The following is a 527,373-nucleotide window of genomic DNA, read 5'->3' on the forward strand; positions in this document are numbered from 1 at the left end:
AGGACGCATGACATTCAGCCTTCGTCTCTCCTACAACAAACCATGAAATTGGGGAGAAAAAGGGGTAAAATTTTAAAAAAAATAAAAAAATACTCCCTCGCTAAGAGGTGGGGATGAAAAATACAATCGCTGGTGAAATAGTCAGCCAAACATTTAGGCTAACATTAGCTATAGCAGCTTGTATTTACAAAAAAAATCAGTACTGTTACTCCAACAACCCTGGCTATAGCCTACCTTGACAAATACAAAGAAGATGCATGTAGTGAAGGCATGGTACAGTGAATAGTTGGATATAGGTCAATATTGGTGACTTGGAGGAATACAGGCCTTGGCAAAGTGTGTAACAGAGCTGAGATAGGCAAGTAACAGGGCTGAGGTGTTTTGGCAAAGGAACTGGAGTCTGGGTAAGAAATAGGGCTAGGATGTGGCTATATATCTTGATTGTACAATATTACGGTGTTGGCATGTGGGTGTTAGGATTAGGGAATTGGGGTAACAGGGCTGGGGTGCGTGGTGAATTGGGATAAGGCGTGTAGGTAAGTGGACTGAGATATTTTGATATTGGGGCTGAGGAATAGGTGTAAATGTCTGTTAATTTTATCAGTCACAATTGTGAAAATTAAACATACTTTTTTCACATACTTTTTTTTACGTACTTGAACCTGATCGAACATCTTTGAAGACACCTGAAAATAGCTGTGCAGCGACGCTACCCATCCAACTTGACAGAGCTTGAGAGGATCTACAGAGAAGAATGGGAGAAACTCCCCAAATACAGGTGTGCCAAGCTTGTAGCGTCATACCTATGAAAACTTGAGGCTGTAATCGCTGCCAAAAGTGCTTCAACAAAGTACTGAGTAAAGGTTCTGAATACTTATGTTAATGGGGCATTTCAGTTTTTTATTTTTAATAAATTTGCAAAAATGTCTAAACCTGTTTTGCTTTATCTTTATGGAGTATTGTTTGTAGATTGATGAGGGGAATAAAACGATTTCATCCATTTTAGAATAAGACGTGGAAAAAGTCAAGGGGTCTGATAACTTTTCGAATGCACTGTATACAAAATGATGTGGACCCCCTTCAAATTAGTGAGTTCAACTATTTCAGTCACACCTGCTGCTGACAGTTATAAAATCGAGAATGGCCTTTCTGAAGAGCTCAGTGACTTTCAACGTAGGATGCCACCATTCCAACAAGTCAGTTCGTAAAATGTCTGCCCTGCTAGAGCTGCCCCAGTCAACTGTCAGTGCTGTTATTATGAAGTGGAAATGTCATACAAGCTCACAGAATGTGACCGTTGAGTGCTGAAGTGCGTAGTGCGCAAAAATCGTCTGTTCTCGGTTGCTACACTCAATACCGAGTTAGAAAATGCCTCCGGATGCAACGTCAACACAAGAACTGTTCCTCTGGAGCTTTACGAAATGGGTTTCCATGGCCGAGCAGCTGCACACAAGCCTAAGATCACCATGCGTAATGCCAAGCGTCGGCTGGAGTGGTGTAAAGCTCGCCGCCATTGGACTCTGAAGCAGTGGAAATGCATTCTCTGGAGTGATGAATCATGCTTCACCATCTGGCAGATGAATCTGGGTTTGGCTGATGCCAGGAGAACGCTACCTGCCCTAATGCATAGTGCCACCTGTAAAGCTTGGTGGAGGAGGAATAGTGGTCTGGGGTTTTTTTTCATGGTTCGGGCTAGGCCTCTTAGTTCCATTGAAGGGAAATCTTAGCGCTACAGCATACAATGACATGCTAGATTATTCTGAGCTTCCAATTTTGTGGCAACAGTTTGGGGAAGGCCCGTTCCTGTTTCAGCATGACAATGCTCCCCTGCACAAAGCGAGGTCCATACAGAAATGGTTTGTCAAGATCGGTGTGGAATGTCTTGACTGGCCTGCACAGAACCCTGACCTCAGCCCCATCTAACAGCTTTGAGATTAATTGGAACGCTGACTGCTCACCAGGCCTAATCGGCCAACATCAGACCCAACCTCACTAATGCACTTCTGGCTGAATGGAAGTAAGTCCCCCAGCAATGTTCCAACATCTAGTGGAAAGCCTTCCCAGTAGAGTGGAGACTGTTATAGCAGCAAAGGGGGGACCAACTCCTTATTAATGCCCTTGATTTTGGAATGAGATGTGTCCACATACGTTTGGTCATGTAGTGTATACACACTCTTAGAAAAACGGGTTCCAAAAGGGTTATTCGGCTGTCCACATAGGAAAACCATTTTTGGTTCCAGGTAGAACAATTTTGGTTCCATGTAGAACTTTGTAGAAAGGGTTCCACATGGAACCCAAAATGGTTCTACCTGCAACCAAAAATGGTTGCTATGGGGACAGCCGAAGAAACATTTAAGCCTTTAAGGTTCTACATAGCACTTTCTTTCCTAAGAGTGTAGTGTATTAAAGTAGTCATATGTTTAGTATTTGGTGCCATATTCCTTGTATGCAATGACAACTTGTGAGTCTACAAATTCGTTGGGCGCATTTTCAGTTTGTTTTGGTTGTGTTTTGCCGAATAGGAACTGAATACTTAATAATGTCTTGTCATTTTGGAGTCACGTTTTCAGAATAGAATATATTTCCGAACCCTTCTGCATTCATGTGAATGCTACGATGATTATGGATAATGATCGTGATTTTTGAGGTTTAAGATTTGAATGTATTTTTTAAACAATACAAAACGTGCAAACGAAAACGTCATAAACATGAGCTACATCACACCTGCCCAGCCCCCCCCCCCTCCAGTGCCCACATCACTTTCTGCCACATGGCCTGAAACTGGACCATTTTGTTTGTCTCTGTAGCATACACTCTTGCAATATTTCAACAATAAATATTTAGAATTTTTTCATTGTGTTAATGATGGCGGATTGATTACCAAGTTTTTAGTATATGTTTTTTCAAGATGAGGGATGAGAAGAGAATTGTCGGGTATCTCACTGCACTCCCTTATGCCATGTGTTGAAATATACAGACAGACAGATTAAAAGTAAGTTTACATTGTAATACTTTCAAATTTCTCGCTAAAACCCACAACTTCTGGACTTCATAGGATTCCGAGAAAGCATGGATTATACAGAAATTATTTGTTTTACAATTAAGACATGACTCCTCCATTGTGCTGTAGAGTTTCTGAATTTTGTCTCTTGTATAATACTGTTACGGTGCGTGAATGAGGACCCAAAAGCGAATTAACGTAAACAGAGCTTCTTTAATAACAAAACAAACGTAGGCTCAGATGGACCGGCAGATTCCGACAGGACAGGACAAGGTTGCAGCAAACATGACGATAGTCTGGTTCAGGCATGAATAACACAAACAAGAATCCGACAAAGACAGGAGCAAAAACAGAGAGAGATATAGAGGACTAATCAGAGGGAAAAAGGGAACAGGTGGGAAAAGGGGTGACGAGGTAGTTAGGAGGAGACAAGGAACAGCTGGGGGAAAGAGGGGGAGAAAAGGTAACCTAATAACGACCAGCAGAGGGAGACAGGGTGAAGGGAAAGGACAGAAACAAGACACAACATGACAATACATGACAGTACCCCCCCACTCACCGAGCGCCTCCTGGCGGCAACGGAGGAAATCCTCGATCAGCGCACGGTCCAGCACGTCCCGAGAGGGAACCCAACTCCTCTCCTCAGGACCGTACCCCTCCCAATCAACTAGGTACTGATGACCACGGCCCCGAGGACGCATGTCCAGAATCCTACGGACCCTGTAGATGGGTGCGCCCTCGACAAGGATGGGGGGGGGGGGGGGGGAAGACGAGCGGGGGCGCGAAGAACGGGCTTGATACAGGAGACATGGAAGACCGGGTGGACGCGACGAAGATATCGCGGAAGAAGAAGTCGAACTGCGACAGGATTAATGATCTGAGAAATACGGAACGGACCAATGAACCGCGGGGTCAACTTGCGAGAAGCGGTCTTAAGGGGAAGGTTCTGAGTGGAGAGCCAAACTCTCTGACCGCGACAATATCTAGGACTCTTAGTTCTACGCTTATTAGCAGCCCTCACAGTCTGCGCCCTATAACGGCAAAGTGCAGACCTGACCCTCTTCCAGGTGCGCTCGCAACGTTGGACAAAAGCCTGAGCGGAGGGGACGCTGGACTCGGCGAACTGAGATGAGAACAGCGGAGGCTGGTACCCGAGGCTACTCTGAAAAGGAGATAGCCCGGTCGCAGACGAAGGAAGCGAGTTGTGGGCGTATTCTGCCCAGGGGAGCTGTTCTGACCAAGACGCAGGGTTGCGAAAAGAAAGACTGCATAAGATGCGACCAATAGTCTGATTGGCCCGTTCTGCTTGACCGTTAGACTGGGGGTGAAAGCCGGAAGAGAGACTGACGGAAGCCCCAATCAAACGGCAAAACTCCCTCCAAAATTGAGACGTGAATTGCGGACCTCTGTCCGAAACGACGTCTGACGGAAGGCCATGAATTCTGAAAACATTCTCGATGATGATTTGTGCCGTCTCTTTAGCTGAAGGAAGCTTAGCAAGGGGAATAAAATGAGCCGCCTTAGAGAACCTGTCGACAACCGTAAGAATAACAGTCTTCCCCGCTGACGAAGGCAGTCCGGTGACAAAATCTAAGGCGATGTGAGACCACGGTCGAGAGGGAATGGGAAGCGGCCTGAGACGGCCGGCAGGAGGGGAGTTACCGGACTTAGTCTGCGCGCAGACTGAACAAGCAGCCACGAAGCGACGCGTGTCATGCTCCCGGGTGGGCCACCAAAAACGCTGGCGAATGGAAGCAAGCGTACCCCGAACGCCAGGGTGGCCGGCTAACTTGGCAGAGTGAGCCCACTGAAGGACGGCCAGACGAGTAGGAACGGGAACGAAAAGAAGGTTCCTGGGACAAGCGCGCGGCGACGGAGTTTGAGTGAGTGCTTGCTTTACCTGCCTCTCAATTCCCCAGACAGTCAACCCGACAACACGCCCCTCAGGGAGAATCCCCTCGGGGTCAGTGGAGGCTACTGAAGAACTGAAGAGACGAGATAAAGCATCAGGCTTGGTGTTCTTAGAGCCCGGACGATAAGAAATCACAAACTCGAAACGAGCGAAAAACAGCGCCCAGCGCGCCTGACGCGCATTAAGTCGTTTGGCAGAACGGATGTACTCAAGGTTCCTATGGTCAGTCCAAACCACAAAAGGAACGGTCGCCCCCTCCAACCACTGTCGCCATTCGCCTAGGGCTAAGCGGATGGCGAGCAGTTCGCGGTTTCCCACATCATAGTTACGTTCCGACGGCGACAGGCGATGAGAAAAATACGCGCAAGGGTGGACCTTGTCGTCAGAGAGGGAGCGCTGAGAAAGAATGGCTCCCACGCCCACCTCTGACGCGTCAACCTCGACCACGAACTGTCTAGAGACGTCAGGTGTAACAAGGATAGGAGCGGATGTAAAACGATTCTTGAGGAGATCAAAAGCTCCCTGGGCGGAAACGGACCACTTAAAGCACGTCTTGACAGAAGTAAGGGCTGTGAGAGGAGCTGCCACCTGACCGAAATTACGGATGAAACGACGATAGAAGTTCGCGAAGCCGAGAAAGCGCTGCAGCTCGACGCGTGACTTAGGGACGGGCCAATCAATGACAGCCTGGACCTTAGCGGGATCCATCTTAATGCCTTCAGCGGAAATAACAGAACCGAGAAATGTGACGGAGGAGGCATGAAAAGTGCACTTCTCAGCCTTCACAAAAAGACAATTCTCTAAAAGGCGCTGGAGGACACGTCGAACGTGCTGAACATGAATCTGGAGTGACGGTGAAAAAAATCAGGATATCGTCAAGGTAAACGAAAACAAAGATGTTCAGCATGTCTCTCAGGACATCATTGACTAATGCCTGAAAGACAGCTGGAGCGTTAGCGAGGCCGAAAGGAAGAACCCGGTATTCAAAGTGCCCTAACGGAGTGTTAAACGCCGTCTTCCACTCGTCCCCCTCCCTGATGCGCACGAGATGGTAAGCGTTACGAAGGTCCAACTTAGTGAAAAACCTGGCTCCCTGCAGGATCTCGAAGGCTGAAGACATAAGAGGAAGCGGATAACGATTCTTCACTGTTATGTCATTCAGCCCTCGATAATCTATGCAGGGGCTCAGGGACCCGTCCTTCTTCTTAACAAAAAAAAACCCCGCTCCGGCGGGAGAGGAGGAGGGGACTATGGTACCGGCGGCAAGAGCTACAGACAAATAATCTTCGAGAGCTTTACGTTCGGGAGCCGACAGAGAGTATAGTCTACCCCGGGGGGGAGTGGTTCCCGGAAGGAGTTCAATACTACAATCATACGACCGGTGTGGAGGAAGAGAGGTGGCCCTGGACCGACTGAACACCGTGCGCAGATCGTGATATTCCTCCGGCACCCCTGTCAAATCACCAGGCTCCTCCTGTGAAGAAGAGACAGAGGAAACAGGAGGGATAGCAGACATTAAACATTTCACATGACAAGAGACGTTCCAGGAGAGGATAGAATTACTAGACCAATTAATAGAAGGATTATGACAAACTAGCCAGGGATGGCCCAAAACAACAGGTGTAAAAGGTGAACGAAAAATTTAAAAAGAAATGGTTTCGCTATGATTACCAGAGACAGTGAGGGTTAAAGGTAGCGTCTCACGCTGAATCCTGGGGAGAGGACTACCATCCAAGGCGAACAAGGCCGTGGGCTCCCTTAACTGTCTGAGAGGAATGTCATGTTCCCGAGCCCAGGTCTCGTCCATAAAACAGCCCTCCGCCCCAGAGTCTATTAAGGCACTGCAGGAAGCTGACGAACCGGTCCAGCGTAGATGGACCGACAAGGTAGTGCAGGATCTTGAAGGAGAGACAGGAGTAGTGGCGCTCACCAGTAGCCCTCCGCTTACTGATGAGCTCTGGCTTTTACTGGACATGAAGTGACAAAATGACCAGCAGAACCGCAATAGAGACAGAGGCGGTTGGTGATTCTCCGTTCCCTCTCCTTAGTCGAGATGCGGATACCTCCCAGCTGCATAGGCTCAGCACCCGAGCCGGCAGAGGAAGATGGTAGTGATGCGGAGAGGGGGGCAACGGAGAACGCGAGCTCCTTTCCACGAGCTCGGTGACGAAGATCAACCCGTCGCTCAATGCGAATAGCGAGTTCAATCAAGGAATCCACGCTGGAAGGAACCTCCCGGGAGAGAATCTCATCCTTTACCTCTGCGCGGAGACCCTCCAGAAAACGAGCGAGCAAAGCCGGCTCGTTCCAGCCACTGGAGGCAGCAAGAGTGCGAAACTCAATAGAGTAGTCTGTTATGGATCGATTACCTTGACATAGGGAAGACAGGACCCTGGAAGCCTCCTCCCCAAAAACAGATCGATCAAAAACCCGTATCATCTCCTCCTTAAAGTCCTGATACTGGTTAGTACACTCAGCCCTTGCCTCCCAGATTGCCGTGCCCCACTCACGAGCCCGTCCAGTAAGGAGAGATATGACGTAGGCGACACGAGCAGTGCTCCTGGAGTAAGTGTTGGGCTGGAGAGAAAACACAATATCACACTGGGTGAGGAACGAGCGGCATTCAGTGGGCTCCCCAGAGTAACACGGCGGGTTATTGATTCTGGGCTCCGGAGATTCGAAAGCCCTGGAAGTGGCCGGTGGATCGAGGCGGAGATGGTGAACCTGTTCTGTGAGGTTGGAGACTTGGGTGGCCAGGGTCTCAACGGCATGTCGAGCAGCAGACAATTCCTGCTCGTGTCTGCCTAGCATCGCTCCCTGGATCTCGACGGCTGAGTGGAGAGGATCCGAAGTCGCTGGGTCCATTCTTGGTCGGATTCTTCTGTTACGGTGCGTGAATGAGGACCCAAAAGCGAATTAACGTAAACAGAGCTTCTTTAATAACAAAACAAACGTAGGCTCAGATGGACCGGCAGATTCCGACAGGACAGGACAAGGTTGCAGCAAACATGACGATAGTCTGGTTCAGGCATGAATAACACAAACAAGAATCCGACAAAGACAGGAGCAAAAACAGAGAGAGATATAGAGGACTAATCAGAGGGAAAAAGGGAACAGGTGGGAAAAGGGGTGACGAGGTAGTTAGGAGGAGACAAGGAACAGCTGGGGGAAAGAGGGGGAGAAAAGGTAACCTAATAACGACCAGCAGAGGGAGACAGGGTGAAGGGAAAGGACAGAAACAAGACACAACATGACAATACATGACAAATACGCTCATTCATACTGGATAAAGCATACATTTTAATTGAATGTCATTTCGTTAGTTATGATCCAACTTTCCCTCCATCTTGTCTCCATCCTCCATCTTGTGCCAACGTCAGTTCTTTTAAAGTCTCGGTTCCAATAGTTTATATTTTTTTCCAAGAGATTGTCAGTTAGATATGCTCTCTGCAAGGTTGTCCAAAAGATTTAAAAATCAACATTTTGTGATAGTTTCAAATACATGCAACTTAAAAGTTGCCTATCTACAGTGCCTTCAGAAAATATTCACACCCCTTGAATTTTTTGTTGTGTTATAGTCTGAATTTAATTTTGTCACTGGCCTACACACATTACCCCATAATGTCAAGTGGAATGATGTTTATTGAAATGTTTGCAAATTAATTAAATATGAAAATCTGAAATATATTGAGTCAATAAGTATTCAGTCCCTTTATTCAATCCCTTTATGGCAAGCCTAAATAAGTTCAGGAGTAAAAATGTGTTCCATGGACTCACTCTGTGTGCAATAATAGTGTTTAAAAATATATTTCTTAAATTACTGCCTAGTCTCTGTACCCCACCCATACAATTATCTGTAAGGTCCCTCAGTCAAGCAGTGAATCTCAAACACAGATTCAACCACAAAGACCAGGGAAGTTGCCCAATGCCTCGCAAAGAAAGCCACCATTGGTAGATGGGTAAAAAAAGAAACAGACATTGAGCATGGTGAATTACACAAAGATACAAGCGTCCTTCCTAACTCAGTTGCTGGAGAGGAAGGAAACCACTCAGATTTCACCATGAGGCCAATGGGGACTTTAAAGCAGTTTGTGTTTAATGGCTGTGATAGGAGAAAATTGAGGAATGATCAACAACATTGTACTAATACAAACCTTATTGACCAAGTCAAAAGAAGGAAGTCAGTACAGAAAAAAATATTCCAAAACATGCATCCTATTTGCCACAAGACACTCAAGTAATGTTGCACAATCCAGGTGTTCCCAGAAACTCACAGCTGTAATCGCTGCCAAAGGTGCTTCTACAGAGTATTGACTCAGGGGTGTGAATACTTATGTCAATTAGATATTTCAAAAAGTTCCTTTTCAATAAGTTAGCCAACATTTTTAAAAGAATGTTATCACTTTGTAATTATGGGGTATTGCGTGTAGATGGTAGAGAAAAAAACAAATCTTTAATCCATTTTTAATGCAGGCTGTAACAACACAATTTGGAATAAATCAAGGAGACTGAATACTTTCTGAAGGCACTACACAATTACTTTTGAATTCTGTCATGGAAATAAATGTTTCTCCTGTTACCAAGTCATTTACGGTTTCTATGACTTTAGGTTTTCCATGTGGACAAATGTATCTGTGAATTCTGAAAAGCTATCCAAGGGTTGTTCCATAAGGTTATGTACTTAGGAAGTGGTCCTTGTAGAAGACATTTCGTTCCATATTGTGTTCTCAACTAGTGTTCCTATTTTCTTGTACTTTTACCCCTTTTTCTCCCCAATTTCCTGACATCCAATTGGTAGTTACAGTTTTGTCCCATTGCTGAAACTCTCCTACGGACTCGGGAGAGGTGAAAGTCGAGAGCCATGCGTCCTTCGAAACGCGACACTGCAAAGCCGCACTGCTTCTTGACAATGCTCGCTTAACCCGGAAGCCAGCCGCACCAACGTGTAGGAGGACACACTGTCCAACTGGCGACCGATGTCAGCTTTTCAGGCTGGCCACCACAAAGAGTCGCTAGAGCGCGATGATACAAGAAAATCCTAGCCGGCCAAACCTTCCGTAACCTGGACGACGCTGGGCCAATTGTGCGCCACCTCATAGGTCTCCCGGGTCACGGCAGGCTGTGACAGACTGCGATCGAACCCGGGGCTGTAGTGACGCCTCAAGCATGCAGTGCCTTAGACTGCTGCGCCACTCGGGAGGCCCTAGTGTTCTTAACTATGAAGATATGAATGTTCTTAGCGTTATACTTTTGAAAATAGACATGTAAAAACATTCTGTGAATGAGCATGTGCTTCTTCAATTTGTACCCATTGTTCCTCTTTAGTGTATTTAACTATATGTCGTAAGTAACAGCCTTGTGTAGGTGATACAATTCCAGGTCTGGAAGGTTAAAACCTCCCTCAGATGTAGGAACATTTTAAAACATTTAAGAAAATAATTATATGAATTTGATTTGCCCTAATAAAGTCTGTTATGACCTTAAGACTGATTATACTTTTTTAAAGAATGTATTCGGTGGGGTAATTGGTATTACCAATTACTTTGGTAGCTATGCCATTCTAAATAGTTTTTTTCTACCTTTAAGATTGATGGGAAGATAATTCCATTTCATTAAATCTGCTATTATATTGTTGAGTAACGGAATAAAGCTATCTTTATATACAGTGCATACGGAATGCCTTCAGGCCTCTTGACTTTTTCAGGTCCCTCCAGAGACGTTCGATTGGGTTTAAGTCCGGGCTCTGGCTGTGCCACTCAAGGACATTCAGAGACTTGTCCCGAAGCCAGTCCTGCATTGTATTGGCTGTGTGCTTAGGATTTCTGTCCTGTTGGAATGTGAACCTTCACCCCAGTCTGAGGTCCTGAGCACTCTGGAGCAGGTTTTCATCAAGGATCTCTGTACTTTGCTCCGTTCATCTTTCCCTCGATCCTGACTAGTCTCCCAGTCCCTGCCAATGAAAAACATCCCCACAGCATGATGCTGCCACCACCATGCTTCACTGTAGGGATGATGCCAGGTTTGCTCCAGACGTGACGCTTGGCATTCAGAACAAAGAGTTCAATCTTGGTTTCATCAGACCAGAGAATCTTGTTTCTCATGGTCTGAGAGTATTTTAGGTGCCTCTTGGCAAACTCCATAAAGGCTGTCATGTGCCTTTTGCTGAGGAGTGGCTTCCATCTGGCCACTCTACCATAATGCCTGATTGGTGGAGTGCTGCAGAGATGGTTGTCCTTCTGGAAGGTTCTTCCATCTCCAAAGAGGAGGTCAAAGAGGAGGTCTGAAGCTCTCTCAGAGTGTCCATTGGGCTCTTGGTCACCTCCCTGACCAATGTCCTTCTCCACAGATTGCTCAGTTTGGCCAGGCAGCCAGCTCCAGGAAGAGTGTTGGTGGTTCCCAACTTCTTCCATTTAAGAATGATGGCGGCCACTGTGTTCTTAGTGACCTTCAGTGACCTTTTTGCGCACCCTTCCCCAGATCTGTGCTCAACACAGTCCTGTCTCTGAGCTCTACGGACAATTCATTTGAACTCCTGGCTTGGTTTTTGCTCTGACATGCTCTGTCAACTCTGGGACCTTATATAGACAGGTGTGTGCTTTTCCAAATCATGTCCAATCAAATGAATTTACCACAGGTGGACTCCAATCAAGTTATAGAAACATCTCATGGATGATCAATAGAAACAGGATGCACCTAGTTCAATTTAGAGTCTCATAGCAAAGGGTCTGAATACTTATGTAAATGAGGTATTTATGTTTTTTTTTAAATAAATGTTTAAACATTTATGAGGTATTATGTGTAGATTGATGAGGAAAACAATTTAATTTAATCAATTTTAGAATAAGGCTGTAACGTAACATTTTTGGGAAAAATTCAAGGCGTCTGCATTCTTTCCAAATGCACTGTAAAGTGGAATATTGGTATAAAAAATGTGAGTACATTTAAACTCTATATCTGAAATGGTACAGTTGTCTTCTTTTTTGCCCATATCCATGTGTGTGAGGTGTAGACTTTTGTTTCAAAGTAGATTTGTTGAAGACTACGAAGAAACACTGTGTGACCCTGATTTGGCCCACTGCAGTAAAAGGTTGTACTGTAGTTTGTTTGTAATGCTTTATAAATTGCATGATGTTTGTACCATGTTTTGTGCTGGTACCATGTTGTGCTGCTGCCAGGTTGTGTTGCTACCATGTTGTCATGTGTTGCTACCATGTTGTGTTTTCCTCCAAGAGACTGAAATGGGATGAGTAGAGGCCCCACACACACCTCAGAAAAGTGTCTGATGCCCTCCCAGTCACCCCATCCCAATCCCCCGAATATAGCACCTCTCCATTCTCACCAATAACCACCACTAAATCTTAGTTGTAATGACAAACAAGGAATAATATTGATTCGACATCCTTTCCTAATCTGTCCAGAACTCGTCTTAATTTTGCAACTGGTTTACAAGTCATAAAAAAATATATATGACATTGTAGTATAATTAAGTCCTTCCTTCTCTCTCTCCCAAACCACCAGATCCATCCCTTTTCTCCCCCCTCCCTCTTCTCCACCCTTTACCCCACCCAAGCCAAGCTTATCCCCACTCTCCATCTTTACTCGCCCTTTCCCCCCCTCAAGCCAAGCTTGTCCCACCCTCCCATCCTTACCCTCACTTGCTCCCTCCCCCCCCTGGCCAAGTTTACCACCACCTCCCCTCCTTGCCCTCCCTTAACCACCCAGGCCACGTTCATCTCAACCTCTGTCTTCCCCCCCTCTTCTTCTCAAACACATTTACACCCCTCTATTCATCTACTTACTCATCCATTCTCTTTCATTCACACACACACACACGCACGCACGCACGCACGCACACACACACACACTCTCTCTCCCGCCCTCATATTCATATTCACAGACACATACACGCACACACCCACCCACCCACCCATAGAACAATTGACAATTATTGACTTACATGCCATATTTCCTCTCTTATATCGTATTTTCAGTGTCCGTGTACTGTATCTCATTGGCATCAGTTAATTATATTGTTACTTCCTAGATAAGAACAATTACTTGGGGACAATAGAGTCTAGATTTTATTGGGGGGGGGGGGGGGGGGGGGGGGTTAAATTATAATAACAATGCCCTGCCATAATGCGAAAAATAGGTATGGTTGTGTAGACAGCTGCATTTGAGGATCATTTCCTGTCTCTATTTAGAATGGACACCATGGGATTCATACATCACCCTTATCATTACCAACATGCACCTTTCTGTATCACTGGATGCGTGTCTTAATAATAGTGTATTCATATTATTTAGTGTCCTTTCATGTAATGACAATAATAATCTGTCACATTAGGTAGCCTAGTGGTTAGAGCGTAGGGCCAGTAACCGAAAGGTTGCTAGATTGAATCCCCAAGCTGACAATGTAAAAATCTGTCATTCTGTCCCTGAACAAGGTAGTTAACCCACTGTTCCTAGGCTGTCATTGTAAAAAATGAATTTGTTCCTAACTGACTTGCCTAGTTAAATAAATAAAAAATATATTAAAAAAACATTCCCAATCAATGTACCACTAAGAGTCTGATGAATGTGAATGTTTCACCATAGATGTTTACTTTGTTCTGATAGAGGATAGATCATGTTAGCGGATAAACAATGATGAAGTGTATTCATGGCAGCAATCTGGACATGGTGTTTTGTCATCCTCACCTATAGCGAGTGTCATCATGTTAGCCGTGCTGCCACCGTGGGAAGACGTACAACACTCAATCTCTTCGCTCATCTCATTGACATACGTTCACCGATTGACGTGGTTGTCATTAGTGATGGGCAGCAGCCAGTTTTTTCACACCGTCTTGGGCCTTGTACAGAATCCAGGCGGAATTTGCCTATTTCATTACTGTTTAACTTCCCTGATTCAGTCTGCTTATGCCTCCATCAACACACACTTGTTCCTATGTTTGTAATGAGTGGTGTTTTGCCAACCACATTTGTCAGCGATTGGATCACCTTCTACCAATCAGAAGACTGCTGCTCCTTGACACAGTACAGCAGAGCACAAAAGTCAAGCAACATGGTACGGGAGAAAATAGGAGAGGAAATTTAATTGGACTATTAACAATGTAATATCTTCTTGCATCTTTGTTAATTGTTTCACTGCGCCGTCACTTGTGTGAAAATGATGCGTGTTTATGAATGATTAAATTGATCATACTTGCTGAGCCAACTTTATGATTTGAGTTCAGAGTTCACAGTGAGCACAAACTGGTTGAAACGACATTTCCACGCCATTTAAAATGTATATGTTTGATGTTGAATCAACGTGAAAAACTGATTGGATTTGCAAAAAAAAGCATCAATATGAAGGAATTGTTTTTGAATGATTGTTTTTTTAACCTAAATCCAATGACATCGTTAACATTTTTCTTGATTTTACTTTGAATTCACGTTGGTTGACAACTCAATCACATGTTAATGAAAAGGTTGAACTGACATCTGTGCCCAGTGGGTTATTATTATTTATAAATGCCTGAAATCAAATACTTTAATTGCCTATAAAATCTAAATGGATTTGACAGCACTCTTTCAGTAAAGTTTTTTACATTTATAGCACCAATTATTATAACAATATTATTCTCATCATTACTATTAATTAAGCAAAAGGTTTGTGTTCCCATGGTTTTGGTATGCTTACGCCATCTGTTAATTTGTCTGAAGAATTAGATAAATCTCTGCTTCAACATGAGATTGTTAACGATCTAAGTACTAATTTCTTATCCCAGCAAATTACCTAGATCTCAGCCACAATGACACTTGTCTGTTCTCACATTTGGTGGCAGCACTGCGATCCATTATCCACCCTGTTCTCACTCTTCTGTTTGTTTCAGTCAGATTATGTGCCCCAGTTAAGTGAGTGAGTGACAATGCTTTGTGAGTGACATCCAACAGTTTAACTTGAAGGTAATTAGCTCTGTGAAGAGCTCTTGATGCCACTTTGATGTAACTTTCATTGCAGGCGGTGTAAAGACTTTGTTTACCAAGGGCGCTCTCCTCCACGCATCATCGTGAAATTGAGCATAATTAATGCAGAGGTTTCTGCACCGCACAGGCTTTTCCACTACAAGTGGGATGAAGTATAAACAGCTGCACGACTAAAGATGCATTTTTTTTGCAGCCTTCATCCTCTGATCTCTGGACCCCCCCCACCTCTGCCCCTTCTCCAAAGCCTCCTCCTCCCTATGAGTTTAGTTTGGAATTCCTCTGCAGTCCCGCTAGAACCTTGACTTGGACCAGAAACACTCAGAAATGCAGAAATCATTAGAACTCACAATCTAAAAGACAGCATGTTTGTGTATATCTGTGATATTGTGTTTACGTGTGAACTCATGCATTTGTGAGCCTGAGATTCTTTGCAGCATTAACACACAAATTCACGAGAAAGCCTTTAATATTCAGTGGGAAACGATGGAGGCCTGTTTAACGCTCCTTGACCCCAAACCATAACTTTGGGTGCACCTGAAGCAGACTGCACCTGTAATCACCCAGCTAGCACAAAACGTTCAAAGAACAATTAGAGCATGGTTAGAGAATGGTTGTACTATGGTAATTTGGCATAAGACCTTCCCACAACTTTCTGGAAATGTTGCAGGATGGTTGTTGCCTGGCTACCCAGACTCCTTGCTCCAGCCACCATGCAACACCATGCCCACGGACGTTAGTTTCTCCGCAATGAGTCTCGATCTGAGTACCTCCCCAACCCTTCACCGAATGCGAACAAATTATAGGCCGCCTGATTGGTCCAGAAACCAATGGGTTGGGCCAGAGCCAGAACACAAGTAGGCAAAGCAGCAGTTTAAAATAATTCGTCATTGGCTTTAATACCCTGATTATTTAGAGAAAATCAAATTACTGATGACTTTGTATTTGGGAAGAAACTCCCCAAATTCAGGTGTGCCAAGCTCGTAGCGTCATACCCAAGAAGACTCAAGGCTGTAATCGCTGCCAAAGGCTATTTAATAAAGTACTGAGTAAAGGGTCGGAAACCTTATGTAAATAAGATACATTTGCAAACATTTCTAAATACCTGTTTTTGCTTTATCATTATTGTGTGTAGATTGATGAGGGGGAAAAAAATATTTCATCCATTTTAGAATAAGGCTGTAACGTAACAAAATGTGGAAAAAAGTCAAGGGGTCTGAATACTTTCCGATTGCACTGTATTCCTAATGTTATTATGTATCTTCTCTCTGTATTGTGGGAACGTTCCAGGTAAACCTTCAAGGAACTCCAATGAAATGTTCACATATCCTTCCTGTAACCTAAAAACAAACGTTCCCAGAACAGTTTGGAATGATAGCTTTTGTTTTACGAATGATTAAAGGCCCAGCGTGTCAAAAACGTGATTTCCCTGAGTTGTATGTATGTCCGTCCGTCCGTCCGTCCACACTGAGGTTAGAATATTACTGTGAAATGATGATAATTCCCTTTTAGTGTAAGAGCTGTTTGAAAAGACAGCCTGAAAGTTCAGCCTGTTGCGGGGGGTTGAAGTTTTGGCCTTCCTGGTGACATCACCAATTAATAGACCAATAAGAAAAAGAGCACCAAACCTCTGGCAATAACAGCTAGAGTAGTTTTCAGTTTTCCCTTCCCAATTGAGACATCTTCCAGACAGTTCTAGCTTTTTTTTTCTTGAAAATGTGGTTTTTGCTAAGAAGCTATTTTCGCTAAGAATCTATACCTCAAAATGATTTAATGTTGACGTAAAAACGGCTGCATTGGACCTTTAAAAAGATTTGTTTCAACGGTCAGGAAACTCATGTTCCCACGACTTCCAAGCAACAAAATATGTTAGCAGGGAACCCTCTGTCATTATTACTGCTCTCTGAAGGAAAAGGATACAGCTTCCATACAAATGCGTTATAATGGATAACTTGATTGGGTCGTGTTTTGTTTGACAATGGCAACGCTTGAATGAATTGAGCCTGTTGTATACCGTCTTCACGTCTCCCTACAAACCTTTTAGGTTTACCAGTATCAAGAGGAATGATAGGGGACAACCATTGTAAAAAAACAAAACTGGAGGTATAGGATAGAAGTATACTTCACTGTAAGACGTACTGTTACTACATAGACCTTCAAATGGGGAATTAAAAGTACACATTTATGTTCAGCAACTGGACTTGTAAAGTTTTAGGTTCTCTCCAAATGCCTTTGATTTGACTACAATCCCTGTCTACATTTCAGTGGACTAAAGGAGAAGAAAGGCCATTCATATTTAATGGTAGACTTTCAAAAAGTGATGAAGGGTCATTTTCTAATTCTCTTTTGTCTATATTTAATGCTGGTTTGGGGTGCTGTGGACAGGGAGGAATCAATAAATCAGGTGTGCAGGGGGAGATAGGGAAATAGGGGTTCTGCCAAAAGGTGATAATTAATTTGGGCTGAAATTCTTGATTTGGCCTAATTATCAACATTGTCATTAATTAATGCAGTGGCCATGACTGAAGCCAAATGAGAGTTGTCTTGGGTGGGGGGTTTAATATGGTTGTGCTCGCACATGGCAAGAGTTTGCACATTCACTCTGCCAAAACAGTAGACACTTACAGTCATTCACCCTTCTCCTAAATTGAAACAGTCTAACCAGGTCTCGTGTCTTGAAGTATTCTAGGCTAGCTAATGCTAGCCAACTTCTTTCACCATTTAGCTTCAGTTGGCTAGTGTGCTGACCAAAGTTGGTTTGACACTGGATAGCCTATTGCTGGGGCTAGTTAGGGGCTGTCAATAAATTACACAATGTAAATGCACATCTTTTAGTTGTCTCTTTAAATGCTTTCAATATGTGTATATGAATTTCTACCATTTATACTTGGTTTGAGGTTGTCATTGAAATTTGGAGCTATTAACTGTTTTAATATTGATGGACTCATTTCCCTTTGCTTATTTGAACTGTTCTTGCCTTTAAAATGGACTTGGTCTTTTACCAAATAGAGCTATCTTCTGTATACTAATTGACATCATTTAAGCCTATTGGAGGTGTACCTGTGGATGTATTTCAAGGCCTACTTTCAAACTCAGTGCCTCTTTGCTTGACATCATGGGAAAATCAAAAGAAATCAAACATTTTAGACCTCCACAAGTCTGGTTCATCCTTGGGAGCAATTTCCAAACGCGTGAAGGTACCACATTCATCTGTACAAACAATAGTACGCAAGTATAAACACCATGGGACCACGCAGCTGTCATACCGCTCAGGAAGGAGACGCGTTCTGTCTCCTGGAGATGAACGTACTTTGGTGCGAAAAGTGCAAATCAATCCCAGAACAACAGCAAAGGACCTTGTGAAGATGCTGGAGGAAACGGATACAAAAGTATCTATATCCACAGTAAAATGAGTCTTATATCGACAGAACCTGAAAGGCAGCTCAGCAAGGAAGAAACCACTGCTTCAAAACCACCATAAAAAGTCTGCAGCTGTTTGCAACTGCACATGGGGAGTAAGATCATACTTTTTGGATAAATGTCCTCTGGTCTGATGAATCAAAAATAGAACTGTTTGGCCATAATGACCATTGTTATGTTTGGAGGAAAACGAGGGAGGCTTGCAAGCCGAAGAACACCATCCTAACCGTGAAGCTTGGGGGTGGCAGCAGTCTTGTGGGGGTACTTTGCTGCAGGAGGGACTGGTGCACTTCACAAAATAGATGGCATCATGAGAAGGAAATTATGTGGATGTACTGAAGCAACATCTCAAGACATCAGTCAGGAAGTTAAAGCTTGGTTGCAAATGGGTTTTCCAAATGGACAATGACCCCAAGCATACTTCCAAAGTTGTGGAAAAATGGCTTAGGGAAAACAAAGGATTAAATGTCAGGAATTGTGAAAAACTGAGTTTAAATGTATTTGGCTAAGGTGTATGTAAACTTCCAACTTCAACTGTAGATGTAAAATTATACTTTACGGGGTGGTTTTGTAGGCTTCTTCTAACCCATTGCTTTCTGCTGTGACACCCTGATCTGGTTCACCTGTCCTTGTGATTGTCTCCACCCCCTCCAGGCGTCGCTTATTATCCGGGTGTATTTATATATATATATATCCCTGTGTTTCCTGTCTCTCTGTGCCAGTTCGTCTTGTTTGCCAAGTCAACCAGCGGTTTTCCTTGCTCCTATTTTTCCCAGTCTCTGTTTGTTTCTAGTCCTCCTGGTTTCATCCCTTGCCTGTCCTAACTCTGAACCCGCCTGCCTGACCACTCTGCCTGCTCTGACCAGCAGCCTGCCTATCCCCTTGTACTGTTTCGGACTTGGATCTGGTTTCTGACCCGCCTGGCCTGACCTCGAGTCTGCCTATCGTCTGGTACTGTTTGGACTCTGACCTGGTTTATGAACTCTCGCCTGTCCCCGACCTGCCTCTGACTACTCCCTTTGTTATAATAAATATCGGAGCTCTAACATCTGCCTCCTGTGTCTGCATTTGGGTCTCGCCTTGTGCCCTTATATTCTATTACTTATATTAATACAATTAAATCTTTACATGTATACATTTATAAGTCCAAAAATGGATGTAGCAACTACAGATTGCCCCTTTAAGTCTATCGAAAAAGTGTGTGAGCTTGAGCATATGTCCATTAGGCCTGTGGATGTGTTTTTGTTTTTCATCAGCATGATTTAGATTGCGTAATAAAGGCCCTACTTTTAATTCAGAGGCTGGGATCCGCACTATGCAGCTGTTGCCAGAGCGCATTTTTCACTTGTTTCAAAAACAACGATTGATAGGCAGCTTAAATTCAACCATTATTGGGTTCAAATATATATTTCGATTTGTGAACAGCCATCCACAACAACCACACTCCGTAAGGCACAAATAGCTAAATGAGAGAGCTAAATTATATTTTTGCTTGGTTATTCATACATGCAAACAAAAATGCTGAACAGCAGTTTGGCATAGAAATGCGAACGAATGAATGTGAACAGAACAAAACAGCGGTAGGCGTACTATAGGTCTATAATCAAAATATCAGATCGATAAAGCCTTGACACAATCTTTATTTAGGCTCGTGTCACGTATACTCATTCTCCGGGCCTCAAGCTCATCCGGCTGCTGATTATCCTGCACATCTGTCCCCAAGTCACACGCACCAGCGCCTCATGACACTCACCTGGACTCCCGTCACCTCCTTGATTATCTTCCCTATATCTGTCACTCCCCTTGGTTCTTTCCTCAGGTGTTATTGACTCTATTTTCATGGCGGTGCATTTGTGTTTCATGTTTCATTTATTTATTAAATCACTCACTCCCTGAACTTGCTACCCGACTCTCAGCGCACTTGTTACAGCTCGTTAAATTAACAGTAAACAACATGCAGTATACAAAAGGTGAATAACAGTGAGATGCAGCAACGCACTGCTGACTTGCCAAGTAAATAGGCCTGTTTAAACATGGAAAATAATGCCGCTCATGAGTTCAGCTAAACCTTCTGAAATGACAAAGTGCATGCCACCAATTCGCCACCAATTCACCAATTCAGCAATGCCAGCCTACCATAAACACGATTCCAATACATACAGTTCCATTTACAACCACGAAAACCAACAGGCTACCAAGAAAACCATAATAGAATATCTATTTCTATGATGAATCATACCAACATGTAACTATACCCAGGGAGGTCATTTGTGTAATGCAGTGGAATTATATTGAATTCTGTATATATCACACTACCACAATAAACATAAAAATTTCAATGCTGAGACCATTGAGTGCTTTTGACCATACAGGTTGGCGCAAAATCTCTGCTGTGGCCTATCAGCGCCATGGACAGCGCCCTACACACTAAGCAGGGCCGTTGAAAACCTCAGCTGGGTAAGGAAGTCATATTGCCATTACATAACCTAGATTTGCCATTCCATACCATGAAATGACACCACTGGATATACCACCAAGATTTTGATAAACCAACCAGCTAGATTGTTTCTTACCTTTTCAGAAGTTGTATCGATGTGGTATTGTGGGTTATGGCACTAAACACCTTGAAAAGTTAATTTTCTTTTCTGAAAGTATATCCGATCATCGACGTTACATTTCCACTTCCCCCCCTCCCTTCTTGTCTCTCTTGCGTCCAATGTCCCCCTCAGTGGTTGCTGGATTGAAACAAGGAACTCAGTAATGTCCATAATCTGCCCATCATTAACTGTGTTGTGTTGACAGCTGTAACGTAGACGCTGGGAGTCGAGAAGCAGGTGGTAAGTTTAATATAACAAAGAACCTGGAACGATACAACATAGGAGTAGCATCTAGACATGAAACAGTACTGCCTGGGGAAAGAACCTAAACGGTGTGCCAGATTAAGAGGAGGTAATGACTGAGGTAAGTCCAGGTGAGTCCAGGTGTACCTCATGATGAAGCGCATGTACGCGTAATGATTGATGGCTGGACCGGTGGTTAGTGAACCAGCAACGTCAAATCTGGAGGTGAGAAGCGGGAGTAGACATAACAGTACTCCCCTCGAAGATGGAAATCATGGATGATGTTGGGATCCAGAATGTCCTCCACCGGAATCCCCCCCCCCGTCCTGGCAGTGACTCGTCAGGAACGTCCCCAGCTCCTGGTTCATCCTCCCCACCTGCCTGTTAGACTGAGTCCTATATCCAGAAGTGAGACTGACCGTGACCTCAAGCTTCTCCATGAAGGCTCTCCATACCCATGTTGTGAGTTGGGGGTCACGGTCAGAGGCGATGTGCTCCAGAAGGCCAAAATGTCAGAGACCTGCTGGAATAGTGCCTCAGCAACCTGAAGAGCGGTAAGGGATTTGGTTTGAGCACATACAGAACAGGATGTAGCAAATAACATTCTGTGCCAAGGTAGGCCATCAATACTTTGCGGAGATAGATTGAGTAGTACAGGAAATACCTGGATGTCCAGCGACGACAGCTGTGCACGCCCAGGTTAGCAGACAATCCCAGTGGGAAGGTAGATGCGCCCAGGTTAGCAGACAATCCCAGTGGGAAGGTAGATGCACCCAGGTTAGCAGACAATCCCAGTGGGAAGGTAGATGCGCCCAGGTTAGCAGACAATCCCAGTGGGAAGGTAGATGCACCCAGGTTAGCAGACAATCCCAGTGGGAAGGTAGATGCGCTCAGGAGGACAGGTAGATTGTGCAGGCTTTCTCTCCAGAGCCTGGCGAATGTCCTCATCTACGTCCCAGACCACAGGGGCTATGACTCGAGAATAAGGGATCATGGGTGCATTCTGGACAGGACCCTCTCCCGAATCATAGATATGGGACAGGGCATTGGCTTTGGTGTTCTTTAAACCAGGGCAATAGGTCAGCGTAAAGTCAAAACTCATAAAGAAGGGGCCTCCCGGGTGGCGCAGTGGTTAAGGGCGCTGTACTGCAGCGCCAGCTGTGCCACCAGAGACCCTGTGGCGGGCCGGGCGCAGTGCACGCTAACCAAGGTTGCCAGATGCTCAGTGTTTCCTCCGACACATTGGTGCAGCTGGCTTCCGGGTTGGATGCGCGCTGTGTTAAGAAGCAGTGCGGCTTGGCTTGGTTGGGTTGTGTATCGGAGGACGCATGACTTTCAACCTGACTTTCAGGCGATAAGACAAGCGATAAGACAAGATAGTAGGTACTAGTAGCTACTAAAAAAACAATTGGATACCACGAAATTGGGGAGAAAAAGGGGTAAAATAAAAATAAAAAAATGTTTATAAAACTCATAAAGAAAAGGGCCCACCTTGCTTGGCTCGGATTCAGCCTCCTCGCTGTCCATATGTACTCCAGGTTCCGATGGTCATAAGGATGACGAATGGGTCCTTGGCGCACTCCAGCCAGTGTCTCCACTCCTTTAATGCCAACTTCACCGCCAACGTCGTAGTTCCTCTCTGCAGGGGACAGTTTCTTAGAGTAATACGCAAACAGATACAATTTTTGTGGATTACCTTGATGCGCACAGGTTAGCAGACTATCCCAGTGGGAATTCCCATCTCTGAAGCGTTCACCACCACAAAGGATTTCATGGGATCTGGGTGTTTGAGCAATGGAGCAGAGGTCAGCCTTAAAAAACAGTTGGTTAGCCAAGAGGCGTTCCAGGACTACTCGGACATGAGCGATGTGATCCTCCAAGGTAGCCGAGTAGACCAGGATGTCGTCGATATACAAGACCACCTGGCGTTAGGCTGAAGGGCAACCACAGGACTCTCAACCGACGTGGAACCAAAGGGAACAGGAAAGCAGGTCTTCCGATATTCGGGTGCCTAGTCTGATTTTCCTCCTCGACCATGAGATGGTGGGGTTATGGCTTTGAAGCCAGGGGAGGCCGAGGACGATCTTGTGAGCTGGTGCACTGGTGATGAAGAAGAGAATGTTCTCCTGATGTACGGACTCCATGGTGAGGGTGAGTGGTTTGGTTATGTGTGTGATGGTTCCGGATCTTAATGGCCGATTATCGAGGGCTTGAACTGGGAAAGGAGAGGAGAGCAGGTATGAAGTGATGTTAAGATAGGAGGCAAGGTCTGGTCAATAAAGTTTCCCGAGGCACCTGATCCACTAACGCTGTAGAAACAGTACAATTGGGACAGTCAACTAGTGTGATCGACACCAAAAATGGCAGAGAGTGATGAAGAGGGGATAGTCACACCTGCCCCCCAGGAGGTGGAAGATCACGTGACCATCCCTCGGCTCTCGTGGATCCCAAGTTAGGACGTATCAGACACTGCTGAAGCTGGTGCCCTCCTTGACCACAATAGAGACAGAGCCACAGCTGTCTCCGTCTGCAACGCTCCACCGTGGGGAGGAGTGTGACCCCTACCTCCATGGGTTCAGGCACGGATCCAAAGTGTTCACTGAGGGAGGGAGAGAATCGATGAGTGCCGACGCTCCCGATGTAGGTTATCCAGACGGATGGCCATCACGATGAGTGCATCCAAGGAGAGGTTGTCTCAACAGGCCAGTGCCATCTGGACCTCCTCGTGCAGTCCTATTCTGAATATTGTACGAAGCGCCGGCTCGTTCCTTTAGTCTGGTACTCCTGCCATAGTAGGCACTGATCCCCCTCTCTGCCCTCCGGTGGATGATCAAAGATACAGCTGAACAGAGCCATGAACCCCTCAAATGAATCCAACTCCTCCGCTCCCGCAGATGGCCGTGGCCCATTCCAATGCCCGCCCAGTCAGCAGAGAAATAATTGTGGCAACCTTGGAATTCTTCGGTGGTGGGGGCTCCCATCTGGTGTGCAAAGTAGAGGAAGAACTGTAGTATGAAGCCACAGCATTTAGATGGGGTGCCGTAATATTTATCTGGGAGGGACAAACAGACATCGCCAACCTTTGCAGGTTGCTGAATGGGCTGGTGTGCTGGCTCGACTGGTGGTTGAGTATACTAGTTGAATGCAATGCCTCTCGGGTATGTTCGTGACGTTGAACACTGCAAAGAACCTCTTCCATAGCCATCCCCAGTTGCGCCAGCTGGTCGTGCAGTATTCTGTAAAGTAGACGCTGGGAGTTGAGAGGCACATGCGGGTGGTAAGTTTAATATAACAAAGTACATGGAACGATGCAACATAGGCGTAGCGTCTAGACATAAAACATAGGATCTTTCCGCAGGCAGTATTGCTTCTAAGGGAGTACTAGATAAAGGGGAGGTAATGAGTGAGGCAATGGAGTCCAGGTGTGCCTCATGATGAAGCACAGGTGCGCGTAATTATTGATGTCAGGTGCACGTAATGATGGTTGCCAGGACAGGTGGCTAGTAAACCGGAAAAGCGTTTTTGGACAGAAAACCGGTTAAGATATGATTCTATACTACCCTGGACTGGCTTCTCTGTTCCAATATCATCAAGAACAGTCGGAGGTGGAGGCGACTGTGAAGCCAGAATTATCCTGGTGGCTCTTGTGGAAGAATGTGTAGGATATGCACACAGAGCTAGCTGGAGCTCGGCAACACCATCGCGGCCTCAGTGGTTTGATGCTGCTGCTGCTCATCGCTCTCCTTCTCCTTAGTTTGGGTACTTTGGCAAAGCCCATTTCTGATCTCCATCGTGGCCGATTAGCTGGTTCAAGCTAGTTAAATAGGCTAAGGCTAATAACATTAATGCTTTTTACAGCTAGCTAGCTAAGAGTAAAACAGCTTCAACAGTAAACTTGACACCGACAAAGTCAAATATGACAGGTGGAGGCATATCACGTTATTCACTTAGCCTACCACAAAAATGAAAGATGAGAAGCATTTTTTTTACACTTTTTAGGGTACCCAAAGGAGTCATACGTAACTGCCCAGTGGCTTTCCATTAGCACCCCTTGCCTCCCTACACACACCGCGGTGTGCCCTGTCCATCATGCTGACCCAGCGGAGATAGCGCGCCAACCTGTCACTCAATCCTCTTAACTGTTTAGCTATTTTTATATAGGGACATAAAACAAAAACTGAGGGTTCTAAAGTTTGGACTTAGGGGGCTAAGCCCCCTTTAGCCCCTTTGTGGAACCGGGCCCGACTTGGGCGCTACCAAGGAAAACTGTTACTGTACCCCTCATTCCTTTACATATTTTTTCCTATCATCATTTTTTACCGAAATTATCACATTTACACTTTGTATTGAAGCTTGAAACTAGAATCAATGTTTCTGACATATCGCCGTTTTCAAAATGAGAAGTTGTTTTTTAGGGGCAGTCGTTCTTAAATAAATGATATATATCTCTCTCTCTGGACTGAGTTAGGATATTTTTTATTGGAGCTTGATTGAATTCATCCATCATTGCATGGGTGTATTGCTGCTTTCTTCATGTGAAAACCAGACTCAACATTCTCCCCAACCCCCCAGCTTTGCCAGCATTCCTGACAATCAAGTGAGGTCTTTTGTCCTATTTTCTGGTCAGGAAAAGTCGTATTAGTCGTCCGGATGGGATACACATGGTATACTGTACATCATCCAACAAAATGCTTACTTGCAGGTTCCTTCTCGACATTGAAACAACAATAAGAAATAATAAAAGATATGAACATAAAGTAAATGGCAGAAGAATAGAATAACACATTTTAGCATAAGTATAAGACAGGAAGGCACAATTCGTAGCCCAAAATTTACACATGTATTGGGGAAGGGGGGGATGGGGGAAAGTGTACAAATTGAGCAGAATAATAAGAATCTGTTAGCAGTAGTTGTGATGAGTGTGTGGCAGGAATGTATACAATGCATTCGGAAAGTATTCAGACCCCTTGACTTTTTCCACATTGTGTTACGTTACAGCCTTTTTCTAAAATGCAGAGAAAAAAAATTCCCTCATCAATCTATACAAAAATACCCCACAATGACAAAGCAAAAACAGTTAACATGTTTTTTTCCCAAGTATATAAAACGCTACAAGCTTGGTATTTGGGGAGTTTCACCCATTCTTCTCTCCTCTCAAGCGCTGTCAGGTTGGATGGGGAGCGTCGCTGCACAGCTATTTTCAGGTCTCTCCCTCCAGAGATTTTCAATATGGTTCAAGTCCGGGCTCTGGCTGTGCCACTCATGGACATGCAAAGACTTGTCCCAAAGCCACTTCTGTGTTGTCTTGCCTGTGTGCTTAGGGCCGTTGTCCTGTTGGAAGGTGAACCTTCGCCCCAGTCTGAGGTCCTGAGCGCTGTGGAACAGATTTTCATCAAGGAACTCTGTACTTTGCTCCGTTCATCTTTCCCTCGATCCTGACTAGTCTCCCAGTCCCTGTCACTGAAAAACATCCCCACATTATGATGCTGCCACCACGCTTCACCGTAGGGATGGTGCCAGGTTTCCTCCAGATGTGACGATTGGCATTCAGGCCAAAGAGTTCAACCTTGGTTTCATCAGACCAGGGAATCTTGTTTCTCATGGTCTGCATCCTTTAGGTGCCTTTTGTCAAACTCCAAGCAGGCTGTCATGTGCCTTTTACTGAGTAGTGGCTTCCGTCTGGCCACTCTACCATAAAGCTCTGATTGGTGAGGTGCTGCAGAGATGGTTTTCCTTCTGGAAGGTTCTACCATTTCCACAGAAAAACTCTGGAGCTCTGTCAGAGTCACCACCAGGTTCTTGGTCACCTCCCTACCCAAGGCCCTTCTCCCCCGATTGTTCAGTTTAGCCAGGCAGCCAGCTCTAGGAAGAGTCTTGGTGGTTCCAAAGTTCTTCCAAATAAGAATGATGGAAGCCACTGTATTCCTGCGGACCTTGAATGCTGCAGAAATTGTGACTCAACACAATCCTGTCTCGGAGCTCTACGGACAATTCTTTCAATCTCATGGCTTGGTTTTTGCTCTGACATGCTCTGTCAACTGTGGGACCTTATATAGACAGGTGTGTGCCTTTCCAGATCATGTCCAATCAATTGAATTTACCACAGGTGGACTCCAATCAAGTTGTAGAAACATGATGATCAATGGAAACAGGATATACCTGAGCTCAATTTTGAGTCTCATAGCAAAGGGTCTGAATACTTATGTAAATAAGGTGTTTTTGTTTTTTGGTACATTTGCAAACACTTCTAAAAACCTGTTTTCGCTTTGTCATTATGGGTTATCACCATCCAATGGAGGGCCTTGCGGTAATGGACGGAGCCATTCCCGTACCACCTCTCAATGGTGCAGCGGTAGTATTTGGAGAGGTGTTGTTGCCAATCCTCACAGCCTGTGGTGAGCCCTTCAGGAATTCCAGGATCCAGTTGCAGACCCAGGCTCTGAACTTGTTGTCAAGCTTGGAGGGAACAGTAGTGTCGAATGCTGAACTATAGTCAATGAGCAGCATTCTCACATAGGTGTTCCTTTTGTCCAGATGTGCTGCAGCCGTGTGAGTAGCAATGGAAATGGCATAATCCGTGGATCTGTTAGTGATAGGTAAATTGGAGTGTGTCCAGTGTGCCTGGCACGCTACCTTTATTTTGGCCATGACCAGCCTCTCAAAGCACTTCATGATGACTAAGGTGAGCATGACAGGGTGATGGTGGTCTCCTTAAAGCAGGTGGGGACTACAGCCTGAGACAGGGACAGGTTGAAGATAAGAGAAGACTCCCGCCCGCTGGTCAGTACACACTCTGAGGACACGCCAGGGCTGCCATCTGGGTCGGCGGCTTTGTGAATATTAACTCTTTGGAGAGTTTTCCTCATGTCACCTGGTCGTCCGGTGCAGCGAGAGTCTTCCTGAATGGCTTGGTATTGTCTGCCTCGAAGCTAGGGAGGCTTCGGTGGGCACTGCACAGCTGGATTTGCCTTTGTAGTCTGGGATAGTCTGTAGTCCTTGCCACATGCGACACGAGTCTGAGTTGTCAAACATCATATAAAGTTTGAGTCTGCATTGTCTTTTTGCGTCCCTAATGGATCTGCTTGCCTTGTACGCGTTGCGCGCGATCGAGTCATCGGGGTTCATTCTGCTGACATTGAATGCTGCTGTAAGGGCTCTCAGAATTATATGGATATCTTCATTCATCCAGGGTTTTTGGTTGGGGTATGTCCGGATTGTTATTGTGGGTACAACATCATCAACACATTTCCTAATGAAGTCCATGTATATTCCCCAATGTTGATGGATGAGTCCTGGGTGGATGAATCTTTGAACATATTCCAATCAGTATTCTTAAAACAATCCTGCAGTACTGAGTATGCCTCCTCTGTCCAGTGCCTCGCTATTCTCTGTGTTGGTGACTCCCTCTACAGTTGCTGCTTGTAGGTGGGGAGTAGGAACAGAGAGACGTGATCTGATTGGCCGAAGTAGGGGCGGGGGGTGGCTTTATACGTCTGCACATGTGCTAGCATTGGTTGGTCTAGGCGGAACTGAACGTGCTGGAAATCTATCTAGAGCCTTATCAGTTTGTGTCCTGTTATTAACATCCCCACTGGACACAAAATTGGTAGCTAGCTTACATGGAGTTCGTGGAGGATATTTTCAATTAATGTATTTCGAAAGTCAGTAGTTTGCATGCTCCACAACAGCTAACGTTAGCGTAGTGAGTTTACATCCACTGACGGGCTTTGGCTATAATTAGCCTAGCTATCTTCGTCAGCATTGTGTCCACCTCTGTCATGTTTCCGAGGGGATTATTTCTCAAGAACACAATTCCCGCTCACATTTAAAACTCACCAACCCAAACTCATCATTTGTTGGGAGAATGATCTGTCTGAAGAACAGCCTCCCCTGATTTTTTTTCTCCCCTTTTGAATTTGCAGAGAAAATCCCTCATGTTTCCCAAACCTAGTGCTGTTGCCCTAGATCTGGAATTTCCAAGACTAGGTCAACGCTGATCGCTTGCGTAAGGTAATTCTCCCAATATTTTGATGTATTTTTCCACTAAATGTGGGGTAAATGCTTAGGCAAGATAAAAAAAAAGGCCCATAAATGTAATTTCCCATTACTTTGCAGAGAGAAAGTCAAGACAGTACTAAGGGCAGTGATTAACCTCCTAAAGTCAATGTCTGCGCCTCTCAGAAATTGAATTAGCATAATAAAAAAATCCCCATAAAAATCTGCCAGTTTAAGATAGAGATATTTCTCTATGTTTCACTTCCGCATCTGCGGTGAAAGGTGACAGAGCTAGAGCGGTGTTTATCAGACCATGAGACAACCCGAAAAATCGGTTTTCTCACAAAAACGTCTGTCTGAATGGTTTGGCCTAGACACTATTATGCACAGGCCTCAACACACAGGCCTCAACACACAAGCCTCATAAGACTTGTCTGAAGGTCCCCCAGTACCAGTTGAAAAATGTATATATGGAGAATGTTTAGTGCCAAAAATAAGAAGATAAATACATGTAAAAAATGTATATATATATATATGTATGTATATTTCCTGATCTTTCTTATATTTCTAAGATATAGGACAGACACTTCTTTAAGATTTTTTTGTTTTGATACTTCAAAGGGCCTTAAAATTCTAAAACAAATAGCTAAATGATCCTTTGTATGACCTTCTTAAAACAATTCCATATAGCTTAGTGGAACCCCCCTGGCTTAGACAGGGTTTAGACTCTTATGGGTTAAAATTTTACACGAACACTTCCAACATGTTTCACCCCCATTGTTCCACCAATGATTGGCAGCCAAATGTAGCAATCACAATGTTTTTAGAGCAAAAATGTACAGAAAATGTGTTTCTAAAAATGAGAACACTAGGCAATTATGAAGAAAGAGAATAATCCCCTGAATTAAAGCACTTACATGAAAGGAAAGTGGGAGGATGCAGAGAGTTGTAGAACCACAGCATGGAGCTTCCTGGCTGGCAATGTGAGTTAATTCCAATGATTTATGTTTGCATTGGGATAAATGGGGTGTGAAGCCAGTCTTTCCTCTTTTCGATTTGGATCATTTGAAGATCTCTCGTTGGGATGGAGGTGGCAGAGCAGCACTCTACTGTTAACCCGCCCATGTGTTGGAGTGTATGGAGAGTTTGGAGTATAGAGGGAGACAGGTGGGCGATTCCTTCTGCTCTAATTGATATCCCCATTGTTCCTACTCTGTCATCCATGGCCCATCGCTTACCGCAATAGGAACTCCCACAGATGAATGAGTTACAACTCACAAAGCATATCAGCAGAGAGCTTTACATCTTAGTGATATATTGTGGGGAGAGATAAGAGTCTGTGATTATAGTCTGGTGCGTACAGAGCGGGAAAATTATACCTCATCATGAGACAGCCAACGCCACCATAATAATGTTACAGGGAAAAGGAAGATTTTTCATTTGAATGAATGGAATTCTACAGTATTTCAGTTAAATGTTTCCAGACAAAATTACATGTATTTAAGTATTTATTTGTTGTAGTGGGGACAGTAACATGGGGTACTATCAACAAATTTGACTTTAAGAATGGTTCTGTTGTTCATTATTATTATTTTTTTTTTACATTCAGTTCGGTTTAAAGTATGCATTAAAACCTCACCTTTGGAATTGTTTCATGATGGTCATACCAAGGATCATTTAGCTATTTTATTTCGAATTTTACGACCCCTGTATATACAGTACCAGTCAAAAGTTTGGACACAGCTCCTCATTCAAGTTTATTTTTTTTATTATTATTTTTTTTCCAATGATTTTCTACATTATATGTAGCACAATAGTGTAGACATCAAAACTATTAAATTACACATACAGAATAATGAATAACCAAAAAAAGTGTTAAACAAATCAAAATATATTTTAGATTTTTGATTCTTCAATGTAGCCACCCTTTGCCTTGATGACAGCTTTGCACACTCTTGGCATCCTCTCAACCAGCCTAATGAGGTAGTCACCTGGAGTGCATTTCAATTAACAGGTGTGCCTTGTTAAAAGTTCATTTGTGGAATTTATTTTCTTCTTAATGTGTTAATGAGCCAATCAGTTGTGTTGTGACAAGGTAGCGGTGGTATACAGAATATAGCCCTATTTGGGAAGAATAGCTCAAATAAGCAAAGAGAAACGACAGTCCATCATTACTTTAAGACATGATAGGAAAAAAATCTGAATTGGGCTCTTATAAAACTTTTAAACACATGTACATGTATAACTGCCACTTTGTGACCCCGTTTTGGTTTAATCATGAAGCTCAGATGTGGTGCAAAATTCAGAATATTTCCTCTGAGCTTATCGGGATGCAGCTTTGAAAGCTACTTTCCACCTTAGGGCCGATACGAACTTAACATTCATAGTTGTACACACGCACGTGCGTCCATTTTGTGACAAAACGTTTTTTTCGTTGTGTTGTGGAGCTTGTATCTGCCCTCAGGGCCTCCCTACTGAAGGGCTATAAGAGCATTTACCCTAAATCAGCTGCCAGGCCACAAATTATTGAGGCTGTATGCTGCCGCGCACATTCACACATTGGAGTCAAAGAGAGTTCATAAAACAAGCGTTCTGCGCAGGTGGACTCGGTATTCCCATGGCTGGCTAGAGAAGCAATTGGCACCTGTTCATTTGAATACCGGTGTGTGGGTGTTGCTTGTGGAAAAACTCAGTGTGCACACTCTTCTGTGAGCCTCTGACGTGTTTGTGTAAGTGATGATTTGCATTGTGTTTTTGTGTGTTGGGGCAACTGGGCACATTTGCATGCGTGTGGTTTGCTATTGTACTTTTCTACTGAGCACAGACGTCAATTCAACATTCCACGTTGGTTCAATGTAATTTCATTGAAAGGATTTGGAAACAATATTGATTCAACCAGTGTGTGCCCAGTGGGTTATTACATTTCTATGAACCATGTAGGGGATGGAGAGAATTGCAGAGATTGTTGCTTACCATGGTTGATCAAGTGAAATTACCTTCTAAAACAGCAGAAGGAACCCATGTGTCATCACACTAGCTCCCTTTGTCTTGTTGCATATTGTGCACTGGGTATTAACCCAGTTCCGGTCAATATTCTATCTGGTTCAGCTAATTTCTTGGAATTGCGTTGGAACACTAACAAAGATGTGGCCTTGGTGAACCCATTACAGTTTAGATGCCGATAGTACAGAGCTATATAACAGCAGAGTTCCCTTAGTACCATTCAACAACAGACAGCCACTTTTGATGACAGAGGTCAAATTGATTTGTTGACGCAGGCTTACTGCCATACATCAGGGTCCTTACAGACATGGCTCACTCAAAACATGGCTCACTCAAAGCAGAGCAGAGATAGTTTTCGAGAAAGTACAAGTGACTCATCCCTTTGGTTGAAATGCAATGTTGAAGCAAAAACAATATTTTTTGGCAACGGTCTTATTCCATTTCAACAACTTTTGAGGAGATGACATTTGAGCCACACCACTAAAACCTGATCCTTTCAAGTGGTTTGCACAGAGAGACACTTCTATAGCAATACCTCCCTGAGGCTCTGCCTCAATCCCCTCAGCCATAAATGTGCTATGTTGGTGAAAAACTTGGAGGAGAAACGAGACAAAACAAAATCTAACAGTGAATAAAAAGCCATCTTGCTCTGTACTTTTGGATCGCCTCAGGACACAAATAACATCAAAGGTCTCTGGAAAAAGGCGACAAAAAAAAAAGGTGGGAAATGGTTTGAGGGCAGAACCGAAAATGGGAGGTTGGGGCCATCTTTGGGAGGATATCTGGTGGCGTAGCCTCAGTGATTATGACTGCAGAGGTGATTTAAGCTATAGTCTGGACAGCCCCCAGCACTGACAAGATAACAAATTGTCAGCAAGAATCATTTTGCATACCAGCAGCAATATGCTATGCATTATCAATATGGTGCTATGGCTTTGTGTGTTAGGGAGACATTGCTGTACAACAGGGCCTGTAACAAATCTATATCAAGCAAATAGTCTCCCAAAATATGTGTCATTTGCCCAGAGCATTGGTGATATGTAAATTCTGACTCCTGGACCAACTACAATGAGCAATAAGGGTATGAGACCATTTACATTCTTTGTATCATTGCATAATGACATTTTATATATCTACAGTGACCCATCAATGTTGTGTTTTGTTTGTTTCGCCAACTAAAAGCAACAAAAAGCTGAAAATATGCATACGTAGCATATCAAAAACCCTTACATCTCATTAGATATTTAAATGTGCTTTGCATAAAAATGTTATGATGGTGACAACAGTATACCGATGTAAACACACGTTTGCACACACATGCACATGTACAGTCGAAGTCGGAAGTTTACAAACACCTTAGCCAATCACATTTCAAATCAGTTTTTCACAATTCCTGACATTTAATCCTAGTAGAAATTCCCAGTCTTAGGTCAGTTAGGATCACTACTTTATTTTAAGAATGTGAAATGTCAGAATAGTAGTTGAGAGAATTTACAGTGCCTTGCGAAAGTATTCGGCCCCCTTGAACTTTGCGACCTTTTGCCACATTTCAGGCTTCAAACATAAAGATATAAAACTGTATTTTTTTGTGAAGAATCAACAACAAGTGGGACACAATCATGAAGTGGAATGACATTTATTGGATATTTCAAACTTTTTTAACAAATCAAAAACTGAAAAATTGGGCGTGCAAAATTATTCGGCCCCCTTAAGTTAATACTTTGTAGCGCCACCTTTTGCTGCGATTACAGCTGTAAGTCGCTTGGGGCATGTCTCTATCAGTTTTGCACATCGAGAGACTGAAATTTTTTCCCATTCCTCCTTGCAAAACAGCTCGTGCTCAGTGAGGTTGGATGGAGAGCATTTGTGAACAGAGGTTTTCAGTTCTTTCCACAGATTATCGATTGGATTCAGGTCTGGACTTTGACTTGGCCATTCTAACACCTGGATATGTTTATTTTTGAATCATTCCATTGTAGATTTTGCTTTATGTTTTGGATCATTGTCTTGTTGGAAGACAAATCTCCGTCCCAGTCTCAGGTCTTTTGCAGACTCCATCAGGTTTTCTTCCAGAATGGTCCTGTATTTGGCTCCATCCATCTTCCCATCAATTTTAACCATCTTCCCTGTCCCTGCTGAAGAAAAGCAGGCCCAAACCATGATGCTGCCACCACCATGTTTGACAGTGGGGATGGTGTGTTCAGGGTGATGAGCTGTGTTGCTTTTACGCCAAACATAACGTTTTGCATTGTTGCCAAAAAGTTCAATTTTTGGTTTCATCTGACCAGAGCACCTTCTTCCACATGTTTGGTGTGTCTCCCAGGTGGCTTGTGGCAAACTTTAAACAACACTTTTTATGGATATCTTTAAGAAATGGATTTCTTCTTGCCACTCTTCCATAAAGGCCAGATTTGTGCAATATACGACTGATTGTTGTCCTATGGACAGAGTCTCCCACCTCAGCTGTAGATCTCTGCAGTTCATCCAGAGTGATCATGGGCCTCTTGGATGCATCTCTGATCAGTATTCTCTTTGTATGAGCTGAAAGTTTAGAGGGACGGCCAGGTCTTGGTAGATTTGCAGTGGTCTGATACTCCTTCCATTTCAATATTATCGCTTGCACAGTGCTCCTTGGGATGTTTAAAGCTTGGGAAATATTTTTGCATCCAAATCCGGCTTTAAACTTCTTCACAACAGTATCTCGGACCTGCCTGGTGTGTTCCTTGTTCTTCATGATGCTCTCTGCGCTTTTAACGGACCTCTGAGACTATCACAGTGCAGGTGCATTTATACGGAGACTTGATTACACACAGGTGGATTGTATTTATCATCATTAGTCATTTAGGTCAACATTGGATCATTCAGAGATCCTCACTGAACTTCTGGAGAGAGTTTGCTGCACTGAAAGTAAAGGGGCTGAATAATTTTGCACGCCCAAATTTTTCAGTTTTTGATTTGTTAAAAAAGTTTGAAATATCCAATAAATGTTGTACCACTTCATGATTGTGTCCCACTTGTTGTTGATTCTTCACAAAAAAAACTGTTTTATATCTGTATGTTTGAAGCCTGAAATGTGACAAAAGGTCGCAAAGTTCAAAGGGGCCGAATACTTTCGCAAGGCACTGTATTTCAGCTTTTATTTCGTTCATCACATTCCCAGTGGGTCAGAAGTTTACATACACTCAATTAGTATTTGGTAGCATTTCATTTAAATTGTTTAACTTGAGTCGTTCCCGGTAGCCTTCCACAAGCTTCCCACAATAAGTTGGGTGAATTTTGGCCCATTCCTCCTGACAGAGCTGGTATAACTGAGTCAAGTTTGTAGGCTTCCTTGCACGCACACGCTTTTTCAGTTCTTCCCACAAATTTTATATAGGATTGAGGTCAGGGCTTTCTGATGGCCACTCCAATACCTTGACTTTGTTGTCCTTACGCCATTTTGCCACAACTCTCGAAGTCAATCAATCAAATTTATTTTATATAGCCCTTCGTACATCAGCTGATATCTCAAAGTGCTGTACAGAAACCCAGCCTAAAACCCCAAACAGCAAGCAATGCAGGTGAAGAAGCACGGTGGCTAGGAAAAACTCCCTAGAAAGGCCAAAACCTAGGAAGAAACCTAGAGAGGAACCAGGCTATGTGGGGTGGCCAGTCCTCTTCTGGCTGTGCCGGGTGGAGATTATAACAAAACATGGTCAAGATGTTCAAATGTTCATAAATGACCAGCATGGTCGAATAATAATAAGGCAGAACAGTTGAAACTGGAGCAGCAGCACAGTCAAGTGTGGTTGGGGTCATTGTCCATTTGGAAGACCCATTTGTGACCAAGCTTTAACATCCTGACTGATGTCTTGAGATGTTGCTTCAATATATCCACATAATTGTACATCCTCATGATGCCGAACTATTTTGTGAAGTGCACCAGTCCTTCCTGCAGCAAAGCACCCCCACAACATTATGCTGCCACCCAAGTGCTTCACGGTTGGGATGGTGTTCTCGGCTTGCAAGCCTCCCCCGCTTTCCTCCAAACATAACAATGGTCATCATGACCAAACAGTTCTATTTTTGTTTCATCAGACCGGAGGACATTTCTCCAAAAAGTACAATATTTGTCCCCATGTGCAGTTGCAAACCGTAGTCTGGCTTTTTATGGCGGTTTTGGAGCAGTGGCTTCATCCTTGCTGAGCGGCCTTTCAGATTATGTCAATATAGGACTTGTTTTACTGTGGATAAAGATACTTTTGTACCTGTTTCCTCCAGCATCTTCACAAGGTCCTTTTCTGTTGTTCTGGGATTGATTTGCACTTTTCGCACCAAAGTACGTTCATCTCTAGGAGACAGAACACATCTCCTTCCTGAACGGTATGACAGCTGCATGGTCCTATGGTGTTTATACTTGCATACCATTGTTTGTACAGATGAACGTGGTCCCTTCAGGCACTTGGAAATTGCACACAATGAGTAACCAGACTTGCAGAGGTCTACATTTCTTTTCTGAGGTCTTGGCCGATTTATTTTGATTTGCTCATGATGTCAAGCAAAGAGGCACTGAGTTTGAAGGTAGGCCTTAAAATACATCCATAGGTACACCTCCAATTGACTCAAATTATGTCAATTAGCCTATCAGAAGCTTCTAAAGCCATGACATAATTTTCTGGATTTTCCAAGCTGTTTAAAGGCACAGTCAACTTACTGTATGTAAACTTCTGACCCACTGGAATTGTGATACAGTGAATTATAAGTGAAATGATCTGTCTGTAAACAATTCTTGGACAAATTGCTTGTGTCATGCACAAAGTAGATGTCCTAACCAACAACCCAAAACTATAGTTTGTTAACAAGAAATTTGTGGAGTGGTTGAAAAATGAGTTTTAATGACTCCAACCTAAGTGTATGTAAACTTCCGACTTCAACTGTAACTGTTTCGCTTCCATCCTGGGCTTGAACCAGAGACCCTCTAAACACATAACCAACTGCCTCCCACGAAGCATATAGTTCCACAAAACAACCACTTTAAGTTATCAGAGCAAGTGATGTCACAGATTGAAAAGCAAATATAGAGCACCGCTAACTAAGAAACGTCCTTTTTTTCAGAACAGTGTCTTTCAAAGAGAATTTGTAAAAATCCGAAAAACTTCACAGATCTTCGTTGTAAAGGGTTTAAACACTGTTTCACATGCTTGTTCAATGAACCATAAACAATTCATGCACATGCACCTGTGGAATGGTCGTTAAGCTTACAGTCGGTAGGCAATTAAGGTCACAGTTATGAAAACTTATGACACTAACAAGGCCTTTTTACTGACTCTGAAAAACGCCAAAGGAAATATGCCCAGAAACTGTGGGTTTGCACAACCTAAGAATTTCTGCACAAACTGTCAGAAACCGTTTTTAGGGAAGATCATTGTCCTCACCAGGGTCTTTACCCGACTGCCGTACGGCGTCATAACCCACTTTAGTAGTCAAATGCACAACTTCGATGGCCACTGGCATGCTATAGAAGTGGATGGATGAATCCCGGTTTCCTACTCTACCGGGCAGATGGCAGTCAGCGTGTATGGAATAGTGTGGGCAACCGGTTTGCTGATGTCATCATACTTTAGAACTGGAACCCATACCAGAAGCTAGCCAGCTAACTAGCTACTAGCTAGTAGTCAGTTAGCCACTGCTGGCGGTCTTCACCGTTAACTCGGACACCAGCCAGCCTCAGCTTGGTCAATACCTGCCAGTCTTCACAGCGCGATATTAACCCAGAACATATCGGACTGCTTTTTCTCTACCACAATTCCGGATTCATCACAGGTAGCTAGCTGCTCCTGACTAACGTCTCTGTCCCAAAGCAAGCACCAGTTAGCCTTGAGCTAGCCTCGAGCTAGGCCCATCTCCCGGCTAGCCGAAAAGGTCCACCAGCTAATTATTGGGCTACAATACCTATTTTGCTAATTGGCCTGGACCTTTTACTGCCAACATGGAGCCCCACCGATCAATCACGACTGGTCTGCCGACGTAATTGTCTGAAGTGGTTTCAACAGGCTCTAACGTTGCGAGGTTGCCGAAGGCCCATCTACTAGCCCCGGCCCGCTAGCTGTCTGAATCGCTGTGTCTCCAGCTCGCCTAACGTAGTAGCGACTACTGAATCAGCACCCAAATGACCTTCAATGCCATACAACACTCCTTCCGTGGCCTCCAACTGCTTTTAAATGCTAATAAAATGAAATGCTTGCTCTTCAACCGATTGCTGTCCATACCGGCCTGCCCGACTAGCATCACTACTCTGGACTGTTCTGACTTAGAATATGTGGACAACTACAAATACCTAGGTGTCTGGTTAGACTGTAAACTCTCCTTCCAGACTCACATTAAGCATCTCCAATCCAAAATTAAATATAGAATCGGCTTCCTATTTCGCAACAAAGCCTCATTCACTCATGCTGCCAAGAGATGTCATTTACAAAATAGTCTCCAACACTCTACTCAGCAAACTGGATGTAGTTTATCACAGTGCCATCCGTTTTGTCACCAAAGCCGCATATACTACCCACCACTGAGACCTGTATGCTCTCGTGGTCTGGCTCTCGCTACATATTCGCCGCCAAACCCACTGGCTCCAGGTCATCTAATAGTCTTTGCTAGGTAAAGCCCCAAACTTTTCTCAGCTCACTGGTCACCATAGCAACACCCACCCGTAGCATGCGCTCCAGCAGGTATATTTCACTGGTCATCCCCAAAGCCAACACTTCCTTTGGCCACCTTTCCTTCCACTTCTCTGCTGCCAATGACTGGAATGATTTGCAAAAATCCCTGAAGCTGGAGACTTATATCTCCCTCTCTTGAAGCATCAGCTGTCAGAGCAGATTACCGATCACTGCACATGTACACAGCCAATCTGTAAATAGCACACCCAACTACCTCATCTCCATATTGTTATTTATCTTCTTGCTCTTTTGCACCCCAGTATCTCTACTTGCACATCATCATCTGCACATCTATCACAATTTAATGCTAAATTGTAATTATTTCACCTCTATGGCGCTAAATACAGGGACATTCTTGAGGGAAACTTGTTTCGGTCTTTCAGAGATTTGAGACTGGGACAGAGGTTCACCTTCCAGCAGGACAATGACCCTAAGCATACTGCTAAAGCAAACCTCGAGTGGTTTAAGAGAAAACATTTAAATGTATTGGAATGGCCTAGTCAAAGCCCAGACCTCAATCCAATTGAGAATCTGTGGTATGACTTACATATTGCTGTACACAAGCGGAACCAATCCAACTTGAAGGAGCTGGACCAGTTTTGCCTTGAAGAATGGGCAAAATTCCCAGTGGCTAGATGTGCCAAGCTTATGGAGATATACCCCAAGAGACTTGCAACTGTAATTGCTGCAAAAGGTGTCTCTACAAATGATTGACTTTGGGGGATAGTTATGCAAGCTAAAGTTTTCTGTATTTTTGTCTTATTCTTGTTTGTTTCACAATAAAAAATATTTTGCATCTTCAAAATGGTAGGCATGTTGTGTAAATCAAATGATACAAACGCCCCAAAAAGCTATTTTAATTCCAGGTTGTAAGGCAACAAAATAGGGAAAATGCCAAGGGGATTGAATACTTTCTCAAGTCACTGTAAATGGTGGATTGCCATCAGTATCAAACAAACACTAAATGAAGGTCCAACATTGGAAAGGTGAAGTGTCTTGCTGTGATTCACCTCCTCCAACAAAACACATTACTGAGCAGGGTGCTTATGTACAACCCAAGGCTGATGATTTTCCTCTACATGCAGAATATTTGGAATGATACCACTCTAAACTATTTTGAAGCTCCAGCGGTCCCTCCAGGATGGTACACTGGAAGGGAGTGCAAGCCTCAAACATTCAAAGGTCACCTTTTGACATTATGGAGTGATTGCGCTTTGTTAACAGGATAGCAGGGGAGAGCTTTCCATTATGTGTCCTCTCTGTGTGTTGGGGCGAGAGAGGCAGAATTGGGAGCGTGAGTGGGGGCGAGGAACAAGGGTTCACAGCTCTTGAGCCTGTCTTTTAGGAAGGAAAAGTATTCCATCGCTATGTGAGGGGTTGATGAGATGGCCTCTTTGTCACCATGGCGATTGAGTCATTATAATGTACCAGCCCCCCTGGTAGCTCTTCTCTCTTCATCTCTCAGCAACCAATCACAGCAAAGAACCTTCGGGCACTTACCAATCACAGCAAAGAATGCCACACTACAAAAAAATGCCACTTTTTCCTAGATTGCTTATCTTGTAATAACCCGTACACCGGTTGAAAATGGCAGATTTGGGCACTGACAATCGCCTAAATTGGAACGCACTGTCTGTGCAATAACACGCTCTAAATGACGTCAGAGTCAAGGCTCTGCCCTTCACAGCGCTATATAGATTTTGACTGACAGCCTTTCTGAATTTGAGCACCGCACGCAACAAGAAGTTGCCGTCATCCCTCCCGCTAATTGCGCAACTTTTGCGATTGTTTTGTTGTCTGAGTGAGGGAAATCCTGTAAATTAAGAGGACTCTATGTATTTTGAAAGATGAGACGTTGAGGAGTATAATAAATACCACTTTGATGTCGTACATGCAAGTCCAAATATGCACTTCATATCATAACATATACAGTGTCAAAGTTTATGATCACTATGTGTGATGTACATTTACAAGATGACATGGCATTATGCCCTGGGTTCTTCTGAACAGAATGAGCCTACGTTTGTCTATTCTGAAGAACATTTGCTGCTGAACACATCTGAATGCACGCATGACTTCTTTCTATGCGCACAAAAATTACAATCTCTATCTCTGAACTGCCCTGGGGACGCCTAACACTGTAAAATCATATTTTATAACTTGGCTAGTCATATTGGCAATAGAAAAAGCTTTCAAATGATACCCACCTAATCCAGATCTCAATTTACAGTATAATGGGCTATTTTCTGATTGCCTAAACAACAACCTTGATTGTGTGATGGCGGGGATGCAGGGTTGTATTCCAAAAAAAACAACTACAAGTGTACTTGCTCTAGTTCCTCAACAGCACAACTAGGAGTGCTCAAGAAAGAACCTTATAGTTGAATACTTTTTGTTGAGTCATAAAATTGCATTGAAATTACTTAGGAACTGTGTACACTTGGATAGGTGTGTGGAGACTTGGAGACAACAGTTAGTCCTCTCACTCAAATCCTTGTAATTTTTTTGTCTTATGTTGCACCTACCCCACAATTTCCAGGAATATAATTAATTACATGTTACTGAATGTATCCAGAGTATTTTCAGATTTCGTTATCAACAAATGCGGTGAAAAGTACAGTAAATGTAAAATGCACATAAAATCAACAGTGTAATGTTTGGATTCAGTCTTGTGTCAGGTGGACTGTTGTGTCCTCAACTTTGGTCGAATCATTTCCCCAATAATCTCCAAGCTGTTCCCTTTCAATTGCTATGATGCTTAAGCTAATGCTTTTCACATTTCCTCTGTAAGAAACATTTCAATTTAGCCCATTCCCACAAGTGTAAAGGGTTAAGACAATGAAGTCAAAATGCCTTGTTTTGAGTTGATTTGTAAAGCAACTGTGACAACTGCTGATGTAAAGGAACTTTATAAAAATGCATTTGATTGATCGATTGGTGTACCTTTTTTGTGTTACCCACAAAATTCTCATCACACTAACATTGGGAAGTGGGATGACTATTCCTATTCAATGCAGCTAATGCAATAGTATTAGCAGTTGCAAAGTTTCATCATAAAGTCACACGTTTATTCTATTCTACTGAGCCAATTACTTTATGTACATATTCTTGTTTTTAACTATGCTTATTGTTGTTGCATGGTCGACGAGAAACCTTCAAGTAAGCATTTCGTTGGATGATGTACACCAAGCATATCCCGTACGACTAATGAGACTTGAAACTATTGAGAATAGCCCTGCCCTAGCCTTGAACTAGTCCCACGTTTGTTGAGAGGAGGCTTACCCTATTTAACCCACATTTAACAGTATTAACATTGGGATCCTCTCCAACAAACATGTGATGTAGATAATACTGGCTCAGGGTTAGCGCTATTCTTTATGATGAAACTGCAACGGCAAATATTATTTTTTTAAGTGCCTGCATTGGATGGGAATGAGACATGCTACATCCGAATGTTAGCATGATAAGGATTTATTTTGGACAACACCTCCCACATGTGTTTAATCTCTAAAACATGAATGAATATTTAGCCAGGGCTCCAATTTAAGTTGAAGCACTCATTAAATCATTTTTTGGGGGCTGATAAGAAATTTAAAGTAAGCCTGCTTGCAATTTGTGCAAAAGAGGTAAAGAGCTAGTAAAAGGAGTTTTGAGTTCCCCTGTAAGTATGGCGTGGAGATATGGAATGAATAAAACAGCTTTCCTTTTCACATTCAACTGATAACCCTCAAATACGAGAGGGTCCCTCTCTTGTGATTTGGGATTTTCCATTTCTTACAACCTGGGAGAAATTCAAACTAACTCAACTCTGGCTAACAGTATCAGTTCTGATGACCGAATGGGATCTGCTGTTCTATAAACACGAGGCACACTTCCCTCATTATTTGACAAGACATGGTGATGAGACTATACTATGAAAATGTTCTCCGTACATTTTTTAAAAATTAACCTCAAATTTGATTTCAGAGGCTTAAAGGCAGCTCACAAACTAAAAAAAAAAAAACGACATTTAGAAAATAGGATTGAGCTCAAGGATTAAACAGCAACCAAGGGGGTCAGTGGTCAGGTTCTTGAAGTGTGTCTGCCGACTGTCAATGGAACCAGATGAGCTCACAGCCATCGCTATGAAACCTCGTCACCATTTACCCACTTGTTGACATTAACGGGCGTGTAACAATGTCACGTTTGTCATGGAGTCAGTAGAGTGATGCAGCCATGTCACAAACAAAATAACTGTTCAGGAAATCATAGTCGACCTAAAAGCCTAAACACATACCTGAAGAGGTTCTTTCAGCCGCTAGGGCATCTTTACCTTCTCATACAGTATTTCGATGGAACAGTATTAATATAAGTGTAAGTGTTCCTAAGACTATTCTGAAACTGCCTAACGTTTTTGCGAAATTCAAAATGTATCAGCTGGAGTCCAAGGACAGGCCAACGCTCCTACTGTCGCCCTGCTCTGCTGCGGAAGGTGATTACAGTAGCACCACCACACGACAAAGACACGCACACAAAAACTCATGCGATCAGATAACACAATGATTAACACTCAGAGCTTACGTGAAGGAAATTAGACTGATTTCAAAGATAATTACTTTTCAATTATTATCTTTGAAATCAGTCTAATTTCCTTTGAAATTCACCTTGAAAAGTGTCACCATGGGAGTGAGCAATACATATTTTTTCACAGCTCGGGAAGCCACCTTTTAGCTGAATCCCCTGGACCCAGAGAGGTGTCTGTGCAAATCACCACTGCTCAAAAGAACATTTCACTTGATGTCTTTATCAAAGTCTGCACATAGCTTACTGCTCTCACTATTATCCAGTGGTTGCATCCAGGCGTTTCCCTTTGCAGTGTCAGAGCTCAGAGAGGTCTGTCTGGAGCTCCTGTCTTTAGCCTTACAAACAGAATGCATTTTTAACAAATCAAATACTCATGTGGAGTATTTTCTCTCTCTCTCTCTCTCTCTCTCTCTCTCTCTCTCTCTCTCTCTCTCTCTCTCTCTTTCTCTCTCTCTCTCTCTCTCTCTCGCTCTCTCTCTCTCTCTCTCTTTGGCATAGGACTGCTGAAATATAGATGTGCCCCCTGTTTGCCCTCTATTTGTCTCAGAGGAGGCAGCAGGGCTAGCCAACTATTATGACACATGTTTTTTTTGTAGGTTCAAGTTACTATAGTGAACGGAGATGAAGGTGGCGTACACCTTCCGTGTCTATGGTGAATGGGCTGTCAATTGGAAGTCGCTGCACTGGAGGAAAGGCTTGTATAATAGCAGGCGATAGCCTCGAGGCTTGTTTGATCTCTTCTATTGAAAGAGTTTACAGATGTTTTCAAAGGAGACATGTTCACTATCAATTGAGAAGGGATTAATAATTTCCTAAACATCTCAGCACTTAATGTATTAATGTATGCTTGATGAGTCATTCAAAATTGTTCTCAGAATCACATTTTGTTTATCAGAGGTGCAATTTGATCAATGATGCTCCCGGCATACTAACCTGCAGTGTATAACATAAATAACATGCATATTCACTTGAATTGGAAGTGCAAAACGTAGCTAAAATCTGTAGATGCCCATAATTAAGTAGCCTACAATAATATATGAGTTCACATTAAGCGCTCCTAATAGTAAACTAAATGATTAATTTATGATTTTTTAAAATTTTTTAAATAGCACCTTTAGTACCGCAGAAATTTACCTGGTCACCTGACACGACTCCTCCCACAGTGCTACGCAAGGCAGCGCTCCTCACAAATCTCACCACGTTCCGATGGAGTGGGGTTTGCATGTCTGTTTCGAGGGATTGAGTCAAAACAAGCTCTGAAAAAAACGGGGCTCAGTTTCCCTAATGTCCTCCTTCAAATTAATTAGTGATGAGAGTGGCTGATGCTCTGAGTGTATTTCTGTGAGGGATAAAGGACGACAGTTTTAGGCTCTTGTAGTCAGCTGCTGGTGTAAAAGTGCAATCCGTTGGTTCATCTGTGACTGAACTCGAGCCAGACCGATGTCTCTCGGAGATTCCATCACTATCGCCGACCTCATGCAAGGTAACTAGATTTTGTCTCCTAGGTCTAGGGTAGTCTACTTTTTCGTGCCTTCCAGTCTAATATCCCTCTCTTCATTTGCGACAGGAATTGGGACGCAGGTTGAATGATCTGTGATTGCATTCTGAAATAGAATTCCTTCTTGCTTTTGGATAAGTCGTGAGTAGTTCCAGATCAATGTATTTCCGAGTTATTTGGGAAATATGTAGTCATATTCTTGTAATCTACCCTCATTCCTCGTTGGAAAATTCGGGATGACATTCGATCTATTACCTACAGTATATTCAAACCAGATAAATGTTGATCTTCTATCATAACCTGTTTACAAACCTAATATTCTATATTAACATATCCATTCTATATTAATATTAAAGTACTATCCTTCCCTACATTATTAATGCGCATGAACTATTTTTTAAATCTAGGCTATTGTATTTAAACGTATCTAGTCGTGCATATAGGATACAGTGTAACTTTAATAATTGGTAGTGGACATTGGCTTCCTAGATAAGATAAGGGTGGTTGTATTAAATACACGTTGACATAAACTGAGACCTTTAGATCATTTTCGCCTCAAAGAACAATGGAGTTAAACTTTTAACACCCCAAATTCGTTTTTACGTTGACGCTGCTATAACCACACTGATAATTGGGCATTAAGTGGTAAATGGCAATGTCTGTGTCAGCGATTGAGCATTCCAAATGATTGCGGTTTAATTGCATAAATCAGTCGTCGTTCCCGGGCAGCAGCAGCTCTCCACCCAAAAAGCCTATTATTGGGTTCTCAATTTAAGCATTGCTGAGGGCAGAGCCAACGTATAGCCTACAACAGTCCCAACGCTCTGTCTGCACAATAATCATAGCTTGCAATACAGTTTAGAAAACCTTTGGAACTTTACTTTCATATCATTGAGAAATAATTTTCTAAAAACAAAAGGTTACCTGATGGCTTGGAAGAGAGAGGCGCCCAGCTGTTCTAATTAGCTATATAGCTCTGTTGTAACTGGAATATACTGTTGGCTGCAACTCTGTTATAACAGTGCACATTGAGTGTACATTTTCCATTTGGAGAATCTTTTTTTGGTGACAACGTTGTTACTGAGTTACAGTTAATATAAGAACATCAGTCAATTGAAATACATGTATTAGAACCAAATCTATGGATTCCACGTGCCTGGGAATACAAATATCCATCTGTTGGTCACAGATACCTTTAAAAATAAAAAAATCTAGGGGCGTCGATCAGAACCAGTCAGTATCTGGCCTGACCACAATTTTCCTCATGCAGCGTGACACATCTGCTTCACATAGAATTGATCCAGCTGTTGATTGTGGCCTGTAGAATGTTGCTCCACTCCTCTTCAATGGCTGTGCGAAGTTGCTGGATATTGGCAGGAACTAGAAAACAGTGTCGATCAAGAGCATCCCAAACATGTTCAATGGATGACGTGTCTGGTGAGTATGCAGGCCATAGAAGAACTGGGACATTTTCAGCTTCCATCCTGGTGATCTGCCCAGTACAGTTGAAACCGGGTTTCATCTGTGAAGAACACACTTCTCCAGAGTGCCAGTGGCCATCGAAGGTGAGCATTTGCCAACTGAAGCCGGTTACGACACCGACCTGCATTCAGGTCAAGACCCTGTTGAGGACGACTAGCATGCAGATGAGCTTCCCTGAGAAGGTTTCTGACAGTTTGTGCAAAAATTCTTAGCTTGTGCAAACCCACAGTTTCATCAGCTGTCCGGTTTGCTGGTCTCTGACAATCCTGCAGGTGAAGAAGCCGGATGTGGAGGTCCTGGGCTAGTGTGGTTACATGTGGTCTACGGTTGTGAGCGCCGTTGGACGTAATGCCAAATAATCAAAAATTACATTGGAGGCGGCTTATGGTAGAGAAATTAACATGAAATTCTCTGGCAACAGCTCTGGTGGACATTCCTGCAGTCAGCATGCCAGTTGCACTCTCCCTCAACTTGAGACATCTTTGGCATTGTGTTTTGACAAAACTGCATATTTTAGAGTGGCCTTTTACTGTCCCCAGCATAAGGTGCACCTGTGTAAACATGCTGTTTAATCAGCTTCTTGATATGCCACACCTGTCAGGTGGATGGATTATCTTGACAAAGGATAGAATGTTCAATAACAGGGATGTAAACAAATTTGTGCACAATATTTGAGAAATAGTTTTTTTGTACACGTAACATTTCTGGGATCTGTTATGTCAGCACATGAAACCAGCACTCTCACTCTTTGTGTTTTATATTTTTGTTGAATGTATGTATTTACACTACATGGCCAGAAGTATGTGGACACCTGCTCATCAAACATCTCATTCCAAAATCATGGGCTTTAATATTGAGTTTTTTTCGCCTTTGCTGCTACAACAGCCTCCACTCTTCTGGGAAGGCTTTCCACTAGATGTTTGAACATTGCTGTGGGGACTTGCTTCCATTCAGCCACGAGCATTTGTGAGGTCGGGCAATTAGGCCTGGCTCACAGTAGGCGTTCCAATTCATCCCAAAGGTGTTTGATGGGGTTGAGGTCAGGGCTATGTGCAGGCCAGTCAAGTTCTTCCACACCGCTCTCAACAAACCAATTCTGTATGGATCTTGCTTTGTGCACAGGGGGCATTGTTCTGCTGATATAGGAAACTGTTTCCACAAAGTTGGAAGCACAGAATCGTCTAGCATGTCATTGTAAATGGAGAAGGCTGATACCTAGTCAGTTGTCTTCCACATTTATCCCAACCCCTCTTAATCAGAGGTGTGGAGGGATGCCATAATCGACATCCACGTCTTCGGCGCCCGGGGAACAGTGGGTTAACTGCCTTGCTCAGGCAGAACAACAGATTTCTATCTTGTCAGCTCGGGGATTTGATCCAGCAACCTTTCGGTTACTGGCCCAACGCTCTAACCACTGGGCTACCTGCCGTTAAGGGGCCTAGCCCAAACCACGAAAAACAGCCCCAGACCATTATTCCTCCTCCACCAAACTTCACAGTTGGCACTATACATTGAGGCAGGCAGCGTTCTCCTGGCATCCGCCAAACCCAGATTCATCTGTCCGACTGCCAGATGATGAGGCGTGATTGGTCACTCCAGAGAACAAGTTTCCTCTGCTCAAGAGTCCAATGGTGGCGAGCTTTACACCACTCCAGCCAACACTTGGCATTGTGCATGGTGATCTTAGGCTTGTGTGCGGCTGCTCGGCCATGGAAACCCATTTCGTAAAGCTCCCAACGAACAGTTCTTGTGCTGACGTTGCTTCCAGAGGCAATTTCAAACTCGGTAGTGAGTGTTGCAACTGAGGACAGACTATTTTTTTTACACGCTTCAGCCCTCTGCGGTCCTGTTCTGTGAGCTTGTGTGGCCTACCACTTCACGGCTGAGCCATTGTTGCTCCTATAAGTTTCCACTTCACTATAACAGCACTTACAGTTGGTCGGGGCAGCTCTAGCAGGGTAGAAATCTGATGAACTGACTTGTTGGAAAGGTGGCATCCTATGACGGTGCCATGTTGAAAGTCACTGAAATCGTATGGGTCGTGTGCTCGATTTTATACACCTGTCAGCAACGGGTGTGGCTGAAATAGCGGAATCCACTAATTTGAAGTGTTAAAAAAACGTGTTAAACAAATCAAAATATATTTTATGTTTGAGATTCTTCAAAGTAGCCACCCTTTGCCTTGATGACAGCTTTGCACACTTGGCATTCTCTCAACCAGCTTCATGAGGTAGTCACCTGGAATGCATTTCAATTAACAGGTGTGCCTTGTTAAAAGTCAACTTGTTAAATTTCTTTCCTTAATAATGCATTTGAGCCAATCAATTGTGTTGTGACAAAGTAACGGTGGTATACAGAAGATAGCTCTATTTGTTAAAAGACCAAATCCATATTATGGCAAGAACAGCTCAAATAGGCAAAGAAAAACGACTGTCCATCATTACTTTAAGACATGAAGGTCCTTCAATACGGAAAATTTCAAGTTTGAAATGCAGTTACAAAAACTATCAAGCGCTATGATGAAACTGGCTCTAATGAGGACCTCCACAGGAAAGGAAGAGCCAGAGTTACCTCTGCTGCAGAGGATAAGTTAGTTACCAGCCTCAGAAATTGCATCCCAAATAAATGCTTCAGAGTTCAAGTAACAGACACATCTCAACATCAGCTGTTCAGAGGGGACTGCGTGAATCAGGCCTTCGTGGTCATATTGCTGCAAAGAAACCACTACCAATAATAAGAAGACTTGCTTGGGCCCAGAAACATTAGCAATGGACATTAGACCGGTGGAGATCTGAGATTTTTTGTTCCAACCGCCATGTCTTTGTGAGACTCAGAGTAGGTGAACAGATGATCTCTGCATGTGTAGTTCCCACCGTGAATGTGTGATGGTGTTGGGGTGCTTTACTGGTGACACTGTCTGTGATTTATTTAGAATTCAAGGCACACTTAATCAGCATGGCTAGCACTGCATTCTGCAGCGATATGCCATCTCATCTGGTTTGGGCTTAGTCCCACTGTCATTTTGTTTTTCAACAGGACAATGACCCAACACACCTCCAGGCTGTGTAAGGGCTATTTGACCAAGAAGGAGAGTGATGCCTCAGATGACCTGGCCTCCACAATCACCCGACCTCAACCCAATTGAGATGGTTTGGGATGAGTTGGACCGCAGAGTGAAGGAAAAGCAGCCAACAAGTGCTCAGCGTAAATGGGAACTCCTTCAAGACTGTTGGAAAAGCTTTCCTCATGAAGCTGGTTGAGAGAATGCCAAGTATGTAAAGCTGTCATCAAGGCAAAGTGTGACTACTATGAAGAATCTACAATATATTTTGATTTGTTTAACACTTTTTTTTTTTTTGGTTACAACATGATTCCATATGTGTTATTTTACAATTTTGACATCTTCACTATTATTCTGCATTGTAAAGAATAACTCTGGAAGGAGTAGGTGAGTCTGGACTTTAGACGGGTGCTTGTATAGATAGTTTTATTTGTACGTGTTGTGCTTTAGCTGAGCTTATTCTTTAGAGGCAAATATATTTGTCCAGGCCTCAATAGTTTCTGGACGAGCACCACTCATTCTCGCTGTCGATAATTCTGTTACAACTTGTAAAATGATTCTGGCGTGTTATGAAAGTAGAGAGCTTTATGTTTCTGGAACCAAATCACAATTGAGAATTCATTCACATTTCGATGGAGTATTTGGGTGTTTTGGCTGCCAGAGCCAGTTTTACTCTGAACATAACATACAATGGCCATGGATGTTAAAGGTGCTAGGCTAGCCTACAATCCGTAACAGTACATCTCTTGCTGGGGCGTCCACAGCGTCCACAGTTCCTCTATTTTAACATAATATGTAAGTCTTTGATGAAACTGGAGTGAGCGAGTCATACAAACTAGGTGTGGATTTCACGAGAACAATGGGCTGTGTTCTCAGAAGGGCGTGAGTGCACCTGTGCGGCCGTGTGCTGCGTTTACGGCGGTGGTGTGATCTTTCCATCAACTTTATTGCCCTGTGTGAGAGCTCCGTTCCTGCTGCCTATTTCAGTTCATGAATATTGGGACTTGGGGGACTTTATCATTTTTCTCTAGGTGGTTGGTCGAGGGGGCTTCAATGAGAGATTGCACCGCATCAGTTATTCTGCTGACATGCAAAACATTTAGTGACTGTAAACCAAAATATAGATGGTGTCGAGTTTTCCTTTAAGATGAGCCAGGAGCTTCCTATATCACTTATGACAGGGCTAGACTTATTCATTATTGCCATGGGTTGTCTCATTCGCCTGTAATTAGAATAGTGTGGGTGGTATAGACGAATGAATGCAGTTTGATTTTGGAAAGATAAAAAAAATAATTATATATATATATATATATATATATATTTTAAGTCTTCAGTGTGAGATTAAACACATCTGGCATCCAGTCCTGTGTGCAGGGCTGTCCCTGTAATTCCACCATGCCTAATAAAGTTTAGATCGCTGCTTAGATTAGACTAAAGAACAGTTCTAGCTTGTGGCTGAAGCATAACCTACAAGGTATTGTAATGGAACCATTGCGAGCGGGTTGTTAGTAGCACACTGAGCTTGAGCAGGTCTGAGAAGACAAGGTTTCGCCTCATGGACAACCACTCAGGATGGAGGGTCGGGCTCAGCTCGTTATTTTCGTACTTCACTGATTACCATGAATGGTTCATTGTTTGTCTGCAGCAGAATCATTGTCACGTTTGTTTGTTGGCTTTCTTTTTTTCTTCTATAGTAGCCAAGGACGGGGCATGCAGGGTTGAGCAGAGAGCAAAGGGAATTGGGGATGGGTTAGTACGGAGAATAGCTGGAGGGTGACTGATTCAGATGCTGAATTCCAAATGGACCCCTAGGCACTCTTGTTGCTTACACCTATCCAATTCTTTTAGATCTACAGGAGTGCCTAGGGGATGGGCTAGGGTCTATTTGGAATTCAGTTATTAAAAACAGGATGTTAGTGTGATCCGGCCTACCAACACATGAGGTACATTCTAAATCCCACAGTGTCAGGAAGTCACATGAATACATGTTTGGCCAAATGCAGTCTACAGACTAATGCAGAAGCAAGCAATGGCAAAATAAGGCAGTGGAGTAGCTACTCCCACCAAATATCCAGCACTGCAGAGAAAGAGGGGGAGATTGTGAGTGAAAGCATCTCTGGTGTACTAAAATTAACTCCAGGGTTTCATTTGATGTATTCCATGTTACTGTATTACATTTCACTGGATCTAAATGATATTTTTCAAGTTTTCTTCAACACCAATGAAAGACAACACAAGATTGGTATTAATATTAAATGAGGCTGTGTTTGCTGAATTAAAATAATAACTGTACCAGTGGAAGGAATGGCACAGTTTTTATTTTTTTTTGTAAACATGTAAATGTATTCGCCCAAAAATGTATGGGAGAAAATCTTTTGTATTCTCCCTCAGGAAGTGGAGTATCTATCATGAAATCAAGTGTTTTCAACAGTAATGTGTGCCAGATTCAATCTCCAAACCCTAAAATCTGGAGTTAATATTCTCCAGTTAAACGCAGGCCTATCTTCCTGATTTGGCTATTTAGGGATATTTGAATGCTGGAGGGATATGAGGCTGGGGTGTGGCTTGTTCTGTTGCCATGGTGAGAGGGCAGGTATTGCATGTCAGGTTCTCTTTCAAATCTGAGCAGTCGTATATGTCCTCAACAATTGACTTCGATTGACGCTAATAATTATGTCGCTCATCGTAGAAGCATGGTGACTCATTCATTGTGCTTCTGGCCTGTGCTGAACGTGGCAGTAGCCTCATGTGGCCTGTGATTTCAACCTCTCATGGACCCAGTAACAACCTGTACTACTGGTGGGTCCTTGTTGATGACTACCACATAATTGTAGGTCTATATTCAACAGGGAGTGTTCATCATAGGCTTACATTATGATGGCAATGTTATACAGTACAGTGGCCTATTTTCTGCCTGCCTGTAGAACCTTCATGTGCTTATTACTAATCACCACTTCATACCAGCCTTTGAGAAGAATCGGGCGATTAGCGACAACTTCATGCTCATTCCCGCTATCTTATAGGCTTCCAAATCCTACCTGTGCAATTGTTACTTTAAGTAGCACGGCAATTTAGTGTGGGGGCGGAACCCACAGTGCCAATTGTTTGCGTCTTTGGCGATCTAGTGCTGCGTAACCGTAGCATGTAGCCACTTCTCCTGCTGTTCTGTCCCTTTTTTTGGGGGGGGGACGCGAGTTAGCTAGTGACTGTGGAGACTGTGAAGTTAGCTGTCAGGCCTTCTTTCCTCCTTCCAATAGGCGGCTCATAATAGACAAGTCACTGTTAGTTACAGTACAGGGGAATAACTAGGCTAATGCCCAGATTTACATATTTGTACAGCATTCCATTATTCATGAGAACGGCAGGGTTTTGCGCGGAGCGTATTGCTACTTAGTCTATGTCTCTCTGGCTGATCCCACTTTGCCTGATCCCACTCTGCCGGCTCGCCTGCCTTCGCACCAGTAACCAGGAAACCCCATATGAAAAAGCAGTGTTGATACTGTCGCCGTCTTTCGTCTCTTGTTGCTCGGGAGCCGCCACGCTGTTGCCTCAAAAGCCCAGCGTCTGTGGTCTTGCCCGAGGAAAGCCTTGTTAAAGGCACATGGATTTTGATGAGGTTTTCCTAGATGCATTCTACGATCCATGCTACCAGACGATGGGCTTTGTTCTGCTCAATTTGCTGTCATTTTGGAATAATGGGATAAAGGGATAGAGGGAGTGGGTGAGGGCGCTTGTAGATGGGGAAGAGGCTCTGACATCTAATTCAGAATGTATTTTCTGGGTAATTTTTTTTCATCAGGGATTCTGAGCTCTGCAGACGCCATCATTTCCGTGTGTTATGAAGTAGATGTATCATTCCCCTTGTTGATGACTGGCAGCTAATTTATTCATTACCTTTTGTTCCCTCCCTATCTCCTCTGTCAGATGAGTAGGTACATGTCAAGCAGATCCCTCGTTATTGGGTATTGTGTCGCATACAGGCTTTTTCGTGTTGCAGCCTTGCTATGTCATTTCTGCCACATTAGGGGGAGAGCGAGTTTTGAGAGTGGGGGGGGGGGGGGGGTGTTTGGATTTCGGCAGAGTTCAGGTCTTATGTGTCAATGTCATTTGTTCATGAAGTGTGTATGTGTGTGTGTGTTACAGAGTAGACACCAGACATACTTTACCCTTGTGATGGATGCTGTAAGTTCGTTCATTTGTAAATACTTTTCTTCTTCTCGTGTATATAAAGTATGCCAATGTTCTGTCTCTCTTGGCCCTCAGAATATTTTTAAGAAATCATTTACGGAAGTTGTTTTTTATTTAAATATGTTTAATTGACTGAGGCTCAGCACAGAGGCATTTCTCAAATGTTTTTTAGGGTAAGGGCATTTGTTTGTCTGGGCGCCTTGACAAGGTGATTTAGGAGGGACCCCGTTTAGGGGCCACTTTATGCCCATATTATGCATGTGTGAGGTGTAGTCATAGCAACTGTTAGGTGAAGATCAAGCTGCTGTCACTCATTTCTTAAATGGAAATCGGAGGTAGCTTTGTAATTCAGCAGGGGCTTTTATCAAAAGTTTTAGGGGGTTTTGTTGGCACTTAATAAAATCATTTTAAAAGAACAACAAATTATAGCAAAAGGTCAATGTCAACTCTACTGGTTCTCACATGGCACCAGGAGTGGCATTTGACATTTTGTAATGAGCAAAAGATTTGAGTTGGACTGAAACTTGCTATTTATAAGCACTGAGGTTTATGTAGGTGAAAAGGTCAATCAACTTCAGGGCAAGCCACATGCATGCCGTGCTCTTATGAATGGCTTGTAGTTCATTGTTTGTGCCCTGCCATTGAACTCCATATCGTGGTGTAGTATGGGTTAGTGACAGTGACAAGGTGCCATTGGGAATATGGGCAGAAAGAAGCAGCACAATGATATCGCTGAAGCCAAATAGGGCTGTATAAAGGCCTCGGATATAAACATGTATGGGTAATTCAACTTGTATGGAGATGGTTTGAGTAGTAGGCTGGGTACCAGAGGGGTTAAAGGGTCATGGGCACACAAGGTGGTCAGGATGGGGCCCAAGGCAGTGGCATCTAAAGAGACACCTGTTGATAGCGGTGAGGTGCACAGGTTATGAAAGGTATCCTGTGAAGTATCTCGGTGTGGCTTTAAAATGGTCTACCCTTTGCCAGAGTGACAGTCTAAAAAAAATCTTGACTTGGTGCTTTCCGTGGACCTGAACGAGTCAAGTCCGTTGCTTTGGGTCTGTATGGACAGCGCCGTCTTAGCCTTTGAGCTATGCTTTTTTCTCCCCACCACTTGTGCTATATTTGATCATTTCAGAAGTGTATACGGGATGTGGTCCAGTAAATTGTATACGAGAGGGAGCCGATATACACAACGTAGCAGTGGTAGGCAGAAGGATGTGATCGAATGCAAAGCCTAATCCACGGGGGACAGTCATTGCCCGGCAAATTAAACCATTACCTTCCCAGTCTGAGTTAAATATGAAGAAATGACTCGTTTAATGTCCGATTTAGTCCTTAATACAGCCGCATAAGCAATGGCAGGCGTTCATTCCCCGATGTTAATTCTGCTCCCTGGTGAGATAAGGGCCGCAATATTGTCATGGGATGTATTGGACGTAGAGCTTTTATTAAAAGATGCCCAATGCGAGAGAGAAATGATTCTGTTGTGATTCATTAAGAGGACTCTCCGTTCTGGAGATTTGTCTTCATTATCCGCCGGAGCGCCATTTTTACAGATAACGCTGCTTCCTCATTGGCTCGCTGAGCCTCAATTTTCCCCGAACAATATTGCAGCTCTTTAGTGTGGCTCTTGCAAGAGACAAGTGGAGCTATTCTCAATGTGCACATAGGATTACAAAGGTTAATCATCAATTTAAAGCTAATCTTTGTTAAACACCAATAGAGCTTTGGCGCTTGCTTGTGATGCAGAATGGTTCATTTTGGGGTTTATAGGAGATTCAAGGAAGGGGGTCGCATCATCCCTTTTCCCCAGTTCCCACTGGGCTATTACTGTCTTTCCTATTGTTTTAGTCCTGTGATACTATATCTGAACTTGTTTGAACATCGGGCTGTTATATGGGGCATATGGCTACTTGACGATTTACTCATACACTGTAGGTGTAAAAAAAAAAAAAACAACAACATTGGGATGGTTATGTGGAAATCAAAGCCAATTAATCCCTCATAACATGTTTTTTTTTTTTTTTGGTCATGTTGTCTTCTACAGGCGATATTCACATTTTGAGCAGTCAAAGGGACAAACAGGAACTGTATGCGAGTCCCCTTGACTACTACATATTCACTGTGGAGTGGAGATAATTATGGAGTTTGGTAAATTATGCAATCGAGGCCACAATCGCTCTTCCTCAGTCTGGGAGAGTGAGTAATTAATTCCATTTTTTTTTTTTTCACCAATGATTATTCAGATGACTGGGAATAGGAGCGGCAGTCATTATCTGAGTATTTTGGCACATGTCTGCTTGGCTAATTAAATGTTCAACTACTTCCTATTCAGAGGTCTGAAAAGGTAACATTTTTATGGAGTAGGAACAGAATGGCCTTGTGATGCTAACCTTTTAAAATTGCCGTTGAATATTGTCAAAGGTTAAGTATCATAGGATGTCAAGAGGGACGGTGTGGTGTGCACTGGCCAGAGGTAGAGGATGTTTTGTGCTAGGTGTTTTATATTCAGGATGTTGGAGTGTGCCTGTCTGGTCGAAGTATGGTGATGACCATTGTCTATGTAATCTAAGGCTTGGTAGATGTGTTTGTGTGCTCAAAATCGGAGGATTTGCGACGGGATTTGCTGTTGTCATTTCATCTGTTTCCCTCCGTATGGTCACCATGACCAATAAGGCACATTCATGTCAAGAGTAACCTTGAACATGTGTAATATTGGTAAGCCTTTTCTGCTCCATGGGTAGTGTTAGACTTAGACTTTTCTGCTCCATGGGTAGTGTTAGACTTAGACTTTTCTGCTCCATGGGTAGTGTTAGACTTACGGGAAATCCGAGCAGAGTAAATTAATGACTTTGGCAGTAATTCAACCGATAATGTAGACATGACTTGCACAGATGAAGCTCAAGAAAATCAATGAACTGAACAAATCTATTCTAAATAGTCTAGACAACCCGTGGCATTCAAGCGTTGCAGAAAAGCTTACAATGCTTCTCTAAAAATGATTTTTTTTTACAGATATTGCTTTGAGGTTACAGGGCTCCTATCTCGCCATCGACGCCGGCAGACACAGCACAGCGCCAGACAAGGCCAACGAGAGATCCCGCAGATGCTGCCCTTTTCAATGGCTGTTTTTTTTATCCCCCCCCCCCCCCCCTCCCATTATGCCTCTGATGTCGGGTCCACAAACTCCTCTAATTAAAGGATTCATCTTCAGTATGGGCTCTCTCGTCGAATGTACATCGCTGCAGAACGTGGGATGATAAAAGGCGTTATTGGGTGTGCAACCTCCACCGCCTCTTATCTCCCATAAACACTTCAGTTGGTTTACAGGGGCCACGGAGGCGGCGGAACGATGCGCAATAAGCCAAAGGCCCCGATGACTTATTCATAGGAAGCGCAGAACAAGAGGCCACGGATGAAAGTGACAGAGAAAGGTTAGGGCGATAAGTCGTTACAGTTATGATAAGGCGTGCCCCCCCCCCCCCCCCCCAAAAAAGACTTGTGACCTGATTTTTAAAAGTTTGACTTTAGAGATGATGACTTTCGGACTGCTCTGAAAAACAAAATGCTTATGGACGTGTGTATGTTTGGAAATCTAGTTCTTTGGGTTGGTCAAATAGCGTGCAGGGGAACGTGAGAGTTTTGGGGCTTGGGTGACTGACATGGACTTGGTGGTTGTCCGTTAGGCCAGAGCTCCAACGCTGATATTGTCAAAGAGAACCCTCCCAAACATTTCCTGACTACACAGTCATAACCTCATTCTGTCAGACCGTAAAAGCTACACAAACAGAATCACTAGCTATTTCCCTCTTGGGTATTAAATGTACTTTGAGTCAGAAATAATTACCATGTATTATTTTCACACATTCACCCTCTTTTTATTTATTATTATTTATTATTTTAAACTGATAACATAGACACCCTCTAAGTGAAGTGCTAGATTGTTTTCCACACTCACAAAATCTCCCTTGAAAATGGCTGGCAGACAGCCGTAGAGATGGGAACTGGGGGTACAGCATCACCGGGGAAGGGCTTGATGGTAATAATCTAATGGTGGCGCCCAGCTTGCTAACACGACTACCAGGTGACGCTCGGATGCTGTTTGTGTCGGCCCAATCAGCTCTCTGCACCTCTCCTGTCCTCTGCTTCAGAGCTGGGATGCAGCGAAATGGAGCTAGAGATTATCATTATAGATAAACGTGTCCCCTGCAATCTATTCCGCTTAATTGTGGGAAATTACAAGGATGCCGCTGGAAGTTTAGCACAGGGACAGTTTCGTTTGTGTCCAAAGGGATACAAAGTGTGCTCAGACGGCAGCTGAACGAAACGCATACGTTATGCACAGACCGACAATCGTGAGAAGTATGCCTATGCATTCAAAGCATGACAGCGAACATGAAAGCATGCTTGTGCTGATTCATGTTTGGGGGTTTTTCTCCGCCATCTTGACCTACATCATCAGAGCCGTGTTTTAAAAAAATATATATATTTTAGGTTACAATCAATAGGCAGCATGCATGCATGTAGTGCAACAACTTCTGGTTATCTGAGAACTCAACACTGGGATCGTCTCATGTGAACATTGTTTGTAATGAGATCAAGGTCACTCGCTGTGTGCAAATGTGCTTCCAGGTCTGTCAATACCGATCCATACCACTTATGATCTGCATATCTCAGTCTCAGCTAGAATGGTTTACAGATAGCACACACTGCAGTAAGATACCCAACACTGTGGGAAACTGGGAAATGCTTTGGATCCAATGGATTATTATTAGAATGAGTTCCCAGCTGCATCGGCAGTCGAGGCGCTCCAGTGCTTGGCACTCAGCGTTGGATCACAGAAGGGCCAGCTCAAAAACCCAAGAAATGTCTTGTCTGCAGTGCCTGATAAGTACATATTTGTCGCGACGAAAATGCTGGCGGGGCCAACACTGTGTGCGTCTTCCAATAGGACACTATTGTGCCAGAACAGGGAACCGAGTCCAATATGTAGAGGAACATGACATGTACCAGCTGTAGATTTGTAGAAGATCAGAAGTGAACTCTTGTCTGCAGTTACTGGTTTTACCCCTCTGTAGGATTTTGGTAGGCCCACATCTCTGGAGGGTACATGCAAGCTGTGTCGAGGAAGAAGCAACACCGGGACGTCCATAGAGTTGGAGACTTCCGGGCCTGTATTCATAAAGCTTTTCAAGGTAGGAGTAAAGATTTAGGATGTGTTTTTTTCTTCTTAATTTAGTTCATAATGAATAAGGTTATGTGGGACGGGGTGACTGGGCCCTTATCCACAAAGCATCTCACAGTAGGAATGCTTATCCAGGCTCAGGTTCCCACCTGTCCATATAATCGTATACACTGTGTACACACGTTAGGAACACCTTCCTAATATTGAGTTGCACTCTTTTAGTCCACCGGAACAGGGATGCTGGCCCCGCAGTTGTCAAGTTGGCTGGATGTCCTTTTGGGGTGGTTGGACCATTCTCGACACACACGAGAAACTGTTGAGCGTGAAGAAAAGGAGAGAAAAAAAACAGTACCGCTGTAGTTCTTGACACTCAAAGCCTGGCACCTGCTCCCGTACCCTGTTCAAATGCACTTACACTTGTTTTTTTGTCTTGCTCATTCGCCCTCTGAGTGGCACACATACACAACCCGTGTCTCGAGGCGTAAAATTCTTTCTTTAACCGGTCTCCCCCATTTGATGTGGAGTCAACAGGTGACATCCGATAAGGGACCGTAGCTTTCAGCCGGAATTCACCTGGTCAGTCTGTCATGGAAAGAGCAGTTTTTGTACACTCGTTGTACATGATGATACAGAAGGCTTAACTGATCCTAGATCATGCACATACTCTCTTGCTCTGCGCAGATGGTGAACAGAGTGGGTTGGATGTGGAGGATAAACAAACGGTCTGACGATAAACAAAAAACGCATTCGCTAAGTGATTACGTTGAGTCTCCGATCGGTCTTACTCCCTTCTGCAGTCTTCCCGCTTGCTGTGAAAACTTTGTCAGCACTAAACAGGCCCTGCTATAGTTCCCTCGTTAAACTATTCATCAGATAGGCCTCATCAACGATGAAAAGTATCCCTGCAGTTTATCACAAGATGCCCTGTTTTTTATTTGATGAAGTAATCAATCCATAATGTATGTGTGTATTGCAGCTTGTGGGAGGCCTGGAGAGTCTGGAGAGAGAGCCAGGCTCAGCCTTCTAGAGAATGAACAGGGAAAAGAGAGCGAGAGAAAGCAGAAGTGAATTTGTTTTAATTAAGTCAGGGGGGGGGGGGGGGGGGGGGGTGGTTGTCTCCGACTCGGCTTTTGTGTTGTGTTCACTTTTAGAAGAACTATGGACCGATGACTTGACGAGGAACCCCGAAACAGAGATCAGACTCTTTGCAACGACTTAAAGATGCGCGATGAGATAATGTGTTTGTGTTGGCATGCTTGTCACCGACGTTGTCTGTGTGCGCATGCCTGTGTCCTTGTCTCTGTGTGCACATGCTTGCGTCTCTGTCTCACTTAGCTGTTTTGTTAGAACTGGCAGATGGCATGAATCTCATCTGGCCACTCTGTGATTGGAGCCTTTCTTGGTGTCACTATCTGACCGACTGTGGACTGCTTCCCTGAGTGAGTCGATGTAGGTTTTGATTAGCGGTCGCCGTTCATCCAGGGGTGATGAGTAAGTCGGCCTGTTTTTGTCTGCCAGAATGAATGCCTCTTAGGGAATCGACGTCAGTTGATGCCCGGAGTAAATCGTCAGACATTGACAAATGTCAAAGCAACTCCGGGTGAATGTGCAGTGCCTTCCGAATGTATTCACTCACACCCCTTGAATTTGTTGTTGTTGTTGTTGTTCCAGCCTGAATTTAAAATGGATTGAAATTGAGGTTGTCTCACTGGCCTACACACAATACCCTGTAATGTCAAAGTGGAATTTAGTTTTTCGAAATGTTTGCAAATGTGTGTTAAAAAATGAAACGCTGAAATGTCTTCAGTCAATAAGTATTCAATCCCATTGTTATGGCAAGCCTAAATTAGTTCAGGAGTAAAAATGTGCTTAAAGTTCCATAATAAGTTGCATGGACTGTGTGCAGTCTGTGCACAATTAGTGTTTCTGACATGATTTTTGAATGACTACCTCATCTCTGTACCCCACACATGCAATTATATGTAAGGTCCCTCAGTCGTGAAATGAAATTCAACCACAAAGACCAGGGAGGTTTTTCATTTAAAAATCCAATACAACACATTACTGAGTACAGCTCTCCATATTTTCAAGTATAGTGGTGGCTGTATCATGTTATGGGTATGCTTGTAGTTGCTAAGGACGGGGGGAATTTTTCAGGTCAAAAAATGAAACGGTATGGAGCTAAGCACAGGCAAAATCTGCTTTCCACCAGACACTGGGAGATGTCTGAATTTACCATTCAGCAGAACAATAAGCTGAAACACTAGGCCAAATCTATAGGACACTGGAGTTGCTTACCAAGAAGACTTTGAATGTCCCTGAGTGGCTGAGTTAGTTTTGACTTAAATCTGCTTGAAAATCTATGGCAATACTTGAAAATGTTTTTTAAGCAATGGTCAACAACCAATTTGACCAAATTTTTCAAAAGAATAATGGGCAAATGTTGCACAGCCCAGGTGTGGAAAGCTCTTAGGCTTACCCAGAAAGACTCACATCTGTAATCATGGCCAAAGGTGATTTTATAATAGTCACTCGGGGTTGAATACTTCTACAGTATAATCAAGATAATACTCTTTTTTTAATAGTCTTTTTTTTTTTTTTTTTTTTTGACAAATGTTAGAATTTGCCTTCCAATTTGACATTAGAGTATTTTGTGTAGCTCTTTGACAAATAATGACAAATCCCACATTTGTAACACAGCAAAATGTGTAAAAAGTAAAACGAGTGAATACTTTATATGGTAAAGCATGCATATATTCAAGCTGAGGAAGGGTAGAGGCATATCAGATAAATATATGGCTTTGGGTAGACCGGTCATCCATTTCTGTTTATCATATATCTCCACTGTTTCAGAGTGAGGGATGTTTATTGGCTGCCAGTCAGTGAAGGAAAAAGTACTCCAATTGTCATACTTGAGTACCTTTTTTTTATAGAATATTACTCAAGTCAGTCACTCAGTAAAATACTACATAAGTAAAAGTCTGAAAGTATTTGATTTTAAATATACTAAAGTATAACAAGTAAATGCAGTTGCTCAAATATACTTAAGTATCAATAATTAAAAATTCCTTGCATTAAGCAAACCAGACGGCACAATTTTAGATATTTAAATGTACAGATAGCCAGGGGCACACTCAACACTCAGACATCATTTACAAACAAATAATTTTTTTTTAGTGAGTCCGCCAGATCAGGGGCAGTAGGGAGGACCAGGGATGTTCTCTTGATAAGTGTGTGAATTGGACATTTTTCCTGTCCTGCTAAGCATTCAAAATGTAACGAGCACTTTTGGGTGTCAAGGAAAATGTATGGAATAAAAAGTACATTATTTTCTTTAGGAATGTAAAATATACATACCCCCTCCCCCCCCCCCCCTCCCCCCCAAAAAATAACAACTTCAGTAGAAAATACTTTCAAGTACTACTTAAGTACTTTACACCACTGCTGCCAGGGTATCTAGTCATTTCACAAATACACAAAATGTCAGTACTTGCTAGTGGCAAACTCATTGGAAATACTTGTATGTATTAAAGTGTTGTAGGCTATCCCCATTTGCATTCTAGCATTTGGATGTATCGTGGTCCACAGGGAGCACTCTGATTACAGGCACGCACATGCATGTACACACGCACACAAACACACACACGGAGCTCCAGCCATAAATGCTGCTAGCTACAGATGGCTGTGGGCAGACGGGTGTCTAAATGGGAGATGCTGCTCTCGGCAGTCAAGCCGACTGCAGTTAAATGAACGAAAGAGCGCCACTCCGCCATAGACTTAACCAGAGAGAACACCAGAATAGAGTTAAAACACCACAATTAGTGTCTGCGCTGAGGGCACGTGTGTCTGTACCAGTTAATGGCAGTTTACCGCCAGCACACAATGAATGACTCGGCTGACATGTGGGTGCGGATTAGGTCGTCGCCTTACTCATGCGCTACAGAAATAGCCTAATAGCTGGCGCTCCTCACTTTTCTCCCAGCTCGTGCTGCCAACAGCTCCCCAATTTCAGCCAAAACAAAGATTTTCTTCCTTCGCCCTGCTTGTTGTCATTCAAAAATTAGCATATGGAGTGGAGATGTGGGAAGTCTGTCGTAAGTGGTGCCTTTTATAAATAGAATGAAAAGAGTTATATTTCTGTGTGTGTGTGGTACCATCTTCATCGAGCGAAGGACATCTTGGGATGCTGGTTGTTTTGAAGACTGGGATCAAGTTTTGTTGTTGGAGTGCTTGTGGGTTTGAGTTGAAGCAAAGCTTGCATCAATTATTGGGTTACTCTGAATTACTGCTAGTCTGGCAAGCCAGGTTTCACACAATGTTGAGTGACAAGTTCATTGTCAAGATGGTGCCGACAATGTTGCTTAGCTCCCAGGGAACTTTGCAATCATTGTTTATTTTTGTGTTCTTTTTTTACATTATTTGATCAGAAAGTTTCTAGTACAATTGAATATGACCGACAAGCACTTCTGGACATCAGATCGAAGATTAGTCACCACTTTACGGAGCTGGATCCTTTGTCTGGACTACCCGAAGCAGTTTTTAGTTAACTGACTTGCCTAGTTAAATAAAAGGTTAAGAAGAAAATCTGATTTACAATGACTGCCTAACCTGGATGACGCTGGGCCAATTCTACACCACCCTGTGTGACTCCCAATCACGGCCGGTTGTAATGCAGCCTGGAGTCGAACCAGGGTCTGTAGTGATGCCTCTAGCACTGAGAGCAGTGCCTTAGACCGTTGTGCCACTCGGGAGCCCCAGTTCCATTCATCACGGAAGCCTTTTTTCCAAAACGATACCGCCAAAAAAGAGGAAGGTGAGCTGGAGTTCTTGTCCGATTTTTAAGGAAAAGGGCAAACCACCCTTCGCTCTCTAGTATACTACTTGCTAATGTACAGTCTCTGGACAATAAAACTCTCCTACCAGATCTCCTACCAGAGCGATACGAGGGACTGTGACTTACTCTGCCTTACAGAGACTTTGTTGACAGTGGAGGTGCTTGATCAAGCTAAAAGCAGAAGAGCGTGTTTCATGATAAACAACCCATGGTGTGATTGTAGGAATGTACCAACCCTCAAGAGTTTCTGTTCCCCTGACCTGGAATATTCCGCACAAGCTGACACTATGCTGGCACTCAAGGAATTACACTGGACTTTGAACAAATCAGAAACCGAATATCCTGAGGCCACATTCATTGTAGCCAGGTACTTTAACAAAGAAAATGTAAGAAATTCTCCTGGAATTTCACAAACACATTCTACTATGTCTCAGACACAATATGCATGTGGCAGGGACTTCAGACAATCGTGGACACCGACGCCTCACTCCCAGACAAGCAAAACACTTTTTTTAAATTCCCCCCCCCCCCCCCCCCCCCCCCCCCCCCCCTCTTCGAGGAAAACAACACCGAGCCGCCGACATGGGCCCCACACGGCCCCAAGCCGTGTTCTCTGAGCATGCGCAGACCAGCTGGCTGGAGTGTTTACGGACATTCTCAACCTCTCCCTTTCCCAGTCTGTTGTCGTCCCCGCTTACTTCAAGATGGCCACCTTTGTTCCTGTACCTAAGCAAGCTAACTGAACTAAATGACAATCGCCCTGTAGCACTCTGTCATCATGAAGTGCTTTTGAAAGGCTAGTCAAGGAACACACCCGACGCACTGCGCTGCACACCGCCCTATCTCACATGGACAATAGGAACACCTATATGAGAAATGCTGTTAATCGACTGCAGCGCAGCTTTTAACGCCATAGTGCCCTCCCAAGCTCATCACTAAGTTCAGGGCCTAGTGATAGTAACAGGTCATCAGACTGTTGAACAGCCATCACCAGTCGTCTACCAGGTGATGCACACTCACTCATACAAAACACACACGCAAGCGATCATACGCACACACATACAGGAAATATTTTCATTTCAATACCATATGTTCATGTGCAGGGATAATGGAGAGATGGAGGTAGATTTGCGTTGGAGTGACAGGGAGTGTGTGTAGGGTATACATGGGAGTGCAAATGTTGAAAGGAAAGGTCAATAAAGTTGCAAGATGAACTCGGTCCGTGTAGCTATTTAAAGACTGTATCCCCTCGACATAGCTCATTCTAATACTACTGTACATTGTATTTGAGTTAGTTCATGTTTATTTTTATGCTGGATTCTCGACGTACTGTAGCTCACTCTGATATATCTACTGCTGTACAAATCGGTTGTACTATATCTTGTGCAAATTTCCCCCGTGTACATATGTATAGATTGCATTTTGATTGCTGCTACAGTGCTATTTGGATTGTTAATTGGATCCGTTCCCGCCGTTGTTGGTTTCTGGTGTCTTTTTGTGTTTATTTCACAATTGAATTATTTGTGTACTTGTTTGACTGCATTGTCAGAAGCTAGTGACATAAACATTTCGCTGCACCCGCTGTAAAACTTGATAAACTGTGTATGCGATTAACACACTCCGATTTGGCAAATCGTTTAGCTGCTAAGTGGGTAGAAATGGCCAAATGTTTACATGTTGGCCACCAGGGGGCGCTGTAGGTACAGTATACATGAGTCTGACGCCATTTTGATGAAAGGGCAAGTCTCCTAACAACCCCTCCCGCCCTTGCAAAGAGTGTCTACAAGGAATGTCGCAAGAACCTGGGCTATTGAATAGCTTGTGTACTGTACTCTTTCTCTGGAGCTTAATGATTTTAAAAAACAAACTATATGAGTCTTTTTCATACATTGAAATGAATGTGTCCTTAACATTTTCTCCATAGAGTTCTGTGTAAAGTTTCTCTATTCTGAAACATTCATCATTAGTGGCATACGTCAGTGTAGCAATATCCAGTAAACCACAACAACCGAGGAGTTCAGGGTTATATTTATTAGGAACAAAACGGAAGAAAACAAAACAGGAAGGACAACCTGGGGCCTGTTGCACAAAAGTAGAATTAAGACATCCGGGATAAATGACTCAGCTGAGCTCAATGAAGCCAAAACATGTGCGTCCAGGCTTAATTGGTTGCACAAAGACCAAGCCAGGATGAGCAGACACGGATTCATTAAGCCAGGTGAAACCAATCCTGGATAGGTGCGCGCTCACGGCTCACTCAAATAGACCCCGCCACAGATCACAGATTAACTGATTTACCATGGCAACTAGAGCCGCGTACTTTTCCCCGTCGGAAGCACAAATCCTCATGGAGGCATACGAGGAGGTAAAAGATATAATTAAGAAGAAAGGCAACACCGCCAATGTGATAAAGCAAAGAGAAAAAGCGTGGCAAAGTATTGCAGACCGCCTGAATGCGTAAGTAGTGCACAATTACACACTCACCGCTCCGCTGAAACATCACAATTACAATTCAAATATTTAATTCACATCTCCAAAAATGCAGTTGTACTGTAATTATGAAACGGTTAAATTTTTTATTGAAATGCACTGCAGATATGAGTGAAATTGTGTAAAGTAACTCCATCACACTGTATAAAGCTATGATACATTTTTGGATATTTTTACTGAAAACAAGACAAAAATACCAAGTAATTTTTTTGCAGTGTGACTCCATTAAATGTGTGTGTGTGTGTGTGTGTGTGTGTGTGTGTGTGTGTGTGTGTGTGTGTGTGTGTGTGTGTGTGTGTGTGTGTGTGTGTGTGTGTGTGTGTGTGTATTAAACATGAACGGGCCAAAACGGACATGGCAGCAGGTCAAAATCAAATACAAGAACATTCTGCAGAATGGTATGGTCCCTGACTAATATTTAACAAAGCACAAGCATATATTGTGGGGCCTTCACCAGCCATGGACTGGGACAATCCGGCAATCTTCCCTGATGACGACAGTGGTCGGCTGCTGAGGGACCAATATGTGTTGAATTATTTTAGTTAGTATGTGTGCTTTCAATTTTGGTTAAATATGTCCTGCGGTGGCAGAGGAATTTGGGTTTTTTTGGGTTCGTTTTTTGACGAATTTGGCCTCTTATGATGTTTGTGCGGTATACTGTGTGTAATACAAGGCTGCAGGGAGGCTACTGCATCCATTCATTTGTCTGTTCAGTTGATGTGTATGGATTTGTCCTGCATTTATTTTAGTGTGCAGACATGCAGGGTGTGTTATATACAGACCTTTGAATGTGTATGTATCATTTTGTATAATATGCTTGGATTCTGTGCTTTCCATCTTGTAGAGTCACTGTGACTTCAGTTTCGAAAGGAGCTGATGGTTTACCTGCTTTGTTTTGTCCTTATTCAATAAAGGAACATAATGTTACACATTGTGTTTTTATATTCATATGGAATGTGTATTTGTTTATATGACAGAGTACTAGGGCCACACTGAAGAAAAAGGATAAAGTCATAAATTTATGAGGCTGGTTCTTTCTGCAGAAAAGCTACATATTGTTCTTACAGTTTTGATACTTATGACAATGTGATACTTAATATTCTGGCACATCAGCATGTCTTTGTTTATGAAACCATACTGAAGTACAATTTCACGAAATGCCCCACACCTGTCATTTTAACAACTGTCCTCCTTTAAAACAACTGGTTACAATATTATGACTTGTGTTTTTTTCCCCTCTGTGGCCCTAATATTCTATCATTTTATATATAGCCTTATAGTCTATGGGAAACTGTAAATTATCTAATGATAGCAACATCTAAAAATCATTTTTTATCCAAAATCATTGAAATGAATGATCACAAACGTTTAAATAATAACAGTGGGTCTAGTTATATGTGATAACAATGTATAGTGAGCAGTGAAATAACTATTGGTTTCCATTTGTGGTGACTGCTGACTGACATTAGGGATGAGATTAAATAGATCCTGGAATTTAGCCTGGTCTGGAGCAGGCTAGCTCCACAGAATAAATCTCCATGGTAATTTATACCATAACATATCCTCCTGCCCCCTATCCATCTTTAGTGCAACCGGATTACGGATCAATTGAGCCAGGATCACCAAGATATCCTGGCTTAATCCCTTATCCTAGTTTTGTGCAACAGGCCCCTGGTCATAAATATAATTTCAGTTTTCTGTTACACAAACAAAAGTTTTGCTTCAAGGTCTTAATAAACACAACCCAGTCTTTCTTTCAGGTCTGTTTGCAATAAATTCTTATTTTCAATGACTCCCTAGGAACAATAAGCAGAACGACAGATTTTTACCTTGTCAGCTCGGGGTTTTGATCTTACAACCTTTCGGTTACTAGTCCATTGCTCTAGCTCATACTGTTGCTTAGGGCTTATTCAGACTGGTGGGAGTTGAGAAGAGTCTGTAGACTCTACTTTTTAATTGACATTGTCTTACCTTTGGCCATGGCTTAGCAACTCTACATTCTGGCTGAGGAGCAATATTTCAGTAAATATCACAGTAGTCAGTAAGCATGTTTTTAACTAACTGTTAATCAACTATGTGAGTAACTTCTCATCTAAACCAAAGTACACTTTTGGGGTGGCAGGTAGCCTAGTGGTTAGAGCGTTTGGCCAGTAACCAAAAGGTTGCTAGATCGAATCCCCAAGCTGACAATGTGAAAACCTGTTGTTTTGCCCCTGAACAAGGCAGTTAACCCACTATTCCTAGGCCGTCATTGAAAATAAGAATTTGTTCTTAACGGACTTGTCTAGTTAAAAAAATATTAAACACTCCTGAATATTGCAACAATTCCCCAGCATGTGCAAAAAATTAGAAGTTTTCTTTTCCCATCCGTAAAACTCTAAATTAAGACAATAATAGCACTGTAAATTACAAACGTTCTGGGTTCTAATCACATGGACTACTTTAGCATTTTAGATACATATAAACTTTGCAGCTACTTACTAAGTTTTAACTACTTAACTAGCATGTTAGCTAACCCTTTAACCACTAGCATGCTACCTTGTTTAATTTTTTTAAAATCCTTTTATTTAATTATGCAAGTCAGTTAAGAACAAATTCTTATTTACATTGACGACCTACCCTGGCCAAACCCAGACAATGCTGGGCCAATTGTGCGCCTCCCTATGGGACTCCCAATCACGGCCGGATGTGATACAGCCTGGAATCGAACCAGGGACTGTAGTGACTCCTCTTGCACTGAGATGCAGTGCCTTAGACTGCTGCGCCACTCAGGAGCCCACCTCGGGAGCCCGCCACGACCTTACCCTAACCGTCACCCTAACCTTCAACACCTAGCCTAGCTAACTTTAGCTGCCTAGCGAACCTAGTGTGTTGGTGTGCGTGTATATAATAGAGAGAAGATTTTTATTGTTCTTTCCTAGTATGTCAAGGAACATTAACAAAGAAGTGAGAGCCTCCAACCTCCCTTCCCCAACCATCCAAAATGTCTCCAACCAGGAACCCCCCTCCCCATACCATCCCTTCCACGTGGGCCTGAAAGCAAAGAAGGTATAATTTTTTTTTTTTTTTAAATCGACCTTCTAATTGTTTAGACATGTCTATAGACAAACTGTAAACCAGCCTAGGGTCAAGGACTGCAGTTCTTTCACGATGAAGGCATCGTGTGTGTGTGTTTTTGAAGTTGTAATCAGGCATCTAAGAGGGAGAAAAAGAGAGGGTGTTTGAAATGGAGAAAGCTGACAATTAGTCTTTCTGCTTGTACTGTAGATGAATGGGCACTGGGTTTAAGGTCTTGTAACATCTCACTATGCAGACGACAGTGACGACAGAATGAATGAGATGGGGGGGAGAGCGTAAGAAAGATGGAAGGATGGCTCCATGCCCTGACCTCACTGTGTGTGTGAGCTGCAGTTGGTTTTGATCATTCCATCTCCTCCGCAAGAAGATTGGCGGTGCGTTTTGATTGGGCTTGAGTCTCACCTCCCAACATAATCTATCACCACACTCCGCTGGCGTCCGGTCCGCTTGGCTATTCCTCACCATGGTAACAGGCCCCTGGAGCCTGGCCGAGGGCCATCCGGCACAGTACGACCCAGTGGCCCACAGTGGCCCACAGCTCAGTTAGTGATATGCAGTTTGCGAATGATTTTGTTTTTTTATGAACAACTCTCTATACAGACTAGTGTCATGATTTGTTTTTCTGAATGGCTCATTCATTTTAGTCTTTAGTTTTAGTTTGACCTGCTGGCCTCAATGAATTCTACAGCAGGGTTATTAATATGCGCTCCTCTGGTGACTCCGGAGACGTGCTCCGGCAAACAACGGTTGTATATGCGCACAGGCAAAATAGATGAGGCTGCAGGCAGCATAGAGAAGAAAAATACATGTTTAGAGCTGATAATTGATCACACGGTGCAATTAATATAATGTTATGATGGACACTGTGTAGAGCCAAAACATACACAGCCTCTGCTCAACAAACTCGAACTCAAGAACTAATTGTTTGGGGTGCTGCAGTTCGCCAATAATGTTGTGCAAATAATGTAATCATCCTCACGGCAATCAAGTAATTAATTCCGCCTAGTCGTTCGCAATCTAGTCCAGTTTGCGGCCACAACTACACCTGGTTTAAAATGTACTAAAAAAACTATCTTATTTGTATCCCTAGCAATCAATAAATGTACGTTGTTTTAAAGCACACTTTTACAAGTCTCGGTCACAAACGACAGCTCCAATAAGCCCCTTATGGTGAACGGCATGTGATCGAGAGAATCATGTTTCTTTGTAGTTTTCAGTTCACCGATAGAGGGTCCTGCATGCTCTGGGCGTTACCGACTCAAATGAACGAAATTAGTCTATGTATTTTTTTGTTGTTGACTGAACGAGTCAAAGATCAGTCCGTAAATAGAGACCGTCTTCTCAGCACTAAGTGCAGTGTGTTACAGTGCTTGTGTGCGTGCGTGCGTGCGTGCGTGCGTGCGTGCGTGCGTGTGTGTGTCACAGGCGGCTGGTGGCACCTTAACTGGGGCGAACGGGCTCATAGTAATGGCTGGAACGAAATGAATAGAATGGTATTGAACACATGGATTACATTCACGCAATACCAGCCGATATTCTGAGGTGTGTGTGTGTGTGTGTGTGTGTTATAGGACATCTCTACATACCTACATATCAATAGTAATAGTAACTGAACCAGGCACAAAAATGATACTGTTTTGATTGCACAAAGGGTTTGGTAATCAAGCTCCATAGAATCAATAATTGTTCTGGATGAACAGACCTCTGAGGTGTCATTAAGAAAACTAACTCTGCAGTACAATACCTGCTGCTCACCACATGTTACCGAACGGGGAACCCACTGAATATGAATGAGGGTTTGTTCTGGCTCCTGCCTTAGATATAGCTGGCTGGCTGGTTTGAGTAATTAGTGGGAGCTGGGTTCCTGTGGAGCAGAAAACCTGTTGTTTCTCCCGCTGTGCCTGCTAGGATGATGAATAGTAGGGTAGAACCATGAGCTACGCTGGCTCAGGCTCTCAGTGGTAATGCTATGAGATGATAAGCCACAGTGTCTGCAGCCTCTGACAAACTGTAAAATGAGATCACAGGTCAGTGAATTGTGCCGTATGTGTGTGATAGTTGGGTCATTTGTCATAGGTAGGCGTAGCTAAACGATTGCAGATGTAAAACAAGAAGATGTTTATAGCACATTCTTTTTCAGGGCGAGTACACTAACTTGCCTTAAGAGTTAGTGCCTTCGGAAAGTATTCAGACCCCTTGACTTTTTCCACATTTTGTTACGTTACAGCTTTGAATTAAATTGTAATCTACACACAATACCCCATATTGACAAGGCAAAAACGTTTTTTTTTAAATTAGTTAATTTATCGTAATTAACAGTGAGGTCCTGAGCAGGTTTTCATCAAGGATGTCTCTGTGCTTTGCTCCATTAATCTTTGCCTCGATCCTGACTAGTCTCCCAGTCCCTGCCGCTGAAAAACATCCCCACAGCATGATGCTTCACCGTAGGGATGTTGTCAGGTTTCCTCCAGACGTGACGCTTGGCATTCAGGCCAAAGAGTTCAGTCTTGGTTTCATCAGACCAGAGAATCTTGTTTCTCATGTCCTGAGTGTTTTTAGGTGCCTTTTTGGCAAATTCCAAGCAGGCTGTCATGTGCCTTTTACTGAGGAGTTGCTTCCGTCTGGCCATTCTACCATAAAGGCCTAATTGGTGGAGTGCTGCAGAGCTGGTTGGCCTTCTGGAAGGTTATCCTGTCTCCACAGAGGACCTCTAGAGCTGTCATTGACCATCGGGTTCTTGGTCACCTCCTTGACCAAGGCCCTTCTCCCCTGATTGGTCAGCTTGACCAGGCGGCCAGCTCTAGGAAGAGTCTTAGTGGGTCCAAACTTCTTCCTTTTAAGAATGATGGATGCCACTGTGTTCTTTGGGACCTTCAATGCTGCAGACATTTTTTTGGTACCCTTCCCCAGATTTGTGCCTCGACACAATCCTCTCGGAGCTCAATGGACAATTCTTTCGACCTCATGGCTTGTTTTTTTTTCTCTGACATGCACTGTCAACTGTGGGACCTTTATATAGACAGGTGTGCCTTTCCAAATCCTGTTCAAACAATTGAATATAAATCAGGTGGACTCCAATCAAATTGTAGAAACCTCTCAAAGATGATCAATGGAAACAGGGGGCACCTGACCTCAATTTCAAGTCTCATAGCAAAGGGTCTGAATACATACTGTAAATAAGGTCTTTTTCTTTTTAATGTGCAAAAGTTTCTAAAAACCTGTTTTTTTTTTTCTTTGTCATTATGGTGTATTGTGGATAGATTGCTGAGGAAATTGTGTTATGTAATCCATTTTAGAATAAGGCTGTAACGTAACAATGTGGGAAAAGTCTAGGGGTCTGAGAACTTCCCGAAGGCACTGTATATTTTATCTTAGTTGTTTTACTCAGCCAACTACAACGTGACCTCTTACCTAGTTCGGGACTATAAATCAATGCCAGTTTCTTGTCTGTAACCTGCCAGTACTCCCTTTCTCTCTCCCTCAGCATTCAGTCCAATAGTTTTAGTTAAATGCTCTCCCAGATACTGAACTTGTGTGCCGGGCAGCTGTGTGACGGAAAAAAAGCCATGAAGATATGCATCACGTCTTGAATAAAGCATTTGCGGCCCAGCGGGATGTGAAACAATGGCTCATTCCAGGTGACGGTGTGCTGAGAGGGAGCGAGGGGAATTGGATAAGACAGGAAGCGCGCCTGGCTGTTAGCATTGGACTTGGCAGCTCTCCACTATTGAAACACTGACAGGCAAGCTCGCCTGTCACAGCGCATAAGTGGCTCCCTGCACAGTCGTTTACAGTAGAGCACCTTTTCCTCTACCCACAGTGCTGCAGGGCAGGTCCAGCCCCCAGGGCTGCATTCCCTAACCCCAGTCCCCATACTTAGCCCCTGCCCCAGCGGCCATACCTACTCCTAGTCCCAAACCTCATATCTAGCCACGGCTCTATACATTGCCCAAGCCCTTAGCTACCTAGCCACAGCCCTATAAATTGCCCAAGCGCTTAGCTACCTAGCCACAGCCCTATACATTGCCCAAGCGCTTAGCTACCTAGCCACAGCCCTATACATTGCCCAAGCGCTTAGCTACCTAGCCACAGCCCTATACATTGCCCAAGCGCTTAGCTACCTAGCCACAGCCCTATACATTGCCAAAGCTCTTAGCTACCTAGCCACAGCCCTATACATTGCCCAAGAGCTTAGCTACCTAGCCACAACCCTATACATTGCCCAAGCCCTTAGCTACCTAGCCACAGCCCTATACATTGCCCAAGCCCTTAGCTACCTAGCCACAGCCCTATACATTGCCCAAGCCCTTAGCTACCTAGCCACAGCCCTATACATTGCCCAAGCCCTTAGCTACCTAGCCACAGCCCTATACATTGCCCAAGCCCTTAGCTACCTAGAGAGCTTAATCCAGAGTGAGCTGTGGCTCTTCTTTAACTGACTGCTGGACTGCTGGACTGACCAGCATGGTCTAGCTGGTTATACTAGTTGACCAGCATAGTCAGGCTGGTTTGATCAGCATGGTTTAGATGGTTAGGCTGGCTGACTAGCTGGTCAAGCTAGTGATGCTGGTGACCAGCGTATGCTGGTGACCATGCTGGTCTAGATGGTCTAGCTGGTCTGACCAGCATGGTCTAGCAGGTCAAGGTGGTCTGGCCAGCATGGGCTAGCTGGTGATGCTGGTGACGAGCTTATGCAGGTGATGCTGGTGACCAAGCTGGTCCATGCTAGTCCAGCATGGTCAAGCTGGTCTGCAAAACAATGCCCAGGTAGCCTAGCGGTAAAAAGTGTTGAGCCATTAACCAAAGGTCACTGGTTCGAATCCCTGAGCCGACTAGGTGAAAAATCTACTTGTACCTTTTGAGCAAGTCACTTAACCCTAATTTGTCCTGTAAGTCGCTGTGGATAAGAGCGTCCTGCTAAATGTCTTAAATGTAAATCATTATCATATTTACCAGCATGGTCTATTGCCGTTAGCTTTTTAGAATAGTTTGTTTCAATATATTTTTAGCAGTGGTGTAAAGTACTTAAGTAAAAAATACTTTAAAGTACTACTTAAGTCAGTTTTTGGGGGGGGGGATCTGTACTTTACTATTTATATTTTTGAGAACTTTAACTTTTACTCCACCACATTCCTGACGAAAATAATGTGCTTTTTTACTTCTTACAATTTCCCTGACACCCAAAAGTGCTCGTTACATTTTGAATGCTTAGCAGGACAGGAAAAATGTCCAATTCACACACTTATCAAGAGAACATCCCTGGTCCTCCCTGCTACCTCTGATCTGGCAGACTCACTAAACACAAATGCTTCGTTTGTAAATGATGTCTGGGTGTTGATCCTGGCTATCCGTAAATAAATAAAAAACAGAAAAATGTGTTGTCTGGTTTGCTTAATATAAGACATATTAAAATTATTTATACTTTTACGTACATTTAAAACCAAATACTTTTACTCAAGTAGTATTTTACTGGGTGACTTTTACTTGAGTCTTTCTTTTAAGGTGTCTTACTTGTACTCAAGTATGAAAATTTGGTACTTTTCCACCTTTTTTTTTGCGTATACATTGAATTAATTCAATCTTATTCTACACAAACATGATTAACATATAGATTTTTCTAAACTAATCCAATCTGTTAGTTGGACGTATTGCAACCATTGCTGAAATGGTTGTTCCTGTTTTTAGATGGTTTAGGTATTTATAAATCTTTCTAAGCCTGGCTGTCATTCTGAATGCAGATTGTGGGTGAATACACGTTCCAATTCTTGGATATCCCCACTTTGACTGGATCCCAATAGGAATAAAACATAACTTTGCAAGCTGAATTGATGCTAGTTTTGCTGGTGACCAGCATGATTGGTATGCTTGTGATCAGCTTAGTTACCGGTGTCCAAAACACAGCGACGGCTGGTCACCAATGTCCTTATCTCGGTTAATTAACACAGAACGAAAGTATGATTTTAAGTTCTGGGTCCATACGTGTTGAGAAGAACTAGAATGAGGATCTGAACCGGAAGGAAGAGCTCCGTCCTCTCTCTTTGTTCGTTACGGACAAGTCTATGGGACAAATGTTCCCTCCCGTTCCGATATTCGAAAGATGCTAACACCTACGAAAGTGTGATTTTTATTTATTTATTTATTTGTTTGTTTTTATTTTTGTCCAAATAACCAGTGGTGAAAAAAAACTAACATGGGAACTAATACTACTGGATCTCACGCATCACGTATCGTGACAGATCTATGGTACCATTTATGTTTACGTAGTCTTTCCACGAGAGACTACCAGTGTCCATAACGCGGTGGCGGCTGGTCACCAGCATGACCAGCCTATGCTGGGTTTTTTTTTTTCAGCAGGGAAGCCTATTTTCAGCCGGATAATGATTCTGGGAGTTTATTTAGAGAGCCTTACCATGACCTTTTGCTGGTATTTGATGTTTATGCAACAGAGCAGTTATTTTGACTTGCATGGGGGAATCGACCTCTCCCGTAGTTTGTTTTCCTGATGAAAGCATTTGGGAAGACTTAAGGTCAGGAGGACTCAAATGTTATGGCTGTTCAGAGTCTATCCAGTATTTTTCAATCCTAGTCCTCCTGTCCTAGTTCTCTTGGTCTTGTTTTTGATCTTGCTTCACATGTATAGAAAATCAGAAGGTACAGTATCCAGAACTAAAAGCTTCTCTTATTTCTACAGTCACACTTTGTCCTTTACACTTACCCCTGCTGTCTTCATTGAAATGTTCCCGGGTGAAGGTTAAGTGTATTGATTTGAGTGAGGATTATGACCCCCGGTAAAACAAAATGAAGTTGTGTGGCCTATGTTTTGGCCCAGAGCCAGACACTTGCGTAGTTCATCCCAGAAATGTGGCTGAGAGAGCTAAATATTTTTCAGCCAGTGAAATTACACCATATAATTAAAACAAGTGACTCCTGATACGGAAAGGAGAGAGGCGAGGGGGAGATGGAAGGAAAACATTTGAAACTGAGTGAGATGAATAATAATAATGAAAAGAGAGGAAACACTTGAGACAGACTTGCATTCTATTAATTACTGGAAAGCTTTGTCAGGTTAAATAAATTGCCTTCGGGCTATGCTAGCTTTTCATGATAATCAAATGGGAAGACCTAAGTACATTTTTCTTCCTTCTGTCTCTACAGATGTGCTCTGGACTGGCTGTGATTTCTCCTCCTCATGCTCGATGGCAGACGAAGACAGCCGCTCTGTCCACGTGAGCTTTGATCACAAAGAGATGGCTCTGATCCACAGCTAAACCTGATCCACTGCTCTCCTGTCTCTCTGACCGTCCCCTCTCCTCTGTTTTCCTCTTCTCGTCAACCTCCCTCACCATGGCCTGCTTGTTGGTGTCAGTGTTCCTCCTGGTTCTCCAGACTTATGCTGCCCCATCAGAGTTTGTTCAGAGCCTGGATCTGGGCCCTGGACTCACTGCCAACGTCACTCTGTCTCCACCCCCGGGGACTAGCAAACATGCCCCCCACAGCATCATCATTGGGGTGCGCAAGGGGGGGACACGCGCCCTGCTGGAGATGCTAGATATCCACCCTGAGGTCGCTGCCGCTGCCACAGAGGTGCACTTCTTCGACTGGGACGAGAACTACGCCAAGGGCTTTGACTGGTACCGTGAGCTGATGCCCTATTCCTACCCGCACCAGATCACAGTGGAGAAGACGCCAGGCTATTTCACCTCTTCCCTGGCGCCAGAGCGCATCCGTGCCATGAACTCCTCCATCAAGCTGCTGCTGATCCTGCGGGACCCAACTGAACGCGTCGTCTCAGACTACACCCAGGTCTACTTCAACCGCCTGGAGAACCACAAGCCAGTGCAGGCCATTGAGAATCTGCTGGTGCGCAGCGGAGCTCTCAACACCCGCTACAAGGCCATCCAGCGTAGCTTCTACGACGTGCATATGCGGAACTGGCTGCGCCACTTCCCTCTGGAGCAGATCCACATCGTTGATGGGGACACTTTGATCCGGGACCCCCTTCCCGAGCTGCAGAAAGTAGAGCGTTTCCTCAACCTGCCCCCCAGGATAATGTCGTCCAACTTCTACTTCAACCAGACCAAGGGGTTCTTCTGCATCCGGAGTGAGGGGCGAGAACGCTGCCTGCACGAGTCCAAAGGGCGCCCCCACCCGGCTGTCAACAGTACCGTGCTGCAACAGCTACGCTCCTACCTCCGGGAGCACAATCGTAACTTCTACCGCCTGGTGAAGCGCTCCTTTGACTGGCAGTAAGGCAGGGCACCCCTCTTCCTATGTGGACTAGTTCCTCCTGGCCCAGAGAAGACTTAGGAACCATTGCCCTGTTTAAGGACTGACTGACCAGTATTAAAGGGGCAATAGCACTTTACGAACTCTGACACCCAAACACTCCTGTCAATCGCCTTTTACTCTGCTCTGGTGTCAGCAGCGCAGTTCCACATTTACAAAATAAAGCAAGAACTTAAAATATAAACTAAACGTGGAAAAATGGCCAATCTTGATAAGTCATTCTCTGTACTGTACCGAACAAAAGTGACGCAGATTGTGGCAAAACAATTTTGTGAACCTGATGGATTTTTTTTCTGCTTTGTTTGATATTCTTGTACTTGATAATAAATTGTTCTGCTTTAAAAATGTACATTTCTCTTTTTGGTTCTTTGTGCTGCCCTCCAGATCCTAACCGGAGTTGTTTAGGGAGCATGCTAAGGTAGACTGAGGCATTAGGATAAGCCTTTGTTTCACTGCAGTGGAAGTAGGACATTCATGCAAGGGAAATGGTTGCCCTAGAGCGCCACTTTAGCATTACAGAAATCACTAATGGTTTGGACATTGAAGGTAGTGCCTGCAGCAAAAGGGGCCGAATCACGAGAGTCAGCAAGCTGAAGTCGGAGCTCTTCCTGTATTTTAGCACTGTTAAGTGTTCAACAGTTTGATCAGGCTGTAGAGGCAGCCAGTAAATCATATGTATTGGGGCCGTTCTCACTGGAGTAAACAGTAAACAGAAGAGTAGCCATTACTATTTTCATCAGGATTATTATCCTTGTTGATTAGCCTTTAAAGCGCAGGCGAAGCCAGGGAGACCACTGATGATTATGTGATCTCCCTACTGTCTGCTGGCTCTGACGGAGGCTAAATAAGTTCTCCCACCCCAGGGGTGACAGACATCGATGCTGGTGGCTTTTCCTTGCCAGCAGGAATAAAGGGGTGTGTTGGTCGGTCCACACTAAAAATAGGAGCCAATGTTTTTACACTCAATCTTACCATCTCACATTTACTGATACTTTATTGTGTTTATTGATATGTCCATTAGTGTATTCAACTGTAGTCTTGTTCTAAGGTTCCATCCAGCACATCCTCTCAGAATACTCAGTATTCTATTTTGACTTAAAGGAGCTGGTAGTGTTTCAAAAGTAATTTGTCATTGCTGTACTGGAACAAGGGATGTTATTACCCTATGTCTTCACTAGGGGGCATATAGGTCCTTCAGGAATAATATGAGGTGATGTGTCTGGACATGCTCTTTCAAGGGTTCCCCTTGTCAGTGGTGCAGGTGAAGAGGCTGTGACAGGGACCCGGTGACCCTTGCCAAGGCCTCACTGGGGCCTGCCCCATCGCCTGTGTTTCATGTGCCTGTTCACCTGGAAGAGAACACCCTGCCCTGCCTCCACAAGGAGGAGGCCCTGTCCAGGTCACCGAGCCATCTCAGCCGTGTGTGTACATGCTTCCAGCCCGCCCAGCACCCACCCACTAACCCCTTGTCTGATTGTAGACACGCGCCTGGTGTGTCATGCTTTGTGTACGTTTTGAGTAAATCCTAGCTCTACAAATGTTTTGTATAAAATTGCTAGATTTATGTTATTTCCATTACTCATTTGCATGCTTGTAAGAGGGAAAGGCATTTCACAGGGTTTCTAATACAAACTCACTGCCAGATCAATGAATAACCTTGTCTGGGATATATTCCTCTATCAACTGATGCGCCAGCGTCTCGACCGCTGCTTCAACACATCACAGCAGTGAGCATCTGCCTTGGGTCTCCAAGCTCCTTTCAATACAAAGCTGGCTATATGGTACAAAACTTTTTTTTTTTAAATTCAGACATGTCTGAGTGATATTCAGCTGTATGAAATCGCTCGGCTTTTTCATGTTGCGACAATGTCACCACAGGCAAGGAGGACAGTCGATTTGTTGCATGTTGGGTTGGATGCAAACGGCCTTGAGGGAGAGGTGTTCACCACAGAGACGTTAACTCTCTGTAGATCTTCACCCTAAACGAACTCTTTATCATGCAAGTTGATTGAGAAATGAACAATGGGGGGGAGGGTTGTGTGTTATTTTTTATTATTATTGGACACGGGAGGGTAGTGTATTCCCCCCCCCCCCCCTTCCCCCTGGTCTGTTTGCTCTTTTGCTGGTTTTACCATCACAAGTTCTTCCATCCTAGACAAATGTCCTCACCTGCTTTCATGCGCCTTCCCCATATCAAGATGTTCTGGTGCTTCTCTGATGCACTACGCTTTTCCGCACGTTACCTTTTTACTACACCACAGGTCGATATAGTCTACCAGTCTGTCTGCCTGGCCCTCTATCCACCAGTCATAGTGACAATGGAGGCACAGTAGGTGGATTGTCTGTCCAGATCTGCAATAGGCTAACTAGTAATCATACCTCGCATAAAAGCATTCAGAGCTGCACACATTTTCAATGTGACTGCACAAGAACAAACAGGAATAGGCTAACTGATCGGCGGTGGAGAGGCCAGATGCGTCATGGCCTATGAAATAACAGTGAAGACATGACATAAGCAGCTCAGAAAGCTCTTCGTTGTTTTCGCGCAGAGTTCAAAACTCTAGTCTAGGCTGTAAATTGCAGTGAAAAAAATGTCATTTGAATAACGGCCCAACAGCCCTGTGATTTCGATGTTTCATTCCATTTGGATCGGTTGTGGGTGTGCTCTCCACAGTTTTTATAAGGTCTAGAAAGGCACAGTAGCAGGCCAGTCCGGCTGTATTTTTCCCTTGAATACCAAGATGTGCTGTCTGTTGTGGGCTCTGCCTCCTCTCCAATCCGAGCGGCTATTCCTCTCGCACCTTGAACCCAAAGACTTCAATATAGCCTAAATACTGTCATTTTAACTTTTTCAAATGTATTACATTTGATATAGGGCATAATAAGCACAACCAGTCACAATGTGTTCATCTGATTAGGCTACTTCAAACGGCTCCTGTAGGCATGCACACGTCATCCAAAATATAATTCCAGCATCCTCGAAACGGGCTGACAACGACACCCTAAAGACTGGCAAGTGCGCTAGTCCATTGTCACTTTTGATTATGCCTGCACATCATGGTTCACCAGCAGCCCCAAACATGTAAAGAGTAAGCTACAGACCAGCCAAAACAAGCTTGTAAGAATTTTAAACAGCTAAGCAGGCCATCTGTGGGGGGAAAAAAAAGACTACTATTAATTCAACTTGGTCTGGTCCACAGAATTATCAGACTCAACCCCCAGGTACCTGCCAACTATTTTCCATTTGTTAGATATGTCCACCAGCATGGTACCAGTGACAGATACTCTAATATTCACTGTTTTTAAACATAAGTCTATTTGGTAAAAACATTTTTAGTTATATATATACAGGTGCTGTTGAGTAGCACAAACTACTGTGCCACAGCAACCCCAACGTTCAGCGTAAGAACTTGGTAATTAACTACAATGACCATCATCTATTGCGCCTGGTTTTTCTGCCGCCGACCTAGATGGATGCACTTTTACACCTGCTAAGAATTCAAGAGTAGGGTGACTCGCTTAGCGGGTCTCGATCACAGGGCACCAATGATGACCACCCACTGTCCAGATAAGGGATATCTCTAGGGCAGAGGAATTAAACTATTACTCTACAGGGTCTGGTGCTTGCTGGTTTTCCGTTCTACCTGATGATAAATTGTTGTTCTATCCTGCCCGAAAAAGCGTAATACCCACCAGCTGTATGTTATTCATGTCGTCGTTCAGCCACGACTCGGTCAAACATAAGATATTACAGTTTTTAATGTCCTCGTAGTTTGTCTATTTTATTATCCAGTGATTGTACGCTGGCTAATAGGACTGATGGTAAAGGCAGATTAACCCACTCGCCGTCGGATCCTTACAAGGCACCCGGACCTACGTCCCCGATATCTCCGTTACTTTCTCCTGCGAATGAGGGCCTTGCCGGGTGTCTGGAGTAAATCCTTTGCGTCCGACTCATTGAATAAAAAAGAATATTCTTGCAGTACGGGGTGAGTAATCGCTGTCCTGATATCTAGAAGCTATTTTCGGTCATACGAGATGGTGTCAGAAACATGAAGTACAAAATAAGTTACAGATATGCATAATAGCACAATTGGTTAGGGGACCGGAAAACGGCAGCCATCTCCTCCAGCGCAATTCTCCTAAAATCCAATCAATTGTTGAAATAAGTCAATCAAGTCAATGATCAAATATTGATTTAATTGTTAACTGACACAGACATTGTAGCAGTAAGACCTGAATGATCTTACATCCAAAAGGTTGTAAGTTCAAATCTAAGAGGAGGACATGTTGAGTTAAATGTTGGCGATGTTTATTTAGGGCCATCAGGCAATGTCCTGACAACTGATACAGTACACAGAAATGCAACATTCCCATGAAATGTGTCTAGAACACTAATAAACTCAGCAAAAAAAATAATGTCCCTTTTTCAGGACAGTGTCTTTTAAAGAGAATTTGTAAAAATCCAAATAACTTCACAGATCTTCATTGTAAAGGGTTTAAATACTGTTTCCCATGCTTGTTCAATAAACAATTAATGAACTTGCACCTGTGGAACAGTCGTTAAGACACTAACCGCTTACAGATGGTAGGCAATTAAGGTCACAGTTATGAAAACTTAGGACACTAACGAGGCCTTTCTACAAACTCTGAAAAACATCAAAAGAAAGATGCCCAGGGTCCCTGCTCATCTGCTTGAACGTGCCTTAGGCATGCTGCAAGGAGGCATGAGGACTGCTGATGTGGCCAGGGCAATAAATTGCAATGTCCGTACTGTGCGACGCCTAAGACAGCGCTACAGGGAGACAGGATGGGCAACTGCTCATCCTCACAGTGGCAGACCATGTAACGCCACCTGCACAGGACCGGTACATCCGAACATCACACCTGCAGGACAGGTACAGGATGGCAACAACAACTGCCCTAGTTACACCAGGTATGCACAATCCCTACATCAGTGCCCAGACTGTCCGCAATAGGCTGAGAGAGGCTGGACTGAGGGCTTGTAGACCTGTTGTAAGGCAGGTCCTCACCAGACATCACCGGCAACAGCGTCGCCTATGGGCACAAACCCACCGTCGCTGGACCAGACAGGACTGACAAGAAGTGCTCTTCACTGACGAGTCGCGGTTTTATCTCAGCAGGGGTGGTGGTCGGATTCGCATTTGTCGTCGGGGCCGTCATAGTCTGGGACGGTGTGTCACAGCATCATCGGACTGAGCTTGTTGTCATTGCAGGCAATCTCAACGCTGTGTGTTACAGGGAAGACATCCTCCTCCATCATCCTCCACCCTTCCTGCAGGCTCATCCTGATCTGACCCTCCAGCATGACAATGCCACCAGCCATACTGCTCATTCTGTGCGTGATTTCCTGCAAGACAGGAATATCAGTGTTCTGCCATGGCCAGCGAACGGCCTGGATCTCAATCCCATTGAGCACGTCTGGGACCTGTTGGATCGGAGGGTGAGGACCAGGGCCATTCCCCCCAGAAATGTCCAGGAACCATGATGGAAGAGTAAGGTAACATCTCACAGCAAGAACTGTCAAATCTGGTGCAGTCCATGAGGAGGAGATGCACTGCAGTACTTAATGCAGCTGGTGGCCACACCAGATACTGACTCTTACTTTTTGATTTTGACCCTCCCCCTTTGTTCAGGGACACATTATTCCATTTCTGGTAGTCACATATCTGTGGAACTTGTACAGTTTATGTCTCAGTTGTTGAATCTTGTTATCTTCACACAAATATTTACACATGTTAAGTTTGCTGAAAATAAACACAGTTGACAGCTAGAGGGCGTTTCTTTTTTTGCTGAGTTTAAATTATGTTGTGAGAACATGGCAACCGTGTTCTGTGTGTGTTTGATGTGACCTTGTTGGAATACTCTCCTTACACTCAGAAAACTGGACACATGAATGTTCTTGAAACGTCCCCATAAAACGCATCTAGAACATGAATGTTGTGTATTCTGAGAACATTTTAACAATGTCCTAGAGAAGAGAACATTCCCTTGATGTAAAACATCACTTTAACACCAGGACATGCTAAAAAAGTTTTCTAGCAAACAGAATGTAACCCTAACTAATGGAAAAACTGGACACTCAAACATTAGGGGAACATTACGGGTAGCATTACAAATACATTCTCTCTCCCTGGAATTGTTAGCTGGGCTGAGAGATTGAGAGATGAGAAGAAAGAACACAAAACAACATTTTTAAACTGATCATATGTAAATGATGAAACACTGCACCTCATAAGGTTTACACCTCCGCTCTGTGTGTTTACCTATTTGTTTGTGGATTTTAAATTGCCTTCACAGTGCAGAGGGCTTGGTTTTTGATGTGATCCCATAGCGGCCTTTACTGAGAGGGGGAAAGCAGCTGCATTTAGGTCACAGGGAGGGGAAAGGAGGCATGTCTCTGCTCATCTGGGCCCTCAGCATAAAAGCCCTGTGATTTATTAATTTAGATGACAAGGGAACATGTAGATGTTGGAGTAGTAGGTGTAACATCAGGGGCACACGGGGTAAATGTGCGGTAAAACCTGACTGGCTGCAGTAAAAAGCCAGACTGTGTTTATGAGGGTGACTGAATTACCTCTCATATTTACCCCCCCCCCAAAAAACGTATTCCTTACCATACCGTCTTATTATACCATATTTTGTTAATGAGTGGTGAGCGTGAAAGTCAGACATGCTGTGTGGATGGGTGTTTTGTGTGGAAGAGAGTAGGCCGACAGTCAAGTGCACCTTTCACACTGATGTTTCCTTGTGTGGTCACTGGGCAATGCTCCAATGGGCTTTCATGTGGTGAATGGATGGGCTCATGCATACTAAATGTTCTCAGCATAATGTCTGAATGTTGATAGATAAACTCTGTTTTGGAGCTGAAACCCCTCAGTTCTCTCTCATTTCTCCACTTCACCATTCACCCCTACCCCAGGAGTTCCTGTCTATTTACATTCGGGGCTGGCAGAAATGTGGCGGGAGGGATTCCACTCCAGAATGAGAAATCAGTTCCCATCTGAGCGAACTGTTTAGCTTTTAGTCCTGCTCAGATTTTTCCTCTGCCAAACAACAACCGTCTGAGTGAACAGGCTAGTCATGGCAAACAGTATCATCTCAACGCAAGGTAAAGACGTGAGTAAGACCTTTAAGCAGGTCAACATTCACCAGGCCGCTGGGCCAGACGGATTACCAGGACGCGTACTCAGAACATCCACCGGCCAGCTGGCAAGTGCCTTCAATTACATTTTCAGCCTCACCCTGACCCAGTCCGTAATATCTACATGTTTTAAGCAGACCACCATAATCCCTGTGCCCAAGAACGCCAATGTAACCTATCTAAATGACTGTTGCCCCGTAGCAATCATATCTGTAGACATGAAATGCTTTGAAAGGCTGGTCATGGCTCACATCAACACCATCATCCCAGACACCCTGGACCCACTCTAATTCGCATAGGGCCCGATTCAGACTTAGGAAATGTACGCCTTTCCAATACACTTCTTAGTAGTTTTTAGTAGGTATTCAGACTTTCCTTATGCAGGTGCATAATGGGCTTTGCATGTGGTTCCCTTGGGCACGCTGAATACAATTTACTCAACTGCTGAAAATAGTCCCAAATTGCTGGCCACCAGATTTTCTCGTGGAGTTTTCATTTAGTAGGGTTTTCAGTGCATTATCTAAAGTCATCCCTTTAAATTTGGTGTACCATTTTTATTTCATTTTTTTAAATCTCGACGGACTCACAAAAATATATGGAGAGAAAGGTTTAAGGATATTAGGGATCAATTAAAGAAAGCTATGCAAATATGCATATTTGTCACCTTAAGCACTAACTAGACGTTTTAAAAATACCCTGACCTTGTATATTATTAGGGGTTAAACTATTTCTGAATAATACAAAAACTAATTTGGACAAATATATTATCCTCACTCTTAATGGATCAGGGTAGCCTAGTGGTTAGAGCGTTGGACTAGTAACCGGAAGGTTGCAAGTTCAAACCCCCGTGCTGACAAGGTACAAATCTATCGTTCTGTCCCTGAACTGTTCCTAGGCCTTGGTTGAAAATAAGAACTTCTTCTTTACTGATTTGTCTAGTTAAATAAAAATAAATCTGTGATGGCAATAGTTGAGTCGTTGTGAAGCGTGCTCCAGGTTTAAACTCCTACGTATGGTTTGCGTTCCATAACGAGTGTAATACATTATCCTAATACACTATTTCTAGCGATCCTCTGGAACAACCACACGAACGTGACAGAGGAAAGGTCAACTAACGATGTAATGGAATGAACACTTAAGTCCGTGACCGGTATACATGTATCTGGGTAAAACTGACTGTGCCTACCGATATTGGCTTAATACATTACAACTTGAAAAAATGCTGATAAGTCTAGGCATATAATTAAAAACATTCTAGAAATCATGAATCAACTTGACAGGTTTGGCGTTTTCATTTGTCATTTGCGCTTGACTACAGAAGCCTATAGCCTGGGTCTCAAAATTTCACCCCAAGTTATGAGGCCAGCGTTTCATAAACTGCGCTGTGGAAAAAGTGATACGTTGATATGCTTCAATTTGCTGCCATATGACTGGTTTCACATTTGTCCCCAGCGATCATAAGGTAAAATGTATCTAAAATAAGTCAAAAGTTTGGACACACCTACTCATTCCAGGGTTTTTCTTTATTCTTACTATTTTCTACATTGTAGAATAATAGTGATGACAGCAAAACTATGAAATAACACATATGGAATCATGTAGTAACCAAAAAAGTATTAAACAAATTAAATATATATTTTATATTTGAGATTCTTCAAAGCAGCCACCCTTTGCCTTGATCACAGCTTTGCACACTCTTGACATTCTTTCAACCAGCTTAATGAGGTAGTCACCTGAAATGCATTTCAATTAACAGATGGAATTTCTTTCCTTCTTAATGCGTTTGACCCAATCAGTTGTGTTGTGACAAGGTAGGTGTGGTATACAGAAGATAGCCCTATTTGGTAAAAGACCAAGTGCATATTATGGCAAGCAAAGAGACATGACAGTCCAGCATTACTTTAAGACATGAAGGTCAGTCAATATGGAAAATTTCAAGGACTTTGAAAGTTTATTTAAGTGCAGTTGCAAAAACCATCAAGCGCTATGATGAAACTGACTCTTATGAGGACCGCCACAGGAAAGGAAGACCCAGAGTTACCTCTGCTGCAGAGGATAAGTCATTAGAGTTAGCAGCCTCATACATTTCAGCCCAAATAAATGCTTTGCAGAGTTCAAGTAAGTAACATCTCAACATCAAGTGTTCAGAGGAGACTGCGTGAATCAGGCCTTCATGGTCGAATTGCTGCATAGAAACCACTACTAAAGGACACCAATAAGAAGAAGAGACTTGCTTGGGCCAATAAACACGAGCAATGGACATTAGACTGGTGGAAATCTGTCCTTTGGCCTGATGAGTCCAATTTTTTTTATTTTTGGTTCCAACCGCAATGTCTTTGTGAGACGCAGAGTTGGTGAACGGATGATCTCCCGCATGTGTGGTTCCCACAGTGAAGCATGGAGGAGGTGTGATGGTGTAGGGGTGCTTTGCTGGTGACACTGTTTATTATCTATCCTGTTGCCAAGTCACTTTACCCTTACCTACTGTATATGTAAATAATGTATCTACCTCAATTACGTCGTACCCCTGCACATCGACTCTGTACTGGTACCCTGTCTGTGTCGAAAAGTTATCGTTACTTATTGTATTTCTATTCCTCTTGTTATTATTTTTAGATCATTTTCGTAGGTTTTCTCTCTGCAATGTTGGGAAGGGCCCACAAGTAAGCATTTTACTGTTACTCTAAACTTGTTGTTTTACAAAGCACGGGACAAAAACATTTTGATTTGATTTAAAGCTGCCCTGACGCTCAGGAGCCAAGTGTCACATACAAGCTATTTCCATCTGCAAATGGGCTAAGGGGAGGGGGGGTGAGCTCCGGGGGGATGATGGATAGGAAAAGGGCAGGGGTCGTATGTATCACGTATCTCAGAGTAGGAGTGCTGATTTAGGATTTTAGCCTTTTTAAGCCCAGCTCAGATCCAACAGTCGACATGAGGACAGATAGGACGACTCAAAATTAGCCAGTTTTAGAATGTTGTATTGTCGAACAGTTAACTGCAGACGGGGCATTCAGATCAGAAAAGATGAGATGCGTAGTTGAGACCGTTTCCACTGTAACGTGACTCTTTTTTTTAACAGTTGTTGGAAGCCATGGGAGTCTACAGCCATGTCTGAGGACTAAAATGACACAAGAGTGTCCTAGCACTAACCAAGCACTGATCGGCACAGCACAGTACTGACGTGTTGAGTCTTGGAACCTCCAGCAGCCCGACGTGAGACGTTCTAAAGCTAGACCGCTCAGCTCAAGCTCAGCGTAGTACAGAACAGCTGACCACTGTACTGCACAACCACTGAAGTACGAGACACCAAACAGCCACCTCCATTGTATCGATTTGTCAATACTGTTACATCAGACAGAAGGAAAAGCACAAGTCTACATACACATCAAACATACCCAGATATGAATGTGCTGTGTGTTACCAACAATTGATCTTAGTTTGGGCTGCACCGTCCTTTCAACCCAGCACTGATTGACCTCCTTGGTCATCTAAAATATGAACATGTTGAGCTTGATGGGAGGGAAGGAGCTCAAAGTGTTCTGTTGTAACTAGGCCAGTAGCCTTCACAGTGACCCATTTACTATTCCCATGACAAAAGGAATTGCCCAAAATGTGTCCAGTGACTTGAAACGTGTTGTCAAATCAGACTGATTTGCCCTGTTTTGTTAGACAATGGGGAAAGAAGCGGGATTTCATATTAGGTAACTAAATGTGCGCACACACGTCTTAGCTAACAACAAACGTTCCCACAACTTTAAAGAATGTCCCTTTAATAGTTTCATTTGTTAATTAACTAACGTTGTTATAGGAGTATTCCAGTGACGTTCAAGGAATATTTCCAAGAAACCATTCTCTTAATGTCATATAACTTAACTGAGAATAATGGTTACCATGTTCTCAGAACTTAAGACATTAATGTTCTAGACATGTTTCATGGGAATGTTGCTATAACATTCATGTGACTCCAACATACTCAGAACATGGTTGCCATGTTCTCGACACAATGAATGAGAACATTCATTGAACATGTCACTGTTGACGAGCCAATCAAGGTAAACCACAGCTCCAGTCACAGCTCTTTATTGGTTGGCAAGGTTAGGGATACTCACAGACACTGCTTTTAACTTTGCATACCAGATTACATTGTGTGTTTATACAGTCATTCTTATTTCACATGCCCTCACCTGGGATTTGAACTCACAACCTTTTGATTCATAGTACTCCGAGTTTCCTGCTATGCCACCGTGTCCGTCTCAGGTATCAATTAATCTGACTATTCTCACCATTGATTGTATTTATTCATGTCAGCAATTGAAGCGCTTTCTGTACAGTTGTCAAATAATGATGGGCCATATTAACCTGTTTTATTAATACTCCTGAATCACTTTGTATAGATAGGCCCTACCCAGAAACCCTCCTTCTTAGATCTAAAACAACTTGATAGGTGTAGAGGGTGAATGCTCTCTTAAAAGTACACTCAAGAAAATATTTGATTGAGTGTACTATTAAGACAGCATTCACCCTATTGCTTACACCGATCAAGTTGTTTTAGATCTAGGAAGGAATATTTAGGGTTTCTTCTGGACAGGGCCTAACTATACTGGCCAGGGCATTGGTGCCCTGCGTTTGACACCTGCTAGGGGAGTCACCGTACCTTCCCATTCTTAGCAATATATGTTGATGTCATTATTGCCATTTTGAATTGCATTGATCAGGCATTTCAATTGTTTATATGAACATTTTGTTAGAACACTTGGAAATATTTACCAGGCCACCAGCACTGATGACGAACAAACCAACCACTGTCCCAATCGGGGATCTCTAGGGCCTGTGCTTATTGGGCCCGTAAAGTTAGGCCTTGTCCAGAATAAACACTAAACCCTTGCTCCCTATCTACTTGTTGTAGATCTGAAACAACTTGATAGGTGTAAGCAATAGGTTGAATGCACTTTTAAGTAAAGTAAATCTCCGCTCTGTTAAAAGTAAACTCAAGAAAAAACTTTTATTGCTCATAGTGATTCAGGAGCTATCGTTGAAACAGGTTAATATGCCCCACCAACATTAGACAACTATTCAGAAAGCCCATATTAAATTGTTGAAATAAGTCATATCCATGATGAGAAAATAGTCCAATTAAGTGCTAACTGACAGAGATGTAGTGGAGTTGCAAAAAGAGCTGAATGTTAACTGAGAGGTTGTGAGTTGAAATCCCAGGTGGGGACATATTGACTAATAATTGCATAAATGATGATGGAGTATTCTCCTAACCTTTAGAAAACAGGATACAGGAGTGTTCTTGCAACATTCTCATGAAGTGTCTAGAACATGATTGTATATGCTGGGAATACTGTAAACACGTTCTAGGTCAGTTCTGCTTGACATTAAGGGAATGTTAATCTAACTTTAACACCAACACATTCTAAAAAAAGGTTCTCAAAAGGCTTTTGCTAACATTGATAGAATGTTCCCCCTAACTAAATTTAAAAAAGGACCAAAACATTAGGGGAACATTACGGGTGACATTACAAAAACGTTCTCTCTCCCTGGAATTGTTAGCTGGGATCCGAGCATGCACCCACACACGCAGTCTCACACACACAATAACAGATTTAATGATAACCCCTGCTCAGGTCACGTCTGGAAGATAAACCTGCCCGGTCGGTTGTGTGTGGTATCTGGCCAACCCGACCACTGCCTCGTTAAAAAGGACATTTAAAAGGAGACAACGAAGGAAGGAGAAAAGGTTGTTTCTTCCCTTTAGCCCTTCTAGTGTTCAGAGTTTGGTATCAACAACTGTGTGCCAGGGTTATTTGTGGACATGTGAGTGACGGCACTCTGGAAAAAAACAACAGTACAATGGGAAGTCGCCAGGCTCAAAGTAAAAGGAGAGCCTTTGTTTATGAATTGAGAAGACAAAAAAAAAAACATTTTCCACATTGGAGATTTGCTCAAATATCAACAGTTTTACCAGGTCACTTTTAAACCACGTGCACCAAAAAGTTAAATCAGATATTTTCACCAAGCTTCTCTCCTGCACCACTAAAAAAACACTGTGAATGTCTCCTCCTTATTACGGCCTCCTGCTAAATTAACCCTGTGGCAAACCACATAAGGAAAGGCTAATAACACCCCCTTCCAAATTGAATATGAGATTCAAGGTCAACTAAACAGAGAGACACAAATTTGCCTGTTTGTTGTCGTGTCAGCCGCCACAGAGCCAGTTACAGGTTTTAGTAGAGCAGTAACACGTCCCTGACACTGTAGCCTGTGGATCAAACTGGTTATTTGACTGACAGCTCATTAACAACCTTGGAAAGGGAGAAAGTATCTGAAATCAAAGTAACACTTTTTTTTTGTGTGTGTGTGTTTTTTTTTTACAGATGCCTTCCAGGTGGTGGTAAAGTGACAGGGGACACATTGAAGGACTAAACATTAGCCCCGTTTATAACTGGTTCTAACATGCACCCGTTTCCCTGATCTTGTCCACATTCTGATTGTGCCCACATTTTTAGACCGATGTAGACAATTAAAAGACACATTGTGATCTGACTTTGATCCGATCTTCCTGACCTCCTCCAGAGGTCGTCAGGCACGCGTTGGCTGTGTTTATACAGGCAGCACAATTCTAATATTTTTCTTCTTTTTTTAATAATCTGATCTGCTCTAATGCCAGTAATTGGGCAAAAATATCAGAATTGAGTTGCCTGTGGAAACACAGCCCTTGTGTCTGGATATCTTACAAGTGTAGATAGAAACCAGGAAATCTGGTCACAGTGCAGACACAGTGGACGGATAAGAAACACGTTTTAATACCACGTGTAGACACATTTTTAAAAATGGGGGCACAATCAAATGGTGGAGCATATCAAGACACAGGACGCGTGATCGCGCCATGTATAAACTAGGCTATTGAGATAGATGAAAAGAGAACATAACACTGTGGCCGGCCTTGGGAGGTTGCTCTGGGCAGGGTCATCCTGACCTATGCTTTGATTATCCTTGATTGGTTATGTAAGTTCACAACTGGTTGCAAGTATTTTCAAGGATATGGGACTGAATTACTCAATCCAAAAGCACATTCTATTCATGGAAAAACATACATTTTGGAGACATTTTCCTCATATCTGTGCAGCTCTGAAGAAAGTGGAAGGAAAATTATGAACTGAACTGCAACGGTGTTCCGGTTTCTTGTGAAATAGCCCTGAAATGTCACAGTACCAGTACATTACCAGTCAAAGTTTGGACACACGTACTCATTCAAAGGTTTTTCTTTATTTTTACTATTTTCTACATTGTAGAATAATAATGAAGACATCAAAACTATGAAATAACATATATGGAATCATGTAGTATCCAAAAAAGTGTTAAACAAATCAAAAAATATTTTATATTTTTCAAATTATCCACCCTTTGCCTTGATGACAGCTTTGTACACTCTTGGCATTCTCTTAACCAGCTTCACCTGGAATGCTTTTCTAACAGTCTTGAAGGAGTTCCCACATATGCTGAGCACTTGTTGGCTACTTTTCCTTCACTCTGCGGTCCAACTCATCCCAAACCATCTCAAGTTGGTTGAGGTCGGGTGATTTGTGGAGGCCAGGTCATCTAATGCAGCACTCCATCACTCTCCTTATTGGTCAAATATCCCTTACACAGCCTGGAGGTGTGTTGGGTCATTATCCTGTTGAAGAAAAAAAAGATAGTCCCACTTAGCGCAAACCAGATGGGATGACGTATCGCTGCAGAATGCTGTGGTAGCCATGCTGGTTAAGTGTGCCTTGAATTCTAAATAAATCACTGACAGTGTCACCAGCAAAGCACCATCACAACTCCTCTATGATTCACTGTGGGAACCACACATGCAGAGATCATCCGTTCACCTACTCTGCATCTCACAAAGACATGGTGATTGGAACCGAAAATATCAGATTTGGACTCATCAGACCGAACAACAGATTTCCACTGGTCTAATGTCCATTGCTCGTGTTTCTTGGCCCAAGCAAGTCTCTTCTTATTGGTGTCCTTTAGTAGTGGTTTCTTTGCAGCAATTTGACCATGAAGGCCTGATTCACAGTCTCCTCTGAACAGTTGATGTTAAGATGTGTCTCTTACTTGAACTCTGCAAAGCATTTATTTGGGCTGCAATCTGAGGTGCCGTTAACTCTAATGTACTTATCCACTGCAGCAGAGGTAACTGATTCTTCCTTTTCTGTGGTGGTCCTCATGAGAGCCAGTTTCATCATAGTGCTTGATGTTTTTTACGACTGTACTTGAAGAAACTTTCAAAGTTCTTGATATTTTCCATATTGACTGACCTTCATGTCTTAAAGTAGTGATGGACAGTTGTTTCTCTTTGCTTATTTGAGCTGTTCTTGCCATAATATGGACTTGGTCTTTTACCAAATAGGGTTATCTTCTGTATACCAACCCTACCTTGTCACAACATAACTGATTGGCTCAATCGGATTAAGAAGGAAAGAAATTACACAAATTAACTTTTAACAAGGCACGTGTGTTAATTGAAAAGCATGGCGCACGCACACACACACACACACACACACACACACACACACACACACACACACACACACACACACACACACACACACACACACACACACACACACACACACACACACACACACACACACACACACACACACACACACACACACACACACTAGCAGCAGTACATTGTACATGGTGTCACCACCCAGCCAGGGCAGTCGACCTCCCTCCTTCCTTCTCAACCAGTATCAGTGTCTTAGAACGTCCTGTTCCCTGGAGACGACCCAGCCACATCACCTTATCTATGGGTTCCCATCACTGAAAGAAGCGCTTTCAGTCCTCACCATATGTATTTGGACAGTGAAGCTAACATTGAAATGTTGGCTCTATACTCCGGCATTTTGTATTTGAGATTTAAAAAAATGTTTTTAGTACAGAATGTCAACTTTCATTTTCGGGTATTTTCATACAGTATATGTCATATGTACCATTATGTTTCATACCATTTAGACACAAAAGCATTCACTTTATGTATCTCGTCTCCCCCATTTGAAGAAGTCATAGTTTTTCACCTACCTTGTACTAAAGCATTCTAAAGTTTAGTATTTGGTCCCCTATCTCCTGCACACAACGACCGCGTCAAGCGTGCAACTCTGCGTACTCGTTGGATGCAGGGGCAGTTTTGTTTTGGCTATGTTTTGGTTTTGTCCAATAGTAACTGAATGGCGGATGATGTCTGGAGTCATTTCTTTCTATGTGAGGAGAGAAGATCTTTCTGAATACTTCAAAAAGAATTCCGGTAATTCCACGATTAGGGAAACAAACACGAGGAAAGAAAGTTACAGAGGCTACAACAAAAGATGCTAACCTTTCACCATCACCAATGACAAGGGAGGTTAGCATGTTGGGAGGAGTGTGGTCTTTCTGGCTCTGTAACTCTCTCACCCATCATTATTTGTGATCCATTCATGATTCCTAATCATGGCAGCATCCACCAGAAACATCTTCTATATTCACTGACAAAAACAGTTACTATTGGATGAGACATGAGCCAAAAAAGCATAGCCAAAAACCAACTGCAAATGCATCTGAGTCACAAGCATGCACAGTATACGGGGCCATATACTCAACATTTGACTACTGTAATACACTGTAAGTAAAAGGTGACATGTTGTGCTGTCTCCTCATATTCATCATTTGATCCAAATTAATATCCAAATTGCTTGAGTATAGAGCCAAAATGTAAATGTTTGGTTCACTGTCGAAATACATATGGTGAGGACTGTATGTTATCACTGCACTGGGTTGAAAGGGGAAGGGGGAAAGGGGGGAGTTGGGAGTCCCGCTGAACAATGCTTCACCTGTGTTTCCCATGTCCATGAGTTATCTGCTGCCTGTCTGCTAGAGCTTGGTGCACACAGCTCTCAATGCGCTGTGGGCCACAGAGGGGGGGGGGGGGGGGGGGGGGGGGACGACTGGAGAACTGGAGAAAGAGAAAGCTCAGAACTGGAGGAATGTCATAACAAGAAACAGCCAGCGACCTTCACATCTCCCCTCTTCAATCCGACGGAGGGGAGGGAGAGAAGAGGAGTGAGAAAGAGAGATAAAGATTTCCATTTCCAACAACCACTCAATTGTTCTGTTCATGTCGTAGTTCACATGCCTTTTAGAGCCTCGAACACATCTAAAAACAGAGCAAATTGAAATACTTACTATTCAAATTCAATAGCGTAGGGAGAGGGGAAACGAGAGATCAGAGGACGGGGGGGGGGGGGGGGGGGGGGGGGGATACGAAATAAGAAGGGCAGAATGGGGAAACGTGGGGCCTCGATGCCCACGCAGGATAAATATAATGCTGCTCGTCAAGACTTTCAAAGGCGTGCAGAGGGAAAGAACAAGCTAGACCATAGGATGTGTGAACTCTACATGTTTCGCTAATCAGTGTTTGATCTTTTAATGGCAGCGTTAGAGCACTATTAGCGGAAATCAAAACCATCTAAGCTAGGCAGCGCAGGTATCATCGTGAAACTGACGTATCGGGATTCAAGGACCAGATGGTGCCGTCTCAAACAAGAGGGTGCGTTCACTTTCTACCTATCGCACAGTGAAGTAGTACGCCAAGTAGTCTGATGTTCTCACTTCACTACAGTCATGTCAAGGTTGTTCCCATCTCTCTCGCCCTATAGTATATACTGGGGAGCACAGTTGGCTGATTGCACCTTCATTGGGGTGGACGGGCTCATAGTACTGGCTGGAACGACGTTCACGGAATGGTATGAAGCTCGTTTTGCACAGGGTTTCCATGTGTTGAAAAACGATCCCATTTATTCCATTCCAGCCATTGTTATGAGACGTCCCCGTTCCCCTAGCAGCCTCCTGTGCTGGGGAGGCCCTTGTTCAATCACGAGAAGGCATGTTGGAATTCATCTACTCAAAAATGCAACATCTACTGTGTGGAAACAGAAGTGGACTCAATGTCATGTACCTTCAGAAATGACCACTCTCACTGCACATTACAGCTTTCGATTGAATGATACCTGTTAGATAACGGGGACTAAAACCTCACATGGATTTCACTGTCAGCCTGTAACTTTTCTACAACAATCCCAGCTGCTCCATCACATAATAAAGATTTGAACAATTCAAATTGTCTCCGCTTGTATAGTTCTTGCTGTAAACATTCCATTCGGCACACTGCAATTAAGATGTTATTCTATTCATACAGAATAATTCACTGTGCTCCTGTATCCATCTGAGAGTCCTTTGTTTTGGATGGGGACAGACGTGCCACAGGGGTGCCGAGGTACTCATCAGCATTGCTGAACAGTGGGGTGAAAGAGAGAGTCCCTAGCCTGGCGCTCCATGGGAAACCTGGGGACCCTCTGCCTTTAAAGTGGTAATTTGCCCAGGCCGGAGGGAGGCATGCGATGAAATTGAAATGTCTTTGACGCGGGACTGACAGCACTGACAGGTGTTGTTGTCTATCTGAACCACCTTTGGGCAGGAAGTGAGGAGAGAGGAGAGACGCCGAGCGGATTTCACAAATCAAAACATCCTCCACCAAATTGAACACTGTCGGACCGGTAGGCTACGGACAGGGATTTGGTTTAGTCTGGTAAATCTGGTGAAGAACAAAGTCAAGTGAATGAGCCAGAGAGAACGCTTGACCATGATCTGTCTAAATGAGGGCCTGCAATGATTTTGACCTCAGGCAAGGCCTTTAGTTGAATTAGTATTAGCTGTAATGTGTTTTTAAGACTTGGGTAATGATATCTGATAACTAAGGTAAGAGAAGACAGGAGAAGGAAAAGGAGGAACAGTACTGTGGGCAAGAAGGAGTAACCTTAACTCAGCCAGGAAGAGAGAAAGTCTTGTCAGCAATGTTAGCAGGGGGAGTATACAGTATCATATAGTTTTGCTGATATCATGAACACTTCTGACTGTGAGACAGCCGGGGGTTCAACCTCAACACTTCAACATGAAGTGAACTGGTGCATCTCAGTTGGTAACAGCAACACAACAGTTGGTGACAGGTAGCATAGTTGTTAGACCTTTGGGCCAGTATCCGAAAGGTTGCTGGTTCAAATACACCGTGCTGTTAAGGTGATCTGTCGATGTGCCCTTGAGCTTAATCCTAATTTGCTCCAGGGGTGCCGTACTACTATGGCTGACCCTGTAAAACAGCACATTTCACTGCACCTTTCCCTTTTATGTGACAATAAAACAGTTGTAATTATTTGTATTATTATTCCCACAGCAAACACATACACAACATAAAAATGTACTTTCCAGAAGTAGCTTTGCATAAAAGCTACTGCTAGTGAAACAGTCAGTGAACTACAATGAGAAGGGCCATGAAAAAGGTATTTACAAACAAGGAAGCAGCCACATTATTACTATATTAAATAAGTGACATATTCATCAGACTGTATAATGAGTTTAAGCACGGTTCACTTGAAAGGCCGAGCTATGAGCACTCTGTACTATAACACATTACTACCCCTCATTCCTCATTTACTGTACAGAAATGATTTGAACTGATGAGGTCATGAGTTTAGTTAGTCTCTCTCTCTCTCTATCTCTCTTGCTCTCTCTACAAGACTTCAAACAGCAAGAAGAACACCGTTTTACCAGGTTCGACTCAGGCCACCTAGTCTCTCTCCTATCTCAACCTTTCACTCTCGGCATTGCTGCAGGAATTAAAGATAAATAGTTCAACATTGGAATTGTAAGTGGTCTGTTCTGTAAAAACACCAAGAACCAAGAAAACATATTTAGTGAATGCATGTCAGTGTCAGCCATAAACCAAATGCTTTGTAAAAGCCCAAAATCCACGACTTGAAGAAATGGCAGATATATCGTCTGTGGTCCAATCAAAACACATGTATATTAACACTTTTGTAGTCATTGTTCATTTGAGCACAACAAACACCTCAAATGGGTTCTAAAAATGCTGAGAAACATGTTTACGCTGTGTAGCAAGTAAGGTTATGTAAGGTAATGTAAGGTTATGTAAGGTAATGTAAGGTTATGTAAGGTAATGTAATGTAAGGTTATGTGAGGTAATGTAAGGTAGTGTAAGGTTATGTAAGGTTATGGAAGGTAATGGAAGGTTATGTAAGGTAATGGAAGGTTATGTAAGGTAATGTCACCCACCTAATATCTCAAACTGTTACTTCCTTCAAAATATAATGCCAAGCACCTTTTGTTGCCCAATTCTGAGATGGAAGACAGTTTCACTTAACTCCATCAAATATAAAACTCTGCAAAAACAAAAGGAGAAATCTAAAATGCTGCATGTTTACGGGTAGCCAATTCAAAGGGGTCTCTTGAGGACTGGGAGTAAAATTAGTCAGGGTATTCAATCAAAGTGAACTGTAAGCAACAACAGGACAGGTAACTATTCTGTTTAGCAGGCTGTTCATACAGTACAGTATACTAGAGAGTGAAAGAGACAGGGAGAGAGAGAGAGAGGGGGGGGGGGGGGGAGTGGGAGACAGAACGAGAGAGACAGAAAGAGAGAGGACGTGGGAAATGGAAAGAAAGAGAAAGAGGAGAGAGAGAGACTGAGAGAGAGGGTGAAAGGAAAGGAAAGGAAAGGCCATGGGCCACATGGATTTGTGCATAAGAGCAGTGCTACCATCCAGCGTTTGAATCTGCTGCCTCCCAGTGGTGATTGTGGAAAGCTGTCAAAGTTTGAACATGATGGATGGTGGAGACAGAGTCCAGAGCAGTGGTTTACACAACAGTTTTCACAATAAATCTATACATCACTAGAATAGCCTGAAACATATTGACTGAGGGTATGCCCATCATTGTTTGAACCGTGTTCTTAGTCTGTCAGAGTCCATTCTAAATAGTTCCCCACACTGCTGTACAAAAGCTAAACTTGAACAGATTTTCCTGGCCTGGTTAGGATATGGTCATGTATGGATATGGCCATGTGAGGATATGGTCATGTATGGATATGGCCATGTAAGGATATGGTCATGTATGACAGGACGTCCGATGACAACTTCTATGATACATGAACACCTCTTAGTACAAAACCAGAAGAGGAGTGCAGTTTCACACAGTTTCATTTCGGTCTGGTGAGAGGGTATGTGTTGGCCTCTGGCCTTGACATACCAGAACGCCCCTACTGCTACACTGTGTGTGTGTGTGTGTGTGTGTGTGTGTGTGTGTGTGTGTGTGTGTGTGTGTGTGTGTGTGTGTGTGTGTGTGTGTGTGTGTGTGTGTGTGTGTGTGTGTGTGTGTGTGTGTGTGTGTGTGTGTGTGTGTGTGTGTGTGTGCGCGCGTGCGTGTGTGCGTGCGTGTGTGCGCTAAAGAGAGAGAGCACATCAGTGCGCGTGCAATGCATGTGTGTGTACTGTATGAATGTGTGTGCATTTGTGTGTGTGCATGGGTATACTATGTTGGTGCCTGCACACACACTCGTGTGTGAATGTCTCACCTCAGCACATCCTGAGAGTCCTTGTCCGAAGACCTTGAGGAGTACTAAAGCATGGGGCCTCTCCTGGGAGGGGGAGAGAAAGAGACCCTGAACCGATAAGAGACATTTCAGCCCGTAGGAACGAGGTGTCCTAACCCTCTCCCTCCTTCCTCGCTGTGCTGTTGATGTCTGTGAGGAAGATAGCAGATTATGTAGCAAGTTTATCCTCCGCTACCATGGTGAGCAATGACAGCCAATCAGCCTTAGCTGAGACACTGAGGCTTTGTCGTGCTTGTTGCTGGTTACTTTATGTAATGTACCTATTTTTTTAGGGGGTTGCTCTGGCCCCTGCAGGTGCATGTTATGCCATGGCCTGAAACCAAGGAGGTGGGCTAAGTGCTGACGGAGCTCAGAAAACAGCTACTCTGTCTTTCTCAAACATCTTCAAGGTCTCTGGGGAGGGATAAATGCCCACGAGAAGGTGTTTGCTTTGGGGAGAGAGCTCTGGATCTGCACAGGGTAAGTCCGCTTCTTTTGGATGATTTTCACCTGATTATAATATAGACCTAAAACTCTATCCTTACAGGCTCAGGCAGAGAATAAAGTCTATTTTAGGTTTTTCACATGTGCTGTTAAGCAAATAATTATTAAGAATGTGTTAATTGCAGTTATTGTCTTATTCAATGAGTGAAGTCCTGAAAATTATTTTCAACGTATTCTAAAGTATTATTTACTTGTGCAAAGTTGCCGATGCATGATCAAATATGAATCACTTCATTTTTTTATGTTATTTTAATGACATTGCATAAGTTTTCAAATCCAAAGAGTTAATTCTGTGGGGTTGTCTGTGTCTCTCCCTTCTAGGTCCACACAGCGGCCGATTCGAGGGGGGTATCTGTACTCGCTGTTCCTTTTTCCTATGCATATACCTCTTTGAGATCTAGCTTTAAAGAGGCATAGGGCATGGGAAAATGGGGCTGCAGAGGTATTTCACCGACCGGACTACCCCTGGTCAACCAGCACAGCCCTAAGTACTCCCTGTTCCCCCATCTTGGACCTGAACCAGAGAAACCCAGAAAACAAAACCACAACAAGAAACCCTGAACTCAGTGGAGAGACTGTACCATACCTCGTCACGAGAAACTGGGTTTTACAATGTCCTGAAATATTCTATTGTCATTTCCTTTATTTTGTATTTTTGATGATAATACTATAGTATGTTTCGTCGATGTCCAAGTTGTTGTTTTATTGCCTGCTTTCTATATTGATGTGTTGTCCACCTAGTGGGTGGAATTGTCTGGTGTTGTTCAGTAACAGTCTATAAAAAAAATGTTGGGCTGAAGAACCAATTATTGATCTTCAAATGTCTTATTTTCTGTTACAGGACAAATGTATCCCTTCAATTGGATAACCATGAATAGTTAGGGAGTAATCAGACAATCACATCTTAAATAGATTTACATTTGAGTTATTCTTTGACATAGTTTAAATAACACCATACCACCTTATACCATGCAGAAATGACACTATGACGACTTTAACAGAACATTCACAAATGAATAAGATTTTGAGGAATGGCCATCTTTATAAGGTCAAGGGCATTGCAAAATATGATTTAGATCCCAGTAAAGTCCCCCATTAGCTTAGTTATGAAAAGGTTACACTTTAATAATTAAACAGTCGTTTTTCCTCAAGCCTATGAGATGTAAAGAAGAATATAAAGTGGTTATGGTAAAGAGAAAGGTTTGAAAAAGTGTGTTTCTGATCTTATCATACAAATTTTCCAAAAAACAGGAACCTCCGTGATTTTCCAAAATGACGCAATGTTCTTAAAACTATGCTGGTTTCTAAGAACTATGCACGGTTCTAAGAATCTTGCCTTTAATTCTGATTATTCAGTTGCAATAGATGCTTGTACTTCTTGAATAACATCTCCTGTATCAGAGACATCTGTAGCCAACGATAAACTGGAAGAGTGAGGGATGGGAGAATAACATGAATGCTAATTATGCAGAAAACAGCCATTGAGACTACTATTCCCACCCTCCTCAGTCCTATCGGCTCCCCTTTGTCTCTAGCCATTCAGCCACAGAGCAGTCAGCTCTTAGCAGGGCAGTTAGCACATTCTGACATTACTACACATGTTAGTTTGTCACAATGGGGAATTATTAACATTAACCATAAAGTAAACTGCAGTTTATTTTTAAATACTGTAATAAACGTTCATGTTGTGCCTCCTAGTGGGTATGACCAGAATAATTTTTTGTCAACCAATGACAGCAAATTTATATAAATGATACATGTCTGTTGCTCGGTTTGTAGTATTTTTGATTGACTTCATCCTGTGATTTATTTCATTACAACAAACTGTGTTCTTGACACAATTTTAGTAAACCATCCATCAGATATTGTGCCTGATACAACTCATACAGTAAATGGATGAGTAGCACTTCAAATAAAATATTTTTTCTTCCAGGTCTCCTCAACACCGGGAAACAGTCTAGTTCAACCTAAAGACAATCCCTTCCTACCCAATACCCACCCTCAGATCAAACAAACTCAGATGGACTGATTCAGATGTAGCTGGCTTTAGATATCAACAATAGCTTATTCACTCAGAAATGGACTGTTTTGGAATGATGAATTTAAGAGGTATCTATTGTTGTACTAAAAAATACAGTAGTTTAAACAAATCAAAAAAATATTTTTAAAAATAGGCCTACACTATCCTTTCCATTTAGCTTAGACAATACCATAATATTTCATGTTTGAGAATGAATGTCAATCAAAGTAACTTCCAGTAGCAAAACAGTTACCCCTGAGTTCCTTTAGGTCCCCAACACCACACTCATATGCAGATCAACATTTTGGTCATGCAAAAACATTGCCTCTCAGTCTACAGACAAGTGGGAAAAGCAATAACATATTTAACCATTGGTTGTTATCTGCGCCTTACCAAACTTAATGCAAGAAGCAAAACAAATCATGAGGATTTTTTTTTTTTGCAGAGCCCAATACCAGTCCTGTATTCAATAGACCAATACCAACAGCAATAGGTGTCAGTATCCCTTAGATTTTGCATAAACCATAGATTATGCAAAAAATACATCATTTAGGCCTATTGTTTGGAAACGTGAAACTCTCAGTGTCTTTGTTTAATAGAGTGCACAGTCAGTGACTCAATACCAGAGCTGTGATTTTGCTGGACTGGCTACATTTTTTGACATTTACATTTGAGTCATTTAGCAGATGCTCTTATCCAGAGCGATTTACAGTAGTGAGAACACACATTTCCATACTGTAGTGAGCGCATGTACATTTCATACTACTCCTCGATAATATCTGGGCATATTTGACCTCAGATGCACTGCAAGCCCTGAGTGTTGTGTCAGATGTTCTGTTTTTCAGAACCAACTTCACTCAGAACTGGTTGAGATAGAGTGAGCATATCATCCGATTAGAGGTGACATAAATAGACTAGTTTCCACATAAATTTCCCATTGGTAAATGGGATGGACCCTTGAATGACTCCAGAATTGTTTATGACGGAAATTCGGAATGACTCAATCAGCCACCTATTTAGCTGGTATCAACTAATGACTTTAACTTGAGGAAATATACACCTCTAGCAGACTTTAGGGCGCCGTTCCCTCGCGCCTCTCGAGTAAGTGCGAATCTTTCGATTGAGAGACAATAGAGCTCAATGATCTTGTAGATACCTCTTCTTTGATGTCTCTTTCAACCTCTTTGAAGATGCAAATCTCCTGCTAGCGGAGTGCAGGCAAGGCTCGGAGCCACACCATACCACCGGACGCCATCGGAAATATTTGTCTACAGCAGCCGGCATACAGACAAACAGACGTATCTATCTGCATACAGAATTATATATCTGTATGCCACTACATGTTGCTGCAGATAGATTGCAGTGGCCTATACTGCCTACTGATATATATATATGAACCTTTATTTAACTAGGCAAGTCAGTTAAAAACAAATTCTTATTTTCAATGACGGCTTAGGAACAGTGGTTTAACTGCCTGTTCAGGGGCAGAACGACAGATTTGTACCTTGTCAGCTCGGGGGTTTGAACTTGCGGTTACTAGTCCAACGCTCTAACCACTAGGCTACCCTGCCGCCCTAACCCTAGATACGCCCTATCTAATCAATTTCGATCATTGTGATCATGATGTAGTCTGCATGTTCACATTGGGTTGAAGAAACGCACCACTGACACCTATGGAATATTTGCTAAACCTATAGAAGGAATGGGCGATACCAAAATAAGCACCAACGAGGAATCAACGACAAGTTATTGGCATACGTTTTCTGACATTATACAGCTTGTTGCGTGACCTTATGACATGTGTTTAAACACCAAGCAATTGTGTTCTTTCATACAGAAGCCATGCTAACGTCCCGTCTCATAGCTATATACCCACTTATGATGTCATGGTTTTTATGTTTAGTTGACCTAGAATATGCATTGATTTATTCAACTAGGTAATTCAGTTTAAGAACAAACTCTTTATTTTAAATGACGCCTAGGAACAACTGCCTTGTTCAGGGGCAGACGGTTGCTAGGCCAACACTCTAACCACTAGGCTACCTGCTGCCCAGTGTTTGGAAGATTAGTGAACGCAATTGTGAATGAAATATGCCCCTGATTTGGTTAAAATACAATTATTCCAAGGACTAAACAGAAACGATTATGGAATAGTACATGCATAATGGCAAAAACAAGCACAAGGTAAAAAGCAAGAAGCTGGTAACAATTATACATTTTATTTGTGAAAAACGTAATATCCAAATGTTTACATATATTTATTTGTATATACATCAAACGTAGTACTTTGCAAGTAATTAAAATGTCTACAATAGCCCCAAAACAGACAACGATGGAGACAGATCTAGATTCTAGATACAAATTCCCCAATTGGAATCAACCAGTTGCGAGTCAAATAATTAAACAGAAGTTCACTATTAAAACAGAAGTTATACTTTAAGAATCAGTCTTTAGGATTGCTGTCCAGTCAGTAGTAACAGGGCGCCAACATCATGGGGTGAATTGGTTTTCCATGAATCATCTGTTGCAAAGGGACTCTCTGAATGTGATGCGGGCAGAGCGCTTGTGTTCTCTGGGCGAAGGTGTGGAGCTGTCCACCAAGCGCTTGGTGCTGAAACGACCGAGCGGCGTAGACCAGTGGAGGCAGCAGAGATGCTGGAGGAGAAAATAATTCTGGTCGCAGGTCTTGGACCTCGCGTTTCAGCTTCATCCTTCTGTTTTGAAACCATGTTTTCACCTGAAAGGAAATAATAAAATATGATATATTAATGAATGCTAACGTTGTAATGGTGTTTCTTGATCAAACCATGAAATCCAAGTCGAGAAGACATGTCGTAGCTTAGGCTATGGCTTGTGTCCTTACCTGAGTTTCAGAGAGCTTCATTTTCTCAGCAATCTTTCTCCTCTGAGTTGTACCGAGGTATTTGTGTTTGTTGAATGTTCGTTCTAGTCTGCAAATCTGATCAGAGGTGAACTTGGTTCTCATCCTGCGGTGTAGTGCATACTCGCCGTCGCTATCGTCCCCCACCTCGCTCTCAGAGCCCGAGGTGTAGCCACAGCTATCTGGAAAGGTAAACAAACAAAATCAAAATCAAAAGTCAAGTCATTCATCCAGAAATCACAAGTAGGCGTATATGTAACAACACTCCAACATCAAATGCTCAAATCGATTGTTTTGAGGGGGGAAATTATACACGAACTGTTTGGAGATGATGGAGTGTAGTCGTCTTTAGTAGCAAGCTCGTTCATGTCGACATGAAGGATCACTTCAGTAGGTCCTTTTGGCTCAACTGCAACTTGATTATACGTTGATGGAGCCCGGGGAACAACTACGCAAGGCATGCGGGACCTTGTCCTGTCATGTGTTGTGTCTTCTTCGATGTCCACTTGGTCCGTTGAAGTGTTGTAAAAACTTTGAGATAGCCATTCGACTGAGAAGTTCGCCATGGTGTGCCCTCTTGTTGGTGCGATCTGGTGGTCTGTTGTATGTAAGGCCTCGAACCTCGGATCCTCGCTCTATATAGGAGACACCCCACTGTATTTGCATATGCAAAGGTCTCTCAACCGAACGATACAAACCGTGATGGTCTGTGTAATGGATATTAATAGATGTTGCAATCGTTGATGTGTCCCAGCGCCACCATGTCTGAGTAGGCTATGAAACTCGGTCTAGTCAGGTATAGCCTCCTAGTTGCTCATCTCAGAATGAAATGATTTAAGTATGTCAATTACTAAAGAGTATGACTTTATGATAGGCCATTATGAGATTAGAGTAGACGGGGTTAAACATAATTGTAGGCCACTGCTTTGATTTTATTACATTATTTCATTTGTAAAAGTAAATACTTTTTTTTATGTCAATAGCATCGACATGATTTATTGATAGCCTACAATAATCTAACGGGGAAATATATAGGCCCTATATATCCATGCAATGCAAATATTACCCCAAAATGTATGATGTCATACGACCTTTTTCTATACGTAAAATGCTCTATTGCGCTGATATTCTATGGGGCCAGGTTACTGTAACTATCATTTGTGAGACCATTGTTCCAGACGTAGACAGAAGCGCCCAGCTGTCTGCTCACCAACATGAAGCTGATTGCTGATGAGGACCAATTGTATGTCTGACACAGTGGGTGTGAATGCTTTCAAGCATGCCTAAACGGAAAATGAGAGAACCACATTTGATCTCTGTTTACTTGTGAATTTGAAAGGGCATTTGCTTTAGGCCCCTGGCGAATCGTGAATCTCAAGCAACCATGTTCCATAGCAGGTCTCAATGCAGTTCCTATATTTCATTCAGCACATCAACATCACTGCACTTCTTCATAATACCTGCACTGTTGGAGCTAGAAACACAAGCATTTCGCTTCACCAGTGATAACATCTGCAAATCTATGTACACGACCAATAAACTTTGATTTGATTTAATTGCATAATATAGCCTACAGTAGTTACCCTCTATGTCGTATCTGTCTGTATGTGTGGTTTTGTGATCTAGTCTACCACCTTTAAATGACCACGCTTCAATTGATTGTTTACGGCCAACTGGACAATGACTGGTTTTCACATGTATTTATATAGACAAAGTTATCCTATCTATTTCCTACTTCAAGACATAGGGTCTCAGCAATCGTATCACATAATCCCATTGTTACCCCAGGCACAACATCAAACCTGAGATCGGACTATTTAGCACACAAAACCCCAGACTCTCTGGAGCCAGTCCCTAGAGCTCATGTGGTAAGTGTAAACTCATCAATGACAGGCTCAATTAGGACTAATTGTTGACCATGATCTCCCCGTTAGCTAACATTTGAAGTGCCGCATTAGAGACAAACAGAATTAGTTGACGCGCATATGAAAGCACAGTATGTGGGCCACTGCTGTGGTGAACAAGAGAGGGAAGTGACGTAGATGATACAGCCTAAAATGTAGCCGTTCTGTCAGATTTTCATTGATTCGTAGGTAAATTCATCAAGGTTACCACGCTATATGCAAAGGCCAATATATAATTCGTTTTGTAGGCCTCAGATTTGTTACCTGGTAGTCATGGGCCAACATCAGGGAGAGTAGCTGCTGCCTCGGCAGTTTTGGCCTACAGTTCTGTTCAACAGCGTCTACGCTAATCCCATAAAGGCCTATAATGAAGTCATACTTTTAAAATAATTGAAATGCCTAAATAATTGAATTCTTAGATGGGCAAGTAGGAGGCTATACCTGACAAGACGGAGTTCATGGGGATCCTTAATAAATACAAAACAATATCACTGTTGGTTAATGTAAGTAAACATTTCACGGTAAGGTTTGTTGTATTCGGCGCATGTGACAAACAAGTTTGCTTTGATCAGGGAAGCTACCAGATTGACAACTCAGGCCCAAGAGCCAATCAACTGATCCCCAACCACACTGCGTTTCATGACCCTGGAGCATCTATTCTTGAACGATAGATCAATGTGATCTATTCATGGTACCCCTAATCATGTAATCAAAATAATACGATCATCCTACATTTAGCAGAATTTATTTAATCTGTCCATATGGCCCTTGACAGCAACTATTGTCGCTGTCAAACGTGAAAATGTTGACATTGCATACGAAAGTAGAAAAGTAAGGTTGTGATATAAGATAGACTTTATTGAATGATAAATATAATTTTAACATCTGTACATCTTTAAAGAAATATAAAACATGTTCACGTCCAAGAAAAAACAACAACTAGATTTCACTCGAATTTAGTGTTAGAGTGGAAAGTTCAGTCTGTAGTTTTTAATGTCCTTAGTAGAAATATGCGTAAGGGTGTTGATGAGAAACCATCTGTTCCATGGGGATCTGTTGCACCATGGGCTGGTATATCACGTGGTTTACAGCGGGGGAGAGTTGCTGTTCACCGAAGCCGTGGTACTGAAATGGTCGAATGGGCTGGAACATCATCTGAGACTGAACTGGATACTCTTGGAGCTCCCTTTTCAGTTTCATCCTCCTGTTCTGAAACCAAGTTCTCACCTGAAACATAACATGAAAATGGATTAGAACCAAATGAACACTAATGTAATCGAATGAAATATACACATTGTATAATGACAATAATGTGCATACCCACTGAGCACAAACGGGTTGAGTCAACGTTGTTTGAACCAACGTGGAATAGACGTTTAATTGACATCTGTGTCCAGTGGGTAGTTTACATTTAGTTGATGTTCTTACCTGAGTTTCAGAGAGGTTCAACTTCAGTGCCGTTTTGACTCTTTCTCCAGCATCTGGATATTTGTGTTTGTTGAAAATCTTCTCCAGCTTTTCTATCTGCTCCGGTGTGAACCTAGTACGCACACGTCGTTGGCCACCGTCTTTCTCTCCCTCGCTCGTCTCTTCCACAGAGGGACATTCCGAGGAGACCGCCTCACTGTCATACCCCGAGGTGTACCCGCTGGTTTCTGAAACTGTGATACCATTGTCAGTGAATACACTTCAATAAAACACCCATTATTAATAATGTAAAATATATGTTTTATTATTGTTATTATTGTATCGTATAGTAAATTGTACTTACGACTTGGGGAAGAACATGTTATCGGATGCAGAGGTGAGCTCAACCTGGATTCTAGATTTTGGGGTTCTTCAGTGGAATCCGTGAGTTCAACCCTCGTGGTCTTTGGTTTTGGTTGGAGGTAGACCTTGTTATAAAATGTTGGCGGTTGAGGCTGGACCATACAAGGAACATGGGGTCTGCAGTAGGTTGGTATAGTGTCCACAGGTCCTTCTTTCGGGTTGGTGTTGTGATTGCTCTGTGCGAGCCAGTCGACAGAGAAGACCTTGACCATGTTTGCCTCTAGGAGCTCTGTGTTGGTCAGCATACTATCTAAAGAGGGCCAGAGAATGTTGTGACAAGACCTGTTGAGGGCCCTCCCTATAAAGTCCCGACCCACTTAAAATGGTGCATATGCAAAGGCTTGTTAACGCCTGATCGATTCCCAGTGATTGGGGCCTAATGCCTCGTTGTTGAAGCCTTTCACATCCTGATTGTGTGAAAGCCTGGCGCCACCAAGTCTGTGAGAACCAGTTGAGATCGTGCATTTGTCTGCCTCAGCTGAAAGTATACCGAAACATCACATACAGAGGCGGAGTGTCCTCATCTGCATCATAGTTCAAAGGATGTTATATGTTGACACAATGTGTATTTAATATTAATAAAAATAAGAACTTGACGTTTAAGTTGTATTCCAGAGCGAATAGATCACACTGAAAACAGCAGACCAATTAAAAACACTATCTAATCAAGATAACAGGATTTGCCATAGGCCCAGACTTAATAAAAAATGACACCTCAATAGACTGAACTTGTAACACCATGCTGCAACACAAGTTAGTGAGGAGACAATTATGTCTATATCTGTACCTTGTGATCCCAGAGGTGACACCACGGGTTCCAGAGTGCTGGGGCGATCTTTGTTCCTGGGGCCAGTAGTTTATCCTGATCTGGTAACCTAAACAGGTACAACTCCAGACCTTCTACAGTATTAGGTGATTAACCAGTTGTAAAAAGGTTTTATGTGGGCTATGATGGGCCAAGAGTTTTTCTAATCAGGTCACATGGTTTAAAAAAAAGTATTGGCAAAACTCCTGGCCTTGGGGAGGATAAAACCCCTGTCAAACTGCAGCAACCTTGTACTTGTTCATATTCATTATATTTAAAGCCAGACCTCTAGCCTACACAGAAACAGTGACAGCAACATGATTGGACAATATAACTGCTTTGTGCATGTTTGCATCATGTAGGCCTAATAACTCCCGGTCTATTCTGATTATTGATTCAACTTGGGCTGACTAGGCTACCCAGACCTTTTAAATCCAAAATGATTGACAGATAATTTTTGCACGAGTTGACAAATCGCGAGGCTAATCGGTCTAAAAAACAGCACTTTGCCCCTCCCTTTAAAGCTTTTGCAACAATATATTTTATTAAACTAAACCAAAAGTGGAGTTCTGCACCCCACCTGATTGAAACGTTTAAAGCCGGTCGTGGGTTCGTACACATACATTTCAGGCAATCACTGTGGCCTCTATGATTTTATGGGAATGGAATTATATTTTATCATCCTTTATAGTTGACCACTCTGATATTAATTATTTAAATGATTTTACACAACATTGCAGTCTGGTCATTTACATCATTCCTTTCTAAGCCCCTTCCACAACACTAAAATCAAATGTAAAGCAAAGGCAAGTAAAATACTACTCTAATGGTTTAGCATTAACACCTCTTCGATACCCCGGTGAGCACTGGCGCCACTGGCCCAACAGACAGCATTTGGCGCAGTCGGTTTAAACATTACAGATCAAAGGTATTACAGTAGCAACACAATTAGGTTTGATTGTAATGTAAATAATGGAGAGCAAGCTCTAAAAAAGTCTGAAAAACGCCTACAATGGCTACAGTACATGTGGTTTTGCATAGCTTACACATGCGTAAAATATCCCCAAAGAGGCCTGTTCAAAATTGCATTCCAGCCAGATGTTCGCCAGAAAGAATGTCAAAAACATCTAGAAATGGAAAGTTGAAGAAATAATGTCAACCCAAATGATCCAACCAGGCCAATGTCGCCAGGTGTCCCTTCTCTCTGTATACGAAGCCCTTCACGTGTTTCAGTCTCTTCAGATGGAAGACCCCCAGCAGCTACGGGACAATACCCCTAAAATTATCGCTTAGCTATGACAATGCAGATAAGGATATATTGAATGTCTCCTTTATCGATGATCTGACTATTGCTTCTCAGCCTCCCAATTACGACCCTTTATCTCGAGTGCTTTGAAGAGGTGCCCTGATCCCGTCAGATAACAATGGAAGCTGTCCGGTCCTCACGGGACGCCGCCGGGGGAAGTCGCTTCCATACAGAGCATATTTCCTCGCCTCTGTGGCAACGTCCTTAGTAGTCGGAGACAAATTGGACGCACAACTATAACATCTCCACACACAATGAGCCTGCCACTGACGCATGCTTTCCGATCCTCAGCGATCAGGTTGTTTTTGTTTGTTTGTGGTGTTGCTATAAATCCATACAAAAACACAAGTAAGATACAATACATATTTTCATAGATTGAGTTTGCTTCTCATTTTTAAGCATGGTGGGCTACATTCTCGTCCCCTGGTTGATGAATTATATAAAAATCATGAACTTTTCTTTCAGTCAGAAAATATATGACCATATGTGGGAAAACACCAAACAAAAGAGGCATTTGGCATAAACTAACATATTTAGCACATTTACATCAGACTCTGAAACATGAAAGATTACAAGGTAATTTACTTTGCGTTTTTAGATGCTTGAAATAGTGCTAGGAGACATACATTAATTGTAAGTACAGCACTTCATTCTCATATTCAATACACCATTTAAAACGACAATTAACTTAACAAGATATCAATGTGCTAAATATGGTAGTATGATTATGCCAATGTTTATGTTTCTGTTTTGCCACATGCATGTATGTTGATCTATTTTTTTTTGAACTGAAAGAGAGACAGAACATTTCATGATGTTTTAGCATTAATCAACCAGGGACAAGAAGGTAGCATACCATGCTTAAAATGTGTAGCAAACTCAATCTATTAAAACATTTATTGCAGTTGTTTCAATTAGTTTGCAAATCACATGTTTAGAAAATTATCTAATTTCTCCTTTGCAAGTATGATCATGCAAGACTTTGTAGCCTCTATACACCATAGTTACATTGCAACATTAACGTTTGTTTAAAAAGAAAACAACACTTAGTGTGTGGAACTATAGCAATTATTCAGGTATTTGAAATCATTTTGTCATAATGGCACAATACATCATGATTTTGATATTTCTCTTGTATCTTGAAATGCTGTAATTATCATGTCAAATAACCATTGTCAATGTATTTAAAATGGTGCTCCGGAGGGATGAAAATGGTCATTAGCTATCTGTGGTTGTATCAAAATATCTAATTTAGCATAGTACACTTAGTGAACTAAAGACATTACGTCAACTCATCATGAAACATTGTTGCACATTATCATCATTATGTTGTCTCGGAGACGAGCAATCAAAATTTGTGTAAGAGAAACGCAAGCATCATATGCCTCCACCAGAAGGATTTTTAAAAGTCCCATACTGTTTTCTACTCTCCTCATCCCAATATAAAAAATAAAAAAAACATTCCAAAGTTTCACTTGACATTGGAGTCCGCTTTGGAGACAATCAAGGAGTTGGATGTGTGCTGTGGGTTGTCAGGCTATGGGGTGCAATGTGGGAGGTTGAGCTGGATTCTTACAAAAAATATATATTACCAATAAACAGAGAAAAAAGAACAGTTTTTCCCAGACACCCACCCAGTCCCTGCTACTATAGGAACCCAGTGGGGTGTGGAGGGTTCAAAGTCTGTTGAGTAGTTGTCTGACCTGGGCTAGGAATAGGTCCTCTCTGTCCATATAATCATATTCATTATGACTTAATAAACCAAATTGATCCTAGATTAGCAAGGATGGGGGTCACTGAAAGGTGGCCTTCACCCTCTTCAGTGTGTCCTGGATCCTGCGGGTGTGTCGGTCAGTGGGGTTGTGGTGGAAGTTGGCCTCGTTGTCTGCAGCCAGCAGGGGAATGTCACAGCCACTGAGGTGGGCTATTCTTAGTCTGATGTAGGCCTGCAGCCCCGGGTCAGGAGTGAAGGAGTACACCGTCTCCTGGAATGCATGCACCTGACTCACCACCTTGGCTATGGTTCTGGAGAGTGAGTGAGTGAGTGAGTGAGTGAGTGAGTGAGTGAGTGAGTGAGTGAGAGAGAGAGAGAGAGAGAGAGTGAGAGAGAGTAGAGAGTGAGAGAGAGTAGAGAGTGAGAGAGTAGAGAGTGAGAGAGTAGAGTGAGAGAGTGAGAGAGAGAGAGAGAGTGAGTGAGAGAGTGAGAGAGAGAGTGAGAGTGAGAGAGAGTGAAAGAAGCAGATAAAGCGGCAAAGAGGGGTGACAAGAAAGTACAGAAAATTAGGACAAATGCCGCGGTAAAAGTTGGGGCCGCCATGGAGATGGAGAACAAGACAGACAGAGAGAGTAAAAAGGAGAAAAAGGAGTTTGCTATTGTTCATCTGCGGCAGAAACACAAACAGTTTCCCACCACTTTACTGAACACTTGCACCATATACAGTACAGTAAGTGACCTGATTTCCAGAGTAGTCGGGGAACCTAGGGTCTATCATAACCAGCTGTGATGCGGCCTCTCACCGTGACCCTTATGACCACAGCATCTGTCAACATCGATGCGTCTCGGAGCACCTGGTGTGCCACATCTCCTAATATCACACCCTATCCCCGATACACCATCTGGCTGTGTGCTAGCTTTAGTAGAGGAACCCAAATCGTACACGACTGCCACAGAATAAGCAGCTGTGTCATTATCGTCAGCCGCGACTTTCTGTGAACCCAGCATCTGGCCGCCATATTTGAGTGGGTAGAAGGACACAGGGAAACTTGTTTGATGGCAATTTGGCCCACTTCGTTACATCGAGGGAGAAAGTTAATCTCAAGTTTATGCCGTTTATCAATGAGTGTCAGGTTGATATCCCTGTCAGTGCAAAGGTGACCAAAATGAATCTCAAATGTAGATACATGCAAATAAATGCTATTGGCAAGTATTTTGAGTGTTTTGGCCTTGTGTAGGCTACAAGATTTTCTAGACCCAGATTAAACATAGTCCTAGGCATGTATTCACAAAGCATGTGAATCTAGGATCACATTTTCCCTGTCCATATCATCTTATTCATTATGATCTAAAAGGCTACACTGATCCTAAGTCACCACTCCTACTCTGAGACAGTTTGTGAATACAGGCCCAGGTGCCGGTTTCCCGGACCCTAAATAAGCCTAGTCCTTGATTTAAACCCACTTTCAAATACGCCATTCAGATTCTCCTTAAAACATCCTTTTTAGTCCACGACTTAATCTATGTCCAGGAAACCGGCCCTGAGAAATTGCATTACGTTCATTCACCTGAGTTTTGGCCACTTGTAGGCGCCACTGGTCAGAGTGAAGGCTCCTATCTCCAGCTGCTGGATGTGCATGGCCAGGATGTGGACAGCAGGGAGGGTGGGTCTCCTCCTCACATGCTCTCCTCCCATCAGACACAGGTTATCACTCTTCAGAAAGACCTGACAAAAAGGGAAGGGGAGGGGAGAGAGGGAAATAGAGTGAGTGAGAGAGAGAAAGAGCATTCACAAACAGATGTCTTACTCTTCCATTGATTTATAACATTGATTTCATGAAAAAAATAAACTGTAAAGTTGAGCAAAATCCCGCCTCACCTGCACGGCTCGCAGATCCTCAAGGACCTCACACACCTTGGTAGACAGATGTTTCCAAGCCTATCGGCAAGAGAAGAGGTGTTTCATTTAGCAAGAACCAATAAATCTGTCTCACACTTACAGAAGCTTTGCTCCCTTAAAAGTTCAGCATTAACTAGAACAGGTAGAATATTATTAGAACACGGAGAAACAACAAGAATACATCCATTTCAGTTGTTACACTTACACAATTAAAACGGGACGTTTCTGTTGCACTTCACGGGGTAAGCACCCATTTTCGGTGCCGTTACATCCTCCTACGTCTTGTTTCAACACAAATTCTGATGTTCTGGCTTCCATAACAGCAGAGTAAAAGAGACATTTCCCTTCATTAAGGGCCTAAGAGGTACGTTACTTTACAAACGTTCCACCTGTCTGTGTAGAATTCTTATTCTTTTTTTCCATGGGGTGATTCCGAAAATGGCTCTGGTCCGAAGTAGGGAATAGTATGTATGTAGGGAATAGAGTGGCGTTTCAAATGCAGGCACGCAGACTTACCGGTAATTGCCTGACAATCACATTCTCCAGGCCTCCAAGGACCTGCATTGCTGTGGCAAAGTCTCTTGATTCATAGCAGTGTTTGGCAATTAGGAGAAACTTGGTGAGCAAAGCCGCTTGGATCTGCAGCAAGAAAAGAAGAAGAGAGATCCGATGGTCATGCATTCACACAATCAATCAATCAATCAATCAAATTTATTTTATATAGCCCTTCGTACATCAGCTGATATCTCAAAGTGCTGTACAGAAACCCAGCCTAAAACCCCAAACAGCAAGCAATGCAGGTGAAGAAACACAAACCGTTATAGAAAACAAAGAACACATCATATAAGTGCATCTGATGGCTCTCACGTAATTAGATTCAATGGGCAACGACTGACTGTGAATGAAAATAAATGATGTGTGTGTGTGTTCAATGAATGAATGATGCATGTCGATATAGATATCACACCGTACTGTCCAACAGAGTTGAAGCCTCGTTACTAGCAGATCTCACCTTTATCGAATCACAGATGACGAGATCTGCAGAGACCCAATTGGAGACGCTGTCAGCATATCTCAGTAGCTGTTGGAGGTGGCTGTCCTGTGGAGTCCCTTCGTGAACAAATAGACTGCTGCCCTCTACTGGAGGAACAGAGTGTGACGCATGTCTGTGGCAGAAGACAGGCAGTCAGACGAGAGACTGGGCTGTAAAATGAATGGTTTATTTTGTCACAAATTGTCAGGGATGCAATGGCTGACTGGAACAAATGGCTCATTATCTAGCAAGTGATAATGTGTTCAGATTATGCATTCTGGTGTACTCATTTGGTACTTCAAACAAATTTGACTGAAAAGCCACTGAAATTATTTGGAGCGCAGGGAATATTTACTCACTTGGTGACACAAACAGCTTTGTCCCTGACTCCTTGAAATTTAGAGTTGAGGAAATGAATTGGGTGACAGCCTTGAAACATTTCCTGCATTTGGAGAAAAAAAATTCAAACCAAAAGCTTATTTGACACATTTATCTGCTAAATGACTCAAATGTAAATGTAAAAAATATATAATTGCAGGTCTGTGAATCGGTTTTAAAATAAGGAAAGGAGTGATTTGTCTCCCCCTGGTGTTTATAAATGACAATGTTTGTGGGTGAGTGTGAATGCATGAGAGAGGTAGAAATTGCATGTCTGTGCATATGTTGCAGCAGGATGATTTGGTGGGCTGTGCATGTGTGCATGTCAGTGTGTGCGTGCATTCGTGTGTACCTGCTGTAGTAGAGTGAGTTGCTGTGCAGTGTGTTGGGCGCTGTGTTCACTCTGACTAAAGGGGTGTCTCTCTTCGCTTCTGAGGCAGGCACTGGAGATGTCATCCATAAGGGAGGTGTAGTAGGGCCGGGGCAGGGCTGCTGCTATGGAGTAGGCCTTGTCTTTAGGCTGGGTCGACTGGGGCTCAACCACCCTGGATATCCTCCACTGGAAGCTCTACAGAGATACATCAACTTAGAAAAGTTCTTGATTTGAATACATACAGTGCCTTCAGAAATGATTAGACTTTTCCCCCATTTTGTTGTGTTACAGCCTCAATTTAAAATGGATTACATTTAGTGTCACTGGCCTACACACAATACCCCATAATGTCAAAGTGGAATTATGTTTTCAGACATTTTTACAAATTAATGAAAAATGAAAAGTTTAAATGTCTTGAGTCAATAAGTATTCAACCCCTTTGTTATGGCAAGCCTAATTATGTTCAGGAGTAAATATGTTTAACAAGTCACATGATACGTTGCATGTGCAGTAATAGTGTTGAACATGACTGTTGAATGACTACCTCATCTCTGTAGCCCACACATACAGATAATTGTAAGGTCCCTCAGTCGAGCAGTGAACTTCAAACACAGTCAACCAACGTTTCGCAAAGAAGGGCACCAATTGGGTAACAAAATCCAAAGCGACACTGAATAGCCCTTTGAGCATGGACAAGTTATTAATTACACTTTGGATGGTGTATCAATACACAACAGTCACTACAAAGATACAGGCATCCTTACTAAGGCAGTTGACAGAGAGAAAGGAATCCGCTCAGGGATTTTACCATTTGGCAAATGGTGACTTTAAAACAGTTACAGAGTTTAATGGCTGTGATAGGAGAAAAATGATGATCGATCAAAAACATTATAGCTACTCCACAATACTAACCTAAATGACAGAGCGAAAAGGAAACCTGTACAAAATAAAAAATATTCCAGAACATGCATTTTGCAGTAAGGCACTAAAGTAAAACTTTTATTTTAAATTTTTAAATGGGACAATGAAATGTACTTTATGTCCTGAATACAAAGTGTTATGTCTGGGGGCAAATCCAACAACACATCACTGAGTACCACTCTTCATATTTTCAAGCATGGTGGTGGCTGCATCATGTTATGGGTATGCTTGTTATCGGCAAGGAAGAGGGAGTTTTTTGCTGGATAAAATTAAATGGAATAGAGCTAAGCACAGGCAAAATCCAAGAGGAAAACCTGGTTCAGTCTGCTTTCCAACAGACACTGGGCGACAAATGTACCTTTCAGCAGGACAATAATCTAAAACACAAGGCCAAATATACACTGGAGTTGTTTACCAAGACGAAACTGAATGTTCCTGAGTGGCCCAGTTCCAGTTTAGACTTAAAATCGGCCTTAAAAATCTAAGGCAAGACTTGAAAATGGCTGTCTAGCAATAATTAACAACCAACTACACAGAGCTTAAATAATTTGATAAAGAACAATGTGCAAATATTGTACAATCTAGGTGTGCAAAGCTCTTACCAAGAAAGAGTCACAGCTGTAATCGCTGCCAAAGATGATTCTAACATGTATTGAATACTTCTGTAAATGTGAATACTTAAAATAGATATCTCGGTATGTCATTTTCAATACATTTGCAAACATTTCTAAAAACATGTTTTCATTTGGTCATTATGTGGGTATTTTGTCTCGATGGGTGAGAGAAAAATATATATTTAATCCATTTTGAATTCAGACTGTAACACAACAAAATGTGGAATGAGTTAAGGGGTATGAATACTTTCTGAAGGTACTGTATATACCGTCGCTGCATTGATTAGGGCACACACTGTGGTTCTTATTGGACAAGTCCAGGTAGTCCCTCCTTTATTCAGTCTCTTTTCTTCCGTTTGGTGCCAATGTTTGATGCTAATGCAACATAGTATTCACGTAATGAATACAACGCAGCTCTGATGGTCCCCATCAGTTGAAATACATTGTGTAAATGGCTTATTTTTGAGTCAGACAAACTTTCACTACTTTGAACCAACCATTTTCTTTTCTGGCAAGAAAAACAACATCAACAACATAATAGTACACTCATTATAATCCTTTTATGGACCTTCCTTCCAGAGTACTCAATAGCTGATTTTCTGCATGAGGTATGGACAGACAGTGCATCATCATCATCCTCCTGCATGCTGATTGGGCTCCCACAGCCTTGGCTCCACCTCTTCCTGGGAGACCTCTGTAGAGTGGTCAAAAGTCTCTCTCCTCTACTGTCTAACGGAGACACCTAAATAAGAACCAGATCATTACAAAAACCCTCCTTCAGAGTATTGCATGGCTAAACACTGAAAAATAGACAAGAGCAACAACACTGCTACAGATTTCGCTAATTAGATGACATTTACATAATTTAGCAGATGCTCTTATCCAGAGCAATTAGGATTAAGTGCCTTGCTCAAGGGCACAGACAGATTTTTCACCTAGTTGGCTCGGACAAGCAAACCAGCAACCTTTTGGTTACTGGCCCAACGCTCGTAACCGCTATGCTTCCTGCCGGCCCAGTTGAGACATTAATCCGATGATTAATTTCTTGAGTGACCGGTTTTTAGCTTTTTTGTGATTAATTGATGATTGATCAGCTCTGTAATTACTTCAGTGGTGAGGAAGTTTTCCAGGGTCATCAGCAGGCTGGACTTGGGGCTGAAGTCCACCATTATGTAGTCAGTCAGCCAGGTTTGCAGCACGTCCAGACTCCGGTGGTACACCTTAGCACTGTCCCCTGACACATCTGGATCACCTCTGGTAGAAAAAGGAATGTGAAGATCACACAGAAGCACAGAGATAGAATATCTAGACCGGACATTCTACTTACATAGATTATCTTTAAAATGAGCTATATCCAAGCCTAAAGTATTTTAAGATCAGACATAGTGGGTGAGGGGGGTGTTACAAAAGCTGTCATTATTACAAAAGAGTAACATTAATTCTGGCTAGCTACTTTTCAGAATTCCCCTGAAAATAGAGTTGATTTTCTGCCCGAGTCAGGCCTGACATTCTGAGAAGTGATTCAGGCCTGGGCTTAGATTTGTCGTGACAAGATTACATGTTTTGAGACCAACTCTACTGTAGGGGGAAAAAGAAACATATGTCTGTACTCCATCTCCCTCTGTGTGCTAGACATGAGTCTGCAACTCCCTCCAGCTATCTATCCCAGCCCAGAACCCAACTTCCTCTAGAGCACCTGTCAAACTCATTCCATGGAGGACCGATTGTCTGAAGGTTTTTGCTCCTCCCTTGTACTAGATTGATGAATTGAGGTCACTAATTAGTAAGTAACTCTCCTCACCTGGTTATCTAGATCTTAATTGAAAGGGAAAACCAAAAATCTGAAGAAAAAAAAAGGAAAACCCAAAACAATCAGACACTAGGCACTCCACGGAATAAGTTAGACACCCCCGCTCTAGAACAACATTTCTCAATCCACATTTTTGTTCTCATCTACCCCAGAACAGACACCCATCCAGCTGGCGCTGCTGTTGTTCTTTCTGGGCTTTACAACTGATGAAAAACAAAAGAAGAGGAAAACACAGAACTAGAATTGGAGACAGGTTTGTCTTGATTTTCAACATTCTCGTGTGAACTTAAGATCCATTGACCCTCGAGTACTCAAGGGTCCACTCAAAATGGCTAAAATCCAGTCTCCGAGCATGTTTCTGAATGAGCGTTTGTTATCGGCGGTTGCCATAGAGATTCTTGCAGTAGTAGAGAAAGTGGTAGCAGAGTACCAGGAGTAGATTTCCTGATCTAAAGAGGAGAATGACCAGCTGCGGAGACTGTTGCAGATCAGACCGGAGATAAAACGTTGTATAATAGACTCCCTCTGGTTCTCTCTTGCTGTCTCCAACGGGGTTACCCCTGAGCAGCAGCACTGTGAGCAGGACCCAGTCTCGTGTAGGAGGACACATAGCCCACACAGATTAAGGAGAAACAGGAGGAACTCAGGACCAGTCAGCAGGAAGAGCAGCTTCAAGGGATTTTTTTTTTATGTTTACACCAAAGACTCAATTTCACTTCTGCCTGTGTGAAAAGGGAATGTGATCAGGATGACCCAGAGTGACTAAGCCATTGGATCGCAAACCTTTTCGCACCGTGACCCACCCAATGGGTCTCCACATTCTCTGTGACCCTTCAGATAATCAAAAACAATGCCTCCAGTCACAGCTCAGTCGTAAGTAGCGACCGAGTAGGACTTGACATCAACTACCATTAGATCCCAACCTTCCACTGTGTACAGAAACACCATTGAGAAAACCCGGCACCACGTTAAAAAAAAACTGACCGCTGAGTTGACTGACTAGCAAATGCTTCCGTGTGATTGGTAGGCTGAAGACACACTTGAGGATTCACGTCGAGAAAAAAAAGTATGTGGGAAACTTAACAAAACATATGACTCACAGGGGAGAAAACATTTAGCTGCGGTCACTGTGGCAAAAGCTTCACTCGCAAGGAGTCCCTAATGGGGCGGCAGATAGCCAGTAACCAAAAGGTTGGCTGGATCGAATCCCCGAGCTGACATGGTAAAATCTGTCGTTCTGCCCCTGAACAAGGCAGTTAACCCACTGTTCCCCGGTAGGCTGTCATTGTAAATAAGAATTTGTTCTTAACTGACTTGTCTAGTTAAATAAAGGTTAAATAAAATACCTGAAAATGCATATAAAGTGTCACACAGGAGAGAAATCATGTGATTGTGGGAAACGCTTCCATCGCAAGGGGACCCTGAACAGGCATATACTGTTTGCCCACAAAGAAAACAGGAAATAAAATGTATAGAAGAATTTAAATGAAGGCAGAGCGATCTTCTCTCAGGAGATGGGAACAAAAAGGCAGAATATGGATAACACTGTTAGGAAAGCAAATGATTTCTGTGGGTTTCAGAAATTCATGTGTTATGAATTTCCTTTTGTCAAAAATCCTATACAAATACATTTTTATTTAATTTGAATGATGATGTAGTCAGAGTATTGCAGGAAACAATGGAAAGGAATGGAAAAGCTGGCAAATTGAATGGCCCTATTCAATCAAACTGATAATATCAGTTATTGCAACAAAGGACTTCCATTCTGGATTCATACACTCAAGTAACACATTCATAAACATGCTGGAAGAATGTTGGACTTATCCCAATCGCAGCTTACTGGTTTTGAATTATGTTATCAATGTTAAACCATTTTGTCAAATTTTCATGAAGTAATAATGAATAAGAAAAGTATGTTAGAATGTAGCTCATTTTCAAAGGCAGCATTCATGCCAACATAATTATAGTTGTGCAAAAATGTGATCCTTGTTTTAAACAAGCCCATGTTAACAGTTTTCTTATTTGACCTTAATCTAAAGTTATGGAAGCAGAGGTGGCACTACAGGTTCAAAAGCCTAGTGATTCTTGAGTGAACGGCCAATCATATTGCTCAAATACAAATAGCACGACTTTTCTGCGTGTAGTCTTCAATAGTTTACAATGGCAGGTTAATTTTGAACTAAGAAGCAGAAATGTGCTGAGAAGTTATTGGCCCGGTAGATGCTGCTGATTCTAAAGTCCTGGGGAAAATGCTGTTTCGCCACATTTTCCAGCAGCTATTTATGATAGACAGTTATAGTAGTAGCGCCAATTTGGCTTCATTTTTATTTTACAAGTGGCCAAACATTTTCTTATTATTTTCTTCAATTAGCATTTTACCATAGACAATTATTAGACCAGACATTAATTCCACAGAATCAAAACCAAAGAAACACAATGACTAGAATGGACATTCCAATTATATTTCTAAGCAAACACAGGGTGTCAGGCCACCATCCAAAGAGCATGAAAATCTATTTTGTTTTATGTCCGTTTCCATTTCGGCGATAGTAGCCTACATACCCTGCTGCTACACTGGTGAATTTGCCCATCAGGAACTGAAGGAGTTCTTGAGGGGTACAGAAATAGCGGTAAGTGTACAGGAACTGTTGGATATAACCCTCCAGTGGAGCATTTCTGTCAGAGGAGGAGTTAGAAAAGAGTTCAGTTTGGTATCTGTTGAACGCAATATCTAAGCGATTGCACCCCACAACAGGTCTAAACGAATTAGGACAAATCAGTGAAACACATTTGAACACAGATATAAATAAAACAGACATGTCTTATTGTGCCCTACGTAGGTATAAATTAAATGTTACATTTTCTCAGCAATCAAAGGCATGATGATGGACAGTAAACTGTGATGCTCAGTTTAACACATTGGCCACTAGAGGGCCACCATTCAAAACAGGGCTGCCCACTTCCAGCAGCCTCAAAGCCAACTGACCCTGCAAGCTTACATAAAACGATATCCGTGCAACATTTTACGTAAGCTTGCAGGATAAGGCGGCTTTGCGAGGCTACAATTCCGGTCCTGGAGGGCCAAAACACCTCTGGTTTTCACCCTTTTCAATCAGGGACTGATTCAGACTTGGGACACCAGGTAAGTGTAATTAAATACAAGGTAGAAACAAAAAACAGAAGTGTTTCGGCCCTCCAGAACAGGAATAGGGAAGCTCTGATTTAAACCATACTTGCTAATACACTGTTAATCACACTCATGGGTTTAATAGTTCATGTTTTATTTTAACCTAAACCTTTTACAGTAACCTGTTATATAGTTAGTGTTACCTGGCATAGAGGTAGGACATGAAATCCAGGGGTGTGGCGGCCTGCAGGCTGCTCTTCCCTGTCCCTGCCCCAGACAAAGACACCAATTCCAACACGGCAGGCTCCTCTGAGGGCTGGAGATCCAGAGGGCTCCCTGGATCAGAGGCTGCCAGGGAGGGAAGGAGGGACACATCCACACCCCATTGATCCACACTCAGAACCTGACCAAAACAACCAGGCAGAGATATGAACCACAACCCATCAGAACCAGTAACCAATCAATGATTTGAACCAACAACCAATCAGAACCAACAAACAATCCGCGATATGGAGTGTACAGTGCAATTCAGAAAGTATTCAGACCCCTTGACTTTATCCACATCCACACATTACTTTGTTAAAGCACCTTTGGCCTTGAGTCTTCTTGGGTATGACGCTAAAAGCTTGGCACACCTGTATTATGGGAGTTTCTCCCATTTTTCTCAGCAGATCCTCTCAAGATCTGTCAGGTTGGATGGGAAGCGTCGCTGCACAGCTATTTTCAGGTCTCTTCAAAAGATGTTTGATCGGATTTAAGTCCATGCAATGGCTGGGCCACTCAAGGACATTCAGAGACGTGTCAGGAAGCCACTCATGCGTTGTCATGGCTGTGCGCTTAGGGTTGTTTTCCTGTGGGAAGGTGAACCTTGACCCCTGTCTGAGGTACTGAGCACTCTGGAGCAGCTTTTAATCAAGATTCTCTCTGTACTTTGCTCCATTCATCTTTCTCTCAATCCTGACTAGTCTCCCAGTCCCTGCCGCTGAAAAACATCCCCACAGCATGATGCTGCCACCACCATGCTTCACCATTGGGATGGTGCCAGGTTTCCTCCAGACCTGATACTTGACAGTCAGACCAAAGACTTCAATCTTGGTTTCATCAGACCAAAGAATCCTGTTTCTCATGGTCTGAGAGTCTTCAGGTACCTTTTGGCAAACTCCAAGCGGGCTGTCATTTGCCTTTTACTGGGGAGTGGCTTCTGTCTGGTCACTTCCATAAAGGCCTGATTTGTGGAGTGCTGCAGAGATGGTTGACCTTCTCCACAGGGGAACTCTGTCTTCGTCACCTCCCTGACCAAGGCCCTTCTCCCCCAATTGCTCAGTTTGGCTGTGCCTCGACACAATCCTCTCTGCGCTCTATGGACATTTCCTTCAATCTCAAGGCTTGGTTTTTGCTCTGACATGCACTGTCAACTGTGGGACCTTAATATAGACAGGTGTGTGCCTTTCCAAATCATGTCCAATAAATTGAATTGACCACAGGTGGACTCCAATCAAGTTGTAGAAACATCTCAAGGATGATCAATGGAAACAGGATGCACCTGAGCTCAATTTCGAGTCTCATAGCAAAGGGTCTGAATATTTATGTAAATAAGGTATCCATTTTTATTTGCAATAAATTTGCAAACATTTCTAAAAACCAGTTTCACTTTGTCATTATACAGTATTGTGTGTAGATTGAAGACTAACATGTTTTATTTCATCAATTTTAGATGAAGGCTGTAACGTAACAAAATGTGGAAAAAGTAAAGGGGTCTGAATGATTTCCGAAGGCACTTTATGCCTGCTTTGTGTTAGTATTTGGGGATTATTTATGTTCAACCTGTCCGCACCTCCAGATATTTCTTTATAGAGTCTAGAAACTCCACTTTGGACCTCAACTCCTCAAGCTGGACTTTGAGTTTGGACAGCATCAATCTAGCATCCGAACCTTCAGCAGAAAAACACATTGAAATGGTGTGTTTATTTCTCTATGTATAAACCCCATAGTAGAAATTGTAAAAGTTATGAGGGATTGATTGGTACGTTTGTTTTTTCTCTCTTGATGGAGCAGCTTTTGGTAGAAATGTCTGGTCTTTTTCAGACTCTTCGTCTCGATCATAAGCTGCTGTTGAAGCTCCTACAAGTAGAACATTTAATACATAAAACAAAGTAGACACCAAGCCATTCAGATCGTACACTTTAGAACTGTCAAGAGTTCTTTGGCTATCCCTGGAGGAACCCTTATTTTTTTGTTCACAGGTAGAACCTTTTCCCCAAAGATTTAGTTTTTCGTTGGGTGAAAATATTGTCGTAGCAGGGATAGCCGAAGAACCCATTACTAACCATTTTCCCAAAGGTGTATATACAGTACACAACGAGCCTGTTAAGCCCCGTTTCCACTGACACTTAAAATTAAGGCCAAATTAGAGCTGGCTCGCATGGAATTCTCAAAATCAAGCTGGGTTGAGGGAACCCCAGACCAGCGCAGCCCAGTTTCATAACCGGTGCCAGCTCGAGTCGAATTCAGGCTGGTGACGCCGTTACTATGCAACCACCGGCTGGCTGATCACTACTTTTTTATTTTTTATTATTCATAATACAAAAATCCACTTACATTGCTACATCAAACATGTCTAGCTAACCAAACACAGGTATTAACAATGCTCAAACATACAGAAATATAAATAAAATACAAAAAAGAAACCATTTAAGTGCAATTATATTCACTCTGAAAAATATATTTTATAATGATTCATGAAGATGTTATTCTTTTTGTTATTCACTGGGGTTAGTGTTTTAATAAGATAATTAAATTCAATCAGAAAAATTGGTAATTTTGGTATAGAATTTTGGAATTTTTGTGTATAAAGTATTTGGCAACAAGAATAAAAAAAAATAACAATCATTTCAGTGGTTTTGTTATCATTGCAATTGTAACATATTATATATTTTATGTTAAAATATAGGCAGTGTTCATAATGGTAAATAAGTACTTTGCAAGGTTTTCCCAAAATTCGGACACAAATTTACATTCAAAGAACAAGTGAGACAGATTCTCACCTTTTTCACAGAAAACGCAGATATCGTCAATAGCCACAAATGTGGACATCATAGAATTACATGGATATATCTTATGCAAAATGTTGAAGTGCACTTCCTTAACTTTGTTTGGTATACAGTATTTGTAAGGTCTTAACCATGCATTTTTCCAGACAATGTCAGGAATAAGCATGTTCCAGAAAAACTTTCCTCTCGGTGTAAGTTGGTTTTGTGAATGAAGAATTTGTCTTATATATTTATTACAACAAGATTTCTCAAGTAAGCCCACACCTTCCAATCTGAGTTCTGGATAAACTTTGTGATCATTCCCAAAATTAAGATGACTTTTCATAAGTGTAGTTAGACCACTGGGAATGGCTTTGATCACAGAAATAAACTCTCTGAAAGGTATTGGAAATATTACCCTTGTTGTCGAAAATATCAAGGACAAAGTCAATATTCCTCTCATGCCAGCTGGGGTAGAACAATGACTTATTCCTTACAGTTATGTCTGAATTATTCCACAAAAGAGCTTTATGAGGGGAAAAATTGTGCAGGAAACATATTTTCCATGCCAGTAAAGCTTGTTGGTGAAACCTAGCCAATTTAGCAGGTAATCTTTCAGGAATATAATTACATTTCAGTAAAAATTGAAGACCTTCCAATTTATTAAACACATGATTTGGAATGAAATACCATATTGAATCAGTATCGAGCAAACATGTTTTAACCAGTTTATCTTGAAAGTGTTATTTATGTCAACAAAGTCCAACACTTCTAGACCGCCTTCAGCTCTTTGGTTAGAAAGGACATATTTTTTTAGTTTGTGAGACTTATTTTTCCAGATGAAGTCAAGAAAGGTCTTATTGATCTATTTACAAGCTGGATTTACACATTACGATAATGAGGTGTATACAAAACGAGACACAGTCCCTCTGCCTTGGACAGAAGGACTCTCTCTCCCAAGTATAGAAAGATCTCTTTGTAGCCAATTATTAAATAAAGTTTTAGTTCTCTTAATTTTAGGGGAGACATTCAAATGTTGTCTGACTAAGTGGTTTTTTGACAGATGTATTCCTAAATATTTAACACAGTCCGGCTGATCACTACTGGGTGCTGACAACTTTTAGCTTGCTCGTCTGGACTTGTTGCTGGTAGCTAGCACATGGACAATCAGTACTGCAGTAGTCAGACATTACACGAATTATCACCATAGCTGGACCCTTCATACATTTTTGCAATACACAAACTTTTATGAGAACAGTCAGCCCTCGAATACTAGCTACCTAACGTTAGCTAGCAAATCAGAGTTGAAACAAGCTAGTTAGCTAGCTAATGTGGGCTAGCAGGAGTTTTAGCAGGCCAGGTCGTATTGAAAGCTAGCTAGCTACATTATATCAAACCTGTCTGGTTTGCTTGGTTAGCTAGCTAGCTAATAGCCAAAGCAGTGGCAAGCAAGGTAGGAATTAAGCTAGCTAGCCTGTTACGCTAGTGACAATACTGTTTAGCTAGCTAATGTTAGCAAGCTAAATACATGGCTCTGAGTCTCACTGGCATGAGTATGGGGTAATGTTAGTTACAGCATGGCTAGAGGGAATTAAAAGCTAGCTAGCAACATTTGCGAAACCAGCTGCAGTCACATATTGGTTACCTAGCAACATGACATAATTTCTCGTTTCTGAAGGCTGTGGTGGAAACATAATTCGATCTAGCCATCCAAGACTAGCCCAACCCGGGTTAACTTCAGTGCCAATGGAAACAGGGCTTTAGAGTACAATATAACACCGATATGGACCCATGGCTCTTAAAGAGCCACTGAACACGCTGATTAGCACGCATGTTTATATGTTGCTCATTCGAAAAACAAGATTTCAGTCTTGGAGGTGTGTTACCTGACCGATTCCGCGTTTGGTTAATTATGTTTTTTCTCCATGAGACACCGTAGACGCATAAACCTATTTCACATCATCAAAATCACCAAAATGAATCTAATGTAACTCAAGAAATCTGTAATTCATTTTGACGTTTTTGCAGAGGATGTTTTAGTTGCACAAGTTTACATTAAGGATTTTGGTGCTCTTATTTCTGAAGTAAATATATGTGTGACTTGTCTTATGTAAACAAAGTCGGAGCTGCCGGGCAGGTCTGTCTCACTGTCTATGCAATTTGATAGAGAGCAAACAACACCGCTGTTCACCCCCATGTTAGTGGGCAAATGGACATCGTCAAATCAAAACCCAACCTTCATTTACCTGTTGTGACGCATTTTAGACAAGACTGACTTGATGACTGACTATTTACACTTTGTAGTACATTTTGACACTAGAATAACTGTTTCGGACTCATATCGATGCCACATAGGCCGTTTTCAAAGGGATGTGTTGCTTTTCAAAGGCAGTCGGTCTATTAAGGTCAGACTATTCCACTGAAGGAGCAGGTAAAAACGTACACAATTACCATCAAAGCATACAGAGAGGACAGACCATCATAATTCTATTACACATGATAATGACTTTTATGTCGAAGGGTAGATAGATATGGAGAAAATAATGTGCCAATTACCCTAAAACCTCCAACTCTCTTCCTATTCGCCCGTAATCATGATAATGTGCAGATTTGCTTCAGCTAATAATGTTGTTTTGCTTGGTTTTAACTAATAATCTCATAGCTTTTTCATGAAATGCATGCACTTATCCAAACGTGGAGTTTGACTGAAAGTGTAATTACCAATTAATTATTCATTAGTAAATTAGTTAATTATTCATAGTAAATTATGTCAATGATACTATTTTGTGCATGCTCAGACTATGATAGGTCATCATTCAATCCATTCATTTTAAATGAGACTAATAGAAAGTGCATGCTTTTAATCAAAAGTGCCACTCCTATGTAATTGGCATTACCGTAATGCCATAATGAAATGAATACAGCTTCATCATTGGCAGCAATGCAACAAACACTACCTGGATGAAATCAATTTTAAAGAGAGAGGAGTCCTTTGAATATAGTGAGCATTAAGTGAATGTTGAACAGTAGAATTAGAACAGCTTTAGGCAATGACACTACTTGCCTTAAACATTAAACATGATTTCGCTTTATTTTAGTCTGGCATTTAAATAGATATTCACATAATCATGATATAAAAACGAATTATTGTTTATTTCAGATGAATGTAACTTTTTCATTATGCACCATTTGGTAGAAAGTAGTAACTAATCATGTTGAATCTTTGAAGTATCAGACAGTATACATTTACCACGTCTTCTAAAATGAGAGTCACATATATTTACACATTTACAAAAAAAGCACTATTCCAAACATTGAGACCATGGTATCTGTATGGTCTGTCATCATTCATAGCTAGTCTATTATATTTAAGCTCAATAGCTTTTCCTCCCAGGTTACCCACCTGTGTTTTCAGCTCCAGGCATGGGGACTCACTATGCTGTCCCAAGTTCCTAGCATATTCCACCACATCCTGACTAAAACAGTCCCCTCCATAGAAGGCCAGGGCCCAGGCTGGGCTGTAGCTGTGGCTGGACTCCTCTGCTCCTGAGCTGGTGGAGAGGAGACATTGAGACACCAGAAATTCTGTGTCCTCCATGTCCTCACAGCAGTCAGGGCTCATCTGGCCTCGGGGGCCCACGCTCAGTGGCTCGTCCGTCCCCCATAGAGAGTCAGCTTCAGAGGGGCTTTCATCGCCGCCCCCCACTGGATGCTCGGCACTCTCCATAGCCCCCTTAACCAAACACTCAGCAGCTCTCAATCCTGGACCAGGAAACATGGCAGAGCAGGAAGAGAGAGAAAATGGATGGGTCAGGTAGTCCGTATGTGTGTTCGTGTGTGTGTTCATGCACACATCTGTGTGTGCAGAGAATTTGAGAGGCTCTATTACATGTGTTATATGGTATGCTGTTATGGTATGGTATGCTGTTAAACGCTAACCTTGTTATATTGTTTGATTCTGCATCACAGGCGTCCTCCACCTTCCAGTGTGAGCAGACTATTTTTGCTCTGATTTATCATCTCACAAAGTATTTTGTGTGAAACTGAAGGTGTGTGCAAGTGTGCAGTGTCTGTTACCAATGGGTCTTTAGGCGTCTGTTTGAGTGTGCATTATGCTAATTGTATGTATTAACAACTCTCTCCAGCTGAGGAGATCATTGTAACATCACAGTGTGATTTGAGCCGTCTTGAATAAACTGTGCTCTTAACAACTTAATCCAACCGCCAATCATTATCCTAACAACTTGATTCAACTGCTGGATTTGTCACAACACCTCGCTACAGTATACAACTTCATCTAACTACGTCATCTCACAGACATTTATCATGATAATGCTAACAGCGATGACAGTTTGAAGTCATGGTAACAGTGATAACAGTTGTGAAGTAATGGCAACTGTAATGACAGTTGTGAAGTAATGGTGCTAAATTATATTGCTAGAGGACTCCTGATATCTACATTATGAGTATAATTACTGTCTTTGTTTTTGCTAGCTAGGGCCATCTCCTTTAAGTGCTGCCTGTCTTCCCAGTCGCCTACTTAGTGTGTGAACTGCTGAATGCTATTAACTTGCAGATGATTGTTGACACATCAACCAGGATTAAGGGGCAGGGCAATTTGTGACTGTTGTTGTTTTGGTAATCAGTGGCTGTATTGGAGCGGTTTCACCTCTCCTAGGCAATCAGCAATTAGTACCGGGAGGTGTGCTTGTGTGCTCTTCACCTTTGCAAGGCAATTAGCAATTAGTACTTCAGTCTCGTCTGTTTTCAAAGCGGCAGCTGTAAGAAGCGGTCTCGTCGCTAAACTAAGATTGTCGCCGAAACAGAGAGGGTTCTGCCAAGTTGTTCTGCAGTGTTACAAGAGGAAGGCTCCACACCACTGTCTCCCTTGAGTATTTTACCTAGTTATTCTCAATCTCAATTTGCTATTTTGTAGCTTTGGCAACTATGTGTGTGTTTTCTATCCTAGTTCGCCCCCCCCCCCCCCCCCCCCCCCCCCCCCCCCCCCCCCCCCCCCCCCCCACCCCCTGTAGGCTTTTCAGACGCTCCCTACCCCTTGGCTGCAACCCTTCTAATTTAGTGTACCCTGCGCGCACAACCCATGTGGAATTCCTGGTCTCGGGCAGCGTTTGGGACTGCCGATCTGCGGTCAAGAACACCTAGTTCATCTCAGCCTATGCTGCCCTTCAGTCCCTTGACCTTTTGGACTTGACAGAGACATGGATCACCACAGAGAACACTGCCACTCCAGCTACTCTCTCTTCATCTGACTACGTTTACTCTCATAGTTCAGGTTGAGAGCGTCTGGTCGTCGCAGTGGTGGCACAGGGTTAATCATTTCTCATAAGTGGAAATGTGTATTTATTTTCTCCTGTCTCACCTGCCCATCTCCTCATTTGAATTCTATGCTGTCACGGTCACTTGTCCACTTAAGCTTAACATTGTTGTCATCTATCGCCCACCAGGTGCCCTTAGAGTTCCTCAATGAGCTTGACACCTTGGTAAGCTAATTTCCTGACGATGGCTTACCGCTCTTCGTACTTGGTGACTTCAACGCCCTGACGTCTGCCTTCGATTAATTTCTGTCCTACTTGACTCCTGTGACGTCAAAAACTACAGACCGGTAGCCCTTATTTATTTTCTTTCCAAAAAACTTGAGTGTGCTGTTTCTGACCAACTCTTTCGATATCTCACTCAGAACAATGTTCTTGACCCTAACCAGGTGGGCTTCAAAACGAGTCACTCAACAGACTGCTCTTCTCTGTGTAACGGAGGCTCTCCACACTGCCAAAGCTAAATCTCTATCCTGTTCTCATCCTCCTAAATCTATCCATTACCTTCAACACTGTGAACCATCAGATCCTCCTCTCCACCCTCTCAGGGCTGGGCGTTTCAGGCTCTACACACTTTTTGGATTGCATCCTACCTGGCAGGCCGCTCCAGGTGACATGGAGAGGATCTGTGTCTGCACCATGTCCTCTCACTGCTGGTGCCCCCAGGGCTCGGTTCTAGGCCCTCTTCTCTCTATCCACCAAGATACTTGTCTCTGTCATATCCTCTCCTATCATTGCTATGCGGATGACACAACTACTTTTCTCCTTCCCCCCCTTCTGACACTCAGGTGGGGACACACATCTCTGCAGGCCTGCCAGATATCTCAGCTTAGATGTCGGCCCACCACCTCAAGCTCAACCTCGACAAGACAGACCTGCTCTTCCTCCCGAGAAAGGCCTGGCCACTCAAAGACCTCTCCATTGTGGTTGACAACTCCACGGTGTCCCCCTTCCAGAGTGCAAAGAACATTGGCGTGACCCTAGACAACACCCTGTTGTTATCTGCAAACATCAAAGCAGTGACTCAATCCTGCAGGTTCATGCTTTATAACATTTGTAAAGTACGACTCTACCTTACACAGGAAGTGGAGCATGTCCTAATTGAGGCACTTGTCATCTCCCGTCTGGACTACTGCAACTCGCTGTTGGCTAGGCTCCCCGCTTGTGCCATCAAACCCATGCAACTTATCCGGAACGCTGCAGCCCACCTGGTGTTCAACCTTCCAAAGTTCTCCCATGTCACACCGCTCCCCTGCACACTCCACTGGCTTCCAGTCAAAGGTTGCATCCACCACAAGACCATGGTACTATCCAATGGAGAAGCAAGAGGAACTGCCCCTCCCTTACCTTCAGGCTATGCTCAACAAATCCTACACCCCAACCCGAGCACTCGGCTCTGCCACCTCTGGTCTCGTGCCACCTCTGGCAAATCTAAAACCCTACTACTTCAAAGCATTTTTGTTGTTGTAATTTGACCCCTTTTGTTCTCCCCAATTTTGTGATTACGATCTTATCTCATCGCTGCAACTCCCCAACGGGCTCGGGAGAGGCGAAGGTCGAGTCATGCGTCCTCCGAAACATGACCCACCAAGCCACACTTCTTTACACCCGCACATTTAACCCGAAAACCAGCTGCACCAATGTGTCGGAGGAAACACCGTTCAACTGACGACTGTAGTCACCTTGCAGGTGCCCGGCCCACCACAAGGAGTCACTAGAGTGCGATGAGCCAAGTAAAGCCCTCCCCTAAATCAGACGACACTGAGCCAATTGTGCAGTGCCCTATGAGATTCGCGTTGGGTTCTTGCCATGAGGGAGATCTTAGTGGGCTATTCTCGGCCTTGTCTCAGGATAGTAAATTGGTGGTTGAAGATATCCCTCTAGTGATGTGGGGGCTGTGCTTTGGCAAAGTGGGTGGGGTTATATCCTGCCTGTTTGGCCCTGTCCGGGGTTATCGTCGGATGGGGCCACAGTGTCTCCTGATACCTCCTGTCTCAGCCTCCAGTATTTATGCTGCAATAGTTTGTGTAGAGGGGCTAGGGTCAGTCTGTTATATCTGGAGTATTTCTCCTGTCTTATCCGGTGTCCTGTGTGAATTTAAGTATGCTCTCTCTAATCCTCTCTAATTCTCTCTTTCTTTCTCTCAGAGGACCTGAGCCCAAGGACCATGCCTCAGGACTACCTGGCCTGATGACTCCTTGCTGTCCCCAGTCCACCTGGTCGTGCTGCTGCTCCAGTTTCAACTGTTCTGCCTGCGGCTATGGAACCCTGACCTGTTCACCGGACGTGCTACCTTGTCCCAGACCTGCTGTTTTCAACTCTCTACAGACAGCAGGAGCGGTAGAGATGCTCTGAATGATTGGCTATGAAAAGCCAACTGACATTTACTTCTGAGGTGCTGACCTCTTGCACCCTCTACAACCACTGTGATTATTATTATTCGACCCTTCTGGTCATCTATGAACATTTGAACATCTTGGTCATGTTCTGTTATAATCTCCACTCGGCACTGCCGGAAGAGGACTGCCCACCCCTCACAGCCTGGTTCCTCTTAAGTTTCTTCCTAGGGAGTTTTTCTTAGTCACCGTGCATCTACACCTGCATTGCTTGCTGTTTGGGGTTTTAGGCTGGGTTTCTGTACAGCACTTTGTGACATCAGCTGATGTAAGAAGGGCTTTATAAATACAATTGATTGATTGACTCCCAGGTCATGGCTGGTTATGCCAAAACCCAGGATCGAACCCCAGGCCTTTGACCGATGCGCCACTCTGGAGACTCAAAGCTTATCTTAAATAATCCCACAGCACCCCATCCTCACACCCCCTTCAGTTGTGAAGTAATGGTAACAGAGACGAGTGATTGAAGTATTGTTAACAGTGATGACAGTTGTAAAGTTACAGTATTTCCTTTCCTACCTGGGCAGACATGATGTTGACCCTCCTCTGATTCAGTATCTTTATGTTCAGGTCTAGTCTCTGTTTCTCTGAGTGCAGACAGGGCCCTCTGGTGTCTCTCAAATCTCTCCCACGCGTCTGAAGCTACAGGTCCACTGTGGTGCAGGTTGCCGTTCAGGTCGACATGACCACGCCGCAGTGCCTCCCTCTCCTCTGCTATACAGCTGGAAACACTCAGGGGTGAGGTGGCTGCCCTTTGCCATGGCTTTGATGGAGACTGTTCATTAGAGCCTCTAAATATGGCACATCAGCAGCCAGAGGGAGAGAGTAAACACAAAACAACAGTCACAGCTAGTCACAAACATCACAGCCACACACCGACCACTAGACAAACACAAACACAGACAAAAACAGGCAAAACACACTAATTCAATAAAACGGAACGCAGACTATAAGAGCTCAGACCGAAAAGTAATTGAAACATCAGACAGTAATTAGACACAACATAAACAATGCAAACTAAATAGCGGGTTTAACAACTCAGTCAATACGAAAACACAGCAACAGACAAATAATCATATGAGAAATCTAGACAGATAATTGAAACAAGCCCACTCCTCACAGGCACAATTAAAACAATTAAGTAGGCCAACATAAATGAATTAATCAGAACAAAACAATCAATAATTAGCTTGAAAAAAACAACAATCCTTAGTGGCTCCTTAGCAGCTGACTGCTGGGGTTGAGTGGTCCAAAACGGTTTGTATCCAAAGCAGAGTTGTTCTGTTTGTATCCAAAGCCTAGCGTTCCAGCACCAAATCAAAATGTATTTGTCATATGCTCCAAATACAACCTTATAGTGAAATGCTTACTTACAAGCGCTTAACCAACAATGCAGTTTTAAGAAAATACCTAAAAAAAGTAAGTGATAAAAATAACAAATAATTAAAGAGCAGCAGTAAATAACAATAGCAGGGCTATATACAGGGGGTACCAGTACATAGTCAATGTGCGGGGGCACTGGTGTTAAGGTAATCGAGGTAATATGTACATGTAGGTAGAGTTATTAAAGTAACTATGCATAGATAAGAACAGAGAGTAGCAGCAGTGTAGAAGGGGGGGCAATGCAAATAGTCTGGGTAGCCATTTGATAGATGTTCAGGAGTCTTATGGTTTGGGGGTAGAAGCTGTTAAGGAGTCTTTTGGACCTAAACTTGGCGCCCCGGTACTGCTTGCCGTGTGACAGCAGAGAGAACAGTCTATGACTAGGGTGGTTGGAGTCTTTGACAATTTTTAGGGCCTTCCTCTGACACCGCCTGGTATAGAGGTCCTGGATGGCAGGAAGCTTGGCCTCGGTGATGTACTGGGCTGTACGCACTACCCTCTGTAGTGCCTTGCGGTCAGAAGCCAAGCCGTTTCCATACCAAGCAATGATGCAACCCGTCAGGATGCCCTCGATGGTGTAGCTGTAAAACCTTTTGAGGATCTGAGGAGCCATGCCAAATCTTTTAAGTCTCCTAAGGGGGAATAGATTTTGTCGTGCTCTCTTCACGACTGTCTTGGTGTGCTTGGAACATGTTTGTTTGTTGGTTATGGGGACACCAAGGAACATGAAGCTCTCAACCTGCTCCACTACAGCCCCATTGACGAGAATGGGGGCGTGCTCGGCCCTCATTTTCCTGTAGTCCACAATCATCTAATTTGTCTTGATCAAGTTGAGGGAGAGGTTGTTGTCCTTGTACCACGCGGTCAGGTCTCTGACCTCCTCCCTATAGGCTGTTTCATCGTTGTCGGTGGTCAGGCCTACCACTGTTGTGTCATCGGCAAACTTAATGATGGTGTTGGAGTCATGCCAGTTCGTGCAGTCATGGGTGAACAGGGAATACAGGAGGGGACTGAGCACGCACCCCTGAGGGGCCTCCGTGTTGAGGATCAGCGTGGCGGATGTGTTGTTACCTACCCTTACCATCTGGCAGAGGCCCCTACGTGATGAGCTTTGAGGGCACTATGGTGTTGAACGCTGAGTTGTAGTCAATGAATAGCATTCTCACATGGGTGTTCCTTTTGTCCAGGAGTGAAAGGACAGTGTGGAGCGCAATGGAGATTGCATCATCTGTGGATCTGCTTCAAAAGTACTGAACCTTTCTATTCTCATAGCTTCTACAGATTAGAAATTAAATAAATATTTTTGTTAAAATAATTATTATATTATTGATTGATTTATAGACCGAGTCACTGCTGCTTCCTGCTTTAATTTTTGCTTGTAAAGAAATCAGATTTTGCCAAATGAAGGGCGAGGGAGAGCTATGTACGCATCTCTGTGTGTGGAGTAAAGGTGGTCTAAAGGTTCCTCCCCCCCCCCCCCCCTCTGGTTGCACATTTAATATGCTGATAGAAATTAGGTGAAACTGATTTAAGTTTCCCTGCATTAAAGTTCACTAGGAGCGCCGCCTCTGGATGAGCATTTTCCTGTTTGCTTATGGCTGTATACAGCTCACGGAGTGGGGTTTTAGTGCCAGCATTGGTCTGTGGTGGTTTGTAGACAGCTACAAAAAATACAGAAACTCTCTAGGTAGATAGTGTGGTCTACAGTTTAGCAAGAGATACTCTACCTCAGGCGAGCAAAATCTCGAGACTTTCTTCAATATCGTGCACCAGCTGCTGTTTACAAATATGCATAGGCCCCCACCCTGTGTCTTACCAGATACTGCTGTTCTATCCTGCCGATAGTGTATAACACGGCAGCTGTATGTTATTAATGTTGTCGTTCAGCCACGACTCGGTGAAACATAAGCTATTACAGTTTTTAATGTCCCATTTGTAGGATATACGTGCTTTCAGCAGGACGGATGGCAAAGGCAGATTAGCCACTTGTCGCCTGATCCTCACAAGGGACCTCGATCTCTTTCCGCAAAATCTCTGTTCTTTCTCCAGCGAATGATGGGGATGAGGGCCTGTTCGGGTGTTTGGAGTAGATCCTTCCCATCCGACTCATTAAAGAAAAAATATTAGTCCAATTCGAGGTGAGTAATTGCTGTTCTGATGTCCAGAAGCTCTTTTCGGTCATAAGAGATGGTAGCAGCAACATCATGTACAAAATAAGTTACAAACAATGCAAAAAATAAAATAAAAAAATAGCACGGTTGGTTAAGAGCCCATAAAACGGCAGCCATTCCCTTCCGGCGTCATCTTTCCAATAAGCTGCCCTAGCAGTGAAAGGCTATTCCAGTTGACAGTCTAAAATCTCCACTCAGAGCATTGTTTGTCTGTCTGTCCAAGGCTGTGATCTCGGTCTGTATCATCACCACAGAAGATGAAAAATGATCTCAACACACTGCCCTAGCCGATAAGAGCACGGCAACCATGAGATGAAACAGTATCTAAGTAAACTGACAAGCTGCACATCTCCTCACCACACTCATGTGCCCCTCCATCTGTCTTGGTCTGCATAAGTAGGAACAAAAAAAGGGGTGAGTCATTTCAACTTTTCCTTCATTCATGTACACTCCTCAACGATCCTTATGACTCTGTTAGGCAGGAAGAACCATAAGTAGCTCATTAATGGTGCCAGGCCAATATTCCCGAGACAAACAAAAAAACTTGCTGGAGAAAGCCAGAGCCAGTGGAAGTGTGTGTCTGAAGTGCATCTTCTGTGAATGCTGATTATGAATGGAGTGTGCGTGCATGTGTGTGTAAGGGGGAGTGGTTGTAGCATCTAAAGTGCCTATGAGTTGTTGAGGTCTCACGTGAGAGAAATTAACATTCTGAACACAAACACTGCCAATTTTGGGCTTTTCCCCTGCTCAGAGAGACAAACTAAGCTTGTTGACGGAGAATACTTTTAAGGAGAACTAAATCCTTCTTATAGTATTGACAGCCCTTCCAGCTAAAGACAGTTTTATGACAAAGGCATTATTTTTAGTTTAAGGGCGTAAATTAAAGAGTGACTGAATCGAAAAAGCAACTGCTCTTTTTGAAAATGGTGTATAAGGCATCTTTATGAGTCCAAAACAACTATTTTAGGGTCAAAATTGACTACAAAGTGTAAATAGGATAATTTCGGTCATAAAGTCGGTCTCGTCTAAAACAGCGTTTTTTTTAAAAGTAAGTTTGTCACAATTTACACAAAGGTTGGGTTTGGATTATAATTAACACATTAACACATGGTGGTAATGCCTAGGGAGAATTGTCATGCATGGAGTAATTTGTCGTGGATTGATTCTCGTGGACCGATACAATGGCGAGAATCTGTCAAGGCTCAAGTAGAATTATGTGATTACGAGCAGCAGTAGTTCCTGGTTTTGGGATTTTGTTGGTTGATTATTTGATGAATCAGAATTGGGCAAAATTGGTGCTTAAACTGGTGCAGTGATTTTCAAGCCAGTGTGAGGAAGATAAACCGTTTCCACTAGATTCTGCAGCCACAAAGTCAAAATTGGCTGTATTGTAAAAAATAATCTGAAAACAAAAATGTGCTTTTTGGCCATGATAAACACAGGTGAAATTAGCAGAAGGGAGGGGTTTGGCCAAGACTTCGCTTCCTTCCTTTGCACAAAGGTAATCACAATTGTTAATGGCATTCCCCCCCAGAAATCAAACTTTCATGAGATAATTTTACTTGTGGGTAAACAATATTATGCAAAGAGAAACAGTCTTCTCAAAACAACATGGTGTGGTTACTTCCCATGCCATTATCTTTGGCAATAGCTTGATGTGGAGCTTTGCAGCTCCTTCAGGGTTATCTTTGGTCTTTTTGATTAATGCCCTTGTGTACATATTGCTCAAGAAATGCTCTAGTGAAAATGGGCCTCCATAAAGTTGTTCAACAATCTTGTGCAGATCGCCAGGATATCAATTACATCCAAAGCTAGCTAATAGTTCTGCATGCTGTCAATCTTCAAACCTGAGATTGGTGTTGTGGGTGACTGGTGAGTAAATGTTGGTTATGCTAGCTAGCTACATTATTTGATAATGCTAGCGAGCCAGGCTAGCTATGATACTGTGATGTAACTAGTGAAAGACAAAGCCTCTCACTAATGTGTAATGTCAGAGGAATATTTGCATTGTTAACGTTAACAAGCTAGCTACCTTGCTAACAATAGCTTCTTTAACTGCAAGGTGGAGGGATCTCGATTGGCTATCATGCCAGATTTGCTAACTGTAGCCTATTCATTGGCAGTTCAGGTTTGATAGGATGTAGCCAGCTTGCTTTTAATAATGTTCCAACTTGAACTGGCTAGCTAAGATCCCTGCTAGCTAACGTTACCTAGCTAACTTGCTAACGTTACCTTACCTTTACCGTAAATTCCGTCTATATATAAATGAAAGTGTGAATCTTTTTTCAAATTGTATCATTTATCTTCTGTTAGGCTTCTGTTATTGAGAGAAGACCTGTGTTTGGATCGCCAATGAAACGGGCAATCACTGACATGCTCACAGAGATAATTGGCTGTAGTTGACCACACAGTGTAGCACTCCCAATAAGTCCTCATCCCAGTAAAGGTCACAAAACTTCTCTTTCACAACATTGCAGAATGTCTGGTACTGTAGGTCCTTCAGAGACAGGAAATACTCCCCTTCAAACACATAAACATGAGACAGTACAGCAATGACAGTTTTTTTAGACAGAAAGCTTGTCATACAAGTTCACACCAGATACCATACTCTTTAATGACACATCTCGCATGATGGTCGCCGGAGATTATGGTTTCCATTTTATTGGCTCTTAACCAACCGTGCTATTTTATTAGTTTTTTTCGCATCGCTTAACTTTTTTTCGTACATAATATTGCTGCTACCGTCTGTTATGACCGAAAAGAGCTTCTGGACATCAGAACAGCGAATTGGACTAATAAATTGGACTAATAATTTTTCTTTAATGAGTCGGACAGGAAGGATATACTCCAAACACCGGAAACAGTCCCTCATCCCCGTCATTCGCTGGAGAAAAAAACTGAGATTTTGCGGAAAGAGATCGGAGTGCCTTGTGAGAATCAGGCGACAAGTAATCTGCCTTTGCCATCCGTACTGTTAACCAAAGTTCAATTGCTGGAAAATAAATGGAACTAACTAAAAGCACGTACAGTATATCCTACCAACGGTACATTAAAAACTGTAATATTTTATGTTTCACCGAGTCGTGGCTGAATGACGACATAATTAACATACAGCTGGCGGGTCATACACTTGATCGGCAGGATAGAACAGCTGCCTCCGGTAAGACACGGGGTGGCGGCCTATGTATATTTGTAAATAGCTGGTGCACGATATATAAGGAAATCTCGAGATTTTGCTCGCATGAGTTTGCGTATCTCTTGATAAGCTGTAGACCACACTACATACACCTAGAGTTTTCATCTGTATACATACCACCACAGACCGATGCTGGCACTAAGACCTTACTCAGTAAGCTGTATACAGCCATAAACAAACAGAAAAATGCTCATCCAGAGGTGGCGCTCCTAGTGGCCGGGGACTTTAATACAGGGAAACTTAAATCAGTTTTACCTCATTTATATCAGCATGTTAAATGTGCAACCAGAGGGGGGAAAAACAAACTCAAGACCACCTTTACTCCACACACTGAGACATGTACAATGCTCACCCTCTCCCTCGCCCTCCATTTGGCAAATCTAAGCAAGAAGTATCAGTGAGTCGGTCTATAAAAGTGGTCAGATAAAGCAGACGCTAAACTACAGGACTGTTTTGCTAGCACAGACTGATTCTGATGGCATTGAGGGGTAAACCACATCAGTCACTGTCTTCATCAATAAGTGCATCGATGACGTCGTCCCCACAGTGACTGTACGCACATACCCCAACCAGAAGCCATGGATTACATGCAACATTCACACTGAGCTAAAGGGTAGAGCAGCCACTTCAAGGAGTGTGACTAACCCGGAAGCTTATTATAAATCCCGTTATGCCCTCTTACGAACCATCAAACAGGCAACGCGTCAATTCAGGACTAAGATCGAATCATACTACACAGGCTGACGCTCGTCGGAAATGACAGGGCTTGCAAACTATTACAGACTACAAAGGGAAGCACAGCCGAGAGCTGCCCAGTGACAGGAGCCTACCAGACGAGCTAAATAAATTCTATGCTCGCTTCGAGGCAAGTAAGACTGAAACATGCATGAGAGAATCAGCTGTTCCGGACGACTGTGTGATCACGCTCTCCGCAGCCGATGTGAGTAAAACGTTTAAACAGGTTAACATTCACAAGCCTGCAGGGCCAGACGGATTAACAGGACGTGTACGCCGAGCATGCGTGACCAACTGGCAGGTGTCTTCACTGACATTTTCAACCTCACCTTGTCAGTCTGTAATACCAACATGTTTCAAGCAGACCACCATAGTCCCTGTGCTCATGAACACTAAGGTAACCTGCCTAAATTTCTACTGACCCGTAGCACTCACGTCTGTAGCCATGAAGTGCTTTGAAAGGCTGGTCATGGTACACATCAACACAATTATCCCAGAAACTCTAGACCCACTCCAATTTGCATACCGCCCCCAACAGATCCACAGAAGATGCCATCTCTATTGCACTCCACACTGCCCTTTCCCACCTGGTCAAAAGGAACACCTATGTGAGAATGCTATTCATTGACTACAGCTCAGCGTTCAACACCATAGGGCCCTGAAAGCTCATCACTACGCTAAGGACCCTAGGACTAAACACCTCCCTCTGCAACTGGACTTCCTGACAGGCCACCCCCAGTTGGTAGGGGTAGGTAACAACACATCCGCCACGCTGATCCTCAACATTGGGGCCCTTCAGGAGTGCGTGCTCAGTCCCCTCCTGTAGTCCCTGTTCACTCATGACTGCACGGCCAGGCACGACTCCAACAACATCATTAAGTTTGCCAATGACACAACAGTGGTAGGCCTATCACCGACAATGATGAGACTGCCTATAGGAAGGAGGTCAGTGACCTGACCGTGTGGTGCAAGGACAACAACCTCTCCCTCAACTTGATCAAGACAAAGGAGATGATTGTGGACTACAGGAAAAGGAGGACAGAGCACGCCCCCATTCTCATCGATGGGGCCGTAGCGGAGCAGGTTGAGAGCTTCAAGTTCCTTGGCGTCCACATCACCAACAAACTAACATGGTCCAAGCACACCAAGACAGTCGTGAAGAGGGCACAACAAAACCTATTCCCCCTCAGGAGACTGAACAGATTTGGCATGGCTCCTCAAAAGGTTTTACATATGCACCATCAAGAGCATCCTGATGGGTTGCATCACTGCCTGGTATGGTAACTGCTCGGCCTCCGACTGCAAGGCACTACAGAGGGTAGTGCGTACGGCCCAGTACATCACTGGGGCCAAGCTTCCTGCCATCCAGGACCGCTATACCAGGCGCTGTCAGAGGAAGGCCCTATAAATTGTCAAAGACTCCAGCCACCCTAGTCGTAGGCTGTTCTCTCTGCTACTGGCACGGCAAGCGGTACCGGAGCGCCAAGTCTAGGTCCAAGAGGCTTCTAAACAACTTCTACCCCCAAGCCATGAGACTCCTGAACATCTAATCAAATGGCTAACCAAACTATTTGCATTGCCCCCCCCCCCCCTCTTCTACACTGTTGCTACTCTGTAATTATCTATTACATATTACCTAAATTACCTCGACTAATCGGTGCCCCCGCACATTGACTCTGTACCAGTACCCCCTGTATATCACCTCGCTATTGTTATTTTACTGCTGCTCTTAAATTATTTGTTACTTTCATCTCTTACTTTTTTGTTGTTGTATTTTCTTAGAACTGAATTGTTGGTTAAAGTCTTGTAAGTAAGCATTTCACTGTAAGGTCTACTACACCTGTTGAAATCAGCGAATGTGACAAATAGAATTTATATTTTTTCCATCTCTCTATTAAGCAATTATCCTAACTAAATTCAGTCGGGTGAAAAACAGGGAGAATAGGGCTACTAGCCTGGTGCCATACCTGTTTGTGTGGTCTTACCAACTGGTGTGAAGAACTGGTTTGACTGTTGTCAAAACAGATCTGGGGCCATAGGCTACATGAGAATGAATATCAATCTTCATGTTACTTACCCATTGCTAGATCCTCTACACCATTCTCCAGATAGCCATTAAAGGCAAACTCTGCCCTGAGTAGGCCAATAACCTCTTGTAGGGAAGGGTTCATTAGGGGGGAGGGGGGAGGAAGTGAGTCTCCCTGAGGGGGTCCATGGGACTCTGATAGGTGTTCACCCTCACCTTCTCCTGTCCTTGGACCTACTTCTCCATTGTGGGGATGGGGCATGGACGCTTTGGGGTCCGAGGGTCTGCCATTAAGGCATTCCAAAAGAGGTTCAGCTCCCTGGCCAGGGGTCAGATGGTCTCTAGGGCCCCGTGGATGTGTGGGTTGACCCTGGAGGTAGCTGGAGCTTGAGGTCAGGGGCAGATTGAGCTCCAGACCATGAAGGGACTCGGGGACTGTTATCTGCACTGGCACCAGGGTTAAGTGCCCTGTTAAAGGGTCCTGACGCAATAGGAAGTTGTTGAAAACACCACTACCAGTCAGATGAGAGCAGGATGACGATTGGCAAGAGGAAGACGAAGTCAATTGGGTGGTCGAAGGAGGGAGTGGGTGGTCGGAAATGGGAGTCCTCTGGTTGCTGAGTTTGGGGGAGGTGGGAGGTGGAGAGTTGACCAATGTCCAGCCACTTGAGGCAGTGGAGGAAAGGTTATGTGTGACCACACTCCTTTGATTGGCAGGGCTGTCCTGTCCGTTGTCCTGTAGGTCTCTATCTGACTGAGGTAGGGGTAGGTCCTCAAGGTGTGAGGGGGTTTCTCGGTCCTTGGCCTCTTGCACAGGCTGGATGTCATTGCCTCTTGTGACTTCACTTATAGCCCTGCAACACAAAATTATGTGATAATTAAAAATGCATTCTTGAAATCAGTGCTAACATTCAATGACATCTCTGCCACAATCAATAAAGCAACTATTGTAAGCGCCAACGTGCAAAACAATCAATGGTGTGTGAAATAATTCCTTGACTGGTAGCTCTTATCTCCATTGAAAGGAGGCATACTGCTTACTCCTCAATGTCTGAAGCAGGAAGGGGAGTTTCCTCAGTGTCCCCTTCCCTGGTCAGGACAATGGGGTTGAAGTGGGTGGCAAGGGAAGTGAAGGCCTCTGGAAGCTGGGGGGCTCCGCTAATTGGATAGCTATGGGGAACAGGGCCAGGTACAGGAGCCAATTGGCTCTCAGTGGCCATGGGCACAAACCCTACACACAGTTACAACAATCTCAGTTATAACATCAATACCATTTGATGATCACAAATCTGTATGTAGATGCAAGGTCAACAAAATCGCTTGAACATAATGTCTGAAAAGATTAATTAATCGTACCACTCTTGATACGTGTTGATTCCTGACTTGAGTTTACTCTACTGTCCAATCCATTCTGATCCTCTGCATCAATGTCCTTTGTGAGTGGCTGAAAGGTAAGGGAGGGAGTTATCCTCGACAGACAATAATGGAATAGCAATGTGTCCTCCCTTTCACTCTGAGGGGCAGTATGTTTCTCACTACCCCTGCCAAACAGTAGCTACAGTGGTACAGTGGAGTGGTACCGGGTGGACTCTGTTGATCAGATTCGTCCACACTGTCTCAGCGTTCGTTCCTAGGCGTGATAGATAATCCCGACAGCTCTGTAACAGCAGAAACATGACAAATTAAAATCTTATACCTTAGCACCTAAGATACTTCATTCATTCATTTGTTCATCAAATCAAACTTCATTTAAAGCGTATTTCAAATTGCAACACACTTTACAGTAAAGAAACTTTGCTCATTCATTCACAATATATATATATATATGTCACCATTGCGTCTATTAAAAATGCTAAATGATGTTACATATGAAATGAATTTCTACTAAAACATTGATCAAAAGAAGAATAGATGAATGTGCTTTCACTAGAGTGGTTGAGAGCTGAATCTATGACTACCTTTTTAGCTACGACAATGGAAGGTCTTTCGATGGGCGTCCTCTTGGCCATCTCCAGCAGCAGCATCTTCAACTTCCTGGGCATAGCCAGCTTCTGATTGGCTGACAGGTTGAACTTGGCCGTGGCCCATAGGATGGCAGCCACCCCATAAACACAGGCCTAAAAACAAACAGAAGTCGGACAAATGGACCGAGAGAAAGACATACAGATGGATGGACGGACAGACAGATGACACCCACTTCATCGGTAATCAAAAGCATCTACTTGATGGAGAAGAAGGTCTTATTTTAAAAGATGAATGTCAGAAGTTGAGGCAAACCTTTTCAGTTACGATTCCATGCTCCTGGAATTCAGGGGCCAGATAAAACGCATCGCAGGATCCTACGAGGAAAATTCACGTTGAATTATTGAACGCGACATCCATTTCATAGAATGTTCCTTCAGACACTTTTCTCAGGATAACTTTTGAATATTTGAAGTCACAACAGTTGTAAATAAATACATAAACAGAGGCAAAGAATAAATGGAAAGTGGCAAAGTAACTTTATCATTCCAAACAGAGTACTACTGACTACCGTGTGCTGCATAAGCAAAAAGAGCCATACCTGTGTTTTTAGGTTTCAAGAAGAGAACTTCTCCCTCACAACCCACGTACATTGTATCCAGGCACAGGTATGCTTTCAGGAAGGAAATAAAGAAGAGTAAGCCTAAGAGGTTAAGACGTTTTAATAAATGACATAAAATGTATGTCGAACTAAACAAAGTTTTAAATTATTTATTGCCAATGCCATAGTGACGTTTCTCATAATAAATTTAATCAACAGCAAAGTGGTTTAGAGACCAGACAAAGTGAGGGATGGGATGCTTACTGCTTAGTAAATCATGGCATTGATTTACACAGAGCAGAGAATCAGTGGTTGTTTAACTGAAGAAGTGAGGAGTCCAACCTGGGTAGTCTAAGTAGGTCTGCAGTGTGGAGAGGCAGGTATGACACAGGGCCCATAGCTCATTCACAGACGGTTTCTGCCCACTCCGTGTGAGTAGATCCCTCAGAGAGATCCACTAGGTCACAATCAATAAAAATGAACATTGTTAACATTTCTTTCCCTCTTGGCCAGTTTACCAGTCCCAGATTAAGACAGTTCTGGACAAAAAAAACATGTTCAATGAAAAATCACCACTGAAAGTTATTTTTAGTTCAGGAATAGGCTTAATCTGGGTCTGGGAAACCGCCCCGAAGAGTTGTGAACAAGAACTTTCCTGAAACGAAGGCATGTAAATCTACGTACATTGTACAGTACATGAAATGGATCCTTGAACTCACCTCATCCTGAGATTGTTCATTGAGGCACAGCATGCTTTTAGTCATGTGATTATTGGGAGTGTAAAGGTTTGAGGTTGAAGTCATGTTGCAAGCAGAGTCGACCAACATGTCCGGGTCTTGAGCTGGGCGGGACGAAGAGGTTTCATCTCGTGTTCCACTTTGACTGTCTGAATCTGTTTCAGCACCACATATGGGCAGGGTAGAATCTCTTTCCCCTTCTAATGTCTCACTGTCTCTCGCTGAGTCCCATTGCTCAGAGTCATTGCACTCATAAGGGGCCTTCTCTCGGTCCCCTCTCGTGCTCCAAACAGACCCGTGCCCCATGCATTCCTCAGCTCCTATCTCCGTGAGGTCCGATACATTGACACTTATATCCCCATGGGGCGCGGGCGGGAATGCGGGGGGATTATTGGAGTCTGGAACGGAGCAGGAACGATTCAGAACCCCCCTCACCCTCCCAGCCCTCTCCTGAGCCCTCCTGTGTACAGGAGAACTATTCTGAGATCTGCTATCCAACTGCGAACCAAACATGTCCTCCTCTCTGACACATCCATTCTCTTCCACATCCCCCATACCGTCAGCCCAAAGGGTGGAGTCCCAGGCTCCACATACGTGATGCCGATGCAGGCCGTTGGAGTCGTTTAAGTCCGGGTTCTCTGCCGTGGTATGTGAGACAATACCCTGGTTTTTGGAGCTACTGTCCTCAGAGTCGATGCTCTTGTGGAGCTGCCAGTTGGGTTTGGGCTGCTGCCATCGAGCCTCCCAAGAGCCACGCCACCCATCTGTGGATAGATACACAGGTAGTATGGTTATGGCCACAGTGTACTACAACAGAAATGCACGTTGACATAGATATACACAGACATATCCCGTGTCTAAAGGCAAACCTTGAAATGTTGCGACGGATTCGATTGACAGAACTCTTCGTCCTATAGAAGAGAGTTTCCGGCACAGGGCTGTGGAAGAGGTATCTACTAGCTTTTCCTCTGCAAAGGAGAGGAGGTCCTGAGAGGAAGACACATAATATATCAGCTAGCATAGACATAAAGTACTTTGTGATGCAAAGGTAAGTTTAAGTTTCTATGGAAAGGGTAGGTTTCTCACATTTACCATTGAGATTATATTAATATAAATATACAACTATGAACTTTAGGGGGTTTAATACGTTTTGCCATTTCATTGTTGACGACTCACTGTTGAGGACACAGTGTTGAAACAGATTTCATTTGTTTCCCAAAAGAAAATACATCCGGTTATTGGTGTAAACGTCATATTTGAGTTTTATCCCCTGGGCAGAATTCTTGTTTGGTGCATGACTAGTGACCCTGAAGAAGGCACAATGATGCCGAAACGCTGGCGGTTTACCCGATAAATTACTGGGAGATCTTATATAGAGTGTGTGACTCGCTTTATGTATTTTTAGAGCAGGACTGTGACGTCCTCCATTTTGGTTTCCCCAATCTGTGGTGATGTGCAGTTTGAGAACGATTTGTTTTTTTTTGAACAACTATTTTTGACTGATTCGAGTCAGGATTCGAGTGACTTGTTAAATTGTAGCCGTTTGTTTGACCTGCTGGCCCCCAATAAGTCCTACAGCATGATTGATACACACTCCTCCGGCTCACGAGGATCTAGACATGTGCTCTGCTCCGACCAATAACTCTCTGTCATATATGCGCGCAAGGACAATAGATCGTGCAGCAGGCAGCATAGAGAAGAACATTGACATGTTTAGAACTAAATGATTGATCGCATGGTGCAAGAAGGAATTCAATTGATTATTGAATGTTATGATGGACACGGCTTTATAGAACCAAAACATACACCGCCTCTGCTCAACAAAACTCAAACTTGAGAACGAATATTGTGCGATATTGTGCTTATCCACCTCACAGCGGTCAAGCAATGCATTCCATCAAGAGTCGTTCACAATCTAGTCCGGTTGCGTCCACAACTAGATCTCCTTTCAAATGTGTCAAGAAATAATTGATTTTGTATGCCTAGCAATCAACAAATGTACACTGTTTAAAGCAGTCGCAAATGACAGCTCCAATAAGCCCACTATGGTGAACGAGAGGCTTGTAGAATCATCTTTCGAGTTTTCAGTTCATCGTTCACCGGTAGAGGGTCCTGCGTGCTCTGGGCGTTGCTCACTCAAGTGAACAAAATTTTGCCGAAAGATTTGTTCTTTTGACTGAACGAGTCGAAAAGATCAGAGTCGTTAAAAATAGCCAACCTTCCCATTACTACCTATCTACATTGCACTGTCACTGCTCCTCCACACGGTGCTGCTCATGTTCAGTGTCTGTGCACATCCAGTTGCATATCAGTATGTCATGTCTCTTGTATCTGTTTGCCCAAGGGTGCTTCTACAAAGTATTGACTCAGGGGTGTGAATACTTATGTAAATGTATTTCATTTTCAATACATTTGCAAACATTTCTGAAAACATGTTTCCACTTTGTCATTACGGGGTATAGAGTGTAGATGGGTAAGAAGAATAATACATGTAATCCATTTTGAATGCAGGCTGTAACACAACAACATGTGGAATAAGTCAATGGGTATGACTACTTTCTGAAGGCACTGTATTTGGTTATGTTATGTAGAATACTATCATGTTGTGATCTTGCAGACATCGATTCAGCTTTGATCTGACGTTATTAAATGAGCACCATTCTCCATTCATCACTGAAATTTGCCAGAGTAGTTTGTTGGTAGCCTGTTCTCTGGGCAGCCACATGAGTAGATCAGAGACTGTGTGTAAAGAAGAGAATCCTGGACATGCACAAAAATGTTGGGTTTTGTGCTATCGGGAAGAGAATTCGGAATCGCAGCCACTCCGTAATTTGTATAATAAGAGCGTAAAGACAGCACTCCATTAACGTTCCTCCATGATGGTGAAGTTACCTGGGGGAGTGGCCTGTCCTCTGGCCCCTCCTCCTGCATCTGCTCCAGCAGTCTCTGAATCTCCTCCCCCAGCTCTGCCTCCAGCTCTGGCTCAATGACAAAGTCCAACGCGGCAGAGAGGGTGGAGCCCAGAGAGTACACATGTCCCTGGAGAAGATTCAGAGCGTCATTGACCTCAAACTGACCCATAACATTCACCACACTGCAATTGTTTATCATTTAAAAAAAAACAATAAGACTGCTTAGACATGTTTACACTGTATGGACATGTTCACTTTAAACCAGATGGGAATTAAAACTTCAAATTTGTGTTATTTACCTCATGTCATCAGCTCATGTACTAAAAAAGAAACCATACATCACTACTGTATCCCATAACAACCTCTGTTTATTAGTATAGGCAGCAGAAGTCCTTTGGGCATCTCTTTGGGGTCTTGGTGGAAACCAGGCCTAGTTGGCATGCTTTTGGTTGAGGAAGTAATTCATCAGGCCATCAAGGTGTCAATAAAGCTGCAGTAGGCCAGGCCAAGGCAATGTTCCTCCCTCATATGAGCGCCTTCAGATCCATTAGGCCAATTGCAACCGTCGAAAGCTTCTAGATTATCGCCAGCTGATCTCTCGTTAAAACAACCAATACAGGAGAAAATAACCCGCAGAGCTGATCTCAATTGCAACCAACATTACCGCTCCCTAACGTGGATGTAGAGGTTATCTTTTAGTCTTGATTGCAGCCATCATTTATCAAGACCATTTCGCCCTCCGGTTGTATTATCGTGGGAACAATTTATTCCTACTTTATGAGCAAACTAATGGCGATTTATCTATTTGAAAATCAATTCCTTACAACTGAAATAAAGCATTTCCTCATTTACCACGGAAGATCTACCATGGTAATTGTCAATTAGATAAATCTATGCGAACTGGTATTGTTCCTAAAGACTTGAAAATCACAGATATGGCACTTTTGCAACTGGTGGATAAAATCTTTACAGCCCTTAACAACAATGAATACACTCTTGGATTCATCCAAAATTACTTTCTGAATTGTATAATTATGGTTTTCACGATTATACATATAATTGGTTATATAGTTATGTTTATGATAGAGAATAATTTGCTGATGCAAACAGCTGTGCATCTACCAGGGCCGAGATATCCTGTGGCGTGACACATGGCTCGATAACTGGACCTATGTTACTCCTAATCAATGTCAATGACCTCGCTGCTTCTACCGTACTTCCCATTCTCTTTGCTGATGATACCAATTTGATTTGATAAAAAAAAAATAGAATCACTAATTAATTAACTCAGGCCAACTTTTCTGAATGGTTCCAGACAAACAAATTATCTTTGAATGTAAAACAATCCAACTTTATTGTATTCACTAGTAAGAATAGGTAAAAAAAAAAAAAAAGAAAGAGCCAGAATCTCAATTAGTGGGAACTAAATGGAACCAGTCACATCAATTAGATTCCTCTGAGTTGTAATTGATGAAAAGGTATCCTGGAAAGATCATATTCAATTTGTCTGTAGCAAAGTGATGAAATATGTTGGTATCATCAGATAGATAAGTGGTTTGGTTCATCAGGCTTGCTTCCCATCTATACTAGAGCTTCATTTACCCATATCTCATTTACTGTAATATTGTCTGGGCCAGTACATATGCCTCCTACCTACACAAATGACTCATCATACAACATACATTTGCATGCCTAGCCACCTCCTCTAATTACCTGGCACCATCTGCACCTTTTGTTTAAGAAACTCAATATCTTGTCTATTTACAACAATGTACACCAATTATACTCATGCCGCCCGAACAGTTTACCTAAACCTTTGAATGGATTCTTCCAGGTTAATTCTGAAATCCATCTATATAACACAACACACTGCGATAACCTTCACCCTCCCCACTGCCGCATCTCATAGTCAATTCTCTGTCAGATACAGAGGTACCATACTCTGGAATTCCTGTCTTCACATTGCCAAAATATCATCATCGCTCAATAACTTCAAGCGAAGACTGGGGGTCAGCCTGATGATCTGACTCAGTAATCTCCTCAATATAGCCTAACTCTCACATGAACACACACATTTAAACAAATGATTACTGATCAATGAATTTATTCATTTACAATTAGTGTTATACATTTATAATTAGTAGGTTTTGTCATCTGTTTGAACAAACCTTTTTTATTTTTGTACTTATGTATTGTAGATAGTTTTTTTGTAGTTTTCATATAATCCCATGGGCTTTCAACCACACCTGCACACTGTTTTTAATTATTAATTGTTTGTATCTGTATTTATCTGTTTATCACTTGTTTTCACTGGTGGAAATAAATTCATATGGCACGTATTATTTAGCCATTTAAAGCGAAACGTTTGAATGAAATATAGGCCTACTACTTCTATATCTTATACTCTAATAAGTATTTATTTTTTAACGTTCAACAACCTTATAGTTTTCGATGCTCCTGATAGGTCGATATTTAATTGGGAGGGGATTAGGGAATCTAGACCAGCTGTCTGGTATCATAATCACTTGGCATGGTAAGAACAAGAGATCAACTGATCTGCTGGTTTATCCTTATTGGTTTTGTTGTTACAACCAAGCTCAATTTAGCCCGCAGGCGCATGTCATCTCCCGTTAGTAGTGTTTTAAGAAATCCAGCGGTAACCTGAACAAGTGCGTTAAGTTCTGCCTGTTCGTTGTAATCGAGCCATTATGCCTGGCAGGCAATGCATTCTGGGGCCTCATTTAACAAACGCATCATGATCTCTCCATATTTGCCTTGGATCTCGTCAGATCATTGGCTGCAATACCAGGAGTCAGGGGAGATGAAACTACAGCACATACGTGGGAATTTCATGAGAGCCTGTCTCATTGTAAGACTCAAGAGACTGAAAGCTGAAAAGCCAGACACTTTTACTCCAGTGAACTATTATTGTAACTTGCAGATATTTGACAATCTTCTCTCGTGCTTTACTTGGGGGAATTGTGCTCTCTGTTGCAATTATGGTTGACATGTTGGCTCTCGAATGAATCTGAACCAGGTGTTTTTTTTTTAGGTCGAATCTCCGACAAGATACTGGTACTGTATTGCAAACAATTCAAAGGAATGTAAACCCATACTTATGTGGTGGATATGGGAAAGGTAGAAGATCCAGATCACACAAACACGCCAAGAGCATGTTAAATCCACCAGCTGCTGAAAGGTCATGTCTAGTTCCCGTTGGGTGCACAAGCAGGTCCCAGCCATAGAAATATAATTACTAGAAATAATTATATTTCTACGGCCCCAGCCGCTCCACTTGGCGCACTTAACGTACATTGGAAGATATTGGAAGACTAGATACATTAGACAACCATAGACACGCACATTAAACCTGAAATTGAGCAACTGATAAATGTAGTCGAGATAGGAAATAAATTCATGGCGCTACACAACCCAAAGGGAGAGAGAGAGAGAGAGAGAGAGAGAATAAGTGAATCAGACAGAAAGATAGATGTGATGAGAGTGAAATCCTTTCTTAGTGAGACATATTGTTCTCCTCTGTATTTGCTGCTATACATAAAGACTATACATAAAGACTTTTTTAGATGCCTTTGAGTTCCACCATGTTTGTCCTGAAATAGCGTTTATGTAATGTAAATGTTTAGTAAATGAAGTATGGTGGACTAATGTGTAGGCACAGTGTTCATCAAACAAATTTCAACAGTGAAAAGGCTGTTGACGTATTGTGCATTTTATTATGTCCAGTAATGACAATAAATGGAAGAGAATGTCTTGAGAAGCCATCTCATCACTTCCTTTCTAGCGGACATATTTCAGAGTGCAAGTCTTTTTCCCCAACTCCAAAACCCACTTACACGACTATATAAGAAAACACTCCAAAAAAGGCCTGGTAAACGAAAGGCACCTCAACTGTTGTTTTCTCACTTGTTCTCAACCCTCAATGTCAAGAATGCATTGTAACATCTGCCTACAGCGTGACACAAAACATGCCGTGAAGTAGCCATTCGTAGTGAAAGAACCCCCTTACCTCAAAGGTACTGCCAGTCTTGTCAAACTCTGGAGGTATAAACGAGCCCTCGGGGTCATCTGCAAGACACGTGTACAAGAGTACATCTAGTTAACATGTGTAATAAATGTATTATTATATGTGGTGTTGGTAGGCCTACCGTTCCACAAACATATGATCACATGATTCCATCGTAACTGTAACAATATGGGGCCAATTATAAGACCAGGTGCTAAGCCAATAAAACCAGTCATCTACATCATTCAGTCCAGCAGAATGAGCACACAACAATACAGTGTTAAAATGTGTAACAAATGTTTTATTTCATGTAGTGTTGCTGTCAGTCCTAATTGACAATATGGGGCCTATTATAAAACCAGGTGCTAAGCCAATGAAACTACCCACTCATACTGTACATCATTCATTAGCTCAGAGACAATCCCACACAAATGGGACTGCAGCTATCTCCCGATCAGAGCCTTGGTGTTGCGCTGCGGAGCATCTTCAGTCTTAAGTAGGCCAGTATTTGTGCTGGGGTGGAAGCAGGGATAAAGCCACCCGCCTTCAGCCTCCTCTAACCACAGTTAGAGGCAGTTAAGTAGGTCAGGCCTAGATTTGGGGCTGTCTCTGACTCCTAGAGTTATGACGGGCTCCCAGCTAGGAGGAGGCCAGACACTCCAGAGGGTCAGAACAAACGGGCCAAGGAGACGTGAGCACTATTGGGTAGAGATCATAGGTAAGCTGGCTCTAAGATATGACAGGAGTGGCAAACACATAGGAAGGAGACTGCAGTGAACTCAGTGAGTGAAGGAATGTGCTCCCTAACACTATGATTGAGAAAAACGATCTAGATTAAGGCTCCCATATTCTCCCAGATGGGACTGGAGAGAGCTTATATGAATATGTATTACAATGTGGTCGATGTGTCATAAAAGTATAACGCCATTTTCTACCAATGAATTGAATAGATACTGCCCCATGAGTTATAACACTGCTGCATGCTGGTCATTAACTGGCCACATAAGGTCACTCTGTAGGCTCAATCCTGAGGGGACACGTGATGATCTCACACATGCATCAGTATTCAAGAAAAAGCTCCTAAGCTCAATTAAACCTAATGCAGGGAAGAAAAGTAGTATTGGCATATGAGTGCTGGTTGGGGTTCCATTGTGGTTAAAGCAAATCAACCCAATTACTGATCAGCAATAGATTCTAATGTGAATCCAGGGTGAGTCAAAGGCACCGATAGGCAACTGACAGCCAGAATGTCTGTTACCGTGGCAACAATCCCCTTGGCAATGTGGACACTGTTGAGCTCATCAATGCTTATCAATTACTGATGTTGCCATGGGGAAAATGGGAGGCTATCCCAGAATGGTTATACGTGTGCATGGGTTTGTGTGTGTGTGTGTGTGAGAGAGAGAGAGAGAGAGAATCCGGTGCACATGTTTGTCTGTGCATCCATCCATACGTGTGTGTTTGTGTGCCTGCTTGCCTGCCTGTGTACGTTTGTGTGGAAGGGGCAACACAGGTGAGTGTGACAGGTGGTGACGTAGCCCTGTTTGGTAAAAGACAGATGATTGAGGTTTGTTGAGAGGAGAAGAAGCTAGTCTGTTGGCAGAGAGGATTTATCACAATGTCTGAGGGACAAGCCATAGTGAGAAAGCGGCAGAGTATCCTGAACATGAAAGATGTGACTCAGTTTCACCAACACTCTCCATCCAAATGAGACCAGGCACTGCAGACGACTGCAAAATCCATCACACAGATGTAATCGCACAAAGGCTCAGCATTTTTTAATTAAGAAACAGCCCTCTTTTGCAAATGCAGCCATTTTACATTTCAATCATTTTGGGTAAAGGTGTAATTTTCGTTTGAGACAGATACTGCTGACCAAAAGAGAATATGATGGGGTTTGGAAACAAACTTTTCATGGGGAGGAGAGTCTAGGGACCCATTCATTAAGCGTCTCAGAGTATGAGTACTGATCTAGGATCAGTTTGAACGTTCAAATCATAATGAATAGAAGGGGGACTTGAATACGGGCCCTGATCTTCATGACCCTTTGACTTCCCATAGGAAGGACATATTGATCTATGACCTCAGGATACCATGGTAGATCAGATCAGATTGATCGATCAGTGGAGAGAGTGCTGCCTCAGCCTTTTACAATAGCAGACAGCACTGACTAACAGATGTACTGTATGAGACGAAACACCAGATAATCCCCTGAATAACTAATAGACCTGGGTGATGTTCATTAGGCACCAAATGGTAGAACATTAACTGAAACAGGGAGGGACTGCCTGGACTTGTCCAATAGGACACACTCATTTTAGTTTCCCGTTGCAAAACATTTTAAACGTTTGTATGTGCCCTAAAGAATGTGACCCTGAATAGACAGGGAGACCGCATCGACTGTGATGTAGAGAGGGCCGTGTTGAGCTGTGCCGTGTTGTGTTGTGCTGTGTTGACTCACCACTGAGCTGCTCCATGAAGCACACATTGCCATGGGCGTTAAAGGCCAGGGTGTCGGGCGTGATGCACAGGGTGTGGAACAGGGGTGATGAGGCGATACTCTGCAAGGCCAGGACACACTCCACACACACCGCCCATACCTCCTGCTCCGTCAGACAGATGTCCCGCAACGACAGGATATCCGCCAGGGACACGTTCTCCTGTGGGGACACACACAGGCAGGCATCGACGCAAGCATGCATGTGCTCACACGCAGACATACACACACAAACACACACAGGAGTAACACACACACACACACACAAAAGTAATACAGTAAGTGTCCTGCAGCAATAAACACACTTACACCTACATCCTTGCATGTCATGCTGCAAACAGTGGAAAGCCAAGTGGGCACTTATTGGTGTTATGAAGAAGCCTAATTGCATCCATAAATAGAAAACATCTCATGGCATGTTCGACATTTTCATCATGTGAAGAAGACGGGATGTTTTGTTGGCTTGGCACACGAGCACAAAAGGAAGTCTTTGCTAGTACCGCGATAGAGCGGCTCCATTGTGACGTGGTGTCCAATACTCTGCATTTCCATTCTATGCATGTGACTGAACAGTGTAACAGACCACGGTCTTTTCACAAAAGCCTAGTCTCATGGGACATGGGCATTTCAATTGTTGTCATTCGTTTCATAATGGGAGTCAAGTTGAATGATGAGCTTCATCACTAGGACGTCCCGTCCTCACTAACGTTCCATGACTATTTTCTCTGTAAAACATCTGGGCCTGTACACACAAAGCATTTCAGAGACGGAGTGCTGATCCAGGATCAGTCGAGTCTTTTAGACCAGAATGAATGAGATTACATGGACAAGGGGGAACCTGATCCTAGATCAGCACTCCTACTCAGATACTTTGCAGGCCCTGGTTTTGTGTCTTTGTCATACATTTAAAATAACAAAAATGGAACTGGAGTGAATACACAATATCCTTCTTCAGTTGATCTGAGAGAGATCTAAGAGATTATTGTTTGTTACAAAATATATATTTTTTTGTTGCAGAAGGTGAATAAAGCACACCCATAATTCTGTAGAATATGGCACAATAATAGGGCAGAAAGATGTCACTAAGCAGCAGCATACAGTAAGCCTATAAATAGACTGTTGCCCTTGAGAACAGTGCAGAGAAACATTGAGTCTCTCCCTCTCCCTCCTCAAGTTAAATATGCCGGCCTACATAACTTTCCCTCTTCACTCCATGAGCTCTAATAAGACCAACTATACACTGGTGGAACACCTCAAAGGTTTAGAGAAGGACATCGAATAAGATCGAGGAACGAAAAGAAGAGTGAGGTAGCGACTGACTTTTTTTCTGGGTGAGCTGTTAGTGGTTTAATGAACCCCTTAGTATTCAAAGGTAAAATGTGATTAAGTTTACACTTGTTCCCCTTGTGTGTAGGCTACAGCTGAATGCATCTGTCAGGCTGACCTCGCACATACCGCCCTCCACTCAAGATTACCCTGCAGTGTCTCTGGAGTCTCCATACTTGCAAAGGGACCTGCAGCTCAACACGTCTGGGGTGAATAACTGTTCTGCACTGAATCATATTGCCCACTGTACATTGTTTAACATTGGAACTTTAAAACACTCAAACTAAGTGTATGGGGTAGTGTTTTAATGAATGCCCGTATTATCCACATAAAGCCAAGGGAGGACACAGCAGGGGTCAATACATCTGTACAGTAAGCTAGTCATGGATATTACTGTACATCCCAGAGTACAATTAATCTGGTCCCTGATCACCATAAGAGTTATAAGGAAAGGCCACAGACACATTAATCTCATCTTGTTGTCCTGAGAGAGAGAGAGAGAGAGAGAGAGAGAGAGAGAGAGAGAGAGAGAGAGAGAGGGAGCATGTTGTTGATTAAATTAGACCTTAGAAAACAGCATGTCTTCTTCAATCATTCAATCACTCGGTCAAGAGCATAGGTTAGCCTATACACTCTTTAAAAAAAAAAAAGAAGTACCAAATGGGTTCTTCGGCTGTCCCAATAGTAGAACCCTTTTTGGTTCCAGGTGCACAAGTGAATTACACAAGTCACAGCATGTCACAGCCAATAAAGTCAGTCCCCTGGGGACCCCAGTCCACAATATTGACATTACACATGCCATTGAGAGAACAATAATAATGTAGGCTAAACATAAATGTTTACTCTCACCTCATCTTCAAGGAGTGGAGGCAGATGCTCAACTTCATAGTATTCCTCCTCTTCTTCCTCCTCCCCTGAGAATGCGACTGCATCAGTTCCAGACGTCCCCATTGTATTTCGTTTTAATCAAGACTGTGGGTGTTTGTAGAATTGGGTGAGTGCAGTGTCACTCCCATAGCCTTAAACCTACTGTAAAGCTTTCCCCTTTCGCTTACTGTCCTGGTAACAGTGTATCAGGTCAGGAAAGATTACGTGAATGAAAGATTAACGTTACATGAATAGGTTTTCCGAACACGGACGGCCCCGGCTACTTTTTCAAAATGTTCCCCGTTCTACCAGCAAGTTGCAACGCGATGCGGCGTTCCACAAAACGTTCACTGTCACTGCGGTTCTTTTAATTCCAAAACAGGCGAAAGACAGCTGAAAAACGACCAGAGAAATGCGTTTGAATGTGTAGCACATTGCTAATAATTGATGGCAACAGGGGAGTTTGCCAACTACATGCTGTCATGGCAACAACTGCCGCACCTCCACAGAAACAACTGACATTGCGATCATGAACTGCAGTTCTCAAGTCCTCCCAGCAAGGGCTACACTATGCACTACACTACCGCCTATATACAATTTGTTTTGAAGAGGCGTTGCCTGCGCTGCCCTACATACAAGATTCGCTCCGCAGTGGCGTGTATTCATGGTTGCCAAGGGAAGCTAGGCTTCCCCCCAAAAAATTGCAAGATTTTATTTTATTTTTTATAATAAATCTTTCGTCTCTCTGTGTTTCATACTTCTCCTTCAATTCTCAAGAGGCTGAATTGTATCTCACAGGAGAAAGCTATCGAGCGAGCGAAACGACGGCCCTCTGTATGTGTAGCCCATCTAGCTGATGCTGTCTGGTCAAAAATAGTATGACATTGTTGTGCATTGAACACAAGCGATTGGCCTACCTTCATAAACATATGTACATATAAAACAACAGCCAAACAGCTGTTGAGTGAACTCAACTGTGAATGGTCCTGGTACACACAAAAAAAAGTGTCAAGGGAAGCAAGTTTGGATTTGGCTTCACACCAATCACATCAAAGGCAAAAGGTAATTTACAGAAAAAACTTGAACTATTGCATCTCGTGTTTTTGTCCTGGTGGCTAGCTAGCACAAATTGCCCCTTTCCCAAATAAGCCATGTATGAAGATAGGGATTTGGACTTAATTCTTCATTCTCCGTACTGGCCAATGGTTATTCTGATCCAACCATAAATTCATACATTTTGCCCCTGGTCTGAGGAGGATGAAAGTTCAATATGTAGCTAGATGTAATAGGCTAATGTTAACTAGCTGGCCTGGCACATCTTTACCCATGAAAGGAAGTTAGGCTAGCAAGCAAGCATTTTAGCCAGGTAGCCTAGGACTGTATGAAAGTCACAGACTGTTTTTGCAAAATGAAAGAGAGGAGGGGGGCATTGTTTCTCTGCAAGTAGGGTGAATCAACATGTTTTTTCTCCTTACGCATGCACGCAGGCACACACACACAGAGAGAGAGAGAGAGAGAGAGAGAGAGAGAGAGAGAGAAAAATCAGTACCATGGACAGCCACATCATATTTAGCTCGCGTTGATTGGACTGATTTGTTTTTGGAATCTTAGTTGTCACTGGACTAAGCATAGGTGATTTGATAATGTTGAAGTTGAAATGGTCCTGGAATAGTGGTGCTAGCTCGTGTTTTTATTTGCGACTTGCGGTAACACCGGGGTTCTAAATCAATTGTTGTTTAGTAGTCCGAAAATGTCGTAAACATGAACTTGCTGGACCATGTTGAAGGTCATGTAACTGTTTGCTACATACAATTTGCTTTGTGGACTTCACCGGACAGATGTGGCTTTCGGGTTCTCGGGTTTTGTGATGAAACAAATGTGTGGTTGAATTTATTCTGCCACTGTGTTGTCTTATTGTCTCGGCCTTTAGGCCTATAGATCACAGTGTAAAACTATATGAACTAACAGGGTATAGAGCAAACAACTCAATTATCACAACACAGATTCTAATGTGGTTTTTTTCTGTCTTGGCTTCCCCAGTGATTTTACCCACGCACCAACGCTACTGTTTGCTCCACGGTGCCTCTGCATCAAAGCAATTCGTGACATGAGTCATGGGGACGTTTGCTGCAAAGCCTGTCCTACACATATTTTTGCACTCCTCGTGACATGAATTGCAAGTGTCACTCAAGTATTACCAAGGGCAAAATCACACCTGAACTGGTGACTTATGCACTCATATTCTGAACATCTGATTGAGGATCTCTCTTTCTCCCACTCTCTCCATCACTAACAGTTTTCTGTGCCAATGCACCACACAGCCTAAAGCAAAGCATAACTGCATACCAAATTACTGACTTTGGGCACTTCAACATCATGGTTTGCGTTTTCAACACCAGAATCAAATAGACAAGGGCTATGTCAATCTCGACAAACAGAAAACACATCCCCCCTACTCAGTATGGAAGGCCTGGCTTGACAGTCTCCGAATGTCATTAAACATTTTGGTGTTTTGTAACAAATGTCACTTTACGTTCATTAAGTGGCAAGTGCAGTTTGGATGCTGGAATTATATTAGAGCAGAGTGGACGAACGTGTGCAGGTAGCACACAGGTGCATGTGGCATACAGGAGACTTTTGAAGTAGCCTAATGAGATTAAAACATTGTGACTGGTCGTGTTTATGCCGCACATAAGGTAATACATTTCGCAATGATGCACCTGCCTCTTTGCCGCCTATCAGCTATTCCTCTTTGTTCTTGTGGATTTAGATAGGAACATTTTGGTTCAGCTTTTAATGATTTCATGTGTGGTACATAGCCGCGGGACAAACAATCCACCTACCACTATTGCAACTATGAATGGTGGCTAGAGGGCAGGATAGACAGACTGGTGGACTATATTGACTAGTGGTATGGTAAGCGCACGGAAAAGTGTGAAAGGTGGAGACGCATGCAAGCCGATTAGGAAATTTGACCAGGATGGAAGAAATGATTTAGTAAAACCTGAAAAACTGTGAATGTAAACCAGGGAGAAAACACACTACCCTCCCCTGTGCCCAACTAAACACACACAAACCTTCCCAAAGAAGAAAAAAAACAGTACACAACCCTCCCCTATTTTGGACCCCCCCAGTAATTGTCTAATTGTCCTTTAGAACACTGCCTTTTAAAAATATGGGTCATTGCTCTGAGGAAGTTTTGAGCCTGGTTGTGTGGGTTCGTTAATCTTATTCTAGTCTCACGGTGCCACTACCCAGCTCGGGGTGAAGCTCTCTCATATATCAGCCACCAGCTGATAAGATAAAGCGTGCCATGATTCGTCCCCCATATCTAACCAGTGGTGCATTGTTGCCCAATCCATTGAGGTGGTCACCGATCTGCCTGGCATACATTGTAGATGTACAATGCCATTTGCAGAACATGATTGCCAACATCATTACAAAGTCCATTTGAGCAAAATCCCATGCCTGTTCTAGCGGGTTGAAGTCGAGCCTGTTTGGGTGCCTGCCGAGATGGAGGTGGCAGGGCGGGTGGCAGGGAATGAGATTGCTATTATGTTGGCAGCGCCCTGCGGCTGCTCAGCAGTGATGTAGAGGTCTACCCTGGCTGGACAAGGGTAAAGACTATTAGATTCGAAGGGTTTCTTTCCAAAACGCTATATATCCATTTTCAGAAATGTTGGTAAATTAGCTTTTATTGTTTAAAGAATTTATGAAATAGATGGGTTTTTTTTTTAAATGGGATGAGATTGTTCAATTATAGTGTATTTGTGTAATGTATTTGTTTGAAATCTATCACTTGATGGTTTCATTTCAGAGAGACAAATCAAAGTTTTGTTGCAAAACGTTATATATCCGCCTCACTCTCAGAGAAATAAGCAGTGCTGCTAGGTTTTACAAAGACAAATGTGACAAATAACTAAAAAAAATTTATAAGGAATTGTACATGACATGTATTTCTTTCTTTTTTTATCAATAAAGTAATATGAGATCTGTATGTCAAATATTTACATTTGACATTTTAGTCATTTAACAGAAACACTTATTCAGAGTGCATTCGTTTTAGGATTAGAATTGCTAGGTGAGACAAGCACATATCACAGTCTGGATACGAGCATTCCATTCCAGCTAGACAATTGATATAGCTTTTTGTAACAAAACACTTTTTAATACACATCGAGAATCTATGAATTAACAATCTGAAAATTTTACACACACATGAAGGTCCCCAGAAGCAATGATTTCAGATGAAAAAACACAAATGTGAAAAATGTGTATATACGGCGTTTTGAAACAAAACTATTAATTTGCTGACTGTTCAGCACTCTGTGGTGTTGAGATATTGGGGCAACACTTTTTACGAGGTTAGCCAGATAATTAATGGGGAACACACACATCCGCACAATGGCTATAGCATTATACTATCTGGGTAATTCATATTTTAGCATAGCTGGCACCCCCATAGCAGAAAAACGCAGTCTCATATTCACAAGATATTTCCTCAGGGAATATGGGGTCGTCACAAGTTACCACAGCCACAAAACCATAATTATGGCTAAACGCCTATTTCTACAATTTATTTTCTTAAAATCTGATTTTAGACCTAACCCTAACCACCCTGCTAACCTTATGTCTAACCCTAACCTTAAATAAATAAATAAATAAATGTTTTTGTTTGAATTAATTCTTATAATATAGCCATATTTTGACTTTGTTGATGTCGTAACTAATGACAACCGGATTACGGCTGCTCAGCTGCTCTGCTTCCCTTTGGGAGATTCATCCACAGTATACAAATGAGCCCTTATTTGGCAGGCGTGCGCTCCACAATGGCAGCTGCTGTCATCTGATAACACTGAGGCAGACTAAGGTGACCCACCTGATATCATAACCAGTCATACAATGAGTCTACCAAACATTAGGAACACCTTTCTAATATAGAGTTGCATCCTCAATTCACTGGGGCATGGACAACACAAGGTGTCAAACGCATTCCACAGGGATTCTGGCCTATGTTGACTCCTATTGCCTCCCACAGTTGTGTCATGTTGGCTGGATGTTTGGGTGGTGGACCATTCGTGGTACACACGGGAAACTGTTGGAGTGTGGAAAACCCCAGCAGCATTGCAGTTCTTGACACACTTCAACCAGTGCACCTGGCACCTACTACCGTAACCCGTTCAACAAAGGCACTTACAAATATTTTGTCTTGCCCACTCACCCTCTGGATGGCACACATACACAATACATGTCTCAAATGTCTAAAGGCTTAAACATACTTCTTTAACCTGTCTCCTCCCCTTCATCTACACTGATTGAAGTGGATTTAACAAGTGACATCATTAAGGGATCTTAGCTTTCAACTGGTCAGTCTATGTCATGGAAATAACAGGTGTTCTTAATATTTTTTTATACTCAGTGTGTATGGGTGATTCTACAGAAGTGGTGGAATTTCTTTTACATTTATATCCTATTTTTACCAAACTTTCAGCACCCATCTCTTACAACATACAGTATGTTACATAGACACACCTAGACATATCTACGTCTCACACATATTTTAAATATTGCCCTGAATTGTGAAACTGACTTTCTGTTCCCCTTTTTTTTTTTTTTTTTTTTTACAGTACAATACAACACAGTACAGAACATTATAGACTTCTATGTTTTGGCCAAATAGATGTAAATGTTTAGGCTCTTGGAGGGTTGGAGCCCCCTTTTTATTTATTTTACCTTTATTTAACTAGGCTGTACGCTACGGTCACAAGACGCAGGCCTCCTAATTGTCCCTAGAATTTCTAAGCAAACAGCTGGAGGCAGGGCTTTCTCCTATAGAGCTCCATTTTTATGGAACGGTCTGCCTACCCATGTCAGAGACGCAAACTCGGTCTCAACCTTTAAGTCTTTACTGAAGACTCATCTCTTCAGTGGGTCATATGATTGAGTGTAGTCTGGCCCAGGAGTGTGAAGGTGAACGGAAAGGCTCTGGAGCAACGAACCGCCCTTGCTGTCTCTGCCTGGCCGGTTCCCCTCTTTCCACTGGGATTCTCTGCCTCTAACCCTATTACAGGGGCTGAGTCACTTACTTACTGGGGCTCTCTCATACCGTCCCTGGGAGGGGTGCGTCACCTGAGTGGGTTGAGTCACTGATGTGATCATCCCGGGTTGTGCCGTGGTGGAGATCTTTGTGGGCTATACTGATCCTTGTCTCAGGATGGTAAGTTGGTGGTTGAAGATATCCCTCTAGTGGTGTGGGGGCTGTGCTTTGGCAAAGTGGGTGGGGTTATCCTTCCTGTTTGGCCCTGTCCGGGGGTGTCCTCGGATGGGGCCACAGTGTCTCCTGACCCCTCCTGTCTCAGCCTCCAGTATTTATGCTGCAGTAGTTTATGTGTCAGGGGGCTAGGGTCAGTTTGTTATATCTGGAGTACTTCTCCTGTCCTATTCGGTGTCCTGTGTGAATTTAAGTGTGCCCTCTCTAATTGTCTCTTTCTCTTGGAAGACCTGAGCCCTAGGACCATGCCTCAGGATTACCTGACATGATTACGCCTTGCTGTCCCCAGTCCACCTGGCCGTGCTGCTGCTCCAGTTTCAACTGTTCTGCCTTATTATTATTGGACCATGCTGGTCATTTATGAACATTTGAACATCTTGGCCATGTTCTGTTATAATCTCCACCCGGCACAGCCAGAAGAGGACTTGGCCACCCCACATAGCCTGGTTCCTCTCTAGGTTTCTTCCTAGGTTTTGGCCTTTCTAGGGAGTTTTTCCTAGCCACCGTGCTTCTACACCTGCATTGCTTGCTGTTTGGGGTTTTAGGCTGGGTTTCTGTACAGCACTTTGAGATATCAGCTGATGTACGAAGGGCTATATAAATAAATTTGAAGTAAATTAAGTTGCTAGCTAGCATTAAACTTATCTTATAAAAAACAATCAATCTTCACGTAATCACTAGATAACCAAACATGGTTGATGGTATTACTAGGTTAACTAGCTTGTCCTGCGTTGCATATAGTTCATGCGGCGCCTGTTAATTTATCACCGCATCACAGCCTACTTCAACTTTGCCAAACAGGTGATGATTTAACAAAAGCGCATTCGCAAAAAAAAAGCACATTCGCTGCACAAATGTACCTAACCATAAATAACAATGCCTTTCTTGAAATCAATACACAGAAGTATATATTTTTAAACCTGCATATTTAGTTCAAATAAATGCATGTTAGCAGGCAATATTAACTAGGGAAATTGTGTCACTTCTCTTTCGTTCAGTGCAAGCAGAGTCAGGGTATATGCAACAGTTTGGGCCGCCTGGCTCGTTGCGAACTGTGTTTCTTCCTAACAAAGACCGTAATTAATTTGCCAGAATTATAACATAACATTGAAGGTTGTGCAATGTAACAGCAATATTTAGACTTAGGGTTGCCACCCGTTCAATAAAATACGGAATGGTTCCGTATTTCACTGAAAGATGAAATGTTTTGTTTTCAAAATGATAGTTCCCGGATTTGACCATATTAATGACCAAATGCTCGTATTTCTGTGTGTTTATTATAATTAAGTACATGATTTGATATTTGATAGAGCAGTCTGACAGAGCGGTGGTAGGCAGCAGCAGGCTCGTAAGCATTCATTCAAACAGCACTTAACTGCGTTTGCCAGCAGCTCTTTGCAGTGCTTGAAGCACAGCGCTGTTTATGACTCCAAGCCTATCAACTCCCGAGATTAGGCTGGCAATACTAAAGTGCCTATAAGAACATCCAATAGTCAAAGGTGTATGAAATACAAATGGTATAGAGAGAAATAGTCGACGCGTCATAATTCCTACAATAACTACAACCTAAAACTTCTTAACTGGGAATATTTAACCACCATATATGTTCTCATGTTCTGAGCAAGGACCTTAAGCGTTAGCTTTTTTGCATGGCACATAATGCACTTTTACTTTCTTCTCCAACATTGTTATTGCATTATTTAAACCAAATTGAATATGTTTCATTATTTATTTGAGACTAAATAGATTTCATTTATGTATTTTAATTTAAAATAAATTGTTCATTCTTCATTCAGTATTGGTGTAATTGTCATTATTACAAACATATTAAAATCGGGCGATTAAATCGGTACCGGCTTTCTTTGGTCCTCCAATAATCGATATTGTTATCGGCGTTGAAGAATCATAATCGTTTGACCTCTAATAGACACAGGGTAATACATGGGAATGCATGCATGTGGCCAGTCGGGTTGACCTGGGCCATCTGGACAGTACTGTTATACAACAGTGGCATGAGGTCGATCAAGCATGCAGACAGTCATCCGCCCTGAGGGGATTGTGACAACCAGCAGACAAGCAGTTCTGAGGTGTCAAAGTCCCCAGTGTGGACAAGCCAAAGATGATGCATACTGTAACTGAGCAGCCTGGCCGCTCCAACTAAAACTTACATTTGGGTCTGTCAAATTAGTATGACATTTGACGTTTGGTATAGTTACATAAGACACGTTACTCGAGGCAGAAGCAAAAAGGAGGAAGACTGGCCGAGTAGGTCGAGTGGGTATATAATGCAAGCGTCTAGCGGGTCGCTAGGTTGAGTGTTAAAATCACATCACTGACAACTTTTGTATTTTAGCACTAGTATGCAACTACATAAGTTAGCTAATCCTTCCCCTAACCTCTCGTGGACAGAGTACGTAAACAGGAATGGTACCGTCTGTCATGATACAACGTGATGAGTGAGATTGAGCGGTATTAGGAGAGATGGTAGAGAAAGCAAGACATTCCAACATATTGTATGAATTGGAATTCGTAACATATCAGACAAATTGGACATCCTATGCAAAATGGATGATAAACATCCACAAATGAAAACATATCCTACAAAACGTCACATGTCTAAGCAGCGGGACACAAATGTACATTTACTTCATTACTTCGACCCCCAAGTTCAGGTTGAACTGAGAGGGTTTGGATCCATCACCGCCTAGTGTAACACATCACCCCCTCCTTTGAGACGATTGTTATATAGGCCGTGGGAAAGGTAAGGCTTTGGAGTATTGAAACAGACATCTATTGAACTAGAAGAAGAGTTCAACATTGAAGGAAAGGCAGGCCATCAGGCCATCAGCTGAACAGTATTAAAACAGTTGAATGCTCGTGGCATCCAGACCAGAACTAACACCATTTCCTCTCCTTGAAAAATGTGCTGTGAGTTAGTACAAGTAATCTAGTCCACAAATTAAACATCTGGTTTATGTGAACAAGGATAACGTGAATGAACAGCCGTTCTGCTCTCTGTACAGCTAGCCCAGTGAACTGCTCTGTGTACAGCTAGCCCTGTGTACAGCTCTGTGTACAGCTAGCCCTGTGTACAGCTCTGTGTACAGCTAGCCCTGTGATGGGATCTTGCACTGCAGCCAAAGGCTTGAGGCACCACAAGGTTTTACACACTATACTGTGAAGTGAGAGCAGTGCTGTGGGCTCTGATAAATATCCAACTTGTAAAGTTTCTTCCAGAGCAGGGCAAGGAAAGAAAATGTGTGCCTGCATCTTCCATGCATGCAGACATACATGTTTGCATGGACCTAGACACACAGACAAATGCACAGCTAATGCCCAAAGCCCCACCTCCACACAAACATGAACGCAACGAGTATGCAGATTCTGTTGCAAAACGGCTCTTAAACAGAGGCAAACAGAAGAGGGAGGGACCTACATAAATTTGGACTACTGATTACACCCCAGGTTTGCAGATTCCAGGCCACCGCACAGACAAGGCTTTAGGAAGTTAACTGTTTTTAATTAAAGGAATGTATCAGGGGATTTCACACAAAGTCCCGTCTATGGCACCCGAACATGCACTAGAGAGCCATTCTGAACAGAAGTATTGGTGACTGGCAGTGATAGCACGCATTAGTGGTGATGGTATTATCCCTCTAGCAGCAGGCCCTTAACTGGAGCTGCAGGGGGGGGGGGGGGGGGCACTCAGTCTCCGAGGAGACCAGCCAAAGTAGAGGAGTCTACAATAGATCAACTAAGAATGAAGAGAAACATAGCAAACCAAGGTAAATCATGGAAAATTTGAATAGGGCACGTAAAATAGGTTAAATAGAAGATGTCTGCAAACTCAATATAAGTAATAAATACACACCAATTGGACTGGTCTCCATTTTGGGGAAAACAAGTGATGGTAACACGAGACATACACAGACACGAGCTTGTATTTCTCCAACTTTTACTCACCGTGATGAGATAGCTCTGGGTAACATCTTGGCTATTACATAATTAAAACTGTTGAAACTAATTAAACAAATGACATCTGCCAGACTTGATCGTTCTTGAGTAGAGCATCGCTCCTAGGAGTTTGCTGTTAAATGTGAAATTCAGGTCAAATCCTATCTTGCTTCTGGCTGACATAAGATGGTGAAGATCAATTAACGCAACCCCTCCATCTGTATATTCATCATATCAGACCGTAGTAGTAACTGTTACTACTGTAATAGCACTCTAAAAAAGCACTCTAAAAAGGACAAGAGACCTCCTGACAGTCTGCCACACCCTGATAACAACTCACCTGGACTACCGTGCCACGGTATGGCTTCCCACCATGCATCAGTACAATAAGACAGGCCTTAACCAGCTACAGCGTATCGTCAACAGTGCTGCTCTGCTCGTGTCATGACCGGGCATTCACGGAGGGAACACCTGCAAAAAGCTGGAATCTAACCGCCACTGACGGTCAGGATCCGTTACGACACTCGACTGAGTCGAGTGGCGACACGGCACAACCTGCCTGAATAGGTCAGACCTGTTCAGGTGGGAGTCTCCACCCATCATCTGGGGGGGAGCACCTGAGCAGCAGCCAAAGCTTGTGACCAATAGGACCCACACCTACTGGCACAACAATCAGCGGAGAAACATGGCTTTCCAAGACAGTCTGCAGTACTTTGGACCATTGCTCTGGAACAAGCTGGATTTATCCACACGACAACTAGCTAGCATGTCCGCCTTCAAAAGAGCTGTACACTAATCTAGATAGCTGCAGTGTGAGCGCGGCTTTGTGTGTATGCTACTGCGTATGATGTGTGCGCTTCTGTGTATGCTGTGATTTGAGACGTTCCCTGGAAAACGTTGGCAATTGTTACTGAGTGGACCATCCTGGCTAAGTAAATTAAATTGAGAAATCAACTGTTGATGGCTTATTCCCAATAACATGTGCCCTCTAATAAACAACACATACTGTATGAGCATGATAGCTTCTCTGTGACATTGAGTACTAATGATGTTTTGCTCTGTTTAGATAATGTGTTGATGTTAAAGATGTGTGTGTGCGTGCGTGTGTGTTTGTGTGCATTTTTCTCTAGAGAGTTCTTAAGTCTTTCATGTCATGCTAGAACGCAAATTGAACATGCAGGCAGAAAAGCTAGAGAACAAGGGTACATATTCATCAGGCCTTCCAGACAAGTCCCAGTCAAAACAATGTACAGCAATGAGACGCAACAACCAACAACATACTGCCTCAGACTGGGGATGAATTACTGTCGGACAAACATGTTGTTTTGTGGAATGCCCAAGACTGCCCCTTGGAGACTGAGGAGAGGGGTTAGAGGGAGGGAAGAGGAGTGAGCAGCGGCCCCTGGAGTTTGCTCCTGTCTCCAATTTTTCACTTTCATCTGAACACTTAATTACTTCAGCTGGCTAATCTTTCACTTAATAAAATCAATTGAATTAAGCTGTCAGGGTCGTAAGTGGGCAATGATTTAGAGAGCTGGAGCAGTGCCCTGGTGTTTCTGCCACGCTTGGCCAAGTCATATTTGCGTTCTATGCGTTCTAGTAGCTGCTGCATTTGCCACTGTGTATTATGACCAGTGTGTACAAATAATCAGTATTTTTTTAAAATTCATTAACAGTGCAAAATGTCAATAGAAATTGTTCTGATTTATATTACTATTGAATAAAGTTATATAAAAAACAAACATGATTTGTTTTATAGCTTTGGCTGGTCATATATACTATGGTATGCTGTCCTCCCGAGTCCCATCGCAAGTTATACCCAACCCTACTCTGGTGTCCAGCCTGTTAACCTTAAGTCAAACCTACTGCTGCTGATGAATTGGATAAGCGACCACAGATTCTGTAAAACATAAAAAGTGACCACAGATGCAGTATCCAATGACATCCTCCTCGAGAGCAGCCTCAGTACTGTACTGTGCACGTGTGTTATTGTGCATCTTAACCAGCAGAGAGCAGCACTTCACAGTGTTCACGCTAACTGATGCTTTACCCAATAGGCAGGATTTATCTGCAATGTGTTTGACTTTGGAACCATTCAACACCTATCTTTGCTTAGTTACATCACGTTGAATCATCATTGTCTGTGATTTCATCACGTTTGTACTGATAATATGAATCAGAGTATGTGTTTGTACTATGGTTGTTAGGAAGGAACAGACCAAAAGGATATTCGTTTCTTCGCCCATCCCCGTCTCCGTAAATGTACTTAAGTAAATAGTAAAAGAGTACTTCTGTATGAAACTCAATGAGACTGACTCTCACTCAAACTGGTTATAAAGGTTGTACATACTGTAGGTCATGTTGACAGTGTTAAGTATGTACAACCGTTATAACCAGTGAGAGTGAAGGAAAGAGAGATAAAGAGAGAGAGAGAGAGAGGATGGACACCTGTCCATGGCAATGCTGCCAGATTTTCTCAGCACTGCTAAAACACTAGAGTAGTAATCATTCCACCCCCCCCCCCCCCCCCCCACCACCCCACCACACGGTCACCAGCTCCCCAGCTGTCCCCTCAGTGAGGTGGCCCTGGCTGGTCCTGCTGTCACAGACAGCAGCCTCTTAGGCTCTATAATCCACTTGATATTAGTATTGTGTATTAAAACCCACTGCATGATTCCTTTCTCCATTCCAGTTGTACCATGTGTTGCATCACCACACAGCTATAAATAACATGGGTAGAGATGAGGGGGGGGAGGGGGGGGGGCTGAGGCTCAGACAGTGCAGCAGAGACTGAGACTGGCAGACGATTGGCTCAGCGGTAACTCTGCTCACATGAATACAGGCTTTGGGTTAGAGTATTGTGCATGCATTTGCATAGGGTTACATAGCAGTATTTTCATGTGCATATAAGCTTTGGATTACATAACATTTATATATCAGTATTCACAGAGGATTTTATATACCAACTGTCTGTCTAAGGCAACACAACAGCACAGTAGGAGGCACCAAGTGCTCTGTCAGGGCTACAACGATGAGAGAACGTTTGAACTTGTTACTTATTGAGACACCAAACTCCGCTTCGACAAAAGTCACATTGTTACGCCACAGAATAACACAGACACGGTAACGAAGTCAAATCTGGCACAACAGCGAAGGGTGAGCCAGCAATGTAAAATAGGTTGGGTAGAATTCCCGAATTTGGTTCGTTCCTTGTGTTGACTGAGGGAGCATCTCTCTCTACTAAGGTCTTCTCAGGGGAAGCAGGGAGAGAGACTAGCTGGGAGGCGACAGCTGCGAAAGAAGAAATACTGGGGGTGAATGTAGAACAATGACAAGAAAATAAACCAACACATTCCTCCTTTGTTTTCATGGTCTGTGTGTTGCATTAACACACAACACAGTCTCCAATCCTCCAACCTCCCGCAGGCAGAGAGCTACTGTACTGTACAGCTCAGTGGAGAAAATAAACAACCCATTCCTCTCAAATCTGTAGGAAGCACGAAAGCATGAAATAGCATGACACAGAAATGTGCCTGCTGCTTATTACTATCATCATCATCATTAGCAGAGCAGCAAGAGCAGTGCAAACACAGTCAGACCCCAGCATTAATGATCATTCATATGCACACACATGCAGATACTGTTGAGAGATGCTACACACACAAAGGCAGCAGTCACACATGCTGGGCTTCACTGTTGCTCCGTCGAGCTGACGTGAGCAAAGTCATTCTCTCTCTCGTCAACAGAATGAAGTCTTTCCATCACTATTCTCTCTCATCCTACTTCAAAATACTTTGACATTTCCCACCTCTCTCAACATATTGCCTGCCTCCCTCCCTTTGAGGTCTGTGTATGTTATTTGAGTCAAGGATGACATAAGCATGGTGATCACAGTGTACTGTCAAGAGTCTTTCAGAAACATGTCTGTAGTATCATGACATATACCTACAAAGAGACTCAAAAATGATGCTTTGAGTGGACGTGATGCCAAATCACTGTGGATGGATATCTGAGAAGTAATGCTGCAGTTACTGGTTTGGGTAGGTTACTTTCTAAATGTAATCTGTTACAGTTACCTGTCCAATATGTTTATCCGTAATGCAATTTTTGGATTACTTTCCTTTAGTTTTGGATTACTTTCCCCTTAAGAGGCATTAGAAGAAGACAAAAAGGATCCATCCAACGCATTTGGTGTGTCATTATAGTGGTCTCTGACTTGTGGTCAGACGCTCTCAGATGGAACAAACATAATGAATGCCTTTCATCAATGCTGAATTGAATGTCATTGAGAAAACAGAAAGGTGTCAGAGTATTTTTTTCCCGCAAACGTAATCCAAAAATAAAGAAAAAAAAGTAATCCAAAAAATTAATGATCTAGTTTTTCTAATTAATCTGTAATCTGATTACAATGTCTTTGCTGGTAACATAAACCGATCAGTTTTTTTTTGTAATCAGATTACATGTAACTGATGACATTTAATCCGTTACTCCCCAACCCTGGCAGTTACAGTGAGATATGAAGATACAGTACATAAAGCTGACTATTGTCGGTGAGCACTTGTCAGCATTCATCGGGAGCCAATGCCAAACCAGGAAAATACAACATAGCTAAATTGTATCATAAACGTTACATTTGTCTTGATTAATACAGATTTTAAAAAATTCATTAAACAGAAGGAAATGTCTCGGAGTGGAGGGGCACCACTGCTCCTGACCTTCAGGTTTTCCTGTGGGTGGAAATGCATCCTCTATCCTCTCTGCCTGTTGTTCTCCATCTTAGACTGAGGGAATAGGGTACTGCAATCTGAGGTTCCACCAAAAGAAGATCCAGGATTAAATTAATTGGCTCAGAAACACCACATCTAATGAATCCCTCCCCCTCGTGCCCTGCATTCTTTATCACCATAGTCATCAACACTTGGACTCATCTGTCAGTGAACCGCTTACCACCCTGTCATCAACACATATACACACACACACACACACACACACACACACACACACACACGAGCCAACGCACCACCGTCACCAACATCGCACAACAAATATTTACAGTACTCTATGTCCTCCCTTGGGTAAATCAGATCACCTCTCTAGATAAGACACCATATACACCAGTGACTGACCTTAAAAGCATTCCACAAGGTCAAACAGAGATCTCTGACAAAGTCTGTCTCCAGGGCTCAATTTAAAGGCAGGGCCTGGGTTTTTATTTGCTCAAAGTTAAAGGAATAATCTGATGGCTGGGAGGGGGCTGAGTGTCGTGTGGCCAGCTGCATATTAAATGTGCTCGTTTCATGGCCTGTCAGCCCTGGCCTGATTTGTGATGCACAAAAGACACAGTCTCATTTACTCACACTCCCTCACATACTGTACACATACACACACTCATGCTAACACACTAACGCACACACTCAGTCACGAACAAGTGCACGCGATCAGGCGCGCAATGCACACACAAATGCACACCCACGCTGGCATGCATGTGAGCACACATGCAAGCGCGCACAACACACACACACTGCCAGTCAAGCCTGCTTTCCTTTTGAATTCCTCCCCTGTGGCGAGTCCTTAAGACATCTCCATCTCCACCACTGCTGTCAGGAGATATGAATACTGCAAAATGAACTAAGAGGAACAAAACAGGCACACACAGACACACACACACACACACACACACACACGCACACACACACACACACACACACACGAATACATGTATTGGTATCTGTGCTGTTGATTGTAGAGAAACGTGAAGACTGGCTTTGGGTTTTGTTACAGTACCACAAGTGTATACTGGCAGAGATCTGACAAGCTATCCAGCTGGCTGAATTGGCAGTACTACTGCTGAATGATGAGACAGGTGGCAGATAGAGAGGCCTATGGTAACAAACACTGAAGTTCACACACTTGGAAAGCTCTTTTTGCTTTTAAGACATGTCGATGTCCAAGAGGTATAGGAATTAGACCAAAGCAATGTAGTCTCTCATAGACATGTTTAATGCAGGGATGATTTAAGAATACCAAGGATGTTAGGTTTATTTAGTGAAACTGTTACACAGCATCGATATTCGTCTGACATAGTCTTGAAGTCTCATGGCGGCTCATTTTGCTACCGGTCAGTGTTTGTCTTCCAAAATCAGAAATATTCATTTTACGTATGTACATCTAAAAATGCTCTCTTTTCAGAAATTCTAACATTTCTTTCTAAAATCAAGTCCCTTGTTGATTTCAGATCACAATTGAATCACAGTTGACGTGTGTGACATGAAGTCCCGGTATCCCATAGCGGTTAGTGCATCTATGTGTCAAATGTAACAAAATATATGGCCAGTCCTCATACCCTTTATGAAAGATCAGAACAAAAATACAAGCAAACGGAAAAATGCACCAAGAACAAATTACATTTCTAAACTCAGATACTGAGCATTAACATTAAGAGGTCTTTCCCATACATTTTCAATACATATATATTTATTTACTCTTTTTAACATTTTAAATCTTGTATAAAAAAAAGAACTCATCAGAACCAATTCTATGGACATAGACAAGAGTGCACAAGATGGATGGACGGTGTGGCGCGCCAAGGTGGTTTTGGCCAGGCAGGAGTTGCTGTATTCTTGTAGGTAGGGAATTGTTTCTCTATTAACCTTGTCAGTTCTCTCTCACTCTGGAATGACTGGTTTCCATACCGAACATAACTACGGTGGCCCTGAGGGAGCCAAATGAGATTTTCTTAAATTACTTTGCCACTTAAAAGGCGCTGCGTGGTCAATCTGACGGCTGCATTGGCCGCGCAGCATTTACGGTGATATGGCCTCTGCGGAAGTCAGGGGCATTCTTACTTCTTGCGCTTCGCAAAGCAGAGCTGTTGTGAAGGAAGTTGATTTGTGTTTAGGCAGGACTTTAAGCCCTCGCCTACCGTTAACCAACCATGTCAATGCGGAGCTATACGGAGCACACGGCGATGTGGTACGGAGCTCAATTTGGCCTCGGCGTGCCTCCAGAGGCTCCGCAATTGCGTCACACCATCCCTACAGCGCCTCCCACCACATTTTTTGAATCAAGCATAAATTGGCTCTTAGGGCCGCCATACATAATACCACCTGTATAAGGTTAAATGTTCAACACTGAATCCTCTGCCCTGTCCTCTGTCCCTTAACAGAACATGGTTTCAGGAGCATCCATAATAATGGCATAATGATACTAAAAATCGTGTAAAAATATAATTGTTTGTTTCACGGCATGTTATAAGCGAACACAGCTTGATCTGCTCCATAGACAAAAGTGATGGCGTTTTTCAAGAAATGTGCATTGATATACAAAGCAAAAACACAGCACAAAGCTACATACAAGGCTCGCATGCTCTGTTTCCTATAAAGAAATGAAATATTGTGTTTAAGCATTGATTTCGGACGTGACCCATTGAATGAACCTCCAACCATTTTGTGATGCCTTGCCAGAGATGGAAAATGTTGGCTTGGTTTTACTGTATATCAAATGGGGCAAGAGGAAAGGGTTGAGCCTGGAACGGCTGCTGCTTGGTCATGGCATGTGATGTCACTATCGCACCAACACCGCAAATATACACAATGACAATGTGACTGTTGTTGTACACTTCGCTCTAAAAAAAAAAAAAACACAACAGTAAGACATCATACAGACAAGAACATTCAATATCAACCTGTAACAGAATACTCAATGTGGTTTCGGTTTTTCCAATGTGTATTTTTTGTTTTTTTTACATTTTCACAACGTATCGGCATCCACGGAACTCTGACGAGAGTAGACATCTTTGTATATTACTAAGATAATCTCTAACTGATATTCACAGTATATTATAGTAAGTATGCTTTTTGTTAAAAATGGCAAAAATACCAATGACTCTAAATTGCTGGTGTGTTTGCCTAAAACACTGATACTGAGCTTCTTGAAGTACTGCAGGTACACAAGTCAGAGAGTAGTCGGAGGATTTTAGGGACTCACAAAATAGAACGCAATCTCATTTGCTTTGAGCAAGAATAAACACGGGTGTTCTGTTCACACACACATCCACACACACATCCATAATCTCCATCCTCGATAGATCTGTAATAATAATAATAATAATAATAATAACATATAGTATAGTGGTAAAAATACCTTTGACAAAAGGTACTGTAACTCGCACATGGAACTCACATTCCTCTATGAAGGAGAAAAATCAGTTCTGTATGGCTGGTCATCGGGATCTTTATATGACAATGTCAGATAATCTGTCAAGTGAATTTGTATTTTTTACCTTTATTTAACTAGGCAAGTCAGTTAAGAACAAATTCTTATTTTCAATGACGGCCTAGTGGGTTAACTGCCTGTTCAGGGGCAGAATGACAGATTTGTACCTTGTCAGCTCGGGGGTTTGAACTTGCAACGCTCCAGTTACTAGTCCAACGCTCTAACCACTAGGCTACCCTGCCACCCCAAATGGGACAAGGAACACGTGAAAACAAACAAAGAATAAAAAGTAAAAGTCGTGATGTTAAGAGTTGTGAAATCATTTTTATAGTTCCTAGAAAGGAAAGGAGGGGTGAGTTGAGGATTGGAGGGAAGGAGGCTGGGGCGGGAATGGATGCCTATATCTCCCCCCCCCATCTTTAGACTACACAGTAGTTTCATTTTTCCAGGGTCCAGTGCGTATATTCCCTGTGCTGTCTGATCCGTACAGGAAACCCTCGTGCAGGCCACCTTTAAGGATGCCATTCTGATTGGGGGGCGGGTTCTGGGGGTAGGATTGTCTGCGCGGGTGCATCTCCAGGTGGTGATGAGGCATAATCACGTCCTCCTCATTGGCTATTTTGCCACAGCCGCACAGAAAGGTGCCCGTGTCGCCTGCCTCCACCTGGCACAGAGTGGGGAACAGGTCCGCCTTGGCACAGCAAGGCACGTGCCGATGGCAGGGGGCGTGGCATGCCAGCGCCGCCTCGTGAGCCGTTGCCGCTTGGCAAGTGTGGTGGCCCACTTCGTTAGGGGCAGCAGCCAGGTGGCAGATGTGTCCGTGACGCTCGTGCGTACTGTGAGGGCTGTCTGTGTGGGAGCTGTGGATAGAGCCTCCGTCTACACTAGTAGGGATGTGATAGGCGTACTCCCTCTCTCCCACCCCTCCTCCCCCTCCTGTGCCAGCCTGCCGGTGACGGCTGAAGTGGCGAGGCTTAGTCCTAGTGCTGCCCTTCAGGCATCGATGCAGATGGATGTCTGGCCGGTAGCCCTCGGGGTCAGCGTGTAGCAGCACGTGTGTGGGAGGCTCCTCCTCCATCAGCTGCTGGCTGTGCAGGGCGGCGCAGCACGGCACCACGGCGGGCAGGCACGTCACATGGTTCTGCGACGACGCCAGGCTGCCATGCTTACAGTGACCCAAGGTGCCACTGTGGGTGTGTCCTCCTAACAGGGCCTTACCTGGGCACGGCGAATCCAGGTGGCAGTGCCCATGCCCGTGCCCATGCCCTAAGGCATCCCCATTGACATTAACCTTTGGACGAGTGTGGCCGTGACCATGGCCGTGGCAACCGTGGTTGGCGCGTCTCCCGGGGCAGCAGGCGCACCAGCAGTGCCACACATCGTCCCGCTTGGCACAGTGGTGGATGAGCACGAAGAGGCCCAGCGTGACGGAGAAGGCACCATACAGGCAGCTGAAGATCATGTCCAGGAAGTGGCCCTGTGAAACAGCCAGCGCCCCGAAGGCCCACGTGGCCACGAACAAGAAGAGGGTGAAGGCCGCCGTCCTCAGCTGGGCCTTGAACGAATGCTCGTTGGCCAGCATAGAGGGGTTGATGGCAGTGGACGAGTGGCAGCCCGCATGGCAATGCCCTCCATTGGGAGGTGGTGGCAGGGCTCCGGGCTCCCCTTCCCCTTGATGACAATGCCTACCCACGTCGGTGATGGATGCCAGCCTCTGCTGCTCCTCACTCAGGGCTTTCAGCTCGTACTTTCTCTCGGGGTGGCGCCTCAGCTGAATGAAGGTACACAGGAAGTAGACGCAGGTGACCAGGACGATGAACGCCACGGGGCCGTAGAAGGCTCCAAGGCTGGGCTCCCACGCCATCCAGCAGCTGCAACACACACACACACACACACACGCACGCACGCGCACACACGCACGCACACACACACACAGTAGGCTACATTAGTATTACAGTATGAGTGTGTTTCCTTAATAAACACACACAGAGAAGAGACATAGGTCTCTTGGGTGATAAGAACATTAAGGGGGGTGGGGGGTGAGCAACATACACTGAAGTGTGACTCATATCATCAGATCTATCAGTATCTCATCTATTTTGGAGTGTCAATGAGGTAAATGGTTGTTGCAGGATATCAGTGCATGGAGTCTAGACACTGAGCCGTTGAGAAGGTGTGTACACTGGCTTGCGAAAGTATTCACCCCCCTTGGCATTTTTCCTATTTTGTTGCCTTACAACCTGGAAATAAAATGGATTTTGGGGGGGGTTGTATAATTTGATTTACACAATATGCCTACCATTTTGCAGATGCAATTTTTCTTTCTTTCTGTGAAACAAACAAGAAATAAGACAAAAAAACTGAAAACTTGAGCATGCATAACTATTCACCCCCGCAGCAAACTCATTACTTTGTAGAGCCACCTTTTGCAGCAATTACAGCTGCAAGTCTCTTAGGGTATGTAAGCTTGGCACATCTAGCCACTGGGAGTTTTGCCCATTCTTCAAGGCAAAACTGGTCCAGCTCCTTCAAGTCGGATGGGTTCCGCTGGTGTACAGCAATCTTTAAGTCATACCACAGATTCTCAATTGGATTTAGGTCTGGGCTTTGACTACGCCATTCCAAGACATTTAAATGTTTCCCCTTAAACCACTTTAGTGTTTCTTTAGCAGTATGCTTAGGGTCATTGTCCTGCTGGAAGGTGAACCTTCGTCCCAGTCTCAAATCTCTGGAAGACTGAAACAGGTTTCCCTCAAGATTTTCCCTGTATTTAGCGCCATCCATTATTTCTTCAATTCTGACCAGTTTCCCAGTCCCTGCCGATGGAAAAACATCCCCACACTATGATGCTGCCACCATCATGCTTCACTGTGATGGTGTTGGTGTTCTCGGGGTAATGAGAGGTGTTGGGTTTGTGCCAGACATAGCGTTTTCCTTGAAGGCCAAAAAGCTACATTTTAGTCTCATCTGACCAGAGTACCTTCTTCCATATGTTTGGGGAGTCTCCCACATGCCTTTTGGCGAACACCAAATGTGTTTGCTTATTTTTTTCTTTAAGCAATGGCTTTTTTCTGGCCACTCTTCCATAAAGCCCAGCTCTGTGGAGTGTACGGCTTAAAGTGTTCCTATGGACAGATATTCCAATCTCTGTTGTGGAGCTTTGCAGCTCCTTCAGGGTTATCTTTGGTCTCTTTGTTGCCTCTCTGATTAATGCCCTCCTTGTCTGGTCTGTGAGTTTTGCTGGTCGGCCCTCTCTTGGCAGGTTTATTGTGGTGCCATATTCTTTCCATTTTTTAATAATGGATTTAATGGTGCTTTGTGGGATGTTCAAAGTTTCAGATATTTTTTTATAACCCAAAACTGATCTGTACTTCTACACAACTTTGTCCCTGAACTGTTTGGAGAGTTCCTTGGTCTTCATGGTGCCGCTTGCTTGGTGGTCCCCCTTGCTTTGTGGTGTTGCAGACTCTGGGGCCTTTCAGAACAGGTGTATATATACTGAGATCATGTGACAGATCATGTGACACTTAGATTGCACACAGGTGGACTTTATTTGACTAATTATGTGACTTCTGAAGGTAATTGGTTGCACCAGATCTTCTTTAGGGGCTTCATAGGAAAGGGGGTGAATACATGTGCACGCACGACTTTAACATTTTATTTTTTGTATTATTTTTATTTTTAATTTCACTGAACCAATTTTGACTATGTCCATTACCTAAAAATCTATTTTAATTACAGGTTGTATTGCAACAAAATAGGAAAAACGCTAAGGGGGATGAATACTTTTGCAAGGCACTGTGTGTGTGTGTGTGTGTGTGTGTGTGTGTGTGTGTGTGTGTGTGTGTGTGTGCAGAAAACAGTTTCAAACTGTGACCTTGAGAATAGGAGACTGCTGGGTGACTTACTAGGGTGCCGTCTCCCCACTGCCATAGTTCTCAATATTGATGGCTGCTGTGATTCCACAGATGATGAAGGGCACTCCGCCACTGACTAAATAAAACCTGAAGGGAGAGAGAAAGAGAGTGACATAAAAATAAACGTTGCAACACCAATATCCTTTATTTTCTGGGTTGTAATTTTAGTAATCAATAGTATTAGTGAGAGGGAGATAAGAGAGGGAGATAGGCGAGGGAGAGGGAGAGGGAGAGGGAGAGGGAGATGAGAGAGAGAGAGAGAGAGAGAGAGAGAGAGAGAGAGAAAAGAAGAAAGAGTGAGACCTGAGGATGTGCTTCTCTCTCTGTGCCGGCCTGGGTTGTAGACTGGAGATGGAGAGAAAGAGAAAAGGAGAGGGAGAGAAAATGAGAGACAGCTTATTAAGAGAAAGGTAAAATTGACTTCCTCCTCTCCTCTTTCCTCTTCTGAGCAGCATAAAAAACGTCTAACTTGTCTTCAACATGAAAACAGTTCTGAGCCACAGTATACCTCATGACCAGTAGGCATACAGGCGTATTTGTGCTGGAGCATGTTCACACAGATTGGTACATCCACTTTTTCTCAAATAGGAGATGTCTCTATTATAGAGTTCTCATTCTTAGCCCGAACCCGACGGGGCCCGGTCTTCTACCGGGCCGGGCCTCAAATTCAATTAATTGACTCTGGCCAGGCGGGTTTTGGGCATGCCGTGCCGCGCTAAGAAAGTAAAAACTATGCGTGTCCGAGTACCTTTTAGCCTACTACATCTATCTCTCAGCCGCAGCAGCTGCAGACACCAACGCCGCCAGCATTCCAATATCGGCTGGGCCAGAGACATTTATGTCCGTGATTCAACCTATTTTTCCTGACGATTGAAACGTTTCAAATGACGATACAAGTAGGCTTGAGTGCCCTCGGGAGAATGACGATCCACAAGACCACGACAGGCAGTGCATCTCAGTATCAGGAGAAGCCCATGTTCCGTGTGGCATCTTAACGCAGATACATCCTAAACAACACACACCCTATGGCTGCCCGGCTAATGTGCCTTTCTGGACCTGGTAACTATCAAAGTGAAGTGAAATGTTTTCCTAATTAAACATGCATTCAAAAACACAGGGCTTTTAAGCGGTTATTCAAATGTACGTTTGGCAGAAAATGTATTTATTTATTTATTGTTGAATTATTCAAGGCTCCTTTGTTATTTCATTATTATTTTTTATTTTTTTAATGCTTGATTGTATTTAAAGGCATGAATGACTCGTATGCTTTGTAATGACATGAATGACTGATTTATTGGTGATGCTGAAGTGGGTTACACTAAGACAAAACAGGATGCGCTCTCACAGCTCGATGATGGATAGATTATATTAGGCTTAGATTATATTACAAGAGCAAAACAATACAGTTGATTTAGGCTACATCATTGCATGCTAAATGTTTGTGATCAGTGATAGATGAGCAAACGAATAAAGGAGCTACCACTTCCACTTGCCCAGACAGATTATTCAATTAACAAAATACACAGACAGAGACTCAGTGAAACAAAATCGGATTGATTGATTATCAGCCAAGCCACAGGCTTTAGGTCAGGAGTAGGACATGCTACTATGCGAGTGAAGAGCAAAATCCACTTGTTAATTTACATTACATGCTAGCAACATGTTCTGATCAGCTAATACAGTGCCTTCGGAAAGTATTCAGACCCCTTGAATTTTTCCACATTTTCTTAGGTTATTCTTAAATAGATGATTTTTTATTCCTCAATCTACTGTACACAAAATACCCCATACCCCAAACATTTTAAAATGTTTGTTAATTTATAAAAAAAATAATAATCTAAACTGAAGTATCACATTTACATGTATTCAGACCCTTTACTCAGTACTTTGTTGAAGCACCTTTGGCAGCGATTAAAATCTTCTTGGGTATGACACTACAAGCTCGGCACACAAGCTGGGCGTTTCTCCCATTCTTCCCTGCAGATACTCTCAAGCTTTGTCAGGTTGGATGGGGAGCATTGCTGCACAACTATGGTCTCTCCAGAGATGTTAGATTGGGTTCAAGTCTGGGCTCTGGCTTGGACACTCAAGGACATTCAGAGACTTGTCCCGAAGCCACTCCTGCGTGGTCTTGGCAGTGTGCTTAGGGTCGTTGTCCTGTTGGCAGGTAAACCTTCACCCCAGTCTGAGGTCTGAGTGCTCTGGACAGGTTTTCATCAATGATCTCTCTGTACTTTGCACCGTTCATCTTTCCCTCAATCCTGACAAGTCTCCAAGTCCCTGCAGTTGAAAAACATCCCCACAGCATGATGCTCCCACCACCATACTTCACCGTAGGGATGGTGCCAGGTTTCTTCCAGACATGACGCTTGGCATTCAGGCCAAAGAGTTCAATCTTGGTTTCATCAGACCAGAGAATCTTGTTTCTCATGGTCTGAGAGTCTTTAGGTGCCTTTTCGCAAACTTCAAGCGGGCTGTCATGTGCCTTTTCCTCTACCATAAAGGCCTGATTGGTGGAGATGGAGAGATGGTTGTCCTTCTGGAAGGTTCTCCCATCTCCACCTTCCTGACCAAGAACCAGCTCTAGGAAGAGTCTTGGTGGTTCCAAAAGTCTTCCATTTAAGAATTATGGAGGCCACTGTGTTCTTGGCTACGTTCAATGCTGTTTAATTTTTGTACCCTTCCCCAGATTTGAGCGTCGACACAATCCTGTCCCGTAGCGCTACAGACAATTCCTTCGACCTTATGGCTTGGTTTTTGCTGGGACCTTATATAGATAGCTGTGTGCTTTTTCAAATCATGTCCAATCAATTGAATTTACCACAGGTGGACTCCAATCGAGATGTAGAAACATCTCAAGGATGCTCAATGGAAACAGGATGCACATGAGCTCAATTTCGAGTCTCATAGCAAAGGGCCTGAATACTTATTTACATAAGGTATTTCATTTTTTTTTTTTTATACACTTGCAAATATTTCTAAAAACCTGTTTTTCGCTTTATCATTATTGGGTATGTTGTGTAGATAGCTGAAGATTTTTTTTTTATTTAATGCATTTTAGAATTTGGCTATAACGTAACAAAATGTGGAAAAAGTCAAGGGGTCTGAATACTTTGAGTGCACTGTATATGAGCAAACTATACTGAACAAAAATGTAAACGCAACATGAAACAATTGAAAAGATTTTACTGAGTTGCAGTTCATATTAAGAAATCTGTCAATTGAAATAAATTCATTAGGCCCTAATCTATGGAATTCACATGACTGGGAATACAGATATGCATCTGTTGGTTACAGATACCTTAAAAAAAAAGTTGGGGTGTGGATCAGAAAACCAGTCAGTATCTGGCGTGGCCACCATTTGCCTCATGCAGCGTGACACATCTGCTTCGCGCATAGTGTATCAGGCTGTTGATTGTGGCCTGTAGAATGTTGCTCCACTCCTCTTCAATGGCTGTGCGAAGTTGCTGGATATTGGCAGGAACTTTAACACGCTGTCGTATACGTCGATCCAGAGCATCCCAAACATGTTCAATGGGTGACATGTGTGGTGAGTATGCAGGCCATGGAAGAACTGGGACATTTTCAGCTTCCAGGAATTGTGTAGATCCTTGCGACATGGGGCCGTGCATTATCATGCTGAAACGTGATGTAACCACACACGACTATTGCTTTCAATTAGTATAATAAGACATTGGGAGTTTCATTATAAGCAAGAATTTCATACATGCCTTCAATTGCATTAGCCTACTTAATTTTTTAAAAAATTAGTCATTCAGTTGATCATAACTAAGGTATGTTTTCCTCTCTCTGAGGTGTTTCCTCGTCTCCTCACACCGCTGCCGCCCGCCTTTGCCACATTGTTCTCAACACCAGTTTAAATTAATATACAGTTATCTAGAAATGTGCCTTTTTTTGTAGGGGGGGGGGGGGGGGGGGGGGGGGGGGGGGGGGCTCGTTTAATTTCTGTGGTGTTGGACTGGGCCTGGGCTTCAGCTCACGAAGGCTTGGGTTGGACCAGACTCTGATTTTCAGGCCCGATGAGAACTGTACTGCTTGAGATATTTTCCTTTCACTGCTTCAGCTCGGGATAAAACACAATAGCAAGAACATGCAGTCCCCATCCTCTTCCCCTCTGTCTGTCTTGCTCTCTCTCTCCATCTCTGCCCTTTACCCCACCCCTTCTCTCCCCACCTCCCTCCATCTCCCCTTATACTGCACCCATCCCAAAATTCAATTACAATCAATGTGTGTGTGTGGGCAGGTGGAAGCGGGGGCATTACCGGGGCTGTCAGTGTCTGGGTGGAGTGATTCCCTCAGGACACTCTTCCAACAGAAAGTCATTTACACACATGTCAAGGAGATAAGCATAAAGACGAGAGGACTAGTGGATGTTAAAGCCTAGTGCTTTATGACCCCTATTCCCCCTCTCTATCTACAACCCAGCCAGGCTAACCATGCCGGTACACGAGAGGAAGATATTCCCAGGTAGGTCTCTCTCAAGCGAATGCTCTCACTCACTCTGTCCTTCTTACGCTCTCTCTCTCCTCTCTCTCTCGCTCGCTCTCATTTTGCAGTGCTCTCCTTTAATGTCGGAATCCTTAATTGGTAAAACTGCCACGTCCATTTGCGATATTAAAAGAACAAAGAAGTTACTATAAACAACAAACACCCCCCCAAAATGTTTTTACCACGTTGGGCAACGCTCCTCACCTCCGCTTTCTCAACAAAACAAAAACAATAATGTCCGTGTGGGCAGACAGTGGCGCTGTTTTCTCTACTGCGGACTCCATCTTTAAAACAAAATGGCAGACAGTGCAGAGGGCGGGCACTTTTGAGTTAAGTTTTGGGAAGCAGCAGCAATCATCAACTGACATAAATAGACAGCCAAAGCCCCTGGAGCGAGAAGTGCCTTCTCCCTCTCTCCTCTGACTACGTGCTGTCCTCTCTCTCTCTCTTCGTCTAGCCCTGGATATACTATGGGGAGTGGAGTACTCAGGCCTGTCCACATGTTGTGACATTTACTGCTGATGGAGTAAACTGGTGGAAAAACAGCTGCATTGTGTGGTTGTTGTGCTGCTTACTGTAACTATTTTTGGAGACATAATATTGATGCACGTACTGTATACTGTAAGGTGTCCAATCAAAAACACATATTTTGACCAATTGGTAAAATAATGTTAATTGTGTAGACAATCCTCCAAGAAAACCAGCTGTCCAAACCTCATGTCTCTATCATAATCCGTTCAAATGTTTTTGGAAGTTTTACCCTTGTAGGATGGCTGGAATTAGAGTGACTAAATCAATGGAGACCACATCCAAAAAGTGGTCAAAACTGAGGAAAATCGCGTCAGCTAGGCTGGATTCTGGCTACCTGACAGACTCACTTTCCCATTGAACTCATGATCCTTCTTCTCCAATCCGCAGGACATAAAACAATACAGAGGTAAGATGGACGGAAGTTTTGAATTTCAACCATAATATTTTCATATTTTAATGTACGCTTTTCATATTCATTCAAAATTCCCGCTCTTTTTCGAAGACGTCAATGGCATACTGAACCTGTACCAAGCTTTTTGTTTTCAAATCCTTTCACATTTAATTCAGTTCATGTCATGCCAATTTTACTTTTTGAGACCCGCGAAAAAACTTTGAAGTCTACGACCACAAAATGTTAAATCCTCAAAAGTTGTTACGAGAAACCTGCCCCGCTATGTCAACTGAGCTCGGTGCTTATTATCGGATGTATTAGGTTACAAAATCAGACCTTTTGGATATAATCTTAATGATACAATGTGTTCGAGAGACCCCACTGAACGTTTCAGAAAATGAATAATCACATTTGTCTTGGTAAAATGTATTTAATAACGTAAGGAAGGGAAATTTCATTGCCAAAGTGCATTTTCACCCACTCTGATGAAAGCGCACACCACTAAAAGTTTACTATGCATACAAAAGTATGTGGGGAAAAAAGTACCCCTTAGTGGATTCGGCTATTTGAGCCACACCCATTGCTGACAGGTGCATAAAATCAAGCACACAGCCATGCAATCTCCATAGACAAACACTGACAGTAGAATGGCCTTACTGAAGAACTCAGTGACCTTCAATGTGGCACCGTCATAGGAAGCCACCTTTTCAACAAGTCAGTTCGTCAAAAATGTCTGCCCTGCTAGAGCTGCCCGGTCAAATGTAAGTGCTGTTATTGTGAAGTGGAAACGTCTAGGAGCCACAACGGCTCAGCCGCGAAGTGATGGGCCACACAAACTCACAGAACAGGACCACCGAGTGCTGAAACGCGTCCCGTATAAAAATCGTCTGTCCTTGGTTGCAACACTCACTACCGAATTCCAAACTGCCTCTGGAAGCAACGTCCACATACTTTTGGTAATGTAGTATATTATAGATGTGGCACTACTAAAAGTATTACTGTATTGCAAAAATATATATATTAGCCAGTTCCATGGTTATTTTTAACAAAGTAAAGTCAGGTTTCAGTGAGTACCCTTTCTTCTCTATAGTGTGTGGCAATTAGACTTGGGTATAGTGTATGTACCGCATACCGGGGTATTTGGAAAAAGCCACTGGATGGTTTTTCAAAATAATTATTTGATTTGTAGCTACTTTTTAAGTTAATAGCTGCAGTCAACGTGTACAATACATTAGGAGATGAAGTAGATTGCGTTCTTCATTTCCCCTGTCATATTATTTTACATTATGAAGCTTACCATAATTCCTCACAACAGTTGAGCCATCACTTGTCTGTTTGTAAATAGCACAAAGGGAGAAAGCAGGAGTCCATAGCATTGTATATCTATCGGCGAGTCTCTGTGATGAAGTTGCAATTGGATACAATTCACTGCTAAATGTTTGCCATCAGATATCTTATAATGGCTTTCTGCCAGAAGTCAAAGAGCTCTGGATGAGTTATCTGTACAGATGCCAGAAAAGCATGGATCACAACTTTGTTCATTTGTACAATTTCTCTTGTTCACTATCGCTCTAAAAATTGTCCACACTCACCGAAAATGACATTCGGTAGGTACTAGCTATGCTTTTATAACTTTATGAGCTGGATTTGCCTGTCTTGGCGATTAGTTTGTGTTTGTTTTCGCTCATTAGCATTTAGCTAACAGTGTCTACGTGTCTATGCTAATGTTAGCATTCTGGGAATAGAGGCCCAATCTGCTCCGCCACATTACAGTGCCTTGCGAAAGTATTCGGCCCCCTTGAACTTTGCGACCTTTTGCCACATTTCAGGCTTAAAACATAAAGATATAAAACTGTATTTTCTTGTGAAGAATCAACAACAAGTGAGACACAATCATGAAGTGGAACAACATTTATTGGATATTTCAAACTTTTTTAACAAATCAAAAACTGAAAAATTGGGCGTGCAAAATTATTCAGCCCCCTTAAGTTAATACTTTGTAGCGCCACCTTTTGCTGCGATTACAGCTGTAAGTCGCTTGGGGTATGTCTCTATCAGTTTTGCACATCGAGAGACTGACATTTTTTCCCATTCCTCCTTGCAAAACAGCTCGAGCTCAGTGAGGTTGGATGGAGAGCATTTGTGAACAGCAGTTTTCAGTTCTTTCCACAGATTCTCGATTGGATTCAGGTCTGGACTTTGACTTGGCCATTCTAACACCTGGATATGTTTATTTTTGAACCATTCCATTGTAGATTTTGCTTTATGTTTTGGATCATTGTCTTGTTGGAAGACAAATCTCCGTCCCAGTCTCAGGTCTTTTGCAGACTCCATCAGGTTTTCTTCCAGAATGGTCCTGTATTTGGCTCCATCCATCTTCCCATCAATTTTAACCATCCTCCCTGTCCCTGCTGAAGAAAAGCAGGCCCAAACCATGATGCTGCCACCACCATGTTTGACAGTGGTGATGGTGTGTTCAGGGTGATGAGCTGTGTTGCTTTTACGCCAAACATAACGTTTTGCATTGTTGCCAAAAAGTTCAATTTTGGTTTCATCTGACCAGAGCACCTTCTTCCACATGTTTGGTGTGTCTCCCAGGTGGCTTGTGGCAAACTTTAAATGACACTTTTTATGGATATCTTTAAGAAATGGCTTTCTTCTTGCCACTCTTCCATAAAGGCCAGATTTGTGCAATATACAACTGATTGTTGTCCTATGGACAGAGTCTCCCACCTCAGCTGTAGATCTCTGCAGTTCATCCAGAGTGATCATGGGCCTCTTGGCTGCATCTCTGATCAGTCTTCTCCTTGTATGAGCTGAAAGTTTAGAGGGACGGCCAGGTCTTGGTAGATTTGCAGTGGTCTGATACTCCTTCCATTTCAATATTATCGCTTGCACAGTGCTCCTTGGGATGTTTAAAGCTTGGGAAATCTTTTTGTATCCAAATCCGGCTTTAAACTTCTTCACAACAGTATCTCGGACCTGCCTGGTGTGTTCCTTGTTCTTCATGATGCTCTCTGCGCTTTTAACGGACCTCTGAGACTATCACAGTGCAGGTGCATTTATACGGAGACTTGATTACACACAGGTGGATTGTATTTATCATCATTAGTCATTTAGGTCAACATTGGATCATTCAGAGATCCTCACTGAACTTCTGGAGAGAGTTTGCTGCACTGAAAGTAAAGGGGCTGAATAATTTTGCACGCCCAATTTTTCAGTTTTTGATTTGTTAAAAAAGTTTGAAATATCCAACAAATGTCGTTCCACTTCATGATTGTGTCCCACTTGTTGTTGATTCTTCACAAAAAAATACAGTTTTATATCTTTCTGTTTGAAGCCTGAAATGTGGCAAAAGGTCGCAAAGTTCAAGGGGGCCGAATACTTTCGCAAGGCACTGTATCTCATTCTCTAATAGCACTAGGATGACAGACAGCAGCCTCCAGAATATTCCATAAAGCCCCCTCCCTGTGCAGTGCAGGTGGTTGAGGATCTGCCTGTGTGGAGAGTGGGAAGAGAGGCTGAGGGTCCTTATCCAGCTAGGGCTTTGTCCTCAATGACTTTCACTGGCATCCAGCTGCTATGGTTCATGGAGGAATGTTCACTGAATAATGTTTATATTCCAGGCTACCTGTAATTACTATACTGCGCTATACAATACCTTACAGGAGGGTGTAATCCCAACAACAAACTGATACCATAAATAGACACGCCAAGAACACCCAGGGAACTTAATGTGCTAGCTGGGAAGTTACTTCAGCCCTTGCCATTTATTACTTTTCAATGTTTATTAATTATTTTGTGACTTTGAATATTCAAAAGTGCTCTTGAGCAAAGTGTCTCGAGTAAAGTCTCAGAGCCTGAGGCAACAGATCTTAAACATACAATGACATTGAGATTTTACGGTAAACCTGGTGTTGGTGTGCTATCTGTCTGTCTGTCTGTCTGTCTCCATCGGCACGTGTGTCAACCTCTCTTAGTCAAACAGGCTTTCCTGTGGGATTTGCTCAAATTGAGTTACACAGCACATACACAGTACCTTCCATCAAGCAAAGAGTGTCTGTCTCTCTCGGTCCCAAAGCTGATCCTCTTAAATGTGCCAAACACGGTGAGTAAGCAGAAATATAAATAAATATATAAATAAAAAGAACACCGGAAACGACGTTAAACCTGATGTGTGAATCTAAGCGAATATGAATTAACCCTTTACATTCGTGGAAATGGGCTTATATGGATAGGGCCCAAAATAAGATATAAAAGGCATGTGCATGACCATGGTAGCTATTAAAACACAACCCTTTGGAGAATATAGGGAAATTATCAGACCAAAGGTGAGGGCAGTTCACCTGACATAAGACTGAATCCAAAACATTACACTGTTGATTGTTTGTGCATTTTACATTTACTGTACTTTTCACATTTGTCAGTAACGAAATCTGAAAATACTCTTCCTTCAATCAGTAAAATAACAAGAATATTCATGGAAATGTTGGGGTAGGTGCAATATACTGTATATATATATAAAGTTGAAGTTGGAAGTTTACATTCACCTTAACCAAATACATTTAAACTCAGTTTTTTTTTAACAATTCCTGACATTTAATCCTAGTAAAAATTCCCTGTCTTAGGTCAGTTAGGATCACCACTTTATTTTAAGAATGTGAAATGTCAGAATAATAGTAGAGAGAATGATTTATTTCAGCTTTTATTTCTTGCATCACATTCCCAGTGGGTCAGAAGTTTACAAACACTCAATTAGTATTTGGTAGCATTGCCATCAAATTGTTTAACTTGGGTCAAAGGTTTCGGGTAGCCTTCCACAAGCTTCCCACAATAAGTTGGGAGAATTTTGGCCCATTCCTCCTGACAGAGCTGGTATAACAAAGTCAGGTTTGTAGGCCTCCTTGCTCGCACACGCATTTTCAGTTCTGCCCACAAATGTTCTATAGGATTGAGGTCAGGGCATTGTGATGGCCACTCCAATACCTTGACTTTGTTGTCCTTAAGCCATTTTGCCTTTGGAAGTATGCTCGGGGTCATTGTCCATTTGGAAGAATATTGTCTGTAAAAATATTGTCTGAGTTTAACAGAACTGATATTGCAGGCTGTCACGTTCTGACCATAGTTCTTGTGTGTTTTCCTTGTTTTAGTGTTGGTCAGGACGTGAGCTGGATGGGCATTCTATGTTATGTGTCTGGTTTGTCCATTTCTATGTTTGGCCTGATATGGTTCTCAAACAGAGGCAGGTGTTAGTCATTGTCTGTGATTGGGAACCATATTTAGGTAGCCTGTTTTTCGTTGGGATTTGTGAGTGGTTGTTTCCTGTCTTTGTGTTTTATGCACCAGTTAGGATTGTTTCGGTTTTCACGTTTATTGTTTTGTATCCTGTTCATGTTTGAGTTACCTTATTAAATTAACATGAACTATAACCACGCTGCGTTTTGGTCCGCCTCTCCTTCCCAGGAAGAAAGCCGTTACACAGGCGAAAGCATGAGAAAAATCCAATCAGAAAGTGACTCATGTTTTGAAAGCTCTGCGTCCCTATTGAGCAGCGAATGGGCTATCAACCAGATTCCTTTTTCTATGTATTCCCCAAGGTGTCTACAGCATTTTGACGTAGTTTCACATCTTTATGTTGAAGAATGAGCGTAAGCGACTACATTGCGTAAGTGACCGGCTGAGTGCTCTCAGAGTAATTATTGCGTAATAGACAGAGGTAGCAATTTTTCCTCCCGGTCTTACTGAAAATACAGCTGTCCCGGTTGATATATTATCAAATAGATATTTGAAAAACACCTTGAGGATTGATTATATACAACGTTTGCCATGTTTCTGTCGATATTATGGAGCTAATTTTGAATATTTTTTGGTGTTGTCGTGACTGCAATTTCCGGTCGAATTCTCAGCCAAACGTGAAGAACTAACGGAGCTATTTCGGCTACAAAAATAATCTTTATGGAAAACAGGAACATTTGCTATCTAACTGGGAGTCTCATGAGTGAAAACATCCAAAGCTCATCAAAGGTAAACAATTTAATTTGATTGCTTTTCTGATTTTTGTGACCAGGTTGCCTGCTGCTAGCTAGGAATAATGCTATGCTATGCTAGGCTATCGATAAACTTACACAAATGCTTGTCTTGCTTTGGCTGTAAAGCATAATTTCAAAATCTGAGATGACAGGGTGATTAACAAAAGGCTAAACTGTGTTTCAATATATTTCCCTTGTGATTTCATGAATATGAATATTTTCTAGTAATATTTTTTGTCTGTTGCGTTATGCTAATTAGTGTCAGTTGATGACAATTCTCCCAGATCCGGGAGCGGTAGTTCCAAGATTAACTTCCTGACTGACTGTCTTGAGATGTTGCTTCAATATATCCACATAAGTGTGCTTCCTCATGATGATTTCTATTTTGTGAAGTGCACCAGTCCCTCCTGCAGCAACGTACCCCCACAACATGATGCTGCCACCCCCGTTCTTCACGATTGGGATGGTGTTCTTCGGCTTGCAAGCATCCCCCTTTTTCCTCCAAACAAAACAATGATCATTATAGCCAAACTGTTCTATTTTTGTTTCATCAGACCAGAGGACATTTCTCCAAAAAGTACGATCTTTGTCGCTATGTGCAGTTGCAAACCGTAGTCTGTCTTTTTTATGGCGGATTTGGGGCAGTGGCTTCTTCCTTGCTGAGTGGCCTTTCTGGTTATGTCGATATAGGACTCATTTTTACTGTGGTTATAGACACTATGTACCTGTTTCCTCCAGCAAGGTCCTTTGCTGTTGTTCTGGGATTGACTTGCACTTTTCACACCAAAGTACGTTCATCTCTAGGAGACAGAACACGTCTCCTTCCTGAGTGGTATAACGGCTGCGTGGTCCCATGGTGTTTATACTTGCATACTATTTGTTTGTACAGATGAACGTGGTACCTTCAGGTGTTTGGAAATAGCTCCCAAGGATGAACCAGACTTGTGGAGGTCTACAATTGTTTTTCTGATGTCTTGGCTGATTTCTTTTGATTTTCCCATGATGTCAAGCAAAGAAGCACTGAGTTTGAAGGTAGGCCTTGAAATACATTCACAGGTAAACCTCCAACTGACTCAAATGATGTCAATTCGCCTATCAGAAGCTTCTAAAGCCTTGACATCATTTTCTGGAATTTTCCAAGCTGTTTAAAGGCACAGTCAACTTAGTGTATGTAAACTTCTGACCCACTGGAATTGTGATAAGTTAAATAATCTGTCTGTAAACAATTGCTGTAAAAATTGCTTGTGTCGTGCACAAAGTAGATGTCCTATCTGACATGCCAAAACTATAGTTTGTTAACAGGAAATTTGTTGAGTGGTTGAAAAACGTGTTTTAATGACTCCAGCCTAAGTGTATGTAAACTTCTGACCTCAACTGTAGGTCTAACTCCAAGTGGCCGCACACCTTTCAAACTGTGCGCAGCTCCTAAGTCAATGCACTTTAATGAATCAAGGAAAGTGCCTTCATCTATGAGGTGCTTTTTTTTTATTTATTTTTTTAGCTCTGCTAGCTTTGCCGTTGAGAAATGGAAAGCAAGCACACTTAATTTGAAAGCTTATTCTATTGCCAACATTAGTAGCCATTTTAGAATATGACCTTACAGTGTTAGGCTTTCACAAGGCATTTCAGACAAACAGATTGTAAGTTTGTTGCACATAGAATGGGATCACGAGTGCGTTCAAGTGCGTGTTCCACAACTCATTGTCTCCACAACAGATATTTTCATTCTGTTCAGGCCAACTCGGGGTAAGACACATGTCATCCGTGTAACTCTACACCAAACCTAGCGACCATAAACCTTGACACGTTCCATCTTTCAGAGCACATCGACTCCTCTCGATTTACAGCATTCCCCTCAATCAGATGACAAAACATTTGCAAACATCGCCCAATTGGTGGGTGTGATGAGGGCATATTTTTTTGTTGCACATGGTACACACATTTAGAACAGCCATCAGTTGAAACCCATACAGAACTAAAAGAAAAATTGCAATCTACATTAAGAACCGGTGTCACGTCCTGACCTTTGTTCCTTTTTAATGTCTCTATTTTAGTTTGGTCAGGGCGTGAGTTGGGGTGGGCATTCTATGTGTTCTGTGTTTCTGTATTTCTGTGTTTGGCCTGGTATGGTTCCCAATCAGAGGCAGCTGTTAATCGTTGTCTCTGATTGAGAACCATACTTAGGCAGCCTGTTTTCCCAGTATGGGTTGTGGGTAGTTATTTTCTGTTTAGTGTGTGTTACACCTGACGGAGCTGTTTCGGTTGTGCCTTTTTTTACTTTGTATTTAGTGTTCAGTTATATTTAATGAAATGCCGAACACGTACCACGCTGCACCTTGGTCCGATCCTTCATACACCGCGTCAGAAGAGGAAGAAAACTGTTACAACCGGTCAAGCGTGGTGGTAGTGTGATGGTTTGGGGATGCTTTGCTGCCTCAGGAGCTGGTCAACTTTCCTTAATAGAAGGAACCATGAATTCTGCTCCGTGTCAGAGAATTCTACAGGAGAATGTCAGGCCTTCCATCTGTGAGCTGCAGCTGGGTCATGCAGCATGACAATGATCCAAAACACACACAATCAAGTCTACATGAAAATGGAAACAAATTAGACGTTTTGGAATGGCCTAGTCAAAGTCCCTACCAAATTCTAATTGAGGTGTTGTGGCAAGACTTGAAACAAGCAGTTCATGCTTGAAAACTCACAAAGATCGCTGAGTTAAAGCAGTTCTGCATGGAAAAGTGGGCAGGAAGAATTTGGTTGGAGTCGTTGCAGCTAAAGGTGGCGCAACCAGCTATTGAGCATAAGGGGGTCAATGACTTTGTTGTGTCATTGTTGTGTTATTTGTTCACTCAGATTCCCTTTATCTAATATTAGGTTTTGTTTGAAGAGCTGATAACATTCCGTATCAAAAAAATGCTAAAGTAGAGAACATTAGAAAGGGGGAAAATACATTTTCACAGCACTGTATACTGATGATTCACCCCTAAATGCATCAGCAACCACAGCTAGTGAAATCCCTACAACCCTAAACAAACACTTGCAGTCAGTTTTAAGAATGGGTGGTCAGTAATAAACTAGTCCTGAGCATCTCTGAAACTAAGAGCATTGTATTTGGTACAAATCCTTCCCTAAGTTCAGGACCTAAGCTGAATCTGATCACGAATAACGTGGCAAATGAGAAAATTGAGGAGACTAAATGACTTGGTGTTTCCTGGGACTGTAAACTGTCATGGTCAAAACATTTTGATTGAATGTTTGTAAAGATTGGGAGAGGTCAGTCCAATATTTATTTTTTTTACACCACAATCCACAAAGCAAGTCCTGCAGGCTCTAGTTTGATCTTATCTTGATTATTGCCTAGTCATATGTTCAAGTGTTGCAAAGAAGGACCTAGAGAAACTGCAGCTTGTCCAGAAAAGAAAAGCAGGTCTTGCTCTTCACTGTAATCAGGGGGCTAATATTGATGCTATGCATGCCAGTCTCTCTTGGCTAAAAGTAGAGGAGAGACTGACTGCATCACTACTTATTTTTATGAGAAACATTGTATTAGAATTTCCAAATTGTTTGCATAGTCAACTTACAGACATCTCTGACACACACACACGTATCCCACCAGACACGTATGCCACCAGGGGTCTTTTTACAGTCCTCAGATACAGAACAAATTCAAGGAAACATATAGCATTAATAGAGCCAGGATTGCATGGAACTCCTTTCCATCTCCGATTGCTCAAGTGAACAGCAAACCTGGTTTGAACATAAATAACAGACAAAGCAACACATCACGGCACAACGCCTCTCCTCTATTTGACTTAGCTATTTTGTGTGTATGTACTGATATGTAGGCTATTTTATATTTATGTAGTTCTGACTTTGAGCTGTTCTTGTCTATTAATGTTCTGTATCATGTTTTGTGTGGACCCCAGGAAAAGTAGCAGCTGCTTTCGCAACAGCTAATGGGAGCGGTCTTTGGTGAACGGGGCTGAAATGGCTTTGAGGATCCCATCCAGCTGACTAACAGTTTCGCCCACCTGCTTCCAGAGATTCCTGCTCCTTCATCCTCTACCCTGTCTCCTGAGGGTCCGGCTCAGGGAGTTTCTACCACAGGCCTGTACACCCCCCGGGCTCCCTCTCACATCAGGCCGCGAGGGTGTCTCAGGCTCCAGCCCCCAACCTGCTCGGAGGGCTTCTCTTGATTATGTGAGACCTCCCTCCCCCCTCTCCCGCCAGTCCTCATGGAGGCACAGCCAAGGCCAGACATCCATGGCCATTCACCTTCCTCCAGCCATCATCATTGGTAGTTCCATGGTGAGGCACATCTTGGGTTCTTGGAGCAAAAACCTCTGCTACCAGGGGGCTACAGTGAAGGATATCACAGTATTTATTCCGTCCGTTCTACATCAACAGCCAAGAGCTGTTGGAGTCGTACAGTGCCTTGCGAAAGTATTCGGCCCCCTTGAAATTTGCAACCTTTTGCCACATTTCAGGCTTCAAACATAAAGATATAAAACTGCATTTTTTTGTGAAGAATCAACAACAAGTGGGACACAATCATGAAGTGGAACGACATTTATTGGATATTTCAAACTTTTTTAACAAATCAAAAACTGAAAAATTGGGCGTGCAAAATTATTCAGCCCCTTTACTTTCAGTGCAGCAAACTCTCTCCAGAAGTTCAGTGAGGATCTCTGAATGATCCAATGTTGACCTAAATGACTAATGATGATAAATACAATCCACCTGTGTGTAATCAAGTCTCCGTATAAATGCACCTGCACTGTGATAGTCTCAGAGGTCCGTTAAAAGCGCAGAGAGCATCATGAAGAACAAGGAACACACCAGGCAGGTCCGAGATACTGTTGTGAAGAAGTTTAAAGCCGGATTTGGATACAAAAAGATTTCCCAAGCTTTAAACATCCCAAGGAGCACTGTGCAAGCGATAATATTGAAATGGAAGGAGTATCAGACCACTGCAAATCTACCAAGACCTGGCCGTCCCTCTAAACTTTCAGCTCATACAAGGAGAAGACTGATCAGAGATGCAGCCAAGAGGCCCATGATCACTCTGGATGAACTGCAGAGATCTACAGCTGAGGTGGGAGACTCTGTCCATAGGACAACAATCAGTCGTATATTGCACAAATCTGGCCTTTATGGAAGAGTGGCAAGAAGGAAGCCATTTCTTAAAGATATCCATAAAAAGTGTTGTTTAAAGTTTGCCACAAGCCACCTGGGAGACACACCAAGCATGTGGTAGAAGGTGCTCTGGTCAGATGAAACCAAAATTGAACTTTTTGGCAACAATGCAAAACGTTATGTTTGGCGTAAAAGCAACACAGCTGAACACACCATCCCCACTGTCAAACATGGTGGTGGCAGCATCATGGTTTGGGCCTGCTTTTCTTCAGCAGGGACAGGGAAGATGGTTAAAATTGATGGGAAGATGGATGGAGCCAAATACAGGACCATTCTGGAAGAAAACCTGATGGAGTGTGCAAAAGACCTGAGACTGGGACGGAGATTTGTCTTCCAACAAGACAATGATCCAAAACATAAAGCAAAATTTACAATGGAATGGTTCAAAAATAAACATATCCAGGTGTTAGAATGGCCAAGTCAAAGTCCAGACCTGAATCCAATCGAGAATCTGTGGAAAGAACTGAAAACTGCTGTTCACAAATGCTCTCCATCCAACCTCACTGAGCTTGAGCTGTTTTGCAAGGAGGAATGGGAAAAAATTTCAGTCTCTCGATATGCAAAACTGATAGAGACATACCCCAAGCGACTTACAGCTGTAATCGCAGCAAAAGGTGGCGCTACAAAGTATTAACTTAAGGGGGCTGAATAATTTTGCACGCCCAATTTTTCAGTTTTTGATTTGTTAAAAAAGTTTGAAATATCCAATAAATGTCGTTCCACTTCATGATTGTGTCCCACTTGTTGTTGATTCTTCACAAAAAAAATACAGTTTTATATCTTTGTTTGAAGCCTGAAATGTGGCAAAAGGTCGCAAAGTTCAAGGGGGCCGAATACTTTCGCAAGGCACTGTAGTGCATTGTGGGATCAAATTATATCAAAAAGGGTACATCAGAGCAATTGAAATGTGATTTTTATTGAGCTGATCAACACCCTGAAAAGGCTCTCACCCTGTTATCTCTCGCGGCTGTAAAAGGTTCAAAACGGAAGCCCACTGTGGTCTGCTCACCCAGCACTATTAGTACAATTGTGAATTCCATAAACTTGAATACTCCCTTGGTTTTCAAATCACAGAGGGCTTGGGCAACCAAAGACCATGTAGGTCAGTTTAGAACATTCCATCATTGGTTCCTCTGAGTTCCGCATACTGATATTGGCTCCGGCCTCAGGCCCTATTGTGCCAACCTTGGAAAAGTAATTCCAATTTCTACTCTCCTCTATTACAAATAGGGATAGACCCTCAGACAGGGCCTGCAACTGCCTATTGAACATAGCTTGTTTGAGCTGGAGACTCCATGTGACTTTAAAAATTATTTGATGCAGCTGAACATTAGGAGCTTACTTCTTAAACTGGATTTACATCAAGATCTGGGCTATGCAGATGAATATGTACATTCTGCTATTGACTTAAACTTGGTTCTTTGGGGGCATTCTAGTCGCTGATATTAATATTGAGGGCTATAATACTTTTAAAGCTGACAGAGGGTAGAGGTGGTGAAGTGGCCATTCTTATAGATATTTATCCGTCTTTATTGAAATCCATTTCCCTTGCCCAAAAATCGGAGCTACTATCTTTAAGCCTTTGACTGGGTAAAAATGTATCCATAACTGTTATAGGGGTCTTACCGTCCTCTCTCAGCTAACCTTTATGCACTCTAGGAGTTAACTCGTTTTGTCTTCTTTTACTCAATCAATAGTTATTATCCTGGGTGACCTAAATTATGATTGGGGAAATGTAGGCTTCAGACAATCTAAAAGACATGAGTAATGTTCTAAACCTAACACAGCTGGTGACTAAGCCTATATGGCCCAAGCTTAAAGATCCTTCAAGGTCAACTCTGAATGATCTTGTTCTAACGAATACACCACAAAAAATATGTTTCTACTAATGTGTTCGCCCAAGATATTAGTGACCATTGCCCAGTTGTTTGTGTTAGAGATGTAAGAATACCAAAATCTAAGCCTTGTGTCATCCCAAAGGGGAACTTTAAAAACTACAGTGAACAGGCTCTTTTACATGGTCTTTATTTTAGGCACCTTGATTGTATTTCTTTCTGCAGATGTCTTCGATACTATTGTGAATCATCATGCTCCCTTCAAAAAACTAAGGCTTAAAGGTAGGTCGAATGCCTGGTACACTACGGGATTATCAGAAGTAATTCATAAAAGAGATAATGCTTGGGTTAAGGCTATGAACACGGGTTTAGGCCCGGACTGGCAAGCTTTAAAGCAATTGAGGAATCATTGTGTAAGAAAAACCAGAAAGGCTAAATCTGATTATTATGTAACCAGTCTTTCGGATTGTAATGGAAACCCGGCTAAATTCTGGAAAATTGTCAAATCCCTGAAGGGTTCTACTTCCGCCTTTCTGTCACAACAAATTCATTCAGACACTGGCCTCAATAAGGGGAAAAATGCCATCATTGATGTACTTAATTACCATTTTATTTTAGCGGGCTCTTTCTCTTTGAAATAACTTTTAAGCCTATTCACAATGATACTGGTCTGGATGCTGATAGCGGAAACTTGCTGAATGATCAGAACATTTTTATTACATTATTGACAGAAAAAGACACCCTGGATGCTTTGCTAGCAATAGACAACAAGAAATCCACAGGGACCGACCAATTGGATCCTGGTCTGCTTAAGTGTGCAGTGCCCATCACTGTTGGCTCAATACCCCACATTTTTTATTTAACATTGTTATCAGGAAAAGTATGGAAATCAACTCTTGTACTGCCAATCCATAAGGGCGGGGATAGTAGTGATCTTAATCATTATCACCCCATTTCAAGGCTTCCTTCCTAAGCTACTTGAATCCTTGGTAAATGTACAACTTTGCTCTTTTTTTATCCTAGAAATGTATTTTGAATTTAAACCAATCAGGGTTTAGGCCTGGGCATAGTGCTATTGCAGCAACCACTTTAGTTGTTAATGATCTTGTCAACGCTTTAGACACTAAAACGAAATGTGCCGCTTTGTTTGTGGACCTGTTAAAAGCTTTTGATAATGTTGATCATGCTATTTTATTGAATACGTTGTCCTCGATAGGCCTGAGCTCTGACGCCTAATCATGAAATCATGAACATCTTAGTGACAGAACTCAGGCCATCGTGACTGATGGGGTTAAGTCAGAATTTCTAGAAGTTTTGATACTCATCACTGCATCAAAAGGCTGTCTGGACTTTGCTAAACATCCACAGAGCTCTCCGTCTAACTCTGCCGTTGAAGTTTAGACACGGGGATTCGAACTTGCAACCTTTTGGTTACTAGTCCAACGCTCTAACCTACCCTGCCGTTAGAGTGTTGGACTAGTAACTGAAAGGTTGCAAGTTCAAATGTTTATTTATTTTTATTTTACTAGGCAAGTCAGTTAAGAACAAATTATTATTTTCAATGATGGCCTAGGAGCAGTGGGTTAACTGCCTGTTCAGGGGCAGAATAACAGATTGTACCTTGTCAGCTCGGGGATTTGAACTTGCAACCTTTCAGTTACTAGTCCAACACTCTAACCACTAGGCTACCCTGCCGCCCCAAATCTGTTCTGCACTATTCTGTGAATATTGATGTTGTATTGCGCAGGGCACACTTGAAAAAGAGACTTAGGTCTCAATATGTCTTCCCTGGTGAAAATTAAGGTACAAAAAATACCAATATCCCTAAAAGCTAACATTCAATGCAGGCTCACAGGTCATTGAGGTAACTAGAGCCTTGGGTGAGCACTATGGTAACAGGTAATTGTTTAAGTCGCCTCATTCTTCTTCAGCAGGATAGACACTATTGCCTCTTCTTTCTCTCCTCTATTGCTCCCCCCCCCCCCCCCACTCTCCCAGCAAAGCAGTCTCAGCTAGAGGACTCAACCAACACACAAACCAAACCCATTTATCACCATGGAAACCAAACAACTCCCTCTGTCTACCGCAAAGGCGAGAGAGAGAGCGGGCATCTTCAATAGGTACTTAGACTCAAAAAGTGGCAAAAACAGGGAGGGTGAGTATGAGTACCGCTATAGTTTTCACTCTAATGCACCAGCAACCTACTACTTGGCACAGGCTCTCAGACTCTCTCCCTATAGTTGAGTTTTGAATATAAATAAATATATGACTGTCAAATGTTTAACATGTCAGTTTGCAAACCAGCCTTGCACAGTAACTGATTTGTTATCCTGCCAATGAACCAATAAGTCCTGTGAAATAAAATTTCCCCTGTGGCTTCGCCTTCATTTTCTAAGGTAAAATTGATGACAAGTTGCTGAATAATTATCATAAAGGTGATAATGACCATGACGATGCCTATGATGATATTGATAAACACATGCTCCCTGGACATCAGTAGGTATCTTCTCCATCCCTACAGTGCCTTCAGAAATGATTCATACCTCTTGACTTAATCCACATTTTGTTGTGCTACAGTCTGAATTCAAAATTGATTAAATTGGGAGAGGGGGGGGGGGTTCTCACCCATCACCTCGAATGCATTTCAATTAACAGGTGTGCCTTGTAAAAAGTTAATTTGTGGAATTTCTTTCCGTCTTAATGCGTTTGAGCCAATCAGTTGTGTCGTGACAAGGTAGGGGTGGTATACAGAAGATTGCCCTATTTGGTAAAAGACCAAGTCCATATTATGGCAAGAACAGCTCAAATAAGCAAAGAGAAATGACAGTCTATCAATACTTTAAGACATGAAGGTCAGTCAATATGGAACATTTCAAGAACTTTGAAGTGCAGTCGCAAAAAACATCAAGTGCTATGATGAAACTGTCTGTCTTGAGGACCGCCACAGGAAAGGAAGAACCAGAGTTACCTCTGCTGCAGAGGATAAGTTCATTAGAGTTAACTGCCCCTCAGATTGCAGCCCAAATAAATTATTCACAGAGTTCAAGTGACAGACACATCTCAACATCAACTGTTCAGGGGAGACTATGTGAATCAGGCTTTCATGGTCAAAGTTCTGCAAAGAAACCACTACTAAAGGACACCAATAATAAGAAGAGACTTGCTTGGGCCAAAAGCAAGGAAAGTCAAAATTTTGAGATTTTTGGTTCCATCCGCCGTGTCTTTGTGAGACGCAGAGTAGGGCAACGGATGATCGCGTGTGTGGTTCCAACCGTGAAGCATGGAGGAGGAGGTGTGAGGGTGCTTTGCTGGTGACACTGTTGTGATTTATTTAGAATTCAAGACACACTTAACCAGCATGGATACCACAGCATTCTGCAGCGATATGCCATCCCATCTTAGTGGGATTATCATGCACTTGTCCATCTTAGTGGGACTCATCCTGTTGTTTTTTAACAGGACAATGACCCAACACACCTTCCGGCTGTTTAAGGGCTATTTGACCAAGAAGAAGAGTGACAGAGTGCTGCATCAGATGACCTGGCCTCCACAATCACTCAACCTCAATCCAATAGTAATGGTTTGGGATGAGTTGGACCGCAGAGGGAAGGAAAAGAAGCCAACAAGTGCTCAGCATATGTGGGAACTCCTTCAAGACTGTTGAAAATGTATTCCAGGTGAAACTTGTTCAGAGAATGTCAAGAGTGTGCAAAGCTGCCATCAAGGCAAAGGGTGGTTACTTTAAAGAATCTAAAATCTAAAATATATTTTGATTTGTTTAACACTTTTTTTGGTTACTACATGATTTCATATGTGTTTTTTCATAGTTTTGATGTCTCCCCTATTAATCTACAATGTAGAATATAGTAAAAATAAAGAAAGACCCTTGAATGAGTAGGTGTGTCCAAACGTTTGACTGGTACTGTAAGTATTCACACCCCTTTGCTATGACACTTCAAATTGAGCTAGGGTACATCCAATTTCCTTCGATCATCCTTGAGATGTCACTTAATTGGAGTCCACCTCTGGCCAATTCAATATTTTGGAAACGATTTAGAAAGAAACACAGCTGTCTATATAAGGTCCCACAGTCGACAATTTAGAGAAAAAAAAAACACGTTTTCACTTTGTCACTGTGGGGTGTACTTTCTGAAGGCACTGTAACTCCCTGCTTATAGCTATTTGCTAAGCAGCAGACAGCTCGTTGAGCGCCACCTCTACCGCACTAATACGGGTCTCTAAATTGAATAGGTCCCATTTCGGAAATGTGTTTGTTTTAAAAGAATATCCTCGGCTCCTAGCAATCTAGGGTATTTATCCGAATCAATTCCAAATTATGTGAGTCAAATTATTCAAACTAAAAGTTGTTCCCTGACGCCAGAGAGTGACTCAAATTCAAAATGTGATTTCTTGACAAGAATTAGTGTAAGAGAAGCACTAGCTACTGAAGAGCCAAACTGTATACATTCTCGTGCAGTGACAGTAATATTACAATATAGGGCTTGGAGTGTGAGGAATGTAATCTCGCTACATACTGTATGCTCCTTTTGATAAATGATCCGATAACTCTCCCAAGTGAAACCCATGGTAATCATGCTTTTAGAGAAGAGAAAAAAAACAGACACACACAACTAAGGTTTATACAGAATCCACCAAACGTGACTTGCTTACAATATCCTTTCTTTCAAGTAACCTACTAAACTACAAGCCCAATGATCGTTCTCTCTGTAGCGGACAGCGTTTCAGAAACAGTACATTACAGAAAGGTTAAGACAGAAAGGTACACATCCACAGCCTATAAAAACAGAGAAGCAGGACACCAGGGCTTGGATTTAGTGAGAAGGAGGATTTAATAAGTACTGGCAGGAGAGCCGGCCAATGCTATTGTGTACAGATTCCGACAAGCATCTCTAGGCCACACAAGGCATACAGTATAGTAGGGAGAGAAATGAAATAAGAAAGCATAGAATTGTGCACTGAACCAGTCCTTGACCTACAAAAAAAAAGATTCACAACAGCACATTCATAACAGCACATTCACAACAAGCACGATCAGCTACATACAATTCAAATACACACGCAGATGCACGATTAGACACGGAGGCATGCATACTCACGTGTGCACACACTCACGAGCACACACACACAGAGGGGGGGATTGCTCTTACTTTAGCATGGGCTGTTTGGTGTTGGCAGACGGGTCACCGTCCTGGGGCTGCAGGGGCTTTTTGGTCACCTGCTTGTAAATGTTCCGGGCCATCACCCCCAGCCACAGCATGGTGGAGAGGGACGAGTAGTGTAGCACCATGCCAACCTGCACCAGGGGACACAGACAGACATGGGTCACTCGCTGTATGTATCTTCGCGTCGTGTCCCGCTCTCGTCTTCACATTCTTCATGTCCCTCTCACGTCCACTTCTTCACACCCAGTTGACTCACAGATAGAGTTCTTTTCCAGACACAACAAGCATGTCGTCAAAGTCGCTACTCACAACGTCACTAACATTTTCCTCCAAAGATCAATTGCAGCGGGGGCGGAAGACTGTGACCTGTTCATTAGTGCATGCAAGCACGCACACACACACACACACACACACACGCGCACACACCCACATCCGCCATCAATAACATCAGAGGACTCAGGACAGTAACCTTGAGCCGTCAACAATAAACCACAATATAAATGTCAGTCACGTCTACAATGCTAACAGACATTGTATCCCATCCTCTCTTGTTCTAATATTCATGAATTATGCTTGAATGGGAATCTGCCATTGTTTTAAGGCTTTAATAGGAGGCACAAAGGCAGCTACGAGGGAGAAAGAGAGCAAGAATAGAGGAAAGACAGAATTAGAAATGCATTGTGTCCTCTTTCCACAAACACACTCCTCAGTTCGCTCAGAGGGCCCAAAACTAAGAGGCATCCAATCAAATCACTCGCTCCAGTCTGCTAGGCTTAACCAACTCTACAGGGACTGAAGGAACCATACGGGAGTCAGACATGACACTGATTTGAAATAACCTTGAGACTGGTTAACGGTGGAAGAAGCTCCCAGTGAGTAGGTGGTGGTCTGTGATTCAACCAATCAATGATTGCACTCTGTGAAAAGGGTTCTACATGTACATACAATCCAAAAGGGTTCTACCTGGAACCAAAAAGGGTTCTCCTATGGGGACAGCTGAATAACCCTTTTAGGTTCTAGATAGCACCTTTTTTTTCTAAGAGTGTAGCTATAACCCACATCCTTTGGGCTGAAAGGAACGCTGGCTGACTGGACAAACAACCACGGATGTGGGATGGAATGGTACCCAAGTAAAAAGGTCTTCAGGGGGTGAGTCGTATTGCCACACACTGAACTAGTCCTTGACCTCAAGAAGATATGAACAGCACATTCACGACAAGCAATATCAGCTACAGAAAACTCAAAAGGGATCAAATCAATCTCTCGTACACACACACACAAAACAATGTGTTTTAAGAAGTTATTTTGTGACATGTGAATATATAACTGGATATCATTCAGATCATATATAAATAGATACGTTTAATGGTTCACTATATATATTTTTATGAAATTCACTGAGTAGGATGGTCCTCCCCTTCCCCCTCTGTGGAGCCTCCACTGACACACACACACAAAGACGCACACACACACACACACACACACATAGAGTAGACCGATGCACACAGCGTGGAATGGTCAGGGGAGGGAGGGAGAGTGACCCAGTATAACTTTGCAGTAGTATAGTCTTTAGCTACTGTATGTCACTGTCACAAGGAGTGGTATGAAAGTGTGGTATGTTTGAATCACAGAGGAATGATTGGGTCTGTCAGTGTGGAGTATAATTGAGTGAGTCTGGGTTAGGGTCAGTGTTACTGTCGCAGTGTGGCTTATAAGTAAGAGATCACTAACATTAGAGAATGCAAAGTGACAGTGAGGAGTGGGTTGGAGGAAGGAAACGAGAGAGAGAGAGAGAGATGTAGAGAGAGAGAGAGATATGGGGGAGAGAGGAGAAGGAGATGTAGAGGGAGAGAGAGAGAGAGAGAGAGAGGATAAGGAGATGTAGAGGGAGAGAGAGAGAGAGAGAGAGAGAGAGAGAGAGGAGAAGGAGATGTAGAGAGAGAGAGAGAGAGAGAGAGAGAGGAGATGTAGAGGGAGAGAGAGAGAGAAGGAGATGTAGAGGGAGAGAGAGAGAGAGGAGAAGGAGATGTAGAGAGAGAAGGAGATGAGAGAGAGAGAGAGAGAGAGGAGATGTAGAGGGAGAGAGAGAGAGAGAGAGAGAGAGAGAGAGAGAGATGGGGAAGGTTTGCAGAGGAAGGGGGTTTGCGAGTGCTTGAAGTGCCGAGAGAGGCTGCCAGAGACGGTTCCAGAGCTCCTTGAAGTTTGCCTGTCAGAGGGGGTGGTGTGTAACAGCTCCCCTGGGGTGGTGGCACCATGCTGGGCCTGAGCGGGATCCATCTGCAGGCAGGGTGGAGGGTGGAGGGACGGAGGAGGGTGGAGAGGTGTTTGTGATCACACATATCCTTACTACCAGCTCCTCTAGCAATCAGCCATGTAATCATCCCAGACACTGTCCCCACTGCTGGGAACAGGGGAACAGCCTCAAACCCATTGAGAGGAGGGGAGACAAACCGGGCCCAAATAATCCCACAGCAACGCCGAGTTACCCATTAAAAATGCAGTGCTTCTACATTAGGCAACGTGATTCAATCAGATCAATAGCCAGTGGTAAGGAGCACCGGAGACACTGTGCAGAACACACCTGCGGCGATAATGACATTGGGAGAGGGCTAATATCCACACAAGATGTCCTTTGCTTTACAGGCATCTCTCAAACTGTGGCATCTCGGCAAGATGTCTGCATGTCACTCAGAGCACACGTTGCCAATGCATCCATGTGGACGGAAAAATCTGACGGGGAATATGCTAATCGGGCCTTAATCATGTGCCATTACACCGGCTGAACTATGTCACACAATGTAGTTGTCGACGCTTGCTTGACGGGCGCGGCATGAACCAGAGGCGCCTAGCCTAGCTAGCTGTCTCTCTGTCCGAGCCAAGCCTCCTGACGGGCAGCCAAGGCATGCCAGCCACTGTTGGCTTCCATGAGCTACAGTGAGCTACGGTGATCGATGTGTTTGGCTCCACACTGAGGTGAACTCATTGTGTTTTAGAACAAGAAGATGTCTAAACTGTTGGTGACAGGAGGGCGAGGCAGCAGCCCGGGGGTCCCGGGTTCACTGACGGACTTGGTTCTGACCAGAAAAGAAGAGAGGGTGAGTTTGAAGCCTTCGAAACCTCAACTGAAACGGTAGAACGAGAGAAAAGCTGGCTAAATGCTCCACACGCCGAGGAGAGATCGCAGAGGCCAGATGACGTGTTCAAACGGACGTGTCAAACTCTCGTTACAACCGACAGTGTCATCTAGCCGTCAGTCTCTCAAAATGTAGCCATGTGCCTGGTCTTCATACTCCTTATTTTGGCAAGACACGATCGAGTCTATCGCAAACGCTGACGTTTTAACTCCACATCAACCATTATCCATTCTTTGTAACGTCTTCCTATCAATCTCCCCCAAAACAACAATGGGCATGCATACCCGAGTCTGGTTTTCTTACTCCTTATTTTGTCAAGACAAGATTGAGTCTATCGCCAACCCTGAAATCAAAACTCCCCAACAACCAGAATAACCCTTTCACACAAGTATCAGTCAAGCCAAAGATTGACTAAGAGGTAAGCATCTCTATTCAAAAGCTGAAACCTCTCTTACCTGATGTCTCCAACCATCTGCTTTATCTTTAAGTAAGGACTCAGGATACACCTCAGGTCTTGACATGCACCACCAATTAGCCACCCCAATGCTATCCTTCCCCTCGCTGCCTCCAGGCTCGGCCCTAAAAACAGTACGTATGGCAGGATCCTCTCACGTTGACACATCTCCCCTGATCTCTTCTATTTTCTAACATCTCAGAGCTAAGCGTTAATGCTCCCAGCAGGAAAGAAAGCACTCCTGTGACCCGTTAGCTAACCCACACCGTCATACAGGCCTCGTAACCAGCCACGTCCCGCAGCGCTTACTGGTGCCTGTGTCTCGCTCTCTCTCCACGTATCTCTCTCCCTCACTCGCTCTCTCTTTCTCGTTCCCTTTCTCTCGCTCTCTCTGTATTTTCTCATTCTCGTTCACAAGCCTCAGGCTAAGAGACGGAGGTGCCACCTACGGAGGAAGAGAGAGCCAAGCGGTAGGCAACATCAGTAACGGCAGCCATACTCCTACTCCCCTTGAGACGACGGCAAAACAACACCCTCATTAGGACAACAAACTGCCGGGTAAAAAGACCCTGGGGGCCGGGTCGGGAAACCCCTGGAGGGACAGGCAACCTGGCTTTCGTCACAGGATACTGTATGTACTGCCAGCCAATATGTCAATAGGAAACGCACAGGAAGACAGATAGCTAGATAAAGCATTCATTCATCTACTGTAGGGTAGGCAAATTAAGCTGGATGGACTGTACTGTACTGTTGAACACTGTGTAGGGAGAGAGAGGGAGAGAGAGAGAGAGAGAGAGAGAGAGAGAGAGGGAGCTATACGTACTGCACTGTGCACTCAGAGCACCTCAATAGACATTCATAATCATTTCCACCGGAGAGCTTTGAGAGGGCGGAAATGAAAAGGCAGTGCACTTACTGCTTGACAGATGATGGGGTATTTGATTCGATTGATGCCTCCGGCAAACACAGTGAAGGTCAGAGCCGTGTGGAAACAGAAGTTGAGGAGCATGTGCCATCCCTTCCGACTGATGCGGATTGTGCTGCCAAAAGAAAAACCCACACAGTCAGTCAAATAAATATGAATAGCACAGAGAATCAGGGGAATGGATTACAGATTGATGGAGAGGATGTTGAACATTTTAGAGTTTTCAAAATACCCACTTCAATCATTCAGGTCATTTATTAGGATATAAGGGGATGATACATATGGGGATGAGGTGAAAATCTGGTGAAATGCAATGTACATATCCCCTAAATTAATATACAGATTTTAAAGCACAGCCATGTCATGCAATTCATCGTTCAGATCATATACAGGGAAGAACAGAAAACAGATGGATGAGAAAATAGAAATAACGGGATGAGGTGAAAGTCACTCTCTGCCACACGGCCTCAAATTCCCAGAAGGCCTGGATTATTGAGTCATTGTTAGTTTTACACTTAAGACATGACTCTGCTGTCCACATTTTTTGGGGAATTTAGTCTCGTGTAATACATCCTATACATTCGTTTATACTGGATTAATCGTCTATTTTTGTTAACTGCAGTTATGTTACGTTACGTTAGTTATGTTCCAAAATTCCCTCCACCTTGTGCCAACATCAGTTATTCTTAAGTCTTGGTTCCAATAGTTGTCAGTTGGATAGGCTCTCTGCAAGGTTTTGTGTATCTTACCTGTCATATGGATGTCCTTTTCTGACTCAAATAGGAATTCCTTACGATTGCTCTGAATATTTCAAATAGGTATTTCTTCATATCAAAGTTGCATGCATATGAAAATATACATTGGTAGCTCCAGAACTGCTTTTTAAAATTCTATCATGGAAATACATGCATTCCCTATTACCAAGTCATCTATGCCTTTAGTTTTCCATGTGGACCAATTTATTGGTGAATTCTGAAAAAATGTCAATGTATTGTTCATAGGTTTGTGTTTTAAGGGAGTGATAATTGGTTCTTGTGAAAATACGTTTCAATGTCTTCCATATTTTTTTATAGCGTTCTTAACTATGGAGTTGATAATGTTCTTAACTTTATCCTTTGAAAATAGACACGTAGACAGTTTCTGGGGATGAGCACGTGCAGCTTAAATATGTACCCATTGTTTCTCTTTACGGCATTTAACTATACCTCGTAAGTTAAAAGCCCATGATGGAACACTAGTCACTTTAATCATGTTTACGTACTGCTTGACTCATCTCATATGTATACTGTATTCTATTCTACCGTATTTTAGTCAATGCCACTCCGACATTGCTCGATCCAATATTTATATATTTCTAGATTTGTGCGTATTGTTGTGAATCGTTTTTAGATACTACTGCACTGGTGGAGCTAGGATCACAAGCATTTCACTTCACCCGCAACAACATCTGTTAAATATGTGTATGGGACCAATAAAATTCGATTTGATTTGAAAATGTGATTTCATTTGATTTGGGTCGATATACGGTTTGATTTGAGTCGATACGGTTTGATTTGAGTCGATATACGGTTAAAACCACCCTCAGACTCAGGAAGTTGTAGAACCTTCCTTTTTATTCGAAGAGTTTTATTTGCCCATATAAAGTCTGTTATGACCAAGTATACTTTCTCAAATAATGTCTTTGAGGGGGGGTAATTAGTATTACCGAAGATAAATGTAAAACCTTTGGGAGCCATGCCATTCTGAAGAAAGAGAGAGAGAGAGAGAGAGACCCTTAGGCATGGCACTTAACCTATATTGCCACTCTGTGTCCAGCTGTTGGAAAAAAATACTTAGAATATGTGGGTTAGCCAATCCAGATGCAGCATTCAGGTCAAATAAACTATCTATCCAGTATCCTAAATTAGCATTATCCTCATCATTTTCACCAGAGCCATTATACACCAGGGGGAAGACATGTATAGGAAAGCAACCTCTGTCCAGAGAAAGAGAGAGAGAGAGAGAGCGCAAGACTGAAAGAGAGTAAGAGAGACCACAGGAAGAGGGAGACCAGAGACCAGAGAGAGAGAGACCGGAGAGAGAATTAGTGAAAACAAGTGATAATGAGAGAGACCTACAGACAGAGAGAGAGGGAGATGGAGAGAGAGAGCAGCAGTATCCTGTGAGGCGTGTCTGAGTTAGTGTGCAGTGTTATGTGCCAAAGAGGAGAGGAAGAGCTGCTTTTTAGGTGCTAAACTACAACCAAGGAGGCTCCAGGAGATGGCCATAAATCACTGCAGCCTCTGCCTGCCTCCCAGTGCTTGTCATGGGCTTGGCTATGGGCTCTTATTGGGTCAAGTGCATTCACCTGGAACCCCTCCACTTCCTCGTTCCCCCAGGAGAGCATGTGGCTAAACTGACCTCTCACTTGTTCTCCTTGGCCCGAGGGGATATTCTGAAGGGTGAACTTGGGAGTCCAAATGGAATAAACCCTTGATAATAGGCTCACCAGCGTCACTATTCAGTCAATACACACTCCCTTCGTTTGAAATACACTAACCTTATAGGAGTCAGTGAAGCACTGAAATGACCTCTACAGTACACGTGTGGCAAAACTGACCCCTTACTTGTTCTCCTTTGCCGAGGGCAGGGAACGTTCCGAAGGGTGAACTTCGCCCCTGTGGAATTAGCACTTGTGTTAGCTCACCAGCTGAACTATTCAGTGGTGCTACACTAACTACACACTCCCCTTGCTTGGAATACACTAACGTTATGACAGTCAGTGAAGTTATCTACACATTTAGGACATTTTTCTGATTTGAGACCTGCATTCACAACTTAAGACGTTCGCGTAAATCGTTCACTGACATCAATGGGAGACTGGTGTGCACGGATCTCAATTCAGAATGTCGCCCTTGTATTTCTACAGTAAGGAAGACACGGCTTGGCTATGTTGTTATGCCTTTGGACATGGAGGGAGGCGAGGTGTTGTAGCGTTGTACTCCTGCTGCAGCTGTGATACGACGGCTCGTTCTGAGAACAGGGTGTCTCCCGACCGCAGTCGTGGCGCCGCCGCCGACATCACTCCTCCCAGACTGCAGTTACCTGTTCTTCGTCGTCCATCTACCCTTGTAGACGGGGTTAGGTGACAACGTCATGAAAACGACGCGCACAGATAGCTACCAACAATGACAAGAAGCTGCCAATTGTGGGGAATTGTTGAGTGGCTCGTTTAAGCTTGTTCTTAATACCATGTCTTGTTTTGAGGTGTTTTGACTGATTTCATGTCAATGCTAATATGACAACAACAAATAAATCGCTAGCTAGTTAACCAACAACTGTCACAATGTATTTGAGAGACAACGAGTGCTCATTGTACAAATGTGTTTCTGTTTTTTGCTAAACATTGGAGACGGAATATAGTTGACATGTTGCCAACAGCATAAAGCCAACCCCGTCTGTCGCCCCATAGTTGCGCACACATCGGTTTCGTTTCCGAACAACCAACCCGTCTATAGCCCTCCATTTTGTCAATATCTCCTTTCCCTCTCTTTCTCAGAGTGGCCTCTGATGATGATGCCAAACTTCAATTTGCTCATAGATCTTCGCGACCCATTACACCTATCTACTTCCCATCGGAACCAAAGGCAGTATCAATAAGGTCTCGTTTATTTCATCTGTCGTTTCAGAGACACGGAACAACTTTCCTTTTGGTCTTTTATTCTCAGCACAGTGAAGGTATAGAAGGAATTAATGCTTGTCACATTTGGCCGCTTACTCCATTGCTCGTGAGTGACTAACAAAGACTCAAAAGGGAAAATGAGGCCCGAACAAATAACAAGCTATCCATGGTTGCCTGGAGACCACACTGGATCATCAGTAGAGGACGACTAGACGAACGGACATATAGCACAGCCCTCGGGGATTCAAAGACCATACGGAGAGAGGTGACCGAGGTGGTCTGGCCATTATGGAGTAGGGGTAGTTTGGCTCACGCACGCGCACACATCCCTCTAAACCGCACTGAGACACACACACGCGCGCGCACGCACATCAATCCTCCAGTTCAGATGTCTGAGTCAGGCCCACAGCGGCTGACTCACAACCCAGGAGCATGACGGAGGAAAATGAAGAAAGGAAAAATCCCAAAAAGGAGAGGCGGTGTGTTGTGATGGATACATGACCTGGATGTGTGTGTGTTTTTACCAAGCGTGGTTAGTTAACTGAAGATGAGAACTCACTTCAAATCCTTTCAACACAGAACTAAACAAACAGACACACCCATACTGTACACATGCACGCAGACAGACACATATCCCCCCCCCCCCCCCCCCCCCCACCACACACACAGTATTCCAAGGGTTTTTACCTGTGGTGCACGATATAGGTGATGATGGAGGCGAAGAGGCAGAGCAACATAACGGCCGTGCAGGCATACACGACCGGGTGCAGAAACTCCCCAGGGTACGGGGGGAAAGAAAGCACCTTCTTCAGATCCTATGAGAGAGAGAGAGAGAGAGACCAGGGTCAGACACCACATATGGTATCGTATTTCACATACTATTCCGAAAAACAAACAATGTACTGAATGTGACAGTCTAAGCACAAAGAAAACGAAGTGGACCTCGTGTGTATGCTGTATCTGGGCAACCGAAAACAAAACACACGCGCACAATGCTCATTACCACATGAACAATGGTCCACAACAACAACAAAAACGTTGTGTCGTGCAAACCATTCTCAGAATTTGCAAAACACACGTAGCGCTCACGGGGAGCGAGAGAATCAGCATGACTCTCTCTCTCTCTCTCTTAATGTCATACTACTAGAGTAGCAGACGCTCATTAGGAAAACTTCAACATCACGCTGCATCTGTGCTACACATCTGGAAGCATATATTGCCCTTTACAGGGCCTCACACAGAAGCGTTACTATGCTGTCACGTCACACTGAGAGCACACACATCATCGTGACAACTATGGACATGATTCTCTGGGAATGAGTTTGCTCCTCTTTCAGGGTTGGGTAAACATACGATCTTCCACATCATATCCATCAAGAAATAAGAACGCTAGCCGAGCTCCGTGGATTTGGCTGCACTGTGACCATTCGTAAAACGGCATGGGGCAGTTGAAACCAGTAGCGAGGTGAATAGGAGGTTAGGACCAAATGTTTTCACATCCCTCCACTTCAAGACATATGAAAGTTAGCGCCATTGATTTGGCTGCACTGTGATCAACGCAGCCGGAGAACTGAATGGGCACCGTCGGAGGCCTGGTGTGGGAGTGAGCAGGGTTGGCTCCGTAGCTCCGTGTGTCTATGATGCCTCATCCGTGTTCATGGCCGTGAGTGTATTCTACACAGCTGTCCTTCTCTATCACCACTTCCCCTGACCAGCTAACCCACAGGCTCACACATGGACCGGTAGGGGCCGCTAGTGGCCTGTGGGGGCCCGTGACCCTGCTGTACTGTGTGACAAGCACTAATAGTCAGGGCTGGAGGGTAAGAGGGCTATGGCCAGAGGCGGATCTGGATCTCTTACAGATATGTAACAGTGTGACAGGGAGAGACGACCACGCAGAACATCACCAGTCAGTTCAATGGAGCCCGAACTGAAAGAGGCAGAGGGATAGCAGGGAAAGCGAGTGAGAGTGAGGAAACTGGAGAGGAAGCGGGAGAGAGGAGATGAGGGTGAAATAGAGAGCGAGATAGAGACTTTGTCTGTGGAAGAAGGGGGAGAGAGCGTGAGAGGGCAAGGAAAAGAGAGGCAAAAGGAGAGGGAGGGCTGATTGCCGAGTACAACTACAATTCTCAGCTATAGTAAATGACCATTCTGAAATGACAGGACCTTTATTTATCCGTCCAGAGTGGTTAAAAGTACAGCGAAGGGCGAGTTCTCGGGGTCAAAGTGTCTCATGGGACAAATCGACATCACTAGATCGTCATCACTGAGGCTATAATGATAACTGAGACTGCTGTAGCTCCTGCCTCTTAGCCCCTGAGCCTTTACACCATATTCAACCATTTACCACTTGAATGACTGAACCAATCAAAACTACTTGTCAAATGCCCTCATATTGGATTCAAGGATCCTCCTGCTAAGTAAAAATCCATATACACCCAACTAAATCTTTATACCCTATCCATATATAGCCTGCTGAGAGTATCCCCATAACTCCAGGAGCAGTCCTAGTATCTGAGAAATGGTGCTGCAGGAGGGGACTTTAGCTCACGGGGCTGCCGAGGACTGGATTTACTGCTGTGGGGTGAGGTGATTGGAGGAACACTAACAGTCATCCGACTGGCTCGGGTCAAACGGTAGGAAGGGGCTCAGAGGAGAGGAGGGGAAAGGGGAGGGTAGGAAAGGGAAGGTGGGGGGAGGGTGGGGGGGGGGGTGATGAAGAGAAGAGAAAAGAGCATGGAGAGGTGGAAGAGAGGAGATGAAAAGTGTGCAATGTATGGAGGGTTAGAAGCAAAGAAGAAGGGCAAGATGGAGGAGGAGTGGGGGAGGAGGGAGATGTCACTTTCACCAGACCGAGAAAAATTGTGAATCACACTGCAGGGTGCATGACTGCCTGCTTTGAACAAATAGTTCTCAGCGTTGCCAGTCCCAGTGTTAAAACTCCTGGGGAGATGCAGGGAGAGACAGACCTCTCATACAGTGGACAGTTGAACAAAGACTGCAGGGTGATTGATGCCGAATACTGGCGCATCAACTTGATCTCACAACCGAATGATCCCATTGGTCGAAAATCAACGTCCCAGGAAATGGAGAAAAAGACCTGCCTATTCTCCCAATCGCAAAACATCCTTTTATCATTATCATCGCTGGTGTTGTCTCGACACTCTTAAAAAAAACTCAAGATATATAGTCGGCTGTCCCCATAGGATAACCTTTTGAAGAACCCTTTTTTGGTTCCACGTAGAACCTTTTCTACAGAGTTCTACATGGAACCAAAAGGGTTCTACCTCGACCAAAAAGGGTTCTACCTTGAACCAAAAAGGGTTATCCTATGGAGACAGCCGAAAAACCCTTTTGAAACCCTTCTCTCTTTTTTTCCTAAGAGTGTAGTTGCTTAACAGACACATAATGCAATATCCATAACCATCATAGTTTGCCTGTCGGGGGAACAAAAAAATACAGTATATCCCTAATTGTTCATATAGCAGTGATACTGAGTGATGTCTCCTTGCAATACCTTGTAGCACCAGGCTCTGAACAATTCCCATTCCTCACGTATTCTTCCCAACCCAGCCCTACTCCCAGCGTCAGATAAGAACAGCAGCCAGCCAGTTTCCAATAGGATTCTTCCATCCAGACCACTCACAGCTATTATCATCATTATTACTATCGTATCACATAAGTGAGTGTTGCCTGGCTGCCTGTGTGGACATTATTAGTGTGTTTAGCGGGGCCCCTGTCCCGGCCCTGACAGCACAAATCACCACAGACTGAGCCACAGTATACACTGCCCAGGCCGGCTAAACCTATTCTGGATTAGCCACCATGTTCCGTCTAAGCACGCTCCGTTGTCCCTTTCCCCTCTGCAGCCAAACAGCCTCTTTATCCCGTGTCTGTGTTGTCCCTACACATTTAATCCACACGACACGCGCTCCCCCCCCCCCCCATCCCCGAAAATCTGATTACTCGTGTTAATTAAACCCGGCCCCAATTCCAATCCAATAATCTCAAAAGATCCCAGTTACACTGAACATTGAGAGATCATGGAGTCAGTGGGGTCTGGGAGGTGCTGTGCTAAGATGGTGTCTGTATACCAATATTTATTTTCATGAGGATTTAAGGATTATGGGTCAAACTGAAGCGCATGCGCTCAATTATCTCTCCCTTGTTCTCCCCCCCCCCCCGCACACATGCATACGACAACGATACAGAGACTCACAGGAACACATACACATTAACGTCCCTTGGCGGACTGGCCGAAGGGCTCCCGGCTCCATCCAGCACCATTCTTTATCATCCCTGAGCAGCCCTTCTGGAACGGAACTGGAAAGTGTGCAAATCCAACCCATCTACAACCACCCAATAACACCCAGGGGAGCAGGCCAGTCAAACTCCCTCCCTGGACAAATCACATTTTATTTGTCACATGCTTCGTAAACAACCAGTGTGGACTAACAGTGAACGGTGACTGACAGGCGATGATCCCGAAAAACCATCATGCAACATTTGTTTCTACAACGTTTCACTGGTGGTTGTGAGCCGAATGCTCTTATAACCGCGGAGACGGAATAAGACCGATAGGATCAAGCTGTTGACAGAGACATGCACATAAAGCACACTGTTGTTTGTGTAATGAAATCCAGTTCAATCAAACATCACATTATGGGCCATTATTAGATGATGTATCTCATTTGGAATACAGTGAAACGTCCCTCCAGACATTGTTATTTAAGGGTCCTGTGTATAATTTGTGCTTGATTCCTCTACTTACACATCAAAGGATACGGTTAACATCATGTCCCCAGAGTCTCTTCCTCTGCCTTAGATTAAAAAGAAGAAACATTTGCTGTGTATCTGAATTACGCTGAGTGTACAAAACATTACGAACAACTCTGAGACATAGACTGACCAGGTGAATCCGGGTGAAAGCTATGATCCCTTATTGGTGTCACTTGTTAAATCCACTTCATTCAGCGTAGATGAAGGGGAGGAGACAGGTTAAAGAAGGATCGTGTGTGTGCCATTCAGAGGGTGATATTAAAATATTTAAGTGCCTTTGAACGGGGTATGGTAGTCGGTGCCAGGCGCACCGGTTTGAGTGTGTCAAGAACTGCAACGCTGCTGGGTTTTTCACGCTCAATAGTTTCCCGTGTGCATCAAGAACGGTCCACCACCTTAAGGACATCCAGCCAACTTGACACAACTGTAGGAAGTCAACAAGGACCAGCAAACCTGTGGAATGCCTTTTGACACCTTGTAAAGTCCACGCCCCGACGAATTGAGGTGGTTCTGAGGGCAAAAGGCGGCGCAACTCAATCTTAGGAAGGTATTAGGAATGTTTTGTACACTTGAGTGTATACTGTACCACTCTAGTTACTGCAGTCTCTTTTCTTAATAGACTTGAAGCTATGAGCTTAAGTGACCTATACTAAGTGCTCTGTGGAGTGACCTTGGCCCCTGTGTGCGTGTGCGTGTGCGTGCGCGTGTGTCTGTGTGTGTGTGCGTGCGTGCGTGTCTGCGGCAGAGCCCACTCACGGTTCAGCATTACACAAAGTTACTCAACCATGATTACAACTAAAGGATGTTGAAGGAATGGCTGTAGGCTGAGAGTTCCTTAACCTAAATGAACAAATGAAACAACCTGAACCACGTCTGAATGACGAAATAAGATGACTTCCCCATTTCACTAACCAAGCTTGTCTCTCAACCTACATACATAGAACCCGCATTACCTGTTGAATACCTTGTCAAACTATGATAACATCTATACTTGAAAAATGCAGTGCTTTTCTAAGAGGATAATCAATTGCCACATTCACATGGTGGCCTGCCCAGTGGAGAGCTGGCTGGTGGGCGCAGTCTGGGGCTGAGAGTGAGAGGAGGGTGACTCATCCCCTCTTTACTACACAGCAGTCTCAATGGAGCTATCTCTGTATGCTCTCTGCACACACACACACGCACGCGCGCGCACACGCACACACACACACACACATGTTCCTTACGCCTTCTGAGACCACATGTTGCTCAACACTTAGAGAGAATATGGACAACATCAATCTCCTCCCTCACTGGTTGATACACTGTACACAAAACTGCAATTTTCTTCTAGACATAGACTGTGCCCAACAAAGAATAACAATAACACTCCACAGGTTAAAGGGATACTGCAAGATCCCTGCAACTAATTCAATTTTTCCACTTTGTAAACATGACAACATCACAATGATGTCAAAGTTGTTTTCTACAAATGATTTGTCTACTTTCTACAATGTATTTCCAGGCCACTAGTGTAAATTTGACGAAATAGTCATTCGCCGCCGTTTAGAAAAGACTTGGCATTTACCGTCAGATCATCAATATGCTGCGGCATTTGTAGAATGTTGATAACAATGGCAACGACGCGACCGAGTGACGGAGGTGCAACCAATGTTTACCATGCCCATATATATCACTGCACATTTCTATGTTCTACACTGAAACGGAAAGGAACAAAGGTTATTTTGAAAATCCGGCGCTATGACGTCATTGGGAGGAATTTTTGAAAACTACAATGTGCTTCCAGCCAGGGAGGTGGCATTTTCACCATTAGAAGACTGGCATGCTGCTGGAGATAATGAATATGATGTTAAAAAGTAAAAAGTGCTAAAATGTCCCTTTATAACAATAACAATAGCTAGTGCAATAGCTAGTGCAATCAGAAAGCTCACCAGAGAGACTTCCTCTTGTCTATTCCTGTTCAACACATTTGTTTCTCGGTCTCCTGAACCAACAGAGGCCTCCAATGGCATCCGAGTGCCGCCGGCCCATAAAAAAAGCACTGTAATGTAATGTTAGAGCTCTGATGACTCTATTACGATCATCATAAAAACCACATTGTTTCCAAAACACTTCAGACTGAAGTTTCCTAGAGCGGAGGAAGGGCTTGTCAGAGACTAGACACTGCTGAATCCCCATCAGGGCCAGACCATAACTAGCCTACAATGATGTGTGGCAGCAATACACAACTAGATAGGTCTGGAAGAGAAAAGAAAGCAGGGAAAGGCAAAAAAAAAGTGTTTCTGTGCTTAAATGTGTCCTATTGCATATGCCTAAGTGCAGCATGTCCATGTGTATTTACAGTGTGCGTGTGTGTGTAGGCTATGGGAGTGTACGTTCATGGCTGAGAAACCTCTGCCTCACACCTTCCGACCCTCTATGCTTTCCCATTTCCCACCCTCCCTCCCTCCCTTCCTCTGCAATCTTCTCTTCCATTTTTTGATTATGGATTGCATGACAACAAGGCCAATCCCATTTCACACCCTGACAGCTCTGCTACCTGCAGCCATTTAGACCTAAGTGGCTGCTCCATCTCATCCTGCTCCCATTTACATGTTTGGGTCTCATTATGACATAAGGCAGGCAGGCAGGCCGCCACATAGTGTTTAGATGCGAAAAGAGGAATTTCACTGGCCAGATTAGTTTTCACCTTTGATACGGGAGCGTATCGCTCACCCAGTGGAATGGGATGCGGGGTGGGGGGAGAATTGAGTGAACTTTGAAGTTAAACTGTGGAGGGGCAAACGCCTAACCTGACCTCCGGAGAAATACTAATGTGAAACATGACTCACACACACTGGCGAGCACAGCCCCGACTTCGTACACACAAATGGCCCCCTTTCTCAGCTAGACACAAGGACAAACACAAACGCACGCACACCGAAATAAATGGTACGAGAGCTGTTCAAATCAAAGAAACATAATCTCTCAGCATTTTACTCAAATATTCCTGACAAACACATGATTATGATCCACTTTTCTTCCAAGCACAGCCATGCTCTCTTCATTCATGTAAACTATTACTGTCAGGTCAATGAACATAAAAACACATTGCCATAATTATGACCATATGACCATACTAAGTCAACGCATATTAAGAGAGTAAGTCTGTCTGGCTAATTTACTTTTATCCCATCACTTGCTGTGTTTGACCCGAGATGAGCTACCCACGTCAACTCAAATAACTATGCCTTGCCTCGGCAACCCTTCTCATAACAAATACTGTACATACATTTGAAGTCAGAAGTTTACAGACACCTTAGCCAAATTCATTTAAACTCAGTTTTTCACAATTCCTGACATTTAATCCTAGTAAAATTTCCTTGTCTTTGGTCAGTTAGGATCACTACTTTATTTTTAGAATGTGAAATGTCAGAATAATAGCAGAGAGTTTGATTTATTTCAGCTTTTATTTCTTGCATCACATTCCCAGTGGGTCAGAAGTTTAAATGCACTCAATTAGTATTTGGTAGCATTGCCGTTAAATGGCTTAATCTGGGTCAAAGATTTTGGGTAGCCTTTCACAAGTTTCCCACAATAAGTTGGATGAATTTTAGCCCATTCCTCCTGACAGAGCTGGTGTAACTGAGACAGGTTTGTAGACCTCCTTGCTCGCATATGCTTTTTCAGTTCTGCCCACAAACTTTCTATGGGATTGAGGTCAGGGCTTTGTAATGGCCACTCCAATACCTTGACTTTGTTGTCCTTAAGCCATTTTGCCACAACTTTGGAAGTATGCTTGGGGTCATTGTTCATTTGGAAGACCCATTTACGACCAAGCTTTAACTTCCTGACTGAAGTCTTGGGATTTTGCTTCATTATATCCACATAATTTTCCTCCCTCATGATGCCATCTATTTTCCCAAGCTTTAAACATCCCAAGGAGCACTGTGCAAGCGGTAATATTGAAATGGAAGGAGTATCAGACCACTGCAAATCTACCAAGACCTGGCCGTCCCTCTAAACTTTCAGCTCATACAAGGAGAAGACTGATCAGAGATGCAGCCAAGAGGCCCATGATCACTCTGGATGAACTGCAGAAATCTACAGCTGAGGTGGGAGACTCTGTCCATAGGACAACAATCAGTCGTATATTGCACAAATCTGGCCTTTATGGAAGAGTGGCAAGAAGAAAGCCATTTCTTAAAGATATCCATAAAAAGTGTTGTTTAAAGTTTGCCACAAGCCACCTGGGAGACACACCAAACATGTGGAAGAAGGTGCTCTGGTCAGATGAAACCAAAATTGAACTTTTTGGCAACAATGCAAGACGTTATGTTTGGCGTAAAAGCAACACAGCTCATCACCCTGAACACACCATCCCCACTGTCAAACATGGTGGTGGCAGCATCATGTTTTAGGCCTGCTTTTCTTCAGCAGGGACAGGGAAGATGGTTAAAATTGATGGGAAGATGGATGGAGCCAAATACAGGACCATTCTGGAAGAAAACCTGATGGAGTCTGCAAAAGACCTGAGACTGGGACGGAGATTTGTCTTCCAACAAGACAATGATCCAAAACATAAAGCAAAATCTACAATGGAATGGTTCAAAAATAAACATATCCAGGTGTTAGAATGGCCAAGTCAAAGTCCAGACCTGAATCCAATCGAGAATCTGTGGAAAGAACTGAAAACTGCTGTTCACAAATGCTCTCCATCCAAACTCACTGAGCTCGAGCTGTTTTGCAAGGAGGAATGGGAAAAGATTTCAGTCTCTTGTTGTGCAAAACTGATAGAGACATACCCCAAGCGACTTACAGCTGTAATCGCAGGAAAAGGTGGCGCTACAAAGTATTAACTTAAGGGGGCTGAATAATTTTGCACGCCCAATTTTTCAGTTTTTGATTTATTAAAAAAGTTTGAAATATCCAATAAATGTCGTTCCACTTCATGATTGTGTCCCACTTGTTGATTCTTCACAAAAAAATACAGTTTTATATCTTTATGTTTGAAGCCTGAAATGTGGCAAAAGGTCGCAAAGTTCAAGGGGGCCGAATACTTTCGCAAGGCACTGTACATCCACAGGTACACCTCCAATTGACTCAAATTATGTCAATTAGCTTATCAGAAGCTTCTAAAGCCATAATTTTCTGGAATTTTCCAAGCTGTTTAAAGGCACAGTCAACTTAGTGTATGTAAACTTCTGACCCACTGCAATTGTGATACAGTGAATTATAAGTGAAAAAATCTGTCTGTAAACAATTGTTGGAAAAATTATTTGTGTCATGCACAAAGTAAATGTCCTAACCTACTTGCCAAAACTATAGTTTGTTAACAAGAAATGGTCGAAAAAACAAGTTTTAATGACTCCAACCTAAGTATATGTAAACTTCCGACTTCAACTCTACATTATCTGAGAGCAAACATCATTAGTTCACATCCATTCATTGTTTTAAAAGGCTTTAACTATATAAAAACAGCCACGGCAAATGATATCTCCAGAGCAAGCCTCACCTCTGACCCTTCTGAAGTACAGTGAGACACACACAAACTGTACATACAGTGCCTTGCGAAAGTATTCGGCCCCCTTGAACTTTGCGACCTTTTGCCACATTTCAGGCTTCAAACATACAGATATAAAACTGTATTTTTTTGTGAAGAATCAACAACAAGTGGGACACAATCATGAAGTGGAACGACATTTATTGGATATTTCAAACTTTTTTAACAAATCAAAAACTGAAAAATTGGGCGTGCAAAATTATTCAGCCCCTTTACTTTCAGTGCAGCAAACTCTCTCCAGAAGTTCAGTGAGGATCTCTGAATGATCCAATGTTGACCTAAATGACTAATGATGATAAATACAATCCACCTGTGTGTAATCAAGTCTCTGTATAAATGCACCTGCACTGTGATAGTCTCAGAGGTCCGTCAAAAGCGCAGAGAGCATCATGAAGAACAAGGAACACACCAGGCAGGTCCGAGATACTGTTGTGAAGAAGTTTAAAGCCGGATTTGGATACAAAAAGATTTCCCAAGCTTTAAACATCCCAAGGAGCACTGTGCAAGCAATAATATTGAAATGGAAGGAGTATCAGACCACTGCAAATCTACCAAGACCTGGCCGTCCCTCTAAACTTTCAGCTCATACAAGGAGAAGACTGATCAGAGATGCAGCCAAGAGGCCCATGATTACTCTGGATGAACTGCAGAGATCTACAGCTGAGGTGGGAGACTCTGTCCATAGGACAACAATCAGTCGTATATTGCACAAATCTGGCCTTTATGGAAGAGTGGCAAGAAGAAAGCCATTTCTTAAAGATATCCATAAAAAGTGTCGTTTAAAGTTTGCCACAAGCCACCTGGGAGACACACCAAACATGTGGAAGAAGGTGCTCTGGTCAGATGAAACCAAAATTGAACTTTTTGGCAACAATGCAAAACGTTATGTTTGGCGTAAAAGCAACACAGCTGAACACACCATCCCCACTGTCAAACATGGTGGTGGCAGCATCATGGTTTGGGCCTGCTTTTCTTCAGCAGGGACAGGGAAGATGGTTAAAATTGATGGGAAGATGGGTGGAGCCAAATACAGGACCATTCTGGAAGAAAACCTGAAGGAGTCTGCAAAAGACCTGAGACTGGGACGGAGATTTGTCTTCCAACAAGACAATGATCCAAAACATAAAGCAAAATCTACAATGGAATGGTTCAAAAATAAACATATCCAGGTGTTAGAATGGCCAAGTCAAAGTCCAGACCTGAATCCAATTGAGAATCTGTGGAAAGAACTGAAAACTGCTGTTCACAAATGCTCTCCATCCAAACTCACTGAGCTCGAGCTGTTTTGCAAGGAGGAATGGGAAAAAAATTCAGTCTCTCGATGTGCAAAACTGATAGAGACATACCCCAAGCGACTTACAGCTGTAATCGCAGCAAAAGGTGGCGCTACAAAGTATTAACTTAAGGGGGCTGAATAATTTTGCACGCCCAATTTTTCAGATTTTGATTTGTTAAAAAAGTTTGAAATGTCCAATAATTGTCGTTCCACTTCATGATTGTGTCCCACTTGTTGTTGATTCTTCACAAAAAAATACAGTTTTATATCTTCATGTTTGAAACCTGAAATGTGGCAAAAGGTCGCAAAGTTCAAGGGGGGCGAATACTTTCGCAAGGCACTGTATACACTTAGGTTGGAGTCATTAAAACTCGTTTTTCAACCACACCACAAATTTCTTGTTAACAAACTATAGTTGTGGCAAGTCGGTTAGGACATCTACTTTGTGGATGCAATTGTTTACAGACAGATTATTTCACTTATAATTCACTGTATTACAATTCCAGTGAGTTTACATACACTAAGTTGACTGTGCCTTTAAACAGCTTGGAGAATTCCCAAACATTGTGTCATGGATTTAGAAGCTTCTGATAGGCTAATTGACATAATTTGAGTCAATTGGAGGTGTACCTGTGGATGTATTTCAAGGCCTACTTTCAAACTCAGTGCCTCTTAACTTGACATCATGGGGAAATCAATAGAAATCAGCCAAGACCTGAGATAAAAAATTGTAGCCCTCCACAAGTCTGGTTCATCCTTGGGAGCAATTTCCAAACGCCTGAAGGTACCACGTTCATCTGTACAAACAATAGTATGCAAGTATAAACACCATGGGACCACGCAACGGCCATACCGCTCAGGAAGGAGACACAATCTGTCTCCTAGAGATGAACATACTTTGGTGCGAAAAGTGCAAATCAATCCCAGAACAACAGCAAGGGACCCTGTGAAGATGCTGGAGGAAACAGGTACAAAAGTATCTATATCCACAGTAAAATGAGTCCGATATCGACATAACCTGAAAGGCTGCTCGGCAAGGAAGAAGCCAGAAGGGGACAAAGATCGTACTTTCTGGAGAAATGTCCTCTGGACTGATGAAACAAAAATCGAACTGTTTGGCCATAATGACCATCATTATTTTTGGAGGAAAATGGGAAGGCTTGCAAGCCGAAGAACACCATCCCAATCGTGAAGAACGGGGGTGGCAGCGTTATGTTGTGAGGGTGCTTTGCTGCAGGAAGGACTGCTGCACTTCACAAAATAGATGGCATCATGAGGTAGGAAAATTAGGTGGATATATTGAAACAACATCTCAAGACATCAGTCAGGAAGTTAAGCTTGGTTGCAAATGGGTTTTCCAAATGGACAATGACCCCAAGCATACTTCCAAAGTTGTGGCAAAATGGCTTAAGGACAACAGAGTCAAGGTATTGGAGAGGCCATCACAAAGCCCTGACCTCAATCCTATAGAAAATATGTGGGCAGAACTGAAAAATGTGTGCGAGCAAGAAGGCCTACAAACTCAGTTACACCAGCTCTGTCAGGAGGAATGGGCCAAAATTCACCCAACTTATTTTGTGAAGCTTGTGGAAGGCTACCCGAAACCTTTGACCCAAGTTAAACAATTTAAAGGCAATGCTACCAAATACTAATCGAGTGTATTTAAACTTCTGACCTACTGGGAATGTGATGAAAGAAATAAAAGCTGAAATAAATCATTCTCTCCACTATTATTCTGACATTTCACATTCTTAAAATAAAGTGGTGATCCTAACTGACATAAGACATGGCAGTTTAACTTGGATTAAATGTCAGGAATTGTGAAAAACTGCGTTTAAATGTATTTGGCTAAGGTGTATGTAAACTTCCGACTTCAACTGTCCATAAGGTGATGGGCCAGGATCATAGACGTTGATAGACATAACATCTCTGTATCTGTGCCATGATGGCGTCTGTGAGAGCATGGGCAGCGTCATTGAGGCCATCTCCATCTTGGAAGTAAATTTTCTTCTTTACAAGTAAAATGTATTGGCTGATCCCTCCTGATGACCCGGCTGTCACGACTCCCCAACTGAGTCATCAGGTCATGTCAACCCGGTCATCAGAAGGGATCAGCCAATCAATTTGGAAGTCCTACCCAGTTGACTAAATCAAAGCGACGAAAGTCCTCAATGGCGCTGCCCATCCTAACACTGGGTTTTGGTCACTACAGGACACCATACAAATCCATTGCCAGGACATTGTTTTAGTTAGGTTCAAATTATAAATCAATCCTAATGTGACTTGGATTTAAAGGATAAGCACCTAGACTGGTGCAAGAAATATGGCAGAAGGAAACTCTCTTGCCAATGCTTACACAATCCAATACTTTTTTAACTTTAGTAGTAGATGTAAGAAGAATCAAATAACGTTGCCTTTATCTGACAGAAAGAGAGAGGGGGGAAAAATTAAGTCATGGCATATTTGACATGTTACGTTTATGTAATATTAAACATCTATCACTGACTAACCCCTTCAAATAGGGTCAATAAAAACAGCTGCAACAGCAAAAATATAAGCAATACAACACTGCTACACAAATCTATCAGTTCATAGCCAGCCAGTGTGTGTGTGTGTGTGTGTGTGTGTGTGTGTGTGTGTGTGTGTGTGTGTGTGTGTGTGTGTGTGTGTGTGTGTGTGTGTTTCTGTTCAACCAACCAAGATTTTCTGGTTCATCTTCAATAAGACTCTGTGTTCCGGGGGGGTGGTCATTCAGTTTCTCATGCCTGACGACAGTTGACCACAGACAGAGAATATTCTCTCCACGAATGCCTGGGATACATGGGCAGAAACCAGATCCAGCGCCACAGGGTGAAGCTTAGGATAAACAACCATTCTTGCCTGCCAGAGCTGGAGAGGTGACTCTGTCAACATGCCCCTCTTTACCTCTTCCAAGTATTTCCGCAGATCACACATTGCACTTAATGCCCTGCCAGATTGACCCTCCAGCTGGACAGTTGACCTCAGACCCAATCTTCAATGTGAGGAAGCTATATTTCTGAAGCACTGTGGTCGAGATGCTTGCTGAATTCATCGTGCTGGCATCTTCCTGGTGTCCTGCTGCTCCGCTGCTGTACTTTCTGATTTGTTGAAGTAAAGCAAAAGACTCATCAGTGGTTCCATCTCTGTTTAGCAAAGTGCCAGAGACACATTTGGGTCCATCAGGCAAGCTGCTGCAGGGGTTGGATCAAAGTTGGCTGCCAGAGGATTCAGTATGCATGCGAAGCGCTCACACAGTGACTTCAGGAGGACCTGTGCCAACTGTTTTGCAACAGTAGTTGACTGAAGGTTGAGAAGGCATGGCACCACATCAGAGAGTGACTGGCTTTCAGTTTGAATTTGGTCGGTGTGGGCCAACTTCACAAGTTGGTCAAGCTTGGCCCAGTCACGCACCGTGCTCACCCTACGATTTCTTCCCTGTTAGTTAGTGATAGCTAGTGATAACAATGCACAAGCTAGGCTTATTTGAAACATCGGCATCTATTGCCAGCATTTACCCACCAGATTCAGAAGCTCGAAAACCCCATCAGAAAAAAAAGCTTGAAAACCCCATTCGATTTTTGCTCAAAGTTTAGAAATAACCATAATTTAGGATGGTTTTTATAAAAATGTTGTTAGGTTTATAGTCAAAGATAGTTTTAGTTTTTACAATGTTTTTCATTTCAGTTATTTATTTTCTTTTTTTACCCCCTTTTTCTCCCCAATTTCATGGTGTCCAATTGATAGTAGCTACTATCTTGTCTCATCTCTACAACTCCCGTACAGGCTCGGGAGAGACGAAGGTCGAAAGTCATGCGTCCTTTGATACACAACCCAACCAAGCCGCACTGCTTCTTAACACAGCGTGCATCCAACCCGGAAGCCAGCCAAACCAATGTGTCGGAGGAAACACAGTGCACCTGGCAACCTTGGTTAATGTGCACTGCTCCCGGCCCGCCACAGGAGTCGCTGGTGCGCGATGAGACAAGGATATCCCTACCGACCAAACCCTCCCTAACCCGGACGACGCTAGGCCAATTGTGCGTCGCCCCACGGACCCTTCTGCCCGCGGCCGGTTACGACAGAGCCTGGGTGTGAACCCAGAGTCTCTGGTGGCCCTTAACCACTGCGCCACCCGGGAGGCCCTCATTTCAGTTTATTTATTTCAGTTTACTAAATTGTTTTTCAAAATGTTGTTTTTATTTTGGTTTTCATTTTCTCTAATAGCCTTGCTGACGACTCACACTGAATTATTTCTGCTGCTCTATCGATCGCTACATACTTCAGTCTGAATCTGTCATCTTTGAAGTCGTTTCTGGTTACGATGGCCGTTGTACAAAACACAATCATCAGCAATTGGACCAGAGTTTCAAAACCAATGGTGAATTTTCAAAACTTCACTTTACCCACATTTGTTCTGGCTCTGGCCCAACCCATCGGTTTCTGGGACCAATTAGACGGTTTGAATGTGTTCACATTCTAGAAGGGTAAGGGAGGGAGTCAAATCCAGACTCATTGTGGAGAAGAAACAACCGTTTGGCTGGAGCAACCGTTTGCCCCCCCCCCCCCCCCCCCCCCATCCACAGTACAATAGCCATGTCCTTTCAACCCCAGCCTTGATGTGATACTGTCTGTGGTGATATCCTCTGCTCAGGGCCTGGGAGCAGCTGCAACCAGCCCACCCCAGGAGGGGGGACATTCTGGGAAACAGTGTATTGGCTGACGAGACAGGCAGACCATTGAGGTATAAAAGAACTAGAGATTGTGTCCAAGATGTCTGACCTTTGTTTTCAATGTAAGCCACTCACGTTCGCATTAGCCGATTCATGAACCATCTATAACCCGGTTGCATCTGGTTTACACGGCCCAACTTCACATGCGCACTAGCACTCAGTGCGCACAGGGAGCAGCGCGAGCAGCGACAATGTCATCACTTTATCTAAAAAGATGGCAGACATTGGATGAATGTAAATTGTTAATATCTTTGGCCGTGAGTGACAGACAAAATCTGTCACAGAAACAATTATTTGAATAATTCAGTGCATGTTTTGCGCACAAAGGCGCAGACTGTCTTATTAGGAATTTTCTAATCTGACTTCCCTATGTGGCTGTCTATGGGCCGGGCATCAGTTAAACTGCAGTACCGAAGCAAGACTGTAGGAGCAGTCAAAACTGTGCTTCTCGAACCGGAACCCTGGCCCCTTGAGGCAGACCTGCAGCCAGCCAGTGCTGAGCTGGATCACACTGTACATGGCCCTAATGGACGCAAAATAAGCTCGAAATGTGTTCGTCTAGATCAGCCAGCATGTGTAAATAATGTGCTGTCCGTTTCAGTTAAAGCGATACACAATAGCAAGAGCCATCCCCAAGCCCTTCTCCAATCGAAACTAGCCTACCTGCTTCATTTGTTTCCCGCGATGTGGTGAGCCTCATTTGCTGAGGCAGCTACTATCTGTCCCGGGATATTGCCAAACCCTAAAGTCTGAAGAGCTGCTGCATGGCGCCTAGCGAGGTTCCCTTGACAGTTTGAACACAGCCCACAAAGTGGTTAACCCTTATGGCTGGGAGCGCGGATAGTCCCGGGCTTGTGGCTGTTCAAATCCCTGCTGTTTGTTGCTATTTCCATCGGTCCTGCAAGCTGTGCTGGCTGGAATTGCCAGTGTTAACCTACCATGCTACCATGACAAAGACCAAAGCCGGTGGAAGTACCATTGAGGACAAGGTTATTTTAGGCAAAAAAAAAACTGGTCGAGTCAACTAATAAAATAATGGACGATTTGACCAGAAAAGTCCAGAACCTGAAGATAGTTTGCAGTACTCCAAGGGTCAGCTCAATGAGTTTAAACAGGCCAATCAAGGCGGAACGACATTGTTGTGGACGGAATTGCAGAATCACCACATGAGATCTGGACGGAGTCTGAGGACAAAGTGAGGGAAATAATCACTGAGAAACTGAAGACGGGTCACAGGAAGACTGAGGTGGAGCGCGCCCACAGGACTGGAAAACCGGCCCAAGTGACAGGCCCAGGCTGATACTGGTCAAGTTCCTGAGGTTCAAGGACAAGGTAATTGTTCTGAACAGAGCCAAGAAATTGAGAGAAACATACATCTTCCTCAATGAGGACTATCCTGAAGCTGTGCACCAGAAGAGCAGAGAACTTGTCACGCCCTGACCATAGAGAGTCCTTGGATTCTTTATAGTGGTTTAAGTCAGGGTGTGACTAGGGGGGTGTTCTAGAATGTGTATTCTTAAGTTGGTGGTTTTGTATGGTTCCCAATTAGAGGCAGCTGGTAATCGTTGCCTCTAATTGGAGATCATATTTAGGGAGCCCTATCTCCCACCTGCTTTGTGGGATATTGTTTGTGTTAGTGTGTTTGGGCACTACGTCGGCATGGTATTTTTTTGTTGTTTAGTTTCACTTTGTATTAAAAAGATGTGGAAATCAATGCACGCTGGGCCATTGGTCCGCTCATTTTGAAGTTTGTGACAGAACTTATCCCAGCCAGGAAAGCTGCCAGAGTCCGTGGAGACATTGCTTACATCCACAATGACAGGCTCATTGTCCACCCTCCCTCCAAAAAGCCTGGAAGGGATGAGAGAGCCAAGCCTGTGGGTTCACAGCTTCAACCCCGCAGCACACACACACACCAACTAGTTAATTGACTTAAGAATGTTTTTTCTGTTGCTTTGTTTATTCTTTTCTATATGTCTATCTCTGATAAGCTACACAGGAAAGGGCAAAAAGTAGCCCATTTAAATATGTGTAGCCTTTAGAAATAAGCTTAATGAAATCAATAACTTGCTAACATCGGATAAGATGAATATATTAGCCATTTCCGAGACACTTAATTATTTTGAATATACAGCAGTAGCAATACAAGGATATAACATCTACAGAAGAAACAGGAATGCCTGTGGGGGAGGTGGTGCTGTATATATTCAGAGCCTTATTCCTGTAATGCTTAGAGAAGATCTCATGTCAAGTGTTATTGAAGTGTTGTCATTGCAGGTTCACCTGACTAATCTAAAGCCTATTATTTTGGGGTGTTGCTACAGGCCACAGAGTGATAACCATCAGTATCTAGGTAATGTTTGTGAAATGCTTGATAGTGTGTGTGGTTTGACCTGAACATTGACTGGTTAGCAACCAGCTGTCCTCTCAAGAGGAAGCTTCTAACTGACTAATACCTATAATATGACCCAGGCTATCACTCAACCAACTGGAGTGCATACCAATAATGTTGAATCTGTGACATCCACTTTTATTGATCATATCTTCACGAATGCTGCAGAGCTTTGCTCCAAAGCTATATCAGTTCCCATTGGCTGTAGTGACCATGACATTGTGGCAATAGCAAAGAAAGGCAAAGTGACAAATGTTGGGCCTAAAGTCATTTATAAGAGATCATACAAAACGTTCTCTCGGGACTCTTATGTTGAAGAATAAAAAGTATGTTGGTCTGATGTTTATGAGGAAGTAAGTCTAGATGCAGCACTGGAAGTTTGTAAAATGATTTATGCCAATTGTTGACAAGCATGCACCTCTAAGAAATTAACTGTGAGAACTGTTTGAGCCTTGGGCCATTACTCTTCTCTATATTTACAAATGATTTGCCACTCGACATGTCAGCACCCAAACCCAGTGAGCCCATCGACATTCTAAATCAGGAGCTACAGTCAGTGATTAATAATAAACTGGTCTTCAATAAAGTTACAACAAAAAGGATTGTATTTGGGTCAAAACATCATCGAAGACATAAACCTTAACTGGAGTTGTGTATGAAGGGTGTGACCACTGAGAAAGTTGTGGAAGCTAAACTCCTAGGTATATCATGTAATGTTGCTTTTCTTTGTCATGGTCAAGTCATATTGACAAAGTTGTTAAGATGGGGAGGGGTATGTCTGCTCTGAAATATGGTCTGTGTTGTTGACACAAAAAACAACTGTACTTGTTGTTCAGGCTCTGTTCTTGTCCCATTTTGATTACTGTCCAGTAATATGGTCAAGTGCAGCAAAGAAAGATCTAGCAAAGCTGCAGCTGGTTGAAAACAGAGCAGCACACCTTGCCCTTAACTGCAAATACAAAACTAACATCAACAACATGCATGCCAGTCTTTCCTGGTTGAGGGTTGACGAGAGATTAACTGCATCAATTCTTGCTTTTGTGAGAAGTGTTTAAATGTTCAAATTGTCTGTATAATCAACTTGCGTATAGCTCTGACAGACATAGTTACCCAACCAGACATGCCACCAGGGGACTCTTTACACTCCCCAAATCCAGGACAGAATTCAAGGAAAAGCACAGTATTATGTAGAGCTATGATCACATGTAACTCCCTTCCATCTCAAATTACTCAAGCAAACAGCAAAATTAGCTTTAAAAAACAAATAAAACAACACCTCACAACACAACGTCTCTCCCGTATCTGACCTAGTTGTAATGTGTCACGACTTCTACCGAAGTCGTTGCCTCTCCTTGCTCGGGCGGTGCTCGGCGTTCGACGTCACCGGTCTTCTAGCCATCATTGATCCATTTTTCATTTTCCATTGGTTTTGTCTTGTCTTCCCACACACCTGTTTTCAATCCCATTCATTACCTGTTGTGTATTTAACCCTCTGTTTCCCCTCATGTCTTTGTCAGAGATTGTTTTATTGTCAGTGTAGTGTGATTGTTGTATAGGTGCGCGTCGGGTCCTCGTACCCATGTTTGTGTGTTTATGTACATTTAGTGTTATGGAGAATACTCCGTGGACTTTATTAAAAGACTCCATTTTACACTCCATTTGACTCTCCTGCGCCTGAGTTCCCTGCCACCTATTACACCTATGCATGACAGAATCTCTGACCAATATATGAAGTCAGCAGGAGAGGACACTATGCCCATGGAGCTGGAGGAACGCGTTCAGGAACAAGCGAGGGAGCTTGACGTTATCAGCTCCGTCATGGATCACATTGTCATGAAAATGGATCGCTGGGAGAGACAGGGAGTTTCTCCAGCGCCACCACCACCACAACCGGAATCTCCCGTGAACGTTTTTTCCTCTCCGGAATCGAGGATCCATTTATCCCTACCTACGGGATACAACGGAGATACTGCCGGCTGCCAGGGTTTCCTCCTTAAACTGAACTCGTATCTAGCCACGGCCTCCCCAGTACCATCTGACCGTGAGAAGAGTTCCGCCCTCGTCTCATGCCTCACCGGGAAAGCCCTGGAATGGGCCAGCGCTGTGTGTAGTAGGGAGGATGCGGCGCTGGGCCATTTTGAGGAGTTCACCCGCCAATTCCGGATAGTATTCGATCACCCACCTGAAGGCAAAGCAGCGGGTGAGCTTCTCTATCATCTGAGGCAGGAGACGAGGAGTGCACAGGATTTTGCTTTGGAGTTTAGGACCTTGGCTGCCGGCACTGGATGGAGCGACAGGGCCCTGATCGACCATTACCGTTGTAGTCTACGCGAGGACGTCCGTCGGGAGCTGGCCTGTAGAGACACCACCCTCACCTTCGACCAGCTGGTGGACATGTCCATCAAGCTGGACAACATGCTGGCTACTCGTGGACGTCTAGATCGGGGTCTGGTTGTTCCATCCTCCCACACCCTCTCTCCCGAACCTATGGAATAGGGAGGGATGGTGCGCAGGGAGACCCGAGGGGGTTCCCGCTCGAGCACCATTCAAGGTCGCAGAGAGCACACTGCTGGTCGGTACCGGGTTGGTTCCTCTGGGAATAGAGAGGGCAGGCAGGGCATTCTGGCGTCACCCCAGGTGAGTAGGCACCATTCTCATCCAGAATGTCTTTTCCTGATTTTTCACTGCATTCCCAGTATAAGGCGCTAGTAGATTCGGGTGCGGCTGGGAATTTCATTAATAAAAGTCTAGCTCATAGTTTAGGAATCCCTATTGTTCCTGTGGATATGCCTTTCCCTACTCATGCCTTAGATAGTCGACCATTAGGGTCAGGGTTTATCAGGGAGGTAACCGCACCTTTGTGTATGATAACGCAGGAGGGTCACAAGGAGAAGATTAGTCTTTTCCTTATTGATTCTCCTGCGTATTCTGTGGTGCTAGGCCTACCCTGGTTAGTTTGTCATAACCCCACTGTTTCTTGGCCACAGAGGGCTCTCACGGGGTGGTCGCGAGAATGCTCAGGTAGGTGTTTAGGGGTTTCCGTTGGTGCTACTACGGTGGAAAGTCCAGACCAGGTCTCCACCGTGCGCATTCCCCCCGAATATGCCGATTTGGCTCTCGCCTTCTGTAAAAAGAAGGCGACTCAATTACCACCCCATCGACGGGGGGATTGTGCGATAGATCTCCTGGTAGACGCTGCATATCCCAGGAGTCACGTGTATCCCCTGTCGCAAGCGGAGACGGAGGCTATGGAGACATATGTCTCTGAATCCCTGCGTCAGGGGTACATTCAGCCATCCATTTCACCCATCTCTTCGAGTTTCTTTTTTGTGAAAAAAAAGGATGGCGGTTTATGCCCGTGCGTTGATTATTGAGGTCTTAATAAAATCACAGTGAAATATAGTTACCCGCTGCTACCTCTGATCAATACGATTATTGAGTTAATGCACGGGGCACGTTTTTTCACAAAATTGGATCTCAGGAGTGCGTACAATCTGGTGCATATTAAGAAGGGTGATGAGTGGAAGACGGCATTTAGCACCACCTCAGGTCATTATGAGTACCTGGTCATGCCATATGGGTTGATGAATGCTCCATCAGTTTTCCAATCATTTGTAGATGAGATCTTCAGGGACCTGCACGGGCAGGGTGTAGTGGTGTATATCGATGATATTCTGATATACTCTGCTACACGCGCCGAGCATGTGTCCCTGGTGCGCAGGGTGCTTGGCCGCCTGTTGGAGCATGATCTATATGTCAAGTCTGAGAAATGCTTGTTTTTCCAACAATCCATCTCCTTCCTAGGGCATCGGATTTCGACTTCAGGAGTGGAGAGCGACCGCATTACAGCCGTGCGTAATTGGCCGACTCCAACCACGGTAAAGGAGTTGCAGCGTTTTTGGGGGTTTTCCAATTACTACCGGAGGTTTATCCGGGGTTTTGGTCAGGTGGCAGCTCCCATTACCTCACTGCTAAAGGTGGGCCCGGTGCGCTTGCAGTGGTCGGCTGAGGCGAACAGGGCTTTTGAGCACCTGAAGACTCTGTTTACTTCGGTGCCTGTGCTGGCTCATCCGGATCCCTCTTTACCATTCATAGTGGAGGTGGACGCATCCGAAACTGGGATAGGAGCAGTGCTCTCTCAGCGTTCGGGTACACCACTGAAGCTTCGCCCCTGTGCTTTCTTTTCAAAGAAGCTCAGCCCGGCGGAACGAAACTATGATGTGGGGAACCGAGAGCTGTTAGCTGTCGTAGAAGCTTTGAAGGTGTGGAGGCATTGGCTTGAGGGGGCTAAACACCCTTTTCTCATCTGGACTGACCACCGCAATCTGGAGTATATCCGGCAGGCGAAGAGATTGAATCCTCACCAGGCAAGGTGGGCCATGGTTTTCACTCGTTTTGTGTTTACTCTTTCTTACAGACCAGGCTCCCAGAACGTTAAGGCAGACGCATTGTCTCGGCTGTATGACACAGAGGAGCGGTCCATGGATCCCACTCCCATACTCCCAGCTTCGTGTTTGGTGGCGCCAGTAGTGTGGGAGCTGGACGTGGACATTGAGCGGGCGTCACGTGCAGAGCCTTCTCCCCCTGAGTGTCCAGCTGGTCGTCTGTACGTTCCGTCTGCTGTCCGCGACCGACTGATATATTGGGCTCACACGTCACCCTCCTCTGGTCATCCTGGGATAGGTCGGACGATGCGCTGTCTTGACGGGAGATACTGGTGGCCCACTTTAGCTAAGGACGTGAGGATTTATATTTCTTCCTGCTCGGTGTGCGCCCAGTGCAAGGCTCCTAGACACCTGCCCAGAGGTAAGCTACAACCTCTACCCGTTCCTCAACGGCCGTGGTCGCACCTGTCGGTGGATTTTTTGACTGATCTTCCACCTTCACAGGGTTACACCACGATCCTGGTCGTTGTGGATCGGTTTTCTAAGTCCTGTCGTCTCCTACCTTTGCCCGGTCTCCCTACAGCCTTACAAACTGCAGAGGCCCTGTTTACACACGTTTTCCGGCACTATGGGGTGCCTGAGGATATAGTGTCTGATCGTGGTCCCCAGTTCACATCAAGGGTCTGGAAGGCGTTCATGGAGCGTCTGGGTTTCTCAGTTAGTCTTACCTCAGGTTTTCACCCCGAGAGTAATGGGCAGGTGGAGAGAGTTAACCAGGATGTGGGTAGGTTTCTGCGGTCTTATTGCCAGGATCGGCCGGGGGAGTGGGCGAAGTTCGTGGCCTGGGCAGAGATGGCTCAGAACTCGCTACGTCACTCCTCCACTAACCTTACTCCCTTTCAATGTGTATTAGGGTATCAGCCGGTTCTGGCTCCTTGGCATCAGAGCCAGACCGAGGCCCCTGCGGTGGACAATTGGTTTCGGCACGCTGAGGAGACCTGGGAGGCAGCCCACGTCCACCTTTAGCGTGCCATAAGGCGCCAGAAAATTGGCGCAGACCGTCGCCGCAGTGAGGCCCCAGTGTTCGCACCAGGGGACAGGGTCTGGCTCTCGACCCGAAACCTGCCCCTTCGCCTGCTCTGCCGGAAGCTGGGTCCGCGGTTTGTGGGGCCGTTTAAAGTCCTGAGGAGAGTGAACGAGGTATGTTATAGGTTACAACTACCCACTCATTACCGTATTAACCCCTCGTTCCATGTGTCTCTCCTCAGGCCGATGGTGGCTGGCCCGCTCCAGGAGGCTGAAGTGCGTAATGTTCCTCCGCCTCCTCTAGACATCGAGGGGGTTCTGGCGTACTCTGTTCGATCCATTTTGGATTCGAGACGTCGGGCGAGGGGCCTTCAGTACCTCGTGGACTGGGAGGGGTACGGGCCGGAGGAGAGATGCTGGGTTCCGGTGGAGGACGTGTTAGATCTTTCCATGTTATCAGAATTCCACCGTCTCCATCCGGATCGCCCTGCACCTCGCCTTCCGGGTCGTCCCCGAGGCCGGTGTCGACGCGCAGCTGGAGCCGCGCGTCAGGGGGGGGGGGGGTACTGTCACGACTTCTGCCGAAGTCGTTGCCTCTCCTTGTTCGGGCGGTGCTCGGCGTTCGACGTCACCGGTCTTCTAGCCATCATTGATCCTTTTTTCATTTTCCATTGGTTTTGTCTTGTCTTCCCACACACCTGTTTTCAATCCCATTCATTACCTGTTGTGTATTTAACCCTCTGTTTCCCCTCATGTCTTTGTCAGAGATTGTTTTATTGTCAGTGTAGTGTGATTGTTGTATAGGTGCACGTCGGGTCCTCGTACCCATGTTTGTGTGTTTATGTACATTTAGTGTTATGGAGCATACTCCGTGGACTTTATTAAAAGACTCCATTTTACACTCCATTTGACTCTCCTGCGCCTGAGTTCCCTGCCACCTATTACACCTACGCATGTTCATGTTTTCAAATGTATGTCAATTGTAAAATATTTTGTCTGTAATGCGTTTTTCGTTATGTGTGGTACACCAGGAAGAGCTGTCGCCCTTGTCGCCCCAAAACAATCTATACAAAAAATATCCTGTCCTCATTTCGACAGGGGCAGTTCTTGGGGTGGATGAACAGTGAAGTGGCCATGGCTAGGAGGGCTGCTGGTGGGGAACAGTTGTTGGGAGAGGGTCCCTATTCCTCTTAACATGGCTGGAATCTGCTAATATGAGATTATTTTATGCATTTTTATACTCTTCACTGCTACTGTAGATTACATGAATTGAGTATGAAGGTTACAAGTAACTTTAATCAAAATGATAACTTACATATACACTGAGTGTACAAAACATTAAGAACATGGCATAAATTGACCAGGTGAATCCAGGTGAAAGCTATGATCCCTTCAATCAGTGTAGATGAAGGGAAAGTGACATGTTAAAGAAGGATTTTTTTTATTGAGACATGGATTGTACTGCCATTCAGAGGGTGAATTGGCAAGACAAAAGATTTAGGTGCCAAGTGCATCGGTTTATGTCAAGGACTGAAATGCCGCTGGGTTGTTCATGCTCAACAGGTTCCTGTGTGTATCACGAATGGCCCACCACCAAAAAGAGAGCCAACTTGACACAACTGTGGGAAGCATTGGAGTAAACGTGGCCAGCAAACCTGTGGAATGCTTTCGACATCTTTGGAGTCCATGCCCCGACGAATTGAGGCTGTTCTGAGGGCAAAAAGGGTTGGGGGTGCAACTCAATATTAGGAAGATGTTCTTCATGTTTTGTACACTCAGTGTGTGCGTGTGCATGCGTGCGTGCGTGTGGTTCCATATGAGAAATCTATACTGAATGGTTCCTCTTATTCAACCCTTTCCCATGTAAAAACATATGTCCTAGCCAACTGAAATGTAGCACTGTTAAAGTTATGCATGACACATCACATCAGAATAAAAATGTCATTTCAACAGCACCATTATCATTTATAAACAGCGTTCATCAGCATGGACAGTTTTACAATTGAAGTGCAACGCAATGGTGCTGTCCATACAAGCATATCGCTGCTTAGCTGCCAATGAATCAGTCGCTTTCTAGAAACAACATTAAAACTGTGAAACCATTGAATAGCCTATTAACTTTCTTTGGATCACTCCAACTATGATTGTGTACCCAGACATATTAATTTGAAACATCCTTCTTGCTAGGAGCAGAAGTGTTATAATCTTTCCTATACTTAGCCGAGGACAGCAACAGTCATTTGAAAAACAATAGGTTAAAAGCAATGCCATTTGTAACCAAAAGAAGGGGAGGATCAAATACGAGGGAGGTTTTCCCATCCCATCCAATATGTTGTGTCAGTGAAAAATAAGCCCCGACACTGACTATTGGCTGACTACAGCAAAGCCCCAGCAAATCTGTTGACGTTCAAATGAATGGCACGCCGTGCAGTTGAGACTCATTATTCAGGGTGAAAACAATCACCATCACATGCCAAATTATTGGCAAGTTGGAATCTGTTATGGAAGTGAGGATTACTGACTCTGCTAGACCTCCCTAGGCGTATGGTGATTATTAAAACTGGTCCCAGATCAGAAAAGTGACCTCATCATTTATCAGGATCCATATGGGGCCAGACATTTTTCCTGACTATTTGACCTGGCCAGGAAAAACTCTGTGCCCTAAATGTTCTTGATCATGTCGCATGGTAAGGAAACACTCCTGGCCCGTGTGTATCACAGAGCAAGAAATTACACCCTTTCAACACACTTCAGTCATCAAAACTTCAATGGTACTGTCATACAACCGCAGATAACACAGATGGCCTGATTCTTCATCGACCCAACAGCTTCGTGTGAAGAAAAAAAACTACTGACTATCATACCAACAGAATGGCATCTGAATATGTGGGGAAAGGAAAACAATTAACCTGTGTATTAATTCGATTTTCTTAATAGTCTAGACGTTATAATAGCGTTAAACTGACTGAGCAACTGTGGCACTTTCAAATTAAAAGGATAATCTATCCCCAGGTGTCCTTAAGTAGCTCAAAAACTCTTTGGAAATCTCCTCTCAGACAATATGAAAGGGGAATTGATTCTATGTTCCCGCGCAGCAGACTGAATGAGCCTAGACTCTCAGTCAGAAACTAGAAGGCGTAGTGATTCCGATCGCCTACGCATACATGGAAATGTCCGCTCCGTACGCATCCATCTTTAAAACAAGAGTGGGTGAGAGCTAGGGGTCAGAGGTAAGCACGGGTAAGTGGCTCACAAATCGTCAGCTCTGCCCTAACCCTCATCGTTATCACACAGCTGGGAGGGGTGGGGCGGGGGGTTGTGTGTGCAGTGCATGTGTGTGCGTGCGTGCGCATGCATAATTCCACCACAATGATGCCAACCGATAAAAAGGATGAGACAAAGGGAGTACGTGTACACTGTCTCTCCTGCTTGCCATTGGTATACTCTCAATACGGATTACAATCCACTCCCAAAATATGTCCTTTATTTACAGTATGCATAGTTGATTCATTTCCATGTTTTAGTTATTAGATTGTGCACTACATGGTAAAAAGTGTATTCTAGGAATTAAAAGTGCACGGCTCACCTGCTTTGCTTCATTCCCAAACAAAACCCAGTTAGTATTAATTGCAATGCTGAACCAAGTCTTTTTCCCCCTGTGTGTCCGCTCAGCATTACACAGTCAGCCTGCCCTACAGACTATAGAAATAGATCTCTGAATAGACCCTCTTCCATTGGCTTACCACTTTTGAGCCTTTGTAATGATTGGATACTGACAAATCCGGCTTTTCCCTGCATTCTGCTCTCTGTAAAGGTCTGTCCTTGCATATTAAACAGGCTGGAGCACTGGAGCAATCACATGGAGAAAACATGCCTCCCAGACTATACCTCATGTTTAGACCAATCTAAAAATGCCAGCATGTTTGACGGTGAAAAACATACACACAGGTTAAGAGGAAAAAAGACTGTCATTGATGAAGATGAACGATCAGGCTGCAATGCTGTAAATTAATGAATCAGCCTTGCCCGCCCTACAGACACAGGCCTCGTGGGCTACAGAACACACACAGAGAGGATGGACTGGGCTAGGGAAGGGCTACAGCTGGAACTGTCCATGGTGCTGAAACCTAGAGCATGCATGTATTTTCAATCCAAATAGAATGTTAATTTATTTTACTATATAATTTGGCATTCCCAAAGAAGGCTAGAGCGAGCAGGGGTGTCTGGATCTGTCCATGGTTCTGAAACCTGGGGAGTCAAAATCAAATCAAACTGTATGTCACATGCGCCGAATACAACAATGACCCCCCCTGTCATTCACCTTACAGTGAAATGCTTACTTACAAGCCCTTAATCAACAATACAGTTTTATTAAAAATACCTAAACAAAAAGAAAGAGATAAGAATATCAATTGATTAAAGAACAACAGTAAATAACAATAGCGGGGATATATTTCGGGGGGACCGGTACAGAGTCAATGTGCGGGGGCACCGGTGTGGAGGTAATTGAGGTAATATGTACATGTAGGTAGAGTTATTAAAGTTACTATACATTGATAATAACAGAAAGTAGCAGCGGCATTCCGGGGGGGGGGGCTCTTGGACCTACACTTGGCGCTCCGGTACCGCTTGCCGTGCGGTATCAGAAAGAACAGTCTAGGCTGGCTGGAGTCTTTGACAATTTTTAGGACCTTCCCTCTGACACCTCCTGGTATAAAGGTCCTGGATGGCAGGAAGCTTGGCCCCAGTGATGTACTGGGCCGTACGCACTACCATCTCTTTCAGTTACTAAAAAAACAAACATCTCGTAGAAGATATAGACTAGAACATTACGTAGAGGAGTAGACTCATATTTAGCAAGACAACGGCACAACTGGAACTGTCCAGGATGTTGAAACATGGGGCCCAGCATGCCACAACATATATTTCCAATTTCATTTAGGTCCAGAAACAAACATATCTTACATAGAACTGTGGGATTCATAAGGATGCTTGGGGGGGAGGGGGGAGAGGGGGATATCCATGGTGCTGAAACCAGGAGAGCAGCATTCTACTGAAGGTATTAAGGTGTATTCAGTAGCATGTGATTGAAACGGTCCATGGTGCTGAAACCTGAATGGCATGATGCTGGCTCTCCAATCTCTTTGATTTTCCAATTTATGACTCGACAGTCAACCCAGCAAGGGAGCTCCCCGTCTCTTCCTTAATGAGCCCAATACCAACTTCTGTCTTATAATTTAATTTGGTATTCACAAACAATAATGAAACAGGTGCTATTAACAATTTACCTGCTGTCTATTCCAAGACCCAAAGTTTTCACATCTACATTAATATTCATATCTAGGGGCTAATCCTCTTCATATCCAGGGGCTAATCCAAAAGACAAGGATGACAAAGAGCACCTGCAATACAATTCTCCTTCTCCCTTTCATTTAGCATTCTGGTCACAGGTCTACTCGAGAGACTAACATTTCATTTTCCTAAGCCAAGTCAAAAGCATCTCATTAAATTGCTTTTAAATAACAAACCATAACTGGATACCAATCCCCAGGGACAATTGTATTGGTCTGTCACGCCATTTGTAGACTAATCATCTCCACACAAGCCCCAAAGTGCTGAATGAGAACTGCATACATTATTAGAGCTGGAGATTGCTCGTGTGCCTTTCAGACGAGATGATGGTTTTCTCACCTTGCTATCTCCCAGAGCTGTCTTTCATTGTTTGACCCCACTGTCATTCTGTTAAAAGTTGTAGATTTGTCCTCTAATGGTATCCTCGTGTTGCACCTAGCAGAGATTTGACTGTGGTCCACTTATTTGAGGAAATTTGAGAACAGACGTGTCATGTTTGCTCTACTTCTTTGCAGTCCTGGCAGTGGTTCACCTCAGAGGTGAATACTGTACCATCCAATCACACTGTGCTGCAGAACTGCCCATGCTGGACATCTGAGATGATAATACCACAGCTACATACACTAAGAAAAATGTCTGAATTAAATGCTTGCTCTTTCTGATATTAACAGTGCATCTATTCAGCATTAGTATTAGAGACCAGAATACAAGTTTGGGTAGAGTTTACAACTTGTTGAGATCACTAGATTTGCATTGACACAGTTGAGTTGTTGTCATTCTGCATCGAGGCAGCTGTGTCAGGTTTATTTGGGTGGTCCAAACCTGCATCAATGATCATAGTCCCTAACACCAGTTAACAAACAGGTAACGATAGATTATATGGTGATATATCAAACACATTACCAGAACAGTTCCAGCTTGACATGAGGAAATCATGCAACAGGTTCAGTACTCCAGAGCCAAACAGGAGCGAGAAATCATACTGCAACAGAGATAGCGCCGAAAAGAGAGTGATGTCACGAGTCTGTAAATATGGGTCCTTTTCTCGGGCACTGCAGAGTCTACTGCGGGTGTGGTGATTGCATTAGTAAGGCGCGCAGGGTCTCTGGCATAAACACCCGAATAAAAAACATAATATCCTCTCCTTAGAGAGACCAGACTGCAACAGCTACACCCACCCAACACGACCAGCACTTCCATTTGACGGGCCTTGACGTTCAAATCATTAATCTGCTGTCAGGTCTATTCACTAAATTGTCTCGCGATCTCACTTTGCTCGTGCGCTGACAGCCACTACATACCCAATAAAGGCGTGCCGTCAAGTGCATGCAGTGAAAAGCATTTCCCATAGCCCAGGTTGTATATTAAATTGATAGCCTACATTGCCACAGCCCCACGCAATGACAATCTGACATCTGCGCTCTACTTGACAACAGCTTGGTATTCCATGCACACCATCCCTTGCCCTCACTATGCCGCTTTTTCTCCCCTGTCTCACAAAGCAACTCTTCAATTTCTGCTTTTCAAACCCGGTTCATTTCATAGGAAAAATAACGAAATTGAACAGCCTCGTAAAATGTGCAGATTAAAGCAACTCTGAAAAACACCGTCATTCCACAGAACACCACTTTCATTCACTATAAGGACTAACCTCCCAATCTAGCGAATCCCACTCTTCGGTAAACATCCGGAGAATTCCTGTCTGTCCAAACGCGGACTAGGCGCAGAGGCACTATGGAACGACTGAGCGATGCGATGACATTGCGCTGTCGGTATTATCCTCATGAAATCTATTTTCATAGGAGACGTCGACAGGAGAAGGTATTCAGAAATACACACAGCGACAACACCATGACCAACTTGAGCGAGAAAGATTTAAAGATGGCTTGCTTTACAATCGTACATTTCGGTGGAAGAAGGTTGCAAACAATTAGCAGGCTACACCACTTGCGCTTGCAGGCGAATACTGACAAGGCGCTCGTTCTATTGAGCACGGTTTCGATTTGAGCTGCGGTAGCAGAGGTAGCAGACAAGAGAACCAACTTCGTGTTTCCAAAAAACGAGTAATACCATCCCAGCCATGGTTCCATTGCGCATCTCCCCATTACATTTTCCTCCGCAGGATTAGGCTACAACAAACAATAAAGCAAAATTGGGAAAGGTCCCTTAATATCACGAAGTGCTTGATAAAGCACGTGGCTCTACTGATTCGTGCAAAATCATGTGTTTGATTCATTATAAGCAACAACCCGCGAGAGCCGGGGACAATGTGTCCTGTGCGAGGATTGTAATAAGGTCACTTCTGTACTCACCATTAGCACCGCAAAGTTATTGTGATGAGTGCAATGAATGGTGGTCGTGCTGCCCAGGGAGTCTGTTATGTGGCACCCCTCTGCCCGCCAGCCACCGTGCCCATCTAGCAGGTCAAAATCCCAATAGGCTGCGGTGGGGTCTACACCCAGCGCGAAGTGCCTGAGAGCGATGGTAACCGAGTGCACCGCGCTCCCGAGGGTGCACCTATCTGCAAGAAAGCAAAACATTACATTAGGGAAACCAAGTGGAAAGTCTAAGTGCAACATCCAAGACGCATGGACACAAACGAACACACAAACACACACAATAATGTTACTGTTGTCAGACAGCCATCAATTATGATTCATTCTGCCTTCTTTCATTATTTGTATTTATCTTTCATTGACATGTTTATGTTAAACATGTAAAAGTTATTAAACATCTGGCACAGAAATCATCAAGAGGGTGGTAACGGAAATAACATGCATTTACAAATCATTCAAATGTGGTGTGAATTAGGCTATGCGTTTAACTTGTCATATGGATCAGATCTCTACAAGCTGCGCACTTTTTTTCCAATTTCTTATGCATGTGCGTGTTCCTGTGTTTGTCGACAGATCATAGTTGTAGACAGCGTTGACATCCGAGCCATGATGATAAAATGCATGCATTTCCTCTTACCTAATTTGGTGAAAGCAACTGGTGTCGAAACGCTCCTACGTTTTCCATCATCTGCAAGATTTGACGAATTCCCTGTGCAAGGAAAGAGTTTCCCATTTCGAAAGACAATAAACTGCAGCTTGCAAGTCGAGTTATCAACAGATTGCAACGCAGAGGGGCTAGGCGTACCAGCCAGCGGTAAATGGATTGAGGCGACTGCGACCGAGTTCTGCGGGTGGAATAAAAAAGGACAACATTTAAATTAAATAAACCATTCGCTAGAGATGCGCTGAAAATTATCACTCCAGTATAGTAAGATTGACAATTTTGCTTCCCTCTCCAAGATTGGAAGCGATCAAAGAGCACAAGTAACCATGGGAATGGGTTTCACTCAGTAGGCTATGTCTGAAGCGCTCTCGTGCGCCTATTTGGTCAGGCTCCCTGCCGCAGAGGTGGAAATTGTTCTTACGCCTCGATCACACCAGCAGTGATTGCGTTTTGGTACACCAAAAGTACATTAATTTCCAATTGAACGCTGCGTTTTCCTTACAACATTACATTGCAGAGGCAGTAGCAGTGCTTTCTGTGTGGGGCATACGTTGGATTTATCGAACATATGCATCAAATTATATGCTTAGACAGCTTGACAGAAATAGTAGCAGAAGGTGAAATCTGATTTTTTTCTGTTGCATGCATATCCAGATGATGCTACGTTCCATTTTTGCGCAAATCACTGTAGGTGTGATCAAGGCTTTACCTTCTCAGCTCTGCAGCGTTGATTTAAAGAGACAACCGGACTCACTTTATCTTCCCCTCACAGCCTTTAAACACCATGGAATCCCCTAACATTACCCTTTGTGAGCTTTGGGAGGGAAACACCGTTTCTAAAAAGAGTAGCGGCAGGCCTTACATTGTGCGTTGGGTCAGGATGGATTGAGTGCACTTAGGAGGACCCTACCCAGAGTAAGCATTCCTAACATAGCTGAGTTCAAGTCTAATCATATAAAAGGATCCCAAAGTGCTACAGTCAGCAGCTTAGGGGCATATGAGAATGCAGCCTGCACATAATTCATGTGATCTGATTAATATTTTGCTGATAAATGTTTAATAAATATTATACATTATTATGACAACATAAATGCATATTTTTGCTATGCGAATGTGTTTCCACTCCAACACAACAAGATAGTGATGTGTTTTTATCCATCCATTTATTTGGACACCTACCATTTACCATTGCGGATATTCAGGGAGAATAATCAACAGAGAAACAGTGTTGGGTAAAACCATGATTCTACAACATAATAAAAAAGCATTCAAACTTCTATAGGTGCATGACGTCTGTTGAGGTTATGGATGTGTGTGACGTCAAAGAAGCCTGACACCAGCTAGTACCAAGGGAAGGGGCAAGAGTTGGGTGAGGAAAGAGAAGGGACTGGAACTGTCCCTTGTGCTGAAACATGGGAAAGATGAACATTTTCTTCCTTATTTTCTATTCTCATCCCATCCCCCTTGTCATAGTGGTCCTCTGTAGCGCAGTTGGTATAAGATGGCATTTGCAATGCCAGGATAGTGTGCTCAATTCCCGGGACCACCCATAAATAAAGAGAGTATTATAGGCATGACTGTAAATCACTTTGGATAAAAGTGGCTGCTAAATGGCATATATTATTGCTATTTCCCTCACATATATTATGGTTAAGGGGTCGTTTCCGTCCTGTGTTCAGCCTTATGTCCACTTGGCCAGCTGATCCATGGAGCAAACTTGTTCCATTGGATAATTTGTACATTTGATCTTATTTTTTTAGCTAGTCCTTATAAAAACAAATAATAATAACAATAAGAAATGTATACAGTGCATTTGGAAAGTATTCAGACCCCAGTCTTTTTTCCACATTTTGTTACGTTACAGCCTTATTCTAAAATTGATTAAATGAAAATAAATCCTCATCAATCTACACACAATACACCATAATTGTGAAGTGAAACCACGTTTTTAAAATATATTTTAGCAAATGTATACAAACTTAATTTTAAAAAGTACCTTATTTACATAAGTATTCAGACCTTTGCTATGAGACTATAAATTGAGCTCAGGTGCATCCCGTTTCCATTGACCAACCTTGAGATGTTTCTGCAACTTGATTGGAGTCCACCTGTGGTAAATTCAATTGATTGGACATGATTTGGAAAGGCACATCCCTTTCTATATAAGGTCCCACAGTTGACAGTGCATGTCAGTGCAAAACCAAGCCATGAGGACGAAGGAATTGCCCTTAAGAGCGCAGCGACAGGATTGTGTCGAAGCACAGATTTGGGGAAGGGTAGCAAAACATTTCTGCAGCATTGAAGGTCCCCAAGAACATAGTGGCCTCCATCATTATTAAATGGAAGAATTTTGGAACCACCAAGACTCTTCCTAAAGCTGGCCGCCCGGCCAAACTGAGCAATCAGGGGGAAGGACCTTGGTCAGGGAGGTGACCAAGAACCCGATGGTCACTCTGACAGGGCTCCAGAGTTACTCTGTGGAGATGGGAGAACCTTCCAGAAGGACAACCATCTCGGCAGCACTCCACCAATCAGGCCTTTATGGTAGAGTGGCCAGGTGGAAGCCACTCCTCAGTAAAAGGCACATGACAGCCTGTTTGGAGTTTGCCAAAAGGCACCTAAAGGACTCTCAGACCATGAAAACTATATTCTCTGGCCTGAATGCCAAGCGTCATGTCTGGAGGAAACCAGCCCCGCTCATCACCTGGCCAACACCATCCCTACAGTGAAGCGTGGTGGTGGCAGCATCATGCTGTGGGGATGTTTTGCGGCAGCAGAGACAGGGAGACTAGTCAGGATTGAGGGAAAGATGAACGGAGCAAAGTACAGAAAAATCCTTGATGAAAGCCTGCTCCAGAGCACTCATGACCTCAGACTGGGGCGAAGGTTCAGCTTCCAACAAGACAACGACCCTAAGCACATAACCAAAATAACACAGGAGTGGTTTCGGGACAAGTCTCTGAATGTCCTTGAGTGGCCCAGCCAGAGCCCGTAATTGAACCCGATCGAACATCTCTAGAGACCTTAAAATAGTTGTGCAGCAACACTCCCCATCCAACCTGACAGAGCTTGAGAGGACCTGCAGAGAAGAATGGGAGAAAATCCCCAAATACTGGTGTGCCAAGCTTGCAGCATCATACCCAAGAAGACTCGAGGCTGTAATCGCTAGCAAAGGTGCGTCAACAAAGTACTCAGTAAAGGGTCTGAATAAATGTGATATTTCTGTTTTTTATTTGCAAAAATGTCTAAAAACAGTTTTTGCTTTGTCATTATGAGGTATTGTGTGTAGATTGATGAGGGGAAAAAAAACTATTTAATCCATCTTAGAACAAGCCTGCAAAGTAATAAAATGTGAAAAAAGTCAAGGGGTCTGAGTCCTTTCGAATGCACTGTATATACAGTACCAGTCAAAAGTTTGTGTCCAAACTTTGGCTAAGCTCGTCATCCAGACATCAGAATACTGCCCCCTAGTCCAAAGAGGTTTTAAGGGTTAGTTAGTTATTCGTTTCTGCATTTACTCACACTTGAAAGGCTATTGATTCAAATCCTGCAGAGATAGATGAATCTTTAGATTTTCATCCTGCAGAGAGAGATACCATTTAGGTTATATGGTTTTCCTCCAGAAAGGCTTAAGCAAGCAGTCTATATCTAAAAATCTCTGGGATAAAAGGCACCCCAGGCTGCGTCAAAGTGGATTTGATCTGTGACGTCGTCGGGGACAGGTGAAGGATAGTGGAATCCTTGAAGGGGTGGCTCAAGGATGTGGATTCATATTCACAAAGGGTCTCAGAGTAAGAGTGCTGATCAAGGATCAGTTCCTCAGTGTCCATATATAATCTTATTCATTATGATCTAAAAGACCAAATTGATCCTAGATCAGCAGTCATACTCCGAGACGTTTTATGATGGGCACAGATCTCAAACGGTAAGGAATGACAGATGACCTCACCTCATAACACATATCGTTTCAAATACCACAACACTGCATGGATATCTTATCTCACGAGCCCATCTTCTCTCTGCATCTTTTCATCCTTTTTACCAGACATTTCAAAGGGATTTATAGCCCTGGGAATGTGCTGTCTATGGCATGCACAAGGCCTTGCTTTAACAAACGCTCTAAGTCCTTCCGGGAACGACCTAAGAAGGTAGTTAGGCTACATTCGCCTGAAGAACTCGCTGGGGACTTCACACTTCAGAGTTATTTAACTGGGCGCAGCGCCACCGTGTGACCTTCCCTGATCCCCTCCCCTTCCTGAAACGTGGCATGCTGTAGCCTCTCTATAGCCTATACCTCAGAGAGCACATGCTTCTTTTAGTTCTTGTTGTTTTCACATTTCACACAGAGGTCATCCAGGCGAATGCCAGGAGTCACTTTTCATTTCCCTCAAGGTTGGCTGTCGGCGGTGAGCTGCCTACATGGATATAGGTGATACACATGTACACACACAAACACACACACACAAGCTCACTGACTCTACTCCCCCTTCTTGCTCCTTGATGCAAGGCCATACATGCTATCAGCTAGGCCTACAGGGCAAACTCAGCCACAGACCTGCCCCAGGGCAAACAGTGAATCAGAAGCTCAGAGTGTGCCCATGCTTAACACTGGCTCCGTCCTCAGGTCCACAATGGATTATGAGCCATCTCTGATAACTGGCAGACAGAAGACATTTACACCGAGAGGTCCAACAAACAATTACTCCCGTAAATGTTTTTCAAGCAAAACAACAACTCGGTTGTGTTGATGTCAAGGGAAGTGCAATAGGAGAGAGTCAGTCTGTCCGTATGAGCTCTATTGCCATGTAATCAGATCACTCAAATTAATGTCAAGCTAAAGTGCCATGAAAATTAATATCTCTCAGCTGTAAAAATGAACACGACACTTTTTCGAGCCAAATCTTAGGTAAATGTGAGTCAGAGAAAATTCATCCTTGTGTTTGTTCGCGTGTTTATTTGTTTGTGTGTGCGCAAGCATGTGTTTCTGAAAGACTACTGTCACGCACTATGTCTAGTGATAAGTAACATCATTTGCTTACACTAAGCATAATGAGAACATGGGAATTCCTTTTTAGAAGTTCTTTCTAGCAATTGTTAGGCTGTAGCACAATCTAATATGATGACTCCACATCAAAAATACATAATTCTCTCAAAATGATTGCCATGTTTGAAGCTTAAATGGCCCATCTCTCTTGAGCATTATAGTTCTGCTCAGTGGTGTGTTGTTAGCATTACTCACTCACATAGTGAGAGAAATTTAAACAGGCTACATGGTTGCTATGCCAACGAGCTGCTTCCCCCAGACAAGGTTTGGATTGAGAGCAGATTGGAGTGAGGCAGGAAACACAACAGGCTCTGTGGAGACAGAACACTGTGGCTGCTATGTCTTGGAAACAGATTTCTCTTCTTACAGTCATACCCAATTCTGAACTGTCTTCCACTATTTTTCTTTCACTTTTGAGAGAAATACACTATGAAACGATCTTTCCACATGTTAAAATATGTGGCAAATATCATATTGTTGGATTAATAACATGCCATTTAGCAGACACATTTATACAAAGGGACGTACAGTCATGCGTTCAAACATTTTACGCCTGGGTGGTCCCGGGAATTGAACCCACTAACCTGGCGTTACAAGTGCCATGCTCTCCCAGCTGAGTTACAAAGGAGCTAAGAGAAACTGTTATAAATGATTAAGAGCCTAAGTACATAGGACTATGCTGTGCCAGGTTTGACAATCATTCCTAGTCAATAAACATTGGATTTGTTTGGTTCATCCAAAGACAAACTGTTAGAAATGAAGCCTCTCTGTGGGTACATAGAATATGCTGTGCCTGTATTTATATAATTCTTCCTAGTAAATTAAACAGCTGGGGTGACAGAGCTGTTTGCCCCGGGAGCATTTTTCTTATAGACTGCACTGCAGTACTGAGATAGATCTTAGCTGAACAAAGACATGCTTCTTGAATGTCGCAAGGAAGAAGAGGCTGTACTAGTACTGTAAACGTTGTGATGCATTAAAACACTCCATATTCATTTTAAATCAAAAGGAGTGAAAGACAAATTGAGTCCCTGAAAGAATGACAACGGCTGTCATCTAATAGTGAAATTTCAAAATGTAAGTTATTCATTCAGTCATTCATTTAATTCCCTAAACCACTCAATACCTGTTCATGCAGTACATGATGCGTTCACTCACAATAGAGCTGAATGACTTGAGTGGCAGTCCACCTTATTAAAATGAATGACTTGCAATCCATCATTTTCTGAAACACTCTATATGAATGGTTACCATGAAGCCAGGATCCAGCCCAAAGCATTTTTTGTTGTTGCTCATGTGAGGATTTTGCCCACATACGTACATGGCCGTATGGAATTATTCCAAAGTTCGGGAAATTTCGGGCACCAAATATCCTTGCCCTATCAGCTGCAAAGCTCAGACAAACGATGGATGATTGGACACTTGGTGCTGTAATAACAGTTGGTTATCACTTTGATGAAGTGGGATTGCTACGGCTAGACTTGCCATAAAGGTGAAATAAAGCCACAACTTTGGATTCGGCTGTCATATGGGTGTGTCTTCATTCGGCCCACTCCAGAGAAGAAGAAAAAAAATGTTCCATTCAGTCCGATCTCTGCATTCCATTACTCTACGATTGGTTTTAACCTTCATCATTTTAGTCGAGGAGGCTGTGGGGCAAAAAGACAACAATAACAGTACAATAAAGCACATACTACTGGTCCCTGACTTAGTTACAGATCCTCCTTTTTCTGCCAATCGAAAAAGAGACCAAGAGACCGTATTGTTTCAGACATAAAGAGGGTCTCTGTTGCCAGAAATAATAAAACAGGGGGCATTAAATATTTGTCACTACTACCAACTTGTGCATCTTTAGCAGCATCTCTCAGAGTTAATACTAAATAGCAATCTCCCCAGATAACATGGCTCGGAAATGCCAGGAATCTCACGATGCGATATAGGTGCCGATTTGGTATGTATTGCGATTCTATTATGTATCACTATTCTATATGTATTGCAAACAGATACTGGGGCTGAGAAAACTTTTCAACATTAAAATGTAAAAAAAATTAAAAAAAATAAAAAGGGATCTTTAACGTTCAGAAAAATCCCGTAGAGATTTAAATCACAGTGCAGATATCACAAAACATATTATTTTCCGTGTTATAGCCTAACTTGACAATAGACTATAAACGCCTGGGGAAGGTTGTGAAATGTAAAAGTAGACTCAGTGATATAACGTAGATGCAGAAAGTTAGCAGCATAGTAGTGGGTCAATTTCCGCAACCAAGAGCTGAAGCTCAACTTCTCTGCTGTTTTATAGTGCCCTGGCTACCACGCTGTGAACAGTGTGAAGCTAACCCGTGCACATGTGCGTATAGTGTGTGACTGTGTGAGAGCGAAGCGCTGCATCTCGCTCATATCAATATTATCCTATTCATTGCTGATAGGCCCTGCTTTACTGAAGTTGCGAGACATTGCGAGATACATAATGTCATTGCGAGATACAGCTTTTGATTGCCAATAGATAGGCCTAATGCACGGTTCTGACTGTCTGCCTGGTGACCGATCTGCCTACACTGTGCCCCTCCCATCTCTATCTGTTCCTTTGTTAGCTCGCTATGAAAGATGTCTGCTTGTGTTCTTGGAAGTACGGCAACTAATCAGTCGCCTCTGTTCCAAGTGGAATCGAATGTTGACACCCAGAAATGAGAGTCGACACCGGGAGTCGACGTGCAGGGATTCGAGGAATCAATTATTTTGGAGTAGACTCTCCACCACCACGTCGTCGTGTTCAACAGTGTTCAACAGCAACATCCTGTATGGCAATACAAACTTTGCGAGGTGGAATTTAAGTACAGTAATGGTAGTACAGGTCCAATGATTAACCATCTGAAAGGGACGCACTTTAAGACCCAATCCGTTGCTGGCAGCAGCGCGAGGGTTCATTGTGAATTGAAATGGAATTTTAAAACCGATCATTTGTTTGTTAAAAAAAAAAAAAATGTTTTACTTGGGAGTCAGAGAATCAAATATAATATCATCAACAAATAATATTGCGATACTATCACTACCAGATAGCCTATTGCTCTAGAACAATGTGATTTTAATTTAAACAATAGTAGCTGCTTTGTGGCCGTGCAGATTGTAATTTAAGATTTGGCTCGGAGGTGGAATGAGTGACCTGGGGGTGTACTCTACATATCTACTCATTCAATTACCTCTCCAGGTACTATCACATTTTCACTTTTTGTGTGTCGTCTTTATGACAGTCCCCTCAATTGTGGTCAGTCCACTGAAAGGGCTGTAATTTCAGTGAGTGTAGTGTTTTAAGTACCACTCAGTTGCATACACTGAATTCACAACAGCCTGAAATTGACACATCTATCGCGTTGTAATTATCAGCACAGCACATGTATAATATATTGTGACTCACATTTCCATGAAGTATGGGCCATATTCGTTTATAGCAATAACCATTGAGAGATGTTGGCTCATAGTGCCTTTCCCAATTTATGACGCAGCAGCAAAGAGGAGGTATAGCTACACCGTTTCAAGTGTATCCATGGTAACCTGGTTATGAAGCTGAGTGACTTAACAATTTCATTGCAGGGCACCAGAGCGGGAGTTAAGGGAGCAACTGGTAACGTCTCATAACTGACAATGTACCATTACATCAAAGTGTAGAAACATGCATATTCATGTTGGAGATTGGGGGGTTTGATCATTCATCAGCTAAATGAAAGTCTAAATCAATAGCATACTGGTTGACAGTGGACCTCCACGAGGGCCAGTGTGGGAGTTAACTTTTATATCTGCAGTAGAAGTCAAATGATGTAATCATTTGAAATATACAGGATTATAGCAATCATCATTATAATATTAGGTTAGAATTACAAGCAAGTGAAAGCGGGATGTGTTTTGAAGTCAGGTTTATAAGGCAGGGTATACAGTGTATGAGGTTGTAAGAAGTGGTTATTATGCACATATAATGCCACCGACGCAATGGCGCCACATGGGGCTCTCCAATGTTGTTCCTTTGAGCAGGAGACCGAGGTTAAGTCAGGGACCATATTCCCTATATAGTGTATTACTTTTGTACCTACACATCTAGAGCATATGTAAATAAATAGGGTGCCATTTGGGACACAGAGGTCATACATTTTATTTCACCTTTATTTAACCAGGTAGGCCAGTAGAGAACAAGTTCTCATTTACAACTGCAACCTGGCCAAGATAAATACATCCCTCACTTTCCACCTACACACCTAGAACATGTCAATAAATGATATGTCAGAAAGGCAGAGGAATACGGCTGTCTACATAGCTAAGAAACATAATAATGAGGCCCCAGAACAAAGCTTCCGAAATGAATCATCTCCCATCGTACTTCTAAACGGCATAATGGGGGTTCTGCGATTTCATCACGGTGTTTGATGATCCGACAAGCTGACTGATTCCAGCTGAACCCTGGCATGCAGCAGTCAGCCCGTCAGCAGAGAGGAGGAATGAGTCCAACACACAGGCACGCACGTGCATTGAGACCCAGCCAAACACACACAAGTACTGACATATACATAGGCACACACACAGCACTGTCAAATATCTGTGTCTGTGGTGTCCACAGTGTGAAGTTAATGGATGCAAATGTAAACTCATAATGGCTATCCCATCATAGAATATTGATTTTGTTAACCAGATGAAGGTAATCATTTGAGTTAGGCAGCAGCCAATGAATATCGAGAAAAAAATGTAGTACTTTTTAACTCTCCCTATCACTGTTTCAGAGTAGCAGATCAACAGAAAGCGAAGCTACCATAAACATTACCTTCACGCTGCTGTTGTGTCTAATGGTGTGCTCTTTCATTTGTATTTACCTTATGCTCCTTAACGACTGTTTGCCAGGTTGACTGTTTGCCAGGTTGAATTGAACAGATCTAGAGAATGAAGACTTGGAGCGAGATAAAAGTGCTTTATATTTACAGCCTCCTGTTACCATATATTAATTATTTCCCTCTAAACCTTTGGCTGCACCAAATACAACTGTTCATCACTCTGATGATGAACTAACTGGCAACAATGACAAACTAACTTCCTTAGCAGCCCAGGGGGGCATTCATCATGCCTGCCCACAGTCTGAGAGTGCGTCAGTGAATTATGCTCTGCCTTGAACAACATGCAGATTCTTTATGTGAGAGCAGAATGGGGAGGGGAATATACACATTTCCAACCAGTAGGAAAGAAAAGTTAATTGAGAAAAATATTTTACAAGAATTTTATAGATTTGGATTTGCCAATACTTGTGCTAAATGAAATGGGCGTGATTCTTCACATGATGTAGGCTCTTATCCTCAAACACTGGTTCAGCCAGTGCTTGACTTGGACAGAAATAGGTGTGGGTACAGTTTTATATTTTGGCGCAGGACCTCCACAATACTTTTGAGCTAATATTCTATAAGAGGAACAAGCAGTAGAACATTTGAGATCCTGGTTCTTAGCTCCTGCCAAGTCAAGCACTGGGTTCATCTGTACTTAGTCGCATCCCATTTCTTTCACTTTGAGGCCACCCTAGATCCAGAGCAGCTGTTTGGCATGCTGTTAGGCACCCCTCAGTGTCTTGGCCACATTCATAAGTCCAGACCCCTATTGATCTTTTCAAGTGTCAAAACAATAACACGTTCTATATGCACGGGAAAGAGGTTCCCCAGTAAACATCCCGTGTCAGTGATAGATCTGACTGCCACGCTGAATCTGACTGAAGGTCGCGCCGATTTGCCTCACAAACATTTTGGAAGCTGTTAATGTTGCTATGACCAGTCAACGCGTGCGAGCAGTTTGCTGGAAAAGGAGAGACAGGTTGTGAGAGATGCTGCAAATTAACGTTAGCTAACAGTCTAGCTGCTAATTCATGTAGCTAGCTTACTAGCTGCAGTATCAACTTGTTTGTTACTGTATAAAATAGTAGTTGATTGTATCCTCTGAACTAATAGCTTCAGTATCTTGCTCTGTTAGCTACCAGGCTAATAAGCTAGCTAGCAACTTGTGTGGTCATTTAGCGAGATAGCTTCAATGCAACATAACCAAAGCCATTTACAACCTTTTAAAACACATCAATGGCTATGCATATATGGAAAGTAGCAAGTTGTGTGTAATTGCCACCATTTTAAGTAGATGGACATAACCTACTGCAAACATTCTGGTCGAACACATTTTGGAACAGTGACTGTGGGAGAAGGACCCCTTTGGCCTTTACAGTCCTTGGTGAGAGAGCCTTTACAAATACTGCTGGTTGTCATCTCGGCCAGTGGGCATCCTCAGGTTATCAGGAGATAGGAGGCCCACCTGCCTGCTCTGCCTCTCCAGCACTGTGGCACCATATTTTCTGAAACAGTAAAGCTGTTTCTTGACTTAATACTGGCAAAGCTGCTAGTCATCGGTATAGCTATAATGAATATTGACCTTTTCCTTGAGAATGTCGACTGGAGATTGATTGACATAATAGCCAATAACACTGTTTAATTAGTTGATTGATTTGTCATGCCCATGTTATACCAATCAGTTTGCACAACTTAAAATTAGGTTATTAGTGACCTGTGATAGAGACATGGTCCTACAGGTAACAGTTATTCTTGTCCTTAAAATCACTAGTGTTCAAGAAACAACTAGGTTTTCTTGTAATGGTTTCCAACATACGATGTGCAGAACTTCACTGAATAAGAACATATTTGTTGTGTAATTCTATTTGCAGAATACCTTATTGAACATCGTAGATGTATTGTTGTCTCTACTTTCTTGCCCTTTGTGCTGTTGTCTGTGCCCAATAATGTTTGTACACTGTGCTGCTACCATGTTGCTGTCATGTTGTGTTGCTACCATGCTGTGTTGTCATGTGTTGCTACCATTTTCTGCTGCCATGTTGTTGTCATGTTGTGTTGCTACCATGCTGTGTTGTCATGTGTTGCTGCCATGCTATGTTGTTGTCTTAGGTCTCTCATTATGTAGTGTTGTGTTGTCTCACTTGTCGTGATGTGTGTTTTGTCCTATATTTTTATTTCATGTATTTTTTATTTTTAATCTCAACCTCCGTCCCCGCAGGAGGCATTTGGTAGGCTGTCATTGTAAATAAGAATTTGTTCTTAACTGACTTGCCTAGTTAAATAAAGGTTAAATAAATACAAACAATTGTTTCTGGTAACAAAGTGGCACTATAAATTTGACTGAACACAGTTTAGCAACAATGGATAAATCCAACAGTACAGTTAGATAGCAATAAAAACGGTACTATAGAGACACAGAATAAGTTGGAGGAAAAACAAAAAGAAATGGAGGAACTTATTCAAGAAAGATCTAGTGTAATATATTATAAAAATAAAGCGAACTGGATGGAATATGGGGAGAAAATGCACCAAATTATTTTTCAATCTTCAATATAGAAATGCTACCAATTTTTTTTTATTAAAACTTGTTACAAATGATGGAGTCACGTATGATTCACCGGATGATGTTTTGAAGGAGGAAGTAAAGTACTTTGGGAATATGTTTTCATTTCAGACTCCTCCATCTCCACTAACTGAAACTAATTGTATGGATTTCTTTCCTAATAATAATGTAAAATTAATATCTGTACAGAAAGACTCATGTGAAGGCCAAATTACAGAGGAGGAACTGCTTGAGGCAATTGGGGCCTTTAAGGATGGGAAAACTCCAGGGCTGGATGGCATACCGGTGGAAGTATACAAAACTTTTTTGATATACTCAAAGGACCATTGTTGGCTTGTTTTAATCACTCCTATATAAATGGTAGATTATCAGACACGCAACAAGAAGGTCTGATATCATTATTACTGAAACAGGACCCAAGTGGTATATATAAAGATCCAGTCCATTTAAAAAATTGAAGACCTCTTACACTTCAGTGTTGTGATGCAAAAATCCTAGCAAAATGCTTGGCACACAGAATTAAAAAAGTATTTTCAGATATTATTCATCCTAATCAGACAGGTTTTTTACATGGACGATACATTGGAGATAATATAAGACAAGTACTGGAAACAATAGAACACTATGAAATAGTGCCATCTCAGAAAGTTTAAAACTATCTAGAGGAGTAAAACAAGGTTGTCCACTATCGGCATAGCTGTTTATTATTGCCATCGAAATGTTAGCTGCAAAGATTAGATCCAACAATAATATTAAGGGATTAGAAATCCGTGGCCTAAAAACTAAGGTGTCATTGTACGCTGATGATTCATGTTTTCTTTTAAAACCACAATTGGAGTCTCTCCACGGCCTCATAGAGGATCTAGATACTTTTGCTATGCTCTCAAATTATGATAAATGTACCATATTACGTATTGGATCACAAAAAAAATCACATTTTACATTACCATGTAGTTGACCAATTAAATGGTCTGACGGAGATGTAGACATACTCGGTATACAAATCCCAAAGGAAAGAAATGATCTCACTCCAATACATTTTTATAGAAAGTTAGCAAAAATAGATACGATCTTGCCACCATGGAAAGGAAAATACCTGTCTATTTGTGGAAAAATCACCCTGATTAACTCCTTAGTTATATCACAGTTTACCTATTTGCTTGTGGTTTTGCCTACACCTAGTGACCTGCTTTTTAAATTATATGAGCAAAAAATATTCAATTTTATTTGGAACGGCAAAAGGGCCTATTTAAATAACGAATATGAATTCAGTGGGCAGAAATGATTAAATATTAAAGCATTAGACCTCTCACTAAAGGCATCAGTCATACAAAAGTTATACTTAAATCCAAACTGGTTCTCTAGTCAATTGGTATGAATGTCTCATCCAATATTCAGGAAGGGCCTTTTCCCCTTTATTCAGATTACACCTGCTCACTTTCGGTTGTTTGAAAAGGAAATAATCTCCAAAATATCTTTATTTTTTAAACAAGCCTTAGAAAGTTGGTTGCAATTTCAGTTTGATCCACCTGAAAGGACGGAACAAATAGTACAACAAATATTGTGGTTTAAATCAAATATACTAATTGATTAAAAAAAAATGTATGTATCAAAGAAATTTAAAACAAAAGGTATACATTTAGTGAATGATATCATAAATAGGACTGGTGGAGTTATGTCACACGTGCAGCTAACAGAGACATATGGAAATGTCTGCTCTACCCAAAATTACAACCAATTAATTGCAGCATTACCACAACAATGGAAGAGGCAAGTAGAAGGGGAAAAAAGTAAGGAACTTGTATGTCGGCCCTGTATTAAAGAACATAAATGGTTAAAGAAAAGTGTGATTAATAAAAACATATACCAATTTCATTTAAGGACCAAAAAACTGACAGCTGTGCCATATAAATTGCAAAATAGTTGGGCAGAGATTTTCGATGTACCCATTCCATGGCACATGGTTTATGAATTGATACGCAAAACAACGCCGGATTCAACATTTTCAATATAAATTACTATACAAAATTCTTGCAACTAATGTAATGTTATATATATGGGGGATACAATCTTCCCAGCTCTGCAGATTCATTAGAGTCATTAGATCATTTATTTTGGTATTGTCCATATGTAGCTCGTTTTTGGTCACAGGTCCAGGAATGGCTGAAGAATTGCAACATTTGCCTAGAACTAACACTACAGATAGCAATACTGGGTGATTTGAAAAGCCATGGTCAATCAATCAATAATATAATAATTATTTTAGCAAAAATGTTTATTTTTAATTTACAATCTGTAGAAGCTATGAGAATAGGAAGGTTCAGTTCTTTTGTGAAGCATCACAGCACAGTTGAAAAATATATGGCAAGTAGAAATCCGAAATGGATGATGTTGATAGACAGATGGGAGGGGTTGAGTGGAGCTGAAGGGTGGGACTAATAACAAGATAAACAATGTAGGGGATAAGGGATCTGTAGAATGTATATAGGTTCAGAGCTTTTGTGAAATAGCATAGTTACAAATAGAAATCAAACTGGATGGACATCAGAAATAGAGGAAGGACTAAGAACAAACAAGAGAGAAATATTGTAAAGTAGACTGTGTCTGTAGAGTGTGCATAAGATGTATGGATTGAAGGTAGAAGCAGAAGTGGTTATTAGTTTACTCCAATTGGGAGATCGGCGGAAGGGTTTGCGGGGAATAATAATAAAGGTATATTCCTTAAAAAAGTACAGTATGTGTATGTATTTAGATATGCATGTGTGTATGGATATATATATTTACCAAAAACAAACAAACAAAAAACAATGGATGAATCCATCCTCTTCTTCCTCATCAGTACTGTTACAAACATTAGTAGTACAGTTATGGCCAACATTTTTGAGAATGACACAAATATACATTTTCACAAAGTCTGCTGCTTCAGTTTGTATGATGGCAATTTGCATATACTCCAGAATGTTATGAAGAGTGATCAGATGAATTGCAAAGTCTCTCTTTGCCATGCAAATGAACTGAATCCCCCAAAAACATTTACACTGCATTTCAGCCCTGCCACAAAAAGACCAGCTGACATCATGCCAGTGATTCTCTCGTCATCACAGGTGTGAGTGTTGACGAGGACAAGGCTGGAGATCATTCTGTCACACCGTCTCCTATAGTTGATTCAGCTGCGGGATCGGGGCACCACCAGTACAGAGCTTGCTCAGGAATGGCAGCAGGCAGGTGTGAGTTCATCTGCATGCACAGTGAGGCGAAGACTTTTGCAGGATGGCCTGGTGTCAAGAAGGGCAGCAAAGAAGGCACTTCTCTCCGGGAAAACATCAGGGACAGACTGATATTCTGCAAAAGGTATAGGGATTGGACTGCTGAGGACTGGGGTAAAGTCATTTTCTCTGATGAATCACCTTTCCGATTGTTTGGGGCATCTGGAAAAAGTTTGTCCGGAGAAGACAAGGTGAGCACTACCATCAGTCCTGTGTCATGCCAACAGTAAAGCATCCTGAGACCATTCATGTGTGGGGTTGCTTCTCAGCCAAGGGAGTGGTTTCACTCACAATTTTGCCTAAGAACACAGCCATGAATAAAGAATGGTACCAACCCATCCTCCGAGAGCAACTTCTCCCAACCATCCAGGAACAGTTTGGTGACAAACAATGCCTTTTCCAGCATGATGGAGCACCTTGCCATAAGGCAAAAGTGATAACAAAGTGGCTCAGGGAACAAAACATCAATATTTTGGGTACACGGCCAGGAAACTCCCCAGACCTTAATCCCATTGAGAACTTGTGGTGAATCCTCAAGAGGCGGGTGGACAAACAAAAACCCACAAATTCTGACAAACTCCAAGCATTGATTATGCAAGAATGGGCTGCCATCAGTCAGGATGTGGCCCAGAAGTTAATTGACAGCATACCAGGGCGGATTGCAGAGGTCTTGAAAAAGAAGGGTCAACACTGCAAATATTGACTCTTTGCATCAACTTCATGTAATTGTCAATAAAAGCCTTTGACACTTATAAAATGCTAGTAATTATACTTCAGTATTCCATAGTAACATCTGACAAAAATATCTAAAGACATTGAAGCAGCAAACTTTTTGTGTCATTCTCAAAACGTTTGGCCACGACTGTAGTATTGGAGACAAAGTGATATTCCTCCTCGGTTTCTCTCAGCTATGGAGACAGATCATCAGCCAGGAACCACCTGTGAAAAAGGAACATAAATTAACAGATTACCAATGTACAACTCAGGCAATTGCACTAGTCACAATTTAAATACCCTACTTCTTTTTTCTTTTTATTGTTCACTGTACGGTCCAACCATTAATTCACTTTATTTATTGAGTAGTTACAGCACAGGTAGGCATGAAAACACACATTAGACAAAGAATGAGGAACAGTGAACTAGACTTAACACCATTGTCACAGCTCTTCCAGAAGAAGTAATTCTAATGCACTAAGGTGGTCAAAGGCAAATTAAGTGAGGGAATGAGACTATCTGCATTCCGATTCCCCACCCTTCTCCCCACCATAGATTTATAAACATTGGATTGGTGTAATCATTGGCTAGAGAAGGAGTTTCCATTGTTGTCAAATCCATGACAGTGCACACTTTGGGAGAAGGGTGTATAATCAGGACACAAGCCTACCCTTTACCCCCGAGTCAAAGTAAGCACTCATACAATCACCCTCGTGGGCTTAAAAAGAATGGACTGGTGGGGTAAGGAATGGCCATTTTATTGCCACTCAAGCCCTTGCTTCCTATGGGAGAGCATCCTCACCTGTTTGATGGTGGGCAGCTTGGTCAGCAGCATCTGGAAGACAGGAGGGGGCAGCATCTGCTGGAGGAGCTATTGGGGTTGTCCACACACAGCAATGCCATTGTTCAGCGGAACCACTACCTTCTCAGAGTTTCCTGATGGTTTGAACACAAAATAGATTAGTTGGAAAGGCACACTTGTCAGGTCTGGAGCAAATTAACTTCTATACAAAAGTTTTTTCTTCCAAAAATAACTTTTGTAGCCTTTAAATATAGCAATAGGAAAATGAGACTGAATCAAACTAATTCCAGTCCATATCATAGATCAGCCACTTTTCAGAGTCTCTGCTACTGTCCTAACTGTTGACAATTGATGATATTTAGTGGTACGGAAAGAAGGCAACAGTAAACATGCAGTCAGCCACGAATAATGCAGCCTCCCCTCCACCAATTGAGATTTTGCGTGTGACTAACAAATTTCAGTTAATTACTACAGTTCCCGCCTTGGGTCAATTAGTGTAATTTTGTAAATTCCGGATAGCTATGGCAAGACGCATCATTAAATCGGGACAGTGCTGTCTGAGATATTGCGTGTGACGAACATATGAACAGACGGAGACAGATCCACATTCCCCCCTCTGATTTCATCGTGGGGGACAACAAACGCTTGACTTGCAACAAACAAAATGTCACAGAAGAACTCAGTGGGGGAGGATGGGACTATGATATGAGTATAATTAAATTTTATTTAATGCCGTAGACAGCCCTTATCTTGTAATATTGCTGTAGCCTTTAGTATAGTACTGAGCGTAGAGGTGGTTGAGAGAGCACACAAGGGCTAAAGTACGTCTCAATTCTCCACCCTTCTCCCTAGGTGTGCACTTCTCATCATGAATTTAAAAGCATAGGATTGGTGTAAGCACGGAAAGAAGGGCATTTCCATGGAAAATCCATGCAAAAAAAGTATACAAGTATACACTTTGGCAGAAGGAAGAGAATCGGGACGCAACTCAGCAATATGACTTTTAAGTCCAACTCATTTGAGTACCACTTATGAGGAGAAAGGGTACTTCAAACAAGGTCTGTTCACAGTGTGTGACACACTGTGGGTTGCATAATCAGTGCCAAGTAATGACTTGCATTGACTTGGAAACATAGAGGTAGATACAGTACAGTATCTGTATACCTGTATGCTTGCAATCCCTCCACCTATCTATCCATCTAATCAGTAGTGCCTAATATGCAGTGGTGGAACAAGTACCCAATTGTCATATTTGAGAAAAAGTGTAGATACCTTAATAGAAAGTTCCTCAAGTAAAAGTGAAAGTCATCCAGTAAAATACCACTTGAGTAAAAGTCTAAAAGTATTTGATTTTAAATATACTTAAGTATCAAAAGTAAATGTAATTGCTAAAATATACTTTAGTATCAAAAGTAAAAGTATAAATCATTTCAAATGTGTTATATTAAGCAAAGCAGACAGACAGCACCATTTTTTGTTTAAAAAATGTACAAATGGCCAGGGGCACACTCCAACATCATTTACAAAAGATGCATTTGTGTTCAGTGATCCTGCTAGATCAGAGTCAGTAGGGATGACCACGTATTATCTTGATAAATCTGTTAATTGGCCCATTTTCCTGTCCTGCTAAGCATTCAAAATGTAACAAGTACTTTTGGGTGTCAGGGAAAATGTATGGAGTAAAAAGTACATACTTTTCTTTAGGAATGTAGTAAAGTTAAAGTAGTAAAAAAAATATAAATAGTAAAGATAGACACAAAAACTACTTAAGTAGTACTTGAAATTATTTTACCTAAGTACTTTACACCACTGCTAATATGGGATACCTACAGTGCATCACCTGTTATACTGTAGATTAACTTCATGAGGATGAGCTCCTACATCTGCTCATTGAACATGCCCTCAAGTGTTGTTTGAAACTCCTAAACAAACAGAAAGACAGACAGACAGACAGGCAAGCAGACGGACGGACAGACACACACACACATACACTAACTCACTGTGAGAGCTGGGGGGGGGAGGGGTGTGAGCCCACTCTGCCCACAGTAGATGAAAACGTGCTTTGGTGATGACATGCTTTGGTGATGACATAAAATACATTTTACCAAGACAAATATGAATCTTCTGAATCTTAGTGGGGTATTTCTATAACATATCATTAACATTACATCAAAAACGTTGTATGTCATAACCGAATATTGTACATCAGATAATTAAGCACCGAGCTCTGTTGACAGAGCAGCTTTATCGCCAAAACTTTTGAGGATTTTACATTTGTGGTCGTGTCATCCAAGTTATTTCTGTGGGTCGCAACTAGCAAGATTAGCATGACACAAGCTGAATTAATGTAAAAGGCTTTGAAAAGAAAACATTTGGGAGTATGCTCCGTAAAAAAATGTCATTTTTACAGGAACTCCACCATTAATATGAACAGCATATACTAAAATATGAAAATACTAACGTTACATGTCATGTCTCAAAATCGATATCTACTTATATACTGTTTTATGTCACACGGATTTGAAAAGGAAGATGACGAGTTCAACAGGTAAACCTGTCCGGTAGCCTTAATTATCGCACACAGCATCCAGCCTAGCAGACATGATGCTATTTTCCTGATTTATGGCCACATTTTCTCTCTGGCCTCCATTGATTTAGTCGCCTTAATTTTGACCATCATACAAGGCTAAAAAACTCCAATACATTTTGAACAGAGACGGAGGTTTGGACCACTGGATTTCTTAGAGGATTATCTACACAATTAACATATTACTGTACCTAACTTCCGTGCATCATAACTTACTAGCTGGCTGTGGTAAAAAATATATATATAACCATGGTATCTAGTTAACTAGCTGATTGTTTCAATGCACCTCCCAAATGTGAAATTACAAGACAAAAAAAGGCACTTACCCAGGAGTGTTCGTTGATGTCTTCTTTGTTGTTAATGTAGCTAGCTAGGCTAGGAGCCAGTGCCAGTGTGGGCTAGCTAGCTAGCCAGTAGCCACTGAGTCTTCTTTATTCAAAATGGAAAAGTAAAATAAATACAAACCAAATCAAGCTAATTTATACAGTAAAACACGGGTTGCTAGCTAGTTAGCAGAGCACACTGTTGCCTCTCGCCATTTCCAGCGAGCTAGTTATCTAACTTAGCTAGGTGTACTAGCCATCAGCAGCACCTTGCCCGATCTGACCCTTCTCCCGCGACACCTCGCGCACGGATTCATCATAGCAACAGTAACTATGGGGTGGAGTTATGGGAGAGAAGCAGCGAATCAACTTCCAAAATGTCCGTGATGCAGATCAGCACGACTGTCAGTCAGATTCCGTAGGCAGTCAGATCTGGCGCTGCAGCATGCCATAATTGCTAGCTAGCTAGTTAGTTGTCTAGCTAGCACAAAATGGTAAGTTTATATTTCTTGATCCAACCAAAAAACTGAACAAACAAGTTATACACACAAAATGAATTATTAATACCAGACCCACTAAACAAAATCATCAGACAACATTTATTTCCTGTTTGCTCAGGTGCTGGAGTTAGCTACATTTGGTTAACTTAGCATAGCGAATAACCACAGAGCTTGCATTACGTGAAGGTAGAGAGCGATCAGCTTACCTTGTTAGCCAGATAGATAGATGGATTTCCCTTACGGCAGCCAACAATTTAACTAAACTAAATGTAACTGATGAATGTAGGATGATGGCAACACCACCATCTTTACGGCGATAGACCGGTTTTCCAAAGCCGCCCATTTTATTCCCCTTCCTAAATTGCCCTCAGCTAAAGAGATGGCCTAGCTCATGGTGCAGCACGTCTTCCGGATCCATGGACTGCTGTTTGATCTGGTCTCCGATCGCGGTCCCCAGTTCTCGTCCCAGTTCTGGAAGGCGTTCTGCATCCTTAATGGGTTGTCGGCTATCCTGTCCTCTGGTTTTCATCCCCAGTCCAATGGCCAGTCGGAGCGAGCCAATCAGGACCTGGAGACAACTCTTTGCTGCCTTGTCTCCACTAATCCCACCACAGCCAGCAACTTGTGTGGGTGGAATATGCCTTCTGCCCAGGTGTTCGTCCATAGCTGTCGCCATACCTGGAAGAGAGCCCGGGCCGCTCTTCTCAAGACCACTTCCAGGTACCAATGACAGGCGGACTGCCACCGGACCCCTGCTCCCCGCTTGGGCAGAGGATATGGCTGTCCACTCGGGATCTGCACTTCCGGATAGAGTCCTGCAAACTATCACCCCCATTTATCGGCCCTTTCCCCCTCTCCCCACTATGGACATCCTGGACCCAGCCCTCATCGCTGAGTTCCACCGCCGGCACCCCGGTCAACCAGGTATACACCCAGGTAGGACACCAGGTGCCAGTTCATCTTGTCTTGTCAGATCTTACCAGCGTGCTTTCCCATCTTCCTTTTTCTCAAGTTCTGTTTCCTAGTTTTCCCTGTTCTGACTATTCTGCCTGCCCTGACCCCGAGCCTGCCGTCCTCTGACCTAATTACAAACCTCTGCCTGCCTTGACCCCGAACCTGCCTGCCGTCCTGTACCTACCTTACTCTGAGCTGATCACGAACCCCTGCCTGTCCTCGACCTGCCCTTTGCCTGCCCCGTGTTTATAAATAATAATCTGAGAACTGTACTATCCACCTCCTGTGTCTGCATCTGGGTCATATCCTGAGTCATGATAGTCTCCTGTGCATGTCATCCTTAAAGTCTGTATAAGGGTAGGGCTCGCATGGTATCCTTCAACATGGTTATCCTCGTTAATTGTATAATGAAAAAGAAAAAGTGCCAGTATCGGCCTTTTCTTTTATTTCAAGTTATTAGCAAAGGATTCCAACACACAAGTTATCTCAGATGTGTGAGTGCTTTTCCTAATTTTCTAATAGTATACTTTCAAATGGAGAAAATACCTCAACAAAATGCAAACAATGTGTGATGATTTGCTAATCCTGTTTCAGTATATAAATGACAAACCATATGTACAAGTGCATTGGACATGCTCACGGAGGCCAATACTAATCCCATCATTTGTCTACATTGGGCATGGATGCCATAAATAATCTCTCATCCACTGTAAGCATTGGAACCAAAAGGGTAGAGCATGGATAATGGAGGCAAAAGGAAAATACCCTAGAGAGTGTCCACAGTAAAGGCTCTGCAGGAGGAGATCCTCCCGCAAACGGAGATGCTTACAGTAGTAAAAATATAGATTTTAATGATAGACAGGAGGAGACACTACTTCAAGTTTTAGGGGGATGACATCACATCACATTGGGTACTAGAACTCACCTGTAGCAAATTCTGCTACTGTCACACCCCTTTCACCTCCTACCTCACTGATTGTATAACTCAGCCGACGACTGTATGATTTGAGTCAATGTAGCAGAATTAAATACCCACCAAATTAGTTATGTGGGTGCTAGAGTGACTGAGTTCACAGTCTACAGAGAAGGAGGTCAGTGAGTGTAGCAGAGGGGTGAGTGTGTAGCTCATGGGAGCTAGTTGACAGGTGAGTGCTCTTAATTCTTCCTCGATTCCTCTCATCGCCTCCTTTTCAAAACCCATAACCCATTGGAGAAGGTCAGAGGGGAGGGACCTTATACCTTCTCCTCCAATACAGTTGTGATACAATACAAGTGAGGAGCTAGGATGCGAGCAATTCCGGAAAGACAAATTGAGACAAAGCCCTAGTAGCCATCTTGTGGTGATGTCACCCGCCCTGAGACCTAAAGTACTGTTATCCTAGCCCAACCAAGATAATAGTTTTGGTTGGATAATGGATGCTGCTTTGTGGGTATGGAGTGCTGTTGTGGATAGGGGTTTCATTCTACATCAGCCATACAGGGATTGTTAGACCCACACCAATAATCAAGGACATCAGCTTCAGCTGCAAATCTGTGCAATATCATAAGACAATATTACTGCACTGTTGGAGCATTTCACTACACCCGCAATAACATCTGCTAAATATGTGTATGTGACCAACACAATTTGATTTGATTTGATATGAGAGTGAGTGACAACCAAATAAAACAGACAAACAGGGAATGTTCAATGACCAAAAAAGACACTATACATAATTAAAATAATCAACACTTTTTTTCATGTCATACAAGAGATGATTGAATAGTTAAATAAATAGTGTCTAATACAAATAAAAAGCAGAATGTCAGGAATGGGCCGGAACAGAAACCTGCACAGCCAGTAGTTCTATGAGCAAAGTTGAGCATGCATGTTCTAGGTATATGCATTGTTACTTCAAACAGTATTTTTTTAGTCCTACAACCAATTCTAAAAGTTAAACAATAGCATACAGGCTACCTATAACCCATTGGAGATATATCCTTGAGTCTCTCCAGGACTTTCTTTGGGACCTTCATTCACAGACAGGGTTTAGCAGCTTTCACAGGTCTCTGTATCTGAGGTTAGGAAACAAATAAATTAGACCAGGACTTGCTTCATTATTCTTAAGTTTTATGACATTTGATATTTCATTGCAATTATATTTTTGTATTGCCATAGTTCTCTCTTTGGGTCTGGAAATCTGTTCATTAGATAGCTAGCTTAGCTACTAGCTAGGTAGCTAACATTGTTGTTTTTTGCAGATCAAGCTAATATTTGTGTCATTAAAAGAACAATTATTGGACGGCTGTCTATCCTATTTATATGTACAGTCGTGGCCAAAAGTTTTGAGAATGACACAAATATTAATTTTCACAAAGTCTGCTGCCTCAGTTTGTATGATGGCAATTTGCATATACTCCAGAATGTTATGAAGAGTGATCAGATGAATTGCAATTAATTGCAAAGTCCCTCTTTGCCATGCAAATGAACTGAATCCCCCAAAAACATTTCCACTGCATTTCAGCCCTGCCACAAAAGGACCAGCTGACATCATGTCAGTGATTCTCTCGTTAACACAGGTGTGAGTGTTGACGAGGACAAGGCTGGAGATCAATCTTTCATGCTGATTGAGTTCGAATACCAGACTGGAAGCTTCAAAAGGAGGGTGGTGCTTGGAATCATTGTTCTTGTTCTGTCAAACATGGTTACCTGCAAGGAAACACGTGCCGTCATCATTGCTTTGCACAAAAAGGGCTTCACAGGCAAGGATATTGCTGCCAGTAAGATTGTCCCTATAAATCAACCATTTATCTGATCATCAAGAACTTCAAGGAGAGCGGTTCAATTGTTGTGAAGAAAGCTTCAGGGCACCCAAGAAAGTCCAGCAAGTGCCAGGACCGTCTCCTGAAGTTGATTTAGCTGCGGGATCGGGGCACCACCAGTACAGAGCTTGCTCAGGAATGGCAGCAGGCAGTTGTGAGTGCATCTGCACGCACAGTGAGGCGAAGACCTTTGGAGGATGGCCTGGTGTTAAGAAGGGAAGCAAAGAAGGCACTTCTCTCCAGGAAAAACATCAGGGTCAGACTGATATACTGCAAAAGGTACAGGGATGGACTGCTGAGGACTGGGGTAAAGTCATTTTCTCTGATTAATTCCCTTTCCGATTGTTTGGGGCATCTGGAAAAAAGCTTGTCCGGAGAAGACAAGGTGAGCACTAACATCAGTCCTGTGTCATGCCAACAGTAAAGCATCCTGAGACCATTCATGTGTGTGGTTGCTTCTCAGCCAAGGGAGTGGGCTCACTCACAATTTTGCCTAAGAACACAGCCATGAATAAAGAATGGTACCAACCCATCCTCCGAGAGCAACTTCTCCCAACCATCCAGGAACAATTTGGTGATGAACAATGCCGTTTCCAGCATAATGGAGCACCTTACCATAAGGTGACAACTAAGTGGCTTGGGGAACAAAACATGGTCCATGGCCAGGAAACCCCCCAGACCTTAATCCCATTGAGAACTTGTGGTCAATCCTCAAGAGGTGGGTGGACAAACAAAACCCCACAAATTCTGACAAACTCCAAGCATTGATTATTCAAGAATGGGCTGCCATCAGTCAGGATGTGGCCCAGAAGTGAATTGACAGTATGCCAGGGCGGATTGCAGAGGTCTTGAAAAAGAAGGGTCAACACTGCAAATATTGACTCTTTGCATCAACTTCATGTAATTGTCAATGAAAGCCTTTGACACTTATGAAATGCTTGTAATTATACTTCCGTATTCCATAGTAACATCTGACAAAAATATCTAAAGACACTGAAGCAGCAAACTTTGTGGAAATTAATATTTGTGTTATTCTCAAAACTTTTGGCCACGACTGTAGTTAGCTAGCCAGCTGACGTTACCTAGATTAGATGGTCAACTTGATAAACAACTTACCCGTGTGTTACACATGATCCTGGCGCCACCACCTCCTGCTGCTAACGAACGTTACTATCCATGCAAGCAATATAGCACGCTGCGATGCTTCTTTGGGAAATCTATCATCTTTAAAAATAAAAAAAACGGATTTGTCCCCGGTCGTGAGGACCATCCCACCCGTGAATAGTAAAACAACTGTACTAAGTTAGCTAGCTTAGCTAGCTAGCGGTTTACAGCTGTGATGGAACAGCTGTTGTTTACAAACACACTAGAAGTTATTTGGGGTTCCAGGGTTCACTTCCGCTCCTCCTCAAAAAGCCATTAAAAGGTCTATAGGGACCAGTTGGGATGGGGGATTTATTGGTGTGCTCCTATGGCGCAAATGTACATCTCTTTAATCGATCTGGTGAAGCATTTACCATGGCCCCTGCTCATTCATTCGCACTCCTCCTGCCCTTCCCCCTCCCCTCCTGATCAATATTTGACCCATGGCCCACCCCACTCCAACAGCAGCACTGTATGTGCTTCATATAAAGGACCACAAAATAGGTGCCATTTTCTCTTTGAATGATAGCTAAATTGATGCCGCTGATAATGGAGAACACGAAGAAGAAGAAGAGAATGGTATTCCCGAAGGACCTGTCCTGGACTCAATATATGGATGCCTGATCTGTTTAGCATTTGAAAATGACAGTTAAACGCTGTAAGCAGTAATCAATTCTACGTCCCTTATCACAATTATGTAAATGCTATTCAAGCCTTGATGCTGTGGCAGCATTGTGAAAAAGTGATGCTGTCGCAAACATCGCAGTCTTTTAACCTTGATTTATATTGGTTATTCCTATTGAGATAACATCTCTTTTGCAAGAGAGACCTGTTCATGTCTATGCTGATGTCATAGTTCAAGGTCAGGTAGAGGGATAGCGATGATGATGACAGGTACTGGAGGTTTTAGCGGAGGTGTATGATCTGACAGCCCTAACCTAAACCAGTTGCTGTCATTCCACTCCTTAGCGAGCCCTGTTACCTACGGCTCTATTTCATCTCTGCCCTGCTACTGCACAGCCTCCACATGGCATAGATTAGCATCAGAGGAGAGGGCACACTTTGAGTCCTCCCATTTTTTAGAAAGGTTGGCATGGGGCCAACCTAGTAAACCACTGGTGAAGTATTAACAAGGCCATTTACTGTACATGAATGCACAGAGGGGGAGAAATCCTTTTCACTAATCATTTGTTTTCATTGTCCTTCAAAGCAGACAGATAAAGATGGAGAAAACCCCACAGACCTCTGTTGAATTGGTGTATTTACTGACGGTTAGCAAACATCAGAAGAATCACAACTACTTTTTATGATGATAGAAAAGATCAGTTAACCACCTAACTGAGGAACTCAATTTAACCTTGCGCAATACCCTAGATGCAGTTGCACCCCTAAAAACTAAAAACATTTCTTATAAGAAACTAGCTCCCTGGTATACAGAAAATACCCGAGCTCTGAAGCAAGCTTCCAGAAAATTGGAACGGAAATGGCGCCACACCAAACTGGAAGTCTTGTGACTAGCTTGGAAAGACAGTACTGTGCAGTATCGAAGAGCCCTCACTGCTGCTCGATCATCCTATTTTTCCAACTTAATTGAGGAAAATAAGTACAATCCAAAATGTATTTTTGATACTGTCGCAAAGCTAACTAAAAAGCAGCATTCCCCAAGAGAGGATGGCTTTCACTTCAGCAGTAATAAGTTCATGAACTTCTTTGAGGAAAAGATCATGATTCTTGACTTTAAATCATGACTCCTCTTTAAATCTGCGGATTCCTTCAAAGCTCAGTTGTCCTGAGTCTGCATAACTCTGCCAGGACCTAGGATCAAGAGAGACACTCAAGTGTTTTAGTACTATATCTCTTGACACAATGATGAAAATAATCATGGCCTCTAAACCTTCAAGCTGCATACTGGACCCTATTCCAACTAAACTACTGAAAGAGCTGCTTCCTGTCCTTGGCCCTCCTATGTTGAACATAATAAACGGCTCTCTATCCACCGGATGTGTACTGAACTCATTAAAAGTGGCAGTAATAAAGCCTCTTTTGAAAAAGCCAAACCTTGACCCAGAAAATATAAAAAACTATCGGCCTATATCGAATCTTCCATTTCTCTCAAAAATGTTTGGAAAGGCTGTTGCGCAGCAACTCACTGCCTTCCTGAAGACAAACAATGTATACGAAATGCTTCAGTCTGGTTTTAGACCCCATCATAGCACTGAGACTGCACTTGTTAAGGTGGTAAATTACCTTTTAATGGCATCAGACCGAGGCTCTGCAACTAGACCTTAGTGCTGCTTTTGATACCATCGATCACCACATTCTTTTGGAGAGATTGTAAACCCAAATTGGTCTACACGGACAAGTTCTGGCCTGGTTTAGATCTTATCTGTCAGAAAGATATCAGTTTGTTTCTGTGATTGGCTTGTCCTCTGACAAATCAACTGTAAATTTCGGTGTTCCTCAAGGTTCTGTTTTAGGACCACTATTGTTTTCACTATATATTTTACATCTTGGGGATGTCATTCAAAAACATAATGTTAACTTTCACTGCTATGCGGATGACACACAGCTTTACATTTCAATGAAACATGGTGAAGCCCCAAAATTGCCCTCGCTAGAAGCCTGTGTTTCAGACATAAGGAAGTGGATGGCTTCAAACTTTCTACTTTTAAACTCGGACAAAACAGAGATGCTTGTTCTAGGTCCCAAGAAACAAAGATATCTGTTGAATCTTAATGGTTGTACAGTCGTCTCAAATAAAACTGTGAAGGACCTCTGCGTTACTCTGGACCCCGATCTCTCTTTTGACGAACATATCAAGACTGTTTCAAGGACAGCTTCTTTCCATCTACGTAACATTGCAAAAATCAGAAACTTTCTGTCCAAAAATGATGCAGAAGAATTCATCCATGCTTTTGTTACTTCTAGGTTAGACTACTGCAATGCTCTACTTTCCGGCTACCCGGATAAAGCACTAAATAAACTTCAGTTAGTGCTAAATACGGCTGCTAGAATCCTGACTACAACCAAAAAATTTGATCATATTACTCCAGTGCTAGCCTCCCTACACTGGCTTCCTGTCAATGCAAGGGCTGATTTCAAGGTTTTACTGCTAACCTACAAAGCATTACATGGGCTTGCTCCTACCTATCTTTCTGATTTGGTCCTGCCGTACATACCTACACGTACGCTACGGTCACAAGACGCAGGCCTCCTAATTGTCCCAAAAATTTCTAAGCAAACATAACAATACAGGGCTTTCTCCTGTATTGCTCAATTTTTTAATGGAATGGTCTGCCTACCCATGTGAGAGACGCAAACTCGGTCTCAACCTTTAAGTCTTTGCCGAAGACTCATCTCTTCAGTCGGTCATATGATTGAGTGTAGTCTGGCCCAGGAGTGTGAAGGTGAACGGAAAGGCTCTGGAGCAACGAACTGCCCTTGCTGTCTCTGCCTGGCCGGTTCCCCTCTCTCCACTGGGATTCCCTGCCTCTAACCCTATTACAGGGGCGGAGTCACTGCCTTACTGGTGCTCTTTCATGCCGTCCCTAGGAGGGGTGCATCACTTGAGTGGGTTGAGTCACTGATGTGATCTTTCTGTCTGTGTTGGTGCCCCCCCTTGGGTTGTTCCGTGGCGGAGATCTTTGTGGGCTATACTCAGCCTTTTCTCAGGATGGTAAGTTGGTGGTTGAAGATATCCCTCTAGTGGTGTGGGGGCTGTGCTTTGGCAAAGTGGGTGGGGTTATATCCTTCCTGTCTGGCCCTGTCCGGGGGTATCATCGGATGGGGCCACAGTGTCTCCTGACCCCTCCTGTCTCAGCCTCCAGTATTTATGCTGCAGTAGTTTATGTGCCAAGGGGCTAGGGTCAGTTTGTTATATCTGGAGTACTTCTTCTGTCTTATCCGGTGTCCTGTGTGAATTTAAGTATGCTCTCTCTAATTCTCTCTTTCTTTCTCTCTCTCGGAGGACCTGAGCCCTAGGACCATGCCTCAGGACTACCTGGCATGATGACTCCTTGCTGTCCCCAGTCCACCTGGCCGTGCTGCTGCTCCAGTTTCAACTGTTCTGCCTGCGGCTATGGAATCCTGACCTGTTCACCGGACGTGTTACCTGTCCCAGACCTATTATTTGACCATGCTGGTCATTTATGAACATTTGAACATCTTGGCCATGTTCTGTTATAATCTCCACCCGGCACAGCCAGAAGAGGACTGGCCACCCATCATAGCCTGGTTCCTCTCTAGGTTTCTTCCTAGGTTTTGGCCTTTCTAGGGAGTTTTTCCTAGCCAACTTACTTCAACACCTGCATTGCTTGCTGTTTGGGGTTTTAGGCTGGGTTTCTGCACAGCACTTTGAGATATCAGCTGATGTACGAAGGGCTATATAAATACATTTGATTTGACTTGATCAGGGGTTTGGTGCCGTTGACTGTTGTTGATTGATTTTCCTGCTTGTTGGCCCAAGCAATCAATGATTTAGCTCTCTGACATAGCTTTGGTCCTGTTCGCTTGCATAAATAAGTACCTTCCATTGCAATACCTCCCATTGCTGTACCCATTTCTATACCTACCATGGCTGTACCCATTGCTATACCTACCATGGCTGTACCTGCCGTTACTGTAATCCTTGCTGTATCTCCCATTGCTGTACCCAATGCTGTACTTCCCATTGCTGTACCCATTTCAATACCTACCACTGATGTACTACTAGAGCATCAGCAAGGTGTTTGAAAAGACCCAACTCAGTCGCTATGATCCTCACTGCATGCCATGGGGATTGAGTCAAGATGGATGGCAGCATTAAGGCCCAGAGCTCCTTGACTCTTGCCACTCTTATCCTGTTTAGCGGCTGTTAAATGCTAGTTTAGATTCAGAGGGGGTTAGATGAGTATCACGTGTTTCGAGCCTCAGGGAGTGATTTATATTATCGTCTCTATCCTCTACAACTCCACTGCGCGCACACATGCACAGCATTACTCGTATGCAGGCACGTACACACACACACACACACACACACACACACACACACACACACACACACACACACACACACACACACACACACACACACACACACACACACACACACACACATTCCTTTCCATCAGGAGACTGACACTATCTCTCCTCTGCCAGTGTTGCTCTGACCTCCTGCTGCCAGTCTAATCCAAGCCCAGACCATCTCTCTCTCTCCTAGAGGAAATGGGCCTGTGATGCACCACTAATGTCCTTTTTTAATGTCACAGCGATGGGAGTTGCATCAGCCACCTGATGTATGGTGTAATTGGTCACTTCCAGGGCTGAGTGCCATCTCTGTGTTCGAGTCTCTATGCTGGAAAGGATGGTACCTTGCTCTGCTGGAACCTATAAGCAAAATACACTCAACAGCTGATCTGACTACATTAGCTAAGACCCCTTTATATCCATCGGGCAGCATTACATTGCTGTTTGTGCCCAATTCTGACCCCTTATGACTTCTACAGTACATGTATGTCACATGCACCAAATCCCTAGTGTCAAAAGCAATGCTCATCTCACCACACTAAACCAAATGCCTTGCGAATTTCCAGATATGTGCCCATCTTTTTACATTTAGCTGCCATCTGGATTTTCCCATAGCCCCTTAGAATGGGTTTACAACTAATTATTAACTGTTTTTATTAGCATAGGATGTTGGTGTTGGGGAGACCCCTCCCCCCTCCCCTATAGCTGTCTGAGACATAACATTTCCCCAGAGAATGTTTAATAGATAAGTAAATTATTAGAGGGAGAGTTCATGCTATGTACGCCTCCCACTAAGCATGTGAGCGCTGGCAAAACAAATGAGGTGCTAGAGGAATGTGTTCATTCTAAACAGGGAAGACTTAGGCCATGCTCCAATGAGCATATTTCTCATTTTACATCAATTTACATTAGAATGCCAAATTTATCATCAACGAAAAAATGCTTCAAAAGCAGTTTGGATTAAATATTGACGGGGGAAAGTTTTAATGACATTCTCTCATCAGAGTTTTTGCTTAAAGCGAAGGGACAGCGAAACACACAGAAAGAGAGAGAGAGAGAGAGATACAGAGAGATATGGAGAGAGAATGTGACAGAACAGAGAAAACGTGTGTGAGTCAGCGCTAGAGAGACAGAAGACAGAGCTCCTTATTCAAGGGTAAATCAAAACATCGTGCACATGTAGATTCTAATTGGGACGTCACATAATGCGATCTCATCTGACAGATTCAAAGCAGACACCAAGAAAAGAGCAAAAGAGCCAATGCGGCATTTGTCCTACAACAAGTCACATCCACTTACAGACAGAGAAAACAGAAGAGAGGGGAGAGAAAACCACTCGCTGAGGCAATGGGAGTGGCACATCTTCCTCAAACAAGAAGCTCAAAGACAGAAAAGTGTGGCTGCAAAACTGCAGCCTCCCAGGAATTGCTATCTGCATGAAATTGCCTATTTCAGAGAGGCTAGCGCCAACCTAGCTTTAGTTACGCTCCAGGGGTAGACCTGCTTTCCCATGTCAGTATAAATGTAAATTTCACCCAGTAAACCGCTTGAGGCATCTCCTCCCCTTGGATCACAGATTAAGGTGTGAGACTGGTGCGTGTGTGTGACAGACAGACAGTGATAAGGGTATCAATGTGTTTACATTTCAGTGTGCATCTACACTGTGTTCCAGGGTTGGCACTGGCCTTCACTCGGGAGCGGGGAGAGAGAAAGAGCTAAAGACTAGTGTGTCTACAAGTATGTGAGGGTTCCAGGTTGGAGCTGACCTTCACTCAGGGTTGCGCGTGTGTGTGTGTGTGTGTGCGCGTGTGACTGAGTGAGAGAGAGCAGATAGTTTCAGCGCCTATAATGATGTGAGTTTGCATCTACAGTACATGGTGTGTGTTCCAGCCAGGGTTGGTACTGGCCTTCACTCGGGAACAGAGAGCGGGGGGAGGTGTCCCCGCCTGCATCTCGGGGGGTGGACGACAGATATTTAAAGGCCTTTTCATCGACGTGGCGGTAATTGCGGCAGCTCCCTATCTTCCTGGCTGAACACCTTATCTCCCTGACCTTCCACTGGCAGACCTCCATACCTCAATCCCATGGACCAGAGAGAGAAAGGTTGGGATGAGCCAGTGCTGACACTGTGGCATGCTTCGCCTCACAGTACACCACAACCGACCTTCAAAAGGTGTGGTACATATGATATATTTATTTTAGTTTTTTTTTTTTATCTACGATGCTTGTATGTTTCTGTAATTGAAATGTATGTGTCTATGTCAACTCTTTTTCATGGTGTGTCTATTTCGGTCAGTTGTTACAGTATGATATTTCTCTCAAACTTTGTTCCCCCCTGCTGCTGTGTTGGTTGAAAAATAGATTGTATCTCAATGAGATAAACCTGGATAAAAAAAGGTCTAAGAACAGGCATATTTCAGTGGAAAGGTAGCCTGGTCTATAGCTATTTGCTTTAGTTTCAGCACATGCATTTACAGCACATACAGATCTAGGACCAGGCTAGAAAGAACGGCTGACTAAAATCTTCTGCCTCTTGTAGTATTTCAGGTCTATAAATATCACAAACTCATTCCTTTCACAAGCAAGTCTCTCTCTAAGCTTCCAGCTCACTCCTGGGGCCCTGAGTCCCTGATAAGTGCTACAGGTCCACAGACCACAGCATGTAAACATCCTCAGTCAACCAATGTCTTCTGGAGGGAGGGAGCCAGTTCAACGCTAAAGGCCCATAAACATATCTCTATCTTCCCATTGACTGGTTGATGTTCTTCAAAAAATAAATGGATATATAATTCAAATAATCAAAAACTGCTGCAAATATCATAGAGTGGGACTTGAATGGTCACTATCCTGGAAGCTTTCTCACATTAGTAACTGTTTACTTGAAAGCTCTTTTTTATTTGGCTGTTATGCTATTTATGAGTTGCCACACACAAAAGTGTTTTCCAGGAAAGGTGAGGCCAATGCTAATAAGCTGCTGTCGTCGTTGCTTGGTTCAGTCCAGAGTCATACACTTCAGAGAAGGTGCCTGGGCCAAAGCTCGATTCACAGACTCAGGCCCAGACTGGCAGTCTTTCCCCGCGATTGATAAATATGTGTGTAAAACTAGTTAAAAAAGCAAAATCTGATTATTATGTTAATACACTATCTGAATGTACAGGGAATCCAGCTACATTTTGAAAAGCGGTTAAATCACTGAAGGGTCTCCTCTTCTCTCCCCCAAGAAATTAATTTAGATTCTGGCCCTATTACGGACAAAATTGATATAATTAATGCATTTAATCACCCTTTTATATCTGCAGGCTTTATGTTTGACTGTATTTCAAAGCCAGCTCTTGAAAGAGTAGTTTGGATGTACAGTAGATGGTGAAAATCTATTGAATGATACTGAAAACGCTGGTCAGGGTTTTTTCCCTGGAAATTCACTGATAAAGAAGGCCTGAATGCTTTGTTAACAGACAAAAAAATACAAATGGGCTGATAATTTGGAGCCTGGTCTGCTTATTGCTGGCTCAGTAGCCCAAATGTTTTATTCAACATTGTTATCAGGAAGTATTCCAAAAGCATGGATATCCACATACAGTTGAAGTCAGAAGTTTACATACGCTTAGGTTGGAGTCATTAAAACTCATTTTTCAACCACTCCACAAATGTCTTATTAACAAACCATAGTTTTGGCAAGTCGGTTAGGACATCTACTTTGTGCATGACACAAATCATTTTTCTAACAATTGTTTACAGACAGATTATATCACTTAGAAAATTGGAAAATTCCAGAAAATTATGTCATGGCTTTAGAAGCTTCTGATAGGCTTATTGACATAATTTGGTGTCAATTGGAGGTGTACCTGTGGATGTATTTCAAGGCCTACCTTCAAAAAGTGCCTCTTTGCTTGACATCATGGGAAAATCAAAAGAAATCAGCCAAGACCTCAGAATTTTTTTTTAGACCTCCACAAGTCTGGTTTGTCATTGGGAGCAATTTCCAAACGCCTGAAGGTACCACGTTCATCTGTACAAACAATAGTACGTAAGTATAAACACCATGGGACTACATGGCCATCATACCGATCAGGAAGAAGACACGTTCTGTCACAAAAGTGTCTATATCCACAGTAAAACGAGTCCAATATTGACATAACCTGAACGGACGCTCAGCAAGGAAGAAGCCACTGCTCCAAAACCACCATAAAAAAGCCAGACTACGGTTTGCAACTGCACATTGGGAAAAATATCTTACTTTCTGGAGAAATGTCCTCTGGTCTGATGAAACAAAAATATAACTGTTTGGCCATAATGACCATCATTATGTTTGGAGGAAAAAGGGGGAGGCTAGCAAACTGAAGAAGACCATCCCAACTGTGAAGCATGGGGATGGCAGCATCATGTTGTGGGGGTGCTTTGCTGCAAGAGGGACAGTTTGTAAAATTAGGTAGATATATTGAAGCAACATCTCAAGACATCAGTTAAAGTTTGGTCGCAAATGGGTCTTCCAAATGGACAATACATTTTTTTTACCTTTATTTAACTAGGCAAGTCAGTTAAGAACAAATTCTTATTTTCAATGACGGCCTAGGAAAAGTGGGTTGTTCAGGGGCAGAACAACATATTTGTACCTTGTCAGCTCGGGGATTTGATCTTCCAACCTTTCGGTTACAGGTCCAACGCTCTAACCACTAGGCTACCTGTCACCCCACAATGACTCCAAGCATACTTCCAAAGTTGTGGCAAAATGGCTTAAGGACAACAAAGTCAAGGTATTGGAGTGGCCATCACAAAGCCCTGACCTTAATCCTATAGAACATTTGTGGGCAGAACTGAAAAAGCATGTGCGAGCAAGGAGGCCTACAAACCTGACTCAGTTACACCAGCTTTGTCAGGAGGAATGGGCCAAAATTCTCCCAACTTGTCGTGGGAAGCTTGTGGAAGGCTACCCGAAACCTTTGACCCAAGTTAAACAATTTAAAGGCAATGCTACCAAATACTAATTGAGTGTATGTAAACTTCTGACCCACTGGGAATGTGATGAAAGAAATAATTCTCTCTACTATTTTTCTGACATTTCATATTCTTAAAATAAAGTGGTGATCCTAACTGTCCTAAGACAGGGAATTGTTACTAGGATCAAATGTCAGGAATTGTGAAAAACTGAGTTTAAATGTATGTTGCTAAGGTGTACGTAAACTTCCGACTTCAACTGTATCTTAGCGACAGAACTCAGGCCATCTTGATAGATGTGGTTAAATCTGAATTTCTTGAGATTCAAAAAGGTGTTCCTCGGGTGGATTTTGGGTCCATTATTGTTCACTTTGTATATTAACGACATCGGAAACACTGTTTTAATACTCTATGCAGATTCATCTCTATGCAGATGACACAGTTTTGTATTCCTGTGCCACCTCGGTGCAGCAGGCCATTCGTGAACTTCAGCATGACTTTGATTCAATTCAGAAATGACTTACAGATTTTAAATTTGTGTTAAATATAAGTAATGTATAAGTAGTGTATGTTGTTTTAATATTCTGTTTTTATTGTAATGTGTACAGGGCTCTCTTGTAAAATAGATGTTTAATCTCAATGTGACTCCCTGTTAAAATAAAGGATAAATAAACAAATAATATATTCCAGGGCGTGTGTGTGTGTGTGTGTGTGTGTGTGTGGCAATGTGTGCATGTGTGTGCATTTGTGTGTGTGTGTGGACCTAATCCATGACTCCTCCCCCTTCTCATAAGGACAAGGAAATACCTCAGCTAGCCCACTACTAGGCAGTTCTCATACTATGTTAATTGTCTGTTTATAGCTAACGGTGCTAACAGAATGTTAGTGCTTTCCGCCTGTACATTATTCATGCTCTGAGATAAGCCTGGGCCCTTGTTTCGGCACCTGCTTGTTTTGTTTAGCTTCCCCTTGTACCAACATCATCCATTCTTAATCAGAACCCCTCATTCAACAACCCCATTTGGCAGCTTGCTTCTCGACAGCAGGGGTGAGGAGTTGAAACGCATTCAGGTGAGTCTCTGTCATCTTCCGACTCTATTTACTGAAACAGAACACTCTGATTAATTGAGATAATCTGATAATGGCATTTAATGAATAAATTAAGTGTTCATTGGTACCTGAGGGACCAACCATCTCCAGGAGGTAAAGAGGTTGAAATAAGTAAAAAAAAAACACACAAAAAAACAGTTTACGAGTCCTACTTTATTTGCTCTCTAAACAACTTTTCATGTAGAACAGTCATACAGTATAATTCATTCACTTGGTCATTACCCACATAGAAAATACTACAGTTTACCATAGAAAACTATTGTACTACTTACTATAGAATTATAGTATACTGCCTGCCTTCCTTTCCATGCTTGCCCGGATAGTCATGTCCGCAAAAACACTGCAGTAAATACTACAGTATTCACTATAGTGTTTTGCGTTTATAAAAGCAAAAATCCTACAGTGAATACTATAGTATATCAATATAAACTCAAAATATAAACGCAAAAAAAGAAATGTCCCTTTTTCAGGACCCTGTCTTTCAAAGATAATTCATAAAAATCCAAATAACTTCAACACTGTTTCCCATGCTCCCAACAATTAATGAATATGTACCTGTGGAAAGGTCGTTAAGACACTAACAGCAATTAAGGTCACAGTTATGAAAACTTAGGACACTGACACTGAAAAGCACCAAAAGAAAGATGCCCAGGGTCCCTGCTCATCTGCGTGAACGTGCCTTAGGTATGCTGCAAGGAAGCATGAGGACTGCTGATGTGGCCAGGGCAATAAATTGCAATGTCCATACTGTGAAATGCCTAAGACAGCGCTACAGGGAGATGGGATGGAACAGTTGATCGTCCTCGCAGTGGCAGACCACGTGTAACAACACTTGCACAGGATCGGTACATCCGAACATCATACCTGCGGGACAGGTACAGGATGGCAACAACAACTGCCCGAGTTACACTAGGAATGCACAATCCCTCTATCAGTGCTCAGACTGCCCGCAATAGGCTGAGCGAGGCTGGACTGAGGGCCTGTAGGCCTGTTGTAAGGCAGGTCCTCACCAGATATCACCGGCAACAACGTCGCCTATGGGCACAAACCCACTGTCGCTGGACCAGAGAGGACTGGTAAAAAGGGTTCTTCATTGACGAGTCGTGGTTTTGTCTCACCATGAGTGATGGTCGGTTTCGCGTTTATCATCGAAGAAACGAGCGTTACACAGAGGCCTGTACTCTGGATGCACTTCAGATGCACTTCAGTACTTAATGCATCTGGTGGCCACACCAGATACTGACTGTTACTTTTGATTTGACTGCCCCCCCTTTGTTCAGGGACACATTATTCAATTTGTTAGTCACATGTCTGTGGGACTTGTTCAGTATATGTCTAAGTTGTTGAATCTTGTGGCTTCGTAATATTTATTTTCCACCATAATTTGCAAATAAATTCATTAAAAATCCTACAATGTGATTTTCTGGATTTTTTTTCTCATTTTGTCTGTCATAGTTGACGTGTACCTATGATGAAATTACAGGCCTCTCTCATCTTTTTAAGTGGGAGAACTTGCACAATTGGTGGCTGACTGAATACTTTTTTGCCCCACTGTATATGTTCTTTCATTATTTGAGCTTTATATGACTTCAATGAAAAATATCAATATTTTCTACATTTTCTAAATAGTTGTTATGTTATTCATTTCCATGTCTGCTGTGTGTGAGGAAATGCCCTTGTCTAGAGCAAAGGATTACAATTTCACACTCCATAAAAGTGTTTAAAATTCTAAAAACTGGATAAAATGAATATTAACTGACAAAGTAATATTTCTCTCAAAACTGTAATTCCTAAAAAAAATGTGTCCTGAGTTTTAGTCCGTCAGATTTGTCAAAAATGTATCAGAAATTATCTCCTGATTTGATGGAGTGCAACAAAACAATTAATGTTCCTGAAGGTCCTCTACTTTTGATAGATTTAAACAAACATTATTGATATCACCATGACCACAACCATAACCTGTCAACTCCATCTCCGTTATAGACTAAGACAGAATATGACTTTTTGCTATTTTGCATACCACTTCAAAATAAAAAATATGCACTTTGTCAACTCCGTAAAACATCAACTCTTGTCACATTTTTGTCTAAGCTCAACTCCATTGGGGTGCTGAAAGATCTTTTGGAATGATTATGTTTTTGTTTTGTTTTTCCATATTTTACAAATGTTTGTATTGAACTCGCCATATTTTCAAGCATCGTGGTGGCTACATCATGTTATGGCTATCCTTGTAATCGTTAAGAACTGGGGAGTTTTTCAGGATAAAAAATAAACGTAATGGAGCTAAGCACAGGCAAAATCCTAGAGGAAAACCTGGTTCAGTTTGAATTCCACCAGACTCTGGGAGATGACTTCACCTTTCAGCAGGACTGTCATGACTTCCGCCGAAGTCGGTTCCTCTCTTTGTTCGGGCGGCAATCAGCGGTCGACGTCACCCACCGGTCTTCTAGCCATCGCTGATCCACCTTTCATTTTCCATTTGTTGTCTTGTTTTCCCACACACCTGGTTTACATTTCCCTCATTACTTGTTGTGTATTTAACCCTCTGTTCCCCCATGTCTGTGTGTGAAATTGTTTATTGTCAAGGTTGGCACGCTTCTGGCTGATTTGCGCCGGGTTTTGTTTTATTACCAGTGCTTTGTGGCAGCCGATACTTTGTACTTGGGTTTTTGTACTTTGTGCTGCCTCACTTGTTTGTTGGACATTTGTTTTGGGACGCGGTTGCGTTCTGTGCAAATGATTGCCTTAGTAAAGTGCTTTGTCCACTCATCTCTGCTCTCCTGCGCCTGACTTCTATGCACCAGCTACACTCACCCCCTGACAAGGACAATAACCTAAAACACAAGGCCAAATCTACACTTGAGTTTCTTACCAAGAATGTTCCTGAGTGGCCGAGATACAGTTTTGCCTTAAATCTGTTTGAAAATATATGGCAAGTCCTGAAAATGTTTGTCTAGCAATGATCAGCAACCAATTTGGCAGAGCTTGAATAATTTAGAAAATAATAATGGGAAAATGTTGCGCAATACAGCTGTGGAAAGGTGATTCTAACATGTATTGACTCAGCGTGTTGAATACTTCACCATTTTTTTATTTATTTAACCTTTATTTATCTAGGCAAGTCAGTTAAGAACACATTCTTATTTACAATGACAACCTAGGAACAGTGGGTTAACTGCCTTGTTCAGGTGCAGAAAAACTGATTTTTACCTTGTCAGCTCGGGGATTCGATCCTGCAAACTTTCGGTTACTGGCCCAACGCTTTAACCACTAGACAACCTGCCGCCCCAAGATATATTTGTGTTTAATATATTTTTTACAAATGTTTTTCTTCCACATTGCCAGCGTATTTTGTGGATATCAATTACATAAAATTACAATGAAATCCATTGAAAACACTTTGCAACACAACAAAATGTGGACAAAGTCAAGGGGTGTGAATACTTTCTGAAGGCACTGTAAGTGCGTGGTTAGAAGCTTTTTTGCCCTCCCACGTTACTTTTTACGCAGAAGATCTCTGCTAAACATAGAATCACAAGGTTAATCCATCTCTCTGTGACAGTTGATAACTTCATAACATAGTTGACTACAAATTCAAAGTTGCCAATGTCTTTGCAATTGATACAAACAAGCAACATATAAAAATATGCTTCCAATGAAAACAGATGACTGTATTAAAATATAAACAGTAGGGAAGGCTATAATTGTTCATGTTCAATCAATTGAGTTCTATTTTGCTACTTGTAGGTTACTGTCTGTGATATGTTTCAATATATTTGTACATTAAGCTGTGCACAATGATGTGCCAAATGAATCTGTGATTGAGTGCATTATTATAGGGTAAGCATTCAAATATACTTCTGCAATATTTGCAGCCATTAGGTGATATCGCTTTAGGAGCTGATCCGTCATCAGTATTCTGGAATAATTATGTTCTTATGTTAATGGGGAAAGCTGATCAGAAATCAGTGCTGCCTTTCTTTCGATCCTATTAGTATCGACACATGCTCAAAGGACACACTTAGCAAACTATTCAGAAATTTCAAAAATTAAAATAGTTTGCCTAAATTCAGTTTATGTGACAAAACAAGCAAATATAGTGAAGAGAATCATCTATCTATATTTTCCATAACCAAAAATATCACATTTCAGCTGTTTGAAGCTGATGTACAAATCCCAAAGACAAAACTGAAAACGGGAAGCATAGAAAGAGAGCACATAGAACATATCTACCGCTTCTTATACTTGCTTTCAAATGAGAATGACAGATATATAACTGACATTTCTATGTGAATTTTGTCAGGTCGCCCAAAAAGTTACATATTGCAGCTTTAATACAATTATTTGATCCATAGGAGTGGGAAAAAAAACCAGCTGCTCATGCATTGATAAGCACACCAAAGACGCCATTAACGATAAGTAATAAAATAAAAACAGCACTTCTAAAAGCCTATTTTACACCATAGCCTGCTGAATTTCCAAGATAACTTTCTTTCATTTTGATTTCGGCATAAATGAAAATGTGGCACTGACTTGCCCATGGATTGATGCTTCAGCATTGTCTCAATGAAGAGTTCGGCATTTGACTAGCCACTCTCGACAACCGCAGATAAAAAATAAAATAAAAATGATAATAAAAAAAATACATATATATTTTTTTAAATACAATTTAAAAAAGAAGCCTGCTAGCGGCAGGTGGACGAGCAATATCCATCGTCGTAACATGGATGAAACCCAAGCTGAAATGTGACGCTAACTGAAGCTGGCTAACTTTAGAAAAGCCTGAGTAGTACACCCCTCAGGGACAGGATGATCCGGCAATCAATGCTGAATCAAGCTAAACTGACATCATCGGGAGCCAATTTACTTAATTGAAAAGCCATCTTGAGTGGGGACTGCCATGCGCTATAAAAAGCTGCAGACCATAATGAGCCTGATTGAAGTGCACTCGCACAGATGTGCAGTGGGATGGGAGGGAAAGAGACTAGTGGAGTGGAGGACTAGCTGGTGACAGACTAGTAGTTGCTATTGGCCGAAACAGATTTTTATTGGACCATTAAAGCCCAGTGCCAAACCCAATTTAAGGCTTTTGTTTCCACGCCACCGCTAGCTGCTAACTGCCCTGTAGCTTCGGGGCTCTTCAGTGCAGCTTGATAATTTTTTGAAAGAAAAGACAAAGGCAAATCAGACCAAACACCTTATTCAATCTCCGCAATTATGGTATCGTTAACATTTACATTAACAGACTCTTTAATGTCAACAGAGACAACAGGCATTGATCAAAGGAGCATTTGAATGAAATCTGAACCTGGAGAAAACGGACAACAAGAGAGTCAAAACAAGCCTGGTTAAACCAGACTGAATGCTGCACTTAGCCGCTCAACTTTCTTTCACTTGAGCATAGCTTTCAGTCTGGTTTAACCGTTAGAATCTGAATATTGAGAAAGCTTGTAAGAGAGAAAAAGAGGGGGGATGTGGAAGGTATGAATGAAAACTGAATGACAGGGGAAGTCCCCATCACCTTAACATGTAATATATTAAAGCTGAGCCCCAGACAGGATACCTCCATCTAAATTCATTTGAGACAGTCAGTCCCTATTCTGCTCACAATCTTGCAGCATGTAATGTGACTTGACAGGATATTTCAAGGGAATGAAAGAATAAGGGTATCAGTGTCACCAAATGGATATGAACATGTCCATATATTGTGTGTTCCATATTGGGCACTTATACAGTCAAATCTTTATTGATATAATAATGAAGGGCCACATTACAGGCATTTCTACTAATTATAAAACTGGTTGTTTGGATCCTTGATGCTGATTGGACGAGCATGGTTCTTTGCCTTGCTGTATACAATAATATCTTCCTGCAAACTGTGGTTACTACATGCCACGTCCACTGCCATTGACATGGAACCCAAACCGGCTGCATGCGTGCGCCATTGTGCATACATTTATTTTGTCCACCCACACCAAACGCGATCACGAAACACAGGTTAAAATATCAAAACAAACTCAGAACCAATTAAATTAATGTGGGGACATGTCGAAAGCATTAAACATTTATGGCAATTTAGCTAGCTAGCTTGCACTTGCTAGCTCATTTGTCCTATTTAGCTAGCTTGCTGTTGCTAGCTAATTTGTCCTGGGATATAAACATTGAGTTGTTATTTTACCTGAAATGCACAAGGTCCTCTACTCCGACAATTAATCCACACATAAAACGGTCAACCGAATCGTTTCTAGTCATCTCTCCTCCTTCCAGGCTTTTTCTTCTTTGAACTTATATGGTGATTGGCATCTAAACTTTCATAGAATTACCACGACGACCGACAACACAGTTCGTCTTTCATCACCCACGTGGGTATAACCAATGAGATGGCTCGTGGGTATCTGCTTCATTAAACCAATGAGGAGATGGGAGAGGTAGGACACCACGATCTGCGTCACAAATAGAACTGACTTCTATTTTAGCCCTTGGAAACGCAGACGCTCGTTCACGCACGCGAGCAGTGTGGGTGCAATAATTGAATAATATAGATCTAAATGTATTTTGTAATGCTTGCACAAGCGACACGAATGGTGTAGTCAGGGTGTGAGGCTGTTAGCGCCATCTCTGGACCACACTCCAGCACAGTAGTTGGCTGAAATGCACCAACATTGGATGCCAACTGCGAGAAAAAACCCACCGAAGAAGAAGGAGGCTGATAGCTAGATAGGAAACACCAGTACATAGTGTAGTCCTTCTGTGCTTGCTGAGAACTGCTTTCCCGCAGTTCTGTTAACCGTACGGCGAGGGAAGTAACTAGCTAGTGTAGCCAACCCAACTCTTGAGTGATTACCCTCGCCGTAACGTTAAAAAACATCAGTCTCGATCTCTGTACCATACTGTACATAGAAAGTGAACTGTGCCAGGCGAAATTTTTCTGAGCCAGGCGAAATCAAACATCAATGTCATTATCATGGATATATCCAAGTAAATGCCAATAGAAAAAAATCTAAAACCAACAAAATGGCAATGTACTGTCATTCCAAGTGCAATCTTTGACGTTACTGAGTTAGCTGAAGCTAGCTAGCAAGCAAGTGACAAGAACATTATACAGCCTGCATAGCAAACATTTTGTTTAGAACGCACGACCAGTTCTTTTGCGAAGCAACTATGCAAAAATAATTAACGACTGGGTCGCTTCGAACAAAACGAACAACCAGATTTTTGTCCGGACTATATCTTCTAGTGGAAGAATGAAATGTTATGAATTTACTTATCAAAATAACACTTTAATGAAAATATGTAATTCATTGCTATCGGGTAGATTAAGGCCTCATTTATTTATTTCAATTGACTGATTTCCGTATATGAACTGTAATTCAGTAAATCTTTGAAATTGCAGCATGTTGCATTTATATCTGTGTTCAGTATTCATTGTCCCCATCATGGCAGCTCTCTCTAACTCACCTTGGATAATCACTCAGATCACGTCAAGTGTCCTCTAACACTGCTGGAAGTACAATCACAGAGAACACTGTGTTATTTAGCAAAGCACTCACCTGCCTTTTCATCTCTCTCTCTGTTCTTTCTCTGTCCTATCCCTCTCCTGCTCTCTCTCCTGCTCTCTCCCTCTCTCTTTCACACTCTCTTTTCACCCGTTTCTCCCTCTCTCACTACGTCCCTCGCCTTCAATCTGCCAGGCAGCCAGAGCCCAAGTGCCTTGAAACAATGTACCAATCATCAGACAAGGACTGTGCCTCACGCCGGCTCTAATCCTTTGGGATTTACCCACCAGCGCTGTCAGCTCAATGCTGTCCGGGAAACAGCCGTTCGGAGACCACTCCAGCCGCCAGGAGCAAACAGCTTTAATGATCACCCAGGCACTATCACCACTGAAGCAGAGCCAGAGCCAGGGACACTCAGTCAGTTGGTGGGAAGAAAGCCTCATATATCACAGCAAGTGATATGATTTAGGAAATAGTGTACCAGACCAAGCCAGAGCTAGCTTTGTCACATTTTCTATACTTGTTTTCTGTTGTTTGCTTCTTTTTATTCGCCATCTCTCTCTCCTATTCTTTCTCTGCTCTCTGACTTCAATTACCTGCTAGAAAATCTGATATTGACAGAATGACACATGAAAAGTAAGGGAATGGTATGGTATGTGTTTAAATTATTAAACTGTTTCGCATTCTTTCAATTCTACTACTGAGAAAACTGAAAAGGTTTTGTGATACCTAAGAGTGGTGTGTTGAAAATTCAGAAATAGCACTGCATGTCTAAGGACTTCTGATGCTGGAAGTACACTACATTGCCAATTGTATGTGGACACCCCTTAAAATGAGTAGATTAGTCTATTTCAGCCACCCCCGTTGCTGACAGGTGTATAAAATCTCCATAGACAAACATTGTCAGTAGAAAGGCCCATACTGAAGAGCTCAGTGACATTCAAGCTGGCACCGTCATAGGATGCCATCTTTACAACAAGTCAGTTCATCAAATGCCTGCCAGGCTAGAGCTGCCCCGGTCGACTGTAAATTATGTTATTGTGATGTGGAAACGTCTAGGAGCAACAACGACTCAGCTGCGAAGTGGTAGGCCACACAAGCTCACAGAACGGGACCGCCGAATGCTGAAACATGTATGCAAATCCTAGGTTGCAACACTCACTACCGAGTTCCAAACTGACTTTGGAAGCAACGTCAGCACAATAACTGTTCGTCAGGAGCTTCATGAAATGGATCTCCATGGCCGAGCAGCCATACACAAGCCTAAGATCAACACACACAATGTCAAGCATCAGCTGTAGTGATGTATATCTCGCCGCCATCGGACTCTGGAGCAGTGGAAACACGTTCACCAGTCCGACGGCAGTCCGACGGACAAATCTGGGTTTGGCGGATGCCAAGAGAATGCTAACTGCCTTAACGCATAGTGCAAACTGTAAAGTTTGGTGGAGGAGGCATAATGGTCTGGGGCTATTTCATGGTTCGGGCTAGGCCCTTTAGTTCCAGGGAAGGTAAATCTTAACGCTACAGTATACAATGACATCCCAGAGACGATTCTGTGCTTTCAATTTTGTGGCAACAGTTTGTGGAAAGCCCTTTTCTGTTTTAGCATGACAATGCCCCTGTGCACAAAGTGAGGTCCATACAGAAATGGTTTGTCAAAATCAATGTGGAACAACTTGACTTGCCTGCACAGAGTCCTGACCTCAACCCCATCGAACACCTTTGGGATGAATTAGAAAGCTGACTGAGAGCCAGGTCTATTCGCCCAAAATCAGTGCTCAACCTCACTAGTGCTCTTGTGGCTGAATGGAAGCAAGTCCCCGCAGCAATGTTCCAACTTCTAGTGGAAAGCCTTCCCAGAAGAGTAGCAGCAAATAGCAGCAAAACGGAGGACCAACTCCATATTAATGCCCATGATTTTGGAATGAGATGTTCGATGACACATACTTTTGGCCATGTAATAATGTATGTCCAGGTGCTATTATTACCTCCCCATGCAGGTTTGGATTTGGATCAGGCAGGCGGTTCGTTTCTGTCTGTCCGTCTGTCCGTCTGGCTATCTTCAGAGAAACATAGGAGCTAGACTGGATTACTGCCAAAGAAAAAGTTGCACACTTCAGTGAGAGATGGATGAGCTCTCAGAACAAGCTTATACGGAGGATCAGGATTAATTTCATTACAGGTACAGTACTTCTCCTCTTTTCACCAAACGCAGCCTTAGACGAGTAATGGCTGGTTTTGGGAAGAGGGTGCTACATGTGGAATCATCATTGCCAATCACTTGGTGTCGAGCATGATTGTCTTCTTGGTGGGTCCTAATTGTGGGTCTTCAGATGGCTGAAGAGGCCGTTCCGGGAGCCACATATTTTTGTGCACTGTGGGCAGCGGTGACTGGTGGTGGTTGGTAAGCCTTCTAGATGGAAAGTCTCTCCTTTTGAAGTTGCTGCTTGTCCTCTGTGGCAACTTCTTTGTACCGTGCTACTCTTCTTCGTACCGGGCTACTCTCTCATGGACAGTTTTCCTCTATGTTGACCTACCTTTTGCAGTGTCTTCCCAGCTGGAGATATTTAAGTGGCACTTTTTGAGGTTATTCTTTAGGTTGTCCTTTAACTGCTTATTTTGTCCTCCAGGGGCCCGGTGATCTGCATTTAGTTGTGAATACAGGACCTGTTTTGGGAGGCAAGAGTTGGGCATCCTGACAACATGGCCAGTCCATCAGAGCTGGTGTTGGTGGTGGGGATGCTGCTGATGTTTGCCTTCTCAAGGACACTGTTGTTGGTGCACCTGTCTTCCCAGCTGATCCTCATCATGTTGCAGAGACATCTTTGATAGTGCGACTCCCAGGCTTTAAGGTGCCTGCTGTATGTGTTCCATGTTTCTAACCCATACAGTAGGGTGGGGAGCACTAGACCAAGATTTTAGTTATGGCCTGGATGTCACAATCGTCGTAGACTCCTTTCCTCGATCTTAAGGAGGCTCCACTGGCACAGATTAGGCAGTGGTGCATTTCAGTGTCAACGTTGGCTGAGAAAAGGCTGCCAAGGTAGGGAAAGTGGTCCACGTTTTCAAGAGTGGTTTTGTCAAAATGTTTAGCTGGGGCTGATGAATTTTTGTCAGTGTGTGGTTGGTGGAGGATTTTGGTATTTTTTATGTTTAGGGCCAGACCCAGAAGCTTGCATGCCTTTGCAAAAGCTTCCAGGATGCACTGAATGTCCTCTTCTTAAATGGGCAGTGATGGAATTATCATCTGCATACTGGAGCTCTACAATGGAAGTGGTGGTTATTTTGCTCTTGGCCTTGAATCTGTTGAGGTTGAAGAGTTTGCCGTCTGTTCTGTACATCATTTTGGATCCCTGCAGCAGATTTTAGCCTGTGAGGTGGTGGATTGCAGCAATGAAAAATAGGAAACAGGGTTGGTGCAATAATTCCAGTTTCAACCTTGAAGGATTCCGTTTCAGCGCCACTGTTGCTGAGTACTAAAGCTGACATGTTGTCACGCAGCAGTATTTTGGTGAATTTGACAGAATCAGCCAGAGAGCATGGCGGTGAACAGAGTCAGAAGGCAATATTTATAAAGGCCATATAACAGTGGTTGCTTTTGCTACCTGGAATCCCATTGAATTGATTTGTCATTCTTCAACAGCTTTTGACCATCTTTGGAGTGAAAGGGGTTTAGACCGAGGTAACTGAGTCCATACAACGCCTTGGTGGCATCGAAAAAGCCTCTGGAATCTCCGGAGTCCATACAAAAACACCTCACCTGCTTAATAACTAAGGATCTGCTTGATGTGGACATATTTTGGGCAGAGATATGGCTCTTGCTTCTCCACCCTCTCTCTTGTATGGTTCAGTTCAGTCTACAACTGGGTTCCCAGCAAACAGGGGACGTCTTAATGACATTATGTGAGGTTCCCATAAGGTCGAGACGTTATCCCACTCTAGGAACATTAAAACATGACGTTAACCTCAGGACCATAAGAAGACGTTCAGTACAGGTCTCTGTTTGGCCGTAGTATAACGTTAAAATAATGTATTTTGATGTCTATTAGGAAACGTTATGAAAAAGGTGTATATTTGGTTCTGATAGAATGTTATCCATGGGATATTCAATGACCACAAGGGGATGTTTCATGATGGTCAACGTTCTTTGGGGGACCTTTGTCTAGTTCCCTGTAAGTTACCAGGACGTCACTGAGGACTAGGTCAGGACCTTTGTAAGTCATTAGGACATGGGTGATGGTCCCAAGGGAACATCTCTGCAAACAGAAATTAGTCGTTAGGATGTCACCGGAACGTCACAAAATGGTCGCCTAAAGTGGTAAGGACGTTGTGTCATGGTCCCCTGGAGGATTTGTTTAGTTCCCGGTTTGTCCCGGGGACATCCCCGAGGTCGTTCTTAGGACGTTCTGTCATGGTCCCCCGGATGTTTTGTCTAGTTCCCAGTTTACCCTGGGAACCTCCCTGAGGACACTTTTAGGAAGTTCCTGGGAAGTTGTCTCATGGTTCCCTGGAGGTTTTGTCAAGTTCCCGGTTTGTCCAGGGAAGATCCCCAAAGATCTTTTCAGGACATTCTTGGGACGTTGTGTCAAGGTCCCCGGAGGTTTTTGTCACTTGATGGTCCCAGGTGTGCCAAACCATTATAAGTAAAGTAATTAAGTGGTATAGGTTTTAAGGTACATGGTACGCCGTTTAGCTAAAATAGTGTCAAATCTTAAATCAATGACAATATGAACTAGACACCTCCATGAGACCATGACACAACGTCCTTACCACTTCAGGCAACCATTTTGTGACATTCTGTGGATGTCCTAACAACTCATTTTAGTTTGCAGGGTTATATCTATAAAAAAACTTTTGCATATCAGTTGAGATTTTAGTATTAGTTTTCCCAAAAAATTTAGCAGGCATACACACACACACACTCTCTCTCCCTCATTTACACAGACAGATAGACAGACTGACTGACTGACTGACTAACTGACTGGGGTTGTGGGTATGTATTGGGAGGTGGGTCAATTGTCTTGATATTACTGCTAGGAATGTGGTTTGTTGTGTAGTGAGCTATTACTGAAGCATGACACCTGATATGCATGAAAATAAAAAAGAGTGAATAATACAATATTGGTTAAAGTTATATCACTTATTCATGGTTTGTTTTACCCACTTCATAACGTTACATTATGCAGAAAATGCGTTCAGCATATTTATTACATTATTGTCAATTTATTACATCATCAGTTGCTGCAAGGTGGACAGAGAGAGAGTGGGTGGAGAGGGAGAGAGTGGGTAGAGATGTATGGAATTCGTAATGGACCCAGACACACACACACACACACACACACACACACACACACACACACACACACACACACACACACACACACACACACAGTAATTATACTGCCTGTGGAACCTCAGCCAGGATAGGAACATTCCAATTCATGAATCTAAGAATTTGCATTGAGGGAACCGCAAAAGCTCACAGATGGTGCACACGCAAACACACTGCAGAGCACTAAGGGTTAGTCCTTTAGGGAACGCTGCTACTCCAAAGCCGGGAGCTATGCTTCTGAGATCAGACGTTGATGGATCTGATGAGAGTTCGACTGTGTGTGTGTTTGACTGTGTGCTCATCTCAGGGTATGCATGCTCTTGCACGCACGTGTGTGTGTGTGTGTGTGTGTGTGTGTGTGTGTGTGTGTGTGTGTGTGTGTGTGTGTGAGGTTGTGTGCTTGTGTGTGTGCATGTTTGTGCTACTCTGCGTGACCTTCATCCAGACTGTTCCTTACAGCATATTATTATTTGTTCATTTAGCTTTAATTACCCCACATGGCCCGGCAAGGAATGTACAAGGAATAAAGCAGCTTGTAATAGCATGCAGGGAAGGATGGAGGGAGGGAGGTAGTAGAGGGAGGGAGAAATACATAGACAGAAAGCAAAAGAGACAGACTGAAACCAGCTCCCCAGCTGCTCCCTGTTTAAAGGAGGCTGTAAGGACTGGGGGGGTGTGGGGGTGGGGGGGGTGGGGGGGGGGGGGGGGGGGGGGGGGGGTGACGATATGGGTCAATGGAGCTGTGATTTGTAGGTCAGAAGCAAAAAGGTGAAAAATAAAGCCGGACAGCACAGATGAACTAGAACAGGGGACGGAGCCCTCGGCCAATTGGTCTACATTGGTGCTTTTAGCGCTATAGGGAAGAGACAGATAGACAGAGAAACAATGTGAAAGAGCGGGGGAGAGAGACAGAATCATAACATGTGGCGGGTTACCATTGGTTACCAATGAAATAATGCCAATGCTAAATGACTGTATGCGTGACTATTACCAAGTTGATAGGTCAAATAAGTACAAAGAGAGGGCTTATGATGATAAACGGCATGCCATTGCTTCAAGTGAGGAAAGTCTTAACTCGGGACTAAGTTGATATGACCTAATAACACAACGAACTGGAAGCACACTGTATTTCCTAGCCTCTAAAATAAAAGGTTGAGGTTTCTTCATCAAAGTTAACAATCTATGAGTGAATGCCATCCGGGGGCATCAACAATCCCTGTACGTCACATATCTATGAATCAGCTATGTGTCGCGCTGATAATGCCCTCACCTCGACCCACCCTCTATAAGCAGAGGGGGATTTCAAGGAATTCAATCTACAATGAAAGCATGCCTTGCCATAAGAAATGTTGAAGCACGGTATTCACAAAGAAAAGTTGTCAGGGGCAAACAACAACTATATTGTGTAGTGCAGTGCAGCAGAGTCCAACGTTTAATATAAATCATTATGCAGCAAAATAACGCTCTGTCTGCATAGCATAGGACAGCCAGCAGCAAACAGATAAGGAGGAGCTAGCTTCACAATACAGCATTGTACAGCCAGCAGTCCAGTACAGCACATGAGTGTGGTAATGCAACAGAGGCACTTAATGAAACAGTGTGAATGCTGTACTGCGGCAGAGCAGGATGGGAATGGAGGATGTGTGCGTCTGTGTGTGTGTGCGGTGTGTGTGTGTGTGTGTGTGTGTGTGTGTGTGTGTGTGTGTGTGTGTGTGTGTGTGTGTGTGTGTGTGTGTGTGTGTGCATGCGTGCGTGTGTGCGTACATATCCGACCCTCTCAGGGAAGCAGGCGTGACAAAGGACAGCCAGGGCCATTCTGCTGCACAAAGCCCAGTCAGCTAGAGCGACTAGGCTCCAAAGGCACAAAGAGAACCAAATTTCCTCTGTCCTCTGTTCAGCTGTTCAGAGGAAATGGACAGATCTCCCCAAATGCTCGGTGACTGGCTATCTCTATCCGTCGATGGAACTATTTATCTTTCTCAATCTCTCTTTCTCTATTGAAGTAGTGTTATGTTCTGTTGAAGTATGTAGTGTTGTGTCTCTCGTTGTGATTTGTCCTATATTTATATTGTATTTAAATGATTATTATTTTTTTTATCCCAGGCCCCTGTCGCCGCAGGAGGTCTTTTGGTCCCTCCGTCTCCCTCTCTTTCTATATCCCTCTGTCTCTTTACCTGTCTGCTTCTCAATTTTCAATCCCTTCTCTTAATCTGTCGCGTTTCCCTGTCTCTCCCTCTTTCTCATTCTTCCTAAACTCCAGTTCTCTTTTTGCTTCACTCTCCTCCTTCCCTCCCACCTTCCCTTCCTCCTTCTCCCTACCTCTTCTTACTACGAGGAGAAGAGGGGGTTTCCACGGTGTTTAGCATTCAGCACATCTCACTGCAGCATCACAGGCCTATTTGTTTTTAGAGACCTACTCCTGAAAAAATACAATGCTTAGATGGAACATTTTGTTGTTGTATGCTTTTGCAGTTATAGAACAGAACACAAATGCCATCATATGTATGGTCACAGGCACGCGCGCACGCACGCACGCACGCACGCACGCACACACACACACACACACACAAACAAAGTATCTGCAATGAAACCCATGAAAATAATGGATGGAAGTTAATGTCATAAACATGGCATTCGGCACACATACGATTAACCTTGAGTAATTTGGGTATGAATCGGGCGGGAGAATTTGCATGATTTCCTCTCTGTGCTTCCCCTCGTCTAAAAGAATACAGGTCAATGTGCTAATGAATAGCCTTCACTCTGTCGATACCCACTTAAATAGCTTAATTCCTCCATTGGTTTGTGCACAGAACTCTCAACAGCACTCCTAGTCTGTATCTACATAATGATGGAATGATTGAGAGTATATTTAGACACGTGGAATTCATAACAGCTGTGTGGTCCTGTTTGGCTCAGTTGCTAAGAGCGTGCCATTAACAATACCAGGGTTGGGAGTTCAATTTCCACTGGGTCACATGCTTAAAATGTATGCACTCACAAGTCGCTTTGGATAAACGCACATGTTGAATGGATTTCATTATTATATTAGAAATCACTATCAGGGAATTACTGCATCTGTGTTCAAAAAGTAGGCTGTGTCAGTTAAATTTGTCTCTGAGCACTTGTTGCATGAGATATTTCGTGGTTGTGTCTTCCTGCCTGTGGTTGTGTATTTCCAGCACTAACAGTTCCCCAGATGAGGTAGCAGCAGCCCCAACCTGCATGGTGACTGTTTAGTGGCTAACAGCTAACAGCAGCATAATTAAAAAGCACTAAAGCTCTATGGAGCAGGAATGCATCTAAACAGAGAGGTTAGCATGTCCCACTAGCTCAGCCACAGGCCTTCTCTAATTAATTATGGCTTAATGAGCAAGGGGGAGAGAAGTGACTGGTAAATATTGTCCTAACTGGCCGATACCTCTACTGAAGGGTATCATTGGCACCCCCTGTGGTCTTAGCTATTCAGTTAGCTTTTAAGACGTTTTTAATCACACCCTCTTAACCACACCCTCACAGTGCCTAAAAACACTCTTTTAATGATTTAATTTACATGAAACACTAAGAAAATGCAAGGCAAACTAATACTTAACAGAAATCTTTTGGGACATTGCTTACCTTTGTCGAGTTTTCCCATTTTGATACCATTTCAAGAGAGAAATAGCAAAATGTGTCGATAAGTACGTTTTTACACTGTAGCTATACTCACTCAAACCCCTTAACTGTTTTGTTGTTTAATTGCAGTGTCCCATTATTCAAAACTGTTATTTTACGCACGAGTGTGCGACTAGGTGCTAAATGTCGGCATAGATGGCTAATTGTCAGACTTTGAACTTAAAAATCTTTTTTGGCTTAATTTTAAGACGACGTAAAAAAAAAATATATATAATTAAATGAAAAAGACTCTGGGCAATTACATCAGATGAGATTAATAATGTTTACCAGATGGTACTGAAAGAGAATCCGCTTGGATGATAAGTAGGCGATAATGTGGACGACGTAAAGTAGAGTTAAACTCAGGTGATCTTATCAAAGGCATCATTAGCTGTATTGCACACCCATGAGAATGCTTCTCCTCTCTAGAACTAATCTTTATTAATAGGCATGCAAAATGTGTTAAATTAAACTAAATAATACAGTGGTGTACTGGCAGACTCTATGATGCCCCTGATATTCTGTTATTATACATTTTGTTTGAAGTGACTGTGCAGCTTGGCACTGTTGAGGGAGAGTGTGTGGTCGTTCAGTGAAATTCTTTTGAGGAAATCCACAAACCAGATTCCTTCTATTTCACTGTTATCCCATCCAATTAGCTACCAGCCAGACATTTAAAAACATATGTGTTGGATGGAGCTGGTGGCTGAGGTCTGGCATCTAGTGTGTGTGTGTGTGTGTGTGTGTGTGTGTGTGTGTGTGTGTGTGTGTGTGTGTGTGTGTGTGTGTGTGTGTGTGTGTGTGTGTGTGTGTGTGTGTGTGTGTGTGCGTACATGCATGTGATCGTGGTTGCACATGTAAGCGTGTGTGTGTGTGTGTGTGGGGGGGGGGGGGGGGGGGGTGTATGTGCGCAATGCCACCCGTTTGGCTGTGTGTGGGCACAGCGTGACCATATGTTCTGTGCAGTAGCTCAGTTTAACCTAGCACAGCACAAGCAGGCATGAGACACAGCCAGAGAGATAGAGATCAGATAGTCTGCGAGTGGGGGCTAAAACAGCACTACGGCTTAAATACCAGCAGTGTGAACACTGGTAAAGATCATCAGTCGCACAGAATACACTGAACTAACAGCAGCACAGAGAGGAGGTGAGAAATTCCCCCAAACATGCAGTGTTCCATCCTGGGGAAAGAAGAGACGGGAGCGGCGATATTTGTGGAAGTATCCTCCCCTCCTGAGGGATGTCGCATGTCAGTTCTAGTGAGAGTGTGAGTGGAAGATTAGTGTGTGTGTTTGTGTATGTGTGTTTGTGTGTGCATGCGTGTGTGCATATGCGTGTGTGCGTGAGTGTGTGTGTGTGGCCGGAATGGATTTGCTCTCTAAATCAAAACTGAGCACACACGCCGTCTTCACAGTCAAAGTGACGAGCGGTGGAGTCAGGCTTCCGCTTTGCATCTTTCATTTATTTCGGTCTGCGGGTGAAACATGGACAAAGGGAACCACTGAGCCCTACGGCAGCCCTGCACCTACACCTCCAGCCACCGGGAGGCACTACAGGCAGGAGTTGAATAGCCCCCCCCCCAATGGTAGAAGCCTTGCCTAGGGGCATGTGCCAGTACCCACCATATTGGAATTCAAAGTGGGGGAATCCCAACAAAACTGTTCACTACATCAGGATAGCTAGCTGTCCAGCACTCATTTGGTGAGAGCCACAGACAATTGTCATGGAGCAATAGCTAAATATTGTCGTGAAGCAAAAGCATATTTCAGTTATTGCTGGTGTGACTGTCATTGTTATCCACAAGTGTATAACAGTAAAACCAATAACAGTAAACCGATTTCTCCAGGATTCTAATTCTAATCCCGTAAATGGCATTCCTATGCACAAAACAATCCTAACAGATGCCTACATGAAAAGTGGCAATCGAGGCTGATTACTGGGCTGGAAAAGCACCCTCTAAACAGTGGATGTGAGGGGCTACCAGGGGCGCCCGTTACAGTGAGGAAGGGCCTGCGAGGCAGTGTGAGATCGGCAGTTATAAGAGGGGCCTTTGCATATGCAGTGTCACGTCGTAGGGTTGTACTCCCAGAGGAGAGCAGAGGAGAGCAAGGACAAGGCCAATGAGAGAGAGAGAGAGATAGGGCTGAGAGAGAGAGAGAGAGCGAGTGAGAGATAGAGTTCAGAGAGAGAGAAGGCTGGCAGCATTTCCATCCCAACCCTAAGTGGCCCGCTGCTGCTCTGAGTGCCGCTCACAATGTCACATTCCCATTGAGAGCTCACTTTCTCAATGACAATCGCTCCCTGTCTATCAAGCCACACAGGTTTGGTTTGGAATTGGCTCACTTCGATAAGCCTAGTCATGCTCATCGACCTCTGTCATTGGTCATCACAAAGGGACGGCTTAGTCATCAAAGGAATGCCTTGCCTTTCTCCCCCATGGCTCGTTCATCTGAGATCGCTGAAAAGCTGCACTGGGCATGGCAACCAGGCTAGAATAATAGCTGAGCACAGTAGATAGTATTAGCTAATCATAAGAGGACACAGTCAACAAGCATGCTGAAACACACAGACACGAAAGTAAACATGCACACACACCAGCACAAGCACGCGCACATGCACACAGTAGCTGATGTGTATAACTACCTAGTGAAACATTGAAAAACAATGCCACTTCAATGCCAGAGGAGTGTTTTTCCCTGTCTGCATATGTAGACTGTAAAGTGTAGCTGACGTGGCATCTGTCATTTGGGATGGGCCAGCAGGAGGTATGATGGAGTAACAGTGATTTAGTGTGACAGGGACACAAGGCCACAGTATCAATCACAGGAGAGTGGCCTACATACACTGACTCCAGAACTACCCGACCAATCCTGACCCTTCCCCCTTTACAGTGCAACCTATCACAGGCTGATCTACAGCATGCCACTGCACCAAAACAGGATGTCAACTTATGGAGAGTAATAGACAACAACAAGTCTGCCAGGCAGGAGCACTGCCCTATTATTCTTACACCAAAGTGGGTGCATTTGAATCTTGACCATAACAAGCTGCATAATCTAAACATTTAAAAAAGACAGAGAGAATTTTAGGACAGAATTAAATGTCCAATCTCTGATTAACTCTTATGGTATCGTTAGAAATGTCATTCCTAGAAGAGAGATTCTCATTCAAGTCAACGTTCTGTAACAGGAGGACCGGCAGCCATATTGATTGTATGTTGTACCCATTAACCATGGAGTAAAAGCAGGAAGTTCATCCTTCAATGTGTGCTTAATTTTCAAGTCATTCTATTTCTATGTACTGTACCTTGCTGAGTTGGCTGGAGGGGGAGCCGTTGCCGTTGACCGTGTGACATTTGAAGTTGAGCAGCGTGTCCCCGATGGCATCCTGGTTCCTCTGACCAGAGAAGGGTGGCAGGGGGGCTCTCTGTACTGCCATACACGAAAGACCCTGGAAGTTAGACGGCCTGATCAGAAAGGCCTCCATGGCTATGTTTGGGGACACCTGGATGGAGTCAGAGCGATAGGAAGAGTGGGAGTAAGTGAGTTTATCTTCCTGGTCTGAACATAAATGGCTGATCCTTAAAAGTGTCATTCTGAAGTGTCATTCTGCACTGAATCGCTAAAAAGATGTTGATGAAAAACAAAACAAAATTGCTGATCATGCTGAGCTGCGAGACTAAAAGGATGACGAAGTACAGCAGGCCTGGGCAATTATTTTCCATGGAGGGCCACATTAGAATATATTTTTGCCATCGCGGGCTAGCATTATACAGTTGATGTCGGAAGATTACATACACTTAGGTTGGAGTCATTAAAACTAGTCTTTCAACCACTCCACAAACTTCTTGTTAACTAAATATAGTTTTGGCAAGTCGATTAGGACATCTACTTTGTGCATGACACAAGTCATTTTTCTAACAATTGTTTACAGACAGATTATATCACTTAGAAAATTGGTAAGTGGCCATATTGAATCAGGTCCTGGACCGCATATGGCCCTCGGGCCGGCCTTTGCCCAGGCCTCAACTACAGTGAGTTCCAAAATAATTTATTTTGAGCTGACTTTAGATTTAAAATGATATCGCACTTTGGATTTGAAATGAAACAATGGCTACATTTGTTACGCGTGCTCCCGCTCCCCCTCTCTAGTGCTCTCTGGTGCCAGGCGGCCCATCATTACGCACACCTGTCACCATCGTTGCGCGCACCGGCGCATCATAGGACTCACCTGGACTCTATTACCATATTGATTGCCTCCCTTACATCTGACATTTCCTCAGTTTCTTCCCCGTGTCTGTACTAATGTTGTTTTGTTCCCCTTGTCCAGACGCTGTCCATGTTTTATTTCATGTCCGTTATTTATTAAATATTCACTCCCTGTCCTTGCTTTTCATCTCCCAGCGTCTGTCCTCACAACATGATTCATCATTCATTTCTATTGGACACAAAATGATCTGAAACCCAACCAAAGGAAATGCGTCCGACGTATGTGTAGAGACACGCTTGATGTAGTCATTCTGTGCTATGAATATGGGACCAACTACTTCACTTATTACTACTTTTAATACACATATCAGTGAATTTCTCTTTTGGTCCCCTAAAATGGGGTCTGCACTTTAAACTCATAGTCATTGTATGATTTCAAAATCCAACGTGCTGGAGTACAGAGCCAAAACAACGACAACAACAAAAATGTCCCTGTCCCAATACGTTTTGAGCTCCCTTAAGATTTGATTCTAAAACCAATCTTAGTAACACTTTATAAGTTATCCTTTTAAGGGTTTAAAGAGTGAACATTTAGTTTATAGACGTTTGTGTGCCTTTGATGTTTGTTTACCTACCTTTGATATGACCTGCGTGTCTATGGTGAGAGCCAAGTCGGCGATGCGCTCCACACACTGGACAATGCGTGTACACGCCCGGGCCTCGTTCTGAGCCATCCACAGGATGTGTTCCTCCACCAGCATCATGTTACTGGCTATGTCAGAGATATAGTCCCCTAGCTAAGGGATTGAGGAAATGAAATGATGAGGGTGGTGATGGTGACTTGATTCATTATACAAAGATTTTCTTTAGATTAGCGGCTCCAATGGGGCATAATCACTTACTGTGATGACAGTTGAACTACATCCAATTCACAGTTTCTTTATTCTAACTGTTCTGTGGAGAGATTGGGTTGGCATTAATCAAGGTTTATCTGGGCATCCAAGTATTGTTAGGTTTTCTAGTAGGACCCCGTGTTGAGGAGAGCTCCAAATAATGATCTTCTCACGTAAAAATTCAATTCCACTTCACTACTCTGACCTCTTTTGTGTGCAGACCCTTTAGTTGCCTTCAGTCGTATAAAGCAGGGGTATTCACCGGGGGTCCTCAGAATTACTTCAGGGGGTCTGCGAAAATGTACAACACCAGTCAAACGTTTGGACACACCTACTCATTCCAGTTTATTTTTTGACTATTTTCTACATTGTAGAATAATAGTGAAGATATCAAAACTATGAAATAACACATATGGAATCATGTAGTAACCAAAAAAGTGTCAAACAAATGAAAATATATTTTATATTTGAGATTCTTAAAAGTAGTCACCCTTTGCCTTGATGACAGCTTTGCACACTATTGGCATTCTCTCAACCAGCTTCATGAAGTAATCAACTGGAATGCATTTCAATGGTTAAAATTATATTTCTGGAATTTCTTTCCTTCTTAATGCGTTTGAGCCAATCAGTTGTGATGTGACAAGGTAGGGTTGGTATACAGAAGATAGACATATCTGGTAAAAGACCAAGTCCATATTATGGCAAGAACAGCTCAAATAAGCAAAGAGAAATGACAGTCCATCATTACTTTAAGACATGAAGGTCAGTCAGTGCGGAACATTTCAAGAACTTTTAAAGTTTCTTCAATTGCAGTCGCAAAAACTATCAAGTGCTATGATGAAACTAGCACTCATGAGTTCCACCACAGGAAAGACCCAGAGTTACCTGTGCTGCAGAGGATAAGTAAACTAGAGGTACCAGCCTCAGAAATCGACAATTAATTGCCCCTCAGAATGCAGCCCAAATAAATGCTTTACAGAGTTCAAGTAACAGACAAACCTCAACATCAACTGTTCAGAGGAGACCGCGTGAATCAGGCCTTTATGGTCGAATTCCTGCAACGAAACCACTACTAAAGGACACCAATAATAAGAAGAAACTTGATTGTGCCAAGAAACATGAGCAATGGACATTAGGTTTGCACATAGTGGGACTATCATTTGTTTTTCAACAGGACAATGACCCAACACACCTCCAGGCTGTGTAAGGGCTATTTGACCAAGAAGGGGAGTGATGGAGTGCTTCATCAGATGACCTGGCCTCCACAATCACCCGACCTCAATCCAATTGAGATGGTTCTGGATGAGTTGGTCCGCAGAGTGAAGGAAAAGCAGCCAACAAGTGCTCAGCATATGTGGGAACTCCTTCAAGACTGTTGGAAAAGCATTCCAGGTGAAGCTGGTTGAGAGAATACCAAGAATGTGCTAAGCTGTCACTAAGGCAAAGGGTGACTATTTGACGAATCTCAAATACTTAAATATATTTTGATTTGTTGAACACTTTTTTGGTTACTACTTGATTCCATATGTGTTATTTCTTAGTTTTGATGTCTCCGCTATTATTCTACAATGTAGAAAATAGTCAAAATAAAGAAAAACACTTGAATGAGTAGGTGTGTCCAAACCTTTGACTGGTACTCTATATCAAATAATAATTATGAAAAAGTGAATTCTTTTGTCATTTTTTACTTTGAATGTTTTTATGAATATCGCTAGCAAAAACAGAATAGACTACCAAAATCTATGAAATCTATTCATTTTAAAGTGTTGTTTACATCACCTGATGATAAGACAAGTTGTTGCATTTTTGGGGGCTAACATGGATTTTTTGGGGGGGGCCTAACATATAACATATGATGGGGATCCCTCGGTCTCTGGTTTGCCTCACCAGGGGTCCCCGGGCAAGAAAAGGTTGAAGACCCCTGGTATAAAAGAAATACATTTGGAATAGATTAGGGGGATAGCTGAATTACTTCTTCATCAACTTAGCTCTCAGGTGCATGATTGCCATAAGCAAGAAAAGAAGGATGAAGGAAAACGCACAGGTTTTCCAAATTAATTTTGAAGGCCAGTATAGCGTGGGCGGTGGCAGGCTAAGACTCCTTCATTCCTAGAGTGTGAGCACATTTAGCGTAATGTACGATTTCTCAAATCAAGTTCCGTTAACCTGCGGATCCCTCCATTTAAGCAACATTTGTCATTCCACGGAGGGCCGAGTGTCTGCGGGTTTGTACTCCTTTTACTTGATTGATGAATTAAGGTCACTAATTAGTAAGGACCTGCCCTCACCTGAAAGGAAAAAACAAAAACCAGCAGACACTAGGCCCTCCATGGAATGAGATTGACACCCCTGATTCAAGCTGTCATCTGAACAGTTTCAAGTCACTTCTTGCAAATCACTCCTCAGAATTTGACAAATCCCTGCTTTCAAAACACTGAAAAGCACTCACATCTCACAGGCTTAAATAATACCGGGTCAGGAATAGCAGCTAACAATATGTATAGTTTCCCATCAAATTGCATGTTACCAAATTGCTTCACTGATGACATCTCAGGGAAATTAGCACCCAAAGTCCAGCATTTATGGAACTGGAGTCAAGTAGACTAGCCAGCTACCGGGGCAAAAAGAGACATCCACTCATATGTGCCTTTTATTGGACTATAAACAGCTCGTCCAAAGAAAACAGTTCGGGGTTCTTTATTCAATCCCCCAGAATTTCCCAGGGATTATTTTATGACATTTGCGGGGCAAAAATGCTTGATTTTGCCAGAGGAAATCTGACATTATGCATGTAAATATGCAATGCTTTTGTCCAATTTATCAGGAAAATGCATTGATAAGGGACACAGTTTGTTGACGTGTGACTTGATTTAACTATGTTATGCGTTAAACATGTGGAGATTGGTTGAAATTGCGAGCCCTCTTTTTGTACTGATTAGACTGTTTTATGCGGAAATAGTGCAGTGATTAGTCAAATGTGCAATTCCTCATACAATACGCGGAGAACTGTTGAGCAAAGAAATGACTGCTGCGTGGAGGCTGAGGGTAAAATGCTGTGTGTGTGTGTGTGTGTGTGTGTGTGTGTGCATTCTTCTGTGTGTGTGTGTGAGCGTGCGCATGCGTGCCTGTATGTGTGTGTGAACAGCGGCTAAGTCCTGCTATCATACGTACTTTTCTACGCTGGTCCACCAGGCGAGTCAGCCTCTCAACCAGGTGTGTGACAAAGATGACATCCATCACATCGCTGAACTCCCCCGCCCTGCTGGTGAAGGCTACCAGCTGCTGGGCTAACGCCTGGGCATTGCTGGTGTTGATGGTCATCTGGTAATAGAACAGTGATTGGGTTAGGATTTACACAGATACATTTAATATGTGCTGTGAAATAACAGTTTGTATGTCTTCCTATGGGTATTAATCAAGCCAGATATTACCTCAAATAAAAAAAATTGTTAATGATTCAGATTATTCCGTTTTAGACCCCCTTGTCTCGCGTTGTCTCTGCTAGTGAGAGAAATGTCCTACCTGGGTGAGCTCATGCAGTATGCGAGTCACCTCGCTGGCATATGGGCACTGGGTATAGTCATCCTCTGCCCACCGGCCTGCCCGGTCACAGCGTCGCCAGGCCTTCTTCTCCATCTGAGTGAGGTGGTGTGAAGCGGCACCAGAAGGGCGGGGGGCATAGCCAAATGTGGATGGAGCACAGGGCAGGAAGGCCAGTATCCCTGCCAGGGTCTTTGGCCACCTGTCACAAGATATGGTATCAATGTCTTTGTCACCGTGATCCACAATAAGCCTCGATTTCCTGACTACACTACGTTGATGTGACACGTTGCCTTGTTATGTCGCATTACTAAGTTATCATTTATTGTTGATTGTTGATCTGCATGACATGTAAACAAACATAATGGCACTGGATATTACATATACTGTAACATCTTACTGTAGTCTATATCTCCCTGAAAACACCCTCAAAAACACCAATGAAAACAAGCTGGTTTCATTTCAACAATGTCATTTTGGCAATTTTTCATCATGTGAAAACAAAGGGAGTAAATTGAGGAAAGACTGAGGATAAATCTGTTGTTGTGTTCAGAGGAACCGGTCCTGCTTTCTCCCCCTGTCCTCATGGCACTGGCTACTTCGTAATCTATAACACTAATCCCCCCCCCCCCCCCCCCCACCCCGATAAAAAAAGGGTCTCATTTTCCAGCCCATTACGCCACTGCTTAGCAGAAACAAAGCCTCTCTGCTCGCTTCACTGGAAGTGGGTCGTAAAGTACAGGAGCAGTTCATGACAACAATGGAGCATACACGGAAACAAGACTGAAGGGAGAAAAACAGACAACTTCCAGATGGACAGGGACAGAGACAGAGGGAGAGGTGGAAAGCAGACCTGGGTTCAAATATGATTTGCCATCATTTAATGTGCTTGATTGAGCTTGCCTGACGCAATGGAACCAGTTGAACAGTTCCAAAAGGGTAAACCCCTCCCATCTGGCACTCCAGGCAGACTGAAGCAAATGCTCAAAGTATTTGAACCTAGGTCTCGTGGAGAGCCTGCTGGCTTTTCAACTCATAAGACTTTAGCTGGATGGGAAAATGCCAGTCAGAGACTAATTGGAATGTTTTATAGAAAGCTACAGTATAAAGCTAGGGTACAGAATTATTAGCATTTTGGTGATTGATATGAAACACATGGCTTCCTAATGCATGGGGATAACTGCTAGCTAAACAGTACTTACATTCCATGGATTTTTTTTTTTCATTTGACTGTTTACTTTCTTTGTTATCTAATATTCTACAGTCACTTCCTCCTTGAGCAGAGCTGAGTTTAGCGAACCATTGGGCTTTCACATTTCACATTCTCAAAACACTGACATCTTGAATGCCAACATGAGGTCGGGCATGTTTTAGGCTACCTTGTTGCACTGTAGTTGACCTTTGACCTTGTCATTTAGTCTTCACCTGAAGAGGTCCTTGTTTTTGGTCTGGTTAGAGCACCCACCTGAAGTCCCCCTTGTTGCTGTTGATCCTGTCTGCTGAGCAGTAGGGTGCTGACGTCTCCAACACAAGGATCTCCATCTGTCTGGACCCGTTGCCACGGGAACTGGTCACCTGGCACTCCCAGATGCCAGACAGGCTGTGGTTGATGTTGGAGAGGACGACCTCGCTGGACGAAAGAAGAAGACAGATCTATTGCATGGGTTTCCGTGTGTGTGTGTGTGTGTGTGTGTGTGTGTGTGCGTGCGTGCAACCACACAAGAACTACTCAATTCAAGAAACACTTAGAATTGTGAAACTTAAAATAGTGCTGTTACAATGACTTAGAGCTGTGGTGTTACATGCTTTGGTGATTGGTATTTGGAGTATGTCTCCTTTGTAAGGAGGATTTCTATTTGAGTGGCACGTCCCTGGTTATATATAGAATACATACATGACAATGACAACAGATTATAAAGTATTGCGAGGCAAAAAGCGCTATCTCCATAGAAATACTGTATTTCTCAGCACAAAGCCAAATGTATTTTTTATTACTAATGCATAATAATTTCCGTAAAATCCACATTTCCATGTGGCACCTCAGAAAATTGACTGATTTGCTCCACAATTTCATTGAGCAGCGTTTTGTGTTGAGCTGGGGAAAAAAACAGCCGCGGTTTCCCCAATAAAACACGACTTTTCAAATTCAACTTAGGAACAATACTATGCCATGGGTGTTTGACAGTTGACATTCAAATTATAAGTGACAGGCAAGAGAAGGCACTTAAATCTTCCACAGTAAAAATGATTAGTTGCTGAGTGCACTCTGATGTGCCAGAGAATAATCCTTGACAGTGCCTCTGAACAGAGGATGTGCAGGAAATATTTATTCAGCGACATGAAATATAGTTCCCTGTGGCTTTTTTCTCCAATACCCTCAAATGACTCATCTTACTTGTCTCTTGCTGTTGTGTTTCTTTGAATTCTTTCAGTACCGTAGCTCTGAATCCCATAGACACGACAACACTAAAATGTTAAAAACCTTTACCCTTTTCACACTATCGTGCTGATCCGAACCCAACTGTGCTGGCTTGGACATCTTCTTTAAAATGTTCCTTTTCAGCATGGTTCAGCAAGCATGGTGGCATGTGTACCCCGGCGAGTTTAGTACAGTTTGGCTCGGGTCAGTTTGGCTCAGTAGTGTGAAAAGGTCTCTAGATTCTAATCTACAGCTTGGCGGCTTTCAAAGTCTCGTATCTTCACATGATGGCAAAGAACATAAAAGTAAAGAGCTGAACACTGTTCTAATTCCCTGAATCAACTTTTCTCAACGACTTTGCCTCAACGACACTCTCCACGAGGAAATAAATAATGAAACACCGATTGGTTCAATCTTATTTCTGCTGGGGATTCCAAAGGGCTCCAAATTCAATTTTGAACTCTTCTTGACTGAGATGATGGCATCCTGTGTGGAGTGGTAGAATGGAGGGGGAGTCGAGAGCTGTGAGAGAGAGGCCAAACCCCTGGGTGTTTCGCAGCACTTTTAGCTAATCAAAGGGGGACCATCACGCCCTTCCAGATGTTTGGTTGGTGCATAAAACATGTTAATTCAGATAAGCAGAAAACTGTGATGGGTCCGCAACTCAGAAAGATGTCACATAAAGTTTACTTCATTTTTAGATTTTGAAAATGATTTTCACTGAATTAGGGATAGCGTACACAGGCATTTCCCTGATGCAGTGATACTAATAACACATTTGAAAAATTAAGCAAACTTTATGAGGCATTTTTTAAGTGCGCAGCCATCACACTTAGCTGTTAGCTAAAAGTTTTAAACACTGATCATGATTTCATCGGCTGGAGCAGAGACAAGAACCTGAGAGGCTTTTGGGATTTGAGTAAAAGCTTGCTCTGAAGTACAGTATGCTTTACCCTGCAGGCAAACATCTTATGAATGACCTAGGCTACTTCTGTACCCTTTACTACTGAGCAAAACATCCGTCTAGGTCGAGATAGATGTAGACATCTAGCTAGATTAGGGTTGCAAAACCACCGGTAATTTACCAAGTTACCGGAATGTTCAGCAATTTAGGCAATTAACAGGGAATCAATGACAATCTATGGTAACTTTGGTAATTTGTACTTGAATAATTAAAAAAAAAATATGAATCATATTTTCTTAATCTTTACACCGGTGTTCATGAGTTTCTAGTAGATAGAACATAAGGCTCTACAGAAAATAGCCTAATTAACTCTGCAACTACTTCAACTGTTTACTTTTTGTCAGAACTGCCACCACAAAAACATTTACAACAAAGACATATTGACATAGTAAAATAAATAAGTGTGTACAAATATGAAGGATATTTCATGCTGAAACTCTCATATTAAACACCAATGGTATTCACTAAATGTATGGGTTATATTTAGGATAATGTTTTAGCGTTGTCATTAAATGGTTTAATTCAAAGTCGTCTTATTTTATTGTATTATATATTTTGCATGTATTGAAATATTCTGGAAGTTTACTGGTAAACTTATAAAGTTAACAGTGTTATACTCTCCCTTTACAACCCTAACATAGATTCATTATTCGTTCCTCGTCCTTCGCATAGCTCCCTTAGCAATGCCCAATAGACAATTACACCACACACTACATCAGCGGGACTGATAGGGTGAGCACTGTGTGAGTCAAATCCAGTGCAGTGATGTTGAGTAATCCTATGATAGCATGGGCAACCCAGTGTTGCTGCTGCTGCTGCCTCGGTTGTCTCCAACACCACAGGCAAATATAGAGCACAGCTCTCCCGCCCTAGAACAGCAGCGTTCCTTCCAAGGGACACAACCACAAAGTAGTGTATCAACTCTCCAGTCAGGTCCTAAATAGAAACCCTCTGAGCTTAATCCAATATCAGCCAGTCTGATGTCTCCATGCAAGTAGCCTGCTTGTCTTTCATTTCTAGGAAAGAGAAAACAGGAGAAGAAAGCCTTGGAACATATTATGATGATGATGACATGATGATGAGTACTTAAAGATTTGACGATGGCAAAGATGACAATTCATTGATGACAATAATGAAATATAGTAATACAATCCATGTAAATGTAACTGCAGAGAAAGTGTGTGTGTGTGTGTGTTCATTAAGATTAGGATGAAACTAATTGTATGGATTTTTTTCCCGAATAATAATGTAAAATTAATATCTGTACAGAAAGACTCATGTGAAGGCCAAATTACTGAATAGGAACTGCTTGAGGCAATTGGATGGCATACCAGTGGAAGTATAAACTTCCACTTTTTTTGGTATACTCAAATGATCATTATTGGCTTGTTTTAACCACTCCTATATAAATGGTAGATTATCAGACACGCAACAAGAAGGTCTGATATCATTATTACTGAAACAGGATCCAAGTGGTATATATAAAGATCCAGTCCATTTAAAAAATTGAAGACCTCTTACACTTCAGTGTTGTGATGCAAAAATCCTAGCAAAATGCTTGGCACATAGAATTTAAAAAGTATTGTCAGATATTATTCATCCTAATCAGACAGGTTTTTTACATGGACGATACATTGGAGATAATACACTGCTCAAAAAAATAAAGGGAACACTTAAACAACACAATGTAACTCCAAGTCAATCACACTTCTGTGAAATCAAACTGTCCACTTAGGAAGCAACACTGATTGACAATAAATTCCACATGCTGTTGTGCAAATGGAATAGACAACAGATGGAAATTATAGGCAATTACCAAGACACCCCCAATAAAGGAGTGGTTCTGCAGGTGGTGACCAGACCAATTCTGAGTTCCTATTCTTCCTGGCTGATGTTTTGGTCACTTTTGAATACTGGCGGTGCTTTCACTCTAGTGGTAGCATGAGACGGAGTCTACAACCCACACAAGTGGCTCAGGTAGTGCAGCTCATCCAGGATGGCACATCAATGCGAGCTGTGGCAAGAAGGTTTGCTGTGTCTGTCAGCGTAGTGTCCAGAGCATGGAGGCGCTACCAGGAGACAGGCCAGTACATCAGGAGACGTGGAGGAGGCCGTAGGAGGGCAACAACCCAGCAGCAGGACCGCTACCTCCGCCTTTGTGCAAGGAGGAGCAGGAGGAGCACTGCCAGAGCCCTGCAAAATGATCTCCAGCAGGCCACAAATGTGCATGTGTCTGCTCAAACGGTCAGAAACAGACTCCATGATGGTGGTATGAGGGCCCAACGTCCACAGGTGGGGGTTGTGCTTACAGCCCAACACCGTGCAGGACGTTTGCCATTTGTCAGAGAACACCAAGATTGGCAAATTCGCCACTGGCGCCCTGTGCTCTTCACAGATGAAAGCAGGTTCACACTGAGCACATGTGACAGACGTGACAGTCTTGAGACGCCGTGGAGAACATTCAGCTGCCTGCAACATTCTCCAGCATGACCGGTTTGGCGGTGGGTCAGTCGTGGTGTGGGGTGGCATTTCTTTGGGGGGCCGCACAGCCCTCCATGTGCTCGCCAGAGGTAGCCTGACTGGCATTAGGTACCGAGATGAGATCCTCAGACCCCTTGTGAGACCATATGCTGGTGCGGTTGGCCCTGGGTTCCTCCTAATGCAAGACAATGCTAGACCTCATGTGGCTGGAGTGTGTCAGCAGTTCCTGCAAGAGGAAGGCATTGATGCTATGGACTGGCCCGCCTGTTCCCCAGACCTGAATCCAATTGAGCACATCTGGGACATCATGTCTCGCTCCATCCACCAACGCCACGTTGCACCACAGACTGTACAGGAGTTGGCGGATGCTTTAGTCCAGGTCTGGGAGGAGATCCCTCAGGAGACCATCCGCCACCTCATCAGGAGCATTCCCAGGCATTGTAGGGAGGTCATTCAGGCACGTGGAGGCCACACACACTACTGAGCCTCATTTTGACTTGTTTTAAGGACATTACATCAAAGTTGGATCAGCCTGTAGTGTGGTTTTCCACTTTAATTTTGAGTGTGACTCCAAATCCAGACCTCCATGGGTTGATCAATTTGATTTCCATTGATCATTTTTGTGTGATTTTGTTGTCAGCACATTCAACTATGTAAAGAAAAAAGTATTTAATAAGAATATTTCATTCATTCAGATCTAGGATGTGTTATTTTAGTGTTCCCTTTATTTTTTTGAGCAGTGTATAAGACAAGTCCCGGAAACAATAGAACACTATGAAATATCGGGGACACCAGGCCTGGTTTTCATAGCTGATTTTGAAAAGGCTTTTGATAAAGGTCAACTGGAGTTTATGTATAAATGCCTAGAATATTTCAATTTTGGGGAATCTCTTACAAAATGGGTGAAGCTTTTGTATAGTAACCCTATGTGTAAAATAATAAATAATGGCTACATCCCAGAAAGTTTTAATCTATCTAGAGGAGGAAAACAAGGTTGTCCACTATCGGCATATCTATTTATTATTGTCATCGAAATCCGTGGCTTAAAAACGAAGGTGTCATTCTACGCTGATGATTCATGTTTTCTTTTAAAACCACAATTGGAGTCTCTCCACGGCCTCTTAGAGGATCTAGATACTTTTGCTATCCTCTCTAGATTAAAACCAAATTATGATAAATGTACCATATTACGTATTGGATCACTAAAAAATGCACATTTTACATTACCATGTAGTTTACCAATTAAATGGTCTGACGGAGATGTGGACATACTCGGTATACAAATCCCAAAAGAAAGAAATGATCTCACGCCAATACATTTTTATAGAAAGTTAGCAAAAATAGATAAGATACCATGGAAAGGAAAATACCTGTCTATTTGTGGAAAAATCACCCTGATTAACTCCTTAGTTATATCACAGTTTACCTATTTGCTTATGGTTTTGCCTACACCTAGTGACCTGCTTTTTAAATTATACAAACAAAAATATTACATTTTATTTGGAACGGCAAGCCAGATAAAATTTAAAGGGCCTATTTATATAACAAATATGAATTCGGTGGGCAGAAATGATTAAATATTAAAGCATTAGACCTCTCACTAAAGGCATCAGTCATACAAACGTTATACTTAAATCCAAATTGGTTCTCTAGTCAATTGGTACGAATGTCTCATCCAATATTCAGGAAGGAACTTTTCCCCTTTATTCAGATTACACCTGCTCACTTTCAGTTGTTTGAAAAGGAAATAATCTCCAAAATATCTTTATTTTTTAAACAAGCCTTAGAAAGTTGGTTGCAATTTCAGTTTAATCCGCCTGAAAGCACGGAACAAATAGTACAACAAATATTGTGGTTTAAATCAAATATACTAATTGATAAAAAAAACTGTATTTATCAAAGAAATTTAAAAAAAAGGTATAATTTTAGTGAATGATATCATAAATAGGACTGGTGTAGTTATGCCACATATGCAGCTAACAGAGACATATGGAAATGTCTGCTCTACCCAAAATTACAAACAATTAATTGCAGCGTTACCACAAAAATGGAAGAGGCAAGTAGAAGGGGAAAAAAGTAATGAACTTGTATGTCGGCCCTGTATTAAAGAACATAAATGGTTAAAGAAAAGTGTGATTAATAAAAACATATTCCAATTTCATTTAAGGACCAAAAAACTGACAGCTGTGCCATATAAATTGCGAAATAGTTGGGAAGAGATTTTCGATGTACCCATTCCATGGCACATGGTTTATGAATTGATATGGAAAACAACGCCGGATTCAAAACTTCACATTTTTTTTATATAAATTACTATACAAAATTCTTGCAACTAATAGAATGTTATATATATTGGGGGTTACAATCTTCACAGCTCTGCAGATTCTGTTGTGAGGAGGCAGAGTCATTAGATCATTTATTTTGGTATTGTCCATATGTAGCTCGTTTTTGGTCACAGGTCCAGGAATGGCTGAAGAATTGCAACATTTGCCTAGAACTAACATTACAGATAGCAATACTGGGTGATTTAAAAAGCCATAGTCAATCAATCAATAATATAATAATTATTTTAGCAAAAATGTTTATTTTTAATTTACAATCTGTAGAATCTATGAGAATAGAAAGGTTAAATTATTTTGTGAAGCATCACAGCACAGTTGAAAAATATATGGATGAGGTTGAGAGATAGATGGGAGGGGTTGAATGGAGCTGAAGGGTGGGACTAATAACAAGATAAACAATGTAAATCATACGGGATCTGTAAAATGTATATAGTTTTGGAACCTCTGTGAAATAGCACAGTTACAAATAGAAATCAAACTGGATGGACATCAGAAATAGAGGAAGGACTAAGAACAAACAAGAGAGAACTATTGTAAAGTAGACTGTGTCTGTAGAATGTGTATAAGATGTATGGATTGAAGGTAGAAGCAGAAGTGTTTATTAGTTTACTCCAGTTGGGGGATCAGTGGTAGGGTTTGAGGGGAATAATAATAAAGGTATATTCTTTAAAAAAGTATGTATGTCTATATAGGTATGTGTATGTATATATGTGTATATGTATGCATGCGTGTATGGATATATATATTTACCAAAAAAATATGGGGGATTGGATGCAGACAATTACATTGGAAGCAACATTCTTTCAGCAATATTAAGCTGATCCTCCCTCTAAAAAAATAAAAAATAAAATAAAAATAAATAAAAAATAAATAAAAGATTAGGATTAAAGTGATATGTCACCCAAATTACAAAATTACCTGTTGGCTTCCTTACCCTGTAAGCAGTCTATGGACAAGGTATGACAGCAATCCATTTCCCTGGAAGCTGTGCTCCCTGCCGCCCCTGTGCTTCCTGCCGCCCCTGTGCTCCCTGCCGCCCCTGTGCTCCCTGCCGCCCCTGTGCTCCCTGCTGCCCCTGCGCAAGTCTATGTGTGAGAGACTGAGACATGAATAGTGTGCAGAGAGGACAGTTACATCATTGGTGAACAGGCCAACCAACACATACTGTACCATGGGAAATATATCTATCCCTCTTCTCCTCATCTCATCCTCTCCTCCTCTCCCTCTCCCAGCTCTTTCCCCCTCTCGGTCTCTACTCTCCCCCTCTCCTCCCCCTCCCTCTTTCCTCCCTTCCTCTCTCCTTCTCCTCCCTACTGCCTGAGCAAGGAAAACTCACCGCTGAGGGCTTAAATAACAAAGTGGCAGCTAGATCGTAAACTCTTCCATATCTGTTCCACAGAGCTCAACTGAGACCCAGATAAACAGATTGCTGGAGCTGGACAAACTGTCAGTCAGCTTATGGGTGGTTTGATGATTTGATAGAAAACATTTTTTAGTAAGGTCATCCTCACACTAAATAAGAACTATGAGGGAGCTGGGAGCTTGGAGCGCTAGGGCGAGACAGGGGCAACAAAGCAATGACCTAAATCCACACGTAACACTGCACTATTGTGGAGCTCTCTGCACCTAACGCTTCCCAAGGGCCTCATTAGGAACGTTTATGCTCTCACGCTGATGTTTAACTATTTGTTTTCATAATGCCTGCTTACAAGACAGTAAACTTTAAAAGTGTCCCCTCCTCAACAACAAACCAATATTCCAAAGCTCTGGCAATGCTCAGACATTTTACAAGAGGCTCAATGCCACAGAGTTGGTTTCCTACTTCCTCTAAGTAAGTGCATGGGTGCTTCCGATCATAAATTCAGTTACTTAACAGCTACTGTATACAAATAAACATAGGAAACAGAATACAGATAACTTTGTGTATGGGGACCATAGTTAGCAAACACCATAGTGTAACACCACTAACTATTGGGACCATAGTTAGCAAACACACACGTGAATACACACACACGCACGTGCATACAGACATACTGTACACACACTAGTGGTACACGAGTTGACTCATAACCCGCAGTCCACGCGATTCTGTGCTGCAAAAAAGACAAACTAGGCAATTATAGCCTCACAACTGGACAGTGGGTACTTAGATTTTCTAAACTTTATGTTTTGTTATAGTCTATTTATTTTCTAAACCTATTATTTATTTCATTAGATTTAATTCATATGCTGGTATAGGCTATTAACCGACACAGGCAGTCGACCTACAAGATGTCCATTTATTGTTTCACATTTTGTTTTGTTTCTGCAAAATGATAGGCCTAAGTAGGTTTGCAAAGCTACCGATAAATTAGCAAAGTTACCGGAAAATTCATTCATTTTGGTAATTCATTGTAATTTTGTTCATTTATAATTGAATAACTTTGTAAAAATTCATATATAGTATAAATGTTTTATTACTATTGTCCACAAGTTTCTAGTGGATAGACCATATGGTTAAAAATAAAATAGCTTAATTAATCAACTGCCACCAGTTTGGTGACAAAACATTAACAACAAATACATTGATATAGTAAAATAAATAAAAGTGTGTAAAAATATATAAAGAATATTTACTGCTGAAAACATTATATTAAAGCCCACTGGTATTCACTATATTTAGGATAATGTTTAACAGCTTTGTCATTTTAGCTGTAAAAAAAAAAAAAAAAAAGTATTTTATTATTTTACATGTGATAAGGACCCTGATGGCCAGGGTGTCCATTACAGACACCTGTGATAATCTGAAGTACCCAAAAAGACCACTAGTTGTCTTGTGATAAATTCTCCCCAAAATTATGGTAGCTTACTGGTAAACTTAAAAAATGATCAGTAATATACCCTTCCTTTGCAAGCTTAATCCTAAGGCTTTTCAAATTAATGGGCTTAAATGCTCAAGAAAAACATAATAAAATTAAACAAATTGTTCAAGGGCAAAGAAGCCTAATTGTAGAGCGCTTTTTCACAAAAGCAGGCGTAAGGTGTCAATTTAAGCTATTGTTTGATATTTTTTTGAACAAAAACATTAGGTTACTCTTCAATAGTACTAAATATTCATATATATGTTGAAGCAAAACATCCTTGTTCAATAAATGTTCAAGAGAAAACTATATTGTGAAAGTGTATTCACAATAAAGGGAAGTACATATTCAATAGCAGTGTGTGCATTCATTGAGTTATTGAGCTTGTTTTGGCTGATTTAATTGGGCTACAGATGAAAACAATCGGCTTCCTTCCACTTGGAAAGCACTTTTTATTGACGCAGAAGAGCTAATCCATGCATACATTTTCTCCAGAATCGATTATAGCAATGCTGTACTTGGGGGCCTGCATGCAATCTGACGCAAACAACGAAGTCTTCCCACATCCCCCCATCCTTGCTGATCTCTTTTGGCTACCTGTTCCTCAAATAAATTACTATAAGGACTTCTGAGTGGCGCAGCGGTCTAAGGCACTGCAACGCAGTGCTAGCTGTGTCACTACAGATCCAGGTTCGATTCCAGGCTATGTTGCAGCCTGCTGATCGGGAGACCCATGAGGCGGCGCACAATTGGCCCAGCGTCTTCCGGGTAAGGGGAGGGTTTGGCCGGCTGGGATGTCCTTGTCCTATTGCGCTCTAGTGACTCCTGTGACACATTGGTGCGGCTGGGTTAAGTGGGCATTGTGGCTCTTGAACTTTGCCTCTCCTGAGTCCGCATAGGAGTAGCAGCAATGGGACAAGACTGTAACCATCAATTGGATACCATGAAAAAGGGGTAAAAAAACAACAATTATCCTCCTCGCCTACCTATCAGACTTACTCCCTATGGACCTCCACGCACCCTATGTTCAAGTGATGACAAACTCCTCCATGCTCCCAGAACCAGGCGTGCACAATGGGGGATTGTGCCTTGTCTTCCAACGCACCACGCCTATGGAACTTCATTCCAGATCATCTCAGGGCTGTTCAGACTATTCAAGCAGGCCTTAAGACTCCTCTCTATCGGCTGGCCTAGCCTTCCTCCTAGACTTTGATTGTAGCTTTCATGATATGGTTAGATACATTTGAATGTTATTTCAGGCACTTTGAGATTATTCTTGTATAATGAAAAGCGCTTTACGAATTGTTGGGTTCTAGTTGGAAATACTTGCTATACTAGAAGTGAATGGTTACAAGTATGAGGAATGTAGATGGTGGAGTCAATGGAGGTTGGATAAGAGCCATGGGCTTACTAAATAAAGGGAAAGGCAATCACATGGTTGCAGTCACTGATAAGGGTGGATAGCTGTGGAGTTAGTGAGGAATGTGGGCCGAGGTCAGGTCAGGTCACATGAAGGGAGAAGGAACAGTTTATTACCCACATCCCTTAACTTCCTGCCTAGCAACAAAGATGTAGTGTTTAGAGAAAAGGAGGAGATTCTGACTAAAGAGGGGTATAAATACTTGTACTGGTAGAAGCATGTCTTTGAGGCTGTTTGACCCAGAAGGTGAATAAACTTGGTTTGAGCTTGTTCTAGTTGTCCATTTTTACTCTGTTTAATACATTATTACTATTATTACTATTATTGTACTGATCAACAACATTTGAGTGGAAGCCTGGCTTAGGTGGAGCAGGCACGAAGCAGGCACGATGCCCTCGTGCTATAAGGGGACATTGGCTGCGCTGATGGACAGATTTGAACCTTTCACAATCAGCAGACAATGTGAGACACATTTGATAGAATTCCCAAAAGTAACCAAAATTCTACTACCGAATCGTTTTTCATGTTCTAATATTGAAAAAGTACAAAAGTTTTGGTATACCATGCAACACAATAAAAACACATATACACACCACTGCAGGCCTATGTGATGATGAAACACTTTAATAGAGAAAGCTAAATCTGGGTATGGATGGTCGGAGAGCGATTTGGGAAAAAATAACATATCCCTCCTGCAGCACCATAACAGAAGCAGCTATTATTTTAGAGAAATGTTGTTCTACCTCTCCTCTATAACCATTCTATCCAGTATAGTGACCCCAGTTAGATTTACTTCATCCACTACAGACCGCCACAGTCATGTGTAAGAAGGGCTATAAAATCCTTCTATAAATGTATTTTTATACAGTGCCTTGCGAAAGTATTCAGCCCCCTTGAACTTTGCGACCTTTTGCCACATTTCAGGCTTCAAACATAAAGATATAAAACTGTATTTTTTTGTGAAGAATCAACAACAAGTGGGACACAATCATGAAGTGGAACGACATTTATTGGATATTTCAAACTTCTTTAACAAATCAAAAACTGAAAAATTGGGCGTGCAAAATTATTCAGCCCCCTTAAGTTAATACTTTGTAGCGCCACCTTTTGCTGCGATTACAGCTGTAAGTCGCTTGGGGTATGTCTCTATCAGTTTTGCACATCGAGAGACTGAACTTTTTTCCCATTCCTCCTTGCAAAACAGCTCGAGCTCAGTGAGGTTGGATGGAGAGCATTTGTGAACAGCAGTTTTCAGTTCTTTCCACAGATTCTCGATTGGATTCAGATCTGGACTTTGACTTGGCCATTCTAACACCTGGATATGTTTATTTTTGAACCATTCCATTGTAGATTTTGCTTTATGTTTTGGATCATTGTCTTGTTGGAAGACAAATCTCCGTCCCAGTCTCAGGTCTTTTGCAGACTCCATCAGGTTTTCTTCCAGAATGGTCCTGTATTTGGCTCCATCCATCTTCCCATCAATTTTAACCATCTTCCCTGTCCCTGCTGAAGAAAAGCAGGCCCAAACCATGATGCTGCCACCAACATGTTTGACAGTGGGGATGGTGTGTTCAGCTGTGTTGCTTTTACGCCAAACATAACGTTTTGCATTGTTGCCAAAAAGTTCAATTTTGGTTTCATCTGACCAGAGCACCTTCTTCCACATGTTTGGTGTGTCTCCCAGGTGGCTTGTGGCAAACTTTAAATGACACTTTTTATAGATATCTTTAAGAAATGGCTTTCTTCTTGCCACTCTTCCATAAAGGCCAGATTTGTGCAATATACGACTGATTGTTGTCCTATGGACAGAGTCTCCCACCTCAGCTGTAGATCTCTGCAGTTCATCCAGAGTGATCATGGGCCTCTTGGCTGCATCTCTGATCAGTCTTCTCCTTGTATGAGCTGAAAGTTTAGAGGGACGGCCAGGTCTTGGTAGATTTGCAGTGGTCTGATACTCCTTCCATTTCAATATTATCGCTTGCACAGTGCTCCTTGGGATGTTTAAAGCTTGGGAAATCTTTTTGTATCCAAATCCGGCTTTAAACTTCTTCACAACAGTATCTCGGACCTGCCTGGTGTGTTCCTTGTTCTTCATGATGCTCTCTGCGCTTTTAACGGACCTCTGAGACTATCACAGTGCAGGTGCATTTATACGGAGACTTGATTACACACAGGTGGATTGTATTTATCATCATTAGTCATTTAGGTCAACATTGGATCATTCAGAGATCCTCACTGAACTTCTGGAGAGAGTTTGCTGCACTGAAAGTAAAGGGGCTGAATAATTTTGCACGCCCAATTTTTCAGTTTATGATTTGTTAAAAAAGTTTGAAATATCCAACAAATGTCGTTCCACTTCATGATTGTGTCCCACTTGTTGTTGATTCTTCACAAAAAAATACAGTTTTATATCTTTATGTTTGAAGCCTGAAATGTGGCAAAAGGTCGCAAAGTTCAAGGGGGCCGAATACTTTCGCAAGGCACTGTATATCAAAATGTTTATTTCACCTTTATTTAACCAGGTAGGCTAGTTGAGAACAAGTTCTCAATTACAACTGTGATAAAGCAGATAAAGCAAAGCAGTGTAACAAAGACAACAACACAGAGTTACACATGGGGTAAACAAACGTACAGTCAATAACACAGTAGAAAAAGTCTATGTACAGTGTGTGCAAATGTAGTAAGATTAGGGAGGTAAGGTAAATAAATAGGCCCTAGAGGCGAAATATTTACAATTTAGCAGTAACACTGGAGTGGTAGATGTGCAGATGATGATGTGCAAGTAGAGATACTGGGGTGCAAAAGAGCAACAACAAAAAATATATCAATATAGGGATGAGGTAGTTGGGTGTGCTATTTACAGATGGGCTGTGTACAGGTACAGTGATAGTTAAGCTGCTCTGACAGCTGATGCTTAAAGTTAGAGAGGGCGATATAAGTCTCCAGCTTCAGTGATTTTTGAAATTCGTTCCAGTCATTGGCAGCAGACAACTGGAAGGAAAGGCGGCCAAAAGAGGTGTTGGCTTTGGGGATGACCAGTGAAATATACCTGCTGGAGAGTGTGCTATGGGTGGGTTTTGCTATGGTGACCAGTGAGCTGAGATAAGGCGGGGCTTTAAATAGCAATACTTATAGCTGACCTGGAGCCAGTGGGTTCGGCGACAAAAATGCAGCGAGGGCCAGCCAACGAGAGCAGACAGGTCACAGTGGTGGGGCTTTGGTGACAAAACGGATGGCACTGTGATAGACTACATCAAATTTGCTGAGCAGAGTGTTGGAGGCCATTTGTAAATGACATCGCTGAAGTCAAGGATCGGTAGGATAGTCAGTTTTACCAGGGTGTGTTCGGCAGCATGAGTGAAGGAGGCTTTGTTGCGAAATAGGAAGTCGATTCTAGATTTAATTTTGGATTGGAAATGCTCCATGTGAGTCTGGAAGGAGAGTTTACAATCTAACCAGACATCTAGGTATTTGTAGTTGTCCACATATTCTAAGTCAGAACCGTCCAGAGTAGTGATGCTAGTCGGGCGGGCGGGTGCGGGCAGCAATCGGTTGAAGAGCATGCATTTAGTTTTAGTAGCATTTAAAAGCATTTGGAGGCCATGAAAAATGTGTTGTATGGCATTGAAGTTAATAATTAATGTTAATGTTAATAATGTCACACCCTGACCATAGTTTGCTTTGTATGTTCTATGTTTTGTTTGGTCATGGTGTGATCTGAGTGGGCATTCTATGTTGGATGTCTTGTTTGTCTGTTTCTGTGTTTGGGCCTGATATGGTTCTCAATCAGAGGCAGGTGTTAGTCATTGTCTCTAATTGGGAGCCATATTTAGGTAGCCTGTTTTGTGTTGGGTTTTGTGGGTGATTGTTCCTGTCTTTGTGTTTGTTACACCAGATAGGGCTGTTTTCGGTTTTTCACGTTTCTTGTTTTTGTATATTGTTCTATTTTATTAAAGATGTATCAAAATAACTACGCTGCGTTTTGGTCCGCCTCTCCTTCAACAGAAGAAAGCTGTGACAAATAACCTCTCTAGGGTACGTGGGATGGTAGCGTCCCACCTGGCCAAAATCCAGTGAAATTGCAGAGTGCGAAATTCAAACTACAGAATTGTAAATATTTAACATTCTTGAAATTACACATTAAATTAAAGCTCGACTTCTTGTTAATCCAGCCCCGGTGTCAAAAAGGCTTTACGGCGAAAGCAAACCATGTGATTATCTGACGATAGCACCCCATGAAACAAACACAGACAATCATATTTCATCCTGCCAGGCGCAACACAAAACTCAGAAATAACTATATAATTCATGCCTTACCTTTGAAGAGCTTCTTCTATTGGCACTCCAATGTGTCCCATAAACATTACAAATGGTCCTTTTGTTTGATTAATTCCATCGTTATATCTCCAAAATGTCCATTTATTTGGCGCGTTTGATCCAGAAAAACACTGGTTCCAACTCGTGCAACATGACTTCAAAATACCTAATACGTTACCTGTAATCTTTGTCCAAACATTTCAAACAACTTTCCTAATACAACTTTAGGTATTTTTTAACGTAAATAATCAATAAAATTTAAGACGGGATAAACTGCGTTCAATACAGGACGAAAACAAAGTGGAACGAGCTTTCAGGTCACGTGCCCCAACCACGAACAGTACACTAAACTCGACCCTTGTTCTGAACAGGGCTACTTCTTCATTTCTCAAAGGAAAAACATCAACCAATTTCTAAAGACTGTTGACATCCAGGGGAAGTGATAGGAACTGTAAGCAAGTGCCGTAGAAATCTAGATCCCCACAGAAACCCATTGAAAATAGAGTGACCTCAAAAAAACAAATTCCTGGATGGTTTTTCCTCTGGGTTTCGCCTGCCAAATATGTTCTGTTATACTCACGTACATCATTTAAACAGTTCTAGAAACTTCAGAGTGCTTTCTATCAAATACTACCAATTATATGCATATCCTAGCTTCTAGGCCTGAGTAGCAGGCAGTTTACTTTGGGCACCTCAGTCATCCAAACTTCTGAATACTGCCCCCTACCCCGAAGAAGTTTTAACACAGTGTCCAAATGTATACAGAATGGTGTCGTCTGCGTAGAGTTGGATCAGAGAATCACCAGCAGCAAGAGCGACATCATTGATATATACAGAGAAGCCCGAGAATTGAAGCCTGTGGCACTCCCATGGAGACTGCCAGATTCTGGACAACAGGTTCTCCGATTTGACGCACTGAACTCTATCTGAGAAGTAGTTGGTGAACCAGGTGAGGCAGTCATTTTAGAAACCAAGGCTATTGACTCTGCCGATAAGAATGCAGTGATTGAGAGTCGAAAGCCTTGGCCAGGTTGATGAAGACGGGTGCACAGTACTGTCTTTTATCGATGGCAGTTATATTGTTTAGGACCTTGAGCATAGCTGAGGTGCACCCATGACCAGCTTGGAAACCAGATTGCATAGTGGAGAAGGTACAGTGGGATTCAAAATGGTCGGTGATGTGTTTATTAACTTGGCTTTCGAAGATTTTAGAAAGGCAGGGAAGGATGGATATAGGTCTATAACAATTTGGGTCTAGAGTGTCTACCCCTTGAAGAGGGGGTGACCGCGGCAGCTTTCCAATCTTTGGGGATCTCAGATGAAACGAAAGAGAGGTTGAACAGGCTAGTAATAGGGGTTGCAACAATTTCGGCAGATAATTTTAGAAAGAGAGGGTCCAGATTGTCTAGCCCAGCTGATTTGTAGGGATCCAGATTTTTCAGCTTTTTCTGAACATCAGCTGAAATCAAAAATCAAATCAAATCCAATTTTATTGGTCACATACACATGGTTAGCAGATGTTAATACAAGCATAGCGAAATGCCTGTGCTTCTAGTTGACCGTGTAGTAATATCTAACAAGTAATCTAACAATTCCTAACAATTTCACAACAACTACCTTATACACAAGTGTAAAGGAATGAATAAGAATATGTACATATGAATATATGGATGAGAGATGGCCGAACGGCATAAGCAAGATGCAGTAGATGGTATAGAGTACAGTATATGCATATGAGATGAGTAATGTAGGGTATGTAAACATTATATAAAAAGTGGCATTGTTTAAAAGTGACTAGTGATACATTTATTACATCCAATTTTTAATTATTAAAATGGCTAGAGATTTGAGTCAGTATGTTGGCAGCAGCCACTCAATTAAATTAAATCAAGTTTATTTGTCACGTGCGCCGATTACAACAGGTGTAGTAGACCTTACAGTGAAATGCTTATTTACAGGCTATAACCAATAGTGCGGAGGGAAAATAAAGTATGTGTGTGTGTGTGTGGGTGTGTGTAGGTAAGTAAAGAAATAAAACAACAGTAAAAAGACATTTGAAAATAAGAGTAGCAAGGCTATATACAGACACCGGTTAGTCAGGCTTATTGAGGTAGTATGTACATGTAGGTATCGTTAAAGTGACTATTCATATATGATGCACAGAGAGTAGCAGAAGCGTAAAAAGAGGGGTTGGCAGGTGGTGGGACACAATGCAGGTAGCCCGGTTAGCCAATGTGCGGGAGCACTGGTTGGTTGGGCCAAATTAGGTTGTATGTAGATGAATGTATAGTTAAAGTGACTATGGATATATGATAAACAGAGAGTAGCAGCAGCGTAAAAGAGGGGTTGGGAGGGGGAGGCACACAATGGAAATAGTCCAGGTAACCATTTGGTTACATGTTCAGGAGTCTTATGGCTTGGGTGTAAAAATTGTTGAGAAGCCTTTTTTTCCTAGACTTGGCACTCCGGTACCGCTTGCCATGCGGTAGTCGAGAGAACAGTCGTGGTGTGGGGTGGCATTTCTTTGGGGGGCCGCACAGCCCTCCATGTGCTCGCCAGAGGTAGCCTGACTGGCATTAGGTACCGAGATGAGATCCTCAGACCCCTTGTGAGACCATATGCTGGTGCGGTTGGCCCTGGGTTCCTCCTAATGCAAGACAATGCTAGACCTCATGTGGCTGGAGTGTGTCAGCAGTTCCTGCAAGAGGAAGGCATTGATGCTATGGACTGGCCCGCCTGTTCCCCAGACCTGAATCCAATTGAGCACATCTGGGACATCATGTCTCGCTCCATCCACCAACGCCACGTTGCACCACAGACTGTACAGGAGTTGGCGGATGCTTTAGTCCAGGTCTGGGAGGAGATCCCGCAGGAGACCATCCGCCACCTCATCAGGAGCATTCCCAGGCATTGTAGGGAGGTCATTCAGGCACGTGGAGGCCACACACACTACTGAGCCTCATTTTGACTTGTTTTAAGGACATTACATCAAAGTTGGATCAGCCTGTAGTGTGGTTTTCCACTTTAATTTTGAGTGTGACTCCAAATCCAGACCTCCATGGGTTGATCAATTTGATTTCCATTGATAATTTTTGTGTGATTTTGTTGTCAGCACATTCAACTATGTAAAGAAAAAAGTATTTAATAAGAATATTTCATTCATTCAGATCTAGGATGTGTTATTTTAGTGTTCCCTTTATTTTTTTGAGCAGTGTATAAGACAAGTCCCGGAAACAATAGAACACTATGAAATATCGGGGACACCAGGCCTGGTTTTCATAGCTGATTTTGAAAAGGCTTTTGATAAAGGTCAACTGGAGTTTATGTATAAATGCCTAGAATATTTCAATTTTGGGGAATCTCTTAAAAAATGGGTGAAGGTTTTGTATAGTAACCCTATGTGTAAAATAATAAATAATGGCTACATCCCAGAAAGTTTTAATCTATCTAGAGGAGGAAAACAAGGTTGTCCACTATCGGCATATCTATTTATTATTGTCATCGAAATCCGTGGCTTAAAAACGAAGGTGTCATTCTACGCTGATGATTCATGTTTTCTTTTAAAACCACAATTGGAGTCTCTCCACGGCCTCTTAGAGGATCTAGATACTTTTGCTATCCTCTCTAGATTAAAACCAAATTATGATAAATGTACCATATTACGTATTGGATCACTAAAAAATGCACATTTTACATTACCATGTAGTTTACCAATTAAATGGTCTGACGGAGATGTGGACATACTCGGTATACAAATCCCAAAAGAAAGAAATTATCTCACGCCAATACATTTTTATAGAAAGTTAGCAAAAATAGATAAGATACCATGGAAAGGAAAACACCTGTCTATTTGTGGAAAAATCACCCTGATTAACTCCTTAGTTATATCACAGTTTACCTATTTGCTTAATGTTTTGCCTACACCCAGTGACCTGCTTTTTAAATTATACAAACAAAAATATTACATTTTATTTGGAACGGCAAGCCAGATAAAATTTAAAGGGCCTATTTATATAACGAATATGAATTCGGTGGGCAGAAATGATTAAATATTAAAGCATTAGACCTCTCACTAAAGGCATCAGTCATACAAACGTTATACTTAAATCCAAACTGGTTCTCTAGTCAATTGGTACGAATGTCTCATCCAATATTCAGGAAGGGCCTTTTCCCCTTTATTCAGATTACACCTGCTCACTTTCGGTTGTTTGAAAAGGAAATAATCTCCAAAATATCTTTTTTTTTTAAACAAGCCTTAGAAAGTTGGTTGCAATTTCAGTTTAATCCAACTGAAAGGACGGAACAAATAGTACAACAAATATTGTGGTTTAATTCAAATATACCTATTGATAAAAAAAACTGTATTCATCAAAGAAATAAAAAAAAAGGTATAATTTTAGTGAATGATATCATAAATAGGACTGGTGGAGTTATGTCACATATGCAGCTAACACAGACATATGGAAGTGTCTGCTCTACCCAAAATTACAAAAAATTAATTGCAGCATTACCACAAAAATGGAAGAGGCAAGTAGAAGAGGAAAAAAGTAAGGAACTTGTATGTCGGCCCTGTATTAAAGAACATAAATGGTTAAAGAAAAGTGTGATAAAAACATATTCCAATTTCATTTAAGGACCAAAAAACTGACAGCTGTGCCATATAAATTGCAAAATAGTTGGGAAGAGATTTTCGATGTACCCATTCCATGGCACATGGTTTATGAATTGATATGCAAAACAATGCCGGATTCAAAACTTCACATTTTTTTTATATAAATTACTATACAAAATTCTTGCAACTAATAGAATGTTATATATATGGGGGTTACAATCTTCACAGCTCTGCAGATTCTGTTGTGAGGAGGCAGAGCCATTAGATCATTTATTTTGGTATTGTCCATATGTAGCTCGTTTTTGGTCACAGGTCCAGGAATGGCTGAAGAATTGCAACATTGATGAGGTTGAGAGATAGATGGGAGGGGTTGAATGGAGCTGAAGGGTGGGACTAATAACAAGATAAACAATGTAAATCATACGGGATCTGTAAAATGTATATAGTTTCGGAACCTCTGTGAAATAGCACAGTTACAAATAGAAATCAAACTGGATGGACATCAGAAATAGAGGAAGGACTAAGAACAAACAAGAGAGAACTATTGTAAAGTAGACTGTGTCTGTAGAATGTGTATAAGATGTATGGATTGAAGGTAGAAGCAGAAGTGTTTATTGGTTTACTCCAGTTGGGGGATCAGTGGTAGGGTTTGAGGGGAATAATAATAAAGTTATATTCTTTAAAAAAGTATGTATGTCTATATAGGTATGTTATGTATATATGTGTATATGTATGCATGCGTGTATGGATATATATATTTACCCAAAAAATATGGGGGATTGGATGCAGACAATTACATTGGAAGCAACATTCTTTCAGCAATATTAAGCTGATCCTCCCTCTAAAAAAATAAAAAATAAAATAAAAATAAAAAAAAAATAAATAAAAGATTAGGATTAAAGTGATATGTCACCCAAATTACAAAATTACCTGTTGGCTTCCTTACCCTGTAAGCAGTCTATGGACAAGGTATGACAGCAATCCATTTCCCTGGAAGCTGTGCTCCCTGCCGCCCCTGTGCTTCCTGCCGCCCCTGTGCTCCCTGCCGCCCCTGTGCTCCCTGCCGCCCCTGTGCTCCCTGCTGCCCCTGCGCAAGTCTATGTGTGAGAGACTGAGACATGAATAGTGTGCAGAGAGGACAGTTACATCATTGGTGAACAGGCCAACCAACACATACTGTACCATGGGAAATATATCTATCCCTCTTCTCCTCATCTCATCCTCTCCTCCTCTCCCTCTCCCAGCTCTTTCCCCCTCTCGGTCTCTACTCTCCCCCTCTCCTCCCCCTCCCTCTTTCCTCCCTTCCTCTTTCCTTCTCCTCCCTACTGCCCGAGCAAGGCAAACTCACCGCTGAGGGCTTAAATAACAAAGTGGCAGCTAGATCGTAAACTCTTCCATATCTGTTCCACAGAGCTCAACTGAGACCCAGATAAACAGATTGCTGGAGCTGGACAAACTGTCAGTCAGCTTATGGGTGGTTTGATGATTTGATAGAAAACATTTTTTAGTAAGGTCATCCTCACACTAAATAAGAACTATGAGGGAGCTGGGAGCTTGGAGCGCTAGGGCGAGACAGGGGCAACAAAGCAATGACCTAAATCCACACGTAACACTGCACTATTGTGGAGCTCTCTGCACCTAACGCTTCCCAAGGGCCTCATTAGGAACGTTTATGCTCTCACGCTGATGTTTAACTATTTGTTTTCATAATGCCTGCTTACAAGACAGTAAACTTTAAAAGTGTCCCCTCCTCAACAACAAACCAATATTCCAAAGCTCTGGCAATGCTCAGACATTTTACAAGAGGCTCAATGCCACAGAGTTGGTTTCCTACTTCCTCTAAGTAAGTGCATGGGTGCTTCCGATCATAAATTCAGTTACTTAACAGCTACTGTATACAAATAAACATAGGAAACAGAATACAGATAACTTTGTGTATGGGGACCATAGTTAGCAAACACCATAGTGTAACACCACTAACTATTGGGACCATAGTTAGCAAACACACACGTGAATACACACACACGCACGTGCATACAGACATACTGTACACACACTAGTGGTACACGAGTTGACTCATAACCCGCAGTCCACGCGATTCTGTGCTGCAAAAAAGACAAACTAGGCAATTATAGCCTCACAACTGGACAGTGGGTACTTAGATTTTCTAAACTTTATGTTTTGTTATAGTCTATTTATTTTCTAAACCTATTATTTATTTCATTAGATTTAATTCATATGCTGGTATAGGCTATTAACCAACACAGGCAGTCGACCTACAAGATGTCCATTTATTGTTTCACATTTTGTTTTGTTTCCGCAAAATGATAGGCCTAAGTAGGTTTGCAAAGCTACCGATAAATTAGCAAAGTTACCGGAAAATTAATTCATTTTGGTAATTCATTGTAATTTTGTTCATTTATAATTGAATAACTTTGTAAAAATTCATATATAGTATAAATGTTTTATTACTATTGTCCACAAGTTTCTAGTGGATAGACCATATGGTTAAAAATAAAATAGCTTAATTAATCAACTGCCACCAGTTTGGTGACAAAACATTAACAACAAATACATTGATATAGTAAAATAAATAAAAGTGTGTAAAAATAAATAAAGAATATTTAATGCTGAAAACATTATATTAAAGCCCACTGGTATTCACTATATTTAGGATAATGTTTAACAGCTTTGTCATTTTAGCTGTAAAAAAAAAAAAAAAAAGTATTTTATTATTTTACATGTGATAAGGACCCTGAGGGCCAGGGTGTCCATTACAGACACCTGTGATAATCTGAAGTACCCAAAAAGACCACAAGTTGTCTTGTGATAAATTCTCCCCGAAACTTTAAAGTCACCAAAATTATGGTAGCTTACTGGTAAACTTAAAAAATGATCAGTAATATACCCTTCCTTTGTAAGCTTAATCATAAGGCTTTTCAAATTAATGGGCTTAAATGCTCAAGAAAAACATAATAAAAAATTGTTCAAGGGCAAAGAAGCCTAATTGTAGAGCGCTTTTTCACAAAAGCAGGCGTAAGGTGTCAATTTAAGCTATTGTTTGATATTTGTTTGAACAAAAACATTAGGTTACTCTTCAATAGTACTAAATATTCATATATATGTTGAAGCAAAACATCCTTGTTCAATAAATGTTCAAGAGAAAACTATGTTGTGAAAGTGTATTCACAATAAAGGGAAGTACATATTCAATAGCAGTGTGTGCATTCATTGAGTTATTGAGCTTGTTTTGGCTGATTTAATTGGGCTACAGATGAAAACAATCGGCTTCCTTCCACTTGGAAAGCACTTTTTTTGACGCAGAAGAGCTAATCCATGCACACATTTTCTCCAGAATCGATTATAGCAATGCTGTACTTGGGGGCCTGCATGCAATCTGACGCAAACAACAAAGTCTTCCCACATCCCCCCATCCTTGCTGATCTCTTTTGGCTACCTGTTCCTCAAATAAATTACTATAAGGACTTCTGAGTGGCGCAGCGGTCTAAGGCACTGCAACGCAGTGCTAGCTGTGTCACTACAGATCCAGGTTCGATTCCAGGCTATGTTGCAGCCTGCTGATCGGGAGACCCATGAGGCGGCGCACAATTGGCCCAGCGTCTTCCGGGTAAGGGGAGGGTTTGGCCGGCTGGGATGTCCTTGTCCTATTGCGCTCTAGTGACTCCTGTGACACATTGGTGCGGCTGGGTTAAGTGGGCAATGTGGCTCTTGACCTTTGCCTCTCCTGAGTCCGCATAGGAGTAGCAGCAATGGGACAAGACTGTAACCATCAATTGGATACCATGAAAAAGGGGTAAAAAAACAACAATTATCCTCCTCGCCTACCTATCAGACTTACTCTCCCCCTATGGACCTCCACGCACCCTATGTTCAAGTGATGACAAACTCCTCCATGCTCCCAGAACCAGGCGTGCACAATGGGGGATTGTGCCTTGTCTTCCAACGTACCACGCCTATGGAACTTCATTCCAGATCATCTCAGGGCTGTTCAGACTATTCAAGCATTTAAAGCAGGCCTTAAGACTCCTCTCTATCGGCTGGCCTAGCCTTCCTCCTAGACTTTGATTGTAGCTTTCATGATATGGTTAGATACATTTGAATGTTATTTCAGGCACTTTGAGATTATTCTTGTATAATGAAAAGCGCTTTACGAATTGTTGGGTTCTGGTTGGAAATACTTGCTATACTAGAAGTGAATGGTTACAAGTATGAGGAATGTAGATGGTGGAGTCAATGGAGGTTGGATAAGAGCCATGGGCTTACTAAATAAAGGGAAAGGCAATCACATGGTTGCAGTCACTGATAAGGGTGGATAGCTGTGGAGTTAGTGAGGAATGTGGGCCGAGGTCAGGTCAGGTCACATGAAGGGAGAAGGAACAGTTTATTACCCACATCCCTTAACTTCCTGCCTAGCAACAAAGATGTAGTGTTTAGAGAAAAGGAGGAGATTCTGACTAAAGAGGGGTATAAATACTTGTACTGGTAGAAGCATGTCTTTGAGGCTGTTTGACCCAGAAGGTGAATAAACTTGGTTTGAGCTTGTTCTAGTTGTCCATTTTTACTCTGTTTAATAAATTATTACTATTATTACTATTATTGTACTGATCAACAACATTTGAGTGGAAGCCTGGCTTAGGTGGAGCAGGCACGAAGCAGGCACGATGCCCTCGTGCTATAAGGGGACATTGGCTGCGCTGATGGACAGATTTGAACCTTTCACAATCAGCAGACAATGTGAGACACATTTGATAGAATTCCCAAAAGTAACCAAAATTCTACTACCGAATCGTTTTTCATGTTCTAATATTGAAAAAGTACAAAAGTTTTGGTATACCATGCAACACAATAAAAACACATATACACACCACTGCAGGCCTATGTGATGATGAAACACTTTAATAGAGAAAGCTAAATCTGGGTATGGATGGTCGGAGAGCGATTTGGGAAAAAATAACATATCTCTCCTGCAGCACCATAACAGAAGCAGCTATTATTTTAGAGAAATGTTGTTCTACCTCTCCTCTATAACCATTCTATCCAGTATAGTGACCCCAGTTAGATGTACTTCATCCACTACAGACCGCCACAGTCATGTGTAAGAAGGGCTATAAAATCCTTCTATAAATGTATTTTTATACAGTGCCTTGCGAAAGTATTCAGCCCCCTTGAACTTTGCGACCTTTTGCCACATTTCAGGCTTCAAACATAAAGATATAAAACTGTATTTTTTTGTGAAGAATCAACAACAAGTGGGATACAATCATGAAGTGGAACGACATTTATTGGATATTTCAAACTTTTTTAACAAATCAAAAACTGAAAAATTGGGCATGCAAAATTATTCAGCCCCCTTAAGTTAATACTTTGTAGCGCCACCTTTTGCTGCGATTACAGCTGTAAGTCGCTTGGGGTATGTCTCTATCAGTTTTTCACATTGAGAGACTGAACTTTTTTCCCATTCCTCCTTGCAAAACAGCTCGAGCTCAGTGAGGTTGGATGGAGAGCATTTGTGAACAGCAGTTTTCAGTTCTTTCCACAGATTCTCGATTGGATTCAGATCTGGACTTTGACTTGGCCATTCTAACACCTGGATATGTTTATTTTTGAACCATTCCATTGTAGATTGCTTTATGTTTTGGATCATTGTCTTGTTAGAAGACAAATCTCCGTCCCAGTCTCAGGTCTTTTGCAGACTCCATCAGGTTTTCTTCCAGAATGGTCCTGTATTTGGCTCCATCCATCTTCCCATCAATTTTAACCATCTTCCCTGTCCCTGCTGAAGAAAAGCAGGCCCAAACCATGATGCTGCCACCAACATGTTTGACAGTGGGGATGGTGTGTTCAGCTGTGTTGCTTTTACGCCAAACATAACGTTTTGCATTGTTGCCAAAAAGTTCAATTTTGGTTTCATCTGACCAGAGCACCTTCTTCCACATGTTTGGTGTGTCTCCCAGGTGGCTTGTGGCAAACTTTAAATGACACTTTTTATAGATATCTTTAAGAAATGGCTTTCTTCTTGCCACTCTTCCATAAAGGCCAGATTTGTGCAATATACGACTGATTGTTGTCCTATGGACAGAGTCTCCCACCTCAGCTGTAGATCTCTGCAGTTCATCCAGAGTGATCATGGGCCTCTTGGCTGCATCTCTGATCAGTCTTCTCCTTGTATGAGCTGAAAGTTTAGAGGGACGGCCAGGTCTTGGTAGATTTGCAGTGGTCTGATACTCCTTCCATTTCAATATTATCGCTTGCACAGTGCTCCTTGGGATGTTTAAAGCTTGGGAAATCTTTTTGTATCCAAATCCGGCTTTAAACTTCTTCACAACAGTATCTCGGACCTGCCTGGTGTGTTCCTTGTTCTTCATGATGCTCTCTGCGCTTTTAACGGACCTCTGAGACTATCACAGTGCAGGTGCATTTATACGGAGACTTGATTACACACAGGTGGATTGTATTTATCATCATTAGTCATTTAGGTCAACATTGGATCATTCAGAGATCCTCACTGAACTTCTGGAGAGAGTTTGCTGCACTGAAAGTAAAGGGGCTGAATAATTTTGCACGCCCAATTTGTCAGTTTTTGATTTGTTAAAAAAGTTTGAAATATCCAATAAATGTCGTTCCACTTCATGATTGTGTCCCACTTGTTGTTGATTCTTCACAAAAAAATACAGTTTTATATCTTTATGTTTGAAGCCTGAAATGTGGCAAAAGGTCGCAAAGTTCAAGGGGGCCGAATACTTTCGCAAGGCACTGTATATCAAAATGTTTATTTCACCTTTATTTAACCAGGTAGGCTAGTTGAGAACAAGTTCTCAATTACAACTGTGATAAAGCAGATAAAGCAAAGCAGTGTAACAAAGACAACAACACAGAGTTACACATGGGGTAAACAAACGTACAGTCAATAACACAGTAGAAAAAGTCTATGTACAGTGTGTGCAAATGTAGTAAGATTAGGGAGGTAAGGTAAATAAATAGGCCCTAGAGGCAAAATATTTACAATTTAGCAGTAACACTGGAGTGGTAGATGTGCAGATGATGATGTGCAAGTAGAGATACTGGGGTGCAAAAGAGCAACAACAAAAAATATATCAATATAGGGATGAGGTAGTTGGGTGTGCTATTTACAGATGGGCTGTGTACAGGTACAGTGATAGTTAAGCTGCTCTGACAGCTGATGCTTAAAGTTAGAGAGGGCGATATAAGTCTCCAGCTTCAGTGATTTTTGAAATTCGTTCCAGTCATTGGCAGCAGACAACTGGAAGGAAAGGCGGCCAAAAGAGGTGTTGGCTTTGGGGATGACCAGTGAAATATACCTGCTGGAGAGTGTGCTATGGGTGGGTTTTGCTATGGTGACCAGTGAGCTGAGATAAGGCGGGGCTTTAAATAGCAATACTTATAGCTGACCTGGAGCCAGTGGGTTCGGCGACAAAAATGCAGCGAGGGCCAGCCAACGAGAGCAGACAGGTCACAGTGGTGGGGCTTTGGTGACAAAACGGATGGCACTGTGATAGACTACATCAAATTTGCTGAGCAGAGTGTTGGAGGCCATTTGTAAATTACATCGCTGAAGTCAAGGATCGGTAGGATAGTCAGTTTTACCAGGGTGTGTTCGGCAGCATGAGTGAAGGAGGCTTTGTTGCGAAATAGGAAGTTGATTCTAGATTTAATTTTGGATTGGAAATGCTCCATGTGAGTCTGGAAGGAGAGTTTACAATCTAACCAGACATCTAGGTATTTGTAGTTGTCCACATATTCTAAGTCAGAACCGTCCAGAGTAGTGATGCTAGTCGGGCGGGCGGGTGCGGGCAGCAATCGGTTGAAGAGCATGCATTTAGTTTTAGTAGCATTTAAAAGCAGTTGGAGGCCATGGAAAATGTGTTGTATGGCATTGAAGTTAATAATTAATGTTAATGTTAATAATGTCACACCCTGACCATAGTTTGCTTTGTATGTTCTATGTTTTGTTTGGTCATGGTGTGATCTGAGTGGGCATTCTATGTTGGATGTCTTGTTTGTCTGTTTCTGTGTTTGGGCCTGATATGGTTCTCAATCAGAGGCAGGTGTTAGTCATTGTCTCTGATTGGGAGCCATATTTAGGTAGCCTGTTTTGTGTTGGGTTTTGTGGGTGATTGTTCCTGTCTTTGTGTTTGTTACACCAGATAGGGCTGTTTTAGGTTTTTCACGTTTCTTGTTTTTGTATATTGTTCTATTTTCATCTTTATTAAAGATGTATCAAAATAACTACGCTGCGTTTTAGTCCGCCTCTCCTTCAACAGAAGAAAGCTGTGACAAATAACCTCTCTAGGGTACGTGGGACGGTAGCGTCCCACCTGGCCAAAATCCAGTGAAATTGCAGAGTGCGAAATTCAAACTACAGAATTGTAAATATTTAACATTCTTGAAATTACACATTAAATTAAAGCTCGACTTCTTGTTAATCCAGCCCCGGTGTCAAAAAGACTTTACGGCGAAAGCAAACCATGCGATTATCTGACGATAGCACCCCATGAAACAAACACAGACAATCATATTTCATCCTGCCAGGCGCAACACAAAACTCAGAAATAACTATATAATTCATGCCTTACCTTTGAAGAGCTTCTTCTATTGGCACTCCAATGTGTCCCATAAACATTACAAATGGTCCTTTTGTTTGATTAATTCCATTGTTATATCTCCAAAATGTCAATTTATTTGGCGCGTTTGATCCAGAAAAACACTGGTTCCAACTCGTGCAACATGACTTCAAAATACCTAATACGTTACCTGTAATCTTTGTCCAAACATTTCAAACAACTTTCCTAATACAACTTTAGGTATTTTTTAACGTAAATAATCAATAAAATTTAAGACGGGATAAACTGCGTTCAATACAGGACGAAAACAAAGTGGAACGAGCTTTCAGGTCACGTGCCCCAACCACGAACAGTACACTAAACTCGACCCTTGTTCTGAACAGGGCTACTTCTTAATTTCTCAAAGGAAAAACATCAACCAATTTCTAAAGACTGTTGACATCCAGGGGAAGCGATAGGAACTGTAAGCAAGTGCCGTAGAAATCTAGATCCCCACAGAAACCCATTGAAAATAGAGTGACCTCAAAAAAACAAATTCCTGGATGGTTTGTCCTCTGGGTTTCGCCTGCCAAATATGTTCTGTTATACTCACGTACATCATTTAAACAGTTCTAGAAACTTCAGAGTGCTTTCTATCAAATACTACCAATTATATGCATATCCTAGCTTCTAGGCCTGAGTAGCAGGCAGTTTACTTTGGGCACCTCAGTCATCCAAACTTCTGAATACTGCCCCCTACCCCGAAGAAGTTTTAACACAGTGTCTAAATGAATACAGAATGGTGTCGTCTGCGTAGAGTTGGATCAGAGAATCACCAGCAGCAAGAGCGACATCATTGATATATACAGAGAAGCCCGATAATTGAAGCCTGTGGCACTCCCATGGAGACTGCCAGATTCTGGACAACAGGTTCTCCGATTTGACGCACTGAACTCTATCTGAGAAGTAGTTGGTGAACCAGGTGAGGCAGTCATTTTAGAAACCAAGGCTATTGACTCTGCCGATAAGAATGCAGTGATTGAGAGTCGAAAGCCTTGGCCAGGTTGATGAAGACGGGTGCACAGTACTGTCTTTTATCGATGGCAGTTATATTGTTTAGGACCTTGAGCATAGCTGAGGTGCACCCATGACCAGCTTGGAAACCAGATTGCATAGTGGAGAAGGTACAGTGGGATTCAAAATGGTCGGTGATGTGTTTATTAACTTGGCTTTCGAAGATTTTAGAAAGGCAGGGAAGGATGGATATAGGTCTATAACAATTTGGGTCTAGAGTGTCTACCCCTTGAAGAGGGGGTGACCGCGGCAGCTTTCCAATCTTTGGGGATCTCAGACGAAACGAAAGAGAGGTTGAACAGGCTAGTAATAGGGGTTGCAACAATTTCGGCAGATAATTTTAGAAAGAGAGGGTCCAGATTGTCTAGCCCAGCTGATTTGTAGGGATCCAGATTTTTCAGCTTTTTCTGAACATCAGCTGAAATCAAAAATCAAATCAAATCCAATTTTATTGGTCACATACACATGGTTAGCAGATGTTAATACAAGCATAGCGAAATGCCTGTGCTTCTAGTTGACCGTGTAGTAATATCTAACAAGTAATCTAACAATTCCTAACAATTTCACAACAACTACCTTATAGACAAGTGTAAAGGAATGAATACGAATATGTACATATGAATATATGGATGAGAGATGGCCGAACGGCATAAGCAAGATGCAGTAGATGGTATAGAGTACAGTATATGCATATGAGATGAGTAATGTAGGGTATGTAAACATTATATAAAAAGTGGCATTGTTTAAAAGTGACTAGTGATACATTTATTACATCCAATTTTTAATTATTAAAATGGCTAGAGATTTGAGTCAGTATGTTGGCAGCAGCCACTCAATTAAATGAAATCAAGTTTATTTGTCACGTGCGCCAAATACAACAGGTGTAGTAGACCTTAAAGTGAAATGCTTATTTACAGGCTCTAACCAATAGTGCGGAGGGAAAATAAAGTATGTGTGTGTGTGTGTGTGTGGGTGTGTGTAGGTAAGTAAAGAAATAAAACAACAGTAAAAAGACATTTGAAAATAAGAGTAGCAAGGCTATATACAGACACCGGTTAGTCAGGCTTATTGAGGTAGTATGTACATGTAGGTATCGTTAAAGTGACTATTCATATATGATGAACAGAGAGTAGCAGAAGCGTAAAAAGAGGGGTTGGCAGGTGGTGGGACACAATGCAGGTAGCCCGGTTAGCCAATGTGCGGGAGCACTGGTTGGTTGGGCCAAATTAGGTTGTATGTAGAGTTTGTATAGTTAAAGTGACTATGGATATATGATAAACAGAGAGTAGCAGCAGTGTAAAAGAGGGGTTGGGAGGGGGAGGCACACAATGGAAATAGTCCAGGTAACCATTTGGTTACATGTTCAGGAGTCTTATGGCTTGGGTGTAAAAATTGTTGAGAAGCCTTTTTTTCCTAGACTTGGCACTCCGGTACCGCTTGCCATGCGGTAGTCGAGAGAACAGTCTATGACTGGGGTGGCTGGGGTCTTTGACAATCAATTTTCAGGGCCTTCCTCTGACACCGCTTGGTGTAGAGGTCCTGGATGTCAGGCAGCTTTGCTCCAGTGATGTACTGGGCCGTACGTATTACACTCTGAAGTGCCTTGCGGTCGGAGGCCGAGCAATTGCCGTACCAGGCAGTGATGCAACCGGTCAGGATGCACTCGATGTTGCAACTGTAGAACATTTTGAGGATCTCAGGACCCATGCCAAATCTTTTTAGTTTCCTGAGGTCATGCTCTCTTCACGACTGCCTTGGTGTGTTTGGACCATCCTAGGTTGTTGTTGACACCAAGGAATTTGAAGCTCTCAACCTGCTCCATTACAGCTCCGTCGATGAGAATGGGGACGTGCTTGGTGCTCCTTTTCCTGTAGTCCACAGTCATCTCCTTGGTCTTGGTTACGTTGAGGGATAGGTTGTTATTCTGGCACCACCCGGACAGGCCTCTGACCTCCTCCCTATAGGCTGTCTCGTAGTTGTCGGTGATCAGGCCTACCACTGTTGTGTTGTCTGCAAACTTAATGATGGTGTTGGAGTCGTGCCTGGCCATGCAGTCGTGGGTGAACAGGGAGTACAGGAGGGGACTGAGTACGCACCCCTAGGGAGCTCCAGTGTTAAGGATCAGCGTGGCAGATGTGTTGCTACCTACCCTCACCACCTGGGGGCGGCCGTCAGGAAGTCCAGGATCCAGTTGCATAGGGAGGTGTTTACTCCCAGGTTCCTTAGCTTAGTGATGATCTTTGAGGGTACTATGGTGTTGAACGCTGAGCTCTAGTCAATGAATAGCATTCTCACATAGGTGTTCCTTTGGTCCAGGTCGGAAAGGGCAGTGTGCAATAGAGATTGCATCATCTGTGGATCTGTTTGGGCGGTATGCAAATTGGAGTGGGTATAGGGTTTCTGGGATAATGGTGTTGATGTGTGCCATTACCAGCCTTTCAATGCACTTCATGGCTACGGACGTGAGTGCCACGGGTCTGTAGTCATTTGAAGACACCTGCCAGTTGGTCAGCACATGCCCGGAGCACACGTCCTGGTAATCCATCTGGCCCCACAGCCTTTTGAATGTTGACCTGTTTAAAGGTCTTACTCACGTCGGCTACGGAGAGCATGATAACACAGTCGTCCGGAACAGCTGATGCTCTCATGCATGCCTCAGTGTTGCTTGCCTCGAAGCGAGCATAGAAGTGATTTGTAACTCATCTGGTAGGCTCGTGTCACTGGGTAGCTCGCTGCTGTGCTTCCCTTTGTAGTCTGTAATAGTTTGCAAGCCCTGCCACATAAGACGAGCGTCGGAGCCGGTGTAGTATGATTCAATCTCAGCCCTGTATTGACGCTTTGCCTGTTTGATGGTTCGTCGCAGGGCATAGCGGGATTTCATGTAAGCTTCTGGGTTAGAGTCCCGTACCTTGAAAGCGGCAGCGCTACCCTTTAGCTCAGTGCGAATGTTGCCTGTAATCCATGGTTTCTGGTTGGGGTATGTACGTACAGTCACTGTGGGGACGACGTCCTCAATGTCATCGGAAGAATCCCGGAACATGTTCCGGTCTGTGATATCAAACCGGTCCTGTAGTTTAGCATCTGCTTCATCTGACAATTTTTTTATAGACCAAGTCACTGGTGCTTCCTGCTTTAATTTTTGCTTGTAAGCAGAAATCAGGAGGATAGAGTTGTGGTCGGATTTACCAAATTGAGGGCGAGGGAGAGCTCTGTACGCATCTCTATGTGTGGAGTACAGGTGATCTAGATTTTTTTCCCTCTGGTTGCACATATAACATGTTGATAGAGATTTGGTAGAACTGATTTAAGTTTCCCTTCATTAAAGTCTCTGACCACTAGGAGCGCCGCCTCTAGGTGAGTGGTTTCCTGTTTGCTTATTTCCTTATACAGCTGGCTGAGTGCGGTCTTAGTGCCAGCATCTGTCTGTGGTGGTAAATAAACAGACACGAAAAGTATAGCTGAGAACTCTCTCGGCAAGTAGTGTGGCCTGCAATTTATCATAATATACTCTACTTCAGGCGAGCAAAATCTAGAGACTTCCTTAGATTTCATGCACCAGGTGTTGTTTACAAATATGCACAGACCGCCCCCCCCCCCCCCCTTCTCTTACCGGAGTGTGCTGTTCGATCCTGCCGGTGCAGCGTGTATCCTGCTAGCTGAATATCCATGTCGTCATTCAGTCACGATTCCGTGAAACATAGGATACAGTTTTTGATGCCCCGTTGGTAAGATATTCGTGATCATACCTCGTCAAGTTTATTGTCCAATGATTGCACGTTGGCGAGTAATATTGACGGTAACAGCAGCTTTCCTAGTTGCCTTCTGCGGGTCCGGACGAGGCATCCAGCTCTTCTTCCTCTGCGTCGCTTCTTTTTGCGAATAATTGGGATGTCTGCCCTGTGGGGTTGGAGAATATTGTTTGAGTCGTGCTTGCTGCTGTAGTTGTTGTTGTTAAAATAATCTTTGTCTAATCCGAGGGGAGTGATCGCTGTCCTGATATCTATAAGCTCTTTTCTGCCGTAAGATACGGTTGCAGAAACATTATGTACAAAATAATTTACAAATATCGCAAAAAAAACCCCACATAATAGCACAGTTGGTTAGGAGACCGTAAAACGGCAGCCATCTCACCAATGTTAGTGATGGCTGTTAAACAGTCTGATGGCCTTGAGATAGAAGCTGTTTTTCAGTCTCTCGGTCCCAGCTTTGATGCACCTGTACTGACTTCGCCTTCTGGATGATAGCGGGGTGAACAGGCAGTGGCTCAGGTGGTTGTTGTCCTTGATGATCTTTTTGACCTTCCTGTGACATCGGGTGGTGTAGGTGTCCTGGAGGGCAGGTAGTTTGCCCCCGGTGATACGTTGTGCAAACCTCCCTACCCTCTGGAGAGCCTTACAGTTGTGGGCAAAGCAGTTGCCAGACTAGGCAGTGATACAGCCCGACAGGATGCTCTCGATTGTGCATCTGTAAACTTTTGCGAGTGTTTTTGCTGACAAGCCAAATTTCTTCAGCCTCCTGAGGTTGAAGAGGTGCTGTTGGGCCTTCTTCACCACGCTGTCTGTGTGGGTGGACCATTTCAGTTTGTCCGTGAGTACGCAGAGGAATTTAAAACTTTCTACCTTCTCCACTACTGTCCCGTCGATGTGGATGGGGGCTGCTCCCTCTGCTGTTTCCTGAAGTCCACAATCATTTCCTTTTGTTTTGGTGACGTTGAGTGTGAGGTTATTTTCCTGACACCACACTCCGAGGGAACTCAGCTCCTCCCTGTTGGCAGTCTCATCGTTGTTGATAATCAAGCCTACTACTGTAGTGTCGTCTGCAAACTAAATGATTGAGTTGGAGGTGTGCATGGCCATGCAGTCATGGGTGAACAGGGAGTACAGGAGAGGGCTGAGAATGCACCCTTGTGGGGCCCCAGTGTTGAGGATCAGCGGGGTGGAGATGTTGTTTCCCACCCTTACCACCTAGGGACTGCCCGTCAGAAAGTCCAGGACCCAGTTGCACAGGGCGGGGTCGAGACCCAGGGTCTCGAGCTTAATGACGAGTTTGGAGGGTACTATGGTGTTAAATGCTGAGCTGTAGTCGATGAACAGCATTCTTACATAGGTATTCTTCTTGTACAGGTGGGTTAGGGCAGTGTGATTGCGATTACGTCGTCTGTGGACCTATTGGGGCGGTAAGCAAATTGGAGTGGGTCTAGGGTGTCAGGTAGGGTGGAGGTGATATGATCCTTGACTAGTCTCTCAAAGCACTTCATGATGATGGAAGTGAGTGCTATGGGGCACTATAGTCGTTAGTCGTTTAACTCAGTTACCTTAGCTTTCTTGGGAACAGGAACAATGGTGGCCCTCTGTAAGCATGTAGGAACAGCAGACTGGGCTAGGGATTGATTGAATATATCCGTAATACGTCCTGGATTTGGATGAAGGAGAAGCGGGGTGGGGGGGGGGGGGGGGGGGGGGGGCTTGGGCAAGTTTCTGTGGGGGTGCAGAGCTGTTGGCCAGGGTAGGGGTAGCCAGGTGGAAATCATGGCCAGCCATAGAAAAATATTGAAATGATCAATTATCGTTGATTTATTGGTGGTGGTGGTGTTTCCTAGCCTCAGTGTAGTAGACAGCTGGGAGGAGGTGCTCTTGTTCTCCATACAGTGTCCCAAAACATTTTGGAATTAGTGCTACATGATGCACATTTCTGTTTGACAAAGCTAGCTTTAGCTTTCCTAACTGACTGTGTATATTGGTTCCTGACTTCCCTGAAAAGTTGCATATCGCGGGGGCTATTCGATACTAATGCAGTATGCCACAGGATGTTTGTGTGCTTGTCAAGGGCAGTCAAGTCTGGGGTGAACCAAGGGCTATATCTGTTCTTAGTTCTACATTTTTTGGATGGGGCATGCTTATTTAAGATAGTGATGAAAGCACTTTTAAAGAGCAACCAGGCATCCTCTACAGACGGGATGAGGTCAATATCCTTCCAGGATACCCGGGCCAGGTTGATTAGAAAGGCCTGCTCGCTGAAGTGTCTAAGGGAGCGTTTGACAGTGATGAGCGGTGACATGACCATGGGATATAGGGCCCAGGTAAGAACACTATTCATACAAGGATCTTCTGATTGAAAAATGTAGTTTAAAAGGGAGCTGTTTGTATATTTCTTTGCATGGTGTACATCGATAAAACATGTTGTGACAGTGTAAAAGCTTTTATGTGCAAAAATGTAATTCTCTGCTCTCTCAGTTTGCCACTATCTACAGTTTTGTCTATGTAATGCCAACAACTAACCTACTATCCCTCTGACAATCAGAATTTCAACTCCCTCTGGCCAGCTCGGAACATTCTTTCATGTGCTAGTTTAACCTAACTGCCTACCAATCAACTGATGAACTGGAAAGTACTAAGACAATTAACTCTTGTCTCCATGGCTACTGATGCCTGTGGAGAACACAGTGCCAGAAAAAGTCCAAGAGCCAATCAGCTTGAGGAGAGTTGTGAAGAAAAATCAAGGGATGAGGAGAAAGAAAAGTTAGGAATAGAAATGGGAGGAATTCAAAAGGTGAAAATGCCTGGAGAGGGAAAGAATGTGGTTGGGAGAAAATGAGAAAATGGGGAGCAGGGAGAGAAATAGAGAGAGGGAGAGAGAGAGAAGCAGATAGAGAGAAAGACAGGGAGAACGAGGCAGAGCTTTTCCTCTCTGTTCCCTGTCTGCAGCTAATGTTTATCCCAGGTCTTTCATTCAGCGGCAGATTAGGGTGATTAAAAATGGAGGGTATTAAGAAAGATACCTCCGAAGCTAGCTACAGGGCTTTCAATTGTTTGATTAATGGGGCATGATTCACACACTGGTCCCATGTCCGCTGCTAGCAATAGTTACTGGGAATTTAGCCTGGCAACATTATTCAGTCTGCAGCAGCCTGGGCTATATATACAGTACCAGTCAAAAGTTTGGACACACCTACTCGTTCAATTGTTTTTCTTTATTTTTTACTATTTTCTACATTGTAGAATAATAGTGAATACATCAAAACTATGAAAGAGCACATATGGAATCATGTAGTAACCAAAAAAGTGTTAAAACAATCTAAATATATTTTATATTGAGATTCTTCAAAGTAGCCATCCTTTGCCTTGATGACACCTTTGCGCACTCTTGGCATTCTCTCAACCAGCTTCACCTGGAATGCTGAGCACTTGTTGGCTGCTTTTCCTTCACTCTAACTCATCCCAAACGATCTCAATTGGGTTGAGGTCGGGGGATTGTGGAGGCCAGGTCATCTGATGCAGCACTCCATCAGTCTCCTTATTGGTCAAATGAATGTCCCTCTAAGTGCAAACCAGATGGGATGGAGTATCGCTGCAGAATGCTTTGGTAGCCATGTTGGTTAAGTGTGCCTTGAATTCTAAATAACTCACTGGCAATGTCACCAGCAAAGCACCCCCACACCATCACACCTCCTCCTTGCTTCATGGTGGGAACTACACATGCGGAGATCATCCGTTCACCTACTCTGCATCTCAAAGACACAGTGGTTGTAACCAAAATCTCAAATTTTAACTCATCAGACCAAATGACAGATTTCCACCAGTCTAATGTCCATTGCTTGTGTTTCTTGGCCCAAGCAAGTCTCTTCTTCTCATTGGTGTCCTTTAGTAGTGGTTTCTTTGCAGCAATTCAACCATGAACACCTGCTTCATGCAGTCTCCTCTGAACAGTTGATGTTGAGGTTTGTCTGTTACTTGAAACTCTGCAAAGCATTTATTTGGGCTGCAATTTGAGGCTGGTAACTCTAATGAACTTATCCTCTGCAGCAGAGGTAACTCTGGGTCTTCCTTTCCTGTGGCGGTCAGGTTCATCATACCACTTGGTTTTTGCAACTGCAGAAAGTTTCCGGATTGATTTACCTTCATGTCTTAAATTAATGATGTACTGTTGTTTCGCTTTGCTTATTTGAGCTATTCTTTTACCAAATAGGGCTCTTATGTATACCACCCATACCTTGTCACAGCACAACTGATTGGCTCAAACATTAAGGAAAGAAATTCTACAAAGGAAGGCACAAATTGAAATGCATTCCAGGTGACTACCTCATGAATCTGGTTGAAAGAATGCCAAGAGTGTGCAAAGCTGTCAGGTATGAAGGTAAGACCCAGATGCAGACCACGTCGAATAAACAATAGTTTAATATTCCAACAGGGACAGGCAATACACAGGTCAATTTTTTATTTAACCAGGTAGGCCAGTTGAGAATGAACATTTGAACATCTTGGCCATGTTCTGTTATAATCTCCACCCGGCACAGCCAGAAGAGGACTGGCCATCCCACATATGCTCTCTCTAATTCTCTCTTTCTTTCTCTCTCTCGGAGGACCTGAGCCCTAGGACCATGCCCCAGGAATACCTGACATGATGACTCCTTGCTGTCCCCAGTCCACCTGACTGTGCTGCTGCTCCAGTTTCAACTATTCTGCCTTATTATTATTCGACCATGCTGGTCATTTATGAACATTTGAACATCTTGACCATGTTTTGTTATAATCTCCACCCGGCACAGCCAGAAGAGGACTGGCCACCCCACATAGCCTGGTTCCTCTCTAGGTTTCTTCCTAGGTTTTGGCCTTTCTAGGGAGTTTTTCCTAGCCACCGTGCTTCTTCACCTGCATTGCTTGCTGTTTGGGGTTTTAGGCTGGGTTTCTGTACAGCACTTTGAGATATCAGCTGATGTACGAAGGGCTATATAAAATAAATTTGATTGATTGATTGATTGAGAACAAGTTCTCATTTACATCTGCGACCTGGCCAAGACAAAGCAATGTGACAAAAACACAGTTACACATGGGATAAACAAATGTACAGTCAATAACACAATATAAACATCTGTATACAGTGTGTGCAAATGAAGTAAGGAGGTAAGGCAAAAAATAGGCCAATAGTGAAGGTAATTACAATTTACACTGGTGATATATGTGCAGATGAGGATGTGCAAGTAGAAATACTGGTGCAAAAGAGCAGATAAACAAAAACAAATATGGGGTAGCCAGGTGGAAAGCATGGCCAGCCGTAGAGAAATGCTCGATTATCAGTATGTGACAGTGTTTCCTAGTCTCAGTGCAGTGGCCAGCTGGGAGGAGGTACTCTTATTCTCCATGGACTTTACAGTGTCCCAAAAATTTGAACGGTGGTCGTTTGACCACGGACCCATAACGGACGCAGGCAATGAGGCAGTGATCGCTGAGATCCTGGTTGAAAACAGCAGAGGTGTATTTAGAGGGCAAGATGGTCAGGATGATATCTATGAGGGTGCCCATGTTTACGGATTTGGGGTTGTACCTGGTAGGTTCCTTGATAATTTGTGTGAGATTGAGGGCATCTAGTTTAGATTGGAGGATGGCCGGGGTGTTAATCCCAATATACGTCACCTAGCAGTACGAACTCTGATGATAGATGCTTGGCAATCAATTCACATATGGTGTCCAGGGCACAGCTAAGAGCTGAGGGGGTCTACAACAAGCGACAACAGTGAGGGACTTATTTCTGGAGAGACAGATCTTTAAAAGTAGAAGCTCAAACTGTTTGGGCATCGACCTGGATAGTATGACAGACCTCTGCAGGCTCTCTACAGTAGATTTGCATTCCACCCCTTTAGCAGTTCTGTCTTGATGAAAAATGTTGTAATTGGGGTTGGAAATTTCAGAATTTTTGGTGGCCTTCCTAGGTCAGAATTCAGACACGGCTAGAACATCGGGGCTGGCGGAGTGTGCTAATGCAGTGAATAAAGCAAACTTAAGGAGCAGGCTTATGATGTTAACATGCATGAACCCAAGGCCTTTACAGTTGCAGAAGTCAACAAATGATAGTGCCTGGTGACAGAGGGCCTGGGTTAACCTCTACATCACCAGGATGAGGGTACGGCTAAAGGCTATAAGAACTGGTTGTCTAGTGCTTTGGGAACAGAGAAAAAAGGAGCAGGTTTCTGGGCGTGGTAGGATAGATTCAGGGCATAATGTACAGACAAGGGTATGTTAAGGTGCCTTTACAGTTGCAGTAGTTGGTGTACTTCGTTTGCTAGCCGGGAGATGGGCCTCGTGCATGCTTCTGGACAAGGGCGTTAGCCACAGTAGCCACTCGGTAGCAGCTAGATTCAGGGCATAATGTACAGACAAGGGTGCGAGTACAGTGGGGGTAAACTTAGGCATTGAGTGACGATAGGTTGGGGGGGGGGGGGGGGACAAGGGGGCTATCTGAGGCATGTTGAGCAGGACTAGGGGCTCTTCAGTAAAATAAAACAATGAGAGCTGCCCTAAACAGTATACAAGGCATATTGACATTAGAGAAAGGCATAAAGCAATCACAGGTGTTGATTGGGAGAGACAACGGGTGAGACAACGAGTAAACAGCTAGGACAACAACAATGGGTAAATGGCGATGAATGGGCAGAGAGGGTCAGTTAGCTACACACAGGGCCTGAGTTAGAGGCTGAGGTTGACAGATAAAGAAAATTAAGTACCCTGTTAATGAACAGTCCAGCAGGCATCAGCTGTGTAGCCGAGAGATCATAGGGTCCAATGAACAGCAATAGATGAAACAGGGAGCCGTTTGGTAGTCGATTACTACGCTATGCGAGCGGGACACACGGCGTTCAGGAAGCTAGCGGGCCGGGACTTGCAGATGGATCACCACCAACATCCAAGAAGCAGTAGCCGGTTGAGAGCACATCGGCCAAATTATGTCAGCAGACCAGTCATGATGGATCGGCGGGGCTCCGTGTCGACAAAGGGTCCAGGCCAACTGGCAAGAGAGATATTGTAGTTGGTGTACTTTGTTTGCTAACCGGGAGATGGGCCTAGCTCGAGGCTAACTCGTGCATGCTTCTGGACAAGGGCGTTAGCCGCAGTAGCCACTTGGTAGCAGCTAGCTAGCTGCGAAGATCCTGTGTAATGGTCCAGAGCTTGTGGCAGGAATCAAGTGATGTAGTGGGGGAATAAAAGCAGTCCAATATGCTCAGGGCTGATATCGTGCTGTGCAGACTGGCAGGTATTTTCCGGGCTGTCCTGGCTAAAGCGGTTGGTGTCCAAGCTAAAGGTAAAGACCGCTAGCAGTGGCTAACAATGACTAAATAGCAAATTAGCTGGTTAGCTTCTGATGAAGGTTCCAGTTATAAGGTCTAAAAAAATAGCAGATCTGTACCACATTGGGGAAGGTGGGTTGCAGGAAGGTATATTTTATTCGAAAATGGAAAAAAGAGATTGAAATAATGAAATGTACACAAAAAAAACTGAAAAAAACGAAATATTTACATGGTATGAAAACAAACACCTCTTACTGCTGCGCCATCTTGGAAGAACTTCAAGGCAGGCAGGGGTCAGTAAACCAGAGGTGGGGCAACGGTACCGGGCGGCAGGCAGGCTCAGGGTAAGGCAGAGGTCGGTAATCTAGAGGGGGTCAAAGGTACAGGTCGGGTGCTCAGGGGCAGGCAGAGTGTTCAGGCAGGCGGGTTCGGAGTCAACACTTTTTTGGTTACTACATGATTCCACATGTGTTATTTCATAGCTTTGATATCTTCACAATTATTCTATAATGTAGAAAATAGTAAAAAAAATAAAATAAATGGAATGAGTAGGTGGGTCCAAATTGTTGACTGAATTGTACTGACACACACACACACACACACACACACACACACACACACACACACACACACACACACCTTTATTTTGGGCCTAGAATCTGAATGAAATATGGAAATGGAGGATCTTATCATTCTGTGCCTGTGAGCGGAGTCTAAATGATATATACAGTGTACACACACACACACACACACACACACATGCATGGCACACGCACACATAGAGGAGATCTGCATGGAGGAATGGGCCAAAATACCAGCAACAGTGTGTGAAAACCTAGGTGAAGACTTACAGAAAACATTTGACCTCTGTCATTGCCAACAAAGGGTATATAACAAAGTATTGAGATAAACTTTTGTTATTGACCAAATACTTATTTTCCACCATAATTTGCAAATAAATTCATAAAAAATCCTACAATGTGATTTTTTTCCCTCAATTTGTCTGTCATAGTTGAAGTGTACCTATGATGAATATTACAGGCCTCTCTCATCTTTTTAAGTGGGAGAACTTGCACAATTGGTGGCTGACTAAATACTTTTTTGCCCCACTGTAGATGCATACAACACATGCACACCTGTGCACACACACAAAATCACACGCACGCACAAACACACATACACTTTTCCCAGCTTCAGAGTGCTTTACCATAGTAGACAGTGACAGCAAGACGACGTAACATATCCTGAATGTTTACACTTACACATTGTGTAGCATGGCACCCTCTGAAGAACGAAGTATGGGCAACTTTGGCTTGTGCCTATGCTCAATTGAGGTGACAGAAAAGCTATGAAAACATTTTGGGATCACCTTAGTAGAGATCATAAAATCCAGATTCAATATGACTTATTGGTGGGGTTTAAGTTCAATTATAAACTGGGTGGTTCGAGCCCTGAATGCTGATTGGCTGACAGATGTGGTATGTCAGACCGTATACCACGGGTATGACAAAATATTTATTTGTACTGCTCTAATTACGTTGGTAACTAGTTTATAATAGCAATAAGGCACCTTGGGGGTTTGTGGTATATGGCCAATATACCACGGCTAAGGGCTGTATCCAGGCACTCCGCGTTGCGTCGCGCATAAGAACAGCCCTTAGCCATCTTATATTGGCCATATACCACACCCCCTCATGCCTTATTCCTTAAATAACACATTGGGGGGTTTAATTAAACTTCCTGATAAATACTGTGTGTTTAGACTTTCCTCTCCATACAGGGCTACACACATACACAACTCAGAAGACATTATTTAAAGGTTAACTCCATCAACAAAAAGAGCATAATGACTACAAATATGACCTCACGTAGTTAAACTGGCATTGACATGGACCTTGCTCCTGGCATGGTGGAGAGGCCAGAGCATTACTAATCTCTGATCCTTTATTTAATGAGAGCACCAGGGCCAGACATTCCCCCTCTCTCTAATTCCCTGCTTGTCTGTCGACACACTTGATGATATAGAAGCAGGGTAGAGGTGAGGTTCAGATTGGGTTGAGAGTGGCGTTTTTGTTGGACTGCCATTTTATACACTCAACAGTCTACAGTGCAACCAATGCAGTTCCCCAGTTCCAGCTCGCCTTTCTCGTGCTGCTGGGAAAGCTTGACTGAACCACTTGCTGCCAAGTGCAACATTACCATATAGGTTCCACTTGGAGGGAGAGAATTGCATAATTTGTATATACAAGGGAAAATGTTGGCTAATTGTGAGGCCTAATCAGAATTAGAATGAGACAAAAAATCCATCACATTCCGCTCTGGGACACAATGGTGGAAAAGGATCATTGGGAGTGTGAGAGTGTATGTGCACAGATGTGTGCGATCGCCTGTCAGTGCATGTGAGCATGGTTATCGAGATGCAGCGATGTCAGTGATGTGAGGATGTGTTTGTGTGTGTGTACTGCACAACATACATGTATGCGTGTGTGTGTGTGTGTGTACTGCACAACTCCACTGCACAACTGAAACGCGTGAGTGCACGCGCGTGTGTGTACAACTGAGTGTGTCTGTGCAACAGCGAGCGAGAGCGATTAGCTCTCCCCTCAGGTTTGTGTGTGTGTGTTACTGGAGATTGTGTATTTGTGTGTGTCTCTGCAGCTGTGTGTATGCATGTGTGTGTGCATGAGCGCATCTGTGTGCGCATGTTGCTAGAGTGTGTTCCTGAAGCGTGTGTGTGTTGCTGTGAGGGGTCAGAGGGCTTGGCTAACACTGATGAATGTCACAAAACACCTTTTCAACCTAGAGCCACTTAATTTAGTTAGATTGCATAAGGAGTGCCTGTCATGCCAAATAGTGTCCACTTGACAAAAAGTGTCCCCCCTGGTGTCACAATGGGACTCGATAAGCTATCAGCGCCCGTTGCTAGGGCCGTTGCTAAAACTTGACAAATTCTGCCTGGCTATGTAATGAAAGAAAAAAATCGATAGCATTTGTTACTATGCTGGTTGCTATGTTCTGATTGTTATGAGGCATGCGGAGAGAGAGTTGCCTGGAAATGGAGGAGCGTGCAGTCAAAAGACTGGGGAGAATGCTATGGAAGTTACAGGTTACTTACACTATTTAAGATAGTCTGGGGAGGGGGGGCGAGGAGGGGGACAGGGGGAGCAGGTAGCTGACTAGTAGTGTCTATTCAGAAGCCTGATGGTCTGGAGGTAGAAGCTATTGGCCAGTCTGTTAGTTTTAGACATGATGTTCCTGTACTGCCCACGTCACAGTGATGGAACCGGGAGAACAGGCCGTAGCCCGGTTGGCTGAGGTCCCTGATTATCTTTTTGGCCTTCCTGCGACACCTGGTGTTGTAGGTGTCCTGCCCCATAATATCTGGCCCTATGCCCTTCCTAAATCATGGCATTGAACGTTTCAGCAGACCATTGCACCTCTTTGAGTGCTGTTACATCTGCCCTCAACTTCTCATCCTAACCGGCTGCCACTCTTCCAGTGCTCTCTCTCCCTCTTCCTCTCTCTCTGTGTGTGTGTGTGATTGTGTGGGCAGAGACAGGTGTGCAGGAGGTAGAGCAGATCCCCACCAGCTGCAACCTATTCCATAAACAAGACCTCTACAAATACTCTGCCCTGCCACTTCTACGCTGCCAGATCATAATCTCTGCTCAGTCATTTTAGACGTTTGTTCCTGCTTAGATCCTGTTTTCAAGTTATGCCTGTTTACCCATGCCTGACGGCTTTCTCCTCTCCGCTACAGTTCTGCCTGCTCTGACTTTGACCCGTCTCCAGTCCCACGTCTCGTCAGTCCTGCGAATCCGTGCTGGACCCCCTACTCCACTGCGTCCTTGGATTCCTCTCCGGACCTGCTTACCCAGTCCCAACTCCCCTCGCTCCAGTCTCAGCCATCACTCTAGGCTTCCTGCAACCTGCCCGAGCTTCCCCTGGCCTGCACCCCATCTTCCCCCTGTGTTTCATTAAATACCTTGGTTACCTCATCCCAGTCTCCTCGTCTGAGTCTGCTCTTGGGTTCACCTGTTCTGCTCCGTGTGACAGGTGTAACATTTATTGACAATTTTGATACCTTCTGGAAACAAAGCTGGAACAAGTAGTGATGATGTCAATCTCTTGTGGCACCTGACCACACGAGATGGACCTTGGAAAAAGGCAATTGGCTCAGAACAGGGCAGCATGGCTAGCCCTTAAATGTACACAGAGGGTTAACATTAATACTATGCATGTCAATCTCTCAAGGCTCAAAGTAAAGGAGAGATTGTCTTCATCACTAATTGTTTTGGTAAGAGGTGTTGACATGCTGAATGCACCATAAACAAAATTGACAACAGACCTTTAGCATGCCTATAGAGAAGGACATTCAACAAGCACAGCACTTACACAAATTGCTGATGACTGGCTGAGAGAAATTGATGATAAAAAGATTGTGGGAGCTGTTTTGTTAGACTTCAGGGCGGCTTTTGACATTATCGATCATAGTCTGCTGATGGAAAAATGTATGTGTTATGGCTTTACACCCCCTGCTATATTGTGGATAAAAGAGTTACCTGTCTAACAGAACACAGAGGGTGTTCTTTAATGGAAGCCTCTCCAACATAATCCAGGTAGAATCAGGAATTCCCCAGGGCAGCTGTCCAGGCCCCTTACTTTTTCAATCTTTATTAATGGCATGCCACTGGCCTTGAGTAAAGATAGTGTGTCTATGTATGAGGATCATTGTTTTTGGGACAAACCATTCACTAAACCCTAAACCTCAACTAAATCTTGTAATAAATAATGTGGAAATTGAGCAAGTTGAGGAGACTAAACTGCTTGGAGTAACCCTGGATTGTAAACTGTCATGGTCAAAACATGTTGATACAACAATAGCTAAGACGGGGAGAAGTCTGTCCATAATAAAGCGCTGTTCTGCCTTTTTAACAACACTATCAACAAGGCAGGTCCTACAAGCTCTAGATTTGTCGCACCTGAACTACTGTTCAGTCGTGTGGTCAGGTGCCACAAAGAGAGACTTCGGAAAATTACAATTGGCTCAGAACAGGGCAGCACGGCAAGCCCTTAAATGTACTACATGGAGAGCTAACATTAATAATATGCATGTAAATCTCTCAAGGCTCAAAGTAGAGGAGAGGTATTGACTTCATCACTACTTATTTTTGGAAGAAGTGTTGACATGCTGAATGCATGGAGGTGTCTGTTTAAACTACTAGCCCACAGCTTGGACACCCATGCATACAAGACATACCTCCAAAGTCAAGAACAGACTATGGGAGGCGCACATTACTACGTAAAGGCATGGCTACATGGAACGCTATTCCAAATCAGATAACTGATGGAAGCAGAAGAATCAGATCTAAAAAACAGATAAAAATACACCTTATGGAACAGCGGGGACTGTGAAGGGACACAGGCACAGCGACACATACACATGATAAGACACACACATGTACACATGGATTATATATTGTAGATATGTGATAGTAGAGTAGTGGCCTGGGGGAACACAATGTGTTGTGAAAAGTGTTATGAAATGTAATGTCGTGTAATATTTTAAATTGTATATAACTGCCTTAATGTTGCTGGACCCCAGGAAGAGTGGCAAAAACTAATGGGGATCCTTAATAAATACAAATGGTGAATTTGGCTGAAGTACCACCCTCTGCAGTGCCTTGCGGTAGTTACCATACTTGTCGTCACCCTCTTGTCGTGCCTGAGCACGAGTGACAGCACAAGCGGGGAACACATGTGGATAACTCTGTGCCAGCTCTTTGGAGAGAGAGTGGTCACTTTTATCCAATAAGGGTACTAGCTTTCCTCCGGCAATATCATTACCCATTATAAAGGTAACACCTTTTACTGGCAACATAGGACGTACCCCCACTCTGAATATTCCACTGATTAACTCAGAGTGTACTTTCACAAAGTGCAACGGCACTGGGACAAAACCCATTACAATACCCTGAACTAACACACTGGAACCACAGTATGTATTGTCGGATAAGTGAAACACATCAGACAATATAAACGACTGCGCCGCACCAATATCTCTAAGGATTTTAACCAGACGCTGAGACGCTTCGTCATTCGTTAGGGTAACGAACCCCTGAAATGAACGGTTCATAACTGTGGTAGGGGACTGGGTCTTTCAAACTACAGTTACCCTGAGGCACCTGTTTCGTTTCAGACCTCACAACCGTACAAATTATACCAACACCTGTTGGCGGCTTGGCACAAAGAGGCATCTCTTGTTTGCGTTTTAGCAGGAAGCATTAATCATATGTCCCACCTTCTGACAATAGAAACAGGGACGCTCATTTTTCTGGCGTGCTTGATATACTACTGCTGGCCGACTAGGGCTAAAAACAAGCTCATAGGCACAAGCTCATAGGCGGAAGAACAGTAGCTTTGACCACTTCATAATTCAAACTGTCTTCAGGAGGTAGCGCTGACAAAACCTCTTGGGCTTTACCAGTTAATTTACACTGAAGTAATAGGCACCAGGCCATTTCAATACTACGGCTATACGTTCAAAAACACAAAAATAGGAGTCAACCTCTGACTCTCTGAACAAAGGTACCAAGGCAATCTGCCTACTAATGTCAAAAGTGTTGGAAGCTACAGCTGGTGAGGACGCCTCACTAACAGGCACAGTAGGAACAGAGGCTAGCCTCACTGTCTCTGCCTCCAGTTCCATCTGGCGCATGTTGAACTCCATCTGCTTCTGTTCTCTTTCTGCCTCCATTTTACACATCTCCAACTGCCGCTGGTCTCTTTCTGCCTCCATTTTACACATCTCCAACTGCCGCTGGTCTCTTTCTGCCTCCATTTTACACATCTCCAAATGTCGCTGGTCTCGTTCTTTTTCTGCCTCAATTTTACACACCTCCAACTGCAGAGTCTCTCGTCTAATTTGGGCTCTCTTCCGCCTCCAGTTGGAACTGTATTGAACGGACATCCCTCCTGGCATCACCGGTTGACTGTGGGGAGAGTGGATCAAAACGGGGCAATGTGGCTGGAGCTTTAGCCTCGCCCTCGTTCTCAGACACCAACGGGTTTACAGGAGCAGCAACATCCCCTACAGGGGTAGTAGGCTCAGGCAGCGGTAATACAAGCCCTGCTCTTCCAACAATACATTTAACACCAGCTGTTTAACCTCCGCCTTAACTACACTCTGCGGAATAGCTACTGAATAATGGTCAGCAAAGGTCAGTAAATCAACTCTACGACATTTGTCAAAAACCTCCCACGTAGGGTTATCCAAAAAGGATTTCAAATCAAAAGTAGACATTTTGAACTACTACCAAAACAGAGCCAACAAATAGCAAACTAATCAAATCAAAGTTTATTTGTCACATGCGCTGAATACAACAGGTGTAGTAGACCTTACAGTGAAATGCTTACTTACAGGCTCGAGCCAATAGTGCGAAAAAAATGTGTTTGTGTAGGTAAGTAAAGAAATAAAACAACAGTAAAAATATATTTGAAAAAAAGAGTAGCAAGGCTATATACAGACACATGTTAGTCAGGCTGATTGAGGTAGTATGTACATGTACAGTGCCTTGCGAAAGTATTCGGCCCCCTTGAACTTTGCGACCTTTTGCCACATTTCAGGTTTCAAACATAAAGATATAAAACTGTATTTTTTTGTGAAGAATCAACAACAAGTGGGACACAATCATGAAGTGGAACGACATTTATTGGATATTTCAAACTTTTTAAACAAATCAAAAACTGAAAAATTGGGCGTGCAAAATTATTCAGCCCCCTTAAGGTAATACTTTGTAGCGCCACCTTTTGCTGCGATTACAGCTGTAAGTCGCTTGGGGTATGTCTCTATCAGTTTTGCACATCGAGAGACTGAAATTTTTTCCCATTCCTCCTTGCAAAACAGCTCGAGCTCAATGAGGTTGGATGGAGAGCATTTGTGAACAGCAGTTTTCAGTTCTTTCCACAGATTCTCGATTGGATTCAGGTCTGGACTTTGACTTGGCCATTCTCACACCTGGATATGTTTATTTTTGAACCATTCCATTGTAGATTTTGCTTTATGTTTTGGATCATTGTCTTGACGGAGATTTGTCTTCCAACCCAGTCTGAGGTCTTTTGCAGACTCCATCAGGTTTTCTTCCAGAATGGTCCTGTATTTGGCTCCATCCATCTTCCCATCAATTTTAACCATCTTCCCTGACCCTGCTGAAGAAAAGCAGGCCCAAACCATGATGATAAAGATAAACAGAGAGTAGCAGCAGCGTAAAAGAGGGGTTGGTGGAGGCACACAATGGAAATAGTCCGGGTAACCATTTGGTTACCTGTTCAGGAGTCTTATGGCTTGGGGGTAAAAACTGTTGAGAATCCTTTTTTGTCCTAGGCTTGGCACTCCGGTACCGCTTGCCATGCGGTAGTAGAGAGAACAGTCTATGACTGGGGTGGCTGGAATCTTTGACCATTTTCAGGGCCTTCCTCTGACACCGCCTGGTGTAGAGGTCCTGGATGGCAGGCAGCTTTGCCCCAGTGATGTACTGGGCCGTACGCACTACCATCTGAAGTGCCTTGCGGTCAGAGGCCCGAGCAATTGCCGTACCAGGCAGTGATGCAACCGGTCAGGATGCTCTCGATGTTGCAGCTGTAGAACCTTTTGAGGATCTCAGGACCCTATGCCAAATACTTTTAGATTCCTGAGGGGGATTAGGCTTTGTCGTGCACTCTTCACGACTGTCTTGGTGTGTTTGGACCTATCTAGTTTGTTGTCGATGTGGACACCAAGGAATTTGAAGCTCTCAACCTGCTCTCAACCTGCTCCACTACAGCCCCGTACATCAGCTATGCCCAGCTGTGACGCTCAACACTGAACTAGACCACGACAACAATCTGCACGAGCGGCATGGGTTTCAGCAATGACAGATCCCGGATGAGCCCCCACTTATGTTATGAATCCCTATGGCCCTGCAGTCTAAGGGGGATGGAAACAAGACCCGTAACATAACTCATAACATGCAAATTATAACAGTGAAAAGGGAACAGTGAGAACTAATAACCACAGACAACTTAAATCTACCCTCAAACACTATTGGTTTATTTTTAAACACACAATAAAGGGGGGCGGGAAAAGGGGCTGAGCTGGACCCAAGGAAAGAAACAAATATCCAAAAACACCTGTAAGCTAGACTAGCCTGCTTCAATCCAGATAACTACCTAACCAATAAAATGCAGAGGGTGGTCCGCCCAGTTCTAACTAGGGTATTTAGACAAAGTATTCCTACGGGTAGTGTATGCCCATGGGCGACTTGGCTTGGTACCCCATTTTCCCACCATAAAACAAACAGTCAAACACCATAACAAAACAATACTCACAGGATAACGGACAAAGTGACATGTAGGTGCAAGAACTGAATTGGAGAGGATCGAGTGTGTCTGGGAGGGAGGAGGTGATGAAGTCTTTGACTAGCCTGTCGAAGCACTCGGGTCAGTAGTGATTTAGTTCAGTTACTTTCCCAGGCACAGGGATGATAATAGACATCTTGAAGCAGCCCTGAGCTAAAAAGTGAACTCCATGAATTAATCTGCTGGTCATCGTGAGTGAACAGATTGTACCTGGGTCCACCATAAGAGAGGCTGGTTTCAGACGATATCTAGAAGTATAGGACATGCTCTGGCCTGTACCAGGGAAATGCATAACCTGTATTAGTAGATTATAGGAAACCCAGTTGCAGTGAAGTTATTGTAGCAATATCAGTACCTATCGAATACCAATGTATGTCTGTTGTGGCAGACCAGGGCGTTTGGTCAAGACGTCAAGAGTATTATTAGCTCAGTTTCAAGGATGTTTATTTAAATAATAAATCAAAAAAGAAAAGGACAGGTCTCCCCCATGAGTACCTCTCCAGGATACCATCTTCTGGGCTCCGGGTCTTGCTGTATCCTGTCGGGCACAAAAACTGAACTCCCTCCTCATACCTCTGCAACCATCCCCAACTATACGGGAGTCCTTTCTTCCTCCTGATCCCCCGTGTGTGCTGCCCTTCTGGCAGCTGTATGGGCCTTGCACAGCTGGTGAGCAATCAGCCCTTGATTACTAACCAGCTCCCAATCAGCCCCAATTAGTCCTGGCCGGAGAGCCCGTCAAGACCTGGCACGTCCAGCAGATGGAGCCATCGCCTCGTGATTTATACTCCGTCTGTCACCAGGCCTCGATGAGTCTCCCCCTGGTGGCTGACCTGCTGCCGCTTCTGTCTCGTCCGTCTATTTCACTGTTTTCGGGAGGCGGGCCCTGGTTAGATATGTGAGGGGGGAAGCTATAGCTGCAAAGTTGGGGATAAACCGGCTACAGTATCCTGCCAGTCCCAGGAAGGACTTGACCCGTGTCTTGGTGCGTGGAATGGGCCAGTCACGTACTGCATGAACCTTCCTCTCCTGGGGCTTGACGTTCCCCCGTCCTATCAAATACCCCAGGTACTCCACCTCCTTGAACCCTAGTTTGCATTTCTTGGGGTTCGCGGTCAACCTGGCTTGTCTGAGTGCTTTTTCCAACCTTGGCTGTGGATGATGATATCATCCAGATAGGCCGCTGCGTACTGCTGGTGAGGTCGAAGCACTCTGTTCATCAGTCGCTGGAATGTGGGCGGGGCTCCGTGGAGACCAAACGGGAGCACCTGGAACTGGTACAAACCGTCTGGTGTCGAGAACACCGTCTTCTCCCGGGAAGAGGCTGCCAACGGTACCTGCCAATATCCATTGGTCAGGTCAATGGTGCTGATGTACTGGGCCTTTCCCAATGGGTCGATGAGCTCGGCCACCCTCGGGATGGGGTCGACGTCAAATAAGCGTATGTTGTTCACACCCTGGAAATCATTACAGAAGCGGAGGCTACCGTCCGGTTTGGGCACGAACACGGTGGGGCTGCACCATGCACTGTGGGACTCTTCAATGACCCCCATCCTCAGCATAGCATCCACTTCCGGTTTCACAGCCTTCCTTCGGGACTCCGGAATCCGTTAGGGCCTCTTTTGTACTGTTTCCCTGGGCCGGGCACGGATGTGGTGTTCAATGAGGCTCTTAAACTCTGGGTATTATATTTGTGTATTCATACGCATAATATTTGGGGTATTATAGCAAGTTAGTGTGCCTTTTCAGGACTGTTAAGAGGGTTAGTAATTATTAGTTGGTCAAGCCTAAGATGACGCATGTTGCTTTGGAAATTTTATTAGGTCCCATCTTTTCCGATGTCCTTATAGGAATTTGTCATATTCTGTCCATTGTCATTCGTAATGGCCTAGTCATCAATGTGTTACTACTGCCGCATAGTGGTGATTTAGTTTAACCCCTTTTATACAGTGCCTTCAGAAAGGATTCATGCCCCTTGACTTAAAAAAAAATATATATTTATCTTCCAGCCTGAATATGCCACGCCCTGACCATAGAGAGCCCTTCGTTCTCTATGGTGTAGTAGGTCAGGGTGTGACTAGGGGGTGTTCTAGCTCAATATTTCTATGTTGGTGTTTTGTATGGTTCTCAATTAGAGGCAGCTGGTAATCGTTGCCTTTAATTGGGGATCATATTTAGGTAGCCATTTTTCCCCCCTGTGTTTGTGGGATATTGTTTTGTGTTTGTGCATGTGCACCACTACTTTCATGTTTCGTTGTTGGTTTATTGTTTTGAAGTTTCACAGACTTAAAGATGTGCAACTCTACACACGCTGCGCCTTGGTCTGTCTTTAATCATGAGCGTGACAGAATGTAAAATTTACTAAATTGAGATTCTGTGTCAAACCTCTTTGTTAGGGCAAGCCTAAATCATTTCAGGAGTATACATGTTCTTAATAAATCACACAATAAGTTGCACAGACTCATTCTGTGTTAACAAATAGTGGGTAACATGATTTTTTAATGACTACCCCATCTCTGGACCCCACATACAGTTTATGTTTACATACACTTATGTTTGGAGTCATTAAAACTAGTTTTCAACCACTCCACACATTTCTTGTTAAACTATAGTTTTGCCATCTACTGTGTGCATGACAAGTCATTTTAATTCTAACAATTGTTTACAGACAGATTATTTCACTTATAATTCACTGTATCACAATTCCAGTCGGTCAGAAGTTTACATACACTAACTTGACTGTGCCTTTAAACAGCTTGGAAAATTCCAGAAAATTATGTCAAGGCTTTAGAAGCTTATGATAGGCTAATTCACATCATTTCAGTCAATTGGACGTGACCTGTGGATGTATTTCAAGGCCTACCTTCAAACTCAGTGCCTCTTTGATTGACATCATGGGAAAATCAAAAGGAATCAGCCAAGACTTCAGAATTATTCTTTGTAGAACTCCACAAGTCTGGTTCATCCTTGGGAGCAATTTCCAAACACCTGAAGGACCAAGTTCCAGAACAACAGCAAATGACCTTGTGAAGATGCTGGAGGAAACAGGTACAAAAGTATCTATATCCACAGTAAAACAAGTTCTATATAGACATAACCTGAAAGGCTGCTCAGCAAGGAAGAAGCGAGACCGCCATAAAATAGCCAGACTACGGTTTGCAACTGCACATGGGGATAAAGATCATACTTTTTGGAGAAATGTCCTCTGGTCAGATGAAACAACATTGTACTGTTTGACCATAATGGCCATCGTTATGTTTGGAGGAAAAAGGGGAGGCTTGCAAGCCGAAGAACACCATCCCAATCATGAAGCATTGATGGCAGCATCATGTTGTGGGGGTGCTTTGCTGCAGGAGGGACTGGTGCACTTCACAGAATAGATGGCATCATGAGGATGGAACATTTTGTGGATATATTGAAGCAACATCTGAAGACATCAGTCAGGAAGGTAACGCTCGGTCGCAAATGGGTCTTCCAAATGGACAATGACCCCAAGCATACTTCCAAAGTTGTGGCAAAATGGCTTAAGGACAACAAAGTCAAGGTATTGGAATGGCCGTCACAAAGCCCTGACCTCAATACAATAGAAAATCTGTGGCCAGAACTGAAAAAGCATGTGCGAGCAAGGAGGCCTACAAACCCGACTCAGTTACCCCAGCTCTGTCTGGAGAAATGGGCCAAAATTCACCCAATTTATTGTGGAAACATGTGGAAGGCCACCCGAAATGTTTGACCCAAGTTAAACACTATAAAGGTAATGCTACCAAATACTAATTGAGTGTATGTGTCATGACTTCCACCGAAGTCGGCTCCTCTCCTTGTTCGGGCGACGTTCGGCAGTCGGCGTCGCCGGTCTTCTAGCCATCGTCGATCCACTTTTCATTTTCCATTTGTTTTGTCTTGTTTTCCTACACACCTAGTTTTCATTTCCCTCATTTATTGTTGTGTATTTAACCCTCTGCCCCCCCCCCCCCCCCCCCCCCCCCATGTCTTTGTGTGGAATTGTTTGTTGTAAGTGCTTGTGCACATGTTTAATGGTGCGCGTCAGGTTTTGTACCCATGTTGGTTATTTCTTTATGCCGTTGCTTTTGCAATTAAACTACTCTGGCTATTACCTTGTTCTGCTCTCCTGCGTCTGACTTCCGTGCCATCAGTTACGCACCCCTTACAGTATGTAAACTTCTGACCCACTGGGAATGTGATGAAATAAATAAAATATGAAATAAATCATTCTTTCTACTATTATTCTGACATTTAACATTCTTTAAAAAAAAGTATTGATCCTAACTGACCTAAGACAGGGAATTTTTATTAGGATTAAATGTCAGGAATTGTTAACTGAGTTTGAATGTATTTGGCTAAGGTGTATGTAAACTTTCAACTTCAACTACAGTGTCTTGCGAAAGTATTCGGCCCCCTTGAACTTTGCGACCTTTTGCCACATTTCAGGCTTCAAACATAAAGATATAAAACTGTATTTTTTTGTGAAGAATCAACAACAAGTGGGACACAATCATGAAGTGGAACGACATTTATTGGATATTTCAAACTTTTTTAACAAATCAAAAACGGAAAAATTGGGCGTGCAAAATTATTCATCCCCTTTACTTTCAGTGCAGCAAACTCTCTCCAGAAGTTCAGTGAGGATCTCTGAATGATCCAATGTTGACCTAAATGACTAATGATGATAAATACAATCCACCTGTGTGTAATCAAGTCTCCGTATAAATGCACCTGCACTGTGATAGTCTCAGAGGTCCGTTAAAAGCGCAGAGAGCATCATGAAGAACAAGGAACACACCAGGCAGGTCCGAGATACTGTTGTGAAGAAGTTTAAAGCCGGATTTGGATACAAAAATATTTCCCAAGCTTTAAACATCCCAAGGAGCACTGTGCAAGCGATAATATTGAAATGGAAGGAGTATCAGACCACTGCAAATCTACCAAGACCTGGCCGTCCCTCTAAACGTTCAGCTCATACAAGGAGAAGACTGATCAGAGATGCAGCCAAGAGGCCCATGATCACTCTGGATGAACTGCAGAGATCTACAGCTGAGGTGGGAGACTCTGTCCATAGGACAACAATCAGTCGTATATTGCACAAATCTGGCCTTTATGGAAGAGTGGCAAGAAGAAAGCCATTTCTTAAAGATATCCATAAAAAGTGTTGTTTAAAGTTTGCCACAAACCACCTGGGAGACACACCAAACATGTGGAAGAAGGTGCTCTGGTCAGATGAAACCAAAATTGAACTTTTTGGCAACAATGCAAAACGTTATGTTTGGCGTAAAAGCAACACCCTGAACACACCATCCCCACTGTCAAACATGGTGGTGGCAGCATTATGGTTTGGGCCTGCTTTTCTTCAGCAGGGACAGGGAAGATGGTTAAAATTGATGGGAAGATGGATGGAGCCAAATACAGGACCATTCTGGAAGAAAAACTGATGGAGTCTGCAAAAGACCTGAGACTGGGACGGAGATTTGTCTTCCACCAAGACAATGATCCAAAACATAAAGCAAAATCTACAATGGAATGGTTCAAAAATAAACATATCCAGGTGTTAGAATGGCCAAGTCAAAGTCCAGACCTGAATCCAATCGAGAATCTGTGGAAAGAACTGAAAACTGCTGTTCACAAATGCTCTCCATCCAACCTCACTGAGCTCGAGCTGTTTTGCAAGGAGGAATGGGAAAAAATGTCAGTCTCTCGATGTGCAAAACTGATAGAGACATACCCCAAGCGACTTACAGCTGTAATCACAGCAAAAGGTGGCGCTACAAAGTATTAACTTAAGGGGGCTGAATAATTTTGCACGCCCAATTTTTGATTTGTTAAAAAAGTTTGAAATATCCAATAAATGTCGTTCCACTTCATGATTGTGTCCCACTTGTTGTTGATTCTTCACAAAAAAATACAGTTTTATATCTTTATGTTTGAAGCCTGAAATGTGGCAAAAGGTCGCAAAGTTCAAGGGGGCCGAATACTTTCGCAAGGCACTGTATATATAATTATCTGTAAGGTTCCTCATTCGAGTAGTGAATTTTAAGCACAGATTCAACCACAAAGACCAGGAAGGTTTTCAATGTCTTGGAAAGAAGGGCACTGATTAGTAGATGTGTAAATATAAAAAAACAGATGCTGAATATCCCTTGAGCACAGTGACGTTATTAATTAGGCTTCGGGTGGTGTATCAATACACTCAGTCACTACAAAGACACAGGCGTACTTCCTAACTCAGTTGCCGGAGAGGAATGAAACTGCTCAAGGATTTCACCATGAAGCCAATGGTGATTATAAAATATGAGAAAACTGAGGATGGTAAAAAGAAGGAAGCCTGTACAGAATACAAATATTCCAAAACATGCCTCCTGCTTGCAACAAGGCACTTTAGTAATACTGCAAAAATGTGGCAAAGAAATTAACTTTATGTGCTGAATACAAAGCGTTATGTTTGGGGCAAATCCAACAAAACACATCACTAACTACCACTCTATATATTTTCAAGCATGGTGGTGGCTGCATCATGTTATGGGTATGCTTGTCATCGGCAAGGACTAGGGAGGTTTCTTTGGATAAAAAGAAACGGAATACAGCTATAAGCACAAGCAAAATCAGAGTGTTAAAGGGAAACATGGTTCAGTCTGCTTTCCAACAGACACTGGGAGACAAATTCACCTTCCAGCAGAACAATAACTTATAACACAATCCCAAATCCTAACGAGAGTAGCTAACCAACAATGAATGTTCCTGGTTAAAGTTTGACTTAAAAATCTATGGCAAGACTTGAAAATGGCTGTCCAGCAATGATCAACAATCAACTTGACAGAGCTTGTTTCTAATGAATAATGGGCAAATACTGTACAATTCAGGTGTGCAAAGCTCTTATAGACTTACCCTAATAAATTCACAGCTATAATCGCTGCCAAAGGTTCTTCTACAAAGTATTCACTCAGGGGTGTGAATACTTGTGTAAATTAGATATGTGTATTTAATTTTCAATCAATTTGTAAAAACATGTTTTCACTTTGTCATTATGGGGTATTGTGTGTAGATGGGTGGAGACAATCTATTAAGTCCTTTTTTATTTAGGCAGTAACACAACAAAATGTGAAATAAGTCAAGTGGTATGAATACTTTCTGAAGGCACTGTATGTAGTAATATGTTATAGTGATGCCTTTATAGTTCATATTTTAAGTGGTATCAATGTAATGTCATTGTATTTCTATGTACAGTATGTCATCCTAATCTTAATGGCACTTTGTATTCTGCTCTGCAGTGCTTCCCACACATTTACTAATGAGCTGATGCTGATTCAATTTAATTTAACATGCAATATTAAGAGTAATATGCAGTCACCTCCTGATAAATGAGTGAGTAAATTCATGTGTTTATCGACGTAATATGATATGATGTGAACACAAGCAGCAGTGTGAGATAATGCAAAGTGAGGGAAAAGAAAATGGCTGCACTTGTCAGCACCCATAAAGATAATGGTGAGCATCTGTGCACGTGCACAGGACTTTTACTTCCTTCTCATGCAGCATGACAGTTGTGTGACAGCAGTCAGTAATTATGTGATTTTTCTTCCTCGCATCCACAGACATTCTCCTCCAATCCTTTTTTTAAAAGGACGTGAAGAGAAAGGATGTGAAGAATCGAAGAAAGACAAATTGACAAAGAACCTATCCCTGAATCCCAAATCAAACCCTAGCCCTTACACCCTATGCACTGTGTAGACCTGATGTGGTTTGAAAGGTATAAGCAATATGGTGACAATTCTACCTAGCCTATTAGAGGGCAAGATGGAGCTGCTGTAGCCCAGCATATGTGAGTGTATCGATCCGGACAAGTCTCCCAGTCCCTGCCGCTGAAAAACATCCCCACAGCATGATGCTGCCACCACCATGCTTCACCGTAGGGATGGTGCCAGGTTTCCTCCAGATGTGACGCTTGGCATTCAAGCAAATCTTGGTTACATCAGACCATGGTTTGAGAATCTTTAGGTTATTTTGGCAAACTCCAAGCGGGCTGTCATGTGCCTTTTACTGAGGTGTGGCTTCCGTCTGACCACTCTACCATAAAGGCCTGATTGGTGGAGTGCTGCAGAGATGGTAGTCCTTCTGGAAGGTTCTCCCATCTCCACAGAGGAACTCTAGAGCTCTGTCAGATTGACTGTTAGGTTCTTGGTCGACTATCAGGTTCTTGGTCACCTCCTTGACCAAGGCCCTTCTCCCCCGATTGCTCAGCTTGGCTGGACGGCCAGCTTTAGGTGGTTCCAAAGTTGGTGGTTCCAAACTTCTTCCATTCAAGAATGATGGAGGCCACTGTGTTCTTGGAGACCTTCAATGCTACAGAAATGTTTTGGTACACTTCCCCAGATCCCTGCCTCGACACAATCCTGTCTGCGAGCTCTATGGACCTCATGTCTTGGACCTCATGGCTTTGTTTTTGCTCTGACATGCACTGTCAACTGTGGGACCTTATATAGACAGATGTGTGCCTTTCCAAATTTTGTCCAATCAATTAAATTTACCGCTGGTGGACTTGAATCAAGTTGTAGAAACATCTCGAGGATGATCAATGGAAACAGGATGCACCTGAGCTCTATTTCGAGTTTCATAGCAAAGGGTCTGAATACTTATGTAAATAAGGTATTTCTGTTTGAAATGTAAAAAAATGTGTTTGTTGCTTTGTCATTATAGGGTATTGTGTGTAGATTGCTTAGAAAAAAGTATATTTATTAAATTTTAGAACAAGGCTGTAAATGTAACAAAATGTGGGAAAAGTCAAGGGGTTGGAATACTTCCCGAAGGCACTGTGCATGTCGGAGAGGCATGTTTGTTCTACATAACATATTGACATCCAACCATTCCAAAACGTTGTGTTCTGCTCAACGAACCCCTGATCTATATATAACCTGTGTGTTTTTCTTTCTGTGTCCTACTCATCTGTCTGCTCCCCTTTCCTTTTCCCTCTGCTCTTGTTCGCCAGGATCTAGGGGCTCTGCCATTCTGCCTATCGTATCCCTTCCCTAGACCTGGATCCATGACCAACCACTCTCCAAGATCCCACTTTTCATGACATTATCTACAGCTGTCTACAGCTACTGTTATTGTCATGTTGCTTAATCGAATCTGTTAAGAAACTGCACTTGCCAGATCATCCTAGGCACAGTGAGATACACAGATGAGCTACATACACTAGCACTGCAAACACTCCAACAGCGAAGAGAGCAGCTGTGCCTGGAAGTCCTCCTTCCAACACTGGCTGCCTGTGGAGGTTAAGTGATGCGCAGAACCACCCGTAGAACCCACCTCCTCTCTGTCCCACACACCAGAACTGAGAGATGAAAAAGAACAGCCATACACTACTTCTGCCAAATCTTTGAGGATCCTCCTCTCATATGATGCACTTTACTTGTCATTCATACTTCTGTTTTCTCAACTAAATTGCTCTTTATTTTTTTATGTGTTGACGTTAGCTCATACCCATGTGGGTATATTAAATGAAATCAACCACTTCATTACACAACTGTTCCACAAAAAGAGCAACATTTTCATATTTCAATCTTAAATATTGACAGGTAGGTTCAAAATGATTCAACTGTCTGTTGTGTCCTGCATTATATTCAACCACAAGTGTCCTGCTGAATTACTGAGCTATGCCTATATGCCACGCGGTGGAGGAAGGGAGATAGGAACAAAGTAGCATAATAGGACTAATGAAAGCCTACTTTAGTAAGACATGACAAGGGGAGGTGAGCTCAACACCTGCCAGCCAGATGAGCCAGTGTATGAATTGAACTGATTTGCACATGAATGAAGTGATACTAGCTGCATAGCAGCTCACGCTGCAATCTGAAAGGTAAGTTCATGTCCAGTTTACACATTTTCTTCGCCATTTTCCCGAAAAATGAACCGTTTAAGACATGACTTTTCATGTTGTTAAAATGTTAACAAGGTACCCAAAAGTAGTTCAAGTCATGTTTTCATCTTATTATCTAAACAAAACGTGTTTAAAAATCCCTAGAGTCGATGACCGTGCCCCATATAACTGTAATTAGCATAATAAAAAAGCCCCCATTAAAGTCTGTTTAAGCAAGAGAAATCTGTGGTGGAAGGTGGCCTAGCTACAGCGGTGTTTGCCAGACTATAAGCCATCCCAAAAATGGCCTACAAACTAGTATGACCAATATATGGAAATATGAGACTCATGACAAACATGATGGTGTTCTCCATTTTGCTCTACAACCCCCAGAAGCGTCACAGGACTCATCTGAGGTTAGTACCGCCGATCTGCCAACTTCTGCCTGTAGCGTCAGAACAGTTTGGGCTACATCTTTCCCTCTATAGAAAGGTGAGACTCTCAAGAGTGCTTAGGAGTATTTATGTCTGTAATAAAGCCCTTTTGGGGGGAAAAACTCATTCTGATTGGCTACGACCTCGCCCAGTCATGTGAAATCCATTGATTATCGAGTCCCATTGTGACCAAGTGGGGGGACACTTTTTGTCAAGAGGACACTATTTGGCATGACAGGCCCATTAGAACAGAACACCACCTAACAATGGACACTGGGCTCTATATAAGGCCACTCTGCTCTGCTGTGTATGCTGTAGAGAACACAGGCATGTGATAATCACTCTCCAATCCCTTCACATATACAAGTGATACATTCACCAGAGCAGCTTGATGGACACAATTCACAACTTAACACTACAGCTGTTAGTTGCCATTAGCTATGAGTGTTCCACAGCCATTCGCCAGTTCGTAATGAGCAGCCAGGTGTGAACTACAGACCTCATTGGAGAGGCAATGCTAAGTCATTCCATTTTGTCAGACCGCTACAGAACAATCTATCAATACAAATTCAAATTACGAAGAGTAACAATGAATACTGTTAGCCAAGCGCAATAGATAAATGGTCATGCAACATATCTTTTCACTCATCCTCATACTTTGAGATAATCAACTCAGCCACAAAGCTATAGAGAATAGAACATAAGAGTAAACTTCAACATCATAAATTACAAGTGGCAATGTTGGTCAAATCGGGAGCAGTGGGAGATACAATATTCTGGGTTGGTATCTTTTCCAGAACTGGGAAAAGAGATGTGCTATGTAAAACGTGACAACAAGCATTCCGGCCCTGTTGACACAGGGAAACATATTTCTGTCAGCACCATCAAAATTTATGTTAGAGCCCCCGGCTCAGAGCGTAGCAGCAGTTAAACTAATCAATGGCAATGTGCTCCTCCATATGAGCCTGCTTACCGCCAAGCCAAGCAGACCTGGGTTCAAATACTATTTGAAATCTTTCCAATATTTTGAGTGTTTACTTTAGCCTGCTTAGAGGACCAGATGGGCGGGTTTTACAGGTTTGGGAAGATTTGATTGGTCCAATAAGCCAGGCAAGCTTAATTGAGCACTGATGAAGTATTTTAAATGATATTAAATAGTATTTGAAACCAGGTCTGCCGCTAAGCTAACAGTAACAACAGCATGGTGAGAAAACAAAGACAGGAAGAGGAAACGCGACAACAGGCCCCCGAAATGTGAGAAAACCAGCATTGCTGCTCCCATTATCACTGTAATTAAGATTCAGCAACTGTTCCTGTTAGCTTGTGATCGCCAAGCACTCCGGCAACGTTCCCGGAGCGCTCGGCAAACGTCCTGAGAGGGGCACAGATTAGCTTTCAGAGGCAGTGGCACGCGGTCAACCCAATTCTGTCCCTGTCCTTTCAAATCCCTATCAAGGGAGGACGATTACACAAGGTAAATCTCGGCTACAATAAGGGAGAGAAGGGGAAGAGTGTGTTTCTGATGTGCTTAGTGCTTGTGAGCATGGTTAGCGAGATGCAGTGTTGTGAGTGTGTGGTTGTGTACGGCAAAACTGTACCGCATGAGCTCATACATGCATGTGAATGTGTGAGTGAGTGCTGCATTGCACAAATGTAACGCATGAGTGTGTCTGTGCCACAGCGAGCGAGAGAGATTAGCTCTCCATTCACGTCCCCGATTCCCCCTACCCAGTGAGCAGGCAGCAGTCATGGACCAGGGTATCCTCTACGTAGACGCCCCTGTCCTCGTTGCTGTGGACGACGTCGCCATTGTGGTGCCAGAGCAGCGTGACCGAGGGGTCCAGGTAGGACACAGTGCACTGCAGCGGCAGCCGGTCCCCACGGAACACCACCTGTCTCTGGGACGGGATCAGCTGAAACAGGGGCAGCTCCAGAGGCTCATCTGGAGAAGAGAGGAATACACCAGGGAGAGGGTCAGGGAGAGGAGTAGAGGACGGGAAGGGTAGAACTCATTCATCCAGAGAGAAGGAGAGACTGGTGCGGTATTGGAATGGGAGGGGAGGAGGGGAATCAAAATGAATGATTCTCCATGACTGAAATCACATCAGTAATACGGTATTGCAAATGTGAACGCACAAATATAAACATACAATATGCACAAATACACTTACACAAAAACACACATTATCAATCAGGAGAAAGCATTGTGCTTGTAGGAATTAACAAAAGCTGTGGGGAATATAGAGGATTTACAGTCATTCAAATCAGTCACTACCATAATAATTATGATTCTTGTGGATGTTGGCTATATAAAAAAGCAGGTCAAGGGTTAAAAAGTTTTAGGAAAAGCTTAGAAAATGCTGGCACTGCCTGGCACTGCATGCACGGACGCACTTCTACATACTGATCTGAGATCATTGCAGTGTACTGGCTCGCTGTGGTACCTTGAGAATTCCACTGAACACAGGGAACATGTTCGATTGGACACATAAAGACACTTCCTTGGACATGCTCCAAGGAGCCAGCTAAGCAACACTCTACCTTCAGTTCCATTCAGATCAATGGAGAGTGATAGCAGTACAGTGTGAAAGGCCATTCAGTACATGAATCGTAAACCTCTCCCATTTACGGCTGCTGATACATTCAGTTCAAACGCTTACATCTCCGGCTACATTACATCTACATTCTAAATGCTATGCAACAAATCTGACAGAGATCAGGGTTGGGGAGTAAGTGATTACATGTAAATCAGTTACATGCAATCTGATTACATTTTTAAAACTGTAATCAGTTATGTTACAAGGAAACACATTGTAATAAGGTTACAGATACTTTAGACAAACTAGATGTTTACTTCTGAATCCATGTTGGCGAAAAAATACATTATGATACCTTTCTGTTTTCTCAGTGATATTTCAATTTGTAAGTTTGTTTTACCTGAGAAAGTTTGACCACAAGTCAGAAACCACCATGATGAAACACTAAATGTGTTTTATGGATCCGTTCTGTCTTCTTCCAATGCCTCTTAAGGGGAAAGAAATAAGATTACGATACTGAGTTTGTGTAATCCAAGATGGCGTAGCAGTCAGACGTCTTTGTCCTGTCGTGTCCCTTGTATATATCGTTTTACATATTTTTCATTGCATATCCTTTAAAATATTTTGCTAAACCTCATCATCTAAATACTCTCCTGCAACCCGCCTCACCCAATGTGGCGTGGATCTGCGTTGTTTTCCTAAATTATTTCTATTTACTTCGGATCTGGAATCCCTCAACTGAAGCTAGCCAGCTAACTACCAGATATCAGTCTGCAAACCATTGCCAGCGGTCATCAGCTAACCTTCAGCTCGGAAAGCTCTCGTCAGTTCGAACAACGTGACTCTAACCAGAGCATAACGGACCTGTTATTTTTATCCCCGGTTTCCTAACGCAAACTGAACATTTTCATCTGGATCTTCACAACTAGCTAACCGCAATCCCGGATGACTACTCCTGGCTAGCGTTTCCATCCCAGAGCAAGCACCAATTTAGCTTGAAGCTAGCCCGACCAGGGCTCCTGTGCTACCACCGAAGCATACTCCAGGGCTACAATATCGGCCTGCTAGCTACCTAGAGCTACTTGGAACCCTACTAATTCCATGACTGGTCTATCGACGTCACCGCACAAAGAGGCAAAAACAGACTTACCCCCATCGCGACGTCCCCCCCCAAAGGCTAACTTTCTAGCCCCTGCTATCTGCTTGCTTGCTAACCCGGTCTGCTAACTGCTAAACTGCCGGGCCCTGGTCTGCTAACTGCTAGCTTGCCTGCCCGGTCTGCTAACTGCTAGCCCTTGCTAACTGCTTGCTTGCTAACCCGGTCTGCTAACTGCTAGCTTGCACTGGTCTACTAGCTGCTAGCTTGTTTAGCTCCGGCCTACTAACTGTTAGCTTGTTAGCCTGCAAACTGTCTGAATCGCGGTGTCTCCAGCCAGCCCAACCACTCACTGGACCCATAAGTTCACTTGGCTACGCATGCCTCTCTCTAATATCAATATGCCTTGTCCATTACTGTCCTGGTTAGTGATTACTGTCTTATTTCACTGTAGAGCCTCTAGCCCTGCTCAATATGCCTCAACCAACCATGTTGTTCCACCTCCTACATATGCGATGACATCACCTGGTTTAAACATCTCTAGAGACTATATCTCTCTCTTCATTACTCAATGCCTAGGTTTACCTCCAATGTACTCACATCCTACCTTACCTTTGTCTGTATATTATGCCTTGAATCTATGCTATCGTGCCCAGAAACATGCTCCTTTTACTCTCTGTTCTGAACATGCTAGACGGCCAGTTCGTATAGACTTTAGCCGTACCCTTATCCTACTTCTCCTCTGTTCCTCTGGTGATGTGGAGGTTAATCCAGGTCCTGCAGTGCCTAGCTTCACTCCCACCCCCCAGGTGCTCTCATTTGTTGACTTCTGTAAACGTAAAAGCCTTAGTTTCATGCATGTTAACATTAGAAGCCTACTTCCTAAGTTTGTTTTACTCACTGCTTTCGCACACTCTGCCAACCCAGATGTCTTAGCCGTGTCTGAATCCTGGCTTAGGAAAACCACCAAAAGCCCTGAAATCTCCATTGCTAACTATAATGTTTTCCGCAAAGATATTACTGCCAAAGGGGGCGGTGTTGCAATCTACTGCAAAGATAGAAAGTAATACAGAGCTCTGCAGGCTAAGTCTGTACCCAAACAATTTGAGCTTCTACTTCTAAAAATTAATCTTTCCAGAAACAAGTCACTCACTGTTGCCGCTTGCTATAGACCTCCCTCTGCCCCCAGCTGTGCCCTCGATACTATATGTGAACTGATTGCCCCCCATCTATCTTCTGAGCTCGTGCTACTAGGTGACCTAAACTGGGACATGTTTAACACCCCGGCCATCCTACAAACTAAGCTTGATGCCCTCAATCTCACACAAATTATCAATGAACGTACCAGGTACAACCGCAAATCCGTAAATACGGGCACCCTCATAGATGTCATCCTAACTAATTCGCCCTCCAAATACACCTCTGCTGTTTTCAATCAAGATCTCAACGATCACTGCCTCATTCCCTGCATCCGTAATGGGTCTGCGACCAAACGACCACCCCTCATCACTGTCAAACGCACCCTGAAACACTTCTGCGAGCAGGCCTTTCTAATCGACCTGGCCGGGGTATCCTGGAATGACATTGACCTCATCCCGTCAGTAGATGATGCCTGGCTATTCTTTAAAAGTGCCTTCCTCACCATCTTTAATCAGCATGCCCCTCTCAAAAAATGTAGAACTAGGAATAGATATAGTCTTTGGTTCACGCCAGACCTGTCTGCCCTTGACCAGCACAAAAACACCCTGTGGCGTTCTGCATTAGCATTGAATAGCCCCCGTCATATGCAACTTTTCAGGGAAGTTAGGAACAAATATACACAGGCAGTTAGAAAAGCTAAGGCAAACTTTTTCAAACATACATTTGCATCCTGTAGTACTAACCCAAAAAAGTTCTGGGACACTATAAAGTCCATGGAGAATAAGAGCACCTCCTCCCAGCTGCCCACTGCTCTGAGGCTAGGAAACACTGTCACCACCGATAAATCCACTATAATTGAGAATTTCAACAAGCATTTCTCTACGGCTGGCCATGCTTTCCACATGGCTACCCCTACCCCGGTCAACTGCCCGGCACCCTCCACAGCAACCCGCCAAAGCCCCCACCATTTATCCTTTACCCAAATCCAGATAACCGATGTTCTGAAAGAGCTGCAAAATCTGGACCCCTACAAATCAGCCGGGCTAGACAATCTGGACCCTCTCTTTCTAAAATTATCTGCCGAAATTGTTGCAACCCCTATTACTAGCCTGTTCAACCTCTCTTTCGTATCGTCTGAGATTCCCAAAGATTGGAAAGCTGCCGCGGTCATCCCCCTCTTCAAAGGGGGTGACACTCTAGACCCAAACTGTTATAGACCTATATCCATCCTACCCTGTCTTTCTAAGGTCTTCAAAAGCCGAGTTAACAAACAGATTACTGACCATTTCGAATCCCACCATACCTTCTCCGCTATGCAATCTGGTTTCAGAGCTGGTCATGGGTGCACCTCAGCCACGCTCAAGGTTCTAAACGACATCATAACCGCCATCGATAAGACACATTACTGTGCAGCCGTATTCATCGACCTGGCCAAGGCTTTCGACTCTGTCAATCACACCATTCTTATTGGCAGACGCGACAGCCTTGGTTTCTCAAATGATTGCCTCGCCTGGTTTACCAACTACTTCTCTGATAGAGTTCAGTGTGTCAAATCGGCGGGCCTGTTGTCTGGACCTCTGACAGTCTCTATGGGGGTGCCACAGGGTTCAATTCTCGGGCCGACTCTCTTTTCTGTATACATCAATGATTTTGCTCTTGCTGCTGGTGATTCTCTGATCCACCTCTACGCAGACAACACCATTCTGTATACTTCTGGCCCCTCCTTGGACACTGTGTTAACTAACCTCCAGACGAGCTTCAATGCCATACAACTCTCCTTCCGTGGCCTCCAACTGCTCTTAAACGCAAGTAAAACTAAATGCATGCTTTTCAATCAATCACTGCCCTCACCTGCTCGCTCGTCCAGCATCACTACTCTGGACGGCTCTGACTTAGAATACGTGGACAACTACAAATACCTGGGTGTCTGGTTAGACTGTAAACTCTCCTTCCAGACTCACATTAAGCATCTCCAATCCAAAATTAAATCTAGAATCGGCTTCCTATATCGCAACAAAGCATCCTTCACTCATGCTGCCAAACATACCCTTGTAAAACTGACCATCCTACCGATCCTCGACTTCAGTGATGTCATCTATAAAATAGCCTCCAACACTCAACAAACTGGATGCAGTCTATCACAGTGCCATCCTTTTGTCACCAAAGACCCATACACTACCTACCATTGCGACCTGTACGCTCTCGTTGGTTGGCCCTCGCTTCATACTCGTCGCCAAACCCACTAGCTACAGGTTATCTACAAGTCTCTGCTAGGTAAAGCCCCACCTTATCTCAGCTCACTGGTCACCATAGCAGCACCCACTCATAGCACGCGCTCCAGCAGGTATATCTCACTGGTCACCCCCAAAGCCAATTCCTCCTTTTGTCATCTCTCCTTCCAGTTCTCTGCTGCCCATGACTGGAACGAATTGCAAAAATCTCTGAAACTGGAGACTCACATCTCCCTCACTAGCTTTAAGCACCAGCTGTCAGAGCAGTTTACAGATCACTGCACTTGTACTTAGCCTATCCGTAAACAGCCCATCTATCTACCTAACTCATCCCCATACTGGTATTTATTTATTTTGCTCCTTTGCACCCCAGTATCTCTACCTGCACATTCATCTTCTGCCGATTTACCATTCCAGTGTTTAATTGCTATATTGTAATTACTTCGCCACCATGGCCTATTTATTTCCTTAACTTACCTCATTTGCACTCACTGTATATAGACTTTTTGTTTTCTTTTGTTCTACTGTATTATTGACTGTATGTTTTGTTTATTCCATGTGTAACTCTGTGTTGTTGTATGTGTCGAATTGCTACGCTTTATCTTGGCCAGGTCGCAGTTGCAAATGAGAACTTGTTCTCAACTAGCCTACCTGGTTAAATAAAGGTGAAATAAAAAAATAAATGGCTGATTACAATTTTGGACAGGTAACTAGTAACTGTAACAGACTACATTTAGAAAATAACCTACTCAATCCTTACTGAGAGATAGTGAGAATGCGAAGGCACGGCTCCAATCCATCTCTCCAATCCATGGTTAAACTAAGCCAATAAATGTATATTTTAACATTTTAAGGTTGATTTAGCGAGGCCTGACCTTGATTTTATGTATACATACTCTAATGCATACACACATGGTAAAATTACATAATGCATATAAATAGCAAATACAAGACATACAGTGCCTTGCAAAAGTATTCGTCCCCCTTGGCGTTTTTCCTATTTTGTTGCATTACAACCTGTAATTGAAATGGATTTTTATTTGGATTTCATGTAACGGACATACACAAAATAGTCCAAATTGGTGAAGTGTAAAAAACTGAAAAGTGGTGCGTGCTATGAAGACCCTAAATAAGATCTGGTGAAACCAATTACCTTCAGAAGTCACATAATTGGTTAAATAAAGTCCACCTGTGTGCAATCTAAGTGTCACATGATTTGTCACATGATCTCAGGACATATACACCTCTTCTGAAAGGCCCCAGAGTCTGCAACACCACTTAGCAATGGGAACCACCAAGCAAGCGGCACCATGAAGACTAAGGAGTTCTCCAAACAGGTCAGGGACAAAGTTGTGGAGAAGTACAGATCAGTTTTGGTTATAAAAAAGTATCTGAAACTTTGAACATCCCACAGAGCACCATTAAATCCATTATTAAAAAATAGAAAGAATATGGCACCACAACAAACCTGCCAAGAGAGAGCCGCCCACCAAAACTCACAGACAAGGCAAGGAGGGCATTAATCAGAGAGGTAACAAAGAGACCAAATATAACCCTGAAGGAGCTGCAAAGCTCCACAGCGGAGATTGGAGTATCTGTCTACAGGACCACTTTAAGCCGTACGCACCACAGAGCTGGGCTTTATGGAAGAGTGGCCAGAAAAAAGCCCTTGCTTAAAGAAAAAATTAAGCAAACTTTTGGTGTTCACCAAAAGGCATGTGGGAGACTGCAAACATATGGAAGATGGTACTCTGGTCAGATGAGACTAAAATTGAGCAGTTTGGCCATCAAGGAAAACGCTGTCTGCGCAATCCCAACACCTCTCATCACCCTGAGAATACCATGGTGGTGGCAGCATCATAGTGTGGGGATGTGTTTCATAAGCAGGGACTGGGAAACTGGTCAGAATTGAAGGAATGATGGATGGCGCTAAATACAGGGAAATTCTTGAGGGAAACCTGTTTCAGTCTTCCAGAGATTTCAGACTGGGATGGAGGTTCACCTTGGCCCTAAGCATACTGCTAAAGCAACACTTGAGTGGTTTAAGGGGAAACATTTAAATGTAATTGGAATGGCCTAGTCAAAGCCCAGACCTCAATCCAATTGAGAATCTGTTGTGTGACTTAAAATTGCTGTACATCAGCAGAACCTATCCAACTTGAAGGAGCAGGTTTGCCTTGAAGAATGGGCAAAAATCCCAGTGGCTAGATGTGCCAAGCTTATAGAGACATACCCCATTAGACTTGCAGCTGTAATTGCTGCAAAAGGTATTTTGCAAAGTATTACAAAGTATTGACTTTGGGGGGTGAATAGTTATGTATATTCAAGTTTTCTGTTCCTTGTTTTATTTCTTGTTCATTTTACAAGAAAAAACATTTTGCATCTTCAAAGTGGTAGGCATGTTATGTAAATAAAATGATACAAACCTCCCAAAATCAATTTTAATTTCAGTTTGTAAAGTAACAAATTTGGAAAAATGTCAAGGGGGTGAATACTTTCGCAAGCCGCTGTATGTGCTGCTGTACTAAAGTACACCATTAACATCCTCATCTCCTGGATTAACACCACTCATCTGTTGATATTGCAATCTACATGTGTTTATAAAAAACAACAACATATTGTGCTTTTTTACCCTCCAAATTCGTGATATCCAATTGGTAGTTACAATCTTGTCCTATCGCTGCAACTCCCGTACGTATTCGGGAGAGGCGAAGGTCGAGAGCCATGCGTCCTCCAAAACACAACCCACTGCTCGCTTACTCGGAAGCCAGCTGCACCAACGTGTCTTAGGAAACACCATACACCTGGCGACTGTGTCAGTGTGCATGCTCCCGGCCCGCCACCGGAGTCAAGGACATGTCTGCCGGCCAAAACCTCCCCTAGCCCGGATGATGCTGGGCCAATTGTGCGCTGCCTCATGGGTCTCCCGGTATCGAACCCGGATCTGTAGTAACTCCGCTAGCACTGCAATGTAGTGCCTTAGACCGCTGCACCACTCTGGAGGCCCTCAATCTACATGTCTTTTATAGTGTAATTTCATTTGTTGATCATTTACAGAGCCATGTATTTGGTAGTTGCACATGAAGAGGTGCAGAACTGGAGCTACCGCATACCCTGTAGCTGACTGCAGCTGGCTAAATGGTACCACAGCAAAAAAAAAGCGATGGACTGTTGACCCGCTATTATGCTCATACTGTTGAATCAACACTAAGTGCCAAAGGATCCGAGTGGCAGATGGCCTGTGCCTATCAGGCGCTGCCAGGGTGAGATTGTGTGTGTGTGTGTGTGTTTTCCCGGTGTGTACAGTATGTGCGTGCTGATGAAGTAAGGGTGTTGAGCCATTGTGTGTGTGTAATTGCACGAGGAAAAGCCAGGGCAATGCCCTATCCGTGTGTTTGTTTGTACACTAGTATGTGTGCGAGCGTGTGTGCGCGCATGTGTGAGTAAGTGTGTGTGATGGTGCGAGGATCCCTGGGTTGCAGTTAACACAACCCCCTAGAGTCGATGTCCTCACCCATGATGAAATCTAATTAGCATAGTACAAAAATCCCCGTACAAATTTGTCTGTTGAAGCTAGAGATGGTTTTTTTGCAAGGGCTGCGTCTCAATCCACTGTGGTGGAAGGAGGCAGAGCTACAGCTGTGTGTCAGACCAGGAGACGGTTCCGAACGGTTTGGCTCTACGACCCCCACAGGTGTCACGGGACTAATCAGAAGTCGATACTGAATGTGTAATTGTGACAAATGTGTAAATGTTCTTAACGTTTAAACTGTCATTTTTTCCCCCATAATTTAAACATTTAAAAGATAAGAAAATGTTCATGAAATGAGAAGTCACAATTCAGATATGATCATGCGTATGACAACTAAGGGGCAATGCAGTTCGATCTACCGCAGTCCTGGCTACTTACCAGAAGGCACTCACCTTGCTACTGTCCCCAACAGTGGTAGTTAATGCCATTTTATGTTCTCTGCTGTGTCCCTCTCCTCTATGTTCCCAATTGTCAGTACATGGGACTTCATGTCCCGCTTCTTATCAATGTGATTGCTTGTTGCAGTGATGTATGACAGCATGTTCATAGATGTCCAAAAATCTGTTGTTAATGCCACGTATGGTGTTCGAGAGCTCGCACTCTGTACTTGCAGAGCAATCATTGTACATTTTTTGGCATCTTGTAGTGTGGTTCTAGATATGCCATCAGGGCAGTGAAGCCGACATCCTCTACCATTGACAATGGATGCATATCAACTGTAATCAGTGCTGTGATTTTTTTTCACTCTGTCCCTTATCGCACTGCCGCCAGCAACGGGTTGGGGGTGACTTCCTTTCAGATGGTTAAGCATTGCACCTGTACTGCCCCTGTAGCTCAATTCCACCTTGCAAAGATTGCATTCATTTCACCACCTTCTCAAGTATTGCCAAACAGGACTTTGCTGCTGTCGCTTCCCTGTCTCACACTCTGCCATTTTTCCAACCGTTAACGACGATGATGTGCGGAGCACTATAAAGTATATCTGTGGCAAATCATTTGAAAGATGCATATTTTCTACTACTAACTTTACAGCATTGTTGCGAAAGGTATTTGTTTAATTTGTATGTTTTGTGCCGCACTGTGATTTACATTTTGTAAACGGAAAAAAGTGTTAAAAAATGTTCGCCAGAGATTTTTTATGAACAATAACGATCCAAATGTCATTTAAACATTTAAACGTTCACACCCCTAGTACCAACTTCTGTCTGTAGCGTCTGAACGGTTTGGGCTAGACGCCTTGACTTTTTCTACATATTGTTACGTTACAGCCTTAATCAAAAATGTATTAAATTATTATTTTTCCTCATCAATCTACACACAATACCCCAATAATGACAAAGCAAAAACAGGTTTTTAGAAATGTTTGCTAATTTATAAATAAATAAAACTCATATCACATTTACATAAGTATTCAGACCCTTTACTCAGTACTTTGGCAGCGATTACAGACTTGAGTCTTCTTGGGAAGGACACTACAAGCTTGGCAGACCAGTATTTGGGGAGTTTCTCCCATTCTTCTCTGCAGATCCTGTCAAGCTCTGTCAGGTTGAAGGGGAGCGTCACTGCACATCTATTTTCAGGTCTGTTTGATCAGGTTCAAGTCCAGGTTCTGGCTCGGCCACTCAAGGACATTCAGGGACTTGTCCCAAAGCCACTCCTGCATTGTCTTGGCTGTGTGCTTAGGGTCATTGTCCTGTTGGAAGGTGAACATTCGCACCAGTCTGAGGTCCTGAGCACTCTGGAGCAGGTTTTCATCAAGGATCTCTCTGTACTTTGCTCCATTCATCTTTCCCTCGATCCTGACTAGTTTCCTAGTTTCCTAGTCCCTGCCACTGAAAAACATCCCCACAGCATGATGCTTCACCGTAGGGATGGTGCCAGGCCAAAGAGTTCAATCTTGGTTTCATCAGACCAGAGAATCTTGTATCTCATGGTCTGAGGCTTTAGGTGCCTTTTGGCTAACTCCAAGAGGGCTGTCATATGCCTTTTACTGAGGAGTGGCTTCTGTCTGGCCACTCTAACATAAAGGCCTGATTGGTGGGTGCTGCAGAGATGGTAGTCCTTCTGGAAGTTCTCCCATCTCCACAGAGGAACTCTAGAGCTCTGTCAGAGTGACCATCGGGTCCTTGGTCACCTCCCTGACCAAGGCCCTTCACCCCCGATTGCTCAGTTTGACCGGGCGGCCAGCTCTTGGGAGAGTCTTGGTGGTTCCAAATTTCTTCCATTTAAGAATGATGGAGGCCACTGTGTTCTTTCAGACCTTCAACATTGCAGCAATTGTTTGGTATCCTTCCCTAGACCTGTGCCTCGACACAATCAGTCTCGGAGCTCTATGGACAATTCCTTCGACCTCATGGCTTGGTTTCTGCTCTGACATGCACTGTCAGCTGTGGGACTTCATATTGACAGGTGTGTGCCTGTCCAAATCATATCCAATTAATTGAATTCACCTCAGGTGGACTCCAATCAAGTTGTAGAAACATCTCAAGGATGATCAATGGAAACAGGATGCATCTGAGGTCAATTTAGAGTCTCATAGTAAAGTATCTGAATATTTTTTTTCTATCTTTACAAAATTTGCAAAAGTGTCCAAAAGCCATTTTTTGGGGGGGGTTTTGTGTGTAGATTGATGAGGAATTTTTATTTATTTAATACATGTCATAATAAGGCTGTAAGGTAACAAAATGTGTAAGTCAAGGGGTCTGAATACTTTTTGAATGCACTTTATATGACCTCTCTATGGAAAGATGAGACTCTCACGAACATGTTGTTGTTCTCCATTTTTCTCTACGACCCCCAAGTGTCACGGACTCGTCTGAAGGTACCGGGATGAAAATGTAATGGAAGTGAATAGGGCATTTCCACATCAAAGGGTAATTCCATGGTAAATTATTATAATTATTTTATCTCTCAGATATAGGACACATGCACTTCAATCTGTTTTGCCATGTATGAATCTGTTATCATATGCGTTTCTATGGACTAATTGCAGGCCAAATTCAATGTTTTATCATATATATATATATATATTTTTTTTTTAAATACACAAAATTATAGCTACCGACAGGGGTCCTAAAATTCAAAATCAAATAGCTAAATGATCCTTGTTAAGACCATCTTAAAACAATTCCCAGCCCCAGGCCCCTAACCAGATTGACCTGTGTTCCCTGGCAGGAGGGGCGTGCCGAGCAGCTGCTATGGCTGGTCCTGTAGTGAGTGGACACATGGCCAAACGTCTGGCAGTAGTCCACAGAGGAAACCATTCAAATCACTACAGAACAGCTCCACCAAAGCCTGGTACCTGATCTGTTTGTGCTGTCTTGCCAAACACAACTATGACCATAGGAGTTGGCAAGACAGCACAAACAGATTTGCGACCAGGCTAGTCCAACCAATCCACCCGCAACTGCTAAATCGGTCTGTGAGTGAGCCACATCATTCAGGATGGGAAGCCATTAAATGATAATCTCCTAATTAATCAAAACAAGTCCAACACTTCCATTTCCTCAATACGATTAGGCCCTTTCACGCACACTTTCCACACTTCTTATTGTATTCGGATGTTGCTCGGATAACACTGTCTTTTTCAGAATACGGAGTTGATTAAACTTTAAACCAAGTTCTACTGGCTGGCCACAGGGTCTGATGGGTATATTGGCCTATATGCATAAGGCCTGTAGTGACCATAAGAGGACCATGTCACTGCCGTAGCTTAATATAATAAATAATAACACCAGACATTACACCAGAGACCCAGGTTGTGTATGGATCAACCATTCGCTGCTATGTATTTCATTTCAATGAATTCCACAAAGAGGCCCTGCCTGGTTTTCACTGATGAAGCCTTGAGGAAACAGGAGTAGAGGCCCCGTGCTCCTTTATTCCTCCGTGTTTGTGTGCGTCTCTGCATGTGATCCTTATTTCACAGTGTTAGATGAGCTGAACAGACGTTGCCCTGACCCCCCCCCCCCCCCCCCCCCCATCCGAGGAAGCACCTGATCCTGGCAGGAAGCCTCTCCTCCCTCCTCCCTCCGTCCGTTCCCCCTCGCTTGAGAATGACACTCGACCCGAACGCCATGTCAGACCGGCGAAAGGAGGAGAAACACTTTAAAATGTGCTCACCCTGACATCTGCTACTCGTTACATCACTTTGGAGAACTACGATAGAAGGAACATTTAAAAAATGAGCAACCTAATAGTTCAACATAATAGTTCAACATAATGAAACGAGAGACAAATCTCTTGTTTGGTATGAGTTGGAGGGGTAGCTTTGTCAATTGTCATCTTATCGACCGCCAGTCTCAGTAATACCTTGACCTATAGCATCAGGTGCTGAACAAACACAGCTGATACGTGATGAAGTCCTGATGGCCACAGTATAGCCTTGCTGCATTCCATGACATTAAGTGAACCCATACGGAGATAATAGGCTGAAAATAACATTACAAGAAGAGATTGTTAGAGCACTCCACTGTGTCCAATCGAAAATGGCTCTTGCCAAGCAAATAAATAAGGTATTGTAGGAGGCTGTTGTATAGGGAGTAAAATCCCACGGAGGCATGCACGGTAATCCCATAATGAATGTGTTAGGCTGAAAGAACAATTCACTATTCCAACCATCCTAATTCCACTCTTGGCTTCATGTCATACGACTGTGTGGAATTACCCAGTAAGTGCTTGGATTGTTCCACATAACGAAAAAAAAAAACACACACTCAGGATTCCATAGAATAACTTCAGAATGTATCTGGTCGGGTACGTGGATAAGAAGTGTGTGAATAGAACAATCTCCACAAACAAACACATGAAAGAGTGACAAATGGGTCGGGACCTAATGCCTGGTGGTCTCTGACTTCTTGAACTACGTTGACCACCTTCATCGCACCTTGATAGATGGAAAAGTATCTGTCACCTGGTCTGTTTCTACTAGGAAATACTTGTGACATTCTACTGGATTCGATGAACTGGTTAATGCATTTTTTTTTAAAAAGCCAATTCTAAAAAAGTGGTTGGATCCAAATACTTATTTAAAATCTTTCTGGAAAATGTACTTTTTTAGACATTCTTATTCTAAAGAAAGCCACCGCTAGGATGCATGATGCGGCTCCAAAAGCTTTAGTGGGCTGGTCAAATGCCATCTCCAACATCAAAGACCTTTCGTTAGGTACCCCGGTGTCTTGAACTGCTGTATCAATCCCCCTCTACATGCTCATGTTTTGTCGCTGTACAAATCATGTGCATGCTATATCTTGTTTGATTGACATTGATAAAAGCACCCAATATTTTGTTTTCCTCCAACACGCACGCACGCACACACACAGACACACCCCCACCACCCCACCCCAATTTCCATTTCGAGCAGTGACTCGTGTTTTCTCATCCCGGTGTAATATCCTCTAAGCGTGTGCAGGATACGGGGAGTGTAGGGGCAGGGCAGGGGGAGAGCTGCGATCAGAAACGAGATGTGATTCCCCCCCATGGCTCAGAGCACACAGAACAGCACACAGCACAGCACAGAGCAGAGATGGAAACACCAGAACTGCTAGCTACCTCACCAGTCCCCAGAGCTTTCCTCCATGTCTTCCTCACGGGCCATTCACTCACCTTACATACACAGAGGGGTGATTCGGCAGACAGCAGGGAATATTCAGCCACAGACTTTCAGACATCGTCATAGGCCATATTCATCATCATATTCATTCATTTTGTGGGACAATGCAATTTCTAATATATACAGAAAAAAGGGGTCAATGTAATGCTCGTGTAGGTGTTGTGTACGCCTTATTTAAAGAGAGATAGGGATGATGTGAGATAACATACCACATCTGAGCTGTGTCTCCCTCAGGTTGTGGACCTCCAGGCCGCGGAGGTGTGTGGGATGAACACACAGGGTGTCGTTGCCCAGAAGCACGCCGTTTGCCCTGGCCCACAGCAGCAGCCACTCCAGCTGACAGTCACAGAACAGAGACTCTGTAGAGAAGTGCCTGAGGGGATACGGCAATGGCGTTAAAACCATCACCGCACTGTGTGTTGGTGTCATTTTGGTACAGGGTGAGACTGACTATCTGTTCGTAGGGTGTGTGTTTGTGTGTGTGTGTTGTTTCATTTTGTTTTCTTACAGGACTTCGAGAGACAGGAGGTGTGTGAATAGTCCCACCGGCAAGGTAGAGAAAATATTTCCAGATAGATTCCTGTGGGGAAAACAGTGCAAATACACATCAAACCAGTTAACTTTGAACAAGTAGAAAAGCCACAGTATCTGCTGTTGCGTTACTTTGAAACAGCCTTATCTAAGAGAAAAAACATAGACCCTACATCTCAAAACATCTCAAATTGTGCGTACAGTGCTGCATGTTTTCAATTTAGAGATTACTCACAATTTAGAGAGATTGCCAAGGTCTACAAACATTTCAGGAGAGAGGCAGCCAATCCGATTGTTGGACAGATCCCTATAAGGACAAAAAGCTAACTTTAAATGATGGCTAAGAGATAAGCCAAGCCCATCTGACTTAAAGCATTAAGAGCACTGATCATCGCAGGAGAGCTGGCATGAGATAATACAGAATGAGCTTGGCTGTGACAACAAGTGTGTTGTGTGTGTGTGTTTTTGTGCCGTCTCCTCTCGTAATAACGTAATAATGAGAGCTTAAGCAGCTCAAGGAACTATGATGTTAAACCACCAGACCAATGTTTCTTTATTCCAAATCGCGGGATATCAACCCTGACCTTCTGTTACCCCTTCATCCTCACACACTTATGCACCACACACGCCACACACGCGTGCACAAACACGCACTCACACACACAGAAGGCTGTCGTGGCTCTGTGCCCTTCCCCTCTGTAATTAAAGAGCTGCTTTGCTGGAGCAGCTGTGGGAAAATAAGCAAGGCACTCAAGTAATCACCAGTTGGGGAGCACTTAAATTAGCACTCTGCTGCTCCCAGAGCCTGGCGCACTTGCCTGCTGCAACACCCCAGCAGCCTAAAACCTCCTAACAATCATGATGGAATTAAGTCATTTACGCTGCAGGGTTTATCTATGACCATCTTTGTGCGAGTGTGCTTAGGTTTGTGTGTGTGTGTGTTCGTGTGTGAGAGAGAGAGAGAGAGAGAGGAGTGTGTGTTTTATCTACCACTTCAGGAAAGAATGAATTTGCTGCTTCTTTTTTTAATCATGATGTCATAATTGTCACAGTGTAATAACCCTCCCCGCCCTCCCCTCACCAATGCCCCTTAACCCCCATAAAACCCTGGCCTCGCCACTCTGTGTAGCCCACCCACTATTACAACCCGCTTCATACTTACAGTCTCCTCAGAGCCACCAGTCCGCGGAAGGCCCCATGCTCCACCGTGCTAATCAAATTATTCCTCAGGTCCCTAAGAGAGAGGGAGGGATAGAGGGAGAGAGAAAGAGAGAGAGAGGGTGGGGGGAGGGGGGGGGTGCGAAAGAGAGAGCGAGAGAGAGTAAGCAAGGGAGAGTGAGAGAGAATGGAGATAAGGGAGGTCACTTTTCATGCCACTGTGGGTTTTGAGAGTCACATTGCTGGAGACAGGGAGGGGGATTGCCCCTTAAAACCCTCTCATCTGGCAGTACAGTAAGTGGTTGGCAGTTAGCGATGAGATACATTGAGCTGAGCTCTTGTCAGGGCCGAGCATGGAAGCTCATTGTGACATTAAGATGTAAACTCGAGGCTCCTAACAACGAAAACGCCATTTGTGATTCATTCAAGACGTGACAGTGCAGCTCCCACAGATCACAAGGCCAAGAAGATTTGGTGAAATGCAAAGATGGCAACTTTTACTAATGCTGTACTAACATGATGAAACTCAGTTGTGAATACACAGTTAACCCTGAATAGAGATGGGTATCTCTATTCAGAAAGGAAATATTACTCTTTATCGCTTTGATGTGGTCGGATATTACATGCATTTGAAATTGGCCATCATATGCATCATCAGTGACAGAGAATGATAGTGTACGGAGGTTATTTCAAGAAATACCATGTCGGTCTGACACAAACGTTATAAACATTACAGTGGTTTTAGCCAGGATCACTCTGTTCCCAATCCCCACTCCCAGTCCCTCGATTTCCCAACCCAACGTTTCTAAAAATGGACCGGCATCCTTCCCTAACCCTACTTCTCTCGGGCCAAAGAAAACTTCCTGAAATTGTGTCCCCCGGTTTCCTTTGACTAGGCCTGTCGGGAGTGATGAGAATCAGAAGGAGTCTGGCTCTCTCTCCGTCCAGATGTGTGTACAGTACAATACACCAGTGCAGTATGGGTAGTCTAGCCTGTAGTCTCAGCCCAAACCCAACTGCTGGTCACATCAGCAGTCATAAAAACATGCAAGGCCAGCCAAAGACATTAAAACAATACCACTAGCACTAATCAGTATAATGTGCCCCTTTCCCAATGTAAAAATTGAACGATGATAATTTTTTATTTGTAAAACAAGGCACTGCATTGAAACCAAACGATCATTTTCGGCTGTACAAAGCCAGAGCAGAATAAGTCAATGTTTTACTGTATATCCAACACAATCAGCTGAGTGCCTCACAGAATCAACCAAAAAAATTTAACTATTAAAGGGCACATTTTCTGCACCATCAGAGATACAGTAAGCCTGTAGACCACCAGCAGTGAAGGATTCCTCTGATGGAACTGATGCTAATTCAGTCAATGTAAAAAGAGTTACACAAAAGAGAGAACAATGCATACTCACACAGAAACCATAATTATCGTTAGATAAATGACTCCTGTCTGTCCTTAATGATGTGTGTCTGCTGTTTAATTGTTTGGTCCAGAGTTAAAACCCACTACACCATTACCCCAACCCACACTCCCTACTCTACCAGTTCATAGGCTAGAATTATTCTCAAAGCGCCACTTCACCGCATGCTCGTTCACTTTCATTTATTCTTGTGCCTGTGGATTTTTGGTGGTCCACAATGATTGGCATGGCGAAATTGGTTTTGGCAATCTCCATTGGCTTTCAATGGACCCGACAGCACATAAACCCTCTAAGTACATCAGGGTCAGTTTCACTCCAACCCTCTCTCCAAGTTCTGGAGCTCCCCATATGTTGGTTTTCAAGCACTGCCTCACTGTAATGGGAAAATTAAACGAGTGGATACAGTGGAACGGAGAGTAGATACAGAGTGGAGCACTCTACAGGCCAGGGCTTCTCAGATCTCTCCTCTTGTCGATGGGAGCCTTTGATTATACAAATCCTGTTATGAGGGAGAGGGTGGACTGGCGAAGGGTAAGGTCAAAGGTCATTCACTGTGCCTCTTACTTTGCTCTTCTTCTTCACGGCACACACAGCAGCCAACCACAGCCAGAGGTCTTCTCAGTGCTCCTGTCTCGTAGTCAAGATACTATGAGCACTGAGCAGAAAACAATAATAACAGCTGCGACTTTTCTTCAGTTATGAGATGTACTGTGGGCGTGGGTTATTTTGCACTGTGAGCAGACAACAATAATGACAGCTGTTGTCGCTTTGATCTTATACTGTGGGTTACTCTGTTATCATGTCAATCAACTGTCCCAGTTAAACACATCTCGTTCTAAAGTGAAGGTCGGTGTGTGTTGTTAGATTGCTGTATTGCATTGTTAGGTGATTGGCAGCAGAGAGAGTGAAAGGCAGGATGGAGGCCCAGTTGAATAAATAAGTCTTCCTATTTCCTGAGAGAGGTATTTTTGTAGCTCCGGTCAGGAGGTGCACACACACGCGCACGCGCACACTGACTGTTACCTATATCTGAATTCACACTGAAACATGTACAGCTGGCTAAACTCAGCAAGATATGGATATTTAAACATTAAGCAGTTTCTCCCCCGAACCTTGAGCATGTGAAGTATGACCGGGAACTGCACTGTGCATGGTCCTGGCTCTAGCGAAACCGTGACATAAACTCCAATATATGTGGAAGATGTTTGAAAAGCTACTGAAGTGGTTCCCCAATTAATTCTGGCTGTGCTGTAGATCTTAGACTGCTGAGGCTGTTCACCATATGACACTAATGGGAAGATTAATCTCCTACTCTGGCCGTTCAGCACACACAAAAGCACACACACACACGCACAAACATGCTCGCACACGAACACACACCACACTACACAAGCACACACGAAAGGGGACATAGACCTCCAACAATAGACTGTACTCTGACTGGATGGACTCGGACTTGACATAGTGCAGGACACAATGCTACCTTATATAATGTTACTTACCCTACATTATTCATCTCATATGCATACGTATATACTGTACTCTATATCATCGACTGTATTCTTATGTAATACATGTATCACTAGCCACTTTAACTATGCCACTTTGTTTACATACTCATCTCATATGTATATACTGTACTCGATACCATCTACTGTATCTTGCCTATGCTGCTCTGTACCATCACTCATTCATATATCCTTATGTACATATTCTTTATCCCCTTACACTGTGTACAAGACAGTAGTTTTGGAATTGTTAGTTAGATTACTTGTTATTACTGCATTGTCGGAACTAGAAGCACAAGCATTTCGCTACACTCGCATTAACATCTGCTAACCATGTGTATGTGACAAATAACATTTTATTTGATTTGATCACCCTTGTCTCTGATTCATAGACACACTGTGTTGTTGTTACAATCAGCATGGCTTAGATTCAAATCAGTTTACTTTCTGGCATTAGCAAACACACAAAATGAGTGAGTGAGCAGGCACTGAGTCAAGGGCATACAGGTTACATAATGGATGGGTAACTTTCAATAGGGTGGGGGCCACAAAAAAATCTAAACTCATCAGGAGGGGCCGCAGTGGCTTGCGGGTCTGCGTACACACACATAAAGTTGTGGAGATGTACAGATCAGGGTTGGATTATAAAAAAATATCAGAAACTTTGAACATCCCATGGAGCACCATTAAATTCGTTATTAGAAAAGAGAAAGAATATGGCACCACATCAAACCTGCCAAGAGAGGGTATTAATCAGAGAGGCAACAAAGATAACCCTGAAGGAGCTGCAAAGATCCACTGCGAGATTGGAGTATCTGTCCATAGGACCACGTTAAGCCGTACACTCCACAGAGCTGGGCTTTATGGAAGAGTGGCCAGAAAAAAAGCCCTTGCTTAAAGAAAAAAATAAGCAAACACATTTGCTGTTTGCCGAAACGCTTGTGGGAGACTCCCCAAACATATGAAAGGAGGTACTCTGGTTAGATGACACTAAAATTGAGCTTTTTGGCCATCAAGGAAAATGCTGTCTGGCACAAACCCAACACCTCGCATCACCCCGAGAACACCATCCACATAATGAAGCATGGTGGCGGCAGCATCATGCTGTGGGGATGTTTTTCATCAGCAGGGACTGGGAAACTGGTCAGAATGGAATTTCTTGAGAGAAACCTGTTTCAGTCTTCCAGAGATTTGAGACTGGGATGGAGGTTCACCATCCAGCAGGACAATGACGCTAATCATACTGCTAAAGCAGCACTCGAGTGGTTTAAGGAGAAACATTTAAATGTCTTGGAATGGCCTAGTCAAAGTCCAGACCTCAATCCAATTGAGAATCTGTGGTATGACTTAAAGATTGCTGTACACCAGCGGAACCCATCCAACTTGAAGGAGCTGGAGCAGTTTTGCCTTGAAGAATGGGCAAAAATCCCAGTGGCTAGATGTGCCAAGCTTATAGAGACATACCCCAAGAGACTTGCAGCTGTAATTGCTGCAAAAGGTGGTTCTACAAAGTATTGACTTTGGGGGGTGAATAGTTATGCACGCTCAAGTTGTCTGTTTTTTTGTCTTATTTCTTGTTTGTTTCACAATATATATATATATATTTCATTTTCAAAGGGGTAGGCATGTTGTGTAAATCAAATGATACAAACCCCCCAAAAAATCTAAACTGCAACACAATAGGAAAAATGCCAAAGGGGTGAATACTTTCGCAAGCCACTGTAGAGAAAATGTTGCAGTTTGAAAGAAAGCTTGCTGCAACTCCACATATTCTCAAAAATAAGTTGAGACACCGACTGAGTTCCCAACCCAGAAAAAAATGAATCCGCGGGCCTACAGTTGCCCATCCCTGGGTTACATGATTATATACCATGACTAATTAATTTCCACTTAATTTATGCCGTTAAATAGACAACAATGCTTTATCATATGGAATATTATAGAATATGCACTGATATCTAATAAAACCAAGAGATGACAAAGAGTACTGTGTAAGCTCTCTACCATGTCAGCATGGTATGCCCCATCTCATTTGTGTTATGCATGATGGTAATGTTTTGAGCGTCCAGTAAACAGAGGTAATCCTGTAGTTGTGGGGAGTGAAGCCAAAGCCTACCCCACTGTGTCAGAGAAGCAGTATTCAGGTCAGAGCAGTGGAGATTCACTCACACACACACACGGACACACAGAGGACAGTACAGAGTGCCCTGCTAACCATTGTTCCACAGGATAAAAGGGGGGAGAGGGAATGAGAGAGATAAATTGAGAGGGAGAGAGCGAGATTAATGGGTAAATCCATTTGAATTCAATCACTTTTTGAGCGCACCCCTTTTGATTGAAACAAAACGTTCTATACATGTTTTCCTATGGAAGAAGTGGCCAGAAAGTGACTTTTTGGACCTGTATACCACCACATTCAGCAGATGAATCCTACAGACGAAGAACCATATATGTGACATATTTTTCCATTTTAAGATAATCCGTTATTTTTATATTATTAATAGTGTGGTACCACATTAGGTGTTTTATGGTTGACAAATAATTCACCATACCCATATCTTCCGACAACAATTTATATATTTTTAGTTATTTCAAAAAATACTTTTTTTTTATTGCCGTTTTAATTTTTAGAATGTGGAAGAACAGGATATCTCCAGTGATGATTTCAGTTTGTGGAAGAACAGTATATGTGACATTTTGCATGACTCTTGTAAGATGTCCTTTTTTAACACCTGATATGATGTTTTAAGTACTTTCAAGTACAGATGCCCTTCATGTAAATAACTTAAATGCAATATGTAGTTAATTCATTTGTATGGGGGTTCATTTAAAGGTGGTCTATCAACGTTAGTACTGATGACTTTTCTTAAAAGTTGAGTCATGAAATTTTAGTCTCATTTAAAATGAAGCCCTCATTGTGAACATACCATAGAATAACTACACAAATAGAATACAATTCAATCAAAGCAAGCACAACTTGTACATATCAAATATGGATCAATGTGATGTGTCAATATGCATGTCCATTATGCAGGTCCCTAAGGTCAATATTACAAAACGTTCAGAAAACCATTCTCTTTGGGTTTAACACTACGGTCAGCAATTAAGTTTTGAATTGCGTTAAACCCATGCTAAAGGCAAGAAATGTCCTTCTGTACTGAGGTGACAGCAGTAAATAAGTATTAACTGCTTAGAGTTAATGCTAAATGTGGTGACAGAGAGACGTCCTGTATATTCTCTTTTCTCTGTATATATCAATGATGTTGCTCTTGCTGCGGGCGATTCCCTGATCCACCTCTACGCAGACGACACCATTCTGTATACTTCCGGCCCGTCCTTGGACACTGTGCTATCTAACCTCCAAACGAGCTTCAATGCCATACAACACTCCTTCCGTGGCCTGCTCTTAAACGCTAGTAAAACCAAATGCATGCTTTTCAACCGTTCGCTGCTTGCACCCGCACGCCCGACTAGCATCACCACCCTGGATGGTTCCGACCTAGAATATGTGGACATCTATAAGTACCTAGGTGTCTGGCTAGACTGTAAACTCTCTTTCCAGACTCATATCAAACATCTCCAATCTAAAATCAAATCTAGAGTCGGCTTTCTATTTCGCAACAAAGCCTCCTTCACTCACGCCGTCAAACTTACCCTAGTAAAACTGACTATCCTACCGATCCTCGACTTCGGCGATGTCATCTACAAAATAGCTTCCAATACTCTACTCAGCAAACTGGATGCAGTTTATCACTGTGCCATCCGTTTTGTTATTAAAGCACCTTATACCACCCACCACTGCGACCTGTATGCTCTAGTCGGCTGGCCCTCGCTACATATTCGTCGCCAGACCCACTGGCTCCAGGTCATCTACAAGTCCATGCTAGGTAAAGCTCCGCCTTATCTCAGTTCACTGGTCAAGATTGCAACACCCACCCGTAGCACACGCTCCAGCAGGTGTATCTCACTGATCATCCCTAAAGCCAACACCTCATTTGGCTGCCTTTCATTCCAGTTCTCTGCTGCTTGTGACTGGAACGAATTGCAAAAATCGCTGGAGTTGGAGACTTTTATCTCCCTCACCAACTTCAAACATCTGCTATCTGAGCAGCTAACCCATCTCTGCATCTGTACATAGTCTATCGCTAAATAGCCCACCCAATTTTACCTACCTCATCCCCACACTGTTTATATTTATTTACTTTTCTGCTCTTTTGCACACCAATATCTCTACCTGTACATGACCATCTGATCATTTATCACTCCAGTGTTAATCTGCAAAATTGTAATTATCCGCCTACCTCCTCATGCCTTTTGCACACAATGTATATAGACTCTCTTTTTTTTCTACTGTGTTATTGACTTGTTAATTGTTTACTCCATGTGTAACTCTGTGTTGTCTGTTCACACTGCTATGCTTTATCTTGGCCAGGTCGCAGTTGCAAATGAGAACTTGTTCTCAACTAGCCTACCTGGTTAAATAAAGGTGAAATAAAAAATAAAATAAAAATAATAAAAAAATAAATCAAAAAAGGGAATCAAGATCAAATGAATACTGTATGTGATGACTTATATGTTTTTAATTCATTCAGATTAAAAAAGGTTCAAATGATCACACACAAAATAATTCTCAACAGAACACATTGTACATAACATTTTCTACACTAGCAACAACATCTTAAAATTAAATTAATGAAATACATTGTGCTGGTTCAAATCATACACAAATTGATTCACATAGAAAACACCTACTATACATTTAATTTCCGACAATAGGGGTGACATTTCTTCTGAAATGTATTCAGATTCAACATACTATACAGGTTCAGGGGATTGTAAACTCACAGAACAAAACGCTTAATTAGGTAGCTTGGTTTAACAACAAATGATTCACTCTACAGTGATTTATAAAAAAAGAGCGTGCAGCAGCTGGCAAGTAGTTGAGCATGGTCATCAGATCTTGGTACTTGTTTTTTCTTTGATGGGCAGAAGACTCTCATATGCTCCAGGGTAGTGGCTTGCAAAATAGGGAGGTGGAGGTGTAGCTCCTTGTTTTGGTTTGGAGATCAGCCACGACTTCCATCCCTCAAATGGAAATCTGTCTGGCGTACAGATTCCAAGGATCCTCAACTGAAATTAGAACAGAAACATTTGAAGTTCCTGACATCAATAAACAACTTTCGCAGTCAAGCATTAGGATATTTTATTGTTAGAACAACATGTTGCATGTTGATGGGATGTTAGTAAACTATTCTCTGTGCAATACCTGTGACTTTTAACCACCTCACTGAGATGATCTGTAGTCCAGCTGGTCGCTTGAGGACAGAATCTGGGAGGTGCCTGAAGTCTTCACATTGCATCCTCATCACCTTGAATGGTTTTGCTGGTTGTGCTTCAAGTATCATCTTTGAAACATCATCAGGTGTATGAAGGACTGACACCTTGCGCCTCTTCTCGATGGTGGCAAAAGATCGATCACAAGGAAGAAAAGAATGGCCAGAGACCATGAACTTCTGCTCAACTTGGGTAAAGTAACCCATAGAGACGAGCATCGACATCAGATTGAGCATCCGCCATTTGTTATTCTGCCCACAGCATCTGTCACTGAAGATGATCAACTTGCACACCTCTGGTTTGGTGAGTGGCGTAAATTTTGTCTTCACCCACTTCAATATGCAGCTTGCCACCTCAATGGACCCTCGGTGTGCAATCCCTGCGGGATACAGTGTAACGTTACATATAACTAGCTAGCTACCGTAGCCATGTCGAATCATCCGGTGGATGGAGAAAAAGTAGCTAGCTATGTTTCTTCTATAATCTAGCAATAACATTTGTAACGATAATGTATAAGTTAGTAGCCAACGAACTTTAGTTAATATGTTTTCTCTATAGTTACAAATTAGACAACCCAGAACATACATGTTAGTTACTGTACTCTTTAGCTAGCTAGCTTGATTGTTTGATATACGGTTCTTCCGCATACCTCTTTTGGACAGCTTTTCCCAGTTTTTTCTTGACCCTTACCATTTGTATAGGGTTTTCCCGCATCCCGTAAGATCTTCCTTTGCCTGTCTTTCCATTCTTTTAGTTTAGTTTTACGTTTCTTTCCCACATTTCGGCGATTTTCATCAGCAACAGAAAAGTTGTGAGCTTGTCCATCCATTCTGAGTGGTGCACATAAACGGTTATTCCACGAGAGCCTATCTTTAAATGATTGTTAATTAGCGCGTGGAAAGCTTGTGAAACCGGTTCACTATAGAAAAGGGGTGTCCAATAATGATTATTCATGTATATCTCTTTTTATATTATTTTAAATGTCACATATATGGTTCTTCGTCTGTAGGATTCAGATAAAGGTGCTTAAATTGACCCATTTTGCATACCTCACCATACCATGAGACATCGATGTCCTTAACACTGGAAAATTTAAACGGTTGAGTTGGATATCATTGAAAAGCTTACAAACAGTATTGTCAAAATGATGTCATTTTTAAACCTTTAACGTCAATTATCTAAAAGCGAGTAAACTGTTGTAGCTAAGACCCTATTTCACATAATTTGAGGTTTTTGTGTTGTGCACGTCCTCGGTCGAGACACAACATGCTCTTGAATACAGGGTGGGTGGCATTTAAATCATATAAATATAATGAATAGAATGGATCTATCCCTTCCGACCACTGCAATTTAGCTGGTACACGTTGAAATTGAAATTGAATGGAAACGTTTACTTATCATTACTACCACAAAGATGACCACTGGTCGACCCACTGTTGAATGTCAACTGAAATGGTCATGTCTATTCTACTATCTATATTTCTATGAGTTCAATAGGTTTTCTAGTATAACACAACAGATATTCCACTTCAAGTCAACATTCTCAGATGTGTGGACCTCCAACCATCTTTGTGGTACCATTTGAAAGTAGAAATGTAAGTGTTATTCCCATTTTAGTACATTTATCAGCCAAAATCTGAAACCCACCCTGTAAGTGCATGGCGGGCACAACACAAAAGCCTTAGACAATGTAAAATAGGGTCTAAGTTACAACATATTCGAATATGAAGGGGGAAAAAAACGTTTTTAGATAATTGACGTTTTAAATGTACATTTTTATTCAAAAACATATTTTTTCTGAAACTATAAATATTTTGACCACCCTGTTTGTAAGCTTTTAAAGGTGCACTATGCAGAAATCGCTCCGCCATTTCCTGGTTGCTCAAATTCTAACAGCAAAACAAGCAAGTACAGTGTAGAGAATCATTGTACCAACTAAACCGTAAGTTAAAGAAGCAAAAACTAAACTTAAGACCAGGAAACATAGAAATAGCGCACATACAGTAGTACATATCTACTGCTTCTTTGACCTGCTTTTAGTGAGAATGATATCAATGTCAACCGTTTATCTTTTCCTGTGATCAAGCCATGTATGTATCATGATTTGGTGGGGTATGCAAAATGGGTCAACTTTGAGCACCTTTATCTTTTGAATGTTCTGAGCACTTTCACAACGGCCACTTTTACAGGTTTTGTTCAAATCAAAAGATGTTCTGTCAAAAATGCTTTGAATTCAAATGGATTTACCCTAATGAGAGTAGAGAGCAGTCTCTGACAGAGAGAAAAAGGCCACTGTGTAGCCTAACAATGGGAAAACTGCTTCCTCTCAAGGTGGGACCGCATTGGACACCACAGACACCCCTCAGTACCCCAATCCAACCATGAATGCACAGCGCAGAATAATACAACAACACAAACATGCTAATTTGCCTGGGATTTGATAAGAACATGTTGAAACTGAGATGACATCCTTCCTCATTCTCCATGGTACAGTTATAACTAGTTTGCTCATATTACATATCCTGGATCAATTTGCTCTCCCACTGAGGAAACAAGCTGGCAGGAAGAAACGTCTCATCAGACACTTCAAATCAGATCATACACATCTAATTAGGATGGATAACCACCTAATGTAAATAAATATGCTTTGAGATCTCTCAGAGGAGAGTAAAAAAGGGATAAGTAAGACAGTTCAGTCCAATTAGAGCGACTGAGTGTATGCAATGTGACAGTAGTAGCAACCACTGCCAGAGCATCAAAAGGCAATGGGCTTCCATTAATAACATAGAAGAAAATGACATACAGTAAGAGCACTCTGGCGGGACCAACCACCATGCATTAATAATAAATGCATGACAAATAAAATACTACCTGTTGATAGAACCTATGTCAATGGCCCACACTTTTGTGGGTATAGAAGTTTATATTTTCATAACATTTAAGATATGTTATTTGTCCAATGCAGCTGTTTTTAATCTCGACATCACATAATTTCTGGGTAACAACTAAGAATCTTATTGTAATTGTTTAAAATTATTATTGTCAACAAGAAACAAAAATAGCTTCTTAGCAAAGAGCAATTTCTCAAGCAAGAATTTAGCTTAGACTGTCTGGGAGTGTTCTGAGTGTGGAAGAGAACTGAAAACTAGCTGTTATTGGCAGAGAGGTTTGGAACTTTCTTATTTATTGCTATATTAACTAATGTACCACCTGGTGATGTCACTAGGCAGGCCAAAACTCCATCCCACCAAAACAGGCTGAAATTTCAGTTGTTCTTTTCAAACACATATTGTACTAAAAGGGCATTATCATTTCAAAGTATTATTCCAACCTCAGTGTGGAAATATGTATAAAACACAGTGAATTCATGTTTGACTGCACCTGGCCTTTAAGAAGTTATTCCTCCTTTAGAGAGTAAGTGTGAGAAATTCTTTGCTCTTTCAGTACTTCGCCACTCTATTTCCAACCCAAACGATGACTAAATTCTTCTCAGACGCAACTCCAGAGCAATTTATTCCTGGAAGCTTAGCTAACAGGACTTGGAATGCTTTAGGTGTGTTCATGCAATGTTTCCCTTGGATTACTTTATTGGCGGCTCACTAAGGACCCAAACATTCAAGCTTAACTAATAGTGGTCTTCCTCCCCTCCTGAGACAAGTATGTAGATCTTTGGAGTGGTGTGACATTTGTCAAACAACAAGCTACTGTGCTACAAAACCTGAGCTATACTGAACAAAAATATAAACGCAAAGTAAAGTGAGCTGAAATAAAAGATCCCAACATTTTTCCATACGCACCAAATGCTTATTTCTTTCAAATTTTGTATACAAATTTGTTTACATCCCTGTTAGTGAGCATTTCTCCTTTGCCAAGAAAATCCATCCACCTGACAGGTGTGGCATATCAACAAGCTGATTAAACAGCATGATCATTACACAGGTGTACCTTGTGCTGGGGACAATAAAGGCCACTCTAAAATGTGCAGGCCACTCTAAAATGTGTTTTGTCACACGACACAATGCCACAGATGTCTCATGTTTTGAGAGAGCGTGCAATTGGCATGCTGACTGCAGGAATGTCCACCAGAGCTGTTGCCAGAGAATTTAATGTTAATTTCTCTATCATAAGCCGCCTCCAACATCGTTTTAGAGAATTTGGCTGTACATCCAACCGACCTCACAACCACAGACCACGTTTAACCATGCAAGCCCAGACCTCCACATCCAGCTTCTTCACCCGCGGGATCATCTAAGACCAGCCACCTGGACAAACTGGGGGTGTGCACAACCAAAGAATTTCTGTACAAACTGTCAGAAAATTCCATCTCAGGGATGCTCATCTGCATGCTCGTCGTCCTCACCAGGGTCTTGACCTGTCTGCAGTTTGGCGTCATAACCGGCTTCAGTGGGCAAATGATTACCTTCGATGGCCACTGGAATGCTGGAGAAGAATGCTCTTCACGAATTAATCCCGGTTTCAACTGTATCGGGCAGATGGCAGACATCGTCTATGGAGATGTATGGGCGAGCGGTTTGCTGATGTCAACATTGTGAATAGAGTGCCCCATGGTGGTGGTGGGGTTATGGTATGGGCAGGGATAAGTTATGGACAAGAACACAATTGCATTTTATCGATAGAAATTTGAATGGACAGAGATACTGTGACGAGATCATGAGGCCCAATGCCGTGCCATTAATCTGCCTCCATCGACGTGTATGACAGCGTGTTCCAGTTCCTGGAACACGCCATTGAAGAGGAGTGGGACAACATTCCACAGGCCACAATCAACAGCCTGATCAACTATGTGCAAAGGAGATGTGTCACGCTGCATGAGGCAAATGGTGGTCACACAAGATACTGACTGGTTTTCTGGTCCAAGCGCTTACCTTTTTTTTAAGGTGTCTGTGACCAACAGGTGCATATCTGTATTCCCAGTAATGTGAAATGCATAGATTAGGGCCTAATGAATTTAGTTTAATTGACTGATTTCTTTATATGAACAGTAACTCAGTAAAATCGTTTAAATTATTGCATGTTGCTTTATATTTTTGTTTAGGTTAAGAACACACTGTATTTCTTCTATGTATTGCATAATAATTTCTAATTTAACCCTGTTATATAGAATAACCACAAACCACTGGTGATTTCCAACACTTCCTGTCTGGAAACCGTTACAAATATTTTAAATGAATCATGCTGTTCTAATTTTCAATCGTAACCATTTTGAAAGATCTTATACAAGGGGGAAGGAACACTCTTCTCTTTTTAGGCTGAAAAACAGAGTTGATAGATAGCCTCGCAGAGAAAACCACTGAGACCAGGCATCACATAGCCAACAACGAAGAGAAAGAGAAATCGGCCTCTTGTGTTTTCAAAGGCTGCTCGGTAAATCAGCAGGCCCAGAGCGCTATCACTTTTAACCTCATCTGTGACCCTGCAACTGACTCACATAAAACAGCTCTGAAAACCCTGCCATATCAAAACAGCACTTGGAACCTTTAAAATACCTGCATTGTATTCTCTGGCTTGAATTTAAGATACCTAACAGAACTGCCTTATATATCATCACATTAAGTATGTTGCTGCATGTAATTGCATGGATTTGCTTCAATTTACCATACTCAATCAAGTACATCTTTGACATCAAAGCATTAATCAATTTAGAGTAATTTATATCGCTTCCCTGCCCTCTTAACTACTATAGAACTTTAACCCAGGAAGCAGGATAATAAATCCTACAGTCACATGATCCCTTGAATATTTATATATATATATATATTTTTTAATCCTTTGTGAACAAAAATGCACTTGGTCCGCACTGGAAATAAATGTGCGCATTTATCTAGGCCTATGCCAACAGCGCGAGACAATGTTTAATTTATCATAACCATTACAGTTATCAAATTATTATTGCTAAACTGCCCTATATATACACTGCTCAAAAAAATAAAGGGAACACATAAACAACACAATGTAACTCCAAGTCAATCACACTTCTGTGAAATCAAACCGTCCACTTAGGAAGCAACACAGATTGACAATAAATTTCACATGCTGTTGTGCAAATGGAATAGACAACAGGTGGAAATTATAGGCAATTAGCAAGACACCCCCAATAAAGGAGTGGTTCGGCAGGTGGTAACCACAGACCACTTCTCAGTTCCTATGCTTCCTGGCTGATGTTTTGGTCACTTTTGAATGCTGGCGGTGCTTTCACTCTAGTGGTAGCATGAGACGGAGTCTACAACCCACACAAGTGATTCAGGTAGTGCAGCTCATCCAGGATGGAACATCAGTGCGAGCTATGGCAAGAAGGTTTGCTGTGTCTGTCAGCGTAGTGTCCAGAGCATGGAGGCGCTACCAGGAGACAGGCCAGTACATCAGGAGACGTGGAGGAGGCCGTAGGAGGGCAACAACCCAGCAGCAGGACCGCTACCTCCGCAGTTTGTGCAAGGAGGAGCAGGAAGAGCAGGAGGAGTACTGTAAGAGCCCTGCAAAATGACCTCCAGCAGGCCACAAATGTGCATGTGTCTGCTCAAACAGTCAGAAACAGACTCCATGAGGGTGGTATGAGGGCCCGACGTCCACAGGTGGGGGTTGTGCTTACGGCCCAACACCGTGCAGGACATTTGGCATTTGCCAGAGAACACCAAGATTGGCAAATTCGCCACTGGCGCCCTGTGCTCTTCACAGATGAAAGCAGGTTCACACTGAGCACGTGACAGACGTGACAGTCTGGAGACGCCGTGGAGAACGTTCTGCTGCCTGCAACATCCTCCAGCATGACCGGTTTGGCGGTGGGTCAGTCATGGTGCGGGGTGGAATTTCTTTGGGGGGCCGCACAGCCCTCCATGTGCTCGCCAGAGGTAGCCTGACTGCCATTAGGTACCGAGATGAGATCCTCAGACCCCTTATGAGACCATATGCTGGTGCGGTTGGCCCTGGGTTCCTCCTAATACAAGACAATGCTAGACCTCATGTGGCTGGAGTGTGTCAGCAGTTCCTGCAAGAGGAAGGCATTGATGCTATGGACTGGCCCGCCCGTTCCCCAAACCTGAATCCAATTGAGCACATCTGGAACATCATGTCTCGCTCCATCCACCAACGCCACTTTGCACCACAGACTGTCCAGGGGTTGGCGGATGCTTTAGTCCAGGTCTGGGAGGAGATCCCTCAGGAGACCATCCGCCACCTTATCAGGAGCATGCCCAGGCGTTGTAGGGAGGTCATACAGGCACGTGGAGGCCACACACACTACTGAGCCTCATTTTGACTTGTTTTAAGGACATTACATCAAAGTTGGATCAGCCTGTAGTGTGGTTTTTCACTTTAATTTTGAGTGTCACTCCAAATCCAGACCTCCATGGGTTGATACATTTAATTTCCATTGATCATTTTTGTGTGATTTTGTTGTCAGCACATTCAACTATGAAAAGAAAAAAGTATTTAATAAGAATATTTCATTCATTCAGATCTAGGATGTGTTATTTTAGTGTTACCTTAATTTTTTTGAGCAGTGTATATTCAGTCAATAAAAATGTGCCATTGAATATTAATTTAATTTATGAAACCGTAACATCAACTTGTTATAGTATATCGTGGAACACAATCTTCAAAAAGCAGTAACCACAGGAGTGGCGCTTGCTTGTAGAAGCCTATGCTTTGCTTTGTTAATTTAGCATACAATATGCTCTTATTTCCCGGGTCCTTATCACAGTCAAGATACCATTACCAGAATAAAATAGAACAGAATGTTTTTCCAAATGAAAAAAGTTGCCTCTGCGATGTGATGCACATCTCGAGTCTGGGACAGTTATTCTCAAAGAGTGCTCATTTGAAAAAAGCACAATTTGGTGCGTTGAACCCATTTTTCAGGGTTACAAGATGAATGCTGTCTTCTTTTCGATATACAGATATACTATTTTGTTTATTCTGCCTGTTCTTTGGAGGTTTAAAAATGGAAAAATTCCACATTGAACACCGGATGGAGATGAATTGCCGGCTACGACATCCGTTTGGTGAGGAGGCTTAATGATTCTGATAAAAAATATGCTCTTTGTCTTTATTAGATTAATGGTTTGCATATTTTCAGTGTGGAACCGGTCTATGGTTTGGGGGTTATAGGCTAGGCTAACCAATTCTAAGTGGCAACTGCAGCTCAATCAATCAACCAGTCCATTTTGAATTTGTGATAAAACTATCGTCATTTGGAAAGGACATTGGCTTGTGTATCCCATCAGTTAGACGGGAGTTGATGTGTGCACTCAGCACACATATGTAGGGAGCGGTCGGAACGCAATTGAGTGAATGAGACATGGAGGGGAAAGTGAATTTAGGGTGAAGAATTGTGTGGTGCTTGGCTTGATTCGTTTTTTTGTTGTGCCCTGCAAATGCACATGTAGAAATGGAACACTAGACCCCATGTTTGAGAAATTTGGCGAAAATGTCACTTGCCGGTTCAGGCAGCCACAAAGCACATTCCACCAAATGGTTTAGAAGTATTTGAAAAATGGGATCTCTGGTTAAAGTTTTGACGCTTTGATTACTCATGCCCATCCCTAGTTCAGAATCTGTTGCTATGTTGCTCATACATACATATATATGCACAACCAAGCAGAGTGATTTGTCCTTCAAGGATCTGGAATACATTCATTAATCAATATCCAAGGAGACACTACCCTAAAGAGGTGTGGAAAAAATGTCAGTATGTCTCCAACAGAAAACAATAAGAGCAAACTTTAGAGGACAAGTCACCCTCCTGACATACACTTACAGAGTGAGAAATGGCAGTCGCCACCCTGCATTCTGATGATGTCCCAGAGGTGAGGTCATCTCGCTCTACTCCATCTCTCTGCCTCTCTTCACTTATCTACTCATCATGTCACAAAGGAAATGTTGGTTTTAACTGAGTGGCCAAAACAATGTCCTCTCTCCAGTAAATGGCTGTTGGGCAGTAAATGCAGATTGATTTATGGCACATACTATCACATACAGTGGGACAAAAAAGTATTTAGTCAACCACCAATTGTGCAAGTTCTCCCACTTAAAAAGTTGAGAGAGGCATGTAATTTTCATCATAAGTACACTTCAACTATGACAGACAAAATGAGGAAAACAAATCCAGAAAATCACATTGTAGGATTTTTAATGAATTTATTTGCAAATTATGGTGGAAAATAAGTATTTGGTCACCTACAAACAAGCAAGATTTCTGGCTCTCACAGACCTGTAACTTCTTCTTTAAGAGGCTCCTCTGTCCTCCACTCATTACCTGTATTAATGGCACCTGTTTGAACTTGTTATCAGTATAAAAGACACCTGTCCACAACCTCAAACAGTCACACTCCAAACACCACTATGGCCAAGACCAAAGAGCTGTCGAAGGACACCAGAAACAAAATTGTAGACCTGCACCAGGCTGGGAAGACTGAATCTGCAATAGGTAAGCAGCTTGGTTTGAATAAATCAACTGTGGGAGGAATTATTAGGAAATGGAAGACATACAAGACCACTGATAATCTCCCTCAATCTGGGGCTCCACGCAATTTCTCACCCCGTGGGGTCAAAATGATCACAAGAACGGTGAGCAAAAATCCCAGAACCACACGGGGGGACCTAGTGAATGACCTGCAGAGAGCTGGGACCAAAGTAACAAAGCCTACCATCAGTAACACACTACGCCGCCAGGGACTTAAATCCTGCAGTGCCAGACGTGTCCCCCCGCTTAAGCCAGTACATGTCCAGGCCCGTCTGAAGTTTGCTAGAGAGCATTTGGATGATTCCGAAGAAGATTGGGAGAATGTCATATGGTCAGATGAAACCAAAATATAACGTTTTGGTAAAAACTCAACTCGTCGTGTTTGGAGGACAAAGAATGCTGAGTTGCATCCAAAGAACACCAAACCTACTGTGAAGCATGGGGGTGGAAACATCATGCTTTGGGGCTGTTTTTCTGCAAAGGGAACAGGACGACTGATACGTGTAAAGGAAAGAATGAATGGGGCCATGTATCGTGAGATTTTGAGTGGAAACCTCCTTCCATCAGCAAGGGAATTGAAGATGAAATGGCTGGTTCTTTCATCATGACAATGATCCCAAACACACCACCCGGGCAACGAAGGAGTGGCTTCGTAAGAAGCATTTCAAGGTCCTGGAGTGGCCTAGCCAGTCTCCAGATCTCAACCCCATAGAAAAGCTTTGGAGGGAATTGAAAGTCCATGTTGCCCAGCTACAGCCCCAAAACATCACTGCTCTAGAGGAGATCTGCATGAAGGAATGGGCCAAAATACCAGAAACAGTGTGTGAAAACCTTATGAAGACTTACAGAAAACGTTTGACCTCTGTCATTGCCAACAAAGGGTATATAACAAAGTATTGAGATAAACTTTTGTTATTGACCAAATACTTATTTTCCACCATAATTTGCAAATAAATTCATTAAAAATCCAAAAATTCGATTTTCTGGATTTTTTTATTCTTATTTTGTCTGTCATAGTTGAAGTGTACCAATGATGAAAATGACAGGCCTCTCTCATCTTTTTAAGTGGGAGAACTTGCACAATTGATGGCTGACTAAATACTTTTTGTCTCACAGCCCTTTGTCTCCTGTTTCCAACAAGCTTGCTGTTCTGTACCGGCCTGACTCTGACCTGATCACAAACCTCTACCTTTCCTCAACCTGCCTTTTACCTGCCCCGTGTTTTAATAAATGATCTGAGAACTGTACTATCGCCTCCCGTATCTGCATCTGGGTCATATCCTGAGTCATGATAGTACCTGTGGTAAATTCAATTGATTGGACATGATTTGGAAAGGCCCACAGTTGACAGTGCATGTCAGAGGAAAAACTTAAGTTATGAGGTTGAAGGAATTGTCCGTAGAGCTCCAAGAGAGGATTTTGTCGAGAAACAGATCTGGGGAAGTGTACCAAAAAATGTATCCAGCATTAAAGATCCCCAAAAACACAGTGGCCTCCATTACTCTTAAATGGAATAAGTTTGGAATAACTAAGACTCTTCCTAAAGCTGGCGGCCCGGCCAAACTAAGCAATCAGGGGAGAAGGGCGTGGTCAGAAAGGTGACCAAGAATCTGATGGTCAGTCTAACAGAGCTCCAGAGTTCCTCCGTGAAGATGGGTGAACCTTCCAGAAGGACAATCATCTCTGCTAGACTCCACCAGTCAGGCCTTTATGGTAGAGTTGCCAGACGGAAGCCACTACTCAGTAAAAAGACACAGGACAGCCCACTTGCAGTTTTCCAAAAGGCACTTAAACCATTCTCAAACCATGAGAAACAAGATTCTTTGGCCTGAATGCCAAGCCTCACGCCTGGAGGACGCTGTGCAGCGATGCTCCCCATCTAACCTGACAGAGCTTGAGAGGATATGCAAAGAAGAATGGGAGAAACTCCCTTAATACAGGTGTGCCAAGCTTGTACTGTCATACCAAAGGCTATAATTGCTGCCCAAAGGTGCTTCAACAAAGTACTGAGTAAAGGGTCTGAATACTTATGTAAATGTATTATTTATGTTTTATTTTTTAATATATTTGCACCAAAAAAAAGCTGGTTTTGCTTTTTAAAAATCCATTTTAGAATAAGGCTGTAACGTAACAAAATGTGGAAAAAGTCAAGGGGTCTGAATACTTTTGAAATGCACTGTACATACATACTTAGGTCATACTATTACTGAATTCTCAATGTGACGACATAGGATTCAAGGAAATGTAATTATATGGAATGGGGATAGTTCACATTGCGGGAAAGTATTGAACTGGTAAATCGTCAAATCATGACATACTGTATAAATCTGACCCACTTTGACATATAATGAACCCAGGCCACCACCCAACACATCTCTTCTCTGGTGTGGTGAAAGGAATCTACATATTGCAGCATGGGTGACATAAAAGGCAAAAGGATTGCAACAAACATAAATCTCGAGCAAGTGGTTGCAAATATATGCCAATCAATGGTACATAGGCTGCAGCTCAATAATCATACCATGATATCATCTTTAAAACTATCAGAACCATATTCCATGCCCTCAAATTATTGAGTAATCACCAGGAAATATGCTGTATAATCATCAGCCCAGTGTCATTCTAATATGTCCAACTACCTCTGCTCCTCTTCCAGTTCCAGGGTACAGTAATGGGACACTCTGTTACACTCACAGTGGTAGAGTCCACACAACACAGCAGCACAGATGGTGCATGCACGCCAGACCCTCAAATGCTTGAGTAACCAAGCAATATGCTGTATATTCATCAGCTCAGCCTCATCCTAATGTGTCTAGATGCATCCTCTTTCTTCCAGATCCAGGGTACAGTAATGAGGACTCTGGTCACAGTGTGGTAGAGAACACTCCTCAGCATCACAGACTGTGCTGGGTAAGCTTGTTATAGTCAGCACCACTGCCCTCTGGGTGCCAAACGGCAGACTTTGCAACAGCTGGCCGCCACAGCCCACTCACTGAGGGCACCTGCAAAGCAGTGCTTTGGCACCCACCGTTCTTAAGAGCACAGGCGGCAGGCGCTGCCAATAGCCACAGCTGGCAGCCATGAGGTCAAAAGTCACAGAATAGATGAAGGACCTTGACCTGGATCTGGACCAGTAGCTATTGTCTATCCATCTAATCAGCGGGGTATATCATCAGAGGGTCAGTCCTTAATGGCACAACTCAATCACACTGAGACCGATGACATCATTCTCTAAACAGTACAGGGAGGGTCATCATTAAAATACATGAGGGATAACGAACTAGATTACTCATCAAAATGAAATGGAATGTCAAGGGTTAAGCACTAAACAGGATTCCACGACATCCAGTAGAGACACTGTATGCAACACTGAATATTAACCAGTGTGTGATCGCTGGAAGATTATTCGTAATGTTGTAGAGCACTGGTTCCCAAACCTTTTATAGTCCCGTACTCCTATAAATACTCAACTTCCAGCTGTGTACCCCCTCTTGCACCAGGGTCAGCGCACTCTCAAATGTTGTTTTTTGCCATCATTGTAAGCCTTACACAGTATACGATACATTTATTAAACATAAGAATGAGAGTAAGTTTTTGTCACAACCCGGCTCGTGGGAAGTGAAAAAGAGCTATTATAGGACCAGGGCACAAATAATAATAATCAATAATTTTGCTCTTTATTTAGCCATCTTACATATAAAACCTTATTTGTTCATCAATAATGGTGAATAAATCACCACAGGTTAATGAGAAGGGTGTGCTTGAAAGGATGCACATAACTCTGCAATGTTGGGTTGTATTGGAGAGAGTCTCAGTCTTAAATCCTTTCCACACAGTCTGTGCCTGTATTTAATTTTCATGCTAGTAAGGGCCGAGAATCCACTCTCACATAGATACGTGGTTGCAAAGGGCATCAGTATCTTAACAGCATGATTTGCAAAGGAGCGCTGAGCGCAGCCCAATCCAGAAATCTGGCAGTGGCTTCTGATTAAATTCAATTTTCACAGAACCGCTTGTTGCAATTTCGATGAGGCCCTCTTGTTCAGGTATCGGTAAGTGGACTGGAGGCAGGGCATGAAAGGGATAACAAATCCAGTTGTTTGTGTCGTCCATTTCGGGAAAGTACCTGCGCACCCAACTCACTCAGGTGCTTCGCTATATCACATTTGACATTGTCCGTAAGCTTGAGTTCATTTGCACACAAAAAAAGTATACAACGATGGAAAAACCTGTGTGTTTTCTTTGCTAATGTAGACAGAGAAGAGTTCCAATTTCTTAATCATAGCCTCAATTTTGTTCCGCACATTAAATATAGTTGTGGAGAGTCCCTGTAATCTTAGTTTCAGATCATTCTGGCGAGAAAAAACATCACCCAGATAGGCCAGTAGTGTGAGAAAGTCATCATCATGCAAGCGGTCAGGCAAGTGAAAATGATGGTAAGTAAAGAAAACTTTAAGCTTGTCTCTCAATAAAAAAAACATGTCTATACTTTGCCCCTTGATAACCAGCGAAATTCTGTATTTTGTAAAAGTGTTACATGGTCGCTACCCATATCATTGCATAGAGCAGAAAATACACAAGAGTTCAGGGCCCTAGCATTAAAGTTAACCATTTTCACTGTAGTGTCCAAAATGTATTTCAAGCTGTCAGGCATTCCCTTGGCAACAAGAGCCTCTCAGTGGATGCTGCAGTGTACCCAAGTGGCGTCGGGAGCAACTGCTTGCACGCGCGTTACCACTCCACTATGTCTCCCTGTCATGGCTTTTGCGCCATCAGTACAGATACCACCACATCTTGACCACCAAAGTCTATTTGATGTCACAAAGCTGTCCAGTACATTAAAAATATAATCTCCTGTTGTCCTGGCCTCCAGTGCTTTCCCGAGTAAGGAGGCAGTAGCTCTTCGGCTGCATCAGATTCCCAACTGTCAGTGTCCATGCTTGATCCTGGTTTCATCAGACCAGAGAATCTTGTTTCTCATGCTCTGAGAGTCTTCAGGTGCCTTTTGGCAAACTCCAAGTGGGCAGTTTTGTGCCTTTTGCTGAAGAGTGGTTCCCGTCTGGCCACTCTAACATAAAGGCCTGATTGGTATAGTGCTGCAGAGATGGGTTTCTTTCTGGAAGGTTCTCCCATCTCCACAGAGGATCTCTAGAGCTCTGTCAGAGTGACTATCAGGTTCTTGGTCACCTCCCTGACCAAGGCCCTTCTCCCCTGATTGCTATGTTTGGCTGGGCGGCCAGCTCTAGGAAGAGTCTTGGTGGTTCCAAACTTCTTCCATTTAAGAATGATGGAGGCCACTGTGTTCTTGGGGAACTCCAATGCTACAGAAATGTTTTGGTACCCTTCCCCAGATCTGTGCCTCGACACAATCCTGTCTTGGAGCCCTATGGACAATTCCTTTGACCTCGTGGCTTGGTTTTTGCTCTGACATGCACTGTCAACTGTGGGACCTTATATAGACAGGTGTGTGCTTTTTCAAATTATGTCCAGTCAATTGAATTCACCACAAGTGGACTCCAATCAAGTTGGAGAAACATTTCCAGGATGATCAATGGAAACAGGATGCACCTGAGCTCAATTTTGAGTCTCATAGCAAAGGGTCTGAATACTTATGTAAATAAGGTATGTGTTTTTTCATTTTTTATACATTTGCAAAATATTCAAAAAAACTGTTTTTGCTTTGTCATTATGGTGTTATTTTTTTATTTAAAAAAATGTATTTCACCTTTATTTAAACAGGTAGGCCAGTTGAGAACAAGTTCTCATTTACAACTGCGACCTGGTCAAGATAAAGCAAAGCAGTGCGACAAAAACAACAACACAGAGTTACACATGGGATAAACAAACGTGCAGTCAATAACACAATAGAAAAATCTATGTACAGTGTGTGCAAATGTAGTAAGATTAGGAAGGTAAGGCAATAAATAGGCCACATAGGCTAAAAAGTACAGTTTAGCAATAACACTGGAGTGATAGATGTGCAGATGATGATGATGTGCAAGTAGAGATACTGGGGTGCAAAATAGCAAAAAAAAAGAAATAACAATATGGGGATGAGGTAGTTGGGTGTGCTATTTATTTACAGATAATAACAAACTTGTATTCCATCTGTAAATACAAAGACAATGTTTTAATTACAAGGCTAATTGGTTTAACCACGGAAAAGGTAGGTACCTTCCCGCTAGCTATGATTGGCTTAGATAATTAATGCGCTGGACATTCCGGGAGATAAATTTGGATTGGTCTGCCATATAGCATGCTTCTCTCTATAACGTGTGCTTCTCAGTGTGTTAATAATCCTTTCTACCACAGCATTTTTGAAAGATTTAAGGTGAGCCATCGAGAACCACAAAAGTTTTGCTACTTTTCTCAACAACATTGATGCCCTGAATTTAGCAGGCGCTATCGACAGATCAGTTCGAAAAAGTTGTGATGGGCTATTTTCTGCACACGCAACAGTGAGTGTGAACTGGAAGGACTTGACACACTGGCCAAAAAAAGTAGCTACAAATGTAGCTACAAAGAAAACAGACTTAAAATGGTTCCAGTCTGCCGTGAAGCGTTCATCCATGTATATGGGTAAGAGTCTAGCTACATTTTCAGATGTAGTTTCTAATTTTGTCAGAAAGTTGTTTTCATTGCAAGTTACAGCATACTGTTAGCTAGCTAGCTAACATTAGCTTGCTGGCTCACTAGCTAAACTTACATGTATGATCTATGTAGTAATATTATTCAAATCAGAAATCCATCTGCATTGCTAGTTATAGCCTAATGTTAGCTAACCAACACTGAACCTAGTTGGTTAGCTTTAGCTTCCTGCAGATTCATACTCCAGCTATGAAAATTATTGTATTGGTAGTAGTATGAGTTGGGATTATCCCGGTTCTTTGTTTAGCTAGCTAGCTATCATAATTTCAACTCATAGTACTACCAATACAAACATTACAAACATATAGCTAGCTAGCTATTTGTCTAAACAAAAGACTCCACTTCGCCAGATGATTACATGACCCATCAAGTTAGCCAGGTGTGTCTGGGGGTGATTAGGGCCCTCTATTGTATTTCATGAACACGTGTACATGTCTAGACAATAGTGACTGGCTGGGGGGGGGGGGGGGGGGGGGGGAATATATTATTTATTTCACATGACCCATCAATTTAGACAAGTGTGTCTGGGTAAGTGTCATCTTATAATTATCAAATATTGACAATATTTTTATCTGGACACTTTCTGTTTTTGCTTCTATGCAAGTAACAATTTCACTGGATCGCTTACACCTTCTGTATCCTGTGCATGTGAAAAATAAACTTTTATTTGGTCTTGGCCATTGTGGAGAGGTTGGAGTCTGTTTGATTGAGTGTGTGGACAGGTGTCTTTTATGCAGGTAACGAGTTCAAACAGGTGCAGTTAATACAGGTAATGAGTGGAGAACAGGAGGGATTCTTAAAGAAAAACTAACAGGTCTGTGAGAGTCGGAATTCTTACTGGTTGGTAGGTGATCAAATACTTATGTCATGCAATAAAATGTAAATAAATTACTTAAAAATCATACAATGTGATTTTCTGGATTTTTGTTTTAGATTCCGTCTCTCACAGTTGAAGTGTACCTATGATAAAATGTACAGATCTCTACATGCTTTGTAAGTGGGAAAACCTGCAAAATCGGCAGTGTATCAAATACTTGTTCTCCCCACTGTATATATGATATGAGATACTTTATTGTCCACAAGGAGAAATTTGACTTGGAAATTAATTTGTATGCAGACCACAGTGACATCTCAACTGACAGCAGAGTTATCATCACAATCAGTGCCCCATCACATTACAAAGCCAAATTGTACCGACTTACAGTTTATGTATTATGCATTTTAAGACATTGACTCAGGCAATTGAGGTTAAGTGTGGTGGCTTGAAGGTGGATGCAGTCAACGACTTGATTTGGGCTAGCATTAACAACAACCGCCTCTTGAGCGTTACCCTAGCTCCCATGGCTGTCCCTTTGCACTGTCCCTTCCACAGCGCAGGCAGGGTCATTTTCATGATGACAGCCATTATGGCTCAGGGGAGGACAAACAGAAAAATTCCCTGCAGCATATGGCTTACTTACAGTTTCTCCAGGATTGTCAGGCCAAAGAAGGAGGCGTTTCTCAGTAGTGAGATCTTGTTGTTACTGAGAATCCTGTGGACAGAAGAGTGGGAAGATGAACTTTGAGATGGTGACCTTAGGGACATATGAGTAAATACCACAGAAATTACAACCCTGTGGGGTGATTTAACACAAATGTCCAATAAATTATGCATCCTGTCAATAACTTTGGTGAGAGATTTCTATTTATCTCTGATTAGATCCGGCCAAAAATATCCAGTCTCGGACGCATTACGGTCTTATTTATGGCTGTTTGTGGTTAAAATAGGTAATGAACACTTCCGGTGTCAGAATATCACCCTTGGAGAACACACCTAATGCATCGTCAATTCAGCACAATTCAATCATCTACAACTACTACTATGAACCGCAGACAAATCAATGATGTGCTCCACAAGGATATAGCCAATGAATTAAGATTTGCCCCAGGACCCTATGTGGATATCACTTTCTCTTATAGTTGAAATATGTATTTCAAGGGATACGATGCCTTCAATGTTTTTTTTAGCTCAGATTAACTCAAGGGGCATACAACGCAGCGTAAGCATAGCATATACACTACCAGTCAAAAGTTTGGACACACCTACTCATTCAAAGGGTTGTCTTTATTTGTAGTATTTTATACATTGAACAATAATAGTGAAGACCATGAAATAACATATGGAATCATGTAGTAACCAAATAAAAATATATTTGATATTTGAGATTCTTCAAAGTAGCCACCCTTTGCGTTGATGACAACTTTGCACATTTCTGGCATTCTCTCAACCAGATTCATGAGGTAGTCACCTGGAATGCATTTCAATTAACATGTGTGCCTTGTTAAACGTTAACTTGTGGAATTCCTTTCCTACTTAATGCGTTTGAGCTAATCGGTTGTGTTGTGACAAGGTAGGGGTGGTATACAAAAGATAGCCCTATTTGTTAAAAGACCAAGTCCATATTATGGCAAGAACAGCTCAAAAAAGCAAAGAGAAACGACAGTCCACCCTTACTATAAGACATGAAGGTCAGTCAGTGCGGAACATTTCTTTAAGTGCAGTCGCAAAAACTATCAAGCGCTATGATGAAACTAGCTCTCATGAGGACCGCCACAGGAAAGGAAGACCCAGAGTTACCTCTGCTGCAGAGGATAAGTTCATTAGAGTTACCAGCCTCAGAAATTGCAGCACAAACAAATGCTTCACAGAGTTCAAGTAACAGACAAACCTCAACATCAACTGTTAAGAGGAGACTATATGAATCAGGTGTTCATGGTCGAAATGCTGCAAAGAAACCACTACAAAAGGATACCAATGAGAAGGAAATACTTGCTTGGGTCAAGAAACACAAGCAATGGACATTAGACTGGTGGAAATCTGTCCTTTGGTCTGATGAGATCAAATATGAGATTTTTGGTTCCAACCGCCATGTCTTTTTGAGACGCAGAGTAGGTTAACAGATGATCTCTGCATGTGTGGTTCCCACTGTGAAGCATGGAGGAGGAGGTGTGATGGTGCTTTGCTGCTGACACTGTCAGTGATTTATTTAGAATTCCATCTGGTTTGCACTTAGTGGGACTGTCATTTGCTTTTCAACAGGACAATAACCCAACACACCTGCAGGCTGTGTAAGTGCTATTTGACCAAGGAGAATTATGGATTTCTGCATTAGATGACCTGGCCTCCATAATCCCCCAACCACAACCCAATTGAGATGGTTTGGGATGAGTTGGACCGCAGAGTGAAGGAAAAGCAGCCAACAAGTGCTCAGCATATGTGGGAACTCCTTCAAGACTGTTGGAAAAGCATTCCAGGTGAAGCTGGTCGAGAGAATGCCAAGAGTTTGCAAAGCTGTCATCAAGGTAAAGGGTGGTTACTGTGAAGAATCTCTAATATAAAATATATTTTGATTTGTTTAACACTTTTTTGGTTACTACATGATTCCATGTGTGTAGTTTCATAGTTGATGATTCTTCAATGTGTAAAATAGTAAAAATAAAGAAAAATCCTTGAATGAGTAGGTGTGTCCAAACTTTTGACTGGTACTGTATATATATATATATATATATATATATGTATATGTATATGTGTATATATATATATATATGTATATATATATATGTGTATTTGTTTATGTATTCATTCGGGTTCACAGTTTGGACCAAACCGAGGGAAACCCAGTACGAATGTTTCGGTAATACGTGTACCGTTACACCGCTAGTCAGAACACACTGAGCCTCCGGCATGGGTCCAGATAATCCACTATCACAGACACACTGACACAAAAGCAAAGACGAATGCAGTACACAGACACACACAAACACTCATAGAGAAAAACAGTAGCTATTCAGTCAATGTTGCGTTTGGCGAGTCGAGAGGGGCTCGTTAGGACAAAGACGGAGGTCTGTGTTACCTGCTGCTCTAGTGAAACAAACAAACATATCAGACAATATAAACTCCACACCCACACACACACACACGGCAGTAAAAAAAAAACACCAGTCTTTGTCCAACAGCACGCACACCCTGCCTGGCAACACAGCATGGACAGTCCAGGAGCTCTGGAAAGGTTTTCTCCCCATTGATTTCCACTCCTTGGGAGGAATACAGAAGTACATTATTTTGACTTTGAATACTGAGAGAACCAGTCCAACCCCTCTCTACTGGCCCTCCTTCCCCTCAGAGCTGTGGGCTAAAAGAGGACGAGTGTGTAATGATTGATGTCACGCTTGTTGCTCAGCCCAGATCCACATCATTTCATAATACACCTCAAATGTCATTTTTTGGATTTTATATCTGATAAAATATTGATCGCTCTTGTCAGACCTTATATCATCCTGTCTGCTGCAGGGCTGGCCTGGCAGTATGACCGTGCAGTGCGTGGTGGAGCATGGTAGTGAGTCTGCATTCAGACGGGACCTGCTGCTTTACATGCACGTCGCATTTGTCCTGTCGGCACTCTCCTACAGACAGATGGCCAAGGTCAAATCACTCGCTCTTCTTCCTCCGCCCCTTCTTTAACAAGGTAGTCTTCCTTCCACTCTCAAGAGTGATGGCAGAGGTTTGGTAAGAGTGGTAATTGGGATGTTCCCGAGTCACCTCCGTGACGAGAGGGCAATTTTTTTGCCAGCAGGAATGTATCCTCCATTCTAATGCCCCAGGATTAAACAGTTGGATCCCACAATGTATTGTGCTTAAAAGGCAAATTGCTAACCGACCAAGGCGGAGGGGCTGTGTGAAGTAGTTATGTTGTAAATGTCATGGCGTGGGATCCATACAGTGAAAATGGACACGCATTCATAAAAAAATAAAAATAAATTCAAAGCACATTTTGAGTGCATAAATACAGTGTAAAATTGCATTAAATACACTGTGCTGAGCAAAGGCATATGAAATTGGTCAACGGAGTGACAACCTTCTACATATTTTGCAAGTTGTGAGTTAAAAACTGATCACCATAAAAGTTTGGCCAGAAGTTTAAAGAGAAATTGTCCTGCCCCTAAAGTGTGAAACACACCGTGAATCTGACTGCCGATAGGTAGTGCTGATGGAAGGGGCACGGGAAGACAAATCTTCATCCTTCAGATACTGCACTTTCTGGTGCCCCATATAAGCAGAGAGCCTCTGTATCCAACTTGAACTCCCAGGTAAATAAGCATCAATTGAAGCAACTTGTTCCCATAAGATCAGATCCTGCTGCTTTGATATGAAAGTGTGGGTATGTAGCTATACTGAACTAAAATATAAATAAATGCAACATAAAACAATTACAAAGATTTTACTGAGTTACAGTTCATAGAAAGAAATCAATCAATTGATATTAATTCATGAGGCCCTAATTTATGGATTTCACATGACTGGGCAGGGCAGGGCCACCCACTGGGTAGCCAGGCCTAGCCAGTCAGAATGAGTTTTTCCCCACTAAAGGGCTTTATCACAGACAGAAATACTCCTCACCACCACCCCCCCCCCTTCCCTCAGATGATCCTGCAGTTGAAGAAGCCAGATGTGGAGGTCCTGGGCTGGCATGGTTACATGTGGGGAGGTGTGCGGTTGTGAGGTCGGTTGGATGTACTGCCAAGTTATCTAAAACGAAGTTGGAGGCAGCTTATGGTCTTTTACTGTCCCCAGCACAAGGTGCACTTGTGTAATGATCATGCTATTTAATCAGCTTCTTGTTATTCCACACCTGTCAGGTGGATGAATTATCTTGGCAAAGGAGAAAGGCTCACTAACAGGGATGAAAACAAATTTGTGCCAAAAAAATGAGAGAAATAAGCTTATGTATGTAACATTTCTGGGATTTTTTTATTTCAGCTCATGAAACATAGGAGCAACACTTTACATGTTGTGTTTATATTTTTGTTCAGTATACATTCCCCCCAAAAATGTGTTCCTTAGGATAGTCCTGAGAAGGACAGATACAGCCTACCTAGTGGGACCCACTCGCTCACGTATGATGGCCAGCTACCAGAACAACAGCGCCCATTGGAACCCCTCGCTCATGGAGGCGGGCGAGCCCAGCACCAGCCCAGCACAGCCTGCATTTTTACCCCAGTGCCCACAGATGAGGACCAGACTAGCACCAGTCAGCACAACCACAACAACTCTGGGATTGGGGTGTAACGTATACGCTAAGAATTGGGAAGCAAGTACAGGGAGTGAATTTAATAAATAACGGAACAAAACAAGAAACACTAGTAGCATACAGACATGAAACACAGAAACAGAGTCAATAATGCAATAACGCACTCCCCAAAGGGAGTGAAAGATATAGGGGAGTTAATCAGGAAAGTGATGGAGTTCAGGTGAGTCTCATGAGGCGCAGGTACTCATAACAATTGTGGCAGCTGTGCGTAATAATGAGTAAACTGGCAACATCGAGCACCTTGAGAGGGGGAGCGGGAGTAGACATGACAGTACCCCCTCCCTGATGCGCAGCTCCAGCCACAGGATGCTGACCAGAAGAGCGGGCTGGTCACTTCTGCTGAGGCGCGGGAACCTGTTGAGCCAGCTGTGGCGTGGGAACCATATGTGAATTAATTGCCCCCCCATCTACCTTCAGGGTTCGTTCTGTTAGGTGACCTAAACTGGGATTTGCTTAACAGCGCAGCAGTCCTACAATCTAAACTAGATGCCCTCAATCTCACACAAATTATCAAGGAAACCACCAGTACAACCCTAAATCTGTAAACATGGGCACCCTCATAGATAATATCCTGACCAACTTGCCCTCAAAATACACCTCTGCTGTTTTCAGTCAGGATCTCAGCGATCACTGCCTCATTGCCTGCATCCGCTATGGGTCCGCGGTCAAACGACCAACCCTCATCACTGTCAAACGCTCCCTAAAACACTTCCTGGAAGGATATTGACCTCATCCCGTCAGTCGAGGATGCCTGGTCATTCTTTAAAAGTAATTTCCTCACCATCTTAAATAAGCATGCCCCTTTCAAAAAATGTCAATCTAAGAACAGATATAGCCCTTGGTTCACTCCAGACCTGACTGCCGTTGACCAGCACAAAAATATCCTGTGGTGGACTGCAATAGCATCAAATAGTCCCCGTGATATGCAACTGTTCAGGGAAGTCAGGAACCAATACACACAGTCAGTCAGGAAAGCTAAGGCTAGCTTTTTCAAACAGAAATTTGTATCCTGTAGCTCTATCTCCAAAAGGTTTTGGGACACTGTAAAGTCCATGGAGAACAAGAGCACCTCCTCCCAGCTGCCCACTGCACTGAGGCTAGGCGACACGGTCACCACTGATAAATCCATAATAATCAAACATTTCAATAAGCATTTCTCTACAGCTGGCCATGCTTTCCTACTGGCTATCCCAACAGCTCCGCACCCCTCGCAGCTACTTGCCCGAGCCTCCCCAGCTTCTCCTTCACCCAAATCCAGATGTTCTGAAAGAGCTGCAAAACCTGGACCCGTACAAATCAGCTGAGCTAGACAATCTGTACCCTTTCTTTCTAAAATGATCCGCCGCCATTGTTGCAACCCCTATTACCAGTCTGTTCAACCTCTCTTTCATTTCTTCCGAGATCCCTAAAGATTGGAAAGCTGCTGCGGTCATCCCCCTCTTCAAAGGGTAGGACACTCTAGACCCAAACTGTTACAGACCTATATCTATCCTGCCCTGCCTTTCTAAAGTCTTTGAAAGCCAAGTTAATAAACAGATCAAGGACCATTTTGAATCCCACCGTACCTTTTCCGCTGTGCTATCTGGTTTCCGAGATGGTCACAGGTGCACCTCAGCCACGCACAAGGTACTAAACAATGTAACTGCCATCGATAAAAGACAGTACTGTGCAGCCGTCTTCATTGACCTGGCCAAGGCTTTCGACTCTGTCAATCACCGTATTCTTATTGGCAGACTCAATAGCCTTGCTTTCTCAAATGACTACTTCGCAGATAAAGTTCAGTGTGTAAAGCCTGTTGTCCGGACCTCTGGCAGTCCCTATGGGGTACCACAAGGTTCAATTCTCGGGCCGACTTCTCTGTATATATCAACGATGTCGCTCTTGCTGCAGGTGATTCCCCGATCCACCTCTACGCAGACGACACCATTCTGTATACATCTGGCCCTTCTTTGGTTAGTGTTAACTAACCTCCAAACAAGCTTCAATGCCATACAACACTCCTTCCAACTGCTCTTAAACGCTAGCAAAACCAAATGCATGCTTTTCAATCATTTGCTGACCCGCCTGCCCGACTAGCATCACTACTCTGGACGGTTCTGACCTAGAATACGTGGACAACTACAAATACCTAGGTGTCTGGCTAGACTATAAACTCTCCTTCCAGACTCATATCAAACATCTCCAATCCAAAATCATATCTAGAATCGGCTTTCTATTTCGTAACAAAGCCTCCTTCACTCACGCCGCCAAACTTACCCTAGTAAAACTGACTATCCTACCGATCCTCGACTTCGGCGTTGTCATCTACAAAATAGCTTCCAATACTCTACTCAGCAAATTGGATGCAGTCTATCACAATGCCATCCGTTTTGTTACCAAAGCGCCTTATACCACCCACCACTGCGACCTGTATGCTCTAGTCGGCTGGCCCTCACTACATATTTGTCGCCAGACCCACTGGCTCCAGGTCATCTACAAGTTTCTGCTAGGTAAAGCCCCGCCTTATCTCAGCTCACTGGTCACCATAGCAGCACCCACCCATAGCACTCGCTCCTGCAGGTATATCTCACTGGTCATCCCCAAAGCCATCACCTCCTTTGGCCGCCTTTCCTTTCAGTTCTCTGCTGCCAGTGACTGGAACGAATTGCAGAAATCGCTAAAGCTGGAGACTTACATTTCCCTCACTAACTTTAACATCAGCTATCTGAGCAGCTAACTGATTGCTGCAGCTGTACATAGTCCATCTGCAAATAGCTCACCCATTCTACCTACCTCATCCCCATATTGTTTTTATTTACTTTGCTGCTCTTTTGCACACCAATATCACTACTTACACACCATCATCTGCTCATCATCATCTGCTCATCTATTACTCCAGTGTTAATCTGCTATATTGTAATCACTTTGCTACTATGGCCTATGTATTGCCATACCTCCTCATGCCATTTGCACACACTGTATATAGACTTTATTTGTTTCTATTGTGTTATTGGCTTGTTAATTCCATGTAACTCTGTGTTGCTGTTTCTGTTGCACTGCTTGGCCAGGTTGCAGTTGAAAATGAGAACTAGCTTACCTGTTTAAATAAAGGCTAAATAAATCCTGTAGAGCCGGCTGGGGAGCGGGAACCTGTCGAGACGGCTGAGGCATGGGAGCCTGACGAGCCAACCAAGATTTTTTTTTGCAAGTTCATAAAAAATGTAAAACTGAAATATCACATTTACATAAGTTTTCAGACCCTTTACTCAGTACTTTGTTGAAGCACCTTCAGCAGCAATTACAGCTACAAGCTTGGCACACCTGTTTTTGAGGAGCTTCTGCTATTCTTCTCAGCCGATCCTGTCAAGCTCAGTCAGTTTGGATGGAGAGTGTCGCTGCACAGCTATTTTCAGGTCTCTCCAGAGATGTTAGATTAGGTTCAAGTCCGCGTTCTGGCTGGGCCACTCAAGGACATTCAGAGACTTGTCCCGAAGCCACTCCTGCATTGTCTTGGCTGTGTGCTCAGGGTCGGTGTCCTGTTGGAAGGTGAACCTTTGCCCCAGTCTGAGGTTCTGAGTGCTCTGGAGCAGGTTTTCATCAAGGATGTCTCTGTACTTTGCTCTGTTCACCTTTCCCTCTATGCCAACTAGTCTCCCAGCCCGTACCACTGAAAAACATCCCCACAGCATGATGCTACCGCCACCATCCTTCACCGTAGGGATGGTGCCAGGTTTCCTCCAGACGTAACGCTTGGCATTCAGGCCAAAGAGTTCTATCTTGTTTCTCATGGTCTGAGAATCCTTTAGGTGCCTTTTGACAAGTTCCAAGCGGGCTGTCATGTGCCTTTTACTGAGGAGTGGTATCCATCTGGCCTCTATACCGTAAACGCCTGATTGGTTGGAGTGCTGCAGAGATGGTTGTCCTTCTAGGAGGTTATCCCGTCTCCACAGAGGAACTGTTTGGCCGGGCTGCCAGCTCTAGGAAGAGTCTTGGTGTTTCCAAACTTCTTCCATTTAAGAATGATGGGGGCCACTGTGTTCTTGGGGACCTTCAATGCTGTAGAAATGTTTTGGTACCCTTCCCCAGATATGTACCATGACACAATCCTGTCTCTGAGCTCTACAGACAATTAATTTGACCTTGTGGCTTGGTCTTCGCTCTGACATGCACGGTCAACTGTGAGAGGTTATATAGACAGGTATGTGTCTTTCCAAATCATGTCCAATCAATTGAAGTCACCATGGGTGGACTCCAAATCCAGTTGTAGAATCATCTCAAGGATGATCCATGAAAACACGATGCACCTGAGCTCAATTTCGAGTCTCATAGCAAAGAGTCCGAATACTTATGTAAAAAAAGGTATTTCTGTTGGAAAAAAGGGAAGGGGTCTGAATACTTCCGAATGCACTACACTTTTCACAAAATAAAAGAAGCTCAGACTTTTGCATGGTTTAAATCTGTAACTATTCTTAAGATCTGCCTGGCTAGTCAGTTCTATCAGATGAAGGAGGAACATGCCTAATTGTATCTTCATATTACACATGCTAAACAAAAGTAGTCTCTGTGTGTTCTTGATTTGCAGATTGAAAACAAACCATTCCAGTTTAATGGGCCTGGAGATGAGTAGATCATACACACATTCTAATGGCAGCAGGTAGCCTAGTGGCTAGTGCATTGGGCCAGTAACGGAAAGGTTGCTGGATCAAATCCCTGACCTGACAAGGTCAAAATCTGCATTTCATCCCCGGGCACTGAAGGTGTGGATGTTGATTATGGCAGCCCCCTGCACCTCTCTGATTCAGAGGGGTTGGGTTAAATGTGGAAGACACATTTCAGTTGAAGGCATTCAGTTGTGCAACTTACTAGGTATCTTCCTTTCCTTTAATCAAGGCTTGGGTGGCTAGTATTGCATTCTGGCTCGCTAAAGAATCATTTGCTGATCATTCTTACTCTGTGTTGTGTACAAAGTTATGACATATTGTATGTGATGGAACAATAAAATCTAAACAAGCCAGAAACAGACAGGCAGTCAAAGTAGCATTTTAATGTTGTTTTTGTATCGCACGGGGTTACAACCAACTTAAACACCAGCACAGAATAAGTACAAAATTTTCTGAGCAAAACAACATGCATGCTCTTTGCTTTTAAACATGCCACATGAATGACTGTGGTGGTGACTGCTGGGCTACATTTCTAATCAAATGGGCTAGGCTGTAGTTATTTTGTCCCACTGAAAATGCACTGCATGCACAGACATGAAATAACTGCAGAGGGTTTCTCTGTGCTGCTTAGCTCTCACTTCAGTATTAGTGGTGTATGGCAGAGTGTAATGCGGTAGGAGAGGGTCTTGTCTCTATCTTCCTGGGAAAGTTTCATGATTGGCCCCATCCATGTCAACAATGTCATGTGCGTATCGGTCCATGCACTCACTCTGCAGGAAGTTGTGTAAAGCGAAGCAAGGCAACAAAACTTCCACCACTCTCAAGATAAAGGTTGACGGTGGTCAGGAAGACTGTGAAACGACTAGCTAGGCTGCCAAAGGCATTTTCCATGACCCTCCGAGCACATGACAACCTGTGGTTGAAAACCTTTTAAGGGTCTTCAACTTGCCATTGTGGATATGGCTTCATGAGTTCGGCTTCAGGGGAAATACATAATCTGCAGCGATAGTGTATGGAGCCAGATGGTCGGTGTCAGGAAGGTGGCGCATCAGCAGGGATGTTGGCGGTCCTCTTCATTAAGGCATCCTGTAAAGAACATCTGCGAAACAGCCCGCCATTTGAAACCGGTCCATTGTATCCAACATCAACGTACAGGTACCTGTAATTGCTGTCCACCAGTGTCATCAACATAATAGAGTTGTGTAATTGTATAATATGGATACAAACCGTGGTTACATGTTTTCCATCCAATGCTCCTAAACAAAGAGGAGAATCTCATTGCTGTTGGAATCCAAGGGCTACTTCCTACCACTCGTCTACTGCGTCTGGGCACTGAAAAACAGAATAGAAAACACAATGCATTTTAGAGGGTGGAAAGCTAATATTTATCACATCAACTCCAGAGATCATGTCAAACACAAATTAACTCATCAAACTGCTCACAGTACAACTAGTAGACCCATTAGGTGATTTTAGATCAAAACAGAAATTGTAAACAAATGTTGTCTGGCCAACCTCAAAGCTATAACTATACTCAGAACTATACGAAGCCAAGTATCAAGATTCAACATTTTCATTTTTTATTTAACTAAGCAAATATGTTATAATCAACTAACATTGTTTGACGATAGCCATCTAGCCAAGTGTTTTGTTCAAGTATATGCCATCTAATGGTATAGCTACAACATTAGCTAGCTTAAGCTAGCTATTTATCTTTTCTGTCTGAAAATGTTAGTTAACCAGCTTATGTTACGAGCTAGCTATTATTATAGCTCATGAAAACCAGTTTGCTGTGTCTTTCGAAAAAATTATTAGCTTACCCATTGCCAAGAAGCACAGCGTAATCATGAGACGTTCTCCCACCGAGATGCAATCCCTGTAGTTTTTATTCTGCCTCTGGATGAGTGGAGTGGCCGACTCTTTCAACATGTGAAACTGCTCAGGAAAGTGTCGGGCAAAATTCTTGAAATCAGATATTTCATGTGATTCCAGCCCACGGCAAAAATGTGGATATGCAAATTGATCCTATCTCTGCAGTATCCACGACTTAACCCATTTTCTGCGCTTTATACTAATCTTTCGTCTTCATCTCTGATTTTCCTCCTCAGTCAGCCAAAGGCCTAAAACTGATAAAACAAGTACCAACTGTAACTTGCTTTTCATTTCTTATTTTTATATCTTGTGTGTTTTTGTTCAACCTTGTTATTTTTAGTATTACATTATTATTTATTACTGCATTGTTGGGGTTAGAGCTAGCAAGAAAGGCATTTCAATGTACTTGTTGCGCATGTGACATTAAAACTAGAAACTCAAGTACTTTGCCGAGATCGGCTATATGTGAGCAAGTACAAACTTCAGCCCCGGACTCTGTTCAGAAGTGCTAAATACTCACGGCTGGGGAACGGTAGACAATCCTATGTGTGTGTCTGATCCATGACTGATCAAGGCAGGAAGTACAATGAACTGACAGAGAAGAGGAAGTCCCCCACAGGTCTGAGAGGGCAGACAGGACAGAGACAGTGGTGTCAAATTCATTCACATCAAATGTTCAAGAGATGTTATCTTTTGGGGTCTCCCATGGAACAGTACTGGTAAATCACATCAGTGCTAATTGTCCATAAAGACAAAACAATCTGAGCCTTGTCAGTTAAGATATTTCTATTTCCATGTAAAAAAGGACCCAGAAGCACCAGCGTGAAGTTCATAGCAGCATATCAAATTGGGTGCTAAATGAACGCTAATACTATATTTTGGAGAAATTGAGAAATGTTTCTACCATTTCCATCTTTAAAATTAGGCATACATAATGGATTTGATTTCTGGACAAACAGATGGAAAAATGGTCTTAGAAAACATCTACCAGAATATATAAAAAGTGTATTACAAATACATAAAAACACAATAAGGTTGTTTCACAAGTTTGGACAGCACAACACAGTAAAGAAAAGTAGAGTTCAGTACAGTACAGCACACTATAATGCACTGTATTGTACTCTACTGTACTGTATTGAACTATACTTTACAATACTGTACTCTACTGTGATGTGCTGTACTCCACTGTGCTCTACTGTGCTGTACTGTCTAAACTTGTGAATTAGTTCAGAATTGATCCGGTCCTGCCCAACCTAATTTGGTCTTGTTTGGGGTGGAGCTCATTACAGTGATAGCCAATGTAATACCTGTATACAGTGGAGTTCAAAATTATTGACACCCTTGATAAAGTTGAGCAATATTGACGGTTTAAAATAAATAATTGAAATACTGAGCTATATTGTATACTGTAACGGCAGATCTCCTCTTCGTTAGAAGAGGAGTAAGGATCGGACCAAGATGCAGCGTTGTAAGTGTTATTGACGATTTAAATAAAACACTGAAATACAAAACAATAGACTGTGTGATGAAAACCGAAACAGTACTGTGTGGCGACAAACACTCACACGGAAACAAACACCCACAAACCAACAGTGAAACCCAGGCTACCTAAGTATGATTCTCAATCAGAGACAACTAACGACACCTGCCTCTGATTGAGAACCATACTAGGCTGAACACAAAAACCAACATAGAAAAACAAACAGACTGCCCACCCCAACTCACGCCCTGACCATACTAAATAAAGACAAAACAAAGGAAATAAAGGTCAGAACGTGACATATACTCCCCAAAAATTGCGGAAACATTGTTCTACACCAATACAATTGCTCAAAATTGTAGATAAGACCCCTGCCAACTAATGTCAACACTTATATTTAGGGATTAAAAACAAACAAAAGTGAACTATTGTGAAATACATTGTATAAAAGCTGGAAGTAGAGGCCTAAGTGTTGATGTCCATTAGTTTACTCCAATTAGGAGAGGGTTAGGGGAAAATAAAAAAGGAAAACATATATATTTAAACCATATATAAATAATAAAAAAATACTTACATTTAGTTTTGGAGAAATTATTTGCCTTCTGTAAGTTTAAGAAACATTGCCTTGTAATTCCTTTACCAAAAACCCACATACTGTATCTTTTATGGTATTTTCTCATTTCTGTCCCTCATGAAGAGGGAGTATAATGAAAGTTCACAGAAGTAACAAGTAAAGGTAGACCTTCCAATTAGTTAGTGTTTTTACTAGGGCTGTCCCCGTCCCAAAACAATCTTGCTTTACTAAGAGTCATCTGTACTTTCAACGTGTATTTAATATATATAGACACATCCTATGTATTTTAATCAAATCAACTATATGCTCTGAGTTTGTCTGTTGCTTTAAGCGAACTGTTTGACAAAAATAATTTCACACACACAAATGACTAGAGGGAGTCCGACCGCAATTCATTTGATTGTGCCGGGCCTGGCTAAGTCTTGCTGCGCTGTGTTAAGCGAGTGACTATGTGACTAGCACTCATTCACTCTCTCCTCCCTGCTGCAGCGACCACCACAGCACATCAACAGTGTGTATCACACTGTCTGTGTTGCTGAAGCCATAACATAATTACTGACTGAAGAGTAATGCTATTGAAATCCCTAATTTGTTTAGGAAAAACACTCCCTATTCAATCAACCTTGCTCTCTCTACGTGACACACGTATGCATCGCATGCACATGACCAATAGGGCCTGACCTATAGCATATCATAATCACATCAATAAGTTGGTTAAACAAACTCTGAACACCGTAACAGCAAAATAAATGCAGAGGACCTGACAAATAAACTTGAAACGGGGGAATGTTTACTGGTTGCTCAGGAGGTAAAGGGGAAGTCAGACATGTGGAATAAATGTGACTAGTTGTGGAAAATACTGGAGATCAAGAAAAAGAAGGTAAGGAGCAAGAACTGCGTGCATATTATGTGAGCCAAACAAGTTATGTAAGATTACAATGTCATTTTTTTGGACAGTTTGGAAAAATGTAAGCAACACTAAATACATTATAAGCGTACCTGAGAGTCTTCTGTAACATTTTTGCATTTTTTTTTTTGTAAAGCCTTGATTACATCAAGGTCTAAAAACAGTCACATTCATTCATGAATGCAATCTCCAAAATGGAACGGTTTAGGCCTATTTACTGTTTAAGCTAATAATTCAATGGTCGCTTTGTTATTTTATTTTATAACTAAAATGCTAGTTTTTACTGATATACAGTACATTTTTGTTTATAAATGAGACTACCGTTCAAAAGTTTGGGGTCACTTATAAATGTCCTTGTTTATGAAAAAAACCTAATATTTTGTCCATTAAAATAACATCAAATTGATCAGAAATACAGTGTATGTAACGGCTTTCCTCTTCCTCTTCTGAGGAGGGGTAGCAAGGATCAGACCAATACGCAGCGTGGTAAGTGTTCATCTTGGTTTTTAATAAGAACACTGAACAAAACAATAAACGACAATGTGACAAAACAACACCAAAACAGTTCCGTGTGGAAACAAACACTGACACGGAAAATAAACACCCACGAAACATAAGTGGGAAAAGGCTACCTAAGTATGATTCTCAATCAGAGACAACTAACGACACCTGCCTCTGATTGAGAACCATACCAGGCCAAACGCAAAAACACAACATAGAAAACGGAACATAGACAACCCACCCAACTCACGCCCTGACCATACTAAAACAAAGACATAACAAAGGAACTAAGGTCAGAACGTGACAATGTAGACATTGTTAATTTTGTAAATGACCATTGTAGCTGTAATCGTGAATAATGACGAGTGATGAAGTTAGAGGGTCAAAGATCATACCCACAAGACATGATATCCTCTCCCCATTACCAACAAGGCAACAGTAAACAAGTCTTCCCCCAATAACAATGCATTGCCCACCCTAGGTCCAATGGAGATATCCAGTGTGACTATCAAATTGCCGTTATTGTGTGTGACTACGGATGATCCATTACATTGCCCAGCCACTCAAATTGGCCACTCCAAAGGGCCAGCCACACCAAGGATGATAACTACAGCATAACGATAACGTTCAATTATACATACAACTCTAAACGTTGGCGAGCCTCCACACCAGCAGACGGTTTATCATTCTGCAGTAGGTTACACCTGTCAATCAATGCACACTACAGTACACCGTAGGCCTATTAATAAGACCATTCAGTGCGTCAGGGTGTGTTCATTGTCATACTGACAACTGCAAATAATACTTCAATGTATATGTAATGAGAAGAAATATAAAACTTGTATTTAAATGTAGCAAGTTCATATATATATATATATATATATAAAATAAAATCGAGGTGGGGGCATTGGAAATACTTTTGCCGGTTGATCTGCTTCTGTTCTGTGGGTGGCACTGTGTGCTCTTTTTGAAGGATGGGTCCCGGATCGGGGGATGTTTTAGCGGGTGGAATAGTGGAGAACAATTGGAGGTTTACTTAGTAGCAATGCAAATATCATGGTACAGTTATATGGACACTCAATCATTAGGGTACTTTTTAATAGTAAATGTACAAACATATATTATGATAAATAGAATTGAAACTTTTATCTCATTATGGTAAAGGATGAAATAAGTATAGACAGTTTTAATTCTCAAGGCTTAGCAGATAATAAGAAAAAACGATCAGTATTTACCTGGCTAAAAGAGAAGAAATGTTACATCTGTTATTTACAGGAAACTCATTCAACACTTTTAGATGAAGTTGTGTGGGAAAAGGACTGGGGGGCAGAATATACTTCTCCCATGGGCAAACAAAAAGGGGTGATGATTTTAATGAACAATAATTTTGATCCGAATGTGCAAATTGTCCAAACAGAGCCGCAAGGTAGATGGATTATCTTAAATATGTTATTGGACCATAAACAGATTTGGCTCATTAATATATGCGGTCCAAATTATGATGAAAATATACGGTGCATTCAGAAAGTATTCAGACCCCTTCCTTTTCTCCACAATTTGTTACGTTACAGCCGTATTCTTATTGTCATCATTAATTCACACACAATACCCCATAATGACAAAGTGAAAACAGGTTTTTAGATATTTTTGCAAATGTATTAAATATAAAAAACAGAAATATCTTATTTACATAAGTTTGGAACACCCAAGACTCTTCCTAGAGCTGGCCACCTGGCCAAAACGAGCAATCGGGGGAGAAGGGCCTTGGTCAGAGAGGTAACCAAGAAGCCGATCGAGTTCCTCTGTGGAGAACCTTCCAGAAGGACAACCATCTCTGCAGCACTCCACTAATCAGGCCTTTATGGTAAAGTGGCCAAACGGAAGTCACTCCTCAGTAGAAGGCACATGACAGCCCGCCAAAGGGCACCTGAAGACTCTCAGACCATGAGAAAAAAGATTCTCTGGTCTGATGAAACCAAGCTTGAACTCTTTGGACTGAATGCCAAGTGTTATGTCAGCAGGAAACCTGGCACAATCCCTACGTTGAAGCATGGTGGTGGCAGAATTATGCTATGAGGATGTTGTTCAGCGGTTGGTACTGGGAGACTAGTCAGGATCGCGGCAAAGATGAATGGAGCAAAGTACAGAGCGATCATTGATGAAAACCTGCTCCAGAGCACTCAGACTGTGTTGAAGGTTCACCTTCCAAAAGGACAATGACCCTAAGCCAAAGCCCAGACTTGAACCCGATCTAACATCTTTGGAGAGACCTGAAAATAGCTGTGCAGCAACGCTCCCCACCCAACCTGACAGAGCTTGAGAGGATCTGCAGAGAAGAATGGAATAAACTCCGCAAATACAGTTGCGCTAAGCTTGTTGCATCATACCCAAGAAGACTCAAGGTTGTAATCTCTGTCAAAGGTGCTTCAACAAAGTACTGAGTGAAGGGTCTGAGTACTTATGTAAATGTGATATTTCATTCCCCCCCCCCCCCCCCCCATTTTTAACCTGTTTTCACTCTTTCATTATGGGGTATTGTGTGTAGATTGATGAGGATACATTTTTCTAAATACATTTCAGAATAAGGGTGTAATCTAACAAAATGTGGAAAAAGTCAAGGGGTCTGAATACTTTCCGCAGCACTGTAGGTTCAGAACTTTTGTGAAACAGCTCAGTTAAATATATATGGCAAATAGAGATCAAACTGGACGGTCTTCAGAGATAGATTGGAGGGGTTGAGGGTAGCTGAAGGATGGTAATAAAAACAAACAAATAATAACTACTGTAAAATACATTGTTTCTGTAAAATGTATATATTATGTATAAGCTGGAAGTAGAAGCCTAAGTGCTGTTGTCCATTAGTTTACTCCAATTAGTGGAGGGGTGGTAGGGTTAGGGGAAAATAATAAAGGAATGATTATCAATTTGTTTGGATCTTCGCTGCGCTCATCTCTCCGTCTGTCCTGCACTCATCTCTCTGTCTGTCCTGTGCATCCATTTGCATTGCATCAGTGCAAAAATGTTATCATCCAAAGTAATCACACCATCGCACGCTCCCTTTCAAACTCACAGATTTTAAATTCAGCAAGCAAGAGTAAGCTGGAATCTCTGCTGATTGGAATATGTTCAAAGATTCATCCACCCAGGACTCGTCCATCAACATTGAGGAATATACATCATCAGTCACAGGCTTCATTAGGAAATGTGTTGATGATGTTGTACCCACAATAACAATCCGGACATACCCAAACCAAAAACCCTGGATGAACGGAGATATCCATACAATGCTGAGAGCCCATACTGCAGCGATCAATATCAGCAGAACAAACCTACTCAAAACGGTACACGAGGAAGGCACGCAGCATCATCAAGGACCCCATACCCCAGCCACGACATGTTCTCTCCCTTCCTGTTGGGCATACGGTATTGGAGCATGAGGTCTGTTACCACAAGGCTCAGAGACAGTTTCAATCTACAAGCCATTAGACTGCTGAACACTTGAACTGGACTGACCACCTGCTCCGATTTTCCGCACATGCACGCACTCATGCACACACCCACACACACAACTGCTGCTACCAGACTTTTATTATACTGCTCAGTTTATACACTGCTCCCCACCCCCCTTCCCCAATGCACATGTACATATTGGATTCTACTGTAAATTGTGTCTTCCTGTATTCTGCTAAAATGTTTATTCCATTCTACTGAGCCATTTACTTTATGTTCATATTCTTATCTTTTAGTAGTTCTTATGGTTGACTTCTGAAGGTAATTGGTTGCACCAGATCTTATTTAGGGGCTTCATAGCAAAGGGGATGAATACTTAGGCAAAGCACTGTAGCTGAGACGCAGCAGAGAGGCCAGGTGCGTAATTGCACAAAGGGAACCATAAAGACAGACTCCAGATGTGTAGCCTAAGTTAGAAGCTTATGCAACCCATAATTTATTAGGTAAGTATTAAGCCTAATAGCGCAGTGAATAGCCTATTCCCAATGAGTTTACACACTGAAAAAATATTTTGTAATCAGATTATGAAATGACAGGTCGCCTCGGATAGTGTGCTCCCCAGGCTGCGCTCCATCCCGGTGGACAGCAGCTCTAAAGTCTCCCCAATCGATGAAGCTTTTTAGGGACGAGAAATTATCATACCTAGGCTAAAACAACACACAATGCAATTATGAATTTTAAAAAAAGAAGAATTGGAGTAAATAATTCTAGTCAGGTGAACGGAAAGGCTCTGGAGCAACGAACAGCCCTTACTGTCTCTGCCTGGCCGGTTCCCCTCTTTCCACTGGGATTCTCTGCCTCTAACCCTATTACAGGGGCTGAGTCACTGGCTTACTTACTGGGGCTCTCTCATACCATCCCTGGGAGGGGTGTGTCACCTGAGTGGGTTGAGTCACTGATGTGGTCATCCTGTCTGGGTTGGCGCCCCCCCTTGGGTTGTGCCGTGGTCGGAGATCTTTGTGGGCTATACTCAGCCTTGTCTCAGGATGGTAAGTTGGTGGTTGAAGATATCCCTCTAGTGGTGTGGGGGCTGTGCTTTGGCAAAGTGGGTGGGGTTATATCCTTCCTGTTTGGCCCTGTCCGGGGGTGTCCTCGGATGGGGCCACAGTGTCTCCTGACCCCTCCTGTCTCAGCCTCCAGTATTTATGCTGCAGTAGTTTATGTGTCAGGGGGCTAGGGTCAGTTTGTTATATCTGGAGTACTTCTCCTGTCCTATTCGGTGTCCTGTGTGAATTAAAGTGTGCTCTCTCTAATTCTCTTTTTCTCTCTTTCTTTCTCTCTCTCGGAGGACCTGAGCCCTAGGACCATGCCTCAAGACTACCTGACATGATGACTCCTTGCAGTCCTCCTCCTCCAGTCCACCTGGCCGTGCTGCTGCTCCAGTTTCAACTGTTCTGCCTTATTATTATTGGACCATGCTGGTCATTTATGAACATTTGAACATCTTGGCCATGTTCTGTTATAATCTCCACCCGGCACAGCCAGAAGAGGACTGGCCACCCCACATAGCCTGGTTCCTCTCTAGGTTTCTTCCTAGGTTTTGGCCTTTCTAGGGAGTTTTTCCTAGCCACCGTGCTTCTACACCTGCATTGCTTGCTGTTTGGGGTTTTAGGCTGGGTTTCTGTACAGCACTTTGAGATATCAGCTGATGTACAATGGGCTATATAAATACATTTGATTTGATTTTGATTTGATTTAGTCTAGGAGGTAAACTGCAGTGAATGTCATTTCAAAACCTGCTAAAAAAAGCCCTGTGTTTTGAATGCATGTTTCATTCCGAAAAAAATATTCATAATGTAGCCTAGGCTTGATTAGGCTTGATTAGGTTTACAACACGGGTGTCAAGCTCATTCCACAGAGGGCTGCGGGTTTTTGGTTTATCCTTTTTATTTTGTCCCCTTCTCCCCAATTTCAATCTTGTCATCGCTCACACCCGCCCTCTTAACCTGGAAGCCAGCTGTGTGGGAGGAAAGACTGTTCACCTGACAACCGAGGTCCGTCTGCAGGCGCCCGGCCCGCCACGAAAGCGTGATGAGCCAAGCAAAGCCCCCCCGGCCAAACCCTCCCCTAACCCAGACGACGCTGGGCTAATTGTGTGCTGCCCTATGGGACTCCTGATCACTGCCGGTTTTGATACAGCCCGGGGCCTCAAACCCAGGTCTGTAGCAATGCAGTGCCTTAGACTGTTGTGCCACTCAGGAGGCCCCTGGTTTATCATTTCAATTAAGACCTAGACAACCAGGTGAGGGGGGTTCCTTACTAATTAGTGACCTTAATCAAGTACAATGCGCAGACCCTCGGCACTCTAAAGCACATTAGCCAGCCAGTGTGTATTTTGTCAGGATGTATTGGCATTAACAGATAGGCCTACCACCGGAAAATAAGGCCTTCTCATGCGCTGTTTGTCTTGGATTATCATTATCCCTAGTCGTCCTATAATTAATGTATGCCCCAATATGATCACAAATGCCTGCATCCCGTCTTACTGTGCCTTACGCACCTAGAACCATCGAACGCTTCAATAGAACACGGTTTTGATTGGTTGTCAATTTTTTTTTATCATTGTAGGGACGGGGAAAAAAAAATAATTGTGCTGGAGAAGACAGATTCTACCCAAAGTGTTATGTAATAGCTGAAACCCCCTTTCTTTTTCTTCAGACATCTTTTGAATCTTAATTCAGAGCAGTTATTTCGTTTTTTGGAAAATGTGGTTGCATGTAGAGAGGGAGAGTTTACCATAATTCTGTTACCAAACTTTGCATCTGCACAGTTCCTACAATAAATGTGTTTTGTGAAATAGCCTGTGTAAATTGTTCGAAGTAGGTATTATGCATAGTTGCATAGTTTGTTAACCTTCTAAATCAGTGTTTTTTTGTTTGGCATACATTTTAAAGTGAAAAATCTGAGTCTCAACGTAATTCTGTTACTGACCCGATTCAGGAAACTAGGTGTATGTCACAAGTCAGGTCACAGTAACAGAATTACGCTGAGATGGCACCTGCGTGTTGTCAGACTCACCTGGACTCCATCACTTCCCTGATTACGTTCCCTAAATATGTCACTCCCTTTAGTTCCTTCCCCAGGCGTCATTGTTTCTGTTTCATGTCTGTGTGCTGTTAGAGTGGTTCTTGTTTTGGATTATGTTTATTTTATTAAAACACTCACTCCCTGAACTTGCTTCCCGACTCTCAGCGCATATCGTTAACAGTAACGTTAGTGTAGTTTTCTCAGAATGCCATTTCACATGGCTAGTTATAGCCTAGTTAGCTAACATTGAAGATATTGGTTAACTTTAGCTAGCTATGACAATTGGTTTGAATTGCTAGTTAAAGCTTGCTGTTAGCTAGCCAGCTGACGTTAGATGGCTGGCTAGCTACAGTAGCTAGCATTCCCTGTATGAACTGTGTAGTGATATCTCAATGGCTAGCTACAGTAGCTAACATTCCCTGTTTGAACTGTGCAGTGATATCTCAATGACGTTTCGCATCTATTGTATAATGCTAAAAATATTTGTATCTGGAATCTGTCTTTCAGCATCAATCAGTAGAACACGCCTGACTCTAATCCCCCAGTCATCAAAAAGAGAGCTGGCCCAAGCAAGTAAAGGCAGCAGCACAGTCATCAATTACATGCACCATTTCTTGACCAACTACGGAGTTGGGAAAACACGAGTGGACCTGAATTGTGATGACTGCAGTGGCCAAAACAATACGTTTGTGCTCTGGTATTGTGCCTGGTGGACCATTTACAAGCTCCACCACAATCTGGGTCTTGACTTCCTGATCACAGGTCACACCACTGCTGCTTCGGCCTCATCAAGCAGTGCTTCAGAAAGACCAGAGAGAACACTTTGTCTGAGATTGCTGGTGTTGTGAAGGATTGCACTGTGACGGGTCAACATCCTACAGCTGGTTGGACTGGAAGATGGTACGGTGCTGGTGGAAAGCTATGGCTGACAACAACACCTGACTCCGTACTTCAGGCCGCTGCCACAGATCATAAAGTACCAGCACTTCAGGTAAAATAATTTTCATTGTATGAGGTTATTCTTATCTAAACTTGGGAGGTGAATTGATCTTGTGGAGAGTTGTAATGTCTTCTGATTTTTTTTGTTATTCCCTGTTTTATCGCTTCGATGCTCTGGAGCCTGGTGTTGTCGCTAAGGAGCGTTCGGACTGCCGGGACCAGGTTTCAGCTGCTGCGCATCCTTCCTCCCATAGACGGGCTGCCTGTAAAAGCACCGACTGGACACAGCTAGACAAACTATTTTTGACAAGATCAGGGAGTTTTGCAACGAAGAGGTTATGGACATCACATGGCCTGCACCAAAGTCAAGGGCAGGACAGAAACAGGCTCTCCGAATATAGATTCCCTTGTTCATGCGTGGTTTGGTCAGACCAGTCATCAGCACTATCTGCAGTGCCTCTATTCAAATGACTCTCTCCTAACACTCGCCATACATTGCTGCTCCATTTTGTTATCCTGCTGCTCAGCCACTTTACACCTGATTGTATGCATTAACCACCTTGTCTATCACTGATATCGTTATTGGTATTGTTCTTGTACATACTGTATGTTGTTTATATTGACACTATCTATTTCTGATATTGCTACTATGCAAGTAACCATTTGGCTGTACTGTTTATACCTTCTGTAGAAGGTAGAGACCATCCACTTAGAAAAAAAAATACATCGATATATATATATATATATGATTTTTTTGGGACATACCACAACAATATCAAGTGTCCACCACAGAAACATATGCATGCGCCATATATTTATGTACTGTACATGTGTGCCTCACTCAGGTTTCAACTCAGGTTGTATGGCCTTAACTAATGTATGGAATACGATGTGATGAGTGCATGTGTAACAGTATACATAAAGTATGTTAATGTACTGGTGTGAAGGCATTTGGGCAGGGGTGTAAAGTACTTAATTAAAAATACTTTAAAGTACTACTTAAGTTGTTTTTTGGTATCTGTACATTACTATTTTATATTTTTGGCTACTTTTACTTCACTAAGTTCATAAAGAAAAGTATGTACTTTTTACTCAATACATTTTCCTTGACACCCAAAAGTACATTTTGACAGAAATTTTCCAACTCACACACTTATCAAGAAGTCATCCCTACTGCCTCTGATCTGGTTGACTCACTAAACCCAAATGCTTAGTTCGTAAATTGTTGGAGTGTGCCCTATGCTATCGTCAAAACATTAAAAATAAAATGTGCCGTCTGGTTTAATATAAGGAATTTGAAATTATTTATACTTTTACTCTATGATAATTTAGTACTATTTCCACATGACCCATCAATTTAGACAAGTGTGTCTTGGTAAGTGTCTAATATTTATAAAAAAAATTATCTGGACACTATGTTTACATGGAATTGTTCCTTAATGTAGGCTACTACCACTTTTAGTCTTAATCTTTACTACACTACTCACTGTTTAGCACCTGACCTCACATGTGAATCCTTTAAAGAGAAGGGTGGGGCTGGCTTGAGAGGGTGTGGACAATGCTGAATGGGTGTGGAAAAAACTGAATGGGTGTGGACAAAGCTGAATAGGTGTGGACAATGCTGAGAGCACTCCTTTAGGTACCACAACTTTCAAGGCCCTTTTCTCAAAAGTGAGTTTAAAAGTTGATCAACTTTCAAAGCAGAATTACTTTCCCATTGTTCCTCAATTGCAGTGTTTCATATACCATTTTCGTAGCTCTGAGTCTACTTTTATCCAATGTCAAAAAACCCAATTTCAAATTTTGCTACACAAGACCGATTTGAGCTGGTCAGTCACTACTGTGGAATTGCCTATATCTAAGCTCAGTGAGGAAAATACTGCAACACTAATACAACGCCGAGGGAGCCTAAAACTGAGTAAGCAACCGTTCATAAGAACTTTTATTGTTGTTTTAGACATCAATATCCTATTGGGGCTCTGTCAGTTTAGATTCCAACTGATATAATGCGATGTAGGGAGGAAAATCTAAACAGTCACAAGGTTACAGAGTCAATTGGGGCTGTGTGAGAGACTATTTGATCAAATAATCTAAACCTGAAAACACAGATGTGACTTTCAAAAGCAGAAGCTCATTCAAAAAGTATTTTTTGCAAACCTCCAAATGGCTTGACTCTAAACAACCAAACAAAGGTTGCTCACCTTGCTTTGAACAGAAAACTAGTATGCACTCTGTACTCATGTGGTTAAGAGCACTGTGTACTGTCACATCTCTCCTCCGTGTTCCCCATCCTCCCTGTATGGGCAGAGTCCCCATCTGAGGTACAGGCAGCCTCTGTTTGTGCAAACTCGAGCGTGTCCTGCGCTGTGTAGGCAGAGGAAAGCAGCCCCACATGCCTCTCTCAGGCCTCTGCACAACGTCCAGGAAATGAGAGGCAAAACCTAATTGTACATTACGTAAACAGTGCATAACCAAATTCTAGTGTCCTTCCAACTTTATATTTCCATGATCAATTATGTTTTCCTAGGATGAGGTGCTTTCAGGGGAACAGACAAATTGAATATTGTCTCACTGGGCTTGAGCAAATGGTCTATGTCATAGCTCTCTGTGTTTCTCTGAATAGCACTAACCGCGAGAGGAGCATGCACATTATGTACACGCACACACACGCACACACACACGCACGCACACACACAAACATAGGCTGACATGACAATATGAAATGTTATGTTTTCCTGAAATGGCTTAAATGTTGTAATTTCTCTTTCTTGTTTGAACAAGGGGTTAGATCCGTTTCTCATTGGATTTGTTGTTCTGATTGGTTGGTTGAACTTGGTGAACAACCCTGGCTTTCATTTTGCTCTCTGACCACAGACAGTTGGGGTATTTCTCTTCAATTCAAAAAGCACCATTATAGAACGGAGCCAGCCGTACACGAGAGACATTTGACTGTATTATTATAAAACGTGCAGGAAACCAAAATAACTTAAATTGATGCGCTCCAATCATGGGGACCAAGTAGGGTAAAGATCAGAATGTGAACTATTACAAACATTCAGATAGGCACGGCTCCATGGTTTCCAGCCACTTCTCTTCAAACATCGCAAACCCTCTGTTATCCTATAACATCGAGTTACTATGCACAGCTAACCAAAATAACATATTTCATATCGACTAACATTGACTTTGGAAGCGAAACAGACATTTCTCTGGAGTTCTTGTGGGTATTAGCAGAGCTTCAAATAGGCCCTGGCTGACAGCTGAGCACATCTGCACATGTCGCCGCCCCACAGGACTAGGGAGGTAGTACACTCTGTGACCATAAAACGGTTTCCTCAAAAGAAGCTGGCTTTATTATTGCAAATCAGTATCCTTGCGAAACCTACTTGATTTTCCTATCATTGTAAGGCTTATACTGAGGGGCATGGAACAATTGAAATAGTCAATTCCATTTACTAAGACCAGGTCACAAAGTGTCGATGGTTGAGCAACGTGTGATGTGGTTTGGAATTGTTTGAAATTTGAGAGGGGGACATACACAGAGCCGACTGCACACTGAGTAAGTGGTGCTGCATGTGTGCTGAGGCCCCGGCAGTGCTGAGCCTGGGAGGGAGTTAATTTGTTTCCTACTGTGATCACACCCTGCAACAGAAGCAGCACACTGCAGGCTTTTAATCGCGGTGTTTTACAACGTCTCAAACCAATGTCGGGAAAACAAAACATGCTTCCAAAGATTGGACTGCCTGCACCTTAGCAGACTTCTGACAGTGTAAATAACCTTGGTATTTGCTCAATGGTGAAGCGAGGAGGTAGGGATCACAGACCAGAGAGTATCATTGTATTTCCCTTGCTTAATATTTTCATACGGTCCACACTTGCACTACGTTTGGCCACATTCTTTGATCTTCGAGGGCACTGTGTTCCCCCCAATGGTCACGAACTCATTATCATCTCATAAAGCAAAACTGATCAGGGTGTCCTTTGAAACCACAACATAAATTATAACACCGCTTTTGACACCCGATGATAACAAGTGGGCTAACAAGTATTTTCCAGAGAAAGCTAGCGGCTTGACATGATTCAGTACTGGGCACTGAGAAGTGTGGCTTCTTGGCGAGCCGAACAATTACACTGTAGACCAACAACAACAACAAACCACTTCAAGCTGCATAACAATAACACACAGTCTAGATACATCTCTCACAACAAACCATCATAGCCACAGGTAGTAGAGATCCCTCCAGTTGTGGTCTTGCTACTATGGGTCAATGTCAAGTGTGATAAAGGTATAAGGCCTAAGGCTTTGGAAGGGTTATCATACAGGTTAATAGATAAGCCTGACTTCTGAGTCCCTGGATTTTATGGACCCTAAAGTAGCATTTTGGGACATGATAGCTTTTGCAGAAAAAAAGGAATGATTTCCAAGAACCATTTCCCATGGGCTTGGGAGATTATTACTGGAAAGGGCACTAGTTTAAAGATGAACCTGTCCCTTTTCAAACCTTCACTAAGGGCACTGGATAAAAGCATTGGGAGATGGCGAGGGAGAGTGAAACAGACCATAGTAGCTTCAGTCACAATCTCCTGCGACTGTATATAGCAGGGGTCATTAACCAGACTTTTCTTTAAGCGGATGGTCAGGGGGCCGGAACATAATTATAAATCATTTGTACTCTGCAAATTGACGCAAGAAAGGGAAGGGAAAGGGGATAGCTAATCAGTTGCACAACTGAATGCATTCAACCAAAATGCGTCTTCAACATTTAACCCAACCCCTCTGAATCAGAGAGGGGGGAGGTGCCTTAATCGACATCCATGACATCAGCGCCCGGGCTGCAGTTGTTAAGAAGCCCAAAGAGATATAGTATTTGACAAAAACAAGGTTTCAGTGGTTCACTGAAGGTACAAACTCTGCCTTCCCGGCGGGCCCGGAGAGAAAATCAAGTGCACTATAGGCCTACCGCTGGCCAATCGGATGGATCCGATGACCTTGTCTGCAATAACGTAGCAGGCATCAAAGAAAGCTACAGCAAAGTTGACACTGTAAGATTTCAAAACGTCTAAAACTATGACTAGAGAGAGACTGTCAACGAATACAGCACAGAGCTGCTGTTTATATGTTTAAGTTCTTACTCACCACTGTCAACACTTTTTATATAATACTTTTATAAGACCAACGTCATTACCATCACAATTAACTTAAACGGGAGGCAACAGTCATATAATATAATCGCCGTGAAGCTGGAATATGTAACTTTTTGGCAACCCGACCAAATTCACATAGAAATCTGAGTTATAGCTGTCATTCTCATTGAAAGAAAGTCTAAGAAGGGGTAGATCTGAAAATGCTATATTTTTGGTTATAGAAAATATATTTCACAGTGGTTTATGGTACAATGTACCATAGGATACCCATATGGGGCTAGTTAGAGACCATTGGTAGTTTACACTATGTACATGGGCAATATGTTCAAATGTCAATAGCTCCAAATTTCAATAACTTTAATTTAATGAGAAAACTAAAAGATGTGCAACATGACAATATTGTGCCATTTACATTGTGTCATTTATTGACGGTCCCCCTAGCTAGCCGCAGAAATAGACTATCCAACATCAAACCAACTTCGCCACGGTCACACACCAGCCTGCTAAAGCTAATTAGTGAAAGAATTTGGCTAACTCTTCCCACCTACAAACACACACGAGACACCCACATCAAACCACACCCCAAAACCAACCATTTCTTCATTACCCAAATCTAACGAGGCCAAATCCGGAAGTGCAGTCGCCCTTTAAAGGCCTGCACGAAGCGTACTGAACTGCAGCCTTTTGCGGACCGAGAGGCATTCACTTTCTGCTCCATCCTCGCTAACAGAGGCGTCTGTGTGAAAATGCACAGAGAATATAGAGGGGCTTGGCGTGCATGTCTATTAAATATTCATGATAAACCACTTAGAACAGGGCGGAGAGGACGGAAACACCACCTGAGGAACGAGAGAGCTAGGAACGCAAGGAAATAGATTTATAGATAGCACAACAAAAACAGTCCACGAGGACAAAAATGCCATCTTTCACAAGCAAGGGCACTGCTAAACTTCAATGTACTGATAGAGGAAAGACCATTTTTTTTCAGTTCCAGGAGTGGTTGTTGAGTCATAATGTCTGTGTTGAAATGGACCTACAAACAGTACTGTCAGGAGACCTGAAAAAACACGATCAATCAATGGGAAATATGATTGTACTCTTATATAAAGTTTATTTTTATTTTTAGGGCAATCGTTGTTGTATGGTACAAATAGAGAGGTTCAAGACCCTCGTAAGACATCACAGTAAAATAGAAGGATGTATAGCAAAAGGAAATAGTCAAATGGTAGTGTACTGGGAAAGATGGGTTAGTCTGTGGACATCTGAGGGGTAGGATTAAGATAGGAGGATTTGGTTGATTTGACGAGTCCAGTACAAATAGAAGGAGGCTCTACAGTGCCTTCAGAAAGTATTCATATACCCAGAAAGTATTCATATAACATTTTGTTATGTTACAGCCTGATTTAAAATGGATTACATTTAGATTTTGTGTCACTGGCCTACACACAATACCCCAAGTATGTATTTCTTTGGACGGTGTATACCATGTGTATCTCAAACATATAACTAATTAAAAACGAATAAAAGTGTTTATTATTGTATTAGTGAAGTTTCCAGTTGGTTGGAGTTGGACAGACATGCAGTCCTTGGATTTCCTAAACTGGGCACCCAATGAACCCAACAAAGCCTTCAACCCTGGGTTCGTGGGAGGAGAGAACTGTGTGGATTTGTTCCATGACAAACACTGGAATGACAACAACTGTGTGCAGACGAGAGAATATGCCTGTCGCCACCACCAATGTGAGCACTAAGTGCTTTGCCATAGTCCCAAAATGTTGTGAATGATTAAAATGAGTGAATTATTCCATAGAATCCTATAGGATTTTGTGTCACCTCTATCAGAATCCTATTAGACAACTTTTTTCCCATTGGAAATCAAAAGGAATCCAATTGGATCTTATAGGTTTTTGTCACCCCGATTAGAATCCTATTGTAACTGTTTTTCTTATTTGAATCCATTAAATTATAGTTTGTTGTTATTTGTTCCAGTACAATACAACAACATTAATTATAAACCTTTTCGGAAACAACAGTTCTATATTCATTTTGGTTTTATTCACCACCACAATATGGAAGTGATTCAAGGCTGCAAGTTCATTTACAGTATGAAAACCAGTACAGTACATTGTTTTCAACAAAACACTTTAGTTATTTGATTTGATTCTTATTCATGTAACGTGTCGTCTTTAAATTAGACATTACAATATGACATACAAGAACACTAGATTTGGTGCACAGTAAGACAAAGATATGAGCTTTTTTTATTATTTATTATTATAATAGTCAGCTATGCGTACAAAAATAAACCATGTGTGCACAATAACTTTAATGTGTGATGCAGATGCAACAGGTAGTTGTTTAAGAGTTAAGAGGTTTGGGGGGGTTGGGGCTCCATATGTTAAGCAGCCAATTTAACTATAGTGAATAGCCAAGTTTTGAGGTTAAATCCTTTGGAATGTAATGTGAAAACCTATTCAATTCCCATCAACAAAATGATTGGAAATCCTATAGGATGAAAAACATTGACATTCTACAGTGTATGACTCCCATACAAGGACCCAATTAGAATCCAATACAAAAACCGGCCCCGCCTTAAATGATGTTCAGCTTATACAGTAAAGGCTTCGTAAAGCGGAATTATGTGGAATTATGTTTTTTTTAGAAATGTTTACAAATTAATGAAATATGAAAAGCTAAAATGTCTTGAGTCAATAAGTATTCAACCCCTTTGTTATGGCAAGCCTAAATAAGTTCAGGAGTAAACATTTGCTTAACAAGTGTCATTATAAGTTGCATGGACTCACTCTGTGTGCAATAATAGTGTTTAATATGATTTTTGAAGGACTACCTCATCTCTGCACCCCCACACATACGATTATCTGTAAGATCCCTCAGTCGAGCAGTGAAAATCAAACACAGATTCAACCACAAAGATGAGGGAGGTTTTCCTATGGTTCATAAAGAAGGGCACTTATTGGTAGATGAGTAAAAATACAATAAAAAAAGCAGACATTGAATATCCCTTTGAGCACGGTGAAGTTATTAATTACACATTGAATGGTGTATCAATACAAAAATGGCAAAGATACAGGCGTCCTTCCTTACTCAGCTGCCAGAGAATAAGGATACCTCTCAGGTATTTCACCATGAGGCCAATAGTGACTTTAAAACAGTTACAGAGTTTAATGGCTGTGATGGGAAAAAACTGAGGATGGATCAACAACATTGTAGCTACTCCACAATACTAACTAACCTAAATGACAGAGAAAAAAAATAATGAACCCTGAACAGAATAAAAATATTCCAAAACATGCATCTTGTTTGCAATAAGGCACTAAAGTTAAGCTGCAATAAATGTGGCAAAGAAATTAACTTCATGCCCTGAATACAAAGCGTTTCATTTGGGGCAGATCCCACACAACACATTGCTGAGTACCACTCTTCATAATTTCAAGCATGGTGTTGGCTACATAATGTTATGGGTATGCCTGTCATTGGCAAGGACTAGGGAGTTTTTCAGGATCAAAATAAACGGAATGAAACTAAGCAAAGGCCAAATCCTAGAATAAAACCTTGTTCAGTCTAATTTCCACCAGACACTGGGAGATGAATTCACCTTTCAGCAGGACAATAACCTAAAACAGGACGAGTTGCTTACCAGGACGACATATATATTGTTCCTGTGTCACGTTCTGACCTTAGTTCTGTTATTATATCTTTGTTTTAATATGGTCAGGGCGTGAGTTGGGTGGGCAGTCTGTTTGTTTTTCTATGTTGGTTTTTGAGTTCGGCCTAGTATGGTTCTCAATCAGAGGCATCTGTCAATTGTTGTCCCTGATTGAGAATCATACTTAGGTAGCCTGGGTTTCACTTTTGGGTTGTGGGTGTTTGTTTTCCGTGTGAGTGTTTGGTCCACACGGTCCTGTTTTCAGTTTTGTATATTCACGTCATCGTTTGTTGTTTTGTTTGAGTGTTCTATTGTCTTTATTAAAAAACATTATGGACACTTACCACGCTGCGCATTGGTCCTCCGATCCTTCACGCTACTCCTCCTCAGAAGAGGAGGACGAGAACCCTTACAGAAACACCCACCACCAAAGGACCAAGCAGCGTGGTAACGGGCAGCAGCAGCAGCAGCGATCGCAGGACTCCTGGACATGGGAGGAGATTCTGGACGGCAAGGGACCATGGGCACAGCCTGGAGAATATTGCCGCCCCAAGGCAGAGCTAGAGGCAGCGAAAGTCGAGAGGCGGCGGTATGAGAAGGCAGCACGGCAGCGCGGCTGGAAGCCCGAGAGGCAGCCCCAAAAATGTTTTGGGGGGGCACACGGGGAGTGTGGGGAAGTCAGGTAGGAGACCTGCTCCAACTTCCCGTGCTTACCGGAGAGCGAGAGGGACCGGGCAGGCACCGTGTTGTGCGGTGAAGCGCACGGTGTCCCTGGTGCGCGTGCATAGCCCGGTGTGGTACATTGCAGCACCTCGTATCGGCCGGGCTAGAGTGGGCATCGAGCCAGGTGCCATGAAGCCGGCTCAGCGCATCTGGTCTCCAGTGAGTCTCCTCGGGCCGGTGTACATGGCACCAGCCTTACGCATGGTGTCCCCGGTTCGCCAGCACAGCCCAGTGCAGGCTATTCCACCTCGCCGCACTGGCCTGGCTACTGGGAGCATTCAACCCGGTAAGGTTGGGCAGGCTCGGTGCTCAAGAGCTCCAGTGCGCCTTCACGGTCCGGTCTATCAGATGCCACCTCCACGCACCAGCCCTCCGATGGCAGCCCCCCGCACCAGGCTGTCTCTCCGTCTCCTCCCTACAGGTGCTCCCGCCTGTCCAGGGCTGCCGGAGTCTCCCGCCTGTCCGGCGCTGCTGGAGTCTCCCGCCTGTCCGGCGCTGCTGGAGTCTCCCGCCTGTCCGGCGCTGCTGGAGTCACCCATCCATTCGGGACCCATCCGGGTGAAGTGGGGTCCACGTCCCGTGCCAGCGCCACCACCGCGGACAGACACCCACCCAGACCCTCCCCTATAGGTTCAGGTTTTGCGGCCGGAGTCCGCACCTTTGGGGGGGGGGGGGGGGGGGGGGGGGTACTGGTTTTTCCAGTACCACCTCCACACCCCAGCCCTCCGGTAGCAGCTCCCCGCACCAGGCTTCCTGTGCGTGTCCTCGGCACAGTACCACCAGTGCCAGCACCACGCATCAGGCCTACAGTGCGTCTCGCCTGTCCAGCGCTGCCAGAGCCTTCCTCCTCTTCAGCGCTGTCGGAGTCTCCCGCCTGTTTAGCGCTGTCAGAGCTTTCCGCCTCTACAGCGCTGCCGGAGTCTCCCGCCTGTTCGGAACTGCCAGTCTGCAAGGAGCTGCCAGTCTGCAAGGAGCTGCCAGTCTGCAAGGAGCTGCCAGTCTGCAAGGAGCTGCCAGTCTGCATAGAGCTGCCAGTCTGCAAGGAGCTGCCAGTCTGCATAGAGCTGCCAGTCTGCAAGGAGCTGCCAGTCTGCAAGGAGCCGCCAGAGCTGCCAGTCTGCAGGATGCCGCCAAAGCTGCCAGTCTGCAGGATGCCGCCAGAGCTGCCAGTCTGCAAGGAGCCGTCAGAGTTGCCAGTCAGCATGGAGCAGCCAGAGCCGCCAGTCAGCATGGAGCAGCCAGGGCCGCCAGTCAGCATGGAGCAGCCAGGGCCGCCAGTCAGCATGGAGCAGCCAGAGCAGCCAGTCAGCATGGAGCAGCCAGAGCAGCCAGTCAGCATGGAGCAGCCAGAGCAGCCAGTCAGCATGGAGCAGCCAGAGCAGCCAGTCATTATGGAGCAGCCAGAGCTGTCAGTCAGCATGGAGCAGCCAGTCAGCATGGAGCAGCCAGAGCTGCCAGTCAGCATGGAGCAGCCAGTCAGCATGGAGCAGCCAGAGCTGCCAGTCAGCATGGAGCAGCCAGTCAGCATGGAGCAGCCAGTCAGCATGGAGCAGCCAGAACTGCCAGTCGACCAGACTCTTCCAGATCTGCCAGACTCTTCCAGATCTGCCAGTCGGCCAGACTCTTCCAGATCTGCCAGTCGGCCAGACTCTTCCAGATCTGCCAGTCGGCCAGACTCTTCCAGATCTGCCAGTCGACCAGACTCTTCCAGATCTGCCAGTCGACCAGACTCTTCCAGATCTGCCAGTCGACCAGACTCTTCCAGATCTGCCAGTCGACCAGACTCTTCCAGATTTTCCAGTCAGCCAGGATCTGCTAGATCCAACTACCTGCCTGGGCTTCCTCTCAGTGCTGAGCTTCCTCTCAGTGCTGAGCTACCCATCAGTCCGAGCTACCTCTGTCCCGAGCTGCCCCTCTGTCCCGAGCTGTCATTTAGGAGGGTAACCTATCTAGGGATGCTAAGGAGGTGGACTAAAACTATTATGGAGTGGGGTCCACGTCCAGCGCCAGAGCCGCCACCGCGGACAGATGCCCACCCAGACCCTCCCCCATAGGTTCAGGTTTTGCGGCCGGAGTCCGCACCTTGGGGAGGGGGGGTACTGTCACACCCTGACCATAGTTTACTTTGTATGTTTCTATGTTTTGGTTGGTCAGGGTGTGATCTGAGTGGGCATTCTATGTTACATGTCTAGTTTGTCCAGTTCTATGTTCGGCCTGATATGGTTCTCAATCAGAGGCAGGTGTTCGTCATTGTCTCTGATTGGGAACCATATTTAGGTAGCCTGGGTTTCACTGTGTGTTTGTGGGTGATTGTTCCTGTCTATGTGTTTTCACCAGATAGGCTGTTTAGGTTTTCGTTACGTTTATTGTTTTTGTAGTGTTTGTGTTTAGTGTGTTTTTTCATTAAACATGAATCGCAATCGACACGCTACATTTTGGTGCGACTCTCCTTCACATACAGAAAACCGTTACAATGTGCAAATATTTTACAGTCCAGGTGTGCAAAGCTCTTAGACTTACCCAGAAAGACATAGATTATTCTAACTTGTATTGACTCAGGGGTGTGAATACTTATGTAAATAAGATATTTCTGTATTTTATTTCCAATAAATGTGCAAAAATGGGTAAAAACATGTTTTCACTTTGTCATTATGGGGTATTTTGTGTAGATGGGTGGAAAACATTTATTTAATCCATTTTGAATTCAGGCGGTAACAACAAAATCTGGATTAAGTCAAGGGGTATGAATACTTTCTGAAGGCACTGTCTGTATATACACTGCTCAAAAAAATAAAGGGAACACTTAAACAAGACAATAACTCCAAGTCAATCACACTTCTGTGAAATCAAACTGTCCACTTAGGAAGCAACACTGAGTGACAATACATTTCACATGCTGTTGTGCAAATGGAATAGACAACAGGTGGAAATTATAGGCAATTACCAAGACACCCCCAATAAAGGAGTGGTTCTGCAAGTGGTGACCACAGAACACTTCTCAGTTCCTATGCTTCCTGGCTGATGTTTTGGTCACTTTTGAATGCTGGCGGTGCTTTCACTCTAGTGGTAGCATGAGACTGAGTCTACAACCCACACAAGTGGCTCAGGTAGTGCAGCTCATCCAGGATGGCACATCAATACGAGCTGTGGCAAGAAGGTTTGCTGTGTCTGTCAGCGTAGTGTCCAGAGCATGGAGGTGCTACCAGGAGACAGGCCAGTACATCAGGAGACGTGGAGGAGGCCGTAGGAGGGCAACAACCCAGCAGCAGAACCGCTACCTCCGCCTTTGTGCAAGGAGGAGCAGGAGGAGCACTGCCAGAGCCCTGCAAAATGACCTCCAGCAGGCCACAAATGTGCATGTGTCTGCTCAAACGGTCAAAAACAGACTCCATGAGGGTGGTATGAGGGCCCGACGTCCACAAGTGGGGGTTGTGCTTACAGCCCAACACCGTGCAGGACGTTTGGCATTTGCCAGAGAACACCAAGATTGACAAATTCGCCACTGACGCCCTGTGCTCTTCACAGATGAAAGCAGGTTCACACTGAGCATGTGACAGAAGTGACAGAGTCTGGAGACGACATGAAGAACGTTCTGCTGCCTGCAACATCCTCCAGCATGACTGGTTTGGCGGTGGGTTAGTCATGGTGTGGGGTGGCATATCTTTGGGGGGCCGCACAGCCCTCCGTGTGCTCGCCAGAGGTAGCCTGACTGCCATTAGGTACCGAGATGAGATCCTCAGACCCCTTGTGAGACCATATGCTGGTGCAGTTGGCCCTGGGTTCCTCCTAATGCAAGACAATGCTATACCTCATGTGGCTGAAGTGTGTCAGCAGTTCCTGCAAGAGGAAGGCATTGATGCTATGGACTGGCCCGCCCATTCCCCAGACCTGAATCCAATTGAGCACATTTGGGACATCATGTCTCGATCCATCCACCAGCGGCACGTTGCACCACAGACTGTCCAGGAGTTGGTGGATGCTTTAGTCCAGGTCTGGGAGGAGATCCCTCAGGAGACCATCCGCCACCTCATCAGGAGCATGCCCAGGCGTTGTAGGGAGGTCAAACAGGCACGTGGAGGCCACATACACTACTGAGCCTCATTTTGACTTGTTTTAAGGACATTACATCAAAGTTGGATCAGCCTTCTAGTGTGGTTTTCCACTTTAATTGTGAGTGTGACTCCTCAATGGGTTGATAAATTTGATTTCCTTTGCATGATTTTTGTGCACATTCAACTATGTAAAGAAAAAAGTATTTAATAAGAATATTTCATTCATTCAGATCTAGGATGTGTTATTTTAGTGTTCCCTTTGTTTTTTTGGGCAGTGTATATATATATATATATACAGAGAGATATTTGTGTATGGTTTCAACCAGGTCCTCCAACCAGGGAAGTGGGTGGTAGGGGCAAGTAATAAAAACATTCAAAGGGGGGATCAGAAATTATGCAAGTAATGTTAGGCTAATCTGTCTGCTAGTTTCATAGCTGATCTGTCATTCATACGGACCTCACATTGCTAGTCTAACAAAGATAAACAATCAAATGTCATGATGAGTGGGGAAATAAATTTGCTAAAATATTATTGTTAAATTATTAATTTAATCAATTCTAGAATAAGGCTGTAACGTAACAAAATGTGGAAAAGGGAAGGGGTCTGAATACTTTCCAAATGCACCAAATGCACTATCTAGCTAAACCAGGTGCAATCGTATGTTGTACATGGATCCTGACAAATAAATAAAAGACCGTAGGTCTATGCCAGGAAACTCCAGATATGTCCCTACCCAAATCCAATGCACTAATTTTCCTTTCCACAAGCATCCATTTGGAGAGAATAGAGTCTTTGGTGGTTTTGAGGAGCTATTGGTGGTTGTTTCGTAGAGGATGTCCAAATCCAAAATAAGATTATCATTGGTATCTGAAAAAAAGCCATGCATGCTTATGCTACATTACCTACAGTTAGTACACGCATGCATATACTACAATTTTCTTTTTTGCGGATTCTGACAAGGTAAAAAATCTGACAGAACACCGCAAATCTCTGAGAAGGAGATGGACGATGAAGTCCAAACTTCTCTTTGCTGTCAGCTTTGCAAGCGCAGAGCACACACATTGTCACATACAATATCTAAAAGTAGATAAAATCTTGTTCACCGGGTAGGTTTGCATTTCAACTGTGACTGAGCAACAACAGCCGCCTGCAAAGACAATGTTTGTGTTTTCCTGTCATGTTCTCCCTATTGCTCCTTCCATCTCACCAACCCAAACATCTCTTTTCACAACACTTCCTGCCTCCCTGTGCATTTCTTCTGTGTCACTCTTTCCAAGTCTCTATCCCTGTCACTCCCTCTATTCCTCTAAATGTTTCTCTCTCAATTTCTCCCTCCCTCCCTCCCTCCCTCCCTCCCTCCCTCCCTCCCTCCCTCCGTCCATATGCGCCCAGCTTCTCTCTCTGACTTTCTCTCTTCTCTCTTAGGCCAGTGCTATGTTCCCTAGCCAGTGCATTGCCTGAGACAGGTGTCAGCTACAATCTCTGCTACTGTTCTCCACAGAGACACAGTGCCTCTCTCTCTTTCTCATACTTGCCGCTGAAACGATTACACCAGATAGGTCAAGGTCAACAGAGCTGTCAGACTCCACTCCAACTCCGGAGCAACTTCTTTCACATGTCGGAGAGGGAAACATGCAGAGGTGTTAATAGAGGGCTTCTGCTGCTCTCGAGGTGCTAAGAATTATGGACATTTCACAAACAATCCATTTTCTTTTCAATTTGTTATGTTTGAAGATGTTTTTTTGCATTGGGAATTTGTAATAAATAGTAAATAAAAGTAAAAGACATAGGGATGGTGCTGCCACTTAATTACAACCACTAAACACGATTTGTGAATAGAATGCATCTACTTGAGGAAAACTTACTGTACGTGCCATAATAAAGAAGGTCACTAATACAGAACTTGTTGTCTGGAGAGGTGAAGTGAATGAAAGGAACAATGAAGGAGGCCAAGGGGATGGATGCATTAGGAGAGATCTACTAGTGAGGGAATTCACTCCGTGTAAGTCACATGATGTGCATAGCCTATTTTCCTCTCATATCTGTTTATTTTCACAGCACGTCAAAAGGGAGACATGGGAGGCCACTTCGGCCCGACAAAAGGTCACATTCCCTAATGCAGGAAAGCTGCTTCCTGGCCAACCAAGAGGCCTGCTGGAGGCTTATTGACCAAGGGGAAAGAGAGTGAGCATTATATGTGTCACTTTAAATGTAACGTTACAAAGGGTTTGTAATTTGTCTTCTTAAAAAGAGTAGACTATTTGAATTGCAAACTGTTGTTGCAATGAAGGATACTCCTCATTCCTGCCAAGAGGCATTGATTGGACAAAGAGACAATGTTTATGCTATTTCAGGGGATAATTAATTTTGTCTGGCTCATTTACCATTTATGAGCTTTACAATATAAACACTGACTTTTTAAACAATGACCGTGACCGAAGATTGTCAGTGAAGAACACTTCCTCCAATCAAAACTTGGTAATGCCTCCAGGCACAACTGCAACAACAGTTTAAGAAAGTGAAGACAAGATTAGCCTTGTTGCATAATTAATTATGTATCTTAGAACAGCGGAATTACTTTGTTTACATAAAATATATATGTATCTATCATTTTTCACCTTTATTTAACCAGGTAGGCCAGTTGAGAACAAGTTCTCATTTACAACTGCGACCTGTCCAAGATAAAGCAAAGCAGTGCGACAAAAACAGCAACACAGAGTTACACGTAAACAAACGTACAGTCAATAACACAAAATAAAATATTAAAAAAAAAATCTATGTACAGTGTGTGCAAATGTAGAAGAGTAGGGAGGTAGGCAATAAATAGGCCATAGAGGCCAAAAATAATAATAATAATAAAAATAATTACAATTTAGCATTAATACTGGAGTGATAGATGTGCAGATGATGATGTGCAAGTAGAGATACTGGGGTGTAAAAGAGCAAGAGGGTAAGTAATAATATGGGGATGAGGTAGTCGGGTGTGCTATTTACAGATTGGCTGTGTACAGGTACAGTGATCCATCCGTAAGCTGCTCTGACAGCTGATGCTAAAAGTTAGAGAGAGAGATATAAGACTCCAGCTTCAGAGATTTTTGCAATTCATTCCAGTCATTGGCAGCAGAGAACTGGAAGGAAAGGCGGCCAAAGGAAGTGATGGCTTTGGGGCTGACCAGTGCAATGTACTTGCTGGAGCGCGTGCTACGGGTGGGTGTTGCTATGGTGACCAGTGAGCTAAGATAAGGCGGGGCTTTACCTAGCAAATACTTATAGATGACCTGTAGCCAGTGGGTTTGGCGACGGATATGTAGTGAGGGCCAGCCAACGAGAGCATACAGGTCGCAGTGGAGGGTAGTGTATGGGGGCCTTGGTGATAAAACTGATGGCACTGTCATAGACAACATCCAGTTTGCTGAGTAGAGTGGTGAGGACTATTTTGTAAATGACATCGCCGAAGTCAAGGATCGGTAGGATAGTGAGTTTTACGAGGGTATGTTGCGAAACAGGAAGATGATTCTAGATTTAATTTTGGATTGGAGATGCTTAATGTGAGTCTGGAAGGGGAGTTTACAGTCTAACCAGACACCTAGGTATTTGTAGTTGTCCACTTTGTCACGCCCTGACCATAGAGAGCCCTTGGTTCTTTACGGTGTAGTAGGTCAGGGCGTGACTAGGGGGTGTTCTAGCTCAATACTTCTATGTTAGTGTTTTGTATGGTTCACAATTAGAGGCAGCTGGTAATCGTTGCCTCTAATTGTAGATCATATTTAGGTAGCTATTTTTCCTACCTGTGTTTGTGGGATATTGTTTTGTGTTTGTGCATGTGCACCACTACTTTCACGTTTCGTTGTTGGTTTATTGTTTTGTTTTGCAGTTTCCCCGAAATAAAGATTTGGAACTCTACACACGGTGCGCATTGGTACGTCTTTAATCACAAGCGTGACAGGTTATCTCACCAAGCAAGGACCAAGCAGCGTGTGATGGAGGTAAAGGAGTTTTGGACCTGGGAAGAAATTATGGGAGGTTGTGAGACCCTTCCTTGGAAGTTGTCACCAAGGAAGGTGGAAGGACAGAGACGACGCCGGGGACCGCGGCCACAGATAACCCAAGACCGAGGGGTGGCGGCGGAGCAGAGGAGAGTGGAAGAGCGGGTCGTCAGTCCGGTGCCATCTGTGCCAGCTCCCCGTACTCACCCTGAAGAGCCAGAGACCGTCAGGGAGGCGGTGGAGAAGTTGGGAGAGAGAGAGATGAGAGAAATGTTATGTAGGTGTGTTCTGCACAGCATCTGACCTGAGAAGCCTGTCACCAGTCCGGTGCCACCTGTGCCGGCTCCACGCACCTGGCCTCCAGGGCGCCTCCCCAGTCCGGTACGTCCTGTGCCACCTCCCCGCACTAAGCCTGAAGTGCGTGTCACCAGTCCGGTGCCACCAGTGCCGGCTCCACGCACCAGGCCTCCAGTGCGCCTCCCCAGTCTGGTACATCCTGTGCCAGCTCCCCACACTCGCCCTGAAGTGTGTGTCACCAGTCCGGTGCCACCTGTGCTGGCTCCACGCACCAGGCCTCCAGTGCGTCTCCCGGGCCCTCCAGTGAGTCTTCCTCTGTGCTGGTGCCCAGTCCAGGCACGGTGTCCAGTCCCGCTCCAAGGCCGGAGCCTTCCTCTGCGCCGGTGCCCAGTCCAGAAGAAGTTGCTGCAGGGGGTGGTAAGCATGGCTAGCCATGGAAAAATGCTTATTGAAATGATCGATTATCGTAGATTTATCGGTGGTGACAGTGCTTCCTTTCCTCAGTGCAGTGGGCAGCTGGGAGGAGGTGCTCTTATTCTCCATGGACTTTCCAGTGTCAAAAAACTTTTTGGAATTAGTGCTACAGGAAGCAAATTTCTGTTTAAAAAAAGCTAGCCTTAGCTTTCCGAACTGACTGAGTGTATCGGTTCCTGACTTCCCTGAAAAGTTGCATATCGCGGGGGCTATTCGCGGGGGCCACAGGATGCTTTTGTGCTGGTCAAGGGCAGTCAAGTCTGGGGTGAACCAAGGGATATATCTGTTTTTAGTTCTACATATTTTGAATGGGGCATGATAATTTAAGATGGAGAGGAAAGCACTTTTGAAGAGCAACCAGGCATTCTTTACTGACAGGATGAGGTCAATATCCTTCCAGGATACTAGGTCGGCCAGGTCGATTAGAAAGGCTGCTCGCTGAAGTGTTTTAGGGAGCGTTTGATAGTGATGAGGGATGGTCGTTTGACCGCGGACCCAGTATGCAGGCAATGAGGCAGTCATCGCTGGGATCCTGGTTGAAGACAGCAGAGGTGTATTTAGAGAGCAGGTTGGTCAGGATGATATCTAATAGGGTTGCCCATGGTTACGGATTTCGGGTTGTACCTGGTAGGTTCCTTGATGATTTGTGTGAGATTGAGGATATCTAGCTTAGATTGTAGGATGGCCAGGGTGTTAAGCATGCCCCAGTTTAGGTCACCTAACAGTACAAACTCTGAAGATAGATGGGGGGCAATTAATTCACATATGGTGTCCAGGGCACAACTGGGGCCAAGGGGGTCTATAACAAGTGGAAACGGTGAGAGACTTATTTCTGGAAAGGTGGATTTTTAAAAGTAGAAGCTCAAATTGTTTGCGCACAGACCTGGACAGTGCGACAGAACTCTGCAGGCTACCTCTACAGTAGATTGCAACTCTGCCCCCTTTGGCAGTTCTATCTTGTCTGAAAATTTTATAGTTAGGGATGGAAATTTCAGGATTTTTGGTGGCTTCCTAAGCCAGGATTCAGACACGGCTAGGACATCCGGGTTGGCGGAGTGAATAAAACAAACTTAGGGAGTAGGCTTCTAATGTTAACATGCATGAAACAAATGCTTTTACGGTTACAGAAGTCAACAAATGTGTCACAATCATCGTAATGAGTAGACCAACGCTACGTGCATAGAGTTCCACATAATTTTAATAAACCGAAACTCACTGAACTGAACAAAACAGCAAACAACCAACCAAACTAAACGTGAAGCTACTGTTGTGCACTCAGGCAACTAAATGTAGACAAGATCCCACAACACAAATGAGGAAAATGGCTACCTAAATATGATCCCCAATCAGAGACAACGATAAACAGCTGTCTCTGATTGGGAACCATATCAGGCCAACATAGACATACAAAACCCCCTAGACATACAAAAACCCTAGACATACAAAAACTAGAGTATCCACACTAGTCACACCCTGACCTAACCAAAATATATAGAAAAAGATATCTGTCAGGGCGTGACAAAGGTCAGGGCGTGACAAAATGAGAGCGCCTGGGGAATGGGAGTGATGCTGGGGGCTGCAGGGCCTGGGTTAACCTCTATATCACCAAAGGAACAAAGGAGGACTATGGCTAAAGGCTAAAAGAACTGGTCGTCCAGTGAGTTCGGAACAGAGAGTAAAAGCAGCAGGTTTCTGGCCGTGGAAGAATAGATTCAAGGCATAATGTACATAAAAGAGTATGGTAGGATGTGAGTACAGTGGAGGTAAGCATAGGCATTGAGTGACGATGAGAGAGGTTTTGTCTCTAGAGGCACCATTTAAGTCAGGTGCGGTCACCGCATGTGTGGGGGATGGAACATAAGGGCATATTGAGCAGGGCTGGAGGCTCTACAGTGAAAAATTACTAACCAAAACAGCAATAGACAATGCATATTGACATTAGGGAGAGGGATGTGTAGCCGAGTGATCATAGGGTCCAGTGAGTAGCTAGGCGAGCAGGAGGCACGACGATTCAGACAGCTAGCAGGCCAGGGATAGCAGCAGAGTAGCAGACAAGAGTCTGTTGAAATCCCCCTCGAACGGGTTACGTCGGCAGACCAGTCGTGATGGATTGGTGGGGCTCCTTGTTGGCAGCAAAGGGTCCAGGCCAATTGGCAGAAGAGGTATTGAAGCCCAGGTTCAAAAGTGTCAAAATAGCAGATCCATACCACATGAGGCGCAGGAGAGTACAGTGCCTTGCGAAAGTATTCGGCCCCCTTGAACTTTGCGACCTTTTGCCACATTTCAGGCTTCAAACATAAAGATATAAAACTGTATTTTTTTGTGAAGAATCAACAACAAGTGGGACACAATCATGAAGTGGAACGACATTTATTGGATATTTCAAACTTTTTTAACAAATCAAAAACGGAAAAATTGGGCGTGCAAAATTACCTGCATATTTCAACAATCTTCCGCCGCAGTGTTTGGAATAGAGGCGCTACTTTACATTTCTTATTTGCTTCTTTCTCCCTCAATGATACACCTTTCCACACAGCTTCCATGACTAAAACAGTCTAAAAGGCTCGTAGGCCTTGTCACTTTCCACACATGCAGGGTGTACGTGATTGGTCTCAAAACTGTAAAGTGCTTTCTCTTATTTAATCTGACAGTACCTGTAAAATTAATACGATTCCTCTTGTTGGTTCCTTTTTCATAAATTTAGTCTCTTTGAGCATCCTTTGACAAACAACAGGATGGTGCACCAGATATTGGAGAGGAAAATGCTGAAAAGACAGCAATTTTAGCAGAAAGCTGGTCAGTCAAAAGGAGGCAAAGGAAAAGGCACAATATAACTACTACAATATAACTACAGTGACCAACATTTACTGAGCATAGGCAGAAGGGAAAGTACATTAAATAATGACTTATTACAATTCCATGTATGGTGTTTGTAAGACTATTGGTAATTGGTAATCTGAGCAATAACTTGCCTTTTTTTGTCCTCAAATGTTAATGGATGCTGTAATATTGTGGCCTGGTGAATGATCGATCTAAACATTTGGTCAGTGGTGCAACTTTCACTGGTGACAGGGGACCGGGGGACTTAAAATATATATATATATATATATATATATATATATATATATCACCTTTATTTAACCAGGTAGGCTAGTTGAGAACAAGTTCTCATTTGCAACTGCGACCTGGCCAAGATAAAGAAAAGCAGTGTGACACAGACAACAACACAGAGTTACACATGGAGTAAACAATAAACAAGCCAATAACATAATAAACAAGTCAATGACACAGTAGAAAAAAGAAAGTCTATATACAGTGTGTGCAAAAGGCATGAGGTAGTCAATAAATAGGCCATAGGAGCGAATAATTACAATTTAGCAGATTAACACTGGAGTGATAAATGAGCAGATGATGATGTGCAAGTAGAGATACTGGTGTGCAAAAGAGCAGAAAAGTAAATAAAATAAAAACAGTATGGGGATGAGGTAGGTAGATTGGGTGGGCTATTTACAGATGGACTATGTACAGCTGCAGCGATCGGTTAGCTGCTCAGCTAGTTGATGTTTAAAGTTGGTGAGGGAAATAAAAGACTCAAACTTCAGCGATTTTTGAAATTCGTTCCAGTCACTGGCAGCAGAGAACTGGAAGGAAAGGCGGCCAAATCAGGTGTTGGCTTTGGGGATGATCAGTGAGATATACTTGCTGGAACGTGTGCTACGGGTCGGTGTTGTTATCGTGACCAGTGAACTGCGATAAGGCGGAGCTTTACCTAGCATAGAATTATAGATGACCTGGAGCCAGTGGGTCTGGCGACGAATATGTAGCGAGGGCCAGCCGACTAGAGCATACAGGTCGCAGTGGTGGGTGGTATAAGGTGATTTGGTAACAAAATGGATGGCACTGTGATAGACTACATCCAGTTTGCTGAGTAGAGTATTGGAAGCTATTTTTTAGATGACATAGCCGAAGTCGAGGATCGGTAGGATAGTCAGTTTTACAAGGGTAAGTTTGGCGGCGTGAGTGAAGGAGGCTTTGTTGCGAAATAGAACGCCGATTCTAGATTTGATTTTGGATTGGAGATGTTTAATATGAGTCTGGAAGGAGAGTTTACAGTCTAGCCAGACACCTAGGTATTTATAGTTGGAGTTTATAGTTATATATAGCTGTATTTATAGTTTACTAGCGTTTAAGAGCAGTTGGAGGCCAGTGTTGTATGGCATTGAAGCTTGTATGGCATTGGAGGTTAGTTAGCACAGTGTCCAAGGAAGGGCCAGAAGTATACAGAATGGTGTCGTCTGCGTAGAGGTGGATCAGGGAATCGCCCTAGGCAAGAGCGACACCATTGATAAATACATAGAAAAGAGTCGGCCCGAGAATTAAACCCTGTGGTACCCCCCATAGAGACTGCCAGATGTCCGGACAATATGACCTCCAATTTGACACACTGAACTCTGTCTGCAATGTAGTTGGTGAACCAGGCGAGCCAGACATTAGAAAAACCAAGGCTATTGAGTCTGCCAATAAGAATACGGTGATTGAAAGCCTTGGCCAGGTCGATAAAGACAGCTGCACAGTACTGTCTTTTATCGATGGCGGTTATGATATTGTTTAGTACCTTGAGCGTGGCTGAGGTGCACCCTTGACCGGCCCGGAAACCAGATTGCACAGCGGAGAAGGTACGATGGGATTCGAAATGGTCAGTGATCTGTTTATTAACTTGGCTTTCGAAGACTTTAGATAGGCAGGGCAGGATGGATATAGGTCTGTAACAGTTTGGGTCTAGGGTGTCACCCCCTTTGAAGAGGGGGATGACCGCGGCAGCTTTCTAATCTTTAGGGATCTCGGACGATACGAAAGAAACATGTCCACCCCTCATTCTGAAATTGCATTTTTGGCCCCTCCAGTTTTAGCATTGGAATGTGATACGAAACGGGGCTGCGGTGTGCTTTAGGACCATGCGGACGCCTCCGAGCAGTTAGGTAGGCTGTTTGGAGCGTCTATTCGGCTGGATTCTGACAGAATCCAGAATTGTTCCTGTACCAAGAACGCAAAGGTAACTGAAATAAATGACTATCACCCCATAGCACTCACTTCTGTAATCATGAGGTGCTTTGAGAGGCTAGTTAAGGATCATATCACCTCTAACTTAACTAACACTCTAGACCTACTTAAATTTGCATACCGCCCCAATAGATCCGTAGATGATGCAATCGCCTTCGCACTGCACACTGCCCTATCCCATCTGGACAAGAGGAATACCTATGTAAGAATGCTGTTCATTAACTATAGCTCAGCCTTCAACACCATAGTACCCTCCAAGCTCATCCTTCAACACCATCTTTAAAATTGGGCCCCTAGGTTTGAACCCCACCCTGTGCAACTGGGTCCTGGACTTCCTGACCGGCCACCCTTAGGTGGCCGGTCCACTTTGCTGATCCTTAACACAGGGGCCCCACAAGTGTGTGTGCTCAACCCCCTCCCGTACTCCCTATTCACCCATGACTGCGTGGCCACACATGCCTCCAACTCAATCATCAAGTTTGCAGATGACACAACAGTTGTAGGCCTGATTACCAACAATGAAGAGACTACAGGGAGGAGATGAGGGCGTGAGGGCCCTGGCAGAGTGGTGCCAGGAAAATAACGTCTCCCTCAACATCAAACAAAACAAAGAAGCTGGTCGTGGACTTCAGGAAACAGCGGAGAGAGCACGCTCCTATCCACAACAACGGGACCACAGTTGAGAAGGTAAAAAGCTTAAAGTTCTGCGCCGTACACATCACTGACGATCTGAAATGGTCCACCCACACAGACAGTGTAGTGAAGAAGGTGCAACAGCATCTCTTCAACCTCAGGAGGCCCTTAAGACCCTCACAAACTTTTACAGATGCACAATTGAGAGCATCCTGTCGGGCTGTATCCAGTCTGGTATGGAAACTGCACTGCCCACAACCGCAGGACTCTCCAGAGGGTGGTGCGGTCTGCCCAATGCATCACAAGGGGCACACTGCCTGCCCTCCAGGACACCTACAGCACCAGATGTCACAGGAAGGACATCAACAACCTGAGCCACGGCCTGTTCACCCTGTTACCATCCAGAAGGCGAGGTCAGTACAGGTGCATCAAATCTGGGACCGAAAGACTGAAAAACAGCTTCTATCTCAAGGCCATCATTCTGTTAAAAAGCCATCACTAGCCAGCAATCACCCGGTTACACAACCCTGCACCTTAGAGGCTGCTGCCCTATATAGATAGACATAGAATCACTGGTCACTTTAATAATGGAACACTAGTTGCTTTAATAATGTTTACATATTGCTTTATTCATTTCATATGTATATACTGTATTCTATTCTATTGTATTGTAGTCACATTTTTGGCAATTCCTAGTTGCTGGCCTGCTCAGTCCTGGCCCTGGGGGTCTGCTGTACTGTTGTCACTCTGGCCTTGGCCTAACACACCTGAAACCAATAATGAATGTTTCACTAAGATCCTAAAGCTGAGTGGGGTGTGTTGGGTTGGGGCGCTACAGTGCCGTGGACCCCGAGAGGCAGGACGGGATGTCCCAGCTACATTGTGTGCAAGTAAAAAGAGCTCTACAGTACTATTAGGCCTATGAAATGAATAATATGGAGGGTGTACTGTTTCCGTGTGTTAATGTGTATGTGTGTTTTCATTCAACTTTCCCCCCCCAAACCTTTCCCTTGAGACATAAAAAAAGATGGGAAGGATGTTGTGTTGGGGAAAGAGTTGAGTTATTGACTAGACTGGTGGGGGTCGGGCGTGTAGTAGGCTCGGGTTGACTGGGCGGTTTGGCTGAAATTTGATATAGAGGCTGTCTTAAAGACAATCAAAAGTAAAGTCTTTGTACTTTATTCATACGAGTTGTTCATTTGTTAAGCTATTAGTTAAAGGTGCAACACAATATTGATTATGGACTTATCATGGATCTAGTTCAGTCTTATCAATCACTTAAACATATTTAATCATCTCTTTCCTAGCTTGATGACTGTGGGCATTTATGCTTACTTTTTGTTGTTCTAAATAGGAGACAACTAGAAGGGACACGAGTCATATTAGATTGTGTAGAAATGCAGGAAATGTGCTTAAGATGCGCCCCCCCCCCCCCCCCCCCCCCCCCCCCCCAAAAAAAATGGGAGAACCCCCAGAACCCCTGGCCAAGTTATGTCCCCCTCTGCAAATAGCACTGATGGGTGATTTAAAAAGTCATAGTCAATCTATCAATAATATAATACTCTTAGCAAAACTTTTTTTTTTTAAATGTACAATATGTAGAATCTATGAGAATAGAAAGGTTCAGAACTTTTGAGAAATATCACACAGCACAGTTGAAAAATATATGGCAAATAGATGGGAGATAGATGGGAGGGGTTGAGTGGAGCTGAAGGATAGGACTAAAAACAAACAAAATATAAATACTTTAAAATCAACTGTGTGCGTGAAATGTATATAGTATGTATAAACTGGAAGTAGAAGCCTAATGCCCCTGCATTTGGTACACAACGTTTTAACAACCTTTGTTCAACTACTGTTTTGTTGGTTGTTTGATGCCATACTCACAGGGAAACTGTTTTGTTGGGTAAGAAACTGGGTTGTAGAGTGTCCAGTAATTCCACATCATCACACACCACTTTCACCCGGAACGTTTGTCTGCCCAACTTCTTGGACCTCTCGGAGGAGCAATGACAGCTGTCAATGAAGAGGTTCCGGCAGTTTCCGTTCGTCAGGCATGTCCTCCACAACCCGACAACAACGCAAAGTAAGTTCAGCAGTTTCATTGTGAACCGAGACTTTAATTGAATTATCTTCCGAGTTATCTCTTCCCAGTAAATAAAGCAAGTGTAGACCATTTCAAATAGGCTTCTTCTTGTTGAATGGTTACCTACCGATCAGTTATTTGCACGTTTGACAGTTATTTATGTATTCAAATAAGTATGCTCTTTGACTACTCTGAAAACACCTGTTATGTGTTCATACTATACATAATAACGAAACGATTTGCTTTGTAGGACTATTCTTTCACCGCGCAGTATCATTTGTATTATTTCTGATACTGTTTCACATTTACAGAAACGTGTGACATCGGTAGGCCACCTAAGCGTTACTAGATAAAAGTTTGCACATTTGTTACCACTATCCTAAAAGTTTGAATTCCATGGGAATGCAGTAGCCTATTACTCTGTCTTCGCCGTCGGCAAGAGCAAGATCTTCTTTCAATAATGTGTCTATTGTCACTTTTGTCATTGTACTCCTACAAAGTTATCCATTCTCATAAATCCGTTATCAACAGGTTGCCACATATATCCCCATCCACGTGTGCCGCGCAAGGCGCTTTTCCATCCACGTCTTTCTCCTTCAACCATGGGACTTGTTGCAATTATTCAGTGCATGGAAGTTGAAAAGTCCCTCCTCCTCCAAGGCAAGGGGCGTGAGTTGGTATTGTTATTACAATGATAAACCATATGAATCCATATAAATGTGACAATACACAAGTTGACTTTAACCTGTTCTAAACAACAAAACATGTAATTGTATTTATTCATGATTTTAAGGACCACCATGAACATAACATTAGGCCAACCCAAGAAATACATTTTCAAAAAATATAATTACTAGTAATTCTACGCCAACCTACATCAATCTACGCCAACCTACATCAATCTACATCAACCCTTTATCAAGTGGTTCTGAAACGGAATGGTGCAGGGGTTCAGCCTCAGACACATCTAAGATCAGATGACCACTAGATAAGGATCACTGAAGGACACCTGGACATATAGCCTACAATATGATATCCATGTGTTCCTGGCTCCTGGATACAAACTCAATGCCATGCTGAGAGAGATGTCAGATAATTGCTCACTTATTGAGGACATAATGCATCAGCACGGTCACACCTTGGCAACTAAAAAAATGCATCTTGTCCATCGATAATACATTTGATCTCTTGGCAACCAAATAAAAATACCCCAGGAAAAAAACACTACATTGAAATCTCAGGGACAGTAGCAATCTATGACTGAACATAACATTGTGCCTCAGAGAAAGCTAAAGCAGTAGCATGCTCATGATTGAAGACCTCCCGTCGAGTTGATAGGCAACAATTAGCTAACATAGGAAACTGAGAAACACCTAAATCGACAATGCAGAGGCCATGTTTTGTATACACTTATTAGAGATCAGTAATGTGGGAACATAGACCTACAGGCGACAATAGACCTCTTCACCAAAAAGTACAGAACATAAAGGAAATATATAAATTCATGGTACAACTTTGCACTAAAACAGTAGATATAAAATATGATATGGTGGCTCTCACAGCAGGACCACATTTCTAGGGAGTGTAAGTTGTTCAGTACTGTCGTCTACAGACAAAGAGTGCAGCAGTGATATCAATCATTTCCCATGCATGCCTGTAGTCAGAGCCCTTAGAGACAAAAGCCCAGACAGCTGGTTGGGCTCCTGAGCTTGGGCGAGGTGCTTCCCCTGTGTGTGCACTCTGCTCCACGCCAAATTCCTCTCTCATTATCCGTATTGTCTCCAACACAGCTAGACTAGGAGCACAAAGGAGGATTTCAAACCGCTCCCTGACCCTTCTGAGCAGCCCGTGTTTCTCGTTCATCTCCCTGACAGGCAAACATGGAGTGTCTCCTATAGGAGTACACAGTCACAGGGAAGAACAGATTCCCTGTTCCTCCCTGTTTTTACAGAGGGAAAGTAAAGCCATATTTTCTCCCATATTGTGGTGCCGGCCCTTTGACTGCCACTCACACTTGTTTGCACAGATGTATATTTACCCTGCTCAAGAAAGTACGGAGGCAAATCTCACCGCCAGCTGACCTTGGGATATGTGTAGGAAAATAAGTTGAGCTGATATCATCATTTGGCATGACACATCGTTAATCGGTGTTCACTGAGCTACTTGCATTGCCTTATTGGAAAACAGAGCCCTCACAGTCTCACTGTTCTTTGTATTCGTCTAGCGCTATGTTGTTATAGCTTATGTTATTGAAGTATCATTTTGATCAGCCAAGCATAACCTTTACAGCATATTGGAAATTGTTTACATGCCTTATAATGATTATATTCCAGCTGCTACCTTTAGCCTTCTGTACACAACCACCCACCGGACACATCATGTCATTATAATGTGGAAATGTGGGTAATATTTGTAGGAGACTTAATAAATGAGATTTCAACCTCTATTCACCCACTCAAAAAGTCAGCCTGAGGTTTGTTCAGTTCTCAATGTGTTATCACTAGGCTTTTAACCATCTAAAAGCACAACAAAGTTCAAAAGAGGAATACCATGTCAGATATTTTGTATTTATACAACAACTAAATGTGTTATCACTATGCTTCATCTAATAGCACAACCAAATGACCTAGGTTGCAGTTGAGATTACATTAAAATCACATGTGATCAAAGCTGTTCTAGATTCTGCACAGGTTATTATGGCAAGTGTGAAGATCTCCACAGACCTGCGACCTTTGCATGCTATCTTGAACATGCACACTTTCTATGATTACATAATAAGACATTTATAGTTACAGTCGGCTAACCTCAAACTGTGGCCATGGATGTGTTAATCATTATAAGGTTGAATAAATACTTTGATAATAGGCTATTTACTGTATTGCAAAAGTGATATTCAATTGTGTTTGGCTGTCAACGCAATGGAGACGTTAATTCAGCATATCAATTATTAATTTATAGACATACTGGAATTAAAGCCAGACGAAGTCAGTGGCACAGATGGAACTGTCCAAGCAGAAGATACATCTCCTTCAAATGTTGATATTGGGTTGCGTTGATAACCAAACACAATTCAATATCAAGTTTGTCTTCAAATTAATAATTTATATTTTGGATTCACATCTCCATCTCAACCAAAAATCTAAGTTAAAGAATAGGACTAAATGAAATCAAACGTTAATTGCACTTTAAATACAATTTTATTTAGTCCTATTCTTCAACTTAGATTTTGGTTGAGATGGAGACGTGAATCCAACATGTTAATGATGAACTTGACGATTACATTAGAAATCAACCAAAACTTTGATACCCTAGGCCTATATGTATTGTTTATTTTCAGTTGAACCATGGGTTGAATTGAAACAAAAGATGTTGATGACTTTGCAAATGCTATTAGGCCTAAATAGTCTCATTGATGATATACGATATATAACGTATGGTTGCATTTCATTTGCTCTGGTGAACCTATCCTTGGGAATGACTTTGAATGCAGCAGGGACTATATTTAGTTATTAAGAGATTCCCCAATTGTTATTCTCACGATAGCACATTGGTACTAGTCAGTGTCAAATATCAAAGCTATGCAGGGTTGGGTTTGGTTAAAACCTTGGATGTAAGACTAAATGGATAGCTATCTATAGATCAAGTCTCCAGTAGGAAGTGCTGTCCAGCCTATAGTTTTTTTCTTCTGAACATTGAAGAAATGATGTTTCAAAGGTACAAAGACAAGACCACTAAATTGTAGCTGGTCCCATCAGATAACATTGCACACGTTAGTTCTCTGCTAACCTCAACAGGTGGTGCTGAATATATTCTGGTACTTCTTCATGTTAAACTAGGTCAATCCTGGCCACTAGAGGGATATTTTAAACCTACAAATTCAAAGTTGACTTGTTCCATTGGTCTGTAACAAAATGTCATGTGATCAAAATTGCACTGACACATCCTTGACTAGGCTACTAGCTACTACTAACGTTGGACAACATTTTTCACGTTTTCGCATACTGTATATGACAAAATCCCACATTTCTGTTTATTAGTTTCACACACATAAAGGGAAATACATAATCTGCTTTTATGGGAAACATAAAAATGAGGTCCTTACAACATGTAAGTTTATCATATATAAAAAATAAGATAAGAAAAGCCTTATGGATTGTCAAATAGCAGTCATGTCACTATCGCTTCTCGGTGGCACACACTGCTGAAGCTGTTGACTTTCACAGGAGGTTGGTGGAACCTTAATTGGGGAGGATTGACTCGTGGTAATGGCTAGAGCGGAATGAGTGGACTGGTATTAAATACAACAAACCCATGGTTTCCATGTATTTGATGCCATTCTATTCGCTGGAATACACTGTCGGTAACTGGAATACACTGTCGGTAACTGGAATACACTGTTGGTAACTGGAATACACTGTCGGTAACTGGAATACACTGTCGGTAACTGGAATACACTGTTGGTAACTGGAATACACTGTCGTTACACGTCGATCCAGAGCATCCCAAATGTACTCAATGGGTGACATGTCTGGTGAGTATGCAAGCCATAGAAGAACTGAGAGGGATTGTATATTTTCCTAGCCACCGTGCTTCTACACCTGCATGGCTTGCTGTTTGGGGTTTTAGGCTGGGTTTCTGTAGAGCACTTTGATATATCAGCTGATGAAAGAAGGGCTATATAAATACATTTGATTTATACAGACTTATACAGACTAATCATCAAGCCCTCAATGAGTTGAATCAGGTGAGTTTGTCCAGGCCAACAATACAATTGTGTGCTAGGGTACATCTAGGCGACTACATTTCAAACAATGTCAATAGAATGCTCACTGTGCATCCGTTGCAAATGGGGTCATGCATGGTTGATCCAATCTAATTCACATAGGATGTCGATGTGGTCTGAATGGTCCAGACATACAGTGGCAAGAAAAAGTATGAACGCTTTGGAATTACCTGGATTTCTGTAAAAATTGGTCATCAAATTTGATCTGATCATCATCTAAGTCACAAAAATAGACGAACACAGTATGCTTAAACTAATAACACACTATTTATAGTATTTTTCTTGTCTATATTGAATACATCATTTAAACATTCACAGTGTAGGTTGGAAAAAGTATGTGAGCCCCTAGGCTAATGACTTCTCCAAAAGCTAACTGGAGTCAGGAGTCAGCTAACCTGGAGTCCAATCAATGAGACGAGATTGGAGATGTTGGTTAGAGCTGCCTTACCCTATAAAAAACACTCACAAAATATGAGTTTGCTATTCACAAGAAACATTGCCTGATCCCAGAAGACCTAAGATTAAGAATTGTTGACTTGCATAAAGCTGGAAAGTGTTACAAAAGTATCTCTAAAAGCCTTGAGGTTCATCAGTCCACGGTAAGACAAATCGTCTATAAATTGAAAGTTCAGCACTGTTGCTACTCTCCCTAGGAGTGGCCGTCCTGCAAAGATGACTGCAAGAGCACAGCGCAGAATGCTCAATGAGGTTAAGAAGAATCCTAGAGTGTCAGCTAAAGACTTACAGACATCTCTGGAACATGCTAACATCTCTGTTGATGAGTATACAATACGTAAAACACTAAACAAGAATGGTGTTCATGGGAGGACACCACGGAAGAAGCCACTGCTGTCCAAAAAAACTTGGATGTTCCACAGTGCTACTGGCAAAAATATTCTGTGGACAGATGAAACTACAGATTAACTACAGATGAAACTACTGTTGGAAGGAACACACAACACCATGTGTGGAGAAAAAAAGGCACAGCACACCAACGTCAAAACCTCATCCCAACTGTAAAGTATGGTGGAGGGAGCATCAGGGTTTGGGGCTGCTTTGCTGCCTCATGGCCTAGACAGCTTGCTATTATTGACAGAAAAATGAATTCCCAAGTTGATCAAGACATTTTGCAGGAGAATGTAAGGCTATCTGTACGCCAATTGAAGCTCAACAGAAGTTGGGTAATGCAACAGGACAATGACCCAAAACACATAAGTAAATCAACAACAGAATGGCTTCAACAGAAGAAAATACGCCTTCTGGAGTGGCCCAGTCAGAGTCCTAACCTCAACCCGATTTGAGATGCTGTGGTATGACATCAAGAGAGCAGTTTACACCAAACATCACAAGAATACTGCTGAACTGAAACCGTTTTGTAAAGAGGAATGGTCCAAAATTCCTCTTGACTGTTGTGCAGGCCTGATTCACAACTACAGAAAACGTTTGTTTGAGGTTATTGCTGCCAAAGGAGGGTCAACCAATTATTAAATCCAAGGGTTCACATACTTTTCCCACCCTGCACTGTGAATGTTTAGATGGTGTGTTCAATAAAGACATTAAAACATATAATTGTTTGTGTGTGATTAGTTTAAGCAGACTGTGATTGTCTATTGTTGTGACCTAGATGAAGATCAGATCAAATTTTATGATCAATTTATGCAGAAATCTAGGTATTTCCAAAGGGTTCACATAATTTGTCTTGCCACTGTACATCAGTTAAGGCTAATACAGTATATTTCACAGCTATTCTCTTATTGAATTAAACTCCGACATTGTTATTTTTGCCTCAGTGGATTGACATAAACTTATTCTGCCCAAGTTCCCAAAAGTGTTTTGCAATTAGCGTGTATTCGGCAAGCTTACAATTAGACACTAAAGCTTAGGTTAGGCTAATGCCAAATACAAATAATTAAAGAAAAAACGAAATGTAGCCTATAGATATGAATTGCACAAGAATTATACATTTAGGGATTTTTAATGCACTGTTTTCTCTTTATTCAACCTACCCGCAACCCACCCGCACCTCATTCACACAATATTTCATGACCCTCAACCCCCCTCAACCGTACTATACTAGTGTGCTGTACAGTATAAAGATTTTAAATGATACTGCATTTCTGGCATCTCATGTAGGCATTGCACACAGTATCTAAGGGAATATAATGATCTAATAAGAAAGGGCACAAGGCACCTGTTACAAATATGTTTGCAACACAAATGTGACTGGCACATAAATGTGAGTGGGCAGGCCTTATCTAGAAGGCACGGAATGCTCAAAGTCACTGCCACATTAGAAAAGATCACAGAGTAACAGAGTAACCCGAAGTGAAGAACTGATGATGTGAGGATTTCAATCTTTCACATGTTCAGCACAATTAATCTGTCTAATCTGCATATTGTATGCTACTAATCTGCATATTTAGAACTAGAAGACATTTAATGTATAACCTCGTCCAGGGTCAAATCATGCATATTACGGAATGGTGATCCCAAAATACCCAGACAGTACCTACTTTAATGCCATGGGTAGAAAACCTAAGGTCTATAGTTTTCAAGACTAGTTCTGGACTAAAAAGCAGATTGTGCGGAACTAGGCATAGTCTGTGTACGGGACCCATGGTGTCAAGAGCAAACAGAGGACAAAACCAGAGTTGCTTTCAAACATCCAGCATGTCAAGTGATCTGGCCTGTGTGAGCTGGCCTGCTGATGTACTCACCATGTACCCACAGTGTTCCAGTGGCAGGGCGGAACCGGCCGATCCACTAACCACCACTGACCACCAGCCACCTGATTACTGCTTAACCCTCACGGAAGGTTTGGTCCGGGCATAATGTTAAAAACAGAGACCATAAGATACCTTAATGACTTATTTTTAGGTCATTTTATGAAGTTGTTTGCCCAGTAAAGGGGTAAGCTTGGCATTTGTTTGACAAATCTATTTCACAAGGTTATATGATCGTTGCATCACACAAATTTGTTTGTTCATTAGGTGTCCTATGTAGTATGATCTGTATAGGTGTTTGATACAGAATCACACACCATACTACTATAAAGCCCCACAGTGGAGGTGTCATAATACCCATAAAGCGTAGCAGTCAAACAGGGAAATCGTTCCAATGGTTCTTCCACCCTTCATTTTTCCCATAGGGGATTTTATAAACACTTAAAATAAGGGATTTGTTTTGTGTACGCTTACCCCAGCGTGACATTGGGTAACCATGTAAATCTCTCTGGGACAAGGGGACTTTAATCAATATATTCGGCTCTATTTACTCTCAGATTTGAAAATGCTACTTAGAGTCAAAGTAGACATCATGCAAAACTACAAATCCCTGCAAGCTACTGCACATGATCTCTAGCTGACACCTTTGCTAACAGGTATTGTGTCAATTTAACATTTGCAGAAGACCGTTAACACAATTGTCCATTTGCAGAAATGTTGCTAATGTATTAATTACTACATTTAGATAGTTAATCCAAAGATTTTTAGCCTCATCCAGATCATCATAGCATTTGTAGTTCTTTATTATAGCCACATTAGCAGCTAGTTAGCTTTCATTTTTGGGATGTAAATACAGGCAAATATATTGGTAAAAGTCACCTTGTCCTAGAGAGATTTACACGGTTATCCAAACGTCACACCAGGGTAAGCCTACATGAAACACAGACATTATTTTAAGTGTTTCTAAAGTCTCATATGTGGAAAAACTATTGGGACCATTTCCCTGTTTGACCGCTAGGTTTTATTGGTATTATGACTGTGGTACTCTATACACTAGCACCAATAGAACAGCATGGCTTATGATGAAGGCTTTGCTGGCCGTCAGTCATTCCTTCAATCTGTTGACTAGTATACAGTAGTTACTACTTATTAGCCTGAAGACATGATAGACCTTCAATTGACTGCATTGACTAATATTTGTGCAGAATTTGCTTGACATTTTGAACTTCATAAAATGATTTTGCCTTCAATATCAACTCCTCTCTGGTGATTAAAAAGTGTCACAATAAATGTTAACAAAGATCATTGTTGGCAGTTATCGTCATTAGCACTCAGTTGAATGTAAATAGCATTTTCTTTGATTTTCCAACATCAGCAATAATTCTGATTATAATAAGAAACTATTTTTGCTCAAAAATCCTTTTTTTGGCTGATGTTGTCTTTGTCTGTTGTGTGTTGTTTGATATAGTGTAGCAGTGACAGGACTCTCGGAGAAAGGGAATCCATATCCCAGTGTTGTGAGTGTAGCAGCAGTCAACCTCATAAGTATTCCGATCCCTTGCAGTAATCCGGCTTGCGTGAGCAGGAACCCAATGAGGAGATGAAGTCCCATGAGAGGGGGTGGGGGGGTAGAGAGTGTTTCTCTGCTGTCCTTTACATGTCCTCTGTCTGAGTTATCACAGAGGTCTGTCTTCCCCAGTCTCCCTGTCTCAGTATGCCTCCAAACATGAGGCCCCAGTCCCAGACAGACAGAAAGTCATACACACGCACAGCAGTCTCCAGTCACCCATGTGGCCTATGACAGCAAGATGGGAATGAATCCACAATAGTGTGGGGGGGAATGCCAAAAGTATTCATAATCGCAACAGCAACTCAAACACTTTCTTCATTCACAGTCAGCAATAATGGTGATTCATTTAAACTACTAGTCCCTGTTTATATACTGTACTAAAAAGGCAAATGGATGGGTAACATATTAAAACAAGCTAACTATTGAATGTTCTATTTAAAACCAATTTAAACAAAGACATATTGTCTAAGGAGGTGATACAAAAAAATCCCCTGAGGTTGTTTGCTGTGTGAACTTTGACCCTGATGGCCGCAAAGCTAGAATGGCACGGATGCCATGCGAAGGCTTCAACTTTGTACAGTATATCTTCTCTACCCATCTCTGCCGAATAATTGGTGCCTGTTCTCTGTAGTGAGATGGGTCATCATGAAGTCAGCCTAGAGCTCTCCCACTCTCCACTGCAGAGATTTCACGCCATGCTATCCGACTGTCGGTAAAGCTCTCTACCCTTACATGTGCTTTCTCTATTAAAATAACCCGCTTTAGCTCTTTTAGAAGAGAAGAGATGTCTTCCCCGTAACAGCAGAGTAGAGGAGCTTGAGTCTAGCCTCCTGGGGATGTGTGCAAACAGGCCGTTCATACTGCCGCTCTGCACTCATGCCCTGTAAAGAGAGTATTTTTGTTCAATCTTTAATTCAATGGGGCTCCACTAGTCCTTTACATGCTTCTCTTCCTCCTAGCTTTCAAGGGTGGCAACATCAATATACATTTTATCATTTGTATTAAAGGGCGACTGCACTTCCTGATTTGGCCTGGTTTTTTCATCATTGCTCATTAGAAATGCTAGTGGCTGAAGGCAAACGAGTGTTGTCTTGGAGGTGTGGTTTGACGTGGGTGTTTCTTGGGTGTGTCTTTGCCATTCAATAACAACAAAGGCCAGTAGTGAGTACAGCGAGGTAAGCTAAGCTAGCTTTGCAATGGAAAGACCAACGTTTTGAAATTGAGGACTTCTCCCCTTCTGACTGACTCGCCATCTCAGGATGGTCAGCTAATTCAGTTCTATGTGTAGGCTAATGTAAGTCTGCGCTGACAGCAGCTAGTTAGCATTGCTTGGTAATAGCTGCATCTGGCTATCCTTTCTGGCTGATATTTCTCTGTCAAATCAGTTAAGGCAAGATAGCAAGAGCCAGAGTGTCTAGACTGTGTTTCATAAGACACTTGTTTTACAACACATTGCTACAAAAGTAACTTGCAAATTAGTTGAAACGTTTCATAAGGTCATGTTACATATTACAGTGGAAACGGTATCAACTGCAAGTTGAATGCCCAGTCTTGAGTCAGCTCAGCTGTCATAAAACACAATATTCTATAACTGGCTAGTTTTGTCTCATCTCGTCTCTCCTTATGTCTGCTGTTAGATCATTCCCGCGGGACCAATCCCAGAACTACTAATATCCCTACAACAGGTGAAGGCTACATGTGGAGATTGCACAAACAATGGCCAGCTTGAGTGTAAATACATTGAACAACAACAAATCGCTGCGGTTCATGTAACAAAGACAAAATATTTTATGCTGTAAATATCATAGTGATGTGCATATAAAGACTGTAGGAGTCATTTTGGCCTGTTTAGTGTGTTGTGTATATGTTGTCTGTCAAGGGTTATTTGAACTTGTTTTGTACACTAGAGGGCACTATATGTTGGGGTCATGGGTCACGAGTCACTTGTGTACATACTGTAGGCAGCACAGGTGACCAGGGAGGGTTAGCACAGGTGAGAGGAGAGCACATGCAGTTCTTACTGTGTCACAGATATAGCTTATAGAATTACTCTCTCTATACCTTTTCTATAGGAATATGTGTTTTGGAGCTATTTATATTTTATATGCACAATAAATGGGAATTTCACGCAAAAAGAGTGACGTTTGGAATGCTGATTTTTGTGGACGAGTTATGGACAACTCTTTCCTGTGCCAGTGGCTTTTCGTAGGGACTTGCCACTACAAAGACTGTATGCCTACACTTACTGAGCAAATAAATATACATTGTGTATAGAGTACAGCTTCAGCTGTCTAACTAGAATGACAATCTATTTGTCTATTTGGCCAATTCTAAGGATTTGTCAAACCACACACTGGTTCTGTCTTCCAGCCTTGTCTCAGAGCATTTCGTATTATTCTGTATGTAAATCCGAGACACTCCATCATATGTTATATGTTTCATATGGCATGTATTAATTTGTGGATGTCCATCATCCATTTTGTATGATATGTTACGAATTTGCAAAACGTACAATACAATATGTTACATATGGTTACATAAGCAGATGCTTGCTTACTTAAGGCAAAAATGAAAGGTTGGGTGAGAGTATAACGTGACTGTCTAGCAACTCAAATGTTACAGGTTCAAATCTCATCACGGACAACTTAAGCATTTTACCTAATTAGCACATTTTGCAACTACATGTTAGCTATCCCTTCCCTTTCCCTCACCCAAACCTTAACCCTTTTAGCAAATGAATGATGAATGAATGTGAATCAATGATAATTGATGATAATTAGCTGGCTGGCATTCGGGGGCTTCGTTTCCTAACCCAAAACAACATGTGTGTTCTCATATCAGCTTATTGTGTAATTTTTAGGGTACTTGTCTACTACAAATATAGCAAGGGCTATTGGCAGCAAATAGCAAAACATATCTGCAAGTATTCAGTAACGTACACAGCTGGTTGCATACTAACGGGGTAAGTGTCACCAGCCTGAATCTATTCTGTAGTTACAGTCCTCCTATTAGTATATAAACTGAGTATACAAAGCAGCTCTTTCCATGACATAGACTGACCAGGTGAAAGCTATGACCCCTTATTGATGTCCCTTGTTAAATCCACTTCAATCAGTGTAGATGAAGGAGATGAGACATGTTAAGGAAGGATTTTTAAGCCGCGAGACAATTGAGACATGGATTGTGTGTCTGTGCCATTCAGAGGGTGGTATGGGCAAAACAAAAGATTTAAGTGCCTTTGTTGAACAGGGTAGGCACAGGAGGTTGTTGGCACCTTCATTGGGGCGAACGGGCTTGTGTTAATGACTGGAGTGGAATGGAATCAAACACATGGTTTCCAGGTGTTTGGTGCCAATTCATTAGCTTCGTTCTGGCCATTAGTATGAGCCGCTTTCCCCTCAGCAGCCTCCCGTCAGGGTATGGTGGTAGGTGCTAGGCACACACCGGTTTGTGTCAAGAGCTGCAACGCTACAGGTTTTTTCACGCTCAACAGTTTCCCATGGGTATCAAGAATGGTCCACCACCCAAAGTACGCCTAGCGAACTAGACACAACTGTGTGCGAAGCTGTCATCAAGGCAAAGGGTGGCTACTTTGAAGACTCTCAAATATAAAATATTTTGATTTGCTTAACACTTTTTTGGTTACTAAATGATTCCATGTGTTATTTCATAGTGTTATATGTCTTCACTATTATTCTACAATGTAGAAAATTGTAAAATAAAGAAAAGACCTCAAATGAATAGGTGTGTCCAAACTTTTGACTGGTACAATATGTTCCCACACCTTGCAAGGAACCAAATGTACTAGCTGGGAATACTATCAGTCCTGGGGTTAACCTAACCACTAATGATAATGTAATCAGGGCTGTGTGTATATGTTTGTATATGTGAGTAATGCCAACCAGTCAGTGCCATGTTGGCACATCCTTTGTGAATTTTCTTTTCAATCTGGATCTCTGATTGGCTATGTTCAACCGTGTATTTACTGTTGGCTTCCATGACTTCCTCTCTCTACCTCCCTCTGTGATATAGGAGCTGGGTCTGATATAGGTGCCGAAGTCGGCTCCTTCATGACCAGTATCTGTGACGAGAGGGGCCTGGAGCTGATCTATGCTGCCATGCCTATCAGGAGTTCTCTGACTGATACATGGGGCTGTGTATTCTTCAAACATGTCAGGGAACTCCTGTCTTATATGGGACACCATACAGAAAGGTATAATATTTGCACATTTTTATATTAGCAGAACGCTGTTTCTACAGTATTTTGTGAAGAATGGTGTATTGTTACACTTAGAACTTATCAAAACACTTTGTTCAGAATGTCATATTATTCTGTTGGCTACTGATTGATGAGTGGTATGAGAAGAGTGCCATCCTCCTGAATCTCACATCTGCCTGTAGTTATCGAACTCTGCCTGCTGGACCCATGGGTTGAGGCAAACTGTCATATCCAGATGGAGTGTCATGCACTCCACCCCTCCAGCCACCTGACTCCACCTGTCCATAACCTGTAATACATTACATAGATGGAAGGGACTTCATCACCCACACTCGAGACTTAAAGACACAACCTGGTCTCAGAGCATTTCATATTATTCTGTACGTAAATCCGAGACACCCCATTTAGTATCACATGTTAAGTTTCGTATGGTATGTATTAATTTGTGGATGTCCATCATGCATTTCATATGATGTTACGAATTACAATTCGTATGATATATCACTAATTTGCAAAACCTATAATAATTTAGAATTTGCAAAACTTACCATGTTATACGCCCACCCATCCACCCTTCTTTCGTTTTTGCCTAAAGTAACCTTCTGTCTTATGTAACCATACCAAACTTAACATATCATACAAATTCTGAGCTTCCCAGATGTACTTTTCCTATGCTAGTCTAGTCTATGAGACCAGGTTGCCCCCTACACACTGCAATACATATTTTTCTTGCGCCAACCTGTCACTCAATCATTTGTACTTGTTTGCTATTTGTATATAGTGACATAGAACAAAAACAGAGGGGCTAAAGTTTGAACTGAGGGGGGCTATGCCCCCTTTAGCCCCCTTGTGGATCCAGGCCGGAGTTAAGGTTAGCATTAGGAGTTAGGTTAAAGGGTTAACGTTAGGTGAAGGGTTAGCTAACATGCTAAGTAAGTAGCTAAAAAGTAGTAAGCAGTTGCTAAAGTTGTCCATGATAAGATTTCCAACACGCAATCTTTGGGTTGTTAGACTTTAACGTTATACAGCCACTCATCTACCCAGACCAACAGGTGTCATACCAACAGTAACATATCATACTAATTTGAGTGTCCCAGATTTACGTAGACCAGTTTAATGTAACCTAACATAAAGTAACATCATGGAGTGGCAAATATTTTAGTAAAATATAATACATTTTTTCTCTGAGACCAGGCTGATAATCCATACCCAACCCTCCAGTAAATCATGAATAACTCACTTACAAAACTGTTGTTTTGGACTTTATAACCAAAATTATCCTTTTTACGCTGTAGTAAATTTGGACACTAAAATTAATGCTTAGGACTCATATCGATGCCACATAGTCCATTTAAAACCAGAGAAGTTGGTTCTAAAGGTCAGTTGACCTTTATAAAGGATGCATGTGAGGAAATCAAGAAATCGTATGACTTACAGCACACCACATGAACCTCTATAGAGAACTCTACAGAAGGCTTGATCTAGCATGGATCAAGAGGACTAAAGCCGTGTTGGGCTCTGGTGGTGACATGCTCTCATCTAATGGAATGATGAGCCGGTTGCCTGTTCCCCACCTCCCTCTTGTGTCATCCTGCTTATGTTTCCACACGCCCATAACCTCCCATCCAATCCAAACCAGGGTTCTGAGCTCAGCTCTCTAATTGTTCCAAACCACCGATTTGGCTCGTGTGGCGGCATCCCCAGATTTCCCACAGAATCTTCTGCCGTGCTGCCACAGTAAATCCTGGGAGGATGCAGCGGGTAGCAGGCTGTGGGCATGGAAAGGGGGTCAATGCCATCAGAAACCATGACCTCAAAACCTGAGGGTCACAAATCCCAGATCTAAGAGGCAAGACAGCCTTGAGAATCTGCGCAGCTGTGCTTGTAAACTCAAATGCTAATTTCAGAACTAATGTTTATGAACAACGGTGTTATGCTACCACTCCTCAGACATGCTCTGGCTAAATGAAAAAAAAAGAGAGACTCTCCCTTCACCCCTAGTTAGCCTGCGGCTGTGGCTGTTGGGGCTCCCTGTGTGTGCGGTGGTGATGAGGGGGAGAGCAGGAGCTGGTATTACAGAGCAGGGTCACCTCCAGCTGAGAGAGGCATGCTCGCTAGTTGGTTTGGATCACCCTGCATTGCCCGGGGGCGGTACTCTAAGCCAGTTGCTTCCCAAACTGTGGGGCGCACATTAGGCATGGCAACATGTATTGAACTCTGCCTGCTTTTTTGCAAGAAAATTTGCTTTAAAAGTTCAACATGTTCTCTGCACCCTATGACAATGTGTAGAATTGCATGAAATGAGCTTTAAACCTGCAACTTTTGCAGGGATGTTCCCCAATGGTGAAAGGGGGGCCTGAGTGAAAACGTCTAAGCAGGTTAGAGTGCTTCATAATATACAGTGGCAGGACCACCAGTACAGTGCAATTGAAGCGTTGTGTTCCAAAACGCTATATCCACCAATGTTTCACAAAGGATTCTTCCTGGTTAGCCTTAATTGGCTGAGATAATGAAGGTGCTGGTCATGCCGAGAGATGAGTCCTGATTGGTCTAACCTACAACAGTCTACCACGGATTTAAAAATATATATATATATATAATAGACATCCCTGTTAGTGAGTGTTTCACCTTTGCCAAGATAATCCATCCACCTGACAAGTGTGGCATATAAAGAAGCTGATTACCTAGTGCTGGGGACAATAAAATGTGCAGTTTTGTCACACAACACAATGCCACCGATCTCTCAAGTTTAGGGGAAGCGTGCAATTGGCATGCTGACTGCAGAAATGTCCATCAGAGCTTTTTCCAGAGAATTTCATGTTTGTTTCTCTACCAACATCATTTTAAAGAATTTGCCAGTATGTCGAACCGGCCTCACAACCGCAGACCATGTGTAACCTGCCCAGGACATCCGGCTTCTTCACCTGCGGGATAGTCTGAGACCAGCCACCCGGACAGCTGATGAAACTTTGGGTTTGCACAACCAAATAATTTCTGTACAAACTGTCAGAAAGCGTCTTAGGGAAGGAAGCTCATCTGCGTGCTCATTGTCTTCACCAGGGTCTTCACCTGACAGCAGTTTGGGATTGTAACAGACGTCAGTGGGGAAATGCTCACCTTCGATGGCTTCTGGCACGCTGGAGAAGTGTGCGCTTCACGGATGAATCCCAGTTTCAACTGTACCGGGCAGATGGCAGACAGCATGTATGGAATCGTGTGGGTGAGCAGTTTGCTCATGTCAACGTTGCTAACAGAGTTCCCCATGGTAGTGGTGGGGTTATGGTATAGACAGGTATAAGCTACGGACAACGAACACAATCGCATTTTATCTATGGCAATTTAAATGCACAGAGATACTGTGACGAGATCCTGAGGCCCATTGTCGTGCTGTACCATTCATCCACCGCCATCACCTCATGTTTCAGAATGATAATGCACAGCCCCATGTCGCAAGGATCTATATACAATTCCTGAAAGGAAAATGCTCCAGTTCTTCTATGGCCTGCATTCTCACCAGATAGTTCACCCATTGAGTATGCTTGGGATAATCATAATCTAGTTCTACGTGTACGACAGCGTGTTCCAGTCCACCCCCCCAATATCCAGCAACTTCGCACAGCCATTGAAGAGGAGTGGAACAACATTCCACAGGCCACAATCAACAGCCTAATCAACTCTATGTGAAAGAGATGTGTCACGCTGCATGAGGCAAATGGCTGTCACACCAGATACTGACTGGTTTTCTGATCTATTTTCCCAGTCATGTGAAATCGATAGATTAGGGCCTAATTAATTTATTTAAATTGACTGATTTCCTTATATGAACTGTAACTCAGTAAAATCTTTAAAATTGTTGCATGTTGCATTAATATTTTTATTCAATGTAGTTGCTTGGTATATAACGGCAGCTTACGTTATAAAATGTATCTCAGCCACTTTTCCCCTCATGTTGGTTAAGTGTGCCTTGAATTCTAAATATATCATTGACAGCAAAGCATCACCACACCTCCTCCTCCATGCTTCACGGTGGGAACCACACTTGCAGAGATAATCCGTTCACCTACTGTGCGTTTCACAAAGACATGGCGGTTGGAACCAAAAATCTAAAATTTGAACTCATCAGACCCAAGGACAGATTTCAACTTGGCCCAAGCAAGTCTCTTCTTTGGTGTGGGGGTGCTTTGCTGGTGACACTGTCTGTGATTTATTTAGAATTCAAGGCACACTTAACCAACATCGCTACCACAGAATTCTGCAGCGATACGCCATCCTATCTGGTTTGGGTTTAGTGGGACTATCATTTGTTTTTCAACAGGACAATGACCCAAAACTCACCTCCAGGCTGTGTAAGGGCTATTTGACCAAGTGCTGCATCAGATGACCTGGCCTCCACAATCACTCAACCTCAACCAATTTTAGATGTTTTGGGATGAGTTGGACCGCAGTGAAGGAAAAGCAGCCAACAAGTGCTCAGCATATGTGTGGGAACTCCTTCAAGACTGTTGGAAAACCATTCCTCATGAAGCTGGTTGAGAGAATGCCAAAAGTATGCAAAGTTGTCATCAAGACAAAGGGTGGCTTCTTTGAAAAATATCAAATATATTTGGACTTGTTTAACACTTTTCTGGTTACTACATGATTCAATATGTGTTATTTCATAGTATTGATGTCTTCACTATTATTCTACAATGTAGAAACTAGTGAAAATAAAGACAAACCCTTGAATGAGTAGGTGTGTCCAAACTTTTGACTTGTACTGTATATGGTATATATTTTTTGGCATTAGTTATACTGTTTTAGATGTTGATTATTGCACTGTTGTACATGTCTGTCGTTGAACAACCCCATGCCATGATTAGATAGTGAAAAAATGACACCAATCTCTTTCATAAGCTTATATAACAACATTTCTGAAAATGGACATGTAGTGTTTTGAATGAAACTCTTCATATCAGGACTTACACCCACCAGTATGATGGCCAACACACCAGGACCCGTTAGGTTTTTCCATTCGTTATGACTCTCACTTTAGTCCCTTGGGAAAATATTCTACTGAAGTGGTCAACTGGAAATATGCTACATGTAAATGTTCCTACTCAACTGCTTTATTTTATAGGCAACTTTGATGGAAAATTGCTTTATAGCTATAACACATGAGTAATTGGGGAATTTATTAACATTATTACACAATTGACAAGGCAAAATATCTTTCAGTCCCTCTGCTGTTGGATTGTGAATCTTGAAGTTGCGTCTCAGCCATTCACAGAGCTTTTTTAAATACTTTTTTGTTGTTGCTGTAATTACCAAGCTTTGCACACTTCCTTTGCCCTCATTAAACAACATTTTTAATGGATGAGGTTTGAAATAAACATGTTTCTCACTGAGGGGGTGGGTTGGGTTAAGGTTCAGAGAGTTTGTTAGCCTTTAAAGTTTGTTACCACTAAAGAAAGTGCCATGGAGATGTGCACAGGAAGTACCTATGGATGACTGTGTGGTTTAAGAATGGTGTGAGACACGTACAGGGAAATTAAACCTCACTGAAGGTCTTACTTCAGACAGCCTTGTTCTTTGAGAACACGGAAATATTAGACCAGGACTGAGAAACAAAAGGATGGGTTCAGTAGGAGGTAAGGTCAGTGGAAAATACAGCTTCTCTTTGTAATAGGAATAGGGCAGCAAGGGCGCCCACATGACTTTGTAAGTCCACCATCCTTGTCCCTCTAGTTTCAGATCATGCTTCCTCTGGTTAAAGTTAACACAGGCCAAATTATTCCTCATGTTCACACTCTGTCTCTGAAGGGGCCTTGGACGGAGAGCTGGATGAAACCAAAACCTTAGCCCAGAACCCATATTCCCCTTCTACATTCCCCAGTCCTGAGCACCTCTGCTCTGCTACACTCCCTCCACTCTGACCAAAAGTGTGTTTTCTCTTTCTCTCCTTATTTCCTGGCCTTAAGTCATGATAACAAGCCCGGCACCCAGTGACAGATGCTGTCAGTTGGCAGTCAGGCATTCAGGGAGGCTCTAGCTGAATCAACAGTAGGCCCAGAGAGTGGTCCACACACACATGTGCATGCATGCAAGCACACACACATGCACAAATGCTGACATATGTACACACCACAGGAGGTTGGTGGCACCTTAATTGGGGAGGACAGGCTTGTGGGAATGGCTGGAGCGGGATATAGTGCAATGGTATCAAATAAATCAAACACGTGGTTTCCAAGCACACGCAAAAAATCCTCACACACTGGCCAAATGAAAACACATAGCACCACATTTAATCTCCAGTTAATACAAATCATACAATAGAGTGATCATTTGAATAGAGGTTGAGAAGGGGAGAGTCAGAGGGAAAAGAAAGAGGGACACAGGAAGTAAAATGGAATAATAAAAGTGTGGATGCACTGTACTGTAGAAAGTCAGGAAGGGGGAACAAATATTTACATCTCCCCATGCATGTTATTAAAGACTTTATGACCCAGAACCCACTGTAATTTTGAGGGTGGTGAGATGGACAGCAGGGAGGTTCCTACCCCAGACAGGCCTCACTCCGGCCCCCCTTCAGTCCCAGTGCAGTGCTCCATACATCTCTATGACGCACAGGCGGAGTTGAAAACACTGCCGTGTTCCTGTTCTCTTTTATCTCCTCATTCCATTCCCTTCCCCAGTTCCCCCCCATTAGTTCATGAAGCTGGAAGCCTGCCAAGCAAAACCCTGACCCCGATTCCATGGGTTCGATTCAGTTGCAGAGCAGACTCCCCTTTCTGCAGGGAGGGCCTCTGCCCTGGCCCTCAGTTCCCGCAACCCACAGGCGTTACTGTCCTGTGATTGGCTGTCAAACAGTGGCAGGTAGTTAAAAGGGTTCATGGGATTGGCTCACATGCTGTGGCAGAAAGTTCAGCAAAAGCTGGTTGGATAGAGACCACTGCATAAACCACTGACTATCCATGACGCATCAAATCAATGCAATGCTCATCTCGTGGACAGACACACGCAACATAAATGGTAGTAGCGTCTGTCAACAGACTGTGGGATGTGATGACTAATGAGGAACTTTGTTTCCGGTATTCTGATTTTTATAATTTCTGAAGCCCACAGACTTGCCTGAAACTAGCTGAGAGTTTATGTTTAAAGGAGTGCAGACTTCGCTAATCTTGTTAATATAATTTCTAGCATGTCTCCCTCAGGACTTAAGCATCTAAAGCAAATAAGTTATTTGATTTTTGTTTTGGGTGCCCGAGATTAATGCAATGCAATTGTCTAATTTCACTCTTACTGTCCCCAAGTTCTAAAAGAGCATGGAATTGTATCTTCAAAGACATGTTCTGTTATGATGTGACTGCTGCTGCTGGTCAGACATGATGGAGTTCAAGACATTCTCCAAACCTACCAAGATATTTTCAGAAAACGCTTCAGTGGAAAACTAATTTGAAATCAAAGACAACAACGAAAAGGCACATCATGTTTTTCCCCTTCCTGGGTTCCCTTTCAGTCAGTCAACATCGGCACAACATAATATGGGGAGTTGCACTCTCATGACTTCAGATGAAGGCCAATGAAATTCGCACCTCGCTGGAAGCTCTGTCTTCCACACGTAATAAGCCTGAGGCTTGGATTCATTTCCTTAATTATTAATTCTTCTGCCTTTCACCTCAGTGTGAACAGGAACGAGTCACACTACAACAAACAATTGGAACACGAGACCATCGTACGTTGCGCCAACTAAATTGTCCCTTAGTGTTAAAGCGTGCTCACTCCCTGGATAATGATGTTTAAATGGTTCTCATGTGTTTCCTAATCACAAACAATTCATTTTTCTTTGAATTGCTTGGCTTGGATAAAGAAATAAGTAAGATGACTAATGCAAACAAAACGATGAAGGCTAACAAGGAAGGTTTGTGACCATGTCCAAATGAATGAAAATATACTCACATCTGTTGTCTTGTATGTTTCAGCTTGGCACATGCTCAGGCTGCCCTCGCTCTAATCAGTTTGTGTGCAAGAGTAGGGGACGGCTGGTACTGTTCCCCTACTAGCCTACTAGTCTGTGGCACAGGTTCTCATGAAAATCGTGTAGCATTCTTTAGGGTGCTTGGCGTTTCCGATAGTGACTTCCTCTCCCGGGTACCAGTACCTCGGCTGAGTCTGAGTTGTGGGATGTGGAGATGGTTTTGGTCTTTGGTTGGGTGGAATGTATCCTAGCTCCGGTGCGCTCTGAGGCCGGTTAAGGGAGACTACTCGAAGAGAGAGTGAGACCAGGTTCTGTGAGTATCCCCCCACTGCCTGTGTCTGCCTTGGTTAAGCACCACTTGCCTCTCTTCCCAGAAGGTTCCGGCTCCCACCTCGTGATCCGGTCCTACGTAGACTAGAGTCCAGACTGCATAGCGTTCCATCTAGTTAGCTAACCCGCAGAGGTGAGCTAGCTACTACTAGTTATTCCTGCTTTCCTACGGTGTTGTTGCTTGGGTAGCTCTTTGTTTAGTATACGCAGCTTTAAGTCACTTGGTTATTCTAAACGGACCGTGCTGTGGTCAAAGATGCTAGCTAGCCTAGCTTATAATAAAGAGCCTCCTGGCTAACTTTGGCTAACATGCATAACTTCTGTTGAATGAAGCTTACTAGTGTTCCCCCCGGTGCTTTGGCAACCCCATTCCTATTTTCAATTCCTAGTTTGAGGGAGTAGAGAAAGCAGGGCTTGTGTGCTCCTCCAATGAGGAAGTAGCCCCTGATCATCTGCACGGCTCCCCAACAAGATTACTGTGTGAACAGTGCCCCACGTTTGGTATGGCAAACAGGGTAATACATCAGCCCTCTGTGCCCATAAGAGGGCAGGACTTCGTGCATGCTATATAGTCTCACGGAAGCACGCTTGTTGGAAGTTTGTCCATGTTTAATGCCCCTCTGGTACCCCACATTTCATGGTGTTCAGAGGATTCAAGGGCTATATTAATCTCTCCAAGCTGGGAGTAATAAATTGGGCAATTCACTCTCTGTCCACAAAAGGGCACCCCTCCCGCATAGGTGGCATATAACTGGGATTCCTTGCTGATTCCTGCCTGTAGCTCACTAGACCCTATGAGTCAAGGGAACACGCAGGGTTGGACACGACCATGCTATTATCCCCCACAAAGTCTCTGGGTTCATTGGAACCCTGAAATTAGCTGTCTTTCTCCAGCTCTGCGCTTTTCATTCCTAGAAATGAGATTTGATTACAAATCGATCCTGTCTGTTACTACAAAAGGGGTCAATCTTTCAGAGCTGTTTGTCTCATTCCCACCTATAACTGGTCTGTAGGGTAGCCTTCATGATAAGTTTTTTTTCCCCTGGGTCTATTCTTAATGCGTGCGGTCCAGTGCTGGGTGACAGCCATTTACCGGATCGCATCTTACTGCCTAAACCAAGTGAGTTAGGCTCGTTGTGACAACAGTATCCCAAGGTGGCACTGCCAATCGGGGTACGTCACTGATTGCCAGAGTGGGTCAGGCTTTAGGCAAACCTTGGCACATTAACACAGTTTTTTCAACCCCACAGTGTTCATGGGTGTCAAAAGTCTCCCACGTGTGAGATCGATAAAGTGTCCCTTCTCCACGTTCAGACACACAGTTGTCAATAGTGGTGGAAATGGAAAAGAACCAATCTCTCCCAGTCCAAAGTGGTCGTCCCGCTGTCTGCTCCGACCAATGGTGCGCATGCACAGTGTCGGCTCATGGATCATGCAAACAGTGACGTGAGGGTACAGGCTACAAATTGTGTGTCCTCCATGCGCCTGCAGTATCATTACGTCGACTGTTCCCAAGGCCTCAGCGCTCATTTTGAAGGAGGAAATATCCTCCCGTCTCCAGAAGCAGGCAATCCGAGTGGTTCCTATGTCAACAATCTAGGACAGATGGTACAGCCAGTAATTCTTGGTTTAGGAAAAGCACCAGGACTTTGTGTCCCACTCTAGACCTACGTGCCTAGAATGAGCCACAAAGTGCTCAAGAGCCGCCGGCCATTACAGTAGACTGGCTTTTGTCGGGCAGGCTTTTGCTGGTCTGAACTGACAATATGTAGGTGGTGGCATGCCTCAGAAATTTGGGTAGAGACTCTGTACCTCTCCCTCCTAACTTTGGCTTACTTTCTATTGCTGGGGAGATGCTTGCTTTGGGCGATGCATGTCCCCGGTTGCCTCCGGTGCAGATATTTTATCCAGGTGGGGCCCTCTCTCTCAGGAGTGGAGGCTACACCCCTGGGTGGTTTACCAGGTATGGAAACATTTTGGCAGGGTTAAAGGAGGGGTCCAAAGCATTGGTTCCCAATGGGGCACTCGGGTCAGTCCTTGAGAAAAATAGACAACACTGTACAGTCGTGGCCAAAAGTTTTGAGAATGACACAAAAATGTATTTTCACAAATTCTGCTGCCTCAGTTTGTATGATGGTAATTTGCATATACTCCAGAATGTTATGATGAGTGATCAGATGAATTTTAATTAAATTGCAAAGTCCCTCTGCCATGCAAATGAACTGAATCCCCCCCCAAAACATTTCCACTGCATTTCAGCCCTGCCACAAAAGGACCAGCTGACATCATGTCAGTGATTCTATCATTAACACAGGTGTGAGTGTTGACGAGGACAAGGCTGGAGATCACTCTGTCATGCTGATTGAGTTTGAATAACGGACTGGAAGCTTCAACAAGAGGGTGGTGCTTGAAATCATTGTTCTTCCTCTGTCAATCATGGTTACCTGCAAGGAAACACGTGCCATCATCATTGCTTTGCACAAAAAGGGCTTCACAGGCAAGCATATTGGTGCCAGTAAGATTGCACCTAAATCAACCATTTATCGGATCATCAAGAACTTCAAGGAGAGCGGTTCAAATGTTGAGAAGAAAGCGTCAGGGTGCCCAGGAAAGTCCAGCAAGCACTGGTTGATTCAAAGTTGATTCAGCTGCAGGATCGGGGCACCACCAGTACAGAGCTTGCTCAGGAATGGCAGCAGGCAGGTGTGAGTTCATCTGCACGCACAGTGAGGCAAAGACTTTTGGTGGATGGCCATGTGTCAAGAAGGGCAGCACAGAAGCCACTTCTCTCCAGGAAAAACGTCAGGGACAGACTGATATTCTGCAAAAGGTACAGGGATTGGACTGCTGAGGACTGGGGTAAAGTCATTTTCTCTGATGAATCCCCTTTCCGATTGTTTGGGTCATCCAGAAAAAAGCTTGTCCGGAGAAGACAAGGTGAGCGCTACCATCAGTCATGTGTGATGCCAACAGTAAAGCATCCTGAGACCATTCATGTGTGGGGTTGCTTCTCAGGCAAGGGAGTGGGCTCACTCACAATTTTGCCTAAGAACACAGCCATGAATAAAGAATGGTACCAACACATCCTCCGAGAGCAACTTCTCCCAACCATCCAGGAACAGTTTGGTGCACCTTGCAGTATGGTGCACATTATGGAGCACCTTGCCATAAGGCAAAAGTGATAACTAAGTGACTCGGGAACAAAACATTGATATTTTGGGTCCATGGCCAGGAAACTCCTCAGACCTTAATCCCATTGAGAACTTGTGGTCAATCCTCAAGAGGCTGGTGGACAAACAAAAACCCACAAATTCTGACAAACTCCAAGCATTGATCATGCAAGAATGGGCTGCCATCAGTCAAGATGTGGCCCATAAGTTAATTGACAGCATGCCAGGGCAGATTGCAGAGGTCTTGAAAAGGAAGGGTCAACACTGCAAAAATTGACTCTTTGCATCAACTTCATGTAATTGTCAATAAAAGCCTTTGACACTTATGAAATGCTTGTAATTATACTTCAGTATTCCATAGTAACATCTGACAAAAATATCTAAAGACACTGAAGCAGAAAACCTTTGTGGAAATGAATGTGTGTCATTCTCAAAACTTTTGGCCATCACTGTATGTAAAGATCTATGTATCTATTTATCTTTACGTATAGTGAGAAAATGTGGTGTCATCTGTTTTTTCAATGAGGGACCCGAGTGCTAAATTGGGAACGGATGCTCTTGCGCACCAGTGGCCTTGTAACCTTCCATTAAGCATTTCCGCAAGTGGTTCTGATTTAGCCCACGTTGGAGCGGGTCTCCCGGGAGTTCTTACCATTTATTATTTTGGCAGCCTTGGTTCACGGAGTTCATTCACCTTTTATGCAGGGACCTGTGGCAAGTCCCGTTGCACAGGGCCCTTTTGTCCAAGGCACATGGGCAGGTTTGGCAAGTGATTTGCTTCTTATGGGCCTGGCCCCTGTGAGGGCCAATCTGATGGCTAGAGAATGTTATTGCTACCATTCAGTCTGCAAGGGCACCCTCCACGAGAGGGCTGCATGCATATAAGTGGCAAGTGTTTTATAGCTCTGGTGCCAAGATAAAGAAGTGAGGGACATCCTTATGTTCCTACAGGAGCTTTCCAAGCAGGGGCTGGCAATTCTCAGGTCCTTACCTTTTAAGTGTTTTTACAGCTGGGACAGGGGAAAGTAACTAGGCAGCGTGCCGTGTACGCAATACCCAGACTGACGCATCTGGCGGGAGTCAGATCTGGGTGGTCTGCCAAGGGCCGTTTAATTTAGTGTCCGTTGGGGTGAACTTAGGGCATGGTATATTTCCCCATAGTATGTTGTATTGAAGTTGTCTGACTGAAAGGGAACGTAAAGTTAAGACTATAACTACTGTTCCCTGAAGGAAGGATATGAGGTACAACACCTGTTTGGTACCACGATGCTCATTCCTGGGCTCGGTGGAGAGCGGTATTAAATTGAAGGAATTAATCCGAGCCTCACGCTTATCACCTGTGGAAGGCGGGGCTTCCAGCAAGGCGCGGATATTATTGGCCTTGTCAGGCGTAAATCCTTCAACCGAAGTCGCAACAGTTTGTCTCCCCATAGTATGGTGTACATTGTTTCCCTCCTCAGGGAACAGTAGTTATAGTCATAACATTGTTTTTTACCCTCTGGGTAAGGACATGCAGTGCAGCAGCCAATTCACAAAACATCTGAGCTCCTAGAGCACAAACACGAAGAACCTTGCTCAGTAGCGTTGCGGTGCTCACCACAAAAGGAACAAAATAAAGTGACCCCACATTTACTTCCATCTGATAGCGCTTGAGCCTGAATTTTCCCGCTCCTTTTCATTTACTGAGGCCTGGTTACCACGTCGAGCCTGGTTACCATGCAGCAAGAATGTGGCCCAGTGTGGAGCAAAATGCCAACCTGCAGACTGGACACCGGAGTATGACTGCCAACTACCCAGCTACCCCCTGGCACTGTGACATCACATCCTGTCATTGTGTTGAGTGTGCAGACCTGACCGGACTGGCGACTTCCCAATCAGTGCTTTCTGCCCTCCAAACCCCCCCAAGAAAAACAGTGCATTTACAATAAGAGGAAATCAACACATTAGGCGCATGAGAGATGTTGGCGGAAGTTGTGACATATTGTAGACTCATTCGAATATTGCTCATCTGAGCAACAAAATCAGAATGTACAAAATGTATTCTGACAGCATGTTTTACCTTAAATAACTTAATACTTGTATAATACTAGATATGTTATGCAGGATTAAACTGTGAATAAGTACATGTGACTTAAAATATATGTCTTGTAAGTCTGACCCAAAGCTCAAACTTATTATCACCATCCAATATTTACATTTCCAAATGTCTTTAATTTTACCACCTACTGTATATGTCAACAGTTGCTACAATCTCTCCTATTTGGGCTCATTGGAATTAGCTCCATTCAAAAGCTGTAAATGAATATTCATGAGGACCTGAAGCTCTATTTCACACTGAGGCCTGATTGGGGAGCAACTGGGATCTACGTTTGAAGCCTCACTACTTACACCATGTACTTACTGCACATTGACTGAACACGATCTGTGCCCTACAGCTGACATGCAGTCCACAATGTGTACATTTGTATGTCTTTTATAATTTTTATACACAGTGCCTTCGGAAGGTATCCAGACCCCTTGACATTTTTTACATGTTGTTACGTTACAGCCTTATTCTAAAATGGATTATTAAATAGAAATAATCCTCAGCAATCTACATAGGAACTTTTTCTCTTCTCTGTGTGAATCTACAGCACTTACTGTGTTGCTGCATAGATGGTACTGTATTTCCCATCAACTACTGAACTATTACCCTAATTGTAAAGGGGTGGTTTCAGGATGCTGGTTATGATTTCAATCTTGAAGGACATTGTCTTAGTACCTAATACCTAAGTTTTTATATAGCCCATTTATATAGCCCATAATGACAAAGCGAAACAACATGTTTTATTTTATTTTTGCAAATGTATTAAACATAATAAACAGAAATACCTTATTTACATGAGTATACAGACCCTTTTCGATGAAACTCGAAATTGAACTCAGGTGCATCCTGTTTCTATTGATCATCCTTGAGATGTTTCTACAACTTGATTGGAGTTCAGCTGTGGTCATTTCAATTGAATAGACATGATTTGTAAAGACACACACATGTCTATGTAAGGTCCCACAGCTGACATTGCATATCAGAGAAAAAAAACAAGCCATGAGGTCAAAGAAATTGTCCTTAGAGCTCCGAGACAGGAAGGGTACCAAAATATTTCTGCAGCAAGAACACAGTGGCCTCCATCATTCCTAAATGGAAATAGTTTGGAACCACCAAGGCTCTTCCTAGAGCTGGTCACAGAGCCAAACTGAGCAATCTGGGGAGAAGGGCCTTGGTCAGGGAGGTGACCAAGAACCTGATGGTCACTCTAACAGAGCTCTAGACTTCCTCTGTGGAGATGGGAGAAACTTCCAGAATGACAACCATCTCTGCAGCACCCCACTAAATCAGGCCTTTATGGTAGAGTGGCAAGATGGAAGCCACTCCTCAGTAAAAGGCACATGACAGCCCGCTTGGAGTTTGCCAAAAGGCACCGAAAGACTCAGACCATGACAATCTATATTATCTGCTGATGAAACCAAGATTGAACTCTTTGGTCTGAATGCCAAGTGTCACGCCTGGAGGAAACCTGACACCAACCCTACGGTGAAGCATGGTGGTGGCAGCATCATGCTGTGGGGATGTTTTTCAGTGGCAGGGACTGGGAGACTAGTCAGGATCGAGGGAAAGATGAACAGAGCAAAGTACTGAGATATCCTTGATGAAAACCTGCTCCAGAGCAGTCAGGACCTCAGACTGGGGCAACGAGCTCTGTCATAGTGACCATCGGGTTCTTGGTCACCTTCTCCCCCGATTGGGCGACCAGCTCTAGGAAGAGTCTTGGTGATTCCAAAACAGAAATGTTTTGGTGCCCTTCCCCAGATCTGTGCCTCAACATAATACTGTATCGGAGCTCTACGGACAATTCCTTTGACCTCATGGCTTGGTTTTTGCTCTGACATGCACTGTCAAATGTTATAGACTGGTGTGTGCCTTTCCAAATCATGCCCAATCAATTGAATTTACCACAGGTGGACTCCAATCAAGGATGATCAATGGAAACAGGATGCACCTGAGCTCAATTTCGAGTCTCATAGAAAAGGGTCTGAATACTCATGTAAATAAGGTATTTCTGTAGTATTTTTTTTTTTAAATGTTCGCTTTGACAATATGGGGAATTGTGTGTAGATTGATGAGACATTTTTTTTAATCAATTTTAGAATAAACAAAATGTGGAAAAGTCTGAATACTTTCTGAATGCACTGTATAACATTAGGTTGAAGATAGTTTTGCGTTATATAACACTAGGTTGTTTTGTGATATATAGGATCTGATGATTCACAGTGTCGAAGGCAGCAGACAGATTTAGGAGGATGAGAACAGAGGATAAAGATTTAGCTTTGGCAATGCTGAGAACCTCCATGACACAGCGAAGCGCAGTCTCGGTTCTGCAAACCGTCTTGAAGCCTGACTGGTTAGGGTCAAGAAGATTGTTCTGAGAGAGATATCAAGAGAGTTAGTCACAGACAGCACGCTCAAGTGTTTTGTAATGAAAAAAAAGAAGATACTGGTCTGAAGTTTTTCATGCCAGATGATTCGAGAGTTGGTTTCTTGAGGAGGGGAGCAACTCATGGCTCATTTTGAAGTTAGAGGGGACGCAGCCAGTGTTCAGGGACGAGTTGATGAGGAAAGTGAGTAATGGGTGAAGGTCTCCAGAGATGGTCTGGCGTAGGGAGGGAACGAGGTCGAGTGGGCAGGTTGTGAGGCTGTAACCTCACTAGTTACAGGATTTCATCTGGAGAGAGATAGTGGCAAAAGGTCAAGGCCTAGGGTTATGTGTGAGTGGGACCAGGGCACTCAAAATACTGAGTGAAGGACTTGCGGATATTATCAACCTTCTTTTCAAAGTGGTTGACAAAGTTGTCTGCAGAGAGGGAGGAGGGAGGGGGAGGGGGTGGAGGATTAAGGAGGGAGGAGAAGAGGGAAAATATTTTCCTAGGGTTCAAGGCTTGAAATTTAGAGTGATAGAAAGTGGCTTTAGCAGCAGATACAGAGAAAGAGAAGGTAGAGAGGAGGGAGTGGAAGGATGATAGGTCCTCTGGACGTTTTGTTATACTCCATTTTTGCTCCGCTACCCACAGACCTGTGTGACTTTCATGTGCCTTAATAACAAATTTGTATCTGTAAATATGAAGAAAAGTGTTAAATTACGAGCTTAGTTGGTTTAGCTACAGAAAAAGAAAAAGGTGAGCAACCTCCCACTTGCCACGAATGGCTGAGATAATGAGTGGGCTGGACATGCTGAGAGATCAGTAATGGATTGGTCTGCCATATAGCATGCTTCTGTCTATTTGAGCTGGTCAGTATGTATAGGTAATCCTGTCTAACGCTGCTTTTTTAATGTTACGCATAGTAAAACTGCAGAAGTGTTTCTCTCCACTTTCTGGAGGACTGAGTTTTGAAATCAGTGGAATTCGAGTATGATAGCTCAGGAGATGGAGAAAACATCTGTCTCCGGACGCATGCATCTATGATGTACAGTATATGGGTAAGATGGTCTAGCTAGCTACATTTTCAGATATAACACGTTTCCTATTTTGACAGAAAGTGGTTTCATTTCAAGTTAAAGTGTACTGTTATCTAGCTAACATTAGCTGGCTTGCTCGCTAGCTAATGTTTCATGTATGATATTATTATTCTTATCTCAGAGCCATTTTCTTGGCTTGTTATAGCCTATTGTTAGCTAGCTAACATTGATCCTGGTTGGTCAGCTACCTGCAGATTCATGCATGGTAGTAACATCATGAGTTGGGATTATGGTTATGGTTCATTGTTTAGCTAGCGACCGGGAGACCCCATGGGGCGTTGCACAATTGGCCCAGCGTCATCCGGGTTAAGGGAGGGTTTGGCCGGATGGCATGTTCTTGTCCCATTGCGCTCTAGCGACTCCTGTGGCAGGCCGGGACACAATGCACGCTGACATGGTCGCCAGGTGTACAGTGTTTCCTCCGACACATTGGTGAAGCTGGCTTCTGGGTTAAGCGGGCATTGTGTCAAGAAGCAGTGCGGCTTGACTGGATTGTGTTTCGGAGGACGCATGGCTCTCGACCTTCGCCTCTCCTGAGTCCGTACGGGCGTTGCAGTGATGAGACAAGACTGTAACTACCAATTGGATACCACAAAATTGGGGAGAAAATGGGTATAAATAAAATAAAAAAATACATAAATAAAGATAGTCTGGCTAGCTACATTTTCAGATATTACACGTCTAATTTTGACATAGTCTTTTCATTTTAAGTTAAAGTGTACTGTTAGCTAGCATTAGCTGGCTGGCTCGCTAGCTAACGTTACGTGTATGATCTTATTAGAGATCTCAGAGCCATTTGCTTGGCTAGTTATAGCCTAATATTAGCTAGCTAACATTGAACCTGGTTAGTTAGCTACAGTACCTGCAGATTCATGCAGGATAGTAACGTTATGAGTTGGGATTATGGTTCATTGTTTAGCTAGCTAGCTACATGTCTAAACAAAATACTCCACTATGCAAGCAACCATTTTGTGTGCATTCATTAACCCAGTCTGGCCATCTACTCCAATTTCAGAGCACTCTTATCTGAGTGTGCCAGAGCACAGAATAACTGATGAATTTACAAACGCTCAACACCCGTTGAATATGGCCAGTACAAACATGTCCAGTAAACATTTTCTGATCATGTCTCCTAATCTTTGGAACGTTTTGTTAATCGAGAGATGCATAGAACCTTGTCAGTTACATTGTTTTGAATAATTCTCCAATCACTGCATCAGACTTAAGATCTATAAGCTTAAGTTGCAGGTCAGTGGAAGCGTTATCCACATTGAAGGTGAAAGGAGAGGAAACCAACAGCATGTCATTTTCCAACACTTTGAAATCCTCAAAACGATGAGAAAACTCACCGTTCAAAGCACTCAGAAGCAATGTATACTTCTCCTGCTGGTCATCTGATAGGGAACAGACTAATAGTGTCAGAAGGTGGGTGAGATTGTTGACTTCTACTTGGTGGTTCAGGAGGAGTAATTTTCCCTTGAAGGCTTTGACAAGGCTGTTCATCTGATGTGCAAAAAGGCCCTTGCCTTGTAGATTGGAAGTCAGTTCATTCATGACGGCCATGATGTACACGGTGAAGGAAAAATCAGCCAACCATTCTTTATCTTGCAGTTGAGGGAAATCCACACAATCCACTTTCATTTGCAAAAACTCAGCAATCTCTGACTTAAGGTCCCACACCCTTTTAAGCACCTTCCCCAAACTCAGCCATCTCATGTTTGTGTGGTAAGGGAGATCTGCATGACCCGACTCTGCCTGTAGTTTAAAGATTTTGTCTTATGAAGTTTCCCAGTTTAGTGACTGTATCCACAACATGGCTCATTTCCAGAATACATTTCCAGAGCACCTCCTGATGAATAATGCAATGTAGGGGGAAACAAATCTGATCTGGGTTCAGGTCAGCTACTTGATATTGTATCCTTTTCAAAAGGCCAATGTTTTTTCCTGTCAAGTTTGGGCACCCATCAATGGTCACACGGGATAACTTTTCAAAAGTCCCAGCTTTGCCACACACTTATTAACCTCCTTCAATAAATATTTCCCTGTGGTTGTGGTTATGCCTCGTAAGATTATCAACAACTGTGCCGTGTCACATGCATCACTGCTCTCATCCAGGGCCAAGGCGAAATAGGTGAAATCCTGTACCTTGTCTTTCAGCTATTGTTCCATATTCCCTGCGATTTCCTTAACACGACGTTTCACTGTTCGTCTTGACAGGGAAACATTTTCAAACAGCTCTTTCTTGTCGGGGCAAAGTATTGCTGCAGAGTCAATTAAACATTATTTTATGAATTCGCCCTCAGCGAATGGCTTGCTATGTTTAGCAATTTTGTGGGACAGTACATAGCTAGCTCTCGCAATTCTGTAGTTTGCCGAATGCAGTTTTGTGAAAAGTCCTTGCTGCTTTTGCAACTGAGAAAGCAATTATTTCGATGCACTTGCCCTCATAGTCCTATATTTCTCTGCATGCTTCGTCTGGAAGTGTCGGGACAAATTGTATTCTATCAAGCCAGCGATGCTCTCTTTGCACACTAAGCACACAGCTTTCCTTGATACCCCAATAAAGAAATATGTAGATGTCCACTGTTGCTGGAACACCCTACATTCATTTGACTACTTTCCTTTTCTTTGAAATCTTTGAAAAACTCATTTTTTGCGCAATTGTGTCAGCCTGTGCGTGTCAGCCTGTCAGTCATTGTCTGTCCTCGTGCAGTTGTTATTTATACGTGTCTTCAAAATAAATGTCCCACAAGTGGTGGGAGTTAAATCATGACATAAAGGCGAGTATTCATTGGGCTTTTAATTTGAATAACAAATACATTACGCAAATTCTTTATGTGATCTGAGCATGATACCATGGGTCATATTGAATCAGGTCGCGGGCTGCATACGGCCCCCGGGCCGGCCTTTGCTCAGGCCTGGTGTAGACAAAGAAGAGCTCTCCAGTAGGTAACAAAACATTCAAAGGCCATTTTCTCAAAAGTAAGGTTACAAGTTTATCAACTTTCTAAGCAGAATTACTTTCCCATTGTTCCTCAAATGCAGTGTATGATATACCATTTTGTAGCTCTGTGTCTCTGCTTTTATCCAATGTAAAAAACACAATTATCCTTATTAATGCCCATGATTTTGGAATGAGATGGTCAATGAGCAGGTGTCCACATACTTTGGTTGTGTACTGTAGTTGCCAAAGCTACAAAAGAGCAAAATAATATAGTAATCTGAAAATAACTAGGTACGATGCTCAAGTAAGAGAGTGGTGTGGAGCCTTCCTCTCTTTCCTTCCTCGATCCATTTCGGCGACAGTCTTATATTTGCGATGAGACCGCTGCTTACAACTGCTGCTGAGTAAAAATTGGAGACTGAAGTACTATTACTAATTGCTATTTGCCTTGCAAAGGTAAGGAGCACACCTCCCTGTACTAATTGCTGATTGCCTAGGAGAGGGAAAAAACCCTCCCCCTCAAATACAGCTACTGATTATTAAAAACAACAACAGTCACAAATTGCCCTGCCCCTTAATCCTGGTTGATTTGTCAACAATCATCTGCACGTTAATAGCATTCAGCAGTTCACACACACCAAATAGGCTACTGGGAAGACAGGCAGCACTTAAAGTAGGTAGCCCTAGCTAGCAAAAAGTGTACTAGACAACAACAGATAAAGACAAAAATTATGCTTATATCACTCCCAGAGATATCAGGAGTCCTCTAGCCAAAACCATAGGACAACCACTCACTCACCAAGCTCTAAGAAACATATTGTTCTCAGAACATTGTGTGCTAGCTGGGATACTACACACATCTAAACATCCGTCTGTTTTCATGTTTTCAGCAGTAAATATTTGTGTTTTGAATGCTTTCACAGTACCCAGACAACATTACCACATAATAAATGACTGTAAAGCCTAGTATTTGAGTAGTTGTACTAAGGATGTATTTTGATCCATACATCCACATTTGTTTGGGAACAACGAGTCCTGGGGTAGACATCTGTCTTGTCTGAATGCTCTCTGGCTGATGTCTACTGACTGGAAACCTGAAGCATTGCTTGTCTGATCACATCTATCTCTTTCTCTGCTTACAGCAACGCAAATAGTATTACAATCCCATCCCTTGCCAGTATATGGGTGTGTGTGCTTGTGTGTGTACGTGTTGGTGTGTGTGTGGACTTGTTAATCTATACTTGTAGGCACCAGAAGTCCCAACTGGGTACATTTTGTTAGTCCCCACAAGGTCAAATGATATTTCTAGGGGGTTTCGGGTTAAGGTTAGAATTAGTGTTAGGGTTAAGAGCTAGGGTTAAGGTTAGGGTTAGCAGTAAGGTAAAATAGAATTTTGAATGGGACTGAATTGTGTGTCCCCACAAAGTTAATTATACAAGACTTTGTGTGTGTGTGTGTGTGCGCACATGCAAGAGTATGTGTGTGCGCGCACATGTGTTTGTTAATATCTGGTAGCTCTTAATTAGACTGTGGGCTGCTGGTCCGGAGGGGATTTCAGCACTATATAAACATCATACATCATGATTCAGTGAGGTGAGCACGGTCCACCAGCTGCCAATGCTCAGTGAGAGGATGACAGCAAACAGGGGAGGTCAAAAATCTACAGTGGCAGTTATGGAGCCCATGATGGACTCAGGGTCCAGCTGTTTCAATACTGTAAACAGGACAACAGCCCTAAGCAGTATGTCACACATTGTGCACCGAGCTAATTCAACGGAAGCTGTCTGTGAACATGTGGTGACAGTAGACCCGCTTGATTCTCAGCTCACCACTGTATTCTCTGAAATATTAGGAATTCTGTTTGAATTTAAATTCTTGTTAATCTAACTGCAGTGCCCAATTTACAGCAGCTATTAAAAACAAAATACCATGCTATTGTTTGAGGATAGTGCACAACAACAAAACACTTATCACGGCAACTAGTTCACCTTTGAGGGTAAATAATGTACTTACATTCAGTAATTTAACTCTGATTTGTCATCCTGAGGGTCCCAGAGATAAAATGTAGTTCTGTTTGAAAAAATCTATTTTTTTATTCAAATGTAGGAACTGGGTTCTACAGTTTGACCCCACTGCTGTCCCTGACTCCACACACACGCCGCCAGGCCATCTAGATGTGTGAAGCTAGTCTTTTCTGTAGGAAAGCTAATGATCCATCATCTATGACAATCCTTGCATTTTTTATTACCATAGCATTTTTGTATGTTCTCTATAGTTTAAATTGACCAATTCGGCACATTTGGGCAAACTCCTGGCAGACGTGATGCAAAATATTGTGTAGTGAGGAAATTCTTCACTGGATCAGTCTGAAACTTTGCACACAAACTGCTGCCATCTTATGGGCAAAATCTGACTTACACCTAGGATCCTATCTCAATGTATGGCCTTTCTCCTACATTAATTTCACATTTCCACAAACTTCAAAGCGTTTCCTTTCAAATGGTATCACGAATATGCATATCCTTGCTTAAGGTCCTGAGCTACAGGCAGTTAGATCATCTTAGGTGAAATTTGAAAAAGGTTCTGATCCTTTTTTTTCTGAAGCTTGCATTCAATTGCCACTCCCTGTTGCACACAACAAGCTTCCATTCCATTAATGGATGATTTAAGATAAAACCCTGTTCATTTATTTGTCACTTAATATTTCTTTATGTAACCTCTTGAGATAGGATTTTTTTAATGAAGTTTAACTAGGTGAACCCAAGTTACACTGCTTAAAAGGCACTGAATTATTAGAATGAACCAGGTATTCAAACCAGAAGCCATGGATTACAGGGGAAATCATAAAGAAAAGGCTAAAAGATAGAGCTACCGCTTTTCAGGAATGGGATACGTACATGGACAATCGTACAATCTTAACCGTACAATCTGGTTTCAGAGCTGGTCATGGGTGCACCTCAGCCACGCTCAAGGTCCTAAACGATATCTTAACCGCCATCGATAAGAAACATTACTGTGCAGCCGTATTCATTGATCTGGCCAAGGCTTTCGACTCTGTCAATCACCACATCCTCATCGGCAGACTCAACAGCCTTGGTTTCTCAAATGATTGCCTCGCCTGGTTCACCAACTACTTCTCTGATAGAGTTCAGTGTGTCAAATCTGAGGGTCTGTTGTCCGGACCTCTGGCAGTCTCTATGGGGGTGCCACAGGGTTCAATTCTTGGACCGACTCTCTTCTCTGTATACATCAATGAGGTCGCTCTTGCTGCTGGTGAGTCTCTGATCCACCTCTACGCAGACGACACCATTCTGTATACTTCCGGCCCTTCTTTGGACACTGTGTTAACAACCCTCCAGGCAAGCTTCAATGCCATACAACTCTCCTTCCGTGGCCTCCAACTGCTCTTAAATACAAGTAAAACTAAATGCATGCTCTTCAACCGATCACTACCTGCACCTACCCGCCTGTCCAACATCACTACTCTGGACGGCTCTGACTTAGAATACGTGGACAACTACAAATACTTAGGTGTCTGGTTAGACTGTAAACTCTCCTTCCAGACCCATATCAAACATCTCCAATCCAAAGTTAAATCTAGAATTGGCTTCCTATTTCGCAACAAAGCATCCTTCACTCATGCTGCCAAACATACCCTTGTAAAACTGACCATCCTACCAATCCTCGACTTTGGCGATGTAATTTACAAAATAGCCTCCAATACCCTACTCAACAAACTGGATGCAGTCTATCACAGTGCAATCCGTTTTGTCACCAAAGCCCCATATACTACCCACCATTGCGACCTGTACGCTCTCGTTGGCTGGCCCTCGCTTCATACTCGTCGCCAAACCCACTGGCTCCATGTCATCTACAAGACCCTGCTAGGTAAAGTCCCCCCTTATCTCAGCTCGCTGATCACCATAGCATCTCCCACCTGTAGCACACGCTCCAGCAGGTATATCTCTCTAGTCACCCCCAAAACCAATTCTTTCTTTGGCCGTCTCTCTTTCCAGTTCTCTGCTGCCAATGACTGGAACGAACTACAAAAATCTCTGAAACTGGAAACACTTATCTCCCTCACTAGCTTTAAGCACCAACTGTCAGAGCAGCTCACAGATTACTGCGCCTGTACATAGCCCACATATAATTTAGCCCTATCAACTACCTCTTTCCCAACTGTATTTAATTTATTTATTTATTTTGCTCCTTTGCACCCCATTATTTTTATTTCTACTTTGCACATTCTTCCATTGCAAAACTACCATTCCAGTGTTTTACTTGCTATATTGTATTTACCTTGCCACCAAGGCCTTTTTTTGCCTTTACCTCCCTTCTCACCTCATTTGCTCACATTGTATATAGACTTGTTTATACTTTATTATTGACTGTATGTTTGTTTTACTCCATGTGTAACTCTGTGTTGTTGTATCTGTCGAACTGCTTTGCTTTATCTTGGCCAGGTCGCAATTGTAAATGAGAACTTGTTCTCAACTTGCCTACCTGGTTAAATAAAGGTAAAATAAAAAAAATAAAATAAATAAATGGACACAAACAAGAAATCCCGCTACAACCTTCGACAAGCCATCCAACATGCAAAAGGACAATATAGGATTAAGATGTAATCCTTCTACAATGGCTCTGGTGCTCGTTGGATGTGTCAGGGCTTGCAGACTATTGTGGATTACAAAGGGAGCCATGAACTTTCCAATGATGCAGCCCTCCCAAACCAGCTAAATGCCTTCTATGCTCGAGTTGAGGTAAACAACACTTAGCCATGCATGATGAGAGCCCCTGCTGTTCCGAATGACTGTGTGGTCTCACTCTCCATGGCTGACGCAAATAAGATTTTTAAACAGGTTAACACTCGCAAGGCCCCTGGGCCAGATGGCAAGTTTCTTCACGGATTCCAACATGTTTCAAGCTGACCACTATTGTTCCGGTTCTCAAGATCTCTCAGGTAATTTGCCTAAATGACTATCGCCCTGTAGCACTTACATCTGTAATCATATAGTGCTTTCTTTGAAAGGCTGGTCATGGCACATATCAACACCATCATCCCAGAAACCCTTGAACCACTCATCCCAGGAACCCAGATCCACAGATGACATAATCTCAATTGCACTTCACACTGTTCCCTTCCACCTGGAACAGAGGAATACCTATATGAGAATGCTGTTCATTGACTACAGCTCACCATAGTCCCCGCCAAGCTCATCACCAAGCTCAGGACCCTGGAACTAAACACCTCCCTCTGCAGCTGGATCCTGGACTTCCCGACTGGACGCCCACAGGTGGTGAGAATAGGCAACAACACCTATGCCACCCAACCCTCAATAAGGGGCCCCCAGGGTTGTGTGCTTATTCCCCTCCTGTCCTCCCTGTTCACCGACAACTACCTGGCCATGCACAAATCCAACACCATCGTCAAGTTTGCAGGCAGCGACAACAATGAGACAGCCTACAGTGACCTGGAAGTGTGGTGCCAGGACAACAACCTCTTCCTTAACGTCAGTAAAACCAAGGAGCTGATTGTGGACTACAGGAAACAGAGAGGCGAGTACGCCCCCATCCACATTGACAGGGCTATAGTGGATTGGGTTGAGAGCTTCATGTTCCTCAGTGTCCACATAACTAAGGACTTAATAAATGGTCTACACACACCCGCACAGTGATGAAGAGGGAACAACAACGCCTCTTCTCCCCCAGGAGCCTGAGGTTCTTCTGCTGTACCATTGCCTGGCTACATCACCGCCTGGTACGGCAACTGAACCGCCCTCGACCGCAAGGCCCTACAGAGGGTGGTGCTGACAGCTCAGTACTTCACTGGGGCCGAGCTCCCTGCCATCCACAATCTCTATATCAGGCGTTGTCAGAGGAAGGCCCAAGAAATTGCCAAAGACTTCAGCCACCCAAGCTATGGACTGCTCTCTCTGGTACCATCTGGCAAGCGGCACCGGAGCATCAGCTCTCGAACCAACAGGCTCCAAGCCACCAACAGGCTCCAAGCCATATGACTGTTGAATAGTTAATCAAATGGCTACCCGGAAAATCTGCACTGACTCTCTTTTGCACTAACTATGCACACTCTCATGGCTCTACCCACACACGCACACACACTTACACCGACACTCCCACTCAAACACATACACACTGCTTGTATTTATGAGAGGTATTGACATGTTGAATGCACCAGGCTGTCTGTTTGAACTACTGGCACACAGCTCGGACACCCATGCAAACCCCACAAGACATGTCACAAGAGGTCTCTTCACAGTCCCCAAGTCCAGAACAGACTATGGAAGGCACACAGTGCTAAATAGAGCCATGACTACATGGAATTATATTCCACATCAAGTAACTCATGCAAGCAGTAAAAAACAGATAAAAAAACACCTTATGGAACAGCGGGACTTTGAAGCAACACAAACATAGGCACTACACATGCATACACACACGATAGCATACGCACTATACACACATTTTGTACTGTATATATGTGGTAGTGGTGGAGTAGGGGCCTGAGGGCACTCAGTCTGTGATTGTATTGTAATGTTTTTAAAATTGTATAAATTGCCTTCATTTTGCTGGACCCCAGAGTAGCTGCTGCCTTGGCACCTGATGTATTTGGTGCATGTGTCAAATCCAATATTATTTAATTACATTTTTATTTACTATACATCTGCACATACATTACATTACATAAGTCCTCCGAGTGAGATTATATAAAAGGATCATAAGGGTATTAGCATTTTTGCGGCACATTGTCAAAAAGGGTCAGCATCCACTGATAATCTCTTAAATGTAATGCCAAATATCTAAATCCAATCATAACACTTTTCAAAACACCTGTTTATGAACGTAGTACAGCACAACACTTTTAAACTGCCTTCATTACACAGAGTGACAAGATAATGAGCATTAGCTGCAGATGTGTCCTTTTTTATAGGTATGGGGTGAATGAGGATTTTTGTACTGTGTGTAACCAACGCCTGGGGGCAGCAGTGTGTCAGCTGGCTGCTGCTAGCCCAGCACACCCGACCATTTTAGCATGTCTCTATGCATGGTTATAACCCCTTCCCCTCACATTGATGTGTGCTTCAGAAGGCTACTGACTCTAATCCAAAACTGCTGCTGTCGCTTCTGTTTAGAGTGCCTCTGATTAGACTGCAGGGCTCCACCATAAAAAAATGAACTCCTTTCTTCTCCTTTTTTCTTCTTCTATAGCACAGAGATAATATTAAGGATGAGATATGAAAGAGTTCATGAATAGGTTTGAGTGGGTTATGTTGCTGTTTTTCGACACCCGAGATGCCATTTTCCCCCTACAAATACTTGGATTCCAAGGAATATTGGATGGTTGGTTTTAAGAATGTCCATGGAGTTTTAGTTGGAGGTTAGAAGACAACCAATTTCATTCTCTTTTAATCACATCCTATACACTTCCTATACATTTCAGATTTTGTGATTTTACGATATACAATATTAGATGGTAAATTTGATTGTCATACATCTATTGTTAACAATGGAAATGGCTGTTTATCTTACCCTTAACTTTGCTTGATATTCATCAACATTTACCTGCTATTTCACTAGAACCTTTTCCGTACACGTACATACTGTATGTAGGAGACCTTTCAAATTTGCATACACTGAAAAAGAAGGGGAGAAATGCCATATCTGACTGATCAATGGTCTTCCTTGATACAGTATGCATACACTCTTATTACGATTAAAGTGGGGACTGTCTTGGAAATCCCAAAATAGTTTCCAACAAAGCCTGATCAAAGAATAAGCAGACTGTCTATGTCTGGTTTATGTGTTTCTATGGCTCTGTGTGCCAATGATGACGCTCCTCAAGTCTTCAAATGGGTCTTGTATAAACATAATCAAACTCTGAGGGCCGGATGATGTTGGAAAATCAAATAAATAGAGAGCAGTCGGTACCATAAACATTTGAGGAAGGATACCACAGAGCCATTCAAAATGATGGCTACCCATTTGGACTGTTTCATCCTGACTGGAAAATGGCTCTTACAGTATGATTCATGGGAACATCACTAAGGGCAGAAAATAGAACCCAAATTTAAGGTTTATGGGAAATACATAGTCTGCATTCATGTGCCACTGTGCCTCAAACGAAAAGTGGACTGAATACGGAACCTTTAAATACAGTATTTGAAAGAAGAGGAACGAGTGAGCTTTTTGAGTTTTGAGGCTTTCATCATATTTTACTGTGATGTGGAGAACTGAGGCAGTGGCTATATTCTAATGAGGGCCCGAGAGAGTCCTCTCAGTGATGGCTGCCAGTCTTCAAATACCCAGTTAAAAGAACAAGAGGTGGAAGGGTGGCAGAATGGAAATTACTCTCTTTAGTCACAAAGAGAGATGCTCAAACATAGCTCGTAAAAGGTGGGGGATAGACTGAAGATAGCTACAAAAACTGTCTGAAGTGGTTTACATACTGTACATTTAAATAACATTATAAAGGGAGATCTTGAACAAGATATTCCACTTGATACAGACAAAAATGAACAATATCACAGTTTACGTTCCAGCACTTCATGGCACTGTGTGTGGCTATGCGTGTGCTTAACTTGTATGAAAATCCATACTAATTGGACACTAATAGCTCATTGAGCTTGGAGCTTTCCCTATGCCAACTGCAACCAGGCACATCCCTATACCCCCCCCACATCACTTGTTGTAATGCTCCTCTGAGGAATCCCTGTCACACCCTCCCTTAATGACCAAAAATGAGAGAAAGAAAGAAAGAAAGAAAGAAAGAAAGAAAGAAAGAAAGAAAGGAAGAGGAAAGAGGAGGCAGGGTGTGTGTGTGTGAGCTGCTCTGTATTCTTTGCTCCCACCGTGATGCAGAAGCTCCAGACTGAGCTGACTCATTAACAACACTAAGTGAGATCTCTCAGGTCAGACAACGAAGGATACAGATAGATGGAGGTAGAGACAGAGGGAGAGAGAGAGAGAGAGAAAGAGAGAGAGAGAAAGACAAAAATATGGAGAGAGAAAGAGAGAGATTAGCAAAAACAACCAGACTGTACTGTACTTTAGCCTTTAATACAACATCACCTGTCTGGTGGTCCCTGGTCACCGTAGGCCCATTAGGACATGGTAACATTGAGTCATTTAACCCATTCTGCCATGACATAACCCTTAGTATAAGCCCTCTCCTCTGTGAGTCAGCAGAAAGACGGACAATGCAGTAGCACCATCCCAGCGCCTCTGACAAATTGGTTACATAAACAAGCCTTTACTCCTGCCTGCCATTCCAGTCCAACTACATGGCTTTTAGAGGTCAGCGAAAGACACAGATTTCAGAGGAGATTAGGAGCCACTCCAGCAACCCCAGCTACAGTCCTCTCAATGGGACTTCCATGGTCTTATTCTTCAGCAACATCACAGGGGGAGAGAGAGGAAGAAGGACAGGTGGTAAAGAGAGACATTTAGAAAGGAGAGAGAGCGAGAGAGAGGAAGAAGGACAGGTGGTAAAGAGAGACATTTAGAAAGGAGAGAGAGTCAGAGAAAGAGAGAGTGTGTTAAGGTTTGTCAATACTGTCCCTTTAGTGTAAGAGAACATTCAAATGGATGGTGTTGGTTTACAAATGCAGTGGTGTAAAGTACTTAAATACAAAATACTTGGGGTATCTGTACTTTACTATTTATACATATTCTTTGCTTTTACGTCACTTCATTCCTAAATAATATAATGTACTTTTTATGCCATACACTTTTCCTGATACCCAAAAGTACATTTTGACAGGAAAATGGTCCAATTCACGCACTTATCAAGAGAACATCCCTGGTCATCGCTATTGCCTTTGATCTGGCAGACTTACTAAGCACAAATGATTTGTTTGTAAATGATGTCTGAGTGTTGGAGTGTGCCCCTGGCTATCTGTAAATCCATTTTTTGTACTCATATTGTGCCGTCTGTTATGCTTAATATAAGGAATTTGAAACGATTTATACTTTTACGTTTGATACTTGAGTATATTTTAGCAATTCCATTGAATTTTGATACTTAAGTATATTTAAAACCAGATTTTTACTCAAGTAGTATTTCACTGGGTTCCTTTAACTTGAGTCATTTTCTATTAACGTATCTATACTTTTACTCTAGTATGACAGTTGACTACTTTTTCCACCACTGTACAAATGCATAGGAAAGAAATATGGCAGACAACGTTGGAACGCTGATTGGAATCATACTAACATCCAGGAATGGGACTGTGTTTATTATGGTAATAGGACATAGAAGGAATCAGAATCAGATCCAAATGTACTGGAAAAATATCATGCTCATTCTAAAGAAACATAGCTTCCTGAATAGGGCCTTTAGTTAGAGGAAATGAAAAGGAAGTATCTTTGTGCAGGATATTTAGGCGCTGATCAGAGGATTTTTCATCAAATGACTGTTTTATTTATTTATTACCTTTATTTAACCAGGTAGGCTAGTTGAGAACAAGTTCTCATTTGCAACTGTGACCTGGCCAAGATAAAGAAAAGCAGTGTGACACAGACAACAACACAGAGTTAAACATGGAGTAAACAATAAACAAGTCAATGACACAGTAGAAAAAAGAAAGTCTATATATAGTGTGTGCAAAAGGCATGAGGAGGTAGGCAATAAATAGGCCGTAGGAGCGAATAATTACAATTTAGCAGATTAACACTGGAGTGATAAATGAGCAGATGATGATGTGCAAGTAGAGATACTGGTGTGCAAAAGAGCAGAAAAGTAAATAAAATAAAAACAGTAGGGGGGTGAGGTAGGTAGATACAGATGGACTATGTACAGCTGCAGCGATCGGTTAGCTGCTCAGATAGTTAATGTTTAAATTTGGTGAGGGAAATAAAAGACTCCAACTTCAGCGATTTTTGCAATTCGTGCCAGTCACGGGCAGCAGAGAACTGGAAGGAAAGGCGGCCAAATGAGGCGTTGGCTTTGGGGATGATAAGTGAGATATACCTGCTGGAATGTGTGCTACTGGTGGGTGTTGTTATTGTGACTAGTGAACTGAGATAAGGAGGAGCTTTACCTAGCATAGACTTATAGATGACCTGGAGCCAGTGGGTCTGGCGACAAATATGTAGCGAGGGCCAGCCAACGAGAGCATACAGGTCGCAGTGGTGGGTGGTATAAGGTGATTTGGTAACAAAACGGATGGCACTGTGATAGACTGCGTTCAGTTTACTGAGTAGAGTGGTGGAAGCTATTTTGTAGATGACATCGCCGAAGTCGAAGATCGGTAGGAGAGTCAATTTTACGAGGGTAAGTTTGGCAGCGTGAGTGAAGGATGCTTTGTTGCGAAATAGAAAGCCGATTCTAGATTTGATTTTGGATTGGAGATGTTTAATATGAGTCTGGAAGGAGAGTTTACAGTCTAGCCAGACACCTAGGTATTTATAGTTGTCCACATTTTCTAGGTCGGAACTGTCCAGGGTGGTGATGCTAGTCGGGCGGGCGGGCGGGTGCGGGCAGTGAATGGTTGAAATGCATGCATTTGGTTTTTACTAGCGTTTAAGAGCAGTTGGAGGCCACAGAAGGAATGTTGTATGGCATTGAAGCTTGTTTGGAGGTTAGTTAGCACAGTGTCCAAGGAAGGGCCAGAAGTATACAGATTGGTGTCGTCTGCGTAAAGGTGGATCAGGGAATCGCCCGCAGCAAGAGCGACATCATTGATATATACAGAGAAAAGAGTCGGCCCGAGAATTGAACACTGTGGTACCGCCATAGAGACTGCCAGAGGTCCGGACAATATGCCCTCCGATTTGACACGCTGAACCTCTGTCTGCAAAGAAGTTGGTTAGGCGAGGCAGTCATTAGAAAAACCAAGGCTATTGAGTCTGCCGATAAGAATATGGTGATGACAGAGTCGAAAGCCTTGGCCAGGTTGTAGACGGCTGCACAGTACTGTTTTTTATCGATGGCGGTTATGATATCGTTTAGTACCTTGAGCGTGGCTGAGGTGCACCCTTGACTGGCTCGGAAACCGGATTGCACAGTGGAGAAGGTATGGTGGGATTCGAAATGGTCAGTGATCTGTTTATTAACTTGGCTTTTGAAGACTAGATAGGCAGGGCAGGATGGATATAGGTCTGTAACAGTTTGGGTCTAGGGTGTCACCCCCTTTGAAGAGGGGGATGACCGCGGCAGCTTTCCAATCTTTAGGGATCTCGGACGATACGAAAGAGAAGTTGAACAGGCTGGTAATAGGGGTTGCAACAATGGCGGCGGATAGTTTTAGAAATAGAGGGTCCAGATTTTCTAGCCCAGCTGATTTGTACTGGTCCAGATTTTGCTGCTCTTTCAGAACATCTTCCGTCTAGATTTGTATAAAGGAGAAGCTGGGGAGGCTTGGGCGAGTAGCTGCGGGGGAGGCGAAACTGTTGGCCGGGGTTGGAGTAGCCAGGAGGATGATATGGCCAGCTGTTGAGAAATGCTTATTGAAATGTTTGATTATCATGGATTTTATCAGTGGTGACCGTGTTACCTAGCCTCAGTGCAGTGGGCAGCTGGGAGGAGGTGCTCTTGTTCTCCATGGACATTAGTGTCCCAAAACTTTTTGGAGTTAGAGCTACAAGATGCGAATTTCTGCTTGAAAAAGCTAGCCTTTGCTTTCTTGACTGACTGCGTGTATTGGTTCCTGACTTCCCTGAACAGTTGCATATCATGGGGACTATTTGATGCTTGTGCAGTCCGCCACCTGATGTTTTTATGCTGGTCAAGGGCAGTCAGGTCTGGAGTGAACCAAGGGCTATATCTGTTCTTAGTTTACATTTTTTGAACGGAGCATGCTTATCTAAGATGGTGAGGAAATTACTTTTAAAGAATGACCAGGCATCCTTGTGTAACGGTTTTCTTGAGGTGAAGGAGAGGCGGACCAAAACGCAGCGTGGTTATTATTCATGGTTCTTTAATGAAGAAAAGTATGCATGAATAAACTAACAAAACAATAAACGTGAGAAAACCTAAACAGCCTATCTGGTGACAACAAACACAAAGACAGGAACAATAACCCACGAAACACTCAAAGAATATGGCTGCCTAAAAATGGTTCCCAATCAGAGACAACGATAAACACCTGCCTCTGATTGAGAACCACTCCAGACAGCCATAGACTATGCTAGAAAACCCCACTAAGCCACAAACCCAATACCTACGAAAAACCCCAAGACAAACACACCACATAAAAAAACCCATGTCACACCCTGGCCTGACCAAATTAATAAAGAAAACACAAAAATACTAAGACCAGGGCGTGACACCTCGACTGACGGGATGAGGTCAATATCCTTCCAGGATACCCGGGCCAGGTCAGTTAGAAAGGCCTGCTCGCAGAAGTGTTTTAGGGAGCGTTTGACAGAGGTGAGGGGTGGTCGTTTGACCGCGGACCAATAGTGGATACAGGCAATGAGGCAGTGATCACTGAGATCCTGATTGAAAGTAGAGGAGGTGTATTTGGAGGGCAATTTGGTCAGGATATTGTTTATGAGGGTGCCCATGTTTACGGACTTAGGGTTGTACCTGGTGGTTTCCTTGATGATTTGTGTGAGATTGAGGGAATCTAGCTTAGATTGTAGGACTGCCAGGGTGTTAAGCATATCCCAGTTTAGGTCACCTAACAAAACGAACTCTGAAGCTAGATGGGGGGCAATCAATTCACAAATGGTTTCCAGGGCACAGCTGAGAGCGGAGGGGGGTCGATAGCAGGCGGCAACAGCAGGCGGCAAAATTAGAAGTTCAAACTGTTTGGGTATAGAACTGGAAAGTATGACAGAACTTTGCAGGCTCTCTCTGCAGTAGATTGCAACTCCTCCCCCTTTGGCGGTTCTATCTTGATGGAAAATGAGTATGGAAATCTCAGAATTGTTGACAACTTTTACTTTTCTACATTCCTAAAGCAAATAATGTACTTTTTACTCCATACATTTTCCATACACCCAAAAGGGAATTTTTTGCAGGACAGGAAAATGGTCAAAATCACGCATGACTATTCACCCCCGCAAAGTCAATACTCTGTAGAGTCACCTTTTGCAGCAATTACAGCAGCAAGTCTCTTGGGGTATGTCTTTATAAGCTTGGCACATCTGGCCATTCTTCATGGCAAAACTGCTCCAGCTCCTTGGATGGTTGGATGGGTTCCGCTGGTGTACAGCAATATTTAAGTCATACCACAGATTCTCAATTGGATTGAGGTCTGGGCTTTGACTAGGCCATTCCAAAACATTTAAATGTTTCCCCTTTAAACCACTTGAGTGTTGCTTTAGCAGTATGCTTGGTGTTATTGCCCTGCAGGAAGGAGAAACTCCGTCCCAGTCTCAAATCTCTGGAAGACTGAAACAGGTTTCCCTCAAGAATTTCCCTGTATTTATCTCCATCCATCATTCCTTCAATTCTGACCAGTTTCCCAGTCCCTGCCAATGAAACACATCCCCATGGTGATGATGCCTCCACCACGCTTCACTGTGGGGATGGTGTCTTGGGGGGATGAGAGGTGTTGGGTTTGCGCCAGACATAGCATTTTCCTTGATGGACAAAAAGCTACATTTTAGTCTCATCTGACCAGAGTACCTTATTCCATATCTTTGGGGAGACTCCCACATACCTTTAAGTGAACACCAAACGTGTTTACTTATTTTTTTCATTAAGCAATGGGTTTTTTCTGGCCACACTTCCATAAAGCCCAGCTTTTTGGAGTGTATGGCTTAAAGTGGTCCTATGGACAGATATTCCAAAAAGGAGTTTTGCAGCTCCTTCTGGGTTATCTTTGGTCTCTTTGTTGCCTCTCTGATTAATGCCCTCCTTGTCTGGTTTGTGAGTTTTGGTGGGTGGCCCTCTCTTGGCAGGTTTGTTGTGGTGCCATATTCTTAAAAATGTTTAATTATGGATTAAATGCGCTCCGTGGAATGTTCAAATTTTCGTATGTTTTTTTATAACCCAACCCTGATCTGTACTTCTCCACAACTTTGTCCCTGACCTGTTTGGCGAGCTCCTTGGTCTTCATGGTGCCGCTTGCTTGGTGGTGCCCCTTGCTTAGTGGTGTTGAAGACTCTGGGGCCTTTCAAAACAGGTTTGTATATACAGTGCCTTGCGAAAGTATTCGGCCCCCTTGAACTTTGCGACCTTTTGCCACATTTCAGGCTTCAAACATAAAGATATAAAACTGTATTTTTTTGTGAAGAATCAACAACAAGTGGGACACAATCATGAAGTGGAACGACATTTATTGGATATTTCAAACTTTTTTAACAAAGCAAAAACTGAAAAATTGGGCGTGCAAAATTATTCAGCCCCCTTAAGTTAATACTTTGTAGCGCCACCTTTTGCTGCGATTACAGCTGTAAGTCGCTTGGGGTATGTCAGTTTTGCACATCGAGAGACTGACATTTTTTCCCATTCCTCCTTGCAAAACAGCTCGAGCTCAGTGAGGTTGGATGGAGAGCATTTGTGAACAGCCATTTTCAGTTCTTTCCACAGATTCTCGATTGGATTCAGATCTGGACTTTGACTTGGCCATTCTAACACCTGGATATATTTATTTTTGAACCATTCCATTGTAGATTTTGCTTTATGTTTTGGATCATTGTCTTGTTGGAAGACAAATCTCCGTCCCAGTCTCAGGTCTTTTGCAGACTCCATCAGGTTTTCTTCCAGAATGGTCCTGTATTTGGCTCCATCCATCTTCCCATCAATTTTAACCATCTTCCCTGTCCCTGCTGAAGAAAAGCAGGCCCAAACCATGATGCTGCCACCACCATGTTTGACAGTGGGGATGGTGTATTCAGGGTGATGAGCTGTGTTGCTTTTACGCCAAACATAATGTTTTGCATTGTTGCCAAAAAGTTCAATTTTGGTTTCATCTGACCAGAGCACCTTCTTCCACATGTTTGGTGTGTCTCCCAGGTGGCTTGTGGCAAACATTAACCGACACTTTTTATGGATATCTTTAAGAAATGGCTTTCTTCTTGCCACTCTTCCATAAAGGCCAGATTTGTGCAATATACGACTGATTGTTGTCCTATGGACAGAGTCTCCCACCTCAGCTGTAGATCTCTGCAGTTCATCCACAGTGATCATGGGCCTCTTGGCTGCATCTCTGATCAGTCTTCTCCTTGTATGAGCTGAAAGATTAGAGGGACGGCCAGGTCTTGGTAGATTTGCAGTGGTCTGATACGCCTTCCATTTCAATATTATCGCTTGCACAGTGCTCCTTGGGATGTTTAAAGCTTGGGAAATCTTTTTGTATCCAAATCCGGCTTTAAACTTCTTCACAACAGTATCTCGGACCTGCCTGGTGTGTTCCTTGTTCTTCATGATGCTCTCTGCGCTTTTAACGGACCTCTGAGACTATCACAGTGCATTTGCATTTATACGGAGACTTGATTACACACAGGTGGATTGTATTTATCATCATTGGATAATTCAGAGATCCTCACTGAACTTCTGGAGAGAGTTTGCTGCACTGAAAGTAAAGGGGCTGAATAATTTTGCACGCCCAATTTTTCAGTTTTTGATTTGTTAAAAAAGTTTGAAATATCCAATAAATGTCGTTCCACTTCATGATTGTGTCCCACGTGTTGTTGATTCTTCACAAAAAAATACAGTTTTATATCTTTATGTTTGAAGCCTGAAATGTGGCAAAAGGTCGCAAAGTTCAAGGGGGCTTAATACTTTCGCAAGGCACTGTATACTGAGATCATGTGACACTTATAAAGTCCACTTATGTGCAATCTAAGTAGACTAATTATCTAACTTCTGAAGGTAATTGGTTACACCAGATCTTATTTAGGGACTTCATAGCAAAGGGGGTGAATACAGTGCCTTGCGAAAGTATTCGGCCCCCTTGAACTTTGCGACCTTTTGCCACATTTCAGGCTTCAAACATAAAGATATAAAACTGTATTTTTTTGTGAAGAATCAACAACAAGTGGGACACAATCATGAAGTGGAACGACATTTATTGGATATTTCAAACTTTTTTAACAAATCAAAAACTGAAAAATTGGGCGTGCAAAATTATTCAGCCCCCTTAAGTTAATACTTTGTAGCGCCACCTTTTGCTGCGATTACAGCTGTAAGTCGCTTGGGGTATGTCTCTATCAGTTTTGTACATCGAGAGACTGAAATTTTTCCCATTCCTCCTTGCAAAACAGCTCGAGCTCAGTGAGGTTGGATGGAGAGCATTTGTGAACAGCAGTTTTCAGTTCTTTCCACAGATTCTCGATTGGATTCAGGTCTGGACTTTGACTTGGCCATTCTAACACCTGGATATGTTTATTTTTGAACCATTCCATTGTAGATTTTGCTTTATGTTTTGGATCATTGTCTTGTTGGAAGACAAATCTCCGTCCCAGTCTCAGGTCTTTTGCAGACTCCATCAGGTTTTCTTCCAGAATGGTCCTGTATTTGGCTCCATCCATCTTCCCATCAATTTTAACCATCTTCCCTGTCCCTGCTGAAGAAAAGCAGGCCCAAACCATGATGCTGCCACCACCATGTTTGACAGTGGGGATGGTGTGTTCAGTTGTGTTGCTTTTACGCCAAACATAACGTTTTGCATTGTTGCCAAAAAGTTCAATTTTGGTTTCATCTGACCAGAGCACATTCTTCCACATGTTTGGTGTGTCTCCCAGGTGGCTTGTGGCAAACTTTAAACAACACTTTTTATGGATATCTTTAAGAAATGGCTTTCTTCTTGCCACTCTTCCATAAAGGCCAGATTTGTGCAATATACAACTGATTGTTGTCCTATGGACAGAGTCTCCCACCTCAGCTGTAGATCTCTGCAGTTCATCCAGAGTAATCATGGGCCTCTTGGCTGCATCTCTGATCAGTCTTCTCCTTGTATGAGCTGAAAGTTTAGAGGGACGGCCAGGTCTTGGTAGATTTGCAGTGGTCTGATACTCCTTCCATTTCAATATTATCGCTTGCACAGTGCTCCTTGGGATGTTTAAAGCTTGGGAAATCTTTTTGTATCCAAATCCGGCTTTAAACTTCTTCACAACAGTATCTCGGACCTGCCTGGTGTGTTCCTTGTTCTTCATGATGCTCTCTGCGCTTTTAACGGACCTCTGAGACTATCACAGTGCAGGTGCATTTATACGGAGACTTGATTACACACAGGTGGATTGTATTTATCATCATTAGTCATTTAGGTCAACATTGGATCATTCAGAAATCCTCACTGAACTTCTGGAGAGAGTTTGCTGCACTGAAAGTAAAGGGGCTGAATAATTTTGCACGCCCAATTTTTCAGTTTTTGATTTGTTAAAAAAGTTTGAAATATCCAATAAATGTCGTTCCACTTCATGATTATGTCCCACTTGTTGATTCTTCACAAAAAAATACAGTTTTATATCTTTATGTTTGAAGCCTGAAATGTGGCAAAAGGTCGCAAAGTTCAAGGGGGCCGAATACTTTCGCAAGGCACTGTATTCACCCCCTTTGCTATGAAGTCCCTAAATAAGATCTGGTGTAACCAATTACCTTCAGAAGTTAGATAATTAGTCTACTTAGATTACACATAAGTGGACTTTATAAGTGTCACATGATCTCAGTATACAGTGCCTTGCGAAAGTATTAAGCCCCCTTGAACTTTGCGACCTTTTGCCACATTTCAGGCTTCAAACATAAAGATATAAAACTGTATTTTTTTGTGAAGAATCAACAACAAGTGGGACACAATCATGAAGTGGAACGACATTTATTGGATATTTCAAACTTTTTTAACAAATCAAAAACTGAAAAATTGGGCGTGCAAAATTATTCAGCCCCTTTACTTTCAGTGCAGTAAACTCTCTCCAGAAGTTCAGTGAGGATCTCTGAATTATCCAATGATGATAAATACAATCCACCTGTGTGTAATCAAGTCTCCGTATAAATGCAAATGCACTGTGATAGTCTCAGAGGTCCGTTAAAAGCGCAGAGAGCATCATGAAGAACAAGGAACACACCAGGCAGGTCCGAGATACTGTTGTGAAGAAGTTTAAAGCCGGATTTGGATACAAAAAGATTTCCCAAGCTTTAAACATCCCAAGGAGCACTGTGCAAGCGATAATATTGAAATGGAAGGCGTATCAGACCACTGCAAATCTACCAAGACCTGGCCGTCCCTCTAATCTTTCAGCTCATACAAGGAGAAGACTGATCAGAGATGCAGCCAAGAGGCCCATGATCACTGTGGATGAACTGCAGAGATCTACAGCTGAGGTGGGAGACTCTGTCCATAGGACAACAATCAGTCGTATATTGCACAAATCTGGCCTTTATGGAAGAGTGGCAAGAAGAAAGCCATTTCTTAAAGATATCCATAAAAAGTGTCGGTTAATGTTTGCCACAAGCCACCTGGGAGACACACCAAACATGTGGAAGAAGGTGCTCTGGTCAGATGAAACCAAAATTGAACTTTTTGGCAACAATGCAAAACATTATGTTTGGCGTAAAAGCAACACAGCTCATCACCCTGAATACACCATCCCCACTGTCAAACATGGTGGTGGCAGCATCATGGTTTGGGCCTGCTTTTCTTCAGCAGGGACAGGGAAGATGGTTAAAATTGATGGGAAGATGGATGGAGCCAAATACAGGACCATTCTGGAAGAAAACCTGATGGAGTCTGCAAAAGACCTGAGACTGGGACGGAGATTTGTCTTCCAACAAGACAATGATCCAAAACATAAAGCAAAATCTACAATGGAATGGTTCAAAAATAAACATATCCAGGTGTTAGAATGGCCAAGTCAAAGTCCAGACCTGAATCCAATCGAGAATCTGTGGAAAGAACTGAAAACTGCTGTTCACAAATGCTCTCCATCCAACCTCACTGAGCTCGAGCTGTTTTGCAAGGAGGAATGGGAAAAATTTCAGTCTCTCGATGTACAAAACTGATAGAGACATACCCCAAGCGACTTACAGCTGTAATCGCAGCAAAAGGTGGCGCTACAAAGTATTAACTTAAGGGGGCTGAATAATTTTGCACGCCCAATTTTTCAGTTTTTGCTTTGTTAAAAAAGTTTGAAATATCCAATAAATGTCGTTCCACTTCATGATTGTGTCCCACTTGTTGTTGATTCTTCACAAAAAAATACAGTTTTATATCTTTATGTTTGAAGCCTGAAATGTGGCAAAAGGTCGCAAAGTTCAAGGGGGCCGAATACTTTCGCAAGGCACTGTACATATGCAGGCACCACTTCAATTTTTTTACATTTATTTTTATTAAAGTTATTTTTCCCATTTCACTTGACCAATTTGGACTATTTTGTGTATATCCATAACATGAAATTAAAATTAAAATCGGTTGTAATACATCAAAATAGGAAAAACGCCAAAAAACAAGAAAATTGTACCACCTGGTTTGCTTAATATAAGGAATTAATTATACCAGTGAATTGTGTTCTATTTATGTTTAAATCAGACCAGAGGACTGAATACTTATTTTCCACCATAATTTGCAAATACATTCATAAAAAATCCTACAATGTGATTTTCTGGATTTTTTTTCTCATTTTGTCTGTCATAGTTGAAGTGTACCTATGATGAAAATTACAGGCCTCTCATCTTTTTAAGTGGGAGAACATGCACAATTGGTGGCTGACTAAATACTTTTTTGCCCCACTGTATATACTCTTTCCCTGGACAGTGTTTAGCTGTGTTGCATTACTGCCACCAATGTTCTCTTGAAACAACCCTGGATTACAGGCATATAAAACAGAAAAGCACAGACGTTTTAGTGATATAAGCTGCTTAACATTAAATGGATTATCAATAACCACTGATACCGGTTGATCCTTTTTAAAGAATACAATGTGTCAATTCATCTCAATTTGTTTTACTACAAAGAGAAAGCTCCTTGTAGTTGCAGTTGTTTAAATCTGAGTTAATATCGCCACCTCGTGGCCATGTTAGACTGTACATCCATACCTAGAGGATGCTGCCTCTGTCTGGAGGACATGTTGTCATATTACAGAGTTAATTGGTTTACTGATTAGATTTTGCACTGTGACTGTTTACAGAATGATCTTTCTATGGATCCGTCACACCTCTTAATCTCCAATACTCAAAGTCCCAGTCTGAATGTCATATACACTGACCGTTTGTCATGCAACAAACTACTCAAATTTTAACTAAGGTATAGAGATGGTCTTTTAAAAAGACAATTTTAGAATTTGACACTCTTTGAATGTCATTGGGCTGATCAAATAGAACGAAGACTTAGCTGAAAAGAATAGAAAACTTACCTGACTAAAGTAGTTGTGCTGAACCACCACTGGTCTGTCGGGTCAAAACAAGGGTAAAGCTGTCATAAAAAGTGGGTCTTTTTTTGCAGAGCTTTGTCACCCAACCACCCACCAACTCATTGCTCATTTACACTTGAGTGTTATGTGTGGTTTCTGTAAGTTAGAAAAACATAAATAGTGAGAAACATGCATAAAGAGTAAATAACCATTACACAGCACCAGATTCAAGCAAATTACACATGTAAAAAGGTAAATGCACATGAATAAGAACATGTATATAGGCTATGGGCCTGCAGAGGTGGCAGTAAATACATTGGTTAAGTTTGTCTTGCATGGCCCGGTGCCCCAGGTGGGTGGAGTTTGGTTCTTAAAGGTCATGAACAGTCAAAATCATGTTTTTCATAAATTTGGATAAAGCCAGATCAAAGGATAATGACCAAAGTAGGAAAAATTACTGTTGCTTCTACATTGAAACAATTTGATTATACATTTACTGATTTACCCTCTTCCATGTCAAACACTTGTATTCATTATTAAGGGGATAGGGTTACATCACATTAACTATATCTTATTATCTTACCTAACTTAAATAAGTACTGCCTTGTAACCAACATCAGAAAAGGCGTGTTTGCAGAGGGGCATGGTTAATCTGGCTAAAGTTGAATCGGAAGTTTACATACACCTTAACCAAATAAATTTAAACTCAGTTTTTCACAATTCCTGACATTGAATCCTAGTAAAAATGTTTTGTTTTAGGTCAGTTAGGATCACCACTTTTTTTCAAGAATGTGAAATGTCAGAATAATAGTAGAGAGAAGGATTTCTTTCAGCTTTTATTTCTATCATCACATTCCCAGTGGGTCAGAAGTATACATACACTCAATTAGCATTTGGTAGCATTGCCATTATATTGTTTAACTTGGGTCAAATGTTTCAGGTAGCCTTCCACAAGCTTCCAACAATAAGTTGGGTGAATTTTGGCCCATTCCTCCTGACAGAGCTGGTGTAACTGAGTCAGGTTTGTAGGCCTCCTTGCTCGCATACGCTTTTTCAGTTCTGCCCACAAATATCTTGACATTGTTGTCCTTAAGCCATTTTGCCACAACTTTGGAATTATGCTTGGGGTCATTGTCCATTTGGAAGACCCATTTGTGACCAAGCTTTAACTTCCTATCTGATGTCTTGAGATGTCGCTTCAATATACCCACATAATTTTCCTCCCTCATGATTTCATCTATTTTGTGAAGTGCACCAGTCCCTCCTGCAACAAAGCACCCCCACAACAGGATGCTGCCACCCCGGTGCGTCACGATTGGGATGGTGTTCTTTGGCTTGCAAGCCTCCCCCTTTCTCCTCCAATCCCAACGATGGTCATTATGGCCAAACAGTTCTATTTTTGTTTAAATCAGACCAGAGGACATTTCTCCAAAAAGTACCATCTTTGTCCCTATGTGCAGTTGCAAGCTGTAGTCTGGCTTTTTTATGGAGGTTTTGGAGCAGTGGCTGCTTCCTTGCTGGGCGGCCTTCCAGGATATGTCGATATTGGACTCCTTTAACTGTCGATATAGATACATTTGTACTGGTTTCCTCCAGCATCTTCACAAGGTCCTTTGCTGTTGTTCTGGGATTGATTTGCACTTTTCGCACCAAAGTACATTCATCTCTAGGAGTTCGAACAAGTCTCCTTCCTGAGCGGTATGACGGCCACGTGGTGCAATGGTGTTTATACTTGCGGACTATTGTTTGTACAGATGAACGTGGTACCTTCAGTCTGGTTCATTGCTCCCAAGGATGAACCAGACTTGTGGAGGTCTACAATTTTTTTTGAGGTCTTGGCTGATTTCTTTTGATTTTCCAATGTCAAGCAAAGGGGCACCGAGTTTGAAGGTAGGCCTTGAAATACGTCAACAAATACACCTCCAAATGACTCAAATTATGTCAGTTAGCCTATCAGAAGCTTCTAAAGCCATGACATAATTTTCTGGATTTTTCCAATCTGTTTAAAGGCACAGTCAACTTAGTGTATGTAAACTTCTGACCCACTGGAATTGAGATACAGTGAATTATAAGTGAAATAAGCTGTCTAAACAATTGTTGGAAAAATGTATTGTCATGCACAAAGTAGAAGTAGAAGAAATGTATTTCCTTAATATGTTTGAGCCAATCAGGTGTGTTGTGACAAGGTAGGGGGATATAAAGATAGCCCTATTTGGTAAAAGACCAAGTCCATATTATGGAAAGAACAGCTCAAATAAGAAGAGAAACAGCAGTCCATCATTACTTTAAGACATGAAGGTCAGTCAATACGGAAAATTAAGAATATTGAACTTTTCTTCAAGTGCAGTCACAAAAACCATCAAGCGCTATGATGAAACTGGCTCTCATGAGGACTGCCACAGGAAAGAAAAACCCAGAGTTAATTCTACTGCAGAGGGTAAGTTCATTAAAGTTACCAGCCTCAGAAATTGCAGCTCAAATAAATGCTTCACACAGTTCAAGTAACAGACACATCTCAATCTCAACTGTTCAGAGCAGACTGCATGAATCAGGTCTTCATGTTTGAATTGTTGCAAAGAAACCACTACTAAAGGACACCAATAGTAAGAAGAGACTTGCTTGGGCCAAGAAACACAAGCAAAATACATTAGACTGGTAAAAATCTGTCCTTTTGTCTGATGAGTCCAAATGTAAGATTTTTTGGTTCCAACAGCCATGTCTTTGTAAAAAATATATTTTTTTTTAAAAGACCCAAAGTGAACGATGATCTCTGCATGTGTGGTTCCCACCGTGAAGCATGGAGGTGGTGGTGCTTTGCTGGTGACACAGTGATTTATTTAGAATTCAAGCACACTTAACCAGCATGGGTATCACAGCATTCTGCATGTTTTTCAACAAGACAATGACCCAAAACTCACCTCCAGGCTGTATAAGGGCTATTTGACCAAGAAGGAGAGTGATGGAGTGTTGCATCAGATGACCTGGCCTCCCCAATCACTTGCTCTTAACCCTATTGAGATGGTTTGGGATGAGTTGGACCGCAGAGTGAAGGAAAAACAGCCAACAAGTGCTCAGCATTCCAGGTGAAGCTGGTTGAGAGATTGCTTTGCACACTCTTGGCAGTCATCAAGTCAAAGGGTGGCTGCTTTAAAGAATCTAAAATTTCAAATATTTTTTGGTTGGTACATGATTCCATACGTGTTATTTCATAGTTTGATGTTCACTACTATTCTACAATGTAAAAAAAAAAAATACAAAAAAGAAAAACCCTTGAATGAGTAGGTGTCCAAACTTTTGACTCATACTGTATGTGTGTTTCCCTTTTCATCTGTGTCTGGTGTTAACTAGTTACTGGCTAGCTAGGTCTTCAGTCAGCATGGAACAAAAGGGGGGAATAGTCATAAATAATTAAGACGCAGTTGTCAAGTCAACACATCCGTCAGTGCTGATGTGAACCGCATCAGAAGAGACATGCCAAATATATATATAAAAAGAATGACATCGTTGTTGCAATTTCATTTTTTGAGTTGCTTTGTGGACCACATAATTTGCTTGCTGATCCTGTCTTTTAAGACTTCCTGCGAGTTAACAATGAGAGAAAGTACATTTTCAAAAATGTTGAGCATTTATAGCCAAAATAAATATTATGGGTGATATTTTAGTCACTCAATAGGCTATTTTACGTGAGAATCAGTGACTGTTCAGGAACTTTAAGTGAAATCTCCACCCACCCAGGGCACTGGGCCATGAAAAACAAACTGCCATTAACATGTGTAGGCCTACTGATATATGGACTAAAACAAGACATTCAGAAGCTAACCAAATGCAAGGAACACATTACATACTATGTTTTGTGAGTAAAAGTATAAAGAATTAGATGAGCTCTACATAAAAATTGCAGCCATTTGTTTGGTACAGTACAAACTTGCTGTTACGCACACCTCTGAAGAGGGAAAGCAACACCCTGCTACAACTCAACTCCCTGTGAAGTGAAAGCAGTATGGAACTGTAGGTGCAAGTAAGGATGACAAAGGCAGAGCGAGTGGTACCGTTTACAAGGAATTTATTCCATCACAAGGTAATAATGGGGAAAAGGGGCTGGACGGAACCAAAGAAAAGGAAAGTAAATGTCAAAGCCCCCTCTCCTACCTACCCACTACTTACTCAATTTAGCACCACCTGGTGCCATAACCAAAATACAGGGGGTGGTCCGCCCAGGTCTTACCTAGTGTGCCTAGACAGTGAATATACTACGGGTATATGTATGCCCGCGGGCCTCTTGCCTAAGCACTCCCTAGGTGCCTTCCCTTCCCCCCTGGGAACAAACAAAACAGATTACAAACAATTTCACATATCAAAACACCACAGCCTATTGACACACAACAGACATAACCAATCAGCTCCCTCAGCAACAACTAACATAGTACATACCAAATCTCATTCTGAGAATCAACCATATATGCTACATATGCTATAGCCATCAGCCTCCTCTCTCAGCAATCATCCCAGAATATTACAGCAATAGCTTCAGAAGGCATTGGTAATTGGAGACAGCTGCGTCCTGACGAGGGGGCGGGGTCAGCTCTCCAATTAGCCATGGAGTTGACCAATCAGCTGCTTGGGGGAGATTTCAGGAAGCCATCCTGAAACACACGCCAAACAAACCACAACACAGAAACTGGGGAATGTAACACTTGCACATCCTAGCTTATTAGCATGTTAGCGCTACAAACACTACCAAACAAACCAAGACAACATCATGACTCAAATTGTCTAGGCCTCAGTTTCCCAATAGCATCTTAAGGCTAAGTTAATCTTAGGACCATAGGATCCTCTGGTTCCTTTGATAAACGTAACCTTAAGATGCTTTTGTGAAACTGGGCACTGGCCATATCTGCTCCTCAGTTCTCCCGACCCGTGTGCCCATTTCCCTCCCCCTTTTGAAAACTCACCTGACTCCCATGGGGAGGGCACTGATGAAGTGATTGGTCAGTGTACGGAAGCAGAGATTGACTGGCTGGCTTGTCAATAAATACCCTTGAAGGTGCAGGGGCTTTTTTTTACATAAATAATTGCATGCACAGTGGAATTGTGTGGCAATATATGTTTAATTAGCGTTATTGCTCACACCCAAAACCTTTCTTTGCAAAAATAAATATATTCAAAACATGGGTCACAAAGTTACCTTTCATCAGTAGCCACAATACACATGTATTCACTCTGCTGTATCATGATTATTCATAGCCCAGACCTCATGGGCGTTGTACATTTGATTAAGCTAGTATTGATACTCCATGTACTGTGAAAAAGATAATTGCACACATTTTCTCATACTTCTGTTGCTGCTCTGTCAAACGGTTGTACCTTTTCTGACCGTGTCAATATTCCCTTTGACTCCGACACCATATGCAATTGTTAGGACAGTGTGAAACATGCCTCTAAGAACATAATACTCATTTGTTGGTTTGTGAGAGTACAGACAGCCTAAACTCAATGGCTACTCTCAGATCTACTTAGCAGAGGACTTGGCATGGGGTCCTCAGATCCTGAAAAGGATATTATATAGCTGCAACATCGAGAGCATCCTGACTGGTTGCATTACTGCCTGGTACGGCAACTGCTTGCCTCCGACCGCAAGGCACTACAGAGGGTAGTGCATACGGAACAATACATCACTAAGCTAAGCTGCCTGCCATCCAGGACCTCTACACCAGGCGTTGTCAGAAGAAGGCCCTAAAAATTGTCAAAGACCCCAGCCACCCCAGTCATGGACTGTTCTCTCTACTACCGCATGGCAAGCGGTACCAGAGCACCAAGTCTAGGACCTAGGCATCTCAACAGCTTTTACCCCCAAGCCATATGACTGCTGAACAGGTAATCAAATGGCTACCCAGACTATTTGCATTGTGTTTGTGTGTGTGTGTGTGTGTGTGTGTGTGTGTGTGTCCCCGTCCAAACCCCTCTTTTATGCTGCTGTTTCTCCCTGTGTATCATATATGCATAGTCACTTTAACCATACCTACATGCACATACTACCTTAATTAGCCTGACTAACTGGTGCCTCTATATGGCCTCGCTACTGTTATAGCCTAGCTACTGCATATAGCCTCTCCACTGTTATTTTTTGTCTTTTTGCTGTTGTTTTTTTATTTCTTTACCTATCTATTGTTCATCTAATACCAATTTCTTACTTAAAAATTGCACTGTTGGTTAGGGCCTGTAAGTAAGCATTTAACCTGTTGTATTCAGTGCATGTGACAAACAAACTTTGATTTAATTTATATTATGTGTAAAAAAACGTATAACTTCTGATTTTAGGCCCTGTGTTTACCTAGTGATATGCAAGAGTTATTACTTGTAGATATGCAAAACGCATTACATAGATAACAAATACATCATATCCGTTCATCTGCAGTGCTACTAGCTTCCACAAACTCATAAATACTACATTACCTAAGAGGAGTGTGCTAGAATTCTGTAGGAGTTCAGCCAGAGGAAGAGATACAAACCATATTGCCTTGGGAAAATCTAGCTACGATCAAAGGATGAACTGAAATATAATGCATTCTAACTGTGATCAAACCTTTCAACTCTCCAGTGACAATAATAACAACGCTAGTGTCCTTAATTGAAACAATAACAAAGCAGTCACACTGCCTCTGTTTTGATAAAAAGCTGAGGGGTGGGCCCGGAGAAATGTAACCACTCTCAAAATCATAGACAGAGCTATGGATGCAAGGACTGACCATCCAGGATATCAAGATTAGAGTTCTAATTATGTTTTGAGGCTATACAGTGTCTGTTTACATTAAGGTGAAATCATACCTTGAAGGCAGAACTCAGTGTGTCAGAGTGAGCAATGAGCTGTCGCCCACTCTTAGCTATGATGTGGGCATGCCCCAAGGGTCAATACTGGGTCCCCTCCTGTTCAGCCTGTACATTAATGATCTGCCTTCTGTCTGTACTGGGTCTGAAGTTCAAATGTATGCAGATGATACAGTGATGTATGTGCATGCAAAGAGAAAACAACAAGCTGCACAAGAACTCACTACTGTAATGGTCCAGGTTACAAAGTGGCTCAGTGACTCGTGTTTGCATCTCAATGTGAAAAACACTGTTTGCATGTTCTTCACAAAGAGGGCAGCAGATGCTACTGAGCCAGCTGTCTATCTGTCAGGGGAGAAGCTCCAGGTGGTATCTGATTTTAAGTACCTTGGCATCATACTTGATTCCAACCTCTCTTTTAAAAAGCATGTGAAAAGGGTAATTCAGATAACCAAATTCAACCTAGCTAATTTCAGATTTATATGAAATTGTTTGACTACAGAGGTAGCGAAACTGTACTTCAAAGCTATGATACTCCCCCACTTAGCATACTGCTTGACTAGTTGGGCCCAAACTTGCTGTACAACATTAAAACCTATTCAGTCTGTCTACAAACAGGCTCTCAAAGTGCTTGATAGGAAGCCCAATAGCCATCATCACTGTTACATCCTCAGAAAGCATGAGCTACTGAGTTGGGAAGATCTTGTACAATACACCGACGCATGTCTTGTATTCAAGATCCTAAATGGCCTGGCTCTCCCTCCACTCAGTATTTTTGTTAAACAGAAGACTCAAACATATCGCAGCAGATCCACAAGGTCTGCCATGAGAGGTATAGTTCCCTTAAGGAAAAGCACCTTTAGTAAATCCACTTTCTCTGTGAGTGCTTCCCATGTCTGGAATACACTGCCATCAGACACATATTACTGCACCACCTATCACACTTTCACAAAATGCATGAAGACATGGCTAAAGGTCAATCAGATGTGTGAACATAATCCCTAGCTGTGTATTGCCGCTTTCCATGTTGTCTGTAGCTTGTGAGGTGTGGAAACACTTTGTTGCTTTTATGAATTTTGTCTTGCTGCTTTTTATTCTATGTTGCTCTGTCTGTATGCTATGTCTTGCTTGTTCTATGTTTCTCTGCGTGTGCTCACTGCTCAATGATTGTCTATATTGTAATTGTTTTTAATAACTTGCCCAGGGACTGCGGTTGAAAATTAGCCGGCTGGCTAAAATGGGCACTTTTCCTGAAACGTTGATTAATGTGCACTGTCCCTGTAAAAATAAAATAAACTCAACTCAACATTGTTTACAAACATTGGAGTAAAACAAGCTTATATTTTGGGTTCTGACGAGGTATGACATTTATAGTTATTTTCTCCAAGAATCAATGGGTTTATCATTAAAGTCCAAAAATATATGTAGGTTTTTTTTTCTTCCAATTTATGCTTTCGACACAAGTACGAGAATAGGATGAGTCAACAACATTTTTTGGATATGAGTTAACAGAATATTAACTTTTAAAAGTTACATTTTCACAAACGGTTGTGTTAATATTCTATGTCCTATAGAGGCAAAGAGCAGGCGGTGTCCGGGATGCTTAATTTAGCCTACCTTTCTGTGCTGCTATGGAACAGAACAGTAGTCTTGAATTATGATTATTTATCCATATTCATAGAATATGTGAGGTAAAACCTTATGTATAATAAAACTATTTAAATGTAACGATTTACATGATCGTTCCATAATGTCAGTTCAGTTCGTTATTTAAGAAGTTCCATGGAGCTGATATTATGCTCCATATTCCTGGACTTGGAATGCAGCTCAGAGATCTATGTTTTGATAGCTGATCTGATGTTAACTGGAAGGGTGTTTGGCCACTTCTGGAGAGTAGCACCTATGATGTAAAAGGGGAAAAGGAAAATAAGTAAACACTTACAATAAAGGATGAAAGTAAGTAAATATACTACACAAAGGCTTGTGTTCCTGTTTGCATATTTTTTTTAAAAGCTTACTGTAAATTGGGTCCAACTTTGTTTTCTCTAGGGGGGAGCCAGACGCAGGGCTGGAGAGTGTGGAGCTGGGTTGTGCAGGGGAACACACAGGGCCAGAGAGTGTGGAGCTGAGTTGTGCAGGGGAACACGCAGGGCTGGAGAGGTTAGAGTTAGGTAGAGCAGGAGAAGCGATTTTCACCAGTTTCCTCACATCTATGAGGAGCCCAGGCACATCTAAAACTCACTGATTAGATTGGAGAAGGTTTAGTAGTGAAATAACATCTTTCAGAGGTGGGCTACAGCAGATGTGAAAATCTTTTTGTTTCTGTGAATATAAGACGAAACAGCCAAGCTGGGTCAGCTCATTTACTGACGCTGGCAAACATGTCTCACACAAGCAGTACTAAAATGACAGTGGTGTAAATACTTGAAAGTACTACTTAAGTAGTTTTTTGGGGTATCTGTACTTCACTATTTCTATTTTTGACAACTTTTACTTTTACTTCACTACATTCTGTCACACCCTGATCTGTTTCACCTGTCTTTGTGATTGTCTCCACCGCTCTCCAGGTGTCACCGATCTTCCCCATTATCCCCTGTGTATTTATACCTGTGTTCTCTGTTTGTCTGTTGCCAGTTCGTCTTGTTTGTTTAGGTCAACCAGCATTTTGTGTCTCAGAACCTGCTTTTTCCAGTCTTTCTATTCTCACCCTCCTGGTTTTGACCCTTGCCTGTCCTGACTCCGAGCCTGCCTGCCTAACCACTCTGTCTGCCCCTGACCCTCTGCCTGCCTGCCGACCTTTACCTTTGCCCCCCTCTGGATTACCGACCTCTGTCTTACCCTGACCCCTGCCTGCCTTGACCTGTCTATTGCCTGCCCCTGTTGGGATATTTTAACTCTTTTGGGAGAGGGGGCAGCATTTTCACTTTTGGATGAATAGCGTGCCCAGAGTGAACTGCCTCCTACTCTGTCCCAGATGCTAATATATGCATATTATTAGTAGTATTCGATAGAAAACACTCTGAAGTTTCTAAAACTGTTTGAATGATGTCTGTGAGTATAACAGCATTCATTTGACAGGTGAAAATCTGAGAAAAATCCAACAAGGAAGTGGGACATCTGAGGTTTGTAGTTTTTCAAACCTTAGTCTACCGAATACACAGTGTCTATGGAGTCAAGTTGCACTTCCTACGGCTTCCACTAGAGGTCAACCGTCTTTAGAAACTTGAATGAGGATTCCACTATAAAGGAGGGGCTCATGAGACCTGTTTGAGTCAGTGGTCTGGCAGAGTGTCTCAGGCTCGTGACGTGCACTCCCGACAGAGTTAGCTCTTGTTCCAGTGCTTTTCTTCAGACATAGGAATTCTCCGGTTGAAAGCTTATTGATGTTTTATGTTAAAAACATCCTAAAGATTGATTCCATACATCGTTTGACTTTTTCCTACGACCTGTAACGGAACTTTTTGAGTATTTGTCTGGACGAAGTGCTTGCGCCTCATGAAGATGGATTACTGGGCTGAACATGCTAACAACAAGTGGCTATTTGGACATGAATTATGGAACTTTTTGGAACTTTATGGAACAAATCAGTCATTTATTGTCAAACTGGGATTCCTGGTAGTGCCTTCTGATGAAGATCATCAAAGATAAGTTAATATTTATGGTGTACTTTCTAACTTCTGTTGACTCCAAAATGGCGGATATTTCTCTGGCTGGATTGGGCTCTGAGCGCCGTTCTCAGATTATGCTTTTTCCGTAAAGTTTTTTGGAAATCTGAATCAGTTGCATTAAGGAGAAGTCTATCTTTAATTCTGTGAATAACACTACCTTAATCAATGTTTACTATGAGTATTTCGGCAAAATCACCAGATGTTTTGGAATCAAAACATTACTGCACATAAGGCGCCAATGTAAACTGAGATTTTTGTATATAAATATGCACATTATTGAATAAAACATACATGTATTGCGTAACATGATGTCCAATGAGTGTCATCTGATGAAGATCATCAAAGGTTAGTGATTAATTTTATCTATATTTCTGCTTTTTCTGACCCTTATCTTTGGCTGGAAAAATGGCGGTGTTTTTTTGACTTGGCGGTGATCTAACATAATCATATGTTGTGCTTTCGCTGTAAAGCATTTTTGAAATCGGACACGAAGTTTATCTTTCATTTGCTGTATTGGACTTGTTAATGTGTGAGTTACATATTTTGAAAAAATATTTTTGAATTTTGCGTGCTGCCTTTTCAGTGGAATGTTGTCGAAGGCTTCCGCTAGCGTAGATCCAGCTTGGAGAACACGGTGGCCCCCTGGAGAGGCTCGAAGACCAAGGAAATGAGTGGTAGCGGAAAACACTTTGAAGTTTGTAGAAATGTTAAAATAATGTATGAGACTGTAACAGAATTGATATCGTCTGAGAAAATTCAAAGAAAAACCATTCAGAATTTTCTTTTTGAGAGCCCATGTTCTTACAATGGACAGAATAGGGGCACATGCAATTCCAGCTCCCAGATTCCAATTCCTATGGTTTCCACTAGATGTCACCAGTCTTTGTTCAAGGTTTCAGGCTTGCACCTTGAAGAAATATGAGTTTTAGTACGTCACCAGTTTGGAAATCCGTGTTTGAGCGCGCAATGAAGAGGATGCGCACCTGCTAATTTTGCTTTCCTATTGAACATACTTCTTTCTGTATGAAATATTATAGTTAAATTAAATTTTAGGGTACCTGAGGAATAAATAAAAACGTATTTTGACTTTTTGAAACAAAGTTTACGTGTAGTTTATCGGATTCTTTTCTCTGCATGTTGAACGAGTGGATTACTCAAATCGATGGTGCCAACTAAATTGACTTTTTGGGATATAAAGAAGGATTTTATCTAACATAATGTCACTACATGTTGTAGCTGGGACCCTTTGGATTACAAATCAGAATAAGATTTTCAAAAAGTAAGTGAATATTTAATCGCTATTTGTCGCTATTTGTCCATTTATGGCGGGATTTAAGACACTAACAGCTTACAGACGGTAGGCAATTAAGGTCACAGTTATGATGAGCTAGGACACGAAAGAGGCCTTTCTACTGGCTCGGAAAAACACCAAAAGAAAGATGCCCAGGGTCCCTGCTCATCTGCATGAACATGCCTTAGGCACGCTGCAAGGAAGCATGAGGACTGCAGATTTGGCCAGGGCAATAAATTGAAAAACAGCTGATCGTCCTCGTAGTGGCAGACCACATGTAACAACACCTGCACAGGATCGGTACATCCAAACATCACACCTGCGGGACAGGTATAGGATGGCAACAACAACTGCCAGAGTTGCACCAGGAACGCTCAATCCCTCCATCAGTGCTCAGACTGTCCGCAATAGGCTGAGAGATGCTGGACTGAGGGCTTGTAGGCCCTTTTTGGAGGCAGGCCCTCACCAGACATCACCAGCAACATCGTCACCTATGGGCACAAACCCACGGTCGCTGGACCAGACAGGACTGGCAAAAAGTGCTCTTCACTGAAGAGTCAAATTTTTTCCTCTATCCACGGGTGATGGTCGGATTCGCATTTATCGTTGAAGAAATTAGCGTTACACCGAGGCCTGTACTCTGGAGCAGGATTGATTTGGACGTGGAGGGTCTGTCATTGTCTGGGGCGGTGTGTCACAGCATCATCAAACTGAGCTTGTTGTCATTGAAGGCAATCTCAACGCTGTGCATTACAGGGAAGGCGCACTCCTCCCTCATGTGGTACCCTTCCTGCAGGCTCATCCTGACATGACCCTCCAGCTTGACAATGCCACCAGCCGTACTGCTCGTTCTGTGTGTGATTTCCTTCAAGACAGGAATGTCAGTGTTCTGCAATGGCCAGCGAAGAGCACGGATCTCAATCCCATTGAGCACGTCTGGGACCTGTTGAATCGGAGGGTGAGGGCTAGGGCCATTCCCCCCAGAAATGTCTGAGAACTTGCAGGTGCCTTGGTGGAAGAGTGGGGTAACATCTCACAGCAAGAACTAGCAAATCTGGTGCAGTCCATGAGGAGCAGATGCACTGCAGTACTTAATGCAGCTGGTGGCCACACCAGATACTGACTGTTACGTTTGATTTTGAGCCCCCCCTTTGTTCAGGGACACATTATTCAATTTCTGTTAGTGACATGTCTGTGGAACCTGTTCAGTTTATGTCTCAGTTGGTGAATCTTGTAATGTTCATATAAATATTTACACATGTGAAGTTTGCTGAAAATAAACGCAGTTGACAGTGAGAGGACGTTTCTTTTTTTTGCTGAGTTTATATCTAGTTCTTGATGCCCCAATGAAGTGATTATGTTTGTTAAGGTCTCTGATGTGGTCCATTTGTAGATTGGCATTATACATAATTGACTGGTTTTCCTAAACAGTTCAATATGGTGG

General features: G+C 42.9%; 6 protein-coding genes and 2 long non-coding RNA genes across 12 annotated transcripts; 3 read left to right on the forward strand and 5 right to left on the reverse strand.

Annotated features, from left to right (window-relative positions):
• Positions 1–44,548: 44,548 nt before the first annotated feature.
• Positions 44,549–77,852, forward strand: LOC110526778 (heparan sulfate glucosamine 3-O-sulfotransferase 1-like). Of its 2 annotated transcripts, XM_021607977.2 has the most exons (3): positions 44,549–44,881; positions 58,709–58,825; positions 76,373–77,852. In XM_021607977.2, exon 3 carries the CDS (start codon positions 76,562–76,564, stop codon positions 77,465–77,467), a length of 906 nt encoding a protein of 301 aa, XP_021463652.1. In that variant the 5' UTR covers positions 44,549–44,881; positions 58,709–58,825; positions 76,373–76,561; the 3' UTR covers positions 77,468–77,852. The 2 variants fall into 2 exon arrangements, with proteins under 2 accessions (XP_021463652.1, XP_021463645.1); XM_021607970.2 differs by lacking the exon at positions 58,709–58,825.
• Positions 77,853–99,282: 21,430 nt separating this feature from the next.
• Positions 99,283–100,475, forward strand: LOC110526795. The gene is made up of 2 exons (XR_002474022.2): positions 99,283–99,630; positions 99,976–100,475. It is a non-coding gene; the product is annotated as an uncharacterized LOC110526795 (long non-coding RNA).
• A 3,404-nt stretch (positions 100,476–103,879) lies between these two features.
• Positions 103,880–104,923, reverse strand: vent (ventral expressed homeobox). Its single transcript, XM_021616534.2, has 3 exons — positions 104,875–104,923; positions 104,538–104,737; positions 103,880–104,411 (listed from the first exon to the last, which is right to left on the reverse strand). The coding sequence occupies exons 1-3, from the start codon at positions 104,921–104,923 to the stop codon at positions 104,142–104,144; spliced, it is 519 nt and encodes a 172-aa protein (XP_021472209.2). The 3' UTR covers positions 103,880–104,141.
• Positions 104,924–107,280: 2,357 nt separating this feature from the next.
• On the reverse strand, positions 107,281–109,464 carry vox (ventral homeobox). Its single transcript, XM_036982664.1, has 4 exons — positions 109,077–109,464; positions 108,231–108,539; positions 107,888–108,120; positions 107,281–107,686 (listed from the first exon to the last, which is right to left on the reverse strand). The coding sequence occupies exons 2-4, from the start codon at positions 108,532–108,534 to the stop codon at positions 107,459–107,461; spliced, it is 765 nt and encodes a 254-aa protein (XP_036838559.1). The 5' UTR covers positions 108,535–108,539; positions 109,077–109,464; the 3' UTR covers positions 107,281–107,458.
• Positions 109,465–109,615: 151 nt separating this feature from the next.
• LOC110532553 (kinase non-catalytic C-lobe domain-containing protein 1) lies at positions 109,616–133,682 on the reverse strand. The gene is made up of 15 exons (XM_036982654.1): positions 133,548–133,682; positions 128,703–129,061; positions 124,298–124,391; positions 124,105–124,202; positions 122,474–122,673; positions 121,706–121,819; positions 118,440–118,587; positions 117,902–118,075; positions 115,778–115,993; positions 115,407–115,489; positions 115,027–115,180; positions 114,531–114,653; positions 113,994–114,053; positions 113,683–113,840; positions 109,616–112,425 (listed from the first exon to the last, which is right to left on the reverse strand). Exons 2-15 carry the CDS (start codon positions 129,024–129,026, stop codon positions 112,194–112,196), a joined length of 2,178 nt encoding a protein of 725 aa, XP_036838549.1. The 5' UTR covers positions 129,027–129,061; positions 133,548–133,682; the 3' UTR covers positions 109,616–112,193.
• On the reverse strand, positions 133,597–158,259 carry LOC110526802 (kinase non-catalytic C-lobe domain-containing protein 1). Of its 3 annotated transcripts, XM_021608003.2 has the most exons (15): positions 157,448–158,258; positions 155,237–155,435; positions 152,779–152,837; positions 148,732–148,878; positions 146,709–146,826; positions 145,822–146,603; positions 145,445–145,559; positions 145,103–145,174; positions 144,817–144,878; positions 144,498–144,656; positions 144,120–144,197; positions 143,896–143,983; positions 143,581–143,770; positions 142,591–143,393; positions 133,683–133,819 (listed from the first exon to the last, which is right to left on the reverse strand). In XM_021608003.2, exons 1-15 carry the CDS (start codon positions 157,547–157,549, stop codon positions 133,761–133,763), a joined length of 3,033 nt encoding a protein of 1,010 aa, XP_021463678.2. In that variant the 5' UTR covers positions 157,550–158,258; the 3' UTR covers positions 133,683–133,760. The 3 variants fall into 3 exon arrangements, with proteins under 3 accessions (XP_021463683.2, XP_021463678.2, XP_021463671.2); XM_021608008.2 differs by having other exon boundaries at positions 133,597–133,819; positions 142,756–143,393; positions 155,237–158,259; XM_021607996.2 differs by having other exon boundaries at positions 155,237–158,258.
• A 15,393-nt stretch (positions 158,260–173,652) lies between these two features.
• LOC110526836 (adhesion G protein-coupled receptor A3) lies at positions 173,653–459,761 on the reverse strand. 2 transcript variants are annotated; one of them, XM_036982667.1, is made up of 20 exons: positions 459,447–459,761; positions 411,403–411,474; positions 385,546–385,617; positions 384,619–384,690; positions 384,361–384,432; positions 384,062–384,225; positions 369,434–369,647; positions 307,363–307,527; positions 305,880–306,099; positions 305,529–305,678; positions 302,100–302,261; positions 300,563–300,760; positions 244,143–244,350; positions 243,482–243,690; positions 212,357–212,484; positions 208,000–208,123; positions 203,481–203,626; positions 180,125–180,166; positions 179,813–179,908; positions 173,653–177,775 (listed from the first exon to the last, which is right to left on the reverse strand). In XM_036982667.1, exons 1-20 carry the CDS (start codon positions 459,734–459,736, stop codon positions 176,329–176,331), a joined length of 4,251 nt encoding a protein of 1,416 aa, XP_036838562.1. In that variant the 5' UTR covers positions 459,737–459,761; the 3' UTR covers positions 173,653–176,328. The 2 variants fall into 2 exon arrangements, with proteins under 2 accessions (XP_036838562.1, XP_036838565.1); XM_036982670.1 differs by lacking the exon at positions 180,125–180,166.
• Positions 459,762–460,178: 417 nt separating this feature from the next.
• LOC118965254 lies at positions 460,179–477,347 on the forward strand. Its single transcript, XR_005052510.1, has 3 exons — positions 460,179–460,314; positions 472,754–472,934; positions 477,256–477,347. It is a non-coding gene; the product is annotated as an uncharacterized LOC118965254 (long non-coding RNA).
• The last annotated feature ends 50,026 nt before the right edge of the window (positions 477,348–527,373 follow it).

This window comes from Oncorhynchus mykiss, chromosome 1 (assembly GCF_013265735.2).
Source record: "Oncorhynchus mykiss isolate Arlee chromosome 1, USDA_OmykA_1.1, whole genome shotgun sequence".
NCBI lineage: Eukaryota > Metazoa > Chordata > Actinopteri > Salmoniformes > Salmonidae > Oncorhynchus > Oncorhynchus mykiss.

Coding starts and splice junctions, on each gene's coding strand:
- LOC110526778 (XM_021607977.2), top strand. CDS start 76,562: ATGGCCTGCTTGTTGGTGTCAGTGTTCCTCCTGGTTCTCCAGACTTAT.
- vent (XM_021616534.2), bottom strand. CDS start 104,923: ATGAACGAGCTTGCTACTAAAGACGACTACACTCCATCATCTCCAAAC. Junction 104,738..104,874: donor CACTCCATCATCTCCAAACA/GTTCGTGTATAA, acceptor TTACCTTTCCAG/ATAGCTGTGGCTACACCTCG. Junction 104,412..104,537: donor TGAAGCTCTCTGAAACTCAG/GTAAGGACACAA, acceptor ATTTCCTTTCAG/GTGAAAACATGGTTTCAAAA.
- vox (XM_036982664.1), bottom strand. CDS start 108,534: ATGCTGACCAACACAGAGCTCCTAGAGGCAAACATGGTCAAGGTCTTC. Junction 108,121..108,230: donor AACATGTTCTTCCCCAAGTC/GTAAGTACAATT, acceptor ATGGTATCACAG/TTTCAGAAACCAGCGGGTAC. Junction 107,687..107,887: donor TGAACCTCTCTGAAACTCAG/GTAAGAACATCA, acceptor GTTATGTTTCAG/GTGAGAACTTGGTTTCAGAA.
- LOC110532553 (XM_036982654.1), bottom strand. CDS start 129,026: ATGGAGAGTGCCGAGCATCCAGTGGGGGGCGGCGATGAAAGCCCCTCT. Junction 118,588..121,705: donor TTCACCAGTGTAGCAGCAGG/GTATGTAGGCTA, acceptor TTTTTCTACCAG/AGGTGATCCAGATGTGTCAG. Junction 115,490..115,777: donor AACTCACTCTACTACAGCAG/GTACACACGAAT, acceptor CTCCAAATGCAG/GAAATGTTTCAAGGCTGTCA.
- LOC110526802 (XM_021607996.2), bottom strand. CDS start 155,663: ATGCAATTAGGCTTCTTCATAACACCAATAAGTGCCCACTTGGCTTTC. Junction 144,198..144,497: donor CCATTGTCGTAGCTAAAAAG/GTAGTCATAGAT, acceptor CTGCTGTTACAG/AGCTGTCGGGATTATCTATC. Junction 143,394..143,580: donor CCTGCTTCAGACATTGAGGA/GTAAGCAGTATG, acceptor TTTGTGTTGCAG/GGCTATAAGTGAAGTCACAA.
- LOC110526836 (XM_036982667.1), bottom strand. CDS start 459,736: ATGGTCTACACTTGCTTTATTTACTGGGAAGAGATAACTCGGAAGATA. Junction 384,226..384,360: donor CTCCTGTCTCTCGAAGTCCT/GTAAGAAAACAA, acceptor GTATCCCCTCAG/GCACTTCTCTACAGAGTCTC. Junction 177,776..179,812: donor AGTGGGGAGACGGCACCCTA/GTAAGTCACCCA, acceptor TGTGTGTTGCAG/CTGCTGGATGGCGTGGGAGC.